The sequence below is a fragment of the Fringilla coelebs genome (assembly GCF_963513975.1).
Source record: "Fringilla coelebs genome assembly, chromosome: 1".
In the NCBI taxonomy this organism is placed as follows: domain Eukaryota; kingdom Metazoa; phylum Chordata; class Aves; order Passeriformes; family Fringillidae; genus Fringilla; species Fringilla coelebs.
The window spans coordinates 13,810,637-14,387,352 of NC_140028.1; the positions used below are offsets into that span (position 1 = coordinate 13,810,637).

Here is a 576,716-nt window from a genome sequence, read left to right on the forward strand (position 1 = left end):
GCCAATATCTGCAACAATTCCTGAGAGAATGCAGATTTCAATTTGTCACAGACATTCCTTGGTCATTGATATATTCCTGCAGACAAGAAAATATCAAAACTGACAAAAACCATCTTGGAAACTGCCATTTATAGAGACATGATTTGCAAAAGCAGGAAACACAAGAGTGTTGGGATTTGGGGAGTGTGAGATTTTGGAGGTTTGTGAGAATGCTGTCCCAGGTGAAAGGCAAAAGTAGCAAAAACAACAACAACAACAACAACAACAACAAAAATCTTGCAATGGCAGGCATTCAAAAGCTCTCATGCTGAGAGAAAGAGACATCAAGTCCATCTGAAAACTAGTGATGGGTGATGGATGCCAGTAAAAATAATTACTTTGTAGAGACAGAGACAAATTTCTGGAAACAAACTGACAGGCTACTGGAGGAATCATCAATTTTAACTTGCCATGGCAACACAGTCCAAAATAAATGTCAATGCAAACAAAACGAATAAATTAAAAATGAAAAGCTCTTCACAAATCTAATTGCTTGGGAGGAGCCAGGGAAAGGGAAAGCAAGTACTAGAAACAGCACCCTTGCAGCCCTGCATTCCTAAAGATGCAGGGGGCAAACTCCAGATCAACACAGCAGTGCCATTCTGAAAATGCAGGGTAATTCATTAGGATGTAGTCATTTCAGTGAGAAAGAAATATTGAGAAATATGGAAGGGAGTGAAGTTCACTAAGGTGAGCTGGTAGCTCTATATGCCTGTCTTGAGAAATCATTCAAATGGCCGCTTCAGAAGAGCCTAGAAGAATTAAGGGTGTTGAAAAATATCTTGAAAGAAGTGAAAGCCATTAGGCACTGCAGCACAGCTTTGCAAATGACACAATGCCCTGCTGGTATGGCAATGACTGAGCTAAGGGAAATACTGCAGAATAAATGTGTCCACGGTGGTCAAATGACTTCCAGAAGCCTAAGTCAAGTCAGAGGGATATGCCTTCTTTTCTTTCTTTTTCCATTCAGGGACATGTGCTCTGTTTTCAGCAGCTTTAAGTTTCCGTGTTGCTACAGCTCCTGATAGAAATAAGGATCTGAAGAGTGAGGAGCACTTTCAAGGAAAGACCTTTTTGCCTTTGCCTGAATGAATTTGCAGAGGTCTTGGGAGCACTGCTCAAGCCCTCTCCTACAGGAAGCCCCTGTTCTACTGACCTCCAGAGAGCTCAGTTTACGTTACCAAGGGATTTTGTTCAATTCAGTTGCTTGTTTGAAAGATTTCAATTACTTGCCAAAATCCTTCTGAGGTTTATGCATGGTTTGTTTTACCAGGAAACCAGGGTTTAATCTACAGACCTATATTTTTATGCCCTAAAATCAGAGATTTACTTGTTTGAGAGAAAGAGGGACATTTCATACGAGAGATCTAAACAAATATCTTAAGAGCCTGCTGTCATGGTCCATACACGATTAGACAAAGATTCCCTGAGGGATCAGGGAACATCGGTCTGACCCTTTTAAACTCAACTTTTGCTTTCATTCAGTACATGCAATGAAGATGTGAGTATCTTGGTCAAAAGTGAATTAAAGTGCTTTGAAACAGCTGGGCTTTTCTGGTATTTTACCAGGAATTCAACCTTGTATATAACCAGGAGAGCAATGCTAAATTTTTTGTTGGTTTTTTTTTTTTTTTAATCCTTGTAAATACTGTTTTACAATTTTCCCAGAAAACAAACCCAACACAAACAAAAGCTCATGCAACAGACTACAATAAAGATTTCTGATTCCATATTGAGTCATTAAAATCAATTGATATTAATTGCAACATAGCTCATGGATACTTCCTAAAATCTTTGTGAACCTGGAGAGAAATTTTTATGCCTTGATAGCATAATATCCTTTTATTTTTTTCTTGTAATTCATAAGTGAGTCTGAGTAGGAAAAAATGCCATCTCACGACACAGAACTGGAGAGCTAATCAGGTAGTTTAATCCACAGACTATTTTTGCAGTAATTTTCCTTATGATTTTTCCTTCTGGGAATATCTGATAGTAACTGTATGCTTTTCATACCAGGAAACCATAAATGAAGAAGGCACTTGGCCAGACTGTTATGTATTATGATAAGTAATGGTCAGAATGTGCCTCACATTCATATGAACACGATGTTGACACAAAACATCAGATTTGCTCTCTGTGTATCTGAAATGGGCCCTCACAAATGAATGCAGAACCATAAGGTTTTGAAGACAAAAAGACTCCTCAAACATTCTAGTTTCTTTCCATGCCAATACAGGATTGCTTTTCGATATACACTCACATGTGGGTCATTGGTTTTTCCCTCCCTCCTTTTGTCTTCCTTCACATGTATGTTAAATATTTAACCAGCAGCAAGAAGCCTGTGTAACACAGCACTGTGGTACTGGAATGCAGCAGATGCAACTCTGAATTTCCTGACTGCACTGAAAGGAGCCCAGCTTGTCAGTTCCTCCTGTCCTTTTCCTCCCCCTTCTCAAATCCAACCAGAAGATTCAGCCTTCATGTGCCAAGATTTCTGTCTGTGAGCGCACACAGGTTTCCAAGTAAAGCAGTGCCAAGCAGAGGCCGCTGCAATTAATACAATTAACAGAAATCCAGCAGAATGCTGACTCCCGGCCTGACTCAAAGCCAATCTGTCCTTTCAGGAAAGGTCACCCCAGCTCCAGATGCAGCCGAGCAGTCCACATGCTCCTGGGGTTTGCCCTGCCACAGACAGTGTGGCTCACATTTCTGGATGCTGAGTGTCACGAGCAGGCTCACGCTGGGATACTGCACAGAGCAATCCATATCCTCCAGGCGCCTGAGCAGAGCTCTCCTAGCAGCTCCAGTGGCAGCGCCAGCGATGATCCCGTGTGTGAATGGGGAGTTTGGTCTTGCCGGGAAGCAGGAACCACCATGGGAATTACAAGGAGGGGCAGCATATCTCAACAGGAAAGTCATCCAGGAAGTCTCATTTCCAAGAACCAGCTGGTAAACAGTTCAGAGCACCCTGTTCACATCTGTAACACTCAGCAATTAATGAGGCACTCATGTACCTATAAAATAGCCAATTCAGTCCCGCTTATTTACATTCACTGATTGAGCACTTTGTCACTGGTTTTGAAGAGGGAACACTAGACTGAGCCCCAGATACAAAACCAGGGAGTACAGGCACTGTAAAGTGGCCTATCTCTCCTGTTTAACAAACAGTGGTTATGTTTTTAATTTAATGTCAAAGATGTTGGGAGTGGCCATTAACATGTAATTAATAGCCTGGAATACCCTAAGCTTTAAGACTGCTCAGGATTATACTGTAAAGCTAGTTTAGAGGTGCCAAAATATTTGTCAGACAAGCAATACAGAACCTCAGAACCCTTCCCCAGCAGCTCTCCTGAGCCACGAGCCACGAGCACAGAGATGAGCACAGCTCCCACCCAAAGCACAGCCCCGCACTGGGAAACCCTGTTCAGACTTGACTTCATTTCAGACTGAAATTAAGTTTGCTTTTCCGTGCTGACCCGAAACTCTTGCAGTGTAGAGACAGGGCAACCTTCGGCGGGGTCCACGTAAGAAGAATACAGCTGCTCTTTTCTAACGGGAGGAAGAAGGAGGCTTTTATGGCTGTCCCTGAAGAGAGCCCTCTCACAATGCTTCGCAGTGTCTAAACAGACCTACGTGCTCTGATCCCACTTGGCAATAATGAAGGACTTGTATTCCTCCGGCTTCGGGGACCAGCTCGCCCGCCGGGCTGCAGATGCGGCTCCGGTTACAGCGGCGGCGCGTTAAAAACCTGTGACATTTAAGCGGGGATGAAAATTAAAACTGTCTTTAGCCATTGTCCGTATATTTACCCCTTGCTTTGCTCCGTTTCTATAGCAATGAACAAAAAAGGATCACATGCGTTCCTCTCGGAGGGGGCGGGCGGGGGAGGGACGAGCCGCCGTTCTGCGGGCAACCGCGCCCCGCCGTGGCTCCGCACGGAGCGCGGCCCCGCTCCCCGCACCCTCCGTTCCCCCGTCCTCGCACCCCCGTTCCCCCGTCCTCACACACCTGTTCCCCCATCTCCGCACACCGCTCCTTCTGTTCCGAGAGTGGCTCCGCATCCCCGCACACCGCACCCCCGTTCCCCCATCCCCACACACCGCACCCCCGTTCCCCCATCCCCGCACACCGCACCCCCCGTTCCCCCATCCCCGCACACCGCACCCCCGTTCCCCCATCCCCACACACCGCACCCTCGTTCCCTCATCCCCAACACATCGCACCCCCGTTCCCTCATCCCAGCACACCGCACCCCCGTTCCCCCATCCCCGCACACCGCACCCCCGTTCCCCCATCCCCGCACACTGCGCCCGCCGTTCCCTCATCCCTGTACACCGCACCCTCCGTTCCCCCATCCCCGCACACCGCACCCCCCGTTCCCCCATCCCTGCACACCGCACCCCCGTTCCCCCATCCCTGCACACAGCTCCCTCTGCTCCCCCCGTGCCCCCGCACTCCTCAGCCGGGCTCCGGGAGCGGCCCCGCGCTGTGCCAAACCGAGTGCACCAGGCACAGACGATACACCCTGAGCAAAGGGGTGAAAGGAATTTGCTCTGAGTATTGCCAGACAGCGAGGGGGTTTGTGTTGCACCATCAAGTCACAGAATCATGGAATGGTTTGGGTTGGAAGGCACCTTCAAAGGTCATCCGGTTCCAATATCTCCTGCCACAGACAAAGATGTCTTCCACTGGACCAGGCTGCTCATATCTCTGTCCCACCTGACCATGAACATGTCCAGGGATGGGACATCCACAGCTTCTCTGGCAACCTGTTGCACTGTATCATCACCCTCTGAGTCAAGAATTTCTTCATATTATCTAATCTAAACTTATCCTCTTTCTGTTTAAAGTCATTACCTTATGTCCTACTACCACATGCCCTTGGTACTTGGTACCTGTGCCCTATGATCTCCCTGGAGCCATGTTCCCACCCTCTGACAATATTTGTGGTCCTCCTCTGCACTCACTCCAACAGGTCCTTGCATTCCTTCTGTTGGGAACCCCAGAGCTGGATGTGGTACCCCAGCAGGGTCTCAGAAGAGAGAGCAGAGGGGTAGAAATCCCCTCTCTCAGCCTGCTGGCCACAAGGCTTTTGATGCAGCCCAGGACACAGTTGACTTTCTGGGCTTCCAAGAGCACATTGCCAGGTCTTGTCATTGCCAGCACATTGCCAGCACCCCCAAGTCCTTCTCCTCAGGGCTGCTCTCAATCTGTTCTCTGCCCAGCCTGTATTTGTACTTGGTACTACCCTGACCCAAGTGCAGCACCTTGCACTTGGCCTTTTTGAACTTCATGTGTTCCCTCAGGCCCAGCTCTCAAGGGTTTCTCTTTTTCCCTGGAGGGTTTCTGAGAGATTAAGCAATTTTGTACCTAGTGATTATTTACTGTTATTTATCATCTGTGGCTGTTTCACTTGTTAGTGAACAGGGTTTTTTTTTTTTCACTTACATGTACCCATATTTAATTTCTCCCTGTTGGTGGAAAAGGACTGGTTAAAACTTGAAGAGGAGGCAATTCATTCCATCGTGTCTACCTCTTGAATTGTTTTAAATAAAGATACTCCAGTGGGCCAATTAAAGAAAAACTGTTTCCTGACTGTTAGATCTGTCATCAGCCTTTGCCCTGAATATTTGATGAACTCCAGCGAATTTCCACCTGTCTGAAGATAAACACAGCAGCTACTCAAGACCAACAGAGCATGGCAGCTGCTCCCCCATTATCTATCTACATCCCATCAGGTATTTTATTGTAGCATCATAAAGGATAATATGGGGTTCCTGTGACTTAGAAGTTAATTTTAATAGAGATTTTAGAGAAAGGACTGTGAAACAAAGAAAAAACCTCCCCTCAAAATAGGAATTGCCATTTACAGAACTTTTTAGCATTAGTAATTTTTAAATTACTAATTAAGCTAATTTCACAACTTTGTCATTATGAATTCTTAGCAAAATTAAGTTGGAAGAGACCTTGGGCGATCATCTAGGCCAGTACCCTCTCCAAGGCAGAGCTAACTTCCAGGCTCTGTCACATTTTCCAGGATTTGTTATCCAGGCCACGTCTGCAAACTCCAAGGGTGGGACTCCCAGGGCACCTGCTCCAGTGATGAACCAGGCCCTTGTTGAGGGCCTTGTTGGGTAGAGAGTAATCTAGGTTTGGAGCATGTTTAAGAGATTTTTTGTTTTAGAAGATTCTCTTTGCTACAAACATAAAAGTACTCCTTAAGAGCATTGTTCTCTGGTTTCAGATGCATTTCAATCTTGTCAGCACATATTTTAGTGGAGGGGTACAGTGCAAGGGTATGAGGAACAGGGTACTTTTCACTATTGTTTTTCAAGTGGGGATCTAATAGATGTATATTTGATAGCTGTGAATAGATTCAGAGCCCTTTATTAGCCAGAAGTCTTGCACAACTTAGAAGTGCCAGTAGTCATTTATTATGTATATATTTAAACCATAAGAAGAGATTCAAATTGCATAAAAAGCCTTTGACCTTCCTTTAAATAAATCAGGGTTTTGTTTCTCAAACAGCAAGAAATTTTGCTGCAGGACATGATAAAGGAGGGAGTAAAGTTTATTGAAGCTAAAAATAAGTTTTATTAGTTGATCCAGTGTCTTTTTCTAAGGATTGAGAAAAAAAAAGCGCATGGCATTCATAGCTCTGTGATTTATATGGTCACACATGAATGTAGACATCCTGAGGACCACAAAAACTTTTGCCAAATCATGAACCTGTTTTGTTTCTGCAGTCATATCTGATGCATGTGCTGGTATGTCACATCAAGCTTATTGACTTGCTGTGCATGTCCTTTCAGGGAAATTGTTCTAATGACAGCATTAGAGATCTATATTTAGGTCTTCTAGACAGAGATGAGGGAAAAATCTTGAATTTCATAAAACATCAACCCTATATCCAGAGCTCAAAGAGGGGTTGATAGAAAAAGCAATACAACTTCAGAAAAAAAAAAAAACCAATGCAGAACCAGGGCAGGGATTGTCCCCTTGTACTGAGCACTGGTGAGGTCATACCTTGAATCCCATTGTCCAGTTCTGGGTTCCTCACTAGAAGAAGGACATTGAGGGGCTGTGGCAAGTCCAGAGAATGACAACAAAACTGGTGAAGGGTCTGGAGCACAAGTCGTACAAGGAGCGGCTTGAGGGAGCTGGGGGTGTTTGTCCTGGAGAAAGGGAGGCTCAAGGGGGACCTGATCACTCTCTACAGCTCCCTGAAAGGAGGCCAGGTGGGGGTCGGTGTCTTCTAACAAGGGACAGGACAAAAGAAAATGGTTTCAAGTTGTGCCAGGGGAGGTTTAGATTAGATATTGGGAATAAGGTCTTCACTGTTATGATGGCCAGGCACTGGAACAGGCTGCCCAGGGCAGGGGCAGAATCAACATCCCTGGAGCTGTTTGAAAGACACGTAGATGTGGCACTAGAGGACGTGGTTTAGTGTGGACTTGGCAGTGCTGGGTTACGAGCTGGAATGGTCTTAAAAGTCTTTTGAAGCCTAAACAATGCTATGATTCTATATTTTGAAGATGGTCAGTAAGTCTTAGTTTTACAACAGGGTAACCTCCACTATTGTCAGGCATACGCTGTGAAAATTCATATTGGGAAGAAAAGACAGATATATACTCAGACACACCAGAGTAGTCCAAAAAGTCTTTTGGCTCTCCTGTTCAGAAGAAGGGAGAAGAACCTCAGCATTTTCTGCCACTTTTCCAGTCAAGAAATGTCTAGCCAAGCTATTTCTGATCCATGCAGGACTGCACTGCCCATGACTGGGGCTGAACCTACCTCTGTTTAGACCCTGCTGGAAATCACAGGCCAGGGCACTGTGAGAACAGGCTGCAGGAGTACTCAAGGGTAGAATTCCCTAGAGAAAAGGTGTTTCCTAAATGAACAAACCAGAAAGAGATCAAGACAGATAAGCCAGAGAGCACATCCAGCATTGTGGCCCATATGAACACCCTGCCAGACGTGCAGCCGGATACACTTTGATAATGTGGTCTGTCTGTCTGTCTGTCTGTCTGTCTGTCTGTCTGTGTGCCTCCAGGACAGAGCACCCGTTTCTGAAGAGGGCCTCAAGTTTTTTCTTTTTTTGACATTTTTGTTCCTTAGGCCTCCTGCCATTTGTCTGAGGCTGAAAGGCTCCTTTGCCTTGTCTGTATAAGTGATGGAAACAGATGAGTCCCAAGGGAGAGCAGAGTGACCTTTGCACTTGGGCAGCTTGGCAAAAGTGCAGCAGAGCCCTTCAGATCCTCATCCAGAGTCTGGAGGAACCCTGGGATGTTGACAAGGTTCACAGGGGTTTCCTTTCCAGTTCTGCTTTCTACAAAAAGGAAGTGCTGGTGATCAAATTAAAAAAAAAATAAATTACACTCCCCATTCACTGGCAACATGCAATAGACAGATTAATAACTTGCTGGCACATTTCTCCTTCTTTATTTTCTTCCTTTCTGCTTATTCCTCAAACTTTGACACAATAGTAGAATGGAAGAGAGATGAAAAAATTGTCTGACTGTATTTCTTTACAAATGACTTGTTAAAAAGCAAGATGTTTCTTGAAAAATCCCAAAGATAATGCAAAAGTCCACAGCTGGCTAGGAAATTGGAGGGAAGTTGCAGTAAATTCACTATAGTTTTATTCCACATGGGGTTCTTTTCTCCTCGGGTATCAAATATATATATACACACTTCTGAAAAACTCCTCTTTCTTTAGGCTTGGGGTCATTCCTGCAAATTCAGGGTCATGTTTATAAAACTGAGGACCAAAATGTCAGAAATATATCAGTAGAGTTAACAAAAGTTACCCCAAAAGCTCACTGTTCACACCCAATTTATTCTGTCATGAAGCATAGTAAGTGCACTAACTTATACATGGAATAATTTTGGCAGTTGTGAGGGATTTGATTCAATGGACATAGTCATGATTTTCATGGAGAGTTGATCACATCCCTTCCTCAAATGTTCAATGAGAAAAACTAGAGCAGAGGGTTTAGGAGAGTTCTGGGCTATCAGGAGGTGGTCTATGTAACAAAAAGTGCTGAAAGGAAGATAGAACAGAGCTCAGATTATTCCTTAATTGGAAGATGTTATGGCTGAACCCAAGATGCTCCTGTATAGCTCCTCAAATATTTGTGGAAACTGAAAGAAGTCAGTCGTACAAATAGGAGAATGTGTTTAATCATCTTTGACTCTCTTGGAGTTAAGGTCTCCTAAAACAGATCCTTCAGTCCTGATCCTCACATTAGAGACCCCCTATGACAAGAAGCCTTGAAATAGCATATAAAGCTGAACTTTGTGGCCATTCATTAATGAATTACCAGCAGAGTGAAGAATGGTGATGGAGAAAGCGCTCACATTAGTGGTAATGCAGGTCAGGATTACGTTCTGAATTTGCAGCTTCTCTCTAATTCCTGTGTGAGCCAACAGGATATCTATTCAATGCACTCAAGTGTGGCTCTGTATCATACACTAGATAAGCATTTATCCACATGGTCCAGTTTTCCCTCCTCTTGGTCTTCTGCATTAGAGGAGGAGGGAAAGGAGACAGGCTCTGAGTGAATATGAGCAAAGTCTGTGGCAGGTGAGAATCCAAGAGCACAGGAGGAGACCACAGAGGAGTAGCAGCTGCAATGAAGAACTTCCATGTGAAGCCTCAAACTGTACTGATTCTAGCTGCCATCCAGGCCACACAGACACAGACAGCTCAGAGAAGCCCTCCAGCTCCCCCAGAAATTACAGCGGGCAGATCTTGTCAACAGCTTCATGGGAAATCCTGCCTGGAGTGGAAATTCACTTTGCATTTGTTGGGAAGTCTGACAGAGCAGAGATAAGATGTTTTTACCATGAGGCAGTGGCTGGGACAAGGCTGGACAAAAGAAATGTTCCTGTTTCTGCAACAGAGATCTTTGGGACACTTTGGAGGACACTTCCTCTGATATCAATGAAAGTCAATACAGTTGTTCTTATTTAAAAACCAGACATCTCCATTGAGCTCTAGGAAGCCCAAAGTAGCTGTAACAACCAGGGTCAAAAAAACAAGGTTCTTTTTCCTGTTGCTAAGAAGTTATGGGCTTTGCCTCAGAATCACCCATCTCTTTGTCCTGCTCCAACTGAATTCATGCCAAAAAAAAGAACCAAAAATAACTATCTGGTGAGAACTTACTATACAGAAAAGAGGTCAAAGGGACTTGGATTTCTGCCTTTCTAATCCAATTTCTGCTAAGCTACACAATGGAATTGGCCTTCAGTCACAGCTGTGGGCCAGGTAATGACAGAGGTTGTACAAAAGGATTAAAAAGGACAATCCCCACCACCCCTATCCTTCCCAAAGTAAGACTGAATAAAGGGCAAGAGAGACACCTGGGTACAGGGCAATTGCAATGACAGCAAGGCCTTCACACCACTCTGCTGAATGTGACACAGCCACCTACTCCTAGATGTGCAGCGACATTCAAGATTCATGGAGTTGGCTGGTTTGGGTTTACAGAAGGGCTGGCTGACTCGCAAGAGATGAGATTGAGACCAAGCTGTCTGCCATTTATAAATTCAAGCTAATCAAACATAGTATGGGGATTTTTTTGGAAACAGGAGCAATATTAAGTAATTTTAGAAACTTAGACTTCAACAGCTTTGCTGGCAATTCTTTTCACCTTATTTTAGAGAAAAAGCCCAAAATTATGAGAGAGAGAAAATTATAATCTTAGAGGTGGGCAGTGAAATATGTTTGTTTTCACTTATGCAATGAATAAATGGAAGTAAAAATGTCCTGTGAAAGGAGAGATGAAGTGATGTGCTTGAAAGCCCAGGCTCTCTTTTGTCTAGTCCTGGGTGGTAGAAAAGTGATTTGCAAAAGTACAAACCATTGGTTTATTCTAGACAATTGGTTTATTCTGTGTTTATTTTAGCTGTCTAGATAGGCAGCTGGTTTACTCTTGAGGAACAGCTGTTCCCTATAAAATGTTATAAATTATGTGCTCTGGAAAAGGTTGGCAACCTTTGGAAAAGGCAGGCAAGTGGCATCGAGAGACCTCTGAGGTTGTGGCAGAGAGGTACTGGGGTACCACGTGGAACAAAAGAGGGTAGATAGTGAAGGGAAATGAGAGAGTGTGGGGAACACAGAGACACGAACCCTAATTTTGATAAACCGAACACAGTAATAAATTATCCCACTGACCGGAGCTGGGACCTTTAGTCTGTGCTTCTGGGAGTGTTTGGAAATTTCTCAACAGTGTTTTAGAACACAACAGATATCAGATCACAAAACTGTATATAACAGATCCAGTTGAAGCTTGAGGGAAAAGAAACAGACTCTTCAGAAAAAGAAGAAAAAAATCTAAACCATTACAGTAGTTTGAAAGTATTTGGAACAAACGAACCATTGGACCAGAGCTGAGGTATTAAAAAGTGCATGGTAAATACATTCAAAAGATACTATGCTGGTGCTGCCTTGTATCAAACATATCTAATATTTGGCATCTCTTTAAGACACTGCACAGCTATGACAGAGAATTGCTCTGATGAGCAGCTGAAAAACTGAGAACTCCAACATGGGATGCTGTTACAGCAACATAGCAGAGAGGTCTGGTGTAACTTAACACTGGCCTTTTTTTACACCTTCTTCCACTGAAGAATCCAACACAAAATACCACAAAATGTCAAAAGATTGTTTGGCAAGTTGGCTTCAAGATGAAGAAAACAGCTTGGTAGCTTGGTTTGACTGAAGCCTGTCAAATATTTCAGCAGTCCTTTTCAGAGAAGGTGGAGACCATGTTTTCTGTGCAGTTTATCACTTGTCAGTGCATAGCAACATATGGAGAGTTAAGGCAAGATCAGTTTTGACACAGTAATTCCTGCTTTTAAGATGATGTTATTGGCCTACCTCTGGTGGTGGTTTGGAGAGAAACAACAAAGCAGCACCGAGGCAATACCATAAACTCCCTGATTTTCCCACTAGGAGAGAAATGACTAGACCACATGAAAAAAAACCTACTCAGTTTCTATCTCTTTTAAACTCCCATTTGTCTCACAAACAGAAAGGAATTTTTCATGGCCATGATATGGTCCCTACTGGCCATGTATCTGCATTACACAATCAGCAAGGAGTTCAACATGTGGACTTTGTTGCCTGAAGACAGCTCTTCACCTCCAGAGGCTGTGAGTAATTCCCAGTGAAGCCAACGGGTCCAGATTTCATGTCAACGCATACCTGCCTATGACTAACCACTGGAGAGACTCAGATGAGTCTGACTGGGCTGAAAATGTACCACTGCCTGCTCTTAGCACTACTTCTTCCCCTCAGGATAAGTGATTCTCCTGGAAGTATTTATTTACTGACTAGAGAATGAACAATGGTTACCTTTGATTAGAAGTCTAACTTTTAAACAGAATTGAAAAAGGTGATGCAATTTCTAAGATTCATTAAATCTTCCTGGTGTGAAATGGCCTGGAGACCTTTTGTGATAAGCTTGAGTGAGAATTGCCTACCTTTTGACCCCAGAGACTTGAATCTGGTAGAATGGATCTATTGCACAGACAAAGAACAGCAAGACCAAACATAATTGGGAAATTCTATGTTGTATTGCATAAAATGTCCCCTCCATTTGTTGCTAATGGCTGTGTGCACATATCTTGAATGGTCCTGGCTCAGGATAGCTGATCCCATGCAGGAAGAAGGATGAGTGTGCAGCATACTGAGATGTCATTTTAGTCCAGTCTTCCAAGGGACCAAGTCTTTGATCTTACTCTGTGTGTGTCTGCTCCCACAGCTAATTTTTGAACGACCAGCCAATTTTAAGAAAACATGGCAGAGGAGTACTAGCTCCAAGAAAGTAGACAGGTTGGTAAGGTAATTCTAGGTGCAGAAAGGCTTCAGCCCTCATTAGTGATCAGCAGATCCAGAGAGAAAGCACACATTTTGTAGCACACATGAACAGCTCAACTGTCAGAAAAAAATCTGTAAAATATTTCTGCTTCACTGGGGGGAACGGAATAAACCAGGCATAAACCTGTTGCACGTATGTGGACTAACTGGATAGGAATATAGGGCTCAGTATAAAAATATTCATGCCTTGAAGCTTGAAGGCACAGATAGCTCTTTAATGCATTGACAGTTATGGTGTGAGCACAAAAGACAAGGCTTTCATTGGACTCATGGAGAGGAAGCTGTTAAGGTTGATAGCTGCCAAATGCCTGCTGGTCATGCAGAGCCTGCAGCACACATCCTACAGGATGCACACACCTGCACAGAGTGGCTTCTCACAACTCTACTGCAGAACCAACAAGGGAATGATATGAGTGGTTATTTGAGATAATGCACTTCTACCACCAGGCCTGAAAATTGCACTGGGGTTTGGAAGTCAGAGTGTATACTTGTATTATCCCAGGTTCCTGCTGAGGTACCACTTCCAGCAGTGAAAAATAAAAGATGGTTGGAGATAATTTCTAACTTCTGCAAGTCTTGATTTGCTAACTTGTGTTTTGATCCAATCCCAAGAAAATTTCCGTCCTTGCAGGGGGCCAAGTCAGAAACGTATTTGGCCTTGCATCTACAACTTGCTTAACAGTTCTTTGAACAACAAATGAGCCAAACCCACAATTTTCTTTTCTCTAATGTTATAAAGAGAGCTCTGAGGAGTTCACTCATGAGTACTGATTTCATAAGCAGAGCTGAGGAAATACATATGCAGAGGAATACACATTTTACATGGAAGGGTAACATTTCAAACCTCATTTTCCTTTAAACTCCATTGTGTCCACAAAGAACTTCAAGAATCTGCAGAAGGCAAGGCTGAACAGGAAAGCTACAGTTTTTCCTACTTTACAGTAACAAAGGGAAAAGTCATTATTAACTTTGCCTTACTTCTTATTTTACACCAAAGATTGTTCATCTTGGCCAACACTCAGAAAATTACAAATTATTTTCTTTTGTAAACCCCTCAGTGTAGAAATCACTTATCATTTGTTTTTGTCTAACAGCTTTCAACAGAAGTAAGAACAACAATAAAATAAAAATCTCAGGTTTTACTTTGGTCTCTCTTACATCATAACATTCCCTCAGAGACACCTCTAGCATTCTAGGTCAATTGAACAGGACAGCATGAAGAAATGAGAGAGGTAAATCAAGGTCTGTTGATTCAGACAAATTCAGTGTCCAGTTTGACTGAGGCCCTGGGGACAAATCCAGCTGAAGAATGTTTAAGTTAGGTCCCACATTTAAGGCACTAATTTTTAAATAATAATAATAATAACAATAACAATAATGATGATGAGGATGTGTTGAAGCAAAATTCCACTTTCCCAACAGCACCTTCTCTCTTTCTCTTTTTTTTTTTCTTTTAAAGAAGGTTGGAACCTACTGTTGCTCTGTTGTTTGTTGCTTATTTGGTTTGTTTGGGGTTTTGTTTGTTGTTGCTGTTTTACAAGTCAATGCCACAAACACAACCTCTGCTTCAGTTTCTCCAGGGCAGCAATTTACACCAGTCCAGTGTGCTAATGGTTCCAGACATTCATCAGGCTGCCTGGGACTGACTCAGGCTCTCTGTGCAATGGGTTGGAGAGGACTGGGCTGAGGTGCAGCTCATCTTAACCTCCCCCAGCCTTGCTCTGACTCTTCTACTCCTCTGGTGAGCCCATAATGTCAAAATGGTTTTACAGGAAACAAATGGCCAGCATCTCACAGGCTGGAGATTCCTGCTTTATATGAAAGTTGACCTAATTATCTAGTTTTAACTTCTCCAGTAAGGGATTTTGTTGTATCCAAAATCTCTCTCTGTATTCTTTCACTTTGTGGCCTATCATGTTCACAGAAATCAAATAGATACAGAAGCTGTCTATGAAAACACACACAGGCTTCAACATTGAAAGTGACTCCTTCGGTGGCCTTTCAGTTTGGAGCCTTAACCAGAACATGACATATTTTCATTCAAGCATTCCCTCAGATTTTTTCCTATAACTTCATAATTGCTAAACATTTTTACAAGGGACCAAGACGGTATTTTGCAGAAATACTATTGCAATTTTTTGGACAGGTTTTCCGAGTCGCTCTGAGATTTTTTTATTATATCAGATTAATTGTCTCTAGATTCAGCCCTTCGATATTTAAATATTTCAATTCTAGTGACTTTGTCAGCCATGAAGGTCATAAAATAAAATCAAAGTCAGGAAAACCACAGGCATTTCTACCAATATTGTCAGAAAAGTTGCTTCTAATACTGTGGTTCTAGCTATCTACTCCAAGATAACCAGCTTCTCCACAATCCTTTTTCTTCTGCAGAAAACTATTTTAAAATTAAATACACTTTTTTTCACAATAGAGAAATCATTTAAGACATGAACCACTTGTCAATCCTGTAGACATTTTTATTCAAAACAATGTTTAGAATACAAATGTTAGAAACAAAATTGCACAAGGCTCTGAATGGTTTCCTTCACTGTTTTTGCTGTTATTTAGGTACTGACATTTAACAGGTGACACAGATTACCAGAACCTTTTACCTTTGGTGGAATGTTATCTGGTATATACACAAATTTTCCTTTGGAGGCAAGTTTTGCAACATGTTCCCAGCATTTCTAAGTATTTAGTGAGACCAGCAACAAAGGGTGTGATTCCTTCCTAAAACATCACCTTCCCAAACCAGGAGATTAAATTGGAATTCCAGCATTCATTTACAAAAGAAATAAAAATCTGTTTACATATCTAGATCCTACAGTCACAGAAGAAAGCTGAAAATCTTGGCTCAGGGCAAGAAGCCAGACAAACACAACTGCTTGCTAATTAGTTCTTTTGTGCTGGCAATGCACTGGAGAACAAACTCATAATTTTTAAGTAGCTGGGGCTGACAATACCAGTTTTGGGATACAATATAAATCCAGCAAGTGCAAGGGCTGCCTGCACCATCATGTTCTGGTTATGCTCATAGCAGCATAGGCAAAGGAAGGGGAAAGTATTTCAGTGCTGAGAGTTTTTGCATCATAGACTGAACACAGTTTGGGTGTGAATAATTGCAGCTGGAGGCACGAGCAGCCAGGGTAATGGCCCAGAGCCCTGCTGGGTTAAACCAGGGACAGGCACAAACCATCTGCTCTGCAGATGGGAGCAAGGATGGGCCCATGCCCTGATCTTCCACAAATTTAAGACTATCTCTGGTCATTGAAAAACAGAGGAAAGGGTGTGCCTGTGGGTCTGAAACCCACTGCTTTCATAACCCACAATAAATCTTATACATAAAGCACAGGTAAGTTATGCTTCCCAAAGACACCTGTCTCCAAAAAGCATAGAAGGGAGAGAGAGCAATCCAGCACAAGGTCATATGCCCATTAGCCCGAAGATCTGCACTTCTAGCTCCAGTTTACACCAGCAGAGAATCCAAGATGCCATTCCTAAGCCTTCTGTATCCACTCTGGAGCAAGCAGCAAATTTCTCCAACTCTGCAGACCTGAGTTTCCTGGTATAAAATGAACACTGTGATAATGATATAACTTTTCGAGCCTCCTCTTTGAAAGAAAGGTGCTAAACACATGCATAAGACAATCTAAATAACAGGGAAACCAGTGATGAGAGAGCATGGCTGAAAGCAAGGCAGAAAAGTTACAAATTAGGATAATGCAGCAGGGAAGTCTACAGCTGTGAGGGGGAGGGGGTGTGTGAAGAGAAGATAGCTTTTATTTGAAACACATGTGTGCTGCTTAATCATGGCTGGAACCTGGGATGGGGTGTGACTCTGTAGTGGAGAGAGGGTGGCAGACACAGGGAAATTATTTTTTATTTCAAACAGATGTATTAACAATGGCCTTACGCTGATGAAACTCAATAAAGGAGGTTTAAAATGGGGTATAGTGTGATGGGAATTTGTAGCTGGGAGGCAGAAGGGAAAATGATCATTCGCAATAGACGTGTGTCATCGCCGTGTGCTCTCGGTGCCGGGAGCAGGCGGGGCTGCAGCTGCCAGAGCAAGTGAAAGGAAAAGCCCGAGTGCTGCTGCAGCAGAAAGCGGCAGGGAGGATGGGCTGCTCCAGCAGGAAGGGAGGGGGAAACACGTGGGAGAGGATGGACATGAGTATTTACAAATTATTCCTCACAAAGCTAAGATTCTTACTTCGATTTGCTACATTAAAGAAATGTTCTGCTCACTCCTGTAACTTTCTCTAATTACGGGATGTCTTATACCTTAGCATTTATAGATTGATGCCTGAAGATGATGCTTGTGTTTTCATAAATTCGGGATCTTTGTCACTCAATGTGAAGTTAGAATTTTACTTCCTCTTCACATTTTTTTATTTGCTTCCTTGTTTTTTGTTTGTTTGTTTGTTTGTTGTTTTTGGGTTTTTTGGGGGGGTTTGGGGGTTTTTTTGTTTTTTTGTTTTTTTAACACTGTGTTAGAAACTTATGCCCCTAATTTGTTTTAAGGTGAAAGCTGTTATCAATTTTGCCTCCCTGGGGAATCTCCAATCACAAGCAGCAAGAGATTTTACCTAAAAACATAAACACGTATTACCATGAGCAAATGAAAACCAAGTTCAGTATAGGCAAGACCTGACTTATATGCCTATGACTGCAGTAGAAAATTGGTAAAAACCAGAGTTATATGGGTAACACATTGGAAACTAAATAAATACCTACACCTAATTTAAATTTTAACTTTGAGAATGCCAGCAGACAAAACAAAGGTGAAAAAATCTTCCCCAAGTTCAGAGAGCGCCCAGAAGTGTCCAGATGAGTGCAAGGAGCCTCAGCCTTCGTGGCCATCAGTGCAGATCTTGTCAGCAATGTCACTGCAGACTAGGGTGGGATGCCATGCCATCAGTAGGTGTTCAGGTCAGGGTGAAATGAATCCCACTACATCCCCTTGACCACATTACCTTTAGCTTTCTCACAAAGCTGTATTTTTTAAATTCCCTGTTTTTGCTGTTATTTATGTACTGACATTTAACAGGTGACACAGATTACCAGAACCTTTTATCTACCTAGGAAGACACACAACACTAGGCACCAAGGTCTCAGTACACAGTCAAGTTTCAATAACAAAGATCACATGCTCAGCTACTGTGGCTTGAGGTATATGATGACTTTTTAGACATAGAAAAATCATTGCATCCCCAACTCTGTCATAAAAATAGCTGAATTTTCAAAAACCTCCAGATAGGCCTCGGCCGTAGAGCTGCACAAAAAACCCCCATGATCCAATTAATGCTGCTTTATTCCCATCCTGGGGTGAAAAGTGCATTTTTCCTGGGACTTGCCACTGACTCAATAAACAGAAGGAACTAGAGGTGCCCTGGAACAGGAAATAACTGCTCTGGCCCTCCAGGGTGCAGACTCCCACTTTGGGGGCCCTCTGTTTTGCTCCATCTAAAGAAAGATCTCTGAAGGCTTTTTTAAAGACAATTTTTTCCCTATGCTTTTGGATATCAGAGAGAAAGTACAGCTTACAAAAAGAAATTAGTATTTAAAGGAGATTTCTGAGCTTGATTGTTTTCCTGTCTTAAATAGTGCTGCCAGCTCACAGCAGAAGGCAAAGTAGAGATCCATGGGAAAGCAAACCAAAATTACATTTGAGAAAAACTGTTTGCTATCAGCTTCTGCTGGTTTCAATCCACTGCATGACTAGAACAAGGACATTTTATGCTCTAGGTTTTCCTTTCAAAACCCAGACACAAGGGAAGTGCTTGTCAAAAATTATTAACATCTTAAACAGGGTTTACTATAGACAACGACATTGAGATACATTTGAAAATGCCCATATATGTTACAAAAGTTGGTGAAATGAAATGTGCTTTTTCCAGTGTTCTTTTAGGACAGAAATGAGAAGTGTGTATTGCATGTTTCTCTTGGGACAGATTCACCAGCAGTGATTTGAACCAAAAGAAATCTCCTTCACTTCTGCAATCTATAATGAAGGAAAACTGAGCTGTTAGTTAAAGATGAAGGTAAAAGCCTGACCCCAATGAAATTAATGGAATTCTGCCATTGATTTCCCAGTGTTTCAAGCAAGATATAAACTTTGTTTTGTTCTGCCTCGTTCTGGGAATTACTCAGGAGCAGTGCTATGTAGGAAATTAATGATTTTTTTTTGATGCTCTGCCCAAACTGAAAAAAATAAAAAGAAAATAATCTTCAGTCAACCAAAACCCATTGTTTATTTTGCTAAACCAACAGAAACTCAGAATACATTTTTTGTCAGCAGAGGTATTTCTTCAAACACAAAATGTGTTGTTTGTGCAACTCAAATCTCTCAGTCCTCTGTCTTCATTTATTATCAAAAACAGTTTTTCAAGCAAAACCAAATAAATGTCTTTGTTTAAAGATGTCAAAAAAAAATTGTTCAGGATTTTCTAAATCTTTTATCACCCAATGCTTTTGTCCAAAACCACTTACTAATATCAAAAGAGACTCCTTTGAGTTCTTCAGGGGCATCACATTTTTTGAATAAACCCCTTTTCTGGGAACAAACCAAAATAAAACAAAAAAAAAATCTCTTCAGGATTACAACATGGTCAGGTCTGCAAAGAGAATTTAAGTCAACTTTGAAAGAATGATCGTATTAAAACTACTTACCTGATAATTAATTTCAAATTATTTTCTATGTTAAAAGTTAGCATTTATTTTTCATATAAGTCCCAAATAAGAGAGGGAGTGGATGAATATTTGATGCAAACAACAGAATCAAGTACATTTGAGATCCTGGTGCTTCTAGTTCTGAAAATATACTTATTTCTAATTGCATCAAAAACTTCCATAAAAAAATCTCCCATAACATTCGGTTATGGACTTGAAGGAGCAATGTCCCAGTGGCTGATGGACATGCACAGGGTCACAGCATCACTACATCATAACCCAGCTGCAGATATGTCAACTGTCATGGGTTCACAGTTTGGGACTGACAGGGATTTTGGACTTCTTTCTTTTTCTTTTTTTTCTTCTTTTTTTTTTTTTTTGGTTTGTATGTCAGTATAATATCAGTTTGAACAGTTCAGACTTTACACAGCTCTAGTAGAAATGGAAAGTCCTAACCACAGATTAAATCATCTGTATTGTATTATGAACAGTCAGCTCTGTTGAGAAAGGACATTTGACTTTGCAATGTGGTAGATATTAGCAAACACTTAAGAGAAACCACAAAACTTCATGTATTTGCCTGGAGTAAGCCTGCAACATCTGCTTGAACCCTTCTGGGTCTACACTGCTAAGAACATAAGTCAGCTTGTTGGTCATTCCTCTGAACTTGAAGCCAGATGAGCAAATCCAAGCCATTTCATGGTACAATCACCCTAATCATTTCAGCATGGTAACTGGGGTTTTCTGCAGAGGACATGAGCTTCAGAAAAATATTAGGCAGCATTTGCAACACTTCCCTCCCTTACAAAGATTAAGTTGTGTGATTTGCAGAGCTCTGAGAAAAAAGCCCTTCTTATCTGTCTGTCTGGTTTATGATTTGTTCATTAGGTCACATTCCCAGGCCTCACAGTTCAGTTTCATGTATTTAGCACCACTGACTTTCTCCTTCATGACCTGAAATTGCCCATTTTGCATTTTACTCGAAGGAATTGCTATTATACATACATATGAATTAAAATTTATAAGGATACTTTCCTATTGTACAACATCAGCTGCTCTGGGTCTGCAGACATCTCTGCTGGGTGGAACTGGATTTGTCCAGCTGGCAAGGTCCCTCCTGACAGGTGAATGAGAAATGTTTTCCTCGACTGTTGGTGCTTGTTGGATGCTGTTTCTAAAGTCACAAGGCAGACACAGAAGCCAGGGGCCCCACCCATCCCAGCTGTGGATGCAGAGGCAGCCATAATCATATGGCCATATTAAAGAATTAAAGATACCCGTGCCAGCCTGCAGAGTTTTAGAGACAGCTCCAGTCCTACACACCTCCCAGTCCAAAAGGGACACAGGTTGGTAAGGGATGATCATAGCCAGTGATGTGTGGATGAATGAGAGAGATTTACAGGTGATAAAAACTGGATTTGTTTTATATGGTTTCAGCTGTCTTTTTAGCTATTGTTCAAATCCCCCCTTTTATTCTGCTTTGTTTTGGAACATTTATGTTTCTTCCTCACACAGGTATAAATTAATGGTAATGGGAATAAAATTTGTTGTCATCTAAAGACAAATAAATTATCTGAGTAAATAATGATAAGGTTTTCCAGTTCTGTGTCATTTTGGAAATAATATTTTCCATGTGTCTGCACATAACTTTGTGATTTGAAGTAAGGTAGGCAAAAGGATGTTATGTTTCTTGAAACCTGAGTATTGATGAATTAAAGATATATTCTTGGGGGAAATTTTAAAATCTGATCCAGACACCTTATATGGGAATTTGGTCAAGGTTTTTACAGGTGCTGAAGTCAAATTAAAATTTGATTTGTCAAGAAAAATCTTTCTGTATGAAGTAAAAATTCCTAACCCTCCTTAAGTTTTCTTCTAGCATAGAAAAAATTAAAAATATCCTTATTTCTTCCAAAAAGAAAAAACTGGGACAGGAAAAAGGAAGAAAAAAGACCCCTGGAAACTCCAATATATTTTAAATATTCTCTTATAACTAAAATAATTAAGTTAATTTATGTTTCAAAAATGCTTTTCCTCACAATGACCACTTTTGGAGCTCTGCAAACAAGTGGGTGTCTCATACAAACCAGAGCAATGACTGGATATGAATGAAGTTGAATAAAAATTGTCACTTAAATGTTCATCAAAATCAAAAGGAGTCCTTACAAAGACTTGGATACCATTCAGTAAAGTAAGAAATCTTATATTTTCCAAATATCCTTTGTCAAAAGGAGGCAGCTAGGACCATTTTTTCCCATTAATTTTAATTTTTTTTTTCCAGAAAAAAAATAGTTTGGGCCCAAGTCTAAACAAAGTGATTTTGCTGAAAAGAAATTCAGAGAAGCTGTGGTTAAATTAATATAAATTTGTGTTAAAACAAAAGAGATCTGGCAAGCAATTATATCATTGTACCACTGCAATTAGAGACAAAAGTTGAAAATCTCAAAGTACAAACGAATGATCAGTATAAAAAGGGAAGGCACAGAGAGACAGCAAAGCTCCAGATGCTGGCAGTGTTCACTTGTGCTGGAAAGAAACAGCAGCAGAGCCAAGTGCTGAGCCCGTGGGGTTGAACATCCCGCCGAGCACAAACCTTGCAGAGAATTTGCACTTTCTGGAGATTCCAATGGAGTGCTGGGTGCCTTCCGTGCTGCCCTGCCCTGGGGATGCCCGGGGGCCCTCGGGAGAGGAGCCCTGAGCAGGTGAGGGGCGCAGTCTGTCCTTCCACCATCGGTGCTGGCTGTGCCAGAGGCGCCCAGGACTGATCTCCTGCTCCCCTGGGCACTCAGGAAATGGCAGGAATGGAGAGAACTTGGAGCTAATCCGTCAATCCTGCTGGTTTTACAAGAGTCTTGCATGATTTTTCCAGAGGGACATCTGAAGAACTGAACAAACACACACACACATTCAGGTTGGTTTTGAGTTTGGTTGGATGTTTCCTTTTTTCAATTCCCATGCCCCTTTTCTGCCAACTGAGGGAGCATATTTCAGCTATGACAATTGTTCCTTGACCCTTCACAACTTCAGGAGCAGAAGAGGAGCCCATTTGATCACCACATAATTCCCTGCAGAAAGTAATTCACCTGGAACATGCAGAAAAGTCTATTCCAGATCCTTTTGATAGCTTCAGGAGACCTACACTGTAAACTTGTTTTTCTTCTGCACAGGAAAAGGATACAAAAATATAAGTGCAGTGAATGAAATGAGCAGCTGTTTGCTCTCCAGTTCTGAAGGCACCTCCCAGTTTATTGCTCATTGTTTCTGGACCACTTTTATCTGTTCTTATCACCCCTTCAAGTCCACAAGGGAATCATTGCAGACAGCATCCACAACCCAGACTCTCCATATTCTTCTCACAGCTTCAAATAAAGCCAATTCCTAATAGCTTATAAAGAAACCTTACAAAGAAACATCTTCCTCTGGTGAAATGATCCTAAATCCAGGTATTAGAGCTGAAGGAGTAAATCAGAAAGAAATGGAAACTTTCCCCAGGAGGCAAAGCAGAACCAATGCTTGATGATAAAACAGGGTGGATGAGCAGTCTCAAAATTAGTGATTGGATCTGCTCATTGATTTCAGATAGCTGCTATAGGATGTGATGTTGTGCTTGAGTGAGCAGCCCACAGCACAGCAGGTTATGAGGGAACGTTGTGCACATGTTTCATGCTGCAGGAATGAGTTACAGGCCATCTAAGCATCACACAATTGCTCTAAAATTAATGGCCCCCCTAAGGGCTCCCCCACTTTGCTTGCCAGCCACCACCTCACTCGTGAGCAGTTCCTTTAGCTCCAGGAGGGGATTTAAGGGTACAGTCCCCTCGCAGTTCAACGTGATTGTCTCAGCAGGTCTCAGTTTAATTTGGCAGATCTGCTCTTTTTCAAAGAAAATAAGAAATTTAACCACCAATGAACTGCTTTTCACAAAGCAGGCTATTCACTTAGAAAAAATACTGGAAATAGAGCTTTCATGCATGAAGATCAGGCACCACCTTCAGCACAGGTCTCTCTCAAATACAGGACAAATTTTGTAAGCACTCAGAGTCGATATAAGACATTACAGAAGTCTTTAATACATGTTCAGCTTTTCTTTTTGTTATTTTTTTGTTTTAAAAAAAGAGCCAATAAAAATCAATCCCTCAAACAACCAAACAAAAACCTAAACAAAACCAGAACCCCAATTTTGTTCTTCTTCCCCTCCTTGAGAATGAAGTTTTCAATGCCTGGTTACCAGTCACATGAGGATTCCTACCTATGAGGCCAGGAATACAAATCCCCAGTTAAGGTTTTTCCCATTGACACATTATCCTGCAAATGCTCCTTTGTAGAGTTGGAATTGCCTGTCACAGGAAATGTGCCTTTAGAGAGGACATGTTTTCTTCCCTGTGTATTTCTATATACTTTTCTTTGTTTTCAAACAAAACATAATTGGGAAATCATAAAGAAAAGGTTTCAAGATCAATTGCTGTAAATTAACCAGAAATTAATTTTTATTGCTGTAAATTAACCATAAATTAATTAATATCTCCTTCTCTCAGATATTTGAAAGTTAAGTCTGAAGTTTGTGTCTGTGTGAGCTTCCCAGCCAGCAGAGGAGGCAGGGCCTGCTAGTCCCCAGAGGAAGGACAGATGCCAAATTTTGGACAGATGCCAAACTTATCGACTAAGGCCAGATCCCACCCTAGATTTCCAGTTTGATTTTGGCCCAGCCCAGAGAGTTCACCCATTTTTAGGATGCAATTGAAATCAGAACTTATCCTTTTCTTTTGTTTCGTGACCCGTGTATTTTACCTTGCTGTAAAAGACCATTAACAAATGCATCAGCTTCCATTTGAACAGCATTAAAAGCCACCAGATTCTCAAAAAACATAATGAACTTAAGCTTTAAAAGAAAAGGATAAAACTTGTCTGAGTGACACCGAGAAATTGTAAGCACTGAAAGTCGCTGTAACTTCATCCCTAAAGTTACGTGGCTTACAGAAAAGGATCAGAGTCTTCTTAATAGTCCAGTTCCATGAATAATTCATGATAAAAAACTTGTCTCAACCCAAACTACTGTTTTCAACACACCCTAACTTTGGCTGATTTTCCAGTCCAGCTGATCTCAATATCTTTTGTCCTAATTCTGGTGGAATAAATCCAAATTTCCTTTTCCAAAAGGTTCTAGGTTACATTCTGAGGTTTAGGCCGCCTTTTACTTCTAATGCCTATGGTAGACTGAGAAATTCCAGACTATAAATCAGATTTCTTTAGGGGCAGACACAATGTAACCAAACATTTAAAGAAGTCGTTACCTGAGCCAGCAGCATGGGTTTCACTTAGACATTGCATTTTGCTTCCAAACATAAAAGAAATTTAGGAGAAGGTCTGAAGTGAGTGCCTCAAGGAGATCTGGGTAGACTTTGTAGGTGTAAAAGGCCAAACTGTTTAAAGGTGCCCTTCCCAGGTGGGAAGTTCTGTGTTAGCTACTGCCTTTGGCTGACCTGAGAGCATCAGCTCTGTGCTGCTCTGCTCCTCCTCCTTCTCCAAGTCCTCTCTGAGGGCTGTCCCCAGGCTGGGAGGCAGAGGGACAAGCACCTAAAAACCAGGTTCCTCCAAACCAACCATCATACAGGTTTGGTCCCTCTCCAAGTGAAGACTGCAGGGAGGCAGAAAAAGCAGTAAGTAGGAATTTCTGCAATCAAGGCAGTCTTTGCATTTGGCCAGGAAAAGTGGGAATTCTCTCACCTGCAGTGAGCAGGCAAAGCATTTCAGTCTTTTACATGTGTCTGTAAGCACTGTCTGTAAGTGCTGGTGCTTGTCAGGGCTGAGACTCAGCTTTTCTGAGATACAATTCACCTTCCAAATACAAAAGTCTCCAACCATTGTAGTAGTAAGCCCTGTGCCAGCAATTGAATTGGAGACATCTCTGTGCACTGGGAGCTGCAGCCAAAGGGGCAGCCAAGCCCAGCCTTTGTACCTGAAAAGATTTTCATTAGGAATTGAATTACTCTTGGACACATTTCCTTGCTTTGACTAAACAACCATGTTGTGCAATTTCCCCTTTGCAAATGCAGTTTCCATGCCCAGCCTGTTATCAGAGAAGTGCTGACACCATTTCTGTTATCACAGAGTCAGAGGAGGAGTCAGTGTTGCATACACATAAAAGCAGTGAACTGCATTGATTGGGCTTTCATGTAACAGGTAATATTTAAAAAGTGGTTCTCTTTACCCAGTCACTTGTAAATATCATAGGGGTCCTCTTGATGAGTTTTACTATTTTAGATAGCCTTTTTTAGAGAGTAATTGGGTCACATATGTAAGCCCTGGGAGCATGGCAAGTACTTGGCATGTGTTCATTTGTTAAGGACTTATGCTTGCTTTAGAAGAAACAAGAGAACACCCACACATGAACTTCCTTGAGAAGGTTACATTTTCCCCCTGCCCCCCCAAGCTAATGAAAATCTACAAATGTTCTGACATGTTTTTTTGTGTGAGAGATTATTTGTTGAGGTCCAGGCAAAGATAAAGCATTTATGTATTGGGTCCAGTACCTGCAGTTTTGATAACCATAATGGTCATTACAAGGCTTAACAAACCTGCTTTAGGGCTTAAATTGAGTGGCTCCGTGAAACCATCTTTTATTTCATTGAAAGTACTTCCAGTAGCTTCAGATTGAATTGTTTAAGCTCCAAGCCTAGCAAAGACTTTTCTCCCAAACTAAATGATTGCTGAGAGAGCAGCTTTACCACAAGATATTGTTTCTTCATTTACAATTACCACTACTGATTACTTGGTAAGTGTCACAGGATGAGACAATGGCCTTATTAAATAAAATATGTTTTCTAAATCAGAATAAAAAGATTTTTTCTAAGGTAAGCTATGAAAATGTGTCATGAAATAAAGCCATTTTCTATTTAATGGCTTAACTTTTTTGTTAAAATATTTGTTTCCCATATATTAAGAGGAAATAATGAGTAAACAAGAAAATTGCAACAAATTTTGAATAATTTCTGTGGAAATCCAAAATTATAACCTTGTAAAAAAATCAACTACATTTTTACACAGTATTTGGACAGTATCATTGGAATAACAAATAATAGTATTTACTGGTCAAATGAAATCAAATAATTTCATTAGTGGTCTGTATTTTTTCCAGCTACACTCTGAGCTCTGTTAATGGCAATGGACCATGCAAAGATGCCAAGAGTGTTGTTCATGGGAATCCAGGAGTTGCTGTGGATAAACTGTGAGGTTACAGAAGAAATAAAAGCTCTTCAACACAGAGTTGGGTTCTGGCAGTGTCAGTGTCTGGCTTTTCTCTGTTTCAAGCTGATTTAAAATTTCTGTGATTGTAGCACATGTTAATAATCCAAGCACTGCCGATGTGTTTCCTGCCAAAATAGGAAAATGCTGCCTCTGCCAGGTGTCAGAAGACCAGATCTTAGCAGAACACAGGAGGCAGGACCCAGGCCACCAGCCCCAGGCAGCTCATGCTTCCTATCAACTTCTACATGACCCTGTAATACTAAAACTGACCTTTGGAAGACATTAAAAAGGGTTGTTTTCTTGGTTTTTCTTCTGCATTCAATACAGCATTTTTTTTGCATTTGCCAGATTAGGATCCGAATTCTTGATCAGCTTAAATAGACATTTAATTTCTTTACAGGCCACAGTATGTTATTAAAAAAAAAAACAACAAACCCCCCCCCAAAAAAGCCAAAACAAAACAAAACAAAAAAACCACAAAAAAACCCCAACAAAACTGAAGGAAAAGAAGAAAATGAAAGTTGCAGATAAAACCTTTCACATTAAAGAAGATTCATGTTCAATTGCCCAGTAAAAATAAGTTAATCATCATGGAATCATAGATTCATTAAAGTTGGAAGAGACTTACAAGACCACCCAATCCAGCCATTCACTCAGCACTACCTCTGTAACCCCTAAACCATCACCCAGCACCAGATCCAGACACCTTTTAAACACCTCCAGGTGTGGCACCTCAACCACCTCCCTGGGCAACCTATTCCAATGCCTGATCATGTTACATTATCCCTAGAATGACAGAGGATGCTGCAGGGGCTGTCAAGTCCTCCTGGTAGAATAGGGTTTGTCATTGATGCTTGACCAACTTTTTTTTCTGGATTCTTTTAAGCAGAATATAAGGTCAAATGAGTAGCATAAACTATAGGCAGCAATTATATTTTAAAGTTTTCCTCCATAACTTAAGACAGAGTAGCAAAAGAAATTCAGGGTTTCCCACGACAGTGTTTGCAGGAGCATCAGAAGCCAAAACAATCCGGGTGAATCTGTGCACATATGCAACTGGTAAACCAGGATGACTTCTGAAATTACAATTTTTATAATCCCACAGTTTCTACCACAATGGTATGTGAGCACCTCCTAAAGTAATTTTACATCAAGAGAGGTGGAAAAAGGCAATCTTCATCCCCTGTGGGGGAAACTGCAGAACAAACAGCTACTTTCTGAAAGAGTCACCAAGCTGATACTCCCTTTTAAAATGTGTACAATTTTAGGTCAACCATCTGAATATTTCCAAGAATACAGTGTGTGTGACATGGACCAGGAACCATATGTTTTAATTCTTGACCCTTTCCCTAGAAATTATCTTTATGAGGTGAGTCAAAACCATGCTCTGTTAACATCTCCTGACTCTCTGTTACACAAAGTTACTGATTCAACATAATATTTTCAAATTACAAAATTATTCATTACATTTATGATACCAGATGATGGTATTTCCAGCCCAAACAAGCAAGATTTCTATCAGCATTTATACCTTAAGAAGCTCATGCCTGAACAAGATGAGCAGGAACCAGGCACGTTCTCAGGAAGTGCTGTTCCAAACAACCTTCTCCAGCACAGACCCTGCTGCCTCCAGAATGGCTTCTTCTCCTTCCAGTCAAAAGGACACTTACAACGAATTCTGAGATCCTAAATATAAAGAATATACCATTATTAAGAATTTCATTACTGTAGAAATTTCTGACATCTTAAATATTAAGAATAATTCATAGGAAATCTTCAATAATCAAAATTGAAGTTTAAGTCAATGATGCCAATGCACTGGGGACGTTGGTCTCTGCATTTGAGTGCCCTAGACAGTTTGAGAAGAAACATCTCCAAATAGGTACATGAACATATTTCAGTGCCTGACAGAGATTTGTGGTGCTGCTGACCAGTCAAGGGTCAGACCCAGAGCAAAGCATTTGCTTGCACAGAATCTGAATTTGGTCCCAAAATTCTCTCAAGAACACTTTTAAAAAATTGTGCAGCAGTTTGCTAAAACAGAATCAACAACAACAACAACAAAAGCAATAAAACAAAACAAAACCATACCAAAAAAAACCCCCCCCAAAAAAACCCAAAAAAACCAAAAACCAGAAAACTAACCACAACTCTCAACCCTGTAACTAATCAAATCAAATAGAAATTCAAGAAGATTAATTACTTTCAAATGTAAAGAAAATGCAGGCAGACAAAAATTCAGACTCTTTAGCCTGAAGGCAGGGGGTTATTCATCCTCTGCATTTTAATGATAATTTCAATGAAAGCTAAGGAAATTATTGGTTTTCAGCTCCTCTTCTATAGTACTTTGCAAAATTAGTATAAGTTTTAGAAATCTTCTAATAAAACCCATAAATTTAAATTTAAAAATGCTTGCCACAGCCACAGTAACAGCCACTTTAACAGACTCACAGTAAGCCTGGTTACTGTCAATTTAACCACTTGGAAAATCTAATATTAACTATGAATCACCCTCAAATCTTTGTGGTGTGAAAACAGAAACACACTTGTAGGCTGTACTTGCTAATATCTGATTTTATGTTCAGAGAAAAAAGAGTCAAGGGTGTTCCCCTCATCCCTACTCTCAAAAAGGCAATAAACTGCACCACAGCAGAACAATTATGTGATTCTTCTTCACTTTTAATTGGACTGTGACATTTACCTGGGTAGGGCTTGTGGAGATATTTTTGCAAAGGAAGTGCCTCACCTGATAAGAGTTTTCAAGAGGGAAATCTTCTGTGTTGTTCTGCGTCTGTTGTGCTCGTCTGTGTTAAAATTCTAATTTTGTTTTAATTTTATACCATGGTGTAAACCCTCATCAGTTTCCTGCATGAGTAGAAAACCCAGTGAATTATTTACAGAAATAATTATCCACAGAGAGGATTGCCCAGACATTCTAAGTGTCACCCTGAAAATTTTTGGAGAAAAACTTTTCCTTTTATACCTATGCTATTCCAGTTTCCAAGCAGTGGTATTGAAACCTGTGGCTGATACCATGGGGAAAGAAAATTACATATTTTGTCAGACCAGCTGGAAGTGATATTTATCTGATTTAATATAATGTGGACTCTCTCCATCACCTTAAAATAACTAGATAATAATTTCTTACTACAGACAATGTCTCTCAGTTGACCTTTTCCCTTCTCCTTCCAAGCTGCCTATTAAAACTCCATGATTTGGAGTTATTAAAGTGTTTTCATCCCCCTTAGCCACTAGGATTTATTCCTACCTGTTTTAGGTGCTAAAGAGATCTTGGAACACCACTGTAAAAAAGTGGAGATGATGGAGGTGACAAAATGGAGGCATTTTGACAAAATGTGGAGATGATGGAGATGATAAAATGGGGAGCTCTTCCGGTCAATGAAGAGGAAATATTGGTAAACCAAAGTGTGTAGAGAAAGTGCAGTGCAGGGGACCTTCAGAGATACCAAATACAAGTATTGAAACCTTGGTTTTAACTGCTTTAACTGCTTAAGAACCACAATTTCCTCTAGCAGGCACAGCCAAGTTAGATCAGCTTGAGCTCAGGTGTTTCAGCATTACAATTTGCACTGTGCCACGTAGATACAGCCAAGAAAAGGCTTGGAGATGGATTTTGAACCAGGGCTAAAGCAAAGGTAAGTCTTAATTTCGTTATTCACAGTAAAACTTCTGCATGAATTTGTCCAAAACGGGTGCTGGACTTGAGGAAATGGACACCACCCAACTTGTAGCACTGGTAAGTTGCTCTGTAGGCTCTGGCTATTGTTCCTTGTGGCTGTAGCTGTAACTTAGGGAGCCGTTGCAGGGCCCAAGGCATTCCCATATTTGATAGCACTCAGAAAAGGAGTGCCTTCACCCAGCTGCACTGTGGGAACTGTCCTGCAGCTCAGGGAACAATTGTCACTGCTTTTTGAAGGTTTTGAGCAATCTGATAATAGCCACCACTATGTATTTTCTTTTTCAAGCAAGATGCAACTTCTCTGCTCCAGTTTTTTTTCAGCCTTGATCATCCCTCCCTCTATCAGTCCTTTTTTCCACAGGTTCAGCTAGTGAGCTGCATTAGACATAAAACTTTTTACTCTTCTTTCAGCAGACCAGTTCAGGGTTTTGTCCTTTCCTGGGTCCTCAGCCATATTAACACAAAAACTTCAAAACCAGGTGCCTTAAAGCCATCATGGTTCTGAGAATTGCAGAAAAAGTAGCTGCTTTCCACAGAAAGTAGGCATAATAATAAAGCAGAACATGTTAAGTCTTGCTTGTTTTACAGAATATTGGTATTGAACAGCTAAGAGTATCTGTAAGAAACCTCTCCAAACATGCTGAGGCAGCTGAATACTGAGAGCATTGCACAATGCTCTTTACTTGTCAGTAAACCCAGCAAATGTGTAACATTCAATATGGAAAGGCAGGTCTCATCTTAACCAGCTGGCAAGCCAAAGCAGCAAAAAAGTCTGTTACTGCCCCAGGACACAAGCTCAGCTTTCCCCCAAACCATGCTGAAGTCAGGGAAGCATTTGAGAAAACCCCTGCACCCACCCACAGTCAGTGCACTGCGATCTCTTCAATCCAGGACACATCTGAGAGCTCTTTTAACTACCCTGTTATGGAGAAGCCATGGACTTTCATTCCAACAGAGAGAAAATATAGTCATCAAAACATTAAGCTCACATGAAATTTCCATTTTCTTACAGGAAAGACTGTGCGGGATCTGAACGCTGTCCAAACCATGCAGCCGTTCTGGAGTCACCCTTGAACATTTGAGCTCAGACCTTTCTGTCCTTGTTGAATATTTTATGTTGACACAAACCACATATGTTATGTATCTGCCTTCTTTTTCCCTTTCAAATTGGTTTCTCTGATCAGTGGAACAAAGATACAAAAGGAAATTAATCTGCTGCACATGAATGTCCTTCATGGTATTTAAAGTCTTTCCCAGATCTGACTCTGAAAGGGCATGAAGATAAGCTCAACATGAATTGCAGCATACAGATTTGGGAGGATACATTTTGAGAAAAGGAAAGCATTAATTTTTTTTACCTTATTTGCTGAAAATGAAAGTTATCATCTCAGTTTGTGAATCTTAGGAAATATTCTTCACAATAGCAATTATAGTCACAAATCTCAAATTATAGGTAACATTTATTTTGATTGGGAAGTAAAAATTCTGAACAGTCTTTAATTTACAATAAGTTGGTTTGGTTAATATTGCTTTATTCATTTAATATTTGTTAGGCTTTGAAGCTTTTTTGCTCAAGGTCTATTTTCACAATAATTTTCAATTCCTAATCCAGAATGAAAAATAAATTCTGCTTTTCCCCAGGTTTTTGTGAAACTGAGGGTCAAAATAATTATTTTAAAAATTGAATTATTAGACAGAAATTACTAAAAATACCAGAAATTCATTATAATCTGTTTTTAAAGCATAGATTAAGACTGACATATGAAGCACTGAAGCTGATATTGAAGAGTTTCAAAAACTGTTTTGATGACTCTTTTCTTAGAGTAAACATGGAGTTAAACACAGGAATGTGTGTAGATGATACACTCATGAACACTGGTTTGAGCAATTATTGAAGGATTTGTTAAAATGTCTGGAGGTAACACCTAAAATGTTTAGAGGTTGTTGAAATTTAGGTGGAAGTTGTTGCAGAGATCTTATAAATATGTGGAGTCATTAAATAAGCCAAAACAACGTTCCATAATTGCAGATACACATCAGTGACTGGAAAGAAGGGCTTTTCCTGTAGTTTCTGAAGCAATAATTTATTTGGAGACATTTCTCTTGGGCCAGTCTGCAACTGCTTTGCTGCTAATTCATCTTTCCCATTTGTGAAAAGTGAAGGATAAAATCAGATAATAAAGGTAGAAAAGCATCACGTGTGTGATGAAATGCCAGTTCTGTAATTTTCCACTGTTGTGGGAAAAAGCAAAGCTCCAATCTTTGGCAAGGGAACTATAAATCACAGCACATAACTTTTATTCTAGTGTATTAATTGTAGAATCATAGAATCATTATCTTTAAAAAAGACCTCCAGGATCATCAAGTCCAACCTTTGAACACCACCATGCCAGCTAAACCCAAGTGCCATGCCAGTCATTTCCAGAACACTTCCAGGGAAGGTGGCTCCACGGCCTCCCTGGGCAGCTGTTTGAATGCTTCATAACCCTTTCAGTGAAAAAACTCTTCCTGATGTCCAGCTTGAACATCCCCTTTCACAGCTTTGAGGCCCTTTCCTCTTGGCCTGTTGCTAGTTGCCTGGAAGAGGAGGTCATTTGCCTGGGAGAAGACGTGGAGAACGCAGGGGGTGTTTTGATTGATTTATTTGTTATACACATGATGATGCTCATTGCACCCTGCATTTGCCAGTTTCCCCCTGTAGACAATAATTCAGTTCCTGCACACAAGTCTCTATCTCCTGACTATCATGAGTGGATTTATGGAGATCCTGAAACTTTGGTCAGGTTACAGAAACAGGTTTTCAGGTAAATCACAAGCCTGGAATATGTCTTCCAGCTTCTGATTTGTGACCACTAGATAATGAAGACTGTAGCCCTTGCTGAAACGTTGTGATCTTTTTGACCAAGGTGGGGCAGCATCCTGGAGGCAAATCATGCACCTTGCCCAGAAAATGGAAGTGATGGCATTTGCTAACACATTATCTGAAACGTCTTCAGAAAATGATATAGAATATTCTAAAGGAAGCATAAAGCTGTTCCAAAGCTGACTTCATGGGCCATGCAATAATGAGTAAAGGGTATCAGAAGGACATAAACAGGCAGATAAAGACCCATCTGAGGTGAGAATGACAAGTGTAGAGACCTGAAAAATGTGGACTGATAACTAGATCTGTAAATGTAACTACTCTCTGTGGTTGGTTTTCTTGGCACATCTTCTAGAATCTGGGTTTTTCACATTTATTACTTAACACATTGCAGATAATTAATCAGCATCAGCCATTTTTCCCCTTCAGAGACCCTACTAAATGAACATGTTTGAAGTCAATAAAAAGCAATCTCTCTAGAGCACAGAAAAATCAGTTTCTTGCTTATAAGGAACAAAACTATTTTTTACATTCCAAGTAGTCTGTTTTCCCTTTTCAAATTGGCATGCATGAAGTTGAAATCATATCTACATAGATTATATTCAACTGTAGGAGTTTGGAGGTATTTTTTCAGGGAAAAGGAGACCAAAACCAACTAAAAATTTATCAAATAGACACTGTCCTTGTCTACAACAGTTAAATTTGACACAAGTGTGAAATAAATATCTGATTTGTAAATGAGCTCACAGCCATATAGTGGGTTAAAAAACCACATGATAGTTCAGACTATGAGCTGTGTTATATTCAGCTTTTCTTATTCTTGCCCTACAAGTAGGTACAAGCTCTGCTCACCTTTGTACTGAAAAAAAAAAGTATCTGTATTGAAACTAAAGCAAGGAGTAGACCTGCAAAAAATAACTTTGCATTGCTTCTTAAAGGAAGGGCTTTAAAGTTTTACCCTGAGAATGGTGAACTCAGTCCCTGTGGCTAGAACACTGGGTGCATAGAATTATTTATATTGGAAAACACCTGTAAGATCACCCAGTCCAATCCTGAGCCCATCACTGACAAATCCAGCACTAAACCGTGTCCCCGAGCGCCACATCCACATGTCTTTTGACCATTTGAAGGAATGGTGGCTCTTCCACTTTCTAGGGCAGCCTGTTCCAGCGCCTGACCACCCTAACAGGGAAGACATTCTTCCCAATACTGAAACTGAACCATCCCTGGCACAACTGGAGGCCAGTTCCTCTTGTCCCAGCAGGTTTTACCTGGGAGGAGAGACCAACCCCAACTTGGCTTCTCCTTTTGGGGAGAGCAAGAGGGTCCCTCTGAGCCTCCTCTTCTCCAGGATAAACACCCCAGCTCCCTCAGCTGCTCCTCATCTGACCTGTGCTCCAGCTTTGCCAGCCTCACTGCCTCCTGTGGATTCACTCCAGCACCTTTCTTTTAGCGACTGTGCAGAACTGAGCACAGGATTTGAGGTGTGGCCTCCCCAGTGCAGAGTACAGGGGGTGATCCCTGTCCTGGTCCAGCTGGCCACGCTATTCCTGGTACAGGCCAGGATGCCATTGGCCTTCTTGGCCCCTGGGCACACAAACAGCTCGTTCTCAGATCCTTTTCTGCCAGGAAGCTTTCCTGCCACTGGGAAACTGCGTTTGTAGATGCTGCATGGTTGAGTACATTTCCATGTTATATAGGCAAATAGTGACAGGACAAGGGGCAGTGATTCTAAACTGAAAAAGAGCAGGTTTAGATTAAGGGTTAGAAAGAAATCCTTTACTCCAAGAGTGATGAAGCCCTGGAACAAAATCCCAAGGGAGGTTGTGAGTGCCCCATCCCTGGAAGTGTTCAAGGCCAGGTAGGATGGGACTCTGAATAACCTGATACAGTGGAAGGTGCCCCTGCCCATGGTAGGGGTGTTGAAAAGAGATGATCTTTAAGGTCCCTTTCAACCCAAACCATTCTATGGCTCTATGGGGGTATTGTGACCCAATTGCAAGACTGGAATTAGTCCCATAAAATTGACCTCAGCCCATTAATCCAGACTGTCCAGATTCCTCCATGGAGCCTTTCTACCCCCCAGCTGCTTAGCTTGGTGCTGGCTCCAAATTCACTGAGGGTGCCCTTCCTCTCCTCATGCAGATTGTTGATAAAAATATTATTTAAGACTGTCCCAAATACTGAGACCTGGGAGACACCACTTGTGACCAGTTGCCAACTGGATTTAACTCCACTCACCTCCATTCTGTGGGCTGGCCCATCCAGACAGGTTTTTACCCAGAAAAGAGTGCACCTATCCAAGCTGTGAGCAGCCAGTTTCTCCAGGAAAATGCTGTGGGAAACAATGAAACACTACCAAGCAACATAAGCAGCTAAAACAACCTCTGCAGATCATGTCCTTTATCTGATTATTTGTATACAGCAATTAATTCTCTTATTAGTCCTCCAACATATTCATGTTCTCTTTGACATTTACAACCTTTTGTATATCCAGGAAATGCCCATAAAGTTTGCATTTATAGATGCTGGATAGATGAGTATATTTCCATGCTGTGCAGCTTTCCCTGCAATATGAACAATTGCCATCAAGTAAAAGAACAATTGTTAAACATTAACAGTGGGATTTGTCTGACCAAAAATTGATGGTTTACATTTGCATTACTCTGCCAGATTGATTTTATTTAATACCAATAATATCCAACCCTAAGTAAGGGATAGTGGTTTTAAAGACAGTCAATTAAGGCTAAATATAAGGTACTATGAGAATGGTGAAACACTGCAAAAGGTTTCCCAGAGAGGTGGTAGATGCCCCACCCCTGGAAACATCCATGGTCAGGCAGGACAGGGCTCTGAACAATCTAATCTTGTTGAAGATTTCCCTGCCCTTGCAAGATTTCCTTTGTAGAGCGTTGGGCTAGATGAACTTTAAGGTTCTCTTCAACCCAAACTCTTATTGCAGTCCATAATTCTAAAGCAGACACTACAGTGGGTCAGAAGAGGTGTTCCCTAGGAGAGTGTTGGATTAGATGAACTTTAAGGTTCTCTTCAACCCAAACTCTTATTTGAGTCCATAATTCTAAAGCAGACACTACAGTGGGTCAGAAGAGGTGTTCTCTAGGAGAGTGTTGTCCCCATATGGACAGCACAGATCCCACCAGTGACAAGACAAATGTGGAAAGGTGCTTTGTGGGTAACCAAAATAAAGTGAGATTAATCCTGTACTGCTGAAGTTGTGAATCTCAAGTCAAGATTTGCATTAACAGAACTGCAAAATTAAAGTTTTGGACAAGTATAGCTTCTAGAAAATCCAGTCTGTGTCCTCCTGATGGATCCAGCCAGTATTACTTGACACTCTTTAACTTTTCAAGGGTTTAATACAGTCAGTTCCTCCTATAAACACTACAATGGGTTCTTAATCTCTTGTGCCCAAAACAAAACAAAAAAAACAAAACAACACAAAAAAAAGGACAGGTTTAACCTTTGTTAAACCTGGACATGTTCTTTGCTCAAGGTTTTTCAGGAAGTGATCCAGAGGACGATTCCAAATGTGGCAATATGACAATTACCTGTTCCCTGCCAGTATCCATGTGCAGAAATTCACAGTGGCACCAGACTTTTGTGCTGGTAAAGACCAGCATGAAGGACTGAGACAGAATTAAAAACTGTGTGAATATGGTTGAGACAGCAAAATAAGATAAATGCTTAATGTACTTATTTATAAGTAGACTTTTTGCAGTTTACAGTTCTGATTGAAGAGCAAAATCAGCAATTGTGGCAGTGATACAATATTCCTGGAGCAGAGAGGCCAAAGACCAAAGACCATTGGTCTCAGCAGGGAAAAGGACTTTCCACAGCTACATTCTCCATTATCCATTTTTTGCTCATGTCAGTGGACAGAAGTTGGCCTTTGGGTACTGAAAAATTTGTCATGAGCACAGGCAAAATTAATTCATGTTCTCTCAAGGAAGAGACCCCAGAGGTGGCTGCTGCTGCCCCAGGAAAGGGACCACAGCCTAGAGGAGTCCAAAGGGGGACAGCTTGCCTCTGGGGAGGGTGGAGATAACAACTGTACTTCATGGAGATGTCCCTTTCCACTGAAAAATTCAGATATAAAACAAAATGATCTAAAAAGCACAGCAGACTGACATAACTGTGCTGATGCATTTTAGTGCTGCATGGTTTTGTCCTGCCCCACTGAACTTGCCAGCTCATGTTCCTTCAGTTTAAAACACTTCACAGTTATTTTATACAGTACTTTTCATCAATGTATCATGAGTTATTTTGCAAACACTAATTATGCCTTTCAGCCTTAATGAAAAATAATCCTAGTCCAAAGTCATGAATTAGTCAATAAGAGAGAGAGAAATGCTGCCTTGGTTCCCAGCTTAATGCATTAGACACTACTTAAGATCATAATTTTGCATATTCATCATTTAGACCTGAAGGAGGTGATAAGAAAAAGTATTCTTGAACACAGCAAAGATTAATCAGTGCTGCCACTAGAGAAGAGGAAAATATTTTTCAAAAGAACAAAAGCTGACTTATTATAAGTCAAAATAATACCCTATTGCAACATGTCAAATAAAGACAAATGAAACAAAGAAATGCATCTTAGTGGTTTTGTTATTGTAGCCATAGACTCATTACATAACAGAAGCTGAAAAGAACAAGTAGGATTTGGAAACACAGATTAAAGATTAGGGATTTTGTCAATATGCCACAGGAATAATTGGTGCTGCCATTATAGCTGAAACAATATAGACCTCAATGCATGCCAAGTATCTGCCCTGTTTTGGCAATGAAAGTTATGTCTAAATTAATGTATTTTAAACATATTGGTTTTACTATTTAGGATTTTTATTCTAAAAAGAATTATGAGCATGCATACTTGGTGTGAATAATATAATTTCTACTTTTCTAGAAGAAAAAATCTGTTACATATTGCTTTGAGTGGATGTCATTTTTCCATTATAAAAGAATTAGAGGAAAGTAGGCCATCCTTAGAAAATGCAAAGTTTTCCATCTGAACCCCAGCAGACTTTTCATTCCTTGACTTCTGCTCCATAAATGAATCAAGCGTAATGTGTACCATGTCTCTAACCCCTCAATTTCAGCTTCTTACATTCACAGGGCAGTCATTCCCCCTCAACTTACAACAAAACAACTTTTCATCACCATCAGGACTGCCTCTTGCAGAGGAATGTGGAAAGGAGTTCTTTATAAAAGTAAAACTGAATTTTGCCCACCTTTCTATCAAAAATATCCCTTCCTTATCACAGGCCACACAATGAGCCCAATCTTTTGGGTGAGCAGCTCCCACTCTGTCCAAACTCTGTCAAAATTCACAATCATGATGCCAGTAGGGCAGATTCCAGCTGTATGTGCCTCATGGCCAGACGTGGACTTCTGCATGTCCCTTTTGCATGCCCATGATTATCTGAGAACACGTCCTCAGAATGCCCTTGGAACACAGTTGGGGTGTTTGTGTTTTCACACCATGTTGCTAGGGAATGTCAGAACTAGGACTGTTACCTAAGCACCCACTGTATTTACAAGGAGAAGAACAAAATGACTGAGGTCTTTCTCCCAGGTACCCTAAAAAGACACGATAAGAAATAACAATGCCACTGTTTGCTTTCAGTACATTAGTCTCTCTAATGTTACGTAGACATGAAAAAGTTTATCTTTGCTGCAATTTATCATTTCAGTTCCAACAGTATGGATTTGATGAAAATTCAGTCATGAAATTGCCATTTTCTTTCAGTTACAGTTACCAATTTAAAGCAAATTAAAGTTTGCAACACATCTTTTTCAAATGCAGATCACTTCAAAAAGATATATTGATTTGCAACCTGAAACATGATGGTCTGACGTCAGTATTCAGGCACTTTGCATTCCAAAGCACTCCCTTTTGTGTTTAGAGATCTCATGATGTTATCCCAAGCCACAGAATAAAAACCCAATTTGAGATTTAAAAAATAATAACACATCAATTAATTTGGCAATTTTAACATATAAATCTACACATGCAATCTGTAGTCAATAATGGAACAACAATCTTGTGATCTTTTGGCCTAATTCCTAAAGGCAAAGGTTTTAGTTACAGATGAGAACAATAGAGGACACAGTTCAGAGGGATTAATGAAGTTATTGTTTTGTACAGATGTGAAATCTATGAAAATCTTCGTTACATGCCAAAATATCAATTAGTGACTTTCCTTTTCACTGGCTCCTCTTTTCCTTCCCTTCATTGTGCATAATGCTTTCCCATGTTCTCCCCAAGTTTTTGTCCTGGCAGAGCTAGAGAGGGTGGAGCAGCCTCTGCAAGGAAACATCCAAACTGTAATATTGTGTATACAACTCACTAACCAGCACAGAAACATTTGAGGTCACATCCAGTCCATGCATACAGGACCTCAGAGCATTATCCAAAGCCTTTTCACTGACCCCAGGGCACTGGCTGGTGGAGTAAAGCATAATATGAATACATAAACTTCTGCCACCCACCTTTTGGACAGATTTGACTCCTCAAGGCATATTCTCTCACTCAAGTCTCACCCAAAAGTCTGGAAGCCAAGTGAAGAAACAATGTAATTAAACTCACATCACACACAGCTGATTCAGGTAATTTTCACTTGGATTTTTAAGAGGGAAATATAAAAAGTTGTATTTGCTAACTAGCTTGCTCTGTGTACTTCACAAACAAAGCCTCAACCAAACTGGTCATTTCATAGAACAATAGATAACACTGGCCAACAGGGCTCCTCTCTTGAGAAAAGAACACTGCCTAGATCAATCTCTTCTTACACTGTGGACACACAGGGTAGGCAGGGAACACGTGAGATCTTTAACCTTCCCTCCTGGACAACCACTGAAAAAAGGCACCAGGGACCTCAATTTATAATAAACAACTCCTCCATATTACACTGCATCTAACAATACACCACACACACACTGCTGCTGCTGCTGCTCTGAAATGTCATTGTTGGTCACGAGCCCAAATCCCTCTGTGGGGCCTGACCATCTGTTCCGGAGAGCAGGACACATTTGATGCACAGTGTTACCTGCAGACAGGAAACCAGAACCAGTAACAGCAGGATGAGGTGCTGCATAAACCATGCAGTGCCCACAAAGCAGGGATCTGCCAACTTGTTCTTTCATTTCATCGCTTTTTAACTGCAAAGGGGAGATTCTTGCCCATATCCTCAAAAGGACCCTGGGACATCCTTCAACATTTGCACCCCAGTAATGTCAGATATCCATATGTCCAAGTTTTTCATTTTCCCAGGCTGTTATCCAAATCTTTTGATGTGCATCTGATTCTTTGAGAGGGCACATCCTCTTCCAGAGCTACCAAAAGCTCATGAAGCCAGGTGAGGTAAAAAAAATCTATGCAAGTTTCAGGCAAAAACTACTTCCTTCAGATCTTTGGGGAGGATGGAAAGGAGGCAATGGTGCAGCTTGAGTTACTGAGTTACTTTCTATAGCTTAAATTGTGAATTTTAGAAGTGACTTTTTAACAGGCATCTGTAACAGACTGGCAGCTTTTGAAGACAAATAGGTAACATTAGAATAATGTTAGGATAATTGCCAAGAAAATTGCTCTCTTGGAAGAAGAAATGTTGACTTAACAGAGTTTCTTCATGGAAGAAATAAGAAATCAGATTTCCTTGATCACATTTTCAAGGATATCTCTATACAATTTTTCCAGTTCCTCTAAAGCCAAAACTGCAAAACCAGAAAAGTGTTATCCAGTGCAAAGCTAAGATAATGGGATGTGGAATTGCACACAAATTTTGTGATGATTATGACACAGTAAATGTCAAAGATGATGAAGTTTTACCGTCACTAATTTGCATCACACAACATGAAAATAAAATATACAGCTGGCTCATGTGAAATAAAGAAACAGCATTTATCCCTCATTTTTATTTCATCAGTTTTGAAATAATTCTGCTTTGTTCTTGGTCCATAAGTGGGCCGAACTCTATTTTCAGCTGATTTGGGTTTTTAAATTCATTATTTTAATTGGACATTACAGAGCTCATTTCTCAGCTATATATGTATGTAAAAGCCATCACAGACTCCTTGATGGTGTATTTCTGAATAGACCTTCCCTAGGCAGGCTGCAAATGTTTATCAGCCCTCCAAAGGCGATCTACTAGAAAACAAAATTCATTGGCCTGCTTTAGACATGCTGTGCATGGATTTTGAAATATCTTTACTTCCTCTGTTTTAAATTTGCCCTTTATGATCTTGCCCTTTCCTATAGTAAATGGCAAGAAATGCTCAGAGTCCCTGCTGGCCAAGGAACCTGCCCTGGCTTCCGCTCCCGCTGCAGGACTGCAGCCTGTCACCCACCCCAGGAAACGCTTGTGAGGTTTAGAAACACAACCCACATCCCTCTGGCCATGTCACAGGATTCATTCACAGTCTGGCAGGGAAAGGGGCGTGGGGCTGAGCTGATAGAAACAGCAAAGTATTGCTCACACCACGTGTGCACTTTATTTATACAGGCTGTCACAGAAGGGAGAGTCCTCGCTTGATCACAGCTCTGCTCACCTTACACTTTTTTCTTTATTCTGTTTCTTTCTTCACATCTGCTACATCAAATTATTAAAATATAAAATTGCAGAAAAATAAGACAACAGTGCTGGGTGAATGCTTTCTTTCCTACATGATGTATTCAACTCAAATAGCGGACCTTAGAGGGGAATGACAAGTTTGTTATCATTGCATTACCTTGCTGAACACTTCAGAGTCTCCAAATTTATTTAGAGTCATCTGATGTCCGTCACCTGTGTGATATCCACCTTTTATTCAAGTAGCTCAGCTCTTATCAATCTTCATTTTTAATTCATAGAATCATTTATATTGGAAAAGCTTCTAAGATCACCAAGGCCAAACATAAACTTAGTGCTGCTCCACTAAATCATGTCTCTAAGTGCCACATCTATATATGTTTTAAATGCTTTCAGGGCTGATGACTCCATCACTTCCCTGGGCAACCTATTCTAATGCCTGACCACCCATTCAGCAAAGAATTTTTTCCTAATATACAACTTAAACTTTCCCTGGTGCAACTTCAGGCAATTTCCTTTCGTCCTGTCACTTGTTACTTGGAGGAAGGGTTTTAAAACCAGCTCAAGAACAAAATAAACTATTGATATATTGATGGCAGAAAGCAGCAATCATTTGAGAGAAATATAGATGAAGACTCAAGAAAGAAATCACAGCCCTACGTGTTTCACCCCAGCTGTTAACAACCTGCACGCTGCTAACCACGAGCAGCAATCGATGGCACAGACACACACCCACCTCTGCACGCACCCCCTCTGGCCATGGGGAGTGAGTGCTCCTGCTCTGTGTGCCCACAGCCACCCCACAACCTGGCAGGAGAGCCCCAAGGGGTCATGCAGGTGCAGCCCCATGCCCCCATCCCATCAGCTGGGTGCACACACACCTGGCAGAGTCTCACAGGAGGGTGCTGTGTCTGGGCAGGGCAGCACTGTGACACTGGCACCCCATGGCAGCATCAAACCAGCTGCTGCTGCTGTTTCCCTTATGAGGACACTCTCCATACCCCCAAAAAAATCATCCTTATTTCTGTTTGAGCTGACTTCTCCTTTGTTTAAAAAACCCCAAAACTTAAAAAAAATCTTTTTGTATTTTCCTGGTTAATATTTTGTACACCAGAAAATCAGCTTCCTCTTGAGCACTATTGGGTTTGCAAGTTAAGGTTTTAGTAACAGGAGGCTACAAGGGAGGCTTACATGAGGAGCTCCTAGAGCTTCACACATGTCCCCTGGAGCACATGCCAGCTGCCTCCAAGGTGGATCTGCCACTGGCCAAGGCCAAGCCCATCAGGAGCAGTGGTAGCACCTCTGGGATAAGATGTTTACAAAGGGGGGGAAAAAATCCCAGCACAATTGCAGCCAAAGAGTGCAGAACATGTGAAAGGAACAGTTCTGAAGACACCAAGGTCAGTGAGGAAGGAGGGGCAGGAGGTGCTCCAGGTGCCAGAGCAGAGATTCCCCTGCAGCCCCTGGTGCAGCCCAGGGTGAGAGCTGTGCCCCTGCAGCCCATGGAGGATCACAGGGATGCAGAGATGCCCCTGCAGCCCATGGAGGATCACAGGGAGGCAGAGATGCCCCTGCAGCCCATGGAGGATCACAGGGATGCAGAGATGCCCCTGCAGCCCATGGAGGATCACAGGGATGCAGAGATCCACCTGCAGCCCATGGAGAACCCGCAGTGCAGGTGGATGCCCAAAGGAGGCTCTGATCCACTGGAAACCTGTCCTGAATCAGGCTCCTGGCAGGAGCTGTGGTGCTGTGGAGAGAGGAGTCATGCTGGATGGAGCAGGTTTGCTGGCAGGACTTGTGACCCTGGGGGGGTACCCATGCTGGAGCAGTTTGTGAAGAGCTGCTGCCCATGGGAAGGACTCACACTGGAGAAGTTTGTGGAGAGCTGTCTCCCATGAGGGAGACTCCAGACTGGAACGAGGAAAGAAGTGACAAGTCCTTCCACTGAGGAGGAATGAGCTGCAGAGACAACATGTGATAGATTGACCATTGTTCCCATTTCCCATCCCTCTGCACCACTGGAGAGAAGATAGAGAAAATCATGAGCAAAGTGGAGCCCAGGAAGAAGGGAGGTGGGGAGAAGGTGTTTTGAAGATTTGATTTTATTTTCTCAATACCCTACTCTGATTTGCTTAGCAAAAATCAGTTAAATTCTCCAAATCAAGTCTGTTTTGCCCATGATGGTAATTGCTGAGTGATCTGTCCCTGCCCTTAGGTCAACTCATGAGCCCTTTGTTATATTTCCTATCCCCTGTGCAGTGGAAGATGGGGTGGTAGAGGAGCTTCAGTGGGCACTGGGCATCCAGCCAGGGTCAATCCACCACGTCAGCTTGGATAGTTCTGGGTGTCCCATTCACCTCTCACATCTACAAACCCTTCTGCCTTGTCAGCCACTGTTATCCAGGCTATTTTGCCAATGGCAGACCATGAGGCCATCCCTACAAGAAGATCTAAATTCAGGAGGAGTATCTTGTATTACACATACTCTTCCCAGGGCACTGCTCAGGCTAAGAACATTACTGTCATCCTCTAAAACAGTCAGAAAGCATTTTCTGTCACTTGGTCTCCAGCATAAGCTCAGCTAGTGGGAACAAAAGACAATTACCATGAGATTTAATGCAACAGATGCAGTTTTTGAAGGATAGGAATATTTTTAACAAGAATAACCATTGAAACTGCTTACAAACTGCTTGTGCATTATCCATCTGTTCATATTAAGACAAGCTGCTATTCTTAGAAGACATACTGTTGGTCAAACCAAAATTATAACGTAGGAAACTGAATTTTTTATCTTTGTTGCAGAAGCCAAATTAAAGGAGACTAAATACAATTGTCATATGTTTGTATTTTCCAAATATAAATATATGTTTATATATTCCAATATATATATATATTTGACCTGTAATTTAGATTAAATAGTATTTATAATGAAAGGATCTCTGCCTTTTTTCTACCCTGCTGCACATGTAGAAAACTGAAAACTTGAGCATGTAACATAAACCCAAAAGACCCCATTGAAGTCTGACTACACAGCCCCAGGTCAGCAATACTTTTTTTATACAGCCCTTTCCAGATGTGTCATGTTCACATGTGCTGTAGAATGCATATTTCTGCCTAGGAAAGCCCAGCTAAAATTGTGGGAATGTTTATCCCATAATTTCCACTCTTGGGTAACCCTTGGGTAACTGCTATTTTCACCCTTGGGTAACTGAAATTTTAAAATTTAGTCGTATCCTTTAAAGAGAAACTCCCCCAAGACTTCAGAAATTGCTGTCAGCCATAGGTGAGGGACTAAAAAGCAATACTTTGTGAACTAAGTAGAAATTTTGAGGACAGCATGATGTCATTTATATAAGTATAAACCTGAGAAGTAAGATAGCTCTCAACAGTTTAAAAAAAACCAAATGGAGCCACCTTCCTTTTTAGCCCCTTGCTCAGCTGACTACATTTCTCTTAATCTGCTTATTGATGAATCTTTAACCTGGTTCCATTTCCTCCCAGCTGGTCCTGGTCAGGAGAGTGCAGAGCTCAGAAGAATAGGTGAGGGTACTCAGACAGCTCTGCTTCTCCAGAATGAGTAGACATAGCTGCCTGAGTGGGACTTGTTTGCTTTTTGTGGGTTTTATTTATACTTTCAAGTTCTTCATTCCAGATGTGTCTGAAAGTGGAGGGGACAGTTTAGTCCCATTTAAGCCAAGTTCATGTGTGGTATCCGCTCCTACTTTCTCTTCTCAAAATGGGAAGACAGCCAAGGGACATCCAATCAGTAGGAAAATGATCTTCAGGGATGCTTGAGGGAGGACCTATCAAAGTAGAGAGCCAACACAGCTGGAAAAAATAGGAGACAGCAAGACCTCACTGAAAGCCAGATGTTCAGTGCACATTTTCCTTTCTAATTTTTTTAATCAGAAGTTTTTAACAACAACAGAAACAGATCCTACTTTTTCTTAAAATACAGTCAGGAAAGGAGACTGCTTATGAGTTTAAGTTCATATGTTTTATTGCTCTAATTCCTTTGAAAAAAGTTTAGACATAAAATTAATTGGAGAAGAAACATGTGCTTCTTGGCTCGGAAATGCTCAGTGCAGTCAGTGTTGGATTTTTTCTTTCCATGTACTTTCACATGATGTCTGTTGGTTTTGAATTAGTTGCATTGTAGAGTTAAATTTATGTGATGGGATTTAGCAGACAAAACAAAGAGCCTTTACAAAAAATGTTTTCAGGGAGATTTTGATGGAAGAAGAGATATAAAATAATGGGAAAGAGTGTAGCTGAAGAAGTCTATGGGGAATGTTTCCCTGCATAGCTTAAAAGCTTGGTAAATCCAGCACTGAACTAATTTACAAGGGACTGTGACTGAAGCAATGCCAAGAGAAAGAAAAAGGGAAGATCAAATGTCAAAAATCCCCAAGTCCTATTGAAGAAGTCAGTTTAGGGGTAGAGGGGTAAAAGAGCTTGGAATCAGAGATGCCTCATTTGGGCCAGATGTCTCAGTGTCTCTGTCCAGGTGTGACCAATATTTCCCCTGATGCACAACAAACCTGAGGAGAAAGACCACTTGGCAGGGATTTGAGGATTCAACTCTTGGCTTGGTTATTCACCTCTTCTGTGTGTACATCAAGTCCTGGTCCTCCCTCTTTGTGTGAGCTCTCCTGGAAAGAGGCTGTGTCCCGTCGTGTTTGCAGCTACTCGACCATTGTGCTGATAAGAAATGTTTTCAGGAACATGGCTATTCAGAAAAAAATGAAAAATTTCACAGTTTTTCAGTCAAGATGCAGACACATACTGGCACAACACAGGACATTTCTCATCTACATTGATGCCAGTAAGATGCTTTTAATGAGAAATTACTTGTGGCCATAGTAACTGGGGATTGTAGATGAAAGAGCTGAGGGAAAGTAAGAAACAGTTTTAAAAGCTGAGAAATATAATCTGAAATAAGCATATTTTGAATTCAGCTCCAGGTGTGCTTAATCACAGAATTAATTAATATTTTTTAAAAATGCCAATTAGGAATTTTTTAATAAAATATGCTGGTGCAACCTCAAAATTTTGTATAAACACAGTCATAACAAACATCACACAAAAAAGCTGGTTGAGACTAAGAATCCCAGATAAGGACTGAAATCAAATAAAGCAGCCCATAATGCATCATTTAGAAAGAGTTGAAGATGAGGAAATATGTACAATTTTTTATCAGTGGGTGACAGTGAGGTGGTGGGCCACTGCTGTGGAAAGGAGATGCAGCCCTCGAACAAATGGAGGAACTATTTTAGTCACACACAAGGGAATATTAACAACACTAAACTGCTGAAGACCCCACCATTAGGAGGCTAGAGGTATCAAATCATCAAGATTGGAAGAGACTTTTGAAATCCTCCAGTCCAACCCTCAGCCCAGCAGCACCAATAAAACCCCTAACTACCAAGCCACATCCCCCAAAACCAGATCCAGATTCCTCTTAAACACCTCCAGGGATGGTCACTCCACCATGTCCCTGGGCAGCCAGTTCCAGTGCCTGACCACCCCAACAATGAACATTTCTTTTATAATATCTAATCTGAATCTCCCCTCTCTTGCCCTAAGGCCATTTCCTCTGCTCCTCTCACTGCAGGCACAGCAGAAGTGACCAGCTCCCATCTCACTGCAATCTCCTTTCACATGGTTGTAGAGGTTCCCCCTGAGCCTCCTCTTCTCAAGACTGCTCAAGCCCAGCTCCCTCAGCCCTAAGACTTATTTTCTAAACCTCTCACAAGCCTTGCTACCCTTTGCTGGACAGGCTCCAGTGCTTCAATGTCCTAAACTAGCATTTACCTATTTAAAGAGAGATTTAGTGAAAAACAAAAGAAAGCAGGAAATTTAGGGATATAAGGAATATAAGGAATATATAAGGGATATAAGGGATATAAGGAATATACAGCTTGGACACCAAATGACAGTTTAAGAAATTTGCCCTTGCCTTGTAAATGAAAAGCCCAATTAACCAAATAACCCAATTAACACACACCACACACACACACAAACACACTGGCTGAAAAGACCTACTTTATTAAAAGCAGTGTCATCTTAAGAACAATGGCATAAAGACTAGTGGAGAACTGGAAGCCAGAAATTAGAAATCAGAAGAAATAAAAGTTAGAAGGTTCCCAACTGTTACAAAAAGGAACTTAGAGCAAGCAATTAGGTCATGGTAAAAATAAAAATTAAAAGTTCTGATACATATATCATCTGCTTTTAAGATAGAATTCATTGCATTTATCAAATGGAATTAAGATGACAGGGCCCAGAGAAGAGAACCCAGGGGATCCCACTCCAGACTATGTTTTAGCTTCCCTCCACAGCTTCTTTTGTCTTTGAGGAAATGTTCCACTATCTTTTTATCTTCAAATAATATCCAGCTCTTAAATTATCACTGGCTTCCTTTCAGTATTTTTATAGCCCTTTCCTCAAGCTACACAATTATCATTCCAGTTTATCCACCTTGAGATCCTCACAGTCCTCCTACTCTGGCTGAACATTTCCAATTTCAACCCCACCACCCTTTAATCCCTTCACCAATGAGGAGGAGCCTCTCAGCCCTTCCCCTGAGATCTGGATCCTGGCTGAGGTTTTCTCCCCCTCAGCAACACTCAGACTAAGCTCAGATTTCCCTGAAGAATCACTCGCCCATTCCACACTTCCAATCTGTCTTAGGTGACCTAGCTCCTCCCAAAGGCTCCTCTTTTTTTTTTTTTTTTGTTTTCTGTGAGGAGGGAGGACTTTTTAAAGGCTTCAAGTCCTGATGCCTTGAAGGCTCCTTCCTTCCTTCCTTCCTTCCTTCCTTCCTTCCTTCCTTCCTTCCTTCCTTCCTTCCTTCCTTCCTTCCTTCCTTCCTTCCTTCCTTCCTTCCTTCCTTCCTTCCTTCCTTCCTTCCTTCCTTCCTTCCTTCCTTCCTTCCTTCCTTCCTTCCTTCCTTCCTTCCTTCCTTCCTTCCTTCCTCCCTCCCTCCCTCCCTCCCTCTGGGGAAACACAAATACAATACACAAGACTGCAATTTTTTTTTTTTTCTCCAAAGACATTCCCAAAATGAGCAGTTTTGGATTTCATGCATCCTTCCATAACACAGGGAATGGGAATCATTGGAGTGGGACACCACCTCTAACTTCAGAGAATCTCTATCTTTTTATGGTACATTAACTTGTTCATTTTATGTGAATGCTTGATTTAATGTTTACTGAACAATATTTTTCTTGTTTCAGCCTCTGAAAATGAAAATTTGAGGTATATTTGATACAGAATCACAAAAACTATTTTATCCCTCATCTCTTGATAAACATTCCTGGCAGATTATAAGCGGTAATCTTGCCAGAAAGAGTGATATGGTTATACTTAGAGTTTGGATTGTAATTATTTTAATTAAGTTATTTGTAGTAACTGGAGTCTTGTTTAGAGAGCTTCTTTTACACATGCAGTAAGCTGTGTACAGTGTTACAAGAGTTCTGAGATTATTCTGAACCAAGTGGTCCATTTTAGTCCCCAAAAAGCATTGTACATGGTGGGTACTGTGAGATTCCAGGCCAAAAAAAAAAAAAAAAAAAGACATGAAAAAATAAAAATTATAGTGGGAAAAAATCTGAGGAAGAGCAATGGTTCTGCTGTGTCCTGCCTTGAGAAATAACCAGACTGTTCAAGGACTGGTTGCAGATCCAGCAGCAATGGAGAGTTTGCACAGATCATGGTTTTACACGCTCTGTACCACACATGCAATTTTGTAGATGTTTGTCAGAAGTCTTCAGCATCTCCTTGCATAGCTCAGCCCTCTAGACAGACATTTTATGATATGAAAAGAATTGCCATCTTTACAAAGACTGATTTTGGTCTCAGAATCAATGTTTCCAGCCAATTTCTCCAAACCTCATTCCTTGAAAACCTCCCAATCTTTTTAGTGCTGCTGCCTTTTTGTTACACTTGGGTCACCAGAGCTGTGATTTCATGTAGGGCTGTTATTCCTCTGTGCTGTTTTTAAACTTTGTGTTTCAGTGAATAGCATGTGCCTGCCTCAGTGAAAAACTAAATATTCCCTGGAGTAAGAGAAAGTTTAAGAAAAAGATAAAAGAATCAGGTCCCCACCAGTAGGTAGGGCATGGCACAGGGACCCTTTGTGTCATCCCAGGTAGGCTGGAACTTTGGGAAAGCACCTCATCTCTCTGGAGTTCAGTTTTTCTAGAAACATTTGTTTTCTACAGAAAACAAACATAATGTCACTCATAATGAAACTACATTTTCACAACCCATTTGAGGAAAAGAAGTGCTGTGTAAGAGATTTTGTTGTACAGGTGTAAAAACTAAAAAATATGTTCATACTTTATTGGTATAACCAGTGTAAAATCAACCATCCTTACGCTGCTCTGTAAAATATGGGACACAAAGGACTTTATCAAGGACTTTATCTCTTGCTTATGTAGCAGGTATAAGGCCTAGACTTGCTGTTTTAAGGAGAAAATAAATCTTCCCCTCAAGGGGATAGGATGAAAAGAGGGATGAGGAGCGAAGGAAATCAGTGGAGTCTTTAGCAAATATGGCAGCTTTTCTAGAGATAAGTAGATTATGCAGGTGAAAGAGAGATAAACAAACCATCTGTCCCACCTAGCATAAGTGTTTTCTAGAGTGCCTGCCATTTTTCTTCACTGTAAGATATGAAAAATGATAAATCTCTGCTGATATATCCCCTTGTGCAGAGTGGGTTCCAACCCTTGCAGGATTTGAAATTTCAGGATTGTATAATTTAAGCACTTTACCAGACATAGTCTCAACTATATAGCTCATGTAAATTATTGTCAAATATAAGGCCCCATGGAAGATATCAATAATACTGTGCAATAAATGCACACACCTGACTTTCCTGTGTAATATCATTTTTCATGACCAGGGCAGTCCTAGCTCCTCCAACCTTCCCGTATAGCTCTGGAAGCTCAGACTGGCTTTTTCTACACTGGCTTTTCTTTTTTCAGTTAGCTTCTAAACTTGTTTCACTTTTAAATTTTTTTTCTTAATTAAAAAAACCAAGCAAACAAACAAACAAAAAAAACCCAAACAACCAAACAAAAAAAAAAAAAAAACTAAAACAAAACCAAAAACCCCCAACCAACAAAAAAGCCCCGAACAAACAAAAGAACCCCAAAACCTGCACAAACAGATTTTTAATGTTTTCACGAATCTCAATGCTCTGTGGGATTTCTGAGATGACTAATTCCCACATTAACAGGTCTAGCACTGAACCCTTTATCCAATAATCCAATATACCCACATGCTAGCATCCTAATAATCAGGCCAGCTGGGCCCTAAGGGATCACAAGATGGCTCCAAATAGATTCCAAATGGTATAGAGATTTTTTACTGTGGAAAATATCTCAGTGGTGTCCTTTCAATGACAAAATATTTTAGTGTAGACAGGATAAATGTTTTCATCCTTCTAAAGCTACATGTAGTGCAATGCAGCATATGTGGGTAGTGCAATATTTCCAAAGTGCGAAATCCTGAGTCACTGCATGGAGCACATCCCCATGGATTGGCTCACTCATCCTGCTATAAAAGTCTCCCTTCCAGCACTGAAAGTTGTCGCTTACCATACAGATTTGGCTCTCTTCAGTGTGATCACACAAATGTCATCTGAATCATCACTTGATTGCCTGGAATCTCTGGCAAGAACTGCTGGTGATTCCCTTAGAAACCTCTCCTTGGATGGGTAAGAGACCACAAATGCTGAAAAAGAGGGCAAAGACAGATTTTCCTTTCCACAGCGGTGCTTCCTGGCACAGGTTTGAGGACATGATAACATACTGTAAGCAGAGACTGCACTGCTCTGCTGGAGCTGGGGCTTTAAGGAATGGGGAAAAATTGCTCAGGCAAACAGCATGCTTAGTACTTGAATATCAGTTTCTTCCATCACCTGAATTCAGCAAACCTGTACAAGATCCAAGGTGCTTGGCTGCCCATGATGGAGCTGAGGCAGAACTGAACTGCAAGGATCATTTCACAGAATTCCTGCCCAACAGCTAGGACATTAAACCTTCCCTGGAAAGCTTTACTAAGCTGAAATTATACTGTGGTACATTCCCAGAGATGGCATTATCTTGGTGAAGAGATTACACAAACTCACCAGACTCCCAAACCCCTGTATTTTTCAGACTTTGCATCCTGTCCACCAGGGCGTTCATCTTTGAGCCCAAGAGGCGTCAGGAAATCCAGCACAATGTTTTACCACACTGCCACAGAGATCTGGGTTCCTATTCTCACAAGACAGCAGCAGTTCTTTCACCATAAGAGTGTAAAAATCAACAATTATTGTCTGCAAGCGTTCATGCTGCCAGCAGCAGCTCAGCAGAGGCTGGGGGTGTCTCCAAAAGTTACATTAAGAGTTAATTGTTGTAGCTGAGTTTTGCCCTCTGCTACCCTGGAGAAGCCAAGGTCTTCCAGTAATTATGCTTGACCTGAGCCATTTTTTAATTTAAACATGCAGATGTGGGGAAAAATGTATGAAGATATATGAGCCAAAAGAGGGTAACACTCTCAAAATCTGGAAAGAAAACTTATGCCTTTGGTGCAGGACTGCAAAGTCCATTGCCAAAGCAACAGTGATGCAGCAGTGCTGAGGTTGTCACGTGAAAATCACTTTATGAATCTGGATTTTTGTGCCAAAGAATTGTCTATAAACTATAAAATGGGATATTCCTCTGTAAAACGTAGAGAAGTCTGAGATTTCATGCAATGCATTTCATTTTATTCTATGCAAATTATGCTCTAGTCCTCGTAAAAAGAGCAACTCTTTCAGGCAATCTGGTGTCAATGACCAAAATGTTTCATCATCCAAAGAAGAAAACCATATGTGGATCATAATTAGATAAAAATAGTCATTTACTGCATTAGATCAATTCAGAGGTTACCACTCATAATTTTAAACTACAATTATCAATTTATAATGGAAAGTGAACTATGTCTAAGTTACCACATGGGAGTATCTCTTTCACAGAGGACCCATTTTTATAATTATTTTAATGTGCAATAATGAAACCTGACTATGAAGTAAAAGATTCACATAATAGAATATATATGCACAGAACTTTACAAATGGCATTTTAACTCCATAATTTTTCTTGTTCTTCTTGATGTTCATTGTATCATATGCAGGGGATAATTTTGAACAAAACTACTAATGAGGAAATAAAGATGTACTGGGAGTTATTTTTGGCTAATATTTCAACAGAGCCAAAAGGATATGTTTGCCCTTATTTCCTAAGGAAAGTTTTAGTGGGTCATAATAATGAGGTTCATTACTACAGGATTCATCTGTGCACAGGGGGTCTCACATGCCCCAAATCTAGCTGAGATCCTAATTGGACTACGTGCATGTATCAAGTTTCAGAAATCTCCACAAAAAAGCGAATTTCCTTTTCCCTTGAATTTTCTTTCCTCTACAACCTGCTCAGACTTCCAGTCCTCCAGGCTCCTTGACTTTTGGCCTGGACTCACCAAACTCCCTGCCTGCCTCTGTTTCCAGATTTAAAAGCTGTGGATATGATTTTCAGCTACTGCCTGTGTTGAATATCACTATCCTTTTCCCCACCCCTTGTCTGTAAAAGATTCTATACTTTCTGGTTTTGATCTCTACATTTTCTCTCAGGAGAGTTTCTATCCCAGCAGGAGTGCTGGAGCAGAAATAACCTAACATTGCTAACACTGGTGTTTAGCCCTGTATTTGACTAAACAGCTCAGTGATGATTATTTCTGTCAGCATGAAATCACTTTGGAAAAGCCCCTTAATACTAGTAAAGACTTCCTGTAGATTCAGCAGCACATGATATAATTGCTACAATTAAAGGGCGTGAAATCTCTTATTCAGACTTAAAGCTAAACTAGAAACCAGGAAATTTTCTAAATGATCACTTATTCTCCCTCAAATCTGATGGGGGCAGGGAAGATTTATCAAGTATTCATTGATAGATATTTTTCCTGTATTTGGAGTCTAACTGCAGGTTTTCTTGAATTTTTTTCCTGGAATACTGTGCAATTAGCTAGTCTTGACATAGAATGAAGCAGTGAATTGCATTGTGCTATGAAACGTGCCAGTGAAAATTGCACTCCATGTTGTGTTTTCAATGAAATTCACCCTTTCAAATGCTTTTCTGAAAAAAACCAAAACAAAACAACCAAAAACACAATAAAGACTCATTTGAAAAAGGGATGCAAACAACTGTGGTCACTTAAGTTTCTTTATTATCCCAGGCTAATTCCCCAGAGACATTTGCACAAAAGAGTCAACAACAAAATTCATGAATGTGCAACCACAGAACCACAGCTGTATCAGAATTTCGAGAGCATCCATCTGAGTCAGGACCAAGCAGGCCTGGAGGAGCACCAAGAACACAAGCTTTATTCATGACCAGAGATCACTTTTCTCCTCTTTCCTTGATTTTTCTTCTTTCAATGAAAAAAGCTGTAAAAACTCTACACTTAAGCAGAATTTTGGGAAAAGCTGCTCTTACCTTCTTTCTTATTGTTGTTCCTGGTGCTTATTTTCTCACTATTAAAGGTAAAACAAATAAATAAATCAGTTAAAAAATAAAGTAATTTTAAACCAGTCTTACAAACTTGGAAATCTTTTGTCCTTCAAAACATAGCTCTCTCTATCAAGCAGAAATACTGATTAGCTATTTATACATATCTAGGCTGAAGAAGAGATAACAGTAGGCACTTTTGCCATTATTTGGAACATATACAGAAAATGATGTCATATTTGCCACTTCCCAAACTATTATGCTTTCTGCTTTTTGTAAATCATTCTATGATTATTTTTGGTTTTCTAAGATTTTATTCTTAGTCAATGCTCTCAGAAACAGGCAGCTAAATATAACTTGCCATATTGTTTCTCCCCATGATGCAGATGACCTCGAAGGGCATCAGTAATTCCCTGTTACAGACCTCATAATGTTATGATGCATCTTTAGGAAGCATCTGGTAATTAAACTAGAGAACCTTTTTTTTTAATGCTATGTCTTTAAAAAATCAACTTTTGTCACAAATCATGATAGGGTAAGTCTGTGTCATCATTACAGGGCTAATAAATAACAATAACACTTGGCATGGATATAAATACAATAAATACATGACATGGATATATGTGCTTAAAAGCCTGTAGTTTCCAGTTTAGGGACTCTCTTCCTGCTTGTTTCTACTTTTCTTTCCAAAGGTTTGTAGGGATCATTAGTGGCACTGCAAATGGCTGATGGTTCAACTGCTGCTCTGAACTTCCCCACTTGATATCGTGCAGCTCCTCTGAGCACTTTTGGAGGGTTTGGAGACATATTACTAAGATTAATTTGGCTCAGATAATGTGGACCCTCTCTTCTGTGCTGTTGTGTTAAAGAGCTATCTCAAAAGCATGTAATGTGTGTGGTTAAACACACATATATAATATGCAAGGAAATGTTAAAATTTGTGCACTTTCTGAGAAATGTACTTTTGTCAACCAGCCAACACCCAAATAATGGAAGAATAAAGTTTAATAGAAATGAATGCGTATATACAGTAACTGAAACACATTGTTAGGTTTTTTTCCTTCTGAAATGATTAATCACAGGCCAGTTCATTAAATGCAATTTAGTGCTAGTCATAATTTTGGTTAGCCATAACAGCTGGAATATTTTCCTCTCAGTACTTTGAAACAAATACATCAGATTCCCTGCTCTTACCTTATTAAAACAATTTTTGTCTGGAAAACTGAGGAGGCAAGTAAATAATGAACATACAGACCAAATGGTTGCAGCATGCTGAATTATCATGGAGCACCTTGGGATATTATCACAGCCAAAGGAAAATCGACCTCCTGAAGAACATGAAGCGTGTTATAAAGAGGATCTGGGCACCAACACATACAAGCATAATGCACAAAGGCCTCACTTATTGGTAATTCAAAAAGGAAAATGCATCTGAAATTTTACCACAAAAATTGCACTTAGCAATTCAGCATGTTGTGAGAAAACTCTGTGCCCAACCAGCAGCCTGAAATTTGTCTTGGAAGTTTATCAGTGATGGCCTGAGCAAGGAGTGTCTGCTGATCAGTGATAAGATTGAGCAAGGAGGGTCTGCTCTTCTCAGTGTTGAAGAGTGCTGAGACCAGCTTGACCAAACTGCCAGAGCCTGCCTTGAGGGATGCAAGGCACTCTCCCTGACTGGGGCTGGGAGCAGCAAGGGTGTGCTGAGACCCAGGAGTGTTGAGCAAAATAAGCTAAAGAACTCCTAACACCTTTTTCAGCACAAAGCATGTTTTTCTTATTAAGTATGATATCACATAATCTTAAAAAATGCATATGACTGACCATCCATCGCTTTATACTCCAAAAGGCCAGTCCCACTTTTGCACAGGGAGGACTTCTAAAATATCACCCCAAGTAGAGTGGTATTGAGTCACCTGAGTGGGAACACCCCTCAAGGTTACTCCTCAAGGCTGAGCAAAAGGCATTTGCCCATGGTGTTGGTATGGGGTGAGTAGCATCAAGCTCTCCTTAACAATTTTCTTGCTAGCTTTAGTATAATTGCTTCAATATTGCTTCAAAAATAGTTCATTATACTAGTAATTATAGCTATGCATTCTGTGCAGCAAATAATTCTGATTAAGATATTTCTTACCCAATCTTTATAATTATTTTATCAATTAAAAGACATAATATATTTTTATATATAGATTAGGTTTGACATCCTTAGACCTGTGGAGAAAATTGTATAATCCTTTAGACATAAACCATTGACAAAGTCTGGGGCTAAGACTGGATCCAGCTGCACCCAGGCTCCTCTCTGAGAAGGAGTTTAGAAAGCAAGGGGGTCCTTTCTGCTCCTTGTGACTCAAGAGGAGAGTTTTTCTAATAACTTCTGTATGAAGCTCCCACTCTGCCCACAGCACATGTTCAGCACAACCACAAACAACCCTTTCTGCCATGAAGACAGATTTTGCTGGCCTCTCTAGGTAGCAATCTCACTCAGGCACTATTACACCCCAGCAATATATTATTTTGGGTTTCAGTATATATTCACTGCTTCTGTCTCCCAAAAAAGGTGCAGTAACCCCTGAGCTGAATGCAAGCCTGGAGCAAAGTGATTCCCATCCCCTCCCTTGAAGCTGTGCCTGTCCAAAAAACAGATTGGCTCCTTTGCCCAGGAATAGAATTCTTTTTTATTTAATTGTTTAAAATATTGCACTTCACTGACAGATGGGAAATTTAAGCTATATTTTCCTGATAAAGCCAGAAAAAGCCACAGACATTAAACACTATTCAATAGATTTTGAAGTAGTGACAGTGGGTGTTGGATGAATTATGGAGATTACAGTTGGTTTCCTGTATCTTTGTGCTCACAATGCTCAGTGCAAATACTTTGGAAAAGCTCCTCATGACACACACTGATGTTTGTGGATCTTGTCAGAAGGATTTTACCTAGATAGCTCCATTCCTATGGATTAATCCTTGATATGTTTTCCTGTCTGCCTGAGGAACTTCCCTACACGTGACCCTGTAGGCAGCCTGTAAAGCTGAAACCCTGTGTCTCATGGTCACAGGCACTTATCTGTGGAACAGTGTAGACAAAAGGGAGGGGGAAGGATTCCTTGAGGAGGTTCTGCCATTGAAAGCAGTAGTTGAAGAAACAGGACAGAGAACAAACCTGTCCCAGACAGGGCTAAAGAGCAATTGTGCCTAAATTATCATTGATTCAAACTGGTCTTGTTGACATGAAAGCTGGTCTGAAACAAGAGGCAATAAAATTCTGCATACTGTCATCACAATTATATAATTTCACAAAGTATGATTAGCAAGTTCTGTTTTTATATGCAATCCACACTTTGCTCTGACTGAAAGAAATGCTACCCTGGGATTTTTACATTGCCCCACCTAAGAGAGGTTGACCTCACAACTAATTGGCAAGCAGTTTAGATTGCAGCCAAAGAAGCAAAGCTTAGCCAAAAGGACTTTGCATTTCCAACACTGAAGGTGGGAGAAACAGTGCTTCAGGCCATTGTTAATATGAGTTGGTAATAAAGAGATGTTGCATAAGGAGGAGGAAATAAATTCTGATTCTGAAGAGATGCACAAAACATGATACTTAAAGGAAAGCATGATTCCAAGGTGACATCATCTTCTAAGAAAGCAAAGATGAAGGAGTTAGCTGAGAGGCAACTCCATGTATAGAAAGCTAAATAATATCTTAATGCTTTTCAGCTGCAAAGAGACTTCTAAGGTACTCGAGGTGTTAGGGTGTGTAGGATACATAGTTTTCTCTTCATTCGCTTTCACTCCTCCCAAGACGTTCACAACAATGTAATTTCTATTTCAATTTGTAAACACTTTCCCTATTTTATTTTACTCCAAGTTGCCTTGGATTAAGGGTGCTTTTATAGTAATAGGGAAGCTGGGATAATGGAATTTCCTCACAGCTAGTCAGAAAAAAAAATCCCTTTAGGCGATATGTGAGGAACAAAAGCTGTTAAAAAGAAAGGGGCAAAACATGAAATAGAAATGGCAAGGTGGGTCTGATAAAATCTAAGGGAGAATTAGGATTTCTGGAGTTAAATAGAAAAATTCAATGAATCTCATTCTAGCTGGCAATTAGGCAAAATGAAATAAGAACATTAGGAATGTTAAATGCAATTAGAAAATTAATTAAAAATTAATGACTCTAATAATTATCAGTAATTGTCAGGATACAGTCAGCTAGATATTCACCTACCTCTTCTCCGGTTCTTTTACTTGTGAGCAACTCTTTTTTCCTGCACATATTCTTTTTCAACTTGTGTATTTCTGTAATTTTGACTGAAAATCCTTTGGGACAGAAGCCACCTTCCTCCACATTTTGACTGAAAACCCTGGGCTATGTTAGAGTAATGTATTGAATAATCCCACCAAATTAAATATAAAAACCCTGTTCCCTCTGTAAAAACAATATTTAAAAGGGCAGTAAAATTATCAAAGAGAATCAATTATTTTATTCTGATTCCTTAGCCGTCAAGACAAAAAGTACCTTGTCTTACAATAAAACCAGAAATTCACTTCATTTACCTGAGAAGTAACTAGCTCTGGATTCACACCTTTTCATAAAATGCTACAACTGGGAAGCCTAGAAATAAGGTCACAAACCTCCTGTGTTTGTTTTCTGCAGACAGAAGGGCTGGACAAGGTTGCAGAGACCCCACAGTGCATCCTTGCAGAAATGTGGGAGGGCAAGGGGCTGGGATCCCTGAGCAGAGACTTTTGGAGTCTGGCATCTGCCATGCTTCCAGGCTCCCAAAGGAGGGGGAACTGGCCAGGAATTTCATAAGGGAGGGAATAGAACTAGGATGATTTGGCCAATATAACTGTGATCTTTCTGTACTCATGTTCTAAATTACATTTTTAAGTGCATGAAAAGACATAAAGGAATTACTGCTCCAGCAGTAAAAGTAACCTAGCTGGGTAACTTTTGCAACCTAGTCTTTTCCATTCAAGATTTTACAAAAGTTGCCCAAAATTAAAAAAAAAAAAAAAAAGACAAGTCAAAGTCCTAAAGAACTGGAGAAAAGTAAAGACTAAAATATTAAAAGTAACAAACCCTAGCATTATCTCCTCCACCAGCTCACTTCTGATTTGCTGGCAGTCACCAATGCAGCACACACTGGCTGCAGAATGGTGATTTTCCAGCGACCTGAACAAGTTCCATTTGACACAACAGTCAGTTGTGAGCCATGAACACATCCAAAAAAATCAGGATAATTTTTCTTCATTACTAAATTGGTCATGATTTTTCCCTTGTTCTCAACGCTCAGCCAGTTTCCAGATCTATAAAACAAAAGGACATCATCAGTGAATTTCTAAGTTTACCTGCAGCTTGATTGTGGAAGAGATCCCAACAGACCATTTGGCTCATTCCTCGCTGGAATAAATGCATCAGTTGTCTCTTTGACTCTCCTGACACATCTGTCTAAGAATACTTAAAATCCTTGCATGATGGAAACTCCACTATCTCTTTTGGCAAGTAATCTCAGTGTGTATCTCAGAAGTTGGAACTTTCCTTTCCTTGTTCCTCCTTAATCCTTTTTTCTTCATGCTTAATAGCATTTATCCCCATTTCTCTCATAAATTATATTTTTTAGAACATTAATATCTCTGAACTTACTAAAGTGAGGAGCTTCAAACTGAGCACAACATTCCAGCTGAGGTCTTACCAGTGCTGAATACAGCAGGAGGATTATTTCATGAGTTGACAGGCTGTTCATGCTCTTTGTACAGCCCAAGGTAGTGTTCAATGTGCTTTGCCATAGCATGAAATTTTTTGATTGTAGAACATATGTGACCTTCTATAGCTTCAGATCCATTTCCTAAGAGCCACCAGCTAATGAGTTACTCCCATCAGCTTTTTATATGCAATAGACCATTTCAACAGAAATTTACCCCATGGAAATTGCCCCTCAGTTTTCCATTTGGAGGTTTTGTGATCATTGAAGCATCATGGCTTCTGCAGATTTATTAAGTTTAATCTTTGTTTTGTCACCTCTGTCATTAATAAAAATATGGAATAGAAATAGACACAGAACAGACTCCTGCAGGTACCATTTCATAGCAGCCTTGTATCCTAGAAGTGAACAATTTGCAATATTTTCTATGGTGCCATTTTATAACCAGTTTGTCCTTCACTCTGTACCTATTTCACAAAGAACACATATTTATGCTTTTGAAATAGTCAAAACTTTACTGAAGTCAACTAGACCTGTCTGTTGAGGAAACAAAAGTGAAACACTGTGTTTAAAATCTCTAGTTCCCACTGAATTTGTGTAGTTGTCAATCATTCTTATATAATATTATTAAGTTTTTACAAATTATTGGATCATTTTTCCCCAGAATTTTTCTAGGACATCAACTTCAGTTAAATGGTCCACAATTTCTTGGTCTATTTTCTTTTCTGTTTTGAAGATAAGTTCTATATTTGGCTTCATGGTTTGGGATTTTTTCTGTGTTTTCCTTACCACTGTGATAAAATTTCCTGTCATCTCCAGGCCTAGAATTTTCTCTCCCCCTCCTGCTTTGCTGTAAGCTCCAACATTTGCTGTTCTCTGTTTCAGCTCTCCTCTCAGTGGTGACCATGTTTATAGCTCCCACTGTAGGGTGGAGGAATTACTCTTGCTTTTCTTTCCTCTGCTCTCAATGAGCATGTAGAAAGATTCTTTATACCCCTTGCTAGTTAAGTTTTTGCCTTTCTGGTTTTGCCCCTCCTTTCCCTTTTATTTTTTATTTTGTATCTTTTGCCTGATAAGGTTTTTAGGTTTTATGTGTTCTGTTTTGTAACTGAGGTCAACAAAGCACTCCAGAGTTAGCAAAACTGGTCACATGAGATGATTTTGGTCCTCCCTTAAATTTGGGAGGGTTTCTTCCCCTTCACTTTGGGGATTACTGCCAATAATAGGAAAAGATTAAAAGTATTTTGCTTCTATTTAACTTTCATGTTTGACCCAGTTTCTGTTACAAATGCAGCCCCTCCTCCTGAGCCTTCATTGTGGCAGATCCAGTAAGTTTTGTTCTTCTAATGTATCCCTTTCCATACATGTATTTCTGCAAGGGTTGGTTAACCAGGAAACTGACAGCCTGTTGATTTCCCCTTTCCCATTTCTCCTTTAATTTCTTGAGGAAACATTTCAATTTCATCTTTTTAATCAAGAATTTAAATACCCAGTGTCCCTCCCCTCTCTGAAAAGTTGGTTTCAAGATAGAGAAACGCATCTTGCTGGTATCTGGTATTGTGTTTGAACACTCAGCAAGGCAGGCACAAGGCACAGTGATATTTTTAGGCGTTTATAAGGTATGACTCTGGTTCACTGTGACAGACTTGCTAATTTGGTTTCCCATGATCCAAGGGCAGCAGCAAGGTGCAGTCACCCACAGCCTGCCAGGGTGCACATAGCTCCAAAAGCTTTGGGGGGCACATGCAGTGGAAGAACCACACCATAGCTATTAGGTGGCTGGAACACCCAAAATCAGTCTCACCCTTTTCCACACGGGTCCTGAACCTCTCAGGAACAGAATGCTGTCCTGCTTTAAGGGATAGACATGGAGCCTCCTTCCTGTGACAAGCTGAGTACTGAAATGGGCACAGATCTGGGTGCAAGATCAAGAACCTAGAAAGTATGGAAAAAACCATCTAGAAGACATGAGGATATGAAATTAGCAAATTCTGTGAGACACTCTATTTATAAAAGAGAAAACTTCCAGGGCTCATGAATTTGTAGGTTTATTTCTAGCTGCAGATTAAAGACAGGTTTTACTAAAACTGTAAGTATAGAAATAAATGCAACAATCTCAACATTTTTGTATTTAGGATAAAAAACAGTGGAATTGACAGTACATTTCATTTGGATTTGAGAACAACATTGGACCCGTATGTCCCTAGAAAGGGCACCAAGTACATAAAATGTCCAGCCATCTTCTCCTTTCTTTGCTTCCACAGATTTTAAACCAACTAGACCAATTCCCACAGTCTTGAACTTCCTCTTTCAGGACTCTCCCACAAAAATTCTTATTGGTATAGTCATAACAAATGAGCTCATTGATAGCAGTTATACATTGGTCAGTCCAGCAAAGACTTAAGGGGGAGTTTTCAGTATTTCAACATCTCTCACAGACAATTTCTGTAAGATGAATTATTATAGGAATATGCTTTTGAAACTGTGGAGGGAGCTCTGCTAATCCAATCTAAACATCTAGTCTTTAAAAGCCACACCTTTGTGTTGCTAAAATTGTTACCAGCTTTATTACCAGCAATGTCATAGAATTGTCTTTCCTGGATAAGTTAGACTTTTCTGATCTTTTTTAGAGGCATTTTTAGAGTGCCTCTTACTCTATTTGAGTATTACTTACATGGCAAGCTGTGAAACCATAGAATTTTTGAGGTAGGATTTCACTGCCGTCTTCTGCATTTGTGTCTTAATCAATGCACAGCCTGCTCATATTTGCCTGTTAATACTCTGTATACTGAACATACAAAAAACTCTTGCCATGTCCATATTGAGTACAATATGAAATCTGACATTATTCCTTGTATTTTCATGAGTTAAACTACTCCCACACTGCCTTTTAAAAACAACAGTTAAAACGGTGAATTTTCACTTTCCTTTTCCCCAAGCAGTTAACCAAAAAGCATTTCCCAGCTAGTGAGAGTGCAGTATTTGCAAAGTTAAACTGCAGCTGTTTCTCATATGGGTGAGCTCCAGAGATATTATGAGGGATTCAAACTCTGGGAGGAGTCAGGCACAGAAGGAGAAAGCTCTATCTCAAGTAATTTCCTGCCTTCCTAATTATTGTAAAATCATTTGAAAACTATATAAAAAATAATTCTTCAAGATTTCTTTGAGTTTTTTATCTGCCCTCTCATATTTTTCAATTGAAGAATTTTAAATACATGCTATTTTTTGGATTTTAAACAAGAGGACAGGAAATGTCACAGAAATATGTTAGCATATAATTTTGTTTATTGTATAAATGATATGTACTTCATAAAATAAGTGACTTTTCAAACAATATGCAGCAACTGCCATCTGTTTGCAACATAACAAGTACTAGGAAGAAAACAAATTAGATTACTTCTTTCTTGTTCCACTGATTATCTTTTTCTAAGAGCAGTTTCCTGAGAGAAAAAAGCTGATATTGTAGTACTCATCTCTCTCCTCAATTTTGAACCCATTGCCAACTTCAAATAAATTTAATAGAAACAAGAGAAGTTTCAAAGGTATCTAAGTTCCTCCAGGTTGAACTGAAGACTACAGTAAAAGAAACAATGAAATGTATATAAACATCGTGATGAGCTTTACCACTACCCTAGATTCCACTTTCCCTTCAACTGAACACAGTGAGGAAAGCTGCAAATCTGGGCTCAGAGGAGTGAAAAATAGTGAGAAGTTGGGGTGTCAAGGGCAGCCCTTATTCCTAGGGTTGCAGGGAGAAAGGAAAAGGTATCCAGGCAGGGAGATGGGGTGAGAGCTGTCCCTCTTGGCTTATGCCTCATTTCCCAGCATGGAGAGGAAACATCCCTGGGGGACACGTCCAGCTTTCATTCTGTAGCAATGAAACATCGGTTGAACTCTAACACAAAGCAATCAAGAACAGGACAGAGATCACCCCTTGGAGAGTGCATCACTCAGAACGGTTGGCTTTGTGAATTTTTATTGTAAAATATTTGTCATCATAAAAAGCAATGATGGAAAAAAGGTATTTTCCACCTCCTCCCTCTCCCATGACAGAAAGTAGAATTCTTTAATGAGCACTTTACACACTTTGTAACAGGACCAAAAAGCTGATCTCCCTGAATACTAACGGCCAGTGACACCACTCACCCCTACTGAAGCAAATGTTGCTCTGTTTTCAGCCTTCTTTTCTTATTTATCCCCATGTATGTATGATAAATGTCTCCTTTCCCATAACTTCAGTGTACCCCAAGGAACTAATTTGAGGAAAATAGTGGGGAATAAGTGTTAATGATCTCAGAATCAGATTTAAAAAAAAAAATTATTTAATATAGAACATAATTTATGCATGGAAGACTCATAGGTGACTGTCAGAACCTGGAGGTTATTGATATGTGAGACATCCCAGCAGAGCCCTGTTGAGGTCTGTATTCTCTCAGTACTTGCTGACCTATGAGGTTTTGCTTTGTTGTTACAACCTACTTGGCATTTATCTCATATGTAAGCCTGAAGAACATCAGAAGAATAATAATTCTTTCACCAGCTTTAGAGTGGAGACAAATCAGATCCATGATCCATGTATTCAGCAGTTCATGCCCTTATCCAGGATATAGGAGTCATGAAAGCAAAAATATGTGCTCTGATGAAAGAAAAATTTTTGATGTAAATGGCTGTCAGAACTTCATGTAGGACTTTCTTCTGCCCAGGCTATTCCACTTGAGCATTCATTTGCTGGGGACTAAATATGCATCTAGGAGTAAGTTCCTGTAGTGTTGCATTTGGCCCATTTACGAGGTGCTGTGGAAATAGTTTAGTCCCTGCTCCAGTGACTGGGTATAATATTGCAAGATTTGTGCATGAACAGTCACCTTCCAGAGGGCTTCATGGATGATTCAGGAAAAAATAAGCAGAATTTTTAGGAAAAATACAAAATCACAAAACTTCACCTTCTGATTTCCAAAATAGCTAAGCAATCCATACAAGGCTGGAACAACTGCACCAGTGTAATAAAAGTGTCTGTAATCTCATATTTATGGAGTATTTCAGAAAGACAGGAGTAAGCTGGTTGGACAAAAGAAGGGAGAGGGAGACATTTCTACATCTAATAATTATTCAAGAAACCTGATCCTCTTCCCAGTTGTCTGCATGCTTAGAGAAGCAGAGATTACCTTGATAAGTCAGGTGGTCTACTTCCAGACATGAAGGGATATCAGTGTTTTCCGACCTGGAAGAAAGGATTGTTTGAGCTGATGGGTTATGGCAGGACTTGCTGCTCAGGGCTGCTCCTTTTTTACTCCCTGTAAGGAAGAGGCCCTGGTGCTGGACTGAGAAGTCAGTGGAGAGCAAGCAAGGTTGAATTGTGTCAATCAGCTCAACATGTTACATTCTAGCCATTCTAACATTCAAAACAAATTAGGCTTCTGTACTCTCAGTTTTGGTCCTGGAATTTTTCCCATGCATATGTAGAAATCCCTGAAATTGCTTTTACTCTGTGTTGCTCACTTTAAATATATTGTGGTACCTAAAATTAAATGCTATTGAGTTGCGATGTTTAAACCCTCTTTAGAGTCCAGCCCTATCTCTTTGAAACTTCTGCTCCCAAATAATGAAGACACAAAACTGCACCTCTTAAGGCAGACTGGTACTCCATCGATTTTTCTGCATTTTGCCAGCATAAAAAGCCCACAGGAAGAAGGAGTTTTTGTCAACTATTTCAGAAGCCTGAACAAAAAGCAACACTAGCAAACAACAATAGCAAAAAGTTAAAAAAAAAGAAGAAAAAAAAAAGAAAAACCAAGCCAAAATATCTATGTAATTTAGATATTGTTTAAGACAAGAAGTGACAAAGTAGAAGAAAACAGATATAAGGGAAGATAATAATACATGATGGAACCAAAGAGACAAAGGAGGGTGTCTTTGGGAGGGCAGAATTTTCCAGGATGCAAAGCTGAATGGCATTGGATTACTGGACAACCACTGTCATTCCTGCCAACAGTATAAAGCATCCTTGGAAGAGAAAAATAAAATGGGAGCAGTAAAAGAGTGCAGGATTGAGAAGGTTCCATTATCAATGAATTGGTAACCCATTTTCATAAAGTTTGTTACTGCCACACTCTCCTGGGGACACTTTGTACTCTGAGCTGATGGCAGCACATGGGGGACACGGCAGAATCCCCCACAGCAGAATTGCCACCCAGCCAGTAATGCAGCTGTTTGCTGGTTAACAGCTGTCTGTGCAACAATATGGTTGTTATTATTAATTAGCTACAAATTCAGTGTATGGCTTCCAAACAGAGCACAATAGTCTATGAAAATGCTGAATAGTCCCAGATCCACAACAGACAAAAGTCTGGAGACTCACTGATGCACATTGACAGCAAGCTGTTGCAAATAATTTTCTGAGCACAGATTTTTATCTAAAGACATACTATGGTTTTGCCCAGACTAAATTTCTGCAGCTGGCTTGGCAGTATAAAATACAGGGGAGCTGTCTTTAAAAAACAAAATGCTTAATATTAATTTCTTGGGTTTTTTCCATCAAGCCCGATATCAAACCAATCTTAATTCATGTGGAACAGTTTGACAAATCCATATGGAAAGAAAGTATCCCTTCCCTTCTTCTTTCAGATAAGCACTGTGTTTCAGACAGCTTGGAACAGATGTGTACAAGGTACTCAAAATTATTTGTGCTATCAAGCACGGCTGAAAATGCTCTGGTTTAGGCCCTGGTGGGGTTGTTTTGTGACAAGTTCCTTCCACCCACCTTCACCTTGACAATGGCTCAGCTCTTTGAGGCAAGGAAGGTTTTTGAAAAAAGAAGTCACCTTTGCACTTGAGATAAACTTTTAACCTAGACAATGAATAAAACAGATTACAAATTTCACAGTAATTTAGAGCCCAGAGAGCTTCAGTGCAGAAGTCCAGAAAGATTTGCATTGGATAAAACTAACAAAATAATTATTCCTTCATCTTTGGAGTACTTGCTTTGTGACAGATCAAAAGAGGGAATGGTCTCATAAGGTTGCCACATTTGAAAGGGCTCTGCCAGGGACACTTTAGGCATCTTCACTCTGAGGCTACATAGAAGAACCCTTGGGAGTTATTCAGCCCCTTAGACTGGACCAAATATAAATAGGTACCTGGAGACATCAGTCAGTTTATGCCCCCAACTGTCTGTGCAGGCATATGTGTCTTACAGGGAGTAGAAGTTCCCAGTGAAAAATTAAACCAGTACCACTTCCATTGAACCAGGAGGAGAAAGAAAGAGAAAAGAGCCCAGCTGGCTGATTTCTTAAATGCTTTGGGACCATTAGGTCAATTTTCAGTTTCAAAAGTGTTTAAATTCAACTTGACATTTTTCTCAAGTATCCCTTTATGGCTATGTGAATACACCTGCAGGTCAAAAATAAATGCAAGTGGTTTAGAGGACACTTCAAAATTTACAGATCCATCTAGCAAACCCATCTGTTTCTTCCATTGGGTGATACTGCCCCTTTGCAAACCCACCTGTTTCTTCCATTGGGTGATACTGCCCCTGTGATTCTGATCTTTGAAAGTTGCCTTTCTTGGCTGGCTGGGATGAAACCCCCATGCCATTAGCCCTGTACATACAATAGAGAGCATTGTACAGCCTAAATTATCTTAGAAATGTTGCTCCTGAGGCCTGCAGAGAATATAAAAGATGTGATATTTACCTATGCCTGGGAAGAGAGAAATAATCAATAAGATTTTGCCATGTCTCATCATTTTGCCATGTCACCATTTTGCACTTCCTTGCAGCTGCAGTCTGGAGCAGCCCCCTCTTCCTTGGGTAGCGTCAGCTTCTGCTGCATCCTCTGGAAGAAAAAGTGTTATTGGTAGAGAATTACAGTCCAAATCAGGGAGGCAGAGACACCATAACTTCTGTTCTGATTTAATTCATGATGAGTTACTACTTCACGTTACAGAACAGACTTTTTTGGCAGGAACTTTGTAAGGGAGCAGGTGGAAGGATATACAGGGTCAAATGTGATCATTATAATTCTCTGTCCTAAAAGGAAAAAAAAAAAAGGAAAGAAAAAGAGAAGAAGAAAATTAACAGGAAATAGAAAAATTCCTCTTCTTGAGGTAGTTTAATTTACTTCTTCTTAAAGAAGAGGGGGAACAAAAAGAAAAGAGCCCAGAGCAAATAGCCTAGCATAGATTTGAAATGACAGCAAATAACCTCCATACAGATATAATATCATGTAATTGCTGGGGCAACAAGCAATGATTCTTTATGCAATACTTCAAAACTTATTTTTAATTAAAATCATTTTTTTTTTGTGCAAGTTATTTTGCTTTTCCCTTTCAAATTATTTGGCTTCTTTGTGGCTCTTAGTGAGAGACGTGAATCCGGTTTGTTTTCATCTGGCAACAAAGAAGACCTGAAAAAAAGAAATCCTTTCTTCTGTGAGGTGATAGGAAGGTTGCTCCTGGATAAGTGTTGACACAGAGAAGTGAACCAAATGCTTTAAAAACCTCAAAACACGGCAAAGATTACCATTTATTCCCATGGGGTTTAGTTCAGGATCCCAATGCTGTTGAAGTCTGCTAACCTGGGTTTGGAGCTCCCACCCAAAGCCCAACAAGGCTGTGAATGTTCTGTGAATGCTCTGAATGTGGATTCCTATCAGTGCTCTCTCCTCTCTGTGCCATGCTCCTGCCTCCTGGGGGCACACCAGCCTGCCTCCAGGAGCTGTAGCAGATTAGTTGGTAATCAGAGATATTCCCCAGCATCAGTAACAAAGCCTTCCAAGACCTAAACTCCTGCTGATACAGGGAGATCTGCATGCTGGCAAAAGTGTGTTAGAGAGGTCCAGAAGGATGCATGTCATCCCACACAGTCTGGATTGTGCTTTGACCTGCTCAAGAGCAGCATTATATTCACAGTCAGAATGGGCATGAAGTGAAATGGCTCTCAGGTGGTCAGGACAGCATCTGTATGGGAATTTGGGGTTTCAGCATGGGAAGGCACAGTGTCCAAGTCATGATCAGCACTGTGCATGCTTCCATTTGGGTAAGGATGAATCCACAGTTTGTGATTCCAAAAGTGCCAGTTACAGAAGGAAGAGAAAAAACAGTACATCAAGGTGACCCAAACACTGCAGCACTGGGACACATTACAGAGGAACCTGCTGATCCCTGCTTACCTGGGTCCCTGTGGCCTCAAGCCTGAAGAGCCAAAATCTTCCTGCTTTTGAAGATCTTCTGCCCTTTCCAAGGTGTAGAGAAAGACAATGATTATACTCCTCATTGTGAAAAGACTCCAATAAATAAAAAACTGTCTTAGCTCATCCTTGCATTGTTTTTTCTTGATTGTCCTATGTTTATTTCAGTGGTAAAGAGCACGGCAAGGTGAGCTGTTATAGCCTTGCAAGCACCAGCAAACCACCCACAGACTACATGAGAACATCTGGAACAGCCTGCCAGCTGCTCTGAATTCTATTTAGGCACAAATATCACTAGAAATAATAAAGAAGTAATCTCCTTTGCTGACCTTAGAGAGGTGTTAAAGATGGGAAAGAATATGGCTTTTAATTCTCAGCATAACTTAATAGTATGTAGGATATGAACAAGCACAAAGTCAAGGTGATACTACCCCGAAATACAATGCTGAGACCTGCCAGCTGTTTTCCTGGTGTATGGTCAGCAGGCCAAGACTGCTGTATTTACACTGTGTTGGAATGCAGCTTTTGTGGAAAAGGACCCTGGGTCCTGGTGGGCAGTAAGATGTCCATGGGTGAGCATTGTGCTCAAGAAGGCCAAGGGTGTCCTGGGGTACATCAGGTAAAACATTGCCAGCAGATTGAGGCTGCCCCTCTACTCTGCCCTGGTGAGGCCCCACCTGGAGTGCAGCATCCTCTTGTGGGCTCTCAGTACAAGAGAGACCTGGAGCTCCTGGAGTGCAGCATCCACTTGTGGGCTCCTCAGTACAAGAGAGACCTGGAGTTCTTGGAGTGCAGCATCCACTTGTGGGCTCTCAGTACAAGAGAGACCTGGAGCTCTGGAGAAGGTCCAGCAGAGGCTATGGAGATTATTAAGGGACAGGAGTATCTCTTTTACAGGGTAGGCTGAGGGAGGTGGGCCTGTTCAGCCATGAGGAGAGACAACCAAAAGAGGAGCTTATCAATGTCTGTCAGCAGCTGAAGGGAGGGTATGAAAAGGACAGAGCCAGGCTCTGCTTGGTGGTGTCGAGCAATAGGACAAGAGGAACTGACAGAAACTGATGCACAGAAAGTTCTACCTGAACATGTGGAAGAATTCTCCATTGTGCAAGTCACCTCACCCTGGAACAGATCGCCCAGAGAAGTCACAGTCTCTCTCTCACTGCAGATATTCAAGAGTTGAGACCGTAACTGAAGTGTGGCTATCGATGGCTGCAGGCTGCTCAGGAAAGACAGAAGAAGAAGCAGGGAGAGGGAACCCCTACATCAAGAGGTGGATTGAGTGTGAAGAGTTGTCTCTGAAGAACAGCCAAAAGTCAAAGGCCTGTGGGTAAGGATCAGAAACCAAAGCAGCAAAGGGAATCTAGTGGTTGGTGTCTGCTGCAAGCCACCTGATCAAGGGGAGTCAAGTGACAAATCCTTCTTGCTCCATCCACAGGGCTGCAGCAATCATGCATTTGGGGGTTTTGTGGGGTTTGCATTCTGGGGGATGTGGGTCAGGTAAGGAGTAAGGTTAAGCCACCTAACCTTAGGAAACAAAACTTGCAGCTCTTCAAGGACATAGTCTGTGGGATCCCCTGGGAGACTGCTCTCAGGGACAAGGGAGGGGAACAGAGCTGGGAGATCTTTAAGAAAGCCTTCCATCTCCAGAGCTGGCAATCCCCTGGAGCAAGAAATCAGGCAAGAAAGGCAAGAGATGGAATAGCTGAATAGGGAACTGCTGGTCAGACTAAAGGGAAAGAAGCAAATGCACAGGCAGTAGCAACATGGACAGGAAACCTGGGAAGCATACAGGGATGAAATTCTGTTCTGTAGGGGTACAGTCAGGAAGGTGAAGGCAAAGCTGGAACTGAACTTGGCAAGGGATGCCAAAGGAGGCCTTATACAGGCATGTTAACCCAAAAAGGAAGGTCAAAGAAGGTGTACCCCTCTGAAAAAAAATGCTGGAAAACTGATAGCAACCTATGAGGAGAAGGCTGAGGTACTCAACAGCCTTTTTGTCTCAGTCTTCAATGGCGACCTCTCTTCCCACACCTCTCGAGTGGATGGACAATAGGAGGGACACTAGGGGAGAAAAGTGCTTCCCACTGTAAGAAAAGATCAGTTTTGTCTCCACCTGAGGAACCTGAACATACATAAGTCTACAGGACCCAACAAGATGCATGCCAGGGTCGAGAGGGAATTAGTTGATGTAGTTGCCAAGCCGCTCTTGGAGATATCCAAAAAGTCATGGCAGTCAGGTGAAGTCTCTTATAGCTGGGAAAGGGGAAATATTGTAACCATCTTAAGAAATGGTGGAAAGGAGGCCCCTGGGAGCCAACAACCTGTCAGTGTCACCTCTGTACCTGGGAAGATCATGGAGCAGATCTTTCTAGAAGCTGTGCTAAAGCGCATGGAGAACAGGGAGGTGATTCAGGACAGCCAGAACAGCTTCACCAAGGACAAGTCCTGCCTGACCAACCCAGTGGCCAGAAGGTAGAGGGAGGTGATTCTGCCCCTGTACTTCATTCTGATGGGACCACATCTGAAATCCTGTGTCCAGCTCTGGAGTCCCCATCACAGAAGGACATGGCTCTGTTGGAGTGAATCCAGAGGAGGCTACCAAGTTGATCAGAGGGATGGAACACCTCTCCTATGAGTAAAGGGTGAGAGAATTGGGATTGCTCCATCTGGAAAAAATGCACTGGGATGACCTAATTGTGGCTTTCCAGGACCTGATGGGAGCTTGCAAGAAAGATGGAAAGGCTTTTTACAAGGGTTTGCAGTGGCTGGACAAGGGGGGATGGGTTTAAACTGAAAAAGACTGAGCCTAATTAGATATTAGGAAGAAAATCTTTACTATGAGGATGGTGAGGCACAGGAACAGGCTGGCCAGAGAGGCTGTGGATGTTCCTTCCCTGGAAGTGTTCAAGGCCAGGGTGGATGGGGCTCTGAACAACCTAATCTAGTGGAAGGTGTCCTTGCCTATGGCCTAGGGGTTGGAACTAGGTGGTCTTCAAGGTCCCTTCCAACCCAAACCACTCCATGATTACCCACTGTGGTCCCTTCCAACTTTATCCAATCTGTGATTATGTATTTTAATTCCCTTGGATTCTGTATCATTGTGTCCCAAAGACATTTTTCTACAACTTGGGAAAAACATGGCATTTTCCAACAGAGGTAAGAGGATTTCTTGTACTATGGCATGGACTCAAGTCTTTGAAAGTATAAAAAAGACAGACACCATGTTAAAAAATGAGTGGAAAGATACCACATTGAATATCCACAAGGTTAGGGTAATTAAAGCAAGAATTTTAAATCGTGCCAGGTGTTCAGTCACACCTGTGTACTCAGGGCTTTGAAAAAGAGCAATGGGGAGTTAAGCACAACACATATAAATGGAATCCCTAATGTGGATATACTCCAGGTTTAGATATTTTGGAAGCATAAAGAAGAGAATTGAGATTAAAGAGTATATGCTGAGGAGTCACATTGAAACTCAGCAGCCTCCTTATAAATTTTAGATCAGAAATACAAACTTGTGTCGAGAGAAATGTTTGTCTGAGGTGTTGTTTGGACAGGATCTGAAGAATCACGGGCTGTGATGTATGAACAAAGAAACAGATTACAGAGTCACAGCACTAATTGCCAAGGCCTCCGGTTACCATTCCCCGTGTTTTGATGTATTCTGTAGATTTATAATGGCCAAGGGCCTGATTCCCATTTGCATCACCCGACAGTATAAAGTGAAATAACAATGGAATAAAAGGATGTGAACACAAGCGAGAATCTGGCCAAATACCTATATCTTTTGAAGTTTTGGCTGGCACCCAGAAATAATCTGGAGACTGAACCTTCCTGGTTATTATCTAGTTGTTGTAACCCAGATGTGCTCAAAGAAGGGCACAAGTCTCCAGCTGGGGGAAGGACAGTCTTCAGTGGGGTGACAAACCTGGCAGGAATGTACTGATTGTGCTGGTGCTCAGCTGGTGAGATGGGGGTGATCAGAAAAAGCATGGTGCTGTGCACCTTGGCTGGGTCTTCATCTCCCTCACAAGAAATCAGAGGTGATTTGAAAAACTGATGACCACGTCTTCCCCGAAGATGACTGGCCTTCTGAAAGCACTGGAATCAAGCTGTATCACATAACAAATTAATCAAAATCACAAAAGCCAGTCTACAAAGTACAGTGCAGCTTTCTCTACGTTTGTGAAATGCTTCCAAGGCAAATTGCTGCATACTATTCTATGCAGCAGTCTTTAAAATAATTGCCTGTTCAAAAGTTGCTTTTTTCCCCAATCTCTCCTGATGAATTCAAAATTGAATCTTCCAATCTCAAATAGTAGCTGCACATACATAGTCCTGATTACTTATCTCAGGAAAGCAGAATATTTTCTTCAAGGAAAAGTTTTATGAGTTAAAACCTAGTCTGAGCTCATAGCTCTAATTGATAAGGTTCACATTACTCTTCTGCATGACCAGACAAATGCAGAAGATTTATATGCTCTACCTGGCTTGTATTTTATATCTGAAGAAGGACCCACATATAGAAAAAATATTTTTGAGTTATGTCTAATGTGGTGATAAAAGATCCTAGCTCTTTGTATGAACTTTAATTTGAATTCTTAGATCACCACAAAGTGGGGATTGAGGGCACCCTCAGTAAACTCTGGCTGATAAAGCATTTGTTTGCTCTTCTTGCATCCACTCCTGCAAGTGTTTACTGCTGTTATCATTTGCCATGGTGACACATGCTATAATGTGAAGCACTTCTTGTTGAGAACTGTGTTTCCAATTTGTCTATTTACTCATTTCCCAACTTTGGGCCCAGATGACCCTACTAATGATGAATTAATCTCAGCAGTCCCTGTAAGGAAGCAAGTATATAAATGCCTATGGACTGTATCAATCCTAATTGAATAAAAAAAAGTGTCAGAACCTTCATGCAGTGCCAGTGATGATAAAATTCTTTAATCTCATGTGGAAGGAGAGCATATGGTGGCCACAATGCTTAGCTTTGTTTAAACTAAAGGAAAAAATTAATGTGTTTGTGGGAGATAATAAGACATTGATAGGAATTCCCAGCACTAGTGTAGTGACTCCTAAGGCTCAGAAAAACTAAGTCATAACTTTTGATCAGCAAAAGGCAGCTGTTATCCCTTAAAGTGGTGAGTTCCTGAGACACTTTCCATAGGCTGCACTGAAAAACCACTGTCTTGAAGGAAATGCTGCCATATTTTTAGGAAACTAGCCTGACAATCAGCATACCTAACATAATGGAAGACCAGGAGAGAAATGCTCTTCTATTCAGCAGGAGAAGGTATCTTGGGTGGTATTTTATGATTGCTGTTAGAGCATGACACATAATGCCAAATGTTTCCCCACACCCTACAGTGGGATGGCTGTGATTTCAAATGTGCTACACTGCAGAGGGGGAACTGCTGGGGTCCTACAGGCCATGCAACACCTGCTCCAAAGGAGAAGAAACACATTCTGCAATCACTGCACTTGTCCTAGTAAAAATCTATAAAGAGAAAGAAGATGACACTTGTATTGACAGTTCAACAGTTTCTTGCACAACTAAATAAACATTAATAAGGTAAATATGCATAGATGGCATTTTCAAAAACTATTTATTCCTTTACATAAGAATTATTCTTTGTATGGAAACAGATGAAATTATGGAACATGGGATATATGAAATAGGACTTCCTTTTTGAAAATCCTGAGGATCTGAATGAAAGCTTTCTTTAGTCTGTGACAATCTCCTGACTGACTGCTGTGTTTACTCAAACAGGTTTTATTTTGGGCATTCTTTTTGCATGGATTTCTGGTTTGACCAACTATAACTTATAAAAGATGATGAATAGATTGAATATCATTGCGGTGGTAAACAAGTTAGTGTATTCTCATATTTTTGTGAGTCAGGGACCTTTTGCAAAATTCAAACATTCATAAATAAAAGAGGAGTTCAGATCTTGGGTTTTGACCACAGCCCAAGTGTTATTTACATGGAGCTATCACATGCAGAGAGATGGACTCTGATCTCATGATCAGAGCGGAAAAAGAGCAGGACTCACTTTTGCTCTAAGGTTAGATCCATACACCCAACAAGAGTTGCAGCTTAGCCTTGACAGGAGGTGGGGCACCTTGAGTCCTGCATCCAGCTCTGGGCCCCTCCATTCAGGAAGGATGTTGAGGTCTGGAGTATATCTGGAGAAGGGCAAAAAGGCTGTGAAGGCTCTGGAGCATAAGTCCTACAAGGAGTGGCAGAGGGAACTGGAGTTGTTAAGCCTGGAGAAAAGGAGACTCAGGGGAGACCTGGTCACTCTCTACAACTCCCTGAAAGGAGGCTGCAGCCAGTTCAGGATTGGCCTCTTTTCCCAGGCAACAGTCACAGGACAAGAAGACAGAGTCTTAGGCTGCACCAGGGGAGGTTTAGGTTGGACATTAGGAAGTTCTTCACAGAAAGGATGATTGGGTGTTGTGTTGGGCTACCCACGGGGGTGGTGGAGTCATCGTCTCTGGAGGTGTTTAAGAAAGGCTGGATGTGGCACTCAGTGCCATGGTCTGGTTGACAAATTGGTGTTAGGTCATAGGCTGGCCTCGATGATCTCACAGGTCATTTCCAGCCTGGTAGATTCAGTGATTCTGTGAACAGCAGTCAGTGTGCTGTCACGGAGGAAAGATCTCCCTTGTCACAGCTGAATATCCCAACTACTGAATGTCAGCACACTATCACCACCCTTTTTTTTGTTCTTTATTAAAAGTGAGGTCTCCCTGTCTATCCATAAGTAGTTTTGAACAAAAAATGTGGCCTAGGATGTACAGATAGGGAGAGGCATGCGCTATCAAGGGGCTTCAAATCCAGCAAGAAGGAGGAATTGGATCCTTGTCCTTGCCCTTTGTCTTCCTGTAACCAGCAGGTCTTTGTATGGGCTGGACCATGTTTTGTGGGTCACACTCAGAGGCCCCACACACACACTGTATGCAAACATAGTTCCAGATTTTCCCATCACAACTAGATGCTTAAAATTTGGTGTAATCAGACTCAGAGAAGAAGCATGTTCACAACACAACACCAAAAAAACGCTTTCAGCCTGGAGGTCAGCATTTCACATTTCCTTTTCATTTTGACTTCTCTGGTTCCCTCTGTTTCTGTCTTGAAATAAACTTTTACTGATGGTTAACCTGGCTCTAAGTTCTGCTGCAGCATCCATCTCATTTTTTCCTCCATAACAGAAAGTAAAATCATGTTCAGTGTTCTCTCAGTGTTTATTAGCAGACCTCCCAGAGCTGTCTTTGACTCACATCCCTGATAGAAAAGCTTTTCCTAGCAGCCTTGCCCTGCACACACAGCGCTATTTTATTATTCCTGATGGGTCTGCTCTTTTCTTTCTCCTTATAAATGTCATAACATCCCTGTGCTCATTTCTTTCATGTGTGGACTGGGGCCAAGGCTGGCTCAGGTGCAGCTCTCTCACAGGGCTTGCCCTTCCTCCTCCTCCAGCCTGATTCATTCAGATGTCACAATCCAATGTTTGTGAAACATTGCCATGGCAGTGAGTCAAACGTCACTGACACTGCATCATGGAGTGAATCAGGCAGAAGGATATAAAAAGGGAGAGCTGCTATTTATATACAGGCATTATAGGAATCAGCAAAGAGGAGAAGGCACGTGGAAAGTGCTCACTAGATCTCTTATACATCATCTTTGGGTATTCTCCAGTGGGTACTGAGAGCAGCAGGAGAGCTCCCCTCCTGCTCACCAGACTCCCCCCACTGCCCTTTTTAGGGAGTTTAGGAAAAAGTGAAAAAACCACTGACTCAAATAAACACAAAAGCCACCAAGCGTGACCGAGCCCAGGGAGCAGCTCAGATGGAGGCAGGCTGTGGGAGCAAGAGACAAGTGTCCTGCTGGACTCGTGGCTGCCTCCTCTCATGGTGTCTGGCTCTGAGAGGTTTGTTTCAATTTGGAGGGCTCACTGACTGTGACAGAGGGACTTTCCTCTCTTTTGTCATCAACATTGATGGTTAAAACACGTAAGTCTGTGGAGGAAGAGGGCAACAGACACCCCTTTCAGAATTTGCTTTTCTCACTTTAACTGTTGTCATGCTGGAGCAATGCCACCTGACTCCATGAAATCATTACAAATTATAACAGGACAAGCCAGAACCAGGACAGCTGCCAGTAAAAAGTGTTGTTTCAGATTTCATCCTTCATCTGTGGTACAAAATATGTTTCTCTCACAGTGTTTGCATGGATGGGATGTGATAGCCCAGAGGTCCACCCTAGTTCCAGGTTCCCACACTTGTTACCAGGATTATTGGTAAAGGAAAGGAGAAAAGGAAAGAGAAGAAGCAACAGTCAGCATCACGTGTAGTCAGTCTCAGCTCCTTTTGGGAACATCTTTAAGCTCAGAACAGTCTCTCCTCCAAAGCAACTTTGAAAGGGGTGTTAAGCCATGCTTATCAAACAAGAGTTGCCACTAGTAAAACTATCAGTTAAATAGATAAAAGTTATCATTTGTAAAAAATTTAAATAGAAGGAGATTAAGATAGCCTTTCTTTTGATGATTTTCCTGATACAGACACTAAAGAAACTGGATTAAAATTAGGATTTGACTTTATAATATCCTAAATCAGAAAAGAATATGCTATGTAATTGTTCTTTGATTTAAACAAATAAACCACATGTGACCACGAACAAACAATACTTTAGAGTTTGAAAGGAAATAATATTTTGACTCTTACACGGGCCAGTGAGCATAGGAGTGGTCTGTTCTAAATTCAAATCTTGTATTTATTTAAACAAAATCCTTTTGGATAAGTAATGCAACATTCATGTGTTTAGGCAAACAACCTTTGTACTGAATTCCAGGCAGAAGACCTCATTGAGATACAGCACAAGCTGGGATTTTTCTTGAATGGGGTTTTCTTTGTTTAGAATAGGACTATAAGGTCTGTTCCCTCAAATTATATTAAATCATTTTAGGAAAAATTAGTCAGTTGGAACAAAAAGTCCTTCCTCATCAAAGATGATAGAATTAGGCCTGCTATCTTTAATGTCATTGGTTTCCCCCTTGCCCAGTCCCAACTGTAATAAACTTCTGTTGTTCATCCCAAATTGGTACAGCAGGATGGATGCCAAATGGAAAGAGATCTGCCAGCAGGCAATTAAGTGCAAATGAAAGTGCCATAGATAGTTCCAAATACGCAGCTACACCTCCTGCTGTGAGCAGAGCAGGAACAAAGCCGTGCTGGTTACCTTTGAACGTGCAGCGCTCAAGAGCCACAAGGCACAGGCCAGACCAGCTCTGGCACCTCTGCAGAGGATGTGGGGCATTCCCACCTGCACTCCCCTGCACCCAGACTGCACCAGACAGCAGCACTCTGTGGGGAGGGATCCTGAGGAGCCAAACAGGTACCTGCCCACGGGCAGGATCTGAACTTTCATCTTCAAAGCTCCCCAGCAGAGTTGCAGAGGATCCTGCCAAGGTGTGCTCTGCCAGAGGGCAGCAGCTGCATGAAAGCAGACACCATGCTGCTTTTATTTCCATTACCTGACTTGTGTAAGGCAGAGTGACGCTCCTCTGAGCAGGTTTAGGATCTCTCCAATGGCAATTTGCTCTGGAGGTGAGTATGAGCTCTGACATGGAAGCCACGGGGCGCAGCACTAAGCCAGGCCAGCCCTGCACAGCCGTGAGCCCCGGACCATCGCTGCTCTGCTGCTGCTGGTGAAGCTGCCCCAGCATGGCAGGGCAGGGAACTCTGTGCTGTTGGATGCTGCTTTTTGCCTCAGCTCGTTAGGTTTTTTCCTCCAACAGAGGACAGGGAAGTGCAAGAACAGGTGAACAGGCAGCCAGAGAGAGTGAACCCAAGCCCATCCAGATCCTGTTGAACACCCCCCCTACAGTGAGTGCTTTTACCACCAGTGTGTGTCAGCCAGGTCTCCAGCCCAAAAAGGGACATCAGTGGCATTCATGTCCCCCCCTTCTGCCACTGCAGCCTGTGGGTGTTTCCATGTACACACAAGAGCTTTCCTGTTTGCTGGGCAGCACAAGGAATGCATCTGGGAGAGACATCCTTCCTGGAACACTTCAGTGAAGGACATCCTACTCGCCCGATTAGACAACAGAGGGTTGCAAACACTGGCAGAGATCTTGAAGGAGGACTTGCAAGGTCAGCTCCAGAGAAGGAAATGAACTAACTCTCAAGCACTCAGGAGATAAGGGACTTCAGAGTACTCAAAAAAAAAAGTGAAAAGTGCACTCCAAAAGGAGTAGATAAGGATATTTAGATGTGTACAGTTCTTGTTCAATGCTTGCCTTAATAAGGAAGTCCCTACTGATATCAAACAACCAGAGACAAGAAATTTTATCAGTAAAAATTTATCTGTATTTTAAATATTTGCATAGGGGTTTCAACTTTTTACAATAAAACATCAAATGTTTCAGTAGGAAATTAAACCCTCTCAGAAGCTGACAACAAAGTTTTTCACAACTTCTGAGACTTGGTCACAGCTGCAGAGTATCTTCTGCAGCACCTCTGTCTTTCCACAAATTAGCTTGCTCCACAAATAGAAACCCAGTCTGTCATTTAGATCTCTGAAGGAAGATAACAATGAAGATTTTACTCAGATTTGTATTACAATTTTACCTGGGTGCTTTCTACAGTATTGATCTCAATTTTTCAAGCTTTTTTCTCCACCACATTCTGGGATTTTATACATTGTTCAGTTTCACCAGCTCAGAGACTGTTCAGGTACACCAGTTGAACCATCAGCGCTTCCTCTGGTACTGACTTTGCACTTTTCAGCATCCAAACAGAGGGAGTCCCCTGCAAATTATTGTTTTTCACTTTGTGTTTGAATTTCAGGAGATCAGTTTCAAGACTCACTTGATCTTCTCTAGCTGTCCTACCCCTGATTCTCGAGTAAATCCTCCAAGTTACCACAAAGTCTTACTTCTTCTACACCTGTTTCAAACCTGAGCTTTTTGGATTTGGGGTTTTTTAAATAATGTGCTTTATATATAATTTTAGTGTCATCTTCCTTTTATTAACCTGGAATAGTTTTTCTCAGATCTTGAAGAGAGATGCAACTCTAAACCATTTAAACTAATTGTATAGGTTTTGCCCCTTTTTTCTCATGTAATAAATACTGTGATGGTTTCAATGAGAAACCATTAAAGTGCTCATCACCAAGTAGTGAATAAGTTATTATAATACAAAGACACTGAATATTTTGCCTTACTCAATTTCTCACTAAAATTTAAGGCCTTTTATGAGAACCAGAGCCATTATCACTATCACTTTTCTAAGCTGATGATCTCAACTGCTTCCTATTTCAATTCTCCCAGTGAGGAAAACAGTCTGCACAGTCTATTGCTACTTTTCTTAGTACCTCTTCAACATGTGTCTTTCCTGGGGACAGAATGGTAGTAATTATTCTCTGAATCCCAAATTCTGATCTATTTTAGACTTGCAAAAAATTTCAGGTATTTTTCCCATCAATACTTTTGCCTTAAATAGGCTTTTGAAGCCTATTTGTCTTTATAATTGCTTATGCTTTCAGAAAATGATCAACATTCCCTTTTTAACTTCTTTGCCAAACAATATTTGATGATCTCATGTTTGAATATCAGTGGTGTTTTTCTAAATGTGGCTTACTTTGTTTTGACATTTCCTCTGCTTGCAGACACTTTAATTGTAAGACTATTCTGCATCTTTTGACACTTTGCTTTGACTGTCCAAACCCACTTCCTAAAGCGCTGGTGTAATCATAAAACCGAAAATTGGTGGAACGACCTGCCATACTGCTTGAGATAAGAGGGTCTCAGAATTCACAGAGAATGAGCACAACTGAGACATAAAAGTCATCTAAAAGCCAAACCATCAGCTTAAATTGCTACATAATAGCTATTATTTAAATCTATTTTGCTATACCTGATGTTTCTTAATTTGTTTATTTTATACATTTGCTCTTCCTTTCTCTTTCACATAATTACTATTGACTGCTTTTTGTTATATTAAATGCTTAACAGGTGTTATTATGAATATAATTTTTTATTAATGATTTAACTGTAACTGTTCTTCAGGAATAGTAGTATAAACAAGCAATGGAAAGGAAGTTTACAGTTAAGGAAACAAAAGTACTATATTCTCCTTTTATGCTGAAGATCATAACTGTACCCATACAGCCTAATGTTTCAGTCAGATGTTTCTGCACATGGAGCATTACATTCTCCTGGAGTATTTTCACATAAACACAGGTCAGTGGATATCCACTGCCAAATTGCACACAGATAAGTACAGTATGTAAAATATTGTCGACATAATTTGGTGACCAGATAGACTCAGAATTTCTCCTACAGAGAAGCTCAAAGTCCAATGGCTGTAACAGCACAAACCATCTCTGTCTGTCATAAAGCATCAGAGATTCTCTTGAAATTTTTCAGTTTGCATGTTTTTCTCGTTCCAAGGAACAGATGTAACAAGCAAACTATGGGCATCTTCTGTCCATGACTGATGAAGGTGACCTTTGTCTCCCTGCATTGCAACTTCAGTTTAGTCCAGTGATAAAGAATTTCTGAGAACTGCAGGTTCAGAGTCAATTGGTGAAGCTGGTATAATCTGTTGTGCTTAATTTCTGCAAGATTGGAGAAGTTTCCCAGACTACCAGCCTTTTCTTTACTTGTTCACTGAGCAATCACTCCCTACAGTGCTGAAGGATTCAGAACAGGCTGAATTTTTTTTCTGTGCAGATCTGCACACAAATTGTATCCCTACAGGATCAGGGATATCCAGCACACAGAGTGTGCTTCACAATGAACATGGACTGGCATGCACTTTTCTTGAACCCCACTTGGAGAAAGGAAGAATTTCAAAGCTCAGTTAACAACTCAGAGGAGGTGATGTAATTTGTTTTGGTGATATTTCTCAGTTACCACCTATTTAAGGCTGGCAGCTTTAGATGATTTGTGGTGAACAAATGGGCTTTAATCAAACTTCCTTTTTAAAAAATAACAGAATCAGGTACAGCAACTTGACAGGGAAAATATATAAGTTTAATTCTCTGTGTATAATTCTGGCTGGAACACTAATTCACTTCTAAGCAAAAGACTATCATTTGTGCACAATGGTTCAGCACACAGAAAAGCTGCCAGAAAAAGCACATTTGAAAACATTCATTTTGGGGAAAAAAAAGACATAAATGTCCAAATAATTCAGCATTTACAAAATATAACTGATTTTTTTTTTAAAGTTCAGAACCCACAAGGAACACCAGCTGGTGGACTCGGAGCCTCAGCTGTGCCATCTCCATATTTTAGTCAACTGTGAGGAAGACAGGCTTATGAAAAACTGGTTGATGAAGTCAACACCATTCCTGAACCAGTTGTTGAAAATCAGGGTGGGGGTCTGGAGTTCTCTGCCGTCTCTCCAAGGAGCTGCACTGCTGGGCTCAGCTCAAAGGAAAGCTCCTTGCACACTCCCTCACTCTGTGCTTGCCTGGGGTCAGGTCCTTGTGGAACCCCACCACTGCCTTGTCCCCATGCTGTCCCTGGCCACCTTCCCCTCCTGGCCCCTCCTTGGGACAGCTTCTTGGTCTTCTGGCAGGACACATCTGAGCACAGAAGAAGAACATTTTCTAACTAAAAAACTTATGACCTCCTCACAACTTTTCAAGTCTCTGAAGAGGTGTATTCACCTCACAGAGGGACCTCTGTGTTCTTTTATTTAAGACAAAGTTGTGCAACATTTAGATCTTCAGCCTCTCACTTTCCTTCCTCAACAGCTCCTCAATTCTGGAATTGCCTAAAATTTCAGATGATTCTCCCAGTAAAATTCCCCAGACACTAAACTGTCTCTTGCCAGTCACACCCAGAATTGCTTAATTCTTGACAATGCTGAGAAGCCAGGCACTGAATTCAAGCCTGAGTTTTCTCAGAATTTATAATCTAAGCTTATTCCCCATGTGCAGCAGCAGAGCACTGCATTTCTGGGTGCAGCAGAGCACTGCCAGACAGGGCCTAACACAATGCAGCCAGGTGGGAAGGTTCTCCATCCCTTTCTCTGCTTGACCCCAGCAGTCAGGTCACTCAGCTAAGGCATGAGAAGAGTTCTCAGCAAATTAAGGATCTGTGGTTTCTCCTACTCTGCACAAAAATCCCCAGTGCTGCAGCACCACCAGCACAGCACAACAGCTCCTGTAAGAGGTGAGGCTGCCAGGGCCAGGCAGCCACCCCAGCCATGCAGGCTGCTCTGACTCAGTGGTGCACAGGGAATCCTCAAGCCCAGAGAAGTCACAAACTTCCCAAGTAACTGCACAGGGAATTCTCCCACTGGCTGGCCTCAGCCTTTTCTGCCAAGACACTAGCACAGCTCCCTGTCTGTTATCATCACATTGCAAAGCTCACATATCTTCTCAATGATCTCTCCTGGGCAGCTCCTCACACCACCACCACCACCACCACCACCACCACCTTCTTCTTCTTCTTCTTCTTCTTCTTCTTCTTCTTCTTCTTCTTCTTCTTCTTCTTCTTCTTCTTCTTCTTCATCTTCATCTTCTTCTTCGTCTTCTTCTTCTTCTTCGTCTTCTTCTTCTTCTTCGTCGTCTTCTTCTTCATCTTCTTCGTCTTCTTCTTCTTCGTCTTCTTCTTCTTCTTCATCTTCTTCTTCGTCTTCTTCTTCTTCGTCTTCTTCTTCTTCTTCTTCTTCTTCTTCTTCTTCTTCTTCACAGCCACCAACTCTCTTCTTATTGGACACAGCTGTGGCCTGTTGAGGGCAGGCCTGTTCCTAACCTTTGGTGATTAGCACAGCTGCAGCTCCTCAGGTGTGAGACTACCTTCTGCACTATCGTTATTTTCTTACACTCTATCCCTCCACACCTGCCCTTATGCCCGATGGCCACAAGGTTCTGGACCACTTGTCACACTTGTGCTCTTCTTCTGGCTAGGTTCTCCAAAGTCTGTCCCCTTTCATGGGTCTAGGCCTCCATTCCAGTGCATTTGTGTGTTTTGAAAAGGATGTTCCTGTCTACACAGCTGCAGTTTAGAATTGGGAAGTGGGGATTAATCTCCTTAGCTTTTTTTGGAAACCTGATTAAGCAGTCATTTGGACTTTTTTCTTCACATTTTTACTCAGGTTCTTTCAGGATCTGGCTAAGGGGCATTTTTGTACATGTTATCCATGCAATTTTTCATCCTGTAGACCAATTCTCAAGCATGGTGTGTCAATAAAAAGGTGCTCTTGTCTACCTAAGTGACTTAAAGTGCATAAAGATTGCACTTTAGCAAGAAGCCTCTGCTTTCAGATACTGTTATCTTACCAAGAAAGATATCCCACAGGCATCTTGCAGTTTCCTGCCTGTTTCAGACAGATGTAAGGTTTAGACTTTAGGCCTCAAAAGCAGTAAGTCTTCCACTCTGTTATGCAGATTTATGTGAAGACAAATGCATTAAATGCCAAATTAACAGACAGATTTTTATACCCAAAATGGAGGCATGAATATGGAGATGTTCAACTTTCATTTCCAGGGCTGCTGTGCAAGCTAATGTGGACCTTCATGAGAGAAATGTTTCCTGAAATGATGTTCTTAATTACCTGTTTTATTGGAATGTAAATTCTTCCTCTGCCCTATGTTTTATCTTCTTTTATCTGGGTTTCTCAAGATTTCTCATCAGCAGCCAGAGGGTATATTTGTTTGCAGTATGAATGAAATTCCACTGTTCGATTTATCTGTCTCTGTACTGCTGTGTATTTGGTCTGATTGTTTCTGGGTTTTAATGTTTTTAGTTTGGTCTTACTATCCAGTGTTTTATTATCCAGTGCTACAATATCTGTAGTCATCACATAATCATAGGAGTGTTGTTTAGAAGAAATGTCTGAAGTTCAAGGTCTGAGTTTCCACTTGCAGCAGGAGGATCACCAATCTGATGAGACTGTAGCCTTTCTGACACAGCATTGAAGCACTCCTAGCACAGACCTCACAACCTCCCTGGGCAGCCTGTTCCACCTCTGCTCTGCCCACACAGCAGAAGAGGACAGTAGCTCCCCTTGACCTGCCAGTCAAGGTTCGCATCTCGTATCTCCCTATGGAGCTTGCTCTGTGTGCAATGACCGTGCAGCCATGGCTCATGTTCACCCTGGCACCTGCCTCCTCCCGCTGTCATTGAGCCAGAACTACAGCTGAGCCAATAACCACAGTTGAGCAGGGGATGTTCCTCTGTGCTGAGCCTCACAGGGGCTTTGCTGGTGCAGCCAGCTCTGCTGAGGTGCCTGGGCTGAGGGCTGTGTCCATCAGCCCCTCAGCTGAGTGCCAGGGCAGCTTTGCTGTGGGTGTGCTGCTGCCCAGGCTGCTGGGGACACTGAACACCCACGAGCCCCAGCAGCACCCCTGGCATGCTCTCCCCTTTCTCACACAAGATATGCTCTGAGACTTCACCACGGTAACCCAATGAATGATCCAAAGCCCAGCCAAGCAAGAGAGAAAATTTTCAATGGTTCTGCCAATTTTCCAGCATTTGGGATCCCCAGATATAATTAAGCTTTGTCTTGTAGTTCCAAGCTTCCTGAGCACAAGCAGAAGCAGTTTCAAACAATTATTCTCATGACTGAGCCATAGACAACAGTGTACAACATGTTGGGCCAGAAATTTTACTTCTCTGGGCTAAGGGCCAGGTATTTAGTGACTAGAGGCACCTTGTGCCAAAACACATCTCCACCTATTATGGAAGGTGATAGAATGAATGTTACACCAGAGCTTTGCTATTCCTGACAGAAGTGCGGAACACTGAAAGATTACATTTTGTTCATTTCCATTTGAAGTTACAATCACCAGCATCAGTAAGAGTTTTTTCTACTCAATTAAGAGAGGGCAAGATCACATCATAAATTCATAAAGCAACAGGCAAGGCATCATATTCTAAACTGTCCTATTCCATTTTTCATTTTGATTCTTCGTATGTATAGATAAATCTGAACTAGTATATTTTGCTTGAAGTGATAAAATTTTGCTATGAGGACATCATTAAGAAATTCCTTTACCTTTTCCTGAAAATAAAATGTTTTTGTGTTGTGAAAAACTTCATGCAGTAGGAGCAGCTCTGTGCTGTGCTAGGGATTATGAGTTAGTTGTTCCACTTCAATATTCTCTATGCTTAAGCCCATATGCTTTGACAAGATGTCTAAGTTTAAAGGAACAGGGATCTGCCATTCTTTACATGAAATAAATATTTATCTGCTACTCATTAGCCATTAAACAGAGCATGAGGTAGAGCGCAGCAACTCAGCACAAAATTGTATCTGCCTGCTTGGATTGTGAACCCCATTTTCTGTGGCAATTGCTTGATCTCAGTAATAAAAACGATTCCTGTTCCCCTGCAGGGGAAAAGAGGGGCACAGCTGATAGAGGATTCACAACATGAGTCCTATCAGGGCCACCTTGAAACCAGGCCAGTTCTAAGGACAGTGATTTGTTGGGATGGGTCCATCTGGTGGCTGAAATTCAGCTGTTTGAAAGTTCTGGAAAAAGATCAGCAAAACAGAGTTAAATTCAACAAGGGAATCTGCCTGATAAAGGAGAGCAACCAGGCCACATGCCAGAGGACCAACCTGGAGGAAGAAAAAAGAGAAACAAACCTGCCAAGCCTAGGGTGCTCTCCAAGGAAAGACTCACAGGAAGAATGAGGTCAGAATTGGAGCAGGGTGTGCAGAGTCTAGGAAAGGGGTCTGCAACTTTTCTAGCCCTTTAAAAAAAATATTAATGAAAGTGAATGTGTTTCAGTAACTATTCTGGTAGTATTGTCTGCCTCGTATATCTGGCACACAACTACTGCTGATCAAGAACCAGGAGATAACAAACAAATCCCTGGCCTTAGGGTTTTAGAGTCACATTCCAAAAACACCTTAGAAACCTGGACTGAGCAAAACTGACCTGGCTTTTCCCAGGCCTGCCTGGCTTACAAGTACATGGGATTCAGCAATGATTCAGAGCACTAATACTCATTCAGAGCCAAGCTGCAATTCTGCACATCATGTTCCTTGGATGGATACACGATCTGCTCCAGTCAGTTAACAAACTGAAAGCATCATTCAGCTCATTGTAACCCTACAGCAAAGCTGGGTGAGGCTGCATGGACCCATGCCAGGTCACAGCCAGTGCATTCTGGCCCCTCTACGTTCACAAGGGTGGAAAATTTTATTCTATTGCTTCAAATCAGTTAAATTTTTATTATTTTCTTATTAGAAGTACTAATTACTGTGAACACTGGATTGAAGCTAAAAAATCTTTAAAATATAACTAAACCAGAATATCTCAAACTGCTACATCAGCATCACAGACAAGATGGTATGCAAAGGGGAAAAAAATATTTTCTTCAAGTTAAATATTCTTTTCAGGTACTTAATTTCTCTTTGTTTTTATCATAAAAGTACTGTTAATGTCTTTGCAAGATCCTATACAGGCCATTTAGAGATTACCAGAGACAGGCAGTAGTGAAAGCAAGCAGAGCAACACCAACTTTAATAGGTAGTTGCTCAGGGTTTGACACCTCTCTGGCCCATTGTTGCAACCTGGAAGGAGGTCCAGGAATCCCTGAAAGTCCCCAGCCCCAGATGATGGAAACAGGGCCAGAAATTCAGGCACTGATGAGACCAGAAAAGCAGCTGGCAGAAATCAGACCCTTAGGGGAACCTCGATTTATTCTTCACATACCACATTTTGGGTTTGACAAACCCAAAAACCTCCAGGGAGAAAAAGTGTGTTTGTTTCCCTGGACCTATTACAATTGAATAGCACTTTTAACTATGATAAAGACACTTCTGCCACAAGCAGAGAGAAGCAAAGAGAAGCCTGCTGCCTCTCTTCTGCTGCAATTTTGTGCTATGATTTTCAGCTTTCAGGGCTTTTATTACTAGGAGGTTCCCCCCACCCTGGTGAGAATGTATAATATTTATCCCAAAAGACTGTATGCAAATAAAACAGAAGATGACACTCATCTGTGATGTTCAAAACAAATTGAAGATTCATGTCTGATAATTATAGCTTGACTATATTTTCAGTGAATCCTCAGAATATTTTAAAAAGAGAAGACTCCTGACAAGGTTTTATTGCTGAATGGATTCAGCAGCAATGTCAGCTTAAGGATTTTCATTTTGCCTCTTACAAAATTTCTTCCAAATCTCGTGATTTCAAAATAGTTTTGGAAGACATGGAAATGTCAGAAATAAATTTCATTGCACCCCAAATACCTGTTAAAAGTGATGAACTTAATATGGAATAACCTGCCATATGCAGTGCTGGATACTATTCCATTATATATTCATGCATGAATGCTGTTTCATTTTGGAAAACAATTTTTCTCACAGCACTAACTGGTCAGTCAGCCACAGGGCTTGGGTAAGGAGCTCTCTAACATCTTTAAACAATTAAACAAAATTAAATGTAGACTAACTCAATTTAAAACAGAAAAGAGAAGAAAGAAGAATATGAATATGAATTTGCCACCAATGCCTGAAAGCTTTTGTTTTGTGCAACCTCGTTGAAGTTTTTGTTACTCTATTTTCATCAAGTCACATGACAGGGCTCTCTCTGCAGTGTGGAGCTGGATTTAAACAGGCTGTGTGACACAGTTTGCCAAAATTCTAAAAGCCATGACTATATTAGTGCAATTGTGAGTGGGTGAGGTGGTAGCTAAGAACTCACAGCCCTTCCACACTCTTGCAACTTTATACCTATCTGAGCAGAAAGAAGTAAGGTCCCCTTTCCTTTAGCCTTTTAGTGCTGTTATACTGGCCAAAATATAAGGTATCTTTTTGTTTTTAAAATAGAATGAAAAAAATGGAAAAAGTATAAATAAAATAAAATAAAATAAAATAAAATAAAATAAAATAAAATAAAATAAAATAAAATAAAATAAAATAAAATAAACTTTGCATGACAGTACTCAGGCTGCTTCCCTCCCCTCATAATTCCTGGGCCACAGAACCACACTGATGTCTTCCAGTCCAAATACTCACAAACAAAAATCTGCAGAGCTCAGTGAGGCTTGAGGTAGGCATGGTTGTGACATCTCCAACTGCTCCAGGAGAGCCAAAGGTGACTCTGACCATCAAAAATCATGACAAAGTTAACCTAAGCCTTGGAATTAAAATCAAATTTGTAGTTTCTGTTGGTTTTGGGGTTTGTTTTCCCTTTTTTTTTTTTTATTTTTTGGGTTTTTGTTGTTTTTTTAGGATTTAGGGTCTACAGAAAAAAAAAACGGCATTTAGGAATGTATGGGAGGTTATTAAATGGCTGTTTCCTACTGAGAACTTAATCTGATTGAAAAAGTGAAGCAATAAAAAAATAACATGCATCTATGGAAAAATGACAGAATCATGGAATTCATGACTTTTCTGCTCGTCTGCTTGTGGCCACTGAAAGGCAATGGTACAAAAATGTCTTACTAGAAAAACATGACTATGACCTCAGTGTTCTTACAGAACATGGAATCATTTAAGTTGGAAAAGACCCTGAGTCTCATCAAGTATAACTGTTAACCCAGCACTGCCAAATCTACCACTACACCATGTCCACAAGTGCCACATCTGCACGCTCCTTAAACACCTCCGGAGATGTGATTCCACTACTTGACTGAGCAGCGTTTTCCAGTGCTTGACAATGCTTTCAGTGAAGAAATTTTCCCAAATATCAAATCTAAACCTCCCCTGGTGCAACCTCTCATCCTGTCACTGTTACCTGGCAGAAGAGACCAACCCCACCTGGCTGCAGCCTCCTCTCAGGGAGCTGTAGAGAGTGACAAGGTCTCCCCTGAGCCTCCTTTTCTCCAGGATAAACACCCCCAGCTCCCTCAGGCACTCCTCACCAGACTTGTGCTCCAGACCCTTCCCCAGCTCTGTTGCCCTTCTCTGGGCACACTCCAACCTTTCAAAATAGCTGAGGCAGCCAAGTCAGCTGGGCAGCTCCACTCAGGCACAACAGAGCTGTTTCCTCCCATAGAGCCTTTGCACCTTTGCTTGTAGAGGTTCAAATACATTTCAAATTTTAATATGAGATGCTAAAATTTGTTGTGTTGTGACTTACAAGCACCAGAAAAAAATGCAAAAAAAAGTTAAGGGCAGTTTTAAAAAAACTTTATATAACAGGAAGAAAGAACTACCAGAAAATCTGCACCAAGGAAACTTGTGCTCTCTAGTCCTGAGAGCTCTGGGGGAATGTCAGAAATTGTGAGCACATGTATGAGTTCTGTTCTTGCATAATTTGGTTACATCTCACCTCTGCTTGCAAAGCCTTGACTCACTCTATCCCCCACACTGTGCTCTTACCCCTGCTGGAGCCCTTTCTACCCTGGGGTCGTGCACTGAGGCAGAGCTGTGCTGTCTCACACTGCCATGCACAGTCACCCTCAGAGCAGCCTGCTCCCTGCTCCTGAGCCGGCTACAAGGACAGAAAATGGATGAGGCCAGTAGGCAAAACGGTGCTCACAGCTGCTCCAGGGTCAACATCTGTGCAGGGGATGGTTGACTGCCATAGCATTGTGTTCCACAAGCAAAGGAGAAAATATTGGTGAAACTCTCCAGCATGATATTGCTTATACATACATGAGGAGACAGGGTCACAAACACCTTCTGACTTTTCAATGGCATCTGAGAGCCTTTTGGGTTAAATTGGCAGTAATTTCATGTTCCTAGTGGACTTTCCATAGCTGTAAAAATGTTTAGATTATCTAAGGAAGTAAAAAAACTTACATCTGCATGAACTTGATGCTCACTATCTTTCACTGGTGGGATACACTTTGGAATTTCAAGGTATGATTTATGCTCTGCAAAAGTTGTAGGGGTATTCACTAGTCAACAACAATTTATTGTACTCCCATATGGAAAAATAAAATTTGGAAAGAGAAAAGAGAAGGATGATCTCAGAATCTTATTAGAAGATCTCAGATATTATTAGAAGATAAGGATCATGATTTGCCGTCTTCCTCCTGAGAGATTTCATTTAGACCTGCATTTTGTACATAACTCACAGAATAAACATGAAATTAGGGCCAGTCTCATTGAGGAGAGGAAGAGGGAATTGGAATTACATCCCTGGAGTAAAATTCAGTCACTCTGGGCTTATGTAGCTACATTGTGCCTAGCAGTCCCAGCCATCATTGATCCCAGCAGGAAGGGGAGGATGAGTATTTCAGAGCAAAAGGGGAAAGAAATCAAATCCAGACAGAACAAGATCACACATTTCAATTTGCATCTGTATCATCTTTGAAGTTGTGGTTGCAATTATTAAATGGAGATGACTGGAAATGGCTTTCATACCAAAATGTCTTGGTTGCACTGGTTTTCTCTTTTAGCATGTCAAATCAATTAGCTGGTGTTTGGACAATGCTTTGAAAAGAGGAAGTGAGATATTACGTACACACACACATGCACATGTGTAGCCCCACAGCCTTCTGTGCAATTAGTATTTGTAAGAAATGGAAATTGATGTTTTAACTAGAAGAACAAAGATACGAAACAGATATTTAAATCTTAAGTTATTTTGCAGATCTTATTAAACTTAACAAAGAAATCATATCACTTGGGGAAAAAAACCCCACAACAAAAGGAATGAGAGCAATACTCTGAAAAGTAAAGGATTTTAGAAGTTTTCATTTTAAGCCAAGTTTAAGACTGTATAGATACCAAACTAAATCTGCAGCTCACTACAGCATTACAGGCATTGGAAAGTAATGTTTCCATTAATATAAGTATTCTTATTTCATCACTCCATTGTGTTCTACCAATTTCCTAGTCTGGTAGTACTAAGGAAAATGTAGCATTTTCTTTCAATTACCATATCATAATAAAAAAGTTAAGAGCAATGTGAATAGCTATTAATCCCTATGCCAGCACAAGTCAAATTACAAAATAAGAAATATGTAACAGTTCTTGATGACACCTATATAGGTACTTCTTTTTTTCCCTTTCTGTTCTCCCCAGTTTCATTACCATTCATGGCTGGCTATGTAAGTATCAGAAGTGAGCTAGGCAAAAACTATGGTGGAAATTTGAGAGAATTAGATGTTGTATTTCCAGATTGCTACAAAATACCCTATGATGCAAGAAGACTAGGCAAATCTTTGAAATCTGTTGCATTCGAGCTGTTCTTCGTTGGCACAATTTAATGCCTTCTGCTGTAGGTTTAAACTAAACCTCTGACTCCAGTGTTGTTCTATCAGTTTTCCATAATGCTCCATTCACTGGACTCTAGAAAACTACCCCCTGTCAGTGGGGTATACTGAAGGAAATAACTTGTCTCTTCTGACAAATCTCTCTAGACTGATAAACATAAATTTATAATTCGCATCTCAGAAAAAAATATTACCTTGCAGTAATATTTATACATTTTGATCATTTGATGTCATAATGAAAAAAATTGTGCTAAAGATCCTGTGACAATGAGGGTGTGCCTACACAAGCACTTTGGTTTAGCTCAGGGGGACATGTCTGGTGTTATACCAATGCCCCCCAATATCACTTGTGTTTCACCTCACAGAGCAGTCTCAGAGCACACACTGTGCTACCCAAATGAAACAAGACCAGACTGTGAGCTCCAGCTGCTAATGAGCTTCCAGGCAGTGGGGCCAGGCTGGAGCTATCTGGTACACACCTCATGCAGCAGATCCACAGCACCAACTCTCTGCTTATCAGCTCCTGCTAGGCATCACTAACAGTTAATGTGGAAAGCCCCAGGGTATTGCCTTAATTCCTCTCACTTCCTCATCCTTCTGTGTAAGACTTTATTTCCTAATTCATATTTTATTAATTTATATTTTTGAAGAGCCTGGGATCCCCAGTGGAATCCAGTACATAACTGCATTGACTGCCAACAGAGAAACAAGAGCTTCTCCCTGGAGAGCTTCTAATAAGCTAAATACAGGAGATGGGATTAGATGGAGATGGATAGACCAGTGACTGTGAAGTGACATTGCAAGAACGTGAGTCAAACTGGGCTGATCAGAGAAAGAAGACACCTTTTCAGCACTGAAAATCAGATGAGTGATGGAGATTAGGCCAAGAAAAACTCTGAGAGCAAAGAAAAAATTGCATTTGATGTGACAGGCAAGTTGCAGCAGAGAGGACAGAAAGAGGGGTCAAAGCTATGCTTTAGAAAATTGTGTTTTACAGCACTAGTCCACATGGATATAAATGGTCCAAAGCTAAAAAAATTCCAACACTGTACCCAAAATGCTGTCCAAGTTCTCCATGACCTGAACTAAGGCACCAACCTTCAGCACATGATAACAATTCTTTCTTCTATTCAGAATCACTTCAGAGATGGAAACATCCCCTTTAACACTTCCATTACCACATATATTCCATGTCAACAGTGGAACCATAATCTTAAAATAAAAATAGAAATTTCCTTTTTCACTTGAAATACTTGGACAGTGGTGCTTTCAGCTGGAGAAATCTTGTGACAAAAAGGGACCTGTGAGTACTAAAACAAAAAAGACTATGTAGCAGACAAGTGAAAGAGGATATTGATAGTGCTGTTATCACCACAGTGAAGTGATTTAGAAGGCATGAATTTAAAGTACCAGCTGTTCCATTTACTCTTCCTGCTTTCAACACAGCACACATTAGTGAGGACACTGGGGAGCTGTCTTCTCCTGCCCAGAACAGGAACATGTCCTGATCTATGAGCAAAAGAAAACAAGAACTCTGAAGACACTGAGCTAGCTTGGGGTTCTTCTGGTGACTGAGCCTCCTTTAAACTCACAGCTATTCATCCAAGGAGATCTTCAGCAGAATGAGCACTTGCTTCAAGTGCTCAGTATACTTCGAGACTCACACAAAAGAGCTTTAGTACAAACAAGAATCAGGACTGTAAGTGTAAAGCACTTCACTTGGTAGAGTATTCCTTATTTTCAGTGCACATCAATGAAGAACCATATTATACTGTGCACATTCAGCACAGGAAACATTTTTCAGCTGGCCAGGCAGCTGCCAAAAGGAAGTCGCATCATACCCCATTTTGAATACAGACAATTTGTATGGTCTATCTTTTACTGCAGAAGAAGATCATCAGCTTTATCAAATTGAGTTTATTGCTTTGTTTTTGATTAGCACGTTGTGGCAAGAACAATTGAATTTAATTTATGAGTTAAGGATGAAATTCAAGTTTGTACTGTAGTGACAGTTGTGCTGCAGCTGTTGTCAGGATGCATTTGGCATTAGTTCCCAAAACTAGTTTCAGCAGAGGTGACATAAGGGACTGAACTGAGACACCATGACTGATCTCTATGCCAGCCTCAAAGCAAAGCCTTTGCCTGATTTCTGCAGGAGGTGTCCAGGTGGAAATTTTGGACACTCACAGAGATTTCACCTGACAGTCCTTGCTGTTTTTAGACCATTTGACATGTACTACTCATGTGCTGCAATGTTTTAGCATCCAGGATGGAGAATCTCACCAGGCTGAGGGACTTCTCCAGGTAAATCCTACTGTAGAATTAAGAAAAGCATACACTGATATTTGTAAATGCTCAATAGAAACCACTTCTGTAGGTGCAGAAAGGCTTCACAGGGAAGTGGTCACAGCACCAAGCCTGACAGAGTTCAAGAAAAGTTTGGGCAATGCACTCAGACACATGGTGGGATTCTTGGGGCTGTCCTGTGCAGGGCTGGGATTTGGGCTTCAATTATCCTTGTCAGGATATCCAGCTGAGGATAGTCTGTGTTCCTCTGTAGCCCAGCAGGGTCACATGAGCAGAGCAAAAGAGGGGCAGAGAATCTCACTCTGTCTAGCTGAAGATACCCTTCCAAAGACCTTCCCAGCAGAAACTTTCATCATCATCTTGGCAGGGACTTGCCTCTGTTCAACAGATTTGACTTTTTGGGTGAATGTTACGCTGTGCAAAGATCCTAGTAAACTAGTTTAGCAAATGCTTTGCCCATGGGTGCCTGTGTAGCAACTTAGTCTCCTGGCTGTGCCCCCTCTCATCCTGGCTGCTCCAGTGATTCACAGGAATAATTGCTTTCCCTGGCCTTCAACTTTACACAGACAGGCTCTACAAGACATCTCTGGAACATGGCAAAAAATATCAGATATCTTTCTTCTGATACCCATATACCCAGAGGAATTTTTAATTCTTTTGTATGTACACAAAGTGTGCTACCCAATCAACTTGCTGACCCTAAATTCACATTGATAACCACAGAAAGACACAGCCTGCAATTGAACTTTTAGCTCTAGTTCTGTGTTTGGACAAAGATAATTATTGCTCTTACTGATATTTGATGAAGGTGTTTATCTACTTTATGTTGTCATGCTGAATGAACAGGTACAGGACTACTGAGCAAGTTTCACCCAGTTCCATCACACAAATTCAATGAAAAATCCAATAGAGAATTTCTTGGCCAAAGTCTAATTAGCATTATGCTGGTTTACATCACTGCATTATTATAATTGACAAAGGATAATGGATCAAGTTTAAAAATTAATGAGTAATCCTGACTTTCTTTGGCAGCTTTAGGCGGAACATACCAAAGGTGTTTGTTGTAAACATTAGAATCACCAAGGATTGTTACTCAGGTTAGACACAGATTAATTCATTGACTCTGTTTTACAGGATATATTGTCCAAAGCAGTATTTTAGCTAAAATGATGCAGTAAGAGCCAGTTTGCCTATGGGGTTCGCTGTAAAGCAATAGGGTAAAAGGAATTCTTTTGTGAAGTTGTATGGGAGGATTATATTCACTGCACCCATCTCTGGCACAAGGTAAAGGCTCCCTGTACAAAAATCTATCCCTTTCCAAAGCTCCTACCAGACCTCAGAGTCTGAAGAACATGAAGCTTTCCCAGAAATGTCTTTTTGTTGTCACCCTTGTTAATTACAGCAGTAGTATCACAGTAGCAGTTTCACAGTTAATAGCTGTGTGTGCATTGTCCTGGCAGCTCTCACCAGTAGAAGAGGTTCTGGTTTCATGTTACACTGTCCAGAATGAGAAATTACCAATTTTAAATGCCAGTGTCATTAAAAAACAAAGCAAAAAAACAATTCACAAGTTTCTCTGCTATTAAGTCTTAAAGCACAGGTATTTGAAAACACAGTATGCAAACATGATACAAGAAGCACAGAAATTCCACACCAATGGCTGAATTCCTTCTGAAATGAGTTTCACAAAACATTTATTTACCATCTGATATAAAAATGACAGGCTTAATTTTTCTTTTGGAAGACATCTAATTTGCTACTGTGTTATTTTACATTTTAGAGGGCATTCACACAAAAACTTGTCAATTAATAAGATGTAGCATAATCTTTTCCTAATATCTCTATACAGCATATGTATCTCATCATTCTGAGCACTGTGCATTTATTATAGGAGGTGAAAATCCATATGCCTGCAAAAGATCCATTTCTATGTCAGTGTAAAGTTGCAATCTATTCCAAAAGGAAAGTAAAAAGAGCGGGGATCTGGTAGAAAAGCAGGGACCAAACAGGACCTTCAGCTCTGTCCTGTGAAAAAGACAGGATTGATATCAGCACAACTGCCACCACCACCCACATACTAAGGGAGTGTACATACTTTTGTAACAATACCACTAATCTCTGGAACAGCCAGTTGACCAACAATACTGTAATTAATAACAGATGATCACACAAAACAGCTATCACAAACAAACAAAACCTCCAGGGTGCTTGATACATGTAGCTTGAAAAAAAAAAGCTTTAGAATAACTACTAACATGACACAGTTTGTTTACCATTGAATTTTTAACCCTTAAGAGACACCAAGCAAAATAAAATCTAGGAGTCATCTGATTTTTCATATTACACTTCTGTAGAAAGTAATTTTAAAACTTTGGAAAACTAGTGAAATTTTTAATAAAAAATATATGCATTCTGCAATGTGATAAAACTAGGATATTCCACTAAGATATTCCAGTGATTAATGAGAACATAAATATCTGCCTAAATAGCAGGTTACAAAGGAATTCACACTGGATTTAAATTAGCAACAAATTCAAAACATGAACTTTCTTCAATTTCTTATGTTTTCCCCAAGGGTCCTATCTTCACTGGACCATGCTCTGTCCTATTGTCCTCATATTAGTCATCTCTGGTTTGGACCAGAAATTTCATCCTGAAAACAAACACCTTTTCTCCCAAAATCACATCTACATATTGGTCTATTCCCACACACAGAGGGGGGAAAAAAGGAAAAGAGTATGGACTTTATTGATTTCACATTGCAAAGCAATTTCCTCAGAAAAGTCTGACTAGTTCCTAGAATTAGTTCACAGCAGGTGATAAAATAGCGTCATCATCATTAACTCAGGGTCTTCCTCTGGGCTTAGCAAGCAGTCTGGCAGAAGTACACCCTTTTATAACTAAGCTATAAATCATCAAGGCAGGCAGCTTAGTAATTGTTTACAGCTGGTCATAGAAACTAGCTGTTGCTCTGAATAAGTTGTGTTTTGTATTACTAGAGAAACAAGGAAAATGGACTTTTTTCTACATGTAAGACACATGGCACCATCCTCTGTGACTTTACAACAGTTCCATATTGGCCTAACTGTTTATGTCAGCTAGCTGACAGTGGTATAAAACTGGTGTGCTCAGACAAGGAATGGCTTGATGGAAAGGTCAACGCCAAATATGGGAGAAATTATATTTCTGATAATATAAATCAGCGAGGTAAACAGTGGCATACAGTGGGTAAGGGAGCTGATGTGGGCTCTACCTTCACTCCATTACTAGTTTCCAACCAGAAAGCCCATGGTTATTTACTACAGTCAGATTTTATTACAGATACAGAGGGAAAAGGAGGGAAATGAGGACCTCTTTCACTCTGTGCACCAGGGTACAATGTGTTCTTGTCACTGATGGTCACTTCCAGGCTAGAGTGTTGGTGTTGTCATTCTGCCCATTGTAACAGAGGATGGCAGCACAGTAATGAGCTTGAAGCACAGGCAGCCCTGCTTATGGTGCAATTCCAAGCCTCACTCAGGTCCTAGTGGCCAGAAGCCACTGCATGGTCCTCATCTTCCTGTTTCTCCAGGCCAGAGGTCTGCATCTCCTCTTTAAAGGTGCTTTCCACACCTTCATGCTCTACCACTGTTTTTTGCAAGTGAAGATTCTGAAGGGTGGGTCTGGGAAATGCTCATTCAGATGCGCCTGAGTGTGGCTCCCTGGAGTCCATTTCTCAGCTATCACATTCTTCACTGCATGGGAAGTACAAAACAAACAGCTCTCAACAGCCAAACAATAAACTTCGAGGAGCTCATCAGCCACTCCACCGACTCTCACCTTCTTTCCAATACAGGTCAAGGTGCCAAAAGGTGCCTTTGTTTGCAGTGCAATCTCATTTAAGTAAGAGGGATATCTGCACTATGAATGTATGTTGCTGAAGAAAAGGTGTAAGATTAACTTACTGAAGATACAAACATTCCCAGTCTCCAGTATGAGGTATTGCTAGTACAAAGAAAATTTAAATTGGTAAGGCTCAGAAGTTCTAGATAATTTGTTAAATAAAGAATGTGAAAGACAAGCTTTCTTGCTCATTGTGTCCCTGCATGGCAGAACCTTTACTCATCTTTGCTCTGCACCCCATCATTTTTTGGTGTTATTTTAGCTTGGATAAGTGTCACACAATCTTCTCTGCATCCCTAAGAAAATTTCCTCCTCACAATCCATTTGCCTCAGAAGGTTCTGGGCCCTTTTCCTGAAGGGTTTCCACTGCTCTAGGCAGTCTAATCAAACAGGTAAAAGAAAATCTCACCAATGCACCTTTTTTAGAGCATCCAGAACAGGGTACCTGCAAAACTACACATAGAAACAGCTGCAGCAAACCTTCTGTCTAATGGCTCCTTCATGTCATTCGGACTACAGCCAAATACTTCAGTGGACCCACTTTCCTGGGTCCAGTCCAGAAACTGAGATAATCTTACATTTTTCACAAAGATGAAGCTCAGGTATGTTGCCCATTTGCAGTGATTTAGAGGTCACCAATGGAAACCACTTCAATGTGCATGTCCAGGCTTGTCATATACAAAACAATTTGATAAAAGCTTTTATTCTAAATCACGTAACTTCATAGTAATTTGTGCTACACATACAAGAATTTTGGCTCCTAAGCTGACCTGTAGTAACTTGTTTAGACCTGGTAACTTGATCATGTGTGTAAGTTCCTACACAGGATAAGAAATATGCAGAGGCTTGATAAAAATGTGAGGAAAAACTACAGAAGTCACTAATACAAACATTCAGGAGACATAGTGAAATTTTACTCACTCTCCTATTGTTCTCCAAGCAGAAGCATTGCAATGACTACATCAGGATGAAATTAGGAATTTGGAATTCATACAGTAAGTTTTCAGGGTAAAAATGAGATGACGAAGAGATGGATAAGATCCAGTGCTATTAGACAGTAAAATAAGATCTGCAAACATATAGCTCTGTAAAATAAACATTAAGAGTGTCTGCAAATATATGTAGCCAAATTAGACCCGTTGGCTAAGCACTGGAGGAAGTTTAATGCGCATAAATTATTCTTTTAGAAGACAGGCTTTAATAAACATATATTTACAATGAGTTCAAAACTCATTCATTTCTCACACAAGAGAAAAAAACAAATTAAGGCCTCCCCACACACACTATTCACTAAGGCAGGATTTGCAGTACTGAGAAGATGTCCATTTTGGAGACTGACTGAGTGCTGTCAGTGTAAGCAGTGTAAGCAGTGTCTGAGATGCTCCTCAGTTCCTCCTGCTTTCCAGATGTTTTCCTGACTGCTCCCTCTTTAGTCCCTGGCAGACTCCAAGGCAACACCCACTCTCTGGACTGTTTCTTGTGTGCAGCACCCCAGGTATCCCTACACAGCCTCCTGCCCACTTCCCCAGTGACCCAGCCAGGGGGCAGTGGCTGTAAGGTCACCTTACCCAGAGGAAACTCTGGGCAGGAGGCTCAGGCGAAGCAGCACTCCATTAGCAGAATAATATTGCTCCTGGTAAATGGGCTGGTAGGTATTTCAGAGTTGTCTGGGGTGTTTATGTGTGATATTGCTCTCAGGGTGTCACAGCATGCCTCTGGGTGCAGGTTCATCCCCATCTCTAAAGAGCTCTTTTCCTGAGCAAGGCTAAATGAAACTGGTAATGTCCAAGCAGAAAAGCTAACATGGATGTAGGAAAAGTGGCTACCTTTTCACTTTACTCTTTTCTTCAGCTTTGAACCAAAAATGAAAGCATGCACTTGTGGCAGGTTGGAAACCACTCACAGACAAGTTTTCAAATGGATATATTTTAACAGCAGGGAGAACTAATACCTGCTACAGCATAACAAGGCTGGTGGTGTAATGTGTAATTACACCACATGTGTAATCGTTTTAAATCTAGGTTTTGGTGAAGGCAGACAAAAATTCAAAGAGGGTTCATTCAGAACAGTCTGGACCGTACTGTCCTTCCTGGTCCTTGTGGGGTGTTCTGGCCATCAAACCCAACATGCTGATTACCATACTACAGGCAGAAGCTTCAAGATTGTGGCTTGAGTGTGGTGTCAGAGGAGATGGAGAGCAGTTTAGGAAAGAACAATATGGGGTTTTCAAGGCACTCCCTGTAGAAAGGCAGGTGGGTTCAGGCTCACAGGGAGAGTGGCATGAAGAAATATTTCTTTGACCCCCAAAACTCCACACAAAAGTTCAAGCCTTTAATCCTGCCAGCAACTCCCATCACTGACATTTGAGGTATAGCTTTTTCTTTTCTAGGGATGTTATGAAGTTAACCTTCTCCCCTCCTTTCCTAGTTTTCACTCTCTTTTTTTTTTTTTTTTTTTTTTAACTAAAAGTTCAGTTTTGAGATTTTTTTTTCTCCAGGACAACAGTCTGCTCCATCTGGCTGTGCCTTTTGACTACACTTCAAAATGAAACATAGAAGCTGAAAATTACTTCCAGGCTCTCCAAAAATCAGGTGGCCTGAGCGCATTCAGGGGACTCTGGCTAGGACTGAGTCAGCAGAAGCACCCACATGTCTTCCTGGGGGGAATGCAGCTGCAAAGCAGAACACAAAAACAAAAACACCAACAAACGAGAGCTTCCATGTCAGCCAGCTGAGTAACAGAACATTTCCATAGCACACAGGACACTCTGCTCTTATTCACGGTGTCCAAGAAACACAGCATTCAGCAGGTCTCCGTAATTACCATGTAGTATTTTTGCTGCTTGATGCCATTTTAAAGACAAAGTAAAAAGTTTCTGCTGTTAGAATTAAAAAGAGTTCCGTAAAAGTCTGGGGGAAATGGTATCTTTTCCTTTAGCATATTAAGACACTGAAAGCCAGCCTCTGAAAGTCACATGCAGCTCCTTTTTCAGTTAACGCAGATACCTTGATAAGTCTTTAAGGAATTTCTCAGTCTCTGAGGGGAATAATGTGATGAAGAACACTAGTGAGCAGCATTTGAGCCTGATGCCTTGAGCTTAGGAAGCTGATGTAAGACTTCTTCTTTCTTCCCCCTGAGCCCTGCCACTCTTGCCAGCAGAAGCATTGCTTCCAGACTTGCCACAGGACAGCTCCTGCCTCCAGAGACATCAGATGACACCTAGAAGTTCCTCCAAACTAAATCCATACTGACGTGTGAATAGACTGGGTTTTTTTTGACAAAGGCCAACCTTGCTTCTTTGTCCTCATTTTTTTGCTTGTCATCTTGCTTCCCTTTTCTTTTCTCGAGGAAATTTGGGGGAAATGTGTATGTTCAGCTGTTTGTTTCTTTCCAGAAGCAGAGTAACTCCCCTAAGGCATCCCCATTTCCTTCCTCCTTCCTCAACTTCACAAACCTGGCCAGACTGCCAATCTCCAAGTGCCCAGATTCACCCGTGACCACCACGCCACTCTCCAATGAGAGTAGTCAGTAAATATTCATATAAATCCAATCATTTTTCTTCTAAAGCATCTGAAAGTCCCATTCATCAGACTAAAATTTCATATATATTTCATTATTTCTACCACAAGAAAAAAAATTGCTGTCATAATTCCTTTAATTCCCAGTGAAGATCAACAGCAAGTCAGTGAAACTTAGGAAAAATTACCTAATTAATAAAATCATATTTATGACCAGGCTGTCAGGTCTTCCTGCCTAGATAAAAAGAGATTTCTGTGTCTGTCTTCTCACAAAAGAAGTTCGGTTCATCTGTAACATAAAGCACAAGGTAAAGGCACTACAGTGATGAGAATAAAAACTATCAGATACAAAGAACTTATGGCAGCAAATATTTTGACTGCCCTGTGTATTGCTAAAAACAAAGGAATTTCTGAAAGTGTCAGTTCTTTTACTGTGCCATTACCAAAACTAATATTTATTGCCTGTCATAGGAGTATCTGCTATTCTGCATGTTCTGTGCAATAGAACTGAAAATAGTTAAAAATAAATGTATGTGGATTATATTCCTTGTAAAGTATTTGAACAAGAATATCAAAACCTTTACTGTTTGTACTATATTCTTTATGTTGTTGGCAGAACAATGGCACACATTCAGGCTCCTGTGAGCTACATGCATCCCTAAACTCCACTGACATCCCTGTGTGCTCTTTGGTGACAGAATAAATTGCTTGGTTGTAGAAATGAAGCAAGATAGCCTTTCGTGTAAGTTTGAAGTGCCTGAAAAAAAACAAGACTGCAGCACAAATGTTTGTTCAGCTCCCATGGTTTTCAAAAACATTGACCTAAAAACGAGGCGTTTGCGCTGGGAACAGCAGCCAAACCCCAGAGCAGAGCACGGCATACACAGCGGTCGGGCTGCGCGCTGCCTTTTGCATAACTGCAGGCTGGGGAAGCCAACATCTGTGATGCAAGATCGATCCCTGGAAACACAAACCGTCGGGGCATATTTTAGGAAGAGGGAGACATCTCCTGGACGAACTGTGAATTTGCTACTCAGGCTATCCTTAATAACACATGAAAAAAAAGTTCCAAGTATGTGCAATATAGTTATATAGCAGAGGAGTTATCCTGGTTCCATATTTTTTGATTTCAAATGGATTTCAGAGTACTTGTATTTGATACCAAGGGGAAAATAACAGCATGTCCGCAAAGAAAATGTAAATGCATTTTAGAATCCCATATGGATCCTGGGAAAGAAACACTAGGTCCACGCCTGAATTACGTTGTCTTGAGGCCAGCATTACTGCAGAACATGAGGCAAACATTAATATTGGGTCTGGAGTCAACCAAGGAGCAACTGCAAGAAGTTATTCTGCTGCATGTGGCAATTCCTGCAGAATTTCCAGAGATTTCCAATGAAAAGAATGAACAGGCCAAGACACATGAACAGTGAATTCAGAGTCATTGCTGATTGATTGTGGATATCAAGGACTTGCACACAGATCCTCCCATAAGGGTTTACCAGAATTAAGTTACTACACTTTCAGGACCCTCAAAATTCAAGCTATCAAGGGAGACAGAGAGGCACATCAGCCTACCTGCGTAGCAGCTTGTTTCCCTGAGGTGCAGCAGCATCCTCCACTGACACCATCTCATCCTCACTATGACTGCAGCCTGGGAATCCTCCCCCTGCATTAAGACATTTGTTTAAGCATCTAAATCATAGTGTGGAAAATCTCAGCTTTTGCCATCAGTCCAGAAACAGAAGTACACAAAATGACTGCAGACAGCAACTTATTGCACTTTCTTTGATATTTAGGTTTCTAATAATGTTTATTTATATTCCCTAAATCCAATGATTAGATAAAAATACAGTAAGACTAATGCAGTGGTGTTCACACCACTGATCTGACTCAAGTGAATCTGGAGCGTAGATGAAATTGTTTGCAGTAAGTTCAGAATGTTAGAGTGGGAGTAATTTATTAAGTAACAGCTTATTTTTCTGAGGGCTTTCAAATTCATGTGCACTCTCAAGATTGCTTTGTAATTCTCTGTCCCTCATCAAACTTCCAAACAGGTATCACAGCCTTGCTTTGTTACAATGTTTTTCAATGAGTTTCCAGGAGATGTTACGGGGTGAGTGCATTGGATACCAGTTGTCTACTTGTGGCTCAAATCTCTCCAATTTAGGCACCCACTATGCTTTGATCTTGACACACACTGACACTTGTCAAAAGACTACTTAAAAACTCACACAGGTATTACCGGCAGAAGATGACTTTCTGGTATCTCTTGCCACAAAATGACATGACAGCATCAAGGCAATTTGTGAGGGACTGATCTCAAGGTGGTGTGCTGCCACCTCTGAAAATTATATCTGTGTATTGTCAGGCTAAAACCCTACCTGTATCAGCATCCTTGAAAATTCTGCTCCTGGATACACCTAAGTTGGTGCACTCAAGCAAGGGACTCTGGACAGACCCTGCTGCCTGGTTGTGACCCAGAGTAATAAAAATCCCATTTCTTAGAGCCTTATATGCAAAACCATGCTATGCTGGGGAACACAAATGAAACAATCTTTTTAAGAATCAGTCACAGTATGGAACACTGGAACAGTTTCCCCAGGGAACAACTGGCACCAAGCACCAAGTCTGACAAAGTTCAAGAAATGTTTGGACAATATTCTTGGACATGCAGTGTGTCTCCTGGGGATGGTCCTGTACAAGGCCAGGAGTAGAACTTGATGATCCTTGTGGATCCTTTCCAACTCAGCATATTCATTCTGTGACAGACAGTGAGGGACAGCTCCTTGTGGGCAGAAGCAGAAAAAAAAAAAGAAAAAAAAAGATGGCACTACCTACTAACAGAACTTTTTGCCTTCCACTTTAGCATACCTCCAACCCTTCCCAAAGCCAAGATTCATAGCTCAGCAGTGCTAATTTTCCTCCTGCAATAAAGGTCCCCATTCCTAATACTGGTTGCACAAATCTTCCTGGACCTTTCTTGTTGCTGTTATCAGTCAACAAAGAAAAATAAAGGTCTCACTCCTTATCCCTCTCCCTAGGACTTCAGTCCTTTTAGATCTGTTTAATAGTAAAAATACTAACAGCAGTTTTGCTAACTGAAGTAATTGTCAGTTTGGGGTTCTTTTTCTAGAAGAATAGAAAGATATTGTAGTGATGCCTGTGGTTTGCTTTCTTGCATAACCATTTATCATTTGCATTTTATGATCTTTTTGATTAGTGATTTATTCTATTTTGCTTGTAAAAAGTTGCAGCAGTTTCCAGATTTCATTCTCTATGTGCCATTAAATGTCATTCTGGCTTTCCATTTCTGTGCCTGACAATGATGGATTATTGTAGCAAAGCCTCACAGTGAATTGATGCATTGGCCATATTGGCTTGTAATTCTTAACAGGCCTGTAAATGGAACAATCTTGGGTTTCAAGATTTTAGGATATTTTTAAACATCATGCAGTCTATGAGATAGTATGTATGTGATTTTAATAAAGACATACTGGACTGCAACATTTTCCTGATGGGTCCTTTCTAATTCAGCAAATTCTGTAATTCTATGATCCTGATTCTGACTAGTCAATTCCATTTCTTCTCTCTGGGAACATACAATAAAAACTCATGTTCTGAAGATTTCAGAGTCAGTTCTCAATAGCAGAGGAACTGTTACTTTTGGTGATCACGAAGAATATTTGCTATTGCACAGAATGAAAAGAAGCAAGCAGATCTCTTTCCTCAAAGTGCTGCCAGATCTCAGCCAGATGTGATAGAAGTTCAGTTATCTGGAAGCCACCTATGAACAGTAACGGCCTCATAACATTTTTCTGCAAGGAAATACATTAATTTTGCTGTGTGGCTGTCACCCCAGTCTTTCACTCAGGTCTGCACACTGGGCTGACTGGTTTCCTGTGTGCAGCTCAACTCACCAGGTACATCACCAAGCACCAGGGCCAGGCATTCTCAATGCTGTCCTATTTTAATCCATTTCCCACGTAAACCTTCTTACCCTAGAATCCTCTTGGAGAGCAGGTAGAGTGCTAATTACCTTCAAACCCAGAGTTTTGGGTTCCCACTAACTCTCCTATGAATGCTCACTGCATGTCACTTGGAGCCATCTGTCACTAGGTCTGGCAGACCAGGACAAGAGCAGCCCACCAAGAGCCATGGGCTGGACAGGGTGGGGCTGGGTTTGCACCTGCAGGCAGGTGACACTCCAGAGACACTGCTGTAATTCCTGTCATCCACCCAGCAGCAGCAGGAACTGCAATGCTGTTGGACCCTCCTGTCTCCCTGGCAGGAGAGGCTGGCCCCAGCCCCTCATCCTTGTTAAACTCAGGAGTCTGAAGCCAGCTTCATTCTCCCCATAGGCAAGCCATGATTCATTATGTATAATTGAAACCATTGTAAGAACTATAGAGTTGCCATGAGAAGTAGCCTAAAATATTTTACCAGTCACAGTAAATGCACTTCTTTGAAGTGGTCCACCCAGTAATTTTGAAATGGTGTTTGCTCTAACCGAATTGATTCTTTGGGGACAGGTTGTTCTCAAGGCTTGGCTCATTAATTTAATTTCATGGAAAAAAATGGTATATCACATTTCATACAAAAAGAAAATGGCTTTCAAATCTACTTTGGAACCTATTGCTTAACTAAGGAAATATCTGTGGGAAAGTATTTCTTGAGACCTAGCGCTTTCCCTCTAGGCGCAGCAAAATCCCATCAGAGCTGATGTCACTCTGAATTGATAAAGGGCATGTTCAGTCATGCAGTCACAGACCCATCACTGGAGCGTTCCTATCACTGCACCATCTTCTTTAATCCTGCCTCATTAGAGTGAAATCTGCTTTCCAGGCAGCACTTTATTTCTAATGGCTCTTTTTTGTTTGGTGCTAGATACAAAGGATAAAGAACAAGGGACAACATGAAGGAATACTGCCCCAATCCTGCTCTGACCAAGCACGAACTGAGAATTTGACAGGGTTTCTGGGAGATGTTAACTACTCCTATTCATTGCAAACTCAGAGAAACTGAAATAACAGTCTTCTACTCTTAAAATGCTCTCAGGGGACAGTGAAGAACAGTGTCCATATCTGTGTGTCAGTCAGTGGCTCTCTGTAATGCCTCTCCAATATCACAATCAATGGGCTATTTCAGAGCTGCAGAGCCACACTCACGCAACAGCCCAGATGTGGCCTCACATTTCCCCAGCTACTGTGCCAAGGCAATCTTGAATTTCAGGCACAATGTATCAAGAGCTTATTTCTGGAGTTGAAAAGTCTTAGTTATTTTTTATAACCTAACATCACCTTGGAGCAGAAGTTTCTGAATACCCTTGACAAAATCTAAATAAAACCCTGTGATGAAATATAGAGGAGCAAATGTGATAGAAAGAAAAAGCAAAATTATTGCAACCTTGAATTTGATACACAGAAAAAATACCAGACAATACTTAATACGTCACCAGGAGCAGAAAATAAGAAGATATTTACTTATGTATTTGACATGTTTCCATATGTATTTGTCTCTATGTTTTACATAAAAGGTTCCAAGATGACCAAGTCATGGAATAACCAAGCACACAGCAGTTACAAAAACATACCCAAAGAATCATATTGCAGAGCTGTATTTGTTTCTATACTGTGCTCCTCAGTGCTCCAGGCTTTTGGCTGTGTTCTAGTTCACTTGAATGCTATATCCACACACAGCCAAAGCAAATAAATCAAGCTGGGCCCAAGCTGCCTGTACAGAACCATCTGGAAGTTTCCTGAAGGTGCTCCCTTGTGGTCCTTTTCTGCTCTGGCTCTGTGCCAGGATGTAAAGGATTACTGGGCAGCTCACCTGCACTTCATGACATGGCACCTGAGTACATACCTCCTGCAGACCACACCTGACCCTGCACAAAGCCAATTTATGTCTTCTCATGTGCAGAAAATTGAGCTGAAGACTGGATAAACTGTCTGTTAGTAATCATATCTGAACTGTATGACAAAATACAATTACATCTTCACTATTGATAGCCACCAGAGGCAGAGATGGAGCTATTTGGAGGGTTTAGGTTTCAAAAATGTTGGTACTTGCTAATAACAATTTTATTGATTACTTTCCCATGCTTGCCTCTGTCGACACGAAAGTCAAAAAATAACCTTGAACTCCTGGTAGCCTGTCTTTTTCAAGGATATTGAATATAAAGAAGCACATACTAAATCTCAGATGTAATGTAGCTCCAGCTCAGGTCCTAATCTTCTGAAGAATCAAATAGTTTTGAGATGAGAAATGCCACTTTCTAACTGAGCATGAAACTGCAGGTTTGAGTCCTTGCTAAAATGTGACTATCCAGGTGTGTCAACATTTCCCCTCTGCCTGAGGCAGGACCTATCAGTTCACAGTACCACAGCTGCCTGACTCACTTGCCTAGACAACAATATGTGTCATATCTGATTTAGTTGACATTCACAGTCACGTTTCTGCTTCACTGCTTTGGACAGGAAACAGGATACCTTTGAATAGAAATTATGACTTGTAGTAATACATCTTCGCAGTTATTTGGCAATTTTAATACACAGTGTCAACAAAATTCTGTAGTGTACAGGACAGAAAAATAATTTCTTGTTTTCTCAAAGTTTGAACTATATTAAATGAATCTTTCATGAGAGTTTCTAAGGTATCTCTCACCATGGTGTGTCAGCATAATTTAAGAATTATGACATAGGAATGAACTAAATTAAAATCATCTCACAAACTGACAACTAATGCCTTCACATTGGCAATACCAGCACCATCAGACATGTCAGACATTTAATATCACCAGAACAGTCTCAACCAAGTTTACCAGAAATGCTGCAAACTCTCCACGCTGCCATCTGGAGTTTCTCAAATAAAAAAAAAAAAAAAAAAACCTGAGCATGCAATAATTCAATAGAGTGAATTTACATCTCATTATGAGTCAAATCTGGGTGTATTTTAGCAGTTTTCTTTAAAGGAGGCACTGGTATTAATGCCCACATCATGAAATACTTGCTCCCTCTATCTCTTATAGAAAGAATGATGTCCACAGGATATTAGGAGCTGGGACCACTACAGAAACCTGTTAAATAATCCTATTCACAAAGTTATAAAGAAGATAGCAAAGACTTTCCATTTCTTTTTCAGGTGAATGCAAATCTGGGAGCACAGGAATACTCAGATAATATTGATCTCAAGACACCTCAGAGCACTTGGTTTAGAAATTTTATTTATCCTAGAATGGTTTGGATTGGAAAGGGCCTTAAGGAGCACCTAGGTCCAGCTCCCCTGCCATGAGCAGGGACACCTTCCACTAGACCAGGTTGTTCACAGGCCCATCCAACCTGGTCTTGAACAGTGACAGGGATGGGACATCCACAACTTCACTGAATAACTTGTTCCAGTGACTCATCACCCTCAATGCAAAGAATTTCCTCCTAAAATCTAATGTAAACCTACTTTCTTTCAGTGTGAAGGCATTACTCCTTGATACTACTTGTGCCTTAAGAAAGTCCCTCTCCATCTTTCCTTGTTGTCCTCTTTAGGTACTGGACAGTGCCCAAAGGAGTCCCTGGAGCCTTCTGTTCTCCAGGCTGAACAGTCCCAAGTTTCTCAGCCTATCCACCTGTCCTCAATGGAGAGGTGCTCCAGCCTTCTGATCATCTTCAGGACTCCCTCTGGGCTCACTCCAACAGGTCCATGTCCTTCCTGCACTGGGGATCCCACAGCTGGACACAGCAGTGCAGGTGGGGTCTCACAGGGGCAGAATCCCCTCCCCTGACCTGCTGCTCATGGTGTTTTGATGCAGCTCAGGACAGGTTTGGCTGCCAGGACTGCAGGAGCACACTGCCAGCCCATGCTGTGCTCCTAACCCACCAACACTCCGAGTCCTTCTCCTCAGGGCTGCTTTCAATCTGTGCCTCACCTGTATTCGTACTTGGGGCTGCCCCAACCCAGGTGCAGGACCCTGCTCTTGGCCTTTTTGAGTTGATAGAGTTTGCACAGCCTCTCAGGTGGTGGTGGCTTGGTGTCAAAGGCAAACTTGCTGCAGATGCACTGGGGCTCAGGGTCCATGCCACCCACAAAGATGTTGAACAGTGCCAGTCCCAATACCAACTGCTGAGAACAGCACTGGCTATTGGGACTGGCACTACCTCTACTTGGACAAATAGAAGCTTCTATTTTGTTTTTAATGTTAAGTGAACAAAACAGTCTGAAGAGAATGGATTGTAATGAAGGTCTCCTTGGCATGAACCTGATGCTGTTGGCAGCATTTCAGCATGACTTAAGCAAGACTGAATATCTAAGATGTTCATTTGAATTCAGATGATATCTGCATATTTAAACTTCTAAAGGTTGTACAAAGAATAGGAGACAAGTCTTCCTCCTCTGGGGTGTGCACCACTAGGTCAGTGTATCAGTGTCAGGCACAACCCAGCTTTTTAAAAACAGTGAGTCATTCATCTAAATCCAAACCCCTGATTTAGACCCTCAAAGTGCAGGAAATGCATTGGACTTACCAGTGACAGTCTCATTGAGACACCTAATCCATAATCCAGGGGACAGATGGACAACCTCTTTCCTGTCTCTTGGTCAGTTAAGATATCTGCCCACCAACTGAATCTGCTGAGACTGTTTTAGACAATTAATTTCCCAGCTAAGATATCAACACAGATGCTTGGCACTGGAAAATTCTGCTGTGAAAGAGAGACAGATACAATTCAGGGAGATCTTAGTTAAGCCAACAAACATTGGCAAAAAAAAAAAATTAAAAGCTGCTTGGCTACTATGCAGATCTTAATGCTAAGGTTCTTCCAATCAGAAATCCCACTTAGGTCCCTGGAACACACCTCTCAACCTACTGTTAAGATATATGTGGGCTTTTTTAGTCTCCCTATACTTCTGCTCAGCATCCAAACTTGGATGCAGATGTGTTTTCATTATGTTGGACTCCTTTCCATTTGCTTTCCAACCTTTGTCTTTTTTTCTGCATTGAGTTCAGCCAAAATCCACCATAAGTTACAGTGTTATCAGCTGGGGAAAAGTCATAGGGTGTAAATGTGTTGATGGTTCTGGTGACTGTATCACATTACAAATCAGTTTGCTCCACTCATTGAGTGGAGTTGAAAAATTATAGCATCAAGTCTAAAACCACTACTGTCAAACAGATCCTTGAGAGGCACATAAATTTCCTATGCACTTTTACAATGTTCTTAGCCACAAAATTATTTCTAACAATGGTAAGCACATTTTACATCTTACATGGCACTTCAGTAAGATGCTAATTCTTTTGTCACAAACTCAGCCTTCAGACTTTTGTGCCACTTTTTGTTCACAACTGCAAACGTGATCACAGTCCACCAGCAGTGGGGCTGTGGCAGAGAATGTCACTGCAGTAAATTCATTATTTTGTATTTTCCTTCAGTCTCTGTGAGGTACTTGCCCATCATTTCCCACTGCAATCCATACCCTGTCTACAAAAGCAAGGAACTCACTGCTTCAGGATCATCCTTTTGGTTTTATTGCTTTGTATTTCTTCACAGTGTGTAAATTTGCTCTTGGTTGTACACTAGGTCCTTCTCATTTTCCCACATTCTACCCAGGTTTCAGTATCAGAAACAAATGCATACAGTGCTTTTTCTGTTTCTTTGAATTTAAGCATGTGAATATATTCATAAGCATGTGAATTTAATATTCATACATAATATTCATACTGTGCCTTATAAAGTTTTGTACCTGGCATTTACAGCTGGCTTCCTCTACAAATTTCAGTGGCACCAAGGGCTGCTGGGGCTGCAGAACCAGGAAAGGCAACATGCATTTAGCCTAGTGTGGCTGCAGGAGAGCTAAACAAGCTGTTTCAGATAGCTGCCACTACATTTGACACTAATACATGGAACCTTGTGAAGGCAATTATCTTTGCTAAAACTGTGCCTCTGTTTCCCTACCACCATACTGTAAAGGAACATGAGCCTTCTGAAATATCAACAACAAAAGTTTCTAGCTCTCTCCTTGCACCCCCATGGTAAATGAGGGACATGGAATTGTTATAACAGATTTCCAGATTAATTGTTTTACCAAAATCTCTTACATGCTTTAGAAATTCTCTTTCCTCCATGGACAATATGACAAACTGACTGAAGTTTACTTCTCCCTGCTCCTATTACTCTGCCAAATGTAAGCTGTGTGATATGCACTAAGGACATCTGAGAAATGCTTAGCAGTAATATCATATGTTTGCAAAATCCCTCAGGAAAAAACTGAAATGTATGTTATAATGAAGTCCTTTACCATTTCAGCATATTCTTTGGGGAAAACACACATCAGTATGTTCACTCATTCCACTTTTTTTATTCCTAAACCATTTAGCAGAGTTAAAAGCATCACTGTTTTTTGCAGCAACTCTATTAGGATATATGTACAAATTTATCCCCACTGTTTCCCCACAAGTGGTGAAACAGCCCTAACAAAACTTTGTTCCCTTTCCAGCTATGTCTATAAAAGTTCTCTATAGGCAGGATTAACAGAACTGACTCAAGTTCTCCCACTTAAATCTGCCCTTTGTGCTTTGGCATACACTTACAGTTTGGGTCTGGATTCGCCAGATACAGGGGTTTTACATATTCTGGCCCTTTATGTGAGCCCAGACAGAAAAAGAAAATGGGAAATTTTGGGAAATTAATGTCTATGTTCTTATGAAGAAATTGTGAAATTCTAGGGAAAGTTTTTCTCCCTTCCTGTCTTGTCAGTTTATCTGGAAAACCAAATGAAGAACAATTGCATAAAGAAGCTTGTATAATTTTCCAGATGAGGGGGGAAAATCTCAAACTCCAGGACGAATTTGGAACATCTGCAAGAATCCAAACAGGCCAGGCATAATCTGAAAGGAAGGCCATGGAATGATTTACACTGTCACATTGCTGCTGCAGAGGACAAAGAAAGCATGTCCCAGCAGCTGGCATTGTGAAGATCCGCAGTCACAGATTTCTGCTGGCATTCTGGTGGACTCCAGGAGGGGACTCTGCTAACAGTCCGTGTCAAACAGGAGATCCCAGGCAGGTCACAGAGCCCGAAATGGAAGCTTAGCAGCACTCCTGCACTATCAGGAATCACAATAAAAGCACAGCTTTTTATAAAAGCTCTGTCCCAGCCTGGCAGTGAGCTGGCTGGGCTCAGAATTTGTTATTCCTGCTGATAGCAGCTGTTCTCCAAGCAGCAGTGGATAGATAGCCTGTGGGAGCTCACTCATGCTTCCTAGGGGGCCCTCTGACCTGTTTGTGGTGCAGCAGTGAAGCACCAGAAAATCTTCAAGCTACGGCCCTTCCCACTGGTGGAAGGTCAGGTGGGGACTGTTTCGGGGGATTCAGCAAGCCATTTGCTAACTATATTTGTCAGGAATTTCTAGGGTGTAAATTTCCCCTGAAACACACTTTTAAAAAATGCCACAACTTTACAAGAAGTGATAAAGTTATCATCAAACAGAACCCAGCTGCAACAGTGTGGCCAGAGATGTAGCACAGCATGGGCTGCAGGCACCAAACACAAGCAAAATACTTGTACCTGTGTACCATTAGAACAGTATAGTCAATCGTATAAATGAATATAAATTAACAGCTGCAGCCATTTGTCCTAAACAAATGGATATTCCACAGAATTATTAGCTGTTCAAGTGGAAAAGCTACAAGGACAAGATGAGTGATATAAAAAAATAGGCTGGAAGAAGAAGACTATCAGGATGTGGATTTTACCCTTTCCTTTATGAATATAGGTGTGTTAGAGAAGGAAAAGTGGGAATGGCACCTTCATACACAGAGTCCCACTTAGTATATGTGAGATGGGAGTGATGTTTTTTATAGCAGTACTGTAAGGCAAAAATTTAATTTGGTGGGGAAACTACAGGAAATTACTAAAAGTTTTCATTCTTTATAGGTAATTATGTTTTAGTTCTAACTTCGTGATTTGGAGTAGATTTTACTTTTTGCTGGAAACTCTGTGGTTAATGTTCCCGCTCTGATTAGAAAAAATTACATTGGAAAGCAAATAAATAAGTGGAGACTTGTTTAACTATACACTGAAGTATCACAGGGAGACTGTTCCCTGTGATTAATGAGTTTTGGCCTGCTGAATAATTCCATTAAACCACTTATCGGCACAATTCACTGTCACTTTTCTCAGCATTGGTTTCAGATGCATATGCAAAGTAATTGCCATGTAGAACAACAGCTTGTGGTGCATAAACTGAGACTGTCTAACCCAATTCAGAAATTTCCATCTAGTTTTTACATCTAATTTTTAAAGAAAAATCTCACTGTCATGAAAACCCTTCAGGTCCTGTGTGTTTAGAAAACTATAAAGAACTTCTTAACCCATTTTTTGCACAAGACATAAAAAAAGTTTGAAAAGTATCCTGTACCCACTATATGGAAAACAGGAAATTAAATATTGGCCACAAGACATTTTTTACAGTTTTATTGAAGTAAGAGTTTTAACAATGTGTTTAACTATGCAACAAGTTCAGCAATTGTTAGCATAAAGCTCCTGCTTTTCTGCAGAGCATTTGCTACCCCCACTTTAGAAATCTCCACATCACAGGGGGTGTAAATGTTCTTTTTAAATTTAAATTATCCTTATTAAAAGCCTCAGAATTGCCAGGAGAGCCACTGTGATGAAAACCCTCTTATATATTTTTCCAAGAAGATTTACAACCTGCATTAGACACAGCACTCAGCCATAAAATCAAGAGAAATGTGCAGACCTGACACACTTCCTCTGTGCAACAGAAATTAAAATATATATCCCATGGATGTTGTCATAGTAACATGTGGGAAACATTAAGAGAAGTTAACATGATGAACAGGTATAATTTATATTTCTCTAAAATCTTACCCCACACATGGCTCATAAATCATCCAGTGTGAGTCTGTGTTACAGAGCTGTTCAACTTTCCATCCTCTAGTCATATTGTTCCAACTCACAAAATAAGTGCTGTAAAAAACAGTTCAGCATCAACTGTGTATTACAATCTGCTCAGTAATAGAGATAAACAAACTTAAAACCAAAACTAAAAAGGTCGATACCAGTTTTATGGTATTCACATGTATCTGCAAGGGAGCTCCTGCAAGAGGGGAACTCAAAACCTGCAGCTCTGGAAGCCTAGGTGAGCTATTTCCCAAATTACTTAGCTAAATGATTGGTTCCTTTAGAAAGCCTTGGTATAATTAGCTATTCAAAACTTTCCTATTTCATGAAAGCCCTGCGGTTTATCCACCTGGAAAATGAAAACAAAAAATTAGTGAAATGGCCTGTTGCCTCTCCTTATAGGGCGTTCCATATGGTCCTATAAGTTCAAAATCAGTGCATTGACAGGATCAAACTGGAGTCTGTGATGGTCCCCATTGAAAATAAAAGTCTACTTCCTATCTTTTGTGCCCAAAATAATTTAGTCCAATTTAATTTCAATGTATTTCATAGTCTATATTGACAGTAAAATAACTTTATACAGTTGTTTTACATTAAAACTTCTTTCTAGACTATCAAGTGAATAAAATATTTTAAAATACTCAGCCATTATTTCCCAGGGTGTAACAGTTCTAAAAAGCAGTCAAGCACTTGACACATATACAGAAGTATTTAAACTACTTTATAGCAGATACTTTGCATATTATGTTATGTGTAATAATAACTATGATTTTTTTTTCAGCTTTTAAATCACTATGGGGCTAAAAAAAAAAATGAAGAAAATAACACCACCAGAGATACAGAGAAGCATTATTAAAGGTCTTCCTTAATCCAGCTGAAGTCTGGCTGTTCAAAGCTGAGCATGAGAATCCAAATTCAAGCCAACCAGTCTGAGTTAAGGTCATTTTTCAGAAACAGAAGAGATGTGGGCAGTGGGAAAGGCTCTGGGCCAACTTCCACTGGAGGGAGTGGCACAGCTGTGGAATACCTGCAACAGGGAAATGTTGTGGAGCTGTTGAGCAGGCACCAGCGCAGGGGAAGGTGAGGACAGCCCAGGCAGACACGGGGGCAGGAGAGGCTGGTAGTGGAGTCATACCAGTTTTGACTCAGTGATATTTGGGGGATTTACAGCAAGCTGTGCAGTGAGCTCAGGTATGATTTTGCAAGGAAAGGAGACACCCCTGAATTTTCTTTAAAATGGGAGAGGACAGGGCAGTCCTACAAATTCATCCAGAGCAACACAGGATACGCTGCTGTTTGCTGGTGGTGCCTGTTGGCATTCAGGGTGTCCTGAATGCACAGACACCCCAAAAAACATCCCAGGGTTTTCTGAATTGGGGGGGAATATAAACACTGACCTCTTGTACACAAATACACAGTGGTCACATCAAGACCTGCTTCATGTAATGTCCTTTCTACAATAATGGCCATCAGCAAATATTAAGAAATGTTTATGGATGTAAGAGTTTTGGAGTATAAGAAGGGTACTCATAAAGATGCTCCCTATATGGCAGTGATCAATATTCTGAGTAAAACCTTAGTATTCTTGAAGACAATTTAGCCTAAAGTTGTAATATTTAATGTGACTGAATATCTTCAGATTACCTTAAAGGCCATTTTCTCATAGAATATAAGGATTGTAAGTAGAAGCCAAGGAATATTTTTGAAAAAATCCTGAGCAAGGGTTTTCAGGGTTTTAAATTTAAGTTTAATATAACTTTAGCCTTTCCAAACACAGTCTATACTAAAAAAATCTTTGATTTTGTCATTAAATTGCAACACTTCTCAACAGAGAGACCTGTATTTCTCTTCACTATATTCTTTTGAAGTTTAGAATATAAATTACTTCTACTGGCTCAGTGTATTTAAAAAAATAAAATTAAAGTAATTTTATGAGCTTTCCTTATGATTTCAGTAGCATCTAATATGATTTTAATTTTGTGGAAAGTCTTTCACAAATGATTACTTGTGCTTTGGGAGCACACAGTTCTGCTGGATTTTTGTCTTTTGTTTTTAATGAGTTCTTTATGCAAATGCCTCTGAAGAATATAGAACTTCACACATTGTTTCATACAAAAGTACAAGCTTTAAATGTGCTGCTTGACCTATGTTCTCCAAAAGACATATCTTTTCCTGGCAATCCATACTGAAATAAAATTATTTCCTGTGAATTTAATTATGTTGAAAGCAATTAGCCATAGCACTTTTCTACCTATAAAGATGAAAATCCTAGAAGGCCACATCACATACGCATGATGCAATTCATTAAGCTACACTGATTTATATAATCTAAACTGCTTTGCTCTGTTTTGAATGCTCACGTCCATTTTCAACAGGTTTACAGTTCTCTTTTGTTTTTCAATCAGAAAGAAACAGAATTATGAAATTCTAATTTTCATTTAACTGGATATGTTCGAAAAAAATGGGGAAATTTAAGCCATCTAATCACTGGGATCTTACTCCTTGTTGCAAAGAAACCACAGAGTTTGGAGAATGTCCAGCCTTAAAATTAATGACTGAGTGTGATCTACAGAGAAATAACTTTAACCACAATTTGGCTAGACCTTAAAGTCTGCATTTTTTATTGGTTTTGGCATCTGGAACCTTATTTCTAATGGATTCACATCCTTTGAGATAAGCAATGAAAGAAAGGGGGCTAGTCCTAAACTTGAATATCTTGTGCTTTCCTGCTTTCTTTTCTGAGATTTCAATAGCATTAACTACAGTGTAAGCAGAAAAGTCAATTGTCTCACAGTCTGACAGGACCTGGGTTTGTTCTCAAGATGTGAGTCCTTGTGCTAAGAGGAAATTATATTCAAATGGGACTTGTTCCAACACTGACAACAGCTGTGGGATCAACACTGTAATGGCTTTTGGCTCTCCCTTCCCTTGAACGTGGTTTGTGTAAGCTCAAAGGTCCTGTTGAACACAAGACAGTCAGTACCTTCAGCTGCCATGGAAATTAATCAGATGTAAATTAAGAAATCAGAGTAGTATAGAACAAATATTCTGGTGAAGCCTTGCCCTTCTCTTCCAGATGCACAGCAGTGCTGAGAAGGTGATAACTGCAGGTAACCACCACGCTTTGTTTTCTACATCATTTTACATAGCAACATGACCATGAAAAGGTCAAGGAGACCTTTGAGACCAGGACCTGACCCATGAGAAATGGACTACAACTACTGAAACAACACACAGGGAGATGAGTGGACCTCTTCAGCAAACCTGGAACTGGATGGATGAAGTTTTTCCTTTCTCTACAGCAAAGAGAAACATGCGAAACAAAAGGCTTGGTGCTAACGGGACACTTCCCCCAGACATATGCGTGTCATTCCCACTCTTAAGGTGGGATTCCTAAGATTCCTAGAAGCTTTCAAAGTTTTATTAGTAAATTATATGCTTGGCATGGAAATTGGTATGTTAGCCCCTTATCTCCTAAAATAAGGAAATTATAAAATGAACTAGAATCCATGGCTTGCCTTATACTTTCTGGTGAGAAACAGGCACTTTTAGGGCATCATTCATTGATTCAGATGCCAGTTTAGGATGCAATGCAAAAAACAATTACTATTTACAAGTGCTGCTTACTACAAATTCCCATTTAACACATAAATACATAAAGAAAATCAGACTGTGATCTGTACTTACATTCATCTCACATACTCACATACATCTCTGTTGGGTTTGAAGAATCTCCCCCAGATTTCTCAGCAGTTGTTGTGGGTAATTTTTAGAAAATACATCTGGAAAACAGGCTCTCTTAGATCTGCTTTTTACCAGCAGGGAAGTCATGAAAGTTGTAGGCAGGGGGTTACAGTAACTAGGAGGGGTTAGGGGATCTCATGCAGAAGATATATAGAATAAAATCCTTCAAGAAAAATCAGCAGAATAAATTCAGGAAGCTGGCTGTTAACATTCTACAGGAATACCTGTAAAGGAAAGAAAAAATTAGAAGCATTGGAATAAAGTATTCTGAAGCAAAGACAAAAGCAGAAAAAGCAAAGGAAACAAAAGAGACACTCAGCTGAATCAGTTCTCAATAACTTGAAGTATAAAGAGGAACCAAACAGCAAAGCATATTTCATCCAGCTAAAGACAAGGACAAAGCACAAGTGCACAAAGACATGAAAATAAACACAGATGCAACTAGGGTGAGAAGAAATATGTATCTATTAGATAGTCCGAGGAGGGTCATGGAAATTTCTGCCCTCAGTAAAAAGGAAAAGCCAAAAACAGAAGGCATCAAGAAACAATATATGTCTGGCCTGGCCTGCACAGCTGGGTCTCAACAGACTGCAAACCCATGGTAAACCACTGCAATCCACCTGGTGACAGATTAAAGAAAGAGCAAATCAGAGAGAACTCAGGTAATGGCAGATTATCTAAATTAATTAGGTTCACACAAGTTATGAATGACTAGGGAGGGACACACCTGTGCCTCATCTGTGCTCTGGGCTGACCCATCACACAGAACCTGCAGCCTCAGAGGCTCCATGGGTTGATCAACTTGAGCTGTGAGCCCAAAACTTCAGGGAGCTAACCTAAGAAACACACCAACCATCCTGCTTCTTCTTATCAAATATCCAAGAGGAAAAGTATGTTAGTTTTGGTTCTTCTGGTTAGTTTTACCTTGGTTCAAAAATTCATAGTCAAGTAGTGCTTAGAAATACAAAACATCTCTAAGTATCTTTAATTTCTAGAAAGCTAATAAACAATTTATACCATCATATACATTCTAGAAAAGCTGTCTTCAAGACATTTGTGTTAACTATCAATTTCAATATTGTTTATTGCTCAGAAACGCTTGGTCCTTGTGAATGTTGTCTTTAAACAGGATGCACTTTGTTGCCTTAACCAGTTACTACTAAAAAAACCCAAAACAAATACTTCATCCAGGCTAACTTGATACAGTGGGGTTTTTAAAAGTCATACTTTTCTTTTTTCTAGAATGTATTTTCTGAGTCTGCAGTAACCCTCTATCACATGCCCTTGCTAAAACAGGTCAGAAAAGTTTTGTTGAAATTCCTTTAAACACCTCAAGTTTGACTGAAATCCTTCAACTGAAACACCTCAAGTTTCTTACACTCTTGGCAGGACCCAGGCACCTCTCCCACAGAAATGTACACGGCTTCAGAAAGGAGTGGCAAGGACTCAAGGCTTCTACAGGAAGCTGGAGAGACTCAGGCAGGTGCATCTTCGCAGCCCTGCCCTCCAGAGCTGAGGCATGGGACTGTTTGCCCTTGGAGACCTTGGGGCCCCCTTGGGTCTCCAGGGCAGATGGGAACCCCTTGGCTCCCTGGGGCAGTGCCCCCAGGATGGGGCAGGGCTGGGTTGTGAATCTGGCTGCCTGAGAACCAGGGAGTCCTGCCTCCAGCCACAGGTCTCCATGTTCCACGTTCAGATTGCAGAACCAGGGCACTGGGACTGGAAGCAGCTGCACTCTGCTGGTCCATTCCAGAAAAGAAAATAAATTTCTTGATCTTTAAACCTTCGCAGCCTACAACACCAGCCCTAAAATCAGAAGCTGGTGATCCAGGAACCAAGGAGTTTTTATCCTGCTCAGGGAATTTGAAGGACAGTCAATTTGGAGACCTCTGGAGCCTGTGCATTCAACCAACACTCCTCTCTTGACAGCTGGAAAAGAGGAAGAAACGTCACTTTCTGTCATACCACAGGACCTCTGTGGGCAATTTTTCGTTTCAAAGTTCCAGCTCATTTGATACTTTTGAGCAATGATTATTATTTTCTGCCAACTTGAAATTCTGTAATTTGTCCAACCCAAGTACTTGATGACTGAGGATTTTTAAGTGCCAAAATATCTAGACTGGCAATGTTGGAGTCATTGTGAAGGCAATGGATGGTGCGTATGGTGACAATCAGGGCTACTAATTTGCTTAAAGCAGTGGATGGCTGGTTACAATAAATTGGGGTCTTCAAAGGACTGAAATTATTTAGATGACTTTCTTCCACCCCTCTTTCACTCTTAACATCTATTCACAATATTAAGTGTCTAAATGGAAGCAGAAACCAAATTATGTGCCAGAGTTCATCTACAGCACAAGCAGCAGGCAATTCAGATTACCAGTTTGGTTATTACTAACACTGCAAAATTGCTGTAAATGAGGCAAAGTAAAAATACTCTCACAGACTTTCCCATTTTATTCCATTTCCTGCATTTATTTTGGAGATGAATTCTGCTGTGTTTATAGCTGAATCTTATGGATAATTGTACACTGCCAGCATTTTGTCTCATTATTTAGGCACAAATCCTTCCAGCACTTATGCATAAGCATAATTTTATTCATTTTGAAGTTCTGTGGGATAATCCATTGTACATGAAAGCAAGCATATGAATAAATCTTCATAGGATCAGAGCCTTAAGTTGTACAAGAAGAATTAGATGTTAGAGTAATCTATTGCTGGTTCAGTGAATGCTAAGTTCTTCCCAAAATACCAGATGTGAGGAAGAATGCCCAAAGAACAAAGCAGACATGACATCACCTAATTGTCATTGTAGAAATAACAGCATGCATGGAACAAAATCCAAAACGTGGGAGATATGGACAAGTTGTTTTAATCTTTCTGCAAAACCAAAGTAAAACGAATGTAAACTGTAGCTAAATAGACAACTCATTAGCCAGTGCACCAAGTCCATTCTTAAACAATGGCATATTGTTTAAAATCAAAATCTGCTCTCTAAAAAGTGAGTTTCAATTTTCCAAGTAAAAGCAGTTTATTTCACACTAGAATGCTGACCTTGTCCAGAGTAGGTCACGCTTGTTTTAGTGAACTAGCAGCCCAATTGCCCCCCGACAGCACCACTTCACCCTTCTGATTAGGAGCAAAGGAAAATGTTCTTATTTAGAAGTCATGGGACCACCTTGATTCCCTCTACAGCCAACCTCAAGTTCATCTTTATAATTTTTCCCCATCTAGTAATCATTGGAAGCATCAACATTTCCAGAAGACCAAGCTGAGCCCACCGTAGGGGCTGAGCCCTGTATGCCTACAAGAGTTAGCCATGATGCAAGTCTGTCTCTCTGGAAAATGCTTCATCTATTTCTAAATCCTAATTAAAATGAAAATATTTTTACTTGACATTAGCCTTATCTAAGGATTTCAGAGGAGCCTGAGCAGGTTTCATCCTATTTGCTCTGAACAAATAGCAAAGTTGCCACTGAATTCGTGAGCGCAAGACCTAGCCTGAGGAACTTCTGTGCTGTGAATTACAAAGGAACAATGTAGCTATTACCCCTTTTTTTTTTTCAAATGCTTCTTTTTTTTCCTATTTTAATTAAGGAATTGACCAACCTGTCTGGTCCTCTTTTCTTAAATCCATTCTATTATATAGCAAAAAGGTGAATAGTGAGACTGGTATTTCCCAGTTGAGATTTAGGCTCAACTTTCTTCTTTTTAAATTTTGCATAATTTGGCAATATTTCATAGCATTTTGGAGTTGACAAATAAAAAAACTGTATTGTTGCGATAAGGAAAATATCTGTTGAAGACTTACAGGTATCCAAAGTTGTTTTTAGCTCTTTTAAGATTTAATAACAGACCACAGTTAAGTAGAGATTTAAATTATTAATATATTTAAGGCACCAAAAATAATTAATAATTAATAATTAATAATTAATAATAAATAATTAATATAATTAAGGCACCAAAGTTTTAGCAATAGTCAGAATAAATTTCCCCAATAAATTGTGAGCAAGGCAAAACAGGTTTAAAGCTTTTATTTAAAAGATGCATTTTAAAAGATTTATTTATACTTGAAAGTTTAACGTCTATCATGCTGATGCTGTTAGTTATTTTCACTTCGGAAAAACATTTATTCACTGCAATAAAGAGTTAGGGGTTCATATGTGATTACACTGAGGGCAAAGCATAGGTGGCTGGAGCTGGAATTACAGTTCCAGCCTATAACCTGCTGGGCAGATCTGCTGTAAGTTTGTGGTGGAAGCTTATTGCAATTCTAGCTAAGGGATTGCACCTGTATTATGAGAAATATTTCTTCCCAGAGGTAGAAACAACCACAGACACCATCCCAAAACCTGGTCCCAGTTTGCACGCTCCTTGGACACCTGGGTGTCTGAGCTCTCAGTCCTGATGGTCTTTCCTGCAAAACCACAACTGAGTCCCAGGGCAACTTCTTCTCAATGTGAAAGCCAACTTTTATCCATTATTTTCATTCCTTATGTCCTCCCAGATGAATATTTTGCTATCCAGCAGTGCCTCTGAGCACACACCTGGCCATAGGTGAGAGGGTGCAGTGCACACATCTGAGAGCTCCCATCCCCACAAAACAGTGTTGTAGTAAACAGCTTTCACAGGGCTCCTGCGCTGTCTGTCCTAGTCAAAGGCTGTCTAAAACAGCAGCCTCCCATTCTGAGAATCATCTTCATTTCTTTTTGACTTGTTTTTTAATTTCCAAAAGTCTGCAGAGGTGTTCTTGTTCTTTGGGGAGGAGGCCTGTGCACATGCAGCTGCTGTAAACCCATCACACCTGTAAAGGATTTGCTACCTCTGTTTAAATGAGCAATTTTGTTCTTTGGGGTATTCTCTGAAGTTAATGGGTGATTTATTAGTTACTTCAGCAGCAGCAGGATCAGGCTCTTGTCTACATCAGGTATGTCATCCATCTTCACATGAACAGGGTGACAGGAGAGGAATTGAAATTTCACAGTCTGTGATATATTTAGAGATTGTTTAGATTGCATTAGGCTATGGAAAATACTGTGCTGACCAAGATAATCATCCTTCAGATATTGATCTAACCCCTGTCTGCTCAAATTTGTTCTTCCAAATCACACTGCCTGCAGCTATCTACCACTATCTTAAAGCAATGCAGTGACACTGCTGGGATCCTTGGACACTGAAACACAAGCTAATTTCAACAGTGAAGGGTTGCGTGTTCTAAGATAAAATGCTGAAAATCAGACAGAAAGATCCCACCTTAGCCCAGTAACACATAATTTAGGTTTAGGTGTAGGAAGAAGAATACATCCACAGAAATCATACCTGCAAGGCTGTATAACACCACCTAGACTAGCTCTGAACAAATCACTGGGAGTGATCAGGGAATATGCCAGACTCCAAAAACATTGTAAGAAGAGTAACATACATGTCCCCAACAGAGCTAAGATGTCCCCAGGAAACACTGCACTGCCAGAGCTATCTTGCTTCCAGCACAGCACTCACTTGTTCCAAGACAGCTCCAGAACCTCTGGGTGGTGCTGCCTAGCCATATTTTGATTTAGACACACTTAGACTTTTGCTATGCTGGCTCTCTCTATATATAAATATATGGAACAGCTCCAGAACTTGGATCTTCATTGCAACCACAGATTTGGAATGCAACTCTAAACACTTGGGATGGCTGAAAAGGGCACACAAAGTGAATGACTACCAGCAGCCTGGAAACTGGGGATTTTGCCAGCAAGGCATAAGATGGAAGAAGACTAACAGGACTCTAAAGCTTTGCCTTTTAGGTGTAAAACAGGCCTGGTAAAGAACTAATTGCAGAAAGAAATAACAAAATATTTTGTCAGCTGTGCAGTAAGTGCACTTCCTTCAGCAACAGAGATACAGATCCCAAGACACGGAGCTAACACAGGATCTCAATGAACAGTTCAAAGGATGCTGCAAAAATTACATTGTTTGATTTCCACAAATGTGCTTTGACTAAAATGTTATGTGAATTCAAAGCACCCTTTGTCCTCAATTGAGAGAATGGAATTAAGGTGAACTGAGTTTTTTCTTCTAATACCTTACACATAGCACAAAATAAATGTAAGAAAACTAAACTAAATTTAGTTTCTGGTAATCTCACAAACAAGACAAGAGGCAGCCAGGCAGCAACAGGTTTTGGTGTAATATTACTAGGTTTTTCCTGAGGTCCTGTGCTACCTCCAGATCTTGTGACCTGTATTTCTTTGTTGTTGGAGGTGACAAAGCCTTTGCTGCCTTTTAGCCTCTTATTCCAGTTTGTGAAGTTCAGGGTCCACATCAGCAGCACACACAATGCAGTTCAGTGCTCCAGGATGAATAGGCTTCATCAATAGATCATCAGTATCTTTTGTTCCAAAAGCAGCAATATTCCCCCCAAAATTCTCAGCATACTCCTACCCAGCTTATGCTGTGTGTTTTTCTCCAGCTTGTAGTTGCTTGTGCTTGTAACTCTACAAAACAAGCTGGGACAGATCCCTTTCAGCTGGGACAGATCCCTTTCAGACAACTTTAAACTATAAAACCATGTGTTCCCAGTTTCTGTTTTCATGGATTCCATGGATAATATATTCTGCCAAAACAAAGGGTTTTCTCCTAAAAGCCCTGTAAAACCATACAAAGCTACCAAATTTTCTTAGAACAAAGAACATTCTCTATTGAACCATTCCTCTCCAAATTATCAATGGCTAGCCAATTTTCATCAATTCTTTTAAGAGACATCTTTTTAGCTTCTACATCTTCATAAAACAGTGGCAAAGAGGGAATATTCAGAGAATCCTTTATCTAGAAAAAGCAGCAAACTGTCTGTGTTAGGGTGAAGTAGATTTTAAGACACATTAATAACATTTTTAATAAACCAAAAAAAGATCTAACTACAACACTGGCCCACATTCATTTTTTGAAAATTTATGCATGAAAAATTAATCCAAATCATTCATTTTGACATCAGAAAAAAATTAAAATGGAAGCCCAGAAAGTAATCTTAGAAGGATAAAACCTTATATCAATGATTCTGAAATTGGGGTTTAATTATATGCTATATTTTCCAAGTATACTCACAGTATATCACGTCTGATATTTTTGGTTCTTAGATTTTGCAGTAATGGAACTAATTCAGAGAATTTTCTTCATTGGTTTATGTATTATTAAGTTACATACTTGAGATAACTGTAGCAAAAAGTTTTAATTGCATGTATTAAAGAAAGTGTGTTATTGGAATGTAATTTAGGAGCTTGCTACTGCTAAATAGATGGGATGCCTGAGGTCATCAAGCTATGACAGGAGAGGCAGATATGGACTGAGATGAGAAGAGAAGCTGAAAATATGCAAACACCTACCAATTTAGCAATAAGGATGACATAACAATGACAATTATCTGTCTCCTAACCTGAGCTTTAGATGGGTTGGTTATTGTTTTGCTTTGTTCTTGTACCATTCAGCTGTCAGAGTGCTGAATAGCAAACAGGCATCATCCTTCCTCAAAGACTGTTTGATGTCAGAAATGGATCTTGGCCTACTGGAAAAGGTCCAGAGCCTCTGGATGGGACTAAGAGAGTCAGAGTAAGATACTCACTCTTGGCATGATCAGCGTGAAACTTTTGTGCTGAGGAGCTCCACAAGGCTTGGGTCAAAGACTTTGGAATCGCTGTCACGCCTCACCTGTCCCCATTCCATCGGCCACCTTCATGTGGTTCCGTACAAAGGATCCAACATGCAGCTCCTGCCACTGCCTGCCCAGAGTAAAACCAGACCCAGCCTCTCACTGACTCTTCAGGCATGCTCAAGATCTAAAACCTGTCACGTTCTGTCCCCAGATCTGACAGAAAGTAGGTGCCTGCCTAATTCTGCCTCCCTGTGGGCCCCAGCTGCAGCATCCTTCACTGCCCACAGCCAGCTCACAGCTCCTCTAAACACACAGATAACACTCTGTGCCACGCCATGGCGAGGCCTCCCTTCCCTTGAAGCAAGCACAAAGATGCAAACAGTGTTTAAAGCCTCCAGGAAGTCACCCCAGATTCTTTCTGAGCCACGCCACAAGTGGCAGAGAGGAGAGGGCATTGCAAGTAGGTGAGGCACAGAGCCACACTTGCCTTGGTGCGAGCGCAGCTGGGCCAGGGGTTGAGGAACTCTGAGCAGAAGCTGGAAGAGAGGAGGGGATGTGGCGGCTCCCCAGATCATGGCATGACCCCGTCATAGACTCAGCCCATCCACACGGGAGTAAAGTGCCAGCAAGGCCTAGCTGAATGGAGAAGAGAGATTGGGTTTAGGAGCTGGCAACCTTGGCTAGGGTAAAGAAAAATGTACTCTGAAAGATCAGGAGCAGAGTTGAGCAGGCCAGCAGCCGCGGGTGAAGTTTACAAACACAGCCTTACCTCGCTCCCAGGCTCGCAGGCCGGACGCGCCCTGGGGCGCTGGCGGAGTGGCCGGTGCTGTCCCACACGGCCGTCCCGGCTCCGCTCTGGGAGCTGGCGGCAGACGGCAGCGCAGGCACGAACGGACGCGTTCCGAGCAGCAGGGCGGCTGCTCTCCTCCCGCCAGAGGGCCCTACAGCCTTTCTTTCCACAGTATGGACTCCGGGATGTCTAAGGCTGGCGCATCGCTTGTCCCACTCTGCCTGTAAGAGGCCACCACGGGCTGCGCATTGCCACACACCCTGCACGAAACCAGTCCTGCCTGCTCTGAATGTGTAAGTCACCTCTGTGACTCCTGCTAAGATATAGGAGCAGTATTTAAGCCACAGCAGGAAAGTAAGCTGTCGGAATTCAGGACATCCCTCTGGCTGTCCTAGAGTGCCAGGATCCCTGCCAGGGAGCTCAGATACCCTGGCACAGAGCCCAAGATGCTTGTGGTTTTGATTATGACCTATGGAGCAAATTACCAACCTTATATGAAGATCTACAAGCCACAACAGTTTAAGTAGAATGATAGTGAATTTATCACGGGGTGAAAAATAGATTTTTTTGAGTTTTTAGCATGGGGGTTCAGGGGGCAAGATGGAGGAATATGGGCATGTCCATCCTTTCTCCTTCTTCTTCTTAGCCTCCATCTTCTGCTGTGATGTTGACACTTTTAGATTGGTTTAGAGTCTCACTGTCTAACATAGTGATAGGTTTTGGAAAGTAATTGTAAGTATTGTAAACCTAGTTTTTAGTATAAAAAGATAACAAGGCCCCAGGGTAGGCAGAGTGCCTCTGACTGTCTTGCTGAGCAGACCTCGGCAGGACAGGAGAAAGAATTTAATAGATAAGAAACAATAAACAACCTTGAGACCGAGAACTGGAGAGTTCTGACTCCTTCTTCAACCACTGGACTGGGAAAAGAGACTTTCTAAAGTATCTCAGGGTCATTCTGACCAGCTAAAGTCCCGAGAGTAAGCCTTGAGTAAAGCTAGAGAATTGTTTTCAGGGACTCCTATTAGAGTTGAAGAGTGCAATTACACAGCACCCATTCCCCAGGTGTGAAAGGGATCTATCCCAGCTTGTTTTGTAGCGTTACAAACACAAGCAACCACAAGCTGGAGATAAAACACACAGCATAAGCAGCATTAATTCCAGCAAGGTGTGTTGCAGAAATGCATCCACTGGTGGGATGAGAAGCAGCAATGCCAGCCTTGTGGAACAGGCAGCCAGGCTCACGGGCAGCTTTCCTCAGCCAGCAGTGAATGAAAAGCACTGGAAGATGCTCAGGCTTGCTGGTTCCTCAGCCTCACAGGGCTCCCTTCTCACAGGGGGACCTTGCTGGTGAGGGCTCCTGACAGGGTTAACAGGGAAGAGCAGCCAGGCAGGGTGAGGCACGCAGGAGACACACCAGCCCTCTAGGAATACTCAGTCCCAGGTCCCTGCATATTACAGACACAAAACCTGGCTGCTGTGCAGATCCTAGGGAGACCACATAGGAGCGATGTCTTAAGCAGTCTAATGCTGGTAAAAGCTTTCCATTTCCCCAAGTGTTTCTTTAAACCAAGAGCTGGGTCCAGGCCTTCCCACACTGAGCTGTAAGCAAAAACCAGCGTGATGTATTTTCACCCTGATACTTCTCATTGGTTTGTTCTGGTCTTGGTTTATCTAAAAGGAAGCAGGATCAAACTTCAAAAATAAGTTCCAAACCATGTAAATACATTTATTTTTTTCCTCCCCAAGTGCACTATTTGTACTACTTTTAATACCAGCCAAGGGATTCTCCTACAACTACTTTTTTCTCTGCTGGACAGAAATAATTTTTTACAGAAAATGTGTCAAAAACATATTTTGTACTTTTTATGTCAGATTTTTCAGCTACATTCTTACTTTTTTTTCTCCTTTAACTTCAGTAAATCATTACAAATAGTTTTAAGGATGACTGCCACAATAGGAGTCATATGCAATCACCTGACATAAAACACCAAACGTGGTCACACCGCTAAGTCCCTGAGCCCTCTTGAACCTCAGTTACTCCTTTTCAGAAAACCAGTGGGATGGCACAGCCTCAGTCATGCTATTAAATTTCTTTTGTTGCCTAACAGTTACAAAGAAGATATAAAGGGAGCAACAACTGTGCAATGGAGAGCTTTGGGGAGTTGCAGCAACTCTTAGGAGCAGAGATCAGAACAGATACACAAGAGCGTTTGCACAACAGATGAACAAGAGACTCTTGAGGAGTAAAACAAGCAAGAGAGCAGAACAGTCAGCCACGTTCAATACACATCAGTCCCTGGAAAAATAAATGTTTGTACAAAGCTGCACAACCAGCATGGTCAGTGAGAGGTTTTTTTCATCAAGTGTTTCGATTATTGACTAATTCCAAACGTATTTTTCTTGGGTTCACTTCCAGGTGCAAGGATGAACATTAACTTACCTCAAAACCAACCAAGGGCTCACCTAGGCATGGTTAAAAATGGTTCCAATTATTGGCTTGTTCAAAGCTTACAGAAGTAATATTGTTGCCAGACTATTTATGTGGTGCATTTGCCAGCCATCTTCTGCTGCATTGCTGCATATCAAGTATTTATTTTGATTCTAAATATTTTTCTCTTTATCAATAACTGAAATGTTATTGTGGACACACACTCTGGAAAGAAGTAGGCTAACAAGAGCTCATAATGAAGTGATTTTAATGCCCCATTTGCTTCAGACTGAGGTTCCTGTTTCTATACAGTTTATTTTACATCAGCTACCCCCACTTTGCAAAGGCAAATGAAAAAAAAAGTTGCAGTTTCCTCTTTGCATTGTAGTTCAAATTTAGGAAGCCATATCTGAACCACCTCTAGCCAGCAATGAATTTAAGACAGCATTTGATTCTAAATGCTTGTTAATGTCCCAGTGAAAGAAAATTGTAACATATTGTTGTGCACTGAAGTGGATCGCCTATATAGCTATGGAGGGATTTGGCCATTTAAAATATAATATTGACTTTAAATTAGAGATTTCCTCAGCCATGAGGGGAGAGACAGTAAACAGCTCCCTGCCCACTCATCTGATCCACCTGCATCAGGCAGGCTGAGGGCTCCCTGGGTGTCCCTGCATATCCCTGGGAGACAGGCAAGCCAAGGCTGTCCCCTCTCCCAGCTGCTGTCTCCAGTGTGGGGTTATGCAGTGGCACACGTCTCTTCCAATGCCTGCACATGGCTATATTCTGCTCAAGATACTCCTTCTCTTAAAAAACAGAGCAGCCACAGTAGAAAAAGAAGTAGAAAACAGAAGCAGCAGCTTATTCAGTGAAAATGTCAGTGATTGCTATGCCAAGTTGTGCAGCTCTTAGTGTCCTCTGGAATTTGGGCATGGGGTCATTCCCACATGGGCAGTGCCTGCCACAGCCCTTCCAGCTCTCCTTCATTAGCTTTTCATAAAAATAACATGGTACAAATGATAGTGCATTTGCAAGTACCAAACTGAACATATAACAGGACAGTTTTGAGGCCACAATTTTAGTTCAGAATTTTCTTCCACTTCCAGTTTTGTCTTCAGCTCCTACTACTTTGACTAAGATTCAGAATGCTGCTGGAATAATGTGTTGTAAAGAGAGATTTCCCTGGCCCATGCTGATAAATTCAGAAGGTTATTAGAAGAGGTAGAATTGATTGGGATTTAGAATAAGTTTGCAAGCATTTCTAGCTACTTTGTTACCCCTAGACACTTTCTGTCTGCTTTAAGGTTCACCGTTGGTTATTTAGGTCTTTAGCTACTCTCATTTCATGCTTATCTTAAGCATCCTGTGAATTCTGTGCAGGATTCAATTTGTTAAAGATTTATGAGTCCTTCCCGTTCCAGAGTCGTATACATCATATGGAAATATTGTGCAATGAAGAGCTTTGAGGAAGTCTCTCCCTGGCTGTCTCCACAAAGGTGTTCCAAACTAATAGCTTTTGAAAAGAACCACTATAACAGTACCACAGTCTTTTTTCTTGTGGATTTTTTAAAATTTAATCTAGGCCCATTTTGTCTTTGTATCTGAATATTTTCTAACCCAGTCCTTGAACATTAAGAGGGAAGAAGGAGAGGAAAAAAAAGATAGAAACTGTTCCTTGGCTTCAGCACTGGCTCCCAGTAAGGGTAAATGGACTGAAATGTCCAGAAATTGAACCGCTTGAACTGGCAGTCAGAATACTGGGATGTGTGTATTCTAGCACATTGTGTCTTTGAACAGGTACAGCACAAACATGGCTTTTCAATTATCTACCTTCTTGTAACCAAGCTGTTACTTTGTCTGTAAAGAATATAGAGTGCAAAGAAAGCAGCAGATGAACTGTATTTAATTGGAGTTTGTCCAGCACACAGTAGTGGGACACCCCTGTACTCAGACAGACCCACCTGGTTCAGCAGCCAGCAGTGATCAAAGCAGAAAGCACATTAGAAAATAGGACAATATAAAGTGGTTATTGCCTGCTTTGCATTACAGCTTAAAGCATTCAAAAGGGTGATACTCAAACCATTCTTTTTAGTAACTGCAGACTAGTGTTTTATAACAGTGTAATCCTCCTTACACAAACATCTGACCTAAAGAAATGCATTTTCAAAACACAGTAAAATGTACATAAAATTCTGTAGTAAGTTATATTAAAAAGGCTGAAATGTTGATTTTTCACAAGATCTGAGTTATTTTGTGTATTAGAGTACAAGTATGACTTGTGTAGGGTTTGGGTTTTTTTTGAAGCACAACAATATCGCCTCACAATATTTTACCAGAATATTTCAGAACCTATTTTAAAAGCAGAATTAAACCTTGTGAAATCACTGCAATTTTTTATGTAGATAAAACTGTTTTTTTTTCATTGCCATCTCATTCAAAGGTAAAGCAATGACTCATGCAAGAGCACAAGAGTCAGTGTCAGAGCCAGGAATAAATATAGATATCCCATCACTCAGGACCTTGCAATAGACATTAGGCTGCTTTTACTTTCCCAATTTATTACACTGCAAGATTGAAAAAAAACTAGAAAGCCTTTAAATGCATGCCTGTTTTACAACACAATGTTTTATGAACCCTTCCTTCTATTTGTGGCTGTGATCATGCTAACTACACAAAAAAAAACCCAACTACTTTAATTTCTTGTGCACAGGACAGTCTTAATAAAATAGGTCCCCCATCTAGGAATTGCTTTCTTTCCTAATACTTAACACTTTTTAATTAGGCTGACCAAAGTTTACCTCCAGTGATATCCTGACATATGGTGAATACTTTCAGTAAAGTTGCTTTTTGGCTGAGACAGGGTATGAGCTTTTCTTGTCCCAGAAAAAAGAAGATATGTACCTAACCTGAAAAGTCTGGGACAAAATGGGAGACTCCCTGAGAATTAATAAATGGACTAGTAGCTCTGATTCTAATCTTGGTGCAAGAAGGGTTCTGATTAATCTCTCTCTTAACCTGGTCAGAAATGTGTTCTTAGATGTGTTCAATGTACAAAACTTGTAACAAAAATTCTGTATTTGCTGAACAAGGATATTTGGCATTCTCTTGGTAATGGTGCAGAACACGTGGAACAAGAAGTAAATCAGATTGTGCATTTCTTATTGGATTCTTTTCAATTTGACATCAATGAACTATTTACAAAATTTCCTTTGGTTTTCTTCATTTGTAATTTACCATGGAATTTCCAGATGCCCTCTGTTTTGTGACAGAAAGCTGCAGGTCTCTGCTGAGTGCTCAGTTCTTTTCACCAAGCAGCAGGTATTTACAACCATGGTCAAAATGGATGTACCATGGTAACTTCATATGGGTGTTTCCAATTTGACATGCTGGCCCTCTTCCAAATGGTGCAGCAGAACATTTCATATCAGATTTATGGTTTGCCCACTTTTTACATTATTAACCGTCAAAATACTTTTGCCAGGAACAAGAGACTGCAAGTAGCACTCGTGTAAGATTTCACATGTGATAACTTGATCCACACAGTACTCTGTATGGGTTTGGGTATTTTCTTAGTGTTCAGAATACCAGAGGAGCTGCTGCTTTCCTAATTATTGCTACAAAAAGCCTTTCTCACCAAGAGAAGTGAGGCAAAGGTGGGCAAGAGCACAAAAAGGGAAACTATTATTAAAATAGCTCTGCCTGTGTACATGTTGTACCCTGCTCTTAAAGGCTCATATTTGAAGGTCAAGAACTGGTATGTCAAAACCTTTTGGATTTTTCAATACTTGTAAACACTGCTCTGGTATCCCTGTAATATATGCAAGCAAAGTTTGCCAATTTTGCAATTCTATATCCAGTCTCATCCTATTTCTGTATTTTCCAGCCCAAAGGCCCCAGCGGTAAGTCAGAGATCTTCCCCAAAGCTTCAATTTTCATTTCTAAGGTAAATTTCCAGAAAAAACCTTTAATTGGAGAAAGAAGAGACACCAAAGAATGGGGTGAGATTGGCAACTAAACTAAAGAATTCTGAATATGCTATTATAAAATAATTGTGTGATTCTGCCAGGCTGGGTTTGCTGATGCCCATCTGCAGAGCCGACTTGGCATCTGTCAGTCAGAGAGCATGTCTCAAAATGTGAACAAGTCCAGAGGTGTCCATATTGTCCTTTTCAACAAAAAACATCTATCTCTACACTTATGGGGAGATAAACAAATTATCTAAAATACCATATAAATTCAGTCAAAATTTGAAGAGCATTCAAGATACTGGAGATAGGTAAGGAGCTACCTTCAAATGACCCTTCTCAATTTAGGATTTTGGTTCATGTCTATCATGTAGTTGTAAAGCAAACTTTTCAGTCACTCTTATTTAGTGCCTGTTGGCTCAGTTGTTTTGGTGCACATGAATTATACTCCTTCCAGGACAGATTAAACCAGACATGCACCAGGGTTCTCCAGCCCCTCATGGAGGTGGGAGGTGTGACCTGCAGACAGCTCTGCAGACAGACCAGCTCTGCTCTCCAGTCATGCCAGACCACAAGACTGAGCCCAGTTCCAAACAAAAGCCCAGAACTACAAGAAGCACAGATGAAAACCCTCAGCATCCACTACTTTATACACTGAACCTCTCTCACTGCTCTCAATTATTCTCCACCACTAAGAATTACTGCTTTAAAAATCCATCATGTTTTTCCATTGACCATTTAACTCAAGGAAGGCAAATAAGCTAACCAATAAACCCACAGAACCATGCCAATCCCAATCAAGCTTTCTCCCTTTTCCACCTGCTCCAGCCCTGGGGTCAGCCACCTGGCAAGGGCAGCACTGGGGCACTCTCAGAAAATTATCCAAGAAACACAAATTCATCACTTGGAACCTCCAACTACTTTAGACATCTGTCTTTAGACAGCTAAGTCCAGCCCTACCTGACTACTGTGACATTACAGCCATCTGGAAAGAAATACAACTGAGTTCTTTCTTCCTCACTTGGGACTATTAAAAGAGTGGTTAATATTTTGCTACAAAGCTCTTACTGCATGAGGAGTCATCTGTCCCTCTGAGCTGTATGTCCCCAACAGTCCCACTCTGCCCTCCTGCTGCTTTATCCCTGCTCTGTGCAGATGCACCTGGTGCAAGGTGGGGGATATTAGAGAACCAGGCAGGAGAGCATCTGAGCCATTAACTCAGATTTTCTCTTCCAATGTCAGAAGATTCAGCCAAATAATTACACCACACAGCTGGTGCCTGCTAATACACTTTAAATTTGATAATCTGTCCAGAAGCAAAAAACCTTTTTCATTCAGCACAAGTTGAAAAGACAAGGAAAGAGAATTGAATGAGACAAGGTGTTTTCAACAGGAACTTTTTCATTACTGTGCTTCAGCTCTTTTCACTTTAAAACTAGAGCACCAACTAGGCAAACAAAAGACTTTCTTCTTCAGAAGTTGTATAATTTAGCAATACTGTCTTTTATTTTTTCCAGACTGGTAGAGTCTTAGCAACTATTCTTTGTCAAAACAGTGTCTGTTCTCAACACCAAATTTTCTTAATTGCCCCACCTGAAGCAGAAATGTGCCAATTACATTCTTGTTCTGATTATCAGACAACTCAGTGGAATCTGTTGTACCAAGAGAAACTAACTTCTGAAGACAAGCCTATGTGATGAACATTGTAAAGATATATAGATATAGAGAGATACACAGATATAAGAAAAAGTGTAAAATCAACATTATTAGGAGAAGCTGGGAAAGAGAAGACAAAGCAGCTCTGTTCCAGCATGGAACTTGGAGCTCAAGGAGGATGATACGGGCCTCCCTGCCCTCCTGGAACCTGACCAGATCCATACCCTGCCCTCACAGCCACCAAAGACTTCAGCCATTAGAGAGAAAACATGAACTGGAGATCCAGCAAGCCTTTGCACAAACTTTTATCCACTGTCCTAGCATTGCTGAGAGATACAAACGGGTGCCCACTGTACTGATGGGCAAGCAGCAGAGAAACAGAACCAAGAACTAGAAAAGGCATTTCCCATGAAAGAAAAGACTCACACCTGCACATTGGGTCCCTCTTCCTGTGTGATACACCCCAAAGGATGGCGGTGCCAAGTGCTGAGAACTCCTGGTGGTGCTGAAAGGGATCTCCTCATCCTGAGTTTTCACACTTTCACTGTTTCAATGAATGCTGCAAATGGAGTTTTGAAATCAATTAGCAAGCTTTACCAAAGAATTTTAAACTGTGTGAATAAACCTTCTGGGACCCTTTTCCTTCTAAAATCAGCCATCATCTAGCTGTAGTTGCATGCATAGAGAGTGAACTATGTGTAGAGATAGCAGAAAATGTTATCCCATTATTAAGCAGTGCTGTTGAACAACAGTCTATGAGAACACTGGTCTAAAACTATGGAGAAGAACTAATCTTTATTTGGACATCCAGATGCAAATTAAATGTATTTATATCTCCACTTTATATGAAGTGTCATGGGATCATCTTGGGAACAGCCCAGTGCAGAGTCAGTCTCTCATGGGAGGAACATGAACTGATAACAAGCCAATACTTCCTGATGCTGATCCTGCCCAGACTGATCTGCCACGTCTTCAGCTGCTCCTGCTCAAAATGCTACAGGGTGAGATGAAGCTGGGGGTGAAGGCATCCCCACAAGGCTGGGCAGGGAGTGCCAGCATGGCATCTGAGGGTCCAGCAAACACACACTGGTTCCAGGCAGCCTCTGACAGCGAGGCAGAGGATCTGGTGATACTGAGCATTGCCTGTGAGCATTGCCTTGCTTGCCTGGCAAGATGTTCATTCACTGGGAAGATGTAGGAGCATTGTAAAGTAATTAGCCTTTGTGTTCAGGCTTAGAAAATGTTTTAAAATAGATCAACAGGATATTAAATGAAAGTAGAAAAGCCTACTAAAATACATATAATAAAATTGAATCTTCGCATGAGAAAGTTGCAGCTATTTAAAAATAGGCAATTTTATAGCTGCATTAAAATGCTTAAATCTACTAAGGAAAATAAAATAAAGATCTTTTACTTCATTATATGATATATTTAAAGGCTGATGATCAAACAGTTATTTTAACTAGCCAGGCAAAAGCACAGGATATCAGATGTCACCAGGTACAGACAATCTGTAGAGGGATAAAAGACATCTTGATCTCCCTGGTTCTTGTTGTAATTGTTCAAGCCTCAGAACTGCTCCCAGCTCAAGAGAACTGCTAATCCAGTGTTTCCCACTGTTGGAAGGTAGACCCCTCCTTAGATGGGACAATTTTTTTTCCAAACACATTTTATTATTCTTCTCTGCAGCACCTATATTCTAAAGCCCATTTGCCAGAGACAGCCCATGTAAGGGGACACAAACCAGCTGAGATGTGAAGCAGTTCAAGCTTCTATTGCTCTGATCAGGGATAGAAAGCTCAGTGTAGCACAAACACTCCCTGTCCTTCCTATGGCACTTCTGTACTCCAGCCCTGCACCTTGCCATTTATCTCCCCCACCATACAAGCCCCCAGACACACACAAGGAGTCCTCATTCCTCTTGCACTACAGAACTTCCATTAACAGCAAGAACCTACAGAGAAATTAAAAAAACCCTTACAATAGCAAACAGATGATGGCATGCAAAAATATTTTCCACAAAGGAGTGGTGAGACCACTTAAACCTGAGGTAATAAATAGTCAAGATCATGTGAAGCAAAATTGGGGAAGTCATCTTTGCAAGGAAGGAGAAGTCAGGCTAACTTCTCTGATCCTATATGGCATGCAGAGACTAGCAAACCCCTAGGAGGTTTGCTAGTCTCTGCAACTAGAAGGAATAAATATATTATATTTTAAAACCAACTTATTTCAGATCACTTTTTCCTTTGCTTATCTGTCAGGATCAGAGAATGGACCTAAGGCTATCTATCATAGAACATAATATCTTTGTTAGTGTGTGAAGTAGCTGCACAGGCTCTGGAGGAGAGTGCTGCACTGCTTTAAGTGTTAGTGATGGGCATGACACAGATCTTGGCAACTAACAAAAATTTTAGTTTGCTTTCAAGACATGCTTAGAAGTGAAGTCAAATGCCATTTATCCAGCTAAACAGGCTTCAGCTCTCTTGATAGTTTCTCTGCTGCACTTTCATTATTTATTAGTGTATATTACTGGGATATAGGAATGCTTAACAGCTTGAACCAAGAAGGAATTCTCATTATAAGAGTTGTTATACAAGCACACAGCAACAGACACCTCCTGCTCAGAGAGTTCCTGATCTGACCAGAAAAAACTGGCATGTGCTGGGAAAGGAAAATGACAGAGGGTGAAAAGAAGTTTGTTTTGCAGCAAAGCCAGGAAAGGTGACTGAACAGTAAACATTTTTTTTACATTTAGTCACAGGGTTTTCAAGCATTTTCTGCCTTTCTGAGGCAATTTTCATGCAAAAGATCCAACCTTTGTTTTCCCACCTGAGACCAGCCACGATTATGAACAACATTAGCGAGTTGGCTAAATGTTTCAGCATTCCTCAATGCATTTTTGGGCCAATATCCAGCTGAATTATGTCATTAATTTGTGTTTGTTGAACAGTCAGCTCCTCCCAAGTATTTTTTGAATCTTTTGGCTCACAGCCATCAAATTTAGTAGAGGGATAAAGGTCTCAACATTGCTAAACTTCTGATGAGTTCTGTAAAAGTACTAAGTAATCAGATAGAGGGGAGAGACCTCATTAATACTTCCACCAAGACAAAGAAAATACTGTGACCTCAGCTACATTCAGAAACTGTGTAATTCCCAAAGAAGTTCAGCCTCAGAAGACAAACCCTTAGAAAATGTTTGGCCATTAGTTCTGCTGGCCTTGGGGCAATCTGGCTGTGCAAATGCTGATATTTGGATGATTGGGCTGACAAAAGCATAAGAAACAGAAAAACCTTGTCATGCTTGTTGCAAAGATGTCATTTTGCCTTATCTTCTGAGGGTCCCACCCTTTCTCAAAGAAATACCATAGCAAATCCTTCTTCTAGCTGCACAAGGACAATCAGAGCTGTCTAAAGGCTTTACGGCCATGTATCAATAGTTGATTTTCTCCCAGACATAAGAATACACTCCATATCCTCAAGAAAGCCCTCTAATTCCTAGGCTGTGAAGGGAAAGGGAGACTATGGAGAAAGGTATTGCAGAGCTGCAGTGGTTTAGGGATTCCATCCTTCCCTGCTCCCCAGCAAGCTCTTCCTGATCCAGCTCCTCCCTCTGGAGCCAGCCCCCGCTGCCCCCCATGCCTCCCACCAAAGCTGGCCCTCTCTGCCTGCTCTGCAGAGGTGGTGCTGGGACAGCTGTGCCTTCCCACACTCCTTGTCTCATGCCTGCTACCCTTTCCCTCAGCAGGGCTTGCTTTGCTGAAGACTGAACTGGTCCTGGGTGCAACCTCTGTGGGAACCAACCAGAGTATTTCAAAACATAATTCAGCTCCATGTGGAATACCTGCTCACATGGAGTTATGGCCTGAATTTTGATTATTCAATGCCATGCCTTGCTGCCTTACAGAGCTCCCCAAAACACATCCTCCAGAGTGGCAGTGGATGCATCCATCCAAAGAATGATGCAAACACCACGTGCAAACCACCTGCCTCCTCCTCCACAGCCAGAAGTGCTGCATACTGGAATCAAGGCTGATGAACATCTGCTCAGTGCTTCCACTATTTTCTCAGATGCTTCATGTGCAGTGGTGAAATAGAAGAGGAATGTTTTAAAGATGAGCCAGCTACAGATGGAAACTCCTGAGGGTCACAGAGTTTTCAGCATTTCTTCTCACGGATGACTGCAGAAAGCATGTGCTGTAGGAAAGCAACAGCTCATCTTAGCCAGAAAAAGTCATGCCTTGTGGGTGAGGTACAGAAAAACTTTTATATGGGAGACTTTGGGAGAGAAACTGAAGGGTTGGTGTGGCTCAGCAGAGCAACAGAGACAAACAACATGATTAAAATATACTGATTTGTTTAAGCCTTAATGATAAATGAAACTTCAGCAGAATAAAGGCACCTTCTTGTTGCTTCACTGTCCTACAATGCTCATTCCTCACCCATCTGTGCAACTGGAAACCTGAAGTCTCTGTGACACGAGGAAGATTTTGTGCCTGTGTTTCAGGAGAGTGGGACATATCCTGCACAGTTCTGAGAGCAAAATTCAGTACACAGCATCACCTTTTCAGCTCAGTTGACCTTCCTCAGCAAAGCATTGTCCTCAGCAGGCAAACAACAAGTTTTATTTCTGAGGAATAATGGATTACACATAGGGAAAGGATTATGAAAAAATGAAAGGTAGATGGATTTACTTGTACAAAAGCTGCTCAGATGGGTATTATTTTTGGTTGGTTTTGTTGGGTTTTTTTTTTGACAGCATTTACTTTAGCTCCAGCATTTGGGCCAATCAGAGGGGCACTCTGGTAGCTGAGGGATTTCGAGTGAGAAGTTCCAGCACTGACCTTTCTCCCAAAGGCAGCCAACAGCAAGTGAATCAGCCACTATACCAACAAAAATGACCAAGAATAGAAAGTAGATTTCCAGCCTTCCTGCTTTGCAGCAGTTTTGTTTTTCCTTGCAGTGGCAGTGGTGATTACCTTATCTGTACATACCAGCCAGCCACACAATACAGGAAAGCCACCATCCAAGAAATACCTATTTAATAAGCCTTGGCATCTTACATGCAGACCTGGGAAGACAGGATGCTGCACAAGAGTATCTCCCTTCAGACAGGCTCTGCAGTGACAAATACAAATCTGCAGATATGAGGTAAACCACATTACCAGGAAGAGCACACGGTGTAGGAAATCTACCCTCTCTGGGAGAGCTCTTCAAAAGTCCTCATTTCTCCAGTGGTGGAAGTTTCTTTCCAGTCACTGTCATAGGATTTTTTTCTCCAAAATCACATCCCAAGGTTGTGGCATATTTTTGATTACCCATGGAGGCTCAGTAGATGGGTATGTGAGGTGTATCCTCTTTTCCATGTCCCAGCTCATCAGGTGTTCCCATGGCATGGCTATAAGAGCACTGAGTGATGTCTTCCCCTATAGGACCTTCAACTATTTTTGTGTTTGATAACCAAACTTTAGCAGTACCAAGGGACCTAGAAAAGCTTGGCCAAACAGAGACAGATATTACATGATTTTGCTGTATAAATACATCAGCAAGTTAATTGCCAGTGGAAGGAAAAACCTATTTAATGAAAAAAATATGTTGGCAGGAGAGGAAAAGGTTATGAACATTAATAGTTTTAGGCTGGAAATTAGATGAAGGATTCCACTGATTAAGGAAATATGGATCCAAAACAACCCCAAAAAGGTAAGACCAAGAGAAAAATCCCGACAGTACTTGATCTATTAAGGAGGGGATTACCTAAAATGAAATTCTGAAAAGGACTTGACCCAGAGGCACACAAGGTCCCTCCCTTTCCTATGCTATTATGCTCTTGATTCCATTTTGCAGGGAAAAACATACAGTCCTAACTTTCTAATCTCAGTGCCATGGATATGCCCTTAAATGCACAGACAGGACTTGCATCTCAACAAGGAAAGCAGAGAAACACAGAAGCATGCTGTCACAGTCTAAGGATGTGCTGAACCTTCTCCTCTTGCTGGTTGCATCTCAAATGTACTTTGTAGTGGCCCAAGACCACTGTAAAAACACAATAGAACGAGCACTCTGATTCCTGACTACTCTGCTGTACAAGTGACTACTTATTTATTGAGCTACAGTGCCTGTATTTCACAAGGGGCTATTATCATATCATTGAAGTAGTCATTTTCCTTCATTACTATTAATTTTGGTAGGACATTGCACTTCTATTACTTACCATTTATATTGCAGTGGTATCTAAATATCCCCATTATGTCAGAATCCCCTGTGCTGAGCTCTATATAAACATGACTAACAATTTTCCCACTCCCCACAAATGTCAAAAGCCTCTAGGATTTCCCATTCCTAACATTGCACCAGTCAAAGCTCAACCCTTGCAAACAGCTCTGCATCTGTGAAAACAGAAATATATCTATTTCTATTTTACAGAACAGTAGAATGGCTTGGGTTGGAAGGAACCTCATCTAATGTATTTCATTGTGGTACGGCCAAGCAGTCACTTCTGCTCAGACAGTGCAGTCTGAACAACTCTGGGGTTTCCCATCTTTGGAGCAAAGCCACTTCAGCAAAGACACTTTATTCTGCAGTGGCTGAGTAGTATCATGTTGTCTCTCAGCAGAGCATAGCTCATGGACAGGACCATCACATGTTTCCAAACTGTTCACCTGACCTCACCACTGGAGCTGGAGCCTTCCTGAACTAAGGCACCATGTACCTGAGAGCTCAGTGCATGCACAGGGCTCCCACCTGTGCATTTATGTTTGCATTAATTAGAGCTGAACTAGCACAACTTTAATTTATGGTTAGATCAGAACAGACAGAATCAACAAATGCACAAATGCTGAGGGAACAGTGTAAAGGTACTGCTGGAAGTGAGATTCTCTGTCACCTTGTATCTTGCTGAGTGTCTCAGTGAAGACTGTCTGTTTCCCATCAGGCAGGGTTATGTACAGAGCTTTGCCCTGAAGAAAATGTCTGCATGAGTGGAGATCTGAAACCACAATGCTATGGCCTAGCAGAGTGTGCCTGGACCCTTTAATAAAGCCACTTAATCCCACCTGCTATCTCCCAGCAGCAGGTTTCCTCCCCACTTACTGCAGAGGTGAACTTTAAATCCAAGCCAAAGCTTTACTGTATTTTTACCAGTGGTGATTATACCAGGAGCCACTGTCATCAGAAATTGGCTGCCTAAAGAGAGCATCTTTGAGGAACAGTGTCTGGGACTGAAACAAAAAGCACAGATTTCTTAGTGAGAAAAAACCTTAATGCAGCTCATCAGGGAGACAGATGGCAGCTTCCCTCCCAACAGGCACCGTGGGGGCTGAGTTTGCTCAACTCCCTCTTGCTGCACTTTGATGTATTCCAGCAGCTGTATGAAATTAATTCCAATAAATTAAACCTCTTTCAGGAACAAATGATCTGGATGAAAACTATAGTGCTAGGGGCAATCAGCCATTTGAAACTTGGTGATCTCGGAGACAGGGAAGCAGCACCCGTGTCTGTATCATAGGCATTTGCTGAGGCAGCCACAAAAGGCTCTTTCAGCATAAGAAATCAGGGTCCAAAGCTCCTTCTCTAGAATCACAGTGGTGCCAAGCCAATCATTTATGGTGATAAAAAATTAGCCCAGCACATGCAGACCCTGCAGACCCTAAGTATCTTGGGAAGGCTCCACGCCATAAATCCAGTCCCTCAAAAGCCACTCCAAGACAAACTTCAGCAGAAGGAAGAGGAGCTCAACCTATTGGAAACACACATATCTAAGGTGGATATTCAGCTTAATTATTGCTAATTTAACTTAAAGGCCACCATTGTCTTTCCCGGGCTTATCCAGCTGGTAAGTTAGCTGTTTGCTTTAGTTTAAGACCCCTCCAATGAATATGACAATGTACAAAGGCTCTGTTCTGTTGAACAATGAAAGAAGAGCATCTGGAGCAGGTACCCTTGTGCTGCAATTTCTGTGCTGTCAGCAGCAATCTTTCCTAAGCCATGCAGCAGGTAACCCTTACACTCTACAGGGATATTGCTGGATAGCTTTTCTCCTAAATATTAGGAGTAGGACAATTTTTAAAGAAGCTTGTGCCCACTAATTTCAAACTTGTTTTTTGTGAACATCACAGTAATGTGCCCAAGGATACCAAATCAAAACAAGCAGAAATTTCTATAGATTTTTTTCCTGGTATTACTTAATATCAATCTGCATATTTAAATGTCTCTTCATTTTTCACCCTTTACAACAATAGAATTTTTTATATTCTATTGCATGAAATGCCTTAAATGAAGAATATAATAATTTCTCAGAGCAAAAACACTATATAGTGATAGAACACAAGGATTGGAAAACTTGAGTACTGGTTGTGTTTCACCCCAGCTCTGCTTCAGTTTGCCTGGCTATTAACTGGGAGCAATAACCTTAAGCATCCACTGATGGTATGTTCTGTTCCTGGCTATGTGATATCCTAAGGCTCGTGGACTGGTACTGAGAACTTATCACTCTTTCCTGTTCCTTTCAAGGAAGAGTGAGTCAAATATGCAAATTACTTCTCCTTATATCCTCTTCTATACTGAGGGGATTTTAACTCTTTCCTTTCCTCTAAGAACTAAAACAGAGAGTTGCTGGGAAAGCATGAGGGATGTGTGTCTCAGAGCCAAATGGCCAAATAAAGTAACCTGCCAGAGACAAATTTAGCCTAACTGACCCTTATGGAAGCACCTAAATATAAACTCATAGGCTATTTTTGTTATAATTTATCACCAACAACCATGGCAGGAATCATAAACACAAACCTTTAAGAGATAGAAAAATGGAGTTTGTGTATGTTAATGTGAGACAGCATTTGAACCCAAGACCCTAACGGGATCTATCTCTGCTTATGGTACCATGGTCCATACTTTTCCAAAAATTACGAAACTTTTAAATGTGTCATATTTTAAGCACTGAAGTCCAGATTTTCTATTTGGGCAGGAATTTGGTGCTTTTAATTATCTGCTTCTCTAACTCACTCACTTACTGGTGGAAGATTTTATTTATTGGTATAAAGTGGACGTAACATTTTTGTTCTTATTCAAGTGGTCAGAGATGTCACCCTGAAATGACCATCTGAACAAGTATCAGAACAGTCTGTGTGAGAAAAGAGCCCCCTGGATTTTGAAGCTTGATTGTAATCCATTTGAAGCTCTCCAGGCCAATAATTCAGCCTGGCTGCTCACTGGAATGGATTCCTCTCATACCAAAGGAAATGACCACTCTTGGTGTGCAGAGTCACACACAGTGGATGCACACACAGCAGAAAAATATGAGTCAGAGGGACAGCAAAGACGACATGTGATGGGAAATAGTCCCACCCAATGACCCCATCAACAAATGAGTGTGCAGAGATCAGTGGGTAGAGTGTACTTGTGCAAACAGCCACAAATTACACAACTAATTGCAATGTCAGACAGGAAAGCTCTTGGCAGCACCAAGTCCTGTTCTGCAACTTGTCCCCTGCCCAGCAGGGAAGTGGCATCGAGCTGCAAGGGATCACATGCCTGTGTCCCAAGAGCAATGAGCTGGGTCAAGTCTTCCTTTCAAACCTTACCTATGACCTCACCATTCCTCTCCAAAAAGGAGAGGAAAAGATTTAACTCTCCTTTTTTTTTTTTTTTTTTTTTTTTTTTTTTTTTTTTTTTTTCTATTCTGTTTCTTTATTTTATCCTAGGAGCCACTAGAAAGGCACCTCCCCAACAGTGGGAGGTTTGCTTACTGTGGGACAGATGTTCAGGGAAATATTATTTCTGGTAGGCAAATCTGAAATTTGGAGCTCTCCTCAGGTCCTTTCTCTGAGGGTATGAGTGCCTCCCAGAAGTTATTTGACAGCACATATCTCCTAGCAATGCTGAGATACATTAAAAATCACTACTTCATATCCTTTGCAAGGAGTGGGATCACCTGCTGTGCCAATATGAGCTGCATTTGACCCTAAGTCTTAAAGGATTTGCTATTCCATCAAATCTTTACCCAGCCAGGGTCTTTTAATGTTGTCACTAACACCTACTTGTATATGGACAGTAAATCAACCCAGAATGCTGATGTTCGTTTTTTCATCAGTTCAAACACCACTGATGTGATGCACTTTCCCATAAATGTTCACAAAATCTTCTTAACAAAGTAATTTGTTTCTGCTTTTATTAATTATCCATCTTCCCAGGAGCCTGCTAGGACCAAGTTCAATAACAGAGTCTACAGGAGTGAGATGTGAGGAGAAATTCAGAGATGGGTTCCAGAGCACTGGTCCCAAAGGCCCAGCTGATACCTCCTCTTAATTCTGCACGTGGATGGGATTTCACTGTCCTGGCCAGCCTGCTCTCACCATCAACCAGGAATTTCTCCTAGAAGGCACCACTGGTGTTGTTCTGCCATTTCTTAGTCTGAATGCATACAAAGCTGGCAGTCACTGCACCCTTCTAACAGCTGGGCACTGGAGGAGATTGTGTCCCCTGTAACTCACAGCAGCCAGGCGGGCAGAGGGCTCACCAGAAAAATAGGATGTCACACAACAGCCATGTTACCCATGAAACCTACCTGCATCTTGGTTTTCAGATAAACCCCAACATGAGACCTCAATTATTTCATGAATTGTGAGTTTTGAATTAAGGTACTGTGAAGAGTCTGGCACCAACATTGGTGTAATTCATCCTCTGAAAAACTTCACCCTCTGCTACCAATAATTCCAGCTCGGTCTGAGGGGAGATGTCTGAGAAAGAAATTGAAATGTTTGATAGGTTAAGCACACATGAAAACAGGGAGATAGGTGGATATTGAGCAAGAAAAATTTAATCTGTAATTGCCTTTATTCCATTTAATTACTTTTGGTGTGCAGGGCCATGAATATCCTTAATTTGGTCTCAATTTGCTGAATTAAGTTAAACAATGAATAGCCACTCAGGGAGGTAGTGTGAATGATGAAGAAGGGAGAGAAAGACAGGGGAAGGTAGGAGAAAAAGAGTCAGTTTTCAAAAACTTACAAGGGTTCTGTAAATCTAGTATTAATCCTCCTGCCTCTTTCTGGTGTTTTGGTACCCAAATTTACCAAACCCTAAGCACTGACACTGAAATTTGGAGCTCACTGAAATTTGGTGGGATTTAGGGTTAAGCAAGCCCCAGTGATGGAGGTGGGGGAGGCAGAGAGCAAAACAGAATAAGCACAGAAAAGTGGAGTCCAGTAATCTTTAAAAGGCAAGTGAAGTACGAACAGGAGTCTTTAGTCAAATATTTGATTACAAGATATTTGATACAAGATTCCAGGATCTATCATTGAGATGCAGGGGAAAAATATAGAGTTTAACAAATTCAGTACTAGAAAAAATTTAATAATAACCATTAGTATTTTGGAACAAAAAGCGTGGTCAAGGGTTTATAAATGAACCCAAATTCAAGATTCTTTTATTTCTAACAGTTCATCATGGACCCTGTGAAAATTGAAAAATATGATTCAATTTACCAGCCTCTCAAATAATTTCTTACTCATGCCTCATTCCTATACCTATATTATTTTGTCCCCCCCACCCCCTACTAGAAATACTACAACATTCAACTTACTGACGCAATCACAGAAAATATAGTGCAAATTCTGCTGGAATAAAATCCTCTGGATTTAGACATTTTGACAGCCTGACTATGGCATTATAATTTTGACATAAAAGCTAAAATTATGTGGATGTAATCCATATAAATGATGTAATAACAGATGCATTGAAAATAAAGCCAGAAGAAGAAACAAAAATTCTCTGGGCTGTTCTCCAAGAGAATTCACTGTGGATGAAGCCATTACAGGAAAATAAAATTATATGTGACAAATACATACTTTAAAACACTAGGAAACAGGAAGAACAGAAATATCAAGAAAAATAACCATGAAAAGAAAACATAGAGAAGGACCTGATAAAACTGCCTGTGCTTTGCTGCAAGACCTCTTTGGTCTTCCTACACCTATTGCAACACAGAAGATAATGTTTGCTCCCTGGATGGGAGTTGCAGAAGACAGGCATGTGTGGAATTCCCAGGCCATCCTCAGGGCATCAGCCTGCCTCACTGCCGCTTTTTATTTTTTATAGACAAAGTGTGGATTAGTAACTTTGCATGCTTGAAATTGCCAAATTTAATCCACAGGGCCCTAAATCCATACATATTACACAGCATTACAAAGCCCTTCTTCTTTACAAGAGTATCATGGTGTTTTCATTCCAGATGACTTACAGCAAGTAATTAAAGGGATCATTAGCAAGAAGTGTGCAAAAATCCTTAAGCCTCTCTTGAGCAGTCTGCTTTCTCTATAAGTGGAATTGATGCTTAAACTGCCCCATTTAATGTAGATTGTCTTGAGCATGTGCCATATTTTCTTCCTAGACTCAAAACCAAAACATTTGATTAGATCTGAGTGTCTCCACCTTGCTTGAGTAATGAGTCTGTCCTTAAAAAAATTGACAGCTCCATCAAGGACTTCCTGAGTTACAGCTTTGGATAAACTACACTTTTTGTCATTGTTGCAGTGAAGTATGATCAGCTTTGTCTGTTTAGAAGCTCTTCCAGGCAGGGACAATCTCCCTAAAAGTATGTCCTGTACATAGCAAATAGGAGTTTTGACACAGTTTGGGCCTCAGGATGCTTCTGCAGTGCAAACAGTAATAACTGAATGATCTGCTGATGTGATAATAACAGCGTCTGCCATTTGCCTTAAAATAGAAAATTACAGCCTTGTCCTGTGTTGGTGAGAAAGGAATGAACACTAACACTATCCTTGTCCTGCCACAGTGCTGCCATGAGTCCCCGTGCCACATTTCTCAGCAGCTTCCCTGACTCCTAAGGAGCTGAAAACGAATAACCTGAGTCTACTGAAGCTATAAACTCCTTACTATTTTAGTACTTTCTTCAGGGTAGTCTCTTCCAAGTGATTGAACTGTGGAAGGAGCCCTATCACACACCTCTCCACCACTCTTCACCCCCTCAGCTGGTGACAATCACATTGTCACCAAAGCCACCAAGGAGGGGCCATGGTCAGGCATGATGAAGAACTAGGCTCTTGAAGGCTTTCTGGGCACAGTCCTGACCATAGCAAGGTGCCTGTTCAGGATTTAACCCTCTCTTTGAGCCAGAGCACCCCTAGCCTTGCTTTTGTTCCTGCCCTCTGCTGTAGGATCACCTCTAGTGAGCCTGTCTCATCCCTCCATCCTTCAAACCTAATTTAAAGCCTCTCAACCAGCCATGTCAAGCCATAGGGCTAGAATTATTTTGCCCCAATTGGACAGGTGAACCTCATCCTGCATGCCTGATGCCATATAAACCACTCCATGACTGAAAACCCCAAAATTCCACAATGGCACCGCTTGGGTTTTCCAGTTCCTTTTGCCATTCATCCCTGGTTACCAAAGGAATCAAGAAGAACACCACCTGTGCTCCCATCTGTCCAAGCAGGCACCCTAGTGCCTGCAAGTTCTTTTTGGCTGTCCTGGTATTTCTCTCATCAGCCTCATCACTGCCAACCTGGACAACCCATAGTGGGTAATAAACATAACAGGGGAGCTGAAAGTCAAACCTCTTTTCCAAGCTGGACTCTCCTACACTGAGGGGATCTTCACTGGAGAGGGTGAAAAGGCAGGAAGGTCTGCTGCTGAGAGCACGAGAGAAGGGACATTTTGCCCATGGAAATTGCCCTGTATGGGTATAATCCAGTGCTCTTTGGGACAATTTCAATGGTCACACTGCAAAATCTCCCTGCAGCAGCAGCAAGGTCTGACCGATGGGATTTTGTACAGAGTTGAGGGGAAGTGAAAACTCTGAACCATGACAAAATGCACTTATTTCTTAACTCAGGCAAAACACCCACCTGCTTCCACTTGACCCTATCTGGCAAAGTCCATGTTGTCCTCACTGAAGGGTTTTAGCTGAGTAAAGACTCCCTGTAAGTTTTAGCTCACAGAGAGGAATTAATGACAGGCACTTTTCAATTATTAACTCGAACAGTTAATACAGTTGATAATCATCTCCCATTCCTGTAATTAAAGAGATAAAGGTGATATGGTTAATGAGTGCTTTAGCATGAGCTTAATTGCAAATCCTCTCATCAATGAAGTGATATATTGAAACACTTGTGGAGCAGTGAATAACTTGTCTTTCCTTTGGAAGTGAGAACTCTGAGACATAAAAGAGTTTGGAAAATTCACAACCACTGTCAATATGCAGCCACTCCACATCGTAGATCTTGCACAGCTACCCGTTGACTACTAAATATATTTCTGCAATTATCAGGCTTTGCATAATGAGGTGAAGGAAAAAATATAAAATAACTAATATTAAATTACTGGTGTTGTTTCATTCCTATTACTGTCTTTCTACTCTTCAGTCTGAAAAAACATGGTTCAAACAAATTCAGAACAAACCATTGAAAAATCAGTATCGGCCATGTATAAGCCTTTGAGAGAAAAACTAATATTTTTTCCCAGTTTTCACAGAACAAATGAGCTTCCTTAGCTGTCATATTATATCTTCAGACTATCTTCTAGAAGACTTAAAAGGTCATTTTGATGATCTACATTTGAAGTCTGATGTACATTTTAAGTAACCAATAAAGTATACATTTTTCATAAGGAAAATCTGAAAATGAAGGAAAAGTTCCTCCTTATTCTCACCTCACAATAAAAAACTAAGCAGGAAAGTTTAGAAACATTCTTTTCTGCAAGCAGGCAGCAGTATTTATATTTGTTGTCTAGCAAAGGCTATTTAAATAGTTTGTCCAAGAAAATATGTTTGAGACATTCAAGCCTGTGAGCTGCTTGCAGACTGAACATTTATTTCTGGTATTCAAGCTCTGTCCTTGGTCACCTAAGATACATGATATTGATTTGTTTCCTGACTGGAAAACATAAAATCCATGAACTCTTACTATTTCTATTCAAAATAGATTTGATTTTCGTCAGCAGAGTGAATAAGTACCATGATTAAACAAGTCCTGTCTGTGAGCTCAGGCTGCAGGCTTTCTCCTGCACCCATCCACACAAAAGCCTCTTCAAGAAATGGCCATGAAAAGTACATGGTCTGAGTGATAACAGCCACCTGGAGCCTCCCATTAATCCTGGCCAAAGACAGGCTGCCAAAGGCCTACTCAGAAATCACAAAAATGCCAGTGATTAAACTTGTATCCCTGTATGAGAAATCAGGATGGCACTTTCACGGAGGAATTCAACTCAGTGCAGACTGGAACTTCTGAGAAAAAACTGAGAATATATTTAGCACAGGCACTGGAGCATTTTAAGGCTGTTGCAGCATAAACTGCAATACAAAATTCTGTACAAAACTCCAACTGAGGCAATATCCTTAACTCCCTGAAATCATTATAGAAGGTATATATGCCCAATGCCTTTTTTTTCTGAAGAGAAAGAGAAGGGAATATGACTGAACTGAGCAGTGGATGCTGATCTGAAATGGAAGAAAAAAAAGGAAAGAGTTTTAAAACAAAGCAAGGGGAAGTTTCACCAAAAAGTTTCCTCTATTGCAAACAGCAGAAGCAGAGCCTACTGCCTTCAGCATCAGGAGGTAGGGTTGGCCTTGACCAAACTTAACACTGAACACAGTGCAGCAGCTGCAAACCAGGGCTCAGAGCTGGGGCTGCAGGTGGAGTCTGGGGCCACAGCACCAACACCAGCCCAGCACCTCCTTATTCTCCCAGGACATTTACTTGTGGAGGGCCACCAGTAACCTTCCCTGTCCCACCTTTGTCTGTCTCTTCTTTTCAACTTCTTGTGAATGTTAGAGCCTCTCTTGGTTTAATGGAAGAAACAACCACTCCAAAGCATTTAATTAAATGTTTTCAATCACTTGGAGGTTGCAGGATTTTCTGGTCTGTAAAAGTATGAAAAAGGGGAAAAGAAGCACGTGACTGTCCTTTGACTAAAATACACAGTAGTATGGGATAGATGTCTCTGCAAAAGGTCAAGGAGTGATATTCCTTTCACTTCACTAAAAGGCCTTTCACTAACCAAGGCATCCACCACTGCAAAATGTCATCAGCCACTGCCCAGGGCTGAGCTGCCAGGTACAGCATGATCTGTAAGAATAACCAGAAAATAATACACCAAGGGGAAAAAAGCCCTCTACTTTTTTTCCCTGGAGCCCATGGTTCCAGCCAGAAGCAGCTTGCTATAGAAGCAGCAGCTGGCAGCTCCTACTCCTTGATCCTGCCTCCACAGATGCTTCACTGCACAGACCTTAGCAAGCTGCTCAGCCTTTCTGCACCTGCCATTTTTCTTCATCTCTTAAATTATAATTTTATTTTGTGCCCATGCTTCCCAGTGCAAAAGTCCTGCACTACCCTGCTCATCCCCATCAGAATGCCCCTCTGTGGCAGATGAATATCCTGTGTTCCTGTTCCAATAAGATGGAGAAATTGAAGCATGGAAATTAAATTACTAGTCCATGGTCTCAGACCTCTCTGAATCAAAGCAATATCTTTTTGGTTTGTAGAGGTGTCCTCTCCCTACAAGATCATTTCTTTCTCTGTAACTAATCCTTATGGTAGTTGTGAGAATCCTTTGTTCATTGTGTTGAAAATGCAAAGCAGTATAAAATACATTACTGATTAAGGATACATTACTGATTAAAGTCACTGTGAAGGTGGAAAATGAGAGTTATTCCTCTTGATTTTTAGGTTTCCATCTACAGCAACATGACATGCCTCCTGGAGTCTTGCTCTCCATTCTGTTATTGCTATAATGCTTTTCCAGAGGAACTGCACAGGTGGGCAGTGCTCAAGGAGAGGACAATAAAAAACAAAGTGTTATTCATAACAGGAGTGGACCATCACGATGAGGTACATTTTTAAGGTACAGACAGAAGAAATGCATGTCAGCAACTGTTAGGGATAGTTGTAAGTTTCCATCGATTTGAAGTAATTCAAGAACAGTGTTTCCATAGTCAAGAAAATCCATTCTAAACTTTCCTGTCCTTCCCTGCTGAGTCCTTCAAAGGTTAAACCACCAGAACAGCTCCGCCAACAGGACCAAATTCCAGGGAGCTTATGTAAAACCCTGGGGACCCAAAATATTAGAGGCAATGGTTTCAAACCAAGGAGGGCTGGGCTGTACCAAAATGGAGGGGTAAGAGGAGGGACTGGAGCTCTGGCTGTTAATTTTTGGATTCCAGACTAGAAATGACCCAGAGTTTCTCCAGATGTCAGCCAGCACTTGGACCTGCTTACAGCAGCATGCTGTCCCCATGGCCAGGGAGTGGCAAATTTTTAGCACAAAATGTGCAGAAAATCAGGCAGCTTGGTGTACAGACAGCAAACAAGCAAACACAGAGGATCCACAGAAGTAATGTGAATTTGCTTTTCTAGCCAAATAGTGTAAAAATTGGCCTTTAAGACAGACTGGTGGTGTTAAACTTGGCTCAGAGTTCAAGACGGAGGTTTGTCATGTTTATGGCTAAAGTTTTTGTTGGCAAGAGCTATGTTGTCCAAAAGCATGAAGAATTCATACCCCTAAACAGCACATATTTGTATGAAAGTCCTTTAATAACACAAGTAATAAGTTATTTCACAGGAGATTGGACCTTTTTTCTTTTTTTCTCCTCACTCCACTCCCTTATTTCCCAAGCAGTTCATTTTGGCCAATTACTTTCTTAGAATAAGGAAGTGTACAGGGACCTTGTATGCACCAGGGGAAGTTTGCCAATCAGTTGAACCATGTAGGCAAATCCTCTTAGTGGAGACACAGTTTATAAAGGCAAAGGAGATGTATATCTAAATGGCCTGCTCAAAACAGCAAACTCCTTCTAATGTAGACAAAACTACTGTTTATTTTGTTATTCTGATAAGCACTGGTGATAAAATACTGAAGTATTAAACTTCAAGGTAATAAAGTTTGGCCTCTAGTTGCTCTGCCACTTGAGCAAATCTAAGAGATGCCAATTAGGAAGAAAAAAAATCAGGCACCAAAATGAGTTAGATTCCAAACAGTTCCATCATGGATGAGATATAGCCTTTCATCATTTTTGGAAACTTCTCTTCCCAATTAGAGAATACAGCTGCTCGAATAGTGTCATGTCTGTTCAGCAAGTAGCAGGCACGATGTGTAAGCACTTGTAGCATCAATAGGGACCATTGTTCGGAAAATATTGCCATTGAAATCTTGTAAATGTGAATAGAATTAACGTCCCATTCATCTCTTGCTGTCACACTCTGTTTATTTTACTGCATTGTCTGAATGAACGTGCAGCCTCTCATATGCTCATAGGTCCCATTTCACCTAACAAACGTCTGATTGTATTCGCTGCTCTCCGCTTCCTCCCTGCTGGGTTTCCTGCAGAGATCAGGGCATTAATGAAACCCCTCCCCAAATTGTCCTTTTCCTGCCGAGAATGTTATATAAGGCCTAATTCTTCTTTATGTTATTCTGTGCAAAGCCCTTTATATTACTCTTCTACTCAAGGAACAAAAGGCAATTGTTCAGCCACAGCAGAGGAGAATCAAAAGATCATATATTTTCAGGTAATGGCACACTTCTGCTGATTGGTTACTTGGTTCTTGCTACAAAAGAAATTAACGTGTCAGATCCCAGAAGCAGTTAATCACACCTGACTAACTACACTCTGTTCTGAATTAGGACTATCACGAAAAAAACACAGGTTGATGAAACAAATATTCTTTGCTCACTTCATATCTCTCACTTCATACCTCAACTTCCAGTTTTCCTATAGTTTTCTTGAAGATTTAAAACACTTTTATGTGTAATGAACAGTCTGATTCTCTTTTTGAGAGTAGATATGCATCTCTCTTTTAATTAATTTTAGCGCTGTAGGATTTACAGTACAGAATTGCAGATGCCACAGAGGAGGTGGCATGTGTGTGGGAATGAGTGTGTGCGTATCTCATGGGGCACTGGGAAAGGCCAGGGAAAAGTTCTGTAGGACTTCTGCCTCTAATGCTGCAGCTCTTTTAAATCCTACTGTTTTTATGGGACCTTTATCAAATCCCATTATGTGGGTGGGAATCTTACAATGCACTTCAGTGCGAGGTCAATTAGATTCACGTCACTAAACAGTGTTGATGGACAGTCAGTGCAGTTGTACCTATCCCTTACTCATTTTCCAGCATTTGCTAAAAATAGGAGAGACACAGCTGATGTGCAGTGGAGTGTGCTCTGCTGTCCTGCAGTCTGCAGAGAACAAGCTGACATGGCTAGGAAAGCACAGGTCTTTCCTGGCTCTATCTTCCCTTCAGCTCACTCAGTCACAAAATGACAGAACTGCTGGAGGTGTCTAGTCCAGCCTTCTGCTCAGAGCAGGGTTAGGGCCAGTGCAGCTCGCTCAGGGCTCTGTCCAGTTGATATCTGCAGTATCTACTAGGACAGAGATTCAAGATCTTTCTGGGTCACTGTTTAAATAATTGACCATCCTTGCTGGATTTCCACCCTGCCCCTTAGGAATCCTTATATAAATTTCCCACATTTCAAGTTGTGCCCATCACTTCCCTGGGCACCCCAAGGAGAGTCTGTATGTGTGTGCTCCCCACCCTCCTATCAGGGGGCAGGAAGAACCCCCTGAGCCTCCTCCAGGCTGAACAAGCCCAACTCTCTCATTCACTCCTTTATAGCAAATGCTTCAGCCCCTGAATCTTAGTAAATCTCTGTGGGACTTTGGTTTGTTAATGTTTTGCTTGCTCCAGGGAGCTCAAAACTGGTCACACTGCTCCAGATGCAGTCTTAAAGATGCTAATTAAAGGGGCTAGAAATCACTTCCCTCCTGCTAGCTACTGTTTTGGTAACACAGTCCATGGTGACATTGTTACAAGGACACATTCCACACTCCAACTAGACTCCCTGCTCTTTTCTGCAAAGCTGCTTCCATGCCAGTGGGTCCCCAGCCTGTGCTGGTGCAGTGGGTGTCTCTGGGCCAGGTGCAGGAAAGTGCAGTGACATTTGCTGAACTTTGCAAGTACCTGTCAGCTCACCTCTCCAGCCTGTCCAGGGCCCTCTGAACAGCAGCCCTGCCCTCCAGGTTATTGATTGCTTGTCCACGAACTCACCGAGAGTGCACTTTATCACCACGTGCCATTGATAAAGACATTAACCAACCCTGGCTCCAACATCCAACCCTGAGATACACCACTAGTAACTGGCTGACTGTTATTCCAGGTCATGGATCACTAACAATCTAATTTTCCACCCCCCTTTCATCTGCTCATCCAGCCTGTATCTCGGCACTTGGGTAATTTTAGTAATAAGCTGATCATGGGCAACACAGAGAAACCTGTTGTATGCAAAGATGTATAGGGGAAAAAGTTATGAGTGTTGTAGGCCAGGAAAGCACAGAAAGGGAATTTGCTTTATTTATGATTTTATACTCCCTTCTGCAACACTCATCTGTTGAACAGCAGTGTTCCCTTCAAAGCCCCTCAGAAGTCAAAGTAGTGTTTCAAGAAAATTAATATGAACCTTGAATTTTCTTTTTCTTCTGAGGAAAACCTTCTGAGAATAATTCCAAGGATCAGAAGAGAAGCATAAATTCTCCATGTTTCTCAATAAGTGAGTTCCAACAAAAGCTGACACATTTCTTATCCAAATGTTTCAATGCACTGGGCCCAGATGCAATGGCAGTTCACCACAACCAAAGCTGGATTTCAAACACAATTGAAAAGTGCTGCAATGACCATGACAGATACATTTATAGTCTCCCTGCTTTTCCTAACTCATTCATAAACACACTAAATTGGTTGTCTTAAAAACAATTCCCAAGAAACTCTTGCAGCAGCATGATGGAAACAGAAATTTTTATCTTGAGTTTGCCGCTAAAACTGATGTAAAAGAGAGTGCAGAGACAGAGTCCCACTTCCAGAGTCCTTTGGTTTTTGTCCCAGGGTTTCATTTGGAAGCAGTTTAAAATGCCAGGATTTCCAGACCTCCTGCTGTTGAGTCAGAAGCTTTGTGTCCTTGTGAGCAATGGAACTAAAGCTACAGGCATTCAGGTGTGCCCCATAGTTGCATCCATGGTGTTGATAGCGTCAGGGCTGCCCCTGGGTGCACACCCTGCACGTTTAGACATTGGTTCCCTGGGTGGTCCCAGAGCTTTCAGCTGGTCCCTGCAGGGGTGACACAAGGGACTGATCTCAGACAAGGTGATTGCCTGAGCTCACAAACACCCTCACAGTAAAGTCTTTGTCTCATTCCTCCAGAAGGAATTAGGCAGGAATACATATGGGAATTTTGAACAGACCCAGAGATTCTCCCAGGCAGTTTCTGCTGTACCTAGATCATTTTATAGACAGTATTGTATGTGTCAATGTGCTTGTATATGGGATGGCAAATCTGGCTGTGCTGTGCCCCAAGCCATACCTTCTGCATAACTGACAAACTTACACATTGATGAGCTTCTTCTAAGTACTCAGTAGAAATTGTTCCTGCAGTAGCAAAAATGGTCCTGCAGAACAGCCTTCTGCACACAGTAAAGATAAATAGGGGATGTTTTGCTCATGGTTTAAGAAAATCTACAGTACATCATGTAGGACTGCAACACAGCTGGACTACAGGAACTGAGCAGGATGGTGGTTCAGGAAGTGTCACCTGATCCAGCAGAAGACACTGTTTCAGGGACCCTGACAACAGCCACTTCATTTGCCATGTGGATAGCGAGCCAAACATCCCATCCAAGAGACGTGATTTCCCACGCGAGCGTTACCCTAAGCCAAGACCCCAATAAGTTAGGGATTTTCTTAAGGAAACAAACACTCTCCATAAGACAACAGATGTTTCACATTTGTTATGCAGATGTGCAGGGCTTGAAGCTTTAGAGCTCTACAGTTATCCCCATCTAGACCTTCTGGTCCACCACTGCCCCAGGGGTCGTGGGAGCCCTGCAAATGCCAGTGAGGCATGAATGCTCAGAGCTGCTGGACTGTCTGCAGAAGGGCACACAAAATTCTGTGAGTCTCGGGTCTTTTGGGGCTGGAGGTGTCTGGTTTGTAAGAGAACACTGACAGCTGTTTACATCTATAAATGTTCACACTGATTTCACAACTGCTGCCAAAACAGTGCGCCCAGAGAGTTTCCTGGTAGTGAATGGAACTGGAATGCAGTATTGTATGAACAAAATGTTAAAAAGGAAAAAAAGATTCTGCCACCAAATAATGTTGGTTTCCAGTAAGCTGCAGCTGCTACCCTCAGATGGGGCAGGGGAGGCTGTGAAAGACGAACAGGAGTCAGACATTTCACTGCTGACCAGCAAGTGGATCTTCACTCTGCAGCATGGGGTGCATGTCCCCGTTCAAGTCCTTCTCCAGGCCTTTACACTGTGCTTCAGGGCTCACCCTCCCCTGCCTTGGACTGGTGGTACTGATCACCACATGGGCTCTTCCATGAGGCTGGAGTTGTTTTTCTACACTGCTCCCGGCTCTGCTGGTTGCACTTCCCTACATTAATTTGAAACCAGCCTTAAAACAACATTAAAGAGTCTGGATTAAAAAAATAAATTCATTCCCATAGGCTCAAAACAGCACTATCTTTAGGAATTTTGTGTTCTCTGGCCAAGTATACACTACAATTATACAAGCTTATCACTGTTATCACAAATGCATTTTTACTTTTATAGTAAATGTACAATAATCTTGCTTTTATTGTTAGGTTTTAATAATGGATTGCCACCCAGAAAAAATCAGAGTTGCTGTAGGCAACTGGGAAGCAGTCCAGAGTTACCCTCCTGTGTGTTCTGGGTGCCGGATTTCAGAGGCTCATGCTTATTTGTCTCAGTTCAAATCTAGTGAGAAAGTTATTCTGTATTTGCATTAGCATAAAAAAGCATATTTTGCTAAAATCACCTCCTTCTCCCCACTGTTTTTTGTCTAATTATATGTGGTAGAACCAGATTCTCAGAGGAATACTTGGGAAGAGCACACTTGGCTAAATAACTGTGCTGACAATCTAACCAATTGTTAAATGCATTTCTATGCAATTTCTATTACTACCCTCAACAACCTATTTTTAATTTATACTATATAAACACTAAATAAAACTCCAATATTTCAGAAACCACCCAATCTTTGAAATTATGTTTTCCATTAAGTGTGTTTCAGCACAGTCTAACTCAAATTACCTACAAAAAAGACCAAACTTCTTATAAAAAGACGCAAAAAATTCACTTTAACACAAATAACACTATAATACCAATTTTGAAAGAGGATTCAGTCTATTCCACCCCGCCAGAAGATTAGTCAATATGTTTCAAACTAAACATGGTTCAAAATTCTGGAGCAGATATTAGTTCTGGGTTAAATATACAAAAATAAGTCTGGTTAATGTCACATCTATTAGTCATGTACCAAAAAGCTCCAGCCACCAAGAGCTTTCCATCCAGGTAGACTCTTTGGGCAGAAGCAGTGGCAGTGGCCACAGTGACAGGAACATAGAATGGACAGGGTAGGGTAGGGTAGGGTAGGGTAGGGTAGGGTAGGGTAGGGTAGGGTAGGGTAGGGTAGGGTAGGGTAGGGTAGGGTAGGGCAGCCTGTTCACTTATTACACAACCAAGAGTGTGCACAGTGTGGAAGAGCTAAAGGGGATGTGGTTTGGCAGTACTGGGTGGTGAAAAGAGATTACATCTAGAGGTTCCTACATCCTCTGTGACTTTTTCACCTTTTAATTTCATCTTGAATACTGAAAAATGTCTTTGTGTAGCTCACATGATAATTTCCATTAAAGAAAGTTAAGGTACTTTAAAAAGAAATGAAGTATTATTGTATCCCTTTAGGGATAGAGAACTAGAACACAAAACAAGGGTTTGTCCATCAACAGTTGCTGTCAGAGCTTGCAGGCCAGGGCTTACACACAGAAAAACACTGACAATAAAGGCAATCCACAGCCAAACAACCAAAAACTCTGCTTGATTAATTTGTCAGACAGATGGGAAAAGGGCTTAAACATCTGCCCTAGAATGCATTGTGCAACAGGTGGGATTACAAATAATGCTTAAATGTCACATAACCAGTGCCACCTATATTTCAGTGTCAAATACCTTCACAGTTTCTTAAAATGAAGAAATTCTTCATTAATTAATGAATTGATTAATTTCTTCATGAAATAATGAATTTCTTAAAATTCTTAAAGGGATTTGAAGCAACTTGTCTGTGATTTGTATATATGGTGGGTTTACCTCCAACAGAAGTATCTGTTTAAACAAAGAACTGTGGTCCATTTGACAATCATAGCAGTGGATGGATTTATTGTGTGTAAAGAATCTGCTCCTGCCCTGCCTTACTTGAGTCTGCCCCTACATTTCTTTCAGGTGATTACTGACAATGGAAAACTAACTCGGAGAGATTACACTAAAATAAGAACACACTTTCAACATTTCCCTCCCAGACCTGCCTCATAATTTGGTCTGTCATTAGTCCTCCAAATGTGATGGTTCCCATCTGAATTAATTGTAGACCTTTTGTGTCTTATTTCTAGACCACAAGAGAACCACCCAAGAATAAAAAATATAACAAGGCTGATTCTCATTTCTCTGACATCAGTGTTCCCTTGCTCTCCCTAGATTTACAAAGCTGTCAAAAGACAACCAGCTCAGATATCACCTGAAGCAAGAGATGCAACTCAGCCAGAGTTGCAGAGCTCAAAAGTGAAACAAAGGCAATGCCACACACACATGCAAAATAATAGTGTTATGGAAGACCTGGGGATGAGAGCTCCAGTGACAGCTCCATACTCTCTCATTGCTTGGTGGAGCAGGCTTTCTGTGCTGCACAAGGAGTTTCTCAGGAAATCCACTACTCCCCCTCTGAACAGGTCCTGCCCTGCCGTGGGATGGAGCAAATCTCAGTCTCTGGTTTGCAGCTCTCATTCACTGCAGAGCTCAAAGGGGCTGCCTGAGCTCCTTGCCCTCTCTGGTGATGCCAGTGAGAAAGTAAGGTGCTTCTGAAGCACTGAGAGCCTCTCCTACTTGGAGTATCAAGCTGCTACTCCGAGCAAGGACAGGCAGGTAGGAGAGCCTTGCTCAGTTCCTGGAGGGCTCCTAGAGAGCTCTTCTTTGGTAACCAAGAGGGACATGGACTTTCCTCTCTTGGGCCTGGGGATGCTCTTGGGAGACAAACTTGTGCTGAAGTCACAGTATGAGCTCAGGATCATCTCTGCAGGACCAGTCTTAGAGAACAGCCTGTCTCCAGATTGCAGACTGTCTCCAGATTGAAGACTCCTCTCTTCATTTCCCTTCTGTCCAAACAATCTGTTTCTCACCACTGTAATAGGTTGATTTACAGCCTTGGAAGTTGCATGGAAAGAGGGACAATGACCTTATTTCACCTGTGAGAGGGTACAGCTGGAGAAAACTAGCTTTTCTAGCTGAACTACTTTGCACAAAGGAAACAAACACTTCTGGCACCTGCACAGCAGCCAGCTTCTCTCCTTCTGTGGGCAGCAGGCTGCAGGCACAGATGTCTGGCGAATACCACAGGAGAAGTGTATACCACTGGGCATTCCAGGCCAGGAAAAGTCCAAAGACCTTGTGGACAGTGAGTTTTACAGACACCATGGCAGGAGAGGAGTGGAAGGTAGGACACCTCCAAGTGAGACTTGCCAGAATGTAAAGGATTTGACAGGTTGATGATGGGCATGAAGGCACTGGGTTGTCGGGTCAGAGTCACATGGTTGTAACACACGACACATTTCACCTCTACAACATTAAAAAAAAGGTTTAGACCAAGGTTAAGACCAAGAGGAAAGAAAAAGATGGTAAAAAATGCTTTTGTTGTTTTGGCACCCAACCAGATTAACGTGTTTCTGATGAAAATAAAAACCAGAGCTGAAAGATGTTGGATGATATCTGGAGTTCCACTACCTTTTTCATTATTTATTATATGTTCAAGAATTACTGCAATGCAAACCTCTGATCTTGGCATTTAAAACATGCTGGGCTTAGCTTACAGAGAGAAGGGAGATTGGTATGCAAGAGATAAAAAACTAATTCAAGAAACTGCAGGATCAAAGTAACTTGGAATGAAAAAGTTAAGAAGCTAACACACTGAGAGAGATCTGCAAAGCAAGTGAAGGACACAAAACCAGGAAAAACTCTACTATAGTATAAACAGCATAGCTATGAAACTTTATTTTCAGAATCTTTTGAATTTAGTTCTTTCATAAAATTTCTTGAAGTCAAGGTGAACATTTCTAGAGTCCTGAGTTTGATCCTCTCTATTTTAAAGTAATTTTAATGGTAGAAAGAACTAAACTCAGATCTGTGTGCACAAGAAAACTGAACACTTCTGGCACCCGCTTCTGCATTAACTTGTGCCAGAGGTGTATTTGCAGCAGGGAGATGTTCATTTGCATCCTGGCCCATAACTCCATGGCTGTGGGAATATTTGCTCAGTTTGCCTAGTTAACATGTGACTCAGGTAGGTGCACATACGGATTTCACACACATACTTCTTTCATGTACACACAAGTAGGTTCCTGCTTTGAAAAACTGAATGCATAAAGCATCTGCTGGCAAGCAGTTATGCATTCATTTTATTTTCAAATGCCATGATGTGTGAAAAAACCTGGATAACTTCAAACTAGGGAAAGAAAAACAAATGCTTTTGTAATTTGGAAAACAAACCATAATGCAGCCTCCAGGTTATGAAGACCTTTAGCCGTTCTTGACATCTTCATAAACCCCACCAGCGCCAATGAGCAATGATTACTGAATGCTGACTTTAAAGCCAACAGGCTCCTTCAGCACTGAGGAGGGGAGGATTACTCCTGGGGATTAGGTGGGCCCTGCACCAGCAATGCCTGTTGGAAGGCACGACACAGGCCACGTGTGACGTCCCCATGGTGCAACAGGGACATCTGCAACAGCACTGGAGCTTGCCCTGCTGCATCCCAGCAGGCATAGACATAGGAGGGGCTGCCATGGGGGAACGAGTAGTTCAGGCATGTTCCTCAGAAAGGAACTTAAACTTGGCTGCTGCAGTGTTTGGGATCACTGAAGGAGCTGAACTCCCTTCCAGCTTTCTCATTACTTGTCATTTTTCCAGCACTGGCCTTCCGACACTGGACTTCCTTCCTATCCAGATCCATCTGCTGAGCTGGTCGGTGTCAGGGCAACAAGATGGGAACGTCATTATCCAGACCTGATTTTGTTCAACCTCCGTCATCTGAAACATGTTCGGGGATCACAACACTATTTTTTCCAATTTAAAGCAGTTTTGGCTGAGCTGGATTTGAGCTGTTGTAACACTGATAATGCAAAAAGGAAGAAAAATAAGATATGAGAAGGGTTTGAACATGTCCCAGAAGTCCTTCAAAAATTACACCTCTGCTATTGAAAAGTGCAGAAAGCCACAGCTATAGAAAGGCTCTCTTGTGTCCTTACCTTCTCTGCCTGTGAGTGGAATGGAAACTATGTTCCCTGCACCACTGAGTGGTGAGCTTGCATGTGTGGCCTTGCAGGGATTTTGCTATCAGGAAGACAGTTTATGTACACAAGATGTGAACACTGACCTCTTTGCCTGAAAAGAGAGGGAAAAGCCCCCATCAACAGGCAGTGTCCTCATTCTGTCTCCAGTGGCCTCTATAGGAAAGCTGAGTGCCATACCCACAACCCTTTCTACAGAGTTTTTCTTGTGTTTTTGTTCCTGCATGTAGGCACAGACCCCAAATCCCTTGATCTTGCTTGGAGACCCAGGCAGTTCCTCAGACATCACTGCTGCACTTTATGACCTGGACATGCTTCGGTGCTCCTTGCCCTGGGAAGCAGCTTCTGTGTTTTTCAATGCCCTGACTTCTTCCAGTTCACTGAACTGCTTCTTCCATTTAGGCCCTTGACTTTAGCTGAGCCCATAGGCCCCTGCAGGTCAACAATTAGCATTATCTTGCCTAACAATTTGTTTATACAGCAGGAGTGAAAGGGACACTAATCTAGTTCAAGCATTTAAGCACTGCTAAAATAGAAAAATCAAAAAATTATTATTTGGCTTGTTTGAAAGACTCCATTCTTCACGGCAAACCTTTTCAGAAGGAAAACTGATAGAGAGAGAGTTTTGCTAAGCTTTGTCTGTGCTGAACAGCTTTCTAGTGATTAGAGATGGAAGTTTGGAAGTATCGAGTGCTTTGCCCATCCCACCACATACCCTGGCTTCCTTGTAGAGAGTCACACTGAACACTGCAATTGCAGCATGAGTAATTACAGATGCTGCCAGAAACAACACTGTCAGGAAAAGTTTGTAGTTGAAATTAGGAACTTGCTTTCTGCTATGCCCTGGAAAACATTAGGGACCAGCAGCTGATTTTGGAATTTTATAACAATTTTATCTGTGGCAAACCTGGGCATCCAATAGCTGAACACCCAATTAAACACCTGTTTTTTATATTCTGTTTCTGCTCCTGCTGCATAAACCTAAATTTCAAAAACCACACTGCAGGTGTGGCTGGCAGGCCTGAGGCAGGACTGAGGTCAGTAATGCTGGCAGGGGTACCAGCAGAGAAGTCTCAAGACACCTTTTGTTTCTCACTCTCAGTTCAGCAGCCCAAAGTTGCTCTTGGGGTACACAAAGACTCAGGGTACACAAACACAATTACGAGCCTGCACTCCCAGGACAGGGAACACACACATCAGGTATCAATTGCAGTGTCTCCAGGAGGAAAGACAATCTGGGACACTGTTTGCCTCAAGCCTGTGCCTTAGCATCCCTTACACTATCTTTATTTTCAAGACTAAAACATCACCTCTGTTTTCTTTACAGATCCAAGGTGGGCAGAAAGGGGGAGGAGGAAGCAGCGAAGGCTGCTATGAAGTCTTTTTTGTACCTGGCATCCATATCTCAGATGATGGCCTTGGGAAACTTTATTATTTACCTCTGTTGGAACGGGGAAGGGAAGTAGCTAGCATAAGCACGGCTCTCGGATACACGCAGTGCAATTGTCTACAGGAGTGAGTTCCATGGGAATCCCACTGGAGCACCAGATACCACTCAGCAGACACAGCCCAAACACACAGTGTGTGTGAGGCATTAAACATTTACTTTCCTTTCTCTATTACCTTTGCACAACAGGACAGAAACCACCTAAATATATCTTCATTGTAAATTTTATGAAACTACTTCAAAAATACACTTTTCCATTAGCAGCAGCACTGATCCTTTATTAATTAATGAAGAAAAAACATAAAATAATTGGTAAGAGCTGATCACTTGGAAACAGATGTCTGATTTTATAACTTGGCTTGGACACTTGGCCTTGAAACTACACAGAAATGTGAGTGCTATGACAACTGGCACTGTAACACCTGATGTTTGCAAGCCAGTCCTTTTCCTCCCTTTTTTACCTACCTAAAGCTGCTGGAACCAAAGGAGCACATTCATTAACTATGCTTTGCACCTTGGAATTGGATCTACAACAACCCACCAACCCAAACATTCGGGGTATTGTACATGAGCTACCTAAATGAGCAAGGGAGGAATCAGCTGGACAAAAGGGTGTGTTGCAGCCTTCTCCTGCACAGGGATTAGGTGCCTTGTTCAGGTTTAGTGGGACATGCTTCTTTTCACTCTGGATTCACAGCCCTGAAAGCTTAATTATAGCTTTTCACCTTGCATTGATTAACATGAGAAATGAAGAGACCTCTCTTCATCTGCTTTTTCTCCACCCACTCATTATCTGTGAATAACACATCGCCTGTGGATTTTCACTCTCCATAGGTGCAGGGTGGCATTCCTACTGCGGAGGAGGGACCCCAGTGTAACCCAGATGAGGCTGCAGATGAACCGGGGCTGGAGGTCTTCCTTTTGGAGGGAAGAGAAAGTGTGTTGTGTAGCTTAGTCTGAGCAGCATGGTCTGAGAGACCCTACTAAACCAAACTTGTCTGAGGATGATCCTATATTTAGGTCCCACCACACACTGAGGAGGTGAGTCCCAAGTTGCCCACCCCACATTACCCTGGGGCACGTGTGTGTACCTGGAAGCAAACCCCCAGTGTCAGAAATGAACGGCATCACTTCAAAAAAGGGGCAAGATGGAGCACTTAGGGAGCCACATGACTCACATGGCTGAAATCATTGGGACTAATAACTTCTCTGGCTATCCCAACCTCCACAGTGTTGTCCATACATACACCAAACAGTCCAGAACCACTGGAGTTTTCATTCCAGCTTAGGAAGAAGGCAAAGCTGCTCTGCAAGGAGCAGAAACAAAGGCAGTCCTGGAGGTGCTTCCTGTCTGTAGCTGCTGTGGGGGAGCACCTCCAGGGGATATTTCCGAAAGGCAACGTGAAAGCGATGCTTTCTCTGATGCCTGAGCCGGAACTTCAAGCCCCTTGTCAGGGGCCTATTGTTTCCTAGGAGGGAAGGGAGTATGGGAAAAACTGTAAAACGGGACATGTAGCCCCCACGAGTCTTTAACATTTGTAATCAAAGGGCATATAAACAACAACTAAATGTGCAGAAGTATCCGCCACAAGCACTCAATACTTCCATCCTACAGAGCCGTGAAATAACTCGTATTCTGCTTCCATAGAGCTGAAATTTAAGTACCGGGGGACACCCGTTAGTTTTAATTCACTTTATACAAAAATCCCTGGGAATAAAACAGAGTTGGGTTTTCCTTATCCCTTCCCTGCCGTTGGTTTCCTTCAGCTCCCCGCTACAACCCACTGCAGACGGCAGCTGCCGGGGCTGGCACCGCCAGATGCCAACACAGCCGGGCTCGGAGGGACCGCGGCTCAGCGAGAGCGTCCCCGCCGCGTCCCCGCGGGAGGGGCGGGCCGGTCCCACTCCGCCCGCGGGCGGTGCCGCCAGGTGCGCCCGCCCCGGCGCGGCCCCGGGGGGGCGGCCGCGGCTCCTCGCCCCACCCCGCCGCGCCGGGAGCTGCCGCCCCCCGGCTGAAGTCCGGGGCTGCCGCGCCGTGCCGTGCCGTGCCGGGGGTGCCGTCACTCGGCGCTTCCAGCATGCTCCTAAGATGGCGGTAGCGGCGGCGGGCGGCGGCGGGGGCGGCCGGGTGCAGCGCAGCGGCTGGCTGGAAGTTTTGGTGCGGGAGCGCTGGCACAAAGTGCTGGCCAACTTGGGTGGTGAGGCGCTGGTGCTGAGCGGCGAGGAGCGCCCCGACGGCGCGGCCCACAACGGGCTGGGCGGCGATGGGACGGCGTGCCGCGGGGCCGAGGGCGGCGGGGGGCCGGCGGCGGTGCGCACCGCCTTCACCGACCCCCCCGAGCAGGTGCCCGAGGCCATCTCCAACAAGAAGCGGTGCGTGAAGGTGCTGAAGCAGGAGATGGGCGGACTGGGCATCAGCATCAAGGGAGGCAAGGAGAACAAGATGCCCATTCTCATCAGCAAGATCTTCAAGGGGCTGGCGGCCGACCAGACCCAGGCTCTCTACGTGGGCGATGCCATCCTGGCCGTGAACGGCACCGACCTGCGGGATGCCACTCACGACGAGGCGGTGCAGGCGCTCAAACGGGCCGGCAAGGAGGTGCTGCTGGAAGGTAGGGGAGCGGGGCGGTCCGGCCGTGCGCGCCCGGCGGCGGGGGGCTGTGGGGCGGGGCGGCTCGGCTGCCCGAGGGGCGGCGGAGCCGAGCCGGGGGCGAGGGGGTGACCCCGCGCATCGCGTGCCGCTCCTCCGGGCGCCTTTCCAGCGCGGAGAGTTCCCACCCTGTGCTCCGCGCTGGGACCCTCGACGGCGTGTGTTACGGACACAGCCCCTCCGCAAGGGACGAGCGGGATGCCGGGGAGCCGGGCTTCAACTTTCCGCCCTCGTATCCGCCGGCGCAGTCCCCGCAGCCCGGTCCGTGCGCGGGCGGTGGAGGCTCCGCAGCCCCGTCTGGTCGCCGCGACGGGTCTGCTCCTGGGCTGAGGCTGCCGGTGGGAGCCTGACCGAGCCTCCTGCAGAGTGAGGGATCTTCTGGATCTACCGTCAGGACGTTTTCACATCTTTTCAGCCCAAGAATGGTGGGGAGAGTTGGGTACTGCGAGAGGAGGGGTTAAAGAAGTAAAGGACCCCCACCCCCCCCTCCTCCCCTGCCATTAAGGGAATGGCTTGGTGACTTTGCCCTAGTCATCTCGAAACGCCCGACACCACCCTCTCTCCGGTTCCTCCTTCCACCACCCTACTCCCGATCAGGGATGGGGGTGAGGGCAAAGCGGTTTAAATGAAGCTGGCGGTGCCTCACGGACTCATCAGCCATCCCTGTAAAGCAGCGCCTTTTCCTTTCTCAAGAGTGACTGAAAGAGTTTTGTAAAAAGCGGCCTTAGAAATTGACCTCAGAGGAAGGAGCAGACGCTGGTGTGCGTGGAGGACACGTGGAGGGAGGGTGTTCCCCCAGAACGGGACGGATGTTGGGGGGGAGCAAGTGGAAAAGCAGAGCCGGGTTCCCTCAGACCACGAGTTCATGAGGAGAGAGGCGCGCACAAACGTCTAATCCCTGTCTTTTCACAGGGACTAATTTACTTGCTCCACCTGAGAGAATGAACAGCTTCAGAGCTGCCCTTGGCGTGTGTGTGATAAAGTGATTACATATTTGCCCGCAAGTTCGTTTAACCGGAGGTCAATGGCATTTGAGGCATGCTGCAGTCTGCCTTCCCCTGTGCCATCGCTTTCCTGCGGGCACTCCCACCTCGCTGTACCTGTAGCCCTTTCGGTACCGCATGTTTCTTCACGTGTGGTTTTTTTTTTTAGTGGTTATTTTGAGGAGCAAAGGAGGCACTGCTGCTGGCTGGGAGGTGCAGCTGATCATCAGCCATGAGCAGCCAACTATGCCATAAAGTTACAGAAAAAGTTTGAAAGGGAGAGAAGGGGAGGAATGTATTTCATAGTACTGTGTGGTGAGAAACTGTTTCGTTGTCCCTGTGACAGTGAAAACTGGAGGAGTTCGTGCTCCATGAGGATTTAAGAAGCTGAGGACAGTTGTGTCTCCTCTCCCTCTGTGCCCTGCAATACCTGCAGGACCAAAGTGCAGCTTGTCTTCCCTTGCTGCAGCTGAGTTGATTACAGATGTACCTCTGAAGTATTAATGTGAACTTCTCTGGGCGCTCTGAAGTGGGGCTGTTGCATCTAAATTTTATCACTGATTTGTTTATGCAGTGTAAGGGCTTTCTGGGGTGCAGCCAGATAGTGGCTGAGCTTTGCTGTGGCCTAATGAGTAATGTATACAGTGCTTGGAAGTTCCCTCCCTCTGTGTGGTGCCTGCAGCATCAGCACCTGAGCACGGTGCTGCTGGGCAAGCCTTAAAAACCCCTCAGTTTTCTTCTGGGCTAGGAGTGGAGATGAAGCTGTTTCAGTGGGGACTCTAAGCACCCTCCTTCATTCCTTTTGACATTACAGCTATCTTGCATTTCTTTGCTCCATGCTGAGGTGCCTCGGTAGTTGTTTCTGCACTTGAATTTGTAATTTGCAAAATGAGAGTATATTTCAGTAGTGATCTTTATGTAGAGTTAAAATATTCTGACACTGGACTCTGTATTTTGTCCTGCCTGTCTCTTGCTATTTCAGCAGAGTAACCAAACCAAACGTTGGCTCCGGCATTGCCTGGGAGGGCTTCTCCCTTCACTGGGGACCCACTCCACATGAATGGCTTATGAAAACAGGCAGCTTAGAACTATTCTCTATGATTCTGTTGCCCACTTTGAAGCTCATTCTTCAGCAGCAGCATCTGAAATGGTATTTTTATTACTAAAGGAAGGAAAATGCAAAAGTTCTTTTTAATCTTTAAAGTATAAAAGGGCAACACTTGATTTTCCTTTCCTTACAGATAATAGGATTTTGCCATTTCCTGACTTCTTAGAGAGTTATATATGGCAAAAAGCAGTCTGTGATGGGGCAGGGCAAGACCCTTGTGCGGCTCCTCTCTAGACATTTTCTCCAGTTCACAGAGCAAGCCAGCATGTGTTTCCAGGGTCAAAATGTAAGATTTACATTTTAGGGAGATTCTGAGATTTGTTTGTGACTTCCAGCCCAGGAAAGCCAAATTTGCAAAGGCATGGCAAGGTGTAAAGCACAAGAAGCACATTTCATGGTGCAGCAGGGCTCTGGTCAGTGCATTGTGCATTCCTGGAAAGGGTCTCACCATTGAGTATTTCCTAGAGGTTGTGGCAGGGAGGATGTGTCTCAATACACCCAATATCAGAGTGCCGGAGCCTGCCTGTTATATAGTGTCCTGCCTAAAACTGCTTGCTCAGTGGAATGAGGCATTTACCAGCTCAGCACTAAACTGTAGGCTCTCCTGCATTCCTGTGCAGGGAGGAAGCGAGTGGAAAATCCCTCCCCAGGCCGCTGCACCCTGTGTGGGAGGCAGGGCTGGCACCCGGGTGGGTGGCAGGAGGAGGGAGGTCTGTGAAGAGAAGGAATCAGGCGATGCTTCGTTTTAACACTTGCCCCTTTTCCCGCATTGATCACTGTCTCTGAGCTGGTGGAGAGAGAGATTTGCTGCAGGGTCAGGGGTGGTGTAGCTGCAGCAGCTGTGCTGGTGTGGGGGGAGCACAGCTGTAAAGCCTGGTAGGAGAGCCCCTGCTCTAACAAATTCAATAGCCATGCTGGGTTGTTCTGTCTTCTCATTTTCCATCCCTGACACTTGTAGAATTCACCTACTAAGCTAAAGTTCCTTTCTTATACTTGTGGTCTGTGTAGTTGGCTAGGGTGCCTTAAATTCAGCAGAATTTAGTAAATGGAAGGGAAATAAGGCAACAGATAATACTGCCTTAGGAGGAGCTGTAAGGTGAAGGTTCAGGAGGAGAGGGGTGTGATGAGGAGGAAGGCCCTGAGCCCTTAGAAATCATTGTGTCTCCTCATCTGCAGGGATGGACTGCTTCTGCCTGCAGGGTTTAATTTCCCGTGAGCTTTTCATCACAGCCTGGCTGTGGGGAGCAGAGCAGGCAGAGGGAGCAGGGGTTGGGGCTAGCCTTGATGTTGGGCTTGTGAGCTCTGGGTGGCTTCCCAGGGGTTCAGAATAGCAGGATGGAGCTTCTCACCAGAATTCAGGAGCAGAGAAAATTTCCTGCGTGAGAGAAAAGGCACCCTCATTGTACAATACATATTTGCAGGTGTGGAAGGAAGTTAAAATTAACCTGACAGCTTTGTACATATAATTTGTACAAATAATTATATGTACAGTTTGTACATATAATTTCCTTGTGGTTCTGTTAAATTTGGGCTTCTTTGGAAAATCAAACACTTTGAAAAATCAAGCAGCCCCTCTCGTGCTGTGTGAAGCACATTACATTCAAGTGACTCTCAAGACACCAAAGGTGTTTGTTTTTATCAGAGCATCCTGGGTAAGAGCAGTCCCTTGACGTGTTCTGTAACCAAGCTGCTTGTGCTTTACTTGTATTCTCTATGTGTTCAGTGAAAAAAATGAAAACTTGAAGTAGTCTATGGTAATGTCAAAAAGGACCCCCCTGCATGATGCTGCAGAAAGAAAAAGAAGGGAAAAAAACTGCATTAGTGAATTTTGCTCTCTTTCTGCAGGGTATTTTTCCCTAACTTGTTTAATGTGTGTGGGTGAGCTAGTAGTGATGGTGGTGGAAGGTACCTAGTGGGAAAAGGAGCATCTTCTTAGTATTGTTAGAATTTTAGTGGTTTTGAATGATTCCCAGTTAACTCAACTGCAAGGTCTGTGGAGAAGTGGTTTTGGCAGCCTCCCTGGGTTTGCATAAATTTTCCACAGGACCCATCCCCCTACACAGGGAATTTTAGCATAGGGGTAGTAGCCTTTAGTAATTTTCTGTGGCATTCTTGGGACTAAGGCACAGCTTTGAAGCAAAGTTAGAATAAGCATGATGCAGTTTGTACTGTGGTAACATGTATTATTTTCCAAACAATATTTCTGTAAGAATTGTAAGGATTCTCCTCTTCCCACCCATTTTTAATTTTCTCTGGGCGAAGCAAAGCAATCATATCTGTGTGAATTACATGCTGAAATAGTGTAAAATAGGTATGGCTTCTTGTTGGCTGTAGTTTTCAATCTTAATCTGGTTTTGTTTTTCTCTCAGTAAGGTAGTGACAACAGGAGATTTCTGAAGAACAACAAAATACAGTATTTATTCGGAAAGTGAGTCTCCTGCAAGTATAGAGGAAAAATGAGGCAGAGGGCACTTAATAAGTGCATATGTGACACAATTAGTTACTACAGTCAGCAGTCAGGTCAGGGCTATAAATATCAGTGATTGCAAATTGTATGTATAGTTATTCTTTATACTTCTAGTATAAGTATGGACAAAACACTTTACTTTTTTTTTTTTTTTTTTTTTTTTTGGGGGGGGTGTTTGTACCAGCAAATATGCAGTTAGGGAAATGCCTTATATTTAGAAGCTGTACATTTCATGACTCATGTAGCTACCCTTGGCACACATCAGTTTGAAAGTGAAATTGAAAGGGAAAGGAGCAAGGAATCTTATTCTAAGAGTTCCAGGTCTGAGAATCTCAGCTTTGATTGTTTCGGCTGCCTGCAGCTGATGGGGACGGTTGAGTGGCAACCCTTGATGTGTTTTTCATTGATTAGATTAGATTACAGGCTAATTTAGCAGTCCAGACAGCCTGTATCACCTTTCACAGATAAAAATCAGTACATCCTCTTTGCAGTAATTCTTGTATGAGTCCTCTGTCTCAGTTACTCAAAAGAAAATAAGGCAGTTGTGGGCAACACATTCCTGGATTTATTTGGACCAAGTGCAGGGTGCCCTGTCAACCCACCCTGGGAATCCTATACTAAGCCCTATAGAAGCAACTTACTACCATCTCCTTGAGGGTGCTTAGGAGATTAAATATGTCTAGAGACCTGAGATTCAATTGCACATGCAGATTAAACATGTTAAGTATCATTAGAAAAGAAAAAAGCATGTTTTAAAATCCCAGTAGTTATTTCTTTGTGAAAATTAAATTGAAATCTTGGTATTACTCTTTAAAGGATCTTTAAACCATGAGAGTAAAACTGAAAGCTGAAGGCTTCTGCTATGGGTAATAAAACAATGTTTATATCTTAATTTTGCTCAGGCGGGTGCCTTTTCTCTGAGGGCCATTTCCACCCTCTCGGGTCAGCATTTTCACACAGGTGATGCCAGGGGCGCTGGCCTCTTTCCACTCCTGCTGCCCACTGGGTTTGGGTCAGAGATGCTCACTGCATGTCTGTCCTGAGGGAGCTGATGTGGAATGTCCAGAATTCAAACCAGTTTGGATTTGAGACAGCCCAGCTCAGGCACTGATCACAATAGATTGATGGTTTCAGGTGTTAGCTGGGAATGAGTTTTAACTTTCTTTTATTCTCCTAATCTCACTGTTTCTATAATACATGGTGTGGAACTTGCCCTGCTGGTAATGTATTTGTAAATTTGGCTGTAAGGATAGCATCTGTTTGTGTTTATTCAGAGTTCATAAGTATTGGAGAATTTGCTCTATTTGTAACCTGTACCAGTAGTCAGTCTGCTTCCAGGCTTTAAAAACACATTATTCCCATTCCATTTTTCTAATTTAGATTTCTGATCATAGGATTATTTTGTACTTTATTCTGCAAGATTATGTTGCCATGGCTACTTGTTAGAATTGGTGCAGCTACTTCAGTAGAAGGGAAATTGGAGGAAACAGTAGTTCAAGAGAGCAATAGCATAAGTGAACAAAATGTGATGAGAACAAAGCTGTCCCAGTACAGCATGGAAGACTCTGGCTTTCCAAGTCTGAAACAGAGCCTCAAGCATTGCAGAAAAATAGTTGGTGAAGAAGGGATGGTAGCAGCATTTCTAGAATGTGCAGAAAATCCTTTACCTACTTATCATACAGAGTTTGTGAGTAGCCCATAGAACCCAGCTTTGCTGGCCTTGACCTGTGGGTGGAGGTGAGCCAGGTTCTTCTTTTAGCCCCTCCCAGCCCCTCATTGGTGTCACTACAGCAGCTGTAGCTGGTGGGACTTGGGCTTCACTTGGTTCAGCTATGTCATCTCTCCAAACCTTAAACTCTCGAGCAGAGAAAAATACTTCTGCCAGCATAAGGTGTGCCTGTGCTAAGGGTTTTTAACAGGACATCTGCTCTTAGAGCAATCAGGGAGAGCGCTGTACTGTTATGGCAGATTGGGAAAGAGTTAGGTCTTTGAATAGGAGGAATAAATTGAGTTGTTTTGGCAGAGGCACATCGTTATAAAGATGAGAAGGAGCATCGGGGGAGTGGCAGCATGTGCAACATGCCTTGAGGAGTGTCACTGCAAGCAAGGAGGCAATTTGAAGATATTCAAGGTGAGGCTGATTTGGGCCAGAGCAGTCTGAGAAACTACAAAGGATGCAGAAAGCATAGAGTGCTACTTGTCGTTGATGCTACATGTTGGAAGGTGTGTTGTGAGCCTTCTTCATGCTCTTAAATGAGTGTGTCAGCTGCTATTTTGCAGGACTAGGAAAGCTGTTCTATAAGACCATGTCTCTGTGCTTTAAAAGATAGTTAATAGCTCAGTCTTCTTTACCTTGCACTTCTGGGAGAGAGGATTAATTGAAATTATGACATCCGGCATCTTGCAATGTCTCAGAGTCCAGCAACACTGAGTAATGAACAAGGACACGAAAGTTTGCTTGTGGGGGAAGTTGGGAAAAGACAGAATTGGTTTGTTCATCATCTCATTAGCAATCAAAACATAATTTTTTCCAGAACATAAGTTAATAAACTTACTTAAAAAAGGTTTAATCAGCTGTGACTAGTTCATCAGATTGCTTCAACACTAGATATTGCCTCACAGTTAGGTTAAGTTTGTTCCTTAACATAAATTCAATTTAGGGACATAATTTCCACATAACTCTTTGACAGATTTCTGACTGCTGCTTCTGCACACTTCTCTTACAGTCTGACTTTGATTTTGTCTGTCTAGAACTTGAACTACTGAACTGGTTGCAGCTTTGTTGCACATATGCTAAGGGCACAACAAAGTAGGTCACTGCCAAAGAGGCACATCTGTACTGTACTGTTGGGTAAAATGGAGTTTTTAATTGTAAGGAAATGAGCCAGAAAAGTAGATGTGGAAAAACTGCCTGTGATTAGAAATGATTAACGTACAGCACATTCCTTCTAAAAATGATACACAGGTTTTTGCTGAACTGTTGGAAGTTGTGCTTGTTGGCACAGCTCTAGAAGTCAGCAGTGCTAAAGCTGTGGCTGTTTATTCCTATCTGCTCTCGGATATTTCCTTCTGAAGATTACATGTATTTGAGCAGTGAGGCAGCACACAGGTGAGTAACGTGTGTGTGCATCTATATGAACAACTTCTGTTCACTTTAAAGGCAGACTGAAAATTGGTAAATTCCTGGTATGGTGTAAGTACCTGAGAAACAGAATTTTTTTCTCAAGTATCACAAAACCAGAAATATATCAAAAGATAAAAATAAAATGTAAAAAGTCAGTATCAGAATATAAATTCTTTTCTGGCAAAGGATACACAACTTACCTGATTTGCTTCAACAGGTAATATGACCTCTTGGGAATATTTGTCAGCCTCATGTGCCCTTTCAGGACCATTAGTTAAACTTTATGTTCCATTTGCCATAGGCATATACAGCTGGTGCAGTACCTATTTTGACTTTTAACATAATCAAGAAGTTATGAGAGAGCATGGAAAAGCTACACCATGGAAATAACGTATCTCCACTTTAGTCTGAATTATTTCAGTAATAGCTATTTCCAGGATGATTTACTATGCTGACATGTGTTTTAAATGCCATTGGCTCTGATTCTGCAAGGGGAGCAAGAGACAGCTGTGTGAAGGTGCTGGAGAGGTTTAGAGTTATCCAGCATGTATCTTATGAGGCTGCTTTAAGCTAATAGTTTTAACTCAGACAGTGAAAGTTTAATCTGTTTATCCTGGATTTTGGGCTATAGTCCCTATTAAACAGCCTGGAAAGACAAAGCTAGCAGAAGGACTAGCAGGATTGTTGTGGCAGATGTGATTTCCCTTATAGCAGGCAGTTTCCCTTTGGTCTTACTCTTCCCAGGTAGAAGCCAGAAGGATCCTTCTCTTGCTGATGTGAAGCCAAAGGAGATATTTAAGTATTGGATGTTCAGAAGTATTTTCCAGGAATAAGGTGAGCAGGATTTGCCTTGAGTACTTGTGGCTTGATTTCTTTATGAGGTTTTTTGTTTGATTTATTTTTTTCTGGTTTGGGGGATACTTATTTGGGTTTTTTCTATGTTTGTGTGGGGTTTTTGGGTTTTTGTTTTATTTGGTTAGGGCTTTTTTGTGGAGGATGCTGTGAACAGAAAAAAAGGTCTCCAAATTACAATTGTTTTCCCAAGAACACATTATTCTTGGTAACTCCCTGTGCCTTTTAACCTACTTGTCCTGTCTCATTCAGTGATAGACTTTCCTGGTGCCCAGTCTCCTCCTCCATCAGTGATAGGTGGCTGGGATGAAGTGTCTGCAGAGACCCAGCAGGATTCCTACCACATAAATATATATTTGGGCAGGGAGACACGGACACAGACCATAAGATGTGTTTACATCATACATACTTCTGCAATGAACAGTCCCTTCAACAGGTATTCCTTGTTTGGTGCTTGACCTTCATACATGCTTAGGGCCAGCATGGCAGCTTTAGGCTGCTGGGACTTTGCCAGGTCTGGAGGAAATGAGCTGATGCCTGTTACCCATTGGGTCTCTCTGCTTTTAGGATGTCATGGTGGGCTCTTCTAGCTCAGCACTGCAGAGTTTGTGGAGTCTCCCTCACTGGAGATATTCAGGAACAGTCTGGATGTAACCCTGTGCAATGTGCTCTAGGGAGATCTGCTTAAGGGGGAAGGTTGGACCAGATACCCCACCCGTGGTCCCTTCCAGTCTTAACTGTTCTGTGATTCTTTGTCTGTATCTCAACTCTGGGAATACTTTTCCTGAGCTGGGGATGTGGCTGTTTGTGAGCTCTGTCGTATTAGAGTCAGGAAAATGTGCTTATGCAAGAGAAGGGAAGCAAGCTTCAAGCTGGAATGACTTAGATGATAACAACAGGCTCTTCATTAAGAGCTCCACGTCTTATCACTGTGTTTTGCCCAAATTAAACTCTTCTAGATTTCAGAAGTTTAGGTAAATGGCCAGTTAAACAGTTAACATAGCCCAAATTTTTGAAGTCCTGAGCACAATGGTGAGGAGTGACACAAGCAATGCTTAAACCAGATGAAAGACCTAAAGGTGCTGCAGATATCTCAGATAATAAGCTTGAAGCCGCTGTTGCTTTCGTGGCTTTTGCTACCTTTTCTTTGCAGGAAGAGTGGTTGGGTTGCAGCTGATGCTCTTGGGATATTTGTAAGACAGAGCTCTCATCTAGCTCTGGGGACCAAATCTCTATTCCTGCCTTGAAAGAGGTAAAAAACCTCATGGTAACTTCAGTCTTCTTTATGTTTGTGAAATGCTGGAGAAGTGTCAGGCCAAAAGCAGCCATAAAAGCAAATCACATTTCAATATGGGAAGAATGCAAATGAAAGCAACTAATTTTGAGAAGCCCCCTGTTGTTCAGTGAACGGCTGTCTGTATAAATAAGCCAGACCTAGGTGATGTGTGAGAACAGGTCATAAAGAAAGCATTGAAGTAACAAACTAGTGGAATTTCCACTTAACACCTTAAAATCAACCCTGAAAGTCTCCATTAAGGAGAGTAATAAATTGAAGTTCTAAGAGATGGCATATAAAATATCCCTGAAACTAAAAATGATAATCTGACAGTTTTATGTTTCCCTTTCACTCTGTTATATCTATTTTAGTGAACATGTGGGATAGATTATCAAAAGAGCAGCACTTTTTTTTTATGAAGTCTTGAGGAAATAAATAGTGAGTATGGGCATATTATAAATTACACCCAATAAAAATAAACTGAAATTGATTCTGGGCTTTGCCTGTGTTCAGACTGCACTGCTAGAATCATTCTGTGTTGATTTTGTTTTATATATGTATTGAACTTTTCTGCTAGGCATACTGTGAAATGATAGCATTTAATGCTTGAGTTTTTGTTTGAGTACTGCCAGAACTTTTTGTCTATGTGCATAAATAGTATTAAGACCTTAGAGAGGTTTCAGAGTTCACTCTCTTTACAAAAGACTGGGGAACAAATATCTTTTGGTTTTTGAGGGATGAAGAGAAGGGCTAACTTGAAAACGCCAGTTTCTGTGGGAATTTTTATGATGTTTCAATTTGAGATGGCATTTTATATCTAAAAGTTAATCAATTTTCTTTGAAAATGCTGATTTGAACTTGCATTTAAAACCTTTTAGAAGTAGAATTTTCTGTGTAGAATAGCAGAGAATTATCCAATGTACCATCTCGTCATAGAAAATCTTTGCAGTCACGTCACATTTATTACAGGAAATTCTCCTAGCCAAAAAGTTTTGACCAACTCAATGTAGTATTTTGTTCCCATTTTTTTAAAATACAGTTAGTTTCAATAAGTGCAGGTATTTATTCAGTTCTCAGAAAATTTTGATGTGCTGTTCTCCTTAATCACTTTGTTTTGTTACTTTTCTATCAATATGCATGCTGTTTGAAGTGGATAAGGATGTATATTTGGTATGAGCCAAGACAAATATACTTCCAGTAGAGAAGTCACAAGTGACACATTATATGAATTCCTGTAAGATATTTACATTTGATCTTTTCAGTTAGTCATACTTTTGGGGGCATGCTTCCTTGCTTCTCTGAAACTCACAGTGGAAACCTTGAATACAGGAGGAAAAGAGGAAGAGACTTCTCAGGTCTCTAAAACTTGCATAGACTAGCTCTTTTAGGTGTAATTTTAATATCTTCTCAATGCAGCTGTAAGTTAAGTTGGTCTCACTACCTTTTTAGCTTTTGCTGTATTAAAGACTGCATGTAGAACTCTATGTGAAGGAATCTAGTTCATGAAACCATAAAGGCTGGGAAATTATTTCTATGGGGAAATATGCAATATATTATTTCGTTTCTTTTTTTCCTTTTTGCTTTCTTTCTGTTCACTATTGCATTGACTGAAGTTGGTTTAGGACTGCCTTGAAGTGTAGCTGTTAAACTCCAGAGCTGACCTAGTCCTGCTGTGGGCACTGCCTCTCAGCAGTATTACATAGGCAGGGGGTGCAGGTGGGCACACACAGCTTGCATGCATGTTGTACATGCATTTGCTCATGTCCCAGACAGGATTTGTTTGTTGTCAGGGCAATGTAGATTAAGTTAATTGTTCTTTGAAAACAGAAATAGAGTCTTGAGTATACCAGCACTGAAGGAGTCTCGGGGTGATTCATTTGCTGAAATGCTTTACAGGAGGCTGCACCTGCAATTGTGGTTTTTCTCAGGGTCTGTGTTCCCCACCCAGACCACACTGTCCCTGTCCAGTTGTCTGTGGCCGAGCCTCTGGTGAGACTGTGTTGGCCAGGCTGGTGGGGACACCCTGCCCTCTGCTAGAGAGTCCCAGGAAGGGGAGTGAGTGTGGAGCAGGAGGTGGGAGAGTGAAAGCCACCTTGTCTTCAAGCTGGCATGAACTTTCCCGTTAATTTCCATAGGATTAGGATATTTTTTAGCAAGCAATAATGACATAAATCACTGATGGGGAAAAAAAGATGCTGATGCAGCTTTATCTTTTCCCCAATACTTACTGTATTAATACCCCTATAAAATGGTATGGACAGCTCTTTGGTCCTGACTGGGTGGCTCACCTGGGTGGCCTTCTGCTCTGAGCTGCCCATGGAGTCTTTGTTACCCTGGTGCTTTACTGTGCCCAGCAAACCTGGCTCCATACTCTGCCTCCCCGACCTTGTCAGGCTGTCCCTCCTCCCTTCCCGCTCCTTCAAACACAGATGAGCAAAAGCTTTGTAAAATACATGTGGCCACAGTTCGGTCTCCAAATTCAGCCATTTTGTGCAATAATAATTGATTCAACAATTGTTGTTTTTTTATTTACAGTTCTATGCTAATCACAAAGGTTGAATATCTGCACAGTCACATATGTGCCTAAGTTGTGGGTACTTGGATCATATTAGAAAGTATCAAAATGTTTCTTCTGCAAACCTCCCTGCTTTCCCTTAAATTCCATGGTGACAGATCAACAGCTTTTCAAAGGATGTTTCAGGTCTTTCTTGTTCAGAGCTAAGCCCTGACCTCTTCAAGAGCAGAAACACACTAAAAATAATGTTTCACTGGAGCAGAAAGTGGTCACTGTTTGTGGAGACAACAAAACTGTAGTTTCAGGTGAAGGCTGGTTTATGAAGTAATATTTTTTCCCCCTAAAAGCTGCACCCAGCAGAGATTTGACCCCTTTCCATTTGAACAGGAGGTTTGTAAGTGCCCTCATGCCATCTTATAGAACTGCCCATGCATAGATGATTTTCCAGAAGAAATTTGAGTTTGTAATTTCCTCGGTGCCATTTCAGTATATAGTGCCAGACTGTGACAGTCATCAGAGGTGTTCTGGGTTTGCAGAGTACACCAAGCCTAAAGTCTCTGCATGGCTTGCCCCTAACCCAACAACACAATGCCTCTCTCCCCACTGGGTTTTCTGGGTATCATTTGCCTTCTTTCTCACTTCTGACTGCATAATTTAGGATACCAGTCAATACCAGAAGAAATTTGATATTTATCGGCCTGATTATGCAGGAAAACTTGCAGTTGTAGCTGAACAAGTAATTGCATAATCAAAACCTTGGCTTGCTGACTTTTTCCAGGCTGCTGCTTTGTGCCTGAGCGCTGGCAGAGCCCTGCTGGGGATGAGCAGCGCTTCCGGGCAGGCTCCATCAGCTGCTGATGGCTCCCTGGCCAACAGCCAGACCTGATGGCTTTCCTCGTCTCCAAAGAGGTGCAAATTTGTGACCACAGTTCAAGAGTGATTGAAGAGTGACAGAATTGGTATCATCACCAGAAAGTTGAAGCTGCAAGTCTGTATTTTGTGCCTGAGGTCTCAGGGGAATTTGGGTTAGCTCAGAAGCCCTGAGGTCTCCAGGCCTGGAATGAAACACGATTTACCTTGTGGGTTTTTTTTCTTTTAAATACAGGCATCATTAGAAAACGTGGAGATTTGAAGCTAAGCCGTAATGTTAAACCTGTAATCATAGCTTTGGAGGGTTCTGCAAAGAAATCTCTTACGATATTGCATGAAGAATACCCAGTTAAAATATAGTAACTGATTCTGAAAAGTCAAATGCGACACAGCTCTGCAATAATAATGCCGTGTATTTTGAATGTTATTTCCTTTATAAAGGATAGAATAACAAAAAGTAAATCAGATTCAACAGCACTTTAGCTGCAGTGCCTCTGGCACTGACTCCTCTGGGGATCAGTTCTGGTGGAAGGACCCCTGTGGTACACCCTGAGCCCTCTGAATAGCCCTGCTGAAGGACATCTGTGTGTGAGCCACTGTGGCCAAGGAGGCTGGAGAAAAGAGGGCCTGTAGGTCTGCTTGCTCTGGGGATGGCAGTGGTTTACAGAGTCACAGAACTGTTTAGGTTAGAAAAGACTAATTGAGTCCAACTGTTAACCCAGTAATGCCAAATTCACCACTAAACCATCCCTACATTTCACATCCTCACTTCTTTAAATATATTTAGGGATGGTGACTCCACCACTTGCCTGGGCAGCCTGTTCCAGTGCTTGATAACCCCCTTTCTGTGAAGAAATTTTCCATACTATCCAATCTAAACTTCTCCTGGCACAACCTCAAGCCCATCTCTTCTTGTCCTCTTACTTGGGATAAGAGATTGGCCCCCATCTTGCTACAAACTCCTTTTAGGGAGTTGTAGAGAGAAATAAGATCTCCCCTGACCTCCTTTTCTCCAGGCTAAGTACCCCCAGCTCCCTCAGTCACTCATCATAATATTCCTGCTCCAGACCCTTTCCCAACTCCTTTGCCTTTCTTTGGACGTGCTTCTGTCCCAGAACCACCTCCCACCATGTCCCTGTTCAGTATAGCAGGTGGTGAAGGGCATGGAGCCCGGGAGGCACTGTCAGCCCCCCTCAGACCAGCTTTCCTTCCAGCTGCCTCGTGCTGTGGATGGATCCATGGTTTATGCACAGGTACTTCCTGAAAGTAAGGGAGGCCCTACAAATAAAAGTACTCCACTCTGTAGGCTGAAGCAGGGTGGGCAGGCAGCAAGGCCAGGCAGAATGCCCTCACCTGCTCTGCAGTGTGTGTGTAGGCTGAGGTTTGGTGTGTGCAGGTTCCTCTGTCCCCATCCTGATTAACTACATAGATGAGGATGACCTTTGCACAGATAATGTCTTTCATGTTGATTTCATTAAGGCTAAGTTTGGGTAAGGATATGCAAGAAGAAGAGCCATGACTTTGTTTTCTTCCTCCTGTGGGCACACGAGTGCTGATTGTACTATATAAAGCTGCTTGCTGTTGAGCCTGTCCCCGTTCAAGGTGAGGAGAAAAAGTGTTCATGTTTTTATTATCATTCCTCCCTCCCTCCCTGTGCTGCACCAAAACAAACAAGCAAATGGTAGCAATAGCCAAGGCGAGAAGCAGCTTTTTGCAGATCATGGCTTTTTCTGCTAGGAAACTCGTAGCCATGTTTAACTTCTTTTTAAAGAGTGGAAATGTTGAATATACAAATTAAAATCCAATTTAAACAGATGAGATTTCCATGAGCGCTTCACACAAGTATTCTCAAAGTGCAGTGTTGGAAATGATGACGTTTGCTGGGGACAGTCTTTGGGGAAATGGGACAAGCCCTGCGTTTGTACCCTTCCCCCTTTGACGCCAGCCTGTGTCAGCCAGCGCTGCAGCCAGCTCTGAACAGATCAGCCTTTGTGCCCCCAGCACAAACATCCCTCTTCTTTCTGAGGGAACGGGCAAAATGGGTTCTGACCAGCACAAGCAGCTGTTTGCAGCTTGTTGGGCAGCAGAAGGGAGACAAGTGGCTCCTCTGTGTCCCTGTGAAAATGCTGCTAGAGAGCAAACTGTAGAGCAGGCAGTGAAACAGCTGAAGTCTTTACAAGCCAAAGTTTAATATCGGCTGTGAGGTATTTCAGCTGTGTCACAAGACTCCTCAGCTTCCTCTGCACAAGTTTTCTGCTCTGGTTGGAGGCTTGGAGCTGCTTCCCTGCCCTAGTGCTCTGAGGGGTGCAGAGCTGCGTTAGTGCCCAGCAAAGCTGCTGCTGGTCATTTGTTTCCTTGGCAACTTAAATCATCAAATGTTTAGTGGGAATGCCTCTTGTGGGAACAATTTAAAACTTACAAAAGCCTGTAACAACATCTACCATTGTTACTTCAGAAGGTGTGCCCTTGTGAAATTTTGGAGGAGATCTGGAATGATCCAAAAAGTCCAATTTTGCTCGTTTCGTTTATATGATGCCTTACACTGATACTATTCAAGTGCTTGGTATTTTTACTATTCTTAAGTAAACTCAGGCTTGAGTTACTTCCCCTGGCCCAAGACTTATTCACCATTCTTCCTGAGTGTGGTGTAGCTTGCAGCACATTTTTCCATCAGCAGCAGAGAGGTGGGGTGTCTGGGATTGTAGTTCCAGCTTTGCCAGTGTCATTTGCATGGCTCCTTTGACTTTATCTCTATAGTACATCAGAGGAAGAGTAGGAAGGGGAAGGTGCTTAATAGCCATGGCTAGCCATAGCACTGCTCAAATGCTGCACAGATTGGGATCCCTGTTGCTGCCTGTCCTTGCCACTGAGCCTGGCACTTTGTAAGCTGCTGAGGTTGGTGGGGCTGAGCCTCTCTAGCCAAGTGGGGAGTGCTCCCATCACCAGGGCAAATGCTTTTCACAGCCTACCTGTCATGCAGGCAGCGTGGTCTGATTTCTGTGCACACTAGTTGTGCTCCATTTCCTTCTAACACAGTTAAGGATGTGGAGCCAGGCCTGGCATGTGGGCAGCCATGGAGCTGGATCCTACAGCCTGTGTGTATGAGCTCCAAATGCCTGTCTCTATTTGCAGCAGTGGTGATGCACTGTGAGAGGTGGGCGCAGGCATTTGGCTCCCAGGGCAGGCAGTATTATTAATGTCCAGTAACACTAATGAAAGACTGAGTGCTGAAAAGGCTTTGTTCTGGAGCCAAAGTCCATTCTTTGTTCCTCTAGCTGCCTTATGCTGATCCTTCTCTGCTTCTCTGTGGTTTTGGGCTGGGCTGGGCTTCAGCAAATAAAGCCAAGTGAAACCTGTCTTTTTAGGCCTGGTGTGGCACGTTTGCTCTTGGGTTTATATTGTTCATGCTGTAGATGTAACAACAGATCTTGGTGCCTTGGTGTGTGGGGTCCTGCCATGGTCTTCCCTCTGGGGCAGAGGATCAGAGCCAGCACAGCATGAGGCTGGATTGTGGCTGGGGTGCCATTCTCATTCCCTGATGTTTTTATATCCTATGGGGCAGGTGGAAAAATGCCCCACTGATACTCTACCTGTACCACAACTGACCAAGAAATCTGTCTGCTGGGTAGCTTCTGTCCTTGTTGGGCAGCCAGACTGCAGTCCAGGCTTCTAGGTAGACTTTAATTTGAGGGGTAATGTCCGGAATACAGCCTTTGCTCTTAAAGGAATGTTAAGTAGTTGCTTTAGGCCTTTGGTTGAAAGGACAAATTATTCTCCCTTTTCCCTCTTTTTTATTATCCCTTTTATTTAAAAAGTATTTTATAACTAAATTATTTGTATCTTTGAGTGTTGCCTTTATACTGTAATTTTTTACTCATTGTGTAGTGACCTTTGTGACCCCCAAAGTCTTAATTTTTAATTTTGAGCATTAGAGGTAATAGGCAGAGAAAGGTGTGTGTGATTTTGGTTTTGTTTTCTCCTTTCTCAGGTGTGTTCAGACCCTTAGAGAGGATTCTTCTTACTGTAGGCATTTAGGCTATGCTGGGCATCTCTTCTCTCAGGATCAGCAGCAGAGAGAAACAAATAGAGTGATTTTTTGGGAGGTGCCACTCTCCTTCGTCACTTACAATGGGGATACTAACTTGGTTACACATCTTAGGTGATTAAAGCTATGTGACATTTACATAGTTTACAGCATTTTTCAAGTTTTTCCTTTGCAACCCAAGGACAGTTCTGTATCTCTCTGTTCTCATTCAGTTACGAGGTTCTCCAGAACTGTAATTTTGTGTCAGGCAGGATATAGACCAAAGAGCAGAAAGTGCTATATATCTTTGTTACAGTAATAATATAAAAAAGACATATATACTGTTTGAGAATATTAGCATGTAATTGTGTTGTGTGGTGGCCTTGGCAAGAGACTTGCATGAGCAAAGCCCACCCCCCTGCTCTACTGCATCTCTGTGGGGTTGCAGAGAATTGTGTGATGCCATGCCAGAAGCAGATTATTTAAACTTACATGGGTTAAATGTGTGCTCCAAAAAAGATGTCATCTCAAATGCTCCCTTTCTCCATGATTACAGAGCAGACTGGAAAGCAGTTTTGTCTGCAGAAGGGAGTTGTGGACTCCAGCACAAGGCAGAAGTGCTGAGGCTGGAGGAAGAACCCAGCAAGATGGTTTTGTCACTGAAGCCAGTGTGTTGTGAAACTGCAGCTGAGCTGATCAGAACTTCCCTGCCATCCTCCTGGCCTTGGCAGCTAATTCCTGCTCCTCCACCTGAGCTCTGCCAACTGCTTCCCTGTGGTCATGTTGTGTGTTCCAGGTCCCCAGGTCGGCTCTCTGGGTGGCAGCAAGGCCATGAGAAGGTTGAGTCATTGGAGGTCCCTTTTGTGGGACAGCTCATATTTAACATCCATGTAAAGCCATTGTGAAACTGCACCCATCATGCTGAGGCTTGTCCTGTTACTGTCAACGTGCAGTGGATGAAATCTGGCCCTGGTGAAACCAACTTCCAACACTCATTGATGGAGCAGGGCCAGGATCTCTCTTAGTGTTGCAAGTTGTGCCACAGTTGAGAAAAAGTCACCTTTTCTCTCTTTTTTTTTTTTTTTTTTTTTTAAGTGCTAGACTTCTGAGTGATAATCTTGAGTTTTCAGTGTTAATTGTATCACCTACAACTTAAAGTGAAGTGTGCTTCTCACCTGCTTTGTATTCTGCACATCCTGGCTTTTATATAACTTTGTGTTGCTGTACAAAGGATGGATATAAATCTTTTATACGGATTGTTGCCTGGATTGTGTGGGGGAGTGGGAAATTCTGCAGAAGTTGAAAGTACCTGTCCTGAGCAAAGGCTGGGTTGATTTGGCAGCAAGAACAGTGACCTTACAGTTGAAGTGAGGAGCAAGATTTAGAAAATTAGACACTCCCCAGGACCTTCAATGGGCAGGAAGAGAGAGAACTGAGCCTTGTGCCAGGGAGCAAAGCACAGACTCAGCTGAGCCTCTGGAGCTGGGCATGTTTAAGTGTTGATTTGCATCAACACAGGGAGGGAGACTGAAGTGCAGGAGCTTTGCTTGTATACACCTTTCTTAGAGAAAAAATACCTCTTATTCATGAATGGGTTTCTGTGCCAGTGGTGCCCTAGTTTCATGTTCTTGTTAGCCATACGTAGACATGTCTGAAACTGGGCATGCTAAATTTGGTCCACACTTTACAGTGGCCACACTTGAAGTGTGGGAATCCTGTGATTTTTTTTTTTTAGTGTTTTCATGGATCTCAGTTCTGGATGACTTCTCCTGTGCTATACCCAGCCAAGCTGTATTTACTGTGCCTGGAGGCCATTTAAATACATTGACTTTTCTACCCATTTCATAACTGTTTCAGGGTTTTTTTGAGGTCTGCAGCCTTTCCAAATGCTCTAGTTTATTTATGTAAGGGTTTTTTTACAACAGTATTTCCTTCTGTATTCAGTCCCTGTTGTATAAGTAACAAATTTGATTTTAAAAACTTGTTGCTTGTCACTTCTGTTGCATCTGATTTCTTTTTTCTGAGTTTTGGTGACTCCAGCCTGAATGTTCTGGTTTTTTGCACCTTCACCAGTAGTTTATTCCACTGCATGCTCTTCATACTAAATTAATCTATCCAGAATACCAAGTGTTTGAATATTTAAAGACTTCCTTTCTTGAGAAACATTTTTTTTAAAAACAAAACAAAAAAAAAATCAGAAAACACCCCCAGATTTGTAAGAAGCTTTTCTTTAGTAGCTAAATTAGAAAATTGTGGATGTTCCAAAGACTACAAAAAAACCCAAAAAACCACAAAACACAAAAAACCCCAAAACAAAACAACAATAACAAGAAAAACAACAAACCAAACAAAACAAAACAAAAAAAAAAAAACAACCAAAAAAACCAACCCAAAACCAGAAAAAAAAAATGGGACTAGTAAGTTTGGAAAGCTCTGAAATGATCTTGAGAACTTGACTGACTTCTTGGTCTGTGCAAAAGGTGGTGACCCTTAGGTTTGGTTGCAAGACTGACTGCCTGCAGGATGGCTTTGCATTTCCTTATTCAGACAACAACTTATTTCTTATTTCTTTCTGTTACAACTTATTTCTTAGCACAAGGCTTCTTTCCAGGTCCTTGGCATGGCTCTTCCAGAAGATTGAGTGCTGCTGCTATGTGGAAATACAATTTTGCATGATCCAACAACTTTAGTGTATTGATCTGGTGTGAGTTAATGCACATGGGAGAACTTGGGGTGTTGGCTGCATTGCATTTAAAACTTCTCAAGAGGTTGTCACTGTGGCACTGATCTCCTTCCACCCCCAGCTGTGTGTTCCTGACTCTTCTTTACATTGCTCAGGCCTTTATCTGAGTTTCTGGGGGCCTGCCTCAGAGAGTTAAAGCAGCAATAGTTTGGGGCTGTTGCACTGGCCATGCAGACCTGAGCTGTCCCTCCTGGTGTTTTTGCAGTCAGGCAGGGAGTTGGTTCACACAGCTGAACATGAGGAGTGTTTGTGTTGTTTCATCAACAGGGTGAACTGATTCCCCACCTGAATATCTTTTCTGATTCCTTCACTGTCTTTGGCTCTGCTGTAGTTTTTCACCCAGGGTTTTGTCTTCAGCCCAGTAGAGGGGATAGCAAACAGCAGTTCGTGGATAAGACCAAGAATTTGGCATGGCACTTCTTGAACCTGCTGCAGAAATTACTGCTACATGTTGACTGGTTTCAGTTTTCAGGAGTGCATGTTTTTTCAGCATTGCTAAATGCGGTGTTTTTGGAGGCAGCAGCCTTCTTTACATCCTTATACATTGTTATTACTTGCTGGGGTTTTTATTTCCCCTTAACTGATATGTTTTAGCATAATATCAGTTTATCTGAAAGTTTCAAATCCTGTGAAAGTATGAGAATAAGAACCATTGTGTCTGAAACTGTGATTATCTCCTTTTTGGAGGGTTATTTGAATTAATCAGCCTGACTAAAAAGCACTAGAATGGGGAGGCCATGGAAACCCCTTGCTGTGACAGCCCAGATGACATCTGTCCAAACTCACAGCTTGGGAATACAGACTGCAATACCTCCCATGTCCCTCTTCACGCTGTTCTATATTGGGTTTTGGGAAATATGCACAAAGTTTACCCTTTGGAAGAGGAGTGAACTACATCACCCTTTAACTGAGGTTTGTATGAAGACATGGTCAACAGTGAAGGCTGGAGATCAGCACAACTACGTGAGTTCCTGGGTTCAGGTCACTTTTCAAATATCCCTAAACAATGTTAAGTCCAGTGCTCACAAGGAAGTGCAAAGTGGAGGCAGTCAGAAAACCTTCAGGGACTTTTGGCTGTAGAGCAGATGAATAGTGGCACTGTGTCAGTTTACCTTAACAATTGATGTGGTAGAATCACCTGGTTTTCCCCTCCTTTCCTTGTCTTCTCCTCCCTTCCTGGGTTGCTGTTGTGAGCTGCTAGTGTCTCTTATGTTCAGAGATGCTGTGGGGTGGTGGCAGTGACACATGGCACAGGGGGAAGTAGAGGACCAGACTGTATAGCTCTGCTTGATGCACCCATGATGGTTTCCTTTTCTTCTGTAGGTGAACATCAAATCTTACACACCACATCTCTGCATGTATTCCTGTAGTTGCTCTTGCTCTTTCAAGCTCTTTTACATGGCTCTGCAGGTTAATTTTTCTATACCTCACAAGGTCTCTCTCTCTCTCATCCCTCCTTCTCCCTTTACCTTTTTCTTTCTTTTATTTTTCTCTTTACGCTACCACCAAGGTGTCTAAGCAGCAATTTTCGGTAAAGTATTTGTATATTTGCTTTCCTGAAGTTGCAGCCTTCCTGGCTTGGGTTGATGAAGGTGTCTGCCCTTTCCTGGAGGGGGTAAACACAGGTCTCAGCTTTAGGGAGGTAAAACCCAGGCCTGGCTGCACATTTCTCACCTCCTTGGAAAGAATAAAGCTATTGAAAGTTCAGTGGTTCAGAGCCTGTCAGTTTTGCACAGGACAGAGGAGGTAGGAGGATTTGGTATCTTTTTGCAACAACAAAGGCAGCAGGAGGTGCAAGATGTGAGGTTGACCCAAATTTTTTTTACTTCATATTGAAATTAAGCATGCTGAATCTGGAAAGGAGCTAAAATATTAGTCTGCCTTAGGTTATTTCGGCAAAAGTGTGAGCCCTCTTTATGCCAGCAATGGTCCTTGAGGAGCAGGATGGACATGAGAAAGTATGGTTTCATGTCCTGTAACAATTTGAACGTTTTAAATTTGGGGTGAGCAAATTTAGCTAAGAAATTATAATAAACATGCTCCATATTGAAATCTTTTTAAGTACTGATGTTTACTTCTGCTGATAAGGCTACAAATCTCCTGAAATGGAGGAGCCAAGTAGAGAGCTAGTAAATGCATCCTTCATTTAAAGAAGCATTTATGTGAAAGTAAAAAGCACATCTCCAAATCCAATAAAAATTAGAGATGAAAAGTCATCTGTCATCTAATCCCAAGGACCTGCCACAGCAGTGAAGCTAACAGCCCCTCACTTCACTTCAGGATTCCTGATGATGTACCTTGAAAATGCCATCCTTAATTTCCATGACAGAAGACTACTGAGTTTCACGTATGTTTCCAATTCACACATAAAAATAGATAAATGGAAATTTTTACCATCTATTAAAGTTTCAAAGGAAGTAGTTATGTTCAGTTAATTAGCTTTGCTGTTTGAATATCTACAATCCATCCTTTACTGGCATGTAGATTTAGTAAAGAATCCATTACAGAAATGATAGCCCAGGGGGAGTGTGTCTGTCCTGTAAACCCTTTTAGCTGATGGGAATTATGAATGTGTGTGAAATGTCAGCTTTGTTCAAATGCTGGAATAAAGAATGCTTTTGTAATGTGCCTTTTTTTTTAAAATCTGGTGCTTGATCAGAGGTTTTGGCTTCACAAACCAAAGCAGTAGAGAGAGTGAAGAGGAAATAGTGTAGAAAACAGAAAACAGAGGAACCAAAGCATTTGCAAAATGTTTGAGGCTGATGCCTGGAGAATTTGGCAGTGAGAGCGTGTGGTCAGCCTAGCACACTGTTGTCTTCATGTGGTCTGTCTGCACCTGGAGTATAGAACACATAGACATATTCTGTGAAGTGAACCTTCATCCATGTCGACAAGGAGCCCAACAATTCTCTGTTTGCCTTTTCTCTCTACTTTTGTGTCTTCTGGGTCACCATTCCTTGTATATTTTTTTTCTGCTTCCCCCTGCTGCGTGTCACCTGGCGCGGCGTCCTCACTGCCGCGAGCCCTCGTCGCCTCTTCCACGCTCAGACGGGATTCCACAGCCACTGGAGCGTGGGGAAGCTGCTTGCACAAAGGCACTGGAGCTCTTGGCTTTGGGTTTTTTACTCAGTTTAAGTTATGAATCTTCTTGCTGTTCAATTTAAGGCCCTTCAATTTAAGTTATGAATCTTCTTTCTATTTCTGTTCTGTGTTTGCTTCCCAGTAAATACATACTTATGTCTGCCTTTCACAAACCTACATAAAGTGCAATTTCTAGTCTGTGTTTGAGGATTGGGTCTTTTACAGGCTGGCTAAAAAACTGTCCTCTTATTCAAAGCAATATTTTTATTCCCCCAAGTGTCTCAGCTGCTGAAAAAAATGGGGAGAATGCCTCCATCAAAGCAGCATATGACAGTCAGTATTAATTGAAGGCTGAAATTGTACATACATGTTTGTGCATTTCTGTGCACAGTTTAATGTCTTTGAAGCTGAGCAACAGAATTTTTCCCAGTCTTAAAATCGCAGGTCACTTTCCAAAATGTCCAATTTTAATAGAACTAAAGTGCATTGGGGAGAACATATAGTGAAAAATGAAAGCAAGAAAAAAAGTCTGCAGAGGTTTTTATGGCAAAGCTTTGCATCCACTGTGTTTTTAATAATGAAACTATTCTTTCTTAAATGGTAAGAGAACAAATAATATGGTTCATTTCAGTGGGATCTTTAAATATGGTTAGTGTTAATGTACTTTATTTGCTGTAAGAATGATTTTTTAATTGCATCATTAGCAGATCAATTAGATTCCTTTGAATGTGCTCTGTCTGTGGGAGATTAAAAATGAAAGAGACCATATATGTTTTCTTGAGTCTCAATCACATATTGGAACCTAATCCAAGGCCTTCTTAAGTTGCTAAGTAGAAAGGAATCTTTTCATTGACTTCAGGTTTCTTTGGACAAGTCTTCAGAAGAAAAATTCATTTGGACAATTTGATTCTTGTTACAAATATGCAAACATGAGTGTACTATATGAAATTGGATTTGTGCCTACATCTTTCAAAAAAATTGTTTGTTACTTGGATGATTAGGAGATGAACAAGATTTTACATGTGTAAAACATGTATGTTCATCAGGTAGGTACCTTTGCTGGTGAATAGGATTTCATGCATTTATTTTTGTGGCCACCTAATAGACTGTTGGAATGGGACACCCCATTTCCTTGGCAGGTTCAGAGCTGTGAACTTTAACTGAAAGACCTAGTGAAATTCTTCCCTTATTTGTGCAGCTCTTAAACTGAAGCAAGTTTTGAACAGTTGCAAACTTCCTCTTTACTCAAGACAATGTTGTTTGAAAGCAGCCAGCCCGTCTTTATGTGGGACTACTAAGGGTATTGGTATTTCAATCACTATTATGGTGGCCTGGAGAATACTACTAGCAGGGCAAGTTTGATTGATTTTGTCAGTACTTTTTTACTACTTGAAGTAACAGGCTTATTTAGAGCTGTAGGGGAACTAAGAGAAAAATGTTCTGCCTTGCAGTAGTTTCCAGTGCTTCTGGGAGATGCAGAGTGTTTTGTTGACCCCCCCAGCAGACAGACCAGAGATGTATTTTGTCTTGATCTTGTTATTGTGAAGGTATGAGATTACCTCTGAGAGGAGGAGAGCTAGAGAGAAAATTAGTCTTGGGGCTTACCCAGAGTCATTTGTATTTGTCAGTACAGTGTTGCCTTGGGGATTTTTTTGCACTTGTTAAAAATAAAGACAAACCTCAGGGGGGTGGGGATTCTGGACAGCATCTGATCAGGGTGTGGGAACAGCGTGGGCATTTGACTCCTTGCGACATCCTGTTTCCCCAAGTTATCACAGCAAGTCTTTACTTTTTTTCCAGCCAGGCTTCATGAGTCCCTCCTCTCACCCTGTCCTCCCATCTTTAACTCTTTTTCTTCCTGCCTTGGCTCAGAAGGAGGAGGACTTGACTGCTGTGTGCAAGGATGTTTTTGCCACTGTCCTTTGTGGAGCTGGATGATGGAGGCTGAGGAACTTTCCTGGTGTGAATCCAGAAAATGGTGGCTGGGTGAGGCCACTACCAAAGTGTAGGTTGCTGGGAGAAGAGAGATCTGCAACTTTGCTGGCTGTTGGAATCACACCTTTCTATAGGGACAGAGCTGGTGAGCATCCCTGGAGTGCTCTGTGTGAAGGCTTCACCCCTGGCCTGGGATGGGGTGGTGAGCACACCTCCAGCTGCTGGAATGCTCTCTCAAGGGTTTCTATTGGCACTGTGTAGGAAGCACACAGGGCTGCTGCTCATGAGCAAGGTACTGTCCAAAGCTGTGGTGAAGACATCCTCATCCCACAGCTCCCTCTGGACTAGGACCACCCTTCGATATGAAGCTTTGATCCTGTGTGTGTACATAAACACCCGTACAGATATGGCTGGATGCCTGCCACCACAGGATTCTCTCTTATACTGGCCACTAACCTGGTATTTGGGGGTGTCATGGTTTAATCCCATCCAGCAACTCATCCCCACACAGTGCTCACTCCCTTATCCCTGTGGGATGGGGGAGAGAATCAGAAGAGTAAAAGTGAATAAATTCATGGGTTGAGATAATGACAGTTTATTAGGTAAAGCAAAAGTCACACATGCAAACAAAGCAAAACAAAACCAGGAATTAATTCATCACTTCTCATGAACAGGTGTTCCTCCATCTCAGGGAAAGCAAGTCTCTATCATGCAGTGTGGTGACTTGGGAGGACAGATGCCATCACTCTGAATGTCTCCCTGTTCCTCCTTCTCCCCCCAGCTGTATGGACTGGGTGTGATGCTACATGGTACAGAATGTCCCTTGGGTTGGTTGGGGTCAGCTGTCCTGGCTGTGTCCCCCAGAACTCCTTGTGCACTCCCAGCCTCCTCATAAAAGGCCTTGGCTGTGTAAGCACTGCTCAGCAATGACAAAAACATCCCTGTATCATCAACACTGTTTTCAGCAAAAACCTAAAACACAGCCCTCACAGCTGTTGTGGAGAAAATTGACTCTATCCCAGCCAAAACCACCATGGTGGGGAATGTATAAAAATCTGCTGGAGCTTGAGGTGAGCCCTTCCTTCCCTTCGTATGCTCTTCTGCTCTGGGCTCCTGGATCCAGGCATTGTGCTCCAGCCCCTACACGTCACAGCCACCACTGGCCTAACCCCCGTGAATCTGTTTGAAGTTTTTATTTAAGCTCTGGAATACCTGGAGCTATGCCTGCAGTATCTTGCAGCAAGAAAATGTAGAAGAAAAAGTACTTTTCTTTTAAGCTGTCTAGCTGATAATTTCCCAGCATGATCATTAGTTCTCTGGCAGGAAAAAATGATGAATAGTTGTTGTTTTCTCTGTCGTTTCTATCATCAAACACATTTTTTGAACGTGTTCTGATCTCCTCAGTCTACTGATATGTCTGGAAGCTGGCACTTACAGCCATCCTTTTAAACCTCACTGCCTTTTCTTGTTTTTCTAAATCCTTTTTGAGATGGGGTGACCAGCAGAGAAGGCTGTGTTGCATATGTGAGTGTATTGTCAATGTATTTCTCTTTCTTGCAGTCCCTTGTTCTGATGTTCCCTGAGACTTTTCCACTGTCACCTTTAGATTTCTTCACTGATTTGTAATAGCTGATGTTAATCTCACCAGTAATGCCTTATGGGAGTATGCTTAAAGTAACCTTGGAACACTTCTTGTCTGGCGTAGGATTGGGAGGCAGATAGAATCTCCACAAAGAACTGAAACCCCAGAGTCCCCAGCAGAGTGAAAGCAGAGGGATTAAGGTTGATGAATGAACGTAACTGTCTTGTGAAGAATTGCTGCCAGCTCTGTTTGATAAGCTACAAAAAATACATTTTGTCACTTCAGCCCTGGAACAACTTCAGTGGGCATGGCAAAAGGCAGATGGGGAGGTTTTATGAGTTCTCTGTGACTCCCTGATGTACTTCAAGTGTCAGTGATTGCCCAACTCAGCCCTTTTGCCTCTGACCAGATCCTTAAACCATGCCATGGACCCTTTCCCTGGTGATGTGGCAACACATTTGTCCTTCAGCTGTATTCAAACAGCTAAATTGCACCCAGAAGGAACTGCTCTTGGATTTGTTGAGTTGCATGGCACAATTTCACCTTCTGGGTCAGAATTTCTTTGGGAACAAGGATGGAGTTAGATCTGAGATTAGGTGAAGTCCTTCAACAGACAAATGGAAACCCTCTGAGCGGGAGGCCAGGTTGTGAGGGCTGCTGTCTGCTTTAACTTTGCAGCTGATTTCCAGCTACAACCCCAAGTCCAGTGGCTTTAAGAGTGTTTGCTTCAAACCTCCAATAACTTAAGTTTTTTAATTAATCAATTAATCTAACTGGAGGGAGTTGTAGAGAAGAAGCAGGACAGCCTCTATGGAGGCCAGATAAAAGTGCTGTTTAATTGGAATAGGAGTTTTTTTCTCGTCTCTAGATCCTCAATGTCATCCAAGCCAAGAGTAATATTACAAATAATTAATTTTAGTAATTAGAATATTTATGCTGTATCTATTTATTTGCTGACAAAGAGGAATTCACCAAATGTCATAGTATATAGCTGTATGTCAATATATGTTGATAATTCAATGCTCAGTTAGATAACTTTCTTTTAAGAAAGAAAGTTATAAGTTTAAGGTTTAACTTTATAAAAGAATGCAAACTAGGATAAAAAAATGTTAAGTTTATTTAAATCAAGGCTTCCCACTGCCTTCATTGCACCAGCTAACCTCTTCCTATCTTTTCAGCCAGTTGTGTGTAATAATGTTTAAGCTTGTGAACAAACTATACTTATTTATTTGCAAGCTCTCACTGGCTTGTGCTGGTTTGTTTTGTAATATATCTTAATTAATGAGTAAACCCTTTGGAGAATCTCACTGGCTTATCCATTGACAAATCCTGACCCTGTTTAACAGCACAGTCTGCCTTGATTCTGGTCCATGGTGAAATTTGGGGTGTCAGCACCCAAATATAGGGAGAATTGTCCCTTCTTTAGGGTGCCCACGGTCTAAATAAACAATACCAATGAGGCAGAGCGGGTAGGGGACCTGAATCAGTATGTGCTAACACATGCTGTGTGTTAGCTCCACAATTTTTATTTTTTATTTTTAAGTCCTCATTTTATGTCTTTGCCCTTAAAATAACAGACATGGGGTGCCCACGTAGTAGCCGGTGCTCCAGCTGCAGCTTTTCCTGGAGCAGGTAAGGCCCCAGATGGTGCACTGCCTGCAAGCTGTGAGGCAGTCACCCTTCTCTTTAGGCTGATGCATGCAGCACATCTCTGCTTGCAGTGCCTCTGCTTGCAGGAGAACCAGATACTTCCTTTTCTGTTCAAGGCATGTGAGTTTATTGTTGGGCAGACTGAATGCCAGTGATGGTATTATCTCTGGTTTATTTTTTTCTAACCCCTTTTCCCTTTCTAGTGATTTCAAAGTAATGGTTTGAAAATTGCATCTCCTTAAAACAGCCTTTTTCCTTGTAGCAATGCTATTGAGAAAAACTTGAAAATAAGCACTCAAATCCTTGCTCCCAGACTTTCTGCAGTTGCAGCAGGTAAATACACTCTTTAGATGCATCTTAGGCACTGTGTGAGGTAAAACTCACAGTTCCATTCCACTTACATTTCTGTCTATACTAATCCATCTAATCTTGCTTTTACTCACAACTGGCAATCATTTTTTCTTCATGGGAGTTCTACAGTGCTGGTGATCATGGCTGTTTTGGGAGGGTCTGTCAAAATAAAGGTATTTGGGTGTTCTGAGGATGGTGCATTTCCTCAGCATCATTCCTAGAACACTTTTGAGAATGAGGACTTGGACTAAAAGGTTCTTGAGTGTCTGTGCTGGCAAAGAGTACTGATGTGGCTATCCAATTAGGTGAAGACTTTCACCCCAAAAACATTCACCCTGGTATGGCACAGTCTTTAGGTTTTTTCCTTGAGTGTACTGCAGACTTCTTGTTCCCTAACCTGAGATGTATCCCTGTTCAGTTCCTGGTGCAGCCGCAGCCTTGATGGCATTTGGTCGTTTGTTCACGAAATTGAGAAAACAAACTAAGGCCTTCCACTGCTGTTTGAAATTCAGTTCATGTCTGTAGTGATTGAATCCTGTTATCTGATGGTTGTTCAGTGACCTTTGCAAATTAATAGCTTGTTTGCTCTCCTTGTAGTTCTCAGTAGATAAATACTTATGTTACAGGACATGCTCATTGATGATACTTTTCTGATTTGTCTTGGGCTTTGGGGTTTTCTTTCTTCTCCCTGAAGGATTTCTTCTCTTTGCACTTCTAGAGAGAAATGATGATTGAATCCAGTTTTAGGAATGGCTTCTCTGTGTGTGCTGAGCCATAGCGAGGGCTTCCTGAAGTGCTGGTTGCATTAGTAGGGAGAGGTGGGGATTTCATAAGGATGTGAAAGCTAAAGCAAAAATATCATCCTGCTGAGCACAGAAGGGATGTGGGACAGTACCAAAACTCAAGTCTTAGACTAAGGAGTGCTTAAAGATGTGGTCAAATATGCTGTGCTGGCTTAGAGGCAGTTGTGGGCTGTGTCACACATTGGGATTTTTTTGTTTCTTGGGCTTTTTTGGAGACAACTGCACTGTGGGTTTGAATCTCATGCCTTTTTTCCTGCCAGTTGCAGATGTGCAGCAGTTTTTCCTGTCTTTTGAATCCAGGAGGCAGCCAGATACTGAGTTCTTCTTCCAGTCCTGTTTGCAGCCTGTCTACTGCTTATACCAGCTCCTAGACTGCTTGCTAGACTATTTAGAGCAGAAAAAAGCCCTGTTGTCAAAGTGTAACAGGTTACATAAGCATGGAAAGCATACCCTCTAGCACTTAAAGTCTTTCAAGTGTCTTGGGAAAAAAAAATAAATTTACAGGCTTGCTGTGTTTTCTGCCCCAGCCTTTGGTACATGCAGAGGTGGGATCCTTGGTAACATTTTGTTCTGCCCTCCCAAAAGGTAAGTGGCCATGCTCTTTCTGCTGCATTCATCAGTGACTTTATATATAAAAAAACAAAGATCAGGTGAACCACTTAGAATTGGAGTGGGTTGACGGATTGTAGGCTTTTTAGCATTTCCTTTTTGAAGACAGAACTGGAAACATGAAAATTAATAAGAACTAAGTATTCTTTCCTTTTGCCTGTGAAGTTTTGTAGGAAGTTTTTACCTGAATAGAATTTAGAGTATAGAATTTAAAATGTAGTTTAATTCAGCCTTGCGGCACAAGAACTGCACGTTGTATTTCCAACTGAGAGTTACGAGTTTAGGAGCAGACAGTGTACTTTGGTACCACCTGCCAAAAATAATAATAATAGTAATAATAAAAAAGCCCTTCAAAACTGCTTTAGTCATTTGATTACCTGCTGTGTATTAATGTTTTATTCATTTTTTATGCACTGTCTTCCTGTCTCAAGTACCAGACAATTCTGCCCATGCCTTGGCTGCAGGCAAAACTGTGTTGGATTTTGGGGTCTTTATCAGGGTTTTTCATGAGTTGTTAATATTAAGAAAGCATCAGACTATCTGGTCTAATTCCTGCAAACTGCATTACAGGCATTGTTTTGTTAGCAGTATGAGGCCAGAAGGGCATGATGAACAGTAGTCAAAGTGTCTGTGGTGGCCATAGGTTTTCAAAATCCCAGCTGTGCCCTACTAATTTGTAGATCTCAGTGGATGACAAAATGCAGTTGTTGATGTGACTGAGAAACAAAGAAATGTCACTTAGAGCTCATGTCTTGCCTGTATGCCTTGGGCATGCTTACTTCTCCCACTTTGCTGCTTTTCCAATCATGCTAATGAAATGTAGGTTCACAGAAGAACTTTATCTGAATAGACTCACCACATGTTCTGGCAATTCAATCTTTATTCAGTTTAGTGCTTTTGTCATACTACCACCTAATGGTTGTTCTATACCTACTGTAGCTTTTTTGTATCTTGAGTACCTCAATAATCTGATATCCCAAGGTTTATTTCTCATAGGATTAGAACAAGTCCCAAATCCATGGTTCCTGTCCCCTAACAGTCTTGACCCCAAAATATTCAGTTGTCTCCTTGGAACCTACTTTGTGAATTTGTCTTGAGGTAAATTCCTCAGGATGACTGTAATTAAGTTGATATCAGGAAGAACAGTTCAGGAGATGTCAAGAATTAGACCACCAAAAGCCAAAATTTTACATGCTTTTTATCCTAAAGAATGTGTTTTGCTGTTCATATTTGCTTTATATCAAAAACCTAAGAAGTTTTCTGGAAGACTTTCATGTCACTTTCATGTCTTGGTTGTAAAAGTTTCAAGAAAGATCTTTAGTGTGTAAATTTATTTTTCCCATTCTTCTGTGCTTCACTTTCACCTGAGCGGTGAACTTGTTGACTTGTTGGCATTTAAAATTGCATTTTTTTTACAGACACATCTTAACCAGAAGAAGAATCTAGACTAAGAGAGTGATACCTTTGCAGGCCAAAACCAGCTCGGTAGTGTTGTGCTAGAATTGTTGGAGTTTCCTGATGAAACAAATGGCAGGATGTGCATAAACCAGCAGTGATTTTCCTGGAGAAGAGGAAGCATCCCTATGCTGTAATGGAAAGGAGACTGTGGCCACCACTGAACTGAGTAAAAACTGGATAGGCAGCTTTTGGCCTTTAATTTTCTGGTTTGTAGCTGAATGTAGTTGTCATTTTTGTTTCAGTAGGCAAATGGGATGACAGAGCTGACTGATCAATTTAAAGGTTATTCTTAAAATGACTCTCTGGTCTGTCTGATCTCTAACAGAGACAACTGAAAGAGAAAAATAAGATCCTAGCATGTGCAACCTAAATGTGTGATGCACAGCTTGGTGCTAGAACTTCCTGAGGAAAATAAGGAAAAGGACCAACTGTCTACATCTGATTTATACAAATTGGTATATACAGTTTGTATAGCTGACATTTTCCTGCTTTGGGATATAGCTTCTAATATTGTCTCTTAATATTGTAATATTTTTTTCTTGCTTGGTTTTGTGCTTATTGCAATAAACACAAAATCTTTTTTTTTTTTTGTTGGAAATACTGTTGTCAACTGGCGCTGTCTTGAGATGAAAATATACTGACATATTTTACTTGGGTCAATATTAAATCAGAAATTACCATCAAGCTGTACTTTCTGATATACACGTTTGCAGCCTGCATAATTCAACAAAACTTTTGAACATGTTCAGACCAACTCAAACATTTGCTCCATCTATTGTACTCTTGACCAGAGTTTATTTGCTTTCTTTTTAAGTCTGACTTCTAAAAAAAAAGAAATAGTTCTGCAGATGGAAAGAGAAGCATCAGGGACAACTTTAATGGTCCCAGCAATTCAGAAGCATTTCCTGAGCTATTTCACTGCATCTGGTAATTCTTTGCATAATCTTCTCTTCAGAAACTGTATCCACGTGACATATTTTGAGCCTTTTATCTTCAAAATCCACAGTATACGAAACTTAAAAATTTCCTAAAGAGTTGATTAGTGGTAGAATTGGATACAAATACAAACAAAACAGCTGCCCCTCATGGCACAGACCCAGGGTCCAGGTTGGAGCCACAATCAAAAGCACCTTGGGCCCTCGGCAAAAATACCTGGATGAGCTCTGGGAAGAAAGAGAATTGACCATGTATGTGTGTCTCTACTAAACTTAGTTGATGTAGACTTTTTTCCTCCACTTTCCCATCTTGGTGCTCAGGAGTTGGGATTTGCCAACACTTGCCGTTCTTAAGGCTTCAAATAGCCATGGCTGATATTTTTTTAATCTTGCAGGTTGAAACAAGAGAAATTCCAGTTCAATATAAAGCAGAAATTCTTCAGAATGTGAGGTCAGACACTGGGACAAGTTGCCCTGAAAGTGTGTGTAATCACCGTCCCCAAAGGAATTCAGAACTTGCCTGGGCAAGGCCCTGAGCAGCTGGCTCTTGGCTAGAGGTTGGTCCTGCTCTGAGCAGGGGCTGGACCCAGCAGCCTCCAGAGGTCCCTTCCAACCTCTGCAGCTCTGTAGCTTTTGTTCAGTGGTTAATTAAATTCTTCTGAAGGCTTTCAAAATGAGTCCAAGGTAAGGAAGGTAAATACAGATTCTTTGGATTAATTTATCATTACTTCCATCAAAAATTGAGCATCTTGACTGCCAGTCAGAGAAGATGTTTGCAAAGAAATATGCGTGAAACATGAAAAGGGCGGAAATTGGTAGAAGACAAAGTTTTTCTTTTGGTAATTTGCTGGTAACAAATTACCAAAAGAATATTAGTGCAAATATTTAAAAGGGAAAAAGAGTACTTTGTCTTCCAAGAGGAAATTGTGTTTGCTGGCTTTATTCAGCCTTTTCTTGCAATTAGAAGCATTTCTGTAAATAGATTGTGTATGTCCAGACTGTTCTTTATGTCTCTGATTTTGCAAACCCATGCCTGGCAGCAGCCTACCCACAGTATATGTCAGCAAAGCCTGTATCAAGAGGATATTTGAAGTCTTTAATCTTGTAAAGAAGTAGCTTAGAAATGTATGCCCAAGAATTCCTGCATGCAACAGCAGCATTTCCCTGCAGGCTTGTTTGTTGGTGGCAGCTAAGCTGAGTTCTCCTTTCAGCTCTGGCTGTGATGAAGTTCTTCATATTAGAAATGTATATGGGTATTTTGTGACCTTCTCTGGGATTAGTGGTTTTTTTTTTTCCTCTGCGTGTACCGGTTTCATGTTACTGCCTTTCAGAATTACAGAACCATCAGAGTTGGCAGAGACTTTCAAGGTTTGTCTACTCCAACCATCAACCCAGCACCACCATAATCATCACCCCTAAACCTGGCTCCCCAAATGCCACATCCAACTGCCTTTAGAACAATTCCAGAAATGGTTACTCCACCACCTCCCTCGGTCACATTTCAATGCCTGACTCTTCTTTCAGTGGAAAAAAAGAAAAAAATTCCAATATCTAATCTGAACCTCTCCACATGCAGCTTAAGGCCTTGAGGCCGTTTCCAACTGACCCCCATCTCACTACAACCTCCTTATTAAATGACAGAGATTTTGATTCTTCTTGATGTAAGGAAGGGGGTCAACAAGACCTCTGCCTTGGACTTCAGCCTGTCCAGGACACTGCTTCAGGGAGTCCCTTGGGAAACAGTGCTAAATAACAAAGGAGTCCCGGAAGGCTGCACATCCTTTAAGAAGGAAATCTTAAAGGTATGGAAGCTGGCTGCCTCTGTGCCAAAAGATGACCTGGAAGGGAAGAAGACCAGCCTGGCTGAATAGGGAAAGAACTCAGGGAAAAGAAAGTGAGTTTATAACCTTTTGAAGAAGGGTCAGTCAGTTCAGGAGGAGTACAAGGATGTCATTAGGTCATGTAAAGAGAGAATGAGAAAGGCAAAACTCATGTAGAACTCAGTCTTGCCACTGCTGTAGAAGATAATAAAGAGTGTTTTTAAAAATACATTAATAACAAAAGGAGGGCCAAAGAAAACCTCCGTTCTTACTGAGCATGGGGTGGTAAACATGCTCACCAAAGATGAAAAAAAGACTAAGGTACTTAATGCTTTCTTTGCCTGAGTTATGCTCAGGGAAACCAACCCCCTGAGCAGGTAGACATAGATGGGGAGCAGAACAGATTCCCTGCAATCCAGGAGGAAGTAGTTAGTGACCTTCTGTGCCACTTAGATACTCACAAATCTAGGGCTGGATTGGATTCACCTGAGGGTTCTGAGGGAGCTGGTGGAAATCATTTCTCTTTGGTCCTGGTTAACCTGGAAGGCTTTGGATGACTGAAGGTTGGCCTGTGATGCCCATCTTGCAGGAAGTGTTGGAAGGAGGATCCAGGGGACTACATGCCTGTCAGCCAGGGAAGGACAGATCATCTTGAGTGCAATCACAGCACACATACAGGACAACCAGGGGATCAGGCCATCCAGCATGGATTTGGGAAAGGAAAATCCTGATCTTCTATGGCCAGGTGACTCGCCTGCTGGAAGAGGGAAAGGATGTGGATGTTGTCTGCCTGGACTTTGGTAAAACCTTCAGTACTGTGTCCCACAGCATTTTCCTGTGAGGCTGGCAGCCCGTGGCTTGGACAGGTGCGCGTTTTGCTGGGTTAAAAACTGGCCAAATAGCCGGGCCCAGAGTGGGGTGGTGAAGGCTCCAGAGAGTCAGTCATACGAGGAGCAGCTGAGGGAACTGGGAGTGTTTAGCCTGAAGGAGACTCAAGGGAGACCTTATCACTCTCTACAACTACCAGAGAGGAGTGTGTAGCCAGGTGGGGATTTGTCCCTTCTCCCAGGTAACAAGAGAAAATGGCCTCAGGCTGTGCCAGGGAGGTGCAGGTTGGAAATCAGGAAGGATTTCTTCACGGAAAGTTTGGCTAAGCACAAGAACAGGTTCAAGAAATGACTGGACATGGCTCTTAGGGCCGTGGTTCAGGTAACAGGATTGTGTTTAGTCAAAACTTGGACTTGATGATCTTGAAAGGCCTTTTCCAGCCTTAATTAGTCTATCTGGTTTGCATCCATGAGCAAAAATGTGGAAAAGCCCAGAGAGGATGAATTAGTTTTGATTGATTCTCAGCAGCCATACTGGGTCCTCCTGACTAATGCTTGGTCAGCTCTGATGGTCAGCAGGGCTTTTGGAGGGAGCGCCAGGAAGGGCTGCACGTTGTGGTCCAGCCAAGGCGTGCGGCTCTCTGCTGGAGATTACCTGTGATCTTGTTTCTGTTGTAACCACGGACTGTCTCCGTGGAAGGGCTGTCTGGGCACACAGGGGATTTTCTTCATTGTGGAAATAACTTTTGGCCCCTAAATGTCTCCGCATACAGCTACCAAATAAATTCCTTGGAGCTCTGTTTCTGACCATTATTTTTACCACCCATCCTTGACTGAGGTTGTAGCAGAGAGAGATCAGTGTCCTGTTTTAACTGCCAGGAAATAAAAAATATTTTCTATGCAAACTAAAATATGTTTCTCTATGCTGTAGTCAGCCTAGACCTCTATATGTTTTTGGGTGTGGACTTGGAACACTTTGGATTTTCTTTTGGGTTTATTTCTACCTTGTCTGATTTGAGATTGATTTCTTACGTTGTTTTTTTTTCCCCATAGCTTTGAATTGCGTACTTGTTATACACCCATGTAACTCTGACGTTTCCAAAAGTCAAGTCCTGTACTCTCTCCTTTCTACATACAATTTTTAGCATTTGGAAATGAAGATCCCCAAAATAACTGTTGGTCAACAATACATGTTAATGTGCCTTCCATGCAGAAAACAAGTCCTGAAAGACCTCCATATATAGCTTTACTTTTAACTTGTATCTTGAAATTGTGCGCATGAGATTGGAAAGCATGCAGTAATGTGAGCCTGGAGAACTTATGTGATGAAAACCTTGGGCACTGGGGCCAGTTGTTTAAAGTGGTTGTTCAGAACAAGGTTCCCATGTGGACACTAGTTTTTCAGAGGATGAGTGAATTGACCATGGTTTGAGGGTACTAGTCATTATGCTTGAATATAAATGCAGTCTAAGTTCCTAAAGAATTTGTGTTCCAGATGAGTACTTGCATTAGAGAAAAGTAATTTATGATTGCTGAAATATTTTGGAATATGGAATAAAGTGGTTTTTTTCTCCTGTCCAGTTGAGACTAATTATTGTAATTTTACCATAAAAAATTTAATAAGGTAGTAGTAGTTGGTTCAGTGATGGAAGAGGGTTTAGAGTGCAGTTCAGATTTTAGTTGTATAAATAAAATATCTTTATTCTTTTAAAAGAAGAAAACATCAATTAAAACATAGGCAATATGTTGTCTCATTCCTGCAACCTTTTTTTCCCGTTGGTAGTACTAGATTCTGAATTTAATTCTTCCCTACAGACAGTCCTCACTGTTCATTGCAAATGCATGAGTTCATTGGTTTCAAAGTAAAAACCTTCACAATAAATACTGGTGGTAATCGTAAGAGAAATGAACAGTCAAATTTGCAGGACTGTGTATAGTTGCATCATGTTTTGACAGCTTGGCCTTTAGTTTTAATTCGTGTTAATGTCATTGGGAACCATCACTGAGCAGAGCAGTGGAGTGAAGGCAGAGGCTGAAAGTCTGGCATCGCCCCAGGGACTGGGGAGAATGCTTAGCAGCTGAGTTTTGCCTGTTCAGCTCAGATACTATTAGGTGTAAATAGTACATTTCTGGTGCCTCACTTATATCTTGGATTTATGAAGACAAAAAGCAGGACATTTGAGAACCCTCAGGCTTCCATGAGAGATTTCAAGGAGAAGTGAGCAGTGCTGCAGGGGCTGTATGTGACAGGTGGTTCCAGAACTGTCAAGATGAATATTGAGTTGTGGAGTGTATTTCTTGGTGACAGGGATATGTAGTTGTGTAACTGGATGAAAAAGGACAATACGTTTATTTATTTATTCTTCGATTTTCATAATCTTTTAGATTTATATTTCTACTTAGTTTTGCCTCACACAGATAGTTACTTTATAAGATTATTCAATTTCTCACCTGCTGAGAAAAGTCCTTTTTTATCATCTATTCCTCACTGTCTATGCAAGATGCCATCCAAATAAACCTGCCCAGAGGAATTCCTGAATGTGTGTTCTATCTCTGCCTGTCTAAGCTTTGTATTGGCAACAGGATAATTCATACTTTTGATTTGGAGTATCAGAAGGTTTCAGAAGGAATGGGAAAAGGAGGGATGGATGGGTTTGAGCTCCCTTTTTTTTCAAGATACATTATTTGGGACTTGCAAAACTTAATGAACTGCCTTGCCACTTTTGATTATGGTGTGCAGTTAAAAGAATAATGTATATGCATGTGATTTGGGTATGGTAATGTAATCAAAAAAACCTTATGGAAACTCCAGAGCATTTAATTTACTCTTATTTTCCTGTCTCCCAAGTCTTTGCAGTAGCGCTTCAGCATTCACAAATTATAATTGGATGATACGACCTTGGATTTAAAATACTGGATTTGATGCAAGATCAAATACAGGTTGATCAAGTGGAGTCTCTTGGTCTTCTGGGGGAAGTTCATTCCTCTGAACTTTAGCTAAGTGCTTGACAGCTAGCTAAAATGAGATACTGACTCTTCACTCTTGTTAACAAAGAAAAGGAGAAAACCTAGCAGCTCCAAAAGCTGATTTCGTCCCACTTTACAATAACTGCTGCATGAATTGCCCTCTCGAGAGGACTGTTTATCTCTGTGAATTATAGAGATTGCCAGTTTGTAGCATAGTAATTTTATCTCAGTGAATTCCTCCCATTATGCCGCATTGTTGGCTGTCTTCATTTTAGATTTTGTGTTAGATCACATTAAAGGTCTCCTTCTCTTCACAGACTTCTCATTTTTAGTCATTTGATTTTGCTAACTTGATCAGCAAGGGAATAGCAGCAGCATGTGTCTACCAAAAGCTAACTGTGCCAAAGCAGCAGAGACAATTAAATCATCTCCTGAAGTCTTGGGAGCTCAGCCAGGCCTGTTTTCTGTTCTACAAGATTTGCTGGTCTTTTTCATCTTAAAAGACCAGTGTCACCATGCTTGGTTAAGCAGAGGGATTGGTGGCTTTGGTGACTTGAATCCTCAGTAGGGTCAGGCTGCTGCACTGGATGCTGGTGATGCCCAGCTAGTGCCATGCCTCTGAGATGAAGAGCATGTGTAAGAAGAAGAGGGGCTTTGGCTCTTCAGGCCAACCCCTTCAGTTCTCTACTCAGCTTCCATCAAGGATTCCATCTGGCCCAGTATGGAGCATTGCTAAGTGGGGATGACTCTTTGCTTATGGGTACTTTTGGCAAGGACTTGACACAAGCTGAAGGCAGCTGCGTGTCTTGTGCTATTCAGGCTCTTCCCATTGCAAGGCAACAGGTTCCTGCTCAGACAGAGTGTTATTTTGGGCTTGGGCTCTCCCTGTAAATTCTTTGAGGAATCTAATGTTCTGGGTATTTTGCTGTGCATGTAATTGGACTTCCTGGTTATTTGCAGAAAAACATGAAGTCTGACAGCCCCAGAATTAATAGAGCCTGGTTTTCAGTGAATCCTGTTTCACAGCTGATTTATTTCTTAATCTAATTAATCAACTAGAAATATTATAAGACTGTGGTGGGAACCGATGTCTTGTAAACATCAGAGTCCAGTATCAAGAGTGAGAGTTGTAATGTCCTGATGCAGGAAACATTTTGCTGAGTTTTTATATCTCTTTACCAAAGAATCTGCAAGAGAAGAAAATATTTCATACCACTTTCCTTCTGTAGATCTTCTGGTGTCTGAGAAAGGTTTGCGTCTGGTTATTTATTTCCTTCAGCAGGCAGCTGATAAAGTCTGTACTCTGCTGTTTGACCAGTGTTTCCAAGGAGGTACAGTATATTGTCTAAGGTTTGAGGTGTGTTTTCCTTCCTCCTGCCTCTCCAGCTTTTGGCGGGACTGCTGGATGTCTGTAGTGGTAGCAACCCAAAAGCAAGACAGACTTTTTTTCATTCTAGTGAATGTCAGGATCATATCCCTGCAGTGCTGGGCAATGCAGAAGGAAGGCAGAGGAGACAGTCCATTGATTGAAGAGATCAGCATTTAAGGATAAAGTGTGACAGGTGTGTGTAACTGCTGATGAGAATAAAATAGGGATGAAAGGTGAGAATAATAGTGAAAGATTATGAGCTATTACATATTCTTAGTTTTGTGGAATTACTCAGGCCTGACCTGCCTAAATGATTGATGGTATGAAACAAATCGGATGGTAAAATAGAGCTGATCTCTTTTCTTCCCTGTAGTGGTTACCAGTTAGGAAAGCCCTGTAGGTTTTTGTCAGAAACAGAGCACAAGCACAAAGGGGTGTCCATAAAAAGGAATGTAGTGAGGATATCAAAAGCAGAGGATGGTAGGAAAAGGTAATTTAAATAGAATGTCCATCTGAGGCTACAGAAGGACTGTAGAGTAGTAAACAGAGACTATCTAAGAAACAGAGAATGTGTAAGCGAATGTGCAGGGAAAAAATCAGTGTGTATGCCTTTGCTTCTACTGATATTTCAGTGTCTGATGGATGCCAGGAACGGGCAGGGTTGTGTGAGCAGCTGGGGCTTTGCTCCGTGCAGGATTGCCCGGCTGGCAGGCCTGTGCACACTTCCTTTCCTCCCACTGGAGGAGCAACTGTTGAGTTTAAAGGAAAACAACGGTTCTTCTAAAAGTGATAGCCTTTGCAAAGGAGCCTGCTTTTCATCACAGCACGAGTCAGAGGCTTGGTTTCAGTCAGCTGTAGTTACAGCAGAGCTCTGCTCCAGCACAGGGGTGAGGGGCAATGGACACAGCAGAAGGGGCCGCCTGGTGCTTGTGTGCTTGGACCTTCTTTCCTCACCTCTTCCCTGGGGAACAAAGAGGCCCTGATGCTACATGTACACTGCAGGAGATTTGGGAAATGGTTTTTAGTAAGAAGTGTTGGACCAGGGCAATAGCATAGCCCATCATCTTTTCCACAGCTATGTTGTTCAAGAGAGTCTCATCTACTCCAAAAACTCTGATCACAAATTTTGAGGTAAATACATGAGGCTCCTTCTTGAGCCTCATGGGTGCACGTCACCCACTCGCTCCTGAGTGTGTATTTAAAAATATAATTATTTCTGTTCACAAGTAAGAAATAGGAAGATCTGGGGTCTAATGGAACTGGTTGCATGTCTGGGAGAGAAGCTGTTGGTGGCCCATTGGTTTAGTCTTGCTGCAAGGTGGGACATGACTTGATTGACTGAGGGTTTCTGTTGGTGTTTTAATTCTCCTGAAGAATTTTTGGATCTTTCCATCTCCTGAGCACAGCAGGCATCTGCACAATTACTGCGGCATGATGCAAAGAGAAGGGGGGAGAAAGTGTTGACTGTGGGATCCTGACAAACATTATTTAAACCATTGGAGAAGTGCAGCAGATTGACTCCCTGGCCGTCACTGCTGATAATGCTGCTCATAGAGCTTGTCAGCATTCCAGCTCCACGTTTTTTATAACCATTTAATTACTGCCTGTATTGAATGTAGCTGGAATTCGCCATTGCAGCTAATGCTCTAGAAATGCACTGTAGACTATAAGAAAGTGAAGAATTTCAAGGAGATAGGCAGTAATGAGTTTGCTCATCCTGTTAGGTAACATCTCTTTAACAGACCCAATAAACAGTCTGTTTGTTTTGTGTTTGTGTGGTTTGTGGTGTTTGGTTTTGTTGGGATTTTTTTTTGTTTTGTTTTTACGATACAGTGTCCTTGATTTGATAAAGTTTTCCTTAAAATCACAATCCCTTTCTCAAAACTTAATTTGACTTTATATTATTAAATATATTTTGTATTTTAATTTCATCTAACTCCCCGTGCCTGCCAGAAGGTGGTGGTGGTCCAGCATGGAGACCTCATTCCTGCTTAATTCAAGGCATCCATTTGCAGAGAGCCCTAAAACCCTACTGCCACAAGTTGATCTGACTGGTGGGTGCTGAGCTGCTGTGAAGTGACCTGAAAGTACTGGTTAGAGAGTGCTATGAATGTTATAAAGATATTTTGTCAGGGAGGCAATAGTTCTGTGTAACAGTAGATAGAATTCCTGACATGAAGGTGTTGTCATCATTCACCAGGGTACAGCACGTAGCTCATGGGATGCCTCTGCCCTTGCTGCTGTGCTTTCCCACGGGGACAGCCCTACAAGCTGCACAGCACAGCCTGGGAGCTTCTTGCAGCCCTGTCCCAGCACAGGGCACTGCCAGGGTGGCAGAGGTGTTGGGCTCTGGCATCAGCTGCTCCCTGAGTGCAAAGGGGGAGAGGCAAGGACAGCCTAGCTCAGCAGCACTGGTTAGCTCTGTGCCTCCTCTCTTTCCTCCTTCCCTTCCTTAGCAGAAGAGTTTAGAGACTGCTGCTCTGGGAAGGAAAGGGTAGAAGGGAAGGTGAGGTGTTCTGGGCAGTGAGGGAAGAGACTGGCACTCCGTGGGGTGGGTGAGAGGGCTGTGCCGTGTGTGCCCATGGGAGGGGGCAGCAAAGGGGCTGGGGCACATGCTGGCTGAAGGGGGGACTGCTGCTGCTGCTCCGTTCCTGACAAATGTAGGAATGGTCCCAGGGATTGAGGGGTAGAACCCCTGTGATCAGGTAACAGCTGGAGGAATGGGGAGCCAGAAATCTCAAACATAACCCTAGGACATGGCATGTGTTGAAAAGATGCATGTACTTCTGTGTACATTTATAAATGTCCATGTATTATTGTATTGGCTTGTGTCTCTATAGTTGCTCTGTTGTATATCTGTTGCTGCTGAATTATCTACTGAATTATCTCATTAACACTTTTGTTGAAGAGGGCTTTCTGGTCATTGATCATTAGTGTCACTGCATGCTAAATGCAAATCCTATAAACCTCACAGTGTGAGCCAGGTACAGTGTTTGTAAGCTAAACTGAGATCCAGGCATTCTGCTGTCAATCTGCAAGAATCCTACAAGTCTACTTAGTCCTGCCTCTGAAGGTGATGATGATTTGTCCCTTCAGTGGGCTAAGACAAGGCAGTGCAATATAAATAGTGTGAAAAACAGTCTGGAGGAAGCCGAAGTGACCTAGAAGTACTCTGCTTAGTGGCACATACTTCTGGACTGGTCTGTCCTCTTTGCAATTGATAGGCTTGTACATTCTCTAATCTATCATGCATTTAATGAAAGAACTACAGAATAACCCTTGGTTAAATAAAGAGTATACACAGCACTCCATTATTCTCAGCTCTTAACTTAGGATAACTAGTGGGCCATTATCCACCAGAATAAGTTTCTAGCACTCTCTGTGCTGGAAGAGATGTAAATGTCACAGACATACCTCTGCCACCAGCTAGCTTAAATTCCTCTCCCAGATCTTAATCTTTTTTTTTTAATTCAATAACCAATCTGGCAGATTCCTCAAAAGTTTTGCTTTAGGCTCTCCATCTGCCACCAACTTTACTTCAGTTTCCTACAGTCTCTAAAAGGGAAGCAGTTACAGAATTGGTCTTTAAAGAGTTGTAGATGAGTATTGAATTATAGATAAATATTGAATTGTAGATAAATATTGAATTATCAGTTTCTGATATTTGATTAAATCTAGAGTTTCAAACTTGTCCTGGATTTCAAACATAACAACAGCAATAAGTCCCAAGGTCAGCTTATTTATGTGAGTGATCTCTTTAGAAATATATGTTGATATGATTCTCATGGTCTTTGGTGTGCAAGATGAGAGAAGAGTCACCCTGACTGTAGGAATACAGGCAGGCTGGTGTTTGCAATCTGCACTGAGGTATGGTGTCAGCACTAAAGCTGACCTCAGAGCTCTTTTTCAGTGGTTCCATTTGGGATATCTCTTGTTGAACTGGAGTTCAACAGCTACTCATGCTGCTATATAACCTGCCAGTGTTAGTTTTCCTCCCACTTCCCATTCTTTGCTTCTTTATAGACTATTCATATCTTCACCTTTGACCATTTGACCTGAGCTAATTCCCAGTGATAATGAACCCAGTGACTTTGGCAGAAATTGTAAGTGACCTTAAGATCAGAAGCTCTTTGAGGCAGAAATTATTCTTGATGCATTCTTTCCCCCCTCTGTACCCATCAGTGCTGCTGCTGTTAAAAAAAAAATAAAAAAGGACAGAAAAAAAGCAGCACTGGTATAATCTGATTGTGCTCTCTGCAAGTAGCAGAGAGACCTGCCCTTGAGCTAAATAAAGCAAACAAGCCTCAAACAGATAGTTATCCCTGTTGTGTATCCCCAAGGCTCTGTAAAAGCACAGATGATGTAGCTGAGAAAGCTGTGCTTTCAGCTCGTCATTTCAAAGGTGCTCCCACACCAGAGCACAAAGAAAAGCAGTTACACTAATGAAACATACACAGGTACTATCCTTTGCTTTCAGTCTGCAAGCCTTGCAAGCTTATTTACTTTTGCAACAGGATTGTCCCCAGGCCTCATAGGACGGACATACAAGCAGGGTATTTTTTCCCCTTTTGTGTGCATTGGCCTGAACGTGCGAGGCCAAGACAGCGGTTGGGAGGTTCAGCAGAGCTGCTGTTGGTCTGCCCGTGTATTGAGGACTTTTCATTCTGTGTGCCTGCCCATACAGGCTCTGCTGGGCATCCGCATCTGCCCAGCTGCTCCCAGTCACTTCAGCTGTCCTTGCTTCAGACAAATGCTTTTGTATCTATATTTGTATCTAGCAGCAGAATTCAGACTACAGCTCCAGTGTGAAAACCTTTTATGCCTGAGGTGGTGCTGAAAGTTTATGTCTTGACAGAATCCCTTCCTCGGAAGTAGCAGTGAGAACAACGGAAAATTCTTGCCAGTATTCATTGTAAAAGCATCTTAGCAACTGTGTCACCCCAGTCAGGTTTTTTCAGTGTTTTTACAGACAGCATCTGCTACTGCTGTCTCTGTTACAGGGAATGCGGTGCAGCTGTAACAACACGAGGAGATACGTGCATGATTTTTACCGTGGGCTCTTCTGCCTGCTTATTTTCTTGTCGTGTCCCTATTGTCCTTTAACTTGTTCTTGATTTCTAAGATCTTTGGGAGGGGACCAGCTTTTTATTCTGTGTTTGAACAGCATCTGAGGCTGTCATGCCCTGGTTCCTCACTAATCCTGGTAAGTGGTCCACTAATACAAACGGCAAATAAATTTGAGATACAGACAAATTAGCATTCTTCTCACTGATTAAACAAATGGTTTTCTCTGTGATGATTTGAACCGGTTGCATTTTATTACAGCCCTTTGAAGCTCAGTTTCTTTTCCAGCCTCTGTTATCAGCCTCTTGTACTAGTTGACCGAAAAGTACTTGGCAGGCAGTTTGCAGACTTTGAAAAACAATAGGCTGTACTATTTTAACCTGGCTTTGACCTAACCTGAAACAGTCAAACCCGGTATTTAGGAACCGTGTTTTGATGTGCCGAGTCGACTTCACTTGCTGAAAGCAGCTGCTGAGAGCAGCCTGCCTTGCCCTACAGAGAGATGGGGGGACTTTGCTGGCCCTGGCATCAGCCCAGGGCCAGGACAGACTCAGTAGTTCTCTATAGTCGGGCTTGAATGAAGCAGGGAATTACTTTACCCTTAAATTGAAGATTAATGTGATTTTTTTTTTTTGAGACAGAAAACACTGCTTGTTTTCTGTAAGGATAAAGTGCCCACTGAAACGGGATTATATTTACATTATTATTGCAGGGCGATCTGTGAAATAGGCTTTCTGTGCCTCAGTAAAGAGCCATGACCCCTCACAGAGTTATCTTTTAAGCTGCGTGCTAAACCCAGGGGGGCTTATGGCTCAAAGCTAATGGGGATTTAACTTCTCACTGAAAGGAATTTGCAGCCTAACCCTGTTTAGATGCTCTTTGCTCTCATTGATTAAATGCCCAGTCCAGTGCAAGAAACCTAATAGAAACATAACTGTATAAATTTTCCAGTTGACAAAATGGATGCTGGGAAACTCTATGCAATATTTATTAGAAAAGGAGTTTGATCTTAAAAAGTCATTTTAAATCAAAATGTCAATTCATAGTTCTGTTTTGTTTGTAGAGAAAGAAAAGAATTTGAATGAAGATGTATTTTTAAAGCATTTCACAAAACCATTTCATGGAAAAAAACAGTTTCTGAAATCAGTATTTTTGTGAGGATTTTCATTGCTTCCTTTGTTCACTGTGTTCGCTAATTAGTTTTTGAGATCCTGTCTGTAGAATAGTTTTAGATGAGGCTATTTTAAAGTAATAAACCTGCCCCTCCTCCCAAGTATTTCTCACCCCAAATGGCATTATGCACTGAAGTTCCAGGAGGACCGTATTCCATCACAGATCATTGGCATTTTTTAAGACACAGTAACTATAGTTCCTCAGGGATGAGAACAGAAGAGCTGTCGTCTTGGTAAGAGACTTTGAGATGCAAAGAGCAGCACACGATGCCATCCTCAGTCCTATGGCAGCACAGTTGGGTTTCAGTCTCAATCTCTTTCTGTGCATCAGCTCTGAGAATTTCCCATGCCTGCTCCAAGTGCAGGTGGTTTCTGAAAACCTTTTAGCTGATGCTAATGGCTGGTGTGCTTATTCTTTAATTGTTGATTGTTGTAGTTTGTTGATAGGATTTCAGTGGTTTATTCCTAGAGGAAACCATAATCCCTGGTAGAAAAGAGCTCCATTCAATTGGGAGCTAAAGAACTGAGGCACAAGGATGTGGTTTAATGTTTCATTGTCCCAACTGTTTTCATCAGCCTTCCTGCATATTCAGTCCTGTTTCCTTTACCCCTTGAAGTACAAGGTGTGGTGTCATGTGAGCTCTTCTCTCCAGTGCCTCAGCAAGCAATCTGTCTGCTTCAGGTAGTTTTCTTCTACCTGTAGATGAGCCAGGAAATAGGTGTGCAGCCAAGCCTCATTCCAGTCTGCCACTCTCCTGCTGGGTAGTCTTGCAAATGACTTTAGGTAGAGTGGAGGCAGTGTGAGGCTGTGCTTGGGCTTCAGAGCCAGGCATTCTGGATATGGCCATTGGCCTGTCCTGTTGGTAAGGTTGCTAACTAAAGGATTCCCCAAAACAAAGACTTTTATGGTGATCTGATGCCTTTTGGTGCGCAGCCCAGCCTCAGGAGTTACAGCAAGTTCTTGGCTGAATGTATGCCCTGAGTTTGTTCATTTTGAAAGCTCTTGGTATTGTCCAGTGAAGAATGAAAAGGGTGAACTGAAACTTTGCAAGTGATTGCAGCTCTGCTCTTCAAAATAAATCTTGGAGATCTTAGAAGGTCCTCAAAGGTCTTCTCATAGGGAGAAGACAGTAGGCATTGCAAATTCAGTTTTCACTGGTGCTAGGATCTCTTTGACTTGTTTAAAGAGGAAAAGTAATATAGGTAGAAATTGAATGTAATGCTGAGAACTGTCTGTGACTTACTGCATGACTTTGAGGAAGGCAGTTTAACTTGCCTGTGTCAGTTTAGCCATCTGTAAAAGAGGTACAATCATACACAGCATAATAATTTCCCTCTCAGTGAGTGCCATTTTCAGTCTACCCTGTACCACTTAATGATTTGTGTGCCTGCTGAAATAACAGCATCTTCTAAAACCATAATACCCTTATGTATTTTTCACATAATCACAAGCGGCTGAAATATTTGTTCTGACACTTGAGATTACTCATGTAAATAGAAAAATTATAGCATGCTGGCAATGCCAGACACCTTGAATTCCATCTGAGTGTGTGGGTGATGGGTGAGGGATCTATAAATACTGACAGAGGCAGGGAAACAAGCATGAGCAGCACACAAGAAATTCTGAATCAACTTCTTCCTGACATATAGGTAAAAGATTTTAAAATGTTGTGTCAGTTTTGGGTAGGAGAAGGCCCTTAGAAATCTGAGTGCTGCAGTTCCATTGAAGAAATGTATTTTGTGCCATTTCTCTGCTTTACATGAGGTTACATTTTTCTGTTGTACTTTTGAGTAGGGTTACCTACTCCATTTGACTAAACTACATATTTTTTCCTTTTTAAAATTTTTAATTTTTTTTTTTTTTTTTTTTTTTTTTTTTTTTTTTTTTTTGGTTGTTGTTGTTGTCAAACTTAGAACACATTCAGCTTTGGGGGACAAGCAGAAGCTCCAGTTTGGTTATCAGTGAGTGACTCACAGGTCCCACAATGCTTTTTCTCAAAATGTGACTGTTAATTTCCATGTTCAGCTCCCAAATTGCCGGTTTCAGATGTTTTCCACTTCCATTATGAAAGATCTGCGTAGTTCTAATTGCAGAGTTCAGTGTCACATAACAATGTAGCAAATGAGCTGTGTCACATTTTACTTAAAAATGTAGTAGGTTAGATAGCTACAGTCTTCAGGTTTTGGCAGTAGCTGTTTCAATTTGTAGTTTATTTGATAAGAGACATTTGTGCAATGTAGCTGCTCCCTGTTCTCCACTGAATCCTGTTTCTTTTGAGTACAAGCTCTTCAAGATAGCATCAGTGTCTCCTAGATCAAGCTATAAGCATCGTCTTTTTAACCAAACGTTGTACTTCTGGGATTTTCAAACTAAATTTTGTCTTTCAGATTATGATGAGATGTATATGCATTTATTTTGCTGCAGTACATAAAGTTTTTGAAAAATAGATGAATAGCTTATGGGACCTTGACTCTAGAATTTATGCAATTATTGTTAGTGACGTATCAAAACTCTGAACCAAATGCATCCAATTGATTGAAACAGAAACTTTGAAATTTAAAATAAACTAAATTACTTGAAGGAAACTAGGTAGCACATAAAGTGTGGTAGGTATGAGTAATGGACATTCTAATGGAAAGTATTAACACTCAATGGAAAGAGTCTGCCTTTAGTTTATTATTATGACTACTTTACCAGTTTGAAAATTTTGTGTACCAGGTTACTGACAACCTGTGACTCCTTTTAATCACTTTATCAGCTTGAGTGCTGGTCACATATTCAGCCTCCAGTTCCACTGTGATTCTGTGTGACACAAGTTTGTGTTCTGTTAATCTGCTTTGAAGAGAAATACAGAAAATCTCACCCCAGCACTGAAATTCATCCTGCATTCCTCGAGCATGTGTGCTGTTAACTTCAAACATGAACTTTATTATTAGACCATGGGAATAGCTCACAAAGGAGCTGAAGGGGAATGGTTGGCAGTGACCATCTCCAGGTGACCTCAGAGAGGAGTGGGGGCGGAGTGCTGACTGGAGGTGCAGCTTTCAGGCTGTCTGCTGCAGGCTGGTGGGGTTTGTGCTCTGCTCATGCTGCTCTGTGTGCAGTACAAAACCAGGGCTTTGTGGAGGAATGAAAATGAATCAATATTTAGAGGCTTTACAGCTGACAAAATTGATACACTGCATGAGATAAGAAGACATATAAAGCCTTCCCTCCCTAGAAAACATTTATGCTGAGGAAACTCATAAACTGTTGAAGAATTGTTTGCTAAAGGGAGTCATCAGGCCTAGGGAATCAGTGGCTGAATCAGCCCATACCACAGGCAAAGTCTCAGGAAAAGAAACTGAGGATAAGTAAGGGAAGAAGTTTTGGTGTTGCACAGAAGCAGGGGATGGCCTGAGAATGTGATCTCCATTATGTGTGTAAGCTTCACAAATGCTGAAATCAGAGTGGAGCCTCTGGTGCAGATGGGAAGGAGGAAGTGTCCACAGGGGCTGCCTGCTCCTCCAGCCAAGACCTGTGCTGGGTTTTCCCCTGCCATTTCTTAACTTCTAAGACATTTTTAGTGGTGAGTTACGTTTTCTGAAATCTGATGTAGGTAACACAGTGTGGCTAATCACTGTGTCCTATTTGAGTTGTCAAACCCATGAGGTTTCACAAACTGCATGCTTGCATGGGTTCCTGAGAAGAGCTTATTTAGTCCCATTTTCTCCTGTTTGATGGGGCCAGGACTGCAAATCTCTTGCCTTGTTGACAAAAAAGTTCTTTTAACTATATAAAATTGCTTATTGCAAGGTACTTTGAAGGTACTGCCTTCATTTGCTGAGTGCAAGTGTGTGATGGTGCTTGTATCCCTCCTTAACATAGCTTCACCTTTCCTATAAAAACAGCTGCAAATTTAAAAGCACACTATGAAGTATTCTTTATATTTTTAAAATGCAGTTGTTGATCTTTTTAATCCGTCCTATTTGTATCCTACTGAAAACTCAAACTTGAAGCCTGATTTCTTACTAACTACATTTTAGGGCCAATTGCTAAAGTGCTCCTTTCAGGCAAACTTTATCTTAAAGATGTGTTTGTCTTCTGGATCTTTTTGAAGTTATTCTTTTGAAATATTCCTTCTTGTATTCCACATAAAAAAATATAATAAGTGCAATATATTTTAAAAAGGATTTTAAAACAGCCCCTTATGATTTAAATCCAAGCCTGTCTCTTTAAGAGATGAACAAACAATTCACTGAATTCAGTGGAATTACTTTAAAACAGCAGAAAATGGGAAGCTGAGCGTAGTCTCACTACAGTGTGAGAAATGGCAAAAGCATTAAGGAGACTTTTATTCTCACAAGGTGTTTATTTTAACTAATTTCTGTCTTCTCCCAGAGGTGGAGATCTGATGCTTTTGGCAGATCAAGAGGTTTACTATTTCACATCCATTTCAGCATGGGGGAAAGCAGATGATGTTAATGGATAATACTTGTCCGAGTGTGGTAACAGATGTTTATGTAGGAAATGTAGTGGAAACACTGACAAGCAGGATTGTTGACTGGTTTTTGGTTTATGCCCAGATTAAAGCTGCTGAAAGGATCATGTGACATGTCTTCATAGATGCTCTAATTCATAAATTCTTTTCTTTGGGTCTTAGTTTTGACGATGGCACCAGCAGCTCATCTCATCTTTATACAGTGCTTCACTGTAAGGCATGCACTTGGCTTGAGTTTAGAGGAAATTTGATCTCTCACATAAAGCCTAGCAGGCAAATTCTGGTATTATGGTAGAGGACACTCTGTGCTTTTCTCCTGCAAAGGGGAATTCCTTGATCAAGTGTCTTCAATGAGATTCGGGTATGTTGTTCCTTTTACTTTCGCATTGTAAACCTACACATCCTGTCCTCATTCCTGTAGTAACAAAAGAGCTTTCCTCAGGCTTGCTGGCTTCCCCTCCGTGGTCTTTGTCTTCCCTCCTAGGAAACAGTTTGAATATGTCAGAAGAGTCCCAGTTCCTCAGAAAGACGTCTGGCCAAGAAGCTGACCAAGTTGGGCTGTAGTGTTTCTCTCATTAAAAGCCTGCTTCTTCCCCCCAGAAAGTCATCTGTGAACAGTAACAAAGCATTCACTGTGGAGTCTGGGGACTTGGCAGAAGCACAAATAAATGAAGTGCTTTTTTGGAAGCTGCGTTGCCTGTCTTGCAGATCAAAAAATAAATCCAAACTATTTCAATGTGTATCAGTGGATTAATTCATTGATTGCCACTTCCCTTCCTCATCTCTTTGTGGGGAGGGGCACTCCGGAGATTGGAATTTTAATTGCTTGACCACAGTTTTTTATTAATGGTGCAGCAAAAGGGTATGGATCATTAATTAGTACTGAATATAAGGATCTCTGAAGTTGAGCTATAGCATCAATCAAATGAGTTTAGACAACTCCTGACTAAACTTAGAGTTTATAAGTAAATTGAGTTAATATAATGAAACGATTAGATTTTTTTTCTGAGTCCCTGCATGTTGTTTTCTGTGTTCGCAGTATTCTGGAGGTCTTAAAGATTGTGGCATTTTTATATAAATACATATTTAATATTTGTATATATGTTAGACATATGTATATACTCCAAAGATACATATGTGTATACATGCCTATAAAATAGTTATTTATAATTCAAAGTTGTTATACAGTGGCATGCCTTATTTATTTTTATTAAATGTTTTGAGGTTTTAATTCATTAGGTAGTTTCATTGGCAATATATAAACCCCGTGTTTTTTAGTCATTTTCTTTTTCAGTCAGTACTTGAATTTGTGGTACTGTATTGAAAAGAAAATCCAGCTCTTGAGTGTAATGCTCTGAAAACAGAGTATTATACACTTTATTGCTTTAATGTCCAGTAGACTGTATCATCTATTTTCTGGTTTTAAAACTTGATGATGAAAGTGAATGGTATAACTGCAGTTTAACTTTGCTGTATCCGTGATCCTCAGATAGTGCAGTGTGGAATAGGAATATGCCTGTAATAGATACTGGTATCAACTTGTTTTCTGCTATGTGGATTAAGAAGGGGCTAGTGAACAGGCTGCAGAATGTAACAGTGTGAGGTCATCCTAAATTGCTATGTATGTAGTAGGGTTGCTGGTGCATTGTTATAAAACAGCATGTTCTGCAGTATTTGCACCCAGAATTTAGAGGTAAATAGGAAATAATTGCTGATAAAACTTATGAGTCATTTGAACAATGTGTGCCTGATCTCAGCTAAATTCATAAACTGGGCTTTGGTTATGGACATGTAATTACAGATGTTGGTGAAGTAAATGGAAAGCAGTGGCACTGACGTTTAAATAATAGCAAAAATTATATAAATTGATCAAGTTCTGCCACCTGTTCCACTCCCATATTATATTTGTGCTTTTATATGTATCCATTTGGGGGCTTTTAAAATATGAATCACACCTGAATATGCAACAGCCATAAAGTCTGGGCTGTAAAACCCAGCAGAATTCAGCTATGGATCCAGAGACCTGTGCTTGTGTTTATTAGGAAGTGGGATGTTATTAGTAGAAGCTGGAAAAATTATTATTCTTTTTTTTTTTTTTTTACAGAAAGCATCTATTTATTTTGTCATTCTGCTGTGGAATTTCATGTGAAGATGGTGTTAGCAGTTTATCCATGCATTAATAGCTCTTTATTCATATCCCTGGGGCTGAGCAACCATCTTCTGTAGAGATGTAGTACAAACTAGGTGTCTGTGAGTTCAGAAGTTGGAAGGAATTTTCATAGGATGTACTTCCTCAAGGTAGTTTTCTTGGCTTTTGCTGTGTTTGAGACTCAGTTTCTGGAAAGAGGATTGTGTTTCTGCTCTCCCCCTACTCCTGCTTCCTTTTTCATGGGATTTTGTGAGAGACTGCAGCTGTCTGCATGAATTCACCAGTACATCACATGGAAACTTGGCTTTTGGGACATGGAAAGGTTGCCTCTTTTCTTCTCTCCTGTCTCTGGGGAATTAAATTCACATTTTGTGTTTTGCTTAAGTTTGCAGCCAAAGTTTTTACTTCAGCTTCCTTCCTCCCCCTGCCCCTCTGTCCTTCTCTTAATTAAAATATGCTAGGGTTGAATGGATATAACTGCAACTGGAAAAGGACAAAAATAGCACAGATGAAATAGCTACACTATTGAGACCTGGACCTTTATTTGGAATCACATTTGCTGGCATGTCATTGTACCAGTGTTCAAAAACTGACTGGATTACTTTTTTCAACAGAGCAATCATTAATCTCTAATTTTAAAGGGAACAAATTTTGTTTGAAGTTGAACGTGATTTTCACAGCTTCAGCTGTTCCGCCCATGGAAATTAATGACAAGGTCATGTTCGTTCAGTGTTAACAGGAATAGATTCAGCACATCTGTATCTGTTCTGTTCTTGGCTTCCCCAAGGCTATGAGTACATCCAAACTGAGATGGCAGCTGCTGAAACCAGTATCTCTGTGACAGTGGCAACAACTGCTCATTTTCAGCACCTTTAAAAATCATGTAATTTTTGGAGTCTGCAAAGATGAGCACTGGTTTGTGGAGTTAGGTGACACAGCTTTTTAGATAATGGACTTTAGGTAGATATCTAAAAAGTTTTTAAAAATCAATCTCAACTCTTTTTGCTTGAAATAGTTTCTGGAAGCCTGGCGGAATTCTGTGCCAACTCTTTCCTGAGAAGGGAACAAATTAATTTAAAAATATACTCAGAATATGATCGGACAAAGAACTAAAAACATCAGGGTTCAGTGGATAGCCCTTCTGATAAATCACAAATGGTCCTTCCCAAAAAGGAATATCCCATAACATACCTAAACAGAGAAGTCCTTGTGATTGAAGTTAAAAGATTTTTTTAAAAAGGATAAAATGAAGAATGGCAAGATGGCACTAAGGTGTTTTAGAGAAAAAGAGCAATAGGTGCTCACAGAGCCTGGACTCTAGATTTGTACTGGTTTCTCTCTTGGTAAAATTTTTATGAAGTGCCTTGAAATAGTGCTGCTGAAGCTAATCAGCTGATCTGTAGTTTTGATAGTAGGAATACTGTTGTTCTTCTCCACTCTTCTGAATACTTCTCTTGCCTTCATTTTGAACTCAAAAACTTCAGTTGGCTTTCCCTAATTTAACATCCTTCACCTTTTGTAATTTACCCACCTTTTTGTTATTCAGTCATTCCCAGCTTCTTCAGCTGAGCTGACACAATGATCTGCACCATTTCCTTGCAATGTTCTCCCACAGCATTTTAATAACTCCCCCAAGCAAGTTCACAATGCCCAGGCCCTTTCAGGTTGTGTCACTGCTGTTTGAGTTGTGGGGACAGTCAAGTGGCAGCAGCCAGTGATGCAGCCACTGCTGTGTGCTGGGGGAATATTGGCTTAACCAGGGCACTTAAATGGGATGTCTTGTCTGAGTTCCATCGGGTTTGTGAAGGGGAAGGAGGCTTTCACTGGCAGATTTGCCAAGCACATCAATAGCAAAAGCAACAGTGAGCTTAAACTACCAAAATAATTTTTAAAAAGAGAAAAATGTTGCAGTATTTGCCTGCATAAAGACAGCAATATGAAGCATACATGTAAAAGAGGTATAAAGCAGTAAGATAGTTTGATATAGTAAGATAATTTCAGAATCCTACACTCACTTTTCTTATCCATTCTGGAAAAAAGCCCGGAAGAGGCTGAGATCTAATCTGACACTTTCAGTCTCACAAAAGGCTCAAACTCCATTTTATTTCCTCAAGAGAAGGCTAAGAAGTGATTGGTTTTTGTTTGCTCCATATATATATTTATGTACAAGTAGATTAGACAAAACTGCTTCCCAGCAAGCAGAAATAGTTGTTGAGGTTAGTGGTGGGACACTGACAAGTGTGAACCAGAAGCAAGATGTGGGTTGGAATCCCTGGAAGTATTGCTGGGGCATTTTAGATAGGGGAATAATAGGTTCACTGTCACTTGGTTGAATGTCTTTCTTTAAACATCCCTGTACCTCAGACAGCTCGTGGCTTCTCTGTGAAGCAGCTGTTGCGTGACGGCTTACCCACTGTCACAGAAAGGTGGGATGGCTCTCCTGGCCCTACACTGTATGGCTGTATGTTCTTACTTTGCCTGTTCTGTTCTTCTCCCTCATTTTACTCATAGCCCCATACTGAGGCTGGCAGCAGGCACATCCTCATCTTCTGTATTTGCACACTTCCCATGCTGGGGCGTTTGGTGAGCAGAATTAATGGACAGCATTGAGGGTTAACACCAGTCCAGAGAGCTCACACGAGCAACTCCAGAATATTCATTTATTTATTGTTTTCCATCTCTTTTTCTCTCCTCCATAGTGAAATACATGAGAGAAGCAACGCCCTACGTGAAGAAAGGCTCCCCCGTGTCAGAGATCGGGTGGGAGACGCCTCCCCCCGAATCTCCGCGCCTGGGCTGCGCCTCTGCTGAGCCGATGGCGCAGCTTTCGCTCTCCATCCACAGGGACAGGAAGACAATTCCCCTCAAGATGTGCTACGTGACACGCAACCTGACGGTGTCAGACCCCGAAAACAGGTGAGTGGGGGTCTGCCTGGGGCTGGGATTTCACTTTCACCGTGAATGGTTGCTGTCATTTTCTGCGCTGGGGTTGGTGAGCAGGAGCGAGGCTCTGGCCACGCGCAGCGACCCAGCAAGGGGAGCCAGCACGCTTTGGGAAGGGTGAGTGGTGGTGTCTGAGCCACATGAGGCGTGGCTCAGCCTTTGGGTTATGCTAGAGGAACCTCAGTGCAGTAATCCAGCACTTCTGTTGGAAATAAAATCTTAGGGGGTTGTTTTCATCATAATTAAGTGACTGCTTTTGAAGGAAAAGACACTGTACACTCTAATTGGTTACATCCTCCAGGCTGCCTAAATCTGATTCCACTAAATTGCATTTTCTTTCCTTTTTGAAATGAATATTGTTTTGAGAATGGTCTGGTTTGAGTATTCAGTTCTGGACATTAAAGTCAAGAAGAGGAGAAAAGTTCCACTTACAAGGCATTAATGGGGAGTTTGTGCGACTTGTGTTTTTCTTAATGTTAAAAATAGGATGAGGTTTTACCAGTCCTTATTTATAACATATGTGGAACAGCTGCACTGCACCAGCACACTCCCTGATCCTTCTCTAACAGCTGCTAATAAAAAAGAGAGCAGTCAAGTCAGTGATACAGACTAATTCTCCATCCAAATAATGGCCTTTTCATTTTTCTGCAGTGTTTAGAAGCTGGTGTAATGCCTTTGATTCTCAACATTTACATATAGGCCTAAACAAAAGTTACATTTTCATTTGCAGAAGAGGATAAGGAGAAGTGGGGAGAGAAGAAAGTGGCTTGGGAAGGATGTAATCTCTGTAATCACTTGCACTGCAATTCAGAAACTTTATTAGTATCTGTATTGTTTTCCATCTCTCCTTTTTATGTTTGTCTGACCTTTCAATTTTCCCCCTCCATGCTTTATTGTTTAGTATGGCTTTACTTTGCCTTGGCTCTTCATCTCACGTAGTGGTTTCCCCCATAGTCAGTGTAACTGACTGCTACAGAAGTGCAGTTGTAAACCAGAAATAACCCTAGCAGTCCTCCTCAGTTTAGATCAAGATGTTTATTGATATTGGCCACTCTTTTTTCCACCTATGTCTGCATAGTTTAAGTTTCGACAGCTGTATCACTTGTCTGAGAGTTTGTCTTTCTCTCTGCCATGGTGTGTATTTTAAAAATACTCATGCAGGTCGCATTTTTTGAATCAGTACAATGTAATGATACTTTCCCTGCATTGACTTTATTTTCTCATATTTTTTCCCCTTTCTTTTTTGATTTTATTGTAGTTTTCACCTTCTGTCATTCTCCTGGCCCTCCTGGTTTGAGGGCCAGGACTGACTCAGAGGGACACACACTCATTGCTCATGATACCTCTGCAATGGAACTGACTTTTTTGAAGTATGCTACATGTGTGTGTTTTCTTCAGTGTTACTAGGAAGTAATGTGTGGGAGAGTCATATTGCTTGTTATCATGGTTTTCATTTTGTGTTGCTGTCATTTCCTGTGGAAAGAGTGACTTCTGATTTTTACTGTAGTCCAGCACAGTGCAGTCTAAGATGGATTTTTCCACCCAAGCAGGCAGTACCTCACCGTCGTGCTAGCTGCTGTGTCGTAGTAGCACCCCATGGATTAGCATCTTTACTGGTTTCAGTGTTTTTTAACAATTCTGAACACTGGAACTCATATTTCCCAGTATTAATGCTATTACAATGCAGTGACCCTTTCTTACTGGAACGCCTTCCAAGACAGTAATCCAATTCCAGAACAATAATTTTGTCTTTGCTCACAGCAGAGCCTAAGCCAGGTCCTTACATGCTTACAACACTTCTGTTTCATAACCCAGTGACCTGACACACATAGATTTTGTAACTGATGGTGTCAGTTTGCTGGATGGCTTTAAGAGAGCTCTGCTGGCAGGATGCCAAAGCATACGTTGGCCATTAAAGGGCTCCTTTGGACTATAACGGGGCTAATTTTCATTTAAGAGCAAGTGTGCACATGGAAAGCCTGAGTTTTCCAGGGCAGTAATTTCTTCAGTGCAGGCTGGGGATAATGTTAGCAGCCTTCTGGGACCAGGATGAACTGATTTGATGTCCAGCATGAGAAGATACCTATGTTAAGGGACCCCAAAGGAAATACTTGCTTGTTGGCACTGAATTATCTCCAGTTCTTAGAAAGCTGCAGTGAAATGTGGATTTAATGGGCATGGAGGAGTATTGGTTTTCCCATTAGAGCTGGTAGCCCTGCAGAGGACTTTTTTCTTCTCATGGAAGACTGACCCCAGTTCAGAGATTCTCAAGTCTGTGTCTACTCTCAGATGGTTTGGTGAACTTGCTATTTTGGAGCAGAAGTGATGTCTGATGCTTTTAGAGCCAGCAGTTCTCAGATGTCTCCTTCACCTGATCTGCCTGTGGGTGCATTCTGGAGGAGATCTTTTCTGTTACCTGATAAAAAAAGCTGTAAGATACCAAGGAGAAGATCCTTGATACAAACCAATACCAAAATTAGTGTGTAGGATTTTTTTTTAGTAATAAAAACATGGCAACAGGAGAAAAGATGTAGAGCATGTATGCCATTTTTCTCTAGGTGCAGGGCTTGTTATATTTTAGGCTGGAAGAAACTGGTTAAATAATTGTGTGTAAATCAGTTGTTTGCTGTGTTTTCACTGATAAGTGACCTTTATGGTGGCCGCAGTAAAGGGTAATGTCAGGCCTCACTGAGGAGCATCCCCTCCCGATGAAGGAACATGTGGAAATGACCATGGCTAGTAATGCCAATAAACAGAAAATCTTCTGCAGTGTAGAAAGCTTTTCATCAATTTCTGGTGATGATATTAAGGAACAGGAGGAAAAAAAGGTCTCTCAGGTGAAATTTTTTCTGTTGGCGCTTTTAAAATCTTGGGATATAATACAAATGTACTTCTGTACAAGCACAGCAGACACGATATTCCCTGGAGAAATGAGACAATGCTATGTGAATGGAAAAGGTTTTCTCATCTGCTTTTGAAGTCACCCAAAATTCTGCTTGCACATCTTTCAGCCAAACGCAGGTGGTGTGCACACATCATGTTCTTCCAGTGTGAGGAGTCCAGAGCAGTGTGATCCTCACCAGGAACTTTAGCAGGGTCCAGCCTTAATGATTGGGTTATTCATTGGCAGAGAGATTTGGCCAAAAGATTTGGCCCTCTGATGGGAAAGGTTTGCTTTGGTCTAGATGCTAGGAAAAATGGACTGAGATGGATTCCCAGCAGTGAACTTTTCCTATCACTGTCCATTTCAGGACTGGACTAATTACAATCAGAAGATAAAATTGAGCATGTACATTCTATAGGTGTGTGTTGGGTTGGCATGGCCAGGTTCTGGTAGCAGAGGAGCTTCAGGGGTGGCTTCTGTGAGAAGCTGTCAGGAACTTCCTCCATGTCCTACAGTGCCAATGCCAGCCAGCTCCAAGGTGGACCCACTGCTGGGCAAAGCTGAGCCAGTTGGGAATCGTAGTAACACCTCTGTGATAACATGTTTAAAAAGGAAAATAAGAAAAAGAAAGTTACTTTGCAGATGTAATTGTGGCCAGATAAGATTGGAGGGAGAGTATGAGAGAGAACCAGCCCTGCAGCCACCAAGGTCAGTGAGGAAGGAGGGGCAGGAGGTGCTCCAGGTGCCAGAGCAGAGATTCCCCTGCAGCCCGTGGTGCAGCCCATGGTGAGGCAGCTGTGCCCCTGCAGCCCATGCAGGATCACAGGGATGCAGAGATGCCCCTGCAGCCCATGGAGGATCACAGGGATGCAGAGATGCCCCTGCAGCCCATGGAGGATGACAGGGATGCAGAGATGCCCCTGCAGCCCATGGATTATGACAGGGATGCAGAGATGCCCCTGCAGCCCATGGAGGATCACAGGGATGCAGAGATGCCCCTGCAGCCCATGGAGGATCACAGGGATGCAGAGATGCCCCTGCAGCCCATGGATTATGACAGGGATGCAGAGATGCCCCTGCAGCCCATGGAGGATCACAGGGATGCAGAGATCCACCTGCAGCCCATGGAGGAGCCCATGCCAGAGCAGGTGGATGCCCAAAATAGTCTGTGATTGTGTGGGAAATCTGTGCTGAAGCAGGTTCCTGGCAGGGACCTGTGGAGAGAGGAGCCCAGGCTGGAGCAGGGTTGGTGGCAGGATTTGTGACCCTGTAGGTGATCCATGCAGGAACAGCCTGCTCCTGAAGGACTGCACCCTGTGGAAAGGGAGCCACACTGGAGCACTTAAGGAAGATCTGCAGCCCATGGGATGGACTCACACTGGAGAAGTTCATGAAGAATTGCATGAGAGGAGCCCACACTGGAGCAAGGGAAGGACTCCTGTCCCTGAGCAGCAGCAGAAACAACCTGTGATGAACGGTGTAACCCTCACTCCCTGTCTCCCTGAGCCACTGGAGGGGAGTAGGTAGAGCCTGGGAAGGAAGGGGGTGGGGGGAGATGGTGTTTTTAAGATTTATTTTACTTCTCAGTAATCTCAGTGATTTTGTAAGTAGTACATTCAGTTAATTTCCTGAAGTTGGAGCCTCTTTTGTCTGTGATGATATTTGGTGAGTGATTGTTCCTGATCCTTATCTGAGCTTAGGAACCTGTTATATTTTCTGTTCCCTCTCCACTAGTGAAGGGGAGTGATAGAGTAACTTTGGTGGGTGCCTGGAATTGAGGGTCAGCCCACTACAAGATGGCAGAGGAACTGGCTCCATTCATTCTGGACTCTGCACAGTGAGCTGCATCTGGGAATTGCCTGAGCTTCCCAAGACATCAAGGAGGTTCAGAACAGGACAGACTGAGACCTATTTACTCCAAAGGCAGCTATAGATTCAAGAAGCTTCATTACTTTGAGGTGTTTTTGTTTATTTGATTTTTTTTTTTTTGCATTGAGAAATACTGATAATACTGAAATACTTCACTGAACAAAGTATTCACAAATCTGTTGCAAAGCTATTGCTCCCCAAACTGCCTTTTGCACACATTTTTAAATAATAATTTCTTCTTACATTATTTAATAACAGCAATGTCAGTAATGCACAGTAATAGTGTCCATGAGATTTAACATTTTGAACTGTAGCTGGTGTATAAGTAACTTATGCAGCATGAAATAGCAGTGTGATTCTAAAATGGCATTTCAAAATCTTAAATATTAAACAAATTCTAGTGACTTTGCATGTATTTACTTTTGTTACAATAAAACATGAAAACAAAAGTTGAAGCTTTTTTAAGAAAAAAACTGAATTTCAAAGAGATTTAATATGACATAGTAGAAACAAGTCCTTGCATCAAAAAACTTGAGTCACGAATGCTCACAACAAATATAAAGCATAAGCAGAAGATTCTAAAATTGCAGTAAAAAGGCAAACATCTTGAAGTAGGTGAGGGACTGAAAGACCAACAAGCAGCTCCTGTACCTCTTCATGTTCCTGCTTGTATAACTTAAGGGGAACTGAGGGGATAGGGAGGCGAGTATTAGGCAATAGAGAAGGTTCTGGATCTCTCATTGATGAAAGCATGGTCTGGCTCATGCCCCCAGCCTGCCTCTCCTGTTCAGAGAACAGGACCCTGCCTTGGTTCTGCCAGGCATCAGCAGGCCCTGGTGTGCAGAGCAGATGCTGATTCTCCTCCAAGAGCAGTGCGCCTTTGCAGCCTGGGGCTTTTCTCTGCTGTTGGGGGAATGGTTTCCCTGAGGCCCTTATGTTTGGGGCTCACAGAGGGCAGGGCTCTGCCACAGCGTGACCAGAGAACCAGGATGAGTTACAGCTGCTCTTGGAGAGCACAGGTCACACTGACCTTGTTTTCTGCCTCTTAGGGGGAGTTTGGCAGCACTGAGCACAGTCAATGGCACTGGCAGTAGCAAGCCCAGATGGGGATAGTGCTGGGCAAAGGCTGAGCCCTGCACCAAGGATAAGGAGGTGATGGCCCATTTCCAGCACTGTGCTGACACGCCGGAGCTGTGTCACTCCTGGGTGGACATCCACAGCTCTGTGGGGCTTCCTGGGGAGGTGGGAATATTTTTCCCTAGTGCACAGTACAGATTTAGCTGGATTTGGCTTTGGTTTAGAAAACTGGGGCCTTTTTTCTGTTCCTGTATGTTGTAGGTAGGCAGGGAAAGACAAAGAATTTATGTCTGCATGGGGGATAGAGCATAGATAAAGATACAGAATGGGCACATTACCAGTATTAAAAGTCACCCTCCACATCTCCTCAAGGAATTTGTGCTTTGCTCCTTGTGTTGTTATTGAGCTGCTGTCTGGCTGTAGAACCTCTGTGAAATGCAGAGACCATACTTAATTCATAGTGTTGTTGTGAGCTACAGCTTGGGATCCTTGGATGAAAGGCACATAGCAGTTAATTATCATTATTGGTACAGACATGTTGTACCATATGAATATCAATAAGTCCTTTGAAGAAGTCATTGAGCATGCTTGAGTCAGTCTGATTTATATCAAGAATTTTTGTTAGCATTTGGTTTTTTTTTCCTGGTGGGCTGTGTTTATTATCTCCTTAGATTACTATATCAACAATCCAACATTAAAGTAAAGCAACTTGAAAGAGTATAATTCAAATCCAGAAAAGAACAAAAGTGCCGATAATCAGGGTGAAACTCTGGTTGACTCTCCCCTCATCCTTAAATCACCCTGTTGTGCTATCACAGGGTTCTTGATCTGTTACAGCCTTGCCTACAATAGGCTGTGAATTTAAAGTCATGATGAAAATGTGTTTTTAACCTTAGCTTCCAACTATTTTACTGTAATGGATCCAAATCTAGCTTTTGTGTGAAGTTGGATGTCCCTTGTTGTGTTCCTGTTCTGTAACTGCTAATCTTCTTACAAAATCTCCTCTTTATGGGAAGGGATGAGTAAGGAGGCAGCACCTGAGGTTTATCTACTGTTGCCTCTTTCAAGCTGAGAGAACTTAGGTAATTTAGCTAAAAAGGCAATGGCTGCACCCCCTTCAGTACTCTGAGGGTAGGAGAGGGAAGAATTTGGGGTATGGGCAACAGGAGTGGAATTGAGGGATGGGCCAGGGGGAAGGCCTCCTCTTCCTCCTCAATGGCTGTGAGACCCTTCTCAGTAGCTAGGGTCAGTGCATTCAGGGCTAGGGTTGTCACATGAGGGTGTGCAATATTGCATTTTTTCTCTCGTAACAGTGTTTTGGGGGCAAGTCATTAACTGCTACAATTCATTCATTACCTGATAGATTTAATAATTAATGGTTCTATAACTGGTTGTCTGACAGTTCTCTGTCATTGACATCATCTGCTTTTTGGGCAGCCCTGCAATTGCTGATGCATTTTGTAAGCTGCAGTCATCTATCTTGATCAGGGGCAGTTTTCTGAACCTGTAGGACTGGAGCTCTGAAGTCTCTAGACAGAAATGGTGACTTTTAAATTTGTTTTTCATTATGGAAAATAGTTGTTTTCTATCATTTGTGAAACTCCCCACAAGCCAAAGAGTTTTAGTCTGGGTCCTACCAATTTTTCTGTTAGCCTCAATTTTTTCCTCATCTTTCTTGAAAGGCCACTGAGATCAGACACTTCTGTAGGACTATCCCTCCCATTAGGATGAGCATTTTTGCCTTTTTGAGAGAAATCATGAAACTAAAGTGAACTTCATTACTTCTTTTTTTCATTATTTAATTCTTGTTCTGTTAAATCATGTTAAAATAGGTTTCTAATGTCCTAAAGGCTGGCTGTAGTCTCTGGGCAATGGTGAGAGCTGAATTACTGGGGATGCACCAGAATCTGGGGACACAGTGGAAACCCCTGAGTTTTCCTGCAGGGTGTTTGACTTACCAGTCTAGAACTGGATTGTTACAGCATGTTGTGACTGACCTTCAATCTCTGGTGAATTTGGGACTAGGCATGTCTCATTTTCTTGAAAAAGAAGTTTAATCTTTTCTCCTGGTGTAATGGCATGGGGCTTTCTCCCTTCCCCATCCTTCTGGGCCATACAGGTGACTTCCTGGTGTCCTTCCCATCTCCAACATAAATGAAACAGGGATGGGTAAACCTCTTGCATGTGTAACTCAAAAGCAGTGTCTGTGCATGCATGCATATGTGACTATAAATAAAACTTTATGGATGTATGTGTGAGCTGGGCTGATCATGACCTGACAGGAGTAAAGTGGGTCACTGTGAGTTGGGTGGTGAGGAAGGCTGTGAGTGATGAGGAGGTGGCAGTAACTAAGGCTGGAAGAAAGCTTTCAGCTGGATATTTGATTAACAAGCTTTTAATCAAAGTCTTTATTTCCTGTGAAAATATTTAAATAATGAAAAAGAAAAGCAACCCCATATGCTGGTGGGTTTTTGTATAACATTTTGGGGTTTTTTTCAGCCATTGCTTCAGTTAGGGGAATTTTGAAAAAGTCAAAGAATTTGGATTTTTCCAATCAGCTTCAGCTGTAGAGGGTTGAGCTGAGAAATGGAAATAAGAGCAAAGGAACTGGAAATTAATCAGGTGAAGGTAAACAGAAAAAAAGGAACTGCCTTGAGAAATGGATGGAGGGAAGAGAGGACCACAAATTAAGAAAAAGTGATTAAAGAAGAAGCCTACCAGCAAGGCAGAGCAACAAACCCAGAGAGTGAAGACTGGAGCAGACTTTAGTTAACAAACACTTTCATGAAAAAGAAAAAAAACCAAAGCTCTGAAAAGATGGAGAAAGAGAAATGCTCCAAGAAATGTGTCATAGAATAAAGGGAAAGGAAGAGCAGTGGGAGTGGTGCAGAGAAGAGACCAAATGGTTAATCATGTTTTTATGCGCATCTGTATGTAAAGATATGTAAGTGCTGACACATAAGCTGTTGCTAAATAATGTTGAGGAGCAGTTTAAAGACCCCTGAGATCTCCCAAAGAAAGCTGCTATGCAAGGGTTTCAGTTTCCTGCCATGCTCCCAGTTCCCACAGTCCTTGTGTTATCGCTTGGAGACAGTGACAGCCTCAAGGCTCTTTTTCCTGCCTGGCTGTTGGCCTGTGCTCAGTGCTGGCCTTTCCCTCGCCTACCACCCCATCTGCAAATTGGATTTCAGTCTTACAGCTCTGATCTGGCCTGATCTGCCATTAATTAAGGAGCAGGATTTTCAGCTGGTGTATTTAAAACTGCTCTCTCTTGCACCTCGTGTAGTCACGGGAATGGCAGCAAATGGCAGTCACAGTGTGAGCCCTGCTGGTGGGCTGCCATCAGGGGTGCTCCAGCTCACTGCTGGTAGATGCTGAGGCTGGGCCTTAGTGCTTAGGTTGTGTGTGAATACTTTGCTATTTCAGTACTCTCTGTTCACTTCTAGCTTGCTTTCTCTTGTGTTTCTGCTGATGGAAATTCCTGTTTTACTGTAGTAAGAGTTTTGCTGAAGTTCTACTTCTTCTCATCACTTACATGCAGCTTTTCCATTAGTCTCTGTGTCTGTTCAGTGGGGAGATAGGTCTGCTGCCAGTTGTGAAAGTGCCAGGAGGTGACCCATGCACACTGTCCTCGAAGAAGCTGGCAGTATCTGGGGGACTGGCTCACAGGTGGGGCCTCTTCCTACAGCTCTCAGAGGCCAGTAATTGATCCAGAAGGAATTTGTGGCTTTGTAGTCATGGTTGTCTGGCTTTGGTTTTGCTTCACTTGGCAAGTAAGCAGTGATCCCTGGGATTCTTGATCATGGAAGCCAAAAAGTAGATCTATAACATAATGAGACATTGAGACATACCCTGCTAGATAAGGTACACCTGTATTTCTCTCTTCCAGCAAGACTTTCTTCTGTGACAACTCATCCACGAGACAGAGCTGATCTGTCAGCAGCCCTGCTAATTTTCCCTGTTTCCATATCAGTTTTCACCCACCTTGTGGATCACATCCTCCTCTTTCCCCTGGGTCCTACTACAGCCCTTCCTAACAGCAAGAGTGGCATTCCTTTCACAAGAAATCTAATTCATCTCCAACCCCATGATCTCTTACTTATGCAGCAGCATGAGACCCTCCACCCTCTTCTCAGTTTGAAGGGGTTATTTGCCACTATGAACAGCTGCAAAGCTGCTCTTTGCCAAGCCCAGATGCAATTCCAGCTGCAGAAGGTTTGCTTTGCTGCTGCTGCCTTGAGTTTGGCTGTGGGTTTGCTTCAGAGAAAACAGCTGCTTCAGGGAGCTCTGGTCAGTGTATTGAATATACCAATCCCATCTTCTGTTCTTAAAATTTCAGCATCTTCTAAAGTTAAATTCCTGATATCTCTATGAAATAATGCTGTTTGTGGAGTTTTTTTCACAAATAATTTACCCCAACTGCTCCTTGAAACAGTGCTTTTGCCATTGTTTCGTGCTGAATCTGCCCTGAAGAAGGCTGAACTCTATATTCCTGGATTGCCAATATTCAATACAATTACAACCAGAATATAAAAGAAAAAATCAAGAAAGTAAAATATAAGAGATCTTTTGGGCACTGTGGTGTAAGAGTCCTGCTCCTTAATATCCATATACATTTAAAAACTGTTCAATTATTTTGTATTTGCTCTGGGTGGAGAAAGCAGTGTGTGATGTCTCTGCAGATTGGTCAGCATCTGCATGCAGTGGTATGAGCAAGTCCATTGTGGAACCAAATCCTTTCTTTACTTGCATGTGACACAACTCCTCTGATTTCCCTTGTATTAAAGCCTAGCTGGTGGCAAATAGAAATGAAATCAACTGTGACAGCTCATTAGTGATACATACACCCTCTGGTTGGACATCAGTCTAGTCCAGCTCCCAGGAAAGTAACTACATCGTTTTTAGCACTGTAAGCTGAAAGTCACCAAGTAACTGTTAATACAGCAAGTACTTTTCTGACAGCAAGGGGACCAAGAGCCTTTCACATAGAAAAATTCGACTTGATTACCAAGCAGTGCTTGCTTGGTAAAATTGCTTTCACCTCCATTTAAGTTCATCGAATGAAGATGCTTCTTCAGAGAGTATGCTGGGGAATTCATTGCGAGCCTAACAGTCTCTCTCTGGAATATTTTCCTTGCAGACTAAGCCCAAAGTTTCCATTGCTTAATTTTAATGTATTCTGTTCCTGGTTCATCTCCTGATGCAGCATGTAGAATTCAAAAGAACCTTAACGGTTTTTTTAAATTTATTTTATAACAAAACCTACAACTTTTTAAATATAAATCAGGTTGTGTTCTTCTAAATCCCCCCTTTTCCTAGAAAGGCTCCTATGTTTGTACACTCAGAAAACCAAAATTATTTACTGTGGTTTCATGTGCAGACAGTGATGGAGGAGAAGTGCAGAGCGAACGGTTTGGCCTTTGATTTATCTTTAAGTTTGCAAAGTCAGTGACAGACTGTTTTGTTACTCTCTGTGCCAGTGCAAAATCAAAGTAGTGTGGTGGACTTGAATAAGTCTGGCTCCAGCTTATCATTAACTTCAAGGGATTTACTCCACACTTTAATCAGTCACTGAATACATAATCTGACCCAGGAAGAGTCATGAAGTGTAACTCAGTGCCTGATTTGGTCCTGAGCCAGTGCTGGTGGCAGAAGTACTTTCAAGAGTTTTGATAAAAGGTATTTCTTAGATAATGAACACTCCTGCAGAAAGAAGCTTTATCAAAAGTGGAATGAGTCTGGTCTACCAAACATTTGTTTTCAACTTCTTCTGATCTTCTGTGAAGTAGAAAATCTGATGAAGAGAGGAAGGGAGTTTTCCTCTTTTGTGCCAGGTTACAGCATTTGGAAGCACTGGGTTTTGTGTCACCCCTGTGTTCTGTGGGTGGAAAAGGGGATGCTGGAAACATCCTCAGCTCACTGAGGGTCTTTGAGAAGGAGAGAGAAAATTACTCTTTTATTCTAAGATTTGCCAAATGATCTCTGAGAAAATGTGATACCATTCATATGCATTGCCAAGCTGGAGAGATGCCGCACATCTTGGCAGTCATCTAGAGCTAACATATAATTCCTTTGGGTTGGTATGGGCTTTATCAGAAACAGCTCCATATGCAGTATTTACATAACTGTGATGGAGTGTGAGAATAAACACAGCTGTGGCATTGCCCTAAATATTTCAATTCAGTGGGGAATTAGGGGAACTTTATCACTGAACTGCAGACAAACAGAAGTCAGTAAGAGGTGGTCAGTTTAGCCAAGGAACAAATCAAAACTATAATGGCTAGACTGCTGGAAACATTTAAGTGCCTTAGTCTTGGAGTTTACTAAGGTCACTGGTATTTTCTTCTTTTCAGAAAGTATGAAAATGCCATCAGTCAGCTGCTATACAGAAATCATCATCCAGTTGGACTGGTGAATCAAAGCAGCGTGGGCTGAGAGGCAGAAAAGGAAAGAGTTTGTAGGGATGCAGCACTTTCAGCATCTGATTGCAGTCAGAGCCCATGGGTTTCTGGGAAGATTTAAAGTTTATTTTAGTATCTCCATCCCAGTTAACTGTGAAGATAGGAGTCCTGGGTTTTTGGTGGAAATCTGCGAGCTTGGTTTCCTAAGGTTTTCTAGTCCAGATCTTACAGCAATTGCCAGTACCAGAGTTCAGGCAGTGGAGGATTTAGACTTTGGGGTGTGTAAATAAAAGTTGGCCTATGGAGCAGCTTGCTAAGGAATGATGCCTGCAGATATTTTTCTGGGAGTGTACAAGTGCTGTAGATAAAAAGAATAATTTTCAGCATGGTCAAAGCAGCATCCTGTTTTGAACTAAGTTTTGAGAAGTGTAAGTAGTGTTGTCTAGTCATTGTTACTCAGCTCATGGAGCAAGGAAGACTTTCTGCAATTGTTAGTGCAACATCATTACACTTTGGTGACAGGCATTCCCAAACTAGCTCTATTACAAGTCACTGAGGGATGAGTATTTTTGCAAGCATGGCTCAGTATGTGTGTATGCATATGTATATGAGAATTTTGACTTTGGTATCACATTTGAATATGTAAATATTAGAAAGAATATGCATGGTTTAGAACCCCTTAAAAAGAACTGTTGACAACTGTCTAAATGTTCATTGTTTTAGGGGACAGAACTCTTGTAGAAATACTTAAATAGTCACCATCAAGAAAAACACGCTTTGATGAAGGCCCAGGTACTAAAATACTTGTCCCTTGTATGTTTGTATGTTAATCCACTTCTTTGAAGGAAGAATTTACAAACTGGAGGTAAACAAGTTGCCATTTGGAAGCTCTTTCAGCTCTCAATAATTTAAGTCAAAACCTGCTACAACTCTAACTTCTAAAGAAATCACACAAGTTTTCTGCTGCTCCTTTGCAACTGAAAAAGCAGCACTTTCTTCTCAGCCTTTAGAGTCTGTGCTCAGCACTTTGTTTACTGCATGATGTGCAGCGAGTTTGTAGGTGGAAGTCCCCATGTGGAAACCACAGGCTTTGTAAAGAGCATTGTTTCACACAGTCTATATGGTGTGTTAACCTTTTTCAAATGCAGCACAGTACTGCTGTGTTGCCCAAATAACTTTTGTTTTTAAAAGGCGTTTTAAAATGGGAGAGAGAGGACTGAAAATCCTGATTGCTGCTCCTGGCCTGTTCCCTGCCTTGTCTGGGTTCTTCACTTTTCCTTTCTTTTGTTGGTGAAATGAGGATGCTGTCACTGACTTCATTTGTGAAATGCTGTAAGATCCCCTGCCAAAAACTGTTCTGTAAGTAATAAGCAACATTTCACTGATTACCACAATGTATTTTGAAAATCCAAGCTTGTCTAGCTTGTTTTTGGTGGTGGCTGCCTACAAGAACACGCTCCAACTGCAGTTCAGAGTCACAGTGGGACTCAGCAGTGGGAGAGCTATGTTTGTGATGGAAAGACAGACTGGAGTATGGTAGCTGTGCATGATTGTACTGATCTGTGGACACAAATGGCTAAAACCTAACCATGAAGGAGATGGCTGTTTCTAGCAGTTCAGAAAAATGGGAGTGTGATTTGGAACGTGCCTATCTATAAATACAGTTTTCTAGTTCACAAGACTGCCATCATGTGTCAAGGAATTTTACTTTGGTACTTGAAACTGAAAATTTGGTGCATCCTGGAGTGGCTAAATAAGAACATTAGTTTTCAGATAGTGCTGAATTGCAGCAGCTTTACTGAGGAAACATGCATTACTGTGTTGGCTCAGTGCTTCCTGAAAAATCAAGCCACTTCTTAAGGTATCCAGTGATTTAAGACCCTGAACAGTTCAGCTGCTGAGTTTGGAAAATCATGACCTTTTCTATATTTAGAACAGTGTCTACGTGGAAACCTCTCCTTCTCAAAATGGACAAACATGAAACCAGGGATCCTTCCTCTCTGAGCCCCAGAGAGCTGTGCAGATCGAGTCACCCTCTGTTCTGGATTCTGCTCGGGTTTAACCAAATAATTAAAACCTCTTAATTGTTAGTTAAGCTCCAAGTTGCTGGATTTTGTAATTGCACAACAAATATTTGCATTAGAGTTCTGTTTTGAACTTCAACCTGAATAAATTCCACTGAACTAATTAATTTTCTGCTGCAGAAAGGAGCCATTGTGTATCCCAGAGGCTGGGAAGCCATACACAGGACAGAAGTACATGCTTAGGCTCAGATCCCAGGTTGAATTTGGGAGGGTAACATTTGGGGCTGTCACTGTACTTTTATAATAAAAGAGCACAAATTGATACAGAGTTGAGTGATGGGCAATGACCAGGGCTTTGTTTTATAATTGCTACATAAAGATAAAACAGGCTATTACTTTGTGGGTTATTTACCAGATGTTCGAGTAAAATGGCCCACAAAGCTATAAAGAGCACACAAAGCCCCACTAATAACTAATAACTTCACTAAGAACAGAGCTGAAATAGCTGCAGCTGCCTGTCAAAGCACTTCTGTTGTTGTTAGCGAAGGTGTTGGCACAGGTCCCATTACCACAATGAACAGGATTCATTTTCCTGAAAACTGTGCTCAGTTGTACTTTCAAACCACAGTGGAAACCCACAGGATAGTCCACCAGGAACGTTTTCTTTGAAACAAAACTCATTTCCTTCTACAGGAGTTTGAAAATCTGTAAAAGGTGCCTGCCAGCAGCAATCATATGATTGTTGTTAGCACTTTCTTGTTGCCACTGTTAGCAGGCTCTGATTGGAGCACTGAGGATGCTGGTGACTCCTGGAGAAGGCCAGTTGTGCTAGGCCTGTGTTAATGTGTAGTGGTATCACTGAAACCACAGAACAATCCTAGGAGAATTCCTCTGTTGGAGATGAAGATGATTTTCATTTATCTCTGGATGGATAAAATAAAGACACTGAAAAACTCTGGTTGTGCCATGATAACCAGCTAAGGAAAGCAGCAGCTTATGCCTGGCTTCTCCACAGTCATCTTCCATGCAGTCTGTGGTTCTGGGCAGTGTCCATGTCAGTGAATATTATATATATATATTCTAACTCCAGCTGACATGCTGTATGTGGGGTTGCATCAGCACTGGCAAATCCCTTTCTCAAGGATGTTATCATCATGCCAGTAGAGACCTGGCTTCAGTTAAGATGATCCTACTCTGTTCAGGTGTTTTAAAGGTAAGTTTTTAGTGCTAGGTCTCAATATTAGTGTCCTTTTTAATTCACTGCATTCACTAAACGAGATAATAAATTTAGCTGCCTATTAGCATATGAATGAACATAATGTTTTTCCCCCCATTTTTCTAGAATTATTGAAGTTCATTCACCTGATGCCAAGCACACCGTGGTGCTCAGGAGTAAGGATTCAGCTACAGCCCAGGCCTGGTTCAATGCCATCCACTCCAGTGTCAATGAGCTCATCCCCAGGGTGATTGCAGAGGTCAGAGACCAGCTGGGTAAAACAGGGATTGCTGGAAGTCGGGAGATTAGGCATCTAGGCTGGCTTGCAGAAAAGGTAATGAAAACACTCTTATTTTCATTTCTAAGCTCTCTATCTCTTATTCTCTGTTCCTGAATTCAGCCTTGTCTGGAAGCAGAGAGACTCAATGAGATTCTGGGGTTTGATTTACCTTTCCTTGAAGACCTTTCTTTTCTTGACGTGCCAATTTTTGTGCTTTAAAAAAATCAAGCAGAAAACTATAAACGTCCCCATAGTCTTTGCTTCTACCTGCCAATTAACAAAGACTTTCCTGGGACATCAAAAAGTCTCATACCAGGTTCAAGGATGGGACATGAGTCACAAAGACTGACACCAGCCCTTGAGTTCACTCCCATCATGTATATGAGTTGTCACCTTTGACTCCCAGCTTGGGAAGTACTTACTTTGTCCATGGGCCACCCCTCTGCTGTGCTGGGCATGATCTGGAGCTTCCCATAAAGGTTGGGAAATTGATCTTTAATTGTAACCCTGCATTTGAGCTGAACATCCTATCAGGCTGAGCTTGCAATTGCAGCTCTTGCCCATCTTTCAAAGTTTGAGTCTTAAAATGTTTCATGCACAGAGAAAAGCTGGTGTTCTGTTTGAGAATAGTTTGGGATCTGCTGACCTGTGGAAAGACAATCCATGAATGCACAGGGTGGTATCTGTATTAGATTATCTGATTTTAAATCAGTAGTCTCAGAATTCATTTTAGGCACTGATAACTGATGAGTGTGGATTTGCTATGGTAGCAGTGTTAGAATTGTGCCTAGAAATAATTCCCATCCATCTGCTGACATTCAGAGCATCTCTGCCCCTCCAGTTGGGGGGTGTGGAAAAATGATCACGGTGTGCACACTGCCCTTTCAACCTGTGCATCCAGCACATATGTGCAAAACCGACTGCAACTGCCCTGAAAAAAAAATACTGTATGTTTGATCTCTTTTTGGGATTTTGTAGATGAAAATCCTGGAATCCACAGGCACAGGTGCCGTATTTCTATCTAGTCCTTTTAAAAGGCACAACATTCATTTTTAGCAAAACATGGGTCACTCTGCAGTGACACAAAGATTCCCAGCTTTTCAGGCAGATTTTGTGTCTCTTCCTGTCCCTCCCTCCAAGCTCCCTGAGTGAGGACAACAGCACAACTCTTTGGCTTAGTGCTGTAGAAAATGTAAAAGTTTGGGGGAATAATTTGGGATTAAAACACCAAAGGATTGGTAAGTAAATTTTAGCAGTATTAAACTGTACAGCCATGGGATCTTTAATCTTGTTTTACTTTTTGTATTATACTTATAAAAAGCTGAACATAAGGGGCTTTCCCTGTTGCAAAATGCTTCCCTCTGAAAGGGTGACTGTTCTGTAGTAGATCATAGAGATCTTGTAAGTATAATATCCACAGATCATCTTAAGTGGACACATGGCTCCTGGTTTATGAGCTTCCTCTTCTTAACAGTTAATACACAATATCCCATTCAAGTGCTTCTCTTTTTCTCCTTTTTCCTTTTTTTTTTTCTTATTTCTTCTTTTCTCTTTCCCTTTATGGCCTGAAATCTTATTTTGTATTACTCAATATGGATCATTTTGAGGTCTTTCTAAATTTAGTGCTGAAACTTCTTTTGCCTTTGTTAGGGTCATGCTGTGGCTCTGTGCATGTTCCAGTGTATTTGTGGTGGCTGTTACCAAGAATTAGCCGTGAGAGATTTGCAGTGACATTGTTAGTGAAAAAGCAACTTGGTTTTTTTTCGCTAAAAACCATCCAGAACTGTGCAGTAGTAACAGAGTGATGTCAAAAGTTTCCACTTTTCTCTCATGTTGAAGACCTGTTGAAAAGTAGAGAAAATCCCTGCATGTGGCAAAATGTGATGTGAAATTCTCTTTATTTTCTGTGGGCTGTATAGCCTGGATGGAAGAGATAACCTGCATATACTGTGTATATGCCAGATGTTTGTGTATGTTTCAGAGGAGGTGCTCAAGTCAGCTGAAGGACAGGCAGACCAGAGATGCTCCTTGTGAAAACACCTGGTTTGTTAGTGGGAAGAGATTAAATTCTGCAGTGGTTTGTGGAAGTGCCTGTGTGAAGCAGTGTAGTTCTTGGACTCTGCCTGGATGCCAGGGGCCCACCGAAGCTGCTGTATCACTCCCCCTCTTCAGCTGGACAGGAGAGAGCAAACAAAAGGCTTGTGATTTGAGATAAGGGTAGGGAAATATAACTCACCAAATACCATCATGGGCTAAACAGACTCAGCTTGGGGAAAATTCATTGAATTTATAACCAAACAAACCAGAGTAGGGTAATGAGAAAATAAAACCAAATCTTAACAAAACCTTTCCCCTGCCCCTCCCTTCTTCCCTTGTGGTTTTCTCTACCTTTCTCCCCTCCCTGTGGTACAAGTGGACCAGAATGGGGTTGTGGTCAATTCATCACATCTTGTCTCTGCTGCTCCTTCCTCCTCAGGGGAGGACTCCTCACACTGCTCCCCTGTTCCAGGATGGGGTCCCTCCCACAGGAGCCAGTGCTCCAGGAACCTCTCCAACATGAGTCCTTCCCACGGGCAGCAGCTCCTCACAAGCTGCTCCACCGTGGGTCCCCAGCAGCATCCCAGGTCCTGCCTCCTCCAGGATGGGCACCTCTCTCCACAGTCCTGCCAGGAGCCAGCTCAGCATGAGCTTCCCACAGGGTCACAAAAGCGTCTTAGACTGTAACTTTGGAGACAGCTTTTATTCTGTTACTTACATAGCAAATCCTTAAAGTGAATTCTCAGCAAAATGGGAAGACTGAGCTGAATTCCTCTGCTTGTTTGGGGAATGCTAAATGTAATCCCATAGAAATTTCACTGTAATTTGCTGTGATTACTCTGTGCTTCAATTAAGCTATTTCCTGGTTTGATATTTTTTATATCACTCTGCTCTAAACTTAGCTCTAAACTTCAACTTACATGACATTACAAAAATAGATTCATTAGGGGAGCCTCCCTCAGGTGGATAACATTAAAATAAATAGTAGGTTATCTAAGATACTAAGCCATTGCATGCTAACAGGATTCTACCACCTTAACTGAACTTCCCTGTGAAGAAAGCACTAAACTTGTGGTCTTCAACCTGAAACTCCCATTTTGCAATTGCACCTTCAGTTTCCTGGTGGGCAGGCAGGGTCTGTCTGCTGGTAAATAGAGAGTTCTGCATCACTTTAAGAAAGCAAATGTTCTCTGTGGCCTTCTTACAGGCAAGGAGAAAAACAGCCACAAGCAATCATTAGAGATGCCATCTTCCCTGTGTTATTAAGGAAGTAGCCTTGTCCTGACCTTGGCCTTATGAGGAAGGTTTCTAAACCTGACCAAGGATTAGGGAGTAGTATTAGTCACCAGCCTCCTAAAACTTCTCTGTAACTAAGAGAAATACCAAGTGCTGGTTTGTAATGAGGTGTGTGCACTCCTCATCACTTTGTGTTTCCTGTATTTGTCTTTTCCCTTGAGCAAGACCTGTGCATTTAACAGCCATGCAAATCATGAGGGAATAGTTGCATGTGGGTTTTAATCTTTCCAGGTCTTTTCTTTTTATAATGTTCCCTGTAAAGACACTGTAGCAACCAAATTAAAGAAGTTAGCAATGTCATCTAAATTGAGGAGCTTTTTCAAATGTCTGTTGTTTCTGCTCTTCCAGAAACACTTTCAATCCTTGTAAAAACGTCTTCCCCAGCTTTCCTTCCCCCCTCTTTTTAATACTAATGCACATCCCATGACTTACAGAGGAGCTGAAACAGGCATGGTTGCTCTTCTCCTTACACTTACCCATTACCACTGAGTTCCTTCATGAGGAGCAAATTCTGCTCTGAACTGAAGAGCTAAAACACTGAGGAAATGGTGGTTTGTTTTATCACCCTGGAACATTTGCTGCAATAGAGAAAAATACTGTTGGCAAAAGCTTTATCTAAATTTTTTCTTCTTTAATGCAAACACAAAAAGGTGTTCTGGCCAAAGGGGCTTTTTGAAGGTTGCTTTTGCCAATTCAGCAGTCAGCCACACAAGCAAAAGCATGACTGGCTTCAGGGGCAGCTGAAACTGCAGCCAGGCGCCAGCATCAAGCTGGGTCAGTTAAGGAAAAAAAACCAAAACTAAATAAAACCCTGAGCTGTGCATCTCTCTCTGTCCTCACTATGCCAGTGATACTTTTCATGTGGGCTTGGAAGAAAGAAAAAGCACTTCTGCAGCCAGAGCCTGTTCTCCTTTCCGGATGTCAAATGTTTTACAGGCAGTGGACTTCTTAAAATTATCTGAAAGCTCCTTTGAGAAACTTAAAAATAGGAATTCCTGCATTCTTTTAGAATGTTAATTTTTGAAGCTGCAGAAAAAATGACCTTAAGGGCTTTTCTCCCTAGATCTTAACCCCAGCACTTGGTGCCTGTTCATGTTGTTCTGCCTGTGCAGGGTGAGGGTGTTGCTGCTTCCCAAATCTGGTGTGGGTTTCAGAGGGGAGAAAAGACCTGAGGGGAAATAGCCAAAGCAGCATGGTGAACCAGAGTTGTTTTTCAGCTCCTGACACTATCTCTGAAATGAAAAGTGTGTTAATATATTACAGGCTGTTCAGTCTCCTCAAACCTTAGATAACCATATCATTGTGTTAGTGCTGAAGTGCAAGGCATGTCACAGCAGAGTGATCTTCAGTATCGAGCTGTATATTGCAGTATTACATTTATCTCCCTGCTCTCACTCTTATTCAGAGGAGCTAGTGATAACAGGAAAATTGTGAGATGTGCAAGCTGTCCAAACAAGATTTAGGCAGATGACATGAGAGTGTATTTGAGGTTATTTTTCTTCCCCAGTATGAAATGAAAACGTTACCATTTCCTTAGGAAGCATGTTCACAGGTTAGCAAAATAAGTAGACAGCAACAGAGCCATGTTGTTATTCTTATCATAGACAAATGAGTTTTCAAACAAATGGAAATCTTTAGTTTAAAAAAAGGATACAATTTCCAAATTGTAAAAGTGAGCTTAGGATGTCTTTGCATGAGAAGTCCACCACCCACCATGCAGTTAAAACATTTTGCCATTATTTAACATTATGTGTCCAAAGATTTTGTTCATTTGTATCTGACTTTAACCACCTTCCCATGAAGCACAGCATCTGCTAGGCAGCATTTTAAAAAATGTGGCATGCCTGTGTCTGTGGTTGCAGCTGCCACTGTTCCCCTTAGCACTCCCAGCTCTTCCATCATGGTGGTGGCAGTCCTGGTAGAAAAGTCATTACTTTTGGAGGGACACCATTAATTTTCTGCAGGTTTTGTGACAGAGGCAAATCCCAGTGCAAGACAAGTAATGAGAACCTGTGGCAAGGAGGAGGGGATTGGGAAGCTGCTGCTTCATTAGGCAGTGTGTCCCTGTTTCTCTGGGGTGGCTGCCTCATCAGGCTGCGCAGTCTGAGCCAGCAGCATTTTCAGGAATAAAATCCAGGTTATACTAATCCCCAGGTCTCTCTTCTGTGCCTGGAAAGTACCTGTGCACGTTTAGGCTGAGCCTACAGCAAGCTTTGGGTTATACTCTGTGTTAACTCAGTACAAATAAATATATGATTTAATTGGATAAATAAACTGAAAATGGGTGTTTGCTAAAAATACTATTACTAACTTATTTGGAAGGAATTTACAGACAAGTTTGGAAATACTACCCACCTATAATATCCAGGAAGAAGAGCAAGGCAGCTTGGTCCTGCTCTCCTGTTTTTTGTGGTTAAGGAAGGATGCAATTTCTCATATCGATAATATATATCTGGTCATAATCTTAAAATTGACCTGACCTTTTAGAGATTACACATCCCTCAAATGGAAAACCTTCTCTGTGTCCTAAATTAGAAATTGCCCTTTTAAGTACCAGCTAATGACTTGCTGTGGAGCACTTATATCCAACTGAAGAATCCTGGTTTTGCCCTGTGTCACTTAACCTTGCAGCTTATTAATTCCGGATCTTATTTGTTTGCTTTGTAAAGCAGCAGAACAGAGTTCTTAATTACATTAACAGTCTTCATTATCTGGGGTAACGATCAGCCTGTTCTTAGGAAAGACGTAAACCTGAAATAGCATGAAGAGTAATTTCCTCTCCAAGCTTCAGTGAGGTTCCTCCACAGGCCATTTTTACCAGCAGTGACTTCGTTCTCTCCTTGCTTTCAGTGCATTCAGTAAATGGCTGGAGTAAGGAAAACTCAGGCTGAAAATAGCCTTTTCATTCACTGTACTGTTTTAAAGGCTTTGCCTTTATCTGTAACACACATGCTATTTCTTCCCATGCCAGTGAGAGATGAGCAAATAATAAAATTAAGTGAAGTGCTCATTGCAAGGGGACTGGAAGGAAGAATAGGTATAAGTAAATAATGAAAAATTATAGGAATATGGTGGTAAATGCATAAAGAACCTGAAATCAAAAGTCTGTATTTCTGCAGTACAGTTGGTTGTTGTAGTGATGAAAATCCCTCTATCAGATAATTAGAGAGCACAGTTAAATAGCCAGTGAGCACTGTTGTGCCTGTGGTAGCTTTCAGGTATTAAATTATTCTTGCAGAAGTTGAGCTGCAGTGGGAACTGGGCCCTACATATCCCCCTGCCCTTCCCATGAGGGCTGGATTAGTTCTGGTCAGATCCCAGCAGAGGTAATCACATCCTTCCTGCTCTGCCTCTGCCTCGGCTTTGATCTGGCTGTCCTTGCAGGTGACTTAGCTTTCTCCATAAAATACAGCATATGTCTCTCAGTGTTCCTATGAACCCCAGGAATGATGAGAAAGTTCCTTTTTATAATCATTCCTCTCCACAGAGTTTAATTAAGATCTCCCTGCCTGCATCAGGAAGAATTCTGAGCCTGAGGTGTGGCTACTGCTGTCAGCTATGCCTGCACAGGCAGGGGACAGCAGCCCCAGGCAGGATCCACATGGCTCTGCTGGGACAGGGAGCTCTGCAGATGTCTGGTCAGCAAACCAGGTACGGCTTGAGAAGGGAAATGCTGGGCTGTAGCTTGAAAGGAGGGAGAGGATGCTGAAAGGAAATGGGGAGTTCAGTGCCTTCCTGAGGTGTGGGAGCTGTTTCTCTTGGTTGCTCCAACAGAACAGGGTGGTAGCTATGGTACCTCATCCTGCTGTGGTCTGGAGCACATCCTGACGTGGTCTGAGCACTGGCTTCTTTGCCCAGTGGGTCTGCCATGGCATGGATACTTAACTCTTTGTTCTAGATAACCCAGACTGGAACTGCTGTTTGGCTAGGTTGGATTTTGCTGGACAAGGAACTCTCTTAGATTTTGGTAGTTGAGATATTTTCTTCCTAGATGTTGCTGAATTTTCAGGTCGTTGGGCCTTTCCATCTTTTGCCTTGCCATTTGCAGTTGATCTGTCCAAAAGGGTCCAGTTCCCCTTGTGCATATGCTGGGGGATCTCACTTTTTGGGGCTGCACAGGTTTGAATACTCTGTTTGAACATATTTGCAGTACAGTTCATTTGAAACAAAAACCAAACCAGCAAAGATACAGGTGTGATGTGAAGGAAGACTTTGATCCCCTTTATTCAGAAGCTGGGGAAAAGGTTCCTTTTTTCTCTCAGCTTCTGACAGAAAATACTGCAAGAAAGATAGTGAAGGAATTGGAGGCAGTGATGTTCTTTAGTATTCAAATGTGATTTAAATGCAACATGAACCTCCTTTATAAAACACATTGCATAGGGAGCAGAGACCTCTACTGAACCCATATCCAGCCCTGCTGTCAGTGGGGAGTGGGTTAGGAAAGGGGAGTGCCTGTTCTTGCCCAGCTGTGGGATGCAGCAGGGTGGGAGAAACCAGGCCAGTGTGGAGCCCATCCTGGGCATTTGGAGATGCTGTGGAGTGGTTCTTCAGGGTGAGGAAGCTGCCATTAAGGCAATGGTTTGGGGCAAACTCAGCTGAAACAAAGAGCAAGGCAGATGCAGTCTGAGCAATAGGAAAGCCCTGAGCACTGAGCCCATTGCCCGCAGTCCCGAGCAGCGCTGGGGACACGGTTCAGCCCCTGGATGCCCCTGCACTTCCAGGGGACAAGCAGCCATGCTCACATCCCCAGGGCTGGTCCACCCTAGGTACACAGCCCTGCAGTGTGGGAGTGCTGGCAAACAACTGTTTTGCAAGAGCTGTGCCCTTGCACTCTGTCTGTTTGCTCATTTCTCTGCATTTTTCTGCTTACAGGCTGCATGTTAGAAGCGTGAAAAGAAAGGGATCATCTGTCTTAGAGAATCCTGGATTTTTCAGGCATTAAGTTCCCATCAAGCTGCATTTTCTCTGTTCAAAGTTACCTGGTTCTCATTTGCTGGTTTTGTCTCCTGAAGTTAAAAATCACCTTCAGGGGAATGGAGGGGCCCGTTAGGGGAGTGTTGACCTTCAGGTTTTGCCCAGTGTAAATTCCTCTCACCCCAGTCACCATTTCTTTGAGTTTTTTTTAGCAAAACAATACTCCTATTTCAGCTTTTTGATTAATGGCATGAATAAATAGATCAGAAAGCAGCAGAACTGGCCATAAAAAAGCCTCTTTGCTCTGCAGCCCTTCTTCTCCCCTCAGGCCCCTCAGCTGATCCCCAGAGAAAACTTCTGGCAAAAGTAGAGCTATTCTTAGTAAAAATACCCTAATTTAGAGGGAAACATTTGGATTTTTTCCTCTCTTTTTGCATATTATTGCCCCATCACGCTCACCACTCAGCTTGCAGTCAGAGGAGTGCTATCTCCACCCACGAGTGCTTTTGGGACAGATGAGCTGGTTGATGCTGTTGTGGAAGTGCAGAGTGGCACTGCTGGTAAAAGCAGGAGCAATATATGCCTTGAAAGCTGCTTTGCCAAACAACTGTTAACAGAGAGAAATAAACAGATTTTCCAACTATATCTTAAGGAGAAGTTGTGTTCTCTGTTGGACAGAGGGATTGACCTTTAGAAGAATAAGAGAGTTTTAAAAGAACAGTGAAGAGGGAAATGGTACATGCGTTACAATTTTCAGTGTGGCAAGACATTCACTCAGTGGCTACTCTACAAATCCAGTTCAATTTTAATGCTCAGCCTCTGGTTATGTAACAAATTCCTAAGACTGTTAATACCAGCCTTTTACCTTATTATCAAATCCTGTAAAAATAAAATTATACTCTATAATACCATGAGAACCCTTACAAAAATGTGCCATTACATAATTATATTGCAACACAGCAACTCTGTAGACTGCAGGGAAATATTTCTCATACAGTCTAATTGTTGTGTCAATAATATTTTCAACACCCTTCATTACTGAGGAAGAAAGAACATGCTGATACCATATGTAAAATAGCATATTTTGAAGTTCTGATTTCAGGGCTTGACTGTGGCAAAAGTGCTTGAGTATTGGTGAAATCCTTGTAAGAACTATACTTTAAAAAAATCCACAATTGAAATGGTTTCATGTGTCATTCCTCTTCTCTCTCCCACTCTTAAAATAATGATTGCTTTATTTTAGTTATTTTAAGATGGGAAATGTTATGACAACGGAGTTTTAACATTAAAAAAATATTGGTGATAAAAAAAATCTTTTTATTCCCATTACTACAGATTCTTAAGTTCCAAAGATTTATTTCTGCCTGCAGAATTACCCTCTCTTCTTAAGTGGACAGTAATTGATAATGCACATCACGATAATTAGTCTAACGAGTCTCCTAAACCCCAAGCCCCACAGCTATCTTTAAGCTCTACATTGTCTTTACTGTAACGTAAATAAAAGCTTTAGAAAAAGACTGAAAAGAAATTTGATATTGAGGGAGCCTTGTCCTCTCCAAGGGATTTCCTCTACTCATTTTTAATGAGGCCCATATTAGTTGTCATTTGTACCTTCCCTGATGAATAGTTTGGAAGAAAAGCTTTCTCCGTGCACAGCGAAATTCGTGCCAAGTTGCTGACCTTTGCTTTTGGTGAGACCTCATTTGAGTCTGAGTCTCAAGCCCAAACATATTGTTGGATCAATCACGTTGATTTTTGGCTCAGATAGTGATGCAGGGCTAATGAGTTGTGCTGTGTACACATTAACCTCAGACCCGGAGCGCCGACGGCAGGCTCGGAGCAGAACGCGCCGGGGCTGCAGGGAAGACATTCCGTGCTGGCATCTCAATAGAGGGAGACAGTAAAAACAGTGGGCAGTATCACAGGTTCACTGCTTGTGGGATGTAGGATTTAATCAAAGCTGGAAAAACAAACTGCCTTCTGTTCTGTTTGGGGGAAAAAAAAAATCACCTCAGTACCATAAAGGTGCTTTATGAAGTGTGAAATAGAGAGGAAAGCCTGAATGTTTAAACAGCAAGACAATGATTCTACTAGCAAAAGGGAATCTGCTTTGGGGAACAGCCTTCGAATAACATTAGATTTAACCTTGTCACAGCTTACCATCCAATGACTACAATGGCATTGCAAGGAATTTGGGAGCACTGAGATATTTCTTTTTATTAGTAGATACCTTATTTAGCAATACTTTAGCAAAGTTCTCCTTTATTCATAAGTAAAATTCTTAAGACCGATTGTTGAATTACCGCAAACAGCCAGCATCCCTTGTTTAGAAGGAAGATGTTTCTGATTATTTCCAAAAGCAACACTTCCCTCAAAGGACAAGATTTTGACCTCATTTTACAATTGTAAATCTAGGGAGAGACAGTATTTCACGAATCATCCTTATGGAGAGATAGACAAAAATCCCAACATGCACAATATCCTTGTACTGACTGCTTTCCTCACTTGTAGGATTAGGAAAGGAAGGAAGAATTACTCAATGAATGGTACAAAAGCAGCATTTTCAATTTTAATTTTTTATGCAGGCTCCAAACAACCACATGTAAGGGACACAGAAATAGAGACATAATAAATTTGATTTCTGCAGATCACACACAGTTTTGTGTCCTCCTCTTTGTGCAATGAAAACTGGTCAATAAGGCTGAAAGACCATTACTGCTTCAAATAGAAAATCTAGTGAAATCAAATGGAAAAACCCAAAGTCCATAGAGATCCAGTCTTTGGTGTTCATGTTGGACTTTGGAAGCAAGATAGGACACAGCTGAAAGGGACAGGGTGGGAAGCGGGTAGAAGTATCCAAAACAGGACCTGCTAGAAGAGCAAAGTTCTCTGCAGGTGTGAGAAGCTGCCCCATCGTGCATTGCTGTGGCATTGCTGGAAGGGCATTCTGGCTTGTACAGTGAGCCTGTTCAATAGCCAGGGTGCAAAAAGGGAATCTGGAGCCAAAGTGCATTATGTCTGAAGGATATATGTCTGTGGGTTTGGATCTTCTGCTCTCAATGTAGTCACGTTGAAGACAAATGGACTTGCCAAAGGTTTTCTCGGATGTTTCTGGATTCCCTGAGTTTCAGGCTTTCCTGCAGTACCAGTAGCCCTGCTGGAAGGATGCACCTGGGTTTAATTACTAATGACACTATTAGCTGCAGTGAGGATTCCTGAAACTGTGTGAACACATCGTGTTATTCTTGGAACTTTTTTTGTTTATACATTTCTGCTGAGCAAATGCTGCTGTGCAAACATTCATTTGTTGATCTTGTGCTGAAAATAGTTGCAGACATTGGCCAGAGTAGCTGCCAAAGTGTAGTGTAGCTATAGCTGCTTTTTTGTACTTCATGCTGGAAATGCCAGTGATGTTTATGGAAATGGCTCTAAAAGGTTCACTTTGAGGAGAAGCCTGCTATGGGAATAGAAGCTTACCTATTTGTTTGTGGAATGAAAAGCTTGTACATTATTATGAAATAAATAGTTTATGGTGTTGTCTCTGGCTTCTGTCACCCTGGGAAATTTAGTGCAGGGCTCTTCAGGTTGGAGAATACGTTAAAACTTCATGTTTAAACATATACATGTATTCTTTCCACATAAGAAATCCTTATTATTGCTATGTTCTTTAGATCCCTGAATCACAGAGCTGCAGCACACAGTAACACTCTCTCACATAAATTTTCAAGACCGAGGTTTTAATCTGCTTGCCCAAAACTGTAGACATGTGTTAACAAGGCAAAAGCAACTGAAAGAAATGGAAGAAGCTGGAAGTGTTGCAAAGAGTAGCAGATTGGAAAGGGGTTGCACAGCTTAAATGGGGCAGTTTGAGAACCTTTTATGGGATGTTTTTGTCTGGTTTTGTAGGTTTTGGGAAGGCTGGCTATTGAGGATGAGCTGACTTTCTGTTGGATTCTTCCTTTGCTGTTGCAAGAGTTTGAAAAGAGAAAGAAGGCAGCAGGGGTTCTGGGGATGGTTGTTGTGGCTAATAACATAATACTAATAAATATGTTAGTATGGAAGTGCCCAGGGAATAGCCAAAGCTGGAATGCCATGCTGTGAGATTGCAGCAGAAGTAGTACCAATAGGAGAAGACCCTGCTCCAGACTCTAACCATGTGAGTATGCAAGAAGAGGGAGAAGGAGACATGGGACAAAACATCTGATATGTCTCTGCTGTGATTTTTGTTCCTCTGGGACATAAGCCAAATGGATGCGTGCAGAAAGACAATTAGAGCTGGGGGAAAGGGAGGAGTGGGACAGCACTGGAAGAGCTTGGAAGATTCTGAGCTAGGGGAGCCTGGAGAAAGGTGACCGTGGAAGGAGCAGATGATGACTAGATGAACTGCAGAGAGCTCTGGGTACAGACAGGTGTACAAAATGTTGAGTGGCTTGGAAGGTATTGAAATCTTCTCTGCTGTCAAGAATAAGACCAGCCTTCTCTGAACATTTCAAAGTCACATAAGATTAACTCTTCACAGCTGCAAGACTTCAAAGAGAGGAATTTTAGCTCCTCTCTCTTACTTTCCTTCAGATTGGACTCAGTTTGCACTCAGCAAAGGTCATGTGTATCATCAGTTTCCATTAGCCTGGATACATCAAGTAAAACTTCAGTCTCTACCCTCTTCAAATAACTTGAAACAGCTGCTTGGATATTTGCAAGTGCAAGCAGAAGGAATGGGTTGTGGTTACAGGACCACATTCAAGTGAGTGAACAATGCTGAAAAACAGTGACAAGGAGGCAACCACTAACTGATAATGGTTACACACCTGTAGCCCTGTGTGGACCTGCAAAGTGGTTCACAGTTTTGTGGTTCACAATAGCATTACAGGCTCTTGTGCTAAAAAATGAATTATAAGAATACCAGTCTCAGAGGTAACAGAGATCTCAGACTGCTTTTCTTCTAGAGAAGCAAATAGCCACCATGTTGCCTTGTGTCAGCCCCAGACATTATCAGCTTAGTGCCCAGGATTCAGCAGCAGCAGCAAAGGTTATGTGCATGCAGGTAAGAGCAAATGAAGTTTGCTCCAGATCTCCTCTTTCTCTTCCCCTTCTACTCTGCAGCTCAGTCTCACCATCCCCATCACTGACTGCCCCTGCCTCTGATGCTGTCTGGGCTATCTGAGCATGCCTGCTGTCTCAGGATGTACTTTTGAATAAATGGTGCATTTAAAGGGGTACTAGTCATATGCATGAAGATGTTGTAATAGCTAGCCTGATTTCCCTCTGGCATAATTTGGGAGTAAATCCATTGACGTCAGTAGAACTGAAAGAATATAAATATAATTGAAGTCAGACCCTATATTTTTAAGGTTAAGCCTAAAAAACACTGTAACTTACTCTCCCTTCTCCCCCGTCAAATCTTTACTCTTTCAAGCTCTGTCACAAATTTAAATATCTTAATTAGGATGCGTCTGTTTCTGCCCAGTTCAATCAAGGATCTGTCAGTAAAGAATTTTAGGACATGCAGAGGTGAAGCTCTCCTGACCCCATGCCTATCTTTAGAAAATCTCAGTGGCTGCTGGTTCTGAAAAACCATCTCAGCAGTTGTTCTTTTCTGCCTTGGTCACTTGTGTCAAGCTGTGTATCTGTAGCTATGTTTAGTTCAGAGCACAAACATGAGGCAGAAATGGAAGCTTTTTGGCAAGCAAAGAACGTGATTTTCAGCCCATTCACACAGAATCGTGTTAATAGATTGTTTTCTGACAAACAGTTAATTGTGCCTTGCTGTTTTCCATATGGCTAAAGAAATAAAAAAGCCAAAGAGGACAGGGTATTTAAAAATCGAGAAATTTTGGTATGAAACTGATTATATGATAGCCAGTGCAATCCCATTTGCTCTACTTCTAAAATTGGTTATGTGAATATTAGCATGTAACTACATAAAGAAATACATAGTTCCCAATTTTCTTTTTGCAGTGTTACTCAACTAAATTACTTGAGATTTTTCTACCAATATATGAGATGCTTAGGCCAATACAGACTACAAAAAAAATCTCAACAAATCAACAAATATTTATCTCTGTTGTAGGAATTAAACCAAGAGAAATAATTTGTAAAATTTCCTAGTGAAATTTTCCTTTAGGGCATGTATATTTCTAACACCAAAGGTGGAATTTGGTGGAGTCACTTGGTAATATCCACACATGTTTGTCCTCTTGGAGTTTCCACTTTCTTGTAGTTGCAGGTTATAGCAGCTCTGTGATGTTCAAGTTATCCTCAGCCAGCTCATACTGTAAATGCTGGCACTTGCTGGCTGGGGTGATTTATTAGCCCACAGCAGGAAAGAAATTTCCATTGATCAAATCAGTTGGTTTGTGAGATCGTATGTCTCTTGTGCCAAAAATAATTTCTCTTTGGATAGGTGATATGTTTGTTAAGAGATCTGAAAGTCTAATGCTGTTACCAGGAAGTTCTTTATTTTATTAAATTATGTATCCCAGGGTTATTTCTTAAATCTGAAACCTTAATTTCTCATCCTGGCTCCACAGGTAGATCACCTGTAGCATGCAATCTGGTTATACTAACTTTGGAGATTAACTTTATTTGTCCCAAGTTTTTCATTTAGAAGGATGTTCAGTTCTCAGAACAATTTTCTGAAAGTAGTATAATGCTGTAATTATTTTAAAATTATGTAACACTGACAATTAGAACAGATAGAGAGCATTAGCTTTAAAAATTACATAGTTTACAGCATGTAATTTGCTGATATTTGTGGGATTTAGTTCTGTAGATAGATGGCCCTAATTGTGTATTATTGTGTATATTAAAGTAATCTAGATGAAATAACATGGCACAGCACTAAAGCCATTTGTGCTGTGTGACTAATTTAAAGCTCAGCATAGGTAACTGCCAAGTAGAATATTCTTTATTTGTCTTCCTTCTGTTGAATATTCATAATTTCTATTAACACATGGTCTTCAATTTTTTTTTGGGGGGGGGGCTGCTATTTTTTTGGTTTTGTTTTTGGTAGATAGTAGATTAATTAAAAGACATTGCTGTAAATGCCTGGGCTGTGATGCTGTGATCTTGCCTGGTCTTGTAATATAAACAGTATCAGATGTGGGAAAGTCATGCCTCTTGGGAGGTGGCAGCTCACATCCTGACTATAGGTGGCAACCTCATAGCTTGAATACTTTTACTTTAGGGATATTTCTTCAACTGCATCTTCTGAAATTAATAAGGTTTGTGAAAGCTGAGCTCTTGTTTTTATTGTATGTTCCTATCCACAGAGAAAAGCTTGAAACTGTGGAATGTCAGCAAAGCAAAAAGGCTTGATGTATCAGCAAGAATTAAAAATGTGTTTTAAATACCAGGCAGACCTCAGACTGATTTTCGAGCTCCTGTTGACATCCCCAAGGGAAATTTGGCTGACTACAGTTGATAACAGTGGTTTCCTATTAAAGCTGCCTTGCCAGTTATTTTTGCATCATTAGGGATGTGTGTGTTTCTTTATGTGCCACACAGCTAGTGGTGACAGCTGTCCAGCAAATCAGAGACCAGTGACAAACTGCAGTTTTCCTCTAGCTCTGAACTTCCTCTCCTGCATTCCCACTTACCCATTTCCTCTGTGACCATTGCTCTCCTGGAATTCCTTTGGCAGGGTTACAGTAAAGACCATCTTAAAAATACTTTTAGCTAAAAAATGCAAATTCAAGTTTTCTGTTAGTCTCCCAAGCATGTAAAATACTTGAACTCACAGTAAGCCCAGAACCACAGTGGATGTGCTCCAGTATGGGCAAAGATTTCCTAATGGTGAAACTGGCCTAGGACTACAATAGAGTAGCTGAAGATTTCTGTCAGGGAAGTTTTTAAAGAGCAGGCTGGACAAATCTTGGGAACAAAGGCTGTCCTTCCCTGAGCAGTGTTCATCTTTCAAGTCATCTAGGAGGTTCCTGGAGTGACACAGCTGGTGAGGCAGCCAGCTCAGGAAGGCACCTGACTGGACCTGTTGTTTGGAAATGGTGAGGGACTGGTGTGATGTGATGTGTGATGTGATGTGTGATGTGGTGTGATGTGATACAATGTCTGGAGGCTGTCTTGGGCACAGTGATCACAAAATGAGTTTTCAGGTTTTGGAGAAATAAGGAAGGGGGTCAGCAAAACCAATAGGTTGGCTTTTGGATGGCAGGCTTTCATCTGTTTGGGAGACTGGTTCAGAGAATCCCTTGGGAAGCAGCCCTGAAGGGCAGAGGAGTCCAGGAAGGCTGGACAGTGTTCAGGAAGGGAATCCTAAAGGCTGAGGAGCAGACCCTCTCTGTGTGCTGAAAGATGAGCTGGTGGGGATAACGATGAGCCTGGCTGAATGGGGAACTTTGACTGGAACTCAGGATAAAAAGGAGAGTTTATGACCTTTGGAAGGTGGGATGGGGAACTCAGGAAGACTAAAGGATGTTGTGAGGTTATGCAGGGAGAAAACTACAAGAGTGAAAGCCCATGTAGAACCTAACCTGGCTGCTGTGGTAAAAGACAATAAAAAATGTTCCTATAAATACATCAGCCAAGGAAGACTAAGGAGAATCTCCAGCCCTTATTGGAGGTGGGGGGACACGCAATAAAAAAGAATGAGGAAACAGCTGAGGTATTTAAAGCCTTTGTCTCAGTGTTTAATGGTCAGACCTGTTGTTATTTAAGTACCAAGCCCCCTGAACTGGGTTAACAGTTGGAATTGATGCTCTTAGAGGTCTTTTCCAACTAAAACAATTCTGTGGTTCTGTGGTTCTATGATTCTATCTTCAGCTCTCTTTCTATGAATCTAAGAATTCATATTTCTGAGCCAGTGACTGGCTTGGATTGATTTCTGCCTTCGTTCTGGAAGACAGAAAAGTTCCATGCTCAGTTTTTCAGTAGGGAAGGTGGCACTTTTGGTTAGATACCATTTGTATTCTGTACAGATTCCTTGGAAAACGAACAAATCGCAAATCAAACAGACCTCTCCGAAAGGGCAAAGATTTTAAATTCAGTTTTGTCTTCATTAAGTAGTGAAAGAAAGTGAATTGGATATTAAATGGAATAGCTGCTTATTTCTTACTGGCACCCTGGAATCCATTCATGCCAAGATCCACCAGGAAGACCTGCTGGATGTTCTCCCAGCTTTCCATACTGTCTGCCAAGGTGCAGCAAACTGAATACCTCTTTGGCAAACAGAGGTCTCTCAGAGCCAGCTCAGCTGGCTTTCTGGGAAAAAAAGCTAAACCTGCCCATCAGAATATGTTGGGTATGATAAATCAAAAAGAAAAGTGCATGTTTAAGTTTCTTCCTCTCCCTCCCCCCCAGAAAAAAGCCCCAAAAGCAGGTATGTTGCTTGGGTATCTTAGATGGCTTGTGGAGGTCTGTCCTGATGATGGAGGTACAGAATTTGTAACTGTTTTTGAAAAAGGTTTCAAATAATCAAATGGCTTTGAAGCTGACAACCAAGTAAATAAATAGACCAGAAAAAAAGACAAGTAGAAATTTTTTTTGGTGATAAATCTTAATAAGTAGATTTGGATTCCAAATTGTGACTAATTTTCACCATATTTTTCAGTCATCCGTGGCTGCTCCACGTTCTTTCAAAATTAAGTGAATTTTTAAAGAATTCTAATTGAATTTTTGGTTTTTCAATAAGGCTTCAAAATATTTCTCAGCATGCTCAAAACTCCAGCTGATGAACCATAGCATACAGATTTTAATTGTTGTTTAAATTCACTCATTTGCTTGAGGTCGTTAGTTGCTTTGCAGCCTATCAGTATTGCTGGCTATTGATCAATGACACACAGACTGAAATGACACAGTATTCTGGATTGTCCTTCAGACAACATAATAACAATGAGAACGAAACATGTTGTTCCCTCTCTATTGCTCCCCTACTATTTTTTCTTCCAGCACTTGTGATTTATTATGACCCTTGAGTAAAGTAGTCAAATCTGTCAGTCTTCAAAAGGTACCAATCATGATGGGCCATTATTTCTGAGACTGAATATTAGGGAAGACAATGTGGTAGACAAAGGCACAGAACATCCCCTGGGACAGATTTCAGTCACTATAGTTTTAATATAGACATTGATGATTACCTGTCCTTCACCAAATAGACACTGTAATAATTTCAAATTGCATTTTTCATGTTTCAGCCATCGTTAAAAACTCCAAACTGCTTTTAAACCAAAAGTCCACCTCCAGCATTCACACTTGATTGGAGGCTGTTGAAAAGTGTTCTTGAGCTGATATTTAGAAATCCACACACTTTTACTGGATTGAAAGATGACATGCTTGTACCTTTTGAGGCAATGGGTATTATTACTCATTTATCTTAATGTGGAACCCATTTGATCTGCAGAGGTCAAATTCAATTGCAAATTATAGACCCTTCAGGGACAGTGAATTGAAACTATCATGTCTGCACATGGATTCTGCTCTTGTACAATTACCATTATGCCCCACTGATGATGATGTACTCCCTCAAAAAGTGCTTTACCTTGGCTTGAACAGAGCACTCTGCTCACAGCACAGCTCCAGCACACAGCAGGGCATGGCAGGGAGCAGTGGCTGTTCCTGATATCCTGGACCGTACCTGTTTCCCCCACCACTAAGTAACAATATTTCTTCTTGGGCACTTAAACAGGAAAGGTGGTAGAGCTTCCACAGCCTCCAACACAAAGTAGAATCTCTTTCCTTCTGTGGCTGATCCTGATGTGCAAAATAGTTCCATGGACTGAAGCAGAAGACACCCAGCTGTGCTGTGCTCCTCCTTGGCTTTTCACAGGGCAAGCCTGGTTGACTGGAGGAAGGATACTGCTTCATTTTAAAGAGAAGTACAGGCTTTTCTCCTAGCACTTGTCTTTTAGTGCTTTGGGGTCCAGTGATTATTTTGGAGACAATACAGCTGCTCACCTCTCCCAAAACTAAGCTGCATCTGCATTTCTACCACATTTTAATTTGGTGATTTTTATTTAAATATTTATTAAACTTCAAATAGCTGTTTTAGCAGCTTTTTGGGGATATGTTCATGAGACTTGTTTCAGAAGGCAAGTTTACAGCCACTCCCACATGCAGTCTGAAGAGCCCAGACACCTCACAAATAAGTTATGCATGCACACACAACAGATTCAAAGGTGTAATAGCATCTTCACTTCTATCCTGAATGTGTGCTTTTGAGCATGCTGGAAGAGAGATAGGTTGCTGTGTGAAACACGGGTGCTGGCAGTTCAAACAGTTGCTGACAGGTCATGGAGGTAAGTACTTGTGATTGCCTCCACTTTTACAGAGTTTCTTGCTTATAAATAGCAGGTTTGTGCTGTCCCCCACTCTTTAGGCTTTCAATTCATTTGTTCAATCAGTATAACTGATTAGAAAAGCCTGGGGTTAATGGTCTTTCCCTCCCTTTAGTCCTCCTTCCCCTGTGCCTCTTATACAAAGTGCTACTAAAAATGTGACTTCTTCCAGTCCAGGTTTGTTCCCAGCCAAGCTGTGTTTGAAGGTCAGTTGAACTTTAACTGTCCACTATCTCCTGATGAGCCTCAGTGGCCAGTGGAGCTGTGCTGACCTTCCTGTGTGTCTGACTTGCATCTGTCTCTGTCCTTGGGACTTACAGGTTGGCCACTGCCCTTGAGCAATGAAATGTCCTCTTACCTTCCCTGCTCTCCCTTGGCAATTTCTGAGAAGCAATAAAAATGAAAACAAGAAAAGATAGAAAAGTGTAGGTTTTTCTGCAGAAGTAATTTGGTTCAACACTATCATTTCAGGAGTGGACCTTTGCTATTTGCAAAGCTTTGCTATCAGAAATTACTGCTATTCTAATTTCACACAGTGCTGTCATGGTCTGGAGTCACTGCTATAGAAGAAAATGTGTTTTACCCAGGAAGCACCAGCATATTTCTTAAATCACAATGGTCAGCTTAACTAAGATGAAAAGCAATCAGTGTCCTAACAAATTGTGTGGGACATTTGCCATCTCCTGTGCGTAATGCATGTTTGGTTTTCCTTGGAAAGAATCCTGACATTATCAGGAAGTTAGAATCTTACTTATGGACCTTCAAATCCCAACTTCATGCATAGCAGAAGGATTGTGGGTCATGCTTGAGATTTCAAAAATAGATGAATTGCCATTTTTTCCCTTTTTGAGTCCCCTGGACTTGGATTTCTGTGTATTTAGTTAATCGGTTTCTGTGGATGTCAAGACAACACATCAGGATTTTAAAATTTTCTCATATTGTTGTGTAATATATTTTTACTTCAGGTAAAGTGAATAAAGTTTATGTGATGCTGGGATTTTAACTCCCTTATGTTTCTTATCTTTAATCTGCTGCAATGGAAATGCAGAGTGTTAGACTCCATCAAGATAGAAGGATCAAGGATGCACTTCTTATACAGCTCTAGAGGATTTAAGGCTGAAGGCAAATCATCCTGCAAACCCTTTAGGAGTGATAACTATTTTGTATTACTACTGCATTCATACTGGTGCAACATTCATGGAACATATGCATGAAAAACTGTATGTGAACAGAATAATTATACAACCAACTTTTCTCTGATCCAAATCTGGACTCCTTCAGTTTTTTTCTGGTATTTCACAGACTCACTCATAGAAGAAAAAACTTCTTCAGTTTTTTCTGGTATTTCATATAGGTTGTAAGGATTTCAAACTCCCTGCTCTAAGCAGACCAAACTAGACCAGCTTGCTCAGGCCCTTGCCTAGTCATGCTGTAACTTGAGGGGTGGCCATTCGTGGTCTCTCCCATTTGACCACCATGACATACAGAAGAGTTTTTCCTGAGTATCAAATCAAAATTCCCTTTGCTCCAATTTGTGTATATTGAGTGCCATCCTCTTCCAGTGCACCATCTTCTCTGTAGTGGGGAAGACATGGAACCCTCCAGGCTTGTTTCCTAAGGGAAATAAGATTAAAGAGTCTAAAGAGTTATTGGGAAAATTCCAGCTGACTTCACCAAACTCTGAAACAAACTTCTATTGCAGAATCGGGATCAGGCATTCCTGTTTGGCTGTAGGAAAGGTCTCAGATCACCTGCCAATCACCACCCATTCTTGCATGGGTGAGTTCACAGCACTTAGGTACTTTTCTTGCATTTAGAGGTCTTTGGATATGAGCCAGAGCTGTTTGAAAATCCCATTAGTCTAGAGAGTAAGGACATTGTTTGAAATATTGCTGTGTTGATGTGTTTGTGTTCATTTTGGCAAACGCTGGCTTGTGTCCTTTCATTTTAAATGATAATGAGAAGGAGTTCAGACTTGAACAGACCTGTCTTGAGAATGAGTGTCTTGTCCATGCTCAGCAGTGCCTGTAACTGAGGCTGTCAGTGTATTCCTGGGCTCTGGGCTAGGATCAGTGCTAGGCTTGGATCAGTGAGGTCCCTGCTGTGGCTCCCACCACACCCGCGTGGCTCTGGCTGCTTGCACTGCGCTGGTGCCAGCCGCGTGCATCGCTCGCTCGCTGCTCTCTGTTCACAGGAGCCAATTTTGTGCCCTTTGGGGGATTTTCGTCTCTGCATTGACTTTCATCCAGATCTGATAACAGCACAAGCCACCTTTGAGCCACCGCTGAGGTCAGAAAAAGAGAAAAACAAAACCAGGCACGTTTTCATTAGCTTTTTTAAAAATCCTAAACAACGTGTGCATTATTTCCTGTTTAAAATGACAAAGTTTAGCAGCAAAGCACATCTCATCCGCATGTGGTATGGGAGGTGTTGCTGTCCCCTGCCTAGGCTGTCACTTACACCCACTCCTGCATCACAATTTGCCTCCCATCAAATGAGCTCTCACAAATATCAGCGTTGTTGCATATGCTGGGGTTTGCAGGATGTATTTCTGCATCCCTGCTGTTCATCTTGCAAAAACCCTTTCAGTCCCAGCTGTTATTTTCAGGAACTGACAAGTAGTTTTCTGTAAATTAATCAAATTTATTCTGAACATGGATGTAACCCGTCATCAAAAGACAATGAAAAGGCAAAAAATACATAGCAGAACATATCGCAGCCTGTGTCAAATCTGGCTTGTCAGCACTGAGAGATTTTAAGGAAGAGGGAAAATAGCAAGAAAATTCTTTCTTGATTGCTCCTCCTGTGCTCAGTGTAAGAGGATAGTGTAGGTCTGGGATTTGGGAGGAGGTGTTGGAAAAGGGGGTTAAACAAACCACTTAGTATAAACATAAACTTGCTAACTTCCCAGTGGTCTCTGAAAAGACATATTTTGGATACTTGCTGCAGTGGAGTCTGCTGGCAGTTTATAATTTGTTTACTAAACAGGGAATGTAATTGAAATGTCCCTTTTGAGGTAACAAAAATATAAAACAGCTTCTCAGAATAGACCAAGGCCTCTAATTTAATTATATGTAAGCTTCACAGATTAAAAGTATTTTTTCACCCATTCCTGACAGCCTGAAGTGAATAAATAACCGAAATTCAAAGAAAAACCTTTTGAAAAGGAAACCTGGCAGATGAAAGAGCAAAGGTCCAAACAGTTGGTAGAATGATTTATCTCCACTGAGATCCCCACTGTTTTTATGGCAACTAATTATATGTGAAAACTGTTAAAGGTTTGGAAGCTGTGACACCCATTGGAGGAGAGAGGGGTCCCCATTACTTCAGGCACAACAAGCTGGCTCCTTTGAAACACTGCTGTGTGCCAGGGGAGTTACTCCTTAAGGGTACATTGTGAGCAGTGGCCAGAGAAGCAGCAGGAGCAGCCATACAGGTAGTGTTGAGCTTGTGTCACCACTTGCAGTCAGTCCTTGACACCACAGATGTGGTCCCAAAGCAAAGCCTGGTACTGCAAAGGCACCCAAAGGCAGCCAGAGCTCAGGCATGTCCTGTGTGCGTGGGGTCTGGCATGTCCTGCACTGGAGCATCCTGTGTCCTGCACTGGAGCGTGGTTGTGGCAGCCAAGGGCTGATGGCCAAGGCTAGCTGCTGGTGTAGCTGCTGGAATTCAGCAGCTGCTCTTGCACACCTTTTGTCTGCCCCCACATTCCCATCTGTTCCCCCTGTGTGTGCCACAGGAGCACTTATCACCCCAGCAGAGACTGCAGTGTCCCTGTGGGAACAGAACGCTCAACCTGACTCTGCAGGGGAAGTCTGTGTCTGAGCAAGTTGTGAACAGAGGTCTCCTCTGGTGTCATCCCAAGCCCCGCCATCATGTTACCATGCATTTTAAAAAAATTAGATTTCATCCCTGCAGCACATTAAGTATTTTCTGAATTTGGAAAGGCAAACCAAAGAAGTGCATATGGGAAAAAGGGGTGTTTCCATGTAATGGGGTGAGTAAATGAGGAGCAAAGAGGTTTGGAGTAGCAAAAACTATTCTTCACAGCACTTATTTTCTTAGAAGATGTTCTTCCTTTTCAAGTTTGTGCTTAAAGACCTTGCTCTAGGGGCATAGTATGTCTAGGACACAAAAAAAAAAATCAAGTTTGCTTCTGGTATAAACATTTACAGCTTCATTGACTTGAGGTGGAATTTCACCTGGGAATGTAAGTGGTGACCCCCGTGACACATAAGAGGGAACACTGGTGCTGGTTGCTTGGAGGTACTTGAGCAGCCAGGAAAAACCAATGAGCAAGTAATGCAGTGGCCAGAACACCAGGAAAATATTTGCTGATTCATTTTTCTGTGGAGTACTTACTTTGCTGTAGTTCATCTAGAGTTGATCTAACAATTTTGACTTTGAAAAAGAATTGAGTTTGAAAAGTTTTTTAGAGTGGATGGTGATTTTATTTGTCTGCAACACAGATCGATGCGCTTTGAATTGTACATGTGCAAGTGGGAACTGGAGCGAAGAAACTGTAGTGCAAGTGCCAGAATTCTGCAAAATTGTGGCTGAGGAGTTAGCCCTAATCATTATCTAAAACCATGCCTCTAAAATGTATCTCAAATTATATTTAAATTTACTCTTACAGAGGCATTTCATGTTATCTTTATGGTATGTCAGATATTAAAACCTTTAAAACTTGAATAAATTCTTCACGTAGCTGCCCATAAGCAGCATGTTTTTTGCTTTTGTTTTGTAATTTGCTATAACACCAATGCTTGGTATGACACTTGTAGATCTGGATTAATTTCCCATGCTGATTTGTGATGAATGTGCCCTGTAGGCTAATGGTATCTTTTCAGCCTCTCTTCCTCCTTTGTAAAATTTGCTATTAACATTTGCAGGACAGCATGTTCTCTTTGACACCCTCCAGAAGTGCCAACTGCCTGTTGAACAGCATGGCATCAGCTGTTACAGCCTGATCCAAACCCTACAAAATAAGGGAACAGTGATGCAATTCAAGTTTTTAAGGAAAGGCAGTATCTTTTATTAGATCAGCTGTTACAGTTGGGAAAAAAACAGACAGGCTTTCAGGGACACAAATCCTTCTTCAGGTCTGAAATAGCAGCAGTGTTGCTTACACCAGCATTCCTCATCAGTGAGGCAGCTATGGTCCAGTAAGGTTTAAAAACTGTGTTTAGAAGTGTGTGCATTGCATGGCCCTGCTCACTGGGCAGGGCTTCAGAGCAGAACACAGGCAAACATCATTTGCCTCCTCACATCTTCCCAGTGCACACCCTACAAACCAGGGATGCATCCTACAAGGAGAGATAGTGGAAGGTCACTTATTCTTGAGAAAAATCTTCAATACTCACCCTGCTGTAGGGAAGGACTGAGGCAAAGCTGGGGGCTTCACAGTGCAGATCACTGACTTCAGGATTCATATTGGAGATTCTGTCTCCTAATATTTACAGCTGTCCAGCAGAGAGTTGTGGGACCAGCAAGCAAAATCACTTTTATTCTCTTTCTTGTAATTGCTTTACAGGGAACAGTGTTTCCCAAAGTTTCTGAAGTCACTGTTGACTGACCAGACACCTGATAGCAAAACATGTGATTGAAAATGCTACACAGGCAGGATGGTTCTGCAGAAAAGCTGTGAATAGCTTCCCGTAGTCTTTAAATTGCTTGTGGCCATGGAAATTTCATATTTATCTTCCTTTTCCTTTTCTAGAAATTGTCAAAAGTATCTACTAAAGTCTTTCTAGTTAAAGAACACAGGTGAGGTGGTTCAAAATTAAATGTTAACATTAACACTAACATTTACTGAATGTTAACATTACATGTGAAACTTATTTTTGTATTGCCACACTAGGACCTCGGGTGTGAACTGTAGTTAATAGCTGTGGTATTAAGAAGCTGAGGATGCTTTTTGCTCATGTGAATATTTTCATGGTATGTGGACTGTGAGAACTCTGGATTTTGCATTCTTTCCTGAGTGCAGTAACAGGTGTGTTAATTATGTGGCTTCTCTATTTGGCCCTATTCGAAAATGAACAATTGCGTTTCAAGAAACTGTCACCACAAGAAAATTGTAAATAAGTATTAATGCTTCTGTAGAAATTGAAAGGATGAACTGTTTATGACTTCTAAGAGACATGAAAAACCAATAAGCAAGTAATGCTGTAAACAGGAATATGATTATTGGAAAAGCTTAGTTCAGAGGGAGAAATACATCTTAAAAATCTTAGTTTAAGATGTGGTTTTGGGCATTTTGTTCTGATGTAAAGGTGTGTTACATTGATCTTGAAAGCCTTTAAAAGTTTAGAAATTTGTGGGAGCCTATCTTTGTACAAAATACAATTGTTTCAAATGTGGTTCTGAATTATCATACCTAGGTGTGTCTTTCCCAGCCTGGCCAAACTTTGATCCCTTTTATGTTTCTCCACCCAACAATGTGCCCGGTGACACATACCTATGGCAAATAGGCTGGCATCAACCACAGAACAGCTCAGACAGCTGCTTCTTTATCCCAGAAGAGGTTCTAGTGGAGGAGTCACAAAGACAAGCAGGTTCTCTGGTGAATTTCAGAATTTGTTTCATTCCTTTTAGTACCCAGCCAAGATATTTGTGTTTGAAAGCATGGCTGTGAGTGTTACTGTGGACCAGTGTTTCTTTATGTGCACCCAAAGGAAAATGATTCATTTGTCCATGAAAGAACTTGATTATTACTTGAAATAAAAGTCCCAGCTATTTTAAGACACTTCTATGCTGCCAGAGTAGAAAAAGTAAAAACCAGGATCCATACTTGGTCCCTATAACAATAATTGTCTTGCCATGTGGACATCAGACATCTAACCTGCAAAATATAATTCTACATTTGGATTCTGCAGCCAGTAAAAGGCTCTGATGCTCTGGTCTTTTGACATCTGTGACAAAAAGAAATGTGAAGGCAGATCCATTACCAATGCTTGAGATGAACCCCACATTTAGGTTGGATCTCTTTATAAAGGCGTTTCTAAAACTGGAAGAATAGTATGAAAGAAGGAGAAGCCAAAAAAAAAAAAAAGTGAACTGCTGAGGAAAAAAAAATCTACTCCCAAACCACTAGTTTTTGCTCTCTGTCACTCTTCTTTAATAATGATGATGTTGCAGCTTTTTTAAACAGAAACAGCAGCAGTAGTGTCCAGGACTCAGGTTAATGTGCCAGCTACACATGAATGGTGCACATTATAAATATACATTTAAGGTCTTTTCATGCATACCACAGCTAACTAACAGCCAGCTCCACCTCAGTGTTCTTCCAATACTGCATTTATGGAGTAGCCTGTAGTAAAGAAAGGCTGGAAATGGCAGTGCTAATGGTAGCAGCAGATGACTTTGCACGTTATTCCATTTCTGATTATAAATTCAGGTGGGAGATGTCAAAAGCCAGGGAAGTAAAACTCTCTGGTGCTCCTTTTTCACCCAGAACTCGACATGTTTGTCTCATCTGGCTTTGCATGCTGGTAGCTTTGTCTCTTGTTTCACTGAGACTTTGCTCTTTTCCAGGTGCCTGGAGACAACGAGAAGCACTGGAAACCAGTGTTAGTGGTTTTGACAGAGAAAGACCTCTTAATATATGAGAGCATGCCACGGATAAAGGAAGCCTGGTTCAGCCCTGTGCATACCTACCCCCTGCTCGCCACCAGGTACCTTTGCTTTTTAATCATGACAGCTTTCAGGAGCAGTGGGAACAGCTGAGTCAGCCAGGAGCCAGGTATAGCTGATACACAGCTGTAGTCACTCTTGAAATGTTGTGGTTGGAGAAGCAGGTTCTTCTTCAGTGGGCTGATGTGCCAAGCTTAACTCCTCCCTTCTCCTCCATTTCAAGTTCTGGCTGAAGCTGACAACCAGAAACTCACTGGGATTTTGGATGTGGCAACTTAGCTTGGATACAGAGGCACGAGTGATGAAAAAGCTGAGAGCTCGTTCTCCTGAGATTCCTATCTCAGTATGCAGATCTGCGAGCTAGGCAGAAACACCCCAACTTCCAGCTGCTCCTCTGAGCTGAAAAGAATGAACTTGTTGTCCTGAGTTGAATGTTCTGGTGTGGCAGTTCTGCACCACCAATCTGGGCCTTTTGGAGGGTTCCACATGTGATGGAGACACTTTCAGCACAGCTTCTGTTCCTGCTCTAGCAAATTAATTCCTGGCTTTTTTTAGTTTAAAATGGTAAGCTTGGAAGACACATTCTTGAATCTAGGTTAGCAATAAGCATTTGCATTATTTTGAAGGTATCCATTGACACTAATTCAGAGAGAACTTTCCCATGGTTGCCTTTATGCACTGGAAACTGTCTGTGCTTCTTGATGTGAATCTTAATCATGTTTCTCTGCCAGTATGGTCAAAAGGCTTGAGAAAGAGCTGTTGTTCCTTGTTTCAGCCTTGCTACAGGCCTCTATTATACCATTTTCAATGAGTTCTCATTCAGAAGGGCTGGTTGCCCTGGCCAGAAGCAGTGGGGCTCTTACTGCACTCTCATTAGTTAATTTTTGTTCTCTGTCTCCCCAAATGAACTGACGCTTTGCTGCTAAGTCATTATGTTAAAAAAATAAAAATTGAACTCACTGATTTACACTGATGGTGTGTTCCATCAGTGGGAAGCCACCTTCTGACTCCCCCTTTGTTACCCTAACATGGGTGAGAGACACCAGCTTTGCAGCTGGCAGCCTGCTGCATGGTGTAGTGTGCTGGATGCAATTGACAATTCTGGGTGACAAGTCCCAGTGAAAGCTGAGTAAAGTATTGCAGCCTGTGTCCACCTTAGAGATTGAGAAGCAATAGCACCCCAGCAGAAGGTGATGCATTTTCTACCCTTTTTTTCATGGTTTCATTTCTACATGAGCTCAAATCCTCCCTAAAGTGACTGAGTATCTTGTAGTGCACCCTGCCCCTTCCTGGCCACACGTTGTCCTGTGTAAAGACAACTCCTTGCTGAGTGTCACCAGCTCCCATCATCAGTGAGACTAATTTACTGCATCAAATAATGCAGTAAGTCCACATCTTGGGCCCTGTTACTTAATTATTTTTTCTCTAGAGGCCTCACTGGATAGCAGACAGCCTTGCCTTGGGTGGGGATGGTCATCTCCTTGTCTGATGGGGTACTTTCCTGAGTGGAAAAACATTGGCCTTCAGGCTGGAGGGGAATGAGAAGTTGCACAGCACATGTGTCAGGCTGCTGAAGGGTCTTTACAGACTGGGAAGAAAGAAAGCCAGGATGGTCTGTAAGAAAGCCAGGGTGCACTTCAGAAAGGACAGGTGCCAAGTTCAGTGCTGGGAATAATCACCTCTGCTGTTTTGGGGTGGAATATGAGCAACAAAGTAGTTGCTCTGCCAGGAAGCACCTGAGCTCTGTGATAAAATTGCTTCAGTCTAAGGTGTTGTGTTTTTGTGAGGGGAAAATGAAGACAATCATCTTGGGTTATAGCAGAAGTGCTGCTTTTTGGGCAGATGTAATAATCATAACTATAGAGAAGGAGTAAAGCCTCGGGTGATACTCTGTGTTCATGAGAGGCATTGCACTTCCAAAAAGATGCCAGTTAACTGTGGAAGGTCTAGAAGAAAGCAATGCAAATATATAACATAGAAACACTGTCAGGAGGGGAATACTTAAGAAACCTTAGTAACTTAATCTAGAGAAGTCCATGGAAAACATGTCAATAGTTTTCAGATAAGAAGATAAGACACAAGGACAGGAGAGTATCTTTTCCAGATCCCTCCTGAATGCAACAGGACTAAGTTGACTGTACTTGTGGCAGGGAATTGGTGAGGTACTGGTTTAGATTCTCTGGGAAAGGAGTATGATCCTCATCACTGGGAACATTGAAGGATGGGTGACACGCAGCACAGTTAGCCCTGCTCTGTGAAGGGGGATCTGCTGGGTGACCTCCTGACAACCATTCCAGCCCTGTTTCTGTGATTTCCTACTACTATCACTGAATGTAACACCCAGATAAAAAGACAGCAGCTGTACACAATTTGGCGTTCACAATGGAGTCACAATGTGATAAATACACATATACACATATACAGCAGATTCCATAAATGGACAGATTCCCTAAATCATTACATCTCCTGTTTTAGATGATTTTGATTAAAACTCTGCAGGGTCCTGCTTTTATGATCTGCCACACTGAGTACAGTTATAGCAAAAAAATAGAGCAGGTTTTCTGTTGGTATTGACTGCTGTGCTCATTCTCGGTCAGTGATTCCCCTCCTCGTGATGAGTTTTTTAATCCCCTCTGTGCATTGATCAGTGCAATTTAGAACTTTTCACCTGGAAAGTTTGCAGAGCACATGTTGTAATCTTAGCTGCTCCCATCTTTCAGATTTTTATGAGTCCTTGGGAAAACATTTTTGCTTAGCTAATGCATATTTGAAAAGCTGCTGAAACTGGAAAACTTCAGTGCCAGATACTGTACAGAGTCATGCTTAATCTACCCAAGACATAATGAGCAGAGAAAATTGGAAAATGGTAGAAGGATTACAATCTTCTCACAGTCCTTTAACAGCAAAATTTCTACATGCCCTTCTTGTTTGTTGGTAAGTTTGCCTACAACCTATGGATGCCATTAAGACCTAAATAATATTTTCCAGTCAGTCTTTTCTAGCTTTGCATGGAATGTAAATAATAGCTCAAATAAAACTGAGATCAGATTTAAGTTGTTCCTTTAAATCTCTACACGAGGAGGCACAGCAGCTGGCACACAGCCCTGACTCCAAGGACCTTTTTGTCATAATCTCTGTTTCAGTGTTCCTTTGTGCCTGAATAACAGTGCCTCTCTCTAGCATGGGAATGGGACATATAAGATATAAGTAATTACATCTTATATGTCTGCAATCAAATTCCATTATCTATCATAGCCAGATATGAAAGGAAAGGAAAAAAAAAGCAGCCCATGTTGAGTTCTGATTAAAGATCAGTAAGTAAGAAGCTTTTGTGTACAGCTGAGGTCTGTAACCAGAACGTATTAAAGCAGTTTGATAGCTAATGACATAGCAAAAATGGGGAAGGAGTTTGGGCACTGATTCCTCATCTGGACAGGTGGGTGGAGGGACAGGCAGAGAGCACTGGGTGCCCTGAGAGCCCCAAGGAGCGTATGGGGCGCTACGCAAGTTCCCTGCTGGTCTTCCCAAGGCAGCGGCGCGGGCTCTGGGTGCCTCCGTGCAGATGAACGGAGAGAATGTGCGCAGGTTTCCAAGGAGCGCAGCCATTCCAGGGCAGGTTTCAAATGCTAAGTCAGGGCGCCGTAGGAAAGGTCAGATGGCAGTGGTGTTCTCACCACAGCGATGAAGCGCTTGTACGTGGTCTCTTCTGAGCCTAATCTCAAGGAGCAGCTGAAGCCTTCCTTTGAATGCCAGCGCTGGTTTCACTGTCCTTTCTGCAGAGACCATTAGATCTGGCTGTTGCAGTAAATTGCTGAAACTCTTCCCATAGCATTAGGATGAGACGCAGGTCCCAGTGCTTCTCACCCTGCACCAGCGCCTCACGTTAGAACACATCCATCTTGCTATCGCACGTTCGCAAAGCAAAAGGTTAAAAAGGTCCCCGAAATGTAGAGAGAGAGGGGAGGAATGAGGGAAGATGAGCAGTGTCTCCGTGCCCCGGAGCGTGCCCGCCGTTGGTTTCCAGCCCGGCGCTCCGTGAGGGCTCCGGCCGTGCCCGGCCTGCTCCTGCCCCCTCGCGGCGCTGCCTCGGCCGGGAGGAGCCCTCGGCGCTCGGGCTCCGGCGCTCGCAGATTCCCCCAGAAACCTCCATGGAGCACAGGAAGCTCCAAGGGCTTGGGTGAATATTACCAGAGCCGGGCCTGGGGTGCTGCTTCAGCTCTGGGGCGCAGCACACAGCACACACACCCCTGCGGTCACGGTGGTGGGAGGCAGGAACGAGGGGAGGCCTTCTGCGAGGTTTCTAAAGCTATTTTTTGCCTTTTAAGGTATCTCTGTGGTCTTTAGGACAAAATACCTTCTATGTAAATGAACTGGCCCACATTATTGCAACATTATTAAAGCATCCTTTGACCTGTACCCAATACATAAGTACTGACAGCTGGTACATAAATACTATCAAATGTCCTCCTGCATGTTTGCCTAGTTCATGTTTAAAGGCATGACTTTGCAAAGCATCATCTGGAGTTGCTTGATGGAAAAGCATTTTTAAATAATGAGACTGGATTTTTAATAATAAAGAGATAATAAGAAAAGGAAGGCAAGAATCAATGTCCATGTTGGATCTGTTCACAGACTTTAATTTGTAAAATACATCTTCATTCTATCCATATGCTGAAAAACCTACAATACAGTACTATGGATACAGCATGAAGGTGTGGGGGAGTGGGTGGTGGTGCTGTGTGTTTTGGAAGGAAATCAAACATTGGAACCATCTGTTTGTTATGTATTCAGTAACATAAGTAATAGAAAATGATTTTTAGTACAGCTGATGAGCAGTGCGTAAAGGAGATGGCCCAGGAAAAAGGTGGAATAGTTTTATTTCTAATGACAAACTTGATGTGATTTTCCAGGCTGCTTTTCCACAGCCCAGTAGCCAAAGGCAGCATGAGAGCAGTGGCCATGCCTGTGCCTGGGTGACCACCCAGGGACAGACAGCAGCAGATGTCACTGGAGATTTCAGCTCCCTCATTCCTGCCCTAATTATCAAAATGTAGCTTCCCCTCAGAGTTTGCGCCCCCTCACACCAGATGAAAGGGAATTGAAATTTTTGGGCTGTTTGTTTGCCACAGTCCCCAGCTGCAAAATCTACCCATAGTACAGACAGGAGGCCCTGAGTATCAAAGCTCAGTGGGGCATTAACTCAGCTTTTCCAGAGGGGAAAAAGCCCTTCTTGTCCTGGGGCCACAGGACCGGGCATCTCTGACCTCTCATTATTCTCTCTCATTATTCTGTGTCTCACTTCCCAGGAGCTCTTGGCACCATAAAATCAAGGGGGATGCTCAAAATCAAAAGAAAGTTTCCATGAACTTGAGCATGAAAAAATCTTGCAAACCTTCTAGTGGGGTATGAAAGATGTGGTGCATCTGTTTGCCACAATGTGCATCCCAAATGTAGCACAGACTGTCAGAGAATTGGGGGAAATTTCAGATGCCCTGTGGCTGGTGTTTCAATAATTGAAAAACTAAAGCTGTGCTTTTTCTTTCCTTTCTGCTTTTTTCTTTTCTACTAAAACATCCCTGTTTGGTGGCATACCCGTACAGTGTCAGCTGGCTACAGTGTCAGCTAACAGGTGACTGACTGTTCTTGCTGATGCCAAACAATAATTTGAGGGTAAATTAGTATTCAGTAGATTAGTTTAATGTTTTCTCCTTTAGCACAAGTGTTCTACTACCATGCCACATACTTTATAGACTACTATGAAGTACATTGTTTGCCTGTAGAAAGAAAAACAGAAGGCACAAGACAGAAATAAGCTTTTCAGACAAATTTCATTTTGTGATTGCCTCTGAGGGTTGTTTTCTGAATCTCAAAGAGTGATGAGCTCCCCTGGATTATTCTTTTCAGATGTATCAGTGTTGTGTCTCTGAGTGAATCCTGTGTTGACTGTCCATACTTTTAGAGGGAAAAAAAACAACAAAAAAGGGCAGATTTAAGGAAGAATTAATTTTTATGAGGTATTGATTTTCTCACTCAAAAATATTCCCTGCTGTTTTTGTTTGCCCAGATGAACAAATCTTTCCTGGCCACAGGAGATCAGCTGTTGATGCTGGGCAAAAAAATGTTAATTGCAGACAAATGTGAGAGAATTTCAGATTACAAGTAGCTGCAACATTTTGCATTTTATAGGTTTCATATGGGAAAAGTAAGTACAAGACAGTACTTTGGCATCTACATATTTTACAGAGCTTCATACTTTATTCAGTGGTATTTATCATTGAATTTGATGGCAGATGTTTCAGCTTTAGAGCAAATGCTGCTTCACCGTGGAAGTTGGATTCAGCTGCCTCATCTGAGCCAGCACCTGGATCTGTGGACCAGATTCCATCACCACAGACCAGTCAGGGATTTCTCTCAGTTCCTTATCCAAAGGGATGTTTTCTACAATTCATTAAGTAATTTTGGGACATCCATGTCATCACCTGTGTGTCCAGCTGCTTTTGTGCTCACTGCCTTGGACCTTTACTCTTCCAAGACAGAACACAGAGGAGATGAGAGTTCTCATGCTCCCAACCACGTGTATTAGGAACGTGCAGAGCAGAGCTGTGCTCAGGCGGGGATTTTGGTGCAGTGCACTGTTGTTAGAATTTCCTGATGTGTTTTCAAATCCAATTGCAGGTTGGTTCATTCTGGCCCAGGAAAAGGCTCACCCAAGTCAGGGGTGGATTTGTCTTTTGCAACCCGTACTGGTACAAGACAAGGGATTGAAACTCACCTGTTCAGGACTGAGACCAGTCGAGACCTCTCACTGTGGACGAGGAGCGTAGTGCAGGGCTGCCACAATTCTGCAGAGCTCATCACAGAAATCACCACATGTGAGTAACACCTGCAGTGCTGCCATTTCCACACTTCCACACCCTTCCTGTGACACCCATGGCAGTTCAAGTTCCTTCTGCTAGAGGTGATTTACTTAAAAAGTGTGCATGTTTAGGATTCTACTTGTTCAAATACTGTCAGGTTCTGAGCCAGTCCCAGCTGCTGTGGTACCTGTGTCCAGTGACACACTCATTGTCATGCTGACTTTTGGGTTTGTTTTCAGCACATTGTTTCAGAAACAACTTTGCAGTCAGCCACGTAGCCTGCCTGTCACAGAGGAATGACTGTCAGAGGTTTGTCCAGGAACCCACAGAAAAGAGCATTTTTCTGAGATTCAGGAAACTCCTGCGAGCCTAGCAGGAGTTTCTGCTGCAGAGGGAGGAGACAGAAGAGGACTGGTACATTCACAAGAATGAATTGGTCATTTATGGACTCAGCTCTACACAATAGAGTGAAAAAACACAAACCAGTCTAATAAACACATTTTGATGGGTAGTAATTTCCTTCCCTGAACATCAGGGTGTCACTTCTCAGCACTTCTGTACATGCAAAATCAATTGGAATATAAGTACTTGGCTCAGATGCTCTGGAGTGATGCCCTGTTTGGCCAGGTAGCTGCAAGCCTGGTGTGGCTCTGGGGCTTGAGGCTGGGCCTTGGGTGCCCCCAGGCTTTGCAGTCCTTCCCCTGCTAGTCCTACAGTTGTCAGGGCTGTTAATGTTGAATTTTATCTCCACTCATTTCCTGAAAATGTGAGAGCAGGAGCCAAAGCACAAATCCAGCCATGCCAAAGGGCAGTTCTTTTTCTCAAAGCTCAGGTAGAGCCACATGGCTGCTTGTCAGCTGCTCCAGGATCCTTTGTGGTAGAATTGCTCCAAGAAGGTGATGGAACAGTGAATTTGGGATGTGAACTCCAAAACTCTTCATTCTTTAATTTGGATCATGGCCTCTGTTTCAGAGCTGAGGGGAAGATGTAGACTTTCTGCTGCAGTAGCTATTATATACAATTATCTGGGCCCTTTTTCAATTACCATGACACTAATGAGGACTCAGGAGTGTCTTCATCTTGGTCAAAATACTTTAGGGAAACCCTTTACAGCTCCTAATTTTCTCATGCATTGTGTGCTGTGTTTATTGATTCTGGCTGTGTCTGTCAGATGCAAGAAGAATAGCTGTGACTTTGTCAAGGTTTGGAAGGAGGAAACACCAGTCTGAGCCTTCTTAAACTTCAGTACACTGTTTTTTGTGAGCATGTAGATGTATGGTGGAACATGAAGAACTGCTTTTAAGAATGTGAGAGACTAAATTTTGATTTCTTCTCCAGCTTGCACATACAAAAGCCAGGAGTGCCGCTTGACCATCCACTATGAACATGGATTCTCTCTTACAACCGAACCACAAGATGGTGCCTTCTCCAAGACAATTGCACAATATCCCTACGAAAAACTGAAAATGTCCTCAGATGATGGGATAAGGATGCTTTATTTAGACTTTGGAGAAAAAGATGGAGAAATTGTAAGTACTGTGTTTAGCAAAGGGATGCATGTTACCATTTCTTCGGTTGTCCTACAGGCTATGGGGGTGGAGAAGCACTAAGGGAAGTTGGACTAGATGAGCACTGTAGGCCCCTTCCAACTGAAATACTTTATTCCATTCTGTTCCATTCTAACAGTTGGCCAGTGCCAGGTTCCAGTACCAGTATATAGACTCTGTGTTCTCTAGCACAGCACAATGATCAGGCTTTAGAAGGAGATAAACTAAAAAGACAGTTAAAATCGTAAAACCATACAGAGATTAAAGATTTGTCATATTTTACAACAAACTGTACCTCTAAATAGCCAGATGTTAAAATTTTTATATGTATTCATTTCACTTTTTCAAATTATTGAGGGTGAAAGAACTTAAGAATGAGACCTTATTAATTCCAATGTACACATAGGGACTTCATGTTATGACAACAAACTGTGTTTTAGGTGTTTTTGAACATGTGGCTGCTGAAAAAAAAAAGCTACAGATGCTGTGCAAACTATCTGCATAGATCTCTAAGCTGTCACAATGCCTAAAAATAAGGTGCATATTCTAATGAGCAGTTTAAATCCATTAATTATGAATGTAAACATAGTTTTTCCTTCCAGATTTTTTCAGCAGTTCCTAAGTATGGTGGGTACTTAATTCCACACATCATCTTTGTTAACATATACTCTGCAAACTGCTTAATGTCAGGCTTTGAAGGGAATTTCTTACTAGCTCTCAATAAAGTTGATTCAAGACTGCAGGAGAGGTGTTACAAACGAGTGTTTGAGATTGCTTAAAAAATCACCAGCAAGGGTATCAGCAAAAACCAGATTTAATATTTAGCGACAGCATGACAGAGTTTGTTGGCAAGATTCAGTTTACTGCCTACAGGACAATTAAGGCACACTAAGGAAACAAAGCAGCAACAAAACCAAGCAATCAAAATCCAGGCAATCAAAACAGAAATGAACTGAGAACCATCTAGGGGACTTGTGTGTGTTAAGGTGTGCATATGAAAAGGATAGTGAAGGCAAGGTAAAAAAGGAACATGGTCTAAAAACTTAAACTTTACAGTACTTTAACTTAACTTACACCTTAAACCTAACAATTTCACAAAAAAACAGCATTTAACTTATACCTAACTTAACTTTTAACAATTTAACAGAGCATTTAACCCAACTTATGACTTCAAAGTTGAACTTAGCAACTCAATAGAAGAACAACATTCAGGAGCCTTTAACTTGGCTTACAGTTTATGACTTAACCTTACTTACTGAGATATCTAAGGTTCTTAAACATCTAAGAAAACAACACGTCTCCCAGATTTGCTAAAGCATATACACAGGTGCATGCACACAGACAGAAAGAGCCAGTACAAGCAAGGTGCCTCTGAAGAATTCCCCTCAGTGGTCAGGGAAGCACTCACTTTGGATGCTTTTGCATCTCCCAGCGGGAAAAGGGTCAGGCCTCGAGCAGTGAGGGTACCAGCCCAGGACTTGTTTGGTGATCCTCCAAGTACAGCAAACCTTAGAGTTTGCTGGCTCTGAGAGGCCCCACTCAGAGGGAGGTGCTGGTCACAGCCTGCTGCAGTTCAGGAGAGCTCAAAGGGTCTCATTTTGGACAGCTGTTTATAGGGTCACTAAAGAGTCTGCTTCAGTCATAACAATGTTTCATCCTGGCCACAGTTTGAGTCGGCACTTTCTTTGAAAGTGTGGGAACAGGAATGTTGTGCCATCCAGGCAAGGAAAACAGTTTCCAAGGTTGCTCATAAGGAAAACAAGTAACTCCTTAGACAGCAGTAGTTCCTGGGAGCAGACGGATGTTTCTGATACGCTCAAGAAGGGATGAGCCCAGGTGCTGCTTTTCAAGGCCAAGGCCTAATGAGCATTTCTCAGATTGCAGTGCAGCCTGGAAAAAGGAGGAAGCAGGGCAGAATGCACCCCCACAAAAGGCAAACATGATTTTTTTTGATGTGACCCTGCTGTTGGACCTCTGCACACTGACAAGCCTGTCATGCTTCGCAAGTGTGTGGTGAGATCATCTGAACCATAACTATCGAAAACAAAGTCTGACTTCAGTCTCACTGCTGGCTGGGAGAACAGAGAAGCAGCTGTGCAGCACTGGCTGAAGGTACTTCAGCTGCACCAACAGCAGATGCACTGGGCATCAGACAGAGCAGTCCTACCACCATCCCAGGCAGAAATGACCAAAAAAGATGGGGTTAAGCCTCTTGGAAAAGTGCTTGCAGAATCTGACTGTTTTCTGCTGCTCACCCAGGTGATACAAAGCAGAGGCACCAGGACCTCACCTGCTTCCAAGATGCTTATTAGTTTTAGTAACCTAAATATTTGCAGCTGAATGCAAAGGAAAAACAATATGGTGTAGAGAAGAGCTGTTATTAATAGAAGCCTGTTCAAAATACCAGACAGCAGTTTGAGTACTCAGTAAATGAATTCTTGTTTGAGCTATAATTTTAAGCTTGGTTTTTTTTTCTGTACTTTCAGCAACTGGACCTTCATTCCTGTCCAAAACCAATTGTTTTCATCATTCATTCCTTCCTGTCAGCAAAGATCACGAGACTGGGCTTGGTGGCATAAGTGGATCCATCTGTTTCTTCAAAGAGAGACAGGGTAACCACACTAATCTGAAGTACAGTCAACAGCAGCAACCTGTCCTAGCTGGCAGCAGACACCAGCCTGAGACTCAGCACTGGGCATTAGTCATTTCTGCAGTCCTTTGAGGCCCAGGTTTCATTTTGACCAGCTAAAGAGATGGCATGACAAGGAAGATGGGGGATTTCATTGTAAATAATGGGATTTTAAAATCCCATATGAGACCGTGAAAGTGTGTAGTACCGTACATGTAAATGTTTCAGAAGCATAAATTGTGCCTATTTCAATGTACTTGTCTATATAAAGTAAAGGGCTATGCAGACAAGCACTTGTTGGTTGTGATGCAAGCCAAGGTTGGTTGGGGAGAAATCCTCTCAAAATTGTCCCATCACCTGAAAGTAAAGGGTTCTTTCAGTTATAATCTGTGCACCTCTTACAGATTTTTCTTTTGGAGCACTGCCAGAACCTGTTGCATGAATACCCAGCAGAGCCTGCAAATACACACCTTTGAGTTGGACACTCTGAAGCAATCCCTGTGTGCAGCTAACAGCTGAAGGGCCCCCCAGGGGCAGTTTCACATTAAGCAGTAACCACATGTCACCCACATGCCTAGTGATGGAGCCAAAGCAGGACCAGCCACAGGGATGGTACTGAGACCCAGCTGTCAGGGGGGCACAGGCAGGAGGGTCCTTTGTTAATGAACACAGGATGCATTTTTATAGTGACTTCCCACAACAGTGTAATGAGCTTCAGCTATCTGGGAGCCCCAGCTCAGGTAAAAGCTACCTGAATCCATTCTGATGTGTGATGATGCTCCTGCCAGCTTATCTCCATGGCACTTTGCCATACTAAGAAAGCCATACTAAGATTCTGTCCTCCTACCCCTACTGAGTCCCCCCCTTTGCTCAGACAAGGCTGGTTGTATGGTCTTACAGAAGAACAAACAGAGGGAAGGAGGAAGACTTGATTTTATGAGTTTGTGAAAAATTTATTGAAGCAGCTCCACAACAGTGAGAAACATACACCAGGGCAGGAACATGAGCTGTGCTCCTTGACACGGAGCTGCTCCTATGGGCATGACTTGGCAAGACCAGGTTTCTTGCTGGGGAAATACAAGATGTTCATCTCTATGCCCCACACCTTACTGGTGACTGTTTTGCACCACAGCTTACTGTTGTGACTCAAAACGTGATTCACTGAGTTTCAGCCTTGTTCACAGCTACTTGAGCAGCAAAAAGCAGACAGGAACTGACTTTCAGCACCAGAGATGATACACACAGCTCACACCTGGAAATAATAAATTGGCATCATCTGATCTGGTGGAAATAGGAAGAAGCAAAACAGGGATGCCACTTATATTGTTCTTCCTTTATAAAAAGAAGAGCTTCACACAGGGGTGGGGTTTTGTCTGTTTTGGAGTTTTGCCCTAAATTCCCACTTTGAAGGCCAGAAAGTAATATATTCAGTGTTTGTAGATGTTCAGTTTTCATATTACAACATTTCTTTTATTCCTGAGAAAACACATGGATTTCAACTCAGCATCACTTGGCTGGCAAAGGAGAAAATTAAAAAGACATTTTAGTTCCATGTTGTTTTTGAGCTAAGTTTGAGAGTTAGCATAAGTCATGCTGTCTATTCAAAGCATAAAAACATGGTGATTTCCATAGGTATCTTCATCATCAAAACCAATTAAAATATGAGAATGATGGGCTGAATTCATAAATACAGAAAATAATCACTGAAGAACAGCTCAATGCCCCATTGGAAGAGCAGCCCCAGTCCCTGGACCTCTCACCAATCAAAGGCATGCCAGGGAGAGATCCACCCAGCTCTGCACTTTCATTTTATTATCATGGTACTTGCACTTAAAAATTAATTCCTCATGTAAATTAACAAGGAGGTAACATGTTACCTAACTTACCAGTAATTTCCAGATGGACATTTCTAATTTAGTGACCACTGCCATTCACACAGCTTTCTGTGGCAGTTCCTTGGACTCCTTGGGCTTGGAAGCTTCTAGGAGAGCTCTGAGAAGCTGAGAGCAGTCGGTACGCATGGGGACAGGACTCTGAGGAGGAGCTCATGTCACCTTACCAAGGAAACTCTTGTGTCAAGTCTTTAAAAACCAGTTCAGGACATTTTTATTGCTGTTCCAAAGTACAACTTAAAAATTTGGAGATAGGCTCCTATAAAAGTGCTGGAGGAGTAGGTTAAATACATATGTAAACTATACTGCACTATTTCCTTATTCCTTTTAACACTTACAAATCACTGGAATGTTATACCTAACATGTATGTGCATTGTAAATATTACAAATTCCTATATTAGTGCCAACAATTAAATTACACAAAATGTAATCTAAGGTGCTCAGTACTATATGAAGTCTAAGTGAATAACTAAGCAGTTTGCAAAGAAAATTCATATTATATATATTTATAGAAAAAAAATTAATGATGATTACAGATGTTATTTCTTCATTTTCAGATTTTGGACTGATTCATATTTGGATGGGATAGACAAATGAAATATGAACCTACTCCACATTTATAAGAGTATAGTGAATATTTATATTTTAGAGGAAAAGAATATATTTAATAAAATCATTTATTGGATTTTTGTGACGTGAGCTTACTTTGTATCCAGACAAACTATCTGGAAGACTGTCCTTTGGTTTTGGGCTGGCAATAATACATTTAAACTTCAGTGCTCCTGTTAAGAATTCTGTTACTGGAGGGAACTATTAATTGCATTGGTGGAATGACTTAAAATTAAAAAAAACCTTGAAATCCCACAGGGACATTTCAGGGCAGGTCATTCAGACATCTCTGCTGAAGTTCCAATGCTTCCTCTGTCATTTATACTGGACTAGGTGGTAACAGAAGACTTTCAAAAAAATGAAGAAAAAGCAGAAATTTCTGCTCAGGCTTCTGCATTCAAAGACTGAGGCCAACATGTGCCTTTTTTCTCTTACGAATGGTTATGGGAAAACAATTTTTTTTCTCTCCTTTGATTTAATTCTTAACTTAGTGGCCCAAATAGAAAAGCCAACTGTGGGAATTTATGCCTTTTCTTTCAGTCTGACCCAACTTATGACAGAACAGCCTCATGGAAAGCCTAAAAAGGAATATTCCAGAGTTTCACTCTTCACAAAAAAATTACTACAAATTGAATGGTCTTATCAGAAAGTTTGTATAGCAGCTTCACCATGAGAAAAATTGGGATACATATTGGAGCAAAAATGTTATTGGTAAAATGTGATGTAAAGTGTTTGTTAAAAAAAATAAAGCTGATCTGATTGTATTCAGGGAATTATACTGGTGTTTCTAATAGTCCTGCCCTTCAAATGGAACCAGTGTCTCTCTTAAGGTACTGTGGAAATCAGAACAAGACTCTTGACATGCTACCAAGCAAATCACCACCACAAACACCATTAGAATTGACCCTTTGCAAGTAACAAAACAAGTGTATTCCTTCTGCAAAGAGTTAGAATTTCTTCCTTCCACAGGACATGGCAGCACGTTCCATCAAGCTCTTTGCATTGGGAAGCTCAGCTGATTTGAAGGGGAGATTGATTTGATTTCCACCTGACAGCATTCTCAGTGTCCTCTTACCCATGCTTAAAAGATAATTGGAGTTTCTTTGGTTTCAGTGGAAGCAGAATCAGAGCCTAAAGAATTTATGTGCTTCAGATCAGGACACTACCATTGATTTCTAAATTTATGTTATTCTCCATAAAAGTCAAACTGGCAGATTGATAACTAGCTATTTACTGAATCTATTTACTATATAGAGAGACCATTAACACAGTATATATTACATATTTTTATATATACACACACACTGTATATTATGGACACTTTTGAATTCAGTGGTGACTTCAATTTTAAAGAGCAGATATTAATAATATGCTCACAAAATTTTGAGAAACTCAGCCTGCTTGCTTAAAGTGAACCCCCAGTCTAACCAGGGCAAAATTTTTATTTAAAAGAGAGAAGGGAAAAACATTTTAAATATTTAACAGAGATGATAACCTCCTGTTGAACATCATCACCTGCTTTTCCCACATGGGATTAGCTATTCATTTTTTTTCCTTCATCAGAATTTCCACGCTTGTGTAAATAATTAGAGGCATTAGGAAAAAAATATAGAAAACAAATTCCAAGGGAGAACTGTGAACTGGGACAAAGAAGTTTGTGGATTTGGACAAGCGTTAGTATCCAAACTAAGTTCTGTGGTAGCCCAGTGATACTCATCATGTAATTAAAATTAATTGCTGTAATATTACAAGTAATCATATCACCCAAGTAATTGCAACCACATCAGTGCTGTCTTACACCAATCCTATGGGGAATATAAGCACATAACATGGATGGATAATGTGCTTTTACATATAATACATAATATTATCATGCTATGTTATGTGTTTATTATCTACAATGGATGGATTATGGGTAAATCAGCAACGTGTACTGGTGAATATGATTTATATCCTGATTTGCAAAAACATGAAAGCAAGCACCCAAAATATGCATAAGGCAGACTGGATTTGGGGTTCAACAGCCACAAACAAGAAAATAGTTTGAAGTTCAGAGGCAAAGGGTGATGTTACATTCTGCATCACCTAAGTTACAGCCAAGCTGCGGGAACTCTCAGTGTGGGGTTTTGGAACTATGACAGATGTAAAATAATTTGGTTTAGTGCTGTTGCAGTGGACCAGATCAAATTATTGTGCCTATGTTTTACAGGTTAAGAGCATGGACAGGGACAGTTATCACAGCTCAAATGGGGCACAGTGTTATTAAGCCACAATAATAAACCAGCTACCACTTGTCCTAAAAAGCCACTGACACAGAGAGCAAATGAGACATGGGTAGCGGTGTATTAGTTCTGCACTGGGAATTGTGCAGAAAACCAGTACATCAAAATGCTTATGCTTCCCTAACTGCTTTCCTGCTGATTATTTCAGGCTGCAGAATTAATTAAACCAATAACCATTGGGTTCTACTTGAAGTACAGGAAAAGCAGTTCAAAGTATTAATTTCTTTCCTGAAGGTATTTTCTTTGCTCATGGCAACTAGCCTCAAAGATTTATGAAATGTAGAGCTTCTGTACTTTTATCAACTTATGTACTATTATTAATAATACATAAGTTATTGTCAACTTATGTGTTATTATTAACTACAAAGTTTTTCTAATTACAAATATATAAACTTCCCAAAATTAAGTAGAAAATACAACTTTCAGTGGCTTGCTTTAATATTCAGACACAAGTATCAGCATTCAGGCTGAAGAGATAAGGCTACAGCTTACAGCTTTTCTCTCTGTGAAAGTAGAGACTTTTCTGATTCACTCTAAGAAGTTAAGAAAGGTTAATGTCTTGATTACTTTCTTGTTTTTATATTGAATGCAGAGAAATGTGAGCCATACACAGTAATCATTACATTGGAGCAATTTTGTGCATGCACTTATTAAATGATTATTTAAATAACACTCTTCATTTCATTTCTATTTCACCAATCACTAAAACTGGGATGCTGTGGATGTGTGGCATTCTGCTGACAAATGTAGTCCATCTTACAAGCAGTTATGTTTGTCCTGGGCTTAGATGCACACAGCACTCACTAGAGCCTACTGTCACAGCAGAACAACTTCAGAGCTCTCCTGTTGCAGCTCAGTTAAACCAAGTACAAACCCACCCAGGAAAGGTCTTGTAGAGTTCAGGACAATGGTAAACTTGGGAACAAAGGAACAGAACAGTTTAACTCAAGATCCTGTTAGACATGAAAAACCTCCTTAGGGCTCAGCTTCACATCAAAGAGAATTAAGCAAAGAATAATGTCACAAAATCAGGAAGGCTCTTTAGCAAAAGCATAGATTTTACAGTATTAAGTCTGACCTCCACATGGTTTAGTTTGATTATTTTTTCACAACATTACATTTCACTTATATTTGTATTGCTTAATCTATTTTCCTACCGGGATAACAGCAAACAATAGCCTGCATCTCTATCAGTTTTAATCCTGTTAGTTTATATAATAAACAGAAAATCCTTAATACTAACTTGAATAATTACATTAGTGCCAGCCAGGTACATGCCAGAGACTGAAACTAACTGAGGCCAAATTTAGTATTTTATTGTGTTTGCAACACAGCTAGAAACTCTTTTTTTCCTTACATTTCAGCATAGCACACCAGCTCTTTTCCAGCTCTCACCATCCTCATTACCACTATTGCTTTGATTTTCTCCTCTTCCAGGAAAAAAAATCTCGGACCTCTCCTTAGATATTTTTTCTAAGGAGTGTTACAAAGAGCATGCAGGAAATTATACCGAAAATTCAGTTCATAAGATGAAGAAGCTTTCTTTAATGGGACCTTGCACCAAGTTTCAAACTATGCTTTTTTTCTTCTTTATATTAACACAGAGATAATATAACACAGAGATAATTATGGTTCAAATTCTGATTGTGCTTGTTTTCACCTGCAGAATAGGAATTCTATTCTTAATTAGTGTATAAACTGTTAGTGGCTGATGCTGTAAACAGCTGTTTATACAAGAGCAAGCTGAAGTAGAATAGAGATCTTCACACAAAAAGGTAAAACAAAGTAGCAGTTATCAAAATTAAATATGTGGGGGTTTTTATTCATATAAAAACCAAATACACTGGTTGAAAAATATACAAAGGTTTATAAATCAAGTCAAGCTATATTCCTTTAAACAAACATAATAAATACACATATAAAATACAACCTCTTTTCATTTGAATTAAAAACACATTAAAAACTTTCAGTATAAAAAGTTTCCAACCTTGCTCCAGTGCTTGAAGAATGAGTCTTTATAACTCCACTGACCAAAGTCCTCCCAGTGTGCAGATCTGCATGTGCATTGGGCAGCATAATAATGCTTCTCAAGTCAGAAGTGCTTTATCTCCACAGCTCCTGGGAAGGTGTGAATAGAATCCACACAGTGCCTCTACTTGCTAGTCTTCTCCAAAACCCATTCAATCACCTGGGCAAATAAATGAGAAAGCAAACAATTTACATACCTCCTGGTTTTGAAAGCAAATTAAGAACATCTCTCAGACATTATCAGTTCTTTCTTTAGTCCATTGTCACCATCTGTGTAGTATTTACTAAACAGGATTTAATAGCAAACTACTCAGGAGAAGAAAGTATTGTTAATAATCTGAGAGGAAACAGCATTACCCTAGAATTGTATTTAATCTTACAGAATGCTCTGTCTTTAGGAAAAGGCATTTTTGGAATCCCTGAATTGAAATACTTCACCCTATTCTCTTCATATAACAGCAAGAAGGTGCACATAGTGCCAAACAGCTCATGCTTCCAGCAGTGAAAGTTCCTAATGCCAGAGAAGAAAGAATGAAGGATAATTTGTGCACTGCTGTATCTACCACTATTATCACTGCTGCTTTCAAAACAGGGCAGTTGTTCAGATCACTGACTAAATACTCTCTAATACAGAGACTTAAGCAGTTTAGGAGGACACCAATTTTAATGCCTTTTGCCAACAGCAAATATACAAAAAACTACCAATTTTCTGCCCAAAGATGGAGGTGAGAAGCAGTGTATCCAGCACAATAGCCCAGTTCAACCACAAACATCACAACTCATATAGATTTTGAAACCTTATCATATAGATTGGAAACCTCATCAAAGCAATCCACAAAGGAATACAGCACAGAACACAGCAAATACTGCTCTCACAGAGCAAGTTCTCTGGGGATCTAGCAGCTTTCTTGAGAGTGTGTTCTGTTACTTACCTACCTCAGTTCAAATTCTTCCACTTTTTTTTGGTTTTTTTTTTTTTTTCCCCCCAAACCTTGGAGTCACCTCAGTGTATGTCTCAGAACTTAGTACCAGAGTTACTTAATTTCTGGAGGAATATTTACTTCTGTCATTTGCCTGTGCTGCTGTGCATGCAAGTCCCACATTATGCACAAATAACCTCACCTGATATCCCTTGTGCTTACAGTTACTCACAAGCCTCAAATTACTAATTTTCATTGTTTTTTAAAAAAAATTTATTTCCTTTCATAGACCTGCTTATTACTTCCTAACCTTTGAAATGTTATTTCCTTCAACACAAGAAAAGAACAACTCCCTAATGATCCTAATTAAAGAAAAATCGCTTCTCTCTCGGGTTTTTTTTTCCTGTTTGTTTCAGTGATGAAGAAACATTTATTGTCTTCATTTCCATTTCTCACTGTGACACATCATCTTGGCACCTGTAACTAAAATACCATCCAAAACCTGGAAATTCTGCCTTGGAACTACTGCCTGAGAGAGAGTTTGTGTGAGATCAGAGTGAAATGAGACCCACATGCACCTCTTCATCCCTTAAAGCTGTGGACTACACCATCCTGTGGCTATGTACAGCAACAAATAAACACATGGTCTTACCTGTTTAGCATTGCTATTTGCTGTTTTCTTCATTTCATCAAGAAGTCCTCTGGAAGTTTTTAGGTCCTAAATATGAAACAAAAAGCCAGCATACAGTCATTCTAATTTGGGTTATATAAGCCCTGATAACCAGGGCAGTGTTACACTTTTATCACCTCATTCAGAACAAAAGAAAAATTTGCCTTTGCTTTTTTAATAAAAAAAAGGAAAATAATTTAAATCTATTCCAATGGGTTGCAGGTTTCCTTACAGCAGTCCAAACCTAGTACTCAATTATGACTGAGTCTTCCTAAATTTCTGCATATTTCTGCACAATTTCCAGAATTTTTTTTCAATGACATTCAAAGTTCTCACAGTCTTGACTGAAATCCTGTTTCTATATAAACATGGAAATCAGCTGTGAGCTTACCCTGTAATACAGATTTCTGACAAAGAACAGAGAAAAGAAAACCAGTGCAGAAAAGGGAAAAATCTAGAATGGCTTTTCTGTTTTGCAGAGTCCAACCTCATCTACTCTTTTAAACAAAGCAAGAACAAAACCTTGCCTGGAGAGAAGGAAAATGCATTTACTACTTGTCTCCAGAGGAAAATAATACCTATGTTACCATGCTTTTGAATTATGCAGCATACAAAAGGATTCAAAGGACTCCCACACACTTGGAGCTGCAAGACAGTTCAGGAGAACACAATCCTGTGACACCTCTCTCTAGAAAGGACAGGATCACTGCCATATTCTTCCTTTTCCTTTTCTACTTGAAATGGAACCACAATCCCTGATTTGCTCTACTTACACATCCCTACCTGCAGTCCTTTCTGATTTTGGATTAGGAGATCTTCCTTCAGGGCATATTTCAGGGAGATTTTGGGAGCACTTACAGAATGACTGCACAACTGTGTTCCAATTATTTAAGAAATTGGTGCTTATCAGCAAGATGTTCTGATTGCGTAAGCATCCAGCCCTGTTCAACTTTCTTTTAGCTTAAAGCACCATTACTGAAGGTGACTAAACTGAGCTGGTTCACCCATAGTGGTAGGTTAAACACATGCAAATGAACAGAACAGCAGCTCAGCTTGGGAGCAATAGCTTTTAATCACTCCATACTGTAATTAATTTGATTTTGTGATCAGACCAAGTAACATGGGCTTCAGCATTGACTCACAGTCTCCTAGGTATTGTGGAAAGAACTCTCATCTCCCCCTAAACATGAGGTTGATGCAATTCTGCAGGGTGCTGCTGAGCCAGTATGTGCTAGATAACAGAGAACATCATGTCAGGGAACTGCTATTTCCAAGTCAGTTCTGTAAGATTCTTATTGAGCCAGCAACCTTAGAGCAAGGGAGAAAGCTGAGCTGTCACAGCTACAGCTGGGAGATAAGTCTATTGCCTCCTTAGCTATTGCAGCTCTTAAGAGTGACCTAAGCTAACAGGCCCATGCTTTAGCATATTATTTCACTATGTATAAAAGGTTACTGCTTTAGAAGGCTTTAAAACAAGCAAAACCCCACCAAACTATATTGTAAAACTACCTTCTCCATTTGACAAGTCCAAAGGTCTGTCCACACAATCTACACATGACTAACACACCACTGGGAAATACTAGCTTAATCAGCTCTGAATATCCCACATGCTAGCTCAAGTTTTATTTAGGAGTGGCTTCACTTAACTAAGAATAAAGAACTGCAAGAGTGTGTCTTTTAGTTACCTTTAAGTAGAATTTTGATATCTCAAATAGACGCTGGCTGCATGATGCAAAGCACTTATGATCTTCTGCAATTCCATGTTTTTGAAGAGTCTTAGCAACCACCTCCTTCAACATCTTGGAAACAGAAGAAAACACTCAGAAGTTCATCCCAACTATTGACAGGAAAAATTGTCCATGGGAAGCAAAAAAGCCCAACACAGAAAACCTGATCTTTTGTGATCTTGCCTGCTTTTAATCTATTGCCAAACATGATCAGCTCACTGCCTGAATTTGAGCAGAGTTATTTAACAATCTATTTCCATTTCCTTAATTTTAAAATATTAAGAAAATGCTTACATGTCAAGGATCAGTGAACAGTCACATGGAGCTTGGAAGATAAGAAAAGAAGAGTATTATCTTGGGTTTTTTCTTCTCCAAAATAATCTATATCAAATTATCACTTTTTGCTGTACTGATTTTCCCTTGTTTGATGCACACATATTAAAAAAAAATTAAAATTTGACACTAAAGTCTCATTAGATAATTTCTTCTGACTTTTTTTTACATCAGAGATGTTTAAACTCTGCTGTAGGTCTGAATGAGTCACACCAATTTCTGCTTCTTGGACCATTCCAGCTTGCCTTTAACAGTACCTTAAGATTCTTGCAGTGTTCTCCTTGTTCCCTGGGGTTAATTAGAATTTGTATCACCAAGCCAAAATCAGTTTTGTATATTGTATTTTGTATATTGTATTAGAAGAGGCATTCCTAATATACACAGCTAATAATTAGACATTATTCCACCAAATTATTTAACTGCTATCTCAATTAATGGATTTATAAAACTACAGGAATCTCTTTATTCTCAGACTAGTCTGTTCCTCCACGATGCCTTTGACACTTCCAGAATATATATCTCTTTGGTGCCTTTAGGTTTTACATCAATCATCTATATTTCATAACTCCTATTATTTGCTATTCATTTCCACCTTTTTTATTCCTCATCATTGTCTCTCTCCTTAATTTTCTGGGCATGATCAAATTTTCTTTGCACACTTGTTCTTTCTTTGCTTCTGCAGCACTCTCCTCAGTGCCTTCAAGGATTCACTTACACAAGTGAACAGAATGAAATTCAGTAACAAATACAGATGAAGATAATTTACGTTGAGTTAAAAAATTTTTACAAATCAAGTCCCATGGAAAGAAGTTAAGCAGCTCTTCTCCACTAAGAGAACAAGGCAGATGTTTACCCTTGTGTGTTTCTGGGATCTCGACTCCTTCTCTGGCCTTGCAGCCTCAGGCTCTGCAGCTGGGCCAGCCCCAGTGGCAGCTCGGGGGCCGTGGCCGGGCGGTTTCAATGGTGCTGCAGCCACACAAAGGGACCTCTGCGAGCGCTTCCGCGGCACCGCCACTGCACAGACACTCCTGCTGCTCCCGCCTGCCTGCGACAGCAGCGACTCTGAGCTCTCGGATTTGGTTAGCCTACAAAGAACAGGAAAAAACCCTATAAAAGTAACTTTCAGGTTTTGTACTGACTCTTTTAGTGCCATTGCTTCTGCCAGAGAGGCTGCTGTTTCAGAGCAGTAAGTACTGAGCATTCCTGCAAACAACACCTGAAAACAGCAGACAGGAAGACAGGATTCTATTCTGAAAAATTTTTTTGTATTAGAAGAGCACTCTGCTGACTGGACTGGGATATGATATGTAGACCCATTCTACCTGTGATTAAAAAGGTCTAGAAACAAACTGAAGAAATCAGGTAACTAAGAAAATAAAACTCTTGGGAAGAGAATTGGCCTCCAGTCTTCCGATGAGATATAATTTCTTGAAAATATCTAATTTCTTTTGGCCCTATAGGAATGTCACAACTCAACTACAAGAACTTGGGCATTATAATTCTATGGAAACGTTGTAATCCTTGATCCTTCAACTGTAAGAGCATCAGTAATTCCAAACTTCAATTTACAAAATGTTAAGTATAATCACACCTTCATTTCTAACTATTTAGTAAGCTGCAAAAGATATACTTATTTCTAAAACCAGACCTCTGTTAAAGGCTTATTGTGATTAGAATGCAAAGGATATCAACCTGGAAATACGGTAGAAGTGAAGTATTAGCAGCTATTATTCAGTGACAGAGTCTGCATCTTCAGAGGACAAGATACAAAGGGAAATCTTAAAAACTAGACTTCCAGAAAAGACTTTAATAAACAAGGCTGACAATAAGATTGAATTTTGGTAGGTCATCTTATGCCAGCAGTCCTTTGGATTAGAAATTCAATTATTCTGTTTGTACAATCCTTGGCTTTCTAAACCTTTAGTTGTTTATTCATAGTACAGGAGCACTGACTGTTTCAATCCTAGATGAGGCTATCTGTCATCTTTTCAAAGGCACTTGACACTGCAGGATATAACCCCAAATCTGTTAAATAAAGTGTGCCTGTGCTGCATGGTTTTGATTTATCTAATGCCATCGATGAAAGATCACACTTGAGAAAAAAAAAATGAACCTACAGAAGAGGATTAAACAACTAGACCATTTGTCTAGATAGCTTCACTAAAACATTTTGAAATGAAAGATGCAGTTCACAAGAGACTACTGAAACATTTCATGCTAAAGATTCATTTTATTCAGTGCATTACCTTTTCTTGGGATAAAAGTAATCCAGGTCTTTTGATCTTCGTTTTAGCCTTGATGTCTCTGTTTTGAATTCACTTTGCAAAGTCTCTCCATCAGGGACACTTCCAGGCTCTGACAAGACTGCAGGAGATGGGAGAGGACTCAAGACAAGTGGCACAGGGCAGCACTCTTTGGTGCAAGTAGTCTGAGTTTCATAGCGAATAAGACGAGTTTGAAGTTCAGCATATCCCACATCTCTCTCCAAGGCTCTTCTATCATCAAGACAATATCTAAAATTGAAATTGGGTGAGAAACCTGTGAGAGAAAGTCTCTGTTTTATTACAATCAGAAAAACTTACTTTTGACAGTCATGTGAACTCCAAAATGTTTTTCTTTTTTTGTTTGAACTGGTATACTGTTCTGACAGACAACTTTTAACAGCCCAGTAAATTAATATTTGCCTGATGGCTTTTGCTATACTTAAGTCCAACTCCAACAAAGAAGCCGAATTATATACTATTTGTAACTCTTTACCCTGTTCTTACAATGTTTCCATGGACATTAGCAGAATTTTTTCCTTGAACAAATTCTTTGAAATGCAACTTTTAGCATTGTTTGAGATAAGCACTGCTGTATGAGAGATTCACATTTTTTAAGTACTCAAAATACCAAGAAAGTATCACTGAACAAGCACAAGCTTCCTATTGACTACAATGAATAAGTGGTTTGATCAACTAAATCAACAGAACAAACTGTAATAACTACAGTGGGGCTGAAAGATAACAAATGAACAAGTGCCAACGCAGTGAAACATACACATGAGGTAATACAAAATGCATCTTAAGTAACTTTCTCCTGGTATAAATGATTTCCAGGATTCCTTGCAAGAGAACAGTGTTTCATCACCCAGTAACTTACAGTAGTGCAGGGAAAAGTAACAGTAAACCCTGTCTTATTCCAGCCTTTTTGTTACATTTTGTTTTGAGCAGTGTGAGCTCTTGTTCAGCCCACCCTTCAAACTGCTCAGCAATTTCAAGGTATTTAATTTTTCTTATTTATATTCTCAGTCCCCTGAGTAGTCACATACCCTACAAAGATAAAAAAATCCATTTAACTTTAGAAGTTAAATTGCCATTTTACTCACTGCTTTAATGGCAATTGCTTTCTATTTGCAAAACAGCATTCAAGTGTCTGGCACATGTTTATTACGCCAAAAATTTGATTTAATCATAAATAAGAACAGCCTCCCATTCACAAGTCCTGGTCTGCATGGGGGACTTCAGCCATCCCAATAATCTGTTGAAGAACCAATATGTAGGACAGAGGCAATCCAGGAGGCTCCTGGAATGCACTGGTAACTTCCTTCTCTGAGTGAGGTGAGGTGCTATGCTGGACCTTGTGCCCACCAAGAAGGAGAGGGTGGTGGGGAACGTAAAGCTCAAGGGCAGCCTTGGCTGAAGTGACCATTAAATAATGGAGTTTGGGATCCTCAGGGCAGCAAGGAGAGCACACAGCAAGTTCACCCCTGGACTTCAGGAAAGCAGTTTGCCACTGACACCAAGCTCTGTGGCATGGTCAACACTAGAGGGAAGACGCTTGAGAGGTGGCCCTGTGCAAACCTGATAAGGTTCAACAAGGCCAAGTGCAAGGTCCTGCACCTGGATAAGGACAATGCCAGCACAAATACAGGCTGGGTAAAAAATGAATTAAGAGCAGCTCTGGGGAAAAAGATGTGGGATATTGGTGTCCCTGCCCATGGCATGGAGGCTGCAACTAAATGATCTTTAAGGTCCCTTCCAACTCAAACCATTCTATGATAACAGCTGCTCCTTGTTTTTTTGACAAGACTTTACCTCTAAATATAAATACAGCAGCTGGGCAGATGAAAACTTCATAGTACCAAACACATCTGCCACACAGCCACAATACTCTTGTTACAATACATTCTGCTCATACACTACCTCCCACTCTACTGCTTCCCTCCCATTCTGCTGAGCACACTGCCCCTGCAATATTAATATGCCAGGACCTTCCTCCTCTCCGCAATACCCAGGCCTCCCTGTGGTCTACATCTGTCACATTTTGCTAGGAGAAGAGGCAGCACAAGCTGTGCTGTGCCTAATTTGAAATCTCAGGCACACTCCTTGCTGAGGTCAGGCAGGGCAGCAAGATACCACACAGCAACAGACAAGTGGTTTCTTCCCACACCTACCATATGCATTTCTCTTTTCTACCCAGTTGCCTCTCTGTGCCACTTACTACAAATCTAAAAAGGCTCATGAGTTACTGTTTAGAAAAAGAGAGAACTAAAGAGACAGGAGTGCTCCATTGGCCTAGAGAACCTGGCTAAAATTACCAGATATTAAACACAGACCTAATGTAACTATTTGTAAAATCAGTAGGGAAAAAATACCAGCAGCACTGTTAGTCAATTCTGATAATCTGAAAATGTGATTTTAGGAGGCAGCAGAAGCTTGCACGAAAACTGAACTAACCATGCTTGGTATCCACTGCATTTCTTAATATATACTGCAGTAAGACTGTCTGTATGGAAGAGTTATGCTTAATTATCTACTCCAGCATTTCTATAGCCTTTGTCCTTTTCTCTCAATGTCAATATTTGTATTTTTCGAAACTCTTTTTATACAGCTATATTATGTGACAGTTTGCCCATTTGTTTGATTTGACAAAAAACTATTGCTGGCTGGCTGAGATTAACTAACAGTCCTAGCCATATGGCTCCTCTTGAACATCCTTACCACTAACACTTGCCTGCTGGTGTTTTCAGGCTCCCTGAACATGCAGGTAGCAGCATCATAGCAGGTCTCATTAAACCTTTTGACTATCAGTCCTAAAGTATCTACAATTAAATATCAAAGCAGAAACCATGTATGTACTTAAAACATGTGCTTCACTAGGAACTTGATATGTACTAATTCCCTTGCCATTTTTAGCTCTGAATTAAAATTTTCAGAGACACTGAGACACAGCAGTACAACTGAGAAAAAAAACACCTTCAATGTTTCTACATTACCATCAAGGCAGCAATGTTGCAATTGAAACCAGTATCATTTAATCCATAATTAACATACCCTTAACATGTTGCTTGAAACATTTCTAATTACACTTAGACTGGAAACTAAAAAATAAATCTGAGAAAAGAAGCCAGGAAACTTACTCAAGTCCATGATAATGGCATCCAGCTGCTTTTTCAAAAGGCAAACCTCTGAGTTTTCGAGGAGTAAGCTCTGGTGTCAAAAGAAAGGCATTTTCACTGAAAGGAGAAAAATAAAGATCTATTTTAACCAGTTACCATCAGGATAAATTATACTTCCAAAAATCAGAAACAAATGCCTTCACATATGAAGAACAAAAGAGCATGTCCTGCAGCTAAGCCTCTAGGATGAAAAATCAATGGAAAATTAAATCTGTATTGAAGTGAGAATTTAAGTACAACTAATTCCTACTGAGGTATTATTGTTACAGAAGCTCTTAGACATTTCTTAGATGGTTAAGGTCACTGCTCCAAACAAGTTACCAATAAAACTAGGCAAATATCACAATGTCACAATGGGACACCTGAGTGGTAGAATGAACTGAGAGGAACTGGGAAGTGACCTCCCATTTCTCAATCACTCACTATAAGTAGTGAATTCCTTCCCTTTAGCTTCAAATTATTGCCTCACCTAACACTCATCTTTCCCAGACTTCAGAACTCAGGGCTTGTTTCCTGGGATATTTCAATTCCAGCTAGTAACTCTCTACAGCTAAATCAAAGAGTGTATTTGTTTGAGGGTATTTCAAGGGAATAAGCCATAGCAAGCAGAGAGGAAGATCTTGCTGCCAGATCTCAACCTACCCTGACATTTATCTCTAAAGAAGGGAAGACACAAAGACAAGATGTAACAGAATCTGAAACTTACATACTGCTTCAAATTTTATTCATATACTCTGCCTCTGCACCATTTCCACTGGAATAATCTGACAAAAACATCCAGGAAAGATGTAATACTGAATCTAGCAAAATGATAATTTGGAAAGACTGTCAGCCAAAACTATCAAACTTCCATCTAAGCTCAAACACAGAAAACAACTGAACATGCCTTTAATTCACCAGTCTCTCAAAATCTCTTCAATCCTTCTGTTGGTCAGGAAGATCCTTGAATCCATTTCACTGCTCTTGATCACCTACTGTGCAAAGCTCCTCATAATTCCAGAGAATTTAGTCAAAGCATCTGCTAGGGGAGCGAGCAGCTCGGAGTACAGTGTTCTGCTGGACTCAATTCAAACTCAGATCTCACTCATCTGTACCTCAAAGCGAATCATTCAAGACACTGAAGGTATTCTAGGCTATAGCACTTCTCTGGAGGCTTTGAAAAAAATCAAAGACTAAAAAAATAGATTTTTTTAGTAAAAAATTATTCACTTCTTTCCCACGCAACTAGTTGGAAGGGAAACATTTTAGCCAAAATTCTAAATTTTCTCCACTCATTAACAACCCAGTAGGAGATTCGAAATCTTTACTGCATATTTTCTAATTTGCTTGAATTGTCTGCTCAGAACATATTCAGTTTAGTTTCAAAACTTCAGTAACTATTTTATGGAAGTCTCAAAAATCCTACAGAAAATCCAAAATACTACAGAACCTTTCCCTTACACAAGCACTCTTATTACATATAATGAAGTCTGATAAAGGATCAAGGGCTCTATCAAATAATTGCATCACAGTTTCTATTATTCAGTATTAAAAAGGTCAACAAATATAATTGCAGTGACTGCAAAGACTGTCTTGCCTACCTAGCACTCTGTGACACACTGCACAAATAGTACAGGTTCTGTTTCTACAAACACTATCTGACTCTTACAGAGTCTGGCCTTAACTCTAATAGATGTACAGATCCTGAAAATTATTCCAGTAACTCCATGTATCTATAAAAAGCATGACAGGAGACAAACACAGGATCAGATATTTTCTTATTTTGTCTTCCCACCTAGACTCCTTTCAACTGAAAGAAATCATACCAAAAAATTAAAGCACTACCACAGTAGCTTCTGCTTTACTAGAAATACTCTTTTGGAAATGGACACATAGGGCAGCAGCAGCTTGGCAGGGCTCTACCAGTAACAAGGTTGTACTTCAGGTGATGATTTTGTTATTTAAATGCCTAGGAACAAGATCATCATCTCCAGCCACTTCAGATTCTGAGCAAACTAAATAGCAACACTGACCGGAGACCAAAACAGCTGATTTCACTGGCAGGCATGTGACGTAAGGATGTTGCAAGTTATAAACTCAAATCCAGTTAGGCATTCTGTGACTCCCATTCCACCCTTATTTACACCCCCCACATCAGCTCTGAGTTTGGTGTTCAGTGGCTTTAACATGATCATACCGCTTGGGAACTTGGAGTGGCTGGAGCTCCCCCACGGGCAGCCCTTCAGGGGTGAAGTACTTGAGCAGCTCTTTAGCATCCAGCAACGCCAGGGACTCCTTCTGGCTGTCCTTGTGTCCCAGCAACTGCTCAGGTGAATGTGCAAACAGGGGAACTCTGGAAAAAAAGCAGCAAGCAAAGACTAATTTTTTTTTTTCTGAACTCAAACTCATTTAATATTTCAAAAAAATATTAAATCATTGCTACTCTGAAGCAATTAGGCTAGTACCAAAGTCAAACGAACAAAGTTGCTCCTTAAGAACATTAGGACAGATGTTCATGATAAAGAACATGAAAATTGGTGCAAATTCTCTAACATTTGACTGAGGAAAGTAGTTTCTCCAAGAATTTAGAGCTTGGTTATGAAATACAATATGGAAAGAAGATTATTCACCTCTTTTTTCTATTTTTTGACCAAAAATTGGTTCCCATTAAAAATAAATTAGAATATGCAATATCTAGGAATATAGAATATACAATATCTAAGAAATATCTTAGAATATACAATATCTAAGAAACAATAAAGCCACTACTGCATGCAACCCTCCACTCTTTTTTAGTGTTTTCAGTCAAGTACATCAAAGTTCTCCCTTTTCTCCCATTTTTCTTCCTTTGTAAACAACACATTGTATCCTGACACAGGATAAGAAAGATACTCAGTTCAGATTATGAACAATAAAATTAACATTGACTATGTAACAGAAAGGTCCTTCAGGAAGCTTTCTGACAGCTAATTAAAAGGAAGAACTTTGCCTGTTTGAGACACAAATGCCAATAATAATAACAATAACAATGACGATGATGATGATGATGATACCAACTTGAGAAAGCTAATGTGAGAATTTATCACATGCAGAACTCCCATCTAAGCCATGGCCATCTATGGTACTTGAAGGAGAGAAATGGAAGTGACTCAGAAAAGGACAGCTGGACACTTGCCTCTACAGGTCTGTCAGCAAGAACATTAACACCACCAAAGACCATTAAGTCACAGAATCACAGCACAGGCTGAGTTGGAAGGGACCATAAGGATCATTGAGTCCAACTCCTGGCCCTGCACAGCAACATCCCCAAGAGTCACACCATGGGCCTGAGAGCATTGCCCAAAATCCTCTTGGGCTCTGTCAGGCTGGTGCTGTGCCCACTGCCTTGGGGAGCCTGTTCAGTGCCCAACCACAGCCTGGGTGAAGAACCTTTTTCCAATATCCAACCTAACCATTCCTTGCCAAGAGAGCTCAACTGAGATCAACAAGCTGTCTTAAGTGACACAAAGATCTATGGGTTTCATTTGAACAGTACTGAAGGCAAAACATAACTAAATATAAATTTCAAACATAAAAACAATAGGCTCTTTGACTTCAAAATTACTTGATATATGATAGTAAGTACTGGCTATTCAGGAAATATGAGGAGATTAGAACATGTTGCACATGTTGACAAAAACAGCTAAATTATCTGTATTAATTAGGGTATGTTGGGAGAAAGAAAAGCTTTTGTATGTTTTCCTACCATGGCTACTATCTTCTAGAAGTGCTATTTTGGTAATTTAGTTTTAGAACTACTTTTAGCTAGCTTGCAGTTGCATTTAGCCAATAAAAGTCAGAACAATACTTCTTTGAATACCAATAAACTACACCTTTGGAAATTGACAAAAAAATAGTTTTAGCCTTAAGCAATATTTTCTTTAAAAGATGATCAACATGTGAAAGCAGTTTACACTATGGTTATCAACATATAAAGTTCCCTCTATAGTAAAGTTTAATGGCTACTCCAAAGAAAATCTCCAGTATTTCATTATTACCTCATTTTTTGTTTGTTTTTTTCAAAGTTTTCCAAATTCTGAAGAACGTGTCTTTCTGGCCACTCCAATGGATTTGGCTCTATTAAATCAGGCTCTGCAAGAAATACATGTTGGATAACCTAAATAAATAATCTTATTCCTTAAAGAAATAGATATACAGTCCTTTACATACAGATATTCCTCAATGCATCTCTCTAAAAGTATGTAAATAAAAAAATCTATCTGGTGATGCACTGAGAAATGCTTTCTAGACATTTTTTTTGTCCAAGAAGAAAAAGGAAATAGGTAATGCAAGGGTAATTTCAGTTTGCAAAATAAGCCTAGAAAGCTACTTTACTTTTCCTTCCATGTTTTCCTCTCTTGGTAAAAAGACTTTACTCCTTTTAGTAAAAGACTGATGACCAGTATGAGAAAACATCCAAGGAAAATAAGCTGTGTATTTTGTAAATAAAAACACTTACCACAAGTCACAGTGCATGACATAGTTTTATTGCAGACCTTCTGTAGAACAGGTTTAGGAAGACTAGTGCTGCACAGGTCCAAAAAACATTCTCTTGTGAGCTTTAATAAGCTTTTATACTCATTGGTAGAAATGACTACGGGCTGCTTGGTCAATTCCTTTCTCTCTATAAAAGAAAAAATGAAAGGTACTGCATCTGCTAAGAAACAAAGAAAAACTGGAGCCTGCTACAAAACAATTAAACAAGAAAATCCCCACCCAAAACCAGTAACACAAGTAAGTTAACTTGACACTTACTGTTGTACCAGTAAGATATGGGTGGTTTATTCCAAAGACAAGTGAAAAAACAGCAGTGAGAATAGCTGAAGTCACACATGATTCATGCTTTTACAGTCTTTTAACTTCTGGATAAATGCACTTCTGAGTATATCCAGGTTTGAATCCCCCAGAGACAAACACCTGGACTTGCTGAGTCACTGATAGCCTGTTCTGGTCTCTTTGGTCACAATATCAGGAGTCAGGTAATTTTGGTATGATTTAGGACAAACAGTGAATCCCAACAGCTCCTACTCAGCCTCTTAATGGAAATGGGGGACCCACTCAAAAGAAACTAAAACACAAGCTCTAAAGCAAGCCCAGCTTCAGGGTTGAAGCAAACAGGAATCTGAGAATGACTAAGTTAGCAGGGGGTGTGGGGTGGGAGACAAGACTACTTACAGAAATCTTATTTTCTTTAAGCTGCTGTTCTGTTAATGATAATACACTTAATTACCTCTACAGCATGCCATTTTCAATAAGCCAGACAATCTCTCTGAAGCATTTATTCTTTTAATTGAGTCTCTTTAAACAATGGACTTAAGATGGAAAAAAATCAGGAGACTCATATGGAGTAATCAGCAAAGTCATAAAAATCTGAGGAGGAAGATCCTTCAAGTTTTTATTATGAATGATCCATCATGATAAATCTAACAAATCTCCAATGCGTGGTTTTCCTCTGCTGCTTGAGACTTTTCAAAGAAAAATAAAATTTTAAAAAGCTGAAAAACCTAAACCAGAATTCTTATTTTTGTAGAAGGCATATCCAGCAGTAAAGGATTTTGGGGAAATCATCACAGAATTGCATAGAATTATTTCAACACTATGCTTAAAATTCAGAATATTCATATAACCACCACCAGCATACAGCGTTCTCTTTTCCATTATCTGACAGATAATCATGGATGTACTTCAAAGTTTCTTTTTAAAGTTCTGCTATTTCTTAACAAAGTCATCAACACACTTTGGTTGTCAAACAACTTCAGTTTTGTAAGGTGAGCCATCCCATCCAATTTGAAATAAAGACCTTTTAAATACTAGTTTGAGAATTACCAGAGCTTTCCCATTACTTACTGAGATACTCCTTCAAGGCAAACACTTGGAGACGAGACAGTTTTGTTTCTCTCTGTACAATATCCTCTCCACAATAGCATGGCAGAGACTTGATAAAGTCAGAAGTATGAAAGCCTGTACAGATTAGGACAAATTTTTATTACAAATCACTCTTCGGGGTCATTACTTAATAGAAGATATAAACATAAACATAAAAATCTCATATTCAAAAGAAACAATCAGACTCTCAAATATGGTTAATCATCGTAAAACCAAACTAATTAATTCCAATTAAACATCAGGAGGATAATTTCAAAGAGATGCCTGACTATTTTTGAATTTCTGTACAAAACCTGTATGACAACACAACATGACTAACATTTAAAGAAGGTAAAAAGATCCCAAGTTTGATACCAGGGAAGAAAAGTTTTCTCCCAACATATGGTCAAGGACTTTCAGTCTTCTGACACTGTACTAATGGAATTTTAATTAGGATAAATGGCTGAGTAGTCAGTCACATCACACACAGATTTATTTCAATAATAAGGAATTAAGTAGCTAAGATGCAGGTCACTGTGCTCCTTTTCTCTGCCAGTGTTATTGAAACAAATCCAGGAGTTAGTAGAGTTATCTGGTAGGTGTAGTTGTAACATGACAACTGCTCCATGATAAATGGCTACATACCTGCTCTTCCCTAGTGGAACAGTTAGGATAGGAGTGCCAGCTCATGCCTTAAATATTCTGCAGTAACATGGACATCAGCAAAGGGACTGAAGGTTATAAGAAAACTCAACTTGTCTACTGGCCTAGCAGCTTTTATTTTAAATCATCAGTGAAACAGGACTTTCAAGAGAATATTTACACAGATTTTGGAATGGGCTGGTCAGTCTTTACACCAACAACACACACTTTCTAAACTTTAAGCTTTCACAAATTTGTTCTGTATTAATATTACCTGTACATTCCTTTATAATAAACAATTTTCAACTTATCTCGATTATGAGAAATAACTGACATTAACTTTGCACAGTCAATTTTAAAAATGGTAGCAGTAAATTCTGTGAATAAATAAGCTCTTACTATATTTTCTTATGGATCTCGAAAAATATTCTTAAAAGACACTTTCTTAAAAGATGTCATATTTCTCCTTGTTTTCCTTCTTTTAATACTGACTGGAGTGGATAAAAGGAACTTACGACATTTAGAACTTACCATTTGCCTTCATTCAGATACTCATTAATAAATAAGTGATTACTCTTACCTGACTCTGTTGCTTCTGCTTTTGCCTTTAGCTTTCCATTTACTGCAGCAAGAGTGGCCATCCCATTGATCTGGCCAGCTGCATGAATCAAGGTTGCTTTACATCCTCCAGAGCCATTGCCTTGTAGCAAGAAATAATACCGGCAAGATTCTCCTTTCAGTTCAATTTCTGGAACTTAACAAACATCAAGATGTAACTGTGAAAACACCCTCAGGAAAACATCTTTAAAACAAACTATAATCCATCATCAAAATTCTTTCATTTGCTTTCTCCTGTTCTGTGAAAAATCTTACTAATCACCAACCAAGAGCTCTTTAACTGGGCTAAGTAAGAGGCAAGCCTTTAACCGGCAAAGTTACATTTTTACAGGAAATAAAAAAAGAGAAGTTTCTATTCTCCTGGTAAAACCAGGCCTTTCTGCATATGTGCATCGAAATAATATAAGTGTTCAATGGACAAACATACAATCCTAGAAGAAAACCAAGTATTGTACACATTCTTCCCAAGGACACTGCATTATTCATTAATAAAAGCTTCATTCCCTGCTTTACCCTTGTGCCTGGATGAAAGATAAAGATTCTATTTTTGAACACTGGCATATAGTATGCAGTCGTGAAAGTAAATTAATGTGGGACCTGACAGTAACAGTGAAAGGATAGGTTTGCTATCTTTTCACACAGAAAGCATTTTATAGCACCTTGGAAGACATAGCAACCAAGATAATGAATACTTCTTGATGTACTAAGTTTCAAAAGTCAAATATTTTAATTTCATAAGATATTTTCAGTACTGTCTCAATAATTAACTCTATGGAAGCTTCACTTTTATTAGTATCATAAATTTTTGTTAGCAAGAAATAACATATTCCTGTGCTTGTTGAAAATTTATAGTTGGGCATGGAAAAGAGGGGAAACCCCACTACCTCAGTATACAAATTCAGAGAAAGAAAAATAACAATAAAGAAAAAGTATTTCAGAAACTTTGTCATAAAGTCCTGTTACCAGTGTCATTTGAAATATATTCCTTTTTCAGTTTATCTTGGCATCTAAAAGCTGATTCCTGATAAGTAAACTTATTTCACATTTTAATCTTAGCATTTAAGAATTACCAATACCAAGAATCATACCTTCCCACAGATGGGAGAGATTAAGGATTCACAAATCCTTAGGACACTCAGATAGGTAGCCACTAAAAAATCAACAGTTTTCAATTAAACAAAAAATACATTTAAAAAGCAATGTTTCTCCTCCTATTGTAAATTTCACCCAAGAGGCTTAATAAGAACCTATTGTGTATTACTGATCACACAATAATTAATACTTGTACAAAACCTTTCTACTGGAGCACAGGAGAAATATACTGCAGACACTGGGGATCTTGTGCTCATTGGAGTGCATCAGTGGTATCTCTCCAACAAATACAAATGCTGCTGCTGTGACCAGCTCTACACCCTCCATACTCTACCACTTTCAAACATGCAGAGGTAACTTTTAATCTATATAGTGCTGATGCCATTTGGGTTTTGCCTTTTTGCTTTTATATGTTTTCTGTATTCTTCACACATATATTTAACTCTGTCACCTATTGTATTAGTAGCTAGTTTTCCCAATACTTTTCCATGGCTTTTCCCTAAGCAGAAAGACAAAAATTCCAGAACTCCAAGCCCCAGGAGGTACAAAGCCCCATGCTATCTTGGTTCTTCCTGGGAACCAAGGCTCAGAACAACTCTTTGAGATACATTCTCATGGACAAAGTACAACCAGTGCTGAAAGGGAGGGGGGGCTCCAAAGAAGGGGCTTGACCTGGGGGGAATTACATTACCACTTGTCCTCCTAAGTGCTTTCTATCAATCATGTTAATTTCCTAAAACCTATAACCTTATTTTCCTAAAACCTATCCCTGGGGGGGGGGGGGGGGGGGGGGTTTAGCCATCTTTCCATAACTGTCTCTGAAGGCCTTCATTAAAGATCCTCTTATGTATTACTACAATACCTCACTAAAATAATCTCAAGTTTCATTTCCAGGTTGGAAAAAAGGCAATACTGCCAGCACCCATTCTATAATTAAGCTTCTGTCCTGTTATACAGCTCTACATAATTCCTCTCAATTTTTTCCTGTCCCTAAACCTGAAAAAAATAACAGTCACAAACATGAGACATCCTAATCTGCATACTTGTTTAAAAAATTTGTCTTAAGTTGGCAACAGAAATAGTCACTGTTCCTTGGAATCTACATTAATTATATATTAGACAACGTATAAACAACAAGATTATTAAAGAAGGCAGAATTCAGCACTTCACTGTATCCCAGGTAAGTACTTTAAGCACTGGGTTACCACCCAGTTCCTTTTAGCCTGATGTTTTCACATGCCTACAAACCTCAGTCACTGCTTGTACAGTGCCTCCACTTGCAGGGCACATTTACTGGCCGACTGAGAAACTTCCCCCAGCCTTGGTCTGCACTGATTCTCTTCTTCCACTTTCTGGATCAGATTTCTAAGCACTGGCACAGGGTATGAGTCAGCTGCCATCACTGCAGCCCTACAGATAGCGCGTTTGCAACCACAGGTTTAGCACACTGGCTCCCAGGTGATTGGAGGCATTCAGCATTTCTTAATAGTCTGCATTTTCCCAGGAAGAGATTGAAATGAAATTCAAGCGTACTGAAGAACCTCTGGAAATGCTTAAACAAGAAGGGAAGTACCTCAGTGAAGCAGACTGGAATTCCATCTGCAGAAGTAAACCTCTCCACCATGGCTTTTACAATCACCTCACAAAGATGGGTGGAAATTGGATCTTAACTGATAGGACATAAAACTGGTTTAAAGGAGATGCCTTGTTTCCCCAAAGCTTGCCATGATGCTACCATTTTTCTTCCTACAAGTTTGCATAGCTGAACTTGCATTCACCAAATCTTCTAGCGTCAATGAAGACTACAATCACTGATTTGATTTCGTTGAAGTTAGAAAGAGAATCCCAAATGTACAGACAAAACTCACCATATATATGTTTATATATATATATATGCACACACACACGTACACATATAACCAAACAAAATACACATACCAGAAATGACCTTGGGTTTCTTAGCCATATATTCTTTCCATTTCTTGGTGCTCAGCTGGGCAGGAGATGGGATCACGACACTGCTCACATTACATGGCAGTGTAAATAAAGCTCCCACCTAAATAAGGAGAGCAAATATAACACATGCAATATTTAGTGAAACCTGTTTTACACTTCATTCTTGAGGTACTGATTTGGCATTATTTCAAATCTAGTTGAACTGAACAAACTCCACTTAACATATTTGTCATCCACATCAATCAAAATGGAACTGCATTTGACACAAAAGCTGTAAAAATTGTGTTTTCTTTTTGGTCCAATTGAGGGATCATTAACTGCTGAATTTCCATTTCATACATAAAAAGGTATTTATTATGTATTGTAAGTGTCTCCATAGCCTGGCTACAAACACTTTGTAGAGCAGCATCCAGAATGAAAAGAGAATTTGAGGATAATAGTTGGCATCAGTGACTCTGCATTTCTATGAAAAAAATGTCTTCTTTTATTTTCCTTCCAACATATTACCCTTGTCTCTTAACCAGATACTGGAGTATGTCTATGTTTCTACATAGACTTCAGGCCAATAAGCACTAACACAAAAATTGCAGACGTATTTGAATACCCAAGCAATAAAGCAATGCTATTACAGGTATTAGAAAAGCCTACAAATGTGCAGCACTTCCAGTAGGAGACTGAAAAAAAAACCCTATGAGAAACTGTTATTTTCAAAATATATTAAATTCAACATGTGCAGACTCTAAGTTAAAGTAACCTGAGAATGTGTTTTCACTATTTGGGCTCCTTCTTTAGAAATACTAGAAGAAATGTGAGTTGTCTGATTGTAAAAGGTATATGACCAAGTGTTCAGTGTTCTTAAGTAAAATGAAGATTACCTGGGATATTTACCTATATAAAACCATTTTAAAAGATACTTTTGGTACAGCACTGGAGAAAGGACCTTTTCCTTTTCTGGCTAAGCTAATAGAGAATGGAGTAGCAGGGGAGAAAAAGAGTTCATAAAAACCCAAATAATAAACTGAAAATGAAACATACAGCCTGATAATGGGATACCATCTCCACAGTAAACAAAAGACATATGTTATTCACCATAAGTGTATCACCATTTTCAAACTTCAGGTTTTGTTTTTAATGGCATAGATTTATTTTATAAACACTAAAACACTTTCCTAAACAAGACGTATGACCTTGTATGTAAAGGTGATAGGATGTTCTGGAAAAACATCTTCAAACTAATACTCTGGGTATAAATAATCTCACTATCATTCCAAGGCAGAGGAAGGAGGGAAAAAGTAAATGTTTCATGAACTCTTTTTAGCCAAAATCAGAATATGCACATATAAAATAAAAAAGCCTACCATTTCACAGTAGCTAGATACATTTTATGGGCTGCACACATGCCTGCCTTTTGCTAAAAAAATCGGTAACACAATTACAATAGCCCAGAAATTATCTGTCAGGATAGGATTAGAAAATGTTTTAGGAGATTGAAACTTAGCTGAGATAAAGAGAAAACTGTTCAGTGGGTATGTAGAACATGGACCTTTGAAATCCATGTTTGCTTTAGAACTAAATATTGAAGAAGCTTAGACAGAGACCAGGTTTAAAAATATTATTCCCATATCTTTTATAGGCAATATGCATACCTTCATTTTTCTGCTATACATATATAAAAAAGTTTTACCTTCCCAGGGAGAAAAGAAATCTGGTCCAAAAGCAGTGTAGATGTCTCCTTGGTATTCTTTCTTGACAGGCTCCTGAACAGAACAGTTTAAGGAACTTCATCTTCACAAAGAACTATGCACCTCTATTTTACAAATCAGGTTACCATCATATTTGAAAGAAGCACTGCAAGCATCTAATTTTTGATACTACAGTATCACAAAACAAAAAACTCACCTTTACAGGTAAAGTGATACACTTTAAAATGTTATATGACAAAATACTCCATTGACATCTCTATTATAGGCTGACAGAAACAGGTATTTATATATTCAAAATCATAGCAGGCTTATACATCCTCAGGTATTATTGGTACACCAAGACTAGAACCAAAAGTACATACTTTTAAAAACCAATAGTAATATATCTTGAGATCTCTGCAGCACACACACTCAAGAGAGAACTCCTCTGCTAAACCTTGCCACAGATTTTGCTGCTGCACAATAAAAACACAGTTTGTAAACAAATGTTCCTATATTGTGAAGCATGCTACATTCATTCATTAGAAAGGCTTGAGGCTTTTTCTAAACTTACACAGAATAAACATTTCTCTATTCTTTTCCCACAAAGAACATGCACATCAACAGACATATCATATGTGCAATAGTATCAATAATACATGGTTACTGCTAATGTAATTTAAATTTCAAAATTAAATAATCCAGTTGTGAAGAATCACTGACTATTTTGGCAGGCTAGCATGGAATGAGCTCTTGTCTATCCTCATCTGTCTGTTGCTTGCATGGGTAGATGCTGATCTTTTCTTTCTGCTATAGACAATTATCAGTAGTAGTTTAGAGCCTTAAAAAAAGGATACAGCTCAAACTCCAGATCTGATATAAAAATGGAAGGTAGATCAGAGAGAACCACCATCTGTAAAAATTCCAGCGCAGGACCATAGTAATGAAAAACCTGAAAAGAGACCAAATAAAAACCTTTATATATAACACTATATATGATGTTGTATCACCAGAAGTTCCTCAAGTGTTTTGCTGGAGGTATTAGCCTTGCAGATAATATCTGAAAGAAGTATAAAGGAATACAAAAACATTTCACAACATCATACTAAATAATATTTAAAAAGAAAGGCATTTAATTTTTTTAAATAAATCTGACTTTGTAGGATGTCAACAATGTCCATCAAATGAATTACCCAAAATAATAAAGTTACCCGAAATAATAAGTTACTTTTACCCAAAATAAAATATGATCTACCAGGAAGAGACAAATGCAATACAAAATGCACATGTTTTAACAACGAAAATAACAAACTCCAAACCAATTTTCATAACGTTTGGTTTTGTTTTCATCAACACATATGATTCTGGAGTTCCCACCAATTATTTACTTCCAGTAGAAAACATGAAACACCAAGAGTGTAAAAAGAAAGAAACCCAAACTTTTAAAATTAAGCGGGAAGGGTTAGATAAAGACAGAACTCATAATTTAACTATTTTGAGTATTAAACTGAACAAAGTCTCAATTTCTACTTGAAAAAATTCTGGTATTGTATTTGTAAGAACAAACAGATGAAGTTATAAGGACCTGTTTTGACAACACAGGTGTACAAAAGAAGTATGCCTCAGTTTTATCTAATATTTCTTTTCTACTCAACTTTCAGTTCTGACTAATGTTTCCCCAATTACTAATTTTCTCCAGAAAGTAAAACAGATGAATTCCAAAACTCAAAGAAAGATCAAGAATAATACTTGCTTCTGGCAAAGTATCAGTATTCCTCAACTGGCACTCTTTTTTAGCAGCAAAGCAAGAACTTAAATTTGCAGTCCTGAATGTCTTGGCTGAAGTGCTCTTTATACAAAATTCTGGAAAATCTACTGCCGATCCGAACTAGGAAAAAAAAAAAGGAAGACAATAAATATTTCAAAAAGAGATAAAAATGATTTCTCTTCAACTAGTTAGATGTGCTATTTTAAACAATTAATATTATTTTTTTATCAGATCTGTAAAATAAGAAAAAGACTAGACTTAGATAACCAACTATTAAATCCAAAACCATAACAGTGAAAATACAAACAATGCCACAAAAGTCCCAGGTTTTGCAGAAACATTAGATATATACTTGCAACAATGACTTACAGTTATATGACAACGACTTGTGATAGATACAACACAATCAAATTTGGAACAGTAAGTTTTAAAAAAAAATTTCAGAGGGAAGCATCTTAATTTCTGAAGTTCAGATCTTGATGCATTGATCTGATTTATCATTTCATGCTACCACCCACCCAGACACATTGCACATTACCTTTGAATTACACAGTTGAAACCAAATTTGGCTAAAAGCATAAAATGCACTGCATAATAAATGCTTTAAATGAGGTATACAGATGCTTTAAAAAATAACCAGCACAATAATAAAATAAAAGTTATTTTACCTTTCTTTCCCATATCTGAACCTTTCCTCTCCAGAGTTCATTTAAATCAATAATATTCATTATATCATCTGAAGATACAAAGTCTGCTGACAGATAATCTGCAATCTTCTGCCAGCTACTGTAAAAATATCAAAGAATTAATCTTACTGAATTTAACAATACAATAAACACGCAGTGCAGTTTGACTAAATTTACCTATGACCTCTTAGCACAGAACAATCTTGTGTATGTCAAGACAGACAACAAAGCTTTACAGCTTTATATTCCATCAAGTAAAAAATATTATAGAACTGCTTGTTCAGGATCTGTAAAGGAAGTTGTTCATATGCTCCATGAAAGTGACAGCAAAGAACTCTGACATCAAATAAGACTGGCAATGGAAGCTGCAAGCACAGCATAGTAATGTTGGGTGCTAGAAGCTGCAGCAAAGCCTGGCAGCCATCACTGGGCCTACCAGTGGTCTGTCCAGATGGTTTGTAGTTAACTTTCTAAATGGAGATATGACTGCAGCACAACAACTATCCAAATTCAATGTGAGAGAACAGCCAGTAGCTGTGGGTTCTGCTGGCAGTCTGTCTCCCCAGGGAAATCAGCACCATCAACAGAACAGGAAGAATAAGTGAAATAACTTTAATCAGAAATCTTCCACACTCAAATAATCTCACTTTACATAAAAGGTAGCAGAAAAATTTAGTCAAAAGCTGGTTCCACGGGATGGTATCAATGAGCACTGAGATCAAGTGTTCATGAAAGTCACTGAGTAACTTTCTTGTCCTCCACATGCCTCAGGAAATACTGTATAGTAGGTATATTGCTTATTCTATACAAGGACTGAACATTCACCTTTTTAAACAGTTTTATTAATTTAGGATTAAGCTTAACCACATATTCTATGAAGCAATTTCAATCTTTAGGGCATAGAGGGGAAGGAAAGCGGAGACCTTGCCAAGTTGTTCAGTATCCACACAATTATTCATTTCAAGGGATAAAAACCCTAAATCACTGTGGTTTTTATGGTGAGATATATCATGGCCTTTACATGTCAATTAGAGGAGGACAGTAAGTAAATTACTGGAATTCATTTCAACTTGAATTAATAGTCTCAGTAACTCTGCATACTAACAGAGTCTTGAAAAACATTCAGGAAGTAATAGAGTGTTTATACTCGTTTTTCAAAAGGGACAAATGAAGCACTCTACTTTTCCTCCCTGAAATGAAATACCAATGGTAATATAAAATTTAAAGTAAAACCAGCAGTAGTATGGATTTATTTAAAAAAATCTGGAAAACTACAATCGATATACAAGCTATCCCATAGCATAATACAATATGAAAACATTGTATGCACACTGAACCCATGGAAAGAGAAAATATTTTACTTCTTGCTCCCACAGAAAACAACAAGTGCAGAGGACTGGCTTTTTTGTCTGCTTCTGTGGTTAGGACATGCATTTACAACGAATCAGGATGAGTAATTCCTCCCCTCATACAACAACAGACAACTACTTTATGTATTTTCAAAGTATACATGTAAAGTACCCAACAAACTGGTTTTATTTCAATCCACTGATCTATGGTAACACAAAGCAGAAGGGACCTTGTTTTAGCCCTGAAATAAATGCCATACCCTTTAGCTTCACTTGCTGCAATAGTGATCTGTGCAGAGTGCCACTCTCTCAGGTGTTTCAGGGCACCAATAGCAGGTAAGCAGTCCTTTAACTTGGGTCCATCACATTCAACAGCCTGCAGGATTACATCAACCATTGCTCTGCCTATAAAATAGTTGTGTATGACTTAAAGTATCATGACTCAGTAAATTTTTCAGTCATTTAAAGATAGAATAGTATTGGTTATCACTGATTGCACTAAAACCAGCAAAAAGATCAAGTAACTTCAGGATTTAAAACACACATTTTAGCTCATCACTTCCTTCTCCTCTTAGAGGAACATCAAGTATTTCACCATTCCCTCAGTGACAGTGAAAGGTTCTGTCCCTTTCTCCTCTCTCACTCAGCACTGCTAGATGAGATTTCTCTCCCATACAACTAAGCTATGTCCTTTCCCTACTCTTAACATTCTAAATTGCTATTTTCCATTCTTCTTGAGTTCCTTTGTTATCCCAAATCAACTTCTACATCATTATATAACTCTAACATGCAAGGTGATATGTATCTCCAGTTTAGAAAATCCCAATCCAACAGCTGTGATGTATGTTCCTCCTCATCTTCTTGGCTCACAAACAAGCAACTGTTAAATCAGATGTAGGCCTGATATCAACATCTTCCTTTTTTTAATAAGAAATTTCCTGTGTTGAGTTTTGTATTGCTTACTGTCTGTGATTACTTTGGTGCCATTTCAGATGGATAAATTTATTATATAAATAGCTATTTTAAACTCTACTGAACTACAGCCTGCCAAAGAAACAAGCAGCAAAGTAGTCCTCAAGCTGATCTGCAATACCAACCATGCTCAAGTTCCTAAGCTACCTTCAAGAGCTATATTAATTCAGCTACCAAACTAAGGTTCTCTGAACTTTTCCATTCACTGTCCTTTTACCAGATGAGTTTCAGATCAGTAACTAACAAGATAAACTCTAATGAAATTGGTTTTTAAAGACAGATTACCTGGGGCAGGCAATTTATCAGCTAATTGATGCAGACTTTCAGCAGCTTCATCATAGATACTAAAAATGAAGAACAACATGTTTGGAACCAAAATACAAACGAAGTCATTTAGAAACAAAAAGTTACAACAAATGAATGGTACCCGATGTATCTTACATCTTTAAAACTCTGCACAAACATACCCAGGCTACGAGAAATCATCTCCTCTTTTACTAAGAAAGAAGTAGGCCTAATGACATCAAAATAATCTGAAGTAAAACTGGAATTAGGATTCAAAAAGAATTAACAAGAAATTTTTGTAAATATAACATTGGTTGTTAGGAAACTATTTAGTTATCCTATAAAAATAATCTGTAAAAAAATTAAAGCTATGGTAAACAAAATAAAAGTATTTTCAGTACTAGCAGGGGATTGTTCATAGTTAACTCTTGCTTTACTACTAACTCTCATTTGTTAAACTTTCTTGATCCCCTTGGGTCATTGCTGATAGATGTCAGATCACTGTTCTTTAAATAAAAATAATAATACACATACTCAGTGAGAGACAGCGATTCCTGACTGTTACTGTCGTCTTCCTCAAAACTTGGTGTGGTTCCCAGGTTCTCATCAATGCTTGCTTGGTAAGAGTCTTCATTTTTCTGTGTGTCAACATTTATTTCCTCCCAGTCAGAACTGCAGAACTAATCAAACAAAAAGACTTAAATAAGCAAAAGAGTTTTGAACATCACAGTTTTAGCTTGTTCTACAGTCAGGCAGATGGTCTAAAAGAGTTTGTCTTACCTGATAATAACCACAAATGACATGACTTGCAAAATACCATTTCTTTGCACCTGGAATACCAGCCACTGAGCAAGCTGAAAAGAGATAAAACAATTATTTAAATTAATCAATTCACTACAATCTATTCTTCCTATTATAATAAACATCTCTGTTAAAAGACTCTGTAACTCATTTAATGTGCAACAAAGTTCTACTTTCCTTTGGCACTGTAATTAAGCTCTAAACATATGAAAGTGTAGGTAAGTGTCTTGGCAAGTGTCTATTACTGACCTTTTGACTGTTAGTAAGAAAACATTTGACCTCTTTTCTGTTCTGAGTAATACTGCTTTCTCTTTGCACAATCTGTATCAGACCTGAACTAAATAACATCTTTCATAAATTTGATTTAGAGTTCACAAAATGAGATGCTCTATCAACATTTCTATGCAATACAAAGCACAGAAGATGAAAATAGCTTAACATTCCCATCTCCATGAATTTTAAGAGCTTATAGTGGTTTTCCCACACAAATCCCAATTATATGATATCTGTGACAATATGAGCTTATAACAGTAGATATCCAAACTAAGCAAAGAACTAAGAAAGCATTTTTTTTGTTATAAAAACCCAAAACAACAAAACACAAACACACAGCCCTTTAAAGTACTAAAACAGACCTTAAGACATCTATTCTAAGGTGACAAAAATTATTTAATATTTATGGATTAAGGTTCTGAATTGTTACCCAACAGACAAGTATTGTTTCTACTGAAAAAAATCAGAGGATATTGTAGGAGTAATTAAAATATCACATTTCCCACTGACTTGAGAAACAAGCCCTTTCCTACTCTTCCTTGCTCAACTGGACTGAAATTTGTCAACTCTTCAAAATACTTCCCCTTCATTTCTCCCAACCAATCAATCTAATCATCTCCTAACTCCTTAGGAATGATGTTAGGTTCTCCATAGAAACAGGAGCAGCAGGAACAGGCCCCTAAGTTTACCTCAATTTCTGATTGTTTCTCCTAGGAGAACATGCATAGGCCCATTCCTCGATAGCATTTGCCCCACCTCACTGTGCATTGCCGTATTTACCTGGGAACATGCTCACATCAGCATTTATAGATGCATTACAACTTTCTTTCAGGAACTGATACAGGTCTGCAGCAGTCCCAGCTGCAAAAAGAAAAAAAATCTTAAAACTACCTAATTATGGAAGTTAAATCTTACTTTCTTGCAAGCGCAGTATAAAGTTCAGTGTGACATTAGAAAGTGAATTTAGGGAAGAAGGGGGAAAGGGGTTGGTTGGGGATTTTAACAGAACTATAACCTGCAGATAAGCAGTTTAAAAAGACAAGTTTTCCTAAATTCTCCTTTAAATCACGCTCAGGAACGCATTACGGAGTTACACGGCATCATCGCAATAAAGCGGGAACCCCCCTGAAGTTTCTGCAGTTAAAGGCACCAACGACTTTCAGCCTGAAAGCAAAGGGGTGCTTAGGGAGGCAGGAGCCAGGAGAGCCCTCAGAGCACCGCCCGCCCGCCCCGGCCCAGCGCCCGCCGGGCGCGCGGCCCCAGCGCGGTCCCCTGCGGTACCTGCGGCGGTGGCGGCAGCGGGCCCGCCCTGGGCCCTGCGCTCGGCCCAGCTCAGGAGCAGCACGTAGCGGTCCATGGCCGGCCGGGCCGCGGCGGGCGCCGCTCCGAAGGTCCCGCGCCGCCGCCGGGCACCGCCCTCCGCAAGGCAGCGCTTCCGCTTCCCGCGGCCCGGCGGGCTCCCTGCGCGCCCCGCGCGGCATGGCGAGTTACAGCCGCGCGGCCCAGGTGAGCGCCGCCTCCTCACGGGCCGCGCGGGGCCTTCGCTGCCGCCGGGACGGGGCCCCGGGGACGTGAGGGAGCGGGCGGGCACCGAGGATCCGCAGGCCCCCAGCGGAGCGCCCCGGGGCTGCCCCCGGTGTCCGGCCTGGGGGTGCCGCTGGCAGGAACCGCTGTGTGCGGCACGGCTGGGGACGGGGCCCCGCGGCTCAGGCTGTGCGCGGTCTGAAAGCTGCGTTCGGGGGAGCTGTGCCCTTCACCGCGAGGGAAGGAGACCTCGGGCGTTCAGTATCCTGCCGCGATGTTACGGCTCATGTAGCCATAATGGAAGCTTGCAGCAGGGGATTTAGGTTTTCGAAACAAAGCCCTCAGTGCCGATAACCTGTCAGTGGTGTTACCCACGTACATTGCACCGCAGTGGGTGCGTCGCAGTGCTCCGTCTGTTTAAAGGTTATTTGAAGGGGGTGGTGCTTCATGTCAATATTCCTTCTAGCATTTTTTGAATGTAAAAGAAGTGTTGATTTAATTCAGAAAGATTACGGTAGTGTGAGCTTTCCCTGTGATAAGTACTGACCCTCTTTCTTTTCAGCAATGGGCTACTTTTGGTAGAGCCTGGTACCTCCTCGATGCGAAGATGCAGCCCCCAGGAAAAATAGCAGCTGCTACTGTAGTCAGACTCGAAGGCAGACATAAACCTATTTATCATGCACTAAGTGAGTATTGCAATGGATGAAAGCAATTTGCTTTTCTTCAACATGCATGTTTCTTCCAATTTCAGTTTTAACATCAAGCCTGATATAAAAGATTACATTTTTCAATTGTTTATAAATTAAAAATTAATTGGTTTTTTCTCTTATCTTTTTCCATCATATCCCTCCGCAGCCTAAAGTTGTTTATTTACCAATACACATGAAGGATGTTTTGAATTTGTAATTCAATTTGAGTAACTGAGTTACAGTGGGTTCTTCTTTCATTTTTTAAAAACCTCAGAACATGTTATGTTGATCTTAAATGTAAAGATTTAGTTCACAGTGCACATAAAGAAACATCTGAGTACTTCCTTTCATTAGGTGCCCAGGGCCACAGTCTTGGAGCGCTTCATTCTGAATAAGGTGCCAAGGAGTCCTGTTTTCATGAGGCAGTGGGCACAAACTGAAACACAGGATATTCTGGAATCAGATAAGATATTTTTTACTGTGAGAGTAATGGGAAATCATTGCCCAAGAGGTGGTGAAGTCTCCATCTGTGGAGACGTTCAGAAGCTGGTCCTGCTTTGAGCACTGGGTTTTGATGACATGACCTTTAAAGGCCCCTGGGACCTGCCCTTAAATGGGCGGCAATCAGTGTTGAAAGGTGTCTTGTTTAAACAAAACCATCGTTTTGTTTTTTTAGAGATTCATCTATAAAGATGCATCTGTAATCATGTTCATTACCTGTAATGCTGTAGTGCCTCTCTCACGAGGACAAGCATTTTTAAATAATAAAAAGTTGATCTTTCACATCACTGCTACAATGTTTCCTGTAGTACCCATGCAAATTTTTCCAGAGACCTTACTGTAACATAAAGAAAGCCTTGAAGTTGGCTCATACATGTTGAAGGGTGTGTAGTAAAATTGTACTCGATCTATTTCACAGTAGGAGTTAGGATTTGTAGTGTTGTCAAGACTTTTAAACGTCAGAGTTCTGCTGTTGCAAATTTTGTTTTATCCACAAGATGTCACTGGAGACTTAAGGCTGTCTTGAGAAATAAAGCAGATGCTGAGAGGAAAATGCTTTGGTTACCCTGAGTGTAAGAACTTTGATACTTTTATGTCTGTGAAGTTATAAGGTCTTGAGAAGTATTTCAAGGATAACTTCATTTTGTTTAAAATATTGTGTAAATCAGTACTAATTGCTTTACACATGTTGACACCAGTGGGTTGGTTACTGCTACTGAGACATTTAGGAGAGCAAAGTATGCAGGAGCTATGCTTTATGTACTTGATGCTTCTTTTGCTTTTTTTTTGAACTAAAAATATTTTGGTGTCTGTGAGATAACAGCTCCCTAGACAGAGTAACATCAAGAAGTTTTTTATTGTTTAGTTTTCAATTTGATATTTGTTAATCCAGTGTTCATGTGAGTGGAAAACTGTTGGCAGAAATTTCCTTAAGATGAGCTTATTGTGTCATCTTCCCAACCAAAAGACCAAAAAGTCACACAGTCTGGTGTCAGTTCCCTGATATTTATAAAGACATACAGTGTTTTTAGAACTGAACTGTCAGCAGTGAAAGGCTGCAGCAACAAAGCTGTGTAAATTGCATTTGCGCTTCAGCTGTAATTGAAAGTGGAGCATTAAAAGAATATAAGATTAAAAATTAATAAAAACCTTAATGTGTGAAACTTGCTTTGATTAATTATGTGCTCCTATAAAAATGCATGGTCAATTTAAGCCCTGCTTTGTTACCTACTCAAAAATGTTTTAATCAAGTGAGCCTCTTCAAATACTTGTGTTCTGATATGGTGATGCAGATGAGGCTGAATTTTGGAGAAATCCATTTTCACTTTAGTTGAATGGCTGATTACAGCTTATACAGCTGATCAGGATCATTACTTCTAAAATTAAACACTAAATCTCTTCTCCTATTTATGTGATATTTTTGAGATCATTGAAGTTCTGTTAGCACTTTATTACTACAGAAGCCTTATTAAATCAACTGTTTCTGGCAGGGTGTTGGTAATAGATTATAAACCTTGCACTTAAAGAACTTTTGATGTTAAAGTTGCTGGTATAACTCTAAATGTGTATATGCTGTAACATTTGCTTCTGTTGGATAGATGAAATTGTGGGGTTTTTCCCAAAACCCCTGTTGGGGGTGCTGTTTTTAGGGCTTTTTTCCCCCTGCCACCTCCCTCAATGCAGTATTTTTGTTTGTTTTATATATATTTTTATATACTTAGCCTGAGAGTGTAACTACTTAATAGAGGTATTTTACTTACCCAAAATATTCAGTCCCTCAGTAAACAAAGATACTGTTTTTATGAGAAAGTAAAATAAAAAATATTTAGGATCATCTGGAACTAACCTTTTTTTTCCTGTTTTGTTTTGGTTTTTTTTAGTATAGGTGCATATGCAGCATAATGTGTTGAATAGAATAGAAATTTGCCTGTAAGCGAGATTTCAAAATCTTAGCTGAATATTTGCAATGGTTTAGGCATCTGGCCTGATGGTATTTTACCTGCTTACCTGCCTTCTAACCTGGTAGCACTAAAAATAGTAATTAAGCTTGGTATTTAAGTGCTGATTTGGATGGTGTGACTCGAAAAGCTGAGATCTTTAAATTTCAGTTTTATGGAAGCTGTATCTATATGCTACTATGTATGTATTGCACACATAATAGCTGTTACTTTGATTGATTCTCTCTGTGGTTTTCTTTAATATCTTCCACTTACTTCTACCCTGCAGATGACTGTGGAGATCATGTTGTCATAATAAATACAAGACATATTGCCTTCTCTGGTAACAAGTGGGAACAGAAAGTATATTCTTCACATACTGGGTAAGCTTTATAGTAAGTAAAGCTTGTGGTAATGAGCTTATGGTAAATTTTATGTCGTATTTTCTTAATAATTGAAGCCTTTTATAGCATATTGCTTTAATAGGGAATTCCTGCTTTAACTTTTAGGGAAGTTTTTTTTTGTTTATTTGCATGTGTTAGGACGTTTAAAATGGTGTAACATTTTTCCTCCTTTCTTTTTCTTTTCTATCTTCTTGGTTTTTTTTATACCCAGTGTATGTTGCTAGGAAAATAATTTAACTCAAAAGTAGTCAGAACAATTGAATAAGTTAACAGATTTGGTGAGTGAGGTTGTGTCTTGTGTTAGCCTCTGGACCCAATGATCTGGACTGTTCTGTTTACTGTGTAATAGAATACATTTCTATTGGCACTCCATATTTAAGATATATATGTATATATATGTGTGTGTGACTATATATATAGTCACCAACTTTAATTACTTTATCCTACCAGGACCTATTTACCTAAGAGTAAATAGTGAATCAGAGGATGAAAAAAAAAGTTTAAAAAACAATTTAAAAATTAAACACTCTCAAGCTGTAGTGATGTACAGTACACTGTTATACACAGTAGTGTAAAATACATTATTCTGGCAGACAAAACTTGTTTACAGTGGAGAGTGCAATAATCAGCTACAGGCAGGGTGTCCATGATCAGTTCAGTGCTCCTATTTTATGCAGTGATATTAGTTCATAATAATCTCTGAGTGTCACAGTATATCCAATTGAGAGATGAATAAATTACACTGAGAAAGTTAATTTTGTAGTGCTAATGGTGCAATCCTGAAATTGCTGAATTGCTGAGAAATACTTGTTCAGAGGTGATGGAAATTATTGTGTGCTTTTTTTTGTCTCCATCTCCCCTATGACCTAAAATTTTCTCTAAAAACTTAACATGTATGTTAAAGCACTTGCTTAAGTACCTGAGTTGGTGTTGAATAAGTATATAAACTGTACATTTAAAACTAATACTTAAGTCCATGCAGCTCAGTGGACATGTCTTCATGATGCTGGGCCTATTTTCATTTCACTTAGGCTGATTCCTAATAATGTAATTTAATCTAAATGAAATGCAGCATTACCTGACTTCCATGTAATTTCTTACTCCATGCTATCATTTATTTAAAGCTTATGCAGACATCTGAATTAGTGCAGCTTCAACATGTCATATAGCCTTTAGAAAGATGGATCCATTGCAGTAAAATTAAACTTATTTTTCTATAGATATGCCAAGTCTTGCTAAGATTTATTTAGAGTAGCAAGAAAATAATAAGCAGTTCAAAATGGATGTCTCTTATGTCAGTCACAAACTGGTTGTGAGTCTTGATCATCTGGAAATATTTCAGAGTTCTGCATATCTTATTTCTGTGGTATTCTATAGCTGTTATGGTAAATTTAATAAGCAGTTTTAAAAAAATATCCATCTGCTTCTGAAGCACAAGGTTTATCGTACTCAAGTGAATAAACAAGAAAGCACAAATGGTAATGAAATTAGTTGACAAGACAAATAAAATACAGGTTTTGGGCTTATGAGAACTTCCTTTTCTGAGGGCCTGTAATACCATCACACCATTGTTCAAGATGCAGTGATACTTTTGTTAACATCATGATTGAGCATGTAGAATTAAGCTTGTATGTTTGTTTCGTTTTTCTAGTTATCCAGGTGGTTTCAGGCAAGTGACAGCAACTCAGCTCCATTTGAAGGATCCAACTGCTGTAAGTGTTTTTCCCTTCTTCACTTTCATTTGTTTCCAGTTAATTAGTTCCCCTTAACAAATGGGATCAATTACCTGCATATCTAAAGTTAAATTACAGGCATTCTACTAGTGGTTCATAGAAGCTTGGCTTGTGACACCATTTTTGTAAACAATGTTTTCAGGGTTAGAGTGTAAGTTGTGTATTTGTCATTCCCTGCTGTCCAAAGGAGCAAATCAAACTTCACTAATTTTTCACTTATTTACTTCCTTTTAGTTTCAGGGGTCTGACCTTTCTCATAAGTGAACTGTCTCGAGTTTGACTGACCTAAGCTGTATTTGAGCTTAATGACCCTACTGTTTTTTTAAGGGTCAGCAAGAATAATGCTAATCTTAAAAAGTTAGAAAGTGCATCTGCCTCTTTTTCCCAGTGAAATTCAATGGTAGGTTTTAAGTGATGATGTTTTTTTAAATCTTTTCTGGAATACTGTGTGTTCATGGTCTGTGAAAGAAATGGAATGTTGATTACGTTGAACATAAGCCTATTTATTGTCTGGTTTAGACTATTGTATATTCTGAAATGTAGTGTTCATGTGTTTGTACTGATTAAAAAAATAGGGAGCAAGATAGGAACATTTTGACTTGCACAGTTATGAAATAACTTCTACTAGAGGTTTGAATGGACAGCATTGGAGGACTGAATTCTCTAAGTACTAATGTTTCAGAGCATGATACAGGACCCACAGAGATTAATAGGCATTTGTGTTCAGTTTTGACATTGAAATGCTTTCATTTGGGTCACTTGATATAAAAAATATTCAAGTGTTTTTTCCTTTACCTAGAGGAATCTTGTCTGTTGTAAAATTCATGGGTTTTATCAATTATTTGGAAATCCTGGTTTGTCCCAAGTCTGCCTTATACAAGTGCAAGTACTCAATGAAAAAGTAGTCCACCATATGAATTTGCTGGTTTCTGTTTTTACTGTCACAACTTCTTTAAATAAAATGAAACTAAATCCTACATTTCCCTATAATGTTCTGTCTAGAATTTTTCAAAACAAATGCTTTTGCAAGCAGCCTCTAAGAAAGTTGTAATTCCTTTGGGAATTACTGATGCTTCCATGTCTAAAATGGATTCTTCAATCTATTTCATTTGAGCTTCAGGCAGATGCTGAGCACTGGGAGGCAGTGTAACACAACTTGTTAGGGCATGAGACTTGGATGTTCTCTAAATTACCTTCTGGCATTCATTCTGAAATACCTCTTTTATTGCCAGACTCATAGATGAATTTCTCTGCAAACAGAAGAGGATTAAATGCATTGCCAAAAACCAAAGCATGTTGGACAAAGGCTCAGCAAATGGTGATGTGGCTCAAGTCTTGGTCTGCTTTAGCAGCAGACACTATTTTTTTAACACAATGGTGGAGAATCTTCAGCAATTAACTCTGTCATTCTATTGAAGATGAAGCATTCAGTTGCCTCTCTCATAAAAATATCTCAGACGTGTTTTTGTCATAATTAGTGGTAGCGGGTGGTAATTTGGCAAGATGCATTCTGTATGTGTAGCTGTAAAGGGTTTTTATGCTTGGAAACATTTGTTTACTAGTTGAATTGTATTGGTGTGAAATGCATTGGGATATGACAAAAATGAAAATTATGATGATGCTTTATTATCAGGTTTTATTTTTAGAACTAGCTTTTAAAATCTGAAAAAGTAGTACAGTAAAGAGAACATCAGCCTAAGTAACATATGCATCTTCAAATCATAATCTAATTGACACATAGTTATTATGGAGACTTGTTAAATCACTATTTCACTTTCTTTCTGTTTTAATCACATTAAATTCAGTCCCTGTGAAGCCAATGGAATTAGGAAGATTGTAGAGAGCAGGCTGTATCTTCTTGTGGCATCTGAATCTTCATTTCGTAAAGTGTTACTTTCATCCTGGAGGCTGCTGCTCTTACTCTGCCCTTGGACTTAGTGCCTCCTGCTAATTCATTCTGGTAGTGTTCATTAGATGAGTCATCTAAGCTTTTGGAAATAGTGCTGTTACAGAAATTAAGGCAGTAAATTAATGGAAGAGACTACTTCCAAGGAAAAGGATGTAAACTTCCATGGTGCTACATAGAGATTTTGCAATGGATTTGACTATTTTCAGTTTATGTAAGACTTCCTGAGTGTGTGTGTGTATATAGCAGGACTGCAGGAATGCTTAGCACTGACTTTATTTACATATATCTCAATTCAAACATGCAAATCCCCAAGATAAATATTTTTCTGTTAGTTTTGTTTCTAGTATACAGAGTGTTTTAGGAAAACCTGCTTCACAGCTAGTGGCTACTTAAAAAGATTGTAATGAATAATTTGATGCAAACGGCTGTAGTTTATGCTTGCATGGGAGGCTGAAAGCCATACGTGTTGTGAGAATTTGAACAACTGTAATATCATCCCTGATCATTTCTAGCTCCTTCCTAAGGTGCCACCAAGTGATATTCTCACTTCATGGGGGCTGACCTCATTGTGTCTATCTTACTAATTTTGGAGCTTTACTTTTCTTAGAGGTGGTAGTTAGTGCTTCAGAGGGTTTGGGCTGACTTTGAATTTACATGGTGCCTTTTTAACAGAGGGTCATAGGATGATTCAGATTGAAGAGAATCTGAGGAAATCTCTAGTCCAACTTCCTACTCAAAGCAGTGTCAACTATTAGGTCAAATAAAGCTGCTGGAGATTTATCCAGACAGGTCTTGGAAGCTTCCTATGGCAACTGTTTGTATCCCTGACTTCTCTTCTTTGTTGAAAGGAATAAAAAAACCTCACCTGTCCAATCTTGTGTGTCTGATCTCTGATTCTGTACCTGAGATTAGAAAAAGACTACTTTTTTTTTTCCATTGCTAAGTATCTGTCATGTTAATATGGGACAGGGAATGCAGAAAGAAGTCTGTGTAATTGATGTTTCATGTAGAGCTTAACTTAATGTTCCTTGTTCATTTTGTCAAGGTTTTCAGAAGAGCACTTCAGAAATATTTGTGTTTATGCAAGGGTGAAAATTAGTATGTTAACAAAAAGACAGCAAAAGTACATAGTCCAGCGCATTTTTACCTTAAAAAGTACAAAAGTACATAGTCTAGCACGTTTTTACCTTAAATACTTGTGAGTTCATTTGGGAGATATGAGGAGGGGAGTGTCTGTGAATCTGTCTAAAATTTCTAGTGTTTTCAGTTGTCTGCTCTTCTTCAAAATAGCAGAGAATTGAACTCATCTAATGAACTTGGCTGGGCTACTTTAAGAAGTACTTATTGAAGAAAAAAACCAGCTTGTTCACATTTCTCTGCCAGATTGAATGTAAATTCTTGGACCACCCATAAGCAAAACTAATAAATATGTTCTTTAGGTGCACCATGAAACTTAGTTGCTGTAGTTGAAAACAGCCACTCTGTTCTTCAGGTTAATATAATGCTAATATTCTGTATGGCAGTAATAATCTCTTAGGATAAAAGTGGGCAGGTAGCATTAGTTTCCATTGGAGGTTGCTAAAAAAAAATATGATTGAATGGTTTGGTGTGTTTTCTTTCCTAGTACAATCTTTTGAAAATAAAGGAAATGGGTAAGCCTTTGTATTTGAGGTGTAGTTGTTTGGAATGCATAGAGGTTTGGGATTTTCTTGACTTTTTAAATAAAACTTGAAGTTTTATTTATCTGGAAAACTGCTGGTTGGCATGAGATCAGCACTTTCAAAATTAGACTTCTAGGTACTTGATACAGAAAGACTAAAAGATGTCGTTTTAAATCTCAGATTTGAGAGGGAGCAAAGATTACTTGAAAAAAAATCCTGGAAAAATCTTAAGACTTTTCATTTAAATGCCTGCAAAATAATGTTGTCAGATCTAATCTGCAGAAGTAGATAGTAATCCTGTGAGGACAAAGTTTTCAATCAATTTTTCTCTGACTTGTGTTTTGAAAGATAGGCAAAACTCAGCTTTTTTTTTTTTTTCTGGCTGCATCAGAAACTTGACCCCAGAAAAGAAAAAGAAGAAGTTTGGTTAAGACCAAATGCTCAGTGAGAGGATTGACCTTTGCAGTATTCAGAGGCTGTATTGCCTGTGACAGAGAAATAATGGGCAATAATTTTTCAGAATGAATGTTACCTGCTAGGGAAGATTATTAAGTGAAGCAGCGTGGCTCAATGGAAAAGTGCTGGGAGGGAGCCTCCGGGGTTGTCCAAGTTTTGGTTTGTTCAGCTGCTGGCACTGATGTGAAGGGGTTTAAAATGTTCGAATTCTCCTTTGAATGCCCTTTAGCAACTGCTTGCACATAAAGACTTGCCATTATATCTGCCTAATAATGGTCTTCTGAAGAAAAGCTCAGACAGAAAGCACAGTTAAACCTTGCTGTTGCTATTTGAGAACTTATTTTCTTTGCATTAGTAAGGGATAGTTGATATAATAATATGTACATGCTAGAAGTCAGTTATTGAAACAGTAGAAGTAGTAGCATTTTCTTCTATTACAAGGGAATAATGTTTTTTATTAAGTAGAACAAAACTTAAAAGACTGGATTAGTAGGCACACAAGTTAGTTTTGCTTGGGGAGAAGAACATGCTGCCTTGAAACGTATTATCCTGAACCTCTAGGTGACCTAAGTCTTAGAGCTGACTTGTATTAAAAAGTCTTAATCCATTCCTTATTTTTGAATCAAGTTAATAATTTAAAGAAAACATTAAACTTACACATTTTTGTTAAATGGAAAGCCAAATGACATGCATGTGCATGGAAGTTTAATTTGTCTGTGACCAAATGATTCTTGTGGCAGTATTGAGTACATTCACTCTTACTTGTACAAGTTGTACTACTTGTACAACTGTCAGAGGTAGAAAGTTCTTTATGTTGTATTTTATAACATGTGGGTGAAACAATATTATATACAGAACTGAAAACCATGGACTGGTAGAAGGAAGATGTGGTATCAAACTGTACCTCCACGTAACTGCTGTATCTCTTGAAATTCTTCTAGGGTTATTTTGGTATGCCTTGTAATTAATCACTTTGTTTTCTCTGGAGCACTGTGTCCTTCCCATGTTCTAGAGTTGCTTCCTGTTGATTATTGGACTTAATTCAGCTGTTAGGGTAGACTTTCTTCTGGAAATTCAGCCAATTATTTTGTGCTTCTCAGTACTAGGAGTGGTATTGCTCTGTTGATTTCCATCTTTACAGTATGTTTTATCTGGCAAGGAATCTTTCTCAGAACTTGTCTCCACCAGACATAGTCTACTAGTTGCACATAAGCCAAAGTTTGTTACAAAAATTGAAATGCTTAGGACTCACAGTGTTTCAAGTAAATGCATTTTAATTTATTTGTACTCATAAAATGTATTAATATGTTGTAAGGGGCTGAAAGTGCAGGAGTTTTAATAGAGCTGCCTTCAGAGTAATTTCCTCCTAATTAGCCCTTTAAATTGGAAACTAAAATAATAATGTCATATAACTGTGTTATTAAGAGCATGTCTATGCTGTAAGTGTATAAATTAGCCAAGCTAAAAAAAAAGGTGTTGCAATATTGAAGATGAGAATTGCAATTAGAGCCAATGGGAACTTTGTAATTCAAAAAAAACTGGGACAGACAGCATCCCAGTAGTGCAAAAATCCCCAAATACTAACACTGGGATGGCTGTGTGCTTCTGATGGTGGATGTCTTTACCTGATGGAGAAAGTGTCATGGTCTTTAGGAGTAAGTATTTATGAGGATATGGAATTTTACACATTGCCAGTACTAAAGGTGAAGTAGTGGGGGAGGAGGCAGTGAGAGTCCATGAATAACTGAGTAAACTGTTAAGCTGTGCTAATCAATGAGATCAAGGTTGCAGTGAGACCTGTGGGTGGGTACAGCTCTCTGCCAGTCTGAGTTTCCACAGAAATCATTAGCTTTTTTAACTTTCATGTTAAATCAAACTCTTGCTATTTTCATAGCTCAAAGTAAGCATAATGACATAGAAAGCAGTAAGGTTTTTCTTTCATTAGAAGTGTATTACAAGCATGTAAAAAAAGGCTTTTTATTGTTAATCCCTGAAAGAAACAACATGTTCTGATGTATGTTTTCAAGGAGCATTGAATCTGGGTTTGGGTTTTGTGTGAGTTCAGTAGCAGATTTGCAGTTCCCTGCTTTTTTATTTAGGGTTGGTCTATTTTTAGTAAAACTTGAGCGTGTTCAGGCAACAGAAGAGCCCTTACTAACTTAACACCTTGCAAGTATTGTTGGTTGGATCTGCCTTTTCTGGGAAACAATCTTACTCAAGGTGCAAAAGCAATCTGTAGAACTTCACTTAAGCCTGTGCTTTACTGATTTTTTTGACTTGACACCACAGCAGTGAAAGTGGAGTTGTGGCTGTAGGCAGAATTTTGGGCAAGTTGGATGTAAACTTGGTCTTTCCAGTAGCTGGGTTTGGATTTATTTTGGCTTGTAGAAGAGTCTTTGAGGCAGAAGTTAAAATGAATTTTTCCAGTACTACCTTCTGTACCCTGGCTCCCTGTTTAGCCTTCTGTTCTGTACTTGGACTAATGACCTTGCAGTAAATCAAAATCCTAGGCTGCTTTCAAAGCAGTGTGGCCAGCAGGGTGAGGGAGGTGATTCTCCCCCTCTACTCCACTCTGCTGAGGCCCCACCTGGAGCAACATATCCAGCTCTGGGGCCCCCAGCACAGGAAAGGCATGGACATGTTGGAGCAGGTCCAGAGGAGGACTACAGAAATGATGGGAGGGGTGGAACACCCCTCCTACAAGGCAAGATTGAAAAAGTTAAGAGTTTTCCAACCTAGGGAGGAAAGGACTCTAGGGAGAGCTTATTGTGGGCCTTCCAAGTATATAAAGGGGGCTTACAGAATAGATGGGAACAGACCTGTATCAAGACCTGTACTGACAAGACACCTAGTATACTGACCTAAATAAATTATAGTTTGTTCTATGGGCATGAATAATTTTTATCCCTAAAAAGCATTAGTTTTCATCTTTGATCTTTAATACATGCTTATTAATTTTTATTAAATAAGGTATCAAAACTGTATATTAATCTGCATGACCTGCTGTATTTCTTTGGTCATCTTGATTTATTGCATTTATCCACAGATTTATGGTACTGGCTGCATAACACCTGAAAATCTTATCTTAATGTGGTTCTACCTGGGAACTTGGTGATTGTGTCTAAAATTTCAGTTTAATCCCTTTAGTTAATTTTATAAAAATAAGTTCTTTTCCTCAATACACTTTGGAAAATATCCAGGTGCCTGCAAAATTTGTTTGTGCTTAGTGCCCTGCATTTCAGTGTGGTATTGGCTTGAGCTTGGGGCTGCACTAAGCATGCCTGGGTAGTTTCTGATTTGGAGCTAATTTACATCCAGGTGTCCTGGAGCAAACATTTTACTTACAAAATTGCACGTAGGTCTTGCTCTGTAGGTCTTGCTCTAAGTGCTTTGCTGTCCTTTATGAAACCTTTTTTCTCTCCTACAGTTGTGTGCATTGTTTACCATTTACAAATGTTCTCCTTGTGGATGAAGTCCACAACAATGTGTTTTGTATTTAAATAAAAGGCGTCTTTACTAGAGTCCAAGAGAAAATCCTGTTGAAATCTGTTTACTTTACAATGAGCATCATCTAGAGTAGATGTACAAATTCTATTCGTTCCTGATGTTTAGAAGTGAGATTGTTCATCTGGAACTAATAGCAAGGGTTATAAATATAAATAGTAAGTTCGTAATGTGGTGTTTTGGTATGTCAGCTTTGCTTGAGGTACAAAGCATTAATTATAAAAGTGTTTTAAACACATCAAATTACACTGTTAAACTAGTTGCTGGGAGCCCTTGGGAAATTTGTTTAAGCACTTTTTTTTTTCCTAAACAATGTGTGCTTGTAAATGTGCAATAAAATATAGTTACCACAACCTTTTCAATTCTTTGAAGATCATATGCAGTCGTCCACAAAAAATGCTAAATATAGCTCTTAACTTTCTAAGCTGAAGTTTTCTACATGGGTCTTAAAATAAGTGTTTATATGACGAGGAGTAAGTAGTTCTTTTTTTAAAATTTAAGTCTAGAGCTCCTTCTGAATGTGGTGCCAGAATTCCTCAGTCTGAAAGATGACTAAGAGCTTCAATGATGAACACATGGAAACACAATTAACCTGTTTCATGTTATGGATAACCTCCCTGATTATTTGTTACTATGTTACCTTTCCTCAGATTGTTAAACTGGCTGTTTATAGAATGCTTCCAAAAAACCTTCAGAGAAGAACTCTGATGCAGAGGCTACACCTGTTCCCCGAAGATGTGAGTAGCCATGCAGTTACATTTTCATCCTTGAGTTATATATAGAGGTGAAGAGAGAGTGTTAGCAATAGCATCCGTGTCATAAGCAAATAAATTAAAAATCACACTGCTTTTTTTTGTATATATATTTCTATGTAGCTAGGGTGTTTTCCATATTATTTCACAGCTATTCAAGACATATGAGATTGGTGTATTTAGGTCAATTTAGCATGAAGAATGCAGTATTATTGACAAATTTTGGTCTGGCTTTGTGGGCAGGGGTGTTGTTTGTAAAATAGTCAAGTAGTTAAGACTATTCTCACCCTTCTCAGGTTATTCCAGAAGATATAGAGAAGAACCTTCTACAAGAGATTCCTCAGCCACGTGCAGTCCCCAAGAGGTTAGATGAATATACACCAGAAGAAATTGCTGCCTTTCCGAAGGTTTGGACTCCGTAAGTATCTTAGATTTTTTAAGAGGACAAATTGACTGAATATGTATAATGTAGGCTCCCACATTATTAGTAAGAAAAAAGTAGTCATTCTTCTCTAGGTAATTTTTTTTTGGAGAGACGACGTCATTAAAGCAAAGAACAATGGTTGCTAAAATTTTCTATTTCTGTTGTTTTGTTTTTTTTTTTAATAAGAAAAGCTTTACTTAAAATCTTATGTTTTCAACTCCCTGCTTCATCAAAATGAATACAGTAAAAACCTTCCTTACCTGGTTTGAGTTGGATGTGCTCTATAATGCATAACTGTTAGCCATAGCCAAAGGAAATGCCACTCAGGCCTGTAAACTTTCAAAAGCTTATTAAAAATCACTTGTACTTAGGCTCCTCACCTTAGATAATACTAAACTCTGTCTGTACATCTCTTCTGCATAATGGAAACATCTCTGTGTTACAGTGTCTGTTAAGGAAACAATCCAGCAAATACATTACACCCTCTTCTGAGCTGAAACAGGGATATCTGTTTTGACTTCTTCTGACCAATGTCAGTGATAAAACTTGGTATATTTGCTTTTATCCTCAATACTAAATGGAGCTGAAATTCCTGAGACCTCCTGGTTTCTATGAGATTTCTGTGCCCTGAAGAAGTTTAGATTCTGTACCATTGACCAGAATTCTGCATTAGGTAAAGCTGATAAGCCTGTCCCTGTCATATGGTGTGCTATAGTCTTATGTAACTGTGTTTAGTATGAAAACTGATGCAGGTTCTCCACAATAATTTAGCTTGAATGATGAGCTGGCACTTAGTTTTAGCTCACTAATTGGGAGTATCTGTATTGTCAAAGGAAATGGTGTTGTGCTGACATATATCCCATTAAAATGCATTTCTTTGTCCCCACACACTACCATAGTTCATCTCCTTAGGACTGAGCCACCTTAATTTTGTTGACTTGCAGGTGTGTGTGGCAAAGGACAAATAAACTTGATGGGATCTAATTTAGTCATTGCTGTTAAAATAAGTTTTGTAATACCTTCATGTCAGCGTATTAACTTTGGGGAAAATCTGCAGATAAGAACACTACTGCAGTTAGAATTCCCTTCCCGTAATTTCTTGGAACATTCCCTCTGAAGGAATCCAAACCACAGAGAAAATAAGCATCGCCTTTTTTTTAATCTTTCTGTCCTCTTCAGTCTCATCTGGATTGATTGCTGGTAACTGCACTCTGTATACAATCTTCCTCCTTGCCAATTCTGGGGGCTGGGGAGTGCAACTGCCTTAGAAGTCATAGAGCAGTTTTGGAGGCTTTCAGCTCAGTGCTTCTCCTGTGGGAGAGCTGGGTAGCTCAAGTGGGTATTATGGTGAGAAAAAACAGGAGATAGAGGACCTGAGAGGAACAGAATAGTGGGTGCATGATGAGTGAGAGAGTGCTAGAGCTAAGTGGAAGTAGTGGGCTCTGGGTGGGGTAGGGAAAAACAAATGGGAGTTTGGAGAAATTTAATGCTCTGAGTATAAAGACTGGGGCAGAAGTTTCCCTTCAACCAACTACTCCATCTAGAGCCACATTTAAAAGCTTGCAGGCACACCTAACCCTTGCTGTGTCAGACTTTTGTCCCAACTGCTTTTATGCTCTCAGGAGCTGGTAAGATCTGGCAGAGGGAGAAGAATGAAGATGGTTATCTTCCATCTCTCTGCTAACTGCAGGGTTCATCACTGCTGTAATTTCAGCTTCTTGTCCTACCCTGCAACCAGACCATTGTTGGTGTCAGATAAATTTTAATTTAACCTTCAGCTCACTTTTTTACCAGTTTTCATCTTGGGAAGAGTTTCCAATATGAAGTAATGGAAAAAATAGTAATGTTTTTCCTGTCTGAATGAAAAAGTGTATTTGATTCTCTGGCACTCAGATTTCAGGGCTGGGGGGGGAGGAGGGCTTAGTTGGCAAATAAAAGATGAATTGAGCAAATTTGGTAAAATGACTTTCTGATGTGAAATATCTTTATATTTTTTATATTTAAGTATATTTTAAATAATGTTAATATCTTTATATTTTATATATATAAAGTAAAATATCTTTATATTTTATATTAAGAGGTCTGTAAAGGGAAATTTAAATGAACCATAATCATGTACCCACACTGTTCTGATTAAAATGCCAGCTGGAGTGTCTGAGAATAGACAGCTTTGCACCAAACACATTCAAAGAAAGGGTGTGTGAGTATGCAGAGGTAATAGAATCTCTATTCTGAGTTTTTTCAGTGTGTGAAGCCATGGAAGAAGTAGTGTTGGCATTATTACAGTACTCCTGTGAAAGACTGGAGAAGGAACAAAAATATGAGTATTTACGTAGTCTTCTTTTTAGAGGCATATAGCACTAATATTCTTTTAAAAAGAAATCAGAAAATGGACAGCTTTGTTCAAAAAACCAAAGAGGAGTTAGGTTAAAATATTGTTATATAAATGTGATAATTTGAGATGTACTGAGAAAACAAATATGTGACATGAAAATTACTTCAGAAGAGAAAATGTAAAGGGAACATGAGTTCTTTTGTAGAAATCCAAATATTGCAAAGATATTTGTTTCTCAGAACACCAAACTGACTTTCTGTTTGGGTTCCTTGTCATTTCATTCTTGTCAGCTGACAGGCTGCCCAGGGAGGTTGTAGAATCTCCAGCCTTGGAGATGCTCAGAACTCACTGCAGAGTTCCTGAGCAAGCTGATGCAATGGTGAAGTTAATTCCTCTTTGAGTGGAGTCCTTTCAGATGCAAATTATTCTATGGTTCTTTATATATGGGGAAAGTAAACAAACATAGTAAAATAGATTAATATTTTAATAAAGTGTGTTTAAAAAACCCAGTGCTTAGGTTGCTAATCTTATTAGTCCTGTTTGGCTTTTCCTTGGGCTGTTTGTTACTCTGCACTAGGATCTTAGAAATCTGGGTGAGAACACACAGTGCTAAAACGAGTAGCCTGTTCTTGTCCCCTGCATTCTGCATTTGGGATGTAAAAAGCCTTATTGTGGGCTTGATCTGTGAGCTTCTGCAGAACCCATAGATAGCTTCCATGCAGTATGAGCAGTCCTTACAATGAAGCAGAAAATGAAGGACACAGAAAAGCTTTAAACTCTTTTTTTCTTCTTCTTCTAAATATAGTTTTAGTAATTCTTCCTGCCTTATGTGACTTTTGGTTTTGATTATTATTTATCTTCCATGAAGTTTTGAGCCTGGTGACCAACCTATTTTGCAAAGAGTAGATGTTCAAAATGGAATGAAATATCTCTGAGAGTGAAATGAAATATCTCTGAGATTAGAAAAGGGAGGAGTGAGAGGGAGGCAGTGTTAATGGTTCAGCTTCTTTCTACAGAAAAAAAAATAGTTGATATTAGCCCTTTAAGATACTTTAAGGGAAAAGATCACATGAAAAGCAGAGCTTAATTAAAGATATGTAAGTCTATAAATACAGATAAACACAATTATGAGTAGAAAATTAATCTTTGAGATTTTATCTTAAAACTTATACTCAAGAAATGTACCTTACTGTGTATAAACCAGACATAAAATAGATAATAGGGAATTAATGTAAATAGCTGAATTTATATGAGAAAATACTGATAATGGGAAGAAGATATCCTTTTTCTCTCTAATTGGAAATAATACTGTAAATTTTCATTTGGAATGTGAAGAACTTGCTCGGTGCTGCTAATGTGTTTGGACGTTTTTGCTATGTTTTGTGTTGAATAATCTTGCTATAGAGGATTCTTTAAAGGCTGTTTTGCTGGTAGCTAGAGACTCACCCACCACAGAGGAATACACAGTATGCATGTGGGACACTAAAATAGAGAAATTGTTTTAAGGATAGCATAGGTTTGGAAACAGTAAATCATTTGGGTTTCAGTGGCAAGTTTTTCCATCACCTCTCCTTCCACCATGACAGGGACATCAAGAGTGATCCTGCTCCATGAAAGTGGAGAATTAAAAGTCAGAATAGTCCTAGTCAGAGAAGCTTTCCTGGAGCATTCTTTCCTTTATTCCTAATCAGAGCCAACTGACTTTCCAACTTGTCCAGAGGTTCTGACTTAGATCCTCCACGGAGAGGTTCTGAAGTGGGATGGAAAACCATGTAGATACAGGGAAGTAAATTATGTCTGTTCTAGACATACTTCAAGGTGAGAAAGATTAAAAACAAGTTCCTTTGACAGAGTTTGATCTTGTACTATGAATGAAACCTTTATTTGAAATGTGTTTGAAATTTCAGATTGTATGTCTTTTAAATGAGTTTCAAGCTGAAATCATCACAGAATTCACCAGTTACATATGACTAAGCAAACAGTTCTGTTCCATGAAAGCAAGGATACATCAGATTCATGGGCAAATTTTCCTGTTATATACCATTTGAAAGTTGTTTAACTGTCTGGGTATATATGTGTTTTGAGACAATTTTAAAGGCAGGAAATTGTATTTCAAGAAGTATTTAAATAAGAATGTAACCAGATACAGCAGCCCTGTGTTGTTCCAGTGAGATGGATGCATTCCTGGGAGTTTCCCTTAAGAAAGCAGAGCTGTCTGATTGCATAGAGTGTGTTTGGGCTGGTGCTGGTGTGCAGGCTGAGTGCCTGGTCCCCTGCCAGCCCTCCTAGGAGCTCCCCTCGGGCCAGACAGCTGCTTACTTGTCCTTGAGGGAACAAGTTCTTCTACTTTTGAAGTTTTCAAAACTTGATATATTGTAAACTCTGCAATTTGCTTCTCAAAAACCAAACACCTTCTTAATGTTTATATTTCTGAGTAACTTTCCTGATTTCTGCCCCCCATCTGTACATCCTGCTTTGAGGCAGGGGCCGCAGAGCCTGTTCTGAAGAAGCCATGATTTTGTTCCAGCCAAGCAGCGTGGGTTAGTCAGGGTCCCAGTACTCACACTGCTTGTCATCTCCATGCCATGGCACACAGATTCCTGGAAGTTCGTCAGCAACACTCTGCCTTTGAAAGCAGAAAATCACAATGTTCTCAGAGACAAGTTTGTAGGTGAGGAAACACAAGCAAATTGGATGCCTGTGAACTGCAGATGGCTCTGATAATCCTCTTCTGTGTCACTCCAGTTCCTCCCCAGTTTTGTGTCCTTAAAGCCAGACTCAGGCAACCAGAAGCCACCTGTGATGTTCCCAGCAGACAAAGTTGTGGGCACTGGTAAACAGAAAAGTTTTTGGGTTAAAAAATCCTTTCAGCCACCACTTCCTTTTCTGTTTTCTTAGAAGAACTGCAGCAGTACTTATCTTGCACAATTCTACAATTTCTAGTGCAAGTTTCTGGTTTTAGTTACACAGATTATTTCTGGAATGTAATAATTGAGCAGAAGAAGCCAGAGATATCCTAATTATGTGCCTGAAAGGATGTTCTAAACAGTACTTTTATATGTGCAAGATGCTCAGAGGTTTTATTAGGTTTTTTGTCTGTTCATTTCTTCAGATAACTTCAAGAGGAGACAACACCAGAAGACACTTCACATTATATTCACATCATATTTCTCTATATATTATATAGAGAAATTACATTTGGAGTTATTTCCAGTGATTTGCCATGTTACAAGTTATAACTTGCAGTTTTTACTACGTTTATAATTTTTTTTTCTCCCTACAATGAAGTATGAGGTAAAATAAAGGAAAAGCGTAGTTGCTCTAGTTACCTTGAGAAGAGCAGAGGGAAAGTCATAAAGCCATCTTTAAAGATAGTGAGGTCTTGAGCCATTTTTGTAAGGACCATCTCAAGTTTATTTATTAGCCTTTAAAAATTTGGTACCAAATTAAATTTCTCCAGTCTTTTTCTTAGTTCCTGTTCAGTTATAGTGTGTGTCTTCAGTGCTCATCTTCTCTCACAAAGCAGCCTAGCATGTAGCAGTGTTGAGAGAAGACTTGGCCAACACAAACTTCTGTAAAAGACTGCAGCCAGTCCTACTTTTTCATAAAAAACAAACTGTATAAACCAGGAAAAAGCTATCCTGCCAATCCAGCCCAGCTCTGTTCCAATGTACTCTTTGAGGAATCCCTCTGGCAGTTCATTTTCTGTGGCCTTTTTGCCTCTTGGTAGAAATTACATGAGCTAACTGGAGATCATTAATCCCCAATCAAATCTAGTAACTATCACTGGTAACTTTTGGAGTTTTTTATTAGTAAGGGCATAAAATGTCTCAGAATTTTGTGTAACAGATTTGTGTTCATTTAAGAGGAGATTTGGAGGTAACCAAGTCCCACATTTCAGACTACCAGAGCTGGATCTAAATTCCTGTGCAAAAAGCCACACAGATACTTAAGAAGAAAATTGCTCTCTTTGTTTTAGCTGCAGGCAGCACCTGGACACTAATCAAGAAGGGTCAGTAACTCAGTCATCTTAAAAATCTAACACATCCATGTTCAGAGTGTTTAGCCTATTGAGTTCAGTTACTGGCTTTTCTCTGGCATGCCTAAAACAGATCAGTGCTACTGATTCTCATGCCCTTTACCTGGGGGCAGCTTAAGTTGTTTCTAAAACAAGAGTTGAAGATAAGAGATAATAAATGGGTAACTGGGCCCTTTTACTTGAACTTTCTGAAGAGGTTCCCAAAAAAAAAGTTCCAAAGCTACTTTCCCCTTCCCTTAAAACCTGTTTATCTCATATGTGAGAATAGAAACTAAATGAATGGAAATTTGACAAGGAAGAGGAGAATGGTTGCATATGATATGTTGAACTGCTTGCGCAGATGAAATTAGGGTTAGATTAATGTTTAATCACTCTTTTATAAATGCCTAGATTTCCCTTTTTCACTTCTGTGGCTGACAGTAAGTCTGGAAAATATTTCACCATTTCTTCACCCACTTGTCTGTTTATTTGAAGAATAACGTAATTCTTTGACCAAAGCCAAGTGTGCAGTGCTGCTCTGTATACAGTCCCGTAGTTTCTATCAGAATATATAACTAAAAAAGTAACCTGCTATTTTCAAAAAACATCATCCTAACAAGGTGAAGCTTACGAGTATAATGCATTGATTTATCTTAAATATTTTTCCAGACAGAATTCATATAAGCAAGATCAAAATCAGGGATTTACAGTAAGTTTTAAAAAGCTTTGGTCAATTTCGCTTGATTTGTTTTTACAGAAACTGAGGTTGTAACCACTTTATTTTAAATTTTAATAAGCCATTCTTCATTTCACTCAGAGTACGTAAATGCATATCAGATAACTTGATAAGGACCATTTTTAAAAATTACAAGTGCTAGTTTTTATGCAGAGAAAAGCAAACAAGTTGCAGCTGAGAACCACAAAATAGGCATCTTAAGTTTTGTTTCTGCATAAAAGGATTAGTCACTGTAGCTGTACTGTCATAGCAGAAGAAGACAAGAGTAAGAAAAACCTTTTCTTACTGTTGTTACAAAATGCAGCTTCTGTTACTGTGGTTTATTCTCCAAGCAAAATAAGTTATACCTGTAGAAGTGCTTTTTAGACAAGACAACAAGTCTGCATGAGAACAACACCAACATTGTGCTCCAAGCAGAGGAATTGAGGGTTTAGAAGAGGCCACAGTGTGAATTGGAAATGTAGTTGAAATATCCTTATCTATTTCACTGATTATTTTACCAGAGGCATAGAGCTAGCATGGGATAATAGGTACACCTTGATTAGAAGAATGATTCTTCTCCCCCCCCACCCCAGCACCAAACTGTTGATGTTTGAGTATAACCACACAATTTGGTTTTCCAGGGAATGATAGCAATGTCTGATCCTTGAGTTTTGATTTACTAGTGTGGTTAGTGAAAAAGATGAAAGGTATTCAGAAATCCCCTTTAGCTGTAGTCCCCTTACATAATAGCATTGACTTTGGCACAACTTGCAAAGTGTTCCTGAAAAATATATATATTCCTCTTGTTTCAGAATTTACAGTAAATTTTGTCTGTGTTGAAGTTTTTCTATTTAGAAAAAACTTAAATACTCAAAATTTCATAGTTTATTAATAAAATAACTTTAAAATGTGTGCCAGATATACAACACATTTCATGTTGTGTGTATTGTGTGCTAATTTTATACAAAACCAAATTATCTGGAACCTTTTGTTATACGAAAAGGCTAAAAGCCACCTATTGCCCTTAATAAGCACATATGAAAGATGAGCCATAGAACCATTCTGTGTAAGCAGACAACTGTCATCAGTTAGCAATAATTCCACATGCCTGTGATGGTAATTTCCAGAATTACGGAGAAGAGCATCGCAGTAATACAGATAGAGCGTGCCTGCCAGCACAGAGTAATGGGATCAGAGTGGCTGAGGGCTAGTGGCTCAGAGTGGCATGATCAGCCCACAAAATCTTCTCACTAATTGGTCTTCCCCAGTCTGCCATCTGTTCAAAACAGTGTTCTTTATAAACTCTCCTAAATGAGAACTTTATGAGCTAGTGGATATCGCTTGTTAAGTACTTTAAAAATTAGGGGTAGGTTAGAAGTACTTTAATACCAATTATTTCTTTGTTCTGGTTTTTCAGCCAAGTTTGGAGAGATTTTATCCTTGTTGTTTCCTAAAATTCTTGAAACTTGTATAAGGTAGAGCTTCTGTAAAACTACACAGTCATGCTGAAGTCTCCTTCAGCCTTTTGGGGAACACTACACTGTTCAGGAAACAGGATGGGGGGAAAGGGGGGGAAAAAGGCTGCTGGATGAAAAACTAACATAGCAGCCACAGACCTAAAACCTTCTGGGGGTGAGTTACTCTTAAAACATATTGATAACTGTGGGTTAAGACCAATATTTTTTTGGTTTTGTTTTTGATTAATAACCTATGCAGATGGGAATCCTACCAGACATTAAATTTTTCAGGTAATACAAAGTGTTGTACAGTCTGTGAATGGAAGAGATGGATGTGCCTTTCCTACATGATGGTTATTAATTTTAAGGGGGTTTTCATGCATCTGGAGTGCTTTCTCTCAATCATGGAAGCAGTAAAATCTTAACAGAATTCTAAGCCTTTACTCTTCAAATTTTCTTCTTGTACCACATCTCTCATCTCAGTCACTGTATTAGCCTGTGGCATTAGTTAGCCTTAAGGCACCAACCTTTGACAGTGCTAGTGCAAAATGCTTTCTGAACACTCTTTGTTACTGCTGCTGAGAGTGCAGAAATTCCAGGGAACTTTGGGTCATGTGCTCCAGTGGTGAGATGATTGCCTGTAGGTGAAGAGAAAATTGCAGTTTGGGACAGAGCTTCCATACCAGGTGTGCATTGCTGAGTCAAGAGCAGGTATTGACAGGTCACTTCCTGTGCAGCACTGACTGCCTGGCTCCTCAGCAGAGGCAGGTTTGAAACCATTAGCAGTCATTAACACAGGCTTGCAAGCACACAAATGACTGTAACAGCACCATGAGATTTGACTTCATAAAACTTGTTTTGAAAAGTCTCAGACAGTGCAATGTAACAGCAAAGCCCTGTGAGTAGGGATTGTTTGTGGAGAGATGGCTAATCCAGGGTTTTTGAGCTTGAAAGATAAGTCATGTTATCAAATGGTGTTTTATCAGCAGCATGCAATAGAAGAATCTAGGGAGGTGTTTCACTTCTTTTGGAAGAAGGAAGGGCAATGTTGACTACATATTATATTGTTGTGGCTAATCCCAGTGCGTTTAGAAATTCTAAGAAACAAAATCATTTGGATTAAAATACATAGTTTTGAAGAGGTATCTGAGTCATTAAAAATGAAGAGAACATATTTTTTAAAACATTGTCTGGATTGTAAAATAACTACTGTACATATAGAATAGACAGTGTCATATATTACTCTACAGCCTTACCTTTATTATTTCTTTGAGGTTAGTAATGCTAACTTGTCTGTTGTAAGATGCTACAAGGTTTGGCTAGAAATGAGATGGTGAAGTTGTCCAGTATATTTTTGAAATCAAGTTAGTTGCACTATAATACGGACTAGTGGTTACTTAGATTTGGCCTTCATAGAGTAACACACAAATCCCTTATTTTATTTTTTCTGAGGCTGTTTTATGTCCACAAAGCATTGCTAGGCAAAGGGAAACATCATTGCTGGAATGTGCTGACAAGAATTTTATAAAGATGGAGCTGTGCAGCAAGTCTATTCAGAAGTAATTGAAATAAATATTCACTCCAGGAGTTTAGAGTTGAACACATTTAACTGTTGCAGAGGGTCTCTGTCCTGTCCTTCCTCACAGGAAAAATACCCTTGAAAGAGGTTATTTCACATCACACTGAAAAAGAATATTGAATATACTGTAAAGTGGGAGGTCCCATCATAGTTGCAGATATGCAAGTAGGTCTTTTTGTGCTGTTAGTTTCTGTTTGCCATCTGAGATGTTCAGAGGCTGAGGTCATAGCTTAGTGAGCATTTTTTCTGGCAATAAGGCTCAGTTTTAATAATCATCTATCAATTTTCCTGTCTCTCCTTTCTGCTTGTGTGGCAACAGAATGGAGAATCAGAGAACTGACCTAGGTTAAAGACAACCTTGTTTTATGCAGCTGCACAAAGGGGTGTGTGTATGCTGGAGTTGGTTGGAGTTGCTAGGGAAGCACATGTATGCTCACCAAATTTCAGTATTAATTAATGGCAGAGATGCCAGCACTACACTCTGCAGTGCTTTTCAAAACATAACTGTAACTCCTAAATCTGCAGAGACACTGAAGAGAGAATTTACAATGGCGAGCTTTAGCCCAAGGACCCAAGTCTCTTCAAGTCATCCTTAAAGTCCATGAAGAAAGGCAGGACTTCTTCATGTTCTAGGGTTTAGTTTGACCTCAGTCTTATTTCATGAAGTGGAGTACAGAGCAAAGTTACTGTTTTCCTGTAAATAAGAAAACTCTCACGGTCCATTGGGTTTTTTTCAGCATCGCAGAGTGTAGGGCTGCCATCATTGTCAAAAGACAGCATCTATATGAAATACATTAATTCTGCAGAGTTTTGGAAAGCTCTCTACCAGTTTCAGTGGGGACCACTAAGACCCTTTTGTTTCCCATCACAAAGGCTGATCCTAGGAGCTGGACATATGTGCAGGTTTATCTGTTCTGTACGTTTCAGTGGCTGTGGATTATTAGCATTTCACATCAGCTGTATTTCTCTTCTGATAGCTGTGAGTATGGATAAAAATTGGGAGAATTTATGGAATCACAGAATTGTGAGGTTTGGAAGGGACCTATGGAGGTCATACAGTCCAACCCCTGTGCCAAGGCAAGTCCCCTAGAGCAGATTACAAAGGAGTGTATCCAGGTGGGTTTTGAGTGTCTTCAGATAGAATCCCTGACCTCCCTGGGCAGCTTTAACAGATTTAAAAGCTGTAATCAGAGTTCAGGACCAGCTCTTCTGTGCCTTTTACTCAGTGGTAAAGTATTTGTTAAGAGAGAAGCACTGAGAGGCCTCCTGTAACAAATGGGTTACTGATTTAATTTGCTGAGTATTCTGCCTAGAACTTACAGAACTGTCTTAACACTTTTTATGTGGAGTATAAAAATGTTAGTGAGACAAATATTTCTTATATATTTTGGTGGCAGACATCTGCTGCACTGACTAATGTTGGATATTTTCAGTGAACCCATAATAGTTTGCATTTCAACATAGATTGCAGAGACATTGGTTCCCACATTCCTCCCTTTCCCTTTGTCTTGGAGTCTCCTGTCACTATACAGCAAAGCTTTTTTTTTTCCCCCAAGAATGTTACTTTAAAAATAAAAAGGAGAAGCAGCTATGGGAAGTCTTGCTTTTGGGTGAATTTCTGAACTGTCTGTTCTAGGAGATAGCATTTCCTTTGTTCCAAGAGCATAAACTCAGGCCTTTGCTGAGGAAAGGCAAAAGCACTGCCATCAAAGAAGAAGACTCTCACATGGATTTGTGTCACGTATCAATGAGCAGTTACCCATTGATGCTCACAAGTGGTTCATAATTCTCTCTGAGTAGACAGCATTTTTATGGGTTCATATTCTTGGTCTGACAAAATGCCTATAACACTTTTGCCAAAGGCAGTGTTTTCCAAGGCTTAGCTTTCCTGGTGCCAAGAATTCTTCAAAAGCAGTCCAAAAGCCAAGTACTAGTGGGCATAAAAAGCCTACTGTGGCAATAGAAAAGGCTTAAAAAACTTTTGTATTTGTTCACACAAGTGTTTCAGTGTGGAAAATCCTGTCTTTAAGCTTCATTAACTTCATAAGACTGCAAACTAAGAGTCCAGTGTTTGATGCATTTTTATGCATTTAAATTTTAAGACAATGAGCATTAAAGTTGAAATGCAGATTACAAGCAAGCAAGGAAAAAAAAAAGATTTTCACTCCAGAACAGAGTGCTGTGAGACCTGCAGTTCTGCAGCACTTCAGCATAACCCTAGATGGAAGTTTTAAGGGAGCCATTCATAGAAAAATGCAAAATCCTTTGAGCAGTGTACAAGAGAATGGATTGGTCTCTAAAAAGAAAGAGTAATAACTATAAGCTGCAAGACAAGGATGTCTTAGCCATGCTGCGTTGACTAAATCTTCCAGCACTATCCACCTGTCTAGGATGATGTAGTGATAAAACTTCTAAGTCACTGCTGAGAATTTTTCAAAATCCCATACTCTTACTACTCTACAAACAGTTTGATATAATGAAATACCTATTCTGGCATGCAGGGTGAGATCTGAGTAACAAAATGTGGAATGGCAGAGAGGCTGGAGCCAGAGGTTGTTTAAGGTCCCTTTTGACCCAAACCATTCTCTTGATTCTATGAATATCTCCAAGTACTGAAGTCTGGGATTCTAGGAAATGTGACATGACTTCCCAGGGCACACCAGCCATCAAACATTGAGTACATTCAAGTTCAACATTAGGCAAGGATGTAAACAGCATATATGGTGCTTGCAGCAGTTCTGTCGTGTGCAAAAGATACGAGTCCAAATATTAATACAGAATATTCTATTTAAATGGGGAACAGAGCAGCTTTGTGATTCATTACAGCACGAACACTAGCTCTTCTTTATACTTGTTGAGTAAAATTCACACAATTTTATATGCTACTCTTGAAATAACACAAACTGAATTCCAGACTTGCTTTCATGTGAGAACCTATGGGCTCATACAAGAGTTGTGTGGGTGATTTCACTTTGCAGTGCTATTGCTTGGCAAAATCTGAAACTGCAACATAGGACTAAACAAGTGTTGGATTTCTATGTGGCATCTCTGCAGCCATCTGAACTCTCAGTCTTTAAAGTAAGCTGTCTGCTTCCATTGCTGTCTGCTTTTTATTTCCATTATTGAGCTGAATTACAGATAACATGTACCACCTTTGGAAATTTGACTTGGTTACTGTAGTGGTTTGCAGGTTTTCCTCTATGCCAGAATTTTTCATTCAACTTCATGGCAAATCTGGCCCTGTATTCCTTTAGATGTCTCTAAAACCTTTGTTAATACCTGTCTTGTTGAGTCCTGGTGAGTTCCCCAAGCTGTTTTGATGCACAGATGAGAGGAGCAGTGAGGGGCATTGTGTTCCTGCAGGCTGCAGCTCTGGGTGGGATGGAGCTGCGAGGGGCGGCTGCTCCGTGCTGGGCACCTCAGGGACCCTGACCTGCACTGGGTGACACCAGGTGTGTCCTAGGCACCTCAGGGACCCTGACCTGCACTGGGTGACCCCAGGTGTGTCCTGGGCACCTCAGGGACCTTGACCTGCACTGGGTGACACCAGGTGTGTCCTGGGCACCTCAGGGACCCTGACCTGCACTGGGGGTGTGGGAGTGACTGGGCAGAGTCCAGGATGTGCAGCTTCTCTGCAGGACATGTAGATGTGCATCTGTTCTGCAAACTCAGCATTCTAAAAGCCAAAAGCTGGTCCGAGCTGTGTAGTTTCAGGCAGAATGTGGTTCCTGCAGCCAATGGATGTGTGGCAGGCAGGGAGAGAGATGTGCCTGCATAGGAGATCACAGAGGGTTGCAAACAGCAGTCTGCTTCTATCTAAATGCTTTCCACATCTGCCATCCAAGCAAAGGGGATTGCAGAACTTTTAAGATTCAAATTAGGTTTTTTTTTAAATCAATTGTTTTAACTATTTTAGTAGTGTTGTGATGGACTGTGCTGTTAACTAAAACTTACCACCTTATGCATGGATTATTCAGTTTTTAGAAGTGGAGACAAATCAGTGCCTCTGTTTAAAGCCTGTGAGACTCCATTCAGTTCAAGATGGTTTTTTGTTTTGCTTAGGAAAGTAGGAGTGACCAACTAGTCCTGATGTCTGTAAATTCTTAAAGATGTTAGTAAATTTCTTTAATTTGTTCTGTCTTGTTTGTGTAATCCAGAAAATATTCTTTGTCAAAAAAAAACTTCACCAGAGTAAGGAAATAAAACTAGATGAGGCTGCTACTGCAGCCTTAAAGCAAAACCACTGTAGTGCACATTCATTTCTTAAAATAATTTCTTTTTTCCCCACAGACCTAAAGATTTTCGAAGAAAGTAATAAGAATGGAACAAGTGCCATCAGGAGTGTCTCTCCTCCTTCAAAGAAAATTCTTCTAATATGGAAGCATCTGTGCAGCTCAGTCAGCCCTTCTATACTGAATGTTTCTGACAGCTGTTAGCAGATTTGACTTGGTAAGATTATAGAAATCACTGTATTTGAAACAGCTAAGATTAGGTATTATCTTCTCAATGCCATCTGTACTCTGCATTGTATGATCTGGTATTTTTTCATGACATTTGATTTGATACTGTTATTAAAGAATTACTGTTATCAAAGAAAGAACCTTTGTAATGAGTATTTGCATCTCATTGAAACAATACATTGACTACTGCTATGAAGTAGCTCACTGCTGACAACCCAGTATAGAACAGACTTCCTTCAAGTGCTTGTTGAAACAACAGGCATTAAAGGCAGAGCAACAGAGAGATACTTTTCCTTTTTCCCCCCCCTCAGCCTCAATCTGATTTTCATTCAAGAAAATTTTTGTATTACAGAACAGAGAAGCAAATGAGGAAACCAAACTTAAGTGTTGAATGATGCAAAAAAAGTCTTAAAATTCACTTCACTTTTGCAAGCTACTTGCCTGAAATTCCTGCCCACTTTCCTGCTCTGAAAACCCTCAAGCCAAAGCTGTTTTAGAGATAAATAAAGTACTGGTTGCTTTCTGTGTTGTAGGAAATGCTGGTACGTTATTTGCCAAATTTTACAATGTCTGGTGAGGAGAATTTGAGTGTTCTACATCTGTTTCATACAAGTGCCATACAGGAAGAAAACCAGTTGTTTATCTATAACCACATTTCTTTACATGAAATAATGGTTTGGTATTGGGCCTTTCTTTGACATTCAGATGGGCTTATCCCAGGAAAAATTCCTATCTAGTGAATGTGCAGCCTTCACTTCCAAGTTCATTACTACCCTGCATTAACTAGTGAGAGTATTTTTGAAAGGCCTAGGTTGCAGTAAATGCTCTTTTCTGTGTAAGGACACAGTACACAGTTTATTGGTAAGATCTGTGTGGCATCAACTGTTCCTCATGTGCTGAATCCTTTGGTCAGCAGCTTCAGTTTCTTAGGTGGTCTGGAAAAAATACAAGACACTCTTGATTATTCAGAGACTGGATTTTGGAGAAAATCTTGACTGAATCAGTCTTACTTCTTTTGGCAGACATACAATTCTTGAATAGTAATTTTTTTATTGGGTAGAGCAGACAGTAACTAGTTAGTTACTCTTTATTACCAAGATAGGTCCAGCAAGTGACTGTATATGATTAGTGATACTAGAAGCATTCTGGTCAGCATGGTGCCAGTAAAAGGCACAGTAAATTGAAAGTTAAAATAAATTACTACTGCAAGTGAAGCTTGTGGTTTAGTATATAAATTGTTACAAAATTTGAATGAGTATGGCCGCTTTATTTTCCCAAGTCATTTGTTTAAGTCACTCCATGTACATCATGTGGTGTGAGGAGGAGGTGGCAGTGGCAGCCAGTTGTGCAGGTGTCCAGCACGGGGGATCCCTCAAGCCCAGAGCACCCAAATTCCCTGTGAACTGGGGGGTGCTGTGCTGCTTCCAGCTGCTCCCCCAGCCCAAGAGACTAATGTGGGAGCTGTTAGACTGGCATAGCACAGGTGACATTGACTGCACTCACAAGCACCCTCAGGGATTTGGTCAGGCTGTTCCATGGAGTAGGTAACACCAATTGCCTTATTTTGATCAGTTTGATTATGCTGTATCCCTACGTCCCTGGTGTTGCCCTGTGGTCTCATTAGTCTCTGTGGGCCCAAAAGAGCCTGAGATTTGGATATAGTGTTGCAGGCCAGCCAGTCATGACTAATATATTGTGCACTGTTAGCAGGAGACTCAAAGTCTTCCAAAGACAAAGCGGTCAGAATTGCTTTAAAACTGATTTTTTTTCCATCAGTGACCTCGGTCACTTCCACAGGACCTGCAGGTCAGCATATCTCAAGCAGAACTCTGAGCTGTGTCAGTAGAACACGGATGGGAGTGGGCTAACCAGGGAGGGACAGAGGGAGTTTGCAGTTGGGGTAAATTAACATGGGTGTTGACAGCCAGTGCCAGCAGGGAAATTACCCTGTGACCCCAGGCATTATTGTATTTAGTTTCAATAATACCTCTGAGTATCAGTTGCATGTGCCAGGCTGTGGTACCTGCTTGTGGCCAAGAGAGCAATGCTCACATGGGGCCTCAATGTTCTGCTGCGGTTAAGCTGCTAAAAAATAAAGTCCATAAACTACATTATACTTTTCTATCTTCTATCTTAAATGCAAGTGCAGGTAATGAAATGACATTCAACTCACATTCTATCAACTTTTATTGCCTTTCCCCAAGAAAATGGGTGGAGTCAGAGGTGAAAGAAGTAATGGGAAAAGAGAACCTAGGAAGGTATCCAGCCCCCCACCAGAGCCTGCTAGTCACATGTGCAAATCATGTGTGCTACTAATGAGGCTGAATGCTAGGTGAGATAATTGGAGATTACACAGTAAAGGTACCCACTCATCTTCTTCCTGGTGAGCTAAGGGAGCTGCTGGCAGTGGTCAGAGGCCAAACCTGACAGGCTGTTCTTTACTGTAGAATATGACTAGACCCGCTCCCAGTCAGGGATAATCAGGGGGATGGTCCTGAGATGAACAAAACAGCCTCTCCATGTCTGTATAGGGCTGAAGAAAAAGTCTTCCAAACCTATGATTTCAACTTAAATGGCCATTCCTGAGTTAAATCTTGCTCAGTCCTCAGTGCTGTTCAAAGCTGTTTATGGAGTCTCTTTTTAACTTACCCTGTTTGTAGATGATGAATTGCTCTGTGCTCAAGTTGGGTTGGTGTTTTGCCTTCCTCTCCTCATTAGCTGATCCAAGTTGCCATCCCAACTACACCTGCCAGTCTTTTGACTCGGGCATGTCAACATGAGGAATCTCATCTGCAGTTGGTACAACTACCTCAGCTCAGTTACTATCTGCATTTGTCCATATACAATTTAAAAATAAGGCTAAATAATGTTTATACTACATCTTTTAAAATAAAACTGTTGTCCCAAAGTGTTGAAAACAGGAAATGTATTTTCTTCTCATTACATTCTGTTCCCTGAAGATCTAATGCAATTATTTTGAGTTAAGAATCAAATGAATACAGAATTACCATACAAAAGCTTGCCACTTTTATTTGCGTACAAAACAGAAATGAAAGAGGTTCACAATAAATTATCAGTGTGCTCCCACGGAACATTCTTGTGTATTTATTTTAGGTGAGTTAAGAAAACAGTGGTCTGTAATGTAGAAAATCTTAACAAAAGGATAATAACTGAGGTGCAAGGACATCTGATGCATTGTTCTCCAGTGGATTTAGTCAGGTTACTCTGCTAGTAAAGCAGTTAATCCAAAACAAAGAGAAAGTAATCAACTGGGGAAAAATGGATAACAAAACATTAACTTCTGTGAATGGTTCTACGTACACCACTTAGCCAGATGCATTTTTCAGATACAGTTTGAAGAGTGAACAGAACAGTACTCCAGGGAAAGATCTAAAGTGACCTTTCATCATCAGCTAGCACCAACCCACTAACATACTAAACTTCTGGCATGCAAGATAATTACCATTATTTGTTGTGTCAGCTGGCCATGTACACTTTTTTCTCCTTTAACATAAGAGCCTGTAAACATCTTCAGTGACAGGTGAGGCACCAGGGCAAAAGGCCAAACAAAGGTGTGCATAAAATGTTTCCCTTTTTTAAACAGTTCATTGAGGGGGGCTTTTTCCGTTCGCCTTTGTGCGTTCTGGGGTCTTGGCACTCCTTTTAGCCATCCTCCTTGCGAAGCGACTGATTCCCGGGGACCTCAGCTCAAGGGCTTCCATCTCTTCTTGGACAGGAGTAAATTCTGGTTGAGCAAGATGAGGTGATGGATAGGATTGGGAGTATGGGGATGGTAAGGGGTAGGACCCGTGAACTACGTACGGCTGTTGCTCACCATCATAAAGGTCCTCAGGGTCATAGATTTGGTAGGAGTTATGTGGCAACTGCACTACTGGGATGTCTTGATCAGTTGGCTCACCGTATCCACCTTAACCCACCACCACCAAGAGTATTCATACGGTTAACACAGGAGAAGGGGAGTAGAAAATTAAAGCATTCATTAGGAAATTGACATTTTATATATAGATATATTTCTATATCATGTGTGTGAGTATATATATATATATAATCTTTAAATACACATCTTTTATTCACATAAAGGAACAATGAAAACATTTAACAAAATTAATAAGCTGGAGCAATTGGAAACCCACCAACAGACAGCCAAGTTAGTTGGAAACCACCACCACAATTTGTCAAACGTCCGCTTGTAATACTGTGCTCATTATACACTGCACACTCTGCCTGCTATAGCTTATTCCAATTATGAGCTAGAATACATGAGTAGCAGGCAAAAATGGGTCAGGCAATAATTTTTTAGGAGTGCCAGGAAGCCAAGTGCATGTACAGCAGCTGTAAGTTCATTAGTGGTAGTCATTATCGTTGCTGGAAAGCACAGAGCAGCTCAGCATCCATCTCTGACCTTCAGCCCAATGAGACCTGAACCAGAATGAGCCTTTCACCTTCTGGATTGGTAGCCATTGTAAGGGATTGGGCCTTAAAACAGGAAATGAACAACAGGGAGGGGAAGTGAGGAGAAAAGGATAGGAAGAGACGACAACAAAAACATTCAGGTAAGTAAAACATACAAATCAGCTCAGGGGCAGATTAAACTGTAAACATCGAACAAATATGCCTTATGCATAACATTTAGTGCTTTACTAATTAATTTTGATTTTAGGTTGGGTGATTTAATTTTTGGTAATTGTGTTAACTTCTTCCCATGGCCTCTCCGTGCTATAACGAGATGGGAAATTAGGATACAGAGAAGATCCAGAAGGAATCATTTTCTCCAGATGGCTTCACTGGTTAATGATGGACACGTGCATCCCTGTGCCAAGTTACACTACTACAGGTTTAGTAAGGGTCATGCTCTCATGCCACTCAGAGGCACATGGAAGGGGAGGTTGAGCAACACATTTGAAAAACTACAAGTGTAAAAACTCTGTCACAAACATGAGTTGGTAGGGCTTCAACACAGAATACTGAGATGGAGCAGGCTCATACAGCTACACAAACACGTACAGGACAAAACCCACTAGGCAGGATCAGTTTTACAGGCTGCGATCAGACGGTGGTCACTTTCCTTTGGTCACTACGCTGGGTCACCTTCTCTTCATGCTGCAGTCCCACAAAGCAGAGCCACAGTGGACACGCAGGTTTTTAGGGAGCCACCACATTTTAGTGCAAGTTTCATCGGTAGCCTCCATCTCACTTGGGCTGTTAGAAAACGCCACCCACACCTCTGCAAAGGGCAGCTGTCCCAGCTCCTCGCTACTCACCTCCCATGCCGTAGCCAGCGCAGGAGGATGGGTCACAGTACCCTGGGGGCCCAGCAGGACCCGCTGAGCCCGGGGACCCCGTGTGACCAGCAGGACCTCGTGGGCCTGGAGATCCTGGTGGTCCCGGGCTGCCAGTTCGACTTTCTCCTGGAGGTCCTGCACAGAACAGGGAGATGAAACATCTGCGCAGTGTCTTTCACGAAAGCAGGGATATGAGGCCATCTTTCCTGGCCTGGAAAACATGGCACTGAGTGTGCTATAAACACTTCCAGGAGACAGCTTGAGAGGAGGAGCAAGGCATCCTGGCTCTGACTCTCCTGGGCAAGCTGAGGGAAAGACTTCAGCCTCTGGCAAGGAAGACAGAGCAGCAGTCTGAGAGGATACCCACTTCCAATGAGCTTCCCCTCTGGCTGCTGCTTCATTTTCCTTGCCAGAGACAGCTTCTAGGCAGAACTGGAGGAAATGTTTCACCAAACATCAGACTTCTGGAAAGGGATTTACATGGGAAAAGGACAGCCCTGGATGCCTGCACAGCTCTTGATTCCTCCCGCTCCCTTTCAATACAGTTTCTAGGTAATGCTGTGACTTGAAACCAGTGTCTAACAGCCAGGATATCCTCCTGAGGTCAATGCAATTTTATTCCTGTTTCAACAGGACCTGGTTATCACTCTCTCTGCTTTTTCTGGACCTAAATATAAATCCATGTGATATAATGTGCTTAATTACTACACATTTCTCTGTCAACTCACATTTAGGTATGACATTAAGTCAATGAGAAAACAAATGTAATTAGTCCAGATTAATTTTTTTCCCCTTCTAGAACCCATGTCTGGAAAAAAAAATGAAGCATTTTTAAAAGGTGGGCTTGGGGAAGCAGTTTATCATAGGGAAAATAAAAATGCTTGTGTGATGGGTGACACCATCATGGGGCACATCCCAACATGATATTACAGAGTAAGAACATTATGACAGTTAAGGTGCTGGAACTGCTACTCCTCTGCTACTCTCATTAAGGAGAAAGAGCTGCTGTAAGTCTCTTCACACATGGGTCAGAATGGTCTAATCCAGATGCCTCAAATATAAGTTTACCTGTGGATCCTGGTGGGCCTCGGGGTCCTTGTGTTCCAACACCTGGATTGCCTTTCTCTCCTTTCTCACCTGGTAAACCTAAGGAAATAGTATTCAGTCACATTTTGATCAAAAGTGTGAGCAGTGTTTATTATTTAACCAGGATTATAGTTCCACGTGTTATTTTTCATCTAAAAACAGATGGCAGAGAAGGAAGAAAGTGAAAATTAAAAATTATTTGGTTCTTTTTCCGTCCCTCCCCTGACAGCCTCTGAAGGGAAATGTCATTCTTGGGGTCTTAAACATTCCTGCTGCCATGGTGGATTCATCAGGATGGTATGCAGAGGCATCAGCCAGTTTCCATGCTGCACTTCCTGTGGAAAGCTCCCTCTGGACTACACCAACGTGCATCTATTGTAAGTCAGGAGAGTTTTCCAAGCCTTGTAGCTATAAATTACTGTGTGGCCCCAAAAAGTCAAATTTCAGTGCTACAGAAAATTTTCCTTCAAACATTCACCCACCAAAGAATGGTACAGCACAAGATTCTTCATGGAGAGAGTTGTAAACAGTTATGCCAGATTCTTGTTAAAACATGAGAAAGGAGTTTCATCACAGTGAAAATCTGACCCCCAAGTAAAGCCCAATCCAAGTGTTTCCCAGTCTTGAAACTCTGATATGCCAACAGGCAGACCCAGTTGTGCTCTTGCACTCGCTCGTGGCACTAAATTCCTCTCCTCGTGTCTGATCCCTGGAGATCACAAATCTAGTAATTCAGAGAGAGCACTGCTTACCTCCAGCTTTCCATCTCCTTCTGCACTACCATTATGGCATCTTATAAAAACATTTTCTATATGCAGCCATCACAATAAGCAGTGTTGAACTATAGTAGGTGTCAAAACTATAAATTCCAGACCCTGAGTTTCCACTGGTGACTTGGAAATTCTCGTAAAGTCTGTGTTTGATTTGGATGGTTCAAAGACACCAAATCCTGGCTGGTTTGTGGGACTTCCCCCCCATTTTCCAGACCTCCCTCCCAGCACTGGTAATTGCTCTCCTGGCTTCACAGTTTCCCTGCTCTCAGAATCGAAGTCTATACACGGCACCTTCATCAACACAGAGCAGAAAAAAAACAGCTGCTGCCCTGGATGGGGCAATATCTACAGTTCAACTGACTGGGCTCCTTCCCTCAGGTAACTGCTACCTCTTAGGGCTAAACAGCTGGAGAACACCTCATTTTTGCAAGGATCATAGAATCACAGAATATGCTGAGTTGGAAGACACCACAAAGATCATCAAGTGGTTCCCAGCCCTGCACCATCACAAGAGTCACACCCTGAGAGCATTGTCCAAACACTTCTTGAGCTCTGTCAGGCTGGTGCTGTACCCACTGCCCTGGGGAGCCTGTTCAGTGCCCAAACACCCTCTGGGAAAAGAACCTTTTCCTGATATCCAGCCTATGCCTCCCCTGACAGCTTGAGGCCATTCCCTTGGGTTCTGTCACTGTCAGCACAGAGAAGAGATCAGTGCCTGCGCCTCCTCTTCTCCTCACAAGGAAGCTGTAACTGCAATGAGGTCTCTCCTCAGTCTCCTGGCTGAACAAACCAAGTGGCCTCAGCCCCTCCTCATCAGGTTTCCCCTCAGGGAGTCACAGAAGATCTTTTTTACCTTCTCAAGCTAATTTGTAATGGAAGTAAATAAGTAAATAAAGAGTCTAAGTATGGGAAAAATTGTAATTAAAACCCATCAGTGGCAAAGAGTTGCTCACATCAAGTATCTCAAATATTAGTCTGCTGAACTGAAGTGGATTCAGTATCTGTGGAGGAGTTCTGGCTCTTCTGTAGGAACAAGAAGCTTCTAGGGCAACAAATTGTCTGACCCAACCACATGAAAAACACAGGCCACACACCTGCAACCAGTAAATCCAGAGTGAACCCATAATTTTTAACCAAAGCATGGATGACCTCTTTACCTTACCTTTACAAGGTTCTTTGCCACTGTCCTGGCATAGTTAAGGCATTGCCTGTTTCCCTTTTTTGCCTTTTATTTCCTTCAGTTGCATAATTTTGAGGGAAGGGTGGTGGTGTTTTTTTCCACATGCCTGAAATTTTGCTTAGCCCTGGCTTGCTTCAAACATATGCAGAAACTCATCTATTGCAATTCTCCCTACTGCAGGCCTTGTAACAAGGGAAATGCATCCAAATTATCTCTGACCACACAGGACCTGCAGGGAAAGGTTTGCCTTTGCAAAAGGCAAAGTCTCTTTGTGTGAATTGCTTTTTTCCTGAGAAGACTGACCCACTACAACCATCTGCAGTTACACAGCTGTTTAGTACGAGGACCATTGCTTATCCTACTGCATGGTAACTTTACTTGGTGACTTCAAAGGCAGCAGCCACAATGTTTTGAAATCACAGCCTGCCACGCTCTCAATTATAATTATTAACACACACCAAACTACACACTTGTGTGTGATGTTCACAGGATAAAATGTCAGTAAGAAATGCTAAACATGGAACAAATCTACTCAGGCTAAGAAGAAAACATTCATTCTAGAATAAATGATGAATCTCTTGTGCAGGGCAAACCTTCTTTGAAAGCAAGCACTGAAGGCCAAGATAAAAGTCTGCATCAGGTTTCTTTTAGTCTGATTTCCTGCAAAGTTTATCCAAGTGAAAGAGAACATAAACACTGATGCAAAAATATCCTACTCCTAAGGCAAAATGCTCATGAGTTAGAGCCATGGGCCTCCCTAAGGGACTTAAGAGACTCACACACCTCTTAGTTCACTCCTAATAAATGGCAGAACATTCAAAATTCACCCAAGTCATCTTTGGTGCCAGCAGAGCACAGCTTACAGAAAGCCAACCAGACAAGTCATCACTCTCATGGGTTACTGCATTGTAGGTTCCTGCAATGGTTAATTGCTCTCAGAATGAAAGTGTGTGTATCAAAAGCTGCCATTTGAGTTAAAAATGCCTTCAGGTCCCCTTTCATGTTTGTGCTCTGGACATCCTTCAGCAATACCATCAGATTGTCTCTCCCCTTCATGCTAGCCATGGGTTTATGTCTTGTCCCCATCCAAAATAAGCAATGTCTTCATTTCAGCCCCATGGAGACCACAAGCAACTGAAATCAATTATTTACAGCCCTTCACTAAAGATAACTCTGATAGCATCAGTTATTGAAAACAACACCAAGCTCATGAACACATTATCTAGCAAAGAAAAATAAATTTCCATGGTATCTGCACAAATGGAAATCTCAGGTGTTCTTTATCTAATTTTGTCTTTAAGAGAATACTGTCCTGTGAGGAGAACTATGTATTGCACTTAAGAAAAATTAAACTACTACCAAAAATGTCCTCTTTTCAAGATGTTCAGCTGTGAGCATAGTGTAAAATAACACATGGTTGTGATTTTTTTTCTTTTTTAATCCAGATGAAGCTAAAACTGGAAATAAAAATATTTAATTGACAAAACTGGCAAAAGTTCCATTTAATTCCACTGAAATTTTGCCATCACAGCTGTAAATGTGTCTTTTGATAACACATGTTTAACTGGCTCTTTCATTTGAAGCCAGGAAGCAAATAAGGATGAAGCTGTGCTTGAGAACAGTAACTTTCCCAGTGACAGTTTAGTTATTTATTGTACTTTAATCATAGTAGGATGGGCTGAGTAGCTGTAAGTTTTATTCACCACTTCAGACCACAAAAGAGCTGAAGTCCATTCAGTAGTAGAACTGTACTTTTACAGCATCTGAAAGTTAGCAGTGCCTCAGAATAATTTTTACTATGGCTTTTCCATTTTTCCACAAAGTTGAGAAAACAACCCAAGTATTATAAAAATAACTGGAAACCAAAAAGAAGTAAAGAACGTGTTGATTCTTTTGGTTACTACACCATTTTGCAGAAGTGCAAGTACTTCCTGGGCTCTCAGAAGCCAGACACTAGCTGTTTAAGTCCCAGATCATAAACAAAACCAAAACAAAACATGTTCAAACTAGCTGAAAGGAAAATAGAAACAAATGTTGTGAGCTAGTTAAAATTAAAATAGAGATAAGGGCTGTGAATAATCAATGTTTGGTTTTTTTCCAAACTCCTATACTTATGCAAATGAGCAAAGAGCAAAATCCTAGTAATTTATCTGGGATTATGTACTGTAGGGGGCTGGTAATACAACGTGGCCTCTCAGCTGGCAACAGACACTGAGAACTGAGTCTGTCAAGAGAATGACTTGTCCTTTCTCACTGAGGTGGTCTTTCTTGGAAGGACCAGCTCAGGGTGTTACTAGTGAGAGGAATCCCATCCAGAATGGGACATCTTGGACCTAGAAGTTCAAGTGGAGGTTTCTAACAGAACTCCATACACTCAATCCATGTCTCTTTCCAAAGCCTCTGATTAATGCTTGGCAGAGTGACAAGGAAAACAAGGGAAAAGAAGCTGTTGGCCAGGCAAGTTAGCAGGGAAGTTCACTGATGTCTCTCACTGCTGACATTTCCAGTAAAGCTCTCTTTGGTGCACCATTTCTAACCAGTTCCACGCCTGCTTTCTGAAGTGCCTCCTCCTTACAGGCTGGGATTGAAGAGGTGGTAGGCAAGAGAGGTGAGCTGAAAGAAACATCTGGCCTCCCCCCACCTTTTTATCTTTCTGCTCCACCAGAACCTTGCCATCTTGCCACTCAGCCAGTAATGGGCTCCTGCAGCAATTCCAACAGTTTGAGGGGGGAAAGGCAGCACTACTAGATAAGCAAACAGGTGGCTTTTTCTTTCTAATGACTATTACTTCTTATCACACTCTGTTGCAGGGCATTTTCTGAACTTAAATGTGGAGCCTGACTTTCAGAGTTGTTAATCTGGCACTGGGCTTGAACATTAAATTGGCTTCATATACAACCAAAATGTTGATGACATTAGTGAAAAGAAATACATTTTACATAAAGACTTCCAGGTGGCTGGCTGAAGATCTTCAGGACAGGACAATACATTGTGTTTGCTGAACAAATTAAATGCAAACATGTTTCAGAACATAGCAAGGGATGGAGTCTGACTCCATTTACCCTCCTCTCTGTGGTCACTGGAAACTTTAAAACCCTTCTATCCAGAAGCTGAGCAATTTTAGTCTGCTGCTTCCCTGTATGATATGTCATTAGGAATCAAGTGAGAATTGGGAATCCATTAAAAACTTCCAATCATTCTCCACAAGCATGAAGCTGATTAAATAATTTTTAATTTTCATTTTTGCATTTTGGGGTTAGCTTAGAGAAATGGATTCAGAAATACACCAAGAGTCTGCAGCAAAAGGTACCTTCCTGCTCAGTAAAGTGCTACTGCATCAAACACACATCAGTCTGAAAGTTCAGATGTTTTTGAAGAAATCAAATCTTCAAGGAGCAAGAAATTATTATATACTTTTGCCTAGTTTCTTAAGGAGCTCCTTTGTCTTTCTTCTAGTTTCTGTTCAAGGCTCCAGTTATATGAATGTCCTAAAATCCATTTTAACTCCAAATAAACCAGCCAATTTTTTTGTCTTAAAGTTTACACATGGATTCTTGACTCCTGAAACAACATCATTTTAAGCTGAAAATATTGTAGAACACTCCCAACATTTGGTATCACATTTTATGAAAATCTGACTGCAGTTCTGAAGGATGCTTGATTCGAGCTTTCTCTCTACCAAGTATAAAACTCCCCACAACCACTACCTGCCAAAATCAGTCCCTTCTAACATCAGTTATCCCTACAGAGGGGAAAGGGTAATAGAGAGGGAAGAGGCAATATTCTCTCTAATGTCTTTTTACCCTTTCTGTACTCTGCTGCCAATGCTGCTTCCCAGTCTGCAGCGGGCTGACCCACATCGTGTTTCATTTAAATGACTCTATCTAATCCCTCTGGGATCCCACAACGTGTGTCTGGACACACAGCAAATACAATGGAAAATACAGAACATGTTGGACACATTCCTTTTTTTTCTAGCCTGGCATTTTGGGTGTCCCTTTTCTGAAGTCCTAGCTTGAAAAACCTCTCCCCAAAAAGAAGGGAAAGATTTAAAATGTACTAGTGTGGAATCAAATATCCTGAAATCTGCATTCAGTGTCTCCAGATCACCCTTTTTAAAGTCAGTTCCTTGATTGCTGTCTCTTCCATTCTTCTTTTCTACTTGTCTCACACTCCCTCATTCCTCCTCCTTTCTGGACAGTGCCTGGTTTTTGCTCAGCTGGAGGAGGCGACAGCAGGACTGAAGGGTCAGTACCTGAAACCTTGCCTCTTTTTTCAAAATGGGAATGGAATTTACAGTCTTGAGGGCAAGACTCACAGGTTCACTGAGACAGAGTAGAAATTTTCCAGAATAGAAATCCATTTTGGTTTAGGTGAAACATACATTTTTTTTACTTAAAGTCTTTAAAAGTCTTTAATTTGCCTGTTCTTGCAAAAATCCTAGGCTCAGTGAAACTGCTTCAGTGAAACTGCTTCAGTGAAGGACAGAGATAATGAAGGGAGACAGAAGGAGATAGAGAGACAGAAGCTGCTGGTGAAGGGGGCAGGTCAATCTGACCTAGCATTCTTCTGATAAAGAAGAACTAAATGTCACAGAAGTTTGTAAAATGAATATGTATAAACCTATGGTGAAATTGTATGCATATGCATTTGTAGACAGGGATAAAAATGGGACTTGGAGCCCCCAGAGGCACGCATGCCTTTTGAGGAGAGTAATCCCCGCATGTGTCCAGCGCTGCAATAAACATACCGGCTTTACAACTTTCATAAGCTGTGCAGTTTTTGATCTTTTCTGCAAAACATCACTCCATCCAAGACTTTCTATTAAAAACAATGTTATAACTGTGGCCATGATGGCTACTGTGAACTGGAAGTATTAAGTTCCTGAACAGTCTACACAACAATTAACTTTTAAAATCCCAGTTAGCAGATTTTGTAACAGCAACACCAATTCACTGCTTGTGAATATCACATTTGTCTCTTGAGTTTTTGGTCACCTCCTCATGTGATGTTCTTCAGAGCACTCTCACAATTATAGATCTACTCAGTATTATGTCCTGAGGTTAGTGCTACTCTGGGACACAAAAGATAGCCCAGGCTGCACAGAAAGAGAATGAATCAAACGTGGAACTTGTTTTGTTATTAGACAATGCTCAGGGAGGAAAGGAGAATGGGATCTAGCCTTCATATGAGAATACAGAAGAGAATTCTTGTAAATGTTGTGCATTACTTCTGTCTGACCTCACCCTTTCCTCTTCTTGATTCTCTCAGCCCCTCACACTAGGAATTTTTCTCTCTTCTTATCAATCTTGTTCCATTCAGGTGGTCATGACTCAGAAATTCCTGGACTGACACATGTGAAGCTATCAGAAAAGCTCAGCCTTTCCCCAACATACACGTCAGTTTTGCATCTTTCTTCAATCGCTCTTTTGCTTATATATTTAGAAATTCTGCTCACTTTGGAGTCTTACTAAGAAGAAACATGATGGGATGTGCACAATTAGATTCCACCAATCTTCATCAGTCTAAACACTAAACCTCTGTCCAATCCTGCCAAATGATACTTTGCAAAGCCTGCATGACTCTCATGACAGAGTCTGCCGAGCTTTCATTATGGTCTGTGTTAAGCTCACTCATTAATTAGTGAGAAAATGTTGCTTTCACACGTAGACAGGAGACAAAAGCTATTAGAATGCATCATGAAAGGGAATTATAATTTTTTATTTGTGAAATATGAAGCCTACCTCTTTCTCCTGGTCTTCCTGGCTGGCCAGGGCTTCCTGGAAACCCTTGCATGCCTGGTGATCCTTGCTCACCCTGTGGCCCTGGAGCCCCTGGCCGACCTGGCTCACCAGGAGGTCCCGCGATGGTTCGTGTTGAGACAGACTGGCTTGGAATCTGGTTCAGAATCGAGTTATATCTTGCCATATGACCTGTCAGGAAAAAAAAAAAAGGTGTAATTTTCAACTAGCAGTGGAAAATCTGGTTCAGCAAAGTTTCAGCAGAGTACTGGCAGGTTCTCAAGGCTGTGGTCTGTCATGCTTTGGTATTAAGAAGTTGTGCACTTGTTGGGGGAGATATAGTAGGTTAGGGAGTGCACAGAAAATGGAAGAACTGTTGTGCAGGATTTTATTTTCTTACTTTGGTAAGGGTTTGGGGGGCTTTTGTATTTTATGCCTATAAAAATTTAAAATTGGGGCAGCAGAAGCTTCTGTATACTGTAATAGCCTGGAGACAATTCCAGGTTTTTTTTCAGAAAGCTGATGCTAATCAGTTCTAGTTGGACATAAATCCGGTTGAACATAAATCTAGTTGAAACATAAATCTCAACTGTCTAGTCTAAAACAAACAGAACCCCTTGGATATTTTGCAAAGTGTCATATTTGTAAGTAGCTGTGGCAGGAAAAGATCCATTCCAGAGAGAAGCATGTGGACTATCCGTGTACTTGCCTTGGATGAGCTGCTCACACACTTGACGAGCAACAGCCCGGACCATTGCTTGGGACTGGAGATCACCCTGGATAACAACAGCACAGAGTCATGAAACAGCTTCCTGAGCTGACAGCACTTCGAGCAAAGAAGGATATTTATTATTCCTGAGACATCATATCCTCACAGATGAGAAAGGAAAGCCAAAGAAATTTTGTAATTTCACTGGTTCCCATTTCTCTTTTTGGCCAGCAATCAGAGGTCTGAGAAGATAACCCTAATGAGAGATTTGGATGCATGCTTACTGCCACATACTTCCCACCTTTGAAACATTAATGTATAAAAGACCACGTCTGGAAAACAAGGAAAGTTTGCTTAATTGCAAAGAGAAAACTACTGTGCCTGTAAACGCAGAGAAACTTTTTTTTTTTGGAAAAGTTATTATGAGACAGAAGGCCAGGCAGGAAAAAAAACCACAGCTAACATGAACGTAGACTTACCCTTTCACCCCTTTCCCCCTTAGCTCCAGGAGGACCCTATGAAAAGATTTAATACAAAATTAATTCTCATTTTGTTCTGTTCCAAATTTTTAACACCTGAACTTTGTTGCCTTGCAGATTCATAGCAGAGGGAGAAGAAATAAACAATAAGCAAGCTTTCAGGAGGTTATGTGACAGTGACAAATACACTTCTATCATTTCAGTACTCAACAAAATGTTCACCTTTGGCAATTACAAGGGAACAATGACTTTCACAAGTGTTTGCCACACACTGAATTCACTTATTCAAAATGAATGATAGTAAGGTCAGGCCACCACATGATGCATTTCACATGGCTGAAACAGGTCTAATTTTTGCAAAATAGCAGCCTGAAATTTGCTGTACTGAGACACTGCATCCACTATGAACAGGGCAAGCAATGGGATTAAACTGTACAGAAAATTACGTTTGATATTAAGGATAATGTGAAACTGTAATGATGGTGAGGAGGATTATGGATTGAAACAAGTTGTCTAGGGCACTTGCAACTTCACCCATGTCAGTTTTTGGGGTAGGCTACACATTTCTCAGGAACTCCTGAAGAAGGAAAGGTCTGTTGGTCAGAGCCTGGTGCTAATAACACCAAGGCCATGGATTTGATGCCTGTATGGGCCAAACACTTGGGAGCTGGACTTGATGATCCTTGTGGTTCCCTTCCAACTCAGACTGTTCTGTGCTTCTTTGTAGGTAACCAGCTGACAGATACATGGTTAAGCACAGCTTATTCTATCTTTGGAGAGAGGAAACTCCTACAAAGACTAAAAGACTATTTCTAAGGACTCTATTCTATAACTCTATGTTTTGGAATAGAAAGCTCAGTAATTTTCAGCCACCTGTGTTTTTCTGCACTACTGGAGTCTAACCATGCACAGCAGAGCTCTGGCATGACTCACAGGAATATCTACATTCTAGAAAATTTTGTTCAGTATCTGGAACATGTGTTTGGACAGGAACTGAATAATCAATGTGTTATGTGTTGATAGTAAAAGTTCCATAGCTCATCAAATCTCCTTTGTAGAATCCATGATTACACTTAGAAACTATGCAAAGCTGGGTATTAGATTATTATCTTCACTTATTTATTACCAGTCAATTTAATTTCACTTCCACTTAACCAAATGAAAATGCATGTATTGGCCTAAATCTCCAAACCAAACTGGATTTTAGGGAAAAAATTTCTATTCTACAAATAGAGTTAAAAATACACACTGTCCCATTTTGATGTCTTTAAAAAATTAAATTGGATGTTTACTGTAATAGATGGGAAAAAGCTGAGCAAGCTTTATAATTAAACAAGTAGTCAAATGTTAAAATATTAATACATAATATTGTCTGAACTCTTACAGAGACAAAAAAGTCCACTATAAATATTCTCTTTTACATAAAATACACATTGATTTCATAGTTGTATTCCTTTCTTCCAGTAATTTTTTTTTCTGGGGTTTTTAAAATAATTCATAAAAAAATAACATCTGAGAGACAAACTTAATATTGGAAGTTCCTAATACTAATTTTAGATATAGAGGATATAATTTTCCAAAAATTACATAAGTTATATAAAAAGCCCTAGTCATTAGTCATTTGTTCTGATTTAATCACAGAGTAACTTCAAATGCCAGGTTTTTATTCATATATTATTTTCACAGTTTGGAAATCAGAATAATATTTTGGAAATATTCAGGTTAACAAAGACTTGAATTTCCAGAGAGTCTCTGGAAGGGCAAAGGGGAAAAAAAGAAGAATGTAATTACACAAAGACTACAAATTCACATAGTTCTGTTTTTAACTTATGTGTTTTAATTTTGTGTTTTGACTCTAATCCCTATATTCCAAACATCGTATGTAAGATCAACAAATATATTCAATTACAAAGAATGAACAAAGAAAGGTCAATATGATGTTTAACTTAGCCACTAACTGCAAACAGATCATAGGCAATAAATATTGAGCAGTTCTGTCAAACAGTGAAGCCAGGCTCAGAAACCAACCAATGCAGAACAGCAGACAGTGAAATATTAATTAGTTTTACTTACAGGAGCTCCAACATCACCTTGTGGCCCCTGACTTCCAGTAACACCTGGAACACCTGGAGCACCAGGTATGCCCTATGTGGAAAAAGAGGAAGAAAACTGATGGTGACAATCAACATCCATGAGTCCTGATGAGGAGAAGAGCACAGACAGTTCTGTCAGTCAAAGACTGAAGGTTCCCAGAGAGAAAACTAAGAAATACAATTTGCAGGAAAAAGAGCACCATAAGCACAGCTCTGAGAAAAGCACTTGAGAAAAATAACTTGGGTTGCTTTCTGGAACAGGCAGAAATTGCTGAACCACTGGGCTAAATCCTGTGATGTCAATACTGTGTTCAGGGGGGAGGACTCAGATCAATGTTCTTTGTAAAAAACAACAAGATGGCTTGGAGAATACTCAGTACAACCAACAGCTTCATCTAATCTTTTAAATGTATTAAGCAGGCATTAACTTTGCCTAGCTGCCCTAACTGAGAAGGCTGAGACTGATTCTGAAGGCAACACATATCCTGCATTAGAGGCTGGATGCAGCCTCTGCTGTCTTCCTTGATTACTCTATAAGAGCACCTGTGCTCACCTCCAGCCTCTAAATCAAGTAAAACTTGATGGTTCACTTCAGCTAACAGTCCTTTTGACAAAAAGAAAGTCTTGTTTTGAATGTTAAGAGCAGTAATTCCCTCTCTATAGTGCAGTTGCTGGACTAAGAACAAGCTATCAGTCTATTGACAGAACAACTCTCTCCCCTTCCCATGGGAGATGTTTTCTTCTTGAGCTGAGTAGGAGTGGAAAGAAATTACACTGGACAAGCAGCTCTCTGCCAACTCTGTGCATCATGAGAATTCTGACTTCCCTTGGCCTTGCTCTATCCACTGTAGCATAGATAACAGTGTGACCTGTAATCCCCCCAAATCCTGCTGACTTCTGCAGTAAGAAATTCCATGGGCAATACTCACCATTGGGCCAGGAGGTCCTTGTGGGCCGGTGGGTCCATCCTTGCCAGGAAAGCCCTATAAAAAATAAATAAATGCAATTTCATCAGCTTTTTATATGTACTTCATGAATCTGTTCTGTTTAATCTGGAAGAAATTTTTTACTTTTGTTCTTTGGCTTTGTTTTGCTTTGTTGTTGTGTTGTTTGTTTTTTTCCTAAATTAATACCTGTTGGTAGTGGCCTCTTACAAACAAATTTCCTTCTTTGCCCTGGGGAGGGTTTATTGCTGAAAAAGAAGCTATAGTGTCACCAAGATTTAAAAAAAAAAACAAACCAGATAGTCAGGCAGGTTTTTTGAAGAAAAAACAGTACAAAATTCTTCATACTGGCAATTTTCACCTCTGAGTGAATTTCACTTAGAACACTTCTCTAGGGAAATAAATGAGAGGGTTTGCTGTCAAACCTCCCTACCACAAGGTCACATTTCTACATCTGTTCTCACTGGTTGCAAACATTCAGAGTCCCACTGATGAGGTGCTGAAAGATGGCAACAGAGAGCGATCTGTGTGCCCAGCAGTGCTGCTCATGGGCTCCAGCCATCACTGAGGTCCTGCTTTGGGAGGCAGCAGGAATGCTCATGTGCTTTCCATTAGGGACGTGCCTCAGAGCTTCCAGAAACAACAGCCAAAAACTAAAGATAACTTGGAAACTGGAAAGTGAGTACATCACAGAAAAAAAAAGACTGACCAGATGTAGAAGAAAATACACTATTATTAAAGTATTCTTTACAAAAGATAATTTGGTTAACATAAATTAACCAATATGTGCATTTTGTATCCACATGCTATAAAGTTTGGGTTTCTGACCAGCAGGGTGATTAGACAATTCTTTAATCACTACACAGCCTGAACAGGAGATATATGGTTTTATCTCTGGCTCAAGACCAGTTTGAAAGGTGGTTTATGCTGGAAAGTGTTTGGTTTATTGCTGAAATGTTTGAAAATGTTTATGGTGACACACACAGTAAAGAACATTCCAGGCCTCAGTATCTCATGGAGCTTCAGAAGAAAAATTTACAACTTTTTTGGTTTGTATTTTTTTCCAAATCTTTGTTTCTGACATGGCTTTAATAATGAATATAACATACACTACTAGTTTTATGCTTTGCACAATTTGGAAATTATTATTCAAATCTGCAATCATATGGCATAAAAAATGGCTAGGGAATAATATTACTTGCCATATACCTGGAAAGGCTTTTTAAAAATCTCTAGAGAATGGGTGTTTTGATGATAAAATAAGGCAAGTCACATAGTCAACTCCCATTACATTATCTAGGTATCCTTAGACTTGATAAGGAAACACCTTCATCTTCCACAGTGTAGCCAGATGAAGATAAGGCCTTCATGCTTCACTTTTCAAAGCAAAGATGTAAAACATCTATTTATTTTTGCGCAGTTCCAAAGCAGGATGAAAACTCATTTGACCCCTTCAAGGGCTTAATTTAACTAGGAGGAGGGAAACACAGTGCTTTCCACTGACTTCTAGGATCTAGTGTGGATTCATACAAGCTTCTAAAGAAAAAGAAAACCATATGTCCTTCTCTTCTCCCACCCCAGCCAAAGAGTAGAATTAACAGCATGATCAGCAGTACATTTTCTTGGAATATATTTCACAATTTCTTTCTTCTGAGCAGTGCTCTTACTCCTGACTGCTCAGTAATCACCTCCTGTCTATTCTCCTAGGGTTTATTTCTCTTGGCATTGTGTCTGTATCTCCCACAAAAGATCACCTCCTACTTCATTTGATAAATGTGAAAATTGCTATATATAAATCAAACAAATCAAACAGAAGCCTGGTTCAAGAAAGAGTATGGCAATACCTATTCTCATGCTGGTAAAAGACTAAAGGTATTTGTTTGTGCTGCTAGCAGCATTTGAAGATGATGTTACTCAGACCACCTGATGGCCAGACTGGATCTGACACTCATTCTGAACTTTTGAGCTGAGAGCAGAGATTAGTAACTACCAGGAAATTGGCAGGAAGAGTGGGAATTTATTTCTTCTGGCTCTTTCTCCCATAATTTTTGGTGTGTGTAATGTAGAAGAAAATAGAGCACAGTGAGAATTCACAAAGTTGTGTTCTGAGTACTGAAGCCTTGCAGATGCTATTTAATCTCCCGTTTATTGAATTCTCCTCTTTGCCTAACCACCTCTGATCCAAGGGGGATGACTGGAGGAATTACATAGCACACTGGAGGAATTACACAGCTCTGCCACATCCAGGATAGAAATGACTCTGCACAAAGCCACTGATTCTCTCCCATGGAACTGCATGTCCAAGAACAGGATAGGACAGATTTTGATGTGTGACCTAGGATGTAGGTCTTAAAATCAAGGTTTATATCATTTTGGAAAGTAAATTTAAATGAAGACATATTTTGCTAATGGCATGAAAAAAGTTCTAGAGAAAGAGTGTAGCTCTGACAGAAATTTTAGAAGAAATTTTATTTGCCGAAATACAAATGGCATCACTGGTAAAATCTCAAGGGTGCTGAAATCAATACTGCTGCTGACCTCATCATAAACTCTTGAGCTTTCTGCAGCCTGGAATTTGTTTGGGGCAATTTGTGGCAATTTTTTCAAGTAGGGCAAGACACCAGCAAACACTTAACTGAAGCTACTGAGTCAGGCTTGAAAGACTTTCATGTAGAGCCTTTTAAAAAAACCCTGCAGCGTGGGACACCTGACTGCCAGTTCAAGATCTGTCTTTCAACATGAGGTGCTTGAGACTGTTGGTGGAGAAACATGATCTGTTCTCTTTACTAAAACTCCCCTATACTGCTAGCTGTAAATATGGGGCAGCAAGAAAGGACACCAAACAACCACAGCCACAGCCACACAATAAAAATAAGTAGTTTTACATTTATAAAATCTTTCTGGACACTTAAGAAGCTGATGAAAGAGGAGGGGACTGTTCCTCATGTGGAGTCTGAGATGCAGATTTAAACATGTTACCAGACAGGTATAAAATACTGTCATGCATATTCTGAATATTTGCTTTCTTATCAGAAAAAAACATTTTTTACTCTGATTCAACCTGCCCAAAGTATTTTTATTACATCCCATTCTTCTTCATAGGCAGGGTATGCCATTATGAAAAGGACCTTTTTATACATTCGCATAACTGACAGGGAAGATGTCCTTTTTCCTTCTAAAACCCAAGAAAAAGCAAATGAGTTAGGGACTAAAAACTGAGTTCAGAAATACAAAAAAGAAATTTTACAGATTAAGCGTTGAATTACAACATTGAAGAAGGCAACTCAAACCCTTTCCTCAACTAATTTAAAAAATAAAATCAGACTAGACATCAAAACAAAAAGAAGGGAAAACAAACTGTAAAAGTGAAGCTATTCCAATTATCAGGAACTGAAAGAAAAAGAATCTCCATTCCAGTACTTCATGAGTCTAATATCACATTATGCCCAGTTCAAAGTTCTCAGAGATCTCCCCATAAATATCAGCCCTATGCTTACCACCCATTAAAATCAGTGTGATTTAGCAAACTGCCTAAGTACTCTACAGCACAAGTACCACTATAATTAAAATATTTAAAGATCAATAAATACTAAAGAGGAAGAGATAACCAAGCTAAGAAAAACACAGAAAATTTAAGTTCTAGTAGTATAATACTTGCAAAACAGTTTGGCATCTTGGCTAACAGGAGAAAACCTAACAAAAGGAACATTATACAAAAAGCAATTTACTTCTCAGGAATTTTCCAGTTCCCCTTTGCTGCTGCAGTTTTACCCTTCAGAATTATCTCTTTTTTAAGTGCTGGGTCTTCAAAGAGACTGCAGTGAAATAATTGGTTTGGATCTTTGCCCATTAAAAGCAATTTCATGTTGTCATAACTTCACAGGAATCAAATGAGTTACAACACCATAAAATCAGTATAGCATAATTATTTGTTGCCATAGAAATAATTACAGCTGGACAGCATTGCATAAGGGTTGCACAGAGACAATACCAGGCTAACAGAACTAATTTTATGAGCTCTGGGCTGTTTATCCAGCGCCCGTGATTAATAGCAGAGAAGAAAGAGAACACACAAACAAAGCATTATTACTGTATCTATAAAAACAGGCAATTTATGTAATTGCCCTACCTTTTTATAGACAACAGTGGGGTATTCTACAGAGTAAACACCCTATGCCTTTTCCAGGCTGTATCAAAAGCCTTTGCTGCCCTAATCTTCCTCGGCTTTTCTCTGGAATACCATCTTGGCAACAACCTGGTGACTGTCACATGTGGGAGAGCTAGACCCCTTCTGAACTGCTGGCATCAAGGCATGGCTGAGGGCATCCTCTGTTAAATATCAGGTACAGAATGACACCAAAGCACAGAGTTCTTTTCTCCTTCAACTGCAGGCACCTCGAGGTCCCTCATGATCAGAAAGGCAGGGGGAGGAGGCACACAGAGCTCACTTGTGCGATGTTTAGCACCACCTCAACTTGTCCAGGACCAAGACCGGACAGAACACGGCAAAACCCCAAATGTTCATCAGGTTCCAGGTCTCTATTAACCTGGAGATGAACAGGTGGCATGAAAGTTGGGCAATTTAGAGGGAAATATTCCAATGCAGCCAAAAAGAACACATAAAACTAGGCAGAACCATCACGGTATTATAAAGTAGGGGGAAAAATGCATTACTTACATATTTCAATACAATTTAATTGAAAATTAGAAAGCTATTCCTCCAATTAGATTATTCATCTGATGGTAATATTGCATAAATCTTTATATGAATAAAATGCCTTTATTTTCTTGATTTGTAGAGAAAAAAAAATTTATCTTTTCCCCAAATTCTACAGTAACTTTAGTGAAATTACTTCTAGACATAAAGATATGCCAATGTTTAAATTCATAATAATGAGTTCAAATACATGTTTTGCTACAGGGTTTGGGTTTTTTATAACAAGGCCAGAAAATCAAAGAATTCCCAGATTTCTCTGAAGTTCAAGTTACATTAGCATTTCCAAAAAAAAGATCTTGAATGTGTAAATCTTGCTCAAATGAAACTGAAAAGTCATATTTCATAATGAACTTCTGCTGTAGACAGAAATCTAGTACTATGCTAACTATAACTTTCCAGAGTCTGACTAATAATGAAACAGAAGTCTCCCCAAGGAGACAAAGAAGAGGACTTACAGGCTTAACTGCACAAATGAAAATGAATTTTCTTTTGCTGGCTGCTAGACAGACTGTAAGTATCTGCAGTTGTTTCACCAGGAGCAGAATAAGGTTTACTGAATTCTGGTATTTCACCTTTTCTTCATGTCAACTGTTTCTGCAGGTATCATTCTACATTCCATGTTAAATTTCCATGCAGTTGTCCCTGTTTCATTACTTAGCAAGAAAGCAAATTTAGATCACTGCCTTGGACTGCATACTAATTATACACCATTTAACAACCATTTAGTTTTAAATATATAAGCCAAGAGATTAATTGGCAATGCTGAACACAAGTGACATCTACTTCTACCAAATACACAAAGCACAGGCAGGGTTCCCATTACACATCTCAACCCTCATCAGCAGACAGAAGGATGTCCACCCTCCTGTGCCTACTGGCACAGAGAGATGATCTCCAGAAAGGACAGAGGTGGCATAAATTATAATAAATCAATTATGTTGGGAAACATTTCCATTATGGAATGGGAGCAAAACACATGTAAAACATACTCATTTTAGCTTACCCTTTGACCTTGAGCTCCATCTCTTCCTGGTGAACCTGAGGCTCCTGGGACACCCTAAGCATTATAAAAGGAGAGAAGAAGATGAGATCAAATTAACAGAATCCAACTAAATAATTTTTGAGTGAAACTGTATGACATGTTTTGGATAAATGGAACTAGGAAGCTCAATAATGGGTGGCACCATAGAAGAGATTCAGTAAAGAAGGTATTCCTGTGAAATGAGAGGTGGGTAAACACACATCATTAAAATGCAGAGATGTTGAGTCTACAGAGACAAAACTTCAGCATTAAACAAGAAAGTAATCAGCTCTTCAGGCCCGAGTGAATCAGCTGCTGTGCACCAGCATACCCTGCACTCCTCCTCTTTCTAAACCCCTGTTCAAATTCACCCCAACAATACATTTCTCAGCAGTTTGTAAAATGTGCCCTAAGCTCACAATGAAGTCAATTCAACACTCAAACTTCGTAAGTGACAGGGTACACAACAGGGAATACCTGCAGGCCAGGAAAACCAAGATCTCCCTTCTCTCCCTTTTCACCTGGTGGCCCCTGCAGATAAACAATCACACATAGTAAACAAAATACATGGTTGCTTTTCTATGTTTAATAGTTCCCTTCAGCTTCTTAAAAAAAAAAAAAAAACAACAACAACAAAGGAAACCAGTAAGAAAACAAACTATGTTTCTTTCTGAAAGAAAACATAAAGACTCTTATTTGCAAAAATGCAAATGCAGAAGTTATAAACATTAAAAAAACCCTTAATTTTAAAAGGTTTCATAAGTAACCTGATAAAACTATAACCATTTTGTTACCCCAAAAAAGGTAGCAATTTTCTTTTTCCCTTTAAAGGAATTGGTTTCACTTCAGGCCTCAGCAGTATCTCCAATAATGGTGAATAAAATGGGTTTTCTGTGGAAACTAGGAATGTTTGTATGGTACATATGCATGAGAAGAATATACTTTTCTAGATAATAAATAAATATTAACCTTTATAAAAAAACAATTTCTCTATGAAATAACTGCTCTTATAAATAAAGTATTCTTATTATTCTCTATGACAACATAATCAAGAATATACAGCTTTGGTAAACCATTATATTTTTCATTAGTATCATATAGGCTGGAAAAGGATGAAATTTTATTATAATGTAGTAAATTTGGAAAAAAAAACTAACAGAAAGTAATATATGTACTACTACTTTTCTAGGCTTGTCTCTACCCATCTACTGGAGAGGTGTATGAAACAAGATAATTGCTACTGGTTCATTATTCTAACTATGTTTATTTATGATGAAATTCTGTGACTTATTTCACAACAGCCTTGCAAATACAGGCCTAATCACTTCCTATGATGATGGATTTTCTTATGCAATTAATATTATTGCCTAATTTTGGCAGAGAATATGGTGTTCTTGCTTGGGTAAACCTTTCAAGTCAGAACTGATCTGCGATGAGCAGTACAGTCAGAAAAAGAGAAAATATTAACATTTTGGTCTAGTGCCATGTCACAACCCCCACTGCAATTTATTTTCCCTTGACTCCAGGCTTGGATGCTAGTACCCAGGTCATATTCAACCTGCAATCAAATACTTTCAGCTGACTAAAAATTCAGTTCAAATAAAAAAACCAGAAATTCTGGCATCGAACCCACGTTCACTAGAGGTCAAACCCACATCTGTGATTTCACCTCAAATACTGAAATTCAGATTCTCATCACAACACCAAAAGCTATTTCAGTCTTTTCTAAGCTATTTGCTGTTTAAAAGATCATAGAAAAATGCCTATTGATTTTTAAGTCTCACTGGAAGCCCTTGAATAGAAAGCCCACTGGGTCCTTGTGGTCCGGGAGGTCCCTGTGGTCCAGGAACACCAATTTCACCTCGAGGTCCATCTGGTCCCTAAAGTAGCACAGGACATAAGTTAAACTCTTATCATATGGACAAAGGCAGCTTCTGTTTGAAGAATTAAATACCAATAGATTCAAAAACATCTGAAATATGAGTTAAGATGATTGAGCAGTTAGGGTTTAATTTAAAACTGTCTGGTTTCTTTATAAACACTAAAAAAAAAAAGGATGATTTATTCTGTGGAAGCAGCATTCTGAATTTTATATCTTTTATCAAGGAACAAATAGGACAAGAAATTGTTTTGGAAAGAGCCACAGTAAATGCCAGTGACATTTCACTATGTTTTTTTCCTCAAAAAATCCAGAGACAATCTGGAATTCATTTCAAGGTTTCCATGCAGCAGAGATAAACCAAGAACCCATGCATCTGTCAAATGCAGGGTGCTAAACAAAAGTACCTTTGGACCTGGATCACCACGATGACCTTTGGCACCTCTGACACCTGGACCACCCTGTAAAGCACAAGCACGGGACTCACTGAAAACCAAAACTCTCCAACAGAAATGAAATCCAGAGAAGCCCAAACAGATTCTTCCTGTTGCTGAATCAGCGTTCAAGAATCAGTAAATATCCTGTCGATATCCTTCCACTGGAGTAATTAAACTGGGAACATACTGAAGTGTGGCCATGCACAGGAACAGATTTAAACACAGATGTGACTTCTTAGAGCCAAGAATGCACACCACGTAAGAATCAAACTAACACTGAAAGCTATGATATGGATGGAAATGTGGTCGTGGGTTCCCTTCCAGTTGCTGAAATCTCCTGCACATCTGCCTGTCCTCACCAAATCCACATTGTTAAAGGCTGAGTTCCCAAAAGGCCAAGAGCATTCTGGCCTGGATCAGACACAGTGTGGCCAGAGGAGCAGGGCAGTGACCATTCCCCTGTGCTCAGCACTGGTGAGACCACACCACAAATCCTGTGTCCAGTTCTGGGCCCCTCACCACAAGGAGGACATTGAGGGGCTGGAGTGTGTCCAGAGAAGGGCAACAGAGCTGGGGAAGGGTCTGGAGCACAAGTCTGGTGAGGAGCAGCTGAGGGAGCTGGGGGTGTTTAGCCTGGAGAAAAGGAGGCTCAGGGGAGACCTTGTCACTCTCTACAGCTCCCTGAGACGAGGCTGCAGCCAGGTGGGGGTCAGGCTCTTCTACCAGGTAACAGTGACAGGATGAGAGGAAGTGGCCTCAAGTTGCACTGTGGGAGGTTTCCACTGGATATTATGAAAAATTTCTTCACAGAAAGGGTTGTCAAGCTTTAGAACAGACTGCCTAGGGACATGGCAGGGTCACCATCCCCAGAGGTGTATCACAAACACATAGATGGGGCACTTGGGGACATGGTTTAGTGACAGACTTGGCAGTACTGGGTTAATGGCTGGATTCAATCATCTTGAAGGTCTTTTTCAATATAAACTGTTCTATAATTCTGTGATTCTAATGACTTAGGGATAGTTTTCAGCAAGGACAACTCCAGAGCCTACTAGAGCTACACCATGGTTTAATTTGGAGCTATTCTTAGGTTAAATGCTCTTTTGGACATTTTTCTTCAGCAAGACCTACATCGGCTCATAATTTATTAACCAACTTTTACATTCTTTTTACCTTCTAGCATCATCTGAGACACTGGAATACCACATATCTGTGGATGGCTGCCATGAATGCGTTTTGCAACAGCATCTACACATGCTTTCTGTTCTTAAAAAGCATCAATAACTTTTTTTTTTTCACATAAATTTCCCTCTTCCCCTATCTGAGTATATTGCCTAATCTCTTGGAATATGAGCTTTACGGGTATTCTGCCTACCATTGTACTCAGAAAGGACCTTGCACAACTAGACACCATAACTGAATAGAACTCTTTAGGAGCTACAATAAGTACTTACAAAAATAACAGCAGTTAAATTACAGCGATAAGAATAGAAAAAATGCTTATATGTAGTATCTATGAGAATTTAAATAGGAGAAATAACAGAAATGTCTGGAAATCCCAGAGTACTGTTGCCCTTCAATGAAGGTGTCATGACATGGTCTTCACATGTGTGATCACAGAACAATTATCCACTACCTCCCAGCTCCCGCAGGCTTCTCTCTTCCATCCCATATCTCTATGGCCACAACTCATTCCACCACGGCCAGCTCTGACCCTAAAATCTCATCCCATGGAACCAAGTTCCAGTTGCCAGTGGCAAAATTCCAGATACTCATATTTCTGCATTCCAATCTGCTGTCCTTTCTCCTTCCTCTGCCTTACTCCTAACTCTGAGATCAAAAAATTCCTCAGCACAATAACTCCAACTTTTTAACATAAACACAATCACAGTTTTCTCCCATTTTGATCTCATAAATGGATTGCATTTTTACTAAGAATATATGCTTTAAAAGAGCCTGATGCTGAGCTATTAAATGATATGCTTTTGTATTCCAGCTGAAGTTGGTACACTTTTCCTGAAGCTAGTAACCTTGCTTGGTAAAAGCACAATTTCCAGAAGAGCATTTATTTAAGATGAAAACATCAGAAGAGGCCCCCTCATTTTTCTCATAAACTTGTTTTGGTGGTTATCCCCCAGCACTACTAGGCCTGTGTGATTAATTTCAATTTTTTTTTTTTGGGCTTCTTTTTCTGGCCAAAAATTTATGTTATGCCTTTCCTTATTTTGAATAACTTCTTAGTAGCCAGTAGCCTTTCTCCCAGAAATGGGTCTTAATCTACTGTTATCAAGACACCTCCTCATTTCTCTTTAATAGTCAAAACTTATGAAGAACTGAAAGCTTCTTTTTTGGCAATTAAACTTGTCCAATCCTTCAATAATTTTGTCTCCTTCACCTTCTTTAATTCTGCAGCATTCCTTTCAAATGCAGGCATTAGTTTTACGTGATATCTCATTTTTACTTTGTGCGGGGAACTTCAGACAGCAGGATCAAATTCTGCCAAAAATGAAGCCATGAAAACAGTATCCCATGATGAAAATTGCCAGATAATCTTAACTCTAAACAACACTTTGTCTTACCTGAAGTGATGCATTTTCTAAAAGCTTAAAAATTCTTTCTAGAGTTACTGCCCCCAAAAAAATGGAAGCATTTTATTTGGAGTGGTTTTAGCCTAATGTCTAAAACTGGCTACATGGTAGGATCCTGATCTCTTAAACAGAAGAATTCCTGGCTTGGAGAAAAGTCACATGACATTTTAATGACTTGGAGCTCTCCTGACCAGACAGAGCACATATGACTTTCTGACTTTCGGTTGGCGCAGAGATGAACACTGACTTTATTCTTTTTGCTCTGCTTTTTTCATAGGCCTTAAACTTCTTTTTTTTTTTTTTTTCTTGCAGAGCTCTACCATCTAACTTTCTGGCAAAAAAGCATCACTTATAACATGCTGAGTTCCAGAATCACATATTTCCCTGCCTTGGCAGTGATTTTTTTCGCTTGATTTTAAGCTTCCTCTTGCCTGGCACTATGCTATTCAAAACATGGTTAATCCTAAATGTAAGATATAGAAGTACATTATTTTACTACTGGGTTAAGCCTTAGCAATTCCTGATCCATGTATCTTTTAAACTATAGTAAGAGACATCCTTCCAGTCAAATAATTTTCAAACATTTTTCATTTTACTGTGAAATGTGGTCAAACTACTTAATTTAAGTGACATTTTTATGTGATTTATCCCATTTTCTACAGAACAGAAACTGTATGCTAAAATGTGGGAATTAAAACTTTCATCCTTACTTGTTTAATAACTTATACTCAAACAGGAGAACAGAATAATTTCTCCTTGTTCAAGATGCAGCTCTTAAGTGAATTTCCTCTTGAATTTCTTTCAAGCTTTTTGTCCCAGAGCTTGAAGAACAGTTCTTGCAGAAAGACGACCCTCTGAGTTGTCAGGAGAATTAATGTCTGCTAGGACCTGCTATCTGAAGGCCTTATGTGCAAGTCAATTTCATTGTTGAACATGCATCTTATGTGATTTGTGTACTTTAGCACCAAAAATATTTTCCGTCACTTTCTTCCCTGTCTCTTTCATTTAAAAACGTGCCCTTGGAGCAGCCAGGACACAGTATGAGCCAAGAAATATGCAGCTCAAACTTTTCAAAAGAGAGCCTCATCTCAAACACTCAGAAGCAGCCCTAAGATACCAATCATATTTATCTAGTTGTAACAGAAAAAAACCATGACCATTCAATAAATCTCCCAGTCAGGATTCTTGTTAAACCAAATCAATAATGGACCATCACAGAGCCTTTCTAAACTGACAAAAATCAGCCTTGGCATGCAATATGGAGTTCTCAAAATTTAGTGGGCCTGAATCTCCAGTATTTGGTCAAATTCATTGTCTGGGTTTCCACAAGTCAGTAAAGAGAAAGGAGATTTACTCCATCGAAGATACTACACTGACACAGAGGGCAAGTTAAATAACTGTCTTCTACAAGAGACTACCTAGTTCCACACAAGGAACTTAGACACACCCCTAATTAACACCTACACAGCAAACTCTTAATGATTGCCATCAGAATGACACCACTAAGCATATGTAAAATTTGTAACAGTACATTTCATCAGTCACTGGAAAATTTAAAAAAAAATTAAGTTCAACTTTCCACAAAGGCAGATTATTTCATTATTTCTTCCCTTCACAGCTCTTGGATACCTCTCTGCCTTTAAGAACTCTCAGAAGAACCTGTACTTCCAGTTCTACTTTCCAATAAGTATTTTACTTAGGTTGAGCTTTTAAGACAGAAAAGTCTTCTTTCATCACATACTACACAAGTGGCACTGTTATGTTCCATATCTTTAATTGAAAAGAGTTCAGTAAACTGAGCATTTCAGAAATCTAAACTCCAAGCTATATTTAATACACATCTGCTAGAGTAGACAGAGAGAGGTGATTAAAAATTTGAAAATAAATGGCATTACCTCTGAGGTATCTAATGCTACGGACAGATAAAAGGGTTCCAGGTCTAAAGAATACCCCCACTGCTTCAGCATAATCCTTCTTTACATAATTCATAGCATCTTCATTATAAACTGAATATAATTTTATCTCCTTACCAGCACTTGAAAGTGTAATTTAACCTTATTGATTATAAAATGGCAGTATATTCACAGTATAAAATAATAAAGGTGGCCAGTGGTACAGTTCACTACCAAGCTGAATAAAACCTTACCGGGGGTCCAGGAGGTCCAAGGGGACCCTTATTGGCTTCTGAACAGGAACAAGCATGAGGAAGGGCAGGGCAATTTTCCTCATCTCTCTATGGAAAGGTTAAGATAGAAGAAGAATGATGTGCAGAACTTCAAATGCTAGGTATTTTATTAATCTAAGACATAGTATTTAGTAGAGTCTAAGACAGTACTCAAAAGCACCCATTTTAGAAAAATACATGTAATTGACTTTCAATAGGACAAGTAATCCAAGACGAGGTGGGCTTTTTTGAAAACTTTTAAGTATCCATTTCCAACAAAACATTTATCTCCACAAAGTAGAAAATAAAAGGTAAATTTTACAGTTATTGAAAGAAGTTTCTTACCAAGCCAGGAAGTTCACAGCATTTGTCTCGATTGGCCCATGAGGTAGCACAAATAATGTCAAACATCTGTAACTGCAGCTGTTTCAAAACAAGGGTGATGTACAATATGACTATCATGTAACATCAGTGCAAAATGGAGCCATCAGCAAGCAAGGCCAACTTGATTCAAGCACTCAGGTTAGACAAAGGCTTTTGACTTTGAGCAAGCAAGCCACAAATACCACACTTCAATGGTAAAACCACTGCTTCTACCAAATGTGTGCCCAATCAACTCATCTGAACTATCAGACATTACATGAACCGAGCAAAGCTGTTCAAGGTTAAATGCTGCATGCATTTGTTGAATTTTCCCCCCCTTCTTGCTTAAATTCCTTATTTTGGCCAATGGTGTCTTCCAGTGTCTTTTTATAGCAAAAAAGACATCAAGAGTCAGGTGAAAGAGAATTTAGCTTCTCTGAATAACTCCTCTTAACCCTCTGGTCTGCTCTTCAGATTTTATCTGGGACAAGGTCTTCTGTAGACTATTACTTACACTGGAGCTGAGCCACAAATAATATTTCTCTTTTTTTCCAGTTTAATTTTGCTTTAGAATATGCCCTCTCTTAACCGTATTATCCCCAGGCAATGATAGCTTAAGAATGGGGAAAAGCTTGTTCACCACGTGACAATACTGGGCAAAAGAGAAAATTCCCATCACAGGTCTGGGAACATGGTTTGGACAAGAATTTAATCTGCAAGAACACACACATATGCTAAAAATAGTGGCTGCTTGATACTCAGAAACAATACACTAAATAGGACTCAATGGTAAAACCAATTATCTCCTTTACAGCCCCCACTGAACAAAGGGGTCTACAGAGATGAAGCTTTCTTCTGTTACTATTTCTATTCTTTTTCCATGCCTTGTTTATGTGCATACTGAATAGGGAATGGTATGGAACAGAACATCCCATTAAATTAACCCCACATGTTAAAAAAATGGAGGAACTGCTAGAGACAGAATGCTGGGTTTGTTCCCACTATTTTCAGTGGCATTATTTTAAGATCAGAACAGAGGAATGAATTTTAAAATTTTCTTATGACTGCATTGCTTCTAAAGCTGTTAAAATTAACTACATATGTGCACCTTTGGTTTTGCCTCATTTTTTTTTCTTATAAAAGTCAAATATTATATTTTAAATAAAGGCATACTTTCATATAAATAGACATTCTCCTCACCTGCCAGCAGATTACCTGGTTTGTGGATTTGCTGTACTACAGATGCAGACACAATGAGCTGGCACCATGCAAAACACCTCAGACAGCTGAAGTGCAGCATGAAGGCAGCATCTGGACTCCCAGTCTGGCTCCATGGAGACCCACCCTGAGTCCAGCAGCTGTGTCCATGTCTGTGTCAAATGGAAGCTGGCTGCACAGGGAGCCACTGTCTCCCTCTTTGCTGCACATCCCTAAGCTCCTAACTCCAGGAGGCCTCACTAGAGCAGCAGCAGACAAAAGTGCAGGCACACACTGCTCTGGGACACAGGATACCTGGCTATTTGCATGATACTGCTCTTAATCACATTAACATCCCAGAAATGGGGTGCAGCAACACCAGAACTACTTCTGTAGAGAGCACCTTAGGTTCAGAAGTTGTATTGCCATTTTGTTCCTTCATCCAGTCCATCCCAAGCTATTCTGTTATCCTGATCCATGGTAGGACAAAATTTATACATAGGTGTGTACATGTATATTGTCAGGACTAGGCAATCTGGACATCCATAGGAATAAAGTATTTTGGTGTAAATTAAAGAGCAAACAGACATTTTCTGAAATGCTGAATTCACCAATCAAGTGTTGGATGACTCAGTAACCTTTTTTAAAAACATTATGTGGGTTGCTCTGACTCAAGCTAAAACCCAAAACAAAGCTTTCTTTGCTACTCCTAACATTTATTCATAAGTCTATGCATTCATAGTGATTTTACTTTCTAAGTATCCAGCCCCACAAGCAGAATCAGTAAGGTGGAAAAATCCTCATCAAACCAGGCTACAGCTCTGCAAATGTTCCTACACAGACCACCTTAGACAATACTATTAGTAATACATATACATGCAAGCAAACAAGGTTCAAAGAGGAGGAAACATCAATAAAGAGAAGGTCTGTGGATTGTAGGTGATGTTTTAAAGCTGGACTTTCCATTAAATCCCACTGAAGGAATAGAAAACATTACTTGCTGCAGGTCCCAGTCAGGTTTCATTGCTCTGGCTACAATACAATCCTGAGATGACTAATTCAGGAGTGTTAAAAGGGTTTGGCACCTTGAGCCTAATCCCCTTTTTGATCTGTCTATCTGTCTGTCTATCTCTGCCTGTTCATTTCACCATTGCACATTGTATATATTGATGGGAAAGAAAACTCTGGTACAATTATATTTCCTCAAAATTGAAATGTCTAGCAAAACACAAATGACTGCTCTGTATTGATTTATTTTAAAAATACACTAAAAACATTCCAAGAATGTTAAACTGCTCCATGTGAATATAATTAGAACAAAACATCCACAATTTTGTTCCAAAGTAACTGCCTGTTTACTTTTATTTTATGTAATAAGCGCCTCTAAAACTGAGATCTACTAATCTAGTAGCTGTTCTGAGAACCTCTATCCTGCTCCCTACTAGAGTCCTTTGATGTCCTTCAAATTTTGGAGTAGGAAACCAACTCATCTGTGTGTTAAATGTGACTATTTAAAGAAGTACTGTCAATAAAAATAAATTGTGCAGAATGGAGACTTCAGAGGATGGTATTTGGGTGCTTTCTTGATTTGTTTCTAATTTGGTATATATGATAATACTAGAAGACAGCTTAACCCTACTAAAGAATTTTCATCTTCATCTACACATTTCTAATCTTACAACAGCTTTACAGCTCATTTGAACAAAATGAAATTTTTCAGTCAGTGGGCAGTCTGAATTTTTTTTTATAGATTCCTAGGTTCTAACAAAAGACACATTTCTTTCCACTTCTTTACAAAGGCTTCTCTAATTCCAAGATTCCCTAAGTCTGCCTTTTTCTGTTTCTATTGGAATGTGACTACAAAGGTTTCTCTGTGTAATTGTCTTTCCAGGCTTCATATAATTATTATCCATCAATTGGGCCCTAAAAGCTCTTTCTTTTCACACAGAGACGTGTTCTGAGGGCTTATTTTTTATTAAGCAAGGGTATTTTCATATATTAACAAGAAAATACATATTTGAAACCTCATTTCTATTCAGGTCAATCCTTGGTTCAAGGTTCACATTCTCTGCTAAACTCATTCTAGTGTCAAGAAAGTTCAAGGAAAATTAGCAAACACTACTATGCACAAAAAAAGTCAAAAGCCCCCCAAAAAAACAAAACAAAACTGAAAGACATGCATTGGTGGCCAAGCAGAAAGAATAATCAATTACTGCTTCTAGGAGAATCATTTCAGAGGAATGAATGAGCAATTAAACTGGGGGAGAGGGGAGACCTCTCACACTTGAAATATCTTATATTATAAAAGAGCTAGGAATATTAAGATGGGAGTTTTTGGGGACAGCCTGTGCCAAACCAGTTCGATTTTTTAGTGAACAGACAGTGAATTAAGGGCAGACAAAGAATCAGAGGGAATAACAGACATGGGGAATAGTTACCAAAAAAATTTAAAAACCAAAGTTTAAATAATTCCAGGCAAAGGAGTTATACATCATATTACTATATGTAAATATCTTTGGAACACAAGTATTATCTGAATGTATCAACTGTGTTTACATATGTTTTTGAGAATAAAATTTCCACAATAACTATTTTATTATTTCATTAATTTAAATAGTAAAAAAATAGATTTTGCCCAAGTTGACAACTACTACAGGCTTTGCAGAATTTCTGAAATGCTGGGTCTTTACTATTTAAAATGCGAATTCACTTGGCTTCAAGTTAAAACTAGCTGCAAAGTTCCCAAGCATTTGATTTTTTTAGGATATTTTAAGTGCTAGAAAGAGTTGTTCCTGTTCCACTCACCGGTGCAGAATTGTCTCTTGGTCCCCTGGATCTCACCATCCTCCCCAGCACTTCTATGCCATCAGAACTAATATTCCCTGCTGCATTAATGGTCTTCTCACCCACTTCCTTGCAGTCAATAATTATCTTGGCTGTGGTCTTGCTGATAACAACATGCAACTGAGCAAAAGAGAAGATGCTTTAACACACAAAGGAACATAAGAAATAAATGTGTTCTTTCCTTGGGAAAAGGAGGGCATTTTTTGACATGAGCTCCTAACTCCATGTTTGCTAATGAAACTCAAAGAACACTCCAAAGCAAACAACCTGGATAACCTCTAGAGGTCCCTTCCAACCTGAATTATTCCATGATTGTAAGCTGTTGAATGAATTTGGTTTATTTTTCTGCTTCTGGAACATCTGCAAAGAAATTGGCAACTTACATAATTTATTCAATAAATAAATAATTTGTCCCAACAGAAGATCTGCACAATGTTCATATGTCACTCAGATCCCAAAGAACCTTTGATTTATGTGGTCATTCCCTGCATAGAGCATTGGATTTCACCATTACAGCCACTATAGCTAGCCACATGCAGAAGCCAAAACTAAGCAGTAAAATTTAGTTTGTAAATTATACATTGACAGCAAAAGCTGCCATAGTGAAGTTTTTACACCGAAAAAATCAAATCACATCAAATGCAGTACAGAAAGCAGAGCACAACATCCAAATTCTTTCCTTCTGCCTTGATCACACTCTGTTGTCTCTCACTGATGCAGCAGAGACACTCCCAGTAGGGAGGACTAACTACAACTGTCCTGTCATGAGCAAACTCTCAGGACTTTTGTTTGTTAAGGAAAGATCCAAATAACAGGAAAAATGTCAATGACAAAATTACCCTCTACAACAAATAGGTGCTACAATCCCAGCACTGCTTCACCTGCTTTCAGAAAGAATGTTAAAAGTTCTCAAGTAACAAAAGAAAGTTCAACATGGCATAGCTCTTAAAATATATTTTAAAATTACTACTGATGAAAAAATGATTTTTTTTTCCTGGAAATTTTATTTTGAATGACACTGCCAATCCAAATCTTAAAAGGAAAAGCTGATTCCTTTCTAAATTACTTTTCAAGATATGTATATTTAAACGAACCCTAAAACAAAGGCAAAAAGTATGAGATGAAAATTTAACACATCAGCTTCATGGTAAAAACTATGATTTGTTTAATGTTAATCTAATACTGCCAAGAGACATATGACAGTAAGGTAGGAGATGCAAAATACACTTTTTTGGCAGTAATTGATCTCATAAAACATGATTTTGAAAAACTCACAAGTTTTTATTCAGAGTACTTTTTTTCTCCTATTATCATTACTAACCTTATGAAAACTCCCATAAAATATCTTCCTTATTTCAGGACCTTCAAAAGTTACCGTTTGAAAATCTCCTTTGTAGTCATAGTTAAAGAAAGTCAGAGTTTTTCCACCATCTGTGTGAGATCAAAATTAAGGGCTCTGTGTTAAAGAAAAGTCCTGGTACAATATTTGAAAGAGTAAATTTGCATTTTACAAAGCAGACCAAAGATGACAGCTCAAATGTCAGTAAAACTCATGCATAAACAACACACTGACCTGCAAGTAACAAGTTACATCAGAGAAATGCTCTTTCCTGGTTTGACAGGAAGGATGGACCGGCAGTTCTGAGTCTATATCGCCCATGTCTACCTGGCTCTACTCTCTCATTCATTCTCTGTGAGAGTTGGACAAGAAAAACCCTTCCTCAAGCTGGCTGAAAACCTAATTCCCACCTATTTCAAGGTGACAACTGGCAGCTATCAATAACAGGTATCACAGGAGCTTCATCTTCTCAACAGCAAAACTTTGTAAATCATAATCCCTGTTTCAAAATTGTGAAAGTAAACAAAAAGTAAAAAGTGAAGAAATGAAGAGCCACCAAGAGTTCCCATCTGTGGTCCCAACTCTGCTTTTCACCAGACTGCATTTTCTCTACATATGCTCCCAGTAGCTCTGGCTTATATCAAGACAGAGTTGATCAGAATCAGATCCAAAGCACTGGAAATCTTAAAAGCAGATGAGTACCTTACAACAAATTGCATCTAGTGTAGATCCTTGGAATCCAGTTTAAAGCAGTTAACTCAAAATTTGACTCTAACTCCAAATTAAACTCAGTTAAATTGAATCTAAAAACCATACATTAGAGATTACTCCCCGCCAGATTCAGGTGGTTCTTCTGGTAGCAGATGGAAGCACAGGCAATAATAAAACTAGACACAGAATTAATCATTTGTACAGTTAGGATCACTGATAAAACACAAAACACATACTATCTAAAATAACTCCAACCAGTGGTTCATACGCTTCGTTTAAAATCTCCCAGAGAGCAAACGGCTCCTGCGGCGTGTCCGGCAGCACCCGAAAGAGAAACGTGATGGTGTAATCAGAGGGGAGACCTTCAGGATGCAAGTACCTGTGGGAGAAATAATGCCTCTGAAACTGAAACAACACTAAATCTGGTGATTCACTCATCAAAATTTCGTCGGACATGCTTTCCATTTCTCTGTATATTCCCTTAAAAATCAAGACTGAGAACTGATAAAAGTGTCTATAAAATCTACTCAACTTGATAACTCTGAAAGAGTGCTTATGAAGAAAGTAGAAGTTATTGTCTTCCTTGAAATTTACAAAATTGACCTTAAAATTTAACTTTTTTTTTTATTATTTTTTGAAGATCAAATCAGAGGTCAGGAAGTAAAGCTGAAATTAAGTATATTTAAAGCTCTTAAAAAACAATAGCCAATCTCAAGACCTTTGAAATTGTCTGATTTAGGAGACAATGGATATTGCTTGGGAGACCAGTCTCAATAGACATGTCCTTTGTCATTAAACCATTATAAATGGATTAAAATTAGGAGTGACAAGACTGTTATAGGAAGCTTTATAAAATATAGAGAATGGAGTTTATAGATTTCAAAGCCAATACAAAAGAAAGTGAAGTCAAAACAGATCACATACTGAAATACAATCTGGTTTCCTAGAATTTATGCAGAAGAGAGAGGAAGCTTATGATATAAAAGTATTTTATGTCATTTCCAAAAATTCATTATTTCTTACTTCAAGTTGAATTTAACATTTTGTTGTCAAATCCCAAAGTGAAACTTTTGGACAAGTGTCTGAGACAACTGAATGTTAAATGTTAATTAGTCTGATTCCTTAAAATGATAGTAAGGGGATCTGAAAGAAGTCTCAAGAGTTATCCAAACAATTTCTTTGCCCCAGATATGACCCATTCCTTTTTAAGTGTTTCTGGCACATAGTATGAATCATGCTGAAAAGAGATTTAACATAATATATCATCAATACATTCTTCAGTGTCAATAGATGATCAGATGTGATGTTACACTGCCCATTTCCCATAGAGAAAGAGGGGGAACTCAATAGATAAAAGAAAAAAGCCTTTACAGTGTGTTCATTGTACAAGAATGAAAGCCAATTCAATAAGCAGGGTGGGTTAAACACAAGGTTTGGGGATACAGAACTCAAAAAGGAGAATGAAATTAATGGCATTCAGTGACAAAGCCAAGTGGTATTCAGACATACCTGTGGATCATCAAGAGAAAGGTGTTCTCTGAACCATGAAAAGGAGTGAAAGTCTAATGAAGCAGTAAGACTGGGCTGGGGTGGCAGCTAGAGAATAGCATATAAAGGCAGCAGATCAAATTAGAAAGAAGCAGAAAGGGGAGAAAGTGAGAAATGTTAATCCCTCAGCATTTCAGTCCATCAAGGCCCAGGAGGAAACAAAACAAGGAGAATGTGAAACAGCACCAAGAAGTACAGCTCCAACTGGGACATAACAGGACAATCACACACTCTGATGATATCTAATATAAACCTTCAATTTCTCACTGTTTTTCTTTCTAATTTATCTTAGGTAAAGAATATTTTTCATTAACCTTTTCATTAACCACGTGTAATCCATCAGAACCACTGCTTCTCTCTGGTGACACTTGGAATGGGGGTCTGGACTGAGAGGAACCCAACACAATACAGACACTGTTTGTACAAGAAACAGGGTTTCCATCACTCCCCCTCTGAGGAATGACTGTAAAAGTTCAGTCAGGGGATTCTTCATGGCCTCCTCCACAACCCTCCCAAGACACAGTCCTTGTGACTGAAAGGTGTCCTACCTCCCAGGAAGGTTCTAGAAGGGGTTCACACAGACCCACTTCAACACAAGGGGCTTAATCTTCCTTTGTAACCAATGTCTGGACACAGACTGCAGTAGAAGTGACTGAGGACAGCTGAAGCAGACTCTCATTCTGACCCTTGCTTCAAGGACATGCTGAACTCTGAGACTTCAACCTGCATTCCAGAGGCACCCTTCACAAAGTGCTGCAGACTGGAATCTGCCCAGACATGGGCCTGCATGAAATTGCCAGGTGTTACACAGACACAAGTCTGAAACAGGCTCATGGGAAAACCAAAATAGCCAGTGGGCTTACCTACTTTTACCTACAATTGTTATTTTTTAATTAAACTGCTTGAAGGGTCAAAACACCAAACAGTTTTCCTATTCATCAGTATATCACAGATATACATTAGCACCTCTGCTCTTCTGACTTAAAAATACTAGTCCCTGATATGAATAATTGTCTGCAGTAGAAAATTATCTTCATGTATTTTTTAGTATTTATATGTGAATACATACTTGGTAGGCTGGGATACCAGAGCATCCTTGTGTAGTCTGTAACATGGGAAAACATTAAATGTACCGGGTTCCATGGAAACCCCTTCCACAGCTGAAAACTCCTTTTCAACCAAACCAAACATTTCCATCATTTTAAATCCTGGAAGATATCAAAAGGCATATTTTATTAATTTAAATTAATACTGCATCAGAGGATGCAAAAAAAGACAATGCCAATTGTATCTAAGAGTTTCATTGCCTCTTACCATGAAGGGAAATGTATTGCCTAATACTGTGAAAATAATGTAATGAAAATTATTCCATAAATCAGAAACAAAAATGAACACAAAATACTGTACCTGCAAAATTATTGCCATCTTTAACTACCAGTGGACAGGCTGGAAAGGAAAAAAAGATATATTTAAGAATACAAGAGATGTCCCACTGAGTCAGAACAAGCATGCATTTAGACTTAAACTCAGCACTCTACCCCCAAGAGCAGCAAAAGGAGAGGCTGGGTAGGAAGGAAAGGCAAACCTGGCCATTTTCTACTCCATTCTGTTGATGTTTCTCAGGATCCCCAAGGGTTGTAGCACAGATATTATGTGTGCTCCATATGATAGATTTTTATGGATTTCTTGTCCATTCATTTGTCTAATCCTCCCTATAAACCTGCCTTCACAACCTCTTCAGCAATTTCAAATTTGTTGGAAAAAAAAGGCAGCAAATTCGTTGCCTGTTACATAAAATAAAGTATGTCTTATATGGGGATTTAACCAAGTATTCCCTAATTCTCTGTGAGCTTTTCCAGCCTAACCCATCTCAAGTCCAAGTACTGAAGCTGACATTCTCTGCACCTTTTGAAACTCTACAATAGTTTCCATGAGCACGAGAAACCAGAACAATCCTTAAGATGTGTGCTCGCATTTTAAATAGCTGCAAATCTGATTTATGCATTTCTTTTGGCAGGGAAGAAAGGTCGCTAATATATTTCAGGAAAGGTGCCCTGGGAAATCAACAAGCCTAAAGCAGCATATCAACCAAATATGGCACCCCAGGATGCTCCCATTTGAAGATCACTTTTAGAAAACAAGCACAAGTGACCAATAAATGATACTGTTGAGAATTGTCAATGTTTAACATTCTCTCTAACATTGAAAGTAGAGCTCGTGGTCAAAATCCCAGAACTGGCGGCTCACAAGCAACATCCTTTTAGCTTACCAGCTCTGACAATTCAGAGTCTCAGGATAATTCCCAGCCCTGTGCACAAGGACTCCTCACAATCACAAACAGTTCACATCAGTCACACAGTGCCTGTTCCTGGCTTACACACAAGGAAATACATTGTGAGCATGCCCCTAAAAGCATGTGAATTGCTGACCAATAATCATTAAGTGTTGCTCTGGAATGCCTATTCCTTAATTTTCATAAAGAGATGGAAGTGTGGCTTTCTCACAGATTTCGGAATTTGAGTGTGTTTTAAGCTTTTGCTTAGGCCACGACTCATCTACTTTCATAACAAAAATGTGAATGATTTGATCTCTATTAATAAATTAACCATGTGACTTGAATAAGAAAGAATGCAGCTAGCAGTACTCATACAGAGGGTTAAAGTAGCCTAGAAATAAAATATAATTATCTTTTATGATTCTGAAATGTCAACAACATCTGAAATGAGTTTTTGACAACCAGTGGCTGTATTCTGGCTTTATAGAAACAACCATTAATTATTTTGAAGTCACAGAACCCTCACTTCTTTAATCTTCTGCAGAAATACATTCAAATTATAAAGTCAGCAGTAAATTATATTTAAAAGATCAAGAATTTGTCTTAATAGAAAATTAATAGTTACAATCTCCCCAGTATTTTGCAGTTATTTTAGAAACAAACATAAATCAAAATGGCTTACTTGCTGATGCAGTTTCACAAACAAAAGTGATCAGCTCATCTTCAATCTTTGTAAAGGCATCAAAGTCATCCACAAAGAAGACATGTCTTTCACTGGGCTTGCTGCCAATATTAACTAACTCTGAATAGTCAGCATCAGCCACTCCAATAGCAAAAAAGGTAAAACCTGTAAAACAAAAAAGAACACTCCTGTGAGTCATTCATTTTGAGAGTGGAAATACAATATGAACACAACTGTATTTGCACTGACTCCATTTCTGATTAAACACCAACTTGGACATTGAATTATTACTCTATAGCATGAGAAAATTCACTCATGTTATCTAAAATAAAAGTAAAACATTGTCTGTGAACTATTTCTTCTGCCTATTTATGCTTAATTAATTAAAGTTAAACTTTAAGCATTTTCTTGAAGATATATGACTACTCAATAGTTTAAAGTGTTAGCACACATTTAAATACTTTTTAAATTTAATGCTATACTGTATTACACAAAAATATCCATGTATCAAGTACAGAATAAATAAAAAGTAGAGAAATTAATTTTCTGCAGGTTATTTACAGATTTTTTCTGTGCCACATGTTAGTACATATATGATTTCAAGGCACTGGTGCCTCATGAGTGAACACTGAAATAAATGCATTCTCATTTCATCAGCAATTTAAACTGCACTGGTTGCATCTGTTCTATATATTTAGCATGAATATTTTTCAAAATATGAGCCTGATTCAAAGGATTTAAATCAAATGGAAACTGTACCCTACATGTTTCAGGAGCTACAAAAGAGCCATAAGTTTTTCAATATTTTTTTTTCCACAAGAGATGAAGGAAAAAAACCTCTCTGCACCAGGCTGAACACAGTTAATGGATACACTGTTCTAGCATGGCTCAGTCACAAATTTATTCCAGTCAAGCAATATTATCTTTAAGTTTGAATGAGGACCAGGGGCATTCATCACCTTCTGCAGAGCTTTAAGCATAACAAAACTTTGACTTAATACATTTTAACAATATCTTCATGTCTCATCCAAGATCAGCACCTCTTAGTGCCAGCCTCCATCACAGATGCCCATCAGTATCCACCCTATCTGCAGCCTCACTGTGCAGCACACTCCAGGGGAAATGGGAGAGGGGAAGTCCTGTGCCACATCCCAGCAAATGAACCCTCACAGTGCCATCTTCTCTGGAGGCCATTCCCAGTCCAGGAGCTAACAATGCAACTGCAAGACTTGCCTGAGAGATTAATAATTTCTGTTCAGCTTAGACACAAACTCCAATTTATTCACAAATACGCAGTTTTCTTTCATGTAAGCTCACTATTTTGTCGTCTGCTTTATTGATGAAGCCCCCACACTCAGCACCTAGCCACAAAACAAGGAGGCAGCCAAGCTGGACAATAACATTTGGTTTCAGAAATCAGTGACCTACACTGGGAACTTCACAGCTGTCAAAGCCAAAAGCAAATAAAGGCACAAATGTAATTTCTCTTCAGGTCACCTCACATTAAAAGGAAGATAGCTTTTTTTCTTCCATCCTTTGGTTTTGTGCCAGGTGGCACACTGTGCCCATTCAGTTTTGGTACAAACTTCTACAACAATTAATCCACTTCTTACACTTAGACTCACAACATGGTGTGGCTGCTAAAGCTCTAAAATTGAAGCTTTAAAAAAATTAATAGAGGTATTTAGTGCAACATGAGAGCAGGTCAGAAACAGTATAAGAATTTTCAATGGACCTTTTGTGTAGAAAACAAAATAGTTCAATGCGTTCCTAACCACTAGACTGCACTTTATAGATGATAATCCAGATTTTCAGGATCATATTCCCCAACTTCTTCATTCTGGGAGCAATTCCATTAACTAATACATGATTTTAGAACTGCTGCCAAAATGAAAAATAATTCCATTAATCACCAAAAATACCCAGAATCCAATCATATCCTAGTGATATTCAGTCTTTCTCAGCAATTGCTGTTTTCTTTAAAACTGAAAATCTGGAGCAAAGGCTATCCTTACCTCATGCCCACACTTAGATGCAATCAATGAGAAAAAAGAACATGTGAGTTGTTTTTAAAACCACACAATTTACCGTCCAGTTGCATTTCCCTGGAGACTTTGTTCACATCATCCTGCGATCGCCCATCAGTGATGACAACCAAGACCTTTGGAATGCCCCTTCTCATGCCTGCCTCTCCTGTAAATAAGATTTCTCGCGCATGTTTAATGGCTTTGCCTGCAACACAAAGATTGACATTGACTGTGATACAAATCCGATTTCTATTGGCTTCTCATATCGCATGCTGCACATACCTTAAAAGAGAAATCTGTTGTGTCCTGAGTAGTCTGTCAATTTATTCATTCTGTATTTGTTAAAATCAAGATTTATAAAAGTTTGATTTTCACCGTAATGTTTCAAGTTCTGACAGCTTCGGCCCTCCATTTTTCAATCCAGAAGGGGAAGATCATGAACATTATTTGTGTGGGTGTCCTGGGCTCAGCTGGGATAGGCTTAATTTCCCTCTTTATTGCTGGGACAGTGCTGAGTTTTGGACTCCATATGAGGTTAATGTTGATAATGATGTTTTGGTTGTTGCTAAGCTGCCCTTACCCTGAGTCAAGGACTTTCCAGGGTCTCACTCTGTGCCCCTGAGCAGCTGCACAGGAGGAGGACTGGAGGAGAGTGTACACAGGACAGCTGACCCAAACTGGCCAAAGGGATACTCCACACTACAGAACATCCTGCCCAGTGTATAAATTTGGGGAGTTGGCCAGGAGGGGCCAATCCCCGCTCTGGAATGGGCTGGGCATCAGTGGTGAACAACGGTACTCAGCATCATCTCTTTTTCTTGGGGTTTCTCTCCCTCTATTTGTTATACTCCTTTTAATCACTATTACCATCTTTGTATTTTACTTTATTTCAATCATGAAGCTGTTGTCTCAGCCCACAGGCTTTACCATTTTCTGATTCTCCTCCCCATCCCACCAGGGCTAGGGGGAGGCAGTCAGTGAGTACTGTGTGGTATTTAGCTGCTGGCTGGGTTAGAGATTACAAAACTTTCCTCTTCTGGATTGTAGGGCACTGTCTACATTAACAACTGAGAATGTCATTGTAGAAAATGGAAAATTATTTTGATAATGCTGAACCTAGATGCAATGCAACAGCTGCAAGAAATTTCTGTGAAGTCTGAAAATAATAAAACATAGTTTCCAACTAAAACAGATTTTAACCCTTTCAACCCTCATTTATAATTTCTTTATATCAGGAAGCTATTTTAAGGGATAAATTAAAATGCAACCTTAACAAACATCTTTCCCCATCCCAATCTTAAACATCCCACAGAGGCTTAACTGTCCTGGCTTATACCCAAACACTCCACTCTCTCCAGTTTTCTACATGCTTTGCAAACTCCCTCCCACCCTCTCCCCTTTATCACTTTTCTGTTCACTTGCCAAGCTGATTTCATATTACTCCCCATTCCACCTTCCACTACCCCCAAATTAATTTGCTTTAGCCTTCTGCCCCTCTCCCTGCTTCCCTGATCTGCTGGTCAGTGGGGTGAATATGCAGCAGTAGGGGCTGAAGTGTGTAAACTACAGATTACAAAACCTTTCTAATTTCAGAGCCCAATCCTTCATCTCCAGTGTGGAGACAGCACGTTATCACTGATTTTGCAGTGATTAATTAAACCATTTAGCAAATGGGAAAGAAATACTTCTTAGAGAAGCAGGGGAAAAATCTGCATTACTTTCTCACCTGTTTTTGTATTTCCTCCTTTGTAGGCTATTTGCTGAATAGCTTCAAGAAGAGTCTCTTTTGTTTTGTATGCATTCAATTTAAATTCTGTCCTGGGATCATCACTAAACTGAATTATTGCCACCTGTGCACATAGAAGATGATCATTACAAAAGCACCACCCACTGTGTAAGCAAAAAGTAAGTGAATTTGACCACTTAAAACAAGGACTTATCTTGTAACTTTGCTTCATCTTTAAATTGAAGCCAGACTTTTTCTCTTCAAAAAAGCTTTCAGTAAATAAAGTTGAATTTTACTCTGCAACTTTGGCAACCATCTAACACTTTCTGGTTTCATTTTGCAGCAAACAGGATGAGAACAGCAATACCCACTTTGGCAGAAGCACTCTCAGTCAAGCCCCAAAATCCTGGTTACAGCTGCTCACATGTGTACAGTTATTCATACTCAGAACTGCTGGGACTTAATTCAGTCTCCATGAATTAATAACTGCACATAAGTAACTTAAGCTAGGGAACAAGAATGAAGCAAGTAATAGAAAGATTCAGGAATGTATTTTGAAATATGCCTCTGTCAAATATGACACTACTGAGTTAAGACCCTGTATTACAATATTGTACACTAAACCCCTACAACTCACAAAGGATATACTGATCTTCATATTCCATCAGTGGTGACCCTGATTTAAAAGGAGCTATTTTGTTTAAACTTGTGACAAAGTTTCTGAAGCAGAATTAATTATATTCTGGAAAAAGCAAGAAACAGTAAAAACTAAGTATTCTTCAGGGTTTGGACAAGTTAAAATTAGTTTCCAGTGAGATACCAAACCACATATTATACAGGTAACACTTAAAACAGTAACATATTTGCCAATGATATGTTCTGGAGCATCTCTCTAGACAAATATATAAATGGAACAATCGTTGCAAATTTTATTTCTAGCACTGTAGATTCTGTAGAGTGTGTGATTCAAAATAACAGGACCTTTACTTTTCCTTATCAATGCCATTTTTAGCTTATTTATAAATAAACACTACAATGAGTACCAAAAGCATGAACAAACTTAAATGTCATTTGAATTAGAGGAGACTGAAATGATACTTAGCCCTCATGCTACCAAAATTTATATTGAGAACTTTAACATATGGTGTGCATAAAAAGATATTGAAAAAAGATCCTGACCTAGAGCATATTTTATATTTTCTCTGAACTGTGAAATGATGTCAGTTACTTCTTGATTCATTTCACTTCTGGTCTAGTCTAAAATATCCTGGCAAGTCCATGCACCCTCCATCTCTGCACACTTGATTACCTGTGTTCCATCAGGACCAATCTTGTCCAAAGCTCCAACAGTGCTATAAAGGAAGTTAATTATCTTGTTGAAATTGTCATCTCCAATACTCCATGACCCATCCACCAGGAATGCCAGATCAGCTTTGGCTGCTTTGCACACTGAGGAAGAAAGCAAGAATTTTGGAATTAGAACAAAGCCTCAACTCCTCATGAAATCTCAAAAATCACTTAAGAAAATGCAACCATCATGAGAAGCCCTTGCCTAATGTTAGCTAGTACATGTTAGCTCATAATGTTAGCTTTAGTCAACAGACCTGCTGGTGTTGACCTCAGTGCAGGTGTAGAACCAGCTGAGCTCTGCAAGGGAGAATTGTCTGCACCAACAGATCCTATCACAGAACACACTTCAATGGTCCTTTAAAGTCTGGCTTATCATTTCTATTTTTATTTAGGTTTTTAAGTAAAGTCACACATGAACTTATACAATGCCAGACTCCTGGCATGACACAGTAAGCAAGATGACAGAATTTCAGCTGTGGAGGTTCCCACTGGGAAACTATTCCATTCATACAGTTACCCTAAGGTCTGCACTTCAACTGCACAGTGCAGGAGCAATGCAGGTTTCTCCCATCTCATCTGATTCCAGCACATTCTTATGCAAAATGGCCTGCAAGAGCTGCACATTTGCTCACACAAGTTGCTCACTCTTTCATGGGAACTGGGAACCTTCAACACTTCACAGAAATCCAAGTCTAGTGCTTGGGGTCAGAATTAAACTGTCTCAAACCAAAGTTATGTTTTTCAACATATTTCATCTTCATATTTCATCTAAATCCAGAGAATAGGACAAGAAGATACAAACCTGCATTTTTCATTTTCTGTTGATTACTCCTTGGATAACAAAAACCCCTCATTATCTGCTCCTGTGCAGTTCTAAACACACCCACATACAAGGTCTTTTTTCCCTGTGCTTGTGGGTTAAATTCTCAATTTAATGCCAGTTTGGTCCACAGACTTCAAGCTGATGTATGTGATCCTCAGTCTCCACCAATAATGCTCCTCTTACAGAAATACTATAAGCCTCTGTACAAAATACGACACGTTCAAGCAATAATAAGTCTGCATTTAAAGAGGAGAGTCTGAATACAGCCCATACTTTTCACATTACCTAAAGTAGACATATTTAAAAATAATGCTGCTTTTCAAGTTTAATTATCCTAGGATGTCTGCTTCAGTTGCAAAATGTGTATGGTTTAGGAGGCTTGGAAAAAGGAAGTGTCACATATATTAACCACCCTTTCAGCAAATTTTAACAGTACAACAATGAGGTCAGATTTTTGGCTCCTTAAATTTAAGCCAGCTGCCTTAACAGTGTTTCAAGAGCAAATGCCTTGTGAGATCTGCTCCCCACAGGTCTCAAATACCATCAGAAGCAGAAAAACATTGCATCAACACTTTAAAATTACTAGAAACTCACACATGTAGCACTTACCCTCTTTTGCAGGTGGGATTGTAGGTGGTGGAGGTGGTGTTGAAGGTGTTGTTGGTGGTTGAGTAGGAAACGGTACTGGAGAATAAAAGAGGGAATATTCAAACATGCTTAAAAGCCCAATATCTTTAATAAACAGCATTTTCTACTCCTCTCCACGTGAAAAAAATTCATTATCCCTACTCCACTAGTTATGCAGCTGGAGATAAATGTAGGTGAGTGCACACAAGAAATGTCACATGGAAGAGAATGTTACTAAATGCAAAACAATTAATGTGCAGTATGAATGATACAAGAATACAACTGAACTACTATTGGAACTGCCCCTTTTTGAGATCCTCCAGAGTAGCAGACCATGTCCCAGCACTATTCTTGACCTAGAATCCATCATTTGTTTTGAAAAAGGTCTGTGTCCTTTTCTTTTCTCAACAAAAGTCCTCAGTAACAGAAAGTAGGTCCTTATTCACCCTGGAAGGAAGAAGATCTTAGTCTAAAATGCAAAGACAGAGAGGAAAAGCAAACCAGTGCCTGTAGTGATCAAAGCAGATCACAGTCTTCCTTGATGAAGACTTTTCCAAATTTTGTCAAAGACCTTGTTATGCTTCCAGACAGAAATGCAGCTCTGACCCCAACTCTAACAGGACTGTGGCTCTGTTGCCTGCAGCAATTTCAACTGAAGTTGCTTTATAGTTTCTGAAAGTGTCCCTCACTTTTCTCTTGAAAACTGACTTTGGAATTTCAACCTTGCAGAGACCTAGGTAAATATCCAACTACTGATTGACAGCTTTTCTGAACGCAACAGCTTTATTTAGCACCTTTCAATACAGCCCAGCTGACCTCTCAGAGATAAAATGCACATGCATTGACTTCCACAACTCTACGGGAGGAAAAGCTTCCACATTCATTCAAGGGTTTTTTTCCCCCCATTTTTATTCAATGCATTTACAATAAGAAGCCACAGGTGAGAGGACATCAGTCCTCCAAGACTAAACTTCTGTGCTGTAACACCTAAGTTATATTTATGGGCAATGAAGTGTGTTAGATATGGCAACCTGAGGAAAGGAGCCTACATTTGAGAAAGATCAGTGCAAACAGGATTCACTACATGTCCACATTCCACTGCAGCTCGTGGAGGTTTTCCCAGTGGCTTCAGCAATAGAAAGGGCTGGGACTCTGAAACATCTACACAGAAGTAGTGCCCAGGACTTGCATGGCCACAGCAACCCAGGACCAGACCCATTGGGAAAGGGTCAGGACTGCTGTAAGGTGACTTGAAAGGCTGCTCTCAGCACCAAAGAGATGCAGGTCACCCTGGAGACTGTATCCCTTTAAGGTGAGACAATAGTTCAGATAAATTATCCCAAAACATTGTTCTCAAATAGACACATGGGCCAAGGTGTGCTCTTCCTCATATCTCCTAGCTCCCTGACCTGCAGACCATACTAAACACAATTCCCCAAAAAGAAGGAGAAGCTTGGCTTGATGCTAACTGCTCAGAGAATGAGCCCTGGACCAGGAAGAATTGGAGTCGTGCACCTGTGCAAGTTTTTCCTATGTGAAACCAGAAATGTGGGAGGAAAAGAAGAAAAGTACCAACACTTTCTACCCTGAGAGAAAGGGAACAGTGTTGTGGTGTATAGCAAAATACTATGAGAAGACAGGTAATGCTGAGATTGGAAATGGGTTGAAAGAAAGATAAAATATGCATTCTAGTAGTCCCATGTTTTATTTTGCAGTATTTTGAATTCATTACAGCAGGATCTTGCCTTCATAAACAGCTGTGAGGGTTTTTTTCCTTTTTGCCTGTCTTGTATTACTACTACTAATAATGAAAAAGTCCAGTTGGTTGGTTTGTTTCAAAATGCTTAAATAAATTCGGTTTTGAGGTCCCATTTAACTGTAAATTACTCAAACACTCATTAATTTTACTAAATAACAAGAGCTGCAGGAACAAAATTTTCTCTGCTTGATCATTTTTCTGTATTTTTTTCCCCAAAGACATAGATATTCAGAGCATCCCATAGTGGGACTTTGTGTGAAGAAAACTAAACCATCCTCCCTGTGTCATTCTCATTAGAAGTCCAATAGAGTTGCTGAATGTGACTTAATTACTTCACAGCAGTGGTGTAAAAATGCCACATATCTGTGGAGGAGTCACAATGTACTTGAAAAATCAATAGCTCAGCTAAAGAAAACTGTGCGGGAATAGGACATGTGTGGGCAAAGGGCAGAACACAAGAAGCAATCAAGCATTATTGCTGCTGGCTGAACTCTGCCTCCTCTGTTTTACTCACACGTTGTCTCGGTGATGCTCACAGCAGGGCCCTCCAGCTCCTGAAGCTGTGCATGAACACTGATTTTATACTTGGTTCCAGGCATCAGCTCAAAGAAACAATGTCTAGGTGTCCCTCCACCAAGATTTACTTCTTGCTTTTTTCCATCTGGAATTACAAAAGAAACCATGAAAACTTTTTTTCTTACTTTTTTATTTAATAATGTGATTTAAATCATAAATAAGAAGAGTACATGACAGCATATGAAGGGTGAGAGGTTGGTATAAGTTAATGAACTACATGCTGCCTAACTTTGGGAAACTGACCTCTGTGCAGAGGTCTCTAACGTTTCATTTTTCATACTAAGTAGGAGCTGAGGAATGTGTCAAACATCTTCAGGAAAAAAAGATTAATTTTGCCCCATGCACTGAAGGCAATAAAAATCACTAACACTGTCATGAACAGGCTTTGGATCTAGTCCTAAATTATCAGAGTCTAACTAGGAATTGTTGCATTATGTAATTCTATGGCATCCTTTGTCTGTGCCTCTGGTTCTCAGCATATGTAATGTGCTTGGTCACAACAAAAGAGACTGAACTAGATATCATATTCCAGCTTTCACTAGTAGCCTCTTGGCAAGATGGTTAAGGAATAGCATTTACAGGGTTCCAAAACTGATTCTGCTAAATTCTGAACTGGAAGATACACTGACAACAGAAAAGGGCTGGGTACTGGAAATAGCATAAGGCATGTTTTAAGAACAAGAAAAACTTCATCAACATTTAAAATCTGCATCAGGAAGAAGTGAAATACAAGCAACTGATCTCACATTTTACAGAGTGCATAATAAATGACAGTCACTCAATGCTTATCAGGTGTTACACTAGTATAAAAATACTTGATCACTGCCTGAACCAGACACACACCTGATTTGACAATCAAGTCCCTTCAGGATAAATATTAACAAGAAACATTTGTTCACATTCTAGGTTGTTCTGCTTGCATTTCGGTGCTTTCAGCTCAACTAAAACAATTCTGGCAGTTCTATAAGAAGAAAGCAGGATGTTGGCTGGCTCCCAGATGAGAGGGATGTCTGTGCTGTCTCGTGCAAGCCAAGATCTCTGCTGTCTGAATAGCTTGTCTGTATTTCGTGGCTTCAAATAAACCTTATCACCATCCACTTGCCATTCCACAGAAAGGTCATGCCTTTTTTGCCATCAGATCAGGGTTACTGTCCATGACACCTTTAATACAGCCCATTAGCTGCACTTCTCTCAAGTTATCCAGGGTTTTCATCAGAAGACCACTGATGTCTGCTTGGGATAAGAGAGTTGGTCTGCACAAACAGTGACAAAATATCTTCTGTCCACACCTGAGAATCAGTGAGGCTGAAGAGGCTGTAATTTACCCTCTATATATGCTGTGCTAAAAGTATCAAGACTCCTTGTGTGACTGCATGGAACTGTGTCCTGTTTGTCCATATGAGTAACATTACTACTATAAGCTACAAAGAAGGATCAATAGAATGAGAACAAACAAAACTGGACATTGTTCTGATTCTGTGGGCATGGTCTGGATTCCTTCAGAGCTTTTCTTCCTTTCTGCCCTCTTCTCCTGTCTATCCTAATCCTACAGAGCTACTGCCTGTGGTATATTTACAAACTTTGATGTATTCAGTTAGTCTTTATTCATCTCCTGTTCCTCACAGCAGTGAAAAACTCAGGTTATCACCTTTTATCTACTGATAAATCAAAGTCCCTGACATAAAATGCACGAGCTATCAACGTGTTTGACATGAAAGGACAGGGATGCTACTCCATTCTGAAACTGTCAGGGTGTACACACCTCTCTTCTGTCCACTGTTTCCAGTATTTCAGAAGCCAGTCTACAGGTCTCACTGCATACAGTTTCTATGCAATTCAATTCTCTGGATGGGGCTGTAGCTGCATACCAAATTTAGTAACTTACCCTCGAGTGACTCTATAACTACCCTGTAAGCAGTGGCATGTCTGTGGAGCTGCCACTGAGCACACAGACTTGTCATGCGGACTTGGTAGGAATCCAGATTTGTCACCCCCAAATACACTGAAAATTAAATATTAAAAAATTAGTTTTATACCTCTAACAAGACATACAAGAAAAAAATGACACAATTATTACAGTGAAACCAGTCCCAATCCATTTTTAACAAATAATGCCCATAGCTGCTTAAAAAAAGCAAGAAAATCTAAAAGAAGAATTTTAAAAAGCAGAACTTTAAAAACAAAAGTTTAAAACTTTAGGTAATTTACTTAAAACTAAATAATGAACGCTGCTAAAAAGTTGTAATTACAAGTAAGTAGAAAAGTATCATAATAATAGCAGAATTTCTATCAAAATTTAATTTAAAATTGAGCTTTAGCTAAATAAAGAGCAAATAATCTTATATATGGAGCTAGAAAAAATACACTAAATAGACTTTTCAGCAAGGAAATTTACATCTACTAGTAGGGAAATGTATCTTTGGCTAATAAATGATATCTGCTTTATGATTCCTGTCCATCTAACATCCAGCAGAGCACTGAAAAGCCTGGTATAGTCTCATAGAAAGAGAGACTTTCATTTCAGGAAAACAAAGTAAAGTCTTCCATGTGAGAATTTATTCAGAGAGTTGCAGAAAGCCACAGTTGTAAGGAAAACCAGCTTGTAGAGATGTGAGCAGCATGAAATCATTCTTACAGGTTTTGGCCACGCCTGTTAGGGCATCACTGAAGCCTGTTGAGTATGAAGCAAATACTTTAACACTGTACTCCGTTCCACTGAGGAGATTTAGAATGAGAATAGTATTAATATCATCCCCTACAAAGGTCTCCAAGGCAGGACCAGGAGCTGCAAAATATGAAATAAATTAGAAAATCATTTGCTCATCCACTAAATTAGAAAAAAATTACAAGTGTTCATAAAGTTACTATTTTTTGCCTTTTTTTTAACCATACACAAATACAAAGACATTCTCCTCAATCCTTGCATGGAAAGAAGACACAAAAAACCACACTTGGGAAGTTCAGCAGTGGGATTCATTAAGGCAGAGCTAGACACTGGTATCTGTTAAAACCCTTTTGTTCTGCTTCAGTGACTTACTACTGCTCTAAAAAGGCAGCCAAATATCTCTCCCCAGTTTGATTGTGTGTCAGGACCAACAGGGGGGACAGCAGATGCCAGCCAGCACTACAGTCACTCAGGGCTTCTTATACAACAGCATCATTCAATACTGCGCAAAAATGATAATGAAAATAGAAAAGAACTAAACTTTCCCAAATCAGAATTGCCAACAGCTCCTTCATCCCCTCCCTTAGTTGTTCTGGATACACTTCAGAAACCAGGCAGCAGTATTGTCTTTAGACAGTATTTTAGTCCCTTACTGGTCACACATCTGTGATTTGCTGTCAGAAGAGGACCCTGTTTTTCTCAAGAAATTTGAAGGATTCTGGATGTCTTCTCTAGCAGCAAGGTACAGGCAGGCAAAGGATGCAGCACACACAAAACAGACAATGAAGAAAATGTCAAGTGTCTGAGAAGAAATGAAAACCTTTTATTGTCAAGGGAAAGAAGTTGAAGAACAGGAGAATACAGAAGAGAGGGACAGGAAAAAGCAGATATAGTCTCTGAAAGAAAGTCATGATAAAATGAAAAAACATGGCCTGAAAGAGCTGGGATTCATCAGCCTTAGGATGGGAAATCTAAGGGGAAATCTACTGCTGCCAACACCTACCTGATGCAAGGTGGTAGAGAAGATACAGACAGAATGTCTTCAGAGGCAAACAGGAAAATATAGGAAAAAAAAGACAAATTTTGCAACATGGAAAATTTTTATCATATATTAGCAAAGACACTACCAGTGACAGTAGTCAAAAACTGGGAGAGTGCTTAGAGTAATTTTAAAATCTCCATCCTTGCAGATATTACAGATTCAACTGGCCAGGGTCCACGGAAACCTGTCCCAAGCTGGTCCTGTTTTGCTCAGGGAGGAGGACCAAATGACCTCCAGAAATCCTCTCCAATCTGCATCATTCTGTGATTATTCAACTTTCATATTGAAAAATATGAGGCACCAAAGTTAATAACACTTTCAAGGCTGTAGCTGCAACTGATAGGTTTGAGAACAAAATTGAGTGAAAGATGATATTCAGTCAGAAATAACCCCCCAAAAAATCAGTTTAAAAACTCACTGTTGACAGGTTTGTAGACAACTCTGTAACCCATTGTTGCTGAAGGTGGGGCATCCCAGCTGATACGTAATCTGTTGTACCACTCATCTGAGACACGTAAATTCCTAGGAGCAGACAGGGGCACTGAAAAGAAAACAAACTGGGATTTTACAAGTCTATCTCATACAAGCTTATACAGAAAAATCAAGATATGCAAATAAAAAGAGTGTGATACCCATTACTCTCAGATTTATATGTAAAATTATCAGCATGAACTCTCAATCAAATTCATCCTTTCTATTACTCAGTGGATTAGTCACAAACTTTGACCAACAAACAATGAATTTTTGAATTAATTCCAAAATTTGTCCCTACATTTCTTAAAAAAAAAATCTTACTTTTGTTTCCTAAAAATGAAAGGTTATTTAATTATACATTGTATAGTTTCTTCCAGTCCAAGTGCACTAATGTATAAATCATGCTCTTTTGAACACTTAATTCTGTAGAATAGAATCAAAGGACTTCTTTACAAACGATTTCTTTACAAGTGCTAAACAGCACTTCAATTAAGACAAATTATGTAAATTAGGAGAACATTTCAATAAAATTATACTATCATGACTACAAGTACACAATGAAAGGATTTTTTAAAATATACAGTAGAGAGGAAGTTTAAGCTACAGCTGAGTAATCTTTTGGTACTTGGTCAGAACTCTGGAGATAATGCAATCACTTTTTATAAAAAGTTCAGCAGCATTTCTAATGACCCTTAGAAAGCAATGATCTCACACAAAAGAAAACCTAACAGTACAATGGTTGGTTTGATACCATCTCAGCAGGCTTTGTTTACTTTTTTTTCTGTATTAGTTGGCTTGCCCTTGGTGGGCTGGTTATCAAGCATTTGCCAGTTCTATTACTGAACAAGTTTCTGCAAACTCAGAATATTTGAATATAAAATACAGCTTGTCTTTTAGAAGAAACCCATTGTTTATAAATCAATCAACTGAGATTAATTTAAAGTTCAAGTCATATAAGTAATGCAAAATAAGCCCACATTTAATACATTCCTACAGCCAAGGAAAAAAGGCCACAAAGAGTAAGTCTTTATTCGTGCACATCCTGGCCAAAGACAGGCGGAAAGTTTGTACTTACAAGTTTTGCCAGGAGCTGAGACACTGACTCCCTCCCCATCAGAATAGACGGGGGTTACAGTAACCTTGTATTCTGTATCAGACAGCAGAGGGTGAAGCAGAAGAGTGTTTTGTCTGCCGGGCACCATCACCTGGAGGGTCAGAACATGCAGAAACAATCAAGCCTAATGACTAGAGCCAAACCACTTTATCTTACATAGTCTCTGACAACACATTCCACTAGCATTGCTATATAGCTTGCATTTTCAAATATTATTGATCCTCTACAGTAAAATAAAATCACTACATTATCCACCCTTTTAACATATCTACCATTATACCAAAACAAAATAAAGGAAATGTTCCTATGAGAAATCACTGTTTTATATTAAACCTATGAGCCACTACAGGCCCATTACCCACTGGGATTGTTTGGATCATAAATACTTAAACTAGTTCACTGTATAGACAAAATACATCCTCTTCATGTATTTATTCTGGACATATTTAGATTTTCTGAAGCTCATAGATAAAGGCTGATTGCTTTGTTTTCTGGAGACAAAAAATCCTCCTTCCCTGGGAGGAAGGAAAATCAGGTTATGAGATCTGGAAGCATTGAACAGAGCAAGCAGGAATAAAAAATGTTTTTCTTGTCTGCATCTAGTCTGAAGACAAGCAAATGAAGGTAGCTATTTAGGAGAGGAAGTAGGATGGCATCCCACAAATACCCAAATTGCTATGGAACCTGGAAGATCTGCCTGAAAAATCCAACCAGGCAACCTGATGGTATTAGAGCAGATGTAGAAACTCCTCTGGGTAGTTTTTGATTCTAAAGTACATGTTTCAGCCTGCTGAATTAAGCACAGGGAAAGGTTTCCCTATAAGCAGCTAGTTCTAAAACTCTTCAATAGATTATTGTATTTTAGCCAGAGCCTCAAAAACCAGTATCACAATAGTGGAGGCAGGAGTACCAAGCAAAGCCTTGCAATTGTTTAACTTGCCAGTAAAATTTAATCTCAGAGAGCCTCCAAAGCCTGTATGGGTCACTTACATCACATGGTATAGGCATGGTAAAAAACAAAAAACTAGTCTTATGTTTCCTGTGCAGAGATTTGTCCTCTGAAGTGATGCTGTTGGAAGCAAGTCCCAAGATCCAACGTCACATTTTGGACATTCCCTGGCCCATGTCCATTGTGTGAATCTGTCACTGGAGCCAGCCGCTACATGGATTTCATGGATTTGGCAAGAAGTTGAGAGAAGCATAAACCCTTTAAACTCATGGGGGGAAAGCAGAAAATAGGTCTATAAAAGGGTTTTGTTGTTTCGAAGACTGATGCATGTGATGATGGCAAAGGTTTGAAGCATGTGCTCAAGAAAGGTCTCACCAGTTTATCACTCCAGGATACATTCAAACTACTCCTAGTTTTGGCAAGTGATACAAAGAAGGAAATTTATCTAGTGCACCCAGGTGTTGAGACTTGTCAAAGTGCTTCATTTGTTGATCAAAACTGAACTTAAACCATTAATAAATGTTCTTGAAAGATTTCCACCTTTCTCTTCCATACACACGCATTCAAAATACACAAACCAACTTTCTGAAAAAATCCAATGAATTTTTTGAGTTTTTAGAACAGCAAGCATTGAGAACTCTCCTCTCCACATGTGCATAATCTTCCACAGATCAATATAGCTTTCAGCAGTGAGAAACATTTTTGGCTTTAAAGAAGAGAAAAAATTTTATCTTTTCAGTATGTACAGCACACCCAAGAACACACGTGCAATTTAGAGCTTGACCCTTCTGTATTCTATTACATTTTCTAGTCCCTGAATTTCAGCCAATTGCATCAAGAATTATAAAGCTTATTAATATTTTTATGGAAAGGGAGGAGTAACTGAAACTTATATTACTGAAATCAGAGCCAAAAAACTTAAGTACTCACCACAGAACTGTCACGCTATAGTACATGTAAGCCCAAATTCCACAAAACTTTTGGTTTCTGCCTAAAATACGTACTGACCATATAAACATTCTCCTAAAATTGAACACCTGTGTTGTTTTTTTGACATTTGTTGTGCACCTCTCAGGTGCTTGAAGCCACGTGGTAAAATATACTCCTTCAATTAAAATGTGCCTAATTCTAAGTATAATCTTACATAAATCCTTTTTCAGTAAAGTATTTATGCACGTGATAAATTTCAAAGATGAAATGTGGTTAATCTGTTTGCTGAACTGTGACCAAAGATAATAAGGCTTGAGAGTGTACTTAAAATTAAAAATTTTGTGAGAATGGAGCCAAGATGCCTACCTAATCATACAGTTTTATAATTTTATTTAATGAACTTTTGGTTCAGCTGTAATGTAATTTTAATAGCCACGATTTTAATATCTTTCCTATAGTTTTAATTTCATTTTAACATAGTAGTCATTGAATACTAAAGCAGAATGACATTTATAACATCAACTAAACTAGAAAGGTGAAACAATAAATCTTGGATCTGAATTTCAGAAAATCTGGGTTATTCTCAGAAGAACAGTACAATTTGTGCCATTATACTGTGCAAGTTTTTCACTCTATGATATAGAATACTACCACATAGTTGGGGTAAGATCATAGAGCATGCTTCCTAGTCCAAAAGGATGCCACTACACTGAAAATTCATTTTCAGGTCATAGCTAAAATAGGTGGTTAAAAAGAACATTTCCAGCAGGGCCTCATAAAAGATGAATAAAACTGAAATGGAAAAAGACAGATTCATATTTTCCTAGAAAAAATATATTCCCCTCCTTTTAACATTTTTATTGAAATATCCTGATATAGGGTTAAAAACGTCAGCTGCTAAATATCAAAAAGAATAACCCATATTTCTTACCTGCGCTATGAAAAGAAGTGACTCAAGTGGCAGACACAGAGGGAGAATGATAGGGAATTGTTTTGCATTCTGAGCTATTTACTAAGGAAATAACCTTGAAATACACAACTTAATCTTCTAAATGTACCTACATGGAGCCATCCTAAATTTTGTAACAGATTTTGTGGAAACCAAGCACTGCAGTACTAAGTTTTTCCCAATTTAAAAATAACTTTTAAAAAATGCACTTAGCCTAGCTGAATTCTGAAAGTATCTCAAAAATTGTGAAGTGTTAAAATAATGGAGCTCAGGCTTCTTTTTTTGCAGGGGAGGGTGTGAGTTTTGGTTTGTTTGCTTTATGCTCCAAAGAGTACATGCAGTGCTCTTCATTCTTTCAATTATTTTCCAAAATCTTAACGACCAGAAATTTTTCAGTGTAGGACAAGTTTAATATTGATCATCACATGGCATTGGAAAAATAAAAAATATTCTCAGGCACTTAGATTAAAAAGTGCTGTCCTCATTGTGACATGTTCAGGTTAATGAGACGTATGAAAACTTTGCATTTGAAGTCCAATTTCATTGCTTTAGGAGGAGGGGAAGAAGAGAAGAGAAGAGAAGAGAAGAGAAGAGAAGAGAAGAGAAGAGAAGAGAAGAGAAGAGAAGAGAAGAGAAGAGAAGAGAAGAGAAGAGAAGAGAAGAGAAGAGAAGAGAAGAGAAGAGAAGAGAAGAGAAGAGAAGAGAAGAGAAGAGAAGAGAAGAGAAGAGAAGAGAAGAGAAGAGAAGAGAAGAGAAGAGAAGAGAAGAGAAGAGAAGAGAAGAGAGAAGAGAAGAGAAGAGAGAAGAGAAGAGAGAAGAGAAGAGAAGAGAAGAGAAGAGAAGAGAAGAGAAGAGAAGAGAAGAGAAGAGAAGAGAAGAGAAGAGAAGAGAAGAGAAGAGAAGAGAAGAGAAGAGAAGAGAAGAGAAGAGAGAAAAAAAATTGCTTAAGACTGTAAAAACATTTAAGTGTCATTAAAACACAATCTCAGGATAGAAGAATGCCTAGGAGTAAAAACAAAATTAAAAACAAAAAAACTCAAGTTGGATGAATTTAAAAAATACAGGAAAAAAAAAGACAGCCAGCTCCTCTTTTAACTGTGAGCTCATTAAACATTTTTGCGACTGGGCCTTGATCTGACATTTGACCACTGTTGCCTGCAGTGCAGCAGGTGCTGTACAATTAGAACTTTGAGGTTCAAGCTCACAGTAATATCAAACACAGATCCTTTACTAATTGCAACAAAACTGTCATATAAGAAGATATCATTTCCTAGCAATTATTAAAGAAGTTGTGAAGCCAATAACAAAACTCATACAGACCATTCTTACTGCTTCCTCAGCACGGTCCCCTTCTGCAGTGAGATAGGTCACTCTGAACTGCTGAGCACTGTAGTCGGAAATGTCCCAGGTCACCCTCAGACTTGAGGTTGTCTCATCATCTATAACAAGGTTTCTGACTCCTGTTCGAAAAACTAAATCCAAGAAATATTTAATTAATATTTTCTCAATTATATTTTTAGATTTAATATAACTTTTACATTGTGCTGATTATCAAGTAGTCGCAAGCTCTCCTGAAGTCATGGTGGCTCTGAAGATCCACAGTGGGGCAAAACCATGTAGCTCAGTCATATTTGGGCTTAATAACATCAAAACTGAAGCCCTTATTAAAATAATACCTATCCCATACTTCTATTAACATAAAATATCCCATCTGCTTTGTTTATCTTACTTGGTTTATGGAGCTTTAAAATAACTAGAATGCTACAGAAGAAAAATAACCAAGAAATGTTCCTTAAAAGTCAACTGTCTAATTACAGGAAAAAGAAAGAGAAACTAACAAAACCAAACAAAATTCTGAAGTGTTCCCAAGCTCACATTTATAAAGGGAAAGAGAAATTCTAGGTGAATTTTCCAAATCAGTCTCTGTACTCCTAAGTAACACCACAGGTACCATTCAGAGTCCCACCCTGAGTTAGGGGTTGTCTCCTCATCCATGCTTGGCCTGTGCAGGAGGTTGGCCACACAGAAGGGGGTGCAGAACAGCACAGTGTGCACCTCTCAGCAGTGACCTGCCTTCCCTTCAGGAGCATCCTCAGAGGGATCCCAGCTCTGCCCCCAGCCCCAGGCGTGCCTGTGGGCAGCCTCAGGGCTCTGCACTCAGCATTTGAACTGCTGGCAGCTGCTCTGCTCACCTGCTGTGCTGGGCTCAGGGCTCGTGGCACTGGTGGTGGTCACTGTGCTGGGCACTGTGGTAGCACTTGCAGCTGAAAGACAGGGCTCAGTCACTGACAGCTCAACAAAACATGGAAGTGACAGTATTCTTCTTGTACGTCTAACTGTGACAATGAAACTGTGTGCTCACACCTACGAGGATCCCACACACTTCAGACATTTCAGAGACTACAAGGGAATTATTCATTTAGTTTAATTTAGGCAAGTATATTTGCAGGATTAGCATTTTGATCTGCAGATAAGACATAATCATAAACTGGATAATCAAATAAGAATGCATATATTTGCACAAATTGCTGGTTGAACTATGCACAATAGACTTCCATTTTGATCAGTTGTTAAGGTTGGCAAATTATTTAAACTGAAAGTTTTTTATGGGTGTTTTACTTCTGTCCAAGTAAAAAACAGAAAGTACACTCAGCAACATAGGGATGTATCAGCATCATTTGGATGGGTGTGGGCTTCCTGTTTTAACAGAAGATTTAGAATTAAGCCTGCAGTTAAATTACTAAAAACAAATAAATTTTGGAATTTGCACCTAAGAAATAAGGTTGTTTACTTATCCAATTAATTATTGATAAAAAGGGAGCAATCTTCCTGAAATAAAGGCCACTGTTTTGATAATAAACTATAAAATAAGCTGGATGTGATTATCAAATTTTATCTTTTTTACTTTCATGTCAATGCCACAGGAGGCCTGTGTAAGCTTTTTGGACAATTACTTCAGCCAAGAGTGAATTCACCTTTAGTGACTATAAATTACATGAATAAGAAAAGAGTTTATTGAAAATGCCCTACATCTTAAAGAAAATTCCTGTAAATTATTTACTTTAAAACATTTAACACCTATCCCTTCCAAAATCTGGTGTACCTTCTCATAAGGAACCTATTTCAAAGCCTAATATTAAAATGTAGGATGGGAGAATATCTACCCAGATCCAAAGGTTATTAATACCACAGCTCAGAAAAGGAGCCAAACCACTATTTTGATCCAATGCCATCTATCACATAATATAAAATAGGAAAAGCAAAAACTAGTCAGCAAAGCCCTGGTGCTAAACCACCACATTCCTCAGTATTATAGCTACCCAAGATGAACCATGTTTTATATATAAGGTAGATGCCTCAAATTTAAATCACTTAAACATTTTTTAATTACAATCAAGAGTTTGTCTTACACGTAGCTCCAAGAATAGCAACAACTTCACTTTCACTTTCGTCATCAAAAACTGCCAGCAGAGAAACTTCATATTCTGTGTCAGGCAACAGACCCTCTATAACATGACTGTCTGCATCTCCATTTATGACCACCTAAGTTACACAGCAAGATTGAACAACATCAGTTTGGCATCTGATTATTTTACATTAATTGACTGAAATGAAAGAATGAAAATAGATTTTCTTTTAAAATAAATGAAATCTCCACTCAGATCTGCCTAAAAATTTATTAACACCACAGAGTACGTCTGGAAAAAAACTTAATAATATTTTAAATGTATAGTATGATGCTTTCACCAACAGCTATTTAATTGCTAGAGCTGACCAAAGGCTTTTTTTTAATCACTACAATTCAAAACATTTATCAATAAAAATAACATAACAGGATAGATTAACTTCCATTCATATTTCTGCTATTCAAACATTTTATGACAAATGCATTCAGTATCTTCCCTGCCTTAAAAAAGGCTGTTTCAATACCAGAACTGTAATCTCAGTTATGGTTCCACACTTCTGAATGGAACTTGAAAGAACACGTGCTTCAGACTTGAGGATTAGGAGAGATGTGCTGGTGATTAGTTTGCTATATGGTGTGGAGTTTTAAATAGTAATTCTCCTCATTTCTAGCTACGACAGCAGTTGAAGATTGATGTGCAATGTAAACTGTAAGCAGGTTTCACTTCAGATTTTTTGTGTGTTCATTTATTTTATTGGAAGGGATCACCAGATGGAGAGGAGCTGGAACAAAGGGGACTATAAAACAGAAGGTACAGGAGCCTGAGCAGTAATTCTGGAAAAATGGGCTGGCCAGTTTTGGGAATAGTTTTCAGGTTACACAAACAGGCACTACAACAAAACAACCTTTCTCTGGGTTAATTTAACACTGACAAGTTTTTAAAGGTGATCCCTGTATACTCAACATCAAAGTTAGACTCAGAATGGAAATCTGTAGGGGGATCCAGTATGGGTAAATGAAGGAGGTATAGAAGGTAATCTTAGCCCCCAGTGAGTTGCAGCTGGACCAATTACTAAAGATTAGAAGCAGGCCTGATCTCAACAGGCCACACAGGTAGCCAATAAGAACAAGTGGTATAAAAGAGTGGATTGGTGGGATCTGGAGTAAGAGGAGTTAGATGGCTGCTGCAAGGACCAGGAATAGCCAGTGCATAGAGGAGCTGCCTGTGAGAAACACTGAGGAGGAATGACGCTCTGGTGATATGAAATCCTTGCACTATAATGACGTTAGAACTCGTGCAATCTAAGGAAACAGACATGACCTGTGTAAAATCTGCCACTGAGGTTTGCAGAAACAGTGAAACACACTTCCTTCTTTTAACTACTACAGGAGATTTCCTGAGTTGGTGCTGGGGAAAAAGGACCATAACACAATCACAGACCTTCTGAACTCAAATACAAAAAGAAAAACAGAGGAAGTAAATTGGGGCCAAGCCTTCTACTACTATCAAGTAATGAATCGGGCATCCCATGCTGCACACTTTCTGGCACAGATAACCTTGGGAAAATTTCAGGAATAAGCTTTGAGTAAAACTAGCTGTATACTGAGTAGGTGCATGTAGTGCCTTCCTTTTCAACTCCCCAGTGCCTCTAGTTGTGTATCAAATCATTATAAAATATTTATACATAATTAGTCTCTCACAAGTAACTTTGGCATACTTTCTGAAGCATCACTTCCTTTCACCCTCCTCTCCTAGCTACAAGAAACAACAGAAACTGCTGAACTTTCAATTGGGCAGGACAAATAGCAGCAACAAGCACACAAGTACAACAGCATGCATTCTCTACTGTAAGCTAGAAATAAAAGGTCCCCCTTAAATTTATTCTGCACCCTCCTTAACCCTCAGCAGAGTGGGATGAGAGGTGTGTGATTAACCTGGTCCCCTGACCCCTCTCAGCTAATTGGCAAGTTGGGTCTTGGGAGAAAGAAGGAGGGAGTGCATGTCCTTTGTCTGCATGACTGATCACTTAGCTGGGAAAGAAGCTTAGAGAGGCAACAGCCTGGAGGTACTGTGCTATCCTAGGCCTGACCCCATTAGAGAGGTCATGCAAGGAGAACGAGAAAGCAGCTCGGGCATCTTTAATATTTCAGCATTCTAAAATATTAGAGCCTCCAGCAGTTCTTTGTAAATACAGTGAACAAGTAGGCAAGTATTTCTTGACAATTTATTCTCACACTGAAAGAATACAGATACCTCAGATCTCACTTAAAAATGTGACTTGAGGGCTTTCACTGGCAGCTACTCACTGGAACTAGAAACAAATGAGTTCATCGACTGTCGAATAAACTGCAAGTGGATGACCTGTGTCCACTCACTCATCTGCCAACTCTTTCTTTTCCCTGCTCACTCCTCTAATTTCTCTCTTTCTTTCATGACTACCTCTTACTAGGTGAAAGTGAAGAAAAGAATCAGGCTAAGCTAAATTTACAGAAAAAATGACACATAACCGAAGCTGTAAGGACTGCTTTCTGCCCTAATGGATGATAAAATATTGCATGAAACATAGGGCCAGGTGGGAAATGTCATTTTTCCCCCTGAGTTCTGTACCCAGATAAACAGTTTGCAGATGTGGCCTCTGCTGATGCCAAGAGAGAAAGATGTTTGAGAGTCACTAAAGACTGGGAAGTACAAAAGAAGCCAAAATAACAAAGTTAATAAATAAAGAAAAAAGGGGAAATGAGACAGACTATGAAAATTTGGGAAAGGAGAGAAAGTGTCTTTCTACTTTGAAAATCAAAAAGGAGAAGATGAAGGGATGAAAATAATTTACAAAATTTAGACTGATGGAAAAGGTGTACAAAGGCTAATGCAAAAAATACAGCATGAGAGGGAAAAAGGAGAAAACAAAGCGGAATAGATGAATAATCTAATAAGTTAACTATGTGTACACTTTTCCCTTTGTAATGTTACCTAATAAGGCTTCAGAGGCAATTTTACTGTGGCCAGCACATTAGACAAACTTGGAGCTTTATGTGAGGATATCACTACTCTGGGTCAGCTGCCATCATTATCTTCACATCAAAGTGAAGAACATGAACCTCTAAAAACTGAAGTGGCCCCAAACAACAATGCTAGTTCTAAGGCTGTTGGCACATTACAGATTAGATTGACTATTCACAAAATACCTCTTCTTTCCTTACTTCCTCTTCAAAACAAAACTGAAACATTAGTTTGATTTTAGTTTAGAGAGCTTTGCAGTGGGGCAGATTTTTCTGTAAGTTAATTGGCCATATTTAATTAGCAAACATTGCTGCATAGTTGTCCTCAGAATGGAATTTTCCCTCCTTTTCACCCCTCAGGATTTCAAGGCAACTTACCTCCTCAGACTCCCCCCCATCCAAAGGAATCCATGCCAATCTGTAAAAAGCAATATCTGATGAGGTGGGCTTCCAGCTGACCCTGAAACTATCTGTTGATACTTCATCAATTTCCAGATGCTGGGGAGCTGGAAGTCTTTCTGGAAAATATTACACACAGGAAAAGCGAGAGTGAATTATGCTCTGACACTTCCATAGATGGCAACATCAGGCACACACCATTTTACTAGCAGTTTCTTAAAAGAGTATAACATGGGAGGTAGACACCAAAGGCACTACAGAATTCTTTGTCCACTTATTTGTTCTTAGAGAAGTAGTTCTGTAGTTCAAGGAAAGGAATAGACTCTTTATTCTAACTGGACAGGCCTCCTTGTCCTCTCTCCACTGAAGGAGCTGCATGCAACCCTAAGTCCATCTCCTTTGCTCAGAGCTCTGTGCACCAGGCTCTCTTCTTGTACCTCAAAGCCAAGTACCAGTCTGGGTCCTTTCTGTGTACATTCTGTGTACATTTCCATTTGCACTTTGCATGTGTCAAAATCTTTCTCTGTACATGTATATTCTCCCTTCCTCTTCCACCTCATCTTTCTCTTTCCTTCCTCCTTTCTCTTCCCATTGTTGTTGGAAAGTATAGATATGTGTCATCAGCCATTCATTTAATGCAGAACTACAGTTATGGAAATTGTAACTATGTTAAACTGCAGGAACTTTGAATTTTCTCCTTTTGATGTAGTCCCTCTGTATGTATATAAAGTTCTACCCCGCTAATGCCTGGATATTTCAGTGGTTAAATGTATGATTCAAAACTCATCACACTTCATCTGGAGATACAAATGCCATCACACTGAATAATGCTTCAAAAAGCTGTGGTGATGTTTTCATGATGTCAAGAGATTACTCATGTGAGTAAAGAGGCAACTGGCCCCATAGAAAGGGAGCAAGGAAGCCAAGAGCAGCAATGAAAATAACAGAAAGCATTCCATATATTTGAATTCACAGCCAGAGACCTTTGCTGTAATTAACCTTACTTTCCAGTACCATAAGAAAGTATAAAATTTCTTCTTGGAAAGCCTTCAGAAGTTCAGCAATACTTACTTGTGGTAAAGCTGCCAGTAAGTGGTTCAGATTGTCCCTCATCATACTGGGAGAAAAGAGCAACAGTATACTCTGTAAGGGGTGCCAAACTTTTCAGAGTATGGGTTGAAACACGACCAACTTCCACCTAGAGAAAGCATAATTTTCAGCAGATATTGACCATACAATACATTATCAGTGTGTTACATCCTTCTGGGTAATAATGATACAGAGGGAGAATGTCATGCAATTACTAGAGAAATTCAGTGAAACTATGAACAAGTATAAACTCGGGTCTATCAAAGCTGACAAAACCAGTTACAATAGAAAAATTACAAAAAATGAGGATTTTCCATTTATGGCAAACCATGAAAGAGGAGAATTCAGCCTTGGTAAGCCCAGCTGTTCAGGTAACATCAGCCCTGCATGGTCAGGAACCCAGAAGGGGAAGGAGCTTTTTGGGCTACTAAACCTAACCTCTTATCATGGACAATCACTGCATAAAACCCTTACGTTGAACATTTGTCAGGAGGAAGATGAGAGTTTTGTCTGGTCTCCCTCCAGGCTGCAGTTAAGTGACTTTGCCAGGGACATAAACTGTATAAACAGTTTTTACATCAAAGCTGTATAAACAGTTTATCAGTCCAACTATTCAGTGCCACATTAGCTCAGCACCACAGGGAAAATGCTACCAGTGCAGAGCAAACAAGAACATGCCACCTGTTCTTTGAACAAAGGAAAAGTGAACTGAATGTTCACTCACATTACAAAGTATACTACAATGAGCCTGAGATGTTCAAATACCATTGTCATCAGTACAGTCAGGCATATTATCTATATTAAGGGTAATCAATAGAAAGAGGTTTTAATTTAAATTATTTCTAATTTAAATTTTAAGGGACTTAGCAGAGAGAAAAGAAACAAAACATTGGATAGGTATGCTCCCCTCTAAAGCTGAGAGCAGTTTCTTCACGTTCAATACAAATATTCCACTTTACACAGATGAAAGGCCAGATATGTCCCAGAAGAAACATAATTACAGAAAACTGCCATTAAAGACTTCTTTTTCTTGAGGGCCAAGTTATCCATGACAACTTATTTCCTAAGGGACCTGGGCTGTTTTAATAATCAAATCCACTTACTGTAATTTTTTTAAACGTGCATTTTAAAAAAATTAATATTTCAGTATGAATCATTCCATCCCATTTTGCATTCTATCACAGAATTCATGCTGCTAAAAGGTATTATAAAGCATCCTTGGTAACAAGGCAGAAAAAAATATTGCAAATTATTAAATGTAAGAGTCTAAGTTAGAACATCTTGGTATTGCCTTAGCACTCTGTCTAAGCCCAATCCTGTTTCTAGAGAGTCTCAATAAATAATTAAAGCAATAAATTTTGAGAAAATGTGGTCTTTTTGAATGTGCTTGAGTCCATGATATGTCATCCATCAAAAGTTGTATTATCTGAACTGAATCAAGAAAAAATTCTTCCATACTTTACATTTAGTCCTGCTCCTAGCAAACCACTGTCCCCTGGTCTCCCTCAGTTTATGTGTCCCCAACTGCTCAGAGTACTCTCCCCCAGACATATGTACACCCAACATTAAGCAAACTCTTATTTACACCAAGTTTCAGAATTCTCTTGCAAATCTTTTTTTAGAGCTTGCATGGTAGCTTTTGTTTATAAACATTATCCCTTATAATTACAGAAGTTTGGGAGGGTTTGAGACTGGTTAAGGGAAAAGTGTTGCTAAAATTTACCTCATTGGTTTCGGTCCCGTCTGTTTTAACGTACATGATGCGATAGCCTTTTATGTTTTTGGAAGCAGGATCCCATGATAGCTTAGCACTGTTGTGTCCAACATCAGAAAATTTCAAGTTTGCTGGTGGACTTAAAGGCACTTGAAAAGAAAAGAGGTAAAACCATGAAAGTGATCCCAGGTTTCAGCTGTGAAATTTTTCATGTCTTAATGATAAATAGTATGTTTTCTGTTCAAAATTTTATATCATCAGTATTTCTATTCAAAGGCCTACATCAATGGAGCTAACAAAAGTACTTAAATGCAGGTAAAAGGGCTTAGCTCTTTACTGAAACAGAACCTCCAGATTTGCTAAATGCATCTCAACTGATACTGAAAAAGAAATAAGTAATGATATTGTTCACTGCAGATATCACAGCAAGATCTAGCCTACAGAACACTTGCAATAGATTTGGAGTTATATTTGTGAATTAATTTAAGCCAGCTAGTACTTCATCCTACACACATTTGGTTTTCATGTGTATCCCAGCAAAAATACTTCATGACAGTAGAATTTGGCCAAAAAACCTTCTGAATCCTAAAACACCTTGATATAAGGGAAAGTTTGTCCAAAAAGCATAACCAGCTGAGAAGATCTCCAAAGATGCTACTTTTTACTTCTGCCTACCCTTACTGTTAGGAAACCTTAGCTATTTCCCAACAACAATCCCAGTTGAAGTCTTACTTTTATTCTACATATTCCTTGACTGCCACGAGCTGAAGGAAAATGAGGTCATGCAAGAAACAGTCTCAGATTACATCCACTTCTCTGTCACACCACAGAAAGCATTTTGTGCTGTCTGTTACTCTCAGCAGTAGGTTCTGTGTAAGTCCAACATCTGCTACTTTCCTCTGAATGTTAAAACCTTTCTCCATCCATCCTGCCTTCACACACACACTCCTCACCAGTCCACGTGGACAGATAAATATCAGCACTTCAGAAGCTGCTTCCCCCACACAATAGCACCTGGGAAAAAGTAAAGATTTTAAAGGCCTCATATATTCTGTGAGATCTCTAGCCAGGCCATTTATCAATCCAGAATCTGCAACCAGGCTTAGGAATAGTGAAGTCAACTTGGCTCTGAGAAGAGAGAAGACGGGAACACACTGGAACTGTAGTAGATGGGTTTGCCACACATTCTGGCATTCAACATATTCCTGAGTCTGGTGAAGGGAGTATCATGCTCTAGCTTTCCTTTCTACTTTCTGTCAGTCATGAAATGCACTTCATTCCACCATCCAGGTCATACAACAAAATGAATGGGTCTCAGCTCCTTGCTCTTGGAACCAGCCTCCTGACAGCATTGCTCTCAACCACACAGGCAGTCCTGGTGCCAGACTTACGTGATATTTACAGCGAGTCCTGGATGAATCCCGGCCCCAGAATAAAACTACACCCTGGAATGAGCTTGCTGAGCATGTCTCTGTCTGGCACAGGGAAGGTTTTGCTGTCTTGGTTTCTCTAGCTGCTCAGAATGACCCCAAGATACATTAGAAAGTCTCTTCCCAGCCCAGCAGTCAAAGGAGTCAGAACTCTCCAGTTCTCGGTCTCAAGTTGTTTATTGTTTCTTATCTATAAAATTTTTTCTCCTGTCCTGCTGAGGTCTGCTCAGCAAGACAGTCAGAGGCACTCTGCCTCCCCCCAGGCGGTGTTATCTTTTTATACTAAAAACTACGTGTACAATATTTACAATTACTCTCCAATACCTATTATCTATGTTAGACAGTGAACTTCTACTCTAAGCCAATCTAAAAATGCTGACATCACAGCAGAAGATGGAGGCCAAAAAGAAGATGGAGAAAGGCTGGACATGCCCAGATTCCTCCATCTTGCCCCCTGAACCCTCATTCTAAAAACCCAAAAAATCTATTTTTCACCCCGTGATAAATTCACTATCATTCTACTTAAACTGTCATGGCTTGCAATTCTTTATATAAGGTTGGTAATTGGTTTTTCCAAGGGCTAAATCAAAGGCACAGGGGTCTTGGGCTCTGTGCCAAGATCTCTGAGGCCCCTGGGCAGGGGCTCAAGTCCTCCAGGGCAGCCAGAGGAATTTCCTGGGTTCTGACATTGCTACAGTAACCAAGATGATACAATGAGTTGAATATTATTTACTAAACACAGATTATTAGATAATGCACCTAATACTACAGCAAATTTGGCAGATCACTCTTCTGGCAGATATATGCTCCAGGAAGAAAAATAGGAAAAATACCAGGTAGCCTATTCATTAATTGTAAGCCAGAAATTATCACTCTGAAAGAAAAAACAACCAAACAAACAAAAAACCAAAACCAAACAAACAAACAAACAAAAAACCTGAAATAAACTTAGATCAGATTCTGGATGGATAAGACATTACTGTTAAACACCAACAATGTGGGACAGGCATGATCACCAGGATTTTTCTCCTTCCCAGATTGCCCCACTGCCTGATTCATGAAATCCTGCTAGCAGAGGGCTTATTTGAATAGCTGCATGACAGAATCCATCTTCTTTCAGTCCTATAGACCAGAGAGGGCTGCATTGTGTCAACCTAAAAAGAAATGAAGGTTGCAGAGAAGTGAGGGTTTCTTTTTTATTCTGGTCTAGTAGCAGCGGTAGTGACGATGGGCTGACTAGCACATGTTACAAGCTTCTGTGATCAGACAGTGGTCATGAAAGCTCAGCTCGTGCCAATGTATCTGGAATTTGTATGTGATCTTCCATCCAATGTGTTAGCCAGGTTTAGAGTTCTGCATTCTCCAAGATTCTCCATCTGGTATGAAGTGAATAGAAGCTGGCACAGTCAAAAACTACATAAATTACTGTTAAGGAGAAATGAACATCCAGTACTGGGTAGATATTGGCCAAAGGCCAGGGTGAAAGATACAGGCAGGGGGGGCTGGGCAAGATGAAAAATGAGGCATCAAGAGACAGAGAAAGGTAGGGAGGGATAAGGAACCAAAGATTTGATTCTCTTTGTTGGGAATCTTCCACACTCATTTCAAGTTGACAAACATGCCCAAGTTGCAGTAGTTTACTATTAGAACTTGTCTGTCCACAACTGTCCTCCTGGAGGAGACCCAGCAAACACCATTCCTAGAGCTTCTTCCACTATTGCTTGCTGACCTTACAAGGAATTGCTCTGGGGTTTATTTTCCCTAGTATTTGCATGCCTGAACTTCTCTCACTTATTAAAAGTAAGTCACTTTCACCCTGACCGGGTTAGTCATGCCAGGAGCACAAAATAAGAGGATTCACTCTCTCCCCTGCTGGGAGCAATAGAGATGTCACTGAATGCAGTCCCAGAAATGTCCCAGAAGCTCAATTACTTATTTTCAATTCCTTTGTCTTCCAAAGGCTGGAGCTATTTAGAGAGCTGACATACAGTGTGTGTAGTTTGCAAAGGACAGAATTTAGCTGGCAAAATTCTTGCAGCTATTAAAAACACACCATCTATCATGAGTGCACAGATGCTTTCCAGCCCTCCATTTACCAGATGTTAGGCAGCAGGGGTTGGACAGAAATCTTCCCTTTGCTTTTCTGTCTGTACTATTTCTGAGCCAGAGGAATCACTTTCTCCATATGAGCAGGCTCACACACACACACCTGGTTTTCCAGCTAGAGGAGGCTAAACAGAGCATGTTTCTGTTTTCACCACAATGGTCTACGTGGTGATCTTCATTCACCTTCAGCTAGTTCAGAAAACTGTCAGGAATTTAACCAAGATCAATGGGGGCATCCATAGCACCACCACCAATGAGAGAGACAAGTTCACAATCCTGTTGCAAAAAGAAGCTGGTTTGTAGAAATCCTCATTCTCTGTAAATTGAGTATCCACAGTGAGAAACTTACGTAAAGACCTCACCTGATTTCTGTTCAAATCAGAAAATCAGATGTTTGCTCTAATTTGAGCAAACACCATTCTGAAGTTTTGTTAACACTGAAGTGAATATAGATTGGGCTACCTACATGTAGTTTCTTGTCCTGTGAGGGGATCACTAGCTTCTTCTCCAAACATGGCATAAACTGTGACTGTATATTCTGTATTTGGCAACAGTCCATCCAGTTCAAGATCTGTTGAGGTCTCCCCAATTTTTATCTAAAAACACCATGAATCAAAAAAGATACATTATTTCTTAATTAGTTTATAATGAGGAATAACACCAGTTAAACACTTGAAATTAGATACATGATCAAATTTTCTGTTGAGCATTTGTCTGACACTGCCTGCAGTGCTTTGCCCAAGGTTTTGGGATTTTGCACAATAATTAAAACTTTCAAAAAGCCATAAGCCAACACACAGATAAAAGGGCTTTAAAAGTGACTAATCACATTAGCAATGGTAAAATATACCTCTCCAGAATGAGCAGCTACTAAGGCCTTTTCCCATCTGCCTTTTCATATTCCTACTCCCATCTACACTTTGGTTCATCTTCAGTAACAGATCTGAAAATCACATCACTCATTGGAGATGATTTCTATGCACACTGAGGCTCAGATTTGTTGTTATTTGTATAATTTTCCTTTTCCACCTATTTGTGGAATAATACACCCGCATTAATATGAACTGTGCTTATTTCTTTGGGGTAAATCTCAGTCCTAATGAAGCAGCCAGTTCTCAGGGAGGCCCCACTTTTAACAGAATTATGTGTTCAAAGGCACTGCTTTGGCAGTGAGCACAAGTCTGTGCTGGCTTTCAGCAGCTTCATGCCCCCTTCACAAGCTCACATGCCCCTGCATGCTTTATAGTGCTCTTGCTTGAACACTCATATTGTACATAACCTTAATTACACATATATAAACTTGAGAGTAGAAATTTATAAATCCTAGACCAGAAGTTCCATTGCTTTTACTATGTTAGTGACAGAACACTAGACTTTGCCTTGTGCCCCCTTCTTTTCCTTTGAAAGAATGTCTTCTAAAATCACTTTTGATGAAAGATGTTGCCTTTACATTTAAAGATAAAGGTTGAACAGAATGAAAAGGAAACCAATGACAGTTTTGTTTCAGACCTACAAATTTTAAAGGTCCTGATGAGAACAAAGACTAAACTTCATACTTTTCTGCTGGCACACTTAGGAAATATCTTAGTTTTACTCTATTTTTTTCTTTGAGTGTTGGTTCCATATGATGATACAATATCACTTCATATAAAATTTAAAAATAGTCACTTAAATTCAGTTAAATTTGTTGCATTTTTATGACAATGACATAGAAATACCCAACTGGCCTTTGCACTTTATTCACAGCCTGTGACACATACAGTACTTAATCAAGTCATGGAAAAAACCCCAAGTATTTGCTGATCACATTAGAGGGTAAAAAACACGTACTAGTTTGTTCTTTAAAAGACTGCTTTGTTTTGTTTTTATTAACTGCTATTCAAATGACAGCACAATACATCACCTCTTTCTCATCAGCTGCCAATCCTTCTGAGAGGGGAGCATAGAGGATCATGTACCCTGTGGCACCCGGGACCCCGTTCCACCTCACCCTCATGCTGCTCTGGGACACGTCGTACAGCTGCAGATCCGAGGCCATGGGCAAGGCAACTGCAGTGGAACAAGAGACAGACACTTCAGTTCTCTCACTTGAACAACCAGCTGTTCTTTAAACAGTTTGGTTTACCACAGGAAACACACAGGAATATAGCTGTCTCCAGGCATGGAAGTGCTGTCTGTATCCAACAAATGAGATCTAATTGGTGCATAAAAGAACTCAGAATCAGAGAAACAAGGAAATGCTAACCCAAGCCAATTCCAATGCCAGGGCAGATTTATGCCTCACAAAGCACTTCAGCACAGTTGCTATTAGGAATCAGTAGCAATTTTAAGGGGTGGCTCTTTCAGGGAGTAATTCCCAAACCAGAGTGTGGCTGTGACAGGCATGATGTACAATAGCCTAGAAAAACCCTGGATCAGCACACTGATCAAAATATTTTGGCTGTAAACTTCTGCCTGTTTAAGGCCTGGACTCTCCAAACTGGCCCCAAGGCCTGTAGCAGTGGGATTATGCAAATATGGGTAAGGTCATCCATTGCAAATCATGGCAAATGCTACCCTGGCGAGGGAGAATAAGAATAAGTTGAGTGAAATTCAAACAATATTAGGAGATTTACTTGGGGATTTAAGGCACTGATACCAGAAAATAGCACCAAGCTGGGTTTCCAAATGTTTCTTTGCATTTCTGTAACTCTTTAGAGTAGTATTTTGCTCTTTCCTGGTTGTCCTCACTTTATTCCTCTCACAGAATAACATCCCATGGCCTCTCCACTGCTGGTACACCACTGAAGAATCCAACCAAAATATTCAGGCATGAATATGGAGAGATATGAAGGAACTTTGATTTCTCCTTTGGAATTTATACATTGAGAATAGTCCCCAAAATGACTGAATGGTCTGAAAGAATAGAAGGCAATTGCTAACTGATACAAAACCTTTCCTGTTTGAAATTCTGAAGAATCTGATCTGCACACAAGTATTCAGGAACAAATTCTAATTTCAGTCACAGAGCTCCTCTGGACTCCTTGTCCAAGCAAAAGCTGCACCCTGTCAAGCTGGTGTCTCCAAGTACATCTCTTACATTATGTTCAAGAAGCTCTAACAGAGCTCTAACAGAACCATGGCAGCCTCATCCTTTCTTGTTCATTGAGGCTGTTCACTCAGGAGTCATTCATGTCTGTAAACAGTGGCAAAACTTCAACTTTCTCTTGAGTTTCCACTTCCAGGTTACCCCACCTACCCCCTTCAAACCTTTTTCAACCTACCTCCATCATGTTTAAACCCTTGTTCTTCAATTGACTGATGCTCCCATGAATTCTCACAATTTTTCTAATTACAGGGAGAAACTATCCATGAACATTTTCAAATGTACTTCAGTCTCCTTGCTCAGAGCTCCACTCACACTTCTGATACCCACAGCAAGAAACTACATGTTGAGATGTCCTGAAGCCACCTTGCACCACATTGTCTCATTCCTATTCAAACTGCCCCAGGGTCATAGAGTATCCATCACCTGTTCTTCCCCTTACTTTAATTCTTAAAAAAATGATAGGAAAAGTGTCCTCCAACTGCAACTTCTGACTTGCATTTTCACTCTCAACAGGAACCAGTAGATACTCCAACAATATATATTAAACCTGACAAGAGGCGACTGGAAATAAAATGTGGTGTTTTCTGGTGGAATTTTCAGCCAAAGAATCTCAAATATAAATATCGAGTAGATAATGCTGGTTTGCATTTTGGACAGTTACCAGACTATCTTAATATTCAGGTAACATAGGGATAAATTAAACCAACTAAAACCAGCTGGAATAAACTAAACCAGCTGGAATAAACTAAACCAGTTAATAACATATTTTTAGCAAATTAATATGTGAATAAATTTCATATTTATTTCAATTTAAAAGTGACTATGAAATCACAAAACTTTCTACTTATTCCTACATTATGCATCTTCTGTTTAGATTTCACATACCTATAAACTATTTTCAATGTTCTAGATAAACAAATGCAATTGGTGACTATTTTAATCAGTATCTCTCACACAGGCAGGAATGTAAACTAGAATTTTCCATAATTTTCCATTAGAATAGTAAAAAAAAAATACTTTAAAATTGCAGGTATTTTTAGCATGTGGAGTGATTAACACTTGCACATGTCAGACTATTACTTCCAACACACTATCAAAGACAGCTGTATAAAACACTTGATGCTGCATGACCTTAGGGTGTGATCTGATCAGATCTCTGAAAGGCAGCAGGGCTGGGCTCTGTCAGAACTTGACTGGGTGACTTCAAAGGAATACCAGGGGCAATACAGAACAATCCTGTTGGCTCAGTATATGACTGTTCTCTAAGCTTCAATAAATTAAACAGGTCCTAACAGTGCCTCATGGGGTGAAACATGGCAGGAGATGACATTTTGGAGGACTGAGACTAAAATAAAAGTCTAAAATAATTTTATATGATTCTATTTTGTTTTCAGATTGAGAAGATTAGCCCTGACACAGAATCAAAGAACCACTGAGGATGAAAGGCATCTCTTGAGGTCAGCTGGGCTAATTAACTTCCCTGTTCAGTCAGGTTCAGATAAAGCAAGTTGTTTAGAGTCTTGTCCAGTTGGGCTCGAAATGTCTCCAGAGATCAGACTTCACAACTTCTCTGGACAACTTATTCCAGTGTTTGACCACCATTACAATAAAACTGTCTCTTCTCCCGTTCGAATTTAATTTCATGGGCTTTTAATTTGTGCCCATTGGCTCTTGTCCTGCTAGTAAGCACCACTGAGAAAAGTCTGGCTCACTCCTCTTCTCCACTTCCTCACATCATGGATTTGATGCATTAACAAGATCACCTGAGCCTTCTCTTCTCCAGGCTGAGCAGTCCAAGTTGTCTCAGACTCTTAGGAAAGATGTGCCAAGCCCTTAATCATCTTTACAGCCCTTCACCGAAGTCACTACAGTAAGTTCACATCTCTCTTTTGTTGGGAGAACCCAGCACAAGACCAGGCATCCTGGTGTGGCCTCATCAGTGCTGAGCAGAGGACAAGAATCATCAGCTCCCTAAATCTGCTGGTAACCATTTTCTAATGCAATCCAGAAGGCTCTTGGCCTTCTTTGTGACAAGGGTGCTCTGCTGGTTCACAGCCAGTTTGTTGCTTACCAGGACCCCCCAGGTCCTTCTCTGCAGAGCTCCCTTCCAGCTGGGCACCCTCAATGTGTAGTGACACATGGGGCTGGCACTCACAAGGGTCAGGACTCTGCACTTCCCTTTTTTAAAATGCATAAGGTTAAACTTGTTTTCCTCTTCACATTGCTTGCCAGATTCAGCTCCAGATTGGTCTTTACTTTTCTAAACTTACCCCTGCTTTATACTTCTCCTGGGTCATTTGTCTCTTCTTATACATCACTCATACACATTTCTTTTTGATGTCTGAGTTCTCTTACAAGCTTCTTGATTATCCATGCAAGCCTCCAGCCAGCTGCTTACCAACTGGCCAGCAGGGACCTTTCCTGAGCTTGTAGGATGTGATCTCCTCCTCATTTCTATGTATGACCTGCAGCAGAGCACTGGCTCCCTGATCACTTGGGTCAGGAAGGTGGTAAAGCACTATAGAAATCCTATCATTTTCTTGAGCCCTGCTGCTCTGTTCTTTCAGCACATATCAGCTATTGATATACCACATAAGGACTTCTTGTCTCCTAGTCTGAACTATAAATATACTCTTTACTTCCATTCCTAATATTTTTACATTTACTAAAAAACCCCTATACTTCGTATACAAATCCACTAAACTGTAAATGTATTAAGTCTTACAATATCCCAAGGCATCATTTTACAGACAGAAAATAATTAATAAACTGAGAAAGAAACTTACAGAGTTACCTTGCAATCTTTGGCACTGGTGGGAATCACATGCAGGTTTCCCAGGTCCCATCTAAATCTCCACTCATCAGATCATCTCCAGCTACAAATCTAGTTTGTAAAATTTGGCTCCACACCCAAAACATAGGAATGTTCTAATTTAGGGTTCAATACAACCGACTTCAAAGTTCAGCCCAGAGACAAAACCTTTCTCAGTCTTTAAATATCCACAGAGCATTTGGACTTAGCAAGTTAGCCCAGAATTATTAAAACAAAATTTAATTTAGGGCAAATGCACTAAAATAAGGTAAATTGAAAAAGACTCCCTTCTGTGTTTATTTCTCACAAAGACTAATGCCTGCACAGTCTGACTAATCATATCTGACTAGTCAAATCTGCACCCAGCACACCAAGGATACCCACGTGTGGTTTCCGTCCCACGGAGGCCCTCACTGGCAGCATTGGAGTAGATAGCAAATACAGCTATCTGGTACTCAGTTAAAGACATCAGGTTTTTCAGAACTGCTGTTGATTCACTTCCATCTACCACGACCTGTTTCAAAGAAAATTTAACTAAATATGCATAAAGCAAACAAACTATATTACCATAAAAATCAATCAATTCCTCTTCCAGGCAATTTTTACGCTGTACTAAGGTTCAGTTCATGCTGCATGTATATACAGTAAAGTGTCTGAAAGAACAGCAACCATATGCATAGTCAAAATGCTTATCTGATATAAATAGCCATTCAGGACAAAGGAAGAGCTTAGCTGAATAAAGTGTATGGGACACAGTTTAAGAATGCAGACATGGCACTTTTTGATAAAATATCATGATAAATATTCCTTTACTACACACATAAAGAGTACTTCAAAATTCCATCAATACATATCTCTCCTAAGCTAGCTTCTAGTGCAAAAGGAAACAAAGTATAACCTTAGTTAAGTCCTTTTGCTCTTCTATGTTTCCATTCAATTTGATAAGTTGTCAGCTGGAATCAAAAGCTTGTTCCACTGCAATTTTTCCATCTCCAAAATGTTGAAGTCCCATCCAAACAAACAATTCTCTCCAAATTTTTAATGGCCAATTGTAGATGTCCCAAAATATACAATCTTCTTTTTATGAATATCTTTTTCTTATAATTTACCATCACCTCCTACCTCTTCTATTCTTGTAAACAGGTTGGTGCAGGGAGTGTCACTACAGTTGTTTCAAGTAACAATATGTGGTAAGAAAAAATGCAGGCACTTCACCCCACCCCCTACAAGTAATTATTATTATAGCATTTAATTTACTTTAAATTGTTTGACAGACATGTAGCCTGGCTACTACCTAACTTTTGTGACCATCCAGTGTGACCAACCTCCTTTCTGGAGCTCTCAGGGGGAATTTCAGGGTGCATTTATAAGAGGGCCACAGATTTCCTGTCTGGTTAGTTGCCCCTCCTGCATTAAAAACTTCTGGGCATCTTTTCCTCCTCTTACCTCTTCTGGCTGTCCTCCTCGAGTGGGGTAGTACACCACCCTGTACTTTTCCACTTTGCCTGGTGCATGGGCCCAGCTGACCCGGAAGCCTCTTGCTGTCACCTCCGATGTGACCAAATCTGAGGGAGTCCCAAGAGAAGCAATTGTTCCTAGGTTGGAGACAACACAAATTTTTATTCCCTTCTGCATAAAAACTGCTTCGTTTGTTATATATCCTGAATCTCTAAATATTGTTCCTCATCAGAAAATCAAATAATTGGCTACTGCACACTTATTTAAGTTATTTTCAATGGAAACAAAGAAGTAATAATGAGTACTGCACAAAGAGTTTCTCTGGGACTAAACCTCCCTGGTCTTTCATAAACCTTTATATGAAAAGGACAAAAATACAATACTAAGCCTTCCTGAGCTTCTTCCCATCACTATTTCCAGACCATTCTGCTAGGTTTTTTTTCAGGCTGCTTTCCTCCCAGACATTAAAAACATACAAGTACATATACAGCTGTGATCTCCTGTGCTCCTCAGCAGGTTGGAAACTGATACTGCCTGTCAGCCTGCTGAAGAGACACAGTCAATGGTGATTTTCTCTGGCAATCATTTTCCACAAAGATGTCTCATCTATCCACAGTTTTTCCATTTTCTTCTGCTCAAGAGAACCTTCCTTATTGATATAGATTACATATATCTATATGTTATATTGAATATATGTATTATATTCAATGTGTGTGTGTGTATATATATGGAATCTATAATATTCCATATATATTATGAGAGAGAGAGAATAACTCAGCATTTCTGTGCTATTAAGGAATCACAAACCTATAAATAGAAACAAAATCCACTGAAACCTTTCAGAAAGAAAGGCCTCAGGTAGAACTGTATTTCTGGCAAATTGCAACATTTTTTCACAGCCATTTCTTTTCTTCAGAAAAGACAAAATAATTGTAGTTAGAGGAGGTTTTTTTCATATAAGAACAATTTTCTTTGCTGCCATCTTTTCTTGTGAGCCAAAATATATGTTTTGCGTATTAAATAAGAAAGAGGAGGCAGAAACTAATCTAAATAGTCAAAACTCCTGAGTACTTATGAGACAGAAAAAACATTAAGTTAACAGATGGAAAGCACAGCACGAACACAGCAATTCCATGTGCAGCTGTTAAACTAATTCACCCCCAAAACTCTGTATTACAGAAAGATTTCCCTACTCGCCACTTGGCAATACTTACAGCAGAATGAATGTGCTTTTTTTTTTGTACTATCAAATACCATAATATTTACCTCTACTAAAAACAGAGAGCAAAAGATCAGAGATATCTAAGCAGGAATAAAACATAGCTAGGAAGATAATTTCCCTGACAGCAAAAGCAAAAGAATATATAGCATGAGTCTAGTGCCAAAAGCCAGCTTAGAACTGCAGGTATTTGAGTTGCAGCTCTAAGTTCATCATAAGTTACATTAAATTTTGTTTCTGTTTACCTTTGATTTCCTTTTCCTGTTCCTCTACTCGTGAGCACACTGTTCTGGTAAGACCTTCCACGATGGTATGCATGAAGTTAAAGTCAGCCACGTTGTAGACATGTGTGCTATCAGGCTCAGAGGCAATCTCTTTGAGTTCATTTATATCTGCATTCTTTACACCTTTTATTGGAAAGGAAAATAAAGAAAATATTTGCAACGAAAAAGAAAAAATCTTGTATACACAGAGATTGATAAAAAACGAATAATTTAAAACTCTGTTTTAATGACCAATCACAAAGTGCTCTGTTTTTAAGATGTCAATACAATTTCTGCCAGTGTAAGTGGCATCTTTTCAGCTGTCTCATGAAAATGTAGCATCCAAGTATACTGCTAAATTCCAGTTATAACAGCAATGTTATAAGCAATTCTTATAAAAGACACAAATGAATGATGATATGATTAATGATGAATGCAGGCAGAAAAGAACATTTCCTTAGTACAGCCAGCAACAGATACAAACACACCAGAGTACAATGGGACATGTACATGGCTGTGGCAGAATACACACCAATAGCAAACAGCTCAATGCCAGCATCTCGTAGGTTTTTAGCAGGAGGGATAACATCATCTTGGGACTTCCCATCGGTAATCAGTATCCCAATTTTAGATACCCCAGGTCTTGCACCTGCTTCAGGCTTAAAACTGTTTTCCAAAATGTAAGTTAAGGCGAGACCTAAAAAAGAAAACATTTTAAAAGACTTTCACAGATGAAAACATCCATTAGCTTTGCCAATATCACAGTGTTTGTTTTTCTACTCAATGTAAAAATTCTGATGAAGAATAAGCATAAAAGAAGAATTTATTTACTGAAAAATTAAATTCCAACAGCAGCCTAAATCACAGAGAAGCTGAAATTTATTTTTAGCAGTCTTTTGATCAATCAATATATTTTAAATATTGATTGATTGATTGATGGCTATGAAAACCTAAATTGATATTTCTGCAAATGCGTCATCTTTTTTTTCTTACTCTACCAAGTTCTACCAAGTTAGAACAGGAAGTTCCCTCTCCTTCTATCTATATTGCTTATATGAAAGCACATGCTCTGGATAGCTTAGTAAATCTTCATGCTACATATAATCTTACTTTTGTTTGTTTTTTTATTTTCTTCCCAACTTACAAGCTGAAAAAAAAAGCTTTATTTACTCTTCGGGAAAATCTGATTTTAATAAATGTTAATTATTTAAAAGGAAAGAAGAACAACAGGTCCAGGACAAACTTACACACACCATGAGATCTTATCTGAAAACTCTTTTAAATCTTGCGCAGCTAATGTTTCTAACTCATTTTCGTCTAAAATCCATATAAAATAATCATGATAATTTACTACTTCCTACCACCCAGTAATCTCCTGCCTAGAATGATACTAGAGTTTTCTGTCCTTTGTCCCACTGCAATCACTCCTACCAAAATAAAGACTGCTGCTTATTGTTTCTTCTGCTCCTTACTCGCCATGGGGAAAAAAAAAAAGCAACAATTTACTTAAAGCCATGTCTGGGTCTTTGGGTATCATTCCAACATTACTAACTGCTGCTTTGATGACACTGGAATTGTATTCAGAGACTGCACTTTTTTCCAGATTGTCAGGCATCTCCCCTTTATCCATCACTAAGTGTCTCTGAGGCTTCAGTGCTTTAACTACTAAAAGGTCAATGGAAACCTAAAAGCCCTGGGTGGTCATTTGTAAAGTTAATATTACCAGTTGTCAAACAACATTCTTTCCTTCTCCAGAATAAAGCTCTGTGCATGAACATTATAAATGGATTTTGCATTTCCCTCCCAGCAGGCAAAAGATTTTCCTGCCAGCACAGAGAGTTAGGTAACTTTGTTTTATGAGACCCTGTCCTGATTCCCAGTGAAGCCAATGGACAAGTGCTTCAGAAAAGGCTTAAATAACCCTGGAAAAAGCCCTTGGCAAGTTGCAAAACCCCTATCCTTTCTACCCTTCAAAACCAGCACTGGCACTTCTTGAGCTGTGCAGCAGAATATGTTTTTAATAAAAGGCAAGAGCCAAAGCATCCACTGTACCTGTCAATGTATTCCCTCCCTTATAGGGCAGATTCCGGACTGCATCCAGAACAGCTTCCTTTGTGCCATAGGCGTTCAAGTGCCACTCAATTCGGGGATCCCCGCTGTACTGTGCGAGACCTAAAGAACCAGAAATGAAGGTAATCCATCAGAAGATAAAACAGGTTTTTTCAAGTATATAGACTTTATGTACTTGGTTTCCAGTACCTTACCAATTAGCTTAATGCAAGTAGCTTTGCTACCATACTAGAAAAACTGCATTGGTTGACAACAAAAAGTAGCATGAAGCTGCTCTAGGTGACAACCCCTCAATTAACTTTCAAGGCCTTTTACTCAAGCGCTAACTGAATGAAAAGCAAAGAAATACAAAACTTTTTCAGAGTTATCAGCATTGCAAAAATTCTTTAGAAGAACAATTTTACATAATGTACTTCTGAATGGCAGCAGATCAGAAATATACCTTTCAGCCAGTTTAAAGCACAGGAAAAGCCAACCATTGGCACATTATGCCTGCACAAATCAAACTGCAAGTGTTTGAGGCTAATGCTGACTGAAGCCAGTAAGACTGTTTCCACAGTATTTATTTTTCACTGGCATTGCATTAGAGTTAACTAAGTTGAGGATCACAGTAAACTGTGAAGAATTAATACTACAAACATTCCAACAGCATTACTCTGATGATAGAAGTGCTAGATGAGGATGAATCTTGCAAAAAAGTTTAGCATTTAGCTGTTAACTATCCTAAAATGATAACATCTTTACATTGCTGGAGAAATATTACAAAAAAAGTGTGGCACCTTACCTACTCTTGTTTTCTCAGATCCCACATTGAAAGCAGAAACCAGGTTTTCCAGGAACAGTCGAACGAGCCTGAAATTGAATCTGCCAATACTCCAAGAACCATCTACTAGTATCACAATATCTGCAATTGCTGGAGTTTTACAGGTAAACAGGCTTCCTGTAAATCATTAAAATTAAATCAATATTATTAATTCAACAATAAAATTGTAATCCAATAAATATATGCCTTCCTCCTCCCACTAAGCTTGGTAATTAAAGCTTTCTTCCATAGAAAAAAGCAAAATGAGTAAACAAGCCTATTCTAACCTCAGTTATAGAATAGTCTGGCCATTATCTACTTCAGTTCTTTCATTAAAGTGTTCTAAATTACTTTTGGGAGGCCTATGAAAAGAAACCCTCCTTCTAAAAATACTTGAGAAAGAAAATACTAATTGCCATACAGCACAACCAATCCAAGAGTTGGTTTTCATTCCCAAAGCACATACACAATTTCAGTGCCCATACACAGTGCATGACACATAGCCTTAGGCACAGACAGTGCAGAGAGAGCTACCTGGAGATGCAGACATATAAAACAATTATCAAGGCCCTTTTCACAGGCAATAGTGAAAACCGGGTGTTTCTATACATCTCAAAAGTCCTATAGAAAACCACTAGGCATCACTGTAGACTTGTAAATCCAGAAGTGAATCTCACTCCTGCTCCTGGGAATTGAGCAAAACTGGAGGCCAATTGAATATAATGTATTAAACCTAGGTAGGAGGCACTCAATACAGCAGAGGTAAAATGCAAAGACCTCAGACTCAAATTCACAGTCTCTATGAGAACAGGCATGAGAATGAAGTTTTAGTCTTAAAGATATACAGAAAATTACAAGAGCATTAAAAGAAAAACAAACTAAACAACAGAAAAGATTGGATGAGAATTAGCAGTAGTACATATTCATGGTGTCCAAGGCTTAACTAACCAGTGGGAAAATCAAAGGAAGGGAAGTAGAGATTAGACACAAATTGCACTATGAGCCAACCGAGAAGCCAAAACAGAAGTGCCACATTCAGTTTGAGAAAATGCCAGGAAGAGAAGTAAGGGAATGGAAAAGATTTTCAGAACCTCAGACAGAATTGCCATGTTCTACAGAAGTGGATGTGTGACTGTAAAACTAAGGTGGCTGAAACAGTGGACTCATACTGTAGGGAGGGAAACAAAGGAATCATGTTACACGGGTATAAGAAATGAGAGCTGCTGTTTGAAGTACAAAAGTACAAACTCCACACCAGATTTTCTATAGAATAAGAAGGGAAGTAGGAAAGGCAAAGTAAAGCAAGTTCAGTATAATAGATATGATGCATCATAAACCATTTAGGGATGAAAATCCTGGCCCTCAGTACAGTAAAAAACAAACACAGATTAGTGAATAAAGCTGCAGCCCAGCTTTTATCATTTTTTTCATGATCCACTGTATAAGTTAGTACACAAAGAATACTAACAGTTCAACATGGTGCTAACAGGAATCACCAAGTACACTGCCAGAAATAAACTGATTTGAGCAGAGATGTTCAGCAAATAAAAGAAGTAAGTCAGTGAGAAATTATCTAAAAGGTGTTTGCATTAGCTTCCAAGAAATTCTCCTGATACACAGAGAAAATAAAACACATGGTTAGCAACTTTAAACTTTCACAACATATTATTAATGACAATCTTTTCATTAAATACAAAGCTATAATCTCACAGGCAAAACCAATCTGATGTGCAGAAGGAGTTCCATTGGTAATAATTAAGGGTTAGATTCATACCGTAGTGTAAATCCACTGAGCATTAAACCCAATCCATAAAGTTACAGTTAATGTCTTAAACGTGTACTACAAATATTTTTAGAAGAACAGGGAACATTTCCTACGTGCAGCTAGCAGTGCAAAATAAGTTCTAAACACATGACAAAAATTCCACTTACAATGATGCCAAAGCAAATATTTTATTTTAGCTTTTACAGTACAAGACAACACTATTTGAATTGGCAACACATTTTAATGTACTGACACTGGGGGACATTTAGTAAGCATCAGAAAAATGATCTTAAATTGGAACATAAATCCAAAAGAGGTCCAAATCTTTATGTCACTGAAGTCAACAGAAAAACTTCCCTTGATTTCAGTGGGACTGGAATCTGTTTTGTGATTTATTATGAATCTACCAGTCATGGCAAAATTAATGTTTTAAATATCTTTGGCAAATAAACTTCCTGTTCATCAGTCTGTATTGCTTGCAGTATCTGTCTTTCATTAACAATTGTGCCATTCTCACACCGGCCATGACTAGCATTGCAAGCTTCAATAGAGCTACTGGCAAAGTAAAATGCTACTCAACACCAGTAAGAATGAAAGCACAGGACCCCTGATTCACATCCAAGCAGCTGTACAATAGCACAGATGTACCTTTCAGTGTTATCCCAGCAGTTTAATCATACAGCCCAATGAGGATAACAGGATTTGTGCGGTTGTATTTTCGTCCTCTGCTTCTAAAATTTTATGCTGAGTATGAAACCCAGTTATTACCTTTGGTAATATTTCATATAATCTCCTATCAACAAGTTTTGCCTATAAGGCTTTTTTAATCCTGTAGTGATGGCTTTGTAGTGAAAGATTTTATCAGTTTTAGTAAATCCATTCAGTGAAGCAAAATCCAAAGAATAAAGAAAACAATAACGACATTCCTTTCAATGTTTTATTTCCACATCATCAGATCAATGCAAATAGTATAATCCAATTATTTTTTGTTAAAGAAACTTGTGAGGTTTGATCCAAGATTGTACTGCAAGGTCACAGTGTGAAAATTTGTTTCATTCTTCGTAGGTAGGAGATACTTGTTGCATCTTTTCTGCATAAAACATTTAGGTTTTGTTACTTCTGTACACCCACTATTTTGCTTATGTTTTCTCCTTGTTGTACTTAATAGAATTGTAGAAAGTTCCCTAAAAGGGAATAAACAACAGTGAGATATTAAACAGAATAAAGCGGTGATAGAATCTTTAAAACCAAAACCTGATAGGAACACAAACACCATGACATCCTAGTTAATTAATTTAGTCTAAAAGACACAGTATGTAGCAAATAATTTCTGCACCCCACTGTGCTTAGCCAGTTTCCATTGCCAGTTCTTGCAAATGTCTTTTTCAATAATCTTTCCATACAGTCATACATGGTCATGAATTCCTGTAGGGTTTGAGGGTAATTTTGAACATTTCAAGTATATACACAACTTTAATTGGCAATTTTCCCAACAACCTTTCTTAAAGGAGGATGACAGCATATCATTCCATAGAATAAAGCTCTCAACACTCAGTGTTTTAGTCTACTACAAGGTTCAGTAATGTGATCAGGTTCAATAGTGTGCTTATTTCCCTTTTATTCAGTCATCAAGAAGAGGAGAGAGAGAGAAGGCCCCACTTCCCTCTGAAGTATCCATACTCACCACTTTCAAAAGTAGGACAGTAGGGAAGAGACCAGTTACCAAATTTTATATCATGTTTCCTATCATATAGAAACCATAATTCTGATTCAAGTGCTGCATTCCACAACAAACAATAACAGAGCCTGTGATCCTTAGGAAAGCAAAAACAACAGAATTGCACAAATTGTGAAGTCAGAATAACCGCCTGTATATTTTGCATCAGCAACTGTCTGCAGTTGCTTCACTTACAATTGGAGGAGAATTTTTATGGGGGAGAAAGTAAAATATTAATGCACTTTCTGTAACAAATTTACAATCTTCCTAGTACTACTTGGCAGAATGAACTTGCCACTCTGCCAGAAAGCTGAGGAGGAAGGGACTCTGCCTGCTCATTTCTGCTTTTCACCGATGGTACAGGCTCAAAATTTCACCTTCAAAGGCACCAACAGACAGCAAAGGGCTACCAACAATGTTTCAGGGTGAGGTATTTGTACAAAACCTGCTTCAGTACCACCAAAAATCAAACCACCATGAAGAATTTTGGTTCTTTGGTTTCAGGGAAATTTTTCAAAGAGTCAGCATTGAAAGAGCTTTGCATCTGCCAAATGAAGTTTTCTGAATTTGATTCCTCAAGCCTCTAGATACTGAAGGTGATTTGCTGGCACTTCCAATATGCAAGTGTTACACCACTCTCAAAACCATGCCAAAACTGTCTGAGAGTGACGCCCGTGATGGCGATGCTGAAAAGAAAGATCCAGATAGAATTTTCTGGGATAGAGGGAGTGTTATTGGAGCCTGCAAAACAGGACCCTTGAGTCATCCCACTGAAGGGAATGGAGTGTAGAGAGAGACCTGAGAGAAGCTCTGACAGTGTGGGGGCTGCACAGAGCACAGCAGGCTTGACAAGCTCCTGGAAACACTGACCACCTCTCCAGGGCTGCATTCCCTACCTGCGGCTACTCTTCCACACACGTGCTGTGAGCAAGTGAGCAATGGTAAAAACAGAAGCTCAACCAAAAAAACCTGCAAGCCTTACTCACACAGAAATACAAAACCATAATTTTTAATCTAGAGAAGGGTATTTTGACTCCTGGAGTCAATACTACTGCTCTTTGAAAGCTCCTTGAAAGGCAAAGGGAGAAGCTGCAAATACAGGCACTGTCACACGGGAGGACTCAACACTTTAGACAAACCAGTTCAATTTGCATGCAGTTATGATATGTTTTACAGAAACACATTTGATATTTTGCCTCCCCTTGGTATGAAACTCCATTCTCATTTTCAAGAGCCAAAACACACACTTCTCCTGCTAGAAGTTAAGACTATAATTCTTTCAGAGTCTGCAATATGTCGTTTCCTTTCTTACTCCCTGTCATAGTGGAAACTCAAATAATATATGTGGAAGGAGAGGAAGAAAGTTCAAGTAGAGGTGAATAATAATAATTCAGTATGAATAGAGGACTCGTTCACAGGATAACAAAGCACAAAAGGCAAGAAGTTTGATGCCAGCAGTGAGTGAAAAATACCTTGTGAATAAAGCAGGAATGACAGAGAACAGCCAGTCCTCCACAGCAACTGACAGCACCACACTGAGCAGAAGCACCACTGAGGACAAGGGCAGTGTAAATCTACATTAGCAAAATGTCACATCATTTATTAAAAAGGGTTAAAAAAATTATGGGACGTGAGGCAGTGTCCAGCTCCAAAATTCAGCAACTCACTAGTCCACACTTCTGACATTGATATTACTGTTCTGTGCTGGTGATATCATCCTTGCACTTGGACCTCAGTTTAACACATCCCATATGTCAGGCCTATGGACCAGACAAATGCATATAACATAACTGCTGTTCTTTAAACTAGATCCAACCACAGCTTGAATTTGAAGAACCCAAAGTTGGAACATTAGGTTTAACGAGCAGCCCAACAAGGTTAGAAGTTTGTCCCTGGTCCCTAGGAAAAAAAGAAAAAGCAGCCAGCCCTTTTCCATGTGCCTTATTCCACGCCAGGAAACTAATATAGCCCAACTGGCAAACCTACAAATTAGCTTTTTGGTGGAGTTGGAATATTAAGATTTACAGAATGTGTTGTGTCTAATCACATCACATTTGACTGTGAATACTGTAGTTTAAAAATTTTCTGCTTCCAAAACACAGCACTTACTAAACACTATTTATAGCATACCTTCTGAATTTAAGGCCACAAAACTAATCAAAGCACTAGTTGATAACACATTAATTCCCTATATATACTCGTGATAACTCTCAAGCGTGAGGAAAGGAAGCATAGAGCCATTTTCTATGCACTTTTTCATACCCACTCAATGACAGTTTTACTTTTACAGTATGTAGTCACTAGTTTATAAAAACTTCTAGAACTTTCTTTCTAAATCTGAACTTTTTATTTGGAGAGACAAAAAAAAGTAACTGTGCAAGAAAGTGCTGATGTCTCCTTACAGGCCATTGTTGATCGATAGCACTGAAGAACACAATGTCTGCAGCAGCTTACCAAACAGCAATACTAAACTCTCCTGGTCTGTGTACCTAGACAGGAAAATATGGTTTTAAATCCCCCTGAATTTAAATTGAGAGTTTAAAACATTTGTTATAATTTCTCTTCCAAGAGACAGCATGTCAACACAGAACAAAGCATGCTGCTGAAGCCTTTCCTGAACCTGAAGCCCAGCCTGGCAATACACTGTGTCCATTTAGCCACAATTTACACTGAAGATGATCTGTAATCCTCCAGTAAAGTACATGAAACCTAAGAAACTCTTCTGCAGATTACAGTGATAACTCTCTGCTTCTCTTTCCTCTCAGTTCTGCATCTGAGTGCATGAATGTTTTAAATGAAACGGCTGTCTCAAGGTCTAAATTACTTTTCAAGACAGAAAACTGTATATTTTATTAATATGGTCATACTTATCTACCATTCCTATGTAACAAATATGCCAGGATTTAAAAGACTTATTTCTCCTATTTCTTTAGTAAGGTATGAAATCCTTGACAGTTTTCTTTGGCTGTCTAGAAGACAGTTAATCAGGGCACTCAGACAAAAGTGGTACTTAGAAATCCTCAACATTAATTAAGGTGTATGTCTAAATCCCTCTAAACCATGAGAGAGCACTGGTCTGTGCCTGAGCTCATAACACAACAGGCAAAGTAACAGAGAAGAGCCTGCTGAGAGAACAGTCTGCATACTTATGAAAGTAGTTAACATAGAAATAATGAAAAAGTAGTTGAAACAAACTGCTACAACACAGTTAAACTACAGCTCAGCATTACAGACTTAAGTATATATGATATCATGGACAGTGTGTCTAGAAACAAAAAGGATGGTGCAACACAAATGCAGCACAAAAGGCTTCCAAATTCAAGGCCTTATATTAACATCATGCAGTTCTTGAAATAATATTTTCATTATGTAAACAGTGTATATGCTTGTATAAATACAAATATACAGTGATCTTTAGAAGCATCACTAATCTAGGATGTCATGTGTCAATCTAGAAAAACTCAGGATGAAATTTGTGCCCTCTTGAATGTAGCAATTCTTCCATTCTCTAACTAGCCAAGTAAATACCTAACTCTGAGAAATCTCAACTCCCAGAGAATCAGAGTATCAGAGGTGGGAAGGGACCTCTTGAGTTTAGTCAAACTGCCCTAATCAAAGCAGGGGCAACAACAGCAGATTGCTCTGGGCCACGTCCAGTCAGGTTGAAGAGTCTCCAAGACTCCACAACGTGAGTAACGCCCTCCAGTGTTTTACCATCCTCATAGCAAAATAATTGTTTTCTTTAATTAAATATAATTTACAGTTACTTTAATTTGTGTCCACTGCCTCTTGTCCTTTGTCTGGACAACACTGAGAAGAATCCCTGCCTTCTTTACTTATTCCAGAGTGTATTTTTACACAGTGGAATGATATCTTTCAAAACTGCTGTCCTCCAAGCTGAACACAACAACTGTCTCAACCTCTCCATTTATGAAAGATGCTCCAAACCTTCAATGATCTCCATGACCTTTCAATGGACTCTTTTCAGTAAGTCCATGTCTTTCCTCTATTGGGGAGCCAGCCCAGCAACAGACACAGAATTCCACATGTGCTTTCACCAAGGCTGGGCTGAGGGGAAAAATCACCTCCATCAATCTGCTAACAGCTTCCTTCCCAGAGTAGCCCAGGAGGCTCCTTTGTGACATGTGTCGGTGTTTGCCTCCCTTGTGCCATGTGTCTGTGCTGGCCCAGGGTCACCCAGCTCTCCAGGCTTTTTCTGCAAGCCCCATGCCAGCTGATCAGCCACCCACACTGGTGGTACCTGGGGTTATTCCTGCCTGGGGCTTCCCCTTGCTGATCTGGCACTGTTTGACAGCACTGCCCTGCCTATGCACTGAGCAAAATTTGGATGTTGAATTTGAAAGGTCTTGAGGCACAGAGAGAAGAGATATGAGAGGTATTTCACAGGTTACAGGAGCACCATCCCTGGGCTCAAAATTTACAGTTTTCCCTTCCTTTATTGTACTAGAAAGATCAGTGCAAAAGACCAGAAATTTCAGCCCACATTTCTAACCACATAAGCAAATCAAATCCAAGCAAAGATCCTGCCAACATGAATTTGATTTCTGAAATAGCTGTCTGTACCATTATGCAGCCCTAATTCTGCTAACTTTCCTTCATAAATGGAAACTAAATATACTCAGGCACCAAGCTGGTGCTGGTGTTCCACAGAAGCTCCTTTGAGTATTCCAGAAGGGCAGAGTACAAGAATACCACAGCTCTGGAGAATAATGAACCAAAGACACACATACCAAACTCAGCAGTCAGATAAGGAAACAGGACTCCCTCATTACATGCATTATTAGTGCAGCCAACCAGACAGGTGAGAACACCTCGGAGCTAGAAAATGTGGTCCCCACAGCCAGGTAAGTTCCATTTTAGCTACAACCTGGCACCTTTTAACCAAGGGACATAACAACACCAAGGATTACTCAGCACAGGGCACCAGGAAAAGGGTGCTGACCATGAGAGAGCCCAGAAACAGAGTCCTGCACCAACAGACCCAGAATGGACATGAAGACCTCAGACCACACAGGGAGGGTGGAAATGACCCTGAAATCATCTCTCCTCAGTACAAGCTCATGCTTGCTGTTTAACAACAGATGAATGAGACAGGCTATGAAACAAGACTCTCATCAAAGGGGGAACAGTAAAGAGCAGCCTTGAAAGAGAACTTGTATGGCAGACAGCTATAACCCAAAAACTGGGTATCTTATAGTTGTATTCAAGGCAAGGCCATCTCACAGTCCCTGAAAACAGATACCAAAACCTTTCTCTCCCATTTTGCTGACCATAGCATAAAGCAAAGATTCTTCAGGGTATGCAAATCCATGAGTTTGCTGATGAATGCATCAATCCTTTATGATTACACATTCTTATAAGAGGCTCTTGGTCTTGCACTTCAGTCTTTAATAACATATCTGTCTGCTACCACCTCCACAAAGCTTTTTTTGCTTCTTCTTTCAAAGTGGCCACACAAGTTTTAAAAAGTGGCCCAGAGTTTCAACATGTTACTACGTGGCTTCTGTGATATATCAAAGACAAGCATCACTCATGACATACCAAGATGTTTACCTAGATTATATATAGTCCTGAGTGAGCCTACAGACTTCAGACTGTGCAAATTCATGCTGCCAGAGGATGAAGAACTGTTAAGGAATGTCTCAGCAGCGTAGCAATGAAAGTGTTTCAATTATGAAACGTCACCACAGACCCTGAATCTGACTTATGGGAACATCTCTTGCTGCTAGCAGAATCCAGCCATGCCACTGCACTGTTGATTGGATGGATACTCAAGAGCTAATGACGTGAAGAGATGAAAATCAGTCTGAAGATAATGAAAGACCATTCATTCAGCTGAGCTTCTATTAATCCATTATTCAAGAATGTGAACAGCAGCCTCCCACTTCAAGAATAAATTGCACAAAAAAAGGTCAATGCCTGAGGGGAAAGCTACCAAAGCAAAAAAAGAGGCCAGAGAAGTTTTCAGTTGGTAATAGTTCAGATTTATGAAGCACTATACATATTTACAGTGCAGAGATACGAGGAGAAACATAACTCAAGGGTTATGGATATGAGGATAAGCCTCTTTTAACTCAGGTTGTCAGTCTGAGTGGTTCTAATATCAGGAGCTGGATCACTTTATGAAAAAAATGAAACTTCCATTGAGGTCCAAGATAGGCTAAGTCTCTTTTTCTACTCAGAGGGTAGAAAGAGACCTAGAAAGTTGTTCTTTTTCCAAACTGCAGATTCTCTAGATACCGATGTCAACACAGGGTCTACACTTCAATAAAGTGGATGCATCCAAGGAGAGTTCTTAGGGAGGGACATTTTGGATGACAGAAAGGCAATCTCTCCAGTCTCCAACTTCTACAGGAACATTTATGAGAGGTAATACCTAACCTTAACCAGACATTAATATACTGACAGGAAGAAATGCATTCCCTCCTATAGAAATGCAGAGCCAGGAGTGAAGCAAGTGGAATTCCTGGGTAAGAATGAAGACTGGTCATCATTCCTAATGCCAAGCTTTCTATTTTCAGAATAAAACAAGGGTTTGTCATCTGGAATACGCAAATTGAAGAAGACATCCAGCAACCTCCAAATTAATGCTCACTCTCAATCTAGGCTAATGCAAATAAATAAAATTTTACACCTATCCAGAACAGACAAGGCAGTTACAAACACTTAAGAGAGACTTTTTTAGGTTAAAATCAACCTCTTGCTCCCAATCTCTCTCTCTCTTCCTCTCTCCTCCTTGGGATTTCTTCTGTCAGGCTCAAAATGTACAACTCAACATGAACTCTTTCCCAGTTCCAGGCTTCACAGTAATTTCCAGGTGTTCAGTTTCAAGCTTGCTGTCTCTCAAAACTATATTTTTTACTTATTCAGATTATGTGAACACACTTGTGTGCTGTTTAATTTGGCCAGATGGCAGATGTAAATGCTGCAATCTCTAAAGATAGCTTGCTTTGTTTTCTCCAAAGCAACTACCAAATTATGGCAAAGGAAAAGCACTTAAGAATTCTGTCCATGTCAGTGCTGATACTTCCCATCACATTTTTCAGTCATGAGAGCCAGGGAGAAGTCTTAAAAATTACCCCAGCCAGGTCCATAGAAGTACTGCCATTGCAGAATGAAATCCAAGTTGCAAGTAGTACTCAAAGGACACAATAGCTATTTCCTCCAGAGGAATCCTTAGGATGAATTCCTGGAATAAGCATTGATCATCCACAGCACAATGAGCTAAACTTTCTGGACAGTAAAGAGGAGTTTACCCAAGAGTTTCCTTGCGTCAGAGTCCTCCTGTAAGTCCTCCAGTGTTTAACAAGGAATTTCCAATATACAAAGCTCTGCATGGCAGCTCAGAGGTTTATAGTCTAGCTTGGAAACCTAATGGATGCCTTTCATCAAATTCTACCTTCTGAAAAGTACAGAAACCAAGATGGCCTGGGTGCAGCATCCAAAGTTCACATATCAAAGAGAGCAATGGTATATTCCGACAAGTCTATTTCGTATCCTTATTATAACAAATATTTTCATCACCTAAAGTTGAGAGAGAAAATGAGGAGTTCCAGAGAAGAATGGAAAGCCATGACATTTGGCACAAATTAAAAAACAATTGCTGCCAAAAAAACCCATGCTCTGATGACCTAACATGTATGAGGACAGGATTGCTGGGCAGGTTCTACGTGGGGTACAGCGCAGACACCCAGTGCAGACCACTGGCTGTACACATTTTAATGAGAGCCCTATTGGCAAAGTTCAGATGGTCAGGTGCTGCTTTCACTAGAGAGAGCTGAGAGAGGAAACATCATGCATTTTCTGTTTGGGCTAAGGCTGGGCAGAACAAAGCCAACTGAGTCCAAAGCCAAGGTGACTGAGTCAGAAACCAAAATCAGGTCTACAAAATAACATCTGGGTTAAGCAACCTCAGAGTGATCAGAGTAGCATGGTGGGGGGAACATAATAATAAATGCTTGCTAAAGCTTTGTGGTAGTACAAAATGTTCTAATAATGCTGAAGCATGGCCCAAGCATTACCCAGACTTCTCCAGGGAGGTGTAGGGATCTGGGACCATTCCCCTTGAAGAAGCATAGAAAATAGATTTGTGTGTTCATATTGCTTTTATTGATTAGTAAGTGCTAGAAAAAGCAGGTATACACTGCACACACAAGAGCTATTGACAATCAGGTCAAAGGATTGCATGTCACTGCAAATGTCACTGCATGTCACTCAGTGCCAAAAGGCAGCTTTTACTAAAGGCTACAATCATATTTGTCAAGATGGTAAGCACAGAATTGAAAGGTAAATTAAAAAAATCCCAAAGTAACAGTAACAGAAGTAACAGAGCACATGTCCTCAGCTAATGACAGGAGATGTGTATCCCGTTTCATCTATGACAAAGTAATGCATCCCCATACTCCCTACAGACACTACAAAGGTGAAATATTAGCCTCAGTATTATGCATAGACATCTTTAGTGAAATGTAAGCAGTAGCCTAGAATTTAGACCTATGCCATCAATAGTTCTGACCTTCACTGTATTTTCTGATACAGTCTTTCGTTTACAAATGTCCAAACATGAAACCTACCACATAGAAGTACTCCACAATGTTTAAATAACCTACCTACAAAGTAGGAAATGTTCCCATTTTGCAGCATCAAGAAACTGATGCCTAAGACTAATGGCCAGGGTTATGCCTACACTTGGGAGGATAAGGTAGAAGTTGAGCTAGTTATTTCTGAGCAGAGAAGTGCGTTCACCAGGGAGTGTGCTGTACTGAACACAATTGCTGCACTGCTACTAGTTTTGGAGCGAAATTGGTTGCATCTAGTTCAAGCAACCCTTCAATATTATATTGCACTGCACTGGAACAGAAGAAAACAAAAGGTGTGCAAAAACTTCATTTATACCTCTTGTGCAATTCCAGCATAGATCCAGAAACGAAACAATAAGTACAGAGGTTTCATCCTGCTTGTATCTTCTGAGATCAGCAACACATTTGGATAACTTGTTCTTACTTCATAACACGGCTCACACTGGTGGGTCACAGCTTAGGGGCAATGAGGCAGGGGGTACAGGAACAAGTACCTGGGGACTGTGTAAGATCTAATAGGATATGCTTAGGAGAGGAACCAAAAACATTGAAACATAGTTTGGGGAAGAACACATATGGAAATACAGAACAGGCATCAAGGGGACCAGTTCCATCTGCACAATTGGCTGATTAGTACTTGCTTGGCCAAGCCCTGTGCTTGATCACCCCAGACCTATTGGGACTACATGCTCAGTCCTGATACTGGCTGGAGCTGGGGCACTGGGCTAAAAGTTCAGTCATCCGCAAAGCAAGAAAAAAATAGTATTTAAAGTAGAAAAGCTAAGTACTTTCCAACAAATTTTGCTTTTACCCTCATATTGCAGAAGCAGAAAAACCTGGAAGAGCTGAGAAAAGACAAAGATTGCTTAGGAAAAACATAATGCACTGGGGGAAAATACCCACACAGCATAGTTATCATTTCTTTCTTCTGCTGCTCATAATCAAGACCTAAAGTGTCCTCCAGAAAGCTCAAGGAAACCCTGCTAGTAAATCAAATAATCATTTGTGTAAAGACATAGTTAACGAGTTCCATAGCCCAGGAGTTCAGTAAGTAATAAAAAAGTCATGACTAAAACCAACATTTGCAGTTACATTAGCCAGGATGAAGTGAGTAAAACTATGAAATGCTGCCAATGAAGCAGAAGTTCAGAAGGTATTCATTCCTGTGGCTTAGTCAAATACCTCACAGCACTCATTTCACACTGTCTAGTAATACTTACTGAAGCATCTGACATTAACTAAACAGACAAGTTAATAAATTAGATAATTAGTGTCTTCTGAATAGTACCTTAATATACCTCTCTGTGGATTTTCCTCCCCTACTTAAATAGTGCCGTTCAACAGCTATAAAACTACAAATGTCAAAGCTCATTTGCATCAAATGTATAGGAATGTTGAAAGAAGAATGCAAATCAGTATATTTTCTAAGCTTACCACACCTCTCATTTCTATCACTGTTGGAAGACTGACTCCACCTCACTCTAAGAGCTATTAAAATAGAAACCTCAGACAAGTATACCTTAGCATTTTGAGGAAGGATATGCCTTTTGCACTGTCTGATAGAATAAAAAACACATTACGAAAAAAAAAATCATTCAGAAACATTTACATTGAGAGATTATAGAAGTAAGGCAAATAATAATATCACTAATAATGTGCAACACATTAGGAAGTTAAAAAAATTTATCAAAAACTATCTCACTACAAAACATAATAACTTTGGATATGTCTACACAGTTTTTACAGGCAACTGAACCCTGGCAGACCACACTCACCCAAAAGAAACTGCAGGCATACATATTACTACTTAGCAGGTAGGTATCACATGACAGATGGCTTCAGGTCTCTTTCCAGAACACTTTATGATACTAAACCCCAAAAGTACTAAAAACTCAAAATTTAGTACAATATAACCAAAATCTCTTCTCTGCTTCTCTGTGCATAACTGAGTAGTGAAGAAGGAAAAAAAAAAAAGGAAAAGGAGAATTGAAACAGCATGTGTCAGAGGTAGCTGTGACTAAAAGACCAGCTATTCTTCATTGTATTTATAACTTGTGTATAGATACATATATCTGTGTAAATAATCACAATAATAATAATAATATCAGTAACAGTGTTAAATTCATTAAAGATCACTAATAATATTAAATTCTTTCAAAGGAAACCTTCATTTCTCCTTCCAGGTAATTTTTACCTCTTCCTCAAAAACTTTTTAATTTAAATTAATATACAGTGCAGGACTATTGATCAAGGCACATGAAATCACTATTTGCTGTTTTTAACATTAGTTCAGGTTAAATTACTTCCATACAAATAATGTAACCTGACATCTGCCCCTAATGCCAAGGTATGGCATTACATAGCTCATTATATAGAGCTTCTGCTTTTCTATCTCTAGAGCCTGCTATGATTTCTATGCTGTTTTTCACTCACCCACTACCTAAATTTTCCATTGCCAAGTTATCCATTCTCTACTCATTGACAATAGATTAGTTAAAAATTCTCTGTCCTAAATTTCTACCTGCTTGTCTCATTCTTCCACAATGTGAAACTCAGATCTAGCTTTTACTGTCAACCAATTTCTCCTAGAGTTTCCTCTATTTTTCATTTGGGCAGGGAGCTGGGTGGCATCACCCATTTTCTCAGAGCTTTCAGTTGGCTCCCGACCAGCCCAGAGAGCCCAGCTCATGTTCCAGTTCCAGTTTTGCTCCTAGCATATGGTAAAGGTGACTCCCATCAGAAAGAGGCACTTCAGAGATTGAAAAAGCTGCAGTTCCCCCAGGTATTTTAACTCAGCACCACATCAGTGGATTTTCACAGAAATCAGTGAAAAAGCCACTCCTGCCCCTAGTGGACTTGCTGTGGGGTGAAACACCATTTTGATTCTGGAAGGCTGAACAAACCTCCATGTTCTGTGCTGTGCAGTGAAGATCCCTGACCTCCCTAACCAGCCATACTTATTGTATGACTCTATTCCATGCACTTTACAATGAAAAAATAATTAACATTGTGATACACAAGTCACAATCTTTTGTGGGACTTTTATTTCTCATTGTTTGAATGTCTACAGACTGTGTAGGGCTATCCTGCAACACCTGATTCAGAAGAGAAATCTGACCTATACATGCTCTATGCATCTAAGTCATCTTGATGGGAGATCTGCATAAGGGACTTTCCAGACAGGACAGGTTAAAGACTGTGTAAATTCTTCACTCTAGTAAAGCACTAATGGAGCACCTTTGGTATTGGGCCAGGCTTGGCAGAAGGGAGGCTGCAGGGGTGGCCTTTTTGAAAAGAGGCCAAGTGTCCATGGACAGATGGTGGCACTTCTGGGAAAACATATTTAAGACAGGGGAAAAAAATACCCAGCAAAGAGTGAAGGAAAGTTAGAAAGAGTGAGAAACAGCAGAGAGAACCCCAAGGTCAGAGGAGAGTGTGCTCCACGGCAGAGCAGATATTCTCTGCAGCCTGCAGATGACGTACATGGAGAAGAAAGGTATGAGAAGAAAGGAATGGAAGAGGGTAACAATCTCTCAACACCCCTTTTACACCACTTGCTTCCTCTCTGAAGGGACTTGGACTGAGTGTAACTCGCAGTGATAACAAGGGAGGAGGAGAGGAGTCTGGGAGGAGGTCAAGCTGAGCCTGGGAAAATGGAAAGGAAAGCTGTTGTTTTAATGTTTGTCTCTTTTGTTTCCCACTACCCACATTAGCAAATTTTTTAACTGGCAATAAATTATGTAAATCTTCCTCCACTTGACTCTGTTTGCCTACCATGGTAACTGGTAAGCAGCCTCCCTTTCTTTATCTCAGTCTATGAACTCTTTCATTCCTGTTCTTCCTTTTTTCTCTCCCATCCTGCGGGGGAGAATAATGAGCAAGCAGCTAGGTGGGAGTTTGGCTGCAAACCTACATTAAGGCACCACACCTCCCAACTAAAAATCCCCAATCAAATCAACAGGAATGCAGATAAAACTGGCCTCAGTGTTTTGTTGTTTATATTGAAATGGGTAGTTAAACCCAGTTCAGATACATGGAGAAATATCCTGCAGAAAAAGATATAGTCATATATTTGTCAGAGGATATAGTCAAAGCACTGATTCTCCCCTCCCCAAAGGGATTTGATTAGAGAATCAGTCATAGAAGCTCTCTGAGAAACTGTAAAACATCTGAGAAGGCACAGAATGTATTAACCCCTGTCACTGTACAGAAAAGAGCTTTGTACATGAGGGAGCTGGAGAGGAGCCAGGGTACAAGCACTCAAATATCAGTGCGTGCTGAAAGAAGCTGCATCTGTGAGCTTTTTCTTAACAGACAGAAAGAGAAAAGGCTTCTGACATTATTAATATGAGTGTGCACAGCAGTGATAAATCACTAAGCTGAAAAATGACAGGTTCTCAGAAATATAGAAAGGAGATTCTATTTGAAAGTGGTCATGCAGAAGAATTACAGAAAGTTTCTGGAAATCAAATATGAAGCGGACATTTGATGGAGGAGGGCTAGCCTGAATCAATTTGGCACCATGACATTACTGGATATACACTAGAGGTTTGCTTGTGATAAGAGCACAGTACTTACAGGAGAAAAGGAGTAAATCTTTTAAAACTACTTGAATGAATAGGACAGAATAGATGGAAAATTTTAATCTAGGTTGCTGAAGCTGCTTTACTAGCAAGCCATACAAGCTGTTGACAGACTTACATAAAGACAGAGGAAAATCCTCATAACAATTTAATTTAGGGACAGAAGAAGAAAGTAGATTTTGGAGTTCAGGAGAAGGCATTTAGAACTCCCAGGACTGCTCAGAGCCTTAGACAGTTGGTAATTAAATAGTGGACAGTACCACATAAACAGTCCTCCAAACCACAGATGAAAATAAGAGTGAAATGCTCTGGAACTACCTAGAATCACGAGTACATGTATTTACATGTTGCATTTCTTAGCAAAGAGCTGGCTTCTAGAAGCAGAAGGGTTATAGTGAAATCTTTGCCCCACTGAATGGAAAGAGAATTTTCTGGGGTTTATTGTGTGACCCTGAAGAAAGTATATTAGCTAAGTATTTATAAACAACAAGTTCATACAATTATGTGGTGCCTTTCAGGAAAATCAGCAGGGTACATGACTTATCATAACGCACAAACCGGAGCTTGTAATATTGAAAGAGTTCATAGTCTTTTTTCATACTCACTGACAAGTACATTGATGTGCTTTATTAGTTTTCCCCTAAACAGTGATTTTAGATTTTCTGGTTTACTAATGCCAGTAAGCATCATTCTGTAACAAGCAGTGCAGATGTTCACAGAAGGCACCTCTTTATATCAAAAATTGACACTAATAACTGGGGAATCGTGCTCCCCCTTCACTCAAGAGAAGAGCAGAAGCCACAACCACTGACAATAGTGGCCTCGACAATGGCTGTTTTCAATTTTTGTTATGGGCAAAGATTGCTCCTGTTCTCAGGTAAGATATTATTCTATCTAACTCAACTTAGCTGTCATCATAAAAGATTTTTTAACGTTTATACAAACAGATTAATAACACCTTCAATAAGGTCACAGACAACACCAAGCTGGGCATGAGTGTTGATCTGCTGGAGGGTAGAAGAGTTCTGCAGAGGGATCTGGACAGGCTGTGTGCAGCCTGTGGCCCAAGGCCAGTGGTGTGAGGTTCAACAAGGCCAAGGGCTGGGTCCTGCACTTGGGTCACAACAACCCCCTGCAGTCCTACAGGCTGGGGAAGAGTGGCTGGAAAGCTGCCCTTGGGAAAGGACCTGGGGGTGCTGGTCAACAGTGACTGAACATGAGCCAGGGTGTGCCCATGGCCAAGAAGGTCAATGGCATCCTGGCCTGGATCAGAAACAGTGTGGCCAGCAGGACCAGGACAGGGATTGTCCCCTGTACTGGTGAGGCCATCCTTCCAGTGCTATGTCCAGTTCTGGGTCTCTCAACTTGAAGAAGGACATTGAGGGGCTGGAGTGTGTCCAGAGAAGGGCAACAGAGCTGCGGAAGGGTCTGGAGCACAAGTCTGGTGAGGAGCAGCTGAGGGAGCTGGGGGTGTTTAGCCTGGAGAAAATGAGGCTCAGGGAAGACCTTGTCACTCTCTCCAACTCCCTGAAAGGAGACGGTAGCCAGGTGGGGGTCGGTCTCTTCTGCCAGGTACCAAGGGACAGGACCAGGAGAAATGGCCTCAGGTTGAACCAGGGGAGATTCAGATTGGATATTATGAAAAATTTCACCATGTTGAGAGAGGATAAATATTGGAACAGGCTGCCCAGGGAATTGGTGCTATCACCATCCATGGAAGCATTCAACAACTGAATGGATGTGACACTTCCTGAGATGTTTTTGTGGACGTGGTGGTATTAGGTCAAATTGATGATGTACATTTTTTCCAACCTTAGTGGTTTTATGATTCTAATAATTTCTTCTGTAGTGCTAACTCCCAAGGTCTAGCCAACTTGACCAAAGATATAAACACAGACATAGGGTTGCTATTAAATCCATCAAATTTAGCCATACACTAAATGGTTATGAAAGCAATTAACTGCTGGCCTGAATTCATTTGGTTGTACTCAAATAATTTCCTGTGAAACATCTGCAGAGGATCAAGTTATTACTCATGCGTTTGCTGTAAAATTTTGCACTTATTTCTTTAATCCATTTCTTTCAGACTTTTCCTTCTTTCTTTGATTCTATTTCAATTTGAGGTGGAACAGTCTTTATATATTAAACTAGGAAAGCTTTGATACCATTACTTTCTGTGTATCCGTTCTGAATTCACTTCTACCCCAACTACACATTTTTTGCTGATGCTCTTATTTTTGCCCTGTGTTTTCACTTGGAATCTCACCCTACTCCCACTGAAGTCATTCAGTTGTAATCTTCATCACTTTGAATAATCATTATACTGTGCAAAGCAGAGAAATATGCAATAGTTAGACTAGAGGAGAAAGTTCTGTTACTGTAGAATAATATATAGCTGAGTGGGAAATAGGGCTAAACAAATTCAAGAATTCATAAAAATTAGCCTAATATTTTTTATTTATGATCAGGTTTGCTGATCAAGAAGTTTCTAAGTTTTGCTTTAGTTTTAAATGCACACCCCAGTATTCTAGTAAAACCTGCTACAGTAAGTATAAGGCAATATCTTTCCAGAAGTGCTGGATGGAGATGTATTTTGTCCTGTTACAAACTGCCCTGATACAACTGAAGAAATTCAGATGAGTAAAAAGTGGTGAAGGGATGAGGAAGGTGACTAAACTAAAGACTTCAAAAGTAAACATGAATCCTAAAAAGGGAGAGACTGCAGATCCAAGCTCCTCTCGCCAATTGTAGTTTTGCCCTTACTCTATGAAAAAAGCATAAAGGCTCTCCCGCAGTCTGGCAGACACTTTCCTCTGTCTGCATTTAATCAACATTTTCCAAGTACAGGCTCAGTTTTCCCTCCTTCAACTTTTATCAATTGCCCTTCATTAAGAAAGCAAATCACATTTTCCTTCTCTGTTTTGTCATTTCTTCCAGCTCAGCCTTCCTCCAGACATGATGTAGGAATGATCACCAATCCACTACCCTGTAATGCGCTAGCAGGTAGAACTTGTGTCTCTAGTGTTGCAAACACTAGCTGACATTCTTCCAAAGTATCCAATGGAATTCAAGGGTGCTTTGGTTTGAGAAATGCTGCATGGAAACAAACTTAGTGTTAATAAATACAGCATGACAAAAAAATATGTGGTAAGAATAAAAACCCACCGAAGAAAAATTTGCGTGGGCTTCAAGGAGCTTTGGGTGAGGTCTTTGACACTTTCATTACTGGAGACAGATTTATATGGAAGGGGAAAATGGGGTCCTTGAAACTGTCCAGTTTATTCACAGAGAGACTATTTAAGGTCATACCAAGCTCTTCTTGTTCTGTATACCATAAATAACTACTGAAGGGAATAATTAGTTTTGGGGTTACTTCATAAAGAAGATGCTATTTGAATTTTAAAAAAACAGGAAATAGAGATGCATATTAAGCTTGAAATAGATTTTCATCCATACTAGACAAACTTCTCATGGCAAGCAGTATCACATTTCACCAGAAGATTGGCTCCTTGCAACAGGACAAAATTAACTCCTTTTTTTCCCCTCCCTCAAAATGTTTCAAATGTTTTCATATATACAACCTAGGACAGACTTATCAAGTTAATATGTGGCTAATTACACAGTAGTATTAATTTGACTTTAGATAGGAATTAGTACTGCCAGTCTGTCTTACAGCCAAGACAAGAAGAAGTTATTACATGCACACACACCTGCATAATTCTTCCACTACTCAAAGTGCATCCAGTGGGGAAATACAAGCAGCTTTAATAATTTTGATATTATCTAAAATTATTCTTTAATAATTTTTTATCTATTCATGATGGCATTTAGGACTTTATAAAAAAGCAAAGCAAAACACAGAAATAAAAGCTATACCTCTGTAGCAACTCTCCAATATTTCTGAAATTACTGGGTTTTTTCCCCTTCTATTAAATTTAACCCTGAGAACCAGATTTAAAGTACTGACTTACAGAAAATCTCTACAGTGGCCAAGTTAAATAAAGAAGCTGAGTATATTCAGAATATCACATAAGTCATAAGTGTTATGATCTGACCTTCCGGGGCTGGTTTACTCGCATTTGTTTTTTCTGGATCCTTCGCCTTGGATTTACTTGTGTCTTTTCTTCTCTCTATGTCTTTAACTGTAAAGTAAGGGGGAAAATCAATTAATCTAGAAACAAGGCAGTTAGAAGCATGTAATTTTCTTCTTCCTGGTAAAGTAGGTGCACAGAGCATCTGAAGATATGTTTAGGTAATGAGTTACTGTTTCTGTGTTTTCCCTCCCTCCCTTTGCATTTATTATTTTCATGGCTCTTTCCCCATTCTATCATCATTAAAGCTCTCAAAACTGACTCTCTTCACACACGAGAGTCCAAATAGTGACATCAGCACCTAAGCCCATGGAGACAAGATCCCACACTGGAAATATAGTCCAGAAAATTGGCAAAGCTAGCTGGGGAAAGTCCAGCATTGCAAAGTTCCCCTCCAGGTCAGTCAACACAAAAGCACATAAGCCAGCTGTTACACTGCACTCTTTACAGAATCAGCATAGATCCAATGCCCAAATCTGTAGTCAGGGCACCAAATACTTCCAGGAGTGCAAGGTTGCTCCAGAGCTGGGACTTGGACAGTTTCCCGTTCCACAAGTGGGTGGGATACCTCCCTCACTATATCTCCAATCTCTCACAACAGCCAAGCAGAACCCAATTTGATTAGCAATTCCTAATATTACATTAGCAGGCAGTAGTGCTCTACTAATAGTCTGAAAGGTTCTGACAAAGTCATTGCTAAAGTCATGTATTGGGAAGAAAAAGCCCTTCCAGAATTTTCTTGGAATGCACATTGGTATCCACACTCCAGCTGTCTGCAACAGCCAGGAAAAGCTTAAAACAATGAAGCTGAGAATATCTTCCACAGAAAAATAAAATTCTACTCGAATTACTCTTCTTAGTTGATGTAAAATTGGATTATGACTGACATTCATCCAAGCAGGCACTAATCCTCAGCCAGGACCAAAGTCTCTCTGTGCTACATCATTATAAAACACTGTGAGGGCATGAAAGGAGGTTATCTGTCTCTTCACTATGTAAGAGAGACAGTGCAAAAATTCTGTTGTACATTTGTGGAACCAAAGTCAAATAGACTTCACTAATCTACCCAATAGTATGTGGAATATCTGAATCAACCAGGAGTATTCCAAGTTCCAATCCAAAATATAACCACAAGACTAAGTTCTAAGGAAGACAATGAGCTGACAAACATCTGAATGTGATTTTCTCAGAGTGACAACCCTTTGCAGAACCTACAGTGCTAACACTCCAGCTACAGAGGTGAGAACAAAAACCTGAAACTTTGACTCCTCTTCTTACTAAGATAGCATTTGAATGTCTATCACCTTTGCCTTTAGCAAACAATTAAGTAACTGATTTGGGAGCAAATTCAAGTTCACAAGTTTGCTGAGGAGCCAGCTTTTACCAAGGCAGATCTTGGTTATTAGCTGGTTTATAGATAATGCCACAACAACACCAGGTCTTAGTCAGAAGTCTGGGTTTAAGCTTTAACTGAACAAGACTCTGACTAAAATGAGACGTGAAATACCAGAATAATATCGGCCAAAAAGGATGCTGCTACTTATCATTCTGGGAGCATTCCTTTGAAAAAAGTCCAAGAGCAAAGCCAACTAGCTGGCCTCCTCTAATGCTAGTGCTATTGAGGGGCAAGTCTCCAGAGAAAATGGTACAGAAGTCTGAAAATGTTCAAAGGAGACAAGTCAGTCATATCCTGACAGATTTCTGGATTTGGGAACTGTCAAAATTCTAACCACATAGGGAGAGGCAAGACAGCAGTTTTACTCTAACATTTACACAGACAAAGATTTTATCTAGCACATGATTTTACATCTGCATTTTCAAAGGAAAAAAAATCCCCACTGGTCTTAGTTCATTAAACACTATGTATTAGAATAAGAATGTATACCTCACTATAAAAAGATAAATACTCTTTTGACAATAAAATTTTATTGTAAGCTTGAGAATTCTTAGTACATCAGTCACAACTCCAAAGCATTAAAACCATACTTCCAATGCACTAAACCAGATGATATTCTCAAAACTCTTTATATATTTGGCCTTTTTTCATCTCTAGAATTAGTGGCCACATGTCAGAGTACAAGGGAAAAAAACCTATAGTACAGGAGAACAAAAAAAAAGATTTGTATATATGCTGTATCTGCATTCTTTACTCATGAAAGGCATCATGGTTTTAAATGAAACTCCAGCCTTAAGTGCAGCCAAGAGAGTATACTAAATAGAACATAATCCCCATATTCTTCAATCATGTTGCTAGCTCTGCTTTTCCTAAAGGCCATTTCAAAAACAACTACAGATAATATCATAGAATTTGCTATTGCCTTCTGTGGGCTTCTCTTTAATGCTAAAATAATCTGTGGTTTTTTGGGTTTCCTAACCAGGACAGAACTTAAGGTAGTAAATACACAGCTGTGGTGGTGAAAGGCTAAAAGTACTTAGATACACACCACATCAAGTACTCAGCATATTTTATCTTGTGCTGGTTTTAAGAGAAAGGTGGCTTGGCAAAGACAGTGAGGAAAATTTAGCATCAGAGAATTCATTAGGCTTTCAACTATACTCCTGCACTGCCACATTATTAACCAAATCTCCACTGATCATATTTAACACACTTAACATGAAGAGCAAGATAAGTCTGATAAACTGTGTATATACCACTATGATATAGACATTAAGAGCATGTCTTGATCATATAAAAATTAAATTTATAAACTTTATAAATTTATTTGACTGCTGTAGACCATTAAGGAAACAGCTGTTCATGCTACTGAACTAGCATCTAGCTGCCAGTTGGCACAGCTATAACATTGTTTTAATAAGAAGGAAATTTTTTAAAGTATCAGAATATAGCACTTTATTTCTACTCACTGAAGATTTTTTCTATTAAATAATTTCCTAATGAAACAAGGAAAAAAGGGATGCCAACCCAATGGAAACAAAGAGCCCAATGCAAGAACATACTATGCAATTAATTCAGGCCTCCACCTATACTTACACCAGTTAAAATACATGGCTTTTATTTTCCTTCTACCACACAAAAAACTGTTTTTTCCATCATTCCCCTTTGTGTAAGATGTGTTACTGTTTCAGAAATGACATTAAATATCTGATACATTCTGTATGTCAGCCATAAAGAGACACCTACTTCTGAACTGGCCTTGTGCTGGCTTACTCTCCTTGTCTTCACTGAATGCAATGATCTGAAGGGCATAATTTTGATCTGGAATGAGACCTTGAATAATTGCTTTGGTTGCAGTATTTTGAAGAATTAATTGATTTGTTTTTCCACCTACAGGAGAAAAGACAAAAAAATCCAACAAATACATAACTTTGTTTATTTTCTTATAGCACAGTAAATGTAACAACTTAAAAATACCTCAATCTCTACCATGACCTAAGCATTCCCACTTTACCCAGTTTTGGGACTATCCATACAGCCAGGCCAGAGAACATCTCAGAAAAGGAACAAGGTAGGCAGCCTAAGCAGTTTTCTTAAACAAAAGCATTCTTAAGATCAGCATTTATATCTAGGCCTCATGAAACAGCCATGGTGTCCAGCAAAATCATTATGAAAAAGAGAAACAATTTACAAAATCTGTCAAGTTTGGTAACATCATATCAACAGGCTTTCCCTCCGTGATTCACTGCCAGTTCCCTGCCATACCCACATCACCTCTGAATACTTGCTTTGCTAACTTTCTTTGAGCTAGGAAATTCTCATGTATAAATACAAATATTGAACACATAAATACAAACAAATACTTGTTATTGAATAAGTAAATACAAATATTTGTATGTCCATTTACATATAAAGATTGCACGCCAATATATACAAAGATGTATTTTAGCCGTATGTTAAAACTGTTTCTGAATCTAAACTTAATTTTAAATGTACAGAAGTAGGACCTTTATAGCTCTATACAGCCACCTACCTTTTCAAGTTTTCATTCAAAAAACTTTTAAAGATTACTTGTTTTCTTAATTCTTTTCTAGACAGCTCACTAAGGGATAAGGGACAAGCTGATCCACCTTGAAGGCTGACTGAATTAGGATTCCAATACTTTCCCCTGAACAATACCTAGAATTCCTTACACCCCACTGGAAGAAAGGTAAAGAGAGATGATCAATGACAATTCCCAAAGACTACACATGAAGCATAACTAGCATTGACCCATCTCTGCTACCTCCCATTTTCTGTGCCTGACCACCCTCGAGTGAAATCAATTTCTCTTCTGTTGACCAGCCAGTATTTCATTACCCAAAGCTTGCTCACAATTTCTTCACTGAGGAGGATAACACTAAACTCTGAAAACTTTTTATGCCTTAGGAAGACAGTTCTTTCACCTTAAAAGAGACCATACAGACTTTTACCTGAACTTGGAGTGACAAGAAGTTTATATCCAGTGAATTGCCCTTTGGGGGCTTTCCAAGAGATCTGTACACTGTCAGGACTCACTACATTATATCTTAGTCTTGTTGGTGGGGACACTGCAAGTTTGGAAAGAAAACAACATTTTAAATTCAAATAAAGACTAACCAATTTTAAACAAACAAAAATAAACACATATAGGAAGACAACACAAAATTTTAATGGTAAAGGATGCAAGTTATTTAAAATGTCACATACATCAGTTTATTAGTTTGTAAAATGACATCCCCAAGTGCACTACTTCCCTCAGACAGACCTTTCATTTATCTCTTTACAAAACAAGCTAAACAACCTAACAGCAGTGGACAGAAGAACAGACAGTGTTAGATGTTAAGACACAAGTTTAGCAGGCAAAGCTGGTAATAAAAATGTTCTTTGTTAATATATGGGAATTAAAATTGCTCTCTTGCTTACACTGACAATATGCATAACCTACACTCCCTTACCTCTCATTACTGGGGGCATTTCCCCACATTTAATGTCACCCAGGGCCAAATTTTCAAATCCTTGTGAAAAGAGAATAATGAAGAGAAAAGGCAGGCATGCACAAGGCAAAGGGAACATCAGCTGCCCAATTTGCAAACCTGGCTAAAGCAGCACAAAGCAAACACTGCTTCAGTCTCTTCAAGACTAGCAGGCACACACAGTCCAGTCAAGACTTAGGGGCAACCTGGATGGTAAGTAAAATTTGGCTTCTATTTATATTGTGATGTCACCCAGGATTCAAACTGAAGCAGCCGGTGAAATGAATAAAAGCATGAAATGATTGGAAAAGAGGTGATATACCAATGAAGCAATGCACACAAGAACAGATGGAGAAACTGCCCCATGTTGTTGCCCTACTATCAGCAACTTTGTGTCACTGCACATAAATGAGTTTTTCACAGCTTTACATCCCACTGCTCAGTCTAACTCCACTAATGCTGGACCACACTCTACAAAACCTTTCCACTCTGCTTCGGGGAGGCACATCCCCTCTTCACTGAAGAACTGCAGCAGAGCACCTGGCAGTGCAGCCTGGCTGTCAACAATGGCAAATCTTCATACATGTGAATAGAATTTGGCTCACAGAGAACAAACTAATCCACAGGGAAAGGCAGCCAGGGAAGCTACTTACAGGCTGAATGACAGAAGGGCTAGCAAACCTTTAACACCTCCAACCTTATTCCTCCTCTTCCCATCGTCTCCACAGCCCCCCTGAACAGTCTCCATAGTTTTCCAAACCTTTGGTGCCTTTGCCACTACATCTTAAGATTTCTGTTAGTAAGTCTAAGAAATCAGGGAAATTAATCTGAAGCAGGCAAGCGGCTCATGCTCACAGTTTGTTGGTCCATTAGATATAATAAACCAACAGTCTCATATTTCTGAGATTTAGGGATTACAGCACATGGAGTGTCTGAGTCAACAGGCAGAATGTGCTGGCAAACAATTTCTGGCCTATCCATTTGACCTGCTACAGCCAATGCAGCTCTGGCATCAACAGCAGCCAAAGACCTGTTCTGAACCAATAACTTTTTCCTACATGCTACTTTTTCCAGGAGCTTGGGGGAAGAAAGAAGGAAAAAGGCATGCTGCAGTTTTTTGAGATTCGGGGGTGCATGTTTCTTCATGTCATCTACTATTAAATACATTTCAGATCTTAGAAGTAAGAATTTGGAGGTTCAATGCAAGAGATATATTCACTTGCATCCAGTCTCTCATTCCCTAAGTGTCACTTTTGTCAGACCAAGGGCAGGTTCTGCAGTTCTCTTCCTTGAGGGACTTGACACCAGAACACAGAAAAGAGAGTACATAAGTACCAAGAACAGCTTATCAACACCTATGCATTCTCAAAGACCTCAGAGAACAAGCTCAAGAAGAGAGGCAAGGGGACAGAAAGAGCAGGCAGCACATGAGTTCCACACACTCAAAGCTGCTCTGATTGGCAGCACTGGGCTCACACCCAACCCAAGCATTTCCTTAGTTGCTGGGCACAATCTTGTCAGACCTCATCTTCAGTCTGCCTGTCACGTCCCTGAAGTTTAGAAAGAAAGAGGCTGCGAGCAAGATCATGTGCAGGAATCACTGCAAATACATCAGTGCTTTGAAAATTTGGCCCTCATACTGCAAAATGTTTTGTTAGGCAGGTTTCTGCAAGAACATTCAGCATGCTATAATTGTAAAAACATGACAGAGACTATGGCAAAAAGTTTTCAAAGCCAAGCAGACTGTAATTATGGATTACAGCTTTTAATTCATTCTCAAGATTCATTGTGTCTTTGAGCTACACATAAATCACAATAAATTGGGGCTGAATGAACAAGAGTGACAAATCATACCTAGGAGTTTGCAAAAGTACAATTCCTTTTATTATTTTGCCTCAGGAATATAAAATAAATTTTTAAATAATGGCTGCATGCAAGTGTGAAAAATGCTGCAGATTTTACTGGGATTAAATGGTAAATTCATATGGGGATTAAGAAGCAGAGCAGAGAGCAACAAAGTAACATCAAGGATTGACCAAAAAAACATGTCTTAGAATTTCAGAGCTCACTTTGTCTGCCATCTTCCTTTCCCATCATTTCTTTCCATTCTACTTTCAAGTTGACAGTTTATGAAAGCACCTTCTAACAAAGAAGCATAGTTCTGGCCTAACTGCTATTAGCCATCACCAAAACAGGTAAATGTATGAGCCCCCATAAAAAACAATCATAGACTTTACAAGCAAAGAAGGACACAATCACCAGTTTTTCTGTATACTACAGAGTTACAATGTGAAAGACTAGAAAAGTGGTGCCAGAATAGTCTTTACATAACTGGTCAATTTTCACTCGGTTCTTTTTGTATCAAAGGCAGCATTGCAGTGGAAGGAAAACTCCGACACAGCAATAAACCATAAGAAAGAAAATAATTATTCACTAGGCAGATAATCAACTGTGTCTTAGTTGTGCAAAGACTAACGTTCTGGCATAGAAAAGTACATATAGCTAAGGAAGTTAAAAATCTAGCACTCAAACAGACAACAAAATATTGATGGGAATTACTACGCATTCACCAACCTGAAGAGGATATCTTTATTTCTTTGGGCCTTTATTGTCTGTGGAACAAAATCTCACTTCTTGCAGAAAGGGAAAAAAATCAATCCAAGCTGAGTCAGTTAACTGATAAAAATCAGTAGCTAGATCTCGTTAAGTGGTTTTACAGGAATGCAAAAGAGAATGGCTGTCAGCAACATTAGAGCAGTCACCCAAAAGAAAACTGACAAGTTCAAGGCTTTGGTTTATGCCACCAGGTAAATTAGCACTCCAAACACATAACTCTTACAGACAACTAAGGAAAGAATGTTTTCAACTCATACTGGAAAGGAAAAATACAATAAATTGCTTATGCACAATTCTCCAGGACATCCAATGGTCTAAGTTTGGATACTAACTAAATACTGGCTTTTAATAGTGGCTAATATTGGCTAATAATAGTGGCTTTCAATTTACTGTTGTCATAAGAATTGAATAAGTTAATATGCACTGCAGTTACTTAGCAATTACAGTAGTACTACTACACATGAAAATTATTGCTACATAAAGAAAATCCATCTTTACATACAGAAAAACTCTCAAAGCAAGTTACTTTATAAATAAATGAAAAATTCTCAACTGTTTCTCTTGCCCCACACTATTCATGTACTATATAAGAACATAAGTAGACAAAATGTTATTTATACATTATATTAAATGGGGAAGAAACAGCAGTGCTGAAAAAATAATTGTTGTTGAGTCAAAACCAAACAGTGCTATGCGGTTTACAAATCAATAAATGAAATACAAACACATAGCTCCTCTGAAGGAATATTTTGTAGCTTCAGGCATGTTGGCTTCAGTCTCACAAACATATTCTCCTTTCCAAGAAGTCACATTACACACCTTTACCTGAGCATCTTTGCCAAAGGAAGGAAATAAAAGCTGGAATTAATGCCAGCTCTTCCTACATGTTGGCAGAGTGTACAGTTGATTAAAACAAACAAATGGTATTAAATTGCAAATAGTTTGCCAACTGCATGAAGAGCTTACTTCAAGAGGTGGCAACCTTGACAAAAAGAATTTGAGAAACATCTTATTACTTTTAGTGCACCAAGAGATTTTTTCTTTTTTCTGTGAACATGGAATAGAGACTTCATATCACCTAATTCAATAGAATAACAGCCATATTGGGCTAAGGCAATGGTCCACTTAGCTTAATATCACACTGCTGACAGCATTCCATAGCTGAAAGAGTCTAAGAACAAGGGAAGTATTGTTCGTTATTCATCAAGTACACTAACTCTAGCTTCTGCTAGGGTGATTACTGTGGTAAAAAAAAAAACCTCTCTGACCTTCATTTCATTGTATTGGTATTAAAGGGAGAACACTCTCCAACTATAACTGGTGGAATCAGAGTTTTTAAAAAAGCAGAGAAGAACATAGTTTTCCAAGATAAAGGAATTTTGCAAAATTTTCTGGAGGTGGACCTCAACCCCCAGACCTGTTTTGCAAATCTTAACCGTATGTATTAGGACTGAAATACAGAGAAAAGACTAACCATATGCTTTGCTTTATTGTCTTATTAAGTCACAAACATTCTGGACCTAATTTCTGACCAGAATGATGCACAGAACATTGGGAACATACATTTCTTGATTCACCTCACATCGCCAACATCATATATTACAGCTTACACGTGTCCCTAAGTTCAGAGAGAGGCTTGTAAAATGCTCACAGATTTCAAAACATCCAGGAGTGTATGCTTCTCCAGCACTCAAGTGCCACGCAGACTGGACAACACTGCCACTTGCATTATCAGGATTTTGAAAGCCTCACGTTGCCAATAGTTTCCAAATGTCCTCATGAATAATACATTACACAAATCACTTTAAAAGACCCCAGGATCCAATTCTGCTCCTGGTTATGCCCATGCAATCTCATATCAAAGGGATTACATAAATCTAAAGTTGAGAGAAATGCCTTTCTTTAGAAATCATAAAAACTCATTGGTATTCTTCCTCCCTCCTTCCCCAAGCAATAGGATAAATTTTTTCTAGCAGTCAAGCTCCTGTCAATACAGTCCAACAAGTATGTAAGCCTAACAATCCCAGCAGTATCCTTTAATATTCACAAAGGAGATTTTCATTTCAAAAGCTGCAGAAGTAGTCTGTGACATTTAACAGATCTGTGCAATATGGAATGATATAAGCATTACAACAGCTACTGTTCCAAAACATACATATTCCATACAAGATAAAAGACATACATATTCCATACAAGCTTCACATCATAGCTGATCCTTCAAACTTGCTTGATTACATAGAGGACAACAAGAGCCATTTCTGATACGTACTTTCATGTAAATAGGAGTAAAAACATGTTGTGTATAATTCATTTTGAGACACGTGAATTTGCACAAATATTTATGCTATTTGAGATACTAGGTTCAAAGAGCACACATAAAGATGCAATTCTACTCCCACCAGCTCCTCAACCTCAGAAGCAAAATTCCTGCTTCATTTCAGTATTATTGGATTCACATCCTACTAAGGAGGATGTAACACTTGCATTTGGAATAAAAAGTCTATTTCTGCACATCAGAGTGAAAAAACCCCATCTTCTTATTTGTGACTCACCTTGACCCTGGACATCACTGATGAAAAAAGGTGTGACAGCTAGGAAAGCCAAGAGAAAACAGCTCTGTATCTCGTATTGACACAGCATCTTCTTCCCTTCAATACACACAGTATCAGCAGGTCTGAAAACACACGGAACAAAAAGACTTACTAAACAGGCAAAGAGAAGGCATCCACTTTAATGAAAATTGTGGGAGAAATCTGGGTTTGATTAAAACAAACAAACAAACAAACAAAAAACCCAAGCAAACAAATCAAACAAACAACTAGGAATTTACCATAGACATCAGTGGAGACAAATTTTCCTGGCAGCAGTTTTATGACCAAAGCACATTCTACCTGAAAGGGACAAAGAACCTCACTTGGGCTACTCAACAGTTTTGAAAACTTGACCCACATAAAAAGGAACTGTATATTCTTTGCTAATCATACATAAGCATTGGAAATAAAGTAAGCTATAGATAATAACAAAATACAACATGTATTTCTATACAATCCAGTTTTGTAAGAACCTTATCAAGATATCTGTAGCAAAGAATTCTGAAACTTTTTTTAAAAAGGCAGAACTTTGTTCTGAAGGAACTCACATCTTCTTCCCATTGTCCAATTTCCTTTTTCTACCTTATTCAGCTTATCCTGTGCTCTCTGTTGTACTGTCCGCACCTACAGTAGGTAGTATCATGGTCAAAACCATTTACACTAACTTAACCAGTTATGAGAAATCAGCACTTTAGAATGCAGCAGTATATGAATACTAAAGGTTGTCCTAGGTGAAATAGCTGGGTTACAGGAAATAATTCTGGTTCCAAAGAGCAAGTTTCAGAATGAGCAATTTACCTGACCACAGAAATGAGCTTAAGAACAGTAGCAATCTCAAGATACATCAACAGGTGCCTAGTACCATACTTTTAAAGATTTCTCATTCAGTCAACTTTACTGCACTAGTTTTAGTCAATTTTCTGGGCCAAAAAGAAGATTTGCTCTCCTTGCCTGTAAAAATTCTACAGGAGAAACAAATTAAGATAATTAATAGTAGATTTCTTGTGGTCAGTAAAGAGGATTTGAAGATTTACTTGGGTAAATTTTGGTTTATGCATTTCTGTTTTGCAGGTTTCTCACATTTATCTCCTCCTTCATTTTCTCTAGTATTCCTGACATACCATCACTGTATTTGCCTTCTATGGTTTCCTTGTCTTGAAGGCACATGGCAAGCGGTTCATCCACTAGTTAATATAAAAAGCAGACTGAAGTACCTCAATCATTATTAAACAGAAGAGGATAAGACCTACATCCTCTTCTCTCTCTGAGCATTTGCAACCTGCTATAGCTGTCCCAGTAGGACAACTACAGTCCTATAGTTGATAGGTCTACTGTCACCAATACCAGTCATGAATGCTTGATATAACTCCTAGAAATATATAGGAGAAATACATACATTGTAAATTCCATCTCCAAAGGAGGTTATCAAAGTTTTAACCATACTATCAACAAATTTCACATTACTTAAACATATATTTTGAATCCATCTCTCATAGTATAAATCTCTCAAGACAGAGGAAAATACCTAGAACCCACATCAAAGATGTGCCCCAAGAACTTATGTTTTGCTATGCAGAGTTCTTAGACCCATCCTCCAGATAGAATTCAGAAACCTATGTGAAGTTCCCAGGTTTCCTACTACATGAAACCAAAGTGTCAAACACCCAAGGACCAGAGTCAGCAGACAGCTGCCTAGTGAATAGGAAAAACCGAGAGTATCTCAGGCAATAGGAAAAACCGAGAGTATCTCAATACAGGCTGAAATCCACCTCTCGTGTACCTCATGTTGGGCACTGATGCTTCTCTCCTCACTCAGGAATACAACCTGGATCAAGTAAACACAGACTCTCCAAGCAACTCATTCTTCCAGGCAGTTACCACTGATGATGTGTGGATTGCCTCCCATAATAACCCAGACATTAAAATATTCACTCACACTGGGGGCTGAATTCCCCATCTGCTACATTCAATATAAACCCTCCTCCAAAGCAAGAGGTATAAATACTAACTGAACGATAATCCTGTGTTAGAAACATTCTCTACTAGTGCTTTATAGAAAAGCCAGAGAAATTAGATTTATTGGAATAGACATAACTGGTGCTGGATCAACTACACTCAAGTTCATCTCTGCCATGATCCGCACGTCAGGGTTCACTTAACCAGGAAAGGAAATCCCCGCCTGCAGCCACCTTGTGGCTGACATTGTGTGGGACTAAAAACGAATACCCTATTCCTTCTGATCTTTATATATTTCACCTTGTAGTAAGCATGTGGTCTGCGCCAGACTAGCGCTAGGAGCAGACACCAAGCAAGCCAAGAACCGTGGCATAAGGTGAGCCCCGCTCCCCGGAGCATCTCTCCCAGCTGGGCTCCGGGACTCTGGGCACGGACCTGGCCACAGGGCACCTTCTCCTGAGGGAAGCACGCACCGTCCAGAGCTCGCAGCGGGCGAAACGCGGCACACACCTTCGTGCTCCGCCCTGCCCCGGCTCCGCGCACCCAGCCCAGGGGAGGAGGCTGAGCACACTCCCCGGGACGGGCAGGTCACTCGGGGTTTTCCCCGGTCTCGGTGCCTCGTTGCGGAGCGGCGCGGCCGCGTTGCCCGGGAACGCGCTCACGTTCGACGCCCCGCTGGGCCAAGCCGGAGCTCGACTGGCCCCGGCCCCGCAGAGGGAGGCGGAGGGGACTGGGACCGCGCTCTCCCCCTCGCCTCTCCACAGCCCCGCAGCGCGGCCCCAGCCTGGCCAGGGGGCCGCGGCTCACAGGCTCCGTTCTGATCCCCGACTCCTCTCCGGGGGCTCCCCATCACCAGCACCCACCCGGGTGAAACCGAGCGGCCCCGCCCTGGGTTAAGGGAGGGACCGCGGGGAGCTCGCTGCCTCCGCCGAGCTGAGGCGGGGAACGGACCCCGTGAGAGCCAGGGGCTGCCGGCAGCGAGCGGGGACGCGCTCGCCAGCCCGGGCAGCTCCGCGCAGAAAGCGCCGTGAGGGGCCGGGGCGGAGCGACTGCCCCGACACCGCGGCGCGGAGCGAGGGAGGGGGCGAGGGAGGAGGGAGCTGCGGCGGGACCCGGGCAGCCGCCAGGACCTCCGCCACAGCAACAGTGAGACTGATGGGGTTTTAATTACTATCTGCTATCAAAGTAAGGCCTTTGCAGGGGGTTTCCTAAAGGGGTTTCCCCGTCCGAGCTTGAACTCGCCAACTTCATTCCTCCATCTCCTCCTCCCTCGCCCCATTCTCCCTCCAGCGCTCCGGTCCTGCCGCCGCGGAGGTGGCCGGGCAGGTTGATGGGAAGATCTCCGGTCCCGCCTCGACCCCCCGCCCGCCTGGCCCCTGCCCTCGAGGGGGACGAAGCGCAGCGCACACCGACCTGTGCGGGCATCAGCCGGGGAGCGGCCGGCGGGGAGCGGCCGCTCCTTTTCACGCGTGGCTGTGGATGCTGAGCTGGCTGCGGGAGAGCCGCTTCCCTCCCCGCTGGCCGCTCCGCATCTGATAAGGCGAAAAGGGAGAGAAAGGAGGCGGGCAATTATAAAGCAGAAGGTGGAAAGAAGGGGGGAGGGAAGAGGATAAGCGATGCCTGAGATCCCACCCTCCGCCCCCGAGCCCGACCCTCGCGGCGGAGGCGCGGCCAGGTGCGCGGGAGGCAGAGCCGGGGAGCGCGGGCAGCGTTCCACGGGCAGGTGCTGGGCTTGCCAGCGTCCTCGGTATTCTGGGTTTGCTATCTGTTAACTCATTTTCCTCTCTCCAAAGTTCCTTATTCGCTTAGTTTATAAATTATTTCGAAGCTGCCTACTTCGCAGTACGGCTTGGAATGCAAGTGTTCCCCACGCCAGCTATTGAGATGTGTGGATTAGTGACTCATTGGGGAAATATTTATATAAAGCGTTCCAACACTTTTCTGGCTTAGTATAAACCTTGATTACAAGTGTTGTAGTACATACCTACATTTTTCACCATATGGATAGACACTGCAATTGTACATGGAATTGTACAGAATCTATAGTCTATATTTCCATAGAATGATGAGTTGTCCTGAAGTATATCCTACTGAATTTACAATTAAGGCTACTATTCACAAAGTCTGTAAGTCCTGAGAATTTAAGAGGTGAATGAAAATATTCATTACAACATGCCTGGTCATCTGTATAAAATTACAAATGAAATCACTAAAGAAGTTAAGAATCAGTCACAGGTGATACAGAGGTGTGCAAACTTTCTTAATGTAAGTAGGGGCCCCTTCTAGGGAAGGAGAAGGCAGTGAGTCACAGAGAGATGACTGTGACTAAGTGTAAAGCAGGACCTTCTGTTGCTGAGTAGGATTTCCAGTCCTGCAGATTCTTGTCCAAATTCATAGTGCATGGATGTCTTTCCAGTTAAACTGCAGAAGTGTTTGAGCTTTAAAGGAACTCTTTAAGTTTAGTTGTTTTCTATAACAAAGGTTCAAAAGCATTCCTAGATCTAAAAAGCATCTACCAGATTCCTAGATCTTGTCACCTGCAGTTATTCTACTGCACTGCCACCTGTGTGCAACAGCCAACACACATACCAGTCAAGAAGAGCAGCTTGCAAGATAACAATTCCTCTAAAGGAAAATGGTGTTCAGGTCATTGATGTTAACTATAATACAGTTTGTACCTCTTTCAATCTCTAATTTATGTATTTACCTAAACAGTAATACCCAGAAGAACAAGAAACTGCTCATAGATTCAAAGAATTATAGAATATGCTGAGTTGGAAGGGGCCCATCAGGATCATCCAGTCCATCTCCTGGCCCTGTGACTCCTCAAGACTCACACCATGTGCCCAAGAGTGTTGTCCAAATGCTTCTTGAATTCTATCAGACTTGCTGCTGTGATTACTTCCTTGGGGAGCCTCTTCTAGTGCCCAATCACCTTCCAGGTAAAAAAACCTTTTCCTGATATCCAACTTAAACCTCTCCTGACTCAACTCCAGGCCATTCCCTTGGGTCCTGTCACTGGTCACAATAGTGAAAACATCATTACTCAATCCTCCACTTATTCTCCCAAGGAAGTTGTAACTGCTATGAGGTCCCCCTTCTATCTCCTTTTCTCCAGACAGAACAAACCAAGTGACCTCAGCTATTCCTCATATGGCTTCTCCTCCAGACCCTTCACCATCCACATGGCCCTCCTTTATTACACTCTCTAATGGCTTAATATCTTTTTAATGTTAACTGCCCCCAGCACTCAAGGTGAGGCCACCCCAGAGCAGAGCAGGACAATCCCCTGGCTGGCAATGCTGTGCCTGAAGCCCCCCCAGGACAGGGCTGGCCCTCCTGGCTGCCAGGGCACTGCTGGCTCATGTTCAACTTGACATCAACCGGGACCCCCAGATCCCTTTCCATGGCACTGCTCTCCAGCCTCTCATTCCCCAGTCTGTACACACAGCCAGGGCTGCCCCATCCAGGTGCAGAATCCAGCACTTGCCCTTGTTAAACTTCACAGTTGTTGATTGCCCAGTCCTTTAATTTGTTGAGGTCTCTCTGCCCTCTAGGGAGTCGACAGCTCCTCCCAATTCAGTGTCTTCAGCAAACTTATTTAGTATTCCCTCGAGTCCTGCATCCAATGAAGATGTTGAAGAGAACTGGGTCAAGGATAAAACCCCATGGAACCCCACTAGTGACAGTCACCCGTCTGATATCACCCCATTCACTAGAACTCTTTTTGCCTGACCTGTGAGGCAGTAGCTTACCTATCACATAACTCAGTTATCCAGCTGTGTGCTGGACAATCCAGAAGGATTCCGTGAGAGACATTATCAAAGCTTTAATGAAGTCCAAAAAGATTACATTTAGTGACTTCCCTTGATGTATCAGTCTATTTGCAGTGCCCCTGAAGATTCAGTAAATGTAAAGAGGTAAATCAACCCAATCCAGGATTGCTTGCTGGCTCATGTATTTCAGGGTAGGACAAGGAAGAGCCTGCCAAGAGGAGAGTCTGGCTCCCTCTCCTTCTCTTTTTTTTTCCCCTCCTCCCAGATTTGTAATGTAGTATCCAAAGCCCATGAGCACCATCCTGTGGCTGCGGCTAGTGGGAGTATTGTGATTCAAACAAGATGGGTCTTGATGATCCCACTGAGGGGTAAATAGATTCTGTAACTCCTTGTAGCCTTCAAATGTCTTTATACTTCAATTTTTATTTGTCTATTGCCATCAGAATTGAAATTAATATTTTAAGATTATGCAAAGTGTGTGCTTTCAGGTGTAACTTGGTTGATTTTATTATTATCATATTCTTTTCCTCATTTATAACTATATTTTAACATAGTTTGGCCACTTTTAGAGCTAATGATGCTTATTACCATTGAGTTTACTCAGCTTTCTCTGGAAGGAATAATAGATCTCTTTGCATTATTCCAAGGAAGAGCTATTGTTCACAAGTTCAAAATAAAAATTAAAAGGTAAGGTTCCTTGAAAGAGTTTGTATAATGTGCACATCTGGAAATAGAGTAAGAACACACTATGCTTAATATTAATGTACAAATGATTTACCAGTGTTTCCTTCTTGACTTCCATTAAAAGCAAGCAAGCAAACAAACAAGCAAAAAACATTTGAATTTTAAGAATTAATTTAATGACTGTCAATTCACCCCATAAATATACTTTCCACTATTTTGAATTGGCCAAGCCTCAGCAATTTCAAAAGAACAACTATTTAAAGCCACCACATTTTAAAAGTATTCACATCAGCAAGATATGGACCATCTTTTGCTTGGCTAGTGTAGATTACACAAAATTCCTATAAATAGGATTACATGGCAATGATATAGGAAATACAGCTGGAAACAATTAATCCATTGCAAGAACAGAATTAGTGCAGGCTCACGACCTCAGAGTGAGCTGGCTGAATATCTCATGGTCTGATTAAACCAAGCAATGGATCACCAGCAGCAATACTTGTGCAAACTGAACAGAAACCAAAATAATGGATGGTTTTGGTCATTGTGGGGCAGAATTGCACTGCAATTATCAATCCCCTTTTTTTTGTTCCTATATATTCTGTTTTTTAAAATATACTTAGAATAGTTCTCTTTTTTCATATACTAATTAATGCAATGTATACCATTTTTCACAAGATTTTAGAAACGAGAATATCAAGTTTGGAGCATATTTTCAAATGGCAAATAAACAAAAATTAATCAAGTCTTGTATGCTTTTATTAAAATTATTCTTGTATTCTTTTATTTATATGATGTTTTTAAAGCTAACTAGCATTTTTAACTCCTAAACTAAAGTATGGTTTCCTTCCCTTTCCTTACAAAGAAATTTACAATTTTAAATGCCCTTTCTCTTCCAGCATCCAAAAGTCACATTCAAAGATCGTGACTATGACACATCTATTTGAATGACTCAAACTAGCCCCTAGGCTTAACAACAATTCATAGATTTTTTTTAATTTTTTTTTTTTTACTATTAAAAGAACTCCATAACACAGAGAGCGATATAATATTTGAGGTGAAGTATAACTGACTTTTGCTTCACATTTTGTTAAATATAATGGAACATGCAATTCTCTCTGAAAAGTGGTTTGCCAAGATCAGTCTGTCAACACTTGCAGTCATTAGGTGATCTATGAAGTAAGTCATGCACTGAGAGAGTGAAGAAGGACTTAGGACTGTATTCTGCCCAAACTAAAATAGAGAAAAAGTGTTTTAATTATGATGCACCTTCTTTAACATATTAGCCATGCCTGCTTACTTTTTAATTTTTCTCTTCATTTGTTAAGACAATTAGTTAAGACAATTGTTTTGAGACATGAATATACCGCGAAATAACTTTCGAGAAAGGCAGCTACCTTTCATGAAGTTTTTAGGGGTTTTTTTTTGTGGCTTTCTTTCTGCTACAACTATTTCTCTGATATCAACACCACAAGTGTGGCGTTCTACATCTCTGTTTTTAGGCAGGAACAGTCATAGTAGTCCAGCTTTACTTCTTTATTTGTTGACATGTCTGATTAGTCATTTTTATTTCCTTGATAGTTTTTTCCCTTGATCCTTTCAGAGCTGTCAGCACTTTATTGAGCTGCTAGGTCTATTCATCTGAAGCTTATTACACATAATGAGGTAAGTGAAAGGGATGCAGGAGAAACCAGATTGATGCCATGGCCATTGAAATGCAAAAATTCATGTTTAGAGTTGGTCCTGCTCCTCCAAACATGCAGGAAAGAGACCAAAACTGGGCAAAAGGACCATAGGGAAATAGAGAAAAAAGCTCCAAATATTATTCAATCGTGTATTTTTCTGTTCTCAGTATGAAGAAGGTAATGACAAGAATGACAAGGTTAGTGTTTTGTGAAGTTGGCTTTTCATTCTGCAGTCAAATTAGATCTTTTTAGAGGTCTTTAGACCTCTTTTCAGAGGTGAGGTTATCTGCTGTGTGTTTACATTTCCACATCTCAGCCAGTTTCTGAGCCTTTCTCTGGCCAGGCCTGAGGAATAAATGTAGCTGTATGAGCCTGGCAACATGGTCAGGAGCTACTTCATCCTTCTGAGCCTCTGACAGGTGCAGCTTGTCAGATCCATTTAGGGAGGGAGCTCAACTGCTTATTGAAGTCCATGAGCAGCAGGGAGGCTGAGTTCAGCTTGCTGAGATCCTGAAGGTGCAAATTCCTGCACCCACAGCCTCCTCATGGCTGCAGTGAAAAGGGAGAGCCTCAGAGAAACAATGTTATCCTGTCTGACATGCTCACAGGGCAGGAGCCCATCTTACCTCACTGGGCAGGGAGGGCTCTTGTGTGCTCTTTCTCCCTCAGGCTGCAACAAGAAGGAGGGGTTTCCTTGTCTGTTGCTGGCAGTGTTCTGGACTCAGCAGCATTATGCGGGATCACAGAGTCTTTAGAATGCATCTGTGGAGAACATCAAGTCCAACTCCACCCTGAGGGTCACCTTGAGTGGATTCCCAGGGCCATGTCAAGTTGAGTTATGAGTATCTCCAAGAATGGAGACTCCACATCAACCCTGGGTGACCTACTCCAGTGTTTGACCACCTTCACAATGAAGGGGAAAAAACTTGCCACAACACAAATGTTTTCTTACGTTCAGATGGAATCAGCTTAGTGCCCACCACTCTAGGGCCTTTTCTGCAGTCAGCCACCAGTGTGTACTGGTGTCTGAGGTTATTCCTCCTGAAGGGCAGGAGCTTGCACATCCTTTTGCTGAACTTCATAACGTTCCTATTTTGCATTTCTCCAGCCTGGTGAGGGTGCTATAGATGGTAGCAGAACCATCTTATGGTCAGTCACTCCTCCCAGCTTTTTTGCTATCTGTGAGCTTGTTCAAGGTGCACTTTCCACCATTGGCCAGTCCAGTAATGAAGCGTGAAAGCAGTACTGGCTCTGGTATCAACCCCTGAGGTTCATCTCTGGTGACTGAACTCCAGCTGGACTTCACACTCCAAATCAGAACCCCTTGAGCCCAGAAATGCAGCCAATTTTCAGTTCATCTCACTGTCCACTCATCTGGCCCATGCCTCAGCAGTGTGTCTATGAGGAAGCTAGGGGAGAAAGCATTATTAAAGTTAAGATAAATACACTGCAGTCATTTGCTCCCAGGCTACATGCAGAGACTTCATCACCCTCCCAAGAGAGCTCTGATGGGTAGGTCCTGGGACACTGCCAGCATGGAGGAAGGCTGCCCTGAGTAAAGAGGAACAACCAGACTTTGTGAAGTTGGAAAGGGGTAGGTACAAATACATTAGACTAGCAAAAGGTTTTACTGGATTAAGCTGCAGTGTGGATCGATTTGCAGCTCATCAATGGCACATCTCAACACAGTGAGGAAAGGATTCCCCCATATTTTACTGAATAAGCTTAAGAGTTTCACATTCTGGCTGTCTGTGCAAGAAATAATTTTCTTTGGAATGAAATTCTGTCTGAAATGTATATTTAAACCAGTAAGAGCTGGAAGCAAGACTGTGGTGGTCTCTGTAATAAATACCATAAGTAATGAATGCAAGGGATGTATGGAAGAAAAAAGAATTCCTTTCCAAATAGCACATATCTTAAGCAATCATCTAAAAGAAACAGAGCTTCTTGTTTTTCTTCTACCAAGCTTCTGTACTGAGTTCCTACACTGAACACCCTTGAACACTGTACTTATGCACCTCTGGTCTGCCTCACTCTACTCTAAGCACTTTTCTAGGACAAGTTTTACATGAGGAACAAGATTTATTAAATGTTGTACACATAATGGTCTGGTTTTGCATTTTGTAGATTACTGAAAAACTGAATTTTCAGTTTTTCCAATTTGCAATTTCAAGATAAGCATCTGTTCATTAGACTCTAAAAATATTTATAGTTGTCTCCTAGAATAATATCACATAGCATTTTTTATGCCATTGAAAAAACTCACAAAACAAACTCACCTTTAACACAGTATTGTATATTTCTCAAAATTTTTATTCATTAAACTGTTTTATTTGTACAATTTTCAACAGCCTAGTTCTCTTTGCTGCTTTTGTTTTTAGGGGTTTGAAGTGGATGATGAGAATCAGATGTGGGTACTTTGTTCCCCTACTCATTTTTAAGCATTACAGTTGGAATAGACTGTAGTTTTCAGGAATAGACTTAGTTTTCTAATATTTTTTTAAGTTATTTATAGTTTTCCAATATTTATTTAAGCATATGTTAGACAAATAAAGTTATCTTTCCATGAATAAAATACTGGATTTACCTTAGCAGAAACTTTATGAAAGAGAAATGGTCCTGAGATTTGTATTTTCCAAAGAAAAAGCAAAAGAAAAGTTTGTAAATTTTTTTTTGTAAAAAATCCTACCTTGTATTTTAGAGTAATTTTATACAAAAATGTCAACAGAGAAAAACCAAGAGAAATATTGATTTTTTTTTTTAATTTGCTGCAAACAGCTCAATAAAATCCCCCCTACTCAAACACTCGCTGAAGAAATTCAGTATGCTTTCCATATTTATACTCCAGGAGTATTTAACTTTTTATTTATGTTTTATTTTATTTACGTTTTATTTTTCCATTAAATACTGATACTAAAAATCAGTATACTGGAAATCTCATTTTATCAGGTATGAGAAGAATTTACAGCAGTTTGAAATATTTTTCTTTTTTAAGCTGTGAAGCAATAACAGAGGGGGGCAGTCTTGGATAAACATCTCTTCTGTGTGTTCAGAGCTTCTGTCTTTTGTGCTTCTGCGGATCCAAATTCAAGTACTGTGTCTGTTAGAACACATCTCTTTCATCTACTTTATAAGAGTCAAGAAATTATCAGTTGTATAGACCTGGATCACTCCCATTCTATGCAGAAAGGTTCCACTGAGGCAAAGCCTACCCATTGAATCTCCTCATGGAGGAAAAGCTGCTGCCGTGGGATGCACTGCAGTGCTGCTAGGGTGATGGCTGAGGTCAGTGGTACCTGCACTGCAAGAGTTCCTGTGCCTGTGGTCTTTGGGCTCTCCCTGAGACTGAGATGATCGTTTGGTTTACCAAGACCTGCTGTGATAAGGAGGAGGCTGTGTTGTTTCTGTTCTGCATCTGTTGCAGAATCAGCTGTGTGTTGTGTATGCACCCAGGAAGTGCATACACTTCCCACTGAACATGATTAAGTACCTAAAATATAAAGTCAAAAATAACAGGAAATTACACAGGAGGAAAGCAAGTGTGTACTCTAGCCTTAAACAAAGAGCCAGCAGAAACTGTGCTTCAAAGTGATCTGACAATTTAAAGAATTATAGGGTATTGTGACAAAGAATGAGAAAGCGGAAAAAAGGAGAGGCAAGAGTCTACAACCACAAAAAGCAGATAAAATCTCAAAAGCTTTTGGGTTAGCCTTTTTTTTTTTCTTTAACTCTCAACACTTAGAGACTGTATTTTATGCTGTTGTGAAAACTTTTTTGAGTATATGGTTCTTGCCCTTGACATAACCTCAATACATGTTCTCCACAAAAATAGGATATTTGACAACGCTCCATCCATGAGTCTACATCATTTTCTAGTATTTGTTTGTTAAACTGTAGTGACTGACTTCTCATCTCAGGCTTCTTGGCCAAGCACCATACTGCCCATATCATCACTTTTTTGCTGTTTCGTTTTCATTATCACTGTTTGGACCCTTTTGTAATCTTTAATTTGTTGGTAGCATCTTTCATAAATGATAGTTTTAGTGTTCTTGTAATATTGGCACTGGCCACAGTAATGTTTTTTGCCTTACAGTGCACAGAAAAGTTTATCTGTGGCCAGTTTAACACTGTGCATGAGGTCAGACAGGTTACAAAATAATAATAAAAATTAGGTCTTCTTTCTTACACAGTGTTTCTTACACCATAATCTTCAGAGATAATGGTGGGGTAGTAGATGTTCTTCACTGTCTTACACAATCAAAATGTCTGTCCTGAGGTTTACAGTCTTGGAAGAACAGTCAAAACACCTACTTTAGGCCACTGGGCATTTCACAATGTCATTTTTTGTAGTAATAAAAATAGCAGTTAATAATGCATCTATATTAGTAGTAGTAGTAGTAGTAGTAGTAGTAGTAGTAGTAGTAGTAGTAGTAGTAGTAGTAGTAGTAGTAGTAGTAGTAATGTCCAGCACATGGAAAAGAGTTACTGCTGTTTGACCCATCAGCCAACTTGTCCCTTCAGATAGCAAGGTTTTACCTGACAAATTAGTCCTTAAAATCTGGAAACTCTGAATGCTTTTGCACTGGGAAGTGAGTGTGTGAGTTCTCGTAGTAACAGACTCTATGTTCACATTGCTTTTGCATATTCTGGCTTGCTGGAGCTAATATTAGCCTGTGGAAGAGACTGAGTACACGGGCAATTAGACCGCAGCTCAACTACATCAAGACGCACCACAAACCTATTTCATCCTGATCAATTATTTTTTCCCCAAACTCCACCAAAGGAATAACTTGCCTTCCTGTCTCCCATGTAGCAGAGGTCACTCTCCAGGGAGGAATCAGATTGTAACTTGACTGATGTTAACCTTTGGAGGACTCCCCCTCTTGTCTTCCCTGCGCTCTGTTTAGGCTGCCAGCCTGGGAGGTCTGGGAAGCTGAACAGGAGAATGTGGATTAGGACAATGAGACCTCCTCATAATAATTATGCACTGGACCTAAAATATGCAAACTGTAGGAGTCTACAATAGGGATTTGAATCTGTGTACTGATAAAAGCAGCTTGGTTGGGGTTTGACTGTGTTTCATTACAATGAAGAGCAAAACTCACTGAAAAGGGAAGAGGGAAGATAGGAGCAGCTTATTTCAAAGCGAGCTATAAGCACCTTTGAGATTCTGTAATCTTCAGGCTCAGCTCACACCCAGAAGCTCTCCTTGAGCAGTTCTCCTCCAGGTGATACAGAACCATCCCAATGTCTGTCCTTTAGCTGCTTCTGTATGGTATCAAAGAAAAGGATAGACAGCATTTTGTTACTGACATCTATTGTGAGTGCATAAAGATCTCCTAAAATCATATTTCTGCCCTTCTCTACAGTCTGAACTTCATTTTCATTGCATTATATCTGCTGATATTTTTAAAAGCTTGGGTATTTATTGCCTGCACACTAATGAAAAAAGGAATAACTGGAAAGAAGTGAAGAACAGCTTTGTTTCTCCAGTGTAGTGCATTCTTACAATGTTATCTTTTTGTAAAACCTTCTACATGGCCATCTGCCATGTCCAGAAAGGATAATTATAAGACAAGTTCAGATTGCTATGTATATTCTGTTAATAGTCCAAACTTTTCATTATAAAACTTAGGGCATGTGCAGTTTCCTCAGCAGAAGAACACAGTAAGAATGCAGTACTGTGGCTTGTTTGTGTGTTCACAGGATTAGGTGAGAGCTTAGTGTGCCACACTGGAAGTGGCCCATTAAAACAAGAGCCTGAATGACACCCAGTGCTTTAGTGAGGCTGAATCAGCACCCTGAATATCAGTGGAACTGGTCAATTCTTTACTGGCACAAGGAGCATCCAGTCTCCTTTTTGCTGGCCTTCTTTTTTTGTTTTTTAAGATGTCAGTTTAGAGAATCGTCATAGTCAAATCTGTACTTCTCATGTTGAGTAGTATTTACTTTTAAACCAAGGCTGCATTTGGTGGTCAAGTCCAGTGCAAATTTAAAAAATAACTTCCTAAATATGAGCTGTCTTGTCTTTCTGCTGCTAAAATCAGCCTGCCAGTAAGAGGTCAGACTGTGATTTTTCTTCTAATCTTATAGTCAGGCGGCATTTTTGTACCCTTAATGGAATTATTTCTGATTTTCCAGTAGGTAAATAAAACAGAAGGTCGCCATAAATATTTATAATCACTATTGTCATTTGCCTAACTGCATTCTTGAAGAATTTTCAACACTATTTGTTAAACTAGCATTAATTTTCTTCACTTGCTTAGTGAGTGTGTAAAATTTATAGGGCTTTCATTGTGTGATTATTGTCAGTAACAAAATCAGATTTATTAATGGAGGTAAAATTAAACATCTGAACTCTTTACAATTCTCCCTCTTTTTGCAGGAATGAAACTGACATTTTACAGCTGTCATAGTTCAAAAGATGTTAAGCTGTCATATTTACTTACAAATTCCCACTTATGTTTTTGTACTGAAAATACTGTGCGAAGCATAGCAATGCTCATTTTTTTGGCTATGAAGTTATTCCTTTGGAAATCCTGTGGGCTTGCCTTTAGCAAGAGGCAGGAATGTGCTGCACAAATGCTGAGCTGCACACGCTCTTGGGTGTTTTGTCCTTGGCCCAGCTCCTGCCGAGCTCAGCCTGCTCCTGCGGCCTGGCCGGGTGAACATGGCCGTGGTCGCGCAAGGGACGCTCGGCCTCCGCGTGTAGCCCCACGTTTCCCTTCACAGAGAAAAGCAAGGCACAATTCTTCCCAAGAATATTTCTGGAATTCACATTGTCTGAACCTCAGAGAAAGAAAACACAATTCTTATCATTTGCTGCGCCTGTGTTTGTGCAAAAGCAGAATACAACATGGAGATTGTTTACCCGAAGTCACGGTGTTTTGGCCTGTCACGGCCCAGAGTGCGTGTGTGTGTCGGGATTGTCAGCTGACAGTCATGAGATTCAGCGCAGTGTGTGCAGGGGTGAGTGCTTGGCAGGTTCAGTTTCAGATTTATAGAATAATATAGTATAATGAAGTCATTAATTAGCCTTCTGATATCCATGGAGTCCTCCTCAGCATTCTCTCCCCTCGTCGGAGCCATCGCGGCATCGCTATATCCGCGTCCTCCCACGCGCTGCTCCAGAGCCTGGGCCAGCCCTCAGCAGCTCAGCCAGCCCAGGGGCTGGCACTGGGGCTGGCTGCAGACAGAGCCTCCCCCAGGACAGCCTGCCAGGAAGAGGAGCTTGGAGAGCAGCTGCAAGGCCACTGTGCAGCTGAGGAGGTCCAAGGTTGACCGCACATGGCGGGTACCTGGCACACTGGTGACAAGAGTCTGCCAAAACTGAAATACAAAGTTGCAAACAACACATTTATGGCTACAGAAGATTCAAAGTTCATAAAGGGAAATATTTTTCCACAGCCATGAAGCCTGTGGGGTGCAGTCAATATGGGGCACTGCTGTCTTTGCCGCAGTGTGTGCCTTGCTTGCTCACTGAACACTGTCCTGCAGGCTGCACACTGGCCAAGGTTTTAATGAATTTCAGCCCTGCTCCTCTGCAGGCTTCCTTGATGAGCTTAGGTATCCAGGACACGGATTTTGCATTGTGTACATTGGATCTAGGAGCTCATGTGGTAACACTTGGAGAGTGGTGGATGTGGGAGTGGGGGATTCTGAGGATGTCCTGTAAAACCATGAAGAACATGATGAAGAGGTAAAAGCCAGCTAGTAATGCAAGACTCACAACACGTTAGGTAACTAGTGGTGAAATCTTCAGTCCCGGTAGCCTTCTAAACACCTGTGTGACTTAACAGGAGTTTTTCATTGATTTTTTTTATATGTCAGCCCCTAAGTTCTCTATACATTTCACTTTGATATCCTCACATTTGCTTGGACACTGCCTGTGCCCCCGTCTGCTGTAGGGGTAAGTAGAAATTCCCCTTGTAGCAAAGGCTGAGATGTCAAACACTGAGATGTGACTGACTGTGGTGCAAGGGACATAGCAGAGAGAGAGCCATCGCTGAAGTGTAGGGTACTGTATAAATACCTCAGGGCTCCCAGGAGCTACAATACCTGCCATATTGTAAGCAGTGCAATAAAACTCTGGTTTAAGTGGAAACACTCAGCTGCTGCTGCATCTGTTCTCAGCTGCCGGGTCTGCAGTAGCTGCTACTCCTTCTTATGATCCCATTTCTCTAATGGAAGTGACTTCTTGGGTGAAATTAGTACTTTTCAGGACAACTTAAAAACAGTAACACCCAAAAAGCAGAAATATCTGTTGAAACATGCAGGAAGTAATTATACATGATAATTTACATACACAGATTACAGCTCAGCTGACAAATGGCTCCTGTCCTCTTGACTGTCAATAGACCATTCAGAAGCAAAGGGATCTTTGGGTGAGAGGCCACTTTGTATCTTTACTAAAAGTATGAGGAAAAGAAAATGAGACACATTTCTTGAGACATTTAATAACACCACATCATCCCAGTCAGTTCTGCATGATACAAGTGTGCTGCAGCTTCTCTGAGAATTGGCTGGATAGCCAGGATGTTCTTTTCCATCAACAGTGCTAATTGAATATACAGCTGGGTAACTCCAAAAAAATTACCACCAGGGAGACAATTGAATCAGCAGATGTTAAGTGGTGATTATTAGGGATGTCATTCAGTTATTCACACATAGGTGTCTAACTCATTTTGAAGTATCCTACAATATTTAAGACGTCCTCTGGGACTTAATCTCTAGATGTGATTTCGAGGGGTCACAGACTTCCCTGAAGCTGCTCTCTGCTACAGAAGAATATCTCAAATACCCAAAAGCATCTTCAATGACACTTGACATTTATGTGTATGCAACAGAACCAAGCCCCTCATTTCTGAGCTCTGATTCCAATTAGGTAAGTAGAAGTAGATGCCATCACCCTGCTGTGATGTTTTTTCAGACTATCTGCTGGGAAAAGAGCACTGCATTAACCTCTGTGCCAAAGGTCATCTCTGCAATCACAAGCCCATTGTTAGGAGTTAATCATGATAACTACTGGAAAACGGTATCATCAAAGAGCCTTTAAAATGTGGACAATTTGATCCTAATCATGAAGTTTTTATTCCTGTATTACATGACTTCCTGGAGCTCTGCGCATTAAGACAGCATTGTCTGTTTTCTGAGAAAGAGGCAGCAATCAGCAAGAGTTAGGGTAAATGTTTTTTGTGCCTTCATCTTCCAAATTAAAATTTCTGAACCAGAAGAGATTTTTTTTTCTCTAACTATAGTAGATATGATCCAGGGGATTTATATTTAAATGGAATGCTGAATATTATAAGGAATGTGAATCAATCAGGTACAGTGGGAAATGAAACAAAAATGTAACACACAATAACACACATTTTATCATGAAAATCAAACACTAAGAGGGTAACTCAGCAGTCCTTTGTAAATGCATCTTTTAAGCATTTAATAGACGATTTGCCTGATGGAGTATAATAGAAAATGAAATATTGAATATTTTAATATTCAACAGGATCTTGTTTATTCTGGCAAAACAAACAAACCACACACACTTCCCAGCTGCAGTAACAAACAAAGGGTGCATAACGTTATCTTCAGAAAGCATTTCAGCTGAAAATGCTTATGAAACAAAACAGATATTGAAAAAATGTAACACTAAGATCTTAAATACTTTCTTCCTTTCCAAGTTAAGCCATAAAAGCTAGTACATCCTATCTACAATTTTTAAACTATTTTAAAGAAAATCTTATCATGGTTCGAGAAATGTTTTGCAGGTAAAGCAAGGCTGTTAGGGCACTTTGAGAAATTAAATGGGTTCCTGATCCTGCAAACTGCTGAGCACTTCTGAATGTAATCACTTCATATTTCCCAGCCTTTGCTCAACATCTCGCTTAATTAAACTTTTGCTAATAAACCTGAAGCAGTCACTTTAGCCCCATAGCTCCATTGACAAAATAGTTGTTCAGTCAAGCCTGCATGTGTATTTATTTTTAGTTGATGCATGCAGTTTGCATTCTACTTTATAAATAGTAGATACAAAAAAAAAAGTTTCAATTACTTCATAATATAAATGGAACTTATTTTGTTAAAGGGTATGTTTTGTTTGGGTAGTTTGTTATATTTGAAAGGGAGATATTTCCCAATATATCTTTACTATATTCTTATGTACTTCATTCAATTTTAGGATTGAATGTTCATAAATTTAAACCATTAATTACAACTTGGTTCTTATTGAAAAGGTAGGGTTAAGAACATAAATTGTAAATTTATAATAAAAGTGCATAAAAATGCAACTTTTTTTCTCTCTATGATGTTATTAAGAAACTTTAGAGGACATTATAGGACAGTTTCATCCCTTGCAGTTTCATCAAGGCTGGGTTCAATGGGGCTCTGAGCAACCTGGTCTAGTGGAAAGTGTCCCTGCCCACGGCAGGGGAATGGAACTAGATGATCTTTAAGGTTCCAACCCAAACCATTCTATCATTCTATGACAGAACCTTTCCGTACTATATCCCTTCACTGTGCCTGTCTGATAGATTTTTTTCTGTGGTCTACATTCATTTTGCTTATACTTTAAAATCATCAACAAGAATTTTAAAACAAGTCAACTTGTCTCAATTTTTCTTTTTTTTTTTAATAATTACTTGAACATACTATGTATTTTCCAGGTATGATCTACTGATAGGCATCATATTGAGGGTTTTGCTTGGGTTTTCATGAAATTTTCATGACACTTTCCCAGGGAGGTTTGCCTTGAGAAGGACAGGTAAGAACAAGTATTCCCTGAGTCAGGTTTGAGCAAAAACTGAAAATTATTTCTGTTCATCACATGGCCCACTGCAACATAAGCAGGGGAAATGCAGCACATCTTTACCAGATAGTTGGAGAAATTAATTGTTTTTCTGTTTAATAAGAGAAATTCTAAAGCCTGAAGTGGAAAACAAAATATGGAAAACAAAAATCTGTAGCCATTTACAGCTAGCAGTGAAGATAAAACTTTGTGTGGTTCCAAAGCCAGCTATGGTTGGGAGGCTGTGCTCCAGCTGGTAAGGGAGGGAGGGAAATCATGGGGAGCTCACCCAGAGGCCCAAAGGAAACACCACTCTTTGGAGATCTCCTCTTTTGTCTCCATAACCTGTGAAAGTCCATGAAAGCTGTGGCCCATCTGTGTTAAGAATTGTACACAGCTTTTTTAAAAGTAGATATGGTGTCATTTTATATTAAAATGAATTTTATTCCTTCATTTATGGTAACTTTTTCTTACTTTGTTCTCTTGCCTTGAGAGTTTGTTTATTTGTGAACTAATATTTAATTGTAAAGCAGCATCCAGTTTGCCTGTTTCCCTGAAATATTAGGCTTGCTAAATAAGCACTGCTAATTTATGAAAAGCTAGTGATGGTGATCATGGTAAAGAGGCTCTCAAAAATAGACTAATAAAAATACAAAGAAGCAGGACCCTCAAGATCTTCCAGAAATTATTTCTAAGCTTGAAGAATAAAGTAGGGCCAATGTCAACTACGCAGCAAAATAAGTATAATAGGAAAGAAAATGAAATATATCCATAAATCACTGGTAAAGGCAAAACAGTCTGGTGGGTGTGGGCAGTCCATTTGACCAGTGTTCCCAGCTTGGCCTGCTTGGGTGCACACAGCAGCAGCAGCAGGAGCTGCTGGATGGGAGCATTTCCCTGGAGAGGAGGAGTTCAGCTGCTCAGGCATGGTGGAAATGGCTATTTGAAGTGGTCAGAACAGCTGTCCATGCGCTGTAATCTAGGGAGAAGTTTGTAGATGTCTCTAGGTAGAAGCACCTTAGGATCAGAAGCAAGAGGTTGCACATAAAAAACAATTTTTCCTCTGCAAATCACCTGCAAATTCTGGAAAGAAATTGTGATTATTACTTGAAAAGTCCATGCAAAAGGCTGTAGAAGACTGTTGTACTCAAATTTCAAGTAGAGTTATAGTGACACAGGATGGGAAACCTATGGGTATATGGCAGCATCTTTGTAGAACAGGCATTACAACAATTTGTGCTACCTAAAGTACAGTGTCTGCTTCAACCCCTGCTCTTAAAGGTAAGCATTGCATTTTAAGTGTGTGCTCATAAAACTTGAGTTTCAACAGTTCTGGAAATTCAGAGCTCCATGGCCAATATGAGAGAGGATACCTAAGTGTAAAACAACAGCCATTTTCCTAGAGGATATTCAGTTTGACAGTTATAGCTACTCCCTTCTGAATAGTTCAGAATTATCCTGAGGAATTGCAAGTACAAAGATTAGGTATCTGTACATGAAACATTGTCTTTATAGTATAAATTAATTGTATCATTGATTCCTGTGACATCCTTTGACATTCTTAAATTGTCTCTTGCATTAGTGTCTCCTTTTAAAAATTAAGTTATGAATATTTATTTATATACATGTTTGTAGAGAAATCCAATGGTTTAAAATCACTCAGCCTTTCTGGGATATTAATGATATTTTTATCTGCACTGTGAGTATACAAAGGGAATAACTGAATTGGCAGGTACTAATTCTGGTTTTGTAAGTAACACATACAAGTGAAAAATAAAAGCCACATCACTCACCAGTTAAAGACATTTAAAAAGGGTGATCAATGAAAACCTTTATTGACCTTTACAATTTTATTGTAAAAGGTCAATAGTTCACTTTATTTGAAGAGTGGTGTGGTCTAACTGTATGTATGTGATATATGCATGATTTTTAACTTTCCCAAGCGGTCTAGCTCCAGTTACACACTGGGAAGAAAATACTCATAATTGCAACACTTCATTTCTCAGTCTGTCTTGCATTAGACAAACACTTTTGCACATTGTTTCCATTTCTCCTGTCTCTAAAATTAAAATAATACTTAATCTAAAAAAATTAACATTAAAAAATAGTATTTGATTCCCAGAATTATCTGAAATTATTAGAGCATTACTCTATAATTGGATAAAAAAAAAGAAACCTCCATGCAGTATAGCTATCAGCACAGAAGAAATGAGTCAATTGCTTCTTCTTCCTAAATCTCAGACTATTCTCATTTGTTATGTCTATGTTAGTACATCAACTCAGTGCAGAGACTGTCTCTGGTCTGAAGGCCAAGAGGCACCAAATTCAGATCTCATGTTATTCTCTGAACTTTACTGGGGCAATTTTCTCAGAGATCCAGACCATGCTAAGGGAACAAGCTGACCACTGAAACAGTAATTCTGGGACAGCATTTGACACATCCCTAGCACTCTAGTCATTAGTGAGGGTATGATCAGAAAATGGAGAAATAATTAAGAAAAACACTTTGAAAAATAGTCCTACTGCATGGCTTTTTCATTCCAAACCTCTTCCAGAATGCAATCTCATAGAAGGCACAGCAGGCCACACCCACTCATATGTCAGATGCTGCTATGACACAATACCCTTTAATTCTGAAAGTTTTATTTTCAGCTTCTTTGCAGACCTAAAATGCAGACAATTAAGTTCTGATACACCTGAAGTGGATTATTGCATGCTTGTATGAATGAAATGCCTTCCATGGGACTAGTTGTGGAACCAGTTGTGTTCACTACCATACACATGGTATTTGATCTTGAAAAAGATAATGAAAAAATTTAACAGAGGGAAATATAACAGGAAAAATATGTTAAATATTGCACTGATTTAATGCTCCAATTAGCTTAACTGCTACTTGAATTTAATTAAATATTACATTGCTTGAAGATGTTCATGAATGATTTGCAAATGTACATGTACAGAGGAATGGCACTAATTTGAGTGATTAAGGCTTAAAGATTTATTAGAGGATCTTGCAAGATCTACAGTAACCAAAATGAGATCACAGAAGAAAGTCTTACAAAAACACCTGTCTCTTTAATGAAGCTATTACTGCTGATGCCAGGGTTCATTTTTTAATTTCTGGTTTCTTGCTTCATTCTACACTGTGATATTCATGCTATTCATTCAAGATATCTCTTGAAATGCCTCACTTCTGTGAATAGTCTTACATTTCCCCTGGCACTTTGCAGGAAACAAGGTGCTCTATTATATTTAAAATTCTGTGCCCTCTGAAGTGCATAAGAGTTTGACACTGACTGCTGTGGGATGTCTCAGAGCATATGCAACACTGTGTGCAGACAAACTGCAATTTAATTGGAAATTATACATTTCATAGCTTAATTGTTTACTTTTTATCCTTTCTTCTAAAATACAAAATTTCATTGCAGACACAGTTTGAATACCTTTTTTACACTGAAGAGAGAAAGAATTAATTAAATCCTGGGCTGTCAGTCAAGCTGAGAACACAATATGGAAATCCCTGTTTAACAGAAGGCAAGTAGCTGTGCTCAAATTGTGATAGAGACTAATGTATCTTGTGAATCAAGATGCCATCTCCAATCTGTAACATAATGAAATGCACAGATTTTTCCCTGCCCCCATTCCCACTCTTTTTGCTCCAGTCTGCAGTGCACTCTGTAATGCATTATTAAGCCAAATTCTGACCCAGTTTCTTAATTATCTGTAAGCTACAGAGAACTTCTAGTAGAATATTAACTAAGGCAAAAGATGTAATACAGACAAACCCATGATGGCATTAGAGAGAATCATTAGCATTTTGCTAAGAAAATCCTTCAATTGTAATATAGAACTTAACCTAACATGCAGAATTTATATTTTAAAGGGGCTAAGCCATAAAAACAACCCAGGGAGAAAAAAAAAGAAAAGAAGAAAAAAACCAAAAATTTTTTTAAAATAAATAATTAAATAGAAATATTTGGAGAAGGATTTCTGGATTCACAAACTCAAAATACTTATAGCATATTGATACATTTCTGGAAAAACAAGATTGTTTCCAACTGTGCTGAGTGGATACCATGGACAGTTATTACAATCTAATATAACATTGCTTGCCCAGCTATTTATTTTGGATGACCTGTAAAATGTAACCCGCTATGGCATATACATGTGTACCAAAATTTTGGGGAGTACAACTGGGATTCAGAAGTGTCATAGATGACAAGTTTGAACAAACCCTCCAAACACTCTGGTGCCTGGTTAGTATCCAGTAAGCAGCTGCAGTTTTATATCTCCCTGCACTGCTGCATATTAGTGCAATATGAAAAGTTTTCTTGGTGAAAATACAACCACAGATATACAAAACCAGAAACAAACACAAGGACTTCTTCCTACAAAGCTGCAGGAATACATGAGTTTGAAGACTTGCCGTGTGTATCTCTGAAGTAAAAGTGTTTGAGTGAAAAACATACTGAAAGAGCAATTTATTTAGTGAGAACATTTTTTAATACAAAACATGTTTCAAAATTATTTGAGGAAAAAAACTTTCCCCACCCCAGAACTGGATGATTTGTGGTATGTGCATATAGAAAGTCAAGCTTTAATTGTAAAATTTAGACAGCAGAGAAAGTCTGCAAAATGTATATATAATTTTGTGGAGCAGGATGTATTCATTCAGTTCAAAGATCAAAGTAAACCCATGCAGCCCCTTAACATTGAGTTGAAGAGTCACCTAACTGCAGAATACAGAATTTTTAAATATGTTTTTAAAAATTATTTCTTTCATTAATTCATCAATGAAAAAATCCTACTGTTTGAGAAGAAATAAGTCAGTTAAATACAATGTTTTATTTGTAACAGTGTCAAATGCAGCTCATGAGAGAAGTTGGTTCTTTGCAAAACATCAGATGATTGGAAAGTGCTGATAAGCTTCATGTACATTCAAGTACATTGCTTCAATTTGAAGTGTGCTTTTGCTGCTGGAGAATCTGGATGTATCATTCCTTATGCTAACACTGTGAGTTTCCCACTACAACCTGCCAAATATTCCTCTTCTGGGAATTAAGGTGTCCAAAATTTCTCCAAAGTGATGAATAGTAAGACTGAGGCACCTTTCCTTTACAGGTATGGAAAAAACCTTAAAATCAATATTTTGTACTCAAGCACCTAATCCAGCACACAAGCATTGAAACCAAAAGACCAATTTTCAAAGGCAATTTTTGTAAAAGACCACACATTTTTCCATTTTCTTTCTAGACTAACCCATGTAATCAGTAAGGCCCAAGCATTCATACCAGACTATCCTCTACAGAGCACAGACACCTTTTCTCATGCATTTGCAGTTCATTTGTGTTTGGCTGTAATCAAGCCAGGATTTCATCAACTGTCCCTCAGCCCAAGGAGAGAGCAATTGTGACTGCACGTGCTCCAGGAAAAAAGCTGGACACCAGGACAATGTTTATCAATGCCAGTATCTCATGGAAACCATCTGTGACACCCCAACCCACAGTGCTTGGCTCTTTCACCTCCCGAATTGCTTTGATCCAGGAGTGGACTGTGAGGAAATATGCACGGCCTCTTAGGCTGGAACCCATTCTGACCGATGCAGCCATGGCTGGACAGACCACCTAAAGGCCCTGATCTTGTCTCTGTTGGGCACAGAGAAGTCCATAGTGAAAATAAGCTGGTATCTATTGTTCACATCTTAGCATAATCACCAGTGCTATATTGTTAAAGGAAAGAGAGCCCCCTCCCCTAAAAGCAAAATCATCTCTTTAGACACAGCAATATTCTGCTGCCTTGTGTCATGATAGTCCATGGCTGTTGCTATTTGTCTCACAAAAATGTCCAGTAATAGGGGTTTTGTGCTTTCTCAGGCCTCCACTTCTTCCATCACTTCCATCACAATTGTTCGAGGGCCGGTGAGGATGAGGTTGCTTACTGTCCTGTAATCCACATGGAGAACATTGAGGCCGTTGACAGACACGACAAATTGGCAAACCTGAGGAGAAAGCAAGCAGCAAAATGAGTTATGCATTAGACTTTGTTAGATCAATTACACAGATGTACTATCAACTCCTGGGCAGACAAAACCTCCACAACTCTTCACATCATCTCATTTGGTACTCTTAAAAGCCCCCACATTTCTTAGAATTTATCTGGCAAGTTAATTTTCCATAATTTTTTTTTGAAACATTTCTTCAACTTTCAAATCAGTGGAATTCAACTTTCCCATCTTTGAACTTTTGAGGTTCATCAATCATTAATCAATATCAATATTTTTTTCTTACAGCAAGGTTATCTTTTCTTGTGTCAGTGATATTTTACAGTATCAATGGTGCTTTGCAAACAATATGGCATCCAGCTAAGGGGTACCTAGCACAGGAAGGACAACAGTTGGAGCAAGTCCAAAGGAGGCCACAAAGATGATTAGAAGGATGCAGCACTTCTTCTATAAGGAACTAAGGCTAAGGGAATTAGGTTTCTTCAGGCTGGAAAAGATGAGATTTCTGGGTGACCTTATTGTGGCCTTCCAGTACCTGAAAGGAGCCTACAAGGAATATGGAGAGGGACTATTTTCACAAGGGCCTGGAGTAACAGGGGGAAAGGCTTTAAGATGGAACAGAGTTGACTTGGATTAGATATCAGGAAGAAATGCTTTACTATGAGTGTGGTGAGGCACTGGCACAGTCTCTCAGAGAAGCTGTGGATACCCCATCCCTGGAACTGTTTAAGGCCAGGTTGGATGGAGCTTTGAGCCATCTGGCCTTGTCAAAGGTGTCCCTGTTGACAGCGGGGGGTGAGAACGAAATAGTCTTTAAGTTCCCCTCCAACCCAAAGTATTCTATGATTCTATGAAGACAGCTCTGGCTATTGCAGTCCGTTATCTTTAGTTTCTCTTAAATGCTTTCTTAGAAATCATTTTAGTCAGCTCTTGGTAATGGCAGTAAAAATATGCACCTTGTTTCCAGGCTCAGGGCAAGGTCTGGATGATGACTTCACTAGATTCAGTGCCAAAACCTCCAACGGTGTAACATAAACCAAATGCATCCAAATTTTAAGAAATAATATCATGGAAGATGAAGCCAGTACTAGGACAGATTAAAATGTAACTGCCACGTGATTGGTTTTAATTTCCTTCACCAAGTATGGCTTATTAATTAATTTCAAATATGCTAGTATTTTGTTTGTAAAAGCTATAACAAATACAATCATTGGAGGTTTTGTATGATCATAGGACATCCTCAAGCAAAATATCTTGCAAGAAATATACCGACCAACATCACTGTACATCTTAAAACACACAGAGAAAAAGTCACATCAACATTGTAAAAAAATGCAGGAAAATAAAGATAATACTGGTTCCTCAAAGACATTAAGACTTTTCTGTATCTAATCATAACATTACAGTGTTTGGTAAAAAGGTCAAAAAATGCGTGTCATGTCTGGATCTGTACTTTTAATTATAAAAATATGGAGCCTAAGGGACTAATAATATTGTCCTGATGTTTCAATGGAAACACACTAGAAGGCTATCTTACCCATAAGTCACCTTGAATCTGTAAGAAAGAAGCTATGAAACAACTATCACAAGAAATTTTCATGCTTTATTTTATATGGGCACTCCGGATCAATTGTGGGGTCAATTTTATGAAGTTCATCAAGGCCAGGTCCTAGGTCCTGCACTTGGTCCCAACAACCACATGCACCACTGCAGGCTGGGGAAGAGTGGCTGGAAAGCTGCCCTTGGGAAAGGACCTGGGGTGCTGGTCAACACCAACTGAACATGAGCCAGGGTGTGCCCATGGCCAAGAAGGTCAATGGCATCCTGGCCTGGATAGAAACAGTGTGGCCAGCAGGACCAGGACAGGGATTGTCCCCTGTACTCAGCACTGGTGAGGCTGTACCTCAAATCCTGTGTCCAGCTCTGGGCCTCTCATCTTGTAGAAGGACATTGAGGGGCTGGAGTGTGTCCAGAGAAGGGCAACAAAGCTGGGGAAGGGTCTGGAGCACAAGTCTGGTGAGGAGCAGCTGAGGGAGCTGGGGGTGTTTAGCCTGGAGAAAAGGAGGCTCAGGGGAGACCTTGTCACTCTCTACAGCTCCCTGAGAGGAGACTGCAGCCAGGTAGGGGTCAGTCTCTACCCCCAGGTAACAGTGACAGGACAAGAGCAAACAGCCTCAGGTTGCACCAGGGGAGGGTTAGTGCCAGGTCTGGTTGACACGATGGCGTTTCGTCATGGCTTTGACATGGTAATCTCAGTGGTCTTTTCCAACATATTTAATTCTGTGATAAGAGAACAAATTTCTTCACAGAACAGGTGGTCAGACATTGGAACAGGCTGCCCAGGGAAGGCTGCAAGTGCTAAAAGCTCTGTGTGGATGTGGAGCCTGGGAACATGATTTAATGGTGAACAGAGCAGTGTCAGGTTAATGGCTGACGCTATTAGACCAACCAGTCTTTTCCAGTACAGACAATTCTATCAGTCTATGATTTTTCACTTTTCCTATTTAGGCAGAAGCACAAGACAGATATGGGTGTGGGAGAGGTGGGAAGCAGCTCTGGTGTCCTCTAATGCTAGCTCTAAAGCAGATTTTCTCACATGCCAAGTCACTTAACTTTTGTGTGCCAGCAACATCCCTCTCAAGTAAAATGTGTGGTGAAACTCAATTTGTATTTTTGCAAAATGGACAGAATGCAGCTATCAATTTAAGAAAAATTATAGAGGAAGTGAACCCAATCCAAAAATGTAACACTTCATTAAAAATATTACCAATTACTTTAATCTCTGCTCCTTAGAGACTCTGCAGAGGAAGAGTGGCAACAGCAGCTCCTGAAGGGATGGTAGACTCTTGCACCTTACTCCTTGCCCTCAGAACTCCTCTGCAGAGCTGAAGGTCCTGGAAGCAGCCTTACTGGTAGCCAAAATAAGCACCAAAGCATGGCAATCAGTGATACAACTGAGTAAACTCCCATGGCAATAATCTTTCCTATATATGAATAGTTCAGCTGCAAGTAGGATTGGGAAAATGGTTCAGTTTTTGCATGCAGACAAAGCCTCCTAAATTTTAAGGATTTTTGCTGGAAAGGTAACCCGTCATCTTCTGCAATGTGTCCAATTAATATTTAACTGGCATGTCTACTTAGTTTAAAATGCAGATTATTGCAGTATCTGTAGGTTTCAACTTCCAGTGGTATTTCCTAATACTTTCTACGGCTTTCCAAGATTGTATCAAGTTTTACTGAATTATAGCTCTGGCTCTAAAATAATATTTGGGTTGATTTAAAACAGACCAGCAGAAACAACATTGTCTCTTCTGGCTTACAGCAATTTTTGGAAGTTGAATGGAAGTTGATCTTTGTTTTACTGTTGCATATTCTCAGTCTTCCTGACTTACTGGAATCCCAATGCATGGGACTTGTGTTTGGCCAGGTTCAGTGGATAAATCTGCATGCTGGATCATGGCAGGGGCATTCAGGGGCCTTTGGGGAATGCCCCTGCCAGAGGAACAGACTTTCAGACCAGCCAGTGACCCACACCAGGGCTGCAATGGTGTAAATGCAGATGGTACAGGCACAACATGAACAGCAATCTGGATGCCAAGGAGTGAATATTTTGTGGAAGACAAGAGCTGACACGTCTGCATTCTCGGTGTTTGTTTTATCACATGCCTTTAGCAGTACAATGAACCAGCAATGCGTACAGCTGAGAACAGCCCCCTTCGTGCCCTCCTTTGCAGTGGATCCACATGGCTTATTAGTTTCATCATTCCCAGTGGAGAGGATTAGATGCAAGAAGTCTACCCAGACCAGATGAGAAGAGAAATGTAGGGGGGAGGGCAAGGCACAGAAGAGCACAGTCCCATCCTAAAACTGCTGGAAAAGACCCATGAGGAACAGGAGATGGTAATAAAGAGACAACTACCCCGGGGGTAGAAAGTTCTCTCCATAGTAATTGCTTGACCAGTGCTCCTGAGGGTTGAGTCTCTGCAAATTCCAGACCTGGCTCCCTCCGAGATGGAGAAATGTGGAGCCATTTGCTGTGTCCTCCAATCCTGGTGAGGAGAAAGAGGTTTGCACAGTCCCGAGTTCTTTGTTATGCTGACTGCCCTCAACTCACTCAGTTTTCCTCTCCCCACCCTGATTTCCCATTCAGCACAGAATCCAGCGAGGGAAAATGAAATGCAGTGCTGCTTTGTGCATTTTAGACACCCTCAATCCTGCCCCAAAAATGCTCATATTGTGTGTATTGCTCTTCTGAAGTTAGAAAACAAGCAAGAGCAAGTGAGCACCCACTCACCAGCCCTGACGGGTGAGTCAACCCATATATTATTATTTCAGGAATTTTCTTAGGGACACTGGTTTACAAAATCACAATGATTTAACATTACATTTAGAAAAACACATTTCAAAAAGCTGTAAGTGCTCAGCTCGTAGCTGCAGCTGTTAAGGGCTTTGTAACTACAAACATGTAAAATATTTCTGTTGGTTTCCACACATCAGTAACTATAATAGATGATAAACTACAGTTAAAAGAGCCTCAAAGAACCTTTTATTGTTCATTTCCTCATTGCTCTCCAAGGAGCTTGACAAGAGATAACCATCCCTTTTCATCCCTCAGACTTCAAGAAATGACACAGCCGAGAATAAATTCCGACCATTTTGTTGGTCAGGATGTGGTGATCTAAAAACCACAGAACTAATAATAGTTAAATAAAGCAACACTCAAATGAAAAAAAAAAACCTCCCTTAACTGATTTCATATCTTTAAGTATTACTACAATAAGCATTTATTGTTGAGTATTTCAATTTCCCGCCATTGGAAACAGCAGCTCATGGAAGCAGGGATAGCAGAAAAAGCACCTCTGTCTTTCTGTGGGCTTTCCGTCATGCATACAGAAGGTTTAACCAAATCCAGGTGTCCCCATAAAAAAAATGAACTCCAAGTTGAACAAAAAGGATCTGTAGTTTAAAGAAGTTAGCAAAGATTTGTCATGCCATTTATCATTGGACTGAAGATGGCAAGAAGAGGCGAGAATAATTTGTTACCGTAACATTTACTGGCCAAAATCGGGATTGTGCTGTACTTGGAACTGTCCAACCCTTCCTCCCCCTCGCTGGTAATTGCTCTTTCCTCCACGGCAATCTTTGGCTGCCTGCCCCTCCTCGGTCCTGCCAAGCTGCCCTGCAGATGTACATCCACACCCCTTGATTTTCCTGCTGGGACAGCTGCCTGCTGGCCAAACCCAGGCCCCTGCCCTCGCAGGAGGCTGCCTGCACCAGGGCTGGACAGCTGAGCTGGTGTTGATCAGGAGCAGAGCTGAGGATGACTGTGGGATCCTTCTAAGGGTTGTCAGAGACTGGCTGCAGGCCTGGGTGTGGAACTGCACAACTGCCTTAAAGCCAATCATTAAATAAAAACATTGCATACCTGTCAGTTATTCTTTGTTAGTTCTGCCTCAGGATGACCTTAATATTTCTAAATGCTACAGGAATGTTCTTAGAGGATAGGCAGCTAGCCTAGATCCTTGGATATTCAGATGCTGTTTGCAGTGGGAGCTTTAGTTAACTTTCCCTGCGGAGCCAAGCCTTGCTTGCTGGACTTTTTTGAATGCAATATACTTAAAAATCCTTTAAAAATGTTCTTTCATTTTCTAGGCACACTTTTAGAAGGGTGTTGTGAAAGTTTATAAAGAGCTGGGAATTCCTACTGCAGACTTAGACTTAAGTGATCATTGCTGTTTGGGACAGCCCTAAAATGACATTGAAATTTATAGATGCAGTGAGTCCAACTGTTCATCTACGGTATAAAGCAAGTAACAGCCAGGCACAGTCAGCAGATAATATATCTCAAATCAGTAGGATAAGACCATGAACACATGGCCACCTTAATTTGAGATAAATTTAGAAATACCCACCCAGATTAAGAGGAATACAACTGCCACCAGGCAGCATGGCTGGGGATGGCCAGGGACTGTCCTTTACTCCAGCAGCTGCTGGAGGGTGAGGTGCTCATTCTCAAAGGATTTATCATTTACATTTCAGTGCCAGTATCAGTGTCTGGAATCCACTCTGGTTTTGTTTGTTTGATTGATTGATTGACTGTGGAATTTTAGTGTTTTTTTGGCGTTTAGTTTGTTAACTACTCTTTAGGAAAATACAAACACTACTGAAATTGCAGATCAAATAGGTACCAAAGCAATCAATGTTACCAAATAATACAGGCTTCAAGTTGTCAAATTCAAAGCTAGGTTCTGTAATGACACAGTAAAGATAGTGGCAAAAATACTGTTCAGCAGGACTGATACTTCACCCCATTATCTAGGCAGCAATGGGAATATTCAGGGTCTAAAACTGCAAAGCACAAAGTCTATGCCAGTACACTCGAGTTTTCTCCTTCAACAGCAACAAGGTCAACCAAACAAAAAGATTTGATGGGCTGTTTGGTAATGATAGCAGCTCTGACATCAGCAATTAACAGCATAAAGAGATATTGAAAATACTGTCACCAATTAATTTCCACTGAAAGTGTGAATATTACTGTACACATGGCAACTGTATGAAGGAAAATATTTAAAAATGCTGGAGAAAGTGTGAAATCCAGTCTTGCATTAATCTTTTCACTCTGGAGCAGCCAGGATTTCATTCCTGGACTCTGTGTGGATCCAAAACAGATTTCTAGCAGCTGACAGCACAAAGCAGGCCCATGTTCTGCAGCAAAGCACATCCCTTTGAGACCAAGGTAGTTCAGAAGTTATTAGCACATTGCACAGAAAGAAGTTGTCCTCCTTTGGAAAGCTGTGTCTGAAACGAGGCAGGCTCAGTCATCCAGCAGGAGACAGACTGGATTTAACCCCTTGCTCTGTTCATCATTTGTATCCACAGTGATTTACATGCATTTGGATAGTTTGGGACATGCTTCCTTGAGCACTACTTCTTCTTATCATTTGATGTGAAGCCAAAGTCACACAGATAATTTCCAGTCACACAAAACATTCCCAAAATGCAAGAAAAAAGGCATTTTTAGCCTCCTTTTTAAAAAAAAAAACCTTATTAGCATCAAGTAAAAATTATGAATTAGGCAAATATAGGAGTTATTTTCAACCTTGGAAAGTTGTTCAGTAATTTTCCTAACAAAAATAAAAGGTTCTAAGTATAACTTCTTTCAGAGCTGCTCAAACAAAAGTGTATTTTGACTCTTTTATAGAGTAGAATTCATATCAGAATTGACAATATAACTATTTCAAAAAGAAAAGTATATCCCAATGGTAATATATTTGCTTTTCTTCTTGTTAATGAAAATGAAAATTAAATCCATTACAGAGACAGCCTGCTTACATTTCTGTTATAGAGATACCCTCAATAATTATAAATAAATGCTTTTTTCATGTCCTACTAATCCGGCAGCGACAAGGATCAGCTGGGAGGCTTGAATAGCTCAAACTCATAATTGTTTCATTATTGAAACAATTCTGAAATTCACTGTGATCTTCCAGAGGAAAGTCCTCCATATGTGGTGAGCAAACCCATCTGTTTTCTGTGTGCATGAGAGACCCACAGGATCCTGATCTCTATTAAATACCAGCCATGCTCTCAGTAAGAACCCTTCCTTCCGGGCACCCATGAAATCAGGGCTGAAGGGTTAACATTTTGCAATTGTCAGTGACCTGGAGATGTCATCAGCAGAATTCCCAACAAATCAAACTTTTCACACGTCAGATACTTTTGAAAGCTCTGTGCCAGTTGTAAAATTGAAAACATTCTGGTTGATTCCTGTGGTAAGGCCATAACTCTCACCTGAAGGCAACTAAACTCCTGAAACTGAGAAGGAAAACACAAAGCAAAAAAAAAAAAGAAAATACAGCCTTTACCTTTGCTTGTTTCAAGAGTCAATACAGCTGCTTTGGCTTTTCCTGTCTTGCTGGCAGATTTCAGCAAAATTTGGGCAAGGCTTCGGTGCTACAAGAACATAACATCTGAAACACAGCTTTCCAGCTTTCTGCAAGGAGGAAGGGGACATCCAAGCTTGCAACATTTTAAAAGAAGAAGTATCTTTCCAATGGGATCCTTTCCCCCTTGCATGCCCCTTGCTCCTCTGCAGATGCTGGGAAACATTCCTCCAACTCCTGCCTCCCAAGCACCACTGCCCTCCAAGCAGACAGAAGGAAATCAAGGTGTCATTTTAAAAAATCTAATTTAAATATGAAATGTGAAGGAATTGAGAAGTGAGTGAAAGTAAAAACTTCCATTTAAGGCTGTTATTTTGTCACAAAGGAACAAAAGACTGCACCATTTGTCCTTTTCATTGCTGTTACCAACTAGAAAGAAGCTATTTGCAGGTTTGCCTTGCCAGTTGTTAGATCTCTTGAATAAATCTTCCCAGCCACTTACCACATCATCACCTTCCACCTCACATACCACATCATGGGTTCGTATACAAGACCCTTACTGACAACACCCTTAGTGACAATGAGGTTTCCCTCTCTTTAAAGTGCAAAAAGATAATTGTACCTTTAAAAGAAATGTGGAAAAATGTGTTTGCTTATTAAAAGCTGGATCAGCAATCTGATTTGGGACCTCAAAACTCTTTCTGCTCACAGAAAGGGATACACTCAACCTGAGTTGCCAAGGAATCTGTGGATTCAGATGTCAAACCCCTTTCAAAGGGGAGGAAGGTTCATAGCAGGACTTGGTGCCTGCAGTCCCAAGAGATGCTCCTGTCCCTTTGTGCTGGCTCTGGGAGCAGCACACCAAAGTCAGGCACCAGTCCCTTTTCATCCTTTTCATCCTGTGCCAGCAAAAATAAATAAATGAAAGGACTTGTCTCTAGGCAAAGTAAGTTGCCTGACACGGATTGAAGAAGGAGGCAATAGACACATATCTGAAGGCAAAGGGAAAGAGGGAGATGAAAAGGAGGTGAAGATAGGATCAACCTTCCTGGCAGAGCTTACACAGACCGGTAAACTGCAGCCTTAAGTTCTCAGATAACCTAAAGTCCCAGTGAAATCGATGGCAAGATGGGTGTCATGGTACCAAGAACAAATACAGAGAAATCTGAGGCAGGACAACAACAGTGGAGGAGAGAGAGAACAGAGCTCAGCTTCTTTTACACACTTACACACACAGCCTGCATTTATGCTGATACAGGATTTTTTCTGTTTTAATAGGTCACCTATAGCCATAAAGCAAAGGAATCCCCATGCTCAGCAAAGAGGCCAGGCTACAGAGATGCTGGATGTGGTGCCACAGAAAAGCCTAAGATCTAAACTAACTTCTACTTAAAAGCAAATACAGGCAGCACTGAATTTTTTGCTCTCACTCTGCTAAGCTTTACACTGTCACAATGGAATGAGGAAAAGAGATGAAAATCAGAGGTCCTAAAAGTTATGTTTCCACTTAGATTTTTATCTTTGGTTTGTTTTTTTTTAAAGAGTTCATGCAATCTTGATAGGATTAGTAAAGCTGGAACCTCACAATTCACAACCGACTGCATGTTGCTGGAAGGTTAAAAAATCATACCATGGCCTTTCCTCCACAACTGAGGTTACTGGATGGAACAGAATAAATTGCAGATGTGTGTTCAGTTCTGTAAATATCTCTAGCGAAAGTGTAATTGGCTGTACAGTGGGTGGTGTGGGAGTAGGCAAGTATCCAGACTTTGCATAAAAAAGATTTTGTCTCTTGAGAGATGTGCTTCTTGTTCATTCTTTACAGCAGTGTGAAGCTGACCCACTGTTCCATCAGGGGGCTAGAAACTGGGTACCTGCAGAGCACACTACAACTCATAGCAGAGAAAATGAACTCCATTTACAGAATTAAAATGTAAGTTCATCATTCTTGTGCTCCATCTTGGTTGGTGACTGCAGAGTGGTGTGGATGGTTTGCCTGAGCAAGGCTTCATTACACATTTTCATTACATATTTCTTTCCATTTTAAAAAAGAGGCTGAATTTTTTATAGTATTCCAAACAAATTGGTCTCCAACTGAAAAAAACCCAATGTGAATTAAACAACATAATTTTTAAACTGCATAATACAAAAAAATGCATGTAATAAAGTAATATCTATTTTATAACATAATACAGTAAGTCACATAATATAAAACATAGATTATCAAGGGCTTCATCATTGGTTCAGACAGTCTCTTCCTCTCTCCCTCCCTTCCTCCTTTCCAAATGATGGGAATCTTTGGGAATTCAAGTCCTTTTTTCTTCACCAGAAAGAGAATTAAACCACTGCTGAGCAAACTCCACAAACAGAGTGGACAAATTAGAGAAGGAAAAGAGCTGACCTAAGACCCCATGAGAACAACTCTTGCTTTGGAGCATGAGTCTCTTGGGCTGCACAAGTCTCAGCTCTGCAAGTGGTGGAGTTTTGCTGACAGATCAACTGAGCAGGAGTTATTCACAAAAGTAAATTAATGCTATCTGTACATATCTGGAGAGTAATAACATAAGAACATAATACCCTGAAACACAAACCATCCATAAATATGGAGTAGGGGAATATAGGTCACTGCTTTCCACGGCCCTAATTGGGAATTGGTGTGTAAAATCACTGACTTAATATGAGTCCCAGTGAGAAATACCCACAGGTAAAGCTGGACCAGGCTGGGCCACATCAGGAAAGCAAACCAGTGACTGCATGTCTAACTTAATAAGCATTTTTATTGTGTAGTGCAATTTGATACCTACCACAGAACAGTTCTGAAAATGTTAAATAACTCAAATGGCTAAAGATGGCTCTGGGTAAAATACTGCATCAGTCTCAGATGAAAAAGTCTAAGCTCAGAAATAATGTCTTTTAATGCCTGGGTTGACCTTTCAGGGTCTTTTTTTTTCTGGTATATCTGTAGCTAAACTATATTCGCTAAAACAAAATCGCACATAATGAATAAAGAACTTTATGTAACAGTTTACTTACATGGTCAAATATAATTATGCTGAACTATAGTTCATTTAAATCCCATATTGGTTAAAAACAGTCATGGACTGCGAGCAAGGGAATTACAGGGGCAGACAGATTCATGCAAGGCACCCTCAGCACCCTTTGGTATCCAGCGTGTCATGAGCAGGAACAGTCTGCGCTGTTTGAGACAAACAGCTGCTCTCTGTTTGCACAGACAAAAGTGCAATTGTTTTTCCATGTGTTTGGCTAGCTAAACAGAGCCTTGGCTTTAATGCAACATGCTTCCTGAATCATTCGCTTATACCATGAAAGGAAGCCACTTTGTGTCTTGAGCAGCAACAAGAAAAGAGACAGAGGGAGAAGTGCAGGCAAGAGTCTTCAGAGCAGCAGCTGGGGAGCAGCAGCATGCTTGAAGTGCTCAGGGCAGAGGGCTGAGATAGCCTGGACTTGTAAAAACAACAGAATCTGAGGAACTCTCCAAGGAATCAAGTGAAAGGAGCATTGCAACTCAACCAAGTACTACAAAATGGTTTTCACCCTCACCTGAGAGCAGAAGTAGCTCAAAATAGCCTTTTGCTGAACTGGCCTATAATTCTATGTCTTTTTTACAGACACTTAGAATAACCTTTTCAAGATTTCAGGCATTCTGTTGATCAGTTTTTCAGATGACAGCAGTCTCTTTAGAGAGCCTGGACTACCTGGGAGTGAGCTGCAATAGCCCATGACAGCTCAAGCATGGGGGAGATTCCAGCTGCTCCATCAGGCACTAGATCTTGCCATTCAATGGCCTATAGACCACACAGGCTTGGAAGTTGTATCAAAACACAAGCACAGCCCTGTTCTACAGCGCTGCTGTCTCTCTTTCAGAATGGTTACAGCTGTAAGACACCAGGAAAAAAACAGAAAACACTTTGATAAAGGCAGGATGTTCAGATATCTGGGTTATCCTCTCATAAAACACCACTTACTTGAATAGAATTTTTAAACCTATCATTTATTAAAATAATGTTACTGAATTTAGAAAATCCACTGATCTCCAAAATTGGGGCTTCAGATTTTTATTTTTTTTGTATTTGTATTTCCTATTGATAAGAAGAAGCCAACATACAGACACAAGTACAGTGGTTCACTTGTTGCCCAAGAGCATTTTAGGTGACAAGCCTACAAACAAGTTCAAGTCTAAAGTCAACCACACCACTGTGAATGTGGAAAAAGGAGCTCTGAGATATTACGAAACTTGCTGTACTCACATAAGGTTTCAGTTGTTGTAAAGAGAAAAAAAGTTATTTTATTGCCCAGTAAAACTCTCTCTGTTAAAAGAGTCTTTAGGAAAAATCACACAGAGGCATTGGAAACCTAATACTTCTCTGCAGGCCAAAATTTGGGTCTGGGATAAGCAAGTAAAACCTTGTTAAACCTGTGTCCTGTAAATTTGGCAGGGGGGAAGATGTTAAAGGAGAAATTTAGACTCAAAAATTTGAACTCGCTATTTTTATATTTCACCTGGGAATTCCCACTGGCTTGATTCCTTTCTCTATAGTGAGCAACATGGATCCTGTTGTTCAAAACCAGGTCTGACAATCATGAAAAGGATTCTTCTCTGTTTTCTTTTGTGCGTGCAGTTTGCAGCTCACATCCTGCTGGCGTGACATTTGCGTCAGTGTTCCCAACTGCATGGTGGGGGGTCTTTCCCCTCATACCTCAGTGTGTGACTTTTCACACGCCAAGTTTTGATTTCTTCATCCTAGAGTAGTTCCAGATAGTCACAGCAAGCACCTGGTCTCTAGTACAAGATAAAGGTGGCTGATTTTTCAGTCAATTTTATGTCCGCTGGCTCAGAAGCACAGAGGTTCACGATCCCCTGAAGCAAGCACAGTTCCAGACCCAACTACCTGCTGGTGGCTGTGCACTCTGAGGCTTGTGCACAAGGGTGGGGTTCACTTAACCTTCCAAAACAGCTTCAGAAGTTCTGCAGCCTCAGAAGAGATTTCTTCAAAACAAACTTATCCTTACACAACTCTGTGGACAAAGAAGCCAGGCAAACCAAAGAAACAAGCAGAAAAAAATGGAGATCCGCCAAAAAAAGTAGGAATGTAGGAGGAAATTCTGACATGTCAGAAGATAGCAGGAGCTTTATTATGACTGTAAAAGAACTCAAATTTCACAATTAAGAGTCTAATGATTTATAAGTGAAAAATGGAGCAAAACAGAATTTTTGCAAAGATCAGCAGAGACTGGAATATGGTTACATTGGAAATAGAAAGTGTCTGTCTGAAGAGTAGCTACAACCTGGGAAGGGATGGCAGAGTGGGATGTCACAAAGAAAGCATCTGGAGTTAATACAAACACAATTTTCAGGAGGGGGAGAAGGATGGCGTAGAAAGAGGAGAGCTGTACAAACTGATGTTTGAAACCTGGGGAGCTGTAACTTTGCTGCATAGGAGTCACTGGGCCCAGTCTGCAAAATCTCTGCTCTGAGACTGGAAAACCTGGATCTTATGATGTGAACCACACCTCCCACAAGGAAACAAAGGTGACAAAACAGATCTACTCATCAAATGTTTTGGTTATTTCAGATTTTCTGAAATTTTCCATCTCTATTTAAACCCAAACCACTTTACAAGAATTCTAGTGGGAAATGGTCAGTATTGCACAGAGGGTTTGTGACAGGAAAAGAGGAGAATCCAAATCCAAATTGTGACTTCCTTGTGGCCACCATGGGACAAGTTCACCAGCAGCCCAGTGAAAGTGTCTCCAAGAGTCTCCTGATGTAGAGGTTCAACAATGACAGGGCTTCTAACACAGAGAAGAAATAAAATGGACAGAGTAGCTGGTGCAGTGAAGGGGCAGAAGACAGATATCCAATTTTGCACTGGGACTCCCAATACTGAGGAAAAACTTCCATTATTTCAATCAACTTAAAGACACTGTGCTAATGCAAAGGATGGTCAAGGACATAAAGACTCTGTTGTTGCACTTTTAGTAGCCTGCAATGAAAGCAAAGGAGAAATTTGCCAAGCCTTGTCTCCTTCTGGCAACTAAACAAAGTTCTGGCAGTGGCACACAATGCAGCTTTCAAAACCACCTTCTTCAGTTAGAGAAGCCTCTACTTTGGTGAGAGGGCTGAATTCACAGAACTCCCAGACAAGAGGATGTGCAAAGCAGTTTTCTGCCAAGTCCTCACAGAACCATGTTACTGTGATAATTTCCATGGCATTAATCCCAATACAGTAACAGTAACATGGTTCTAGGATAGGTCCGACCTATGTAGAAGTGGTAAAAAGATTCACTCTAAAAATCTGGGAACTACTCATTGAGTTTAATTAAATACACACAGGGAAAGTAGAAACCTCGGGACAGTTAGGTGTAGCCATGATATTTTCTGAAAAATCCTTTCCTTAGGATTTTTTCTCCTGAGAAGCTGAGAGCCCTCAGGAACAAAATGTAAACAATGATTGTTTTCTGCTGTGGAATGCAACAGGTGGATCTGTGATTGGTCTCATGTGGTTGTTTCTGATTAATGGCCAATCACAGTCCACTTGTCTCGGAGTGTCTCGGTCAGACACAAGCTTTTGTTATTGATTCCTTTTCTATTCTTAGCAAGCCTTCTGATTAAATCCTTTCTTCTATTCTTTTAGCATAGTTTTAATATAATATATATCATAAAATAATAAATCAAGCCTTCTGCAACATGGAGTCAACATTCTCATCTCTTCCCTCATGCTGGGACCCCTGCAATCACTGGCACAGTTAGGGAGGCATCACCACATCTCATCAGCAAACTACATAAGCAAATGATGACCACAGACAAAGAAGAGAGGGCAGACCCAGAACAGGAACACCCAGGCACAGATTCATTCACTGATCAGGAGAGCACAGTGAGTGCTATCTATACATGTTAAAAAGTTGTCAAGCACAACCAGTCAAGAACTCATTTTTGATGGCAGAGCTTAGTATTTTCATATTCACAAATATTTGATCTCTTCCAAGTTCTCTTGAATCATTGTGCTACTGACTAGCACAGCCTTACTGATTTTTTCTTTAGAGTCGTTTAGAAAGATTTCTACTAAGGATTAAATAAATAATAATGAAAAAGCTCTCCAAACTGTTCATCAAACTGTTCTACATTATGTTCACCATTGCTATGCTCTTAACACGTCCTAATGTCCTGGTCCTGCACCTGGGGAGAAACAACCCCATGCAGTACAGGGTGGGGGCCAACCTGCTGGAAAGCAGCTTTGCAGGTAAGGACCTGGGGGTCCTGGTGGACAGCAAACTGTCCATGAGCCAGCAGCGTGTCCTTTCGCCAAGAAGGCCAGCGGTATCCTGGGGGGCATTTTCCAATGGAAAAGCATTGGCAGCAGGTCAATGGAGGTGATCCTGCCTCTCTCCTCTGCCCTAGTGAGGCACTTCTGGAGTGCTGTGTCCAGTTCTGGGCTCCTCAGTACACGAGAGAACTCCTGGAGTGGAGGGCTACCAAGTCAGTCAAGCATCTAGAGAACATCTCTTACAATGAAAGATTGAGGGAGCTGAGCCTAAGCCTCAAGAAGAGATGACTGATGAACCTCATTAATGTCTAGCTAAATGGAGGGTACCAAAAGGATGGGCCAGGCTCTCACCAGTGGTTCCAAGCAATAGGACAAGAGGCAAAAACTGAAGCACAAGAAGGACCCCTTGAACACAAGGAAGGACCTCTTTACTGCGTAGTGATCATGCACTGGAACAGGCTGACCAGGGAGGCTGTGGAATGCCCCTTACTGGATGGGCCCAGCCCTGTGCAGTGTGCTCTAGGATGACCCTGCTTGAGCTGGGAGGTTGCACCAGGTGACCCCCAGTGGTCCCTTCCAACATGACCCATTCTTTGATACTGTAATGTAACAACCACTCTTCTCAAGCATGATCTCAATGATGTTTGAGGCTAATGCTACCCTACTTGGTTCACTCTCCAATCTCTGTGATGGATAATATCAGATAAAATCTGAGGTCCTGGTTACTGCTGCATAAAGTGAAAGACAGAGTCAAAACATCTTTGAATTTTCTTTGGTTTTGCAAAACCAGACTGATTTTGTGGTAAAAAATTAGATTTTCTTAAAATTAGCTTTTTCCAAAGTCATAGACACTTAAATACAGCTTCCACATTTCTATGGAGGAGAATGAACCTTTATATTATAGTTTATAAATAAATACTATCAGAAAATGAAGCACTTACTGAGATGTGTTTGAAACTTATATATACATTTATATTCAAGCCCTACAGCAGTGGCATTCATTGTGGGTAGTGCTAGTGCATGTTTAGCTCTGCTGCTTCTCTATTTATGGACAAGCTATGAAAGCAGTTTGTCAGCAACTTTTTCTGAGTGTTCACATTACCAAATACATCCATTCTCAACTCACTCCAATGTAATTATCGAATTCAGCAGTGAGCTGATAACACAGCTAAAGGAAAATCCCAACCTGCCTCAGTGTTTTCATGCTGTAATTGAAAACAGATGGCAACTTGTGTAATTTATGCTTTTCTACAATCAGTAACATGTTGGTATAAGATAAGAATTCTAAGACTGAATTGCATCTGCTTCAACACCATATGCTAGTGCACAGCATAAATATTTATCCAAGCCTACTTCATCTTCTCATTTAAAGCTCAATTCCATGAAAAAATGAAAGTACCCTTCAGATAGCTTCAATTAGCACTGAAGCATCCCTGGAGTTCTTTGAAGGGCTAGAGGCCCAGCATCAAACACTGAGATATCTTCTCTTTCCTAAACTTCACAGAGAGGGTTAAATGCAGGCATGTACCTTGGACCTTATTGATACAATATAAATCCCAGTTTAGAGATTTATATTGTGTGCCTTTAGGAGTTACAGAGAAGTTTCTCACCTACGATATCCATGCTTCTCTATCTTTCCCACTACCCTGTCAAAGCTGGAAATTGGACTTGGGATACTTTTTTCCTGGGAGAAGGGATTTTTTTTAAGGATTTTTAGACTGATTTCTCTTGCTTGCCAAACAGTTATGGAATCCTCATGTTTGAGGTCAGGTTGGCAAGGACCATCAAATGAGTTTTGTGTTTCTCTGTAGCTTGAGGTACGTTCAACTTCACGACAATCTCACTGTTCAAATTTTTTCCAATTGCAGGAATATAAGGCATTGACAATTCCTCTGACATCACATGGTTTTGGGTTGGTTTTCACCCTGCTGGACACTTATAATATGTGCCTTTTAGTCTTCCATGTTACAAGTCTATAATAGGCTGTTTTTGTGGCAGTACTAGAATCATTTGGAGTAATCAGATAGTAAAGATGTTCCTTTGACTGCATGAAATGGGCTTGATGACCCTGATGAAGTGACATCCATTGGCTTCTTGACACAGTGGCAACTCAATTACACTTGAGCGTTGGTTCTTATTCTGCTAGTGAAATCATTGGAGAAACTGGACCTGAAATAATCATTTGTGACAGCAGATGACAAATGCACAGGCAGAAAATGTATAAAGCTGATCTCCTCCAGCTTTTAGAGATCAGGAGAGCAGAACCATGCTGAAAGGGTCGTGGCTGCACATTACAGTTCCCAAGCTGAGCTCCAAACAGAAGGTGTTGGTACCAGTGACAACACATGGTCCTTCAAACTCCCTGCTGCTGACTCCCTGCTGCTGAAATGAAGAAGAACTAGGCTTGAAAAGCTTAAACAGCCACTGGCAATTTGTATGATTTGAGGACCTTAGGTGTCACAGCTATAAATAGTAATTTGCTAAGAATCAGTTTAAAGAATCAGATAGCTTTCTATTAACAGTTTGAGTAGGGCATTGATTTCTCCAGCCAGTGAGAAGAACAGATGATCAGCAAAATGCGTGATTAATTTGTCTCTCTCATAAGCCTCATACTTAGCTAGGTCTGCTTGTTCCATCACACTCTGCTGCAGTTATGTCACGCTAAATAATAATGTGATGCATAATTTAAGTCACTAGTTTGAAGTCAAGTTGTAACTTTTCAAAAAATACTTGCACCTTAAAAGCAGAAATGAACTTACAGAATAAATCACTAAAAAAAGAGAAAAAGAGTTTTACTGACAACAGCTGGCAATATTTAGCAGTGTCATCTGCAGAGAACCAGATTTTTCAGCCAGTCAATAATGAATATTAAAGCAACCTGGGAACTTCAAAATCCTGCTGTTCCTGTCTGCTCTGCTGATGACAGCAGACAGCTAAACAGAGCTGCAAATAACTTAGAAGAACGCATCGCAACACTGACTCCTTTCATAGCCTCGTGTGGCCTCCAGCTCCCACTTGTTAATGCGCTTGCAGCAACCACTCTCCTCACAACACTGTCACAGGCAAACACACTTCAGCAAACCAGGTCCAAAAATACTTCAATAAAGCTAATTGACTAGATATTTATTGAATTATTCAATATTTATTGAATTATTTTCTCAGCTTCACACCTGAAACTTCAGACTGTGAGTAGTAATCCTATTTACCAGCCCCAGAAGAGGTATCAAATCCTAAAGCTTATAGCCTCTCACACATCTTCAGCAGATCATCTAGTAGGGATTTTGTCAGAAATAAATTGTCTGAAAATTCCTCCTGAAGAGGATGTCACACACAAGGAGATGGCAGGTGCTGCCATGCTGAGGTGCACGAGTGTGACAGAGCCCGTGTGTCCCAGTGCCGTGCCCAGGCACAGCCACTGCGGGCAGCCAGAGCTCCGTCCCCAGCTCATTGAGCTTCCTACTCAGACTCCCCACTCACAGCACTTCAGAGCAGGCCAAGAGCCCAGACAAGCTCAAACTGAAAGCAAGCCACCACCAAGTCCATTGGGCAGGTTGAGCCTGCAAGGTTTACTGCTTTCTGTGAAACAGGGTAGAATTTTGAATGCACAAACCGAGGTCCTACAATGACATTGTAGGCAGCAGTCCTCTCTCAACAGTATGTCCACCATAATGCAAAGACAGGAAAATAGTGCTCTCCAAAGCAGGCAAGTGCAAAATCACAAGCTTTACAAATAAAGACGTTACAAAAACAATTACAGTGGATACATCTCCTTAGGAGGAAAATCCCTGCTGCTACTGCCAAGAACTTTTCTACAAACTGCAACGCCAAGGCTTGGCTCTTCTTCAAATTCTTGCCCTTTTCATCATAGCCAACTTTCCTTGTTAGTGCTTCTTTGGTGTAGCACTCTTTTTGCAGACAAAAGCCTCTTGCACCAGCCCACCAGAAGTTACCATGCCCAGCATGTTTTCAAAGTGCCCTTCCTGAAGCTTCCACACAGGGAATGCTTAATTTCAAGGAGCTGCCATCTAAAGCCTGCCATTTGATTTCTTTAAATTTGACAGATTGAGGAGTTCTGTAAACAGATGGATTAAGTGACATATATTTTTTTAAAATTTCAGATGCTGCACTATGATTTACATACTTATTGCTATGGGAACATCTAACAAAAGCCCCTATTTTCAAAGAAAAACACCATCTCTTCACTAGGCTAAAGGTATCCAGCATTTCCAAAAATGGGGCAACCATTTTCGTGTCTGAAGAGGAGCTCATCTCATATACAGCTATAAATTTTTATGTGCAATTCTGCTCTGAAAAACCATTTCATGTAAAGATAACAGCTTTGAAATTAATCAGATCTGTCCTTGTGTAAAATCAAGGCAATATATCCCAGTTTTACAACAGTACTCTTTCCTCTCAGGACAATGAACTATTTTGCATTCTTCAACCTTGAGTGGTTCAGGTAGACCTCTGCAACCCCATGGGATTACACATATGACACCACAGTGTTACTTTTACAATTCAGGTTTCAGAATTGTTCCACAGTACTGCTAGCTTTTACACTCAGAGAATAAGAGCTGCTGTAAAATCTAAGCTCCCAAGTTCAGGATCTAGAATATACACATAAATTAATAAATTATTTTTAAATTTAGGCCATTTACATTTTAGGCAGGGTCATAATTTGAAAATTACACTCTTCATATAAAAATTGTAACTGTTTTTTATATTTAGGTGTTGTATAAAACACATAAAAAACTTCCAGCTCCCTTGGAACTCAAGCTTCTTTGCCAGCAGGATGTGTCTGGGTGCTGCATGCACCAACAAGATCTGCAGCTGCCATTCCCTGCCCCAGGGGTTTTGCCTACCTGTACTAAAAAAAGTTTCAAAGACAGTATGTTCTTGAAAGTTCCATTAAAATATAAAATAAAGAATCAGCAGCCAGAGGGCAGAAACCCCTGTCCTGCACTTGCTAAGGAGGGTCCCACGGCAGGTCTGGTACTGGGCAGCAGGCAGGATGTGCATCCCCAGAGCTGTGGCCTCCTGCTTGGTGGGTGTGAATAGACAGCTGAGAGGCAACTGGGATGAGTGTGAGGGGAAGGAGAGATGAATTAGAAGGCTGGACAAAATTCATGGCAAACTGGGGTACATGTGGAATACACCTGAAACTTTCATCTGTGTTGCTGCTATAAAATAAAGCATGGCATAAATGGGTAGTTTAATCTTTCTGGCCATTAGAGCAGGTATAGCAGCTAACTTAATTTTCTTGCTTTTATCTGTACTTAACATAATACTTTGCCTTTATTTTTCTATTTGTACAAGGCAGAGATTAATTCACAGATATATGCAGGATGTGATCCAAGCCCACAGGTAAGCCAATGGGCTCTGCATTGCAGTACAAAAGGTAAAAGTAGAATGTGCATTTATTGATTCTTAAATCACTTATGAAGCTATTTCACCTCTTTATGGAAGTATTATCCATTGTTCTTTCCAAATTGTCTTGAATCTTAACTGCTTTACACTGAACAATGGGCTATGCTAGCTTTACTTTTACTAGGTATGTCTGACTTTGCCTGTTCCTATAAAGGCAAAGCCCAGAAGGTGCATACCAGTAGTCACATAAATTGGAAAGTAAAGAGGGATGCTAAAATTGTGCAGAGTCATAAAAAAAATTTCAATTTAAAGAAAAATCCATCAAAAAATAAGAACTTCACCACCACCAAAACCAGCCAACCATGTGAATAAAAACCCATCCTTCAAAAAGGAAAAAGGTCAAGAGACAACTTGGAAAGCATAATCGAGTCTCCTGTGAAAAAGAGACTTCAAGAATCTCAAGGACAGAAGACAAGAAACAGGAGGGGGTTTAAAGACAACAGAACTCACCGTGCACAAATGCCTGAAACTGAGACAAAGGCACTCAACACTGGAAACAAAAGCACCTCTCCCTCCTCTAATACAGGCAGCCCAAGACTTTCACTGAGCAGTCACTGGGACATCGTCCCATTCTGAGAACCCACCTTCATCCCAGCCGCGGCCGCTGGCCCACTGGGGTCCACAGCCTGGATGTGGCAGGGTTTGCTGCCCCGCACCACGAAGCCCCAGCCCACGGCATCGCCAACGATCTGCAAAGAAGAAAGGACATGATCTCTTTCAAGCAGCTCCATGAAATTCAAGGGGGCAACTTCTAAATGGGCCAACTCATAATTTCAACATCTCTGTACTACCAACACATAGTAGAGTACAGGCTGCTATGTCATTTATAGGAAAGGCTCTATCCAAGTGATTCCTCTTGATTTTAATGAAGCTTCTTTGTTGAACTAGGAGGCTGTAAAAGCAATGCTCCCAATGACTAGGCTCAAGAACATTTCTAAAGAAGGGCTCTAATAATGTATGTTAGTCAAATTTTCTGTCCCATCATGTAGAAAGACCCTGCTAGAAAACTTTGGGTTGGGTAGGTGATCCACTCCTGCAGAACAGGAGCACCAAATCCAGATGAGTTTGTATAATACAAATCTTATTTGCTTTATGTAATTTTACACCCCTTTTAAGTATCACCCTGGCATAAAGACAGAATAAACAAGTGCTGAATCAGACCTGAAATTTGTGGAAGTACTGACAATAGAGTTTGGGATTTTGAAGTATAAACCTCAGCAAGTACAAATAAGCTCTAATTATCCCACCAGAAAATGTCTATTTGGATTGCCCTATGCATATGACATTCAGAAAATAAAGAAAAACAGTGGAGACATACCGTAAAAGTTTTTCTAACATAAGGGGCTCCAGGCATCAAAAGCTCATCAGCAGTCACAGGTCTCTTTAATACTGTGGAGGTACAGAAATGAATATTCAATAAAAACATTCCTCTGGAGTTTCTCCTAATAAATAAAATACAGTGTTAGGATACATCTTTTTGGCCCCACTTCCTATACATGCTTTCAATTCTTGCAGACTTGCTTGAAAGCAGTAAGAGAACCAAGGAAAACCCCACAGAATAACACTGAGTATAAATGCTGAGATCTTTGGAAAACCAGGGCATTTAGCCAATGGACTCTGTTGTCTGCAATCAAAATCCCCTGAACACTATCACAAAACTCAGAAGTGGCTTTTCCTGTGTCCAGTGTCGAAACAAGTGACCAACCTTCCTGGCGCAGAGGGACTTTCCTTCATAGTTCACTGTGTGCTTGTTGGGTGCTCTCTGCTATTTCATCTGAGTTGGGTTTGAATCACAGAATTGAATAGCAAGAAAATCCTGCTTGGGTGAGCAATTATCACAAGAGACTTCTGCAACTGTAGGCACAGACCTACAACTCCCATCTTATCCAGGGAGAGACAAGGTAACCTACAGGTGTCTGGGATTTTAAATGAAATGGAATACCAGTAAGTTTCTGCAGGTCCCCATTGCCTTCCCATGTAATGGCATAATTTTCCTCTGAACAAATTGAATTTGTAGTTCTGCCAGATCAAATCAATACTATCCTGTTTACCACTTTTTATCTGTCCATAAATGCTTCAAGACAACGGACAACATAAAGATATATTCTGTTCCCCCCATTTGCCTGCTTCACCCTTAATAGTATGGCTGTTTTTCTTTTAGTGATAAATAATTTTGATGGTGTCTGTCTTTTCAGTCACAAGTGGAAGACAAAATTTCTCACAGATGGTACTTGAAGATGTTCTTGAGTTTCTTAATGACATTCATGGGAGCAGAGAGAATTCTAGCAGACAAACCAATTTTTTTTTTTTTTAATCTTCCCATGCATTTTGATGAACTGTCATTTAGCCAGTGCTGCACTTTGCAGAGCATGTCTGGTCAATGTGAAAAAACTGAATGATTGTGCTCATTTGACAAGTCAGAATCTGATAAATCATCCACGCAGGGCTCTCTTATATGCCTCTCTTCATTATACCTCCAGAATTTTTTTTTTTTTTTTTTTTGTTTGATGATTGTTTTTCTACATGATTGGTCAAGTCATGACCTGGGTGTTTTTTAAGTGCTTGCCTGCAAGCGAGCTCTGACAACAAATACCCCTCTGCCTTGTGTTTATCAGCACGTAGTTCAGCAACACGCTCAGGGTCTGGATAGCAGGAAGCTATTTGTGAACAAAGTCTCCTTATAGTGAGCAGAGGATTAAGAATTCCTTGCAACATTTACATCTGACAGCCTTATGTTAACCTATGCAAGCTGACGTGTGGATCTGTACTTGTACTCTAGGAGAAATAACCCTACATTGCCAGTAATTCTATAATTCTTAAAAATCAGTCTGTTTACAAGCCCACTGCTTGTCTTCTTTCAAATATGAGTCTGTTAAAGCTATTCACAGTTTGAAAACTAGTCCTAGGGGAAAGTTTCTTCTAAAAAATTCATGCAAGAGCAACGCCAGCCTATTCTTTTTCTTCCAGTATTGTGTAATCAGCTGCATTAAAATAAACTTGTTCTCACTACTCATGGGCTGACACTTCATATAAAATCAGAACCATAAATGAACAGAATAGTTGGCATACTTTAGATAACACACACATTTATGGATAGCACATGAATGCTGCTTTATCTGTCCCAGAAAATTTTCCAGAATGTAATTAATATACTGGGGAAAAAGAGCTCCCCATCCAAAAGCTACCAGAGCATTTCTACAAACTATACCTGAGAGATATTCTGCCAAAACATGGCAGTGTAGCACCCTTTATCTAGGGGCAAGCCCCTTGGATGAAGGGGTGAGCATACTGGAAGGTGCTGCTGAGCACCCAACAGTAACCCACTCTGAGGATGCAATGGCCACTAGAACTGACAGCATTTCCTCTGCTGGGCAGCAGGTCTGCTGGAGGGGTTATGGATTCTGAGCATATAATCCTCCTGAGTCCTTCTAATTATTTTAGTTCAGAGCTTCATACTGAATTCCCAACAGAGCTTAAGCAGAGGGAAGGAAATGTGCTAAAAGGAGAGAGAGGGAAAATATCCTTCCCTTTCTGATGGCCACTCTGCACAGCAGGAATGAAATGCACTTTAGTTCACCCATCTCCAGACTAAATGGTCGATGTTTTGAACAGCGTTCACCTAGTGCTTGAGGCACTCTCCTGTAATCACTTCAAATGCCAGCATCCCTGTGAAAAACAAGATTACACATATCCACTGAAGCCTTACCCTGTTGTACAGTACTCCCCACATCACTGGCAGGGACTTGGTGAATTTGAAATAAGGAACTCAAAGGGCAGCAGGGGCCCTGTTTGATGTTCAGGGCTATTTCTGAGGGGAACAGAGAGGCTGAAACAATATCTATCTTGGTCTGTTTTTCCCTTCCCAGATGTACAGTAAGAAACAATTTTAAGTGAACTGTGGAAGAATGGGTGTGTTTAACCTTCCGGCGTGGGATAGGAAATCCTTTCAAAAGGAAAATAAGCTTCAATACTACTTCTACCTTCTGAAACAGACCAGTGTAAGACTTAAAACAAATTAAAATGTTCAGATTGTCTCTAACAGGCTGAAACAATGCTGCCTCCATTTTTTTAGAGCCTGCTGTTATCTGAGGGGTGTTATTCCATAGCAGCTCAAGCAGTCACTGGATAGTTAAACTCTCCTCTGACTTGCACCAAAGGAATGTCTCTAGGAGGAGATTTGAACTGGTTCAGAGCTTGGCAGTGAAGAGGCAAATCTAGGCCTCTGACTGCACGTAGTCCTGAGAGATAAACTGCAGCTCAAACCACAATTAGGGACTTGACGCAGAGATTACTGGAGGCAGACGTCTGGCTTGTGTTCAACAGGACTTCAGGCTAGAAGATGATAATAGTTCCCTCTGGCCTACAAAACCTGTGACACTGTGAATTTTTAATGTATTCTTGGAAGCAGAGGCTTAGGCGTGATGATAGGCATTCTTCACGTCGCCTTCTCCGCACAGAGAGGTCTGCACCCTGGCTGCTGAGCACTGTAAGCCATGCTGGTACTCACCAGATTTGGGGTTGCAGAGCACAGGGGGACTGCTGCTGAGCGTGGGGCTGCTGCTGAAGTACCCACTGCTGCCACAGCTGCTCATGCTGCTCCTGCGCACTGCCGACACGATCTTTATCTCCTTGGTGGGACTCACTGCAAGCAGAGAGAAAACACAGAGAGAAAGGGAGACGGTACCAGTTATTAGGCCATTTCCCTGTTTCTTTAAAAAAAACCAAAACCAGCAACAAGCCATGCTTACACTGACAACACTGGGAATGGGTACGTGTGTCCTACATTGTTAGAAGAGTCACTGTATGAGAGTAATGCTGTAACTAACAGTATGGCTGAACTGCTTCCATTTCAGCATCTTCTAAGAGGCATTCCAATACAGGGATCTACATTTTTCCAGTTTTCCTTTCAGCTCTTTCTAGATATTACTGTACACAAATGCTGCAGGGCCCCTTCCTCTCACTTTTCATCTTCTTGAAAACTCCCCATAGAATGTATGACGAATTGCTTTAAGTCCGGGGGACTTTAACCAGTTCAGTTTGAATGTGGACCCCAAATTTTGATCAGCATCTGAAATGCTGTTGCTACAGATACACCCCAGGAGCTGTAGCTTTGGTAAAATGAGTGAATGGACAATCCCTATGAACAGGGACATATAATACTCAGCCCTGCATTTTTTTCTAACACTGAAACCCTTTGTCCAAAACCAAATTTTTAATACTCCATGGAGTCACTCTACAGGCAGCAGTATAATTAATGAGTCACCTGAGAGAAAACTGGTGTGTTTCCTGTTGTCATGGTTCTGCTTGCGCAGGCAAAAGGGGCTGTCATGGCTTTCTGGCATCAGGCGAGATTTCTCGGTGAGGAGCTCCATCAATCGCCGCCGCCGGCGGAAATTCATTCTGCACTGGTAGAGCAAGTTGCTGTCCATAAAATGGTGCTTGTTGGACACTAGGGAAAGAGATGGATACAAAGTCTATGCCTGGTAGGCACAGGAAGAAATCCAAGCTTACCCATGTGCAGCTTGTGCGCTACAGAACTTGCTGTAAGGATGCAAGGCTCAGAGCTCTCCTCTTCCCCTGTGCAGCCTCAGAAAGAGGAGGAAGGTGGCCAGCTTCACACAGTAAACCCTCAATATACACCCTTTGTAGCAGCAATAGCAAACTAGGAATTGTAGAGGCAAATGCTGAGAAGAATCTTTTACATTACTTTGATTAATGATATGCACTTTTTATTGCCCAGTGGAAATAAAGTACTTTACCTCTCTCTCTGTGACATGTTGCATAATGGCCCATCTCCATGCATGACTCCTCTGTAAGCCTTGCTGCTGCTGGCCCCACAGACCAGACTCCGCTCCTTACAACAAGTTTTGTGTAAATTCTTCAGTAAATTCATTTACATCAAGTTTTGTGTAAATTCATCAGTCTAGGGCAGCCCCCAGAGCTCTGTCCAGCTACCTTGTCCAGAGCTACAGGGCAGCAAAGAATCAAGACCGGTGTATTTCCTCTGTCTTGCTCACCACAGACACTGTGTCCCAGACATTTCCTGCAGGCCACTTCCCCGCTTCGCACGGATACACAAGGTTTGGGAACAGGCACCTGGCCAAAAGTCATTTCTTACATAATGAAGAAAAATCTTAATTGTAACCTGCATTGACACTGAGAGCAAACCCCAGGCTGCTGGTGTCAGAGCAGGAGCACCAAGCCCACTCCCACAGTGCGACATCACTGTAACACCTACGTCTTCACTGCCACCAACGCTGTGATGAAAAATGCAGTAGTTGGATGGAGCTCTGTGCCAGGTCCTGAAAGTGCTTTGACTCCTGCAGGTCCTGATTGCAGGAAATCTCTCTGGAGTACTCTGCATGTAAAATAGCTGCAGTAGGTGTTTAGCAGCATTTTTCTCCATTTTTACCCAGGTTCTGTGATCACATTCTGCAGAAATAATTTCCCACAGTTGACCTTTTCAATGAAGAATCCAGATTCTGGATTTTCCTAGTTTATAAATGGCATTTCTTGCAATACTGAATTGTAAGAACTGGTGGGCTATAGATATTTATGTTTAAAGTGTAAAGAACACAGGTATGCACTGAGGTCAGTCTATGATTACTTGTCTCAGTCATTTGGCCTCCTACTGCAGACAAAGAACTTTTGCCTTGCTCTTTGCTCGGCCCAATACCTGGGATCCAAAAACCAGCAGAGTCCAAGGTGCTACACAAAAACCAGAGCCTGGAGCCCTGCTGGCTGCTTTCCTTTCATTCTCATCCCCAACACAGTCTTCCTTGCTCTCACCCCTTCTAAACACTCCCTATGACTCAGGTTACTCTTCATGGAACTACAGAGCTACATCACACATGACAACCTTGCAAAATGGGCTGTATTTACATAAACTGCCAGTAAGGCATTTGATGTTTGTGAACTGAAAAATAACCTCCAAGAGGAAAAAGTCCAGTCCAGTCACCTCCAGGGATGTCAAGTCACCCAGACAATAAGGAAGATGCCAGTCCTAGATATGATCCTCAGGGCACTGTCTTCTATGTGGATGCAGAGGTCAGACCATCTTGCAAAGAAGCATGTCCCTTTCCTGCCTGGGTCACTGTCAGAGAGACCACTGCCTGTACAAATGGACTTCTACCTTTGGGACAAGGAATAATCAGCCCACAAGAACTTTCTGAACTGCACATGCTGGTGCCCAAGCTGTCACACAGGCCACTGCCCCAGGCATATGGCGTAGGCTGTAAGGCATCCCTTAGATTGCCTGGCTCTGTCAAAGATCTTTGGAAGAGCCAGTGCCACTTGGCTTTTGTCTGCTTCCTTTTGATGCTGAATCTGTTGGGTCCTCAGGGATGCAAAATGACTTTGTTAAGTCAAATTTAGCACCACAAGTACCTCGTTACTGTGTTCTGACACATTAATTACTGCAGGCACACACTGCTGCTGTGCTCCCCATTTTGGATACAAATCATATGCAATAGTATTAAACAGCACTTACTAACAATCACTATTTTTGAAGAACGGAAGTAGAGGAGGAGAGATTTGGCAATCTGCCTACATCCCCCAAAGGATTTGCTATCAGAGGCAGAGTTAGTACGTAGGTGTTTGCAGCTACCAGTTTCATTTGAACATCACTGACATAATAAGTAAAAGTAGCAATATCTATCAATATCTTACCCCATTATTAGAATAACCTAATTTAAAGGCAAAAAAAATTTTTGAGGCCATCTCAAACTCAGTCTTAAAAAGGCAAGCTCTACTTATTCAGCACTACTGCGATTCATAATCTTAAATGAAATAGGACTCCATAAATGCTTCCTTGGAAATAGAGCTGCTGTGGCCAACCATTCACAATGTAAGAAATACAGTAGGGTTTCTGAATCAGGTTAAATATTATGACACCACCGTTTTTAACAAAAATTATTCTGTTGTTTGTATCATTAACTGAAGTGCTCTGACAGTACTCAGAAATTATGATAATCAGAGATAAACAGACACTCGTGCTGCAGACATTGTAAGCACTCTGAAATTCAAGAATTACTGACCATGAAACTAGATAATGTAAACATTTTTATGCCATGATACTGAACACATTTTAGAATAACAATACTTGATTTGAATTAAATATTGTAATATTTATATATTTAAACTAGCGAGGCTTAGGTTTTCCAATAAAGTCATTAATCTCTGCTGTAATTATTTCAGTCCATAGAAGGATACATTTTTATACAATAGATAAGTGCAAGTGGAAAAGAGAAGCCCAGTGACTGTGTGTTGGAGAAGATCTGTATATGATTTATACAACAAAGGATTTGTAGCCAAAATGCTTAGGACATGTAGCATTTGGCATGCTCCTTGACTTTCATATTTTAACCTCCTCATTTCTAAGGATAGTTCACATATCATGTGCTTGTAACATCATGTAATTTTTTACATATTTAAAAATAAGCTAAAAATATAAATAGGAGCAATATAGCTCAGAGTGTCTCGTGCATGCATCATCAAATATAGTCACCAAAATTATTACTGTGCCTCATGGGGCTTTTTTTTTTTCTTAAATCATCTGAGTTATTAATGATTTGTGATTAAATGTCCAGGCTGTGGCTCTGCCTAAGAACGAGTGTATATGGAAAGGTGTGGAAAAAGGAATTTCCACCCCATGGATCAGAAGGAAGAAGTTGAGGAGGGGGAGGCAGATGTGTGTGCTGGCTGCCTCTGAAAGCACTCCTGGGGTGCAGTGGCTGGCTTTAAACAAGAGCCAGGAGAAGCAACACATGTCCTTGTCCTTGGTAAATCACAGTTCTGGGAAAGCTGGATGCAGAGCACACACAGAGGTTGGGTTTGTTACACTGGCAGCTGCTGGGTGAGAGGTACAGGTGCAGGCACGGGTGCTCAGCCCAACTGCTTTAGCAGCCCACACTTTGCTGCAAGCAGCAGAGAAAAGTGGGAGTGAAAAGCTTTTCCAAACCAATGGCACAGGGCTGAGAGTGTTGCACAGACCTGCCCAGGAGCAGTTTCTTTAAAGGCAATTTAGAGGCTGTTACCTCTGGGTGTTGACTCAGAGGCAGCAGCAGATAAACTTGTGGCGGCTGACAAGGCTCTTGCTCCAGGTACTTCTCACGAAAGTTGCTGTTCTAGACAGGGATTAACATTACTACTCCTGAATTAGTTCACTGCCCTTCATAGTGCAGCACAGAAAAGCAAACTGGCACCCATTTCAGTTTGTCTTTAACAGCCAAGCCATGGCTGATGAGTGTCAGGACCTGCATTTGTACGTTATGAGGGTGATGCAAAGAGCAAGGTGGGGTGGCTTCATGTTTCTTGCTCCAGTTTAATTCAGGGCTATTCAGGTGGCAACATGTTCATGTTACAATGTGCACCTTATGCAACAGAAAGAAATGCACCGAAGAGAGCAAAGTAAAAATATCAAAACCTCCAAAACCATCAAAGTACACAAGAGCATTTATTGTCCAGGAAGGAAAGGCACCAACACTAACATATACTCACCAATGCCAAACTTTGGAAGTAGAGTCATAACCCACCAGTCTAATCTCCCACATACACAGGCCACAAAATTTCTCCCAGAAAAAGAATTTAACCATTATCTTTTAATCTTACGAAAAATTTAGTCTAGGCATACTTTAAAGCATTTATTGACCACTTTACTCTTCCTTTTACAAGCTATTCAAGCCGTCAGTGACTTGCCCTGACAGAAAATAAAGATTCAACTCAAAGCTGAGTTTGCTTAACTTTAGCTGCTAATCCCTGGATTTTGTCACACCTTCATTAGAAAGTTATGCATGATCTGGTCCAAAACCTTTGCAGAGAAATTTGTGAAGAGATGAAGCCAACTCTCAAACGTATCTCTTATCAACTGAATAAATACTAGCCACTAAATTCTGAACTTTTTTAGCCCTCTGGAGTCCTCTTCGGAACTTCTTTATCTTTCCTAAAAATCCACTTATCAGAACTGCATGCCCACAATTACAGCCTCACTCCCCTTCCCTTACTGGGTGTTGTTCTTTTTGTACATCCCAGGCCAACCATTATTACTGCACTCTACTGTACAAATAGCATAAAATGAGAATAATTTGTGTCCTGCACAGCACAGCTCCACAGCAAGGAGTGGAGCCTGTATGCTCATTTCCTAGATGCATTGCCTTGTAGTTATACCATTAGCTATACAAAAAAAAAAAAAAATCTCTTTTGAGGTAATGACAATTTAATAAATAGAGTTCAATTAATTGTTTACTGTCTCATATATCCCTAGAGTTTGCAAATTTCATTGGCAAGGATTTTAGCTGGTCTTTCACCATTTATGTGACTGTTAAGATGAGAAAAATCAGAATATTTATTTTGGATTTCCTCTGTTTGGGAGCATTTAATGTTGCAGCTTTGGTGCTTCTAGTTCCTGGCTGCTTCACAGTTTCTGTTCAGATACATAAAATATAAATAGTAACATCCATGCAAATCTTCTTTCAGCTTCTGATTCTGACATAAAATCCCAGGATCTGCATGGAGCTCAAGCAACCTTTTCCACTTTTTCAAGGAGGCTGATGCACAGCAGAGATAGAAATATTAGCTTTACACTGATTACATAGGACCGAGGGAGCTTTAGAAAGTACAAAAGCCTATTTTAATAAATGGTATGACTCATGCCTGAAAAATCAGGCCATTTTCATAACTGGCTTTTCCCCCAAATCCCTCCCACCACTTCAATTCCCCATGATTTTTAGCGCTGATAATCTGTGTACATCTCCACCGTGGTGATTAACGCTTTCTCCCAGCTGAAGGCTGCAGTCCCCAGCAGGACACATCCAGTGAGGCACTCCAGCTGCTCTGCACGTCCCCACAAGCAGCACTGTCACCAAGCAAGCTCGTGGCTGGAGCCAGGGAACGGCTGCTCCATGCTGAGGGGGCAGTGGGAAAGAGATCAAAGTTATGAGGGGCCAGATGAGCAGCTTTTCTCAAGAGAGCAGAGAACACATTGAAGTGTGTGCTTGTTTGTGTGAGAGTGTGCCTGTGCTAGGGTTGAGAGGAAGAGGCTATAAACATGAGCAGAGTGTATGGATTTTTCACTGTGGATTTGTCATATCTTTCTCCACTTAAACACAAAAGCAACACTGATCTCTTTCCAGCAGTGCACAACACATTTCCAAGTCCTTGCACAAGGGAGCAGCCCCAGTCTATTCAAAAGTACACTTTATATTTTTAACGAGGTTGTTTCCTCTAATAAAATGATGTGTTGCAGGAGATCTTTCTAGACCTTCATTATTACTGGCTGCAATAGTCTGTGCCTTCATACAGCCAGTCACAGATGACCATATCAGTTTTGACCTCTAGAGTGGCAGGGTATTACCCCAAAAGAGCAACATCAAGCCAAGAACAAATGCAGGATGATGAGACATACACAGGCAGGCTGCAGGGGCCAGCAGGGGCTTGGGGGTTATCTGAAGGAGAGCACAGCTGGATCTGCTTCCACCTGCACCCAAAGTGTGCCCAGGGAAGGGTCTGGCTCCCACTCCATGTCATTTTGCTTTCTCCCTCCCCTCTCCAAAGCAGAACCAGTGTTTAAAAGGGAAGGAAACAAATCACCACATAAAATACAAGTTCCTTTAAAAAATGCCTCTCTCTATGGATAGCACACAGCTTGCTGAGCCAGCCTCCTCTGTGCCTCAGGCCTCTGGCCAGCATAGTTTTGGTCCCTTGCCAGAGAAACAGTGGAAGTGTGTGTCCACTTTGGCTTTCACAAAGCAGTGGTGAGTCCACGGGGTTGGCAAACACCGATGCTGCTGAGAGCTGCAGAGCGGCTGCAAAGCGTTCAGCCAGCCCCCAGCCCCAGTGCCCACCTGTGCCACAGTGCCCACCCAGCCCCAGTGCCCACCCCAGCTCACAGTTCAGCCAGCCCCCAGCCCCAGTGCCCACCTGTGCCACAGTGCCCCCCAGCCCCAGTGCCCACCTGTGCCACAGCCCCCAGCCTCTCCTGGGCTGCCCCTCTCCCCCTGCACCGACACACACGTGTGCCTGGAGGAGAGTAGCTGGCACTTTATTCAACACTGGACAATGCTTTTCCCACTCCTCTCAAAGCCTTCCTGTTTTTCTGCTAATCTGGCACTGCAAATGCATTTTAATCATGGCACCTATTCAGATTAGTTTCCTTTTACACATTGATGAATTCCACCTGCTTGGATCTCCCACAAATCCAGGGAGAGAGACTACAGATGTTCAGTAAGCACAGGGCCCTGCATCTTGGGTCTTGGATTCCCTGCACTGCATAAACACAACACTTGCACTTCCACCTTTTATGAATGTTTATATGCTACACAGACCATAGATAAGCCCACCTGTGCATGTATTCAACCATCACATTAAACTCTTGGCACTGCAGCTGTACTAAATGGTATTTTTTTCTTATTTGGATTACAAGGAATTCACTTTGAACAGACAATGGATCTAAGCTTTAACTGCTCGTGTTTCCACGGATCCTCTTGCAGTATAAAACTGCAAGGCAGATTCTGGCCCTGAAATACAAAATCCAGAGAGCTGCTCCAGCTCATCCTACTAAGGATGAAGTCAGTAAGCATGTCCAGAAATAAATAGGTCCTGGAACTGTAAGTAGGTCCAGAATAAAAAGCTGTGCTATAACTGTGGCTCTCTGAGGCATAACTAGGGAGGGCTTTCAATGAACTGTAGCATATTTATGTAGTCCAAAAAAAGTCTAGACAACTTTTATACTGTCTTTAAAGCATCAGGATTACAGTAAACCATCAAAAAGTTCCTTGGTAACTGAAATTCAGAGTATCCTGTTTTTATTAAGGTGGTATGTTCTGATCAGTGCATTAACATGTTATTACTGCTCCCTTAAAATAGGTATGCAGATACGTGTTTCTACATACATTTTGTCTTTCCAGCCAGTTTGTCATCTATTTGCAGTATATTTTCAAATACACATTACTTACTCCAGCATGAAAAGCCAGTGTTGAATCACACACATTTAGCAGTCTTTTTGGTTTGTATATGAGGATTTATCATCTTTAATTTAGTAAGTTTACAGAACATAGCCAACTGCTTTTCTTTGCTTCCAAATAAAGTATGGAAAGTACAGTCTGTGGCAAGGGAAGCAGAAGATGAAAAGGCCCATCTGGGTATCTCTTTTTTTTTGTTGTTGCAGCTGTTAAAAACTGAAACCCATTCTCTGTCAGAAAAATAAAATTCAATAGTTAATATAAAAGAATTTTTCATATGTTATTTACATAAAGCATGTGGCTCTTTCAAAAACCAAATCCATCCTGCTGTAGATAAAGAACTGCAAGAAGAGCACAGTGAGAAGCTGACATACTAAGGAGCTGGGGGTTTATACAATTACATACAAAGTTCTTATTCTTTGAATTCTTAGAGGGGCAAAATGAAAAATATGCAAAGTGGTCTCCAGATTTAGCATAAGCAGCTGAATTACTGTGGGTGAGGTTCCTACACATGGGAACTGCCACACAAACAACTGAGTGCTTCTGCCTGGCATCAGCACAGGGGCAACAGGACTTTAAAAAACAAAGTTGTGTTGCAGGACATCATAGACTAACTGAAGACTTGTATTTTACTGAGAAAAATCAAGGCATCATCTGTAAAAATGTGATGTTTTATCATTTTTAGCATAATGAAAGCTTGGATATATCCAAGGGCTGATGTGATTTCAACCAGAAAAACTGTTTAAAAAAAAATATATGTGTTGATTTTGGAGAAAAAAGCCTATGATCAATTAAATCAAGGACTTATGGTATGCTTCAATGACACTTGTAAACTTCAATTTGCAGCTGATATTTCCAAGAAAGGGGTTCCAAAGAGAAATCTTGAATTAAGGAAGAGTACATTTCACATACATGGCAAGTTTTCACTTTACAAGTGAATCATAATCAGCTAATCATAAGCAGTTGGACATCTAAGGTAATTATAGCAGCACATACTTCATTATTCACAGCAATTTTAGAAGAGAAGGAAAGCTTTTCAACAGAAGCAAGAGAAATAATACTTCAGATATTTAAATCCCTTTCCCAATTATAACAAACTTTCAATTGCATCATGTGTCTTAATGTTTAAACAAAATGCATTGATCATCTTCAGAAAGAAAAATCTAGTGTGTAAAGGTACAGAGTCCTTGCAAAGAATAGGTACAATTAAATATAGATGTTAGACTTTCCTGCAGAGACAGGGACGTAGCATGTGTCAACATTTACTGTTCTCACTAAGTCACTACAAAGTGTTGGGTTTTGTCTCAGAAAGTAATTTGCAGAGTGGAGTTTGCAGATAAAAGATTAACTCTTGAAAGGAGATAAGCACCTGCTTCTGTGCTAAGCCAGCAGAACATGTATCTACCTTGAACACACCAGGTCTGATCTAGTGCAATTACCTCAATAAAGCTTTTTAAAGTTGAAAGGTATTTTAAAGGAGGGTGGAGGCCGAAGATACTGATATCATGTCTGACTTCTTACCATCAAAAAATCCTAGCACTGACAAAATCACATAATCATTTAGGCTGGAAAAGACCTCTAAGATCATGAAGCTCAACCATTAACCTGACACTGCCAAGGTCACCACTTAAGTGGTGCCAAGTTCACCATGTCCTTAAGTGTCACATCTACAAATCTTTTAAATTCCTGTAGGGATGGCGACTTCATCGATTCCCTAGGCAGTTCCAATTCAAGACAGCCCTTTCAGAGAAATTTTTCCTAATACCCAACCTAAACTTGCCCTGGTGCAACCTGAGGTCATTTTTTCTTGCCCTCTCACTTGTTACCTGGCAGAAGAGCCTGACCCCCACCTGGCTGCAGTCTCCTTTCAGGGAGCTGTAGAGTGACAAGGTCTCCCCTGAGCCTCCTTTTCTCCAGGATAAACACCCCCAGCTCCCTCAGCTGCTCCTCACCAGACTTGTGATCCAGACCCTTCCCCAGCTCTGTTGCCCTTCCCTGGACACACTCCAGCCCCTCAATGTCCTTCTTGTAGTGAGGGGTCTGGACACAGCACTTGAAATGTGGCCTCACCAGTGCTGAGTACAGGGGACAATCCCTGTCCTGGTCCTGCTGGCCACACTGTTTCTATCCAGGCCAGGATGCCATCGACCTTCTTGGCCATCTGGGCTCAGTTTCTTTTCCAATGGGCGCCTTTCCAGTCACTCATCTCCAAGCCTGGAGTGTTGGATAGGTTCCTTGTGTTGGGTTGTTGTGACCCAAGTGTAGGACCCAGCCCTTGGCCTTGTTGAACCTCACACCACTGGCCTTGGGCCATCACTCCAGACTGTCCAGATCCCTCTGTAGAGCCCTCTTACCCTCCAGAAGATCAATATTCCCAATCAACTTGGTGTCATCCATAAAGTCACTTTTGCTGCCCTTGATCCCTTGATAAATCTCCTTAACAAAGATAATTAAGAAGGCTGGCCCCAATAATGAGTCCTGGCCACAACACTGAGCCCTGGGGAATACTCCAGGCCTGGCCATCCAGCCAATTTTTTGCCCTGTGAAGAGTGCATCCATCCACACCATGGGAATACAGTTTCTGTGGAACATCCCAGGAAACAGTATCAAAGGCTTTACTGAAGTTCAGGCAGACCAGGTGTTCCAGAGAAGACAGCTGCTGGGCTGTCATCTCTAAAAGAGACTCTTACACCCCTCAGTCATTCAGAAGAGCAAAGCCTCACCAGACCTATTCTGCTGCTGGCCTGAGTTTGGGAATCCACATCCCAAGCCCCTGGAGCAGAGTGGACAGCCACTGCAAAATGCTTCTTGCTGACCCGTGCCTTGGTCACTGCTCAGGGAAGATGCTTGGGGGCATGTCAGGGAAGAAATCACACCAAGCACATGGGCTTGAAGGTCAGCAGCAGCTTGGGAAACCACAACTACAAAAGAGACAGAATGTGATGTGGCACGAGGAGATGAGTTCAGCTGCTCAGGCCCCCATTTCTCACGGGCTCAACTGGCGGCACACACGGCACCGTCTGCGGTACAAGGCAATCCCTGTGTGTTTACATCCCACAATATACTGAAAAGTATTGATAAATGAGCTATGGTTTCATTGCTGCCATGGAAGAAATGCAAATATTCATCTTGCAAGTTGTAGGTGCCATCCTAAGACAGCACTGGTTTCTCTTAAGAGTATTAATCAGATTTAAATTTAACTTATTTATCACTGGAGATTCCAGACTTTAAAAGTTTCTGCAAGGCAGGCAGATGTTTCTCCATCCCTCAAGCTTTCATACCCAATGAGTCCTTGAAGGTGGACAGGAAGACTCTGCCTGTCACGTCAGCAGTGCTCTGCTGTTGTGGCTGCAGGTAAGTTCTTCAGAAAGGGCCATAAGCAAGTATCAGCCAAAAATTATGCCATAAAGAGCTCTGTGAATATCCTCTTTTGTCCTTGGACATCTCAGTATCTCTCTTTTCCAGACTGAGAAAGGGCTGTGACTGTGTGTGGGTGCTCACACTGCCTCCACCTGCCCCCAGACCATCCTCGCTTTGGCCTGACCTGCCTGGGAGCTGGTGCTGGCAGAGAACTACTTCTCCTGCTGCATGTGAATTTTGACCACACTAGCTAATCTGTCCCACCATGCCCATATGAAGAAGAACTAAGATCCAGTATTCTGGAGGAAAGTTTTATCTATGAACATTACCAAGCTCTACATACTCACCAGATAGGCTTTTCTACAGCTGAGAAATGTGTTCTGCACACCCTTTGTCCCAGCCTTTATGTGCATCACCAAATTTATAACTCTTCCCACAGTCTTTATTTCTATATTCTGGATGAAGGCCATCAGTGTTCACAAATGCCAAGTAACTACTGGCAACTACAATCCCAACGCCAGCATTCAAGAAATGCAAAATGCACAATTCCCTGCTACTTATGGGGGCTTTATTCCATATCACATGGGGTACCAATACACAGCAAAGGAAATCTGGGTCCTGTTTGGGAAAATGGTGGTAATGGTGTTTTGTGGGTTATGATTTCACAGAACCACAGAATATTCTGAGTTGGAAGGGACCCACAAGAATCATTGAGTCCAGCTCTTAAGTGAATGGCCCATATGGGGATCAAACCCACAACTTTGCATTTTTAGCACCAGGCTCCAACCAATGGAGCAAATCTCAGTGACTGGTGTGGGCCAGTGAGATTCTGGCAGGAAGCAATTCATCACTTAAATACATTTCATCATTTCCATGCATGGCAGGGGAAATATGCACAGTTTACATATGTCCAAAGAGATCAGGAAGATTATTTTAAAACTGAGAATTTGATGCTTTTGCAGTGTTTATACAATTCCTCTTAAACCACTGTTTTCTTTTTTTAAATTAGCATCAGTGTGTGTTTCCTGTGTGAAACCTGGTTGGTGTCTGACCAATTAAAGTGAAGAGAAATGTGTCAGGAAGACATTTTGAATACAGTGCCTCAGCTGCAGAATACAGCTCCTCTGAGTAATTGAAATGAAAGTCAGTATTAGTAAAAAGACATTGCATAATTCGGTTGTGGCTGGAAAATTACTACTGAGATTGGCAACTTGATAAAACTACTTCTGTTACTTTCCATCACATTAGGTGGGGTAAGAAATACTTTGTAAGAATAATTCAGCAAGTTTTCTTTTATTCCATACTGTGGATATCAAACAATACTGCTAGAAAAAGATTGCCTTTAGGACAGGAAATGTTTTATTCTCCACTGCTGTTCAGTCAAGAGTCATTCTGCTGGTTCTGCCAACAAGGATGCCAATTAGTGTCCAGTAACATTTTGGTATTGCTGATGAGAGACAAAACAAAGGAAGCACAGTATGGTGAAATGAATTTATGGTACTAAGAAATAGAAAAATAGCTTTCTTTTTTTTTTTTTAATTGGATCTAGAACTCTGTAAGATAGGGTGTGGGGAGAGAATACCTTTCCTGCTGTTTTACAGATTATATCCCTAATTCTGTACTAGAAGTTCTCATTTTGAGCTCCCTTCTCAGAGGAAGCCAGCATTACAAGAACCTTCAATGTGCACAGATCATATCCAGTTGCTAAGATGAACCCCAAACCAGCTCCATGTTAATTCTGCCAGTACTTTCATCAATATTCCTAACACTATCTAGAAAAATGGTTGCAGTGAAATGAATGAAATCTCCTTTCACAAAGGAGAAAGTGTGCACAAAGCATGTTCACTCATAGAAGACAAATCTCAAGGACACCATTCAGTTTCACTTCACATCCCCAGCAAGTTCTTGTGAAATCCCCACTCAGTTATGTTTGTTTTATTAAAAATTGGGTGAGGAAGATGACAGTACCTTGCAGCCATGACCTGTTGTGGACACGTAAGAAGACCACTTCCTCAGCAATCAACTAATTCCCAGAACCCTGTCTTTACTTCATGAGTTTCAAATCTCTTTCTAAGGGGGAGCTTTGCACACGCTTTTGACTACAAGAAAACGCTGGGCAGGGCATAAACCTGCAGAATGGCCAGGGCTATCCCTAGAGGAGCAGGACCAGTGTCACTCAGGAATGACCCCTGCAACCTGGCTAGACAGGGGCAAAATTATTTCCCTGCAAACATGTGCTGCTGAGCATTTGCCTTACTTAATGAAGCAATGGTTGATCTGCAAGAAAAGCCACATCCTGACTTTCTTAGCTCTGCAAAGATCTCGGTATCTAAGAAAACCAGTTTTGCACCAAATGTTAAGTCCTGACTTTATTTTCTCTGCAAAAAACATCTCTATCTGCATAAATTTCACTTTTTTTTTTTTTTTTTTTTTTTTTTTTTTTTTTTTGTAAGTGTCCTGGTATGGGACCCAGGACCATAAGGAAAGTTTACCACATATGTAATACGCAGAAAGGTAAAAATAGGAATGAAATCAGTGCTGCTGTAAAGAGGAGGGGTAGCATACCTTTCCTGCCCATCAAGCTCTGAGCAGTTGGCACCCTATAAATCATAGGAAGCACAGTAGTAATTATAGAACTGGAAGCTGATCACTGTAAACATTCAGAAGTAGCTTCTAATAATTGCAAGTTAACGTGAACATGATTAGAACCATGACAGAACTGTGCAGGCCACTTACATGCCCATTTTTCTCTACTCATTAAAACTAGGTTCCCTGTGAAGTAACAAGCAACCTTGTCAATGCAGCACCTTGTGTACTAACAGCCTGCTGATATCATCTGTCTGCTCTCTATCAGAATTAGGTTTGATGAAACAACACTTGGACCACCAGGATATGATTATTTTCCCCTTGTGCACTAAGTAACGTAGGTAACAACTTCTGCCACTCTGTTGTCATGTCCTGGCACCCCTTCATTGCTCCAGAGGTACTGCCACTTCTATGGTGGGAAAAGCCTGGTCACAAAAGGGCAACATGCACTGGGAACAGAAAATGACAACATATCAAATGGGGACAGGGGTGTTAATTTCTTCACCCTTGTGGCAGTAGAGAGAGAGAACTCTGTCTCCTCCACCCTTAACAGAAGGAGATTCTTGGTGAAGGTGTATTTGCCAGACACATTATACTGGACCACGAAAAAATATTTGTTTCCTGCCTCAAGGAAGTTATACCACCAGGACAAATACAATAACACTTCAACCAAAAGTGACATCCTCCTTCCTGCCCAAACATACTAGAACAACTCTGCTACGTGCCCAAGAGGGAAAACTGCTTTTCTGGCATCAGACTATGCTCTGTTCTGCCTACAAGTAGGGAGATACACAGACCCTGAAATTTTTATCGTACATACAGAATTTAGCTTATTTATGGCTCTAATCCCTGTTTGAGCCTTACAAATCTATTTACTTCAATTACACACATTGCAGATAGCAAGTTCTACAAGTTAATTACTACAAGTGTAGGAATACTGACTTAAAGTTGTTATTATGCAGTTTCGAATTCCAGCCATATTCTACATTTGAAGAAGCATTTTCCGAACTAATACAACGCGCTTTTGGAAAAGCCACCCTCCTACTAAATAAAGCTACCTAGACTGCTATCTGAAATGATTTAGAACCAAAACACATAGTGATCAGAAAGACAAGGACCCCTCCCGGGATGTGAGCTGAGGCCAGCGCTCCAGCGGGGCAGTTTCCCGCGGGCAGGGTTCCTCACCGTGCTGGATGATGCCGTGCTCCAGCAGCCTGCGCCCGAGCTGCTCCGCCTCGCTCCGCGTCGCCGCCTCGCCCTCCTGCACCAGCCACTCCACGAACTCCGACGCCACAAAGGTCCGCTCGTACTTCACTCCTTCCTCCTCCCTGGCTTGCAGAAGGCTGTTTTCAGAACTCATCAGCCTGGTGTTGGCGGGGGGGAAATTGGTAGGGAAAATGGTTATTCAGAAAAGCAGTTCCAGATCTATCCTGGCAAATCTCATTTATATCAGGCAAATGCATATGAAGCTTTCACTGACTCAATCTTTCCTCAAGCCATCAATCTACTTAGGAAGTGAATGAAAACTCTTAGTAAAGAAATTTAGGTTTTATATCCCTGTGTGAAATTAATGCTTTTTTGTTTTTGCCCCTAAAAGAAAATTAGATTTTTGGGTTTTGCATTTCCCCTATTTAGTGTTTGACATTCTCTAAAAGTTACTGCATAATCAGCTTTGAAAAAAAAATTAGCCTAAAAGCACCAGAATGTGACTAATGCGTTCAAAGCTTCCTAATTAATATTTACAGTTAGCAGGACCATGCCCCAAAGTCATTTAGATGACTTTGAAAATTCTCTTCATAAAGTCTAAAACAGCTGCAGAAAAATTCAAGAGAAGGAAAAAAGGTAGTCCTGTGATTTGGGGGTGAATAAATATTGTGCATCCAATATCTGGTGATGCAGCTGCAGTCAGAGAATTGCACATGAACCTGAACACATTTTAACATCTGAGGCTCACAGCTCTCTGTGCCTCAGCTGGCTCTTTGTAACACCACTCAGTGGAACATCATGAGATGTCCCAAAATCTCCTAGCAACTGGCATGTGAGTAGCTGAAGGATACTAATAAAACTCTTCTCTATTTAAGTTACCTATGCAAATGACACAGTCTTTAAAAAAAAGCCTCAATATTTTGTTAATGCAAAGGGCAGTTTTAAAGAAGAAATGAGAATCATTTCTTTATAATACAGAATTCCACTTTTGGGGAGAGACTGAGCACCACAGTTCCTTATTAACCTATTTTTTTCATAACTATATTATTTATCATAGGCTAATAATAGGACTAATGGTAAGACTTTCAGAGTAATAGTTCAAGAACTGTTTCTTCCATGTAAGAGTAACAGGTCCCCTCCCTTCACCAACTATTTTGAAATAAGGGCACATCTGAACTACAAGAGTCATATTCTGGAAGTGTTGAATCTTTGCCTTTCTGATAAAGGAATTGAAATTCAAGTAAATCCATACATGAGCCATCTGCTTCTTAAACCAACAGCATGTACAGAGATTATGGAATATAACTTCATCTCCTTTGGGAAGCATCAGAAAAATCTATGCCATAGGGACACAGAGAGAAGTTTCATTTGAAATTACAGTGAAGATGTTTCACATGGTCCAACCTCTGTTATTTCATCTAAAAGACTCTTCTCTTGACTTCAATGAGCACTAACCTGAGGTCTGAACCTACAGGATCTGACCGACAGGTAGCAGATCATCAAACCAGGCCAAGGCTGCTCAGCCATAGCTGTGTGTGAGTGGCAGCACAAGGAACTGCTGGTTTAGGTGGTGTGTCATTGCCAGCACCTCTGAGCTAAGACCTGAGAAAGCCAAATTGCCTGAGACAACGTATTGACTCCAGAATTCCTGCAGACTTCATTATGTTTTAATATTTTCATTTACAAGCATCTTGTCCCACAGCATTTTGTCCTACGCTCAAAACCTCTAATACAGACATACTATGCTCCAAGGGGTTATCTTTAAATGTGTCTTTTTCACCAGGCTTTTTCCCCCCCAGAAAAGAAATGCAAACCCAAAGCTTGTGTCTTTTCATACCATCTGCTGCATGGCTACCCAGAACCGGTTACCCAGGCTCTGCAGGCACCAAATAAAAAATCCTTAGGATTACGTTAATTGTTCTTTGATGAGTCTATAATTAGTTGACCACCTCATTGAAATCACAGATAGAATGGTCCTTGAAAAGGCAGTGCTAATGGTTAGATTTTTCAGAGACACAAAAGAAATCTGGAAAAATATCAAGTGGAAAAACACTCAGTTTGACATTTCACACCCTTCTGCATAAACCCAGAATAGCACTGCAAAGGATTTGGACTTGTGAACAAACAGACACAACAAATTGCCAGTTTAAGAAGCCCAGACACAGCAATCCATGGACTGACGTCACTCACTGAAGTAAATCACTGTAACTCCATGGCTGTCAACAAAACTGCACCAATTTACATCAATCAAAAGCCTGGTCTTTCATTAGGCAGAATTGGAAACTTCCTTTTACTCTTCCATTTTCTCCTTGTTCCAAAAAACCATGAGGCAGTTAATGCCAAAAGGTATTATTTGCTAAAACTGGTGTTGTCCTGCATTAAAGGAATGTATTTATCCAAACACTGGTATTCAAACTCCTTTTCAAAAGAAATTTTTAGCCTTGTTTTTATCAAAATAACTCCACCAGAGGATAAAAGCAACTCAACCACTGATGAGTTAAACTGAAAATGATTCCAAGAATGCAGTCTCAAAATTATCTGAAAGATTTCCTGAAATTAAAACCATAAATCTGCACTTCTTTCACTGTGAAATCTGGTTCAAAAATCTCAGTTGATGTCAGCATCGTGAAATGACTTATAGCTCCTGTACATGACTGCACCAGAAACAACAATCTTGTGTGTCTGACCAAACCCTACTGGGAATTGCAAACATCATAAAAATAAGATGCCTGCGACAACTTGATTTTTTTTTTTAAAGCTACAAAAGGTCCGTGCTGGATTTATAAAAGATTTGCAGGGGAGTTTTGTTGAACAGGAAACATGTTTATCTCATTCAACCTATCTGGGCAGTCCTGTAGAGCTTGAAAGCTGATACCAACCTTAGACCTTATAAACTATTCAAGAATTTCAGACAAGACTGTAGGAAATCCAGTAGTTTTCATCTCTAGTTATAAACCTGAACCTCAAATCATATTTACAAACAGGATTACCAAAGTTTGCAATGATGCGCAAGGAATCTGAACTGGTTCATGATTTTCAGTGCAAATGAAGGGAGAATACAATCAGAGACTGATTTTAAATCTTCCAATCCCACAGGTACAGCCACTGAAGATGCCCACAGTGGGTGAAGGGGGTCATGCACAAGAAAGGAGAGTTCAGATTGTGAGGAGATTTGTGGTCATGCAGAAGAGATGAGAAAGGGAGCTCCTCAGCAGAGGGACAGTCCTGATGTTCCCATGTCTCAGGGCAGAGAACAAGGCATTTACCCAAACCAGCTGTCTCAGTGTAAGGAACCTGCCTAAGACATCCATGCAACAGCCTGTTGATCCTCCTAAAGCATTTTGTGCATTTTACCGACTGAGGGTACAAATTTGCATGGACTGGTGTTGGGTAATGTCTGCAATTTTGGCAAGCACAAACTACTTTGGCCTCTGAACCTAGTGGTACTCCAGCCCCAACCAGACAGTGGAAAAGAGCAGAAAATAATTATAATGTCTATCTTAAATTAGCAAAGCCTAGTGAAGATCAGCAAACTGTAGAAAATTAGACACAGATTTTCAAAATGTGTTGGATTTGGACAGATTTCCTTTGGCATAGCTGCACTTCTCTTGCAATCAGGCCCATAGGCATTTTGATAAACAAGTTGAATATGCTGGTAAATGACTTAATGTTTGTGCACGAATACTTTTCTCTGGTTGCTGCCATTTAGTAATTATTTTAATAGCGCTGAATTAATATTTTCTTTCTCAAGACAATCAGCAAACTGATACCACAGATATATTACACAATCAGACACTTCACTGCAGAGCTCTTCCTGACTTTCAGCATTAGATTTTGAGTTTAAAGTGTGTCCAATGAAATTGTGGTGTTGCTAATAAAGGTTCATAGGCAAGAGAACTAACAAAATCTGAAATCTCTGCACAGGGGATTTGCTAAAATAAACAAAGTGAAGGCCAGATAGTCCAGGTATGCCTTCTTATCTCCCATGAATACAAAATACTTCCGATGATCCATGGAGAATTTTGACTGCCTTTCACTGTCACATACTGGTTTTGAAATGACAGGTATTTTTAATTTATACTATATTTAGCAGTCATGGCTGTTTTTAAAAGTTTCTGAACCCTTCAAATATGTTGCCTAGGAGCAAGTACCTGACAAGGATGCAGTTATATTCAGAAACAGGTGCTCCTTTGCCAAGATAGAAACACTCTGTACAGTTGTGAATGCTTTTCTGCTACTACAGAGTTAGACAAACTGGATCACAGGCATTGGTTTGGGGATATTTCTCCATTCAGAGAAATGGTGATGGAAGCAGGCACTATTAGAACAGAGTTCTTTCTACTATGCCTCCTTTCATGCAGAAGACTGACATCAGCCTTGCCAACAAAATATTATTTTTCTTATGGATAATTGAAATAGAAATAGACCAAAAAAAAGAACTGTATAGACTCTAATCTGCTTTTCAGACTATGGGTCAGGCTTGTAGACACTGCATGTTTTCTGAGTCTAAAGAGCAAATGCTGTGCTCAGTAAGGCACAGAAGAGTTTGAAGGGAGCTGATTCATCTCACCTGTCCCAGGGCATAGAATGGAGGATTTTCTCCAGTCGTGTATTTTCTAATGTCTTATACAATTTATTATATTTTTACTTTAAAGTGTCACAGTCACTGTGTCTTGGGGAATTTTATATGATGGGTGAAACAAAAGGAGTGGCATTTACAGGTATTTGTTTATATTTTGGGTTCACTGTTCTTTCACCAGAATGATCTACAGAATGATCTAACCTTGAAAATAAGCTTTTAAACTTCTGAGCTTCCTGAGTGCTTTCTTCTCAGAAGAAAACAAATTTCCTTCATCAAGAAAACACAGTATCTCTCCTGGCTGCTGCACACTTCTGCTCCAAGCAATCAGGAGAGTGGGTAGGCTAGAGTAATACTTCAAGCTTTTTGCTAAATAACACATCACAACTTTTCAATTAATTTGTAGAATATGCCAACATGCATTTTCTTCTCTCTTCTTGAAAGTACTATGTCAAAATCTCTACATCCTGAATAAAAATGTCCTTAATTTAATATTAGGAAGTATGGTTAAGATACCTAGTTACTTGATGGAAGTAATCCAAGGGATATTTAGTACCTCAGTATAATAATCTGTTTAAATTTGGTAATCAGATGCTCATGGTTGGGTTAGTGTTTTTTTTAAACTTGCTTTTAACATAACTTTTCTGATGTTGAAACTTTGCAGGCTGGAACACTGAAGATTCATCTCACCCATGATTTAAAAGCATGCCTCCCTGTGAAGCTGTAGATATGGAGTCTCCACAGACATGTAGCTACTTGTTCAATAATGTTTTAGTAACTATATTTATGCTTTTATATATAAAATAAGTCTGTAATTATTTGAAGTATTTTGACAAATAATTCTGCAATTATTTTTACAGAATAGATTTCCAGGGCTTCAATTCACATTGAATTCTCATATAGGATGTATTTATTATCTGGGGCATCAGATTTTAAACAAAATGCCTCTAGTGAATATGGTAGAAAAGCAAAAGAAAAATAGGAGAGGGAAGGACTGCCAACTGAAGTAATAGAATTGTCCAGATCCATTCCTGCATGAATTGAAAGCCTCTGATGATTAAAAAATAGATTAACAGGTATCATTTGCCTCACATGGCACTATTATCAACATATTACTAATACTGAATGCAACGTACTTTTCATACAGCCTTTGTCCTCTCATGAACACCTTCACCTCATTGTCCAGTGGAAACGTCCCGTCATCTTTTCTGAAGCGGTAGAACAGTTTGACATCCTTGAATTCTTTGTGCTCATCACAGACTGAAACATAAAATAATTAAACAACAACAAAAGAATTTCACACACATGGTAAGTAGCTGAGGATCCATTTAGCAGGTACCACTGCTGAGCTTCAAAGAAAGCACGTGTAGAGTCTAACCCCCTGCATTTCTCAGCACACAGCTTTACTCCGTTCTAATGAAAGGCGGGAGAAAACATTGAGAGGTGACCAAATCTCTTGGTGAGGGGGAGAAGTGTCCATCAGTTTTGTGAGTATTACTGCAAACACAAAGAGCAAAAAAGCATCCATCCACTACATACCCAGAAAACCTTTTGATGAAAACAGCCTGCTGTCTTGTTTGTTTAAAAGGCCACCAGAGTAGAATGCCCAATAATTTCAGGTTTCTCAAACTTGTTAAAGTTATTCGTATCAGTTAGTAGTGCTGTAGGAAACCTGAGACTTCCTAAAGAAACAGTTAAAACCAAAGCCTTCTGCCTTCTTCAAACTGTCTCAATTGCTCTGCCATGCCAGCTAGCAAATGGTAGGTACAACATGAGCACACTGAGAAATGCCAGATTAGGTTTGTAGAACAGCAGCTGATCATGGGCTCTTGAAAATGCAGGACAGAGCCCCATCAAGGGCATAAACCTATGGGAAAGCTATCCCAAGCAAGCTGCTCCTAGCACAGCTGTCAACCCACATATATGGTGGACCTTCTGCACCACAGAATCAGGAACTGGTGTCCCTTTCACTTGACACAGCACTTGAAAGAGTGTTCTAAGCATCCTGCAACCTGACAGAACCTCTCTGAATTTACCTGCCCAAGATCATTCCACAAAGTATTTTATTAGAGTACAATACATGAACATTTTCAAGAAACACCTGTTCCATTTCTAATATCTACACACACATATATAACATTTCTTCTACCGTTTTCAGTCGGATGGTGGGGTAGAAAATGCCTGAAGGTTGTTAGAGCTTTCAACAAGCATTCAGCAATAAAATATCTATTGCTCAATTAAATTAAGTCACTCAGGCATCCACGCAACTCTTCACCGACATTTTCTCAATAGAGGATTAAGTAGACAGATTTGAATACCCTATAATTACTTTATTCTTTAACTATCTACCGTGAGTCCCAGTTTCCATAACAACCCAGAATTTTCATTTAATAGCCAAGCAGAAGCTGTAGAAGTGGCACTCATTCAATATGTGCATTTCTGACTTTAATTAAGGTGTTGTTAATGTACTGCAGACAGCAGCAGCATTGCTGCACATACAATGACCTCTGCATAAAGTCAACATTTGTCTGTTCATAGTCACTCAGTTTTCTCTTTAAAAAGAAACAAATGGTACATTTGCCATTCTGAAATGTGTTATACTAAAGGCTTGAAATTGAGGCCTTGGATCTTCTTTGCTCATGTGCTTCCCAGCCTCTTTGTGCCCCCAAAAGGCAACTAAATGCTACCAGTGAATTGGAAGTCTTTTCATCAGCATGAATTGTTATTCAAGAAGCTGAAAGGAACAGATCTCAAATAGACAACAAGTTTAGGAGAAAATTAATCAGGGCACAGCCAGACCACTAACTTTCTTGCAGCTGTACCAGCACTAATGTTTGTGCAGCTGCTGTGAGGGCCAGGGCCAGGGAACTAATCCACATGAGAAAAATGATTTTTTTTTTTTTGCTGGCTGATTTTTCAGATGGGTTTTTCAGCTGGAGAACTGTGCTCTTAGGAGCAGGGAAATGAGAGCTGCAGGAAAAGGGGGACACGGTCCAGCTGGGGCTGCTCTGGAGACACATCACAGTCTCCAGTAAGTTTCCCACCTGCTATGAGGAACATCTCTCCTCTCCTCTTCAGGCTCTCCTCTCCTTCAGGACACAGGTGGCCTTGCACAGCAGCACAGTTCAAGAGCTGCTCCATATCTGGCAGGGAAAGGATCCTACCTGTCCTGCACTTGGCTGAAGAGCAGGAGTGGGATTTCCCTTCGTCTCACAGCAGTCAATAAATTCAGCCTAGAACTTTTTAGCAGGTGATACTGCACTTACCGTGGTGGATAATGCTGTGATCCAGTAACTTCTGCACCAGTTTAATGGCTGTCTCCCTGTCAGAGGCCTCTTTGTGGTCGATCAGCCAGTCAATCAGCTCTTTGGCCACAAAGCAGTTCGGGTACGTTTTGAGGTGGTGTCGCCGATCCTTAATGACCTTTTCTTCGTGCAGTCGGAGCCTGGGGGTCAAATCACCGCGTAAGGATCATTTGCAAAGAGCCTCCATGACAGCAAGACTGGGATGAGAGCGGAGCAGTGGCCCCCACGCCCTGCTCACAGGATGGGCTTTGCAGGTGTTGGGCAGAAAAGTCACACATCCAGTGCTGGCATCTCACAACCAGGGAACCCACAGCAACCATTTGTTACAACTTTAAACCCCATAACTGGAAAAACTTGTTTTCTGCTCAGTGGAAAAGTTTAAAAAACTGAAGAACAGCACAGCATATTAACTCCATTAAAATACTTCCCGTAGGTCAATTAAACTGTCAATAATTTGGAATTAATTTTCCCACATTACCACTAATGTGTTCCATATTATTTTATAGGATCGCTGCTGGAGTTTTTTTTTAATCTCATTAGTTTTTGCAGCTGTAGCTTCTTGCTTGGTTGCATAACTGCATTTTGCCTCCAACTGCACAACAAGGATAGCACTTGTGATTTAAAATTCAGGTGTGAAGCTGCTCCAACACAGTGTAATCTATCATTAAAAAGTTGCCTCCTGCTCCAAATAAATGAAACTGATTTCTTGCTTAGGCATCTGTTGACAAATGCTCTCTGCAAAATCTCCCTCATCATCCTGAAAGCAAGTTGGTTGAGATGCTTGGGTCAGAATGCAAGATCCTGATTAAATACCTTGAAGCTCTAAGGTTCTGCACCTTTATGTTTAGTAATTTTTTTCCAAATAAACAAAATAAGCAACATTAGCAATAAATTAGCAGATAGAAATTTCAAAGTTGTTTGAAGTTTCATGCTTTCTTGTTCCATTTAAATGAATCATATCAGAAAATCTGGTTTTGTAATGTTTATACAACAGTTCTGAGGAAAGTGCAGAAACGACAATGCTTGGGCTCCTATCAAAACCAGAAACATTGCTGTTCATTTCCAAGTGGCCAGGGTCCTGCCTTGTAAACACTCTCACTGACTGCAAAGAGTCCTGACTAATGCCATAATAACTGGAGGTGGTACAAGGGTAATAGCACAGAAAGGTGTTGACATGAGCCTCAAGAAGCACAGAGCAGGAGTATGAGAAATTTTCCTCTCAATGAAATTCCAGTATGAAACAATAATTTCTCTTTAAAATCATAAAAAGGGAAAATATTTGGTTGAAATCAATGAAGGAAATTTATTAGGGCATCAGATAAGACTTATGTAGGCTTCTACTTAAAAATAGTAGCAAAGCAGTTCTGCAGCATTTAGCCTTGAAGTACACTGGAATTGCCAATCTGGGATGTGAATTCAAAGCCAGATTTGCAAACATCATTAAAAAAAAAGCAAGACTCTTATATTAAAAATACTGATAAATCAGATCAGTATTCTGGAAAGAAATGCTGATAAATATCCCACAGATTGTGAAATTCTCTGAGCAAAAATACTTTTACTTATACCATATTTTCCAGATGTGCTCTAACAGCTGTCGCTATGCTTAGAAAGAAAAGCATTCACAGTTTTAATTATAACACATGCAATTATCAGTATGCCTGATGGAGATTTACAATTAAAATACATTCCAGGTTCCGTTAACGTTCATCTGGTCTTATGTCACACAATAACCTGCGAGAACAGAACTAGAAAAGAGTGTATCATACAAAGGCAGACAGCTCAATCCAGCTTTCAGTCAGCAGTGTAAGTCTGAATGGATGGAGTTCATTTGACACAAGAGGAAAAACCCCTACTACCAAATTCTTTGTCCACATGTTGCATAGGAGCATACCAGGACTGGTCTGACATTTCACAAACAAGCCAGTAGTCAAGAGCCCCAGAAATGAGTACTTATGCTTTAAATTCCAGCTGCAGGCTTTCCTGCAGCTGGTGGGCTTAAAAGTATTTCAATTCCTCTGTCATGTCAAAAGACACAGGTTCCCACTACAATCTTTTGCCTCACTCAGAAAAAGGGTCCCTCTGTACACCTTTTTGTCTATATTTATAAAACTCATAGGTATTTCATTACCTGAATTATTTCCACTCTCTTGCTAAAGTGGATCCAAATTTGCTATAAGGATACAAAATCATTAAGTCAAAGAAAACATGACCACATAACCCTTAACAAACCTGAATTTCCACGTGAATGTGTGAATTTCTTCTGCAGCCTATGCCAATAATGTCCATACTGAATTATGCCCAGGCTTATTTATTTGGAATAACAGAAAAGGAATTCAGATTTTCTCTTTGGTGGTGTATGCTGTTCTCTTTGTCAAGACCCCCTCACCTCTACAAATCTGCTAAAAATCAAACTCTATGGAGGGGAAGTACCTCAATAAATTGACACTGTACATAGTTTAAATTACAAATATAGAAGCCTCAGGTAAAGTTATTGAGTATTTATTGCAGTGTGCTAATCAAAGGTTCAGGCAGGAATTCAAAAAATGTGTGCTCAGAAGTATTTATTGGAAGCCAAGTCAAATGGAATAAAAAGGAATAAAATGTACCAGTGAATACAATTATACACTGGAACCAATACTCGAGTGAAGTGGTAAATTCTTTATCCCTTGGCACTGAGAAGCAGGCTTCTCACCCAAAGTCCTTGATGTTTTCTCTTTAAGCAATGTTAATCACTTTATGTCAGCTAGTCTGCATGATGACTGGAAAACACCTAACTTAGCATCAAGCACATTTTTCTCACTAGAAGTTTTTCTCAAGAGCTGTTCAAGAGAATTAACTGAGTGACAAACCCTGACCAGTTTGAGAGGAGACTAGGGAGAAGACAGGCAAACAAGGGGTAATAGAGGGACACCTTGATTAAACAAGCCTTTGAAATACTGACCCACTTTCTGCAACTTAATAGCTTAACACCAGAAACCAATTTTGTGTGTACCATTACCTCACCCATATATAATTCCATATATTATTCAAGATCACCTGCCAGATTTTGCATGTGAGGCCACAGTCTGCCCTACCTGAGGAAAACATTGTGAGCAAGATCCAGAGCATTTGAGCAATTGCCTGTAAAGCTCAACAGGATATGCAAGCCTTTAATATTTACAAATATATATCCATGGCCCTTACTCATGCTTACAACAAATAAAGGCTGTATTTGCAAGCATGCATGCCAGAATAGTTTTCTTGGGGGCTTGTCTAAACAGGATTTGCTCCTAATTGACAATATGTAGGGACTCTTGCTCCAAACAGAAGTGCCTTCCTCCTACATAGCATGGAACAAGGTAATTTGGAACACACTGCTCCTGCTTTGCAGTAAATGTGTTCAGAGCTTTCTGGAGCAATGTTATTTGCTGAGATGCCATTAGGCACTTTCATGATAATGGAAACATCTTAATTTTTTGCCCAGTAATGAAGAATCAGGCACTAACCTGGGATGAAATTGCTCTTGGAGCTACATAAAACTTGCATTTTGGCTTTCACCAGTGAGGGTTTTTTTATTTCCACCAGGGACATGATACATTCTGAACTTCCTTGCCTCTTTTCTGAGCCAGTGGGTAAGGATTTATGAGACAGTGCCTGCACAATTAGCTTTCCATTCCAACCCCAGAAAAGGCCAACATGCTAGATGAATATATATCATTAACTGAACCACAGTCCAAATATCTCACCCAGCTACTTCCCTCTACTAAGTCTAGTAGTTTGTGCTCGGGTAACGTAGATCTTACAAAGCATTATCCAATCTTGAGTTCTACAAGAATGAAAAAAAATATAAACCTCCTGCTCTTCCTGGTAATTTTATAAATAATTAATCTGCCATTTCCTACATCCTATATAGTCTCTATGCTTGTCCTAGCAGGGCTCAAAAAATTATGCAAGGAACAGTTCTCTGACCCTCTAAATAAACAACATGGTATGAATACTTTCATAATGTGCTCCACCCTTTCACCTCTCTTAACCTTCCTGAGACAATCACACACACACACACATGAAATGCACACATAATAGAACCATAGAATTGCAGACACACAAACAGTTTGGGCTGAAAAGGACTTTTGAAGGTCATCTAGTCCAACATGAACAGGGACATCTTCCATTATATCAAGTGGCTCAGAGCTCCTCCACGCTGACCTTGAATGTTTCCAGGGATGGGGCACCTACCACCTCTCTGGGCAACCTGTTCCAGGATTTCACTACCCTCACTGAGAAAAATTTCTTCCTTATACATAGTCTGAATTTACCTTTTCTAATTTAAACCATTACCCCTGTCCTATTGCAACAGGGCCTAGTAAAAAGTTGGTCCCCATCATTCTTCTAAGCCCCATTTAAATACTGAAAGGCCACAATAAGGTCTCTTCCCCCGGCTGCACAGCCCCAACACTCTCAGTCTGTGTTTCTGTTTTTACAATGGGTGTTCTATCTCTCTGATCATCTTCAGGGTTCTTCTCTGGACCCGCTCCAACAGGTCCATGTCCTTCCTGTGCTGAGGACCCCACAGCTGGATACAGCACTCCAGGTGGGGTCCCACCAGAGCAGACTAGAGGGGCACAACCAATTTCCTCAAACTGCTGTCCACAATGCTTTGGATGAAACAATGTGTTTTTCAATGGAAGAGCAAAACACCAGTGAGGAGATTGCTTGAAATAGAAATCCCTATCAGAATTCACTAATTATTGAACCATGCACATTGACGATGCAATTAGTCACAGCACAATGCACATCCTGCCTCAGCATGCCCAACTGCTGCTGAGGAGTCCTGGCATGCTCATGTGTTACACCTTGCATAACACCCTTGGTTGCAGTGACTATCCCAGACTGAGCACTGCCAGGCAGCATTCATTGAAACACTTCAATTTTGTCAAATTTGGGCAAACTGAACAAAACTGTATTAGATTCCTTGAAAATTAGCAGCTATATGCAGAGAGCCAAAGCCCTGCAGGTGGTTTCTGACATCTTAAAAGTCTTTCCCAAGTTTCATGTATTTATGGGACTTCTGTAAGAGAAGGATTTACTTACTTCCAAGGAAAACTTTTACTTACTTCCAAGGAAAACTAGTCATGATGTTCTTTGTGAGAAACATACATGGACAAAAGAAGCATCTTGCCAAAGATAAGGACAATTCATTGCAGCCAATGAGCACAGATTTTTCACACCTCTTCTCAAGGGACATCCTACATCCTCCACTGGTAGGTAGACTTGCCCCTTTCTGTTTGAAATAGAACAGTTTTGTATCCTCCCAGAGGCCACAAAGTTTGGTGTTTCTAACACAAGCATATGACCTGTCTACAGGATGGTAGACAGGCATCTTACTAAAAGATCACATTTTCCAAAGCGTCTCAGTGACTTAGAAGCACAAGTCCCACTGAACTTTAAAACTTACAAGTCAGTTACACACCTGATTCATTACAAAATAAATTAGTATAAGATGGCATTTGTGTATATATACACACCCAAGAAAAAACTACTTAAAATGTCCTTTATACTAAACTTTTTCCTTTGCACTGTCAGCAAAAAAATAAAATAGGTCAGTGAGGATATGAACTTTGTACACAGAAGCAATGGTGAAGGTACTCTGTGAATGCAGTGTGTGTTGCTGGGACAAGCATTTCCATCTGGGCTTGCCAAGTCTCAGCTGAAGTGTCAGCGTTTCACTGCTGCCTGTTCCTCTTTCTATTTATGCTTCAGCTCTGCAATCACTTAGTTCTGTTCCTTGATATTCATAGGACCTAAATTACCCTTTAAAACACGGGGTCGTACTGGAAATAGGATGAAGATATTTCTGTTTTGGTAGCTGTAGCAGAGCAGGAATTCTGCCATTTCAAATGCATTTAGAGGTTGTCAAAGCAGCTTGTGATAGCTGTTCACATCGCTGCGATAGCCTCCCCTTTTTTGCCCACAGCCATGTATGCAGTCAAAGTGAGAAGATGCCAGAACACAGAGCCATAAACCATCTCTTGGTGCACTGCAGAGGAAATCCTAAAGCTTCCAAAGAAATGGCAGTTCACCAGTGTCCCTGTGGCTTTAAAGAAAATATTGCCACTGCCTCTTTTATGAAGTCTTTTTTTAATACATTCAGAAAGTATTAAGGCCACTAAGCCTGCAACCAAAGGTGCACAAGGATATCCCCAATACTCATAATATCTTACTAACACTGTCAGAGTTCAAAGCAAACTCTGGGGAATAGACACAGTCATTGCTCAGGGTCTGGGATGAAATCAACATGATGTCTCTCAGAGACTCTCTTTCAGCCCACAAATTCAGGCCAGAAATTCGGAGCCACAGCCTCCAGATTACCCCAGACTGCAGAAGAAATTAAATCTGTGTATTTGTATTGATCTGTCATAAAACTAGAGATCCCTTGTAAAACCTACAGAAGCTGTGAAGTGACTAATCTCCCTGCTTGCCAAGCCATTTCACTTGCATTTCACTTTAAAGTAAACTGTGTTCAAACACAAATATTATATCTAACTGCCTGTGCACTTGAACCTTGAAGAGATTCTGTCTTGCTGGAAAGCATAAAACTGGGGTTTATAAATAGGAAAACACAGAACACAGGCAAGTTCTTATTTCACCTGCCCCTAGTCTTATAAGGAAAGCAGAAGACTGACTCAGTCAGGCTGCTCACTTTTGGGGCTGAAGCTGTCAGAACTCAGCTAATCACAGCTCGCCCTCTCTAAATGGAAGTCAGACATAATTGTGCTTCTCACTCAGTTATGGATGAGCTGCACCACAGGACAAATGTATGCAGGTCAAAGTCTATGGGATACTACTGTGTGGATCCCCAAAAGAACTGATGTACTTTTCACCCAAAAACAAGCCATCTTTGCTAATGTCAATCAACTAGGTTTTGTATCCACATTAATCTTCTGCGTCTCCATTGCACAGATATTCTTAGGCTTATTAAATCAATGTGTGCTTGCAAGGGTATTTTCCCAAATCTAAACTGAAGACCACCAAAATTTCGAAGTACAGACCAGAAACCATAGCAGAACTGTTATTATTGACATCTATGACTGGATTAACATGGTAATAAGCTCACCAGCTCTTGATGACTTATGAAAAAAAACCTCTCAATAAAGGAATTATTTTATGGATAGCAAACTCAGGAAGATGCAATGAGGTCTCAAGGGAGGCCAGTGAAAATCAATTAAATTTGTGTCAGGGAATGCAGGCCTGTTATCTCAGTAACATGGCTAGAAGAAGAGACTGTTCCTTTGAAATGCTAAATGGGCTAAACAGGGAAAATACAGGTCAGAGAGCCCAAATCCTACTGCTACAGATATTCCTTCTAGAACTGCCATTCAGGAACCTGGAGAGACAGACCAGCAGCTGGGAAATAGGATGCTCAGCTACAGGCCTGCATCACTGGACTCAAGAAGAGGGGCTACACCAAAGACACAAACAGCTGTGGGTACTAGAAAGCCCTGCTGTGTGAGAACTCCTCTCCTGGATGCACCTGGCATGCCATGGGGGTAGGGGAACCAAAAAAGTTACAGGCTGAGGTCCCTTGTGCAGCAAGGCTGACCCCTCTTTCACCCAGAGGGCAAAGCTGACTTTAACCTTGGTAGGCACTTGCAGAAAGTTGCAGACCACCTGAGAAACAAGAACACCCACCTCCCACACGTCTGGGGAAGAGCAAATCTGTAATGCCCAGAACACAGCACAGTACTGAACAAGCCTGGAGTGCAAACAGCAAAAGGGGTTGTTATGTGCCAGAGATAACCCAAGAAATCCATGGGAGAACTGAAATCAGTCAAGTGCTTAATCTTGAGCGCAGTTTGGTATTTCTCCCACCCTGTCAATAAGTGACAAATAGTTTTGCTGGGACATTATATGAGTAACTCTCAGCTCAAAGTCCTTCCAGGAATGGCTGCTCTCAGCCTGAGAACTACAGACCTGCAGGAGATTTTTTCCCTGATATTCTGCACTTTTCAGAGGAGCACCAACTGTTTGGACTTCTTTCAGTGGTCCTTGGCAACCCTGCTGAAGGCAAGAATAAAAAACCTGCCTTCATCATTAATAAAGCGTCATACTGCAGTAATATCTCAATTGCTTTTCACAATTGTTTTCCATCTCCACACAAAACTCTTATCTGAATACTGTGATGAATCATGACTGTCATTAAGCATAAATATCCAGTAACTAACAGGTAAGATAATGAGTAATAAAATGCTTTGTGTTACATACAATCGTTAACAAACTTGGTTTTGTACTGGGGCTAGGACTCGAAATTTTTTATTCGCTTCCAACAAATATGTGGGTCCATCTTAAAATGAATAAAGATGCAATATTATTTCAATATACAATATGTTGTAATAAAACCATCAAATTTTTTTTATCTATTAACATTCTGAATGAATAGCTTCCTTTCTTTCATGTTTATTAAAACTGCATTTCTAGGATTTATTTTTATTTTGAAGGAAACTGTGATAGCAGTAAGTGCAAAAGTACTCGCTAGAAAATCCACTTTGCATTGAATTTCTTTAAATAACAACAACAACAAAAAAAATCTGCAACTGATACATGCTTTTCTCCCTCCTCCAGCTCCCAACACCACAATAGGCAGGATGCTGCGCTGACCAAAGACATGATTCAAGGGAGCTCTTTCCACTGTCTTCCAGAAGTCTATTGAAATTCAGTGGTTGACCACTAAACTGTAAAACAAAGCTGGAAAACTGCTGCAGATTTTTAAACACTGAAGGTAATGATCCATTTGACTGGATTGCCTAGAGGCAATTAAATTGTTAGAGGATGACCTTCACAGTTCATAACTAGACATGGAGGAACAGGTAAAACTATAAAATGTAAGACTATGCACTAATAACAAAATGCTCTGCTGAAAACTGGGAACTCAGAGGCTAAAAGCAACAGAAATAGCTGAATAGGCAGTAGTGAAACTTTCACTGGGTACAGGCTGAGGCCATGCAAAAACCAAGGGCAACCTCACATTCTACTAACAGAGATGTTTCCAGAAATTATGGGAAATCCAGTTGCTTATGTCATTGTATCTGTTACTACAGAACATCTCATTTTTGACATCTCATTCAAGAATGATCAGCTCAGAGAGATGCAATGTAGCTCCACTCTGGTGTGAGAAATGATGAACCAGTCTCATGAACAAAGAGAAAGATACTGGAGTGGGAGTCTGGCCTTACCTAGACAAAAAGTGAGAAGAGCAGAATTGTTCTCTATAATCTTTCCAGTGAGTTGAAAGCAGAGAGCAAGAAAAGCTATTTAAGTAATGTTGAGTTGAGGGATCCTAATGTAAGGATTAGACAAAGTTTTGGAGAAAAAATTTCTAATTCTTACTTAAGGCAAGAATAATAATAGTAAATATATCAAAGGATTTTGTACTGTAATATCTTTCATGTGACTTTCCAGTCCTGTGGTTTATAATTACATGATTTACACTGCTATCACCAAACAACCTTGGGAATAGTGTAAGGTGGAAGAATATCAGAGGCTGAACTTTGAATGCACTATAACAGGATTCAGCCTTTTTCAAGTCCTGGTTCATGTCAGCAACAAAAAAGGAAAGTTCAAAAGCTGCCTATATTCAGACACTTGCTGTTTATATCAAAGCTTTTATTACAAATGTATATGCAGATATACAGACATTCTTTGTGTGTTTGCCAAAGCTCAGGAGTTGTAAGTATGAGAGATGACCCCATTTTGTGAACGTCCTTGTTTTTGCCAAGGGCTGTTCCCTGGTTTCCATTTTTAATGTGCAAGCATCCAATAGCCCTCACCTGGCTGATTGGAGGGATGAGGCCAGCCAAAACCAAACTAGTGGCAGGTTCTCCAGCATCTGAAGGAAACCATGCAACCTTTGTGGCATACAGCTGTGTCAGGACAGAGCTGGGGGCCTGCTGTGAGGAAACCCCATCAGCTGGGTAGCAGCAGGCACAGAGACCAAGGGTCTGCTCTGCTTCCTTGCTAAATCAAAGTGTAGAAGGCAGGAGCAACTGCAATGGCTGAGGATCCCTCTGCCAGCTGCACAGACCAGCTCTGCATTTTACCCTTGGCTGAAGTCTCTACATGTCTGAACTCAGCTGGCTTTCCTGCCTCCACGTGCAACATTCACTCATCCTCTTGAGATCCAGATCACCAGGTTTGCAGGGACCTCCAGCTTCTAACCTGAGATCTTGTGAAGTTACTGCAAAGAACATGTCTATATAGTCATAGTCAGCTTGGTCTTCTTAGCCTGGAATTTGTCTAATTTTATATAGTGGCACATATTTATTTTATTCATTAAAATAATATAGAGTATGCAATTATTAAAGTGAATAAATCAAAATAGGCTAGAAATCTAAATCAAATGGTGTTATAGCCTTTTAGAGTTCCCTTTAGTTGTCTTGTCTTTGAGAGTAAAATATAAGCCAGTATGACCTTTCCAGTCAGCTGGAGGCAACAAAGCAGCATAATCCTAATTAACATTCTGCTCATTTATACATTTTCTTCTTACAGAAAATTCTGTAACATTCAATAAGGTCTCACTGCCAAAAGAAAAAGAAAAAATAAACCACCATGTGTAGATGAAAAAATGAAAAATGTCTCAGAAATCTACTGACTCCCCCAGACTACACTGAGTTCCAAATGAATGCATGCCGATGGTAACAATGATTTTACTCAACAATTTTGCAACATAACACTACTGCATTTATTTTTAAAACACAGGAAGGATTGCTCTCTGACACAAATGTTTTAATGGCAAAAAACCATCCTATCTGCTTTGAATCTCTATCTAGGTCATGCAAACCCGTAACAGCAAGAATTATGGCATGTGAATTTAAGAGGATTATTTAATGGGATGAAGATGCTCACTGCCTAAATTCTGGTAGGCTAATGAAGAACTTCATCATTAGGGAAAATCTATTATTAAAAATCATAGTTAAATACTGAGTCTATTTAAAATATTTTCCTTTTGCAAAAATCTAGCCTGGGGATTGTTTTGTTTGATTGGCTCAGCATTTTTCTACATCTCATATATTATGATATTAACAGATACACAGCTGTGGCACAACCACTCTTTATGAATAGATCCTTCTGTCAGGATGCTATCAATGATCTTGTCTTGTTTGATTGTCAAAAGCTCATAAGTATATAAGCTTTGAAAATATTAAAATTACAGAAGCACTCTTCCTTTCCTCTTAAGACTTAATGGAAGCTTTCCTTTAAAATAATAAATAAATCCCTAAGGAATCCACAGAAGTTCTGCTGCTCTACTGAACAGCTTGCTCCCATTGCTGGGCCATGTGTTTGCCATTTCTCCTTGTTAGCATATTCTCTCTCCACACATGCAGAAATCTCAGTGAACAGGTATTTATGTGATCTGACAATAAATTCAAAATGTGACTTCCTACTGCTTTAATAACTCAGAGCACGCATCCTGACCCTTATTCACCAAGTAACAGCATCAGCTTTACTCACTGATCAGACCCAGTAGAATGCTGCTGGATTTAGATTGTAACAACATGGTTATGTTTACAGCATGCTCCAAACTTGGTCTTGGGCCTCAACTAGAATCCAAAACACATGTTGCACAGACAGTTAGAGATAGGCTTTAGATGGGCAACAGGATAAGAGGAGCTGAGTGGTTCAGGCCTGCACGGTGCCTTTACACAAACTCAGATATTCACCTATCATTGGTCTAAATGGCCCAACACTGTGTTAATCATCCTCAAGATGATTCAGCACCTCAAGACCAGCCCTGACATCATTTGCCTGAAGAAAGGAAGATCTGTTGCAGCTTATGGTTGCTCCTCAGGTGGTTTGAACAAGCACAGTTGGAACAACAGACCTCTAGCTGCAGCTACCCAGGCAGGTGGAGCGTGCCTAGTGCATGTACCAAGGTTTGGCCCTTATTCATGCTGGCTATCAAAGCCCAGTACAGCGTTCATTAGGCCTTAATTTGAATGTAACCAAAACCAGTTGAATGAGAAAATCACAGAATCATAGAAATGTTTATGTTGGAAAATACTTTTAAGATCTTCGAGTCCAACCCTTAAGCCTGGCAAGTCCACCACTAAACCAGGTCCCTAAGTGCCACATCTTTTAAATTCCTCCAGGGATGATGACTCCACCACTTCCTTGGGCAAGCCTGTTAGAGTGCTTAACAATCACTTCAGTGAAGAAATTTTGCATAATGTTCAGTCTAAACCTCCTCTGGTTCAACCTGAGGCCATTACTTCTCATCCTATTCCTTGTTACCTAGGAGAACAGACCAACCCATCCCAGGTACAGCCTCCGTTCAGAGACAAGGTCTCCCCGGAGCCTCCTTTTCTCCAGGCTAAACACCCCCAGTTCCCTCAGCTGCTTCTCATCAGACTTGTGCTCCAGACCCTTCCCCAGCTCTGTCGCCCTTCCCTGGACACACTCCAGCCCCTCAATGTCCTCCTTGTGGTGAGGGGCCCAGAACTGGACACAGGATTTGAGGTACAGCCTCACCAGTGCTGAGCACAGGGGGACAATCCCTGTCCTGGTCCTGCTGGCCACACTGTTTCTATCCAGGCCAGGATGCCATTGACCTTCTTGGCCATGGGCACACCCTGGCTCATGTTCAGTCACTGTTGACCAGCACCCCCAGGTCCTTTCCCAAGGGCACCTTTCCAGGCACTCAACTCCAACTGGAGCATTGTGTGGGGTTGTGAACAGAATGCAGGACCTGACACTTGGCCTTGTTGTACGTCATAAGATTGGCCTCAGCCCACTGATCCATCCGGTCCAAAGACCTCTGCACAGCCCTCCTGCCCTCCAGCAGATCAACACTCCCACACAGCTTGGTATCATCTGCAAAGCTGCTGAGGGTGCCCTTGATCCCCTCATCCAGATTGTAGATAAAGATATACAACATTTCAGTCCATATGTAAGTAGGCTGTGCAGATATGAACTGCTGAAATTGCAAAAGGTTTGTGGCCACTGAAGACATTAAACCATTGATCAACTGGCCAACACCTTTCTGGCCTTTTCCTACAGGTTTTTCATTTTCTCAGAGGGAATACTGATATTTCACATAAAAAGATGTGCTGTGTAATTTTCAGCCTGCAAGCAAAATTTCCCAATTTCCACTCCACTGGAACTTTTCCTTAGCCACGATATGTTTAAATTGATTCTTCTTTCCATTTTTATTGTGCTTCTCCTGAACAGTTCTTTCTTTCTCCTTTGGCCCTATAATATCTTTCCCAAGAGTACTTTTGTTACTGGTCCTATCTAAACTCAGATGTTCCAAATTCATCAGAAGAGCAAGCAACACAGGGTACAAACATATTTTATGTGAAATTATGTAGGAAACAGTGTTTCAGCTGGTGTTGATTTACAGATTCAACCCAAAAAAGTAATATGAAGTAAGTAATACATTAGTTTGGAGCAGCTCTAGCCACTTGTAGCCCAACAAATTGAATGCAAGCAATTATCTTTCAACCACTGGTGTTTGATTCATGACAGTAGGCCCAAAGCATAGCACTTGGAAAAACCACCACTTTATAGAAAACTAAGGAGATTGGATTTTCCCCCATGAGGAAACAGTTATAAAGGACCTAGGCCTTGCAACGTTGTGATAAAGCACAATGGCATATAGAGAAAGAGAAAAAATTCATTGTTTTGTGTGTGTTGAAAGAAATATTATTATTTTTAAATAGGTGGAATAATGGTAGGACACATGCTTGATATAAGCATGTCTTTGATTGCAGGACAGGCTACCAGATGAGATGTGCCCCTCCAAGGGAAGAAAATGTTAATAGTTCAAATGCCTTCCTCTTTCAATATGTGAATGAAAATCCTCTTTCCACAAGCAAAGTTGGAGCTGCAGGACTATGCACAGGAACCTGTACACACAGTGTGCACACAAACAAACTCCCAAACTGGTCCCTCCTTTGTGCACAGCATGAGGGGATCTGAGAGTGTCACGCAGAAAGAGGAGCAGATGGCTGGCCCTGAGATTACTGTTCCTCCTGTAATGCCAACATGGGACAGCCAGCAGCATTTCTGGCACCGTGACCTACTGGCCTTAGAGCACATATTGCCCTCTACACTGTCTCCAGTCTTTTCCCTTTTCTCACTCTTCAAGGAATGCTATAAAACCAGCATGTCCCAAATATGTGCACTTTGGTTTCTGTACCCCAAGTTCTCGAGGCATGAATCTACAGATCACAAACATCTCGGAAATCTTGGTGGTGGGAAGAGTTGTGATGTTGGCATTTGATGAATCTCACATCATCTGAGGTAAAATCCTAGCCTAACTGAAGACATTGAGGTCAAGAGAGTCAGGCTGTCACCTTCACATCTTCCTAAAAACCCTAGCTGAAACAGAGAGATTTCAAAAGTTCTTGGGAGTCATTTGGAAATGGATTCATTTCTCATCCATAAATTTGCTTGAAAAGCTGGACAATGTGAGAGCAGTGGTACAAACCAAGGCAGCTGCTTTTGCACTGGAGTAGGTTAGGAGGCATTCTTAGAAGCCCTCCCACCAGTGTCACTGAGTGGCTAATTTTCTCTGGTTACCAGCCAATAACAAAAAACTGGTAATATCAGCTACCACAGCTTAAAGAAGACAACACACTATGCCTTGATAAACTATTCAGTTGCAAGGGATCTCTGGAGGTCATCTGGTCCAACCTATGCTGAAAGAACAACCAGTTAGTACAAGTTGCTCAGGGTCATGTCCAGACAAGATTTTAATATTTCAGAGCTTCTCTGGACTCCTATTCCAGTTTTTTACTTACCCTCACAGACAATAATTATTTCTAAATATCTGATTAGAAAGTCCCTTGCAAATTTTTGCTACTGCCTCTTGTACCATCCCTGTGCATTTTGGAAAATTCTCTCCCCCTTTCCCTACATTGTCCCATTTTAGTAATTGCAACCAGAAGAATCTCCCAGGCCTTTTCTTCTCCAGGCTGAGCAGATCCAGCCCTCAGCACCTCCTTGTATATCACATGCCCTGGCCCAACCCCAGCCTGAGAACCAGCCCTCCTTGGGGCTTGAGTCTTGTAGCAAGACAATTTTTGGCAGTGTATTTTAGAGTTGCGCATTTTGCATAAATTAAAGATAAATAAATAAAACACATTAAAATAAAATAAAGCTTTTAATAAACCTTGTTTTATTTCTTCTGTTCAGTGTGTTTTCAGGAGCCCATTTTCATCCCTTGTCTAATTAGACATGTAGTAACATGATACCAATGGCTCCTATTATGGATCCATTTTTCTTGGCACAGAGATCTACTTATTAACCTCATTTAATCTCACCTATTTCTACCATTTCCCAAAAGTCTTGAAAGGTGTGAGTTTGTCTAACATGCTAAGAGTTTTGAAAATAATTGTCCAAGGCAAGTTTTTAAGCTTCTAGACACTTTCAAAATGGTATTTGTACAATCTCTTTTGGGATTTATGCATGATAACTCTACTTTGAGCTTCTTCCTGTGATAACCTCCCTCTGTTTGCACTGAACAACCAGCAAAATAGCAGTTTAAGCTAAGTTACTTTTTCTACATCTTAGTAAGAATTAATTAATTTCAACTAGGGGAAAGTGTAATTTAATTATATCCTGAGCATCAGGAAACAATTAACAGCTTTCTATTATATCCCCCTAATTTCTAAGCTATACAATTATATGCTACTGCAGAAAAGGATGTATGATTATCAAGACAAGGATCTTTTCAGAAAAAAATGAAAGGAAATTGTTCCGCTGCTGACAATCAGTGCTATAAATAATGCCTAGCTAATATCTTTTCAGAAGTAATTTCCATTATTTGCAATCCTAACTTTGAGTGATGTGTTGGCTGTGTGTTGTCAGATTCTCCTTCCAGAGAGGATGAGCATAAATGTTGGATTGATTCCTCAGATAAACCCTCAAAAATTCAGCTTCCTGTGAATATTTTGCAATACTCATTGGAATTAAATCAAAAATCATTGTTTTTACTAACCATATTGTAATTATATCTTGCATTCGCTTTGCCTCCTAAACCAGGGCCAAGACTGGCTTGTGCAAACACAAAGGGATGGGCAGGCCTGCTTTAAGCAGCCACAATGCCTTGAAGACACAAGTCACAATGTGAAGAGCAACAAACACGACACACAAACACTTCTTTTTAACTGCCAATAAACCCATTTGGCCCAATACACAGGTAAGAGGTACAGACACAGAGCCAGTGGGTTGTACAGCTGTTCAGCTGGACACTAACAGAAACACTACAGAAAAACACCCCACAGTACTTAGTGTGAGAAGCAAGGAAGCAAACCCACAAAAACCTCTGTAACATGCAGTCAAAGGCTACTGTGCTGGATGGCCACTGTACTACTGGGGGTGGGAGAATCTTCCCAAACCAGGTACAGCATATAAGATTCATGCAGGATAACTATCATAGTGCTGCATCCGCAGAACTTTGGTCTCTGCAGATTCCTTGTGCAATGCCCCTTTCAGGACAGCTATGCCACTCCCCCAGAAAGTTTAAGTTCTTTTTAAAGCTCTCCTTCCCTATTATTTTCCACCTCAATCTTCTATGCACTGTCCTCAACAATCTTATCTAGCATTACAGCTTGGAAATATAGCTGCCACAGTTCTTGAGAAGAATAACAGTGTCTAACTCCCAGATCCCTTCCTCTTCTGCCACACCTAACACAGTATTACAGACTTGACTTTCAAGCTCTCATCTTTGCTATCACCATCTCTTAGGTGTGCTGGCTTTTACTCTGACCAACCATTTAGTAACAGTTTGTCATTTGTTTTTTTTTGCCTTCAAGTGAGCATCTCTGTGTTTGCTGCCTTAATAGAGAAGGCACCTCACCCAAACAGCCACAGACCCATTTGGATGGAGTCACCCAAATCTTGTCTAGCATTGTTATCATCTCTGCCAAAAACCTGACATGTAAACAAAGGTTCAGCAGGGCAAGAATGGGGGTGAGAAGGGGCTCCTGGACTGGCAGGGTTGTACTTTTAACTTCAAGAACTGATTCCCTGAGAAGACAATTTCACTGTGGGGTCCCCATCCCCTGACCTCAGGCCGGGTGATCTTACCCCTTACACCATCATCAGTGCTAGTTTGACATGATGACACCCTGATCTTACCCCTTACACCATCATCAGTGCTAGTTTGACAAGATGACACCCTGATCTTACCCCTTACACCATCATCGGTGCTAGTTTGACATGGTGACACCCTGATCTTACCCCTTACACCATCATCAGTGCTAGTTTGACATGATGACACCCTGCCTGGGCCCCCAGACTGTTACCATGGCCTCAGACACACACCAGTGCAGTGCACCAGCCATACAGCAGAAGCCCCAGTCCAAGGGAATTGGGCTGCTCCTTTCAGCAGCAGTAGCCAGACACATTGAATCAACAGTCCTGTAAAACCCACAGCATGACCTTCCCCTGGCTCCTCACAGAAACCAGAAAACTCTCATCTGCCTGCAAATCCCTATGACACAGCTGGGTCTATGACCCAACCACCCAATTGCATGGAAAAGGAGAATTACAGCCTTGTGATGTGGAAACATGCTTCTGTATTCACTCCAAATTAGCAAGTGCAATCAGAAATAATTTTTAATTATTTGCAACTAACTGCATCTGCATCTTGAGGTCTGAACACATTTACTAGATTGAGGCACTGCTAAGATGAAGACTATGAAAACTGTGAAAGGCTGATAATTAAGGTCAGGGTTGCCTTCTGAAGTAGTGCTGTCACACTGGTGATAAGCTGGTCATGCAAATTGCACAGTACAAATTTCAAAACACATGAAATGTCAGTATTTGAATGTCCATTCACACACAATACTGTGACGAGAGTGCAGAAGTAAAGGTAAAAGCCTTGAAAGAAAAAAAACATTGTCAAACTTAGTCTCTGTTCCTGTCCAATAATAGCATCTACATTGGGCATTTTAAACTCAACACCATTTTTACAATGTCTTCTACCAGAGTCTGAAATTTTTTAATGGGAATCCAGCAAATTAAACCCTGAGGGGGTGGTCAAGCAAACCCAGCAGTGGCTGCTGCCACCATTCCCTCTCCCTGTACTTGACCATGTGTTCCCACTGTCTCCTTCACTCTAGTGCTGGCACTGGTCTGACTCCATGCTGAACCTGTTTAGAAAGTTAAATTTTTCTTATTTGGCTTCAGCTGCTTCAGTTCCCTGAACTTCTGATCCTGGACAAATGCCAGTGCGAAGTGCAAGGGAAGTGATAAGAGCGGGGCAGTAGCAGCCTGCAGCTGGATCCGCTCTATCAGTAAACCACAGCCTCAAACCGTGCCAATTCCAGTGACATGGGGGAAGCCAGCACCCATTTCTCCCCCTGAACTTCTTCAGAGAAAGCTTTTTTGTGGTCATGTGGTAAATTGGTTTGTAAAACTGACCCAACTGAAATACCAGCCTTCCAAAAGCTCTGCTGATCACTCCCCCAGTGCAGGTCACCATATGGTGATGGTCCAGAGGTGCTTAAGCCAGTCCAAAGGACCGGGAAACACAGAGGAGGGAACTGGAAGGCAAGAACACCATTGAATTCCAGCGGTCTATACATTAAAATTGTTTAAAATATATCTCCACACTTGGGAGTTATTTTTCTCTATGCTTTCAGGATGCCACTCTTGGGCTTGAGGTCTGACCTCCCAAACCAGAAATCCCAGTCCTGACAGAATCCCATCTTGGTGGCTTCACAGAGACCATCCCTCACTGTCCAGAACCCACCACTGCTGCAAGACGCTACAACCAACTGCAGCCAAGATTTGTGTTGCAAGGGCTTTATTTTTCCTCAGAGCATACAGCAGCTACCCCTGATGGGACCTGATAAACAGCTCAAATTCCTAGGCACTACTGCTACACAAACAGTAAATTATGATGACAAGTGATAGGAAGACTTCTCTGTCATGGTGCCAGCCTATGGCCCACAGAAGCAGGGTTCATGTAATAAATGCAAACCTAGATTGATTTTGGCACATTCATTCTGCCTTCCCTGCATGACCATCAACATTAAAACAAGTTTCTTTCACTTTTTCATAGGCAACTCCTCTAACATTAAATAAATAAAAAATATTCTTGCACATGCTATACACATCAAATCGCCTGCTGATCTCTGCTAACCTGAGACAAAAGTTAATGATTGACTCCATCTGGAACGGAATACATAAAATATACAGCACAAACCACTCATACAACATTTGCCTTCTTATGTACACAGTGAAAGAACGATCACTATTTGCACATGCCTTGTAAACGACTTGATCTCTGAGCTGCACTTGAGGAAAGCTGCTGAGGGCAACAACTGAATTATTAAAAGGCATTACAAGGAAAGAAATAAGGAAACAAAGCCTTACATCTTCATTTCTAGAAATGTTGAATAGCCTAGATTTTACTGAAGGACAGGAGAAATTTAAATTCCTGGCCCAGGAATCTCATATATATATATGTGTGTATATATATATATATATATATATATATATATATATATATATATATATATATATATGGGGTTTGTCATTAGAATTAGTACCAACAGGCAAGACTGAAACACATGAAAGGATGAAGAATCAAAGACTCTAGGAAAAATGAACACAAAAATTTGAGAAACACTTTTAAAAAAATTTTAATAACTTATAGTAATAAAAATATGTAATTGAAATTGTTGTGATAGAGTAGAGTTAGTGGGAAACCTGATTTCAGAACACTTCATTTTGCAGCTTTACCAAACTTCACTTTGACATCTTTTCTTTCAATGTATCACTCTGGTAAAACCTCACAAAGAAATTTTTGGTTGCTTGATTCTGGAAAACAAATTTATGGAAATGAAATTATTTGTACAGAGAGTTCTGGAGGAGTCTGTTCCACAGAGATCTGATGATGTAATCTCTGTGTTCTATCCACACTGAAGAAGTGAGCATACAAGAGTCTTCTCAAGTGAGACAACGGAAAACTACTTTTTTCAGGGTTAGTTTTGAACCGAATCAGCTCTTGGGAAATGCAACCACTGGTGAAGAACTAAGGAAGTGGCAAGAAAAATGTTCAGGGGGTAGAAAAACAATCATTCCCTGAGGAGGAAGTACAAAATTGGATTGTCTTAGGCAGATTACAAAATCTCATTTTAAGAGATTCTGTCAGTTCTTCAAATGGCATAGATGTTAGTTTAACATCTAGGGATGTGACTTGAGAATAAATGACCTCTAGGCAATTATATATCGCAAATCCTTTTAGAGTCTAAGCTTACAACAGAGTCTTAACACACTTTCAAACACAGTGATGGCATTTAATAAATTCTGTAACTGTACAGTTTATGTAATTCTGTATCACAGCAATACATTAACACTAAGGGTTTTTTGATATCATTGCTCTAGAAACTGTCACTGTTTTGTGCCATGGGCTTTCTGCACCTTACAGTGCTAATGAACTTTTCAATCCTACCACCATAAAAAAAATGTTGACTGTTTATTGCTTAGAATAAGAAAAAAGCTATGAAGCTGTAGGCGCTGCCCCCCTTCACAGGTTAATGACTCTGAAAGTTATGCACTCAAGTGTGGCTTCTAAAAGTGATAAGGTTCCTGAAGTAAAACCTTTGGAAGATGAGTGAAACTGGTTTTGTCTTACAGCTTCAAAATGTGTAGCTGTTTATCATGTAAAACCTTTAACTCTGTGAATAAAAATCCATACACCAACTCTGAAAAAAAGGGAAATAAATTTCTGTTGAAACTTCTGTCTCTTCCAAAAAAAGAAAAACCTCTAAGAAACATGCTGCATATTTTTCCAAGCAGAAAGAAAGATGATGCTGATTATAAAAACTATTTTATCAAAATCACTGCCTCATCTAGAGAAGTGTGTATAAATAAAACATTTTCATTTACCCAACTATTTAACAGAAGTGTAGATAGGAAAAGATGTAGTTTCTTGTGAAAACTGACCATAAAGAGGGATCCAAAAGTCTGCAGAGACATTAAATGTCATTGAAGTTACACCTGCTACAGAGAACTGTACACCATATACAGTGGTAATAATAGGTGTTCAAATATTGCTGCTCAGTTGACTGAAGCCTGAGGATTCTGGAATTACTAGGCACATTTACTGCGAGAAATGAGGGACTCTTGGGAGATACACAAGATTTTGGTGGCAATCTGGCATCAAGAAACAATTAGTAGATGAGGAGATTTCAGACACTCTTACCTTGGAAGACAGGCAACAAGCATCTATATCAAAACATGCCCATTGAAAACGCTTTTGGTTGCCAGAGGGCAAGATCAGCTCTATCCAAGTCAGTGCTCAAACCCAGACATAATACTTTAATCCTTCTGCCAAACAGTGCTGAAACGGGCACAACCTGTTGCCTTCAACTGTGAGAGAAAAGAGCTTGGAATTGCTCTGCTTCTGATAAAATTCTTAACAAGTTCAGTAGTGCTGTTATTGAGCTTCCAAGAATGACTATGGATGTGGCACTTTCCTTCAGCCATTCCCAGCAAGGCCAGGGAAGCTCAGGGACATTCTGTTGCCCAGGGCTGTACCAGGCAGGGATGTAGCAGGGTGTAGGTCTCCAAGGGCTCTCCCAGTCCTGAGGAATCTGAAGGCCCCGTGATCCTCTCAAGCATTTTAAGGACAGTGCTGTTGCAACCTCCTGAGGAGAGAGAGCTCACCACTGAAGAGCTGTAGGGTCTCTGCAGCAGAACAAAGGGAAGAGCTGAGATTTTGGGTGGCTGGAGCTGTCAGGCAGCCAGAGCCTCCACAGTTTGCCCTGCAGGACCATCGGTGTCAAAGCTCACAGCCGGGTTGTGGCCAGCCCAGCTTTTGCCTTGCTCTTGCCAATCTCTTGCACAGCAACAGAAGCTGCCAAAGGGTCTGTGCTGGTGTCCACACTGCTGAAATCTTCAGCTTTCCTTCACAGCTGTCAGCTTCATAATTTAAAGGCTCACCAAGAGCCAAACTTCTATGTCCTCACTTTAAAAGATAAGTTTCTATTAACCAAAAGTAAGAGTCAGGTATTTGCTCAGACAGCTACTGAGTACAGAGGCAAAGGACACTATTGGATGTAAAAATTTATCATGTTATCTAACATACAGCTCAACATACAGCTCTTATTTCTTTTTCCATAAATCACCCCACCCATGGGCCAGGATTTACATCATAGCCTTCTGCCAGCAGCCAAGTTCCTGGGTGCTAGCTGATATTGCACACATCAGGGCAGAGGCTCTTGACCTTGCAAAGGCAAAACACACATCACAAGCAACCAAGAGACAGGAACAAGGAGAAGGAAAAAACTCTTTGTCCTACTCCTTTCCCTCCCCCAGCCACTGTGCACTTGTCTAGGGAGTGGAAGAGGGCACAGGGCTTCCATTCCCACCACAGGCACTTCCAGTGTGCAAAGCTAGGCTTGCCAGGGTGCTGCTCAGACAACTTTGACCCTCAGTGCATCAGTTCCCTGCCAGAGAAGGACAGACATGCAACAGCCCATGGCAATGAGAGCTGTGAGGCAACACGGGAGGCCAGAGTGAGACAGGCATTAGGAACTTTGCAAGGAATTTAAATCAAGCAGCTCTGGTAAGTATTTGAGTTTAGACACACGTGCTGTTTGGTCTAGAACAAGAGTGCTTTAAATACCTCCATTTGGTTGGGTTTGTGTAAGTAATACCATGCTCGTAGTTTCATTTTACACTTTTACTCCTCAGTTATGTGCTCGTCTTGCATGCACTTTCACCCAAATACACATAATCACCTGTCTGGCTGCATCAATCCCACTGGGGAATCTTGCAGTTGTAAGCATCACTAAGAATAGAGTACAGTATGCTGCCTTGAGTGCACGTGTGTGCTGGGTTTTTATCATCTGTTTGCCTGCCCCAAAGGCTGCTGATATAAACTGTCTTTGATCCTGAAAACACTCCACATTTTCATTTCGCATTAACAATTATATGCTTATCTTGGACAGGAAAAGGGAAACTTTAAATGCAGGGTTGGCTAAAACTTGTCTGCCAGCCAGTCTTATATCACTTATTTGTGGCTTTTACTGCCTGGAAAACTGAAGAATACAAATCTTTTGCACAAAATATCTCAACAGAGAAACAGAATGAAGTTAAGAAAAAATCGGGGGTAAGCAGACAATTTTGGGTGCAGTTTCACAAAACAGTTCCTGCTGACCCAATAGCTCACTGCTATCCAAATGGAAATTTTGTGTCTTCTCCACCACAACCACTTCTTCTTCCTGCCTACACATTCCCAACACCTATTTTCTGTAGCTTCTGGAAGTCAGCAGATCAGAAAATCAACCTACACACCAAATCACCACACTGGATCTGTTTTCAAGAAATCCAAGAAGTTACCTGAGCAGGCACAATTAGGTGGGACTACACTGCTGGGTAGAATGAAAAGGGCCAGAAGAAAAGCGGATCTCCCTGCTCAGCAGCAGCCAGACGTTATGCACACTGACTTGTTCATGAACTCCCAGTCCAAGCAGATCTAAGCCACTTATAGATTAATGAAGGAATGTCCACGGATAACTTCACAGGATGGGCAATAGTTACTTTGTATCTGCAAATCATCTTGCTCAAAAAGATGACTGTGTTTCAATACCTTAATAAATAAAATGACAAATGTAGTTCTTGGTAACAACACAGATGAGCTGATTCTAGGAGCCAGACTTGATAACATTTCCTCAGTTTCTCCTTTGGGAAAGATTGCAAAGCTTTTGCTTTTGCATTTAACTATGAGGTATGCAGAAAGATTAATGTGGTCTTCATAGAAATTTAGTATTAGCCTGAAATCTTCAACTTCTAGTAACATAAATTAGGAACAACAGAATTCTTATCTGACACTTGGATGCTCAACCCACACCAGTGTACTCTGTCACACTAAAGGCTACTTTGAAGCAGAATCTCAAACTTGAAGGAGGCACTGGCATGTACTGCAGCCAAATCACCAAAATAACATTTACTTGCCAAACAGGATTATCACTGGTGTGCATCACAAAGTGGCATTTCTCCTTACTTCGTGGATGCAAACAGTAACAGTGTCTGCACTAGCAGCAATGATGGCATCTGCCAAAGCAAGGAACATTTCTAACACTTTTCAGTGTTTGTCTGGCATCTGAGAAAAAAGTTTTTAAAAAATCAAGAAAAACTACTGGGAAAATATGTTTACTATCCCCTTCTAGTTACTTATATAACACATTATAGTGAGATTTTTCTTCCTGAGTCACAAGATGGTCCATCGCCAAATTGACATTATTAAAATTACTTTTTCTCCTCTGTACTGTATAGGTACAGCTTGCACACATAGCCAGCATACACCAGAGAATTAAAAATTAACTGAGTCAGGCATTTTTCTTCAAAGCTCCTGTGCTGCTCACAACTCCAGTCACACAGCACTGTTAATTGCTGCTGGCACTGACAGTAGGGATCCCCTTCCATCTGCTGGGACCAGCTGATGCAAAATAAAAACAGTCCCTTGGAGTGAGGCGCAGCTCTGCGGGGTCAGTGCCCGGCGCCGCTGCCAGTGCCGGCCGGGCTGTGCGGGAGCGCTGCCCTGCGCTCGCCTCGGCTCTCCGTGGGGTGCTGACACAGTTTACCTCTTATGGTTTCTTTGGGGTTTCTTAGCATTAAAGACGCCGCTTTCCTGCAGCGTTTGATGCCTTTAGTGACGCAGCAGCCTCTCCCCAGCCGCCTCCTGTTCCACGCAGGGGAGCGGAGGTGCCCGCGGCAGAACCCCCCGCGCGGTGCTTCACCTCCCCGGGCTCGCAGAGCCGCTGCGGCGCCTCATCCTCGTCGCTGCTGGAAGCGGGGCCGGAGCCCGGGGCCGCAATGGAAGCAGGGCAGGTGCTCCGGTGCAAAGAAAGTCCGCGGGGACAGACCCTCGCTCTCCGCCTCCCAAACCTCCCCCTCCCGCCGTCAGCGGGGCTGCTGCTGACCCCGGGTACGCGTCCCCGGCAAAGCGGGAGGAAGGCACCGCTTACCGGAGCTGCTCGCCGGTGAGCAGGACCTCGGCCATGTGCTCCAGCTCCGCCGCTTTCTGCTGCATGCTGCTCATGCCCTCCTCCATCGCCGCCGGCCTGCGGGCACAGCACCGCCGGGTGAGGGGGGACCGGCGCTCGCCGCCCCCCGGCCGCGCTGCCCCCGCCGGCAGCTCCGGGGCGCCTCCCGCCCGGCTCCGGAGCTGTGCGCGGGGGTGGCGGGCAGCGACAGCCACCTCCTGCCGCTCCGGCTCACCTGAGCGCCGCAGGTCACTTTTCCCCTCGGCAGGCTCGGATCCCTCCCGCCGCTTCCCGTGTTATTGTGTCACTGGCAGGCGGAGAAACACATGGCTGCAGCCGCCGCGCCGCAGCCGGGCTCGCCGAGGCAGCAGCGGCCCCCCCCGGCTGTCACACGGCAGGGTCGGCGCTGCCCCCGCGGGAAGGGGCCGGCTCCCCGCCGGGGGCTGCGAGCCAAGCGGCTGCTGCCGCTGCCCGCCCCGCCAGCCCCGGCCCGGGAGGCAGAAAGCGGCCGCGCACGGGGGAGCGCAGCGCTCCCCGCCCGTGGCTCTTTCCCGCGGATGCGAAGTCCCGCGTCCTCCCTTCAACGCGGGGCTGCTCGGAGGAGCAATGAGCTCGGGAGAAGCCGATCCGACTGCGCGGGAGGAGATGCGACCGCTGCCCGCTCAGGTAGTGCGGGCTGCGACTTGGCAGTGATCCTTGGAGACGCAGCGCGGGGCGGATAGTAGAAAGGGAGCTGATGATCTGGGGTTTCAACCTCAAAAACTGTTACTGCCCTCCTGCTGTCCCCGTTTCCGCTTATCTGCCACCCAGGGGTTATTTTCAAACCCTGGTCCCCTGCTCACATCAACTCTTTGTCTCCAGGCGACAGAGGAGGCAGAATTCTTCTGGGCAGAGGAACATTTTGTCTTGGAAACGGGAAATAAATTGCAAGGTCACGAATACTGTCAACATTTTTGATGGGGAAAAAAAAATTGCCCTTTTCTTTAAAAAAGTCCAGGAGGAGGCATCTTCTTCAGTGGTCCAACCACGGTTTTCATTTGCAAACACATGCAATACCTTGATTGCCTACTCATTGCCTTATATCTGTGTGCACATACCGTTTGTGCATGGAAATTTTTTCTGCTAAAGCACTTGCAATACTGTCATCGAATCAGAACAAAAATGATAGAACCACAAGAAAAACTAAAAAGGAATCAAGTGAACCTAGTAATACCGAGAGTGCAGACAATGGGAAGAAGGTGTTGTTTGCATTGCCCATAGTAGAATAGTGGCATTTATTACCAAAGGTGGCTCTGGACGCAAAAGAATGGACTTGGAACCAAGGAGAAAAAACACTTGGAAAAGAAATTTACATGGTGTTACTAAGCAGACAGCAGCCACATCCAGCTCAGGAAATTCTCTGTTCTAAAAATAATAGTCTCACAAGGCAAGCACTTGTGTGACATTTCATATGTGCTTTCCCTGCTGCTCCCTACGCATCTGTTTATAGACGCTGAGATGAACACAGGACTAGATAGACCTTTGGTTCAATCCAGTAGAGTCCTTTTAATGAGCACCTTTGTGAGTCCAAAAGAGTACTAGAGGTCCATCAATGGCCAAGAGAGAAAAACACAATCTGCCTTCACTTCATTAGAGAGAGGGACACCTTAGGACTGTAAGCACTACAGCTTGAGATTACTTTCTGTAAATTTGGAAGACATGCATTTAAGCTGAATACTTGCAAACAGCCTCTAATTCCACTCATACTGCAAACACACAAAGTACAGATTCATAGAGCTGGAAACAAAAAGAGAATTGAAACGACTGTCTCATCTGACCTTATCTTTAAGACAAAGAATGTACACAGCAATTTTTATCAAGCACTTTATCACATGACTGAAGGAAATACAATTTCAAGAGAATTGCAGACCATTTCTGGGTAAATCTTTGGCTCTGTCACCTGGGTTTGGCTGATTTCATCCATTCACTGCTGTTAAAAGGAGATACACTATTCCTCCCGGCTCTAGCTACGCAATCTGCAATGCGTCTTATGTTAGTTTTCCCACTTTTAGGTGCTCTGCTTGTTGCAATTCAAGTCACTAAACAGACAGAAGAGTAACAGAAAGTGGAGAACTTTCTTCTGAGCTAGTAAACAGAGCTGTGCAGATGGCTGCAGGGTGTAATGAGTGCGAGAGCTGACACCAAGGTAGAGTGGGCCTTGGCAGCTTGAAACAGGAACAAAAGAGGAGGAAGAGGGAGAAGAAGCTGTCTTCATGCAGTGACAAAGAGTCATGACAGGGTGCTTGTGGAACTGCAGCCTGAAATCCATACCCTTCCCTGCACAGTTTTGCAACTTGCAAAATGCAGGCCAGTGCAAATTCCTGTACTGGATTATTTAATGATTATAGAATTTCATGTTGGCTTTTGCACACTGATATCCCATTTGTAATTTGTTCCACATGTTCACACTGAAATTTCTTACAGTTACAGTTATCCTCAGAGGAGGGAATTGGCTATCAGTCACTCCAAGCCTGCTGTCCCCTAAGAAAGGGTAATGACATAAACTTGAAGGGTCACGTTGCAGGCAAGAGCCAGTAAAAAGCTACACAAAATAATCTGGTGGGATGTTTGCAACTTGGTTTTAATCTACAGTTCTATAGAACATAAGGTCTAACAAAAAAGTAGGCTGTGTTGACCCTTCCTCCCAAGGAAGAGGTCATGAAGACTAAAATGCTCCTCTAAGAGGTAGGACAGCATGTGCAGAGTTTGAAATGCTAACAGCAAGAGAGAGAGAGGCATCCCTCTGAGACAACCTCTGGTAAGTAGATTGATTTATTTTTTCACATATAGGATCAATTTTAGAAGTTGCTGCCTATTTTAGATATTAACACCTGAGTTTTACTTTAGCATGGCTGAAGTGAAGTGAGATGGAGGTAGCTAGCCACCGGTAAGGCATTCCTCAGCCAAAAGCATGACAGATCTTTGAGCTGGAGCCCTGGGACACTTCAAAACTCATCCTCCATGACATTAAGAGAGTAGCAAAAGCTGCATAGGTTTGCTAGAGGGTTGGTATCACAGGTGTGAGGGGTAGCTCAAGTGTCTTCCAGTGACTTTTGATGACATGAGAGGCTCTCTGGCATGCAGGGAGGTATAAGGCAGTACACTTGAACCACCAAGGTCACGACGCTCTGTGGAAGCTCATGCATGAATAGGCACATTGTATTAGAGCACTGGGTTTAGAAAACATGTTAGTAAGTTGTATAAACTTTCTTATCTCATTTAGTAAATGCCAAGTGGTGAAACACTAGATGTTTACATAATGAAATACGAATATTGCTTTCACTGCTTTGAAGACTGTTGTATCTGTGGCCTACATTTTGACTCGATAAATTAATTTGATAATTTGATAAATTAATTCTTTAGTCTCACTAGTCAATTTTCTGCAAGCTTATTTTAACACAAGACATCCTCATGAAAGAATTACAAGTATTCATGTCTATACTTCTCATTTCTCTTATAGCATTGTTCTTGAGTCCCATATAGAGTTGTTTGGCTTTCCCTACCCAAATGGACTTTTTAAACAGGAAAATGACATGGATACAAAAGATGGTGATGCACTTTAGGGACAAAAGGCATTAGCAGGTAAGCTGCTGGAAGGTTGTGGGTTTTTTTTCCCTAACATCTTTTGTATAAGAGACAGCATTATGTAAATGAAATTTTAAAATTCCTTTATAAGAGAATTTTATAAAAGTCACTCTTTTGCTGAGAAAGACAAGTACAAAATGGGTTTTGGCTTTTAAGTTGACCTTTTATCTAAGTAGCTCTTGCAACACTCATGGAAAATGAGTGTGAAGGTTTTTTCCTATATTCCCATGCTTATTTGCAGAGACCTCCCTTGTCTTTGTGTTTCAACTGGTTGACTTCCTTAGCACTAGAGGCCTGGGAAGGGGCACCATAGGAACTACCAGGTATTGTCCAATCCCCCCTCCTCTTTTCAGGCTATGTACAATAGTGTTTCCCATACATGGAAGTGCACAGATTACATTCATTGCTGCTCGAAGTTTGAACCATTTAAGTTATCTGCTAGGAACTGGTTGTAAGAATCAGTGCTTCTGTGACTAAAAGAATACATCTGGCCAAGCTAATTTTAGTCCTGTGATAAACCACAGGAAAGTTAGTAAGTTAAAAAAAAAAAAAACCCAGCCAACCAAACAAACAACCCAAAAACCAAGGATATATGTTAAACTTCTCTTTTTCTATTATTGCATCCAAGTTCCTGCAAAAGCCATGATGAGATAACAGAAGGAATTTTTCATAGTCTGTCCAACTTTTCAGCACTAGAGTGAGAATCATATCTGTTTACATTCTCATATTTCATGTGTTACTGACCTGGCAGTTGTTGTAATAGTGAGTTGAGGTGCAGAGAAAAAGGCCCTGAGATATACAGGGACAATCTGAAAAGGGTTTTCTAAGCCTGTCCCTACAGAGCTTTTCCATTTTGCATTAAATATTCAAACGCTCACTAGGCCAGACAGAGGTAGCGAGATTTCCGTGCAGAATGACAGCTAAGGCATGACCAAGAGATGGGTACCTGGGTACCTGCTTTGTGCTTGCTCTAGTGAGCAGGTAAATATTTTATAGAAACAAGCAGCTTCAATAAGATGAAAGATCAGAAATTTGCATCAGACCAGTAACCCAAATAATTCCAGTTGAGAGTATGCTCTGTTAAACCAGCATTTTGCACTGCCCAATGCATGCTGCCCCCTACTTCATTATACCTAGAATATTTTCTAATTCTTCTTATTTCATATATTCATTTTCCAATGATTTTAAATTTTGATCATCACAAAAAATATTTACAAGCCTATAAACCTGTTGGAAACCTCAGGTTTATCTTTGAAGAAGTTCATATCTATTTCCAGTAGTTCTTTTTGCTTGTTTGTTTGTTTTCTCTTTATTTTATTCTGCATTTTAACCACTGACAATTATGAACTTGTACAACTCAGGTTTCATCTATATCATATGTTTAGTCCGGATCATAGTCCTAGACTTGAGTAATATCCAGCCTAATGCATGGACTGGGAGCTGTGAGTCAGCTGGGAAGTGTGACTAAGAGCTGAAAAGGAACTGCTTTCTAAACCATTTCTCACATGAGGAGACAACACCTTCTAGCTCTATCTATGGTAAAAGCCAGCTTCTTAAGCCATCCCCCAGCCTCCTCTGCATTAAAGCACTCTGATGTCTGGCCACAAGACTTTAAGTGTTTGCTTAAAGTACTGAGGCTTGAACTGGCGGTTTGACACTGAGTTGTGATCAGCCCTGAACACTCAGGCACGGGTTGGTTTTCTTATTCTCTGGGAGACAACGCCTAAGAGTAGAGATTCAGCCTAAGACACTTTAGTATCCTTTGCTATCTATTTCTGCTTCTCAGCACAAGTTTCTGTTGACTGTTTCTCTTTCCACGCTGCCCACGATGCAGACTGTGCCTTAGGGCACCTGGCTCTTTGTTTCCTAGGGTGAGCATCACAGCCAGGGCTTGGGGTGGGTTGTGGGTGCAAGAGTGCGGCGTGCAGATCTCAGGGGACATGTGGTTCTGGTGGCAGCCACAGAGGCAAACGGTTTGACAGAGTCCAAACAGCTGCGTCTGTGAGGCACAGAATCACAGGCTCCTCGCAGGCTGCTCAGGCTTCAGCGTTGTCTCTGTCCTTCACCACGTCCCAGCCTGTAACTCCTCAGGTGAGGCTGTGGGGCACTCAGAGCCATCCCGTGCCTGAGAACACCGCCTGCCGAGCCGCTCCTCCGGCTCACAGAGCTCGCCGGGGCGCAGGCAGCAGCACGGCACACTGGCAAAGTGCCACCTCTGCGAAGGGACACCGGCAGCGCGACAAACCGATGGCACGGCTCAGCTCCACTGGGATAATCAGCACAGCAGCTACGCTGGCTCGCCTGACTCGGGTCCATGTCCGCATAAAGAACTCTTGCCAGTGTTTAATCGCTCTGCCACCCTGTGGCCCTTTCAAGAATTTAAGTATGAAAATGCCAATTAGAAAATTGTACTGAATCGATGCTCCACTAAAGAAATTAAGCTAATTTTATAAAGGAATAATCTTTAGATAATACAATCTTTACACAATAAAAACCACAAACATATTTGACTCCATCATTAATTGCCCTCCCCAATGAGCACCAAAAATAACTGCTCAATCTAGTAAAAATGAGAAAGCCAGTAAAACACTGGATAATTCAATATTCTTTTTCAGGAAGGCACTTTGTAAGTATTTGTCTGGGACTTCCTGGGTTGAGATGGAAGGAATAAATTTTCTTTGTGAAGTCCTCAAAGTTTTCTCCCTGTATTACACTGGCTTCACAGCAACTGTCAGAGAGACAAGACCTTCCCTCTCTATCTGCACTGACTTCTCTGTCTGGAGAGGAGCCCTCCAAATTGCCACTGTTAAAGATGTCAATATAGAAAATTCACCCAAAAGCATCTCAGAAGGCCCACTTACTGCACATCCCCACCATGGAATAGGATCAGCTACACCTAAATGTGTATTTTTTCTATAACACAATTTGGCAGACCCCGGTGGGCACTCCCCCAGGAATGGAACCTGCATAGAATTTTTAATTAAAGCTTTCAAAGTTTTTTAATTGCCTTTGATGTTTCTCTCATTCAAATAATTAAATTTTGGAGGAAAACTCATTTAGCTCTCTGAAGATGGGCTTAAAGGGGAGTATTTTGCCTCACGCCTCACACAGGATCTCTTCTGAAGCCGTTCATGATGAGAGCAGCCTCATCATCCACTTACCAAGCTATTCCCCAGGCTGAGGCAATTCTGTTAGGTTAGGTCTATGTCAAAACTGATGACCCAGTCTCCAGCACTTAGGCAGGAGGAGGTGAGAGAACAAGAATCTTTCCTAAGTGTACAGGCAGTGAATTTTTCTGAGTCAACAGTGATTGTGGATCTGAGAGGCCAAAACATCCAGTGAATGGAAAATTACTTTGCTATCCTGGTTATAGCCTACCACATTATGTCAATTTGTTCAACATCTCAAGACATTGACAGCCCTTTTGATATACTCACTATTATTCATTACTCACAGAGTTGTAAAAAAAAATTGAGATACTCATTTATACAGTGATTACAATGGAGAAATGTTTGTCCTCTTAACAAACTGGAGTTTAATAACCAGTATGCAGCAGCAGAAGGAAAAACAAAAAGATGGTTAGCATCTCCACAGAAAAATACCAAAAATATAATACACATGGGATGCTTTGGGCATAGGCTCTAGTACCTGATGAGGAGGATAGATGGAAATCTTCAGAACAAAATGTTTCCTGCAGAGATGTCTGCAGAGTTTTTCCATTTTCATGTCAGGTTGATGGTTTGGGGCTAAAAAGGGCATGAGATTAGAAGGGCTTCTAAGTATTTTGGGGAGCAGGATTTGGGGAAGGGTATAGCCTGCTCATCTAAAATTTCAGCATCGGGAAGAAAGTTGAGAATGACAAAATCAAGTGAAATGGTTATTCTTGGATGGTTACAGCCTGAGATTGCATTATTCATCATGACTGAGAGTGAACCTAGAAGACCCTACAAGCAGACGCATGAGAAACACCTAGAATGTAACAGAATCAGATATTCGTTCTGCAGCTCATTACAGCATTAGATTTGTTGTACATAGCTTTTATGATTTCATTTGTTCATTATGATTTATGTGTTCATTTGTACTGCATTTTATTCTTTCCCATGTAAGGCTTCTGCTCCCTTTGTTACATGAGCTTTTCCTATATTGGCTTCTCATTTAAGTTTTCATCTTGCCATTTTTCACTGTCATTTTACTGTGCCACTCTATTCCTTCATTGTATTCTCTCTAACTGATAAAATACTTGATGTATTTTCCTGTTTGGGTTTTTTAAAATATTTTGCATAAAATGGCTATGGTTTTCCCAATAATTTGATTAATTAATTTATTTATTTATTTTAGATTCATACAGAAAGTGTAAGTATGTAGTTTGCTGGGATATATTTCTGGTATAGGAATGCCTTAAAAATTAATAATAAACTAAAACCCACCCACTCTCTGAGGTTACTGCTATGCAAATAGCATCTAGTCAAGAAGTGAGATGATGGGATAACTTGCCAGATGACACATACTGGTATTTACGTTGTCAGTATTAATAAGGTCTGCAGACTGAAATTAGCCACAAAATTCTCTACACAGAATTTTAAAAACATTTATTTGCATTTATCTCATGTAACTCCTCAATATTAATAATAACACCGTTTTAAATATCTCTAGCAGCAGGTGTTTTACGTGATAAAATTTTAGGGTCTGCAGTAAAGTATTGCTGCTAATTTTCCCAAGCAAAATCATCTGAGTCTGAATTACAGGCTTTGCTGTGGTAGAAGCACTCTGGAGATCTATCCAGAAAATGATGTACAGGGAGCAAAAGATTTTAATGATGTACTTATGCATGAACTAACATGACTGCTTGACATATATTCTAAATTTAAAAGGGTCCCTGTAATTATTACATTATTGAAAAAAACAGCTTGCTTTTTCATGCCAGTGTGAACAAAGATCACTGCACCTTCCCCCACCCATTGCACCAGTGTGTACACTCTGAGGACATACTGTGCAGCAATGAATGTCCTGGCTGACTGGCTGAGACTGGGAGAAGCTCTGAATGCAGGCTGGCTACCAGCTTGCTCAGGTTTACCCCACCTTATCTTCAAATTAGTGTTGCATGACTGATCCTCTGCCTTTGTTTGCAATTACACATGCAGTCCCTGCAAAGAAATAACACAGCAACGAAACAGGTCTCTAATTGCTGGTTGTCTCATAAGCATTGAGCATCTGGGTTCTTGCTTGATGTATTTCCTGTCACAACAGTGTGCAGGGACATTCTCAAAGTCATTTCCAAATTGCCTTGATCATGTTTGTGCTCCAACTATTTGGTGTATGCTTTCCAGCTTTGTGGCTGAGTGATTCTTCTCCAGTATTTCCAGGCCAGAACCAATTATATGTCACCAAGATACTCCAAGGTACTCTATGGTTTACACGAATATTTAGGTTTGGTTACAGCTGTTTATTTTCTCCTAATTTGAAAATATGTGTTTTGCATCTCCCTGGTGGCCTGTTAAGACTGACAAGACAGCCATGGCTGAGGTAACAATGAGCTATCTGGTTATTCTACTAATTGGCTGAAATTTTCTCTGTTTGAGTCTTTGACTCATTAGCTCCTGCCTTATGGTGCTTTTCTGGCTGACATCATCAGATATGATGGTTTTACTGGGGTACAGTAATGAACCAAGGTCTGCAACATAGAATATGCAAGTCACTGTTTTGCTATTTTACATTTCACTACCAAAAAAAAAAGTTTAAAATATCAAAGTATGTCTCAATAACCAACTCCAATGGAGAGCATAAGAGTGCGTGCTCTGGTGACTTAGGGGGTCTGAATTTATTTAGGATCCTGAGTTATGACTAAAACCTGAATATTATGATTAACAGAGACAAGCACACCTTTATGAACTTGTTTAACTCTTCTGTGAATCACAGTAATTTTGACTTTCACCACATCTCCCAAGTTTCTCAATGTGTTGCATAGAAATTTATTCTCTCCTGTTATCCATTACTTTCTGTTCTTTTCATCAGTAATTCCCAGTTCTTGTATTTAAGACAGACTAGCCAAACATTATTCAGGATAGATGTGCACCATGGATTTATACCATGGCATAATGATATTTTCTGTTTGGTCTTTTTATTGTCTTCCTAGGAAGGAAATGTAACACAGTCATTGTAGACATTCTCCCAGTGTCTCACAGGAGTCTGTGATGTGCTGAAAGAGCATTCAGAGCTCTAGCCCCAGTCACACCTAGAGGTTTGGTAGTCACCTTCTGTACTGAAACACAATGAGCACATCCTATGGCAGGTATTTCTAGACAATGAGAAACTGTCATTCAATGAGTGAAAATGCAACACACATGCTAATTTTACATATTGCAGATGGCATTCCAGCAGAAAAAAGAAATCCTTGAACTAGGGTTTATGAGGCATTAATCAAAATGAGCGTCTCTTGTGGAATAATTTCCAAGAACTGTAACTGTGAATTGTGTAATTATCACGGAGCTGATAATGTGTTGCTATATTCAACTTCGGCACTGTGTCAATTTTTCCAGTGCTGCCTTTATCTTTCTTTTTTTTTCCTCAGCTACCTCTGTTGCACTTTGAAGAACATCTGTAAATTTCTAGTAGGTACATCTTTGTCATTTGAACACCCCATTTCACATAGCCCTATTTTTCTCCCATTTTACTGTAGAGATTCCAAGCACTTGAATTGCAATCACACTGGGAAGTCATCCCCCTAACATGCTGCCTAATGGCTAGAGCCTGACAGTGGTACCCTGCACTATTATCTCCTGCTTCATCATTCTGTGTTTCAGTTGTGGAGCTTTGGAGTTATTTCTTTGATTTGATTTGTCACAGATGCCCTTCATTAATTTAACAGCTCACATCCCTGATGTTTGAGTTCTGGGAAAGATTAAACAGGGCCAAGGACTTCAAAGGCAAAAATATAACAATCTTCAACAATCCTTTTTTTGTTTGCTGACTTCACTCAATGATCGTTAACCACATTCCATTAACATTTGTTGAAAAACTATGTCGAAGCTTCTCTTGCTTGAGGCTTGACTTCATTGCTGCCCCATCCCCAGCACAGCTGAGATGCAGAGGCTATGTGGCAGCTCAGTCTACATGTCCCTTATGCTGACAGGTGTCACCTTACACCTCACACTCACAGCTGCACCCTCACAGCACCCACTTAAGGCCTCCAATGGGCACCTGGGTGGACTGACAGCAGTTGGTGATTAGTTAAGTCAGGATGGCTGAATTTACTGCTTCCTCAACTTTTGCTTCCGTTCTCCTGCAGGTGAGTTTCACCCCTGCTTGTATCATGATGTTACATGCTCCTGACCCCTGACAGTTTCAGTCCACCAGACCAGCCCAAACTGAAAACAGAACACATTTGTGCTATAGCAACTCCAAAGCAAATAAATAACCTGACAGCATCAATATAAAATAATTTCAGGATCCTACCAAGCTCTCTCGCCATAGCATGCATTTCCTCATAAATTGACAGCAACATTGATAGTTCATCATCTCATTTTCTCTGCAATTCAAATTCATTAAACGATTCATCCATGTTTCAAGAAACCAACTTCATGAGTTCCTAGACAAACCTGTTTTTGTCAGGTCACTGCTCTAAAGCAATTTCAGTGAAAACAGATGCATAATACCAGCTGTTTCCTGAGAAATGAGACATCTCCATAGATTTATGTCCATGTGTTTGGTGATAGGTCAGTTGGCTTCTGTCTCTTAGAAAGGATCAGAGCAGCATTCCCCCAAGTAGGGGTTTCAATATATCATCCAGCCACTGATTTCTATCAAAATTCCAGGAAATTTACATGCTAAATTTGCTTGACCTTGAACAGCAACTTCCAGAGGGGCAAGCAAGGGACAGAGAAAGGTGGCAGGCAGCACAAGCATACACATTTCAGTTCCAAAATATATATATAAAAAGCATCTTCAACCAGAACTACCAAGATAAACAAAACTGATTAGAAACATTAATAATTACTACAAATGTTCCTGACCACAGATCAATGCCAATTCCTAAATAACATACAGTGATCTTATTCCTGTTGAGTTTCAGTTATATAGCAGATCTCTTAAGGAACAAACTCCATGAACTCATGCCTTGGATTTGGTTTCCTGGCTACACCAGAACTTTTTTTTTTATTTCTCAGAATGAAAAGTAGAAAGAAGAAGAAGCAGGTGTGCAGGACCATTAGAAAATTGCACAAATTAAGGTATAAATTAAAGCCATCACAAATAAGCTTAGTAACTATTTCAAGATTTACTTGGTAAAAAGTGATTTTCTGGTTTACCTGAGAGGTGTGCATGAAGAAATTTACATTAAATCAAAATGTAAGTGTCAAATAAGGCTATACACATATCCGTTTGCACCTATGCATTAGTAGAAACTAGCCAAAGTTGGAGTGTCTCTGGTTTCCTGTGTGCAAAAATACATCATTTCCACCTTCCAAAAACTGAAACAAAACATGCAAACATGCCCAATGTCCAAGTCTTTGAACAAGCCACTGCACAAGTGTTGTGACAGAGGTAACTGCCTAATAACTCCAGCCAAAGTTTTCTCCAAGGCCAGCTGCCCCACTGGCACCACTCGGCGCTGCCTTCTGAAGAGAGAAGATGCCTGACACAACAACAGCTGGTCTCCGCCAGGCTGGGACTGAAGCAAGCCAGCTCCATCCCACCAGCTCCTGCTTCTGGTTCCCAGATAACAGGGGTTACAGCCTCCTCATCTGTGTCATTTGGTACAGAGGCAGAGAGGTACTCTGCAAGTGGATAGACATAACTTAGGAGCACTGAGTAACTGATGATGAACACAGCAGGCAGCTAGGGCTAACACACGACCAGGCTGAGTGTTAATATGCCCTGCAGCAAAAATCAGGGAGCGTCTGAGGAGCCAGGTGTCCGGGGCAAGGCAGGGAAGAGGCATCCTGAGCTGCTCCTTACAAAGTCTGACTCTCACTGCTGCTTAGCTGCTGTGTTCTGAGCCTCTGCTTCTGTTCTCTTCTTATGGTTTAAGGATGTCAGTAGCCTTCCCCTTGAATCTCTGACCTGCAGGCTATTTCCGTGGCAATAACTGTGCGTGCCTGTGGTTTCCACTCATTTGTGTTGTGGCTTTAGCTCGAGCACTTCCTCACAGCTTCCTCTGGCAGATGTAGTCACATCAGGCCACAGCAAGAGCCTGAGCTGAGCCCTGAGTCATAGGGTGACAACCTCTGTGTGGAGGCTGTGCAAGCCTTTTCCTAAGGGGTCATGTGTGGATGAGAGCCTGCAGGTAGCTGTCCTCAGTCAGACTGTCCCCAGAGGGACAGAAGGACCTGGGGTGAGTGACACCAGTGCGTGGCAGCTGCCTCAGCAGTGCTTTCCCACCCACTGCCAGGCCCCACTGTGGTGGCTCAGACACTCCCTCTCTCCACACTTGCTGTCATGCTGTGGTGTCAAGGAAGAAGTTTGAGAGTGGCACAGCAATGATCCAGGGACAGCGAGGCTGGAAAAGGGATGTTTGTCAACAGTGACTGAACCTGAGCCAGGGTGTGCCCATGGCCAAGAAGGTCAATGGCATCCTGGCCTGGATAGAAACAGTGTGGCCAGCAGGACCAGGGCAGGGATTGTCCCCTGTACTCAGCACTGGTGAGGCCACATTTCAAGTGTTGTGTCCAGACCCCTCACTACAAGAAGGACATTGAGGGGCTGGAGTGTGTCCAGAGAAGGGCGACAGAGCTGGGGAAGGGTCTGGAGCACAATCTGGTGAGGAGCAGCTGAAGGAGCTGGGGGTGTTTAGCCTGAAAAAAAGGAGATTTGCTCAATACCTTATTGCTCACCACCATTCCCTGAAAGGATGCTGTAGCCAGGCAGGAATTCTCCCAGCTAAGAAGTAACAGGATGAAAGGAAGTGGGCTCAGGTTGCACCAGCAGAGGTTTTGATTGGACAGTTGGAAAAATGTCTTCACAGAAAAGGTCGTTAGGCACTGGAACAAGCTTGCCCAGGAGTCACCATCCCTGGAGCTGTTTTAAAGACATGTAGGTGTGGCACTCAAGGACATGGTTTAGTGCTGGACTTGCCAGTGCTGGATAAAGGGTTGGACTTTATGATCTTGGAAGCCTTTTCCACCCTAAAGACGTCTGTGATTTTATGTTGCCTCAGAGCTGGGAAGTGACTTCCATATTAGGCCTATTTTTGCAGTGTTTTGTAGCTTTATTTAGTTTTGTATATTTTGTATATTTTTATTTCATTTCTGGCATAACTTTTTATGAAAGAGAGATTTCCCTGCAGCACAGCCTGGCTCCTGTGCAGCCAGACAGAAACCGGGAGGTTTGTCCCAGATTAGACCCGGCGGAGGAGCAGAGGGAAGCGATTCCCGAGCCGTTCCCGCCCGCCCCGCCATCCGTCCATCCATCCATCCGCCCGTGAACCGCGGAACCAACGCAGGCTGCGCGCGCCGCCGCCGCCGCCGCCGCCGCCCGCGCCCCGTTGGCCCTGCCTGGGCGGGCGGGGCGGGGCATGGAGGCCGTGGCGCGGAGCCCGGAGCGGGCCGGGGCCGCCATGCGGAGCCGCGCCGAGGTGGATGCCACGCTGCAAACGGCCAAGCTCAACCCAGCGGAGCTGCTGCCGGCCGTGCACTGCCTCAGCTTCGGCCCGCAGGCCGGCGGCGGCGAGTGCTGCCTGCTGCAGCTGGAGCCGGGGCTCTGCGCCGAGCTGGAGGCGGGGCGCAGGTACGGCGGGCGCGGGGAGGAGCGGGGCCGCCGCCGTTCGCGCCGCGGGCATGTCCCGGACACGGGGCTGTGTCCGCACTTCTGTGTTCTTCTGTGGCGGTGTGCGTAACTGCCCCTTAAATCCTTTAAACTTGTCTGTTACACTGGGAACGAAAAGCTATTTACTTCTAAGAAGCGTGTTTCGTTTGTTTTTGTTGGTTTTTTTTTTCTCTGTGTGTGGGGGTTTTTTTTGTGGTTTGGTTTTTTTTTTTTCCATGGAAAACTTCCTGCTGTGGAGACTTCTAAACAAAACTCAGAAGATGCTGGGATAGGCTCCCCAAAAAGTGGTCAGAGCACCAAGCCTGGCACAGCTCAAGAAGCAATTGCACAGCGCTCTCGGGCACCGGGTGTGATTCTTTGGGCCGTCCTGTGCCGGCCCAGGAGCTGGACCCAGTGATCCTTGTGGGTCACATCCAGCTCGGGATATTCTGTGATCAGAAATACAGGTTTAGAAAAGATATCATGCCTCTAAAAGAATCCTGCTGACTTCGAGATTTTCCTGCTAGAACTCTCGGGGCCTGATGGATGGCAGGGTGCCTACAAGTTAGATAAATTGGCAGGGAAGGATGTGCAGTATGGACGCGCAAATTGGCAGGGAGGGATGTGCCCTACTTTGCATGGGCATAGGGTAGGATGGTTATGTGACACCAAACTCTGAGCCAAAAGCAGGTTCTACATAAGGTTTTGATATTGTTTTCAATTTCTCCCTTTACTGCAATGACGGCGACATAAGGAAAATCTTTGAAGTGATACAAAATGAGAAGTCCGTCTAAAGAAGGTAGTTCTCTGAGATGTGTGTTAGTAAGCCCATTCCTATTTCGTGCAATTCTGATGAAGTATTATCTGTTGGAGGCCTGAATCATGTTGATCTCTTGGGGCGCAGCTGAGCTTTGTTCATGCATGTAGGCTTTGAGCAAGAGGAGCATTTAATTGAATTGAATCTGGGCACTTAGGTTAGTGTATGTGGCCTGGGAGGAACTCAGTGTTCCCCTGTCGTGCTCCTGCTTTGGTATTATCACGTCCTCATGTAGAATCTTTACTTCATCGAGTGTGTGAGCTGAAGAGGGTGCTTTACATTGTCTCTTTTCCCAGAATTGTTCTAGAAGATTACTTTCTTTCCTGCTTGGAATCGCTTGCAAGAAAATAGATATTAATTATCTGATGGGCTCTGCATAATAAACACAATTTCTGTTTGTTTTCTTTTTTCACAGTGGGCCAGCTTCAGTCTTCATTAAAGAACAACTCTAGTTTGTAATCTAATTTCTAAGATTAGTGAACTAGTTCACACATGAAGCATCACTTCAGCAATGTTTTCGGGGGGTTGAGAGAATTGGTGTATGACTAGGCATTCAACTGTGTTCTGCATGAACACTTGGAATGCTTGTTTTTTGAGTTCCCACACTAAAAGGAGAGGGAAAACCTCAGTCAGATTAATTGACATTTGCATCTTTATATTTTGGTGAGCTGTGACTGCTGCTACCAAACAGAACTGCAGTTTGTAATCTCTTTACAAATGTATGAATGTGAGAAAATATCAAACAAGTTTAATAAGAGTTCATCCTGAAACAGAGGTAAAAATACATCAGTATTTCTGTGTTGTTGTTTTTTTTTTTTCCAGCCTAGTAATCCGTGGTGAAAAGGATGAACATGCAGTGTTGTGCAGCAAAGATAAAACTTATGACATGAAAATAGCAGATACCTCAAATATGTTGCTGTTTGTTCCTGGTTGCAAAACTCCAGAGGAACTGAAAGCAGATCAGGCATCTTGTAATATTATTCATTCACAGGTATGTCTTTCAGGGTTTTTGTTTGCTTGCTTTAATTCTCTGCTTTCTTATTCTCTGTAATTTCTTGTATTTTGTCCAAGATGCATATGTGAAACCAGCTGGGATTCAGTTGCCTAAACATAAACTTTTAATGCCATTTTCGATGCCCTGTGGTATTGCTTAGCCACTATTGCAGCCTGCCACAGGAGAAAGGATGAATCTCCTGTAGCTTCTTTGTGTATTGACCAGTTCCAGGAAGATGTCATTATAAATTTGCTTTTTATACAGGGCCATGCCATGCCTTAGGGTGTCCAAAATGGCTTTAGAGACTTTCTTCAGGCAGCTGAACTGTCTCTATAGATATATTTTATGATTATTATTATTTTGTATCATATTATATATTATTATTATTGTGGGGAAGTTAAAACTGTGGTTTATTTTCATTGCATAGTCATTACTTGTGGTAGGTATTCAAAGCTTGCAAAGGAAATATAATTTCTCAGTGTTAGCAACTGTTTTTAAAGTAAGCTATTTACAGGTTGATTTTTAGGAGTACTTTCCCCAAAAGGGAGATTTTACCATCTGAATACTATTTTTTAAATATAGAGATGTATTCAAAGGTAGCTCTTTCAATTACTGTATCAAAAAAATTGTCAAATTGAATGATTTTAGAGCTCTCAGTCTAAGAATTCCTTGTTCTCTGCCCTCCTGAAGTTAATAAAATTCTATTAAAAATAGCTAGGCTATTAACTAATTATTAGTTAATTCTTTTCTGTAATAGATATAATGGCATCATTGAGGAATAATCCTACTTCAACATCAGTTCTTCCATGAGGTCTAATGAACTAATGTAAAAAGTTAATTCAAGCTGAAGTAGATTAATGAGGTAGTAATAGTCTTCCCTATACTTTTTTTTGCTACATTTAATAATTTCACTATTCCTGTGAAGTTACACATCATAGAAATGTGATTTGCTGAGGAACTATTTAAAAAGTTTTATTTCTAAGAGCTCTCAAAAGGATTTCAGAAATGTAAGGTGGTTCATTAACACTGCGAATTGTGAAACATAGCAAAAGATATTATGTGCACTCTGGGGCTTCACTGCCCTTCACTTGCAGTTTTGGTGCTGATCTTTGTATCACTTGCATGGCTGACACAGCCAAAGCATCTGCCATTTTATTCACCTCATAGAGCTTATCTCAGGTTATGAGTTTTGGAATATTAATTCAAATTATTTATTTCCTTTTCTGTGCAGAGTATCTTCTTATTACCAGAATGATTAGAAAAAAGCTTGGCATGAAAAAAGCCTAGCACTTAAGTAAGTGCTAATTGACATGAAGCTTGGAAGTTTGTCAGGAAGTTGGTGTTTAGCTGAATTTTTTGCCAAGCCAGTTATGTAATAAATTAAAATTGAGAGATTTCTGTGTATTAGAATTTGTATACAGTTTCCCCTATATATAGGTGGTTTTGCGTATAGTTGATTTAAATGGAATATTATTTTTAAATTTTAGTTGTTGGTTTTGTTTTTTTACATGGAGGACTTCTAAAATACCCCAAGTACTCCAGTAAAGCACTTAGGGTGTTTTAAAACACTGCCTAGAGGCTTTTATGTGGAAGGTGTTTTAACATGGGACTGGTGATTGGGTCAGGAGTCACTAAGCTGGAGCCTGTTCTCCTCTGCAATTCTGTTCCCATTTTTGTCAGTTTGGTAAATAGTAGAAGTGATGCTGAAAGGCCTCCAATAGTCTGGCCTCTTCCAAGAATCTTGCAGTAAGTCAAAGCTGTACCCTCAACACCTCAGGGTTGCTCTGAAAGTAAAGCTTTGGTAAATTGGCGTTGTTGAATCAAGAACAGCCAACCTTCCCATTGCACACTCCTTATTTGTGTGTTGACTCAGGGTGAGGAACAGAGATGTCTTGTCAGTTGTGTGCAAGTGTAGCTTTCTGTCCTTGTTCGTGTCTGCTTTGCTTGAGCTTAGGTCTATGAGGATTCATTAAAAAGACCATGAAGTAGATCCCAAGCTTGGGAAGAAGAGGGGAAGATAGACTCAGGTTAATACAGGAGGGCTTTTATGGCAGTAATACAATTTACTGTTAAGACAAAAGGCAGTTTTGAGGGGAATTGTGCAGAAATATATCCCATGATGATTTCCTGTTATTTGCAGACAGAGTTGAGTTGCTACCTTTGTCTTATGATCAATCAACAGTGGATTTTTACTCTTCATTGTCTGTAGTAAAGTTTTTAAATTGAAAACATGGCAATGATTGTTTTATCTCTAAAGTAATTATCCTATTAATAGTTACTTGTTTTCAATGACTGGGTTAACACTGATTGCTGATAATTTTTGGTAAGCAGCTTTGAATCCAGATGCTACATTAAAATGTGTAAAAGTTGCTGTTTTCTCTTGTAGATTGCTGGTTTCTCCAAGAACTATTGGGAATTAAGGAGATGTCGACCAAAACTGAAGAAACTGAGGAAGCTTTTAATGGAAGATCCATATGAAGGGCCTGATAGTCAGAAAGACCAGGCTTCAACATTTTCAAAGGTAAATCAGCTGTATAAATTGCTTTCTTGTAATTGGTAATGAGCAAATTAAAGTGAAAAAAGTAGAAAAATCCCTTTCCTCATGTGATTCACAGTGCTTCTTTGAATTAATTTTTTAACCCTTCTATTCTAAACAAGTTGATTGTTGTTAGCACTTCCAGTGAGTACAGGTAAGAAACCTTTTTATTAGTTAAAAGAAGAAAATGAAGGACATGGGAGGAGACTGGGTATTTCCCTTTTCCTATGGGAAGTTTCTTGGAGCACAACCTTCAGAATCTTTTCTAAATTCCTTGAGGGTTACATGACTACTAAGGTATAATGCAGCCTTTCCTTCTTTGTGTCTGCCATGTATGAGGGCAGAGCACACCCATGTGCAGATTGCTTGCCAGTCAGTAATTGGTGATGACAAGGAGAAGAAGGGAGTTGAAGAGAGTAACAGGAAGGCATGGAATAAGACACAATAAAAGAAGGGAAAACACAAATGAAATCCTATCCTGCTGTCTTATGGTGTTTCCAGGAAATTAATTTTGGGACCTAAAGAGTGACAGGGAGATCTGGACTGTGCAGCATATGATATCAGCTGAAAGGCTGATAAAAGTTCTGGGGTTTTGTTAGCTTGGTTGGTTTTCCTTTTGACTTCAAGACCAAAAAGTAGTTGCTCCCAAGTATTTTATGCTGAGGCTTGATTGAAGCTGATACCACCAAATCATCTGCATGTGTTTGGATGTGCAAACACAGATGTTACTTTTCTCTGAGGAGACATGATGCTTCTCTGTTCTTGGATGATTAACAGGCTGATTTCTGATTAGTTACAGAATCTTGCCCCCCAGGACTGCCTACCTGTGCTGATCTAGGCATAGAAGGACATACAGCAAAATAAGGGATAGCAAAGGTTAAAGGGCTAAAATTGTCTGAAAATTATAAGCATTGTCAAAGGCTAGCAACACAAAAAAGTAATATGCAATACTATTTATTCATAATATTGAGTATTGTTAAAAAGATGTCAGTGTCTCCCAAACATTAATGACTGGTTTGGAGATTGATCACCATTTATTTTTGAAAGAGAATGCATTTCCTCTATGAGCTTACTGGATAACAACTAGATATATATGATAAATGTAGACAAGTCTTAACCTTGCCTCTGGTGGAACTCCTAAATGAATCTGAAAGCTCTGCAGGGGAAAACTCTTTCCTGTGGGACTAATTTTCACTGAAATCCCAATCAGTGTATGTATAGTAATGATTTCCACTGTTTTGTTTGCTTACACTTAACATTTATCATGTGCTGGAAATCAATTGGCCACCTTTAATCTGTTTGAAAACAAATTATTCTTTTGGTTGTTTACTGTAAGCTGAGTCTCATGATTTTCAGGACTGTATCATACACAGAAAACCGTAGCAGAAGAGCCATAAAGATCTAGAGAATCTGTTGCATAGTATTTTGATTTAGTACACTAGAGGAAAGCTTATAAATATATAGGCTAGTACTGAATTTTACTGTGAAGTGACAGGGCATACTCAGATGATCACAGACATCTGATAAGAAAAAGGATAAGAAATATATTAAATACATTATCTGGAAGTTGCTGGTGTGCACACAGTGCAAGTCAACCCATTCCATTTTATGTTTGCAAGGGCAATGCAGCTGATAAAAGCATCAGAGCTGAGAGCAGTGATGTATTTAAAAAAGCTGTTGGGATTGCTGGGCTGGCCTCAAAGCAGAAACATATCCCAAGGGCTTCTGTGTAAGGCGTCTGAATGGCAGCAATAAACTTCAAACACACATACTGATTTGGGGATATTATTGCTAGCAGTGGGTTTTTTTTAAGTACTGTATAATAGGGTCATCCCTCATTGACACACTGATGGGAGCTTGGCCTGATGATAGTGGAGGAGGCTTTCTCTCACTGGAGGTACTAAGTGCAGGTTCTGACTTCTATCCCAAAGTGAGAAGTGATTTTTGCTTTGTCTTTTCTTTGAATCTCAGAGATTAAAATATGTGATTCCAGAAAAGCCAGAGCACATTCACTTTTTATTCTTGCTGGGATACTTCACTTACAAGGTCTGCTTGTGCTAGGTTTGACATTCTGGGAATACAGGTCTATCCCTTAGGCCCGGTACAAAAACTTTCCTGTAGTTAGACTGCCTTTTATATTGAATAACCCTTTGAGAAAATGTTTTGAGTTACAAGAAGAGTTTCAGAGGGTGTGGCAAACCTTAGAAAATTCAGTCTGGGAAAAAAATATCTATCTTAAGTCTTTCCTTCATTATAGCTTATAATGTATTTAGTATGGTCACTGAAGCAAAGAAGAAGTAAGAATAACCTCTTTTATTTTCTTCTTTTTTTCCCTTGTTGCAGTATACAACAGATGATTTGTTAAATCTGATTCAAGCAAGTGAGGAAGAAATACTCCACCAATTGCAGGTCATAGATGCCTGCAAAATTGAAGGTATTCATATCTAAAGAATATTCTTACCTATGAGGAAATAACCCTCCTACTTTCCCCAAAATATATGTCTCCTCTTTCTAAGGCCTATTCCATATCCTTGTCTTTCAAGGTGCAAGTTACTTCAAAGTTCTAAGACTTGTTTCCATAAATCCATGTCCTCTGCTGCTATGAATGTGATCAGAAGGATGAAGCTGAGCAGGCACTGCCAGACTCTCTCTTTCCAGGATACCTCCTTCTTTGCTGCTACAAACACTGGCATCAGAGTATCCCACCCACAGGATAAATATTTTTTTGCTGGTCACCCTCTTCATGAAGGAGTGGGTACTGCTTTCTGTAGTTCTAGAGCCAAAAATAACTGATTCTTAGGTAACCCTGTCCTTTTCATAGTCCTTTCTTCCTCCTGGACTTGGTTTATCTCAGTGTTTTCCTGCCATGTGAGGAAAGGCTGGAGCAAGGGCCTCACCTTGGGACAGGTCCTATTCATCCTTTTCTTGGCCATGCCCAAACCCTCACTGGAACACGAGGTGATGGCAGTCCTAGAGTCACCTGGGTTTCTGGATTTTTGTGAACTTCTTTGGACCTGAGCTGTTGTTTTGCAGGGCCAATGCAGCCAGTCCTGTTCACGCAGTTCTGTTCCTGAACTAAGCATTAGTTCTTCCACATCTTGGAGTGATATTTTTAGTGTCTTTGTATCTGTGGCAGTTAAAGAATTACTAAAGAATTCCAAACAATTGAGATAAAATTTCATTCTCCTTTACATATGCTCTTATTATTTATTTCCTTTTCTTAGCTATTAATCCTGAAAAAAACACAATGCTGTTGCATATTATAAAGGTGTGACCTGAATGTCCTTACTCCAGTAATGTATCTTAATGGCAATAGAATTAAGGTGTTAATGTTTTCCTTCTAACAGTGTTTTCTGGTGCTCTGTTTGGCAGGATATTGGAGAATTCTAGACTTTGACTATGAGATGAAACTCTTGAATCATGTGACTCAGCTAATAGACTCAGAGTCCTGGCCTTTGAGTAAAGTTCCTCTGTGTGCCTGCCTTGAAGAACTTGGATCTCTAGAACCCAGGTAAACCATTATTTTTAGTACTTAAAATTGCCTACGTTCATTATTAACTATGTGTAATTACAGTATTTGTTAACATCTATTAAAATTATAGTCTTGCAAATCTGGATTGTAGTTATTGTGATGTAAATGATACATTTTCTTTGTATCTAAAAATACTCAAGGGAATTTTTAGACAGGTTATTAAACTAATTTTAGTGTTTATTGGTAGTATTTCTGTTGATCCACAGTAGAAACATTACTGCTGAGTTGTTAATGATGGAAGTAGCATGTGCTTAAGTTGTAAATTGCTGAGCATTTTGAAATAGCTGTTCTGAAGCTATAGCTAGCAAAAAATGTTTGGTTTACCTGTTGCATACTAGCTGAGAGGGGGATATGTTTTCTGGTGTAATTCAAAATTATCATTCAAAGAAAGTCTGAAGTTTACAATATGTAGCATTTTCCATTTAATTGCCTTTTGGCTCAAAAAGATATCTACAGTTAGGCTATAATTTTATGACAGAGCTTCAGAAAAGTGCCTGTTATTCAGTAAGGGATAATTAATTGCCAAATTTTTGACTTGCATCATAGGATCATTCAGACTGGTAAAAACATTAGGATCATTGAGTCCAACCATTACCCCACCTCTACCAAGTGCAGTACTGAACCATGTCCCTAAGTGCCACATCTACACATCTTTTAAACACCTCCAGGGATGGTGACTCCATTGCTTCCTTGGGCAGCCTGTTCCAGTGCTTGACAATGCTTTCCATGAAGAAATTTTTCTAATATCCAATCTAAATATGTCAGGCCATTTCCTCTGATCTTGTCACTTGTTACCTCAGAGAAGAGACTGACCCCCACTGGCTACAGCCTCCTTTCAGGGAGTTGGAGTAACAAGGTCCCCCCGAGCCTCCTTTTCTCCAGCCTAAACACCCCCAGCTCCCTCAGCTGCTCCTCACCAGACTTGTGCTCCAGACTCTTCCCCAGCTCTGTTGCTCTTCTTTGGACATACTCCAGCCCCTCAACGTCCTTCTTGTAATGAGGGGCACAGAACTGGACGCAGGATTTGAGGTACAGCCTCACCAGTGCTGAGGGGGACACCAGTGCTGTCCTGGTCCTGCTGGCCTCTCTGTTGCTGATACAATTCTTTCTCATTGGAAAAAAGTGACATTGCAAGAGTCTATTCTTTATTTCCCTTATGCATTTTAGTTTGCTAGTTATAACTAGAAAGTGGAAGAGACCTTTGGGGGAGATCCTTCTCTCCTATTTTTTTACCAGCTTCTTCATTTCACCCA

The 576,716-nt window shown here is 40.6% G+C and overlaps 6 protein-coding genes across 9 annotated transcripts in view; 3 read left to right on the forward strand and 3 right to left on the reverse strand.

The window, feature by feature from the left end:
* Nucleotides 1-166,334: 166,334 nt before the first annotated feature.
* On the forward strand, nucleotides 166,335-279,211 carry SNTB1 (syntrophin beta 1; the record flags this gene model as incomplete). Its single annotated transcript, XM_084221729.1, has 7 exons — nucleotides 166,335-166,857; nucleotides 221,810-222,026; nucleotides 237,651-237,858; nucleotides 264,876-265,015; nucleotides 271,650-271,846; nucleotides 273,170-273,360; nucleotides 275,865-279,211. 7 exons carry the CDS (start codon nucleotides 166,335-166,337, stop codon nucleotides 275,955-275,957), a joined length of 1,569 nt encoding a protein of 522 aa, XP_084077855.1. The 3' UTR covers nucleotides 275,958-279,211.
* Nucleotides 279,212-282,503: 3,292 nt separating this feature from the next.
* On the reverse strand, nucleotides 282,504-311,017 carry MTBP (MDM2 binding protein; the record flags this gene model as incomplete). Its single annotated transcript, XM_084201409.1, has 22 exons — nucleotides 282,504-282,979; nucleotides 284,392-284,457; nucleotides 286,095-286,208; nucleotides 287,323-287,554; nucleotides 288,716-288,982; nucleotides 291,871-291,966; nucleotides 294,086-294,241; nucleotides 295,926-296,019; nucleotides 296,387-296,551; nucleotides 297,775-297,888; nucleotides 299,015-299,188; nucleotides 302,083-302,200; nucleotides 303,785-303,857; nucleotides 304,640-304,734; nucleotides 305,536-305,670; nucleotides 306,219-306,336; nucleotides 307,846-307,990; nucleotides 308,843-308,901; nucleotides 309,377-309,522; nucleotides 309,623-309,696; nucleotides 310,697-310,777; nucleotides 311,011-311,017. The coding sequence occupies 22 exons, from the start codon at nucleotides 311,015-311,017 to the stop codon at nucleotides 282,944-282,946; spliced, it is 2,565 nt and encodes an 854-aa protein (XP_084057535.1). The 3' UTR covers nucleotides 282,504-282,943.
* Nucleotides 311,018-311,297: 280 nt separating this feature from the next.
* Nucleotides 311,298-340,117, forward strand: MRPL13 (mitochondrial ribosomal protein L13; the record flags this gene model as incomplete). 2 transcript variants are annotated; one of them, XM_084216190.1, is made up of 7 exons in its annotated part: nucleotides 311,298-311,422; nucleotides 312,003-312,126; nucleotides 314,857-314,950; nucleotides 316,623-316,683; nucleotides 324,885-324,971; nucleotides 325,283-325,404; nucleotides 339,808-340,117. In XM_084216190.1, exons 1-7 carry the CDS (start codon nucleotides 311,396-311,398, stop codon nucleotides 339,830-339,832), a joined length of 540 nt encoding a protein of 179 aa, XP_084072316.1. In that variant the 5' UTR covers nucleotides 311,298-311,395. The 2 variants fall into 2 exon arrangements, with proteins under 2 accessions (XP_084072316.1, XP_084072317.1); XM_084216191.1 differs by lacking the exon at nucleotides 339,808-340,117 and having other exon boundaries at nucleotides 325,283-325,408.
* A 3,407-nt stretch (nucleotides 340,118-343,524) lies between these two features.
* COL14A1 (collagen type XIV alpha 1 chain) lies at nucleotides 343,525-455,085 on the reverse strand. 2 transcript variants are annotated; one of them, XM_084201510.1, is made up of 47 exons: nucleotides 454,732-455,085; nucleotides 449,042-449,158; nucleotides 447,816-447,959; nucleotides 444,638-444,724; nucleotides 423,900-424,055; nucleotides 423,098-423,217; nucleotides 421,578-421,742; nucleotides 421,028-421,189; nucleotides 419,552-419,700; nucleotides 418,490-418,619; nucleotides 414,109-414,254; nucleotides 412,672-412,801; nucleotides 408,679-408,818; nucleotides 406,938-407,064; nucleotides 405,846-405,985; nucleotides 402,472-402,604; nucleotides 401,254-401,325; nucleotides 400,391-400,533; nucleotides 396,195-396,324; nucleotides 395,064-395,186; nucleotides 393,574-393,723; nucleotides 392,824-392,940; nucleotides 390,877-391,023; nucleotides 388,586-388,660; nucleotides 387,113-387,252; nucleotides 385,804-385,927; nucleotides 384,139-384,282; nucleotides 382,051-382,215; nucleotides 380,501-380,539; nucleotides 380,163-380,301; nucleotides 377,782-377,924; nucleotides 376,817-376,926; nucleotides 375,457-375,615; nucleotides 371,437-371,514; nucleotides 371,074-371,160; nucleotides 366,310-366,363; nucleotides 365,808-365,903; nucleotides 364,501-364,554; nucleotides 364,006-364,059; nucleotides 358,271-358,324; nucleotides 357,322-357,393; nucleotides 355,249-355,284; nucleotides 354,770-354,836; nucleotides 354,064-354,252; nucleotides 346,349-346,426; nucleotides 345,260-345,415; nucleotides 343,525-343,905 (listed from the first exon to the last, which is right to left on the reverse strand). In XM_084201510.1, the coding sequence occupies exons 1-47, from the start codon at nucleotides 454,817-454,819 to the stop codon at nucleotides 343,583-343,585; spliced, it is 5,652 nt and encodes a 1,883-aa protein (XP_084057636.1). In that variant the 5' UTR covers nucleotides 454,820-455,085; the 3' UTR covers nucleotides 343,525-343,582. The 2 variants fall into 2 exon arrangements, with proteins under 2 accessions (XP_084057636.1, XP_084057635.1); XM_084201509.1 differs by having other exon boundaries at nucleotides 400,382-400,533.
* A 23,144-nt stretch (nucleotides 455,086-478,229) lies between these two features.
* Nucleotides 478,230-553,564, reverse strand: DEPTOR (DEP domain containing MTOR interacting protein). 2 transcript variants are annotated; one of them, XM_084202778.1, is made up of 10 exons: nucleotides 553,459-553,564; nucleotides 553,206-553,301; nucleotides 528,205-528,383; nucleotides 526,075-526,198; nucleotides 520,339-520,517; nucleotides 505,515-505,700; nucleotides 504,759-504,893; nucleotides 501,570-501,640; nucleotides 500,836-500,940; nucleotides 478,230-479,652 (listed from the first exon to the last, which is right to left on the reverse strand). In XM_084202778.1, the coding sequence occupies exons 2-10, from the start codon at nucleotides 553,289-553,291 to the stop codon at nucleotides 479,524-479,526; spliced, it is 1,194 nt and encodes a 397-aa protein (XP_084058904.1). In that variant the 5' UTR covers nucleotides 553,292-553,301; nucleotides 553,459-553,564; the 3' UTR covers nucleotides 478,230-479,523. The 2 variants fall into 2 exon arrangements, with proteins under 2 accessions (XP_084058904.1, XP_084058905.1); XM_084202779.1 differs by lacking the exon at nucleotides 553,459-553,564 and having other exon boundaries at nucleotides 553,206-553,379.
* A 13,778-nt stretch (nucleotides 553,565-567,342) lies between these two features.
* Nucleotides 567,343-576,716, forward strand: part of DSCC1 (DNA replication and sister chromatid cohesion 1) — a 13,848-nt gene continuing 4,474 nt past the window's right edge. Inside the window, exons 1-5 of the mRNA XM_084221670.1 lie at nucleotides 567,343-567,566; nucleotides 569,224-569,392; nucleotides 571,782-571,916; nucleotides 574,275-574,365; nucleotides 575,304-575,442. Of these exons, the coding sequence (XP_084077796.1) occupies nucleotides 567,355-567,566; nucleotides 569,224-569,392; nucleotides 571,782-571,916; nucleotides 574,275-574,365; nucleotides 575,304-575,442 (746 nt within the window). The 5' untranslated portion in view covers nucleotides 567,343-567,354. The remainder of the gene's footprint in view (nucleotides 567,567-569,223; nucleotides 569,393-571,781; nucleotides 571,917-574,274; nucleotides 574,366-575,303; nucleotides 575,443-576,716) is intronic.

Excerpts from the sequence above, each read along its gene's own strand:
- COL14A1 (XM_084201509.1), bottom strand. The coding sequence starts at position 454,819 with ATGCTGTGTCAATACGAGATACAGAGCTGTTTTCTCTTGGCTTTCCTA. Across the intron at positions 423,218-423,899 it reads ATCTGAGAAAACAAGAGTAG|GTCTCGCACAGTACAGCGGG; the intron begins GTAAGGTGCCAC and ends CTGGTTCTTTAG. Across the intron at positions 346,427-354,063 it reads AGGAAGACCAGGAGAAAGAG|GTTTACCAGGTGAGAAAGGA; the intron begins GTAGGCTTCATA and ends CTATTTCCTTAG.
- DEPTOR (XM_084202778.1), bottom strand. The coding sequence starts at position 553,291 with ATGGAGGAGGGCATGAGCAGCATGCAGCAGAAAGCGGCGGAGCTGGAG. Across the intron at positions 528,384-553,205 it reads CTCACCGGCGAGCAGCTCCG|GCTCCGACTGCACGAAGAAA; the intron begins GTAAGCGGTGCC and ends TTTGACCCCCAG. Across the intron at positions 504,894-505,514 it reads ACACACCAGTTTTCTCTCAG|TGAGTCCCACCAAGGAGATA; the intron begins GTGACTCATTAA and ends CTCTGCTTGCAG.